Here is a 559628-nt window from a genome sequence, read left to right on the forward strand (position 1 = left end):
TCCACCAGGAACTTCACATAAGTGTCTCCTACTTTTACTACTGCCAGAGGGTTTTCTTCTATGTCCGCTGATAGGCGAAGGGCTGGCGCCTGTACCACTAAGCCTCCGGGGCATCCCTATGCTGATCTGCCTGCGAAGTCTATCATTGATTCTTCCGCCTTCTGCAAGCAGCGGGTGACTTCCCCTATATCCCCATGCTTTTTAGCCCCTTGCATAATTGCGTTCTTTCCTCGGTGTTTCAGCCAATGGGTTAATGACTCATTGCCGGCATCCACCAAGTCATCATTAACTCTCCAGTCTCCGTTTTCCCCTGTTGGGATGGGGAACATATCTTTTACCCCCTGCCAGGAAGATCCATAGGCTGCTTGCAGACTACGCCAGAATCTGTCGAGGAAATTTAGCTTAAATTAACTCAGGCGGAGACTTTCAGAATTTGCTTCGAGAGAAGTTTATTACTAAAGCTAACAAGATATCTTGGAGAGCCCGCTTAGTCCGTACCAAGGCAGAACTCTCCCGTACAAGCAAATTGCACTTATCTTTATACAGAAATTAAATACAGAAATAGAAAAGGAATCTTATTCATTAGTCCCGCGAGTACAAAGGTCGTCTCGGGAGGTACACACTCTATCTGTCCTTGCATAGTTTCTCTCTGTTCACAGTCTGATAAGCAGAATAAAAAGAAGACTCCCTTTTAATACCAGATGGTCATTTAATTGCATCTCTAAGTTTCAAGGCTAAAAAAGCGTGGCTATTTTTCTAGTCCTATTATTTCTTTAAGCATAGCAAAAACAGAATTTAACCCTTCCCTCTTCCATAAGCCATAGATTCATAGATTCTTTCTTCCAAAATTCCCTCCTTGTTGATCTTTTTATTTTTTAGATCAACACAATTTCCTATATTCTCTTCTTGAGAAAAAGGGGGTGTATACCCTTCAGGATAGGGTCGCATTTGGAGATAATCGTCTTCATCAACCTTTTCCTCTAAGCGACTTAACCTCCCTTTCATGCATACACCTTTTCTTTCTATTTCGGAGAGCAGGCCTATTACTTGACTAATTACATTTTTTAATTTTATCCACATTCCGCAAAGGATTATTAATAATACAAGCATAACCACACCTACGATTACTATGGGGTGTATAGCAAGCTTCAGTACTGCTGTAGCTTTTGGGGACCATCCGGTAAACACATCCCACCAGTGGTGTACTGTCAAAGAGGTGACTTCATCTGCGATTCTCACTAGCTGCCCCTTCTTGTAACTCATTTCGACTCTAAATTGGTGAATGTCTCTGCCTTGCTTTGACAGAGCTTCCTCAATAGTAACAGTGACCCAAATAATAAAGGCCCAAACTGGCACACAAATGAGCTCTGACATCCATCCGTGAATTTTGGGCAATATTTTCAAGTCCAAATATTTAATACAAGAGCAGGTATAGTTCTTCAGCTAGAAGATGGCTGTTTTCATAGTCGGGCGACCGTAGTACATCCTGGTTCAATGCCTTTTCCTTCGGCTGTAATTCGTCGGGGAAATAATATTTACAGCGGGTTGCATGCACCCAGTTCGGGTGCTTTTCCAACTTCAAAGCGGTTCGTGTTGTGAGAATTATATGATACGGTCCTTTCCACCTAGGAGAAAAGGATTCTTTATTTAGTGTTTTTACTAATACTTGATCTCCAGGTCTGAAAGGGTGCATATTTCCTTCCGACGGGGGCACCTGTGTCTGCTTTATTTGTTCATGCAGACTTCTTGCTATTTCACACATGGCCTGAGCATACTTTAATGATTTTTCATCATTCCAAATTAATGCTATTTTTTCATCTGCCAGTGGTGGTTTTACGCCAGTAGGCATTGGTCTTCCCAATAAGGCTTCATGTGGTGTCAAATCAGTGTTTCGGTTTTTCTGGTTTCTCATTATAATACAATACTAATGGTAAGGCTTCTGGCCACTTCAGTCCAGTCTCCTGACATACCTTGGTAAGGGTAGATTTTATTATCCCATTTACTCTTTCTACCATTCCCGAGGACTGTGGCTGATATGGTATATGTAACTTCCACTGGAACCCTAACACTTCTGCAAGGTTTTGCACTATTTTTCCGGTGAAGTGGGTTCCCCTGTCACTGTTGATTCCCATAGGTATCCCATATCTTGGTACTATTTCTTTAAATAGAATATTTACTACTGTTCGGGCATCGTCTTTCCTAGTGGCGTACGCTTCTACTCACCTTGTGAACATATCTACTATGACTAATTGATACTTAAGACCTGATACTGGAGGCATGTGGACAAAGTCAATTTGCAAATTTTCAAAGGGCATACTTGGTTGGGGTAGATGATCATATCCAGCAGGTGTTTTACCTCTGTTATTTTGTTGACAAATTTGGCATGTCCTAGCAACTTTCTCAATGACTACTGTTATTCCTGGTGCATACCACTGTGCATTAATAGCATGTATCATCCCTCCTTTGCCCATGTGAGCCTGACCGTGTGCTAGGCGAGACAGGGGCAAAAATAGAGATCTAGGGCAAACAGTTCGCCCATCAGGGTGATACCAAATGTCGTTTTTTAGAAAACAACCCTGGTTTTCCCAAGTTCTTCCTTCCTGCATGGTAACTTGTTGTTGGGCTGTTTTAAGTTGTTGGATGTCAAGTACCTGTGGAGGGGAAACTGAGACTGCTTGAAGGCAGTCTGCCTGTGCCGAAGCGGCCTGTTTGGCTGCTTCGTCAGCCCTCCTATTTCCTACTGATACTTCATCCTCACCGGTTGTGTGAGCTGCACATTTGATAACGGCTACCTTACTTGGCAACTGAATGGCGTCTAATAGATTAAGCACCAGTTGTGAGTGCTTAATATGCTTTCCACCAGAGGTGATAAAGCCTCTGTTTTTCCACAGTTGTCCAAAATCATGGACCACACCGAATGCATATCTAGAATCAGTATAGATATTAGCAGTATGATCTTTAGCTATTATACAAGCTCTAGTGAGGGCAAACAATTCAGCAGCCTGAGCCGAGGTTCCGGGAGGCAGGGCGAATGCTTCAACAGTTTCGTGGGGATTTACAATAGCATAGCCTGCCAAAAACAAATCATCCGACGGCCTATGTGATGATCCATCCGTATAGAGAATAAGATCAGGATTGTCCATGGGCTCTGTGAGCAAATCTGGTCTTGGTAAGGTGGCTACTTCCACCGTTAACAGACAATCATGCTGGTCTGGATCCTCTACTTCTTTAGTAGGAAGAAAGGTGGCTGGGTTCACTACTGGTGCACGTCGAAAGGTATAGTTAGGGTGTGACAGCAGTAATACTTCATAACCTGTTCTTCGAGACGCTGTAAAGTGTTGTGTGGCAGCTGAATTCAAAAGTAATAACACAGCATGGGCTGTAATGACAGTACATGGATGATCCAAAACAATAGGTACCGATTTCTCCACCATGACCGCAGTAGCAGCTACAGCACGTAGACATGCTGGCATTCCCCTTACTACTGGAGGCAGCAAAAACGAATAATAAGCAACTGGTCTATTTCCCCCACCATGTTCTTGGGTTAGTACTGCTGTTGCAAATCCTTCTTTCTCATTCACATACATCTGAAAAGGTTTACCATAATTCGGAAGTCCCAACGCCGGAGCATTAGTAATGGCTTTCTTTAACTGTTTAAATGCCTCCTCTCTCTCTGGGGTCCACTCCACCTTGGGTGGGGCATCATTTAGGGCAGCTGATCGTAGGACCGCATCCCATTCTCGATAATCGGGGATCCATTGTCTACAGTACCCAACCATCCCCAAAAATGACAAGATATCCTTCTTTGTCTTTGGTATGGTGGCCCTTTGATTTGTCTGAATTCTTTCTGGTCCTAGCTGCCTTTGCCCTTGAGATATGTGAAAACCCAGGTACTGGACTTGAGTCTGACAAAATTGTAACTTTTGTAATGACACTCGGTGCCCTCTTTCACATAGGTGCTGTAACAGTTTCAGGGAATCTTGCATGCACCTGTATCCGTGGCTAGAAGCCACAAGCAAATCGTCTGCATACTGCAGCAGTATAGACTGGTCTGATAATGAACAGTCTTCGAGGTCTCTTTTTGCCGCTGCTGCATATACTGCGGGGCTTTCGGTGTATCCTTGGGGCGACCTGGTCCATGTGTACTGCTGCTTCTTGTGGGTGAAAGCAAACAGATACTGACTTTCTTGATTTAACGGGATGGAGAAAAAAGCTGAACACAGGTCTATCACAGTAAAGACAGTTGCTGTTGGTGGTATAGCAGATAGTATAATGTTGGTGTCCGGTACCACAGGGGTGATAGGGACTACTATCTTATTAATAGCTCTCAGATCTTGTACAAATCTCCATTCATTCGGCCTTTGGTATGGGCAGTATCGGAGTGTTACACGGGCTCTGTGTCTTTTCCAAAACTCCTTGTTCCAACAATGCAGAAATGACTGGCTCTATCCCATTTTCTGCCTCTGGAGGCAGTCTGTACTGCTTAATGCTTGGTAACACGGCGTTCTTTATCAATTGTATCCGATGGGGTACTGCAGAATGTACTTGCCCAACATGATTCTTATGCTTTGCCCAAAGTTCAGAAGATACTTGATTCAATGCCATTGGCAGCTTAGGGCTTGGTTGTTCCGGGGGTTGCTGTTTTTCAAAAGTGGAGGCATGATTTTTACCTTTCCACTGGAGAATCCCCCTGTTGTGGGTGATAAAGTCTATCTGAACATTTTGCAAATTTATTACTGCCCAAGGTTGATAGCCGTGCTGCTGTTTTTCTCTTTCTATTCCTACAATCATCGGACCCATATCTTTAGGTTTCGCTGGCGGTTTTACAGCCAAGGTCAGATGGGGTGTCGAGTTCGCTTCTCTAAACCGCTGTTGCTGTAAGGGTGTCAAATCGATGGCTACCCCCAATCCTTCTGGTCCAAAATAAATGCGGGGCATAGCTTCTACTATTTCTTCTCTATTTAAAAAGGATTGTACCAAACACTGGTAAGTTTCAGCTTTTTGGCGAGTGTACCAGGCTGTACAGTGAAGCTGAACTGCCTCAAAGCTTGTCAAAATTATATACATCAATTCTTCAGTATTAGAGTCAAATTTAGCTTTTAAGTTTTGTATAACTTCATGTATCAAGGGGGAATAGAAGTTGCCAGTCAATTGCCAACAATAGAGGGCAGCCTTTTCTTTGTTATCCTCCCTTTTCTCTTCTTTAATCCCATTAAAGAACTGATGAATATTATTTGGAGGGAGCTCCATGTACATTCCTTCCTTTGTGCAATAAATTGTGGTTCCTAGTTTGCACAAAGTCTGCTTACAGGTAATCCCACAGAGGATGGTACAGAAGACATAGTAGCACCGGTATCCACCAGGAACTTCACATAAGTGTCTCCTACTTTTACTACTGCCAGAGGGTTTTCTTCTATGTCCGCTGATAGGCGAAGGGCTGGCGCCTGTACCACTAAGCCTCCGGGGCATCCCTATGCTGATCTGCCTGCGAAGTCTATCATTGATTCTTCCGCCTTCTGCAAGCAGCGGGTGACTTCCCCTATATCCCCATGCTTTTTAGCCCCTTGCATAATTGCGTTCTTTCCTCGGTGTTTCAGCCAATGGGTTAATGACTCATTGCCGGCATCCACCAAGTCATCATTAACTCTCCAGTCTCCGTTTTCCCCTGTTGGGATGGGGAACATATCTTTTACCCCCTGCCAGGAAGATCCATAGGCTGCTTGCAGACTACGCCAGAATCTGTCGAGGAAATTTAGCTTAAATTAACTCAGGCGGAGACTTTCAGAATTTGCTTCGAGAGAAGTTTATTACTAAAGCTAACAAGATATCTTGGAGAGCCCGCTTAGTCCGTACCAAGGCAGAACTCTCCCGTACAAGCAAATTGCACTTATCTTTATACAGAAATTAAATACAGAAATAGAAAAGGAATCTTATTCATTAGTCCCGCGAGTACAAAGGTCGTCTCGGGAGGTACACACTCTATCTGTCCTTGCATAGTTTCTCTCTGTTCACAGTCTGATAAGCAGAATAAAAAGAAGACTCCCTTTTAATACCAGATGGTCATTTAATTGCATCTCTAAGTTTCAAGGCTAAAAAAGCGTGGCTATTTTTCTAGTCCTATTATTTCTTTAAGCATAGCAAAAACAGAATTTAACCCTTCCCTCTTCCATAAGCCATAGATTCATAGATTCTTTCTTCCACAATTCCCTCCTTGTTGATCTTTTTATTTTTTAGATCAACACAATTTCCTATATTCTCTTCTTGAGAAAAAGGGGGTGTATACCCTTCAGGATAGGGTCGCATTTGGAGATAATCGTCTTCATCAACCTTTTCCTCTAAGCGACTTAACCTCCCTTTCATGCATACACCTTTTCTTTCTATTTCGGAGAGCAGGCCTATTACTTGACTAATTACATTTTTTAATTTTATCCACATTCCGCAAAGGATTATTAATAATACAAGCATAACCACACCTACGATTACTATGGGGTGTATAGCAAGCTTCAGTACTGCTGTAGCTTTTGGGGACCATCCGGTAAACACATCCCACCAGTGGTGTACTGTCAAAGAGGTGACTTCATCTGCGATTCTCACTAGCTGCCCCTTCTTGTAACTCATTTCGACTCTAAATTGGTGAATGTCTCTGCCTTGCTTTGACAGAGCTTCCTCAATAGTAACAGTGACCCAAATAATAAAGGCCCAAACTGGCACACAAATGAGCTCTGACATCCATCCGTGAATTTTGGGCAATATTTTCAAGTCCAAATATTTAATACAAGAGCAGGTATAGTTCTTCAGCTAGAAGATGGCTGTTTTCATAGTCGGGCGACCGTAGTACATCCTGGTTCAATGCCTTTTCCTTCGGCTGTAATTCGTCGGGGAAATAATATTTACAGCGGGTTGCATGCACCCAGTTCGGGTGCTTTTCCAACTTCAAAGCGGTTCGTGTTGTGAGAATTATATGATACGGTCCTTTCCACCTAGGAGAAAAGGATTCTTTATTTAGTGTTTTTACTAATACTTGATCTCCAGGTCTGAAAGGGTGCATATTTCCTTCCGACGGGGGCACCTGTGTCTGCTTTATTTGTTCATGCAGACTTCTTGCTATTTCACACATGGCCTGAGCATACTTTAATGATTTTTCATCATTCCAAATTAATGCTATTTTTTCATCTGCCAGTGGTGGTTTTACGCCAGTAGGCATTGGTCTTCCCAATAAGGCTTCATGTGGTGTCAAATCAGTGTTTCGGTTTTTCTGGTTTCTCATTATAATACAATACTAATGGTAAGGCTTCTGGCCACTTCAGTCCAGTCTCCTGACATACCTTGGTAAGGGTAGATTTTATTATCCCATTTACTCTTTCTACCATTCCCGAGGACTGTGGCTGATATGGTATATGTAACTTCCACTGGAACCCTAACACTTCTGCAAGGTTTTGCACTATTTTTCCGGTGAAGTGGGTTCCCCTGTCACTGTTGATTCCCATAGGTATCCCATATCTTGGTACTATTTCTTTAAATAGAATATTTACTACTGTTCGGGCATCGTCTTTCCTAGTGGCGTACGCTTCTACTCACCTTGTGAACATATCTACTATGACTAATTGATACTTAAGACCTGATACTGGAGGCATGTGGACAAAGTCAATTTGCAAATTTTCAAAGGGCATACTTGGTTGGGGTAGATGATCATATCCAGCAGGTGTTTTACCTCTGTTATTTTGTTGACAAATTTGGCATGTCCTAGCAACTTTCTCAATGACTACTGTTATTCCTGGTGCATACCACTGTGCATTAATAGCATGTATCATCCCTCCTTTGCCCATGTGAGCCTGACCGTGTGCTAGGCGAGACAGGGGCAAAAATAGAGATCTAGGGCAAACAGTTCGCCCATCAGGGTGATACCAAATGTCGTTTTTTAGAAAACAACCCTGGTTTTCCCAAGTTCTTCCTTCCTGCATGGTAACTTGTTGTTGGGCTGTTTTAAGTTGTTGGATGTCAAGTACCTGTGGAGGGGAAACTGAGACTGCTTGAAGGCAGTCTGCCTGTGCCGAAGCGGCCTGTTTGGCTGCTTCGTCAGCCCTCCTATTTCCTACTGATACTTCATCCTCACCGGTTGTGTGAGCTGCACATTTGATAACGGCTACCTTACTTGGCAACTGAATGGCGTCTAATAGATTAAGCACCAGTTGTGAGTGCTTAATATGCTTTCCACCAGAGGTGATAAAGCCTCTGTTTTTCCACAGTTGTCCAAAATCATGGACCACACCGAATGCATATCTAGAATCAATATAGATATTAGCAGTATGATCTTTAGCTATTATACAAGCTCTAGTGAGGGCAAACAATTCAGCAGCCTGAGCCGAGGTTCCGGGAGGCAGGGCGAATGCTTCAACAGTTTCGTGGGGATTTACAATAGCATAGCCTGCCAAAAACAAATCATCCGACGGCCTATGTGATGATCCATCCGTATAGAGAATAAGATCAGGATTGTCCATGGGCTCTGTGAGCAAATCTGGTCTTGGTAAGGTGGCTACTTCCACCGTTAACAGACAATCATGCTGGTCTGGATCCTCTACTTCTTTAGTAGGAAGAAAGGTGGCTGGGTTCACTACTGGTGCACGTCGAAAGGTATAGTTAGGGTGTGACAGCAGTAATACTTCATAACCTGTTCTTCGAGACGCTGTAAAGTGTTGTGTGGCAGCTGAATTCAAAAGTAATAACACAGCATGGGCTGTAATGACAGTACATGGATGATCCAAAACAATAGGTACCGATTTCTCCACCATGACCGCAGTAGCAGCTACAGCACGTAGACATGCTGGCATTCCCCTTACTACTGGAGGCAGCAAAAACGAATAATAAGCAACTGGTCTATTTCCCCCACCATGTTCTTGGGTTAGTACTGCTGTTGCAAATCCTTCTTTCTCATTCACATACATCTGAAAAGGTTTACCATAATTCGGAAGTCCCAACGCCGGAGCATTAGTAATGGCTTTCTTTAACTGTTTAAATGCCTCCTCTCTCTCTGGGGTCCACTCCACCTTGGGTGGGGCATCATTTAGGGCAGCTGATCGTAGGACCGCATCCCATTCTCGATAATCGGGGATCCATTGTCTACAGTACCCAACCATCCCCAAAAATGACAAGATATCCTTCTTTGTCTTTGGTATGGTGGCCCTTTGATTTGTCTGAATTCTTTCTGGTCCTAGCTGCCTTTGCCCTTGAGATATGTGAAAACCCAGGTACTGGACTTGAGTCTGACAAAATTGTAACTTTTGTAATGACACTCGGTGCCCTCTTTCACATAGGTGCTGTAACAGTTTCAGGGAATCTTGCATGCACCTGTATCCGTGGCTAGAAGCCACAAGCAAATCGTCTGCATACTGCAGCAGTATAGACTGGTCTGATAATGAACAGTCTTCGAGGTCTCTTTTTACCGCTGCTGCATATACTGCGGGGCTTTCGGTGTATTCTTGGGGCAACCTGGTCCATGTGTACTGCTGCTTCTTGTGGGTGAAAGCAAACAGATACTGACTTTCTTGATTTAACGGGATAGAGAAAAAAGCTGAACACAGGTCTATCACAGTAAAGACAGTTGCTGTTGGTGGTATAGCAGATAGTATAATGTTGGTGTCCGGTACCACAGGGGTGATAGGGACTACTATCTTATTAATAGCTCTCAGATCTTGTACAAATCTCCATTCATTCGGCCTTTGGTATGGGCAGTATCGGAGTGTTACACGGGCTCTGTGTCTTTTCCAAAACTCCTTGTTCCAACAATGCAGAAATGACTGGCTCTATCCCATTTTCTGCCTCTGGAGGCAGTCTGTACTGCTTAATGCTTGGTAACACGGCGTTCTTTATCAATTGTATCCGATGGGGTACTGCAGAATGTACTTGCCCAACATGATTCTTATGCTTTGCCCAAAGTTCAGAAGATACTTGATTCAATGCCATTGGCAGCTTAGGGCTTGGTTGTTCCGGGGGTTGCTGTTTTTCAAAAGTGGAGGCATGATTTTTACCTTTCCACTGGAGAATCCCCCTGTTGTGGGTGATAAAGTCTATCTGAACATTTTGCAAATTTATTACTGCCCAAGGTTGATAGCCGTGCTGCTGTTTTTCTCTTTCTATTCCTACAATCATCGGACCCATATCTTTAGGTTTCGCTGGCGGTTTTACAGCCAAGGTCAGATGGGGTGTCGAGTTCGCTTCTCTAAACCGCTGTTGCTGTAAGGGTGTCAAATCGATGGCTACCCCCAATCCTTCTGGTCCAAAATAAATGCGGGGCATAGCTTCTACTATTTCTTCTCTATTTAAAAAGGATTGTACCAAACACTGGTAAGTTTCAGCTTTTTGGCGAGTGTACCAGGCTGTACAGTGAAGCTGAACTGCCTCAAAGCTTGTCAAAATTATATACATCAATTCTTCAGTATTAGAGTCAAATTTAGCTTTTAAGTTTTGTATAACTTCATGTATCAAGGGGGAATAGAAGTTGCCAGTCAATTGCCAACAATAGAGGGCAGCCTTTTCTTTGTTATCCTCCCTTTTCTCTTCTTTAATCCCATTAAAGAACTGATGAATATTATTTGGAGGGAGCTCCATGTACATTCCTTCCTTTGTGCAATAAATTGTGGTTCCTAGTTTGCACAAAGTCTGCTTACAGGTAATCCCACAGAGGATGGTACAGAAGACATAGTAGCACCGGTATCCACCAGGAACTTCACATAAGTGTCTCCTACTTTTACTACTGCCAGAGGGTTTTCTTCTATGTCCGCTGATAGGCGAAGGGCTGGCGCCTGTACCACTAAGCCTCCGGGGCATCCCTATGCTGATCTGCCTGCGAAGTCTATCATTGATTCTTCCGCCTTCTGCAAGCAGCGGGTGACTTCCCCTATATCCCCATGCTTTTTAGCCCCTTGCATAATTGCGTTCTTTCCTCGGTGTTTCAGCCAATGGGTTAATGACTCATTGCCGGCATCCACCAAGTCATCATTAACTCTCCAGTCTCCGTTTTCCCCTGTTGGGATGGGGAACATATCTTTTACCCCCTGCCAGGAAGATCCATAGGCTGCTTGCAGACTACGCCAGAATCTGTCGAGGAAATTTAGCTTAAATTAACTCAGGCGGAGACTTTCAGAATTTGCTTCGAGAGAAGTTTATTACTAAAGCTAACAAGATATCTTGGAGAGCCCGCTTAGTCCGTACCAAGGCAGAACTCTCCCGTACAAGCAAATTGCACTTATCTTTATACAGAAATTAAATACAGAAATAGAAAAGGAATCTTATTCATTAGTCCCGCGAGTACAAAGGTCGTCTCGGGAGGTACACACTCTATCTGTCCTTGCATAGTTTCTCTCTGTTCACAGTCTGATAAGCAGAATAAAAAGAAGACTCCCTTTTAATACCAGATGGTCATTTAATTGCATCTCTAAGTTTCAAGGCTAAAAAAGCGTGGCTATTTTTCTAGTCCTATTATTTCTTTAAGCATAGCAAAAACAGAATTTAACCCTTCCCTCTTCCATAAGCCATAGATTCATAGATTCTTTCTTCCACAATTCCCTCCTTGTTGATCTTTTTATTTTTTAGATCAACACAATTTCCTATATTCTCTTCTTGAGAAAAAGGGGGTGTATACCCTTCAGGATAGGGTCGCATTTGGAGATAATCGTCTTCATCAACCTTTTCCTCTAAGCGACTTAACCTCCCTTTCATGCATACACCTTTTCTTTCTATTTCGGAGAGCAGGCCTATTACTTGACTAATTACATTTTTTAATTTTATCCACATTCCGCAAAGGATTATTAATAATACAAGCATAACCACACCTACGATTACTATGGGGTGTATAGCAAGCTTCAGTACTGCTGTAGCTTTTGGGGACCATCCGGTAAACACATCCCACCAGTGGTGTACTGTCAAAGAGGTGACTTCATCTGCGATTCTCACTAGCTGCCCCTTCTTGTAACTCATTTCGACTCTAAATTGGTGAATGTCTCTGCCTTGCTTTGACAGAGCTTCCTCAATAGTAACAGTGACCCAAATAATAAAGGCCCAAACTGGCACACAAATGAGCTCTGACATCCATCCGTGAATTTTGGGCAATATTTTCAAGTCCAAATATTTAATACAAGAGCAGGTATAGTTCTTCAGCTAGAAGATGGCTGTTTTCATAGTCGGGCGACCGTAGTACATCCTGGTTCAATGCCTTTTCCTTCGGCTGTAATTCATCGGGGAAATAATATTTACAGCGGGTTGCATGCACCCAGTTCGGGTGCTTTTCCAACTTCAAAGCGGTTCGTGTTGTGAGAATTATATGATACGGTCCTTTCCACCTAGGAGAAAAGGATTCTTTATTTAGTGTTTTTACTAATACTTGATCTCCAGGTCTGAAAGGGTGCATATTTCCTTCCGACGGGGGCACCTGTGTCTGCTTTATTTGTTCATGCAGACTTCTTGCTATTTCACACATGGCCTGAGCATACTTTAATGATTTTTCATCATTCCAAATTAATGCTATTTTTTCATCTGCCAGTGGTGGTTTTACGCCAGTAGGCATTGGTCTTCCCAATAAGGCTTCATGTGGTGTCAAATCAGTGTTTCAGTTTTTCTGGTTTCTCATTATAATACAATACTAATGGTAAGGCTTCTGGCCACTTCAGTCCAGTCTCCTGACATACCTTGGTAAGGGTAGATTTTATTATCCCATTTACTCTTTCTACCATTCCCGAGGACTGTGGCTGATATGGTATATGTAACTTCCACTGGAACCCTAACACTTCTGCAAGGTTTTGCACTATTTTTCCGGTGAAGTGGGTTCCCCTGTCACTGTTGATTCCCATAGGTATCCCATATCTTGGTACTATTTCTTTAAATAGAATATTTACTACTGTTCGGGCATCGTCTTTCCTAGTGGCGTACGCTTCTACTCACCTTGTGAACATATCTACTATGACTAATTGATACTTAAGACCTGATACTGGAGGCATGTGGACAAAGTCAATTTGCAAATTTTCAAAGGGCATACTTGGTTGGGGTAGATGATCATATCCAGCAGGTGTTTTACCTCTGTTATTTTGTTGACAAATTTGGCATGTCCTAGCAACTTTCTCAATGACTACTGTTATTCCTGGTGCATACCACTGTGCATTAATAGCATGTATCATCCCTCCTTTGCCCATGTGAGCCTGACCGTGTGCTAGGCGAGACAGGGGCAAAAATAGAGATCTAGGGCAAACAGTTCGCCCATCAGGGTGATACCAAATGTCGTTTTTTAGAAAACAACCCTGGTTTTCCCAAGTTCTTCCTTCCTGCATGGTAACTTGTTGTTGGGCTGTTTTAAGTTGTTGGATGTCAAGTACCTGTGGAGGGGAAACTGAGACTGCTTGAAGGCAGTCTGCCTGTGCCGAAGCGGCCTGTTTGGCTGCTTCGTCAGCCCTCCTATTTCCTACTGATACTTCATCCTCACCGGTTGTGTGAGCTGCACATTTGATAACGGCTACCTTACTTGGCAACTGAATGGCGTCTAATAGATTAAGCACCAGTTGTGAGTGCTTAATATGCTTTCCACTAGAGGTGATAAAGCCTCTGTTTTTCCACAGTTGTCCAAAATCATGGACCACACCGAATGCATATCTAGAATCAGTATAGATATTAGCAGTATGATCTTTAGCTATTATACAAGCTCTAGTGAGGGCAAACAATTCAGCAGCCTGAGCCGAGGTTCCGGGAGGCAGGGCGAATGCTTCAACAGTTTCGTGGGGATTTACAATAGCATAGCCTGCCAAAAACAAATCATCCGACGGCCTATGTGATGATCCATCCGTATAGAGAATAAGATCAGGATTGTCCATGGGCTCTGTGAGCAAATCTGGTCTTGGTAAGGTGGCTACTTCCACCGTTAACAGACAATCATGCTGGTCTGGATCCTCTACTTCTTTAGTAGGAAGAAAGGTGGCTGGGTTCACTACTGGTGCACGTCGAAAGGTATAGTTAGGGTGTGACAGCGGTAATACTTCATAACCTGTTCTTCGAGACGCTGTAAAGTGTTGTGTGGCAGCTGAATTCAAAAGTAATAACACAGCATGGGCTGTAATGACAGTACATGGATGATCCAAAACAATAGGTACCGATTTCTCCACCATGACCGCAGTAGCAGCTACAGCACGTAGACATGCTGGCATTCCCCTTACTACTGGAGGCAGCAAAAACGAATAATAAGCAACTGGTCTATTTCCCCCACCATGTTCTTGGGTTAGTACTGCTGTTGCAAATCCTTCTTTCTCATTCACATACATCTGAAAAGGTTTACCATAATTCGGAAGTCCCAACGCCGGAGCATTAGTAATGGCTTTCTTTAACTGTTTAAATGCCTCCTCTCTCTCTGGGGTCCACTCCACCTTGGGTGGGGCATCATTTAGGGCAGCTGATCGTAGGACCGCATCCCATTCTCGATAATCGGGGATCCATTGTCTACAGTACCCAACCATCCCCAAAAATGACAAGATATCCTTCTTTGTCTTTGGTATGGTGGCCCTTTGATTTGTCTGAATTCTTTCTGGTCCTAGCTGCCTTTGCCCTTGAGATATGTGAAAACCCAGGTACTGGACTTGAGTCTGACAAAATTGTAACTTTTGTAATGACACTCGGTGCCCTCTTTCACATAGGTGCTGTAACAGTTTCAGGGAATCTTGCATGCACCTGTATCCGTGGCTAGAAGCCACAAGCAAATCGTCTGCATACTGCAGCAGTATAGACTGGTCTGATAATGAACAGTCTTCGAGGTCTCTTTTTACCGCTGCTGCATATACTGCGGGGCTTTCGGTGTATCCTTGGGGCGACCTGGTCCATGTGTACTGCTGCTTCTTGTGGGTGAAAGCAAACAGATACTGACTTTCTTGATTTAACGGGATAGAGAAAAAAGCTGAACACAGGTCTATCACAGTAAAGACAGTTGCTGTTGGTGGTATAGCAGATAGTATAATGTTGGTGTCCGGTACCACAGGGGTGATAGGGACTACTATCTTATTAATAGCTCTCAGATCTTGTACAAATCTCCATTCATTCGGCCTTTGGTATGGGCAGTATCGGAGTGTTACACGGGCTCTGTGTCTTTTCCAAAACTCCTTGTTCCAACAATGCAGAAATGACTGGCTCTATCCCATTTTCTGCCTCTGGAGGCAGTCTGTACTGCTTAATGCTTGGTAACACGGCGTTCTTTATCAATTGTATCCGATGGGGTACTGCAGAATGTACTTGCCCAACATGATTCTTATGCTTTGCCCAAAGTTCAGAAGATACTTGATTCAATGCCATTGGCAGCTTAGGGCTTGGTTGTTCCGGGGGTTGCTGTTTTTCAAAAGTGGAGGCATGATTTTTACCTTTCCACTGGAGAATCCCCCTGTTGTGGGTGATAAAGTCTATCTGAACATTTTGCAAATTTATTACTGCCCAAGGTTGATAGCCGTGCTGCTGTTTTTCTCTTTCTATTCCTACAATCATCGGACCCATATCTTTAGGTTTCGCTGGCGGTTTTACAGCCAAGGTCAGATGGGGTGTCGAGTTCGCTTCTCTAAACCGCTGTTGCTGTAAGGGTGTCAAATCGATGGCTGCCCCCAATCCTTCTGGTCCAAAATAAATGCGGGGCATAGCTTCTACTATTTCTTCTCTATTTAAAAAGGATTGTACCAAACACTGGTAAGTTTCAGCTTTTTGGCGAGTGTACCAGGCTGTACAGTGAAGCTGAACTGCCTCAAAGCTTGTCAAAATTATATACATCAATTCTTCAGTATTAGAGTCAAATTTAGCTTTTAAGTTTTGTATAACTTCATGTATCAAGGGGGAATAGAAGTTGCCAGTCAATTGCCAACAATAGAGGGCAGCCTTTTCTTTGTTATCCTCCCTTTTCTCTTCTTTAATCCCATTAAAGAACTGATGAATATTATTTGGAGGGAGCTCCATGTACATTCCTTCCTTTGTGCAATAAATTGTGGTTCCTAGTTTGCACAAAGTCTGCTTACAGGTAATCCCACAGAGGATGGTACAGAAGACATAGTAGCACCGGTATCCACCAGGAACTTCACATAAGTGTCTCCTACTTTTACTACTGCCAGAGGGTTTTCTTCTATGTCCGCTGATAGGCGAAGGGCTGGCGCCTGTACCACTAAGCCTCCGGGGCATCCCTATGCTGATCTGCCTGCGAAGTCTATCATTGATTCTTCCGCCTTCTGCAAGCAGCGGGTGACTTCCCCTATATCCCCATGCTTTTTAGCCCCTTGCATAATTGCGTTCTTTCCTCGGTGTTTCAGCCAATGGGTTAATGACTCATTGCCGGCATCCACCAAGTCATCATTAACTCTCCAGTCTCCGTTTTCCCCTGTTGGGATGGGGAACATATCTTTTACCCCCTGCCAGGAAGATCCATAGGCTGCTTGCAGACTACGCCAGAATCTGTCGAGGAAATTTAGCTTAAATTAACTCAGGCGGAGACTTTCAGAATTTGCTTCGAGAGAAGTTTATTACTAAAGCTAACAAGATATCTTGGAGAGCCCGCTTAGTCCGTACCAAGGCAGAACTCTCCCGTACAAGCAAATTGCACTTATCTTTATACAGAAATTAAATACAGAAATAGAAAAGGAATCTTATTCATTAGTCCCGCGAGTACAAAGGTCGTCTCGGGAGGTACACACTCTATCTGTCCTTGCATAGTTTCTCTCTGTTCACAGTCTGATAAGCAGAATAAAAAGAAGACTCCCTTTTAATACCAGATGGTCATTTAATTGCATCTCTAAGTTTCAAGGCTAAAAAAGCGTGGCTATTTTTCTAGTCCTATTATTTCTTTAAGCATAGCAAAAACAGAATTTAACCCTTCCCTCTTCCATAAGCCATAGATTCATAGATTCTTTCTTCCAAAATTCCCTCCTTGTTGATCTTTTTATTTTTTAGATCAACACAATTTCCTATATTCTCTTCTTGAGAAAAAGGGGGTGTATACCCTTCAGGATAGGGTCGCATTTGGAGATAATCGTCTTCATCAACCTTTTCCTCTAAGCGACTTAACCTCCCTTTCATGCATACACCTTTTCTTTCTATTTCGGAGAGCAGGCCTATTACTTGACTAATTACATTTTTTAATTTTATCCACATTCCGCAAAGGATTATTAATAATACAAGCATAACCACACCTACGATTACTATGGGGTGTATAGCAAGCTTCAGTACTGCTGTAGCTTTTGGGGACCATCCGGTAAACACATCCCACCAGTGGTGTACTGTCAAAGAGGTGACTTCATCTGCGATTCTCACTAGCTGCCCCTTCTTGTAACTCATTTCGACTCTAAATTGGTGAATGTCTCTGCCTTGCTTTGACAGAGCTTCCTCAATAGTAACAGTGACCCAAATAATAAAGGCCCAAACTGGCACACAAATGAGCTCTGACATCCATCCGTGAATTTTGGGCAATATTTTCAAGTCCAAATATTTAATACAAGAGCAGGTATAGTTCTTCAGCTAGAAGATGGCTGTTTTCATAGTCGGGCGACCGTAGTACATCCTGGTTCAATGCCTTTTCCTTCGGCTGTAATTCGTCGGGGAAATAATATTTACAGCGGGTTGCATGCACCCAGTTCGGGTGCTTTTCCAACTTCAAAGCGGTTCGTGTTGTGAGAATTATATGATACGGTCCTTTCCACCTAGGAGAAAAGGATTCTTTATTTAGTGTTTTTACTAATACTTGATCTCCAGGTCTGAAAGGGTGCATATTTCCTTCCGACGGGGGCACCTGTGTCTGCTTTATTTGTTCATGCAGACTTCTTGCTATTTCACACATGGCCTGAGCATACTTTAATGATTTTTCATCATTCCAAATTAATGCTATTTTTTCATCTGCCAGTGGTGGTTTTACGCCAGTAGGCATTGGTCTTCCCAATAAGGCTTCATGTGGTGTCAAATCAGTGTTTCGGTTTTTCTGGTTTCTCATTATAATACAATACTAATGGTAAGGCTTCTGGCCACTTCAGTCCAGTCTCCTGACATACCTTGGTAAGGGTAGATTTTATTATCCCATTTACTCTTTCTACCATTCCCGAGGACTGTGGCTGATATGGTATATGTAACTTCCACTGGAACCCTAACACTTCTGCAAGGTTTTGCACTATTTTTCCGGTGAAGTGGGTTCCCCTGTCACTGTTGATTCCCATAGGTATCCCATATCTTGGTACTATTTCTTTAAATAGAATATTTACTACTGTTCGGGCATCGTCTTTCCTAGTGGCGTACGCTTCTACTCACCTTGTGAACATATCTACTATGACTAATTGATACTTAAGACCTGATACTGGAGGCATGTGGACAAAGTCAATTTGCAAATTTTCAAAGGGCATACTTGGTTGGGGTAGATGATCATATCCAGCAGGTGTTTTACCTCTGTTATTTTGTTGACAAATTTGGCATGTCCTAGCAACTTTCTCAATGACTACTGTTATTCCTGGTGCATACCACTGTGCATTAATAGCATGTATCATCCCTCCTTTGCCCATGTGAGCCTGACCGTGTGCTAGGCGAGACAGGGGCAAAAATAGAGATCTAGGGCAAACAGTTCGCCCATCAGGGTGATACCAAATGTCGTTTTTTAGAAAACAACCCTGGTTTTCCCAAGTTCTTCCTTCCTGCATGGTAACTTGTTGTTGGGCTGTTTTAAGTTGTTGGATGTCAAGTACCTGTGGAGGGGAAACTGAGACTGCTTGAAGGCAGTCTGCCTGTGCCGAAGCGGCCTGTTTGGCTGCTTCGTCAGCCCTCCTATTTCCTACTGATACTTCATCCTCACCGGTTGTGTGAGCTGCACATTTGATAACGGCTACCTTACTTGGCAACTGAATGGCGTCTAATAGATTAAGCACCAGTTGTGAGTGCTTAATATGCTTTCCACCAGAGGTGATAAAGCCTCTGTTTTTCCACAGTTGTCCAAAATCATGGACCACACCGAATGCATATCTAGAATCAGTATAGATATTAGCAGTATGATCTTTAGCTATTATACAAGCTCTAGTGAGGGCAAACAATTCAGCAGCCTGAGCCGAGGTTCCGGGAGGCAGGGCGAATGCTTCAACAGTTTCGTGGGGATTTACAATAGCATAGCCTGCCAAAAACAAATCATCCGACGGCCTATGTGATGATCCATCCGTATAGAGAATAAGATCAGGATTGTCCATGGGCTCTGTGAGCAAATCTGGTCTTGGTAAGGTGGCTACTTCCACCGTTAACAGACAATCATGCTGGTCTGGATCCTCTACTTCTTTAGTAGGAAGAAAGGTGGCTGGGTTCACTACTGGTGCACGTCGAAAGGTATAGTTAGGGTGTGACAGCAGTAATACTTCATAACCTGTTCTTCGAGACGCTGTAAAGTGTTGTGTGGCAGCTGAATTCAAAAGTAATAACACAGCATGGGCTGTAATGACAGTACATGGATGATCCAAAACAATAGGTACCGATTTCTCCACCATGACCGCAGTAGCAGCTACAGCACGTAGACATGCTGGCATTCCCCTTACTACTGGAGGCAGCAAAAACGAATAATAAGCAACTGGTCTATTTCCCCCACCATGTTCTTGGGTTAGTACTGCTGTTGCAAATCCTTCTTTCTCATTCACATACATCTGAAAAGGTTTACCATAATTCGGAAGTCCCAACGCCGGAGCATTAGTAATGGCTTTCTTTAACTGTTTAAATGCCTCCTCTCTCTCTGGGGTCCACTCCACCTTGGGTGGGGCATCATTTAGGGCAGCTGATCGTAGGACCGCATCCCATTCTCGATAATCGGGGATCCATTGTCTACAGTACCCAACCATCCCCAAAAATGACAAGATATCCTTCTTTGTCTTTGGTATGGTGGCCCTTTGATTTGTCTGAATTCTTTCTGGTCCTAGCTGCCTTTGCCCTTGAGATATGTGAAAACCCAGGTACTGGACTTGAGTCTGACAAAATTGTAACTTTTGTAATGACACTCGGTGCCCTCTTTCACATAGGTGCTGTAACAGTTTCAGGGAATCTTGCATGCACCTGTATCCGTGGCTAGAAGCCACAAGCAAATCGTCTGCATACTGCAGCAGTATAGACTGGTCTGATAATGAACAGTCTTCGAGGTCTCTTTTTGCCGCTGCTGCATATACTGCGGGGCTTTCGGTGTATCCTTGGGGCGACCTGGTCCATGTGTACTGCTGCTTCTTGTGGGTGAAAGCAAACAGATACTGACTTTCTTGATTTAACGGGATGGAGAAAAAAGCTGAACACAGGTCTATCACAGTAAAGACAGTTGCTGTTGGTGGTATAGCAGATAGTATAATGTTGGTGTCCGGTACCACAGGGGTGATAGGGACTACTATCTTATTAATAGCTCTCAGATCTTGTACAAATCTCCATTCATTCGGCCTTTGGTATGGGCAGTATCGGAGTGTTACACGGGCTCTGTGTCTTTTCCAAAACTCCTTGTTCCAACAATGCAGAAATGACTGGCTCTATCCCATTTTCTGCCTCTGGAGGCAGTCTGTACTGCTTAATGCTTGGTAACACGGCGTTCTTTATCAATTGTATCCGATGGGGTACTGCAGAATGTACTTGCCCAACATGATTCTTATGCTTTGCCCAAAGTTCAGAAGATACTTGATTCAATGCCATTGGCAGCTTAGGGCTTGGTTGTTCCAGGGGTTGCTGTTTTTCAAAAGTGGAGGCATGATTTTTACCTTTCCACTGGAGAATCCCCCTGTTGTGGGTGATAAAGTCTATCTGAACATTTTGCAAATTTATTACTGCCCAAGGTTGATAGCCGTGCTGCTGTTTTTCTCTTTCTATTCCTACAATCATCGGACCCATATCTTTAGGTTTCGCTGGCGGTTTTACAGCCAAGATCAGATGGGGTGTCGAGTTCGCTTCTCTAAACCGCTGTTGCTGTAAGGGTGTCAAATCGATGGCTACCCCCAATCCTTCTGGTCCAAAATAAATGCGGGGCATAGCTTCTACTATTTCTTCTCTATTTAAAAAGGATTGTACCAAACACTGGTAAGTTTCAGCTTTTTGGCGAGTGTACCAGGCTGTACAGTGAAGCTGAACTGCCTCAAAGCTTGTCAAAATTATATACATCAATTCTTCAGTATTAGAGTCAAATTTAGCTTTTAAGTTTTGTATAACTTCATGTATCAAGGGGGAATAGAAGTTGCCAGTCAATTGCCAACAATAGAGGGCAGCCTTTTCTTTGTTATCCTCCCTTTTCTCTTCTTTAATCCCATTAAAGAACTGATGAATATTATTTGGAGGGAGCTCCATGTACATTCCTTCCTTTGTGCAATAAATTGTGGTTCCTAGTTTGCACAAAGTCTGCTTACAGGTAATCCCACAGAGGATGGTACAGAAGACATAGTAGCACCGGTATCCACCAGGAACTTCACATAAGTGTCTCCTACTTTTACTACTGCCAGAGGGTTTTCTTCTATGTCCGCTGATAGGCGAAGGGCTGGCGCCTGTACCACTAAGCCTCCGGGGCATCCCTATGCTGATCTGCCTGCGAAGTCTATCATTGATTCTTCCGCCTTCTGCAAGCAGCGGGTGACTTCCCCTATATCCCCATGCTTTTTAGCCCCTTGCATAATTGCGTTCTTTCCTCGGTGTTTCAGCCAATGGGTTAATGACTCATTGCCACCAAGTCATCATTAACTCTCCAGTCTCCGTTTTCCCCTGTTGGGATGGGGAACATATCTTTTACCCCCTGCCAGGAAGATCCATAGGCTGCTTGCAGACTACGCCAGAATCTGTCGAGGAAATTTAGCTTAAATTAACTCAGGCGGAGACTTTCAGAATTTGCTTCGAGAGAAGTTTATTACTAAAGCTAACAAGATATCTTGGAGAGCCCGCTTAGTCCGTACCAAGGCAGAACTCTCCCGTACAAGCAAATTGCACTTATCTTTATACAGAAATTAAATACAGAAATAGAAAAGGAATCTTATTCATTAGTCCCGCGAGTACAAAGGTCATCTCGGGAGGTACACACTCTATCTGTCCTTGCATAGTTTCTCTCTGTTCACAGTCTGATAAGCAGAATAAAAAGAAGACTCCCTTTTAATACCAGATGGTCATTTAATTGCATCTCTAAGTTTCAAGGCTAAAAAAGCGTGGCTATTTTTCTAGTCCTATTATTTCTTTAAGCATAGCAAAAACAGAATTTAACCCTTCCCTCTTCCATAAGCCATAGATTCATAGATTCTTTCTTCCACAGATTACTTGGAGGGTGCGAGTCTAGGTGGGGTAGAGGAACAAAGGGATCTTGGAGTACAAGTACACAAATCACTAAAAGTTTCGATACAGGTTAGCAAGGCCGTAAAAAAAGCAAACCAAGCATAGGGGTTATTTCTAGAGGTATAGAATTGAAAAGGAGAGAAGTTTTGCTAAATCTGTATCGAACCTTGGTTAGACCACACTTAGAGTACTGCGTACAGTTCTGGTCGCCATATTATAAAAAGGATACAGAGGCACTGGAGAGGGTGCAGAGAAGATTTACAAGGATGATACCAGAAATGCGAGGGTATACATATCAGTGAAGGATGAACAGGCTGGGTCTCGGCCTTTTGGCTAAGATCAAGTGTAGTATTTGTTCTTATCAGTTTAATATCCCCTATGGGGACCAAATATTAAATTGTTTTTTGGAACAGGGAGATGGAACAGGGGCTTGCTCCGTCCACTCCACACACCGACCTGGTATTGCAGTGTTTCCAGGAACAGTGCAGCTTCCCCTCTCGGCCTTTTGGCTAAGATCATGTGTAAATAGCGCAAAGTGATCTTTGGCGCTGGAGTTGATCTGACAAGAATGAACAAAAAAATAAAAAAATGAACAGGCTGGGTCTCTTTTCTCTTGAAAAAAGAAGGCTGAGGGTGAACTAATAGAGGTCTTTAAATTTTGTGGATACAGAGAGAGTGGATACAGAGAGAATGTTTCCACTTTTGGGGAAGAGCATCGCCAAGAAATCCAATAGGAATTCAGAAGAAACGTTCTTACCCAAAGAGTGGTGAGAATGTGGAACTCGCTACCACAGGGAGTGGTTGAAGCGAATAGTATCGATGTATTTAAGGGGAGGCTAGACAAGCATATGAGGGAGAAGGGAATAGAGGGTTATGCTGATAGATTTAGATGAGGAAAGACGGGAGGAGGCTCAAGTGGAGCATAAATGCCAGCATAAATGCCAGCTGAATGGCCTGTTTCTGTGCCGTATATCCTATGTGCTCCCTGTGCAACACCATTTCCCTCTTTTTGTCAGTCTGAGTAACTGTAATCCTTACTCTCTGTTTTACAACCCATTTTGCAACCTGTACCCTGACTCCACATTCTCTGACCATAGTCCTTAGTGTACTATGCAGTAGCTTAACTAAGGTCTTTTGAAAATCTAAATACATTACCCTTGCCTACTCTTTCTGTTACTTCTTCAAATAATTCAATAATGAAATTGGGCTGACGACTCTTTATTATATGTTTGGTTTCCAGATATTTTCCTCTTACATGTGCACCAACATTATCCACATGCTAATCCCCATATTGACTGAGATGTTCTTGATTTTGACGTTAGGTTGAGGTTGCTGAGGGAAGGAAGGGTACAAATTGCGGAGGTGCTGGCCATAATCTTCCAATCCTGTTTAGATACAGGGGTAGTACCAGAGGACTGGATGATTCCAAATGTTAAACCCTTGTTCAAAAAAAGGGAAGAAGGATAAACCTGGCAATTACAGGCCAGTCAGTTTATGTCGGTAGTCGAGAAGCTTTTAGAGACAATAATCCGGTAGAACATTAACAGTATTTGGACAACCATGCCAATATATTACCCACAATCCCATGAGCCCTAATCTTGTGTAACAACCTGTTTGAGGCACTGTTTCCCTCTCATCTACCCTTCTAGTAATACCCTCAAAAGTCTCTTGATAGATTTGTCAAACACAGTTTCCCTTTCATAAAACCGTGTTGTCTGCCTAATCATATTATGATTTTTTAAGTGTCCTGCTACAACATTCCTAATGATAGATTCCAGCATTTTCCTTACAGCTATTGCAAAGCTAACTGGCCTGTAGTTCCCTCTTTTCTCTCTGCCTTCTTTCTTGACTAGCGGGCTGTAGGCCATCAGCTCCAGGGGATTTGGCAACTTTTCATCCCATAATTTTCTCCAGTACATTTTCCTTTACTAATATTAATTACTTTAGGTTCCTCACTATCATTAGACCCTTGGTTCCCCATTATTTCTGGTATGTCTTTGTGTCTTCTATGTATGAAGACAAATACAAAATAATTGTTTAACTTCTCTGCCATTTCCTTATTCCCCATTATAATTTCTCCTGTTTCTCCCTCTAAGGGACCTACATTAACATTTCGCTAATCTTTTCCAATTTACATACTTCTGGAAGCTCTTACAATCTGTTTTTATATTAATCTCTCCTCATCTTTTATCTCAATCCATACAGGTTCTGTTTCTAAATGCTAGTCATGTCCCTTTTATCTACTGCCATTATGTTATACATACTCCTTTCTACCCCTCTTGCCCCAAGTTCTTACTTTATTTGGTTAATGGCCAATTACTAATGTCTTATTTACTACCACAGCACACATTAAAAATTGCTGTAAGAATAATTCATTAATTAGGCCTTTATATTTCTTCCATCCCAGTGCTTCCAACATGACATCCTTTTTCCTCAACCGAGGATTGCTCTCCACCGTGGTTGTCCAGGCCCTCGCCGTGTCATTCCATCTCCCACACTTCTGCTTTCACCCCTTCCCTCACTCCCTGAACCACAATAGGGTTCCCCTTGTCCTCACCTTCCACCCCACCCACCTCCACATTCAACGGATCATCTTCCGCCATAAGCGAAGGTTCATTAATGATTTGGATGAAGGAATTGAATGTAATATCTCCAAGTTTGCGGATGACACTAAACTGGGTGGCGATGTGAGCTGTGAGAAGGATGCTAAGAGACTGCAGGGTGATTTGGACAGGTTAGGTGAGTGGGCAAATGCGTGGCAGATGCAGTATAATGTGGATAAATGTGAGGTTATCCACTTTGGAGGCAATAACACGAAGGCAGAATATTATCTGAATGGCGGCAGATTAGGAAAAGGGGAGGTGCAATGAGACCTGGGTGTCATGGTTCATCAGTCATTGAAAGTTGACATGCAGGTATAGCAGGCGGTAAAGAAGGCAAATGGCATGTGGGCCTTCAAAGCTAGGGGCTGTGAGTATAGGAGCAGGGATGTCTTACTGCAATTGTACAGAACCTTGGTGAGGCCTCACCTGGAATATTGTGTTCAGTTTTGGTCTCCTAATCTGAGGAAGGACATTCTTGCTATTGAAGGAGTGCAACGAAGGTTCACCAGACTAATTCCAGGGATGGCTGGACTGTCATATGAGGAGAGACTGGATCAACTGGGCCTTTATTAACTGGAGTTCAGAAGGATGAGAGGGGATCTCATAGAAACGTATAAGATTCTGACGGAACTGGATAGGTTAGATGCAGGGAGAATTTTCCCGATGTTGGGGAGGTCCAGAACCAGGGGACATAGTCTTAGGATAAGGGCTAGGCCATTTAGGATTGAGATGAGGAGAAACTTCTTCACTCAGAGAGTTGTTAACCTGTGGAATTCCCTGCCGCAGAGAGTTGTTGATGCCAGTTCATTGGATATATTCAAGAGGGAGTTAGATATGGCCCTTATGGCTAAGGGGATCAAGGGGCATGGAGAGAAAGAAGGAAAGGGGTACTGAGGGAATGATCAGCCATGATCTTATTGAATGGCGGTGCAGGCTCGAAGGGCCGAATGGTCTACTCCTGCACCTATTTTCTATGTTTCTATGTTTCTATTTCTGCCACCCCCCGTGTGATCCCACCACCAAACACATCTTCCCCTCCCCTATCAGCATTCCGAAGGGACCATTCCCTACGCATTACCCTGGTCCACTCCTCAATCACCCTCTCCATTCCCACGGCGCCTTCCCGTGCAATCACAGTAGATGCAACACCTGCCCTTTTCCCTCCACCTTTCCACCATCCAAGGCCCCAAAACACTCTTTGCAGGTGAAAAAGCGATTTACTTGTACTTCAATTTACTATACTGTATTCACTGCTCATGATGCGACCCCCTCTACATTGGGGGAGACCAAATGGAGATTGGGTGACTGCTTTCTGGAGCACTTCCGTTGAGTCTGCAAGTTGACCCCGAACTTCCGGTCGCCTGTCACTTTAATTCTCCGCTCCACTCCCACTCTGACCTCTGTGCTTGGCCTCCTACATGGTTCCAATGAATCTCAATGTAAGCTCGAGGAATGTAAGCACCTCATCTTTCGTTTAGGCACTTTGCAGCCTTCTGTACTCAACATTGAGTTCAATGATTTCAAATCCTAACCTCTGCCCCCATTTTTTCCGGACAACAGCTGTTAATAATTCTGGTATTCCCATTTACACCTCTTCTAGACCCATATTTTTGTTTCTTTACTTGTTCCATTACCATATCCTTTTGCATTGTACCATCATCCTTTTGAAATTGAATCACTCCTGTCTTCCATCCGATCATAGACCTTCCCTTATATTCTCCCCTCCCCTCCCCCTTTCCCTGCCTCTAAAATTGCTTAAAATCTGTTACATCTCTAACTTCTGTCAGTTCTGATGAACGGTCATCGACCAGAAACATTAACTTTGTTTCTCGCTCCACAGATGCTGCCTGACCTGTTGTGTATTTCCAGCGTGTTCTGTTTTTTTATTTTATTTTACTTTATATTTCTTAATTGCTAGCTTGCATTCAGTTGGTAGTACTACTGATAGAGGTCCCAGGATAGGGGAGCATAGAGCATAAAATGTGGGAGGGTTGGAGTCTGGGATCATGAGGTGAAGGGCTTGGTTGAAGATAATGCAGCTTGGCTCATCCGTAAATAGCTCTTGGCCATAAGCTCAGCTATTAACCTGAAGCTGGTTTCTAGTTTTTCTTGTGTTTCAGTCCGTGGGACACACAGACCGAATACAGTGAACCATCTGTGAAGGAGTGAACAGTGAACAGCCCCTTGGGGAAGAGTGACCATAATATGGTGGAATTCTGCATTAGGATGGAGAATAAAACAGTTAATTCAGAGACCATGGTCCAGAACTTAAAGAAGGGTAACTTTGAAGGTATGAGGCGTGAATTGGCTAGGATAGATTGGCGAATGATACTTAAGGGGTTGACTGTGGATGGGCAATGGCAGACATTTAGAGACCGCATGGATGAAATACAACAATTGTACATTCCTGTCTGGCGTAAAAATAAAAAAGGGAAGGTGGCTCAACCGTGGCTATCAAGGGAAATCAGGGATAGTATTAAAGCCAAGGAAGTGGCATACAAATTGGCCAGAAATAGCAGCGAACCCGGGGACTGGGAGAAATTTAGAACTCAGCAGAGGAGGACAAAGGGTTTGATTAGGGCAGGGAAAATGGAGTACGAGAAGAAGCTTGCAGGGAACATTAAGACGGATTGCAAAAGTTTCTATAGATATGTAAAGAGAAAAAGGTTAGTAAAGACAAACATAGGTCTCCTGCAGTCAGAATCAGGGAAAGTCATAACGGGGAACAAAGAAATGGCAGACCAATTGAACAAGTACTTTGGTTCGGTATTCACTAAGGAGGACACAAACAACCTTCCGGATATAAAAGGGGTCAGAGGGTCTAGTAAGGAGGAGGAACTGAGGGAAATCCTTATTAGTCGGGAAATTGTGTTGGGGAAATTGTTGGGATTGAAGTCCGATAAATCCCCAGGGCCTGATGGACTGCATCCCAGAGTACTTAAGGAGGTGGCCTTGGAAATAGCGGATGCATTGACAGTCATTTTCCAACATTCCATTGACTCTGGATCAGTTCCTATCGAGTGGATGGTAGCCAATGTAACCCCACTTTTTAAAAAAGGAGGGAGAGAGAAAGCAGGGAATTATAGACCGGTCAGCCTGACCTCAGTAGTGGGTAAAATGATGGAATCAATTATTAAGGATGTCATAGCAGCGCATTTGGAAAGAGGTGACATGATAGGTCCAAGTCAGCATGGATTTGTGAAAGGGAAATCATGCTTGACAAATCTTCTGGAATTTTTTGAGGATGTTTCCAGTCGAGTGGACAAGGGAGAACCAGTTGATGTGGTATATTTGGACTTTCAGAAGGCTTTCGACAAGGTCCCACACAAGAGATTAATGTGCAAAGTTAAAGCACATGGGATTGGGGGTAGTGTGCTGACATGGATTGAGAACTGGTTGTCAGACAGGAAGCAAAGAGTAGGAGTAAACAGGTACTTTTCAGAATGGCAGGCAGTGACTAGTGGGGTGCCGCAGGGTTCTGTGCTGGGGCCTCAGCTGTTTACACTGTACATTAATGATTTAGACGAGGGGATTAAATGTAGTATCTCCAAATTTGCGGATGATACTAAGTTGGGTGGCAGTGTGAGCTGCGAGGAGGATGCTATGAGGCTGCAGAGTGACTTGGATAGGTTAGGTGAGTGGGCAAATGCATGGCAGATGAAGTATAATGTGGATAAATGTGAGGTTATCCACTTTGGTGGTAAAAACAGAGAGACAGACTATTATCTGAATGGTGACAGATTAGGAAAAGGAGAGGTGCAAAGAGACCTGGGTGTCATGGTACATCAGTCATTGAAGGTTGGCATGCAGGTACAGCAGGCGGTTAAGAAAGCAAATGGCATGTTGGCCTTCATAGCGAGGGGATTTGAGTACAGGGGCAGGGAGGTGTTGCTACAGTTGTACAGGGCCTTGGTAAGGCCACACCTGGAGTATTGTGTACAGTTTTGGTCTCCTAACTTGAGGAAGGACATTCTTGCTATTGAGGGAGTGCAGCGAAGGTTCACCAGACTGATTCCCGGGATGGTGGGACTGACCTATCAAGAAAGACTGGATCAACTGGGCTTGTATTCACTGGAGTTCAGAAGAATGAGAGGGGACCTCATAGAAACGTTTAAAATTCTGACGGGTTTAGACAGGTTAGATGCAGGAAGAATGTTCCCAATGTTGGGGAAGTCCAGAACCAGGGGTCACAGTCTAAGGATAAGGGGTAAGCCATTTAGGACCGAGATGAGGAGAAACTTCTTCACCCAGAGAGTGGTGAACCTGTGGAATTCTCTACCACAGAAAGTTGTTGAGGCCAATTCACTAAATATATTCAAAAGGGAGTTAGATGAAGTCCTTACTACTAGGTGGATCAAGAGGTATGACGAGAAAGCAGGAATGGGGTACTGAAGTTGCATGTTCAGCCATGAACTCATTGAATGGCGGTGCAGGCTAGAAGGGCCGAATGGCCTACTGCTGCACCTATTTTTCTATGTTTCTATGAGTACAGGAAGTCCGAGCATTTGGTGATGACAATGAAAGACACAATATCTGAAGTAATGTTTAGTGAGTATTAAGTTTATTTATTGATTGACAATAATAGCATAAAATAGGTCATGCATTTGATTTATGTGACAAGAATGAGTGCAAATTTCCCTCAACCATCTGATCAACCAACTCCCTTATGAGAAGGTAAATGTTCGTGTCCTCCTGATTGTTTCCTGAAAAATTTGAAGCTTGGCTCAAGTCCTTTTAAATGTCTCCATCTAGTGATTTTGACGAGTTCCAAATTCCACCTCCTTTTCCCATTGAGAGCACAGGAATAGGAGGCCATTCAGCCCCTCGAGCCTGTTCCGCCATTCAATTAGATGATGGCTTATCTGTAGCTTAACTCCATCTACCCACCTTAGTTCCATAACCCTTAATACCCTTCATTTATACAATAATATCCAGAATAGATTAAATTCATATAATATCCCCAGGAAATATTGTAGTATCCAATGCACCTGTCGAGGAAATATTTCGCTGAAATTAACTCAGGCGGAGACTTTCAGAAGTGCACTTCGAGAGAATTTATTTTAAAAAGCGAGATACATCTCGGAGAGCCGTACAGGCAAATTGTCCCTATCTTTATACAGAAATTGAATACAGAAATATAAAAGGAATCTTATTCATTAGTCCCGCGAGTACAAAGGTCATCTCGGGAGGTACACACTCTATCTATCCTTGCATAGTTTCTCTCTGTTCACAGTCTGATAAGCAGAATAAAAAGAAGACTCCCTTTTAATACCAGATGGTCATTTAATTGCATCTCTAAGTTTCAAGGCTAAAAAAGCGTGGCTATTTTTCTAGTCCTATTATTTCTTTAAGCATAGCAAAAACAGAATTTAACCCTTCCCTCCTCCATAAGCCATAGATTCTTTCTTCCACAGCACCATTAACCATTAATATCTAATACCAACTACACCAGTTTCACACTGTAAAGCAGCAACAGCTTCACAATCAGTTACAGCTCATAAAAAGCTCAGCAGGTGAATCATTTTAAATGTCAGTGCTCTGAGCAGAAGTTACAAAGCTTGTTAAAGTTTCAGAACTGAATATTGGATAATGGAAAAATACTCCTGTGCCCAGTAACACTCATATTCTCTGGAATTTAAAATATATTTGGGGAGGAATTGTTCTGGTGATTGTCTGTAGCATGTTGTAAATATTCACAGACACCCTCCGGAGAATGCTGAAAATGTTCTTCCTGATCTGTTCACTGTTTCACTGACATTCCGAACACGGAGTCCACATCAGGACTGGAATAGTTCTTCCCCCTTTGTTGGTTACAGTCAAAACATCACAACGAAATATGGCTGAACAGCAGGATAAAGGAGAAGGATTGGAATCTGGAAAACAGTTTTTGGAAGAAGCGCTGGGGATTGGTGCTGAGAGGATTAGTGACTGGGGAGCTGTGTCTCAGACCTGATTTGGTGATTACTTGGCTTTTCTCTCTCCAGATCCTTACAGCGCCAGTTTGCCGAAGCTCTTAACAAATTTCGTTTGATCAGATTCTCTCGTGAGTCGATAGAATTCCTCCTCACTCACAGGATCGGAACCAGAGAGATCTGGTTTCCCTATCTTACAATATGTAAGAGGTAGCTCGCCATCAGGCAGTTTGAATTGCTGCTTCTCGGGAGGGAGGTAAAAAGCAAAGCTCACATGATCCCACCGGCGGTATGTCAATTGATTACCGGTTGATTCGGGTCTCCACTTCCACCCCTGGTCTGAAACAGAAACGACCGCATCGGATTCAGGACCATTCGGAACTGCAGGATAATCCTGGAATAAAGAGACATCTGGAGGATGGACAACCACTGCGTGCATGATCTCCTGTTTGTATCGGAAAGTGCCCAACACCCGGAATTCTGGTTGCTGTCCATCGCAAACCGAGCTTTTATATGTCTCAATCAGGGTCTGAATATCATAGGTGAGCTTGAAATTTCCGTATCGGGATTCATCCTGGAAAGCGGGAGAGTTGAAAAACTCGCTTAGTAGGGTTTCCTTCATATTAAGATTCTTGTATATTATCTCTCGGTACCTGTTTCTCTCTCTCTCTTTCTCACCCTGGTCTATTTCAAAGCTCCACCAGGAGAAACATGCATCCACTGTTCCGATTGTCTTTGCAGTTTCACTTTTGAAAGCTCTGTCAGCGCGGATGCCTTGGAATCCAACATAATTAGTGACATGGAAGAGTTTTGTGGGCTGGAATGAAGCACCGTCCATTTGCTGGACTTCAAGTGTCATGTAGTCAGCAATGGAGGGGTATGCACCAGCTTCCCATTTATCCGAGCGCAGATGCCTCTTGGGATGAAATGATTCACATCCAACTTTTGCTGAGCCTGTATCCTGCCATTTCTCATCGTTGGACATGGTTCCGAATTGCTTGCCTCTCGTTCCGGACACGTCTGCTTTCTGCAGCTGCTGAAAATGAGAGTTTATATCAGCAGGAACTGTGGGTGTCTCCCGGAAGAAAACCTCGAGTATTTCGTCTCCCAGCCTGAGGTGAATTTTTTTTTATTTTTATTCGTGTCCAATCGTTCCAATCGTTACAATTCTTTGTCAAACGCCAGAGGTCACCCTGCACCAGTCAAGGATCACTCTGCGCCAATGCTCTTAGCCAAAAGGCCTAGAGCCACTGCACCGTTCCTGGAAGTACTGCAATACCAGGTTCGTGCCATGGAGGTGGATGGGTCAGGTCCCCCACACACCTCCGTGGAGGTGGATGGGTCAAGCCATCCCACCCACCCAGCCTGAGGTGAATTATGGAGATATACAGCACATCAGCAGCATGTTTGGGGTGTGATCCTTCATTAGACCTGCAGACTAGAATTAACCAAGCCTTTTCGTAAGATTGGAAAATAAAAACATAGAAATTTACAACGCAGAAGGAGTCCATTTAGGCCATCGTGTCCGCGCTGGCCGACAAAAAGCCACACGGCTCTTGATGAGCAGCCCTAAAGGTTACATGTAAACCTATGAACAATAACAGAAAGGCAAAGAGCACCCAGCCCAACCAATCCGCCTCACACAACTGTGACACCCCTTATACTGAAACATTCTACAGTCAAAAGCTTGCGAAGTATGGTTTCGTGGCCAATGCCAAGTATGAAAGAGGCTCTGAGCATGTGCTCCAAATGTCCTACAAATTCGCAATGCCCTGCAAGACGTCTCAGCTCAGAGACATAACTCGCCACTTCCTGGCCTTCAGGCCTTTTGTAGGTGCAGAACCGGTACCTCGCCATCATTACGCTTTCCTTCGGGTTCAAATGCTCTCGGACCAGTGTGCACAAATCGTCGCACGATTTCTCTGTGGCTTTCGCTGGAGTGAGCAGACTCTTCATGACGCCATACGTTGGTGCCCCACAGACTGTGAGGAGGATCGCTCTACATTTGGCAGCGCTCTGTTCCCCATCTAGCTCGTTGGCCACTAAGTATTGGTAGAGTCACTCCACAAAGGTTTCCCAATCATCTCCCTCCAAAAATTGCTCCAGGATGCCCACTGTTCTCTGCATCTTTGGGTTCGCTATCTGTATCTCGTCGCCAGTTGTTGTGTATAGAGAAAGAGTCAGACTGAACACTGTGAGCTCAAAGTAACATGTGACCTTAGTCTTTTATTGCAGGTCTCCAGAGCGCCTCTCCAACCTGTGAAGCCTTCTTAAATACCTGTGCTCCCAAGGGATTATGGGGAATGAGCCCTCTGGTGGCTGTACAGAGTAAATACAAGTCCAGATATATAACAACACCAGATTAGGACAGAGACACCATTCTCTAGTTTTTGTATCCTGCTCTTCAGCCAGTCTTCACCGTGATATTTTGAACTTAACCAATAAAGGGGAAAGAACAGTTCTGGTCCCGATATGGTTGCCATAATGGGAATATCGATGAATGTTCAGAACCAGAACAGCATTCCCCCTGCCCTCACCATCCTTCACATTCAATGGATCATCCTCCACCAGCTCCAGCATGATCCCACAACCATACACATCTTCTCCCCTTTCGGCATTCCGAAGGGACCGTTCCTTCTGTGGCACCCTGGTCTAATTCTCCATCTCCCCCAACATAATCTCTCCTTCTCACAGCACCTCCCCGTGCAAGCGCAGGAGATGCAAAACCTGCCGTTTCACCTCTTCCCATCCCACCATCCCGTATCCAAACACTCCTTCCTGTGCAACAGCAATTCATCATAGAATTATAGAATGGTTACAGCACGGAAGAAGACCTTCAGCCCATCGAGTCAGCGCCAGCTCTTTGCAAGAACACTTCAGCTAGTTCCACTCCCCCACGCTTTCCCCGTAACCCTGACATTTTTTTTCTCTCAGGTACTTATCCAACTCCCTTTTGAAAACCGTGATTGAGTCTGCCTCCATCCACCACCCTCTCAGGCAGTGCATTCCAGATCCTAACTACTCGCTGTGTAAAATGTTTTATCTTATGTTGCCTTTGGTTCTTTTGCCAATCACCTCAAATCTGTGTCCTCTGGTTTTCGACCCTTCTGCCAATCTACTCTGTCCAGACACCTCATGATTTTGAACACCTCTATCAAATCTCCTCTTACTCTTCTCTGCTCAAAAGAAAACAACCCCAGCTTCTCCAGTCTATCCACATAAATGAAGTCTCTCATCTCTTGAATCAATTTTTTCTGCACCCTCGCTAAGGCCTTCACAACCTTCCCAAAATAGAGTGCCCAGAATTGGACACAATACTCTAGTTGAGGCTGAACCACTATTTTATACAGGTTCATCCTAATTTCCACGCTTTTGTACTCTATATCTCTATTCATAAAGCTCAGGATCCTGTAAGATTTTTAACTACTTTCTTAACCTGTCATGCCACCTTCAACGATGTGTGCACATATATCCCTAGGTCTCTCTGTTCATATACCCCCTTTAGGATTGTACCTTTTAGTATATATTTACCTGCACTTCTCTCAATTTACTATACTGTATTTGTTGCTCTCTTCTACACTGGGGAGACCAAACACCGATTGGAGACCACTTTGCAGAACAGCTCCATTCAGTCCGGAAGTGTAACCCTGAGCTTCTGGTCACCTGTCACTTTAATTCTCTGCTCCACTCCCACTCTGACCTCTCTGTCCTCAGTCTCCTACACTGTTCCAATGAAGCTCAAAGTAAGCTCGACAAACAGCATCACATTTTTTGATTAGGCCTTCCGGACTCAACATCGTGTTCCACTATTTCAGGTGGGACCAGTACAAACCAGACGGTCTGCACCTGGGCAGGACCGGAACCAATGTCCTAGGGGGAGTGTTTGCTAGTGCTGTTGGGGAGGGGTTAAACTAATATGGCAGGGGGATGGGAACCTATGCAATGAGACAGAGGGAAGTAGAATTGGGGCAGAAGCAAAAGTAAAAGTGGAGGGCAGAGAAACCCAAGGCAAAAAGCAAAAAATGGCCACATTGCAGCAAAATTCTAAAGGGGCAAAGGGTCTTAATAAGACAAGCCTGAAGGCTCTGTGCCTCAATGCGAGGATTATTCGGAATAAGGTGGATGAATTAACTGCACAGATAGCAGTTAATGGATATGATGTAATTGGCATCACGGAGACATGGCTCCAGGGTACCAAGGCTGGGAACTCAACATCCAGGGGTATTTAGGAAGGAGAGACAGAAAGGAAAAGGAGGTGGGGTGGCATTGCTGGTTAAAGAGGAAATTAATGCAATAGTAAGGAAGGACATTAGCTTGGATGATATGGAATCACTATGGGTGGAGCTACGAAATACCAAAGGGCAGAAAACGTTAGTGGGAGACCACCAAACCATAGTAGTGAGGTTGGGGACAGCATCAAACAAGAAATTAGGGATGCGTGCAATAAAGATACAGCAGTTATCATGGGCGACTTTAATCTACATATTGATTGGGCTAACCGAATTGGTAGCAATGCGGTGGAGGAGGATTTCCTGGAGTGTATTAGGGTTGGTTTTCCAGACCAATATGTCGAGGAACCAACTGGAAGGCTGGCCATCCTAGACTGGGTGATGTGTAATGAGAAAGGACTAATTAACAATCTTGTTGTGCGAGGCCCCTTGGGGAAGAGTGACCATAATATGGTAGAATTCTTTATTAAAATGGAGACTGACACAGTTAATTCAGAGACTAGGGTCCTGAACTTAAGGAAAGGTAACTTCGATGGTATGAGACGTGAATTGGCTAGAATAGACTGGCGAGTGATACTGAAAGGGTTGATGGTGGATAGGCAATGGCAACCATTTAAAAATCACTTGGATGAACTTCAACAATTGTACATCCCTGTCTGGAGTAAAAATAAAACGGGGAAGGTGGCTCAACCGTGGCTAACAAGGGAAATTAAGGATAGTGTTAAAGCCAAGGAAGAGGCATATAAATTGGCCAGAAAAAGCAGCAAACCTGAGGACTGGGAGAATTTTGTAATGCAGCAGAGGAGGACAAAGGGTTTAATTCGGAAGGGGAAAATAGAGTATGAGAGGAAGCTTGCTGGCAACATAAAAACTGACTGCAAAAGCTTCTATAGATATGTGAAAAAAAAAGATTAGTGAAAACAAACGTAGGTCCCTTGCAGTCAGATTCAGGTGAATTTATAATGGGGAACAAAGAACCAGTTAAACAAATACTTTGGTTCTGTCTTCACGAAGGAAGACACGAAATACTAGGGGACCGAGGGTCTAGTGGGAAGGAGGAACTGAAGGAAATCCTTATTAGGTGGGACATTGTGTTAGGGACATTGATGGGATTGAAGGCCGATACATCCCCGGGGCCTGATAGTCTGCATCCCAGAGTACTTAAGGAAGTAGCCCTAGAAATAGTGGATGCATTGTTGATCATTTTCCAACAGTCTATTGACTCTGGATCGGTTCCTATGGACTGGAGGGTAGCTAATGTAACACCACTTTTTAAGAAAGGAGGGTGAGAGAAAACGGGTAATTATAGATCGGTTAGTGCGGAAAATGTTGGAATCAAGTATTAAAGATGAAATTGCAGCACATTTGGAAAGCAGTGACGGGATCGGTCCAAATCAGCATGGATTTGTGAAAGGGAAATCCTGCTGGACAAATCTTCTAGAATTTTTTGAGGATGTAGAGTGATAGAGTGGACAAGGGAGAAACAGTGAGTGTGGTGTATTTGGACTGTCAAAAGGCTTTTGACAAGGTCCCACACAAGAGATTGGTGTGCAAAATTAAAGCACATGGTATTGGGGGTACTGTACTGACGTGGATAGAGAACTGGTTGGCAGACAGGAAGCACAGAGTCGGGATAAACGGGAGCTTTTCAGAATGGCAGGCAGTGACTAGTGGGGTGCCGCAGGGCTCAGTGCTGGGACCCCAGCTATTTACAATATACATTAATGATTTGGATGAGGGAATTAAGTGTAATATCTCCAAGTTTGCAGATGACACTAAGCTGGGTGGCGGTGTGAGCTGTGAGCTGTGAGGAGGACGCTAAAAGGCTGCAGGCTGACTTGGACAGGTTAGGTGAGTGGGCAAACACATGGCAGATGCAGTATAATGTGGATAAATGTGAGGTTATCCACTTTGGTGGCAAAAACACGAAGGCAAAATATTATCTGAATGGCGGCAGATTAGGAAAAGGGGAGGTGCAACGAGACCTGGGTGTCATGGTACATCAGTCATTGAAAGTTGGCATGCAGTTACAGCAGGTGATGAAGAAGGCAAATGGTATATTGGCCTTCATAGCCAGGGGATTTGAGTATAGGAGCAGGGAGGTCTTACTGCAGTTGTACAGAGCCTTGGTGAGGCCTCACCTGGAATATTGTGTTGAGTTTTGGGCTCCTAATCTGAGGAAGGACGTTCTTGCTATTGAGGGAGTGCAGCGAAGGTTCACCAGACTGATTCCCGAGATGGCAGGACTGACATATGAGGAGAGACTGGATCGACTGGGCCTTTATTCACTGGAGTTTAGAAGGATGAGAGGGGATCTCATAGAAACATATAAAATTCTGACGGGACTGGACAGGTTAGATGCAGGAAGAATGTTCCCGATGTTGGGGAAGTCCAGGACCAAGGGACATAGTCTAAAGATAAAGGGAAAGCCATTTAGGACTGAGATGAGGAGAAACTTCTTCACTCAGAGAGTTGTTAACCTGTGGAATTCCCTATCGCAGAGAGTTGTTGATGCCAGTTTATTGGATATATTCAAGAGGGAGTTGGATTTGGCCCTTACGCCTAAAGGGATCAAGGAATATGGAGAGAAAGCAGGAAAGGGGTACTGAGGTGAATGATCAGCCATGATCTTATTGAATGGTGGTGCAGGCTCGAAGGGCCGAATGGCCTACTCCTGCACCTATTTTCTATGTTTCCATGTAACCTCGGCCTCCATTTTTTTGGTGGCAGCTATTGATGATTCTGCTGTTTGCATTTACATTTCTTGTAGACCCATCTTTTGTTTCTTTACATGTCTCATTAGCATCTACTTTTTCCTTGCATCATCCCTTTTGTTATTTAATCTCTCCTGCCTTCCACTCTATCATAGACCTTCCCTTTTGTTCTTTCATCGTGTTCTCTTTTTAGTTCTCATTTCCAGTATCCGCAGTATTTTGCTTTTGTAACCTGACTGGGAATGTCAGTGAACAGTGAACAGATCAGAAAGAATGTTTCAGCATTCTCCGGGGCATGTCTGAATATTTACAACATGCTACAGGCACCTGATCAGTTCCTCCCCAACTGGTGTAGTTGGTATTAGATATTAATGGTTACTGTTACATTGGGTACTACAATATTTTAACATCCAGTGACTATGTTACTAAGGAAAAAGAATACTTCTCTACTATCGCAACATTCTGTTCTGAAATTTAACAAGCTTTGTAACCTCTGCTCAGGGCACTGATATGAACTTTTTCTGATTGTGAAGCTCTTATTGCTTTACAGTGAGAAACTGGTGTAGTTGGTATTAGATATTAATGGTTACTGTTACATTGGGTACTACAATATTTTAACATCCAGTGACTATGTTACTAAGGAAAAAGAATACTTCTCTACTATCGCAACATTCTGTTCTGAAATTTAACAAGCTTTGTAACCTCTGCTCAGGGCACTGGTATGAACTTTTTCTGATTGTGAAGCTCTTATTGCTTTACAGTGAGAAACTGGTGTAGTTGGTATTAGATATTAATGGTTACTGTTACATTGGGTACTACAATATCTCCTGAAGTTATTTTATGAATTTAGTTTATTCTGGGTATTAATGTATAAATGAAAGGTATTAAGGGTTGCAGAACCAAGGTGGGTAGATGGGGTTAAGATGCAGATAAGCCATCATTTAGTTAAATGGTGGAACAGGCTCGAGTGGCTGAATGGCCTCCTGTTCCTATGCTGTCAATGGGAAAAGGAGTTGGAATTTGGAATTCTTGTCAAAGCCACTAGATGGAGACAGAGTTTACAGGTATTCGAGCCAAGCTGTGTAAGAGTGTTGAGGGCTGAAATTCTCCTTCACCCGAAACAGGGTGCACTACCGCTTTCTGCTGCTCATTACTGCCGCAATGAATGCGGCAGCGATTAAAGCGAAATTCAGCGTTTTTGGTGGTAAGAAGGAGTGGAGCAGTATTGCAGATGGGAATGAGCTATTTGCAGCGGTGTGGGTGCGGAGTGGCCTTTGGACCGCTAAATTCAGCTGCTGACCAATTGCTCACAACGAGGCTATTGCTCCCTGGCCTTCTGAAAGGGCAGGTTTTGTAGCTGGGCCCTGAGCACTTAGTTTGGTCTCTGTGGCTTGAGAGGAGATGGCTGATGCAAGACCTTTGAGGAGGGCCAGCCGCTTTAATGATGTGGAGCTCAAAACCCTGCTGGAAGCTGTGGAGGGAAGGAGGCCCATTCTGTGCCCTGATACAAGCCGACAAACTCAGAGCATATTTCTAAATGCCTGGAGAGAAATTGCTGAGAAGTTATCAGGGACCTCCATTCATCAGCGTACCGTCACCCAATGCGGGAAAAGGCTCAACGACCTAATTCGAGTGATGAAAGTAAGTATATGTCCCCCAAACTCCTCACCTTCCATCTGAGAGACTCTCCTTCACCTTCTCTTTTTTCTCACCAACACTATATAGTCACTGAGCACCATTTGATTGCTGAGGTCTGTATATATGTGTGCACACTCACAATGGAGGCTTCCCCTTCATGTGAAATTGACAGCTGCGTATAATGGACCCACGCACTAATTGTCAAGACCTCATGACAATGCTTCTCAGCAACCTTTCTTTGTTTTTCTGGCCAAGGTCACACACAATATCTCCTGGGGTTATTATATGAATTTAGTCTATTCTGGGCATTAATGTATAAATGATCAACCGAGGACTGGTGGAGGTGAGGCCGAAACACAACAGCTGACTGATCGAGAGGAGTGGTGCAGCGGCTAGTGGGCATGCATATTGGCTTCCCTGTGGCTGCCGGTCATGCCGATCCTGCTGGGGGCAGCATGGGTAAGTGAAGACTTTCGTCCAATGCCATCTCTCACTGAAAGTGCAATCGCCTACCTGCAAATTCCCTATGCTTGTGTGAAAGTTGTTTGCTGCATGGTGCAATGCACCAGCTTACGCTGACAGCACCCATGGTCCCATTTGTGATTGCAGATGAGACCCCGAGTGTAAGCCACAGCGAGACGGACACCCTTGAGGCGACTGGCAGCCAGAGTCAGGAGGACACCCTTCAGACCATGTCAGATATTGCTGGCACGTCTGATGAGGGGGACAGCGCTGGCAGCACTGCATCACTGCTTCCTACACACGTGCCAGCTCAGATACTGGGAATATGCAGTCGGGTCAGGTAGATTCAGGAGCGGGGTCTACACTGGGTGATGCACTGGGGCCTTGTGGGCTGCAGCATGGTCAAAGGCCAAATGAACCTCGGGTGCCATCTCTCCGGGATACGATTTTGCACGCGGGTTCTGCTGCAGAGGACTCTGACAAGTCCATCGATGTTGGGGCTTATGAAAAAAGGGTGGATGCCATGCAATCCCAGCTCTTGGTGGCAATGGAAAGGATGCACGAGAGGCTGTCGCAAGTGGTCAGGAGCGTGGAGGACTCTGCCTTCCAAATTGTGGACAGATCTGCACAAACCATGGAGCCCATCATTACCAGAGTACAGATAATGGTGGACTCCCAGAGTGACCGAGCGGATTCAGCTGTGATGAAGGGTGTAGTGGGCGCAGTGGCACCTGCCATTGCAGCACAGGCACAAGGGAGCCAACATCTCAGTGCTGTATTGGATAGGATGGTCGCGGCCCTGGACGCTCAGAATGCGCTCATGCACTCTGGGCAACAGGCCACGGAGCGTCTTAGTGATGTCGACTCTGATGGCATCGAGACTCTGTCTGCTCTCACGCAGTCTCAGCTGGATGCCACGCAAGCTCTGACCGGTGCCATCGCGGCTGGGACCACATGGTCCACCGGGGGCCTTCCGGTGCCAACCCACCCCACCCCACCGACTTGTGCTCCAGCAGATTGGTGGGAATGGTGAGGTGCTGGCCCAGGGAAGTGGTGCTGGCTCCTCGGACCAGGATCCTGTTGTGGTCTCTCAGGATCACAGCAGTCCTGAGCCGAGACCTGCCACTCCGCCATTGCTGCCAAGCATGGAGTCACCCCAGCCAAATCCGACTGAAGGTGTAGAGGAGGATGGGGCACAGTTTGCAGCCGGCTCTTCCAGGGCCAGAGCTGGTCGAGGACATCCTAGAAGGACATCTGTAGCTTCCTCTCTTGACACAGAGCAGCCTTCCTAGAGCCATGATGCAGCCACAGGTGAGACACTGTGGCGTAGAGCAAGAATAGGTATGCGTAAGCGGGGTTATAAGGGTGCTAATTGATAATGTGTATGTTTTGTGGATCCATTGTTTGGGGTCTAATACATTTTTATTTTGGTTTGCAATCTCTGTATAGGTCTCTCATTTAACTGTGTGGAATGTTGTGTGAGAAGGCTCATAGGAGATGCACAGATGAAGGCTCAAGTGCGCATTAACTTTTATGAAACGTGCTTTATGCTTCCCTTGTAGGGTCAACATGGCGACGCTGCCTCCTGCATGGCTGGCTACCCGCATCCTGGTCCTCCTCCTGTGCTTCCTCCTGCTGCTCCTCATGCGCTGCGGGCTCCTGCTCCTCCTCCTCTTACTCAGGTGGCATTGCTGCCTCGTCCTCCAATGGTTATGCCCTCATGATTTCCAGGATGTAAAGCATACAGCACATGACCAGGAATATGGAGACCCGCTCAGGCAAGTGCTGCAGCACACCTCCTGAGCGGTCCAGGCAACGGAACCTTTGTTTCAGGATTCCGATGGTGTGTTCGATGATGGACCTGGTGGCCGAATGACTGTCATTGTAGGCATGCTGCCCATCAGTCCTGGGGTTGTGTTCATGGGATGTGGCAAGGTCAGCATTTATTGCCCATCCTTAATTGCCCTTGAGAAGATGATGGTGAGCCGCCTTCTTGAACCGCTGCAGTGGGAAGGGAGTTCCTGGATTTTGACCTAGCGACAATGAAGGAACAGTGATATACTTCCAAGTCAGGATGGTGTGTGGAGGTGGTGGTGTTCCCATGCGCCTGCTACCCTTGTCCTTCTAGGTGGTAGAGGTCGTGGGTTTGGGAAGTGTGATGTATTCAACTATCATTCTAACCCATGTATAAGCTGACCTAAGTTGTACACCTTGAAAACATTGACCATAAGGGGGTGAACTTGTGGGAGACACTCCTAACCTGGACTTTCATCACTTGAGGTCTTGGTAATAAAGGTAACTGGTCACAGAGTGACCTTCTCTCAAGTATGGGCCTCGTGTGCATTTATACTGTATAGTAAGGACATATCATTGGCGATGAGAAACTGGGATTTAAACCACGCGAGCATGGCCACTAGCAGCACAGAAGAGAGGTACTATGTTGGTGATGATTGGGACGACTTTATTGAGAGACTACAGCAAAGTTTTATCACTAAGGAATGGTTGGGACTTTCAGGTATAAAAATGGAAGCTCCACCCACCTTCACCACTTGAGGTCTTGATAATAAAGGTAACTGGTCACAGAGTGACTTTCTATGGGCCTCGTGTGCATTTATACTGTCTAGTAAGGACATATCAGGAAGTGTTGCTGAAGAAGCCTTGGCGAGTTGCTGCAGTGCATCTTGTAGATGGTACACACTGCAGCCACGGTGTGTCGGTGGTGGAGGGAGTGAATGTTTAAGGTGGTGGATGGGGTGCCAATCAAGCGGACTGATTTATCCTGGATGGTGTCGAACTTCTTGAGTGCTGTTGGAGCTGCACTCATCCGGGCAAGTGGAGAATATTCATCACACTCCTGAGTTGTGCCTTGTAGATGATGGAAAGACTTTGTGGGGTCAGGAGATGAGACACTTTGCGCAGAATACCCAGCCTCTGACCTGCTCTTGTTGTCACAGTATTTATGTGGCTGGTACAGTTAAGTTTCTGCTCAATGGTGACCCCCCCACAGGATGTTGATGGTGGGGGATTCGGCGATGGTAATGCCGTTGAATGTCAAGGGGTGGTGGTTAGACTCTCGCTTATTGGAGATTGTCATTGCCTGGCACTTGTGTGGTGCAAATGTAACTTGCCACTTATCAACAAAGCCTGAATGTCGTCCAGGTCTTGCTGCATGTGGATTTGGACTGCTCCATTATCCGAAGAGTTGCGAATGGCACTGAACACTGTGCAGTCATCAGCGAACATCTCCACTTATGACCTTATGATGGAGGGAAGGTCATTGATGAAGCAGTTGAAGATGGTTGGGCCGAGGTCACTGCCCTGAGGAACTCCTGCAGCGATATCCTGGGGCTGTAATGATTGACCTTCAACCACCACAACCGTCTTCCTTTGTCCTAGGTTGACTCCAGACAGTCAGAGTTTTCCCCCTGATTCCTATTGACTTCAGTTTTACTAGGGCTCCTTGATGCCACAGTCAGTTAAATGCTGCTTTGGTGTCCAGGGCAGCCACTCTCACCTCACCTCTGGAATTCAGCTCTTTTGTCCATGTTTGGACCAAGGCTGTAATGAGTTCTGGAGTGAAGTGGTCCTTGTGGAACCCACACAGAACATCGGTGAGCAGGTTATTTGTTAGTAAGTGCTGCTTGATAGCACTGTTGATGACACCTTCCATCACTTTGCTGATGATTCAGTGTAGATTGATGGGATGGTAATTGGCTGGATTGGATTTGTCCTGCTTTTTGTGGACAGGAGATACCTGGGCAGTTTTTCACATTGTTGAGTAGATGCCAGTGTTGTAGCTGTACTGGAACAGCTAGTTCTGGAGCACAAGTCTTTAGCACAGTAGCTGGGATGTTGTCGGGGCCTGTGGCCTTTGCTGTATCCAGTGCCCTCAGACTTTTCTTGATATCACGTGGAGTGAAACGAATTGACTGAAGACTGGCTTCTGTGATAGTGGGAACATCAGGAGGAGGTCGATATGGATCATCCACTCGGAACTTCTGGCTGAAGATGGTTGTCTTTTGCACTCATGTGCTGGGCTCCACCATCATTGAGGATGCGAATATTCATGGTGCCTGCTCCTCCCATTAGTTGTTTAATGGTCCATCACCATTCATGACTGGACCTGGCAGGACTACAGAGCTTTAATCTGATCCGTTGGTTGTGGGATCGCTTAGCCTTGTATATAGCATGCTGCTTTTGCTTTTGATGGTAATGGTAGAGTGAGGGCTATGCTGGGCCATGAGATTACAGATTGTGTTGGAATACAACTCTGCTGCTGCTAATGGCCCACAGCGCCTCATGGATACCCAGTTTTGAGCTGCTAGATCTGTTCTCAATCTATCCCATTTAGCACAGTGGTAGTGCCACACAACACGATGGATGGTGTCCTCAGTGTGAAGACGGGACTTCGTCTCTGCCATGCGGCAGTCGGGAGCAGCGTCGAGGAGGTGCGTTGAGCGGCCTATAAAAGGCACAGCAGGGAGTCCGGGGCCCAGCGTCGGCGGCAGTCGGGAGCAGCGTCGAGGAGGTGCGTGGAGCGGCCTATAAAAGGCACAGCAGGGAGTCCGGGGGCCAGCGTCGGCGGCAGTCGGGAGCAGCGTCGAGGAGGTGCGTGGAGCGGCCTATAAAAGGCGTGACTTGTGCAGCTACAGGGAGAAGGCAAAAAAGAAGTAGAAAGAAATCAAAAGGTGACGTCACAGCCAAGAGGGTAAGTGATTGGCTGGTGATTGGTGAGTAGTTTTTCTTTTTTCTCTTCTCTATCAGTGAGTAACTTTTAACATTGTTGTTGCCAATTTAAGTGTATATAAGGGTTAAATCATGGCAGGAGAGCTCGGTCGGGTGTTATGCTCCTCCTGTACCATGTGGGAACTCAGGGACACTTCCGGTGTCCCTGACGATTACGTGTGTGGGAAGTGTATCCGCCTCCAGCTCCTGACAGACCGCGTTGCGGAGTTGGAGCTGAGGGTGGATTCACTCTGGAGCATCCACGATGCTGAGAATGACGTATCACGTGTAGCGAGTTGGTCGTACCACAGGGAAAGGGTCCACAGCCAGATAGGGAATGGAAGACCAACAGGAAGAGCAGTGCAAGGAAGGTAGTGCAGGAGTCCCCTGTGGTCATCCCCCTGCAAAACAGATACACAGCTTTGGGTACTGTTGAGGGGGATGACTCATCAGGGGAGGGCAGCAGCAGCCAAGTTCATGGCACCGTGGCTGGCTCTGCTGCACAGGAGGGCAGGAAAAAGAGTGGGAGAGCAATAGTGATTGGGGATTCAATGGTGAGGGGAATAGATAGGCGTTTCTGCGGCCGCAACCGAGACTCCAGGATGGTATGTTGCCTCCCTGGTGCAAGGGTCAAGGATGTCTCGGAGCGGGTGCAGGACATTCTAAAAAGGGAGGGAGAACAGCCAGTTGTCGTGGTGTACATTGGTACCAACGACATAGGTAAAAAGAGGGATGAGGTCCTACGAAACGAATTTAAGGAGCTAGGAGCTAAATTAAAAAGTAGGACCTCAAAAGTAGTAATCTCGGGATTGCTACCAGTGCCACGTGATAGTCAGAGTAGGAATCGCAGGATAGCGCAGATGAATACATGGCTTGAGCAGTGGTGCAGCAGGGAGGGATTCAAATTCCTGGGGCATTGGAACCGATTCTGGGGGAGGTGGGACCAGTACAAACCGGACGGTCTGCACCTGGGCAGGACCGGAACCAATGTCCTAGGGGGAGTGTTTGCTAGTGCTGTTGGGGAGGATTTAAACTGATATGGCAGGGGGATGGGAACCAATGCAGGGAGACAGAGGGAAACAAAAAGGAGGCAAAAGCAAAAGACAGAAAGGAGATGAGGAAAAGTGGAGGGCAGAGAAACCCAAGGCAAAGAACAAAAAGGGCCACTGTACAGCAAAATTCTAAAAGGACAAAGGGTGTTAAAAGAACAAGCCTGAAGGCTTTGTGTCTTAATGCAAGGAGTATCCGCAATAAAGTGGATGAATTAACTGTGCAAATAGATGTTAACAAATATGATTTGATTGGGATTACGGAGACGTGGCTCCAGGATGATCAGGGCTGGGAACTCAACATCCAGGGGTATTCAACATTCAGGAAAGATAGAATAAAAGGAAAAGGAGGTGGGGTAGCATTGCTGGTTAAGGAGCAAATTAAGGCAATAATTCGGAAGGACATTAGCTTGGATGATGTGGAATCTATATGGGTAGAGCTGCAGAATACCAAAGGACAAAAAACGTTAGTGGGAGTTGAGTACAGACCTCCAAACAGTAGTAGTGATGTTGGGGAGGGCATCAAACATGAAATTAGGGGTGCGTGCAATAAAGGTGCAGCAGTTATAATGGGTGACTTTAATATGCACATAGATTGGGTTAACCAAACTGGAAGCAATACGGTAGAGGAGGATTTCCTGGAGTGCATAAGGGATGGTTTTTTAGACCAATATGTCGAGGAACCAACTAGGGGGGAGGCCATCTTAGACTGGGTGTTGTGTAATGAGAGAGGATCAATTAGCAATCTCGTTGTGCGAGGCCCCTTGGGGAAGAGTGACCATAATATGGTGGAATTCTGCATTAGGATGGAGAATGAAACAGTTAATTCAGAGACCATGGTCCAGAACTTAAAGAAGGGTAACTTTGAAGGTATGAGGCGTGAATTGGCTAGGATAGATTGGCGAATGATACTGAAGGGGTTGACTGTGGATGGGCAATGGCAGACATTTAGAGACCGCATGGATGAACTACAACAATTGTACATTCCTGTCTGTCGTAAAAATAAAAAAGGGAAGGTGGCTCAACCGTGGCTATCAAGGGAAATCAGGGATAGCATTAAAGCCAAGGAAGTGGCATACAAATTGGCCAGAAATAGCAGCGAACCCGGGGACTGGGAGAAATTTAGAACTCAGCAGAGGAGGACAAAGGGTTTGATTAGGGCAGGGAAAATGGAGTACGAGAAGAAGCTTGCAGGGAACATTAAGACGGATTGCAAAAGTTTCTATAGATATGTAAAGAGAAAAAGGTTAGTAAAGACAAACGTAGGTCCCCTGCAGTCAGAATCAGGGGAAGTCATAACGGGGAACAAAGAAATGGCGGACCAATTGAACAAGTACTTTGGTTCGGTATTCACTGAGGAGGACACAAACAACCTTCCGGATATAAAAGGGGTCGGAGGGTCTAGTAAGGAGGAGGAACTGAGGGAAATCCTTATTAGTCGGGAAATTGTGTTGGGGAAATTGATGGGATTGAAGGCCGATAAATCCCCAGGGCCTGATGGACTGCATCCCAGAGTACTTAAGGAGGTGGCCTTGGAAATAGTGGATGCATTGACAGTCATTTTCCAACATTCCATTGACTCTGGATCAGTTCCTATGGAGTGGAGGGTAGCCAATGTAACCCCACTTTTTAAAAAAGGAGGGAGAGAGAAAACAGGGAATTACAGACCGGTCAGCCTGACATCGGTAGTGGGTAAAATGATGGAATCAATTATTAAGGATGTCATCGCAGTGCATTTGGAAAGAGGTAATATGATAGGTCCAAGTCAGCATGGATTTGTGAAAGGGAAATCATGCTTGACAAATCTTCTGGAATTTTTTGAGGATGTTTCCAGTAGAGTGGACAAGGGAGAACCAGTTGATGTGGTATATTTGGACTTTCAGAAGGCTTTCGACAAGGTCCCACACAAGAGATTAATGTGCAAAGTTAAAGCACATGGGATTGGGGGTAGTGTGCTGACATGGATTGAGAACTGGTTGTCAGACAGGAAGCAAAGAGTAGGAGTAAATGGGGACTTTTCAGAATGGCAGGCAGTGACTAGTGGGGTACCGCAGGGTTCTGTGCTGGGGCCCCAGCTGTTTACACTGTACATTAATGATTTAGACGAGGGGATTAAATGTAGTATCTCCAAATTTGCGGATGACACTAAGTTGGGTGGCAGTGTGAGCTGCAAGGAGGATTCTATGAGGCTGCAGAGCGACTTGGATAGGTTAGGTGAGTGGGCAAATGCATGGCAGATGAAGTATAATGTGGATAAATGTGAGGTTATCCACTTTGGTGGTAAAAACAGAGAGACAGACTATTATCTGAATGGTGACAGATTAGGAAAAGGGCAGGTGCAAAGAGACCTGGGTGTCATGGTACATCAGTCATTGAAGGTTGGCATGCAGGTACAGCAGGCGGTTAAGAAAGCAAATGGCATGTTGGCCTTCATAGCGAGGGGATTTGAGTACAAGGGCGGGGAGGTGTTGCTACAATTGTACAGGGCCTTGGTGAGGCCACACCTGGAGTATTGTGTACAGTTTTGGTCTCCTAACCTGAGGAAGGACATTCTTGCTATTGAGGGAGTGCAGCGAAGGTTCACCAGACTGATTCCCGGGATGGCGGGACTGACCTATCAAGAAAGACTGGATCAACTGGGCTTGTATTCACTGGAGTTCAGAAGAATGAGAGGGGACCTCATAGAAACGTTTAAAATTCTGACGGGGTTAGACAGGTTAGATGCAGGAAGAATGTTCCCAATGTTGGGGAAGTCCAGAACCAGGGGACACAGTCTAAGGATAAGGGGGAAGCCATTTGGGACTGAGATGAGGAGGAATTTCTTCACCCAGAGAGTGGTGAACCTGTGGAATTCTCTACCACAGAAAGTTGTTGAGGCCAATTCACTAAATATATTCAAAAAGGAGTTAGATGAAGTCCTTACTACTAGGGGAATCAAGGGGTATGGTGAGAAAGCAGGAATGGGGTACTGAAGTTGCATGTTCAGCCATGAACTCATTGAATGGCGGTGCAGGCTGGAGGGGCCGAATGGCCTACTCCTGCACCTATTTTCTATGTTTCTATGTTTCTATGACTGTGTGGTGGTCGCTGCTACCAATGCTGTCATGGACAAATGCATCTGCGACAGGTAGATTGGTGAGGATGAGGTCAAGTAAGTTTTTCCCTCATGTTGATTCTCTCACCACCTGCTGCAGGCCCAGTCTGGCAGCTATATCCTTCAGGACTCGGCCAGCTCGGTCAGTAGGGGTGCTACCGAGCCACTCTTGATGATGGACATTAAAGTCCCCCACCCAGAGTATATTCTGTGTCCTTGCTACTCTCAGTGCTTCTTCCAAGTGGTGTTCAACATAGAGGAGTACTGATCATCAGCTGAGGGAGGGCGGTATGTGGTAATCAGCATGAGGTTTCCCTGCCCATGCTTGACTTGAAACCATGAGACTTCATGGGGTCTGGAGTCAATGTTGAAGACTCCTAAGGCCCCTCCCTCCTGACTGTATACCTCTGTGCCGCCACCCCTGGTGTGTCTATCCTGCCGGTGGGACAGGACATACCCAGGGATGGTGTTGGAGGAGTCTGGGACATTGGCTGAAAGGTATGCTTCTGTGAGTATGACTATGTCAGGCTGTTGTTTGACTCGTCAATGGGACAGCAATCACAATTTTGGCAGAAGTCCCCAGATGTTGGTGAGAAGGACTTTATAAGGTCGACTGAGCTGGGTATGCCGTTGTTGTGTCCATAGCCAGTGCCGAGGTCGATGCCGGGTGGTCATTCCTAGCTTTATTCTTATTATTGTTTTTTGTAGCGGTTGTGTACAACTGAGGGGCTTGCTAGGCCATTTCAGAGGGCTCATCATCATCATAGGCAGTCCCTCGAAATCGAGGAAGACTTGCTTCCACTCTAAAAGTGAGTTCTCAGGTGACTGAACAGTCCAATACAGGAATTATAGTCTCTGTCGCAGGTGGGACAGACAATCGTTGGAGGTGCTCAGTGCTCTTCCAGATGCTTTTCCTCCACTTAGGGCTGTCTTTGGCCAGGGTCTCCCAGGTGTTGGTGTGCCTGTTGCACTTTATCAAGGAGGCTATGAGGTGATTTTAATGGTGCCTCCTGTACCATGTTCAAGTGAAACCAACAGTAAATGAGATACTTAAGTATAGCTGCAGAATTCTGTGGCACAATATTTCAGCACACCCTTACGTTCATATTATTTCACATGCTCTGGTAGTTCTCCAAATTATAATGATAGTGTATTTGATATATATACCACAGGTAGCAAGATTTTGATGCATAAGCCATAATCATACCAGAATTCAGAAAGGGCAAAGTTAGTGTCATGAAGCATATGGATATCGGAGGTCGTGAATTGATCTGGGTTTATTGCTAATCCAGATTAAGAGGGTTAGCCAATATCATAATGAGGAGTCGAAAAGAATTCCTCCGCCTCAAGTAAGCAACGTAGAGGAGACCCCAGGTTGGGTAGAGTCAGGAAAGAACTCAAGAAACAGAGGATACTCCAGGCGGGGCAGAACAGTGAATTTAATTTGAGTAAGGGATCAGAAGTTGCTCCTCTCCTTCAAAGGAATGGACTATAAGAAAGGGGGAAATCTTCATTTCTGAGTTTCCCTGCTTACAATCGAGAAAGCAACTCACGCAAAGGCAGTCAAAAATAACAAGCCACCACAAGATGCGAGTCAAGGTCGAATTATAATAACAAGGTAGAAATTGGAGTCGGTCTAATCAAACTAACAGTTAGAATACAGTAGCATAAAATGGTGAATTCCGAGAAGATGAAGAAATCTGTAAACAAGATAACATGGAAAAAGTAGAATTGATGGAAAATTACTGAAGGCAGGAGTGGCCAAGATACTAGCTCTGGTCTGAGAGACAATGGTATTTTGACCACTAGAACCATTTAAAAAATGTAATTGTGTTAAAGACCATGGGCTCAATTTTCCCCAATGCCGTTTTTTGGCATTGCCAGAGTTACGCTCATTTTTTTTGACTCCCAACGGCTCCAAAAAAATAAATAGCAAGTTTCCCCGTTCTAGTTTTTGAAATTGGCGCTGCGCAGCCTGTCCTTTAGCTTCAGGGGTGGAGCCTAATGTGTGCGCCGAAAAAAACGATGCCCCCCTCCCCCCGGTTCTGCGCATGCGTGAAAAAAAAGGACCAATTTTGACGTGCTGGCTATGGGCGCGCGTGCCCTGTACAGTTCCTGGTCTGCATTCGTCCATTTTTAAAGAGCCAGTTGTGTGTGAGAACTTTAATTCTCATTGTAAAAATCAGAGCTGCAGTACAAGATGCAACACGGCTCAAGGACCAAGAATTTTTTATAGGATGAAGTGGAGGCACTAGTTACTGTAATTGAGGCCAGATGGCACAAGCCGGATACCAGTAGAAGTCACATAAAAGTTGCACCAAAAGAAATGAAGAAACGCTGGAACCAACTTGCAGAAGATTACTATGCAATGGTGACCACCACAAGGTCTGGAGGCCAGTTAAAAAAAAGAAGTGGCAGGACCTTTCCTAAGTAGTCAGTGTAAGTAATATTTTTATTTTTTCAATGGAATTGCAATTGTCAATGTGACCACCTGTGCATGTCCCACCCAGCAGATAGATACCTTCTCTAAAAAGTTAGATTTTCATCTTTGCATAGGAAGGTAGCAGACAACAAAAGGGAAAGAACTCGAACAAGAGGAGGCCTGGCAAATCTGCACCCACTGACACCCTTGGATGGGTCCTGCCTGGAGAAAAGCAATCACCATTGCACAAGCTGGGCCCACACTCAAGGGAGAGGGTAAGTCCTGCAAATTTTACAGTCTAGCTTTCCTAAATGATAAGTAATGCACGGGCTAGCCATGCTTCAGTTCATGGGGATGTCTTCTTCAGCTATGCTTTGGTTGATGCAATGTGCTATAATTCATTGTGAGCCTGCTGCCTGCACAATGTGAGCCTACTCATGCCACCCACCCTGACACCCCCTCCGCTGCTAACCATTTGTCTGTTCTGTTATATTTTGCAGTACTTAAGGCCAACCCTGATGAGGCTGAAACCGATGCAGAAGAAGATTCAGATGCGGATGAGCCTGAAGAGGCGAACATCTTCCAATCCCACCTTCCAGACTAAGAGCATGTGGGTGAGGGGGAGGGGAAGGTGATGGATGAAGCCCCCATTGTTGTACTCACTTTGGAGGAGGTGCAGGTGCCGCCCATTGAGGTGCAAGCCCCTTTTCTGAGTGGTATAAGTGTTGCTGGAACATTCCATGATTTCCCACAGTCCGAGGCTGGGGATTCCAGTGGGGTGCAGTGAGACACATCCAGGGCCCCACCATCTGAGGCTATGGGTCCCAGTGGGATGCAGCGAGCCACACCCAGGGTTAGGCGGGGAAGGAGAGCTCAAGTGCACTCTCCTGAGGTGCAGGATCTAACAGATGATGGCAATGAGTACGGAGAACATTGACCTTACGCGATCACTCCTGGACACCATCAGTGGGGTGGGTGATGAGGTTTTGGGATTGTCTCAGGCAGCGGATACAATGTCGGTGAATATGAGGGAGGGAATGTTGAAGGTAGTTGAGACACTGTCAGGATACATGAGGGAGGGAATGTCGGAGTTAGCTGCTGCAATAAGGGAACACGCCTAGACCGCACGCCCATTGACAGAATCAACTGCCACTCCCACTCCAATCCCCAGACCAGCCTCTGAAGAGGCCCAAGCTAGGCCTTCTACCTTACTGGCTGCCCCCACCCCCCCCATCAATAAGTGCACATTACCTGAGATGTTCGAAAGAATAAGATTCGTACCAACCCCAGAAATGCTGCGCCATTGCCTGCGGGCAGGGGTGGAGTCAACAAGACCAAGCGAAGCGGGTGGTCTTAGAATAAAGTGGAGGAGAGATGGGTGCAGCCTTTCTTTGCTGCTGTTGTTGTTATTATTATTGTTGTTACTGTTGTAACTATTCTCAGATTAAAAGTTTTTTGTAAGTTATGTAAATTTACAAGCTTAAAAGTTTGTAAGTGATCTTAAAGTTTTTAAACGATCTTAGATTTTGTATGTGATCTTAAAGTATGTAAGTGATCTTAACTGAAAATGTTAATAAAAATATTCTTGTGTCAAACTTTAAAGTTAAGTTAAGTACAAACAAGTTGTTAAACTTTTGAATAAAATATATTTTAAATTATAACTGAATCATTTCCATTATTTGTTCCATTGTTAACACATCTTTTTGAAGTAAAGATGAATCATTTCCATTATTTGTTCCAATAACACAACACAATTTTACGGAACAGGTCCAAACAGTAAACATGGTCCATTTGGAAAAGTTGCCGCTGAGCCTTCAGGCAGCAAAGCGTTCACGGATGAACTGCTGGTGCAAGGTTCGAGCAATCGTTAAAATGGCACAATGGCCCGCCCTCCTCCGCCGTCGTGCTCCGGGTTCAGGTAGTTGCATGGCTTCTTCGTCCTCCTCCTCCTCGTCACCTGCATCTTCCTCCTCATCATCAACCACTCTCACCTCAGGTGGGTCTTTTACTACCAGCTGCTGCTGCCTCATGAAGGCTAAGTTATGCAGCATGCAGCACACAACAGTGAACTGACCGACAATCTCAGAGGAGTATTGCAAGTAGCCTCTGTAATGGTTGAGGCATCGGAAATGCTGTTTCAAGATGCCAATGGTTCTCTCTATTATGCTGTGTGTCGCAATGTGCGACATATTGTATTCCCAGTCAGCTTCCACCCGGGTTACGCATAGGGGTGTCATGAGCCAGGTGGCAATGCCGTACCCTTTGTTTCCCAGCAGCCAACTGCTGCTGAAACATGGCAGATATAGTGTTCTCGCGTAGGATGAACGCATCATGGGTGCTCTTAGGGTACCCTGCAAGAACTGACATGGTGTGATGCATGTCATCACACATGAGCTGCACATTCACGGAGTGGAAGCCTTTTCTGTTCCTGTACATCTCGGAATCCTCCAAAGGTGCTCGCAAGGTGATGTGGGTACAATCAATGCAGCCATGAACCTTTGGGAAGCCAGCAATCCTGGAGAAGCCCACAGCCCTTTCACGCATTGCCTGGACAGTCATGGGAAACTTTATGTAGTCATTTCTCCGGGCATATAGTACAACAATCACCTGCCGAATACAGATATGTGTTGCATCTAAAGAAATGGTGCACACATCCCCAGTTGTGGCCTGGAACGATCCAGATGCATAGATTGAAAGTGCAGCTGTAACCTTTGTAAGATAACGCCTATTGACAGATGTTAGAAGTTAGAATTAAGAAGCTTATTTTATACGTCTTTAATTAATGAATAACCTTTATGTTTGTAACTTCCTTTATATGCATTGATTGTATGTAAAACTCGCTTATAAATGATAGAAATAGGCGTATAGCATAAAATGGGTTTTAAAATGGCCAATGGCTGAGAAGCAAGCATCATGGTAAGTTGAGCCATTATTATGCTAACCATTTTTGTAACTGCTGATACAGCTTCATTTCGAACTAAAATGATCAAGGCCAAAATTATTAATCAGTAAGATATGCAGCATGTACCATTTCTTACCATAATTTTGTAAAGCTAAGCTCAGTATAATTCTGTGTGACATGGTCTGTATAATTGTTCTCAGAGAAGTGATTCCTTCCACAGAGAGGGAGGGGAGATAGAGATAACATAGAAGGTCAAAGGCCATAGACTCAATATGATCTATTGTAAGTCTGAAACAGCTGCAGATTTTCACAGCATTTGAATGGGAGAAAAAGAGTGTAAAGTAACAGCTATTCTACTCAGAAGGCAGTGCGAATCAAGACAACGGGAGATAAGGAGTTGGCACCACAGTCAGCTCGAGAGGACGCTATCGAGATTCAGGCTGTGACTATAATTTTAAGTAGTACTTTTTGTAACAGAACGTAATTTAGTTGATAAATCTCTCTTGTTTTTGCTCAATATACCTGTATTAAAAGCATTTGTTATAATCTGAACAAGAGTCTCCTAGTTCGAATTAAATATAAACCCTGAGAATAGTTGAATTGCTATAATTAGCAAAGCGGCAAAAAGCTGCTAAAAAGTTAAAAACTACACTTTCACTTCAACTGACAAAACAGACATCCTGATGCTTCTAGGATGCAGCTGCTTTTACTAACTCACAGATCTCAGTTACAACTTTTTTGCGGAAACGCAGCCTTCTCACACAGTCTGCATCACTCAGGTGCAGGTACGAACGCCTGTCTCGATACACACGACATTGGTAAGGCCACCTGCCTATGTGCTCTGAGGTTCGTCATGCGATGACATTGAACCAATTGTCTCCTCCGCAGCACCATCATGCAGAAGGCTTGCATGAGGTATGGCATTGTCAGTATTGCCCCCATGATTAAATTGTACCGTTGCAAGAAGCTCCAAAACAGCAGGCAGGACAAGCTTCGTTGTTGTCTCTCTCCCCAAGGTCGACATCCCAGTATGGACCACACCCAGGTCTGAGCATGCGCAATAGGCTTGCTTAGATCTGGAAACAGCCCCCTCCTCCCCCCCCCCCCACCCACCCCCTGCCCCCCGAGCTTTATTTGATGCTGCTTGTTGCATAGTGTGAGGGTTCTCATCCATTCAGTTCAGCTTCCACACATCCTGGGCTTCATTTGGTGCAACTTGCTGCATAGTGTAAAGTTTCTCATGCCTTCAGTTCGGCTTCCACACCCTCACTCCCAACCCTCCCCGCCCTCCCCCAAGCTTCTTTTGAACCCGAGCCCCTGTGTCCGGGCGAGGGAGCGATTCTGCCGGCTGACGTTCCAACCCTCGAGCCCAGTTTGGAGATGTTTGGTGGTGGCATGGCTCTTTAAAAAAATTCTATATTAAACAATTGCATGAAACTTCCATTTTCTGCATTTTCAGTTGGAAAAAATTAAGTTTCATGATGCATATACAGGTGCAGCGTCTAGAATACGAAGTTCCGGAATGTTCTGGAATCCAGACTCCAGGAGCAGGGTCGTTTGGAATCTGGAAAATGTTCCGGAATCCAGACCCGCTGTCCTCCGGGCCCTGCCGCTGCCCGGCCTCTGGCCTTGCCTCACTGCTGCTCGCCTCGCCCCGCTCGCCCAACGACATCCTCGGCGGGGCCGGATGGCCAGAACAGCTCTTCAGCAGAAATCCGCCACCCACCGCCCCCCTCCCCCCTCTCCCACTTTCTGACGTTCCGAAATCCGGAAATACCAAACCTGGGCTCGGGTGTTTCCGGATTCGTGACGTCAGAAACAAATCGAAAGTCTGAAAAAGCCCGGAATCCGGAACGGCCTTGGTCCTGAAGGTTCCGGATTTTAGGCGCTGCACCTGTATATGAGTTCTTGCATTCTTTCTGTGCCAATTTTTTGATGTGCGTGGTTTTTCTTAAGTGCCCAGAAGGTATTTTGGGAGTGGTCACATACGTCATCCTAGGAGAAATGTAAGTTGGCCAAACTTGCATAAATGTGAAAAACTGGCGCAGACATCAGGTTTCGCCCCCACGATGTTAAAAAAAACTAACCTAAAAGAATCGTAACTAACTGAGTTACACTGGCGCACAATCTTTGAGGAAACTTGGATTTTTAAATTTAGGCCAAAAAAACAGCGCAAATCACTGGGGAAACTTGAGCCCCATATGGACACTGGCCAAACGAACCTGCAATAAGAAATTGGTTACTGCTGGAATAGCAATGAACAGATTAAAGATGACATCGACTGGGTCTGGAAGTTTCTGAAGACCTAGGCCTGAGAGCTTTCATTTAATTATTGCCTTTTGTTAATTATTCTACTGTTATAAGCTTAATAAATTTTGATCCATTGCAACATACTGACAGCTGCCTATTGGTGTTGTCTTGTCCAAAAACACTTAGAAAGTTCTACACCGGGTAAGGATGGCAGACTTCCTTCTCTAAAGGGCATTAGTGAACCAGATGGGTTTTTATCGACAATCCGGTAGTTTCATGTTCACCATCACTGATACTAGCTTTTTAATCGCAGATTTATTGAATTAGTCAATACTGAGGAGAACTGCAACAAATTACAGCAGGACATTAATAAATTTTCAGAATGGGCATGTAATTGGCAAATGAAGTTCAACAAAGTTAAATGTGAGGTATTACATTTTGGTGTAAGAATAGAGAGGTCACCAATTTGTCGAGGAAATTTAGCTTAAATTAACTCAGGCGGAGACTTTCAGAATTTGCTTCGAGAGAAGTTTATTACTAAAGCTAACAAGATATCTTGGAGAGCCCGCTTAGTCCGTACCAAGGCAGAACTCTCCCGTACAAGCAAATTGCACTTATCTTTATACAGAAATTAAATACAGAAATAGAAAAGGAATCTTATTCATTAGTCCCGCGAGTACAAAGGTCGTCTCGGGAGGTACACACTCTATCTGTCCTTGCATAGTTTCTCTCTGTTCACAGTCTGATAAGCAGAATAAAAAGAAGACTCCCTTTTAATACCAGATGGTCATTTAATTGCATCTCTAAGTTTCAAGGCTAAAAAAGCGTGGCTATTTTTCTAGTCCTATTATTTCTTTAAGCATAGCAAAAACAGAATTTAACCCTTCCCTCTTCCATAAGCCATAGATTCATAGATTCTTTCTTCCACAATTCCCTCCTTGTTGATCTTTTTATTTTTTAGATCAACACAATTTCCTATATTCTCTTCTTGAGAAAAAGGGGGTGTATACCCTTCAGGATAGGGTCGCATTTGGAGATAATCGTCTTCATCAACCTTTTCCTCTAAGCGACTTAACCTCCCTTTCATGCATACACCTTTTCTTTCTATTTCGGAGAGCAGGCCTATTACTTGACTAATTACATTTTTTAATTTTATCCACATTCCGCAAAGGATTATTAATAATACAAGCATAACCACACCTACGATTAATATGGGGTGTATAGCAAGCTTCAGTACTGCTGTAGCTTTTGGGGACCATCCGGTAAACACATCCCACCAGTGGTGTACTGTCAAAGAGGTGACTTCATCTGCGATTCTCACTAGCTGCCCCTTCTTGTAACTCATTTCGACTCTAAATTGGTGAATGTCTCTGCCTTGCTTTGACAGAGCTTCCTCAATAGTAACAGTGACCCAAATAATAAAGGCCCAAACTGGCACACAAATGAGCTCTGACATCCATCCGTGAATTTTGGGCAATATTTTCAAGTCCAAATATTTAATACAAGAGCAGGTATAGTTCTTCAGCTAGAAGATGGCTGTTTTCATAGTCGGGCGACCGTAGTACATCCTGGTTCAATGCCTTTTCCTTCGGCTGTAATTCGTCGGGGAAATAATATTTACAGCGGGTTGCATGCACCCAGTTCGGGTGCTTTTCCAACTTCAAAGCGGTTCGTGTTGTGAGAATTATATGATACGGTCCTTTCCACCTAGGAGAAAAGGATTCTTTATTTAGTGTTTTTACTAATACTTGATCTCCAGGTCTGAAAGGGTGCATATTTCCTTCCGACGGGGGCACCTGTGTCTGCTTTATTTGTTCATGCAGACTTCTTGCTATTTCACACATGGCCTGAGCATACTTTAATGATTTTTCATCATTCCAAATTAATGCTATTTTTTCATCTGCCAGTGGTGGTTTTACGCCAGTAGGCATTGGTCTTCCCAATAAGGCTTCATGTGGTGTCAAATCAGTGTTTCGGTTTTTCTGGTTTCTCATTATAATACAATACTAATGGTAAGGCTTCTGGCCACTTCAGTCCAGTCTCCTGACATACCTTGGTAAGGGTAGATTTTATTATCCCATTTACTCTTTCTACCATTCCCGAGGACTGTGGCTGATATGGTATATGTAACTTCCACTGGAACCCTAACACTTCTGCAAGGTTTTGCACTATTTTTCCGGTGAAGTGGGTTCCCCTGCCACTGTTGATTCCCATAGGTATCCCATATCTTGGTACTATTTCTTTAAATAGAATATTTACTACTGTTCGGGCATCGTCTTTCCTAGTGGCGTACGCTTCTACTCACCTTGTGAACATATCTACTATGACTAATTGATACTTAAGACCTGATACTGGAGGCATGTGGACAAAGTCAATTTGCAAATTTTCAAAGGGCATACTTGGTTGGGGTAGATGATCATATCCAGCAGGTGTTTTACCTCTGTTATTTTGTTGACAAATTTGGCATGTCCTAGCAACTTTCTCAATGACTACTGTTATTCCTGGTGCATACCACTGTGCATTAATAGCATGTATCATCCCTCCTTTGCCCATGTGAGCCTGACCGTGTGCTAGGCGAGACAGGGGCAAAAATAGAGATCTAGGGCAAACAGTTCGCCCATCAGGGTGATACCAAATGTCGTTTTTTAGAAAACAACCCTGGTTTTCCCAAGTTCTTCCTTCCTGCATGGTAACTTGTTGTTGGGCTGTTTTAAGTTGTTGGATGTCAAGTACCTGTGGAGGGGAAACTGAGACTGCTTGAAGGCAGACTGCCTGTGCCGAAGCGGCCTGTTTGGCTGCTTCGTCAGCCCTCCTATTTCCTACTGATACTTCATCCTCACCGGTTGTGTGAGCTGCACATTTGATAACGGCTACCTTACTTGGCAACTGAATGGCGTCTAATAGATTAAGCACCAGTTGTGAGTGCTTAATATGCTTTCCACCAGAGGTGATAAAGCCTCTGTTTTTCCACAGTTGTCCAAAATCATGGACCACACCGAATGCATATCTAGAATCAGTATAGATATTAGCAGTATGATCTTTAGCTATTATACAAGCTCTAGTGAGGGCAAACAATTCAGCAGCCTGAACCGAGGTTCCGGGAGGCAGGGCGAATGCTTCAACAGTTTCGTGGGGATTTACAATAGCATAGCCTGCCAAAAACAAATCATCCGACGGCCTATGTGATGATCCATCCGTATAGAGAATAAGATCAGGATTGTCCATGGGCTCTGTGAGCAAATCTGGTCTTGGTAAGGTGGCTACTTCCACCGTTAACAGACAATCATGCTGGTCTGGATCCTCTACTTCTTTAGTAGGAAGAAAGGTGGCTGGGTTCACTACTGGTGCACGTCGAAAGGTATAGTTAGGGTGTGACAGCAGTAATACTTCATAACCTGTTCTTCGAGACGCTGTAAAGTGTTGTGTGGCAGCTGAATTCAAAAGTAATAACACAGCATGGGCTGTAATGACAGTACATGGATGATCCAAAACAATAGGTACCGATTTCTCCACCATGACCGCAGTAGCAGCTACAGCACGTAGACATGCTGGCATTCCCCTTACTACTGGAGGCAGCAAAAACGAATAATAAGCAACTGGTCTATTTCCCCCACCATGTTCTTGGGTTAGTACTGCTGTTGCAAATCCTTCTTTCTCATTCACATACATCTGAAAAGGTTTACCATAATTCGGAAGTCCCAACGCCGGAGCATTAGTAATGGCTTTCTTTAACTGTTTAAATGCCTCCTCTCTCTCTGGGGTCCACTCCACCTTGGGTGGGGCATCATTTAGGGCAGCTGATCGTAGGACCGCATCCCATTCTCGATAATCGGGGATCCATTGTCTACAGTACCCAACCATCCCCAAAAATGACAAGATATCCTTCTTTGTCTTTGGTATGGTGGCCCTTTGATTTGTCTGAATTCTTTCTGGTCCTAGCTGCCTTTGCCCTTGAGATATGTGAAAACCCAGGTACTGGACTTGAGTCTGACAAAATTGTAACTTTTGTAATGACACTCGGTGCCCTCTTTCACATAGGTGCTGTAACAGTTTCAGGGAATCTTGCATGCACCTGTATCCGTGGCTAGAAGCCACAAGCAAATCGTCTGCATACTGCAGCAGTATAGACTGGTCTGATAATGAACAGTCTTCGAGGTCTCTTTTTGCCGCTGCTGCATATACTGCGGGGCTTTCGGTGTATCCTTGGGGCAACCTGGTCCATGTGTACTGCTGCTTCTTGTGGGTGAAAGCAAACAGATACTGACTTTCTTGATTTAACGGGATAGAGAAAAAAGCTGAACACAGGTCTATCACAGTAAAGACAGTTGCTGTTGGTGGTATAGCAGATAGTATAATGTTGGTGTCCGGTACCACAGGGGTGATAGGGACTACTATCTTATTAATAGCTCTCAGATCTTGTACAAATCTCCATTCATTCGGCCTTTGGTATGGGCAGTATCGGAGTGTTACACGGGCTCTGTGTCTTTTCCAAAACTCCTTGTTCCAACAATGCAGAAATGACTGGCTCTATCCCATTTTCTGCCTCTGGAGGCAGTCTGTACTGCTTAATGCTTGGTAACACGGCGTTCTTTATCAATTGTATCCGATGGGGTACTGCAGAATGTACTTGCCCAACATGATTCTTATGCTTTGCCCAAAGTTCAGAAGATACTTGATTCAATGCCATTGGCAGCTTAGGGCTTGGTTGTTCCGGGGGTTGCTGTTTTTCAAAAGTGGAGGCATGATTTTTACCTTTCCACTGGAGAATCCCCCTGTTGTGGGTGATAAAGTCTATCTGAACATTTTGCAAATTTATTACTGCCCAAGGTTGATAGCCGTGCTGCTGTTTTTCTCTTTCTATTCCTACAATCATCGGACCCATATCTTTAGGTTTCGCTGGCGGTTTTACAGCCAAGGTCAGATGGGGTGTCGAGTTCGCTTCTCTAAACCGCTGTTGCTGTAAGGGTGTCAAATCGATGGCTACCCCCAATCCTTCTGGTCCAAAATAAATGCGGGGCATAGCTTCTACTATTTCTTCTCTATTTAAAAAGGATTGTACCAAACACTGGTAAGTTTCAGCTTTTTGGCGAGTGTACCAGGCTGTACAGTGAAGCTGAACTGCCTCAAAGCTTGTCAAAATTATATACATCAATTCTTCAGTATTAGAGTCAAATTTAGCTTTTAAGTTTTGTATAACTTCATGTATCAAGGGGGAATAGAAGTTGCCAGTCAATTGCCAACAATAGAGGGCAGCCTTTTCTTTGTTATCCTCCCTTTTCTCTTCTTTAATCCCATTAAAGAACTGATGAATATTATTTGGAGGGAGCTCCATGTACATTCCTTCCTTTGTGCAATAAATTGTGGTTCCTAGTTTGCACAAAGTCTGCTTACAGGTAATCCCACAGAGGATGGTACAGAAGACATAGTAGCACCGGTATCCACCAGGAACTTCACATAAGTGTCTCCTACTTTTACTACTGCCAGAGGGTTTTCTTCTATGTCCGCTGATAGGCGAAGGGCTGGCGCCTGTACCACTAAGCCTCCGGGGCATCCCTATGCTGATCTGCCTGCGAAGTCTATCATTGATTCTTCCGCCTTCTGCAAGCAGCGGGTGACTTCCCCTATATCCCCATGCTTTTTAGCCCCTTGCATAATTGCGTTCTTTCCTCGGTGTTTCAGCCAATGGGTTAATGACTCATTGCCGGCATCCACCAAGTCATCATTAACTCTCCAGTCTCCGTTTTCCCCTGTTGGGATGGGGAACATATCTTTTACCCCCTGCCAGGAAGATCCATAGGCTGCTTGCAGACTACGCCAGAATCTGTCGAGGAAATTTAGCTTAAATTAACTCAGGCGGAGACTTTCAGAATTTGCTTCGAGAGAAGTTTATTACTAAAGCTAACAAGATATCTTGGAGAGCCCGCTTAGTCCGTACCAAGGCAGAACTCTCCCGTACAAGCAAATTGCACTTATCTTTATACAGAAATTAAATACAGAAATAGAAAAGGAATCTTATTCATTAGTCCCGCGAGTACAAAGGTCGTCTCGGGAGGTACACACTCTATCTGTCCTTGCATAGTTTCTCTCTGTTCACAGTCTGATAAGCAGAATAAAAAGAAGACTCCCTTTTAATACCAGATGGTCATTTAATTGCATCTCTAAGTTTCAAGGCTAAAAAAGCGTGGCTATTTTTCTAGTCCTATTATTTCTTTAAGCATAGCAAAAACAGAATTTAACCCTTCCCTCTTCCATAAGCCATAGATTCATAGATTCTTTCTTCCACAATTCCCTCCTTGTTGATCTTTTTATTTTTTAGATCAACACAATTTCCTATATTCTCTTCTTGAGAAAAAGGGGGTGTATACCCTTCAGGATAGGGTCGCATTTGGAGATAATCGTCTTCATCAACCTTTTCCTCTAAGCGACTTAACCTCCCTTTCATGCATACACCTTTTCTTTCTATTTCGGAGAGCAGGCCTATTACTTGACTAATTACATTTTTTTATTTTATCCACATTCCGCAAAGGATTATTAATAATACAAGCATAACCACACCTACGATTACTATGGGGTGTATAGCAAGCTTCAGTACTGCTGTAGCTTTTGGGGACCATCCGGTAAACACATCCCACCAGTGGTGTACTGTCAAAGAGGTGACTTCATCTGCGATTCTCACTAGCTGCCCCTTCTTGTAACTCATTTCGACTCTAAATTGGTGAATGTCTCTGCCTTGCTTTGACAGAGCTTCCTCAATAGTAACAGTGACCCAAATAATAAAGGCCCAAACTGGCACACAAATGAGCTCTGACATCCATCCGTGAATTTTGGGCAATATTTTCAAGTCCAAATATTTAATTCAAGAGCAGGTATAGTTCTTCAGCTAGAAGATGGCTGTTTTCATAGTCGGGCGATCGTAGTACATCCTGGTTCAATGCCTTTTCCTTCGGCTGTAATTCGTCGGGGAAATAATATTTACAGCGGGTTGCATGCACCCAGTTCGGGTGCTTTTCCAACTTCAAAGCGGTTCGTGTTGTGAGAATTATATGATACGGTCCTTTCCACCTAGGAGAAAAGGATTCTTTATTTAGTGTTTTTACTAATACTTGATCTCCAGGTCTGAAAGGGTGCATATTTCCTTCCGACGGGGGCACCTGTGTCTGCTTTATTTGTTCATGCAGACTTCTTGCTATTTCACACATGGCCTGAGCATACTTTAATGATTTTTCATCATTCCAAATTAATGCTATTTTTTCATCTGCCAGTGGTGGTTTTACGCCAGTAGGCATTGGTCTTCCCAATAAGGCTTCATGTGGTGTCAAATCAGTGTTTCGGTTTTTCTGGTTTCTCATTATAATACAATACTAATGGTAAGGCTTCTGGCCACTTCAGTCCAGTCTCCTGACATACCTTGGTAAGGGTAGATTTTATTATCCCATTTACTCTTTCTACCATTCCCGAGGACTGTGGCTGATATGGTATATGTAACTTCCACTGGAACCCTAACACTTCTGCAAGGATTTGCACTATTTTTCCGGTGAAGTGGGTTCCCCTGTCACTGTTGATTCCCATAGGTATCCCATATCTTGGTACTATTTCTTTAAATAGAATATTTACTACTGTTCGGGCATCGTCTTTCCTAGTGGCGTACGCTTCTACTCACCTTGTGAACATATCTACTATGACTAATTGATACTTAAGACCTGATACTGGAGGCATGTGGACAAAGTCAATTTGCAAATTTTCAAAGGGCATACTTGGTTGGGGTAGATGATCATATCCAGCAGGTGTTTTACCTCTGTTATTTTGTTGACAAATTTGGCATGTCCTAGCAACTTTCTCAATGACTACTGTTATTCCTGGTGCATACCACTGTGCATTAATAGCATGTATCATCCCTCCTTTGCCCATGTGAGCCTGACCGTGTGCTAGGCGAGACAGGGGCAAAAATAGAGATCTAGGGCAAACAGTTCGCCCATCAGGGTGATACCAAATGTCGTTTTTTAGAAAACAACCCTGGTTTTCCCAAGTTCTTCCTTCCTGCATGGTAACTTGTTGTTGGGCTGTTTTAAGTTGTTGGATGTCAAGTACCTGTGGAGGGGAAACTGAGACTGCTTGAAGGCAGTCTGCCTGTGCCGAAGCGGCCTGTTTGGCTGCTTCGTCAGCCCTCCTATTTCCTACTGATACTTCATCCTCACCGGTTGTGTGAGCTGCACATTTGATAACGGCTACCTTACTTGGCAACTGAATGGCGTCTAATAGATTAAGCACCAGTTGTGAGTGCTTAATATGCTTTCCACCAGAGGTGATAAAGCCTCTGTTTTTCCACAGTTGTCCAAAATCATGGACCACACCGAATGCATATCTAGAATCAGTATAGATATTAGCAGTATGATCTTTAGCTATTATACAAGCTCTAGTGAGGGCAAACAATTCAGCAGCCTGAGCCGAGGTTCCGGGAGGCAGGGCGAATGCTTCAACAGTTTCGTGGGGATTTACAATAGCATAGCCTGCCAAAAACAAATCATCCGACGGCCTATGTGATGATCCATCCGTATAGAGAATAAGATCAGGATTGTCCATGGGCTCTGTGAGCAAATCTGGTCTTGGTAAGGTGGCTACTTCCACCGTTAACAGACAATCATGCTGGTCTGGATCCTCTACTTCTTTAGTAGGAAGAAAGGTGGCTGGGTTCACTACTGGTGCACGTCGAAAGGTATAGTTAGGGTGTGACAGCAGTAATACTTCATAACCTGTTCTTCGAGACGCTGTAAAGTGTTGTGTGGCAGCTGAATTCAAAAGTAATAACACAGCATGGGCTGTAATGACAGTACATGGATGATCCAAAACAATAGGTACCGATTTCTCCACCATGACCGCAGTAGCAGCTACAGCACGTAGACATGCTGGCATTCCCCTTACTACTGGAGGCAGCAAAAACGAATAATAAGCAACTGGTCTATTTCCCCCACCATGTTCTTGGGTTAGTACTGCTGTTGCAAATCCTTCTTTCTCATTCACATACATCTGAAAAGGTTTACCATAATTCGGAAGTCCCAACGCCGGAGCATTAGTAATGGCTTTCTTTAACTGTTTAAATGCCTCCTCTCTCTCTGGGGTCCACTCCACCTTGGGTGGGGCATCATTTAGGGCAGCTGATCGTAGGACCGCATCCCATTCTCGATAATCGGGGATCCATTGTCTACAGTACCCAACCATCCCCAAAAATGACAAGATATCCTTCTTTGTCTTTGGTATGGTGGCCCTTTGATTTGTCTGAATTCTTTCTGGTCCTAGCTGCCTTTGCCCTTGAGATATGTGAAAACCCAGGTACTGGACTTGAGTCTGACAAAATTGTAACTTTTGTAATGACACTCGGTGCCCTCTTTCACATAGGTGCTGTAACAGTTTCAGGGAATCTTGCATGCACCTGTATCCGTGGCTAGAAGCCACAAGCAAATCGTCTGCATACTGCAGCAGTATAGACTGGTCTGATAATGAACAGTCTTCGAGGTCTCTTTTTGCCGCTGCTGCATATACTGCGGGGCTTTCGGTGTATCCTTGGGGCAACCTGGTCCATGTGTACTGCTGCTTCTTGTGGGTGAAAGCAAACAGATACTGACTTTCTTGATTTAACGGGATAGAGAAAAAAGCTGAACACAGGTCTATCACAGTAAAGACAGTTGCTGTTGGTGGTATAGCAGATAGTATAATGTTGGTGTCCGGTACCACAGGGGTGATAGGGACTACTATCTTATTAATAGCTCTCAGATCTTGTACAAATCTCCATTCATTCGGCCTTTGGTATGGGCAGTATCGGAGTGTTACACGGGCTCTGTGTCTTTTCCAAAACTCCTTGTTCCAACAATGCAGAAATGACTGGCTCTATCCCATTTTCTGCCTCTGGAGGCAGTCTGTACTGCTTAATGCTTGGTAACACGGCGTTCTTTATCAATTGTATCCGATGGGGTACTGCAGAATGTACTTGCCCAACATGATTCTTATGCTTTGCCCAAAGTTCAGAAGATACTTGATTCAATGCCATTGGCAGCTTAGGGCTTGGTTGTTCCGGGGGTTGCTGTTTTTCAAAAGTGGAGGCATGATTTTTACCTTTCCACTGGAGAATCCCCCTGTTGTGGGTGATAAAGTCTATCTGAACATTTTGCAAATTTATTACTGCCCAAGGTTGATAGCCGTGCTGCTGTTTTTCTCTTTCTATTCCTACAATCATCGGACCCATATCTTTAGGTTTCGCTGGCGGTTTTACAGCCAAGGTCAGATGGGGTGTCGAGTTCGCTTCTCTAAACCGCTGTTGCTGTAAGGGTGTCAAATCGATGGCTACCCCCAATCCTTCTGGTCCAAAATAAATGCGGGGCATAGCTTCTACTATTTCTTCTCTATTTAAAAAGGATTGTACCAAACACTGGTAAGTTTCAGCTTTTTGGCGAGTGTACCAGGCTGTACAGTGAAGCTGAACTGCCTCAAAGCTTGTCAAAATTATATACATCAATTCTTCAGTATTAGAGTCAAATTTAGCTTTTAAGTTTTGTATAACTTCATGTATCAAGGGGGAATAGAAGTTGCCAGTCAATTGCCAACAATAGAGGGCAGCCTTTTCTTTGTTATCCTCCCTTTTCTCTTCTTTAATCCCATTAAAGAACTGATGAATATTATTTGGAGGGAGCTCCATGTACATTCCTTCCTTTGTGCAATAAATTGTGGTTCCTAGTTTGCACAAAGTCTGCTTACAGGTAATCCCACAGAGGATGGTACAGAAGACATAGTAGCACCGGTATCCACCAGGAACTTCACATAAGTGTCTCCTACTTTTACTACTGCCAGAGGGTTTTCTTCTATGTCCGCTGATAGGCGAAGGGCTGGCGCCTGTACCACTAAGCCTCCGGGGCATCCCTATGCTGATCTGCCTGCGAAGTCTATCATTGATTCTTCCGCCTTCTGCAAGCAGCGGGTGACTTCCCCTATATCCCCATGCTTTTTAGCCCCTTGCATAATTGCGTTCTTTCCTCGGTGTTTCAGCCAATGGGTTAATGACTCATTGCCGGCATCCACCAAGTCATCATTAACTCTCCAGTCTCCGTTTTCCCCTGTTGGGATGGGGAACATATCTTTTACCCCCTGCCAGGAAGATCCATAGGCTGCTTGCAGACTACGCCAGAATCTGTCGAGGAAATTTAGCTTAAATTAACTCAGGCGGAGACTTTCAGAATTTGCTTCGAGAGAAGTTTATTACTAAAGCTAACAAGATATCTTGGAGAGCCCGCTTAGTCCGTACCAAGGCAGAACTCTCCCGTACAAGCAAATTGCACTTATCTTTATACAGAAATTAAATACAGAAATAGAAAAGGAATCTTATTCATTAGTCCCGCGAGTACAAAGGTCGTCTCGGGAGGTACACACTCTATCTGTCCTTGCATAGTTTCTCTCTGTTCACAGTCTGATAAGCAGAATAAAAAGAAGACTCCCTTTTAATACCAGATGGTCATTTAATTGCATCTCTAAGTTTCAAGGCTAAAAAAGCGTGGCTATTTTTCTAGTCCTATTATTTCTTTAAGCATAGCAAAAACAGAATTTAACCCTTCCCTCTTCCATAAGCCATAGATTCATAGATTCTTTCTTCCACAATTCCCTCCTTGTTGATCTTTTTATTTTTTAGATCAACACAATTTCCTATATTCTCTTCTTGAGAAAAAGGGGGTGTATACCCTTCAGGATAGGGTCGCATTTGGAGATAATCGTCTTCATCAACCTTTTCCTCTAAGCGACTTAACCTCCCTTTCATGCATACACCTTTTCTTTCTATTTCGGAGAGCAGGCCTATTACTTGACTAATTACATTTTTTAATTTTATCCACATTCCGCAAAGGATTATTAATAATACAAGCATAACCACACCTACGATTACTATGGGGTGTATAGCAAGCTTCAGTACTGCTGTAGCTTTTGGGGACCATCCGGTAAACACATCCCACCAGTGGTGTACTGTCAAAGAGGTGACTTCATCTGCGATTCTCACTAGCTGCCCCTTCTTGTAACTCATTTCGACTCTAAATTGGTGAATGTCTCTGCCTTGCTTTGACAGAGCTTCCTCAATAGTAACAGTGACCCAAATAATAAAGGCCCAAACTGGCACACAAATGAGCTCTGACATCCATCCGTGAATTTTGGGCAATATTTTCAAGTCCAAATATTTAATACAAGAGCAGGTATAGTTCTTCAGCTAGAAGATGGCTGTTTTCATAGTCGGGCGACCGTAGTACATCCTGGTTCAATGCCTTTTCCTTCGGCTGTAATTCGTCGGGGAAATAATATTTACAGCGGGTTGCATGCACCCAGTTCGGGTGCTTTTCCAACTTCAAAGCGGTTCGTGTTGTGAGAATTATATGATACGGTCCTTTCCACCTAGGAGAAAAGGATTCTTTATTTAGTGTTTTTACTAATACTTGATCTCCAGGTCTGAAAGGGTGCATATTTCCTTCCGACGGGGGCACCTGTGTCTGCTTTATTTGTTCATGCAGACTTCTTGCTATTTCACACATGGCCTGAGCATACTTTAATGATTTTTCATCATTCCAAATTAATGCTATTTTTTCATCTGCCAGTGGTGGTTTTACGCCAGTAGGCATTGGTCTTCCCAATAAGGCTTCATGTGGTGTCAAATCAGTGTTTCAGTTTTTCTGGTTTCTCATTATAATACAATACTAATGGTAAGGCTTCTGGCCACTTCAGTCCAGTCTCCTGACATACCTTGGTAAGGGTAGATTTTATTATCCCATTTACTCTTTCTACCATTCCCGAGGACTGTGGCTGATATGGTATATGTAACTTCCACTGGAACCCTAACACTTCTGCAAGGTTTTGCACTATTTTTCCGGTGAAGTGGGTTCCCCTGTCACTGTTGATTCCCATAGGTATCCCATATCTTGGTACTATTTCTTTAAATAGAATATTTACTACTGTTCGGGCATCGTCTTTCCTAGTGGCGTACGCTTCTACTCACCTTGTGAACATATCTACTATGACTAATTGATACTTAAGACCTGATACTGGAGGCATGTGGACAAAGTCAATTTGCAAATTTTCAAAGGGCATACTTGGTTGGGGTAGATGATCATATCCAGCAGGTGTTTTACCTCTGTTATTTTGTTGACAAATTTGGCATGTCCTAGCAACTTTCTCAATGACTACTGTTATTCCTGGTGCATACCACTGTGCATTAATAGCATGTATCATCCCTCCTTTGCCCATGTGAGCCTGACCGTGTGCTAGGCGAGACAGGGGCAAAAATAGAGATCTAGGGCAAACAGTTCGCCCATCAGGGTGATACCAAATGTCGTTTTTTAGAAAACAACCCTGGTTTTCCCAAGTTCTTCCTTCCTACATGGTAACTTGTTGTTGGGCTGTTTTAAGTTGTTGGATGTCAAGTACCTGTGGAGGGGAAACTGAGACTGCTTGAAGGCAGTCTGCCTGTGCCGAAGCGGCCTGTTTGGCTGCTTCGTCAGCCCTCCTATTTCCTACTGATACTTCATCCTCACCGGTTGTGTGAGCTGCACATTTGATAACGGCTACCTTACTTGGCAACTGAATGGCGTCTAATAGATTAAGCACCAGTTGTGAGTGCTTAATATGCTTTCCACCAGAGGTGATAAAGCCTCTGTTTTTCCACAGTTGTCCAAAATCATGGACCACACCGAATGCATATCTAGAATCAGTATAGATATTAGCAGTATGATCTTTAGCTATTATACAAGCTCTAGTGAGGGCAAACAATTCATCAGCCTGAGCCGAGGTTCCGGGAGGCAGGGCGAATGCTTCAACAGTTTCGTGGGGATTTACAATAGCATAGCCTGCCAAAAACAAATCATCCGACGGCCTATGTGATGATCCATCCGTATAGAGAATAAGATCAGGATTGTCCATGGGCTCTGTGAGCAAATCTGGTCTTGGTAAGGTGGCTACTTCCACCGTTAACAGACAATCATGCTGGTCTGGATCCTCTACTTCTTTAGTAGGAAGAAAGGTGGCTGGGTTCACTACTGGTGCACGTCGAAAGGTATAGTTAGGGTGTGACAGCAGTAATACTTCATAACCTGTTCTTCGAGACGCTGTAAAGTGTTGTGTGGCAGCTGAATTCAAAAGTAATAACACAGCATGGGCTGTAATGACAGTACATGGATGATCCAAAACAATAGGTACCGATTTCTCCACATGACCGCAGTAGCAGCTACAGCACGTAGACATGCTGGCATTCCCCTTACTACTGGAGGCAGCAAAAACGAATAATAAGCAACTGGTCTATTTCCCCCACCATGTTCTTGGGTTAGTACTGCTGTTGCAAATCCTTCTTTCTCATTCACATACATCTGAAAAGGTTTACCATAATTCGGAAGTCCCAACGCCGGAGCATTAGTAATGGCTTTCTTTAACTGTTTAAATGCCTCCTCTCTCTCTGGGGTCCACTCCACCTTGGGTGGGGCATCATTTAGGGCAGCTGATCGTAGGACCGCATCCCATTCTCGATAATCGGGGATCCATTGTCTACAGTACCCAACCATCCCCAAAAATGACAAGATATCCTTCTTTGTCTTTGGTATGGTGGCCCTTTGATTTGTCTGGATTCTTTCTGGTCCTAGCTGCCTTTGCCCTTGAGATATGTGAAAACCCAGGTACTGGACTTGAGTCTGACAAAATTGTAACTTTTGTAATGACACTCGGTGCCCTCTTTCACATAGGTGCTGTAACAGTTTCAGGGAATCTTGCATGCACCTGTATCCGTGGCTAGAAGCCACAAGCAAATCGTCTGCATACTGCAGCAGTATAGACTGGTCTGATAATGAACAGTCTTCGAGGTCTCTTTTTACCGCTGCTGCATATACTGCGGGGCTTTCGGTGTATCCTTGGGGCAACCTGGTCCATGTGTACTGCTGCTTCTTGTGGGTGAAAGCAAACAGATACTGACTTTCTTGATTTAACGGGATAGAGAAAAAAGCTGAACACAGGTCTATCACAGTAAAGACAGTTGCTGTTGGTGGTATAGCAGATAGTATAATGTTGGTGTCCGGTACCACAGGGGTGATAGGGACTACTATCTTATTAATAGCTCTCAGATCTTGTACAAATCTCCATTCATTCGGCCTTTGGTATGGGCAGTATCGGAGTGTTACACGGGCTCTGTGTCTTTTCCAAAACTCCTTGTTCCAACAATGCAGAAATGACTGGCTCTATCCCATTTTCTGCCTCTGGAGGCAGTCTGTACTGCTTAATGCTTGGTAACACGGCGTTCTTTATCAATTGTATCCGATGGGGTACTGCAGAATGTACTTGCCCAACATGATTCTTATGCTTTGCCCAAAGTTCAGAAGATACTTGATTCAATGCCATTGGCAGCTTAGGGCTTGGTTGTTCCGGGGGTTGCTGTTTTTCAAAAGTGGAGGCATGATTTTTACCTTTCCACTGGAGAATCCCCCTGTTGTGGGTGATAAAGTCTATCTGAACATTTTGCAAATTTATTACTGCCCAAGGTTGATAGCCGTGCTGCTGTTTTTCTCTTTCTATTCCTACAATCATCGGACCCATATCTTTAGGTTTCGCTGGCGGTTTTACAGCCAAGGTCAGATGGGGTGTTGAGTTCGCTTCTCTAAACCGCTGTTGCTGTAAGGGTGTCAAATCGATGGCTACCCCCAATCCTTCTGGTCCAAAATAAATGCGGGGCATAGCTTCTACTATTTCTTCTCTATTTAAAAAGGATTGTACCAAACACTGGTAAGTTTCAGCTTTTTGGCGAGTGTACCAGGCTGTACAGTGAAGCTGAACTGCCTCAAAGCTTGTCAAAATTATATACATTAATTCTTCAGTATTAGAGTCAAATTTAGCTTTTAAGTTTTGTATAACTTCATGTATCAAGGGGGAATAGAAGTTGCCAGTCAATTGCCAACAATAGAGGGCAGCCTTTTCTTTGTTATCCTCCCTTTTCTCTTCTTTAATCCCATTAAAGAACTGATGAATATTATTTGGAGGGAGCTCCATGTACATTCCTTCCTTTGTGCAATAAATTGTGGTTCCTAGTTTGCACAAAGTCTGCTTACAGGTAATCCCACAGAGGATGGTACAGAAGACATAGTAGCACCGGTATCCACCAGGAACTTCACATAAGTGTCTCCTACTTTTACTACTGCCAGAGGGTTTTCTTCTATGTCCGCTGATAGGCGAAGGGCTGGCGCCTGTACCACTAAGCCTCCGGGGCATCCCTATGCTGATCTGCCTGCGAAGTCTATCATTGATTCTTCCGCCTTCTGCAAGCAGCGGGTGACTTCCCCTATATCCCCATGCTTTTTAGCCCCTTGCATAATTGCGTTCTTTCCTCGGTGTTTCAGCCAATGGGTTAATGACTCATTGCCGGCATCCACCAAGTCATCATTAACTCTCCAGTCTCCGTTTTCCCCTGTTGGGATGGGGAACATATCTTTTACCCCCTGCCAGGAAGATCCATAGGCTGCTTGCAGACTACGCCAGAATCTGTCGAGGAAATTTAGCTTAAATTAACTCAGGCGGAGACTTTCAGAATTTGCTTCGAGAGAAGTTTATTACTAAAGCTAACAAGATATCTTGGAGAGCCCGCTTAGTCCGTACCAAGGCAGAACTCTCCCGTACAAGCAAATTGCACTTATCTTTATACAGAAATTAAATACAGAAATAGAAAAGGAATCTTATTCATTAGTCCCGCGAGTACAAAGGTCGTCTCGGGAGGTACACACTCTATCTGTCCTTGCATAGTTTCTCTCTGTTCACAGTCTGATAAGCAGAATAAAAAGAAGACTCCCTTTTAATACCAGATGGTCATTTAATTGCATCTCTAAGTTTCAAGGCTAAAAAAGCGTGGCTATTTTTCTAGTCCTATTATTTCTTTAAGCATAGCAAAAACAGAATTTAACCCTTCCCTCTTCCATAAGCCATAGATTCATAGATTCTTTCTTCCACAATTCCCTCCTTGTTGATCTTTTTATTTTTTAGATCAACACAATTTCCTATATTCTCTTCTTGAGAAAAAGGGGGTGTATACCCTTCAGGATAGGGTCGCATTTGGAGATAATCGTCTTCATCAACCTTTTCCTCTAAGCGACTTAACCTCCCTTTCATGCATACACCTTTTCTTTCTATTTCGGAGAGCAGGCCTATTACTTGACTAATTACATTTTTTAATTTTATCCACATTTCGCAAAGGATTATTAATAATACAAGCATAACCACACCTACGATTACTATGGGGTGTATAGCAAGCTTCAGTACTGCTGTAGCTTTTGGGGACCATCCGGTAAACACATCCCACCAGTGGTGTACTGTCAAAGAGGTGACTTCATCTGCGATTCTCACTAGCTGCCCCTTCTTGTAACTCATTTCGACTCTAAATTGGTGAATGTCTCTGCCTTGCTTTGACAGAGCTTCCTCAATAGTAACAGTGACCCAAATAATAAAGGCCCAAACTGGCACACAAATGAGCTCTGACATCCATCCGTGAATTTTGGGCAATATTTTCAAGTCCAAATATTTAATACAAGAGCAGGTATAGTTCTTCAGCTAGAAGATGGCTGTTTTCATAGTCGGGCGACCGTAGTACATCCTGGTTCAATGCCTTTTCCTTCGGCTGTAATTCGTCGGGGAAATAATATTTACAGCGGGTTGCATGCACCCAGTTCGGGTGCTTTTCCAACTTCAAAGCGGTTCGTGTTGTGAGAATTATATGATACGGTCCTTTCCACCTAGGAGAAAAGGATTCTTTATTTAGTGTTTTTACTAATACTTGATCTCCAGGTCTGAAAGGGTGCATATTTCCTTCCGACGGGGGCACCTGTGTCTGCTTTATTTGTTCATGCAGACTTCTTGCTATTTCACACATGGCCTGAGCATACTTTAATGATTTTTCATCATTCCAAATTAATGCTATTTTTTCATCTGCCAGTGGTGGTTTTACGCCAGTAGGCATTGGTCTTCCCAATAAGGCTTCATGTGGTGTCAAATCAGTGTTTCGGTTTTTCTGGTTTCTCATTATAATACAATACTAATGGTAAGGCTTCTGGCCACTTCAGTCCAGTCTCCTGACATACCTTGGTAAGGGTAGATTTTATTATCCCATTTACTCTTTCTACCATTCCCGAGGACTGTGGCTGATATGGTATATGTAACTTCCACTGGAACCCTAACACTTCTGCAAGGTTTTGCACTATTTTTCCGGTGAAGTGGGTTCCCCTGTCACTGTTGATTCCCATAGGTATCCCATATCTTGGTACTATTTCTTTAAATAGAATATTTACTACTGTTCGGGCATCGTCTTTCCTAGTGGCGTACGCTTCTACTCACCTTGTGAACATATCTACTATGACTAATTGATACTTAAGACCTGATACTGGAGGCATGTGGACAAAGTCAATTTGCAAATTTTCAAAGGGCATACTTGGTTGGGGTAGATGATCATATCCAGCAGGTGTTTTACCTCTGTTATTTTGTTGACAAATTTGGCATGTCCTAGCAACTTTCTCAATGACTACTGTTATTCCTGGTGCATACCACTGTGCATTAATAGCATGTATCATCCCTCCTTTGCCCATGTGAGCCTGACCGTGTGCTAGGCGAGACAGGGGCAAAAATAGAGATCTAGGGCAAACAGTTCGCCCATCAGGGTGATACCAAATGTCGTTTTTTAGAAAACAACCCTGGTTTTCCCAAGTTCTTCCTTCCTGCATGGTAACTTGTTGTTGGGCTGTTTTAAGTTGTTGGATGTCAAGTACCTGTGGAGGGGAAACTGAGACTGCTTGAAGGCAGTCTGCCTGTGCCGAAGCGGCCTGTTTGGCTGCTTCGTCAGCCCTCCTATTTCCTACTGATACTTCATCCTCACCGGTTGTGTGAGCTGCACATTTGATAACGGCTACCTTACTTGGCAACTGAATGGCGTCTAATAGATTAAGCACCAGTTGTGAGTGCTTAATATGCTTTCCACCAGAGGTGATAAAGCCTCTGTTTTTCCACAGTTGTCCAAAATCATGGACCACACCGAATGCATATCTAGAATCAGTATAGATATTAGCAGTATGATCTTTAGCTATTATACAAGCTCTAGTGAGGGCAAACAATTCAGCAGCCTGAGCCGAGGTTCCGGGAGGCAGGGCGAATGCTTCAACAGTTTCGTGGGGATTTACAATAGCATAGCCTGCCAAAAACAAATCATCCGACGGCCTATGTGATGATCCATCCGTATAGAGAATAAGATCAGGATTGTCCATGGGCTCTGTGAGCAAATCTGGTCTTGGTAAGGTGGCTACTTCCACCGTTAACAGACAATCATGCTGGTCTGGATCCTCTACTTCTTTAGTAGGAAGAAAGGTGGCTGGGTTCACTACTGGTGCACGTCGAAAGGTATAGTTAGGGTGTGACAGCAGTAATACTTCATAACCTGTTCTTCGAGACGCTGTAAAGTGTTGTGTGGCAGCTGAATTCAAAAGTAATAACACAGCATGGGCTGTAATGACAGTACATGGATGATCCAAAACAATAGGTACCGATTTCTCCACCATGACCGCAGTAGCAGCTACAGCACGTAGACATGCTGGCATTCCCCTTACTACTGGAGGCAGCAAAAACGAATAATAAGCAACTGGTCTATTTCCCCCACCATGTTCTTGGGTTAGTACTGCTGTTGCAAATCCTTCTTTCTCATTCACATACATCTGAAAAGGTTTACCATAATTCGGAAGTCCCAACGCCGGAGCATTAGTAATGGCTTTCTTTAACTGTTTAAATGCCTCCTCTCTCTCTGGGGTCCACTCCACCTTGGGTGGGGCATCATTTAGGGCAGCTGATCGTAGGACCGCATCCCATTCTCGATAATCGGGGATCCATTGTCTACAGTACCCAACCATCCCCAAAAATGACAAGATATCCTTCTTTGTCTTTGGTATGGTGGCCCTTTGATTTGTCTGGATTCTTTCTGGTCCTAGCTGCCTTTGCCCTTGAGATATGTGAAAACCCAGGTACTGGACTTGAGTCTGACAAAATTGTAACTTTTGTAATGACACTCGGTGCCCTCTTTCACATAGGTGCTGTAACAGTTTCAGGGAATCTTGCATGCACCTGTATCCGTGGCTAGAAGCCACAAGCAAATCGTCTGCATACTGCAGCAGTATAGACTGGTCTGATAATGAACAGTCTTCGAGGTCTCTTTTTACCGCTGCTGCATATACTGCGGGGCTTTCGGTGTATCCTTGGGGCAACCTGGTCCATGTGTACTGCTGCTTCTTGTGGGTGAAAGCAAACAGATACTGACTTTCTTGATTTAACGGGATAGAGAAAAAAGCTGAACACAGGTCTATCACAGTAAAGACAGTTGCTGTTGGTGGTATAGCAGATAGTATAATGTTGGTGTCCGGTACCACAGGGGTGATAGGGACTACTATCTTATTAATAGCTCTCAGATCTTGTACAAATCTCCATTCATTCGGCCTTTGGTATGGGCAGTATCGGAGTGTTACACGGGCTCTGTGTCTTTTCCAAAACTCCTTGTTCCAACAATGCAGAAATGACTGGCTCTATCCCATTTTCTGCCTCTGGAGGCAGTCTGTACTGCTTAATGCTTGGTAACACGGCGTTCTTTATCAATTGTATCCGATGGGGTACTGCAGAATGTACTTGCCCAACATGATTCTTATGCTTTGCCCAAAGTTCAGAAGATACTTGATTCAATGCCATTGGCAGCTTAGGGCTTGGTTGTTCCGGGGGTTGCTGTTTTTCAAAAGTGGAGGCATGATTTTTACCTTTCCACTGGAGAATCCCCCTGTTGTGGGTGATAAAGTCTATCTGAACATTTTGCAAATTTATTACTGCCCAAGGTTGATAGCCGTGCTGCTGTTTTTCTCTTTCTATTCCTACAATCATCGGACCCATATCTTTAGGTTTCGCTGGCGGTTTTACAGCCAAGGTCAGATGGGGTGTCGAGTTCGCTTCTCTAAACCGCTGTTGCTGTAAGGGTGTCAAATCGATGGCTACCCCCAATCCTTCTGGTCCAAAATAAATGCGGGGCATAGCTTCTACTATTTCTTCTCTATTTAAAAAGGATTGTACCAAACACTGGTAAGTTTCAGCTTTTTGGCGAGTGTACCAGGCTGTACAGTGAAGCTGAACTGCCTCAAAGCTTGTCAAAATTATATACATCAATTCTTCAGTATTAGAGTCAAATTTAGCTTTTAAGTTTTGTATAACTTCATGTATCAAGGGGGAATAGAAGTTGCCAGTCAATTGCCAACAATAGAGGGCAGCCTTTTCTTTGTTATCCTCCCTTTTCTCTTCTTTAATCCCATTAAAGAACTGATGAATATTATTTGGAGGGAGCTCCATGTACATTCCTTCCTTTGTGCAATAAATTGTGGTTCCTAGTTTGCACAAAGTCTGCTTACAGGTAATCCCACAGAGGATGGTACAGAAGACATAGTAGCACCGGTATCCACCAGGAACTTCACATAAGTGTCTCCTACTTTTACTACTGCCAGAGGGTTTTCTTCTATGTCCGCTGATAGGCGAAGGGCTGGCGCCTGTACCACTAAGCCTCCGGGGCATCCCTATGCTGATCTGCCTGCGAAGTCTATCATTGATTCTTCCGCCTTCTGCAAGCAGCGGGTGACTTCCCCTATATCCCCATGCTTTTTAGCCCCTTGCATAATTGCGTTCTTTCCTCGGTGTTTCAGCCAATGGGTTAATGACTCATTGCCGGCATCCACCAAGTCATCATTAACTCTCCAGTCTCCGTTTTCCCCTGTTGGGATGGGGAACATATCTTTTACCCCCTGCCAGGAAGATCCATAGGCTGCTTGCAGACTACGCCAGAATCTGTCGAGGAAATTTAGCTTAAATTAACTCAGGCGGAGACTTTCAGAATTTGCTTCGAGAGAAGTTTATTACTAAAGCTAACAAGATATCTTGGAGAGCCCGCTTAGTCCGTACCAAGGCAGAACTCTCCCGTACAAGCAAATTGCACTTATCTTTATACAGAAATTAAATACAGAAATAGAAAAGGAATCTTATTCATTAGTCCCGCGAGTACAAAGGTCGTCTCGGGAGGTACACACTCTATCTGTCCTTGCATAGTTTCTCTCTGTTCACAGTCTGATAAGCAGAATAAAAAGAAGACTCCCTTTTAATACCAGATGGTCATTTAATTGCATCTCTAAGTTTCAAGGCTAAAAAAGCGTGGCTATTTTTCTAGTCCTATTATTTCTTTAAGCATAGCAAAAACAGAATTTAACCCTTCCCTCTTCCATAAGCCATAGATTCATAGATTCTTTCTTCCACAATTCCCTCCTTGTTGATCTTTTTATTTTTTAGATCAACACAATTTCCTATATTCTCTTCTTGAGAAAAAGGGGGTGTATACCCTTCAGGATAGGGTCGCATTTGGAGATAATCGTCTTCATCAACCTTTTCCTCTAAGCGACTTAACCTCCCTTTCATGCATACACCTTTTCTTTCTATTTCGGAGAGCAGGCCTATTACTTGACTAATTAAATTTTTTAATTTTATCCACATTCCGCAAAGGATTATTAATAATACAAGCATAACCACACCTACGATTACTATGGGGTGTATAGCAAGCTTCAGTACTGCTGTAGCTTTTGGGGACCATCCGGTAAACACATCCCACCAGTGGTGTACTGTCAAAGAGGTGACTTCATCTGCGATTCTCACTAGCTGCCCCTTCTTGTAACTCATTTCGACTCTAAATTGCTTTGACAGAGCTTCCTCAATAGTAACAGTGACCCAAATAATAAAGGCCCAAACTGGCACACAAATGAGCTCTGACATCCATCCGTGAATTTTGGGCAATATTTTCAAGTCCAAATATTTAATACAAGAGCAGGTATAGTTCTTCAGCTAGAAGATGGCTGTTTTCATAGTCGGGCGACCGTAGTACATCCTGGTTCAATGCCTTTTCCTTCGGCTGTAATTCGTCGGGGAAATAATATTTACAGCGGGTTGCATGCACCCAGTTCGGGTGCTTTTCCAACTTCAAAGCGGTTCGTGTTGTGAGAATTATATGATACGGTCCTTTCCACCTAGGAGAAAAGGATTCTTTATTTAGTGTTTTTACTAATACTTGATCTCCAGGTCTGAAAGGGTGCATATTTCCTTCCGACGGGGGCACCTGTGTCTGCTTTATTTGTTCATGCAGACTTCTTGCTATTTCACACATGGCCTGAGCATACTTTAATGATTTTTCATCATTCCAAATTAATGCTATTTTTTCATCTGCCAGTGGTGGTTTTACGCCAGTAGGCATTGGTCTTCCCAATAAGGCTTCATGTGGTGTCAAATCAGTGTTTCAGTTTTTCTGGTTTCTCATTATAATACAATACTAATGGTAAGGCTTCTGGCCACTTCAGTCCAGTCTCCTGACATACCTTGGTAAGGGTAGATTTTATTATCCCATTTACTCTTTCTACCATTCCCGAGGACTGTGGCTGATATGGTATATGTAACTTCCACTGGAACCCTAACACTTCTGCAAGGTTTTGCACTATTTTTCCGGTGAAGTGGGTTCCCCTGTCACTGTTGATTCCCATAGGTATCCCATATCTTGGTACTATTTCTTTAAATAGAATATTTACTACTGTTCGGGCATCGTCTTTCCTAGTGGCGTACTCTTCTACTCACCTTGTGAACATATCTACTATGACTAATTGATACTTAAGACCTGATACTGGAGGCATGTGGACAAAGTCAATTTGCAAATTTTCAAAGGGCATACTTGGTTGGGGTAGATGATCATATCCAGCAGGTGTTTTACCTCTGTTATTTTGTTGACAAATTTGGCATGTCCTAGCAACTTTCTCAATGACTACTGTTATTCCTGGTGCATACCACTGTGCATTAATAGCATGTATCATCCCTCCTTTGCCCATGTGAGCCTGACCGTGTGCTAGGTGAGACAGGGGCAAAAATAGAGATCTAGGGCAAACAGTTCGCCCATCAGGGTGATACCAAATGTCGTTTTTTAGAAAACAACCCTGGTTTTCCCAAGTTCTTCCTTCCTGCATGGTAACTTGTTGTTGGGCTGTTTTAAGTTGTTGGATGTCAAGTACCTGTGGAGGGGAAACTGAGACTGCTTGAAGGCAGTCTGCCTGTGCCGAAGCGGCCTGTTTGGCTGCTTCGTCAGCCCTCCTATTTCCTACTGATACTTCATCCTCACCGGTTGTGTGAGCTGCACATTTGATAACGGCTACCTTACTTGGCAACTGAATGGCGTCTAATAGATTAAGCACCAGTTGTGAGTGCTTAATATGCTTTCCACCAGAGGTGATAAAGCCTCTGTTTTTCCACAGTTGTCCAAAATCATGGACCACACCGAATGCATATCTAGAATCAGTATAGATATTAGCAGTATGATCTTTAGCTATTATACAAGCTCTAGTGAGGGCAAACAATTCATCAGCCTGAGCCGAGGTTCCGGGAGGCAGGGCGAATGCTTCAACAGTTTCGTGGGGATTTACAATAGCATAGCCTGCCAAAAACAAATCATCCGACGGCCTATGTGATGATCCATCCGTATAGAGAATAAGATCAGGATTGTCCATGGGCTCTGTGAGCAAATCTGGTCTTGGTAAGGTGGCTACTTCCACCGTTAACAGACAATCATGCTGGTCTGGATCCTCTACTTCTTTAGTAGGAAGAAAGGTGGCTGGGTTCACTACTGGTGCACGTCGAAAGGTATAGTTAGGGTGTGACAGCAGTAATACTTCATAACCTGTTCTTCGAGACGCTGTAAAGTGTTGTGTGGCAGCTGAATTCAAAAGTAATAACACAGCATGGGCTGTAATGACAGTACATGGATGATCCAAAACAATAGGTACCGATTTCTCCACCATGACCGCAGTAGCAGCTACAGCACGTAGACATGCTGGCATTCCCCTTACTACTGGAGGCAGCAAAAACGAATAATAAGCAACTGGTCTATTTCCCCCACTATGTTCTTGGGTTAGTACTGCTGTTGCAAATCCTTCTTTCTCATTCACATACATCTGAAAAGGTTTACCATAATTCGGAAGTCCCAACGCCGGAGCATTAGTAATGGCTTTCTTTAACTGTTTAAATGCCTCCTCTCTCTCTGGGGTCCACTCCACCTTGGGTGGGGCATCATTTAGGGCAGCTGATCGTAGGACCGCATCCCATTCTCGATAATCGGGGATCCATTGTCTACAGTACCCAACCATCCCCAAAAATGACAAGATATCCTTCTTTGTCTTTGGTATGGTGGCCCTTTGATTTGTCTGAATTCTTTCTGGTCCTAGCTGCCTTTGCCCTTGAGATATGTGAAAACCCAGGTACTGGACTTGAGTCTGACAAAATTGTAACTTTTGTAATGACACTCGGTGCCCTCTTTCACATAGGTGCTGTAACAGTTTCAGGGAATCTTGCATGCACCTGTATCCGTGGCTAGAAGCCACAAGCAAATCGTCTGCATACTGCAGCAGTATAGACTGGTCTGATAATGAACAGTCTTCGAGGTCTCTTTTTACCGCTGCTGCATATACTGCGGGGCTTTCGGTGTATCCTTGGGGCGACCTGGTCCATGTGTACTGCTGCTTCTTGTGGGTGAAAGCAAACAGATACTGACTTTCTTGATTTAACGGGATAGAGAAAAAAGCTGAACACAGGTCTATCACAGTAAAGACAGTTGCTGTTGGTGGTATAGCAGATAGTATAATGTTGGTGTCCGGTACCACAGGGGTGATAGGGACTACTATCTTATTAATAGCTCTCAGATCTTGTACAAATCTCCATTCATTCGGCCTTTGGTATCGGAGTGTTACACGGGCTCTGTGTCTTTTCCAAAACTCCTTGTTCCAACAATGCAGAAATGACTGGCTCTATCCCATTTTCTGCCTCTGGAGGCAGTCTGTACTGCTTAATGCTTGGTAACACGGCGTTCTTTATCAATTGTATCCGATGGGGTACTGCAGAATGTACTTGCCCAACATGATTCTTATGCTTTGCCCAAAGTTCAGAAGATACTTGATTCAATGCCATTGGCAGCTTAGGGCTTGGTTGTTCCGGGGGTTGCTGTTTTTCAAAAGTGGAGGCATGATTTTTACCTTTCCACTGGAGAATCCCCCTGTTGTGGGTGATAAAGTCTATCTGAACATTTTGCAAATTTATTACTGCCCAAGGTTGATAGCCGTGCTGCTGTTTTTCTCTTTCTATTCCTACAATCATCGGACCCATATCTTTAGGTTTCGCTGGCGGTTTTACAGCCAAGGTCAGATGGGGTGTCGAGTTCACTTCTCTAAACCGCTGTTGCTGTAAGGGTGTCAAATCGATGGCTACCCCCAATCCTTCTGGTCCAAAATAAATGCGGGGCATAGCTTCTACTATTTCTTCTCTATTTAAAAAGGATTGTACCAAACACTGGTAAGTTTCAGCTTTTTGGCGAGTGTACCAGGCTGTACAGTGAAGCTGAACTGCCTCAAAGCTTGTCAAAATTATATACATCAATTCTTCAGTATTAGAGTCAAATTTAGCTTTTAAGTTTTGTATAACTTCATGTATCAAGGGGGAATAGAAGTTGCCAGTCAATTGCCAACAATAGAGGGCAGCCTTTTCTTTGTTATCCTCCCTTTTCTCTTCTTTAATCCCATTAAAGAACTGATGAATATTATTTGGAGGGAGCTCCATGTACATTCCTTCCTTTGTGCAATAAATTGTGGTTCCTAGTTTGCACAAAGTCTGCTTACAGGTAATCCCACAGAGGATGGTACAGAAGACATAGTAGCACCGGTATCCACCAGGAACTTCACATAAGTGTCTCCTACTTTTACTACTGCCAGAGGGTTTTCTTCTATGTCCGCTGATAGGCGAAGGGCTGGCGCCTGTACCACTAAGCCTCCGGGGCATCCCTATGCTGATCTGCCTGCGAAGTCTATCATTGATTCTTCCGCCTTCTGCAAGCAGCGGGTGACTTCCCCTATATCCCCATGCTTTTTAGCCCCTTGCATAATTGCGTTCTTTCCTCGGTGTTTCAGCCAATGGGTTAATGACTCATTGCCGGCATCCACCAAGTCATCATTAACTCTCCAGTCTCCGTTTTCCCCTGTTGGGATGGGGAACATATCTTTTACCCCCTGCCAGGAAGATCCATAGGCTGCTTGCAGACTACGCCAGAATCTGTCGAGGAAATTTAGCTTAAATTAACTCAGGCGGAGACTTTCAGAATTTGCTTCGAGAGAAGTTTATTACTAAAGCTAACAAGATATCTTGGAGAGCCCGCTTAGTCCGTACCAAGGCAGAACTCTCCCGTACAAGCAAATTGCACTTATCTTTATACAGAAATTAAATACAGAAATAGAAAAGGAATCTTATTCATTAGTCCCGCGAGTACAAAGGTCGTCTCGGGAGGTACACACTCTATCTGTCCTTGCATAGTTTCTCTCTGTTCACAGTCTGATAAGCAGAATAAAAAGAAGACTCCCTTTTAATACCAGATGGTCATTTAATTGCATCTCTAAGTTTCAAGGCTAAAAAAGCGTGGCTATTTTTCTAGTCCTATTATTTCTTTAAGCATAGCAAAAACAGAATTTAACCCTTCCCTCTTCCATAAGCCATAGATTCATAGATTCTTTCTTCCACAATTCCCTCCTTGTTGATCTTTTTATTTTTTAGATCAACACAATTTCCTATATTCTCTTCTTGAGAAAAAGGGGGTGTATACCCTTCAGGATAGGGTCGCATTTGGAGATAATCGTCTTCATCAACCTTTTCCTCTAAGCGACTTAACCTCCCTTTCATGCATACACCTTTTCTTTCTATTTCGGAGAGCAGGCCTATTACTTGACTAATTACATTTTTTAATTTTATCCACATTTCGCAAAGGATTATTAATAATACAAGCATAACCACACCTACGATTACTATGGGGTGTATAGCAAGCTTCAGTACTGCTGTAGCTTTTGGGGACCATCCGGTAAACACATCCCACCAGTGGTGTACTGTCAAAGAGGTGACTTCATCTGCGATTCTCACTAGCTGCCCCTTCTTGTAACTCATTTCGACTCTAAATTGGTGAATGTCTCTGCCTTGCTTTGACAGAGCTTCCTCAATAGTAACAGTGACCCAAATAATAAAGGCCCAAACTGGCACACAAATGAGCTCTGACATCCATCCGTGAATTTTGGGCAATATTTTCAAGTCCAAATATTTAATACAAGAGCAGGTATAGTTCTTCAGCTAGAAGATGGCTGTTTTCATAGTCGGGCGACCGTAGTACATCCTGGTTCAATGCCTTTTCCTTCGGCTGTAATTCGTCGGGGAAATAATATTTACAGCGGGTTGCATGCACCCAGTTCGGGTGCTTTTCCAACTTCAAAGCGGTTCGTGTTGTGAGAATTATATGATACGGTCCTTTCCACCTAGGAGAAAAGGATTCTTTATTTAGTGTTTTTACTAATACTTGATCTCCAGGTCTGAAAGGGTGCATATTTCCTTCCGACGGGGGCACCTGTGTCTGCTTTATTTGTTCATGCAGACTTCTTGCTATTTCACACATGGCCTGAGCATACTTTAATGATTTTTCATCATTCCAAATTAATGCTATTTTTTCATCTGCCAGTGGTGGTTTTACGCCAGTAGGCATTGGTCTTCCCAATAAGGCTTCATGTGGTGTCAAATCAGTGTTTCGGTTTTTCTGGTTTCTCATTATAATACAATACTAATGGTAAGGCTTCTGGCCACTTCAGTCCAGTCTCCTGACATACCTTGGTAAGGGTAGATTTTATTATCCCATTTACTCTTTCTACCATTCCCGAGGACTGTGGCTGATATGGTATATGTAACTTCCACTGGAACCCTAACACTTCTGCAAGGTTTTGCACTATTTTTCCGGTGAAGTGGGTTCCCCTGTCACTGTTGATTCCCATAGGTATCCCATATCTTGGTACTATTTCTTTAAATAGAATATTTACTACTGTTCGGGCATCGTCTTTCCTAGTGGCGTACGCTTCTACTCACCTTGTGAACATATCTACTATGACTAATTGATACTTAAGACCTGATACTGGAGGCATGTGGACAAAGTCAATTTGCAAATTTTCAAAGGGCATACTTGGTTGGGGTAGATGATCATATCCAGCAGGTGTTTTACCTCTGTTATTTTGTTGACAAATTTGGCATGTCCTAGCAACTTTCTCAATGACTACTGTTATTCCTGGTGCATACCACTGTGCATTAATAGCATGTATCATCCCTCCTTTGCCCATGTGAGCCTGACCGTGTGCTAGGTGAGACAGGGGCAAAAATAGAGATCTAGGGCAAACAGTTCGCCCATCAGGGTGATACCAAATGTCGTTTTTTAGAAAACAACCCTGGTTTTCCCAAGTTCTTCCTTCCTGCATGGTAACTTGTTGTTGGGCTGTTTTAAGTTGTTGGATGTCAAGTACCTGTGGAGGGGAAACTGAGACTGCTTGAAGGCAGTCTGCCTGTGCCGAAGCGGCCTGTTTGGCTGCTTCGTCAGCCCTCCTATTTCCTACTGATACTTCATCCTCACCGGTTGTGTGAGCTGCACATTTGATAACGGCTACCTTACTTGGCAACTGAATGGCGTCTAATAGATTAAGCACTAGTTGTGAGTGCTTAATATGCTTTCCACCAGAGGTGATAAAGCCTCTGTTTTTCCACAGTTGTCCAAAATCATGGACCACACCGAATGCATATCTAGAATCAGTATAGATATTAGCAGTATGATCTTTAGCTATTATACAAGCTCTAGTGAGGGCAAACAATTCATCAGCCTGAGCCGAGGTTCCGGGAGGCAGGGCGAATGCTTCAACAGTTTCGTGGGGATTTACAATAGCATAGCCTGCCAAAAACAAATCATCCGACGGCCTATGTGATGATCCATCCGTATAGAGAATAAGATCAGGATTGTCCATGGGCTCTGTGAGCAAATCTGGTCTTGGTAAGGTGGCTACTTCCACCGTTAACAGACAATCATGCTGGTCTGGATCCTCTACTTCTTTAGTAGGAAGAAAGGTGGCTGGGTTCACTACTGGTGCACGTCGAAAGGTATAGTTAGGGTGTGACAGCAGTAATACTTCATAACCTGTTCTTCGAGACGCTGTAAAGTGTTGTGTGGCAGCTGAATTCAAAAGTAATAACACAGCATGGGCTGTAATGACAGTACATGGATGATCCAAAACAATAGGTACCGATTTCTCCACCATGACCGCAGTAGCAGCTACAGCACGTAGACATGCTGGCATTCCCCTTACTACTGGAGGCAGCAAAAACGAATAATAAGCAACTGGTCTATTTCCCCCACCATGTTCTTGGGTTAGTACTGCTGTTGCAAATCCTTCTTTCTCATTCACATACATCTGAAAAGGTTTACCATAATTCGGAAGTCCCAACGCCGGAGCATTAGTAATGGCTTTCTTTAACTGTTTAAATGCCTCCTCTCTCTCTGGGGTCCACTCCACCTTGGGTGGGGCATCATTTAGGGCAGCTGATCGTAGGACCGCATCCCATTCTCGATAATCGGGGATCCATTGTCTACAGTACCCAACCATCCCCAAAAATGACAAGATATCCTTCTTTGTCTTTGGTATGGTGGCCCTTTGATTTGTCTGAATTCTTTCTGGTCCTAGCTGCCTTTGCCCTTGAGATATGTGAAAACCCAGGTACTGGACTTGAGTCTGACAAAATTGTAACTTTTGTAATGACACTCGGTGCCCTCTTTCACATAGGTGCTGTAACAGTTTCAGGGAATCTTGCATGCACCTGTATCCGTGGCTAGAAGCCACAAGCAAATCGTCTGCATACTGCAGCAGTATAGACTGGTCTGATAATGAACAGTCTTCGAGGTCTCTTTTTACCGCTGCTGCATATACTGCGGGACTTTCGGTGTATCCTTGGGGCAACCTGGTCCATGTGTACTGCTGCTTCTTGTGGGTGAAAGCAAACAGATACTGACTTTCTTGATTTAACGGGATAGAGAAAAAAGCTGAACACAGGTCTATCACAGTAAAGACAGTTGCTGTTGGTGGTATAGCAGATAGTATAATGTTGGTGTCCGGTACCGCAGGGGTGATAGGGACTACTATCTTATTAATAGCTCTCAGATCTTGTACAAATCTCCATTCATTCGGCCTTTGGTATGGGCAGTATCGGAGTGTTACACGGGCTCTGTGTCTTTTCCAAAACTCCTTGTTCCAACAATGCAGAAATGACTGGCTCTATCCCATTTTCTGCCTCTGGAGGCAGTCTGTACTGCTTAATGCTTGGTAACACGGCGTTCTTTATCAATTGTATCCGATGGGGTACTGCAGAATGTACTTGCCCAACATGATTCTTATGCTTTGCCCAAAGTTCAGAAGATACTTGATTCAATGCCATTGGCAGCTTAGGGCTTGGTTGTTCCGGGGGTTGCTGTTTTTCAAAAGTGGAGGCATGATTTTTACCTTTCCACTGGAGAATCCCCCTGTTGTGGGTGATAAAGTCTATCTGAACATTTTGCAAATTTATTACTGCCCAAGGTTGATAGCCGTGCTGCTGTTTTTCTCTTTCTATTCCTACAATCATCGGACCCATATCTTTAGGTTTCGCTGGCGGTTTTACAGCCAAGGTCAGATGGGGTGTCGAGTTCACTTCTCTAAACCGCTGTTGCTGTAAGGGTGTCAAATCGATGGCTACCCCCAATCCTTCTGGTCCAAAATAAATGCGGGGCATAGCTTCTACTATTTCTTCTCTATTTAAAAAGGATTGTACCAAACACTGGTAAGTTTCAGCTTTTTGGCGAGTGTACCAGGCTGTACAGTGAAGCTGAACTGCCTCAAAGCTTGTCAAAATTATATACATCAATTCTTCAGTATTAGAGTCAAATTTAGCTTTTAAGTTTTGTATAACTTCATGTATCAAGGGGGAATAGAAGTTGCCAGTCAATTGCCAACAATAGAGGGCAGCCTTTTCTTTGTTATCCTCCCTTTTCTCTTCTTTAATCCCATTAAAGAACTGATGAATATTATTTGGAGGGAGCTCCATGTACATTCCTTCCTTTGTGCAATAAATTGTGGTTCCTAGTTTGCACAAAGTCTGCTTACAGGTAATCCCACAGAGGATGGTACAGAAGACATAGTAGCACCGGTATCCACCAGGAACTTCACATAAGTGTCTCCTACTTTTACTACTGCCAGAGGGTTTTCTTCTATGTCCGCTGATAGGCGAAGGGCTGGCGCCTGTACCACTAAGCCTCCGGGGCATCCCTATGCTGATCTGCCTGCGAAGTCTATCATTGATTCTTCCGCCTTCTGCAAGCAGCGGGTGACTTCCCCTATATCCCCATGCTTTTTAGCCCCTTGCATAATTGCGTTCTTTCCTCGGTGTTTCAGCCAATGGGTTAATGACTCATTGCCGGCATCCACCAAGTCATCATTAACTCTCCAGTCTCCGTTTTCCCCTGTTGGGATGGGGAACATATCTTTTACCCCCTGCCAGGAAGATCCATAGGCTGCTTGCAGACTACGCCAGAATCTGTCGAGGAAATTTAGCTTAAATTAACTCAGGCGGAGACTTTCAGAATTTGCTTCGAGAGAAGTTTATTACTAAAGCTAACAAGATATCTTGGAGAGCCCGCTTAGTCCGTACCAAGGCAGAACTCTCCCGTACAAGCAAATTGCACTTATCTTTATACAGAAATTAAATACAGAAATAGAAAAGGAATCTTATTCATTAGTCCCGCGAGTACAAAGGTCGTCTCGGGAGGTACACACTCTATCTGTCCTTGCATAGTTTCTCTCTGTTCACAGTCTGATAAGCAGAATAAAAAGAAGACTCCCTTTTAATACCAGATGGTCATTTAATTGCATCTCTAAGTTTCAAGGCTAAAAAAGCGTGGCTATTTTTCTAGTCCTATTATTTCTTTAAGCATAGCAAAAACAGAATTTAACCCTTCCCTCTTCCATAAGCCATAGATTCATAGATTCTTTCTTCCACAATTCCCTCCTTGTTGATCTTTTTATTTTTTAGATCAACACAATTTCCTATATTCTCTTCTTGAGAAAAAGGGGGTGTATACCCTTCAGGATAGGGTCGCATTTGGAGATAATCGTCTTCATCAACCTTTTCCTCTAAGCGACTTAACCTCCCTTTCATGCATACACCTTTTCTTTCTATTTCGGAGAGCAGGCCTATTACTTGACTAATTACATTTTTTAATTTTATCCACATTTCGCAAAGGATTATTAATAATACAAGCATAACCACACCTACGATTACTATGGGGTGTATAGCAAGCTTCAGTACTGCTGTAGCTTTTGGGGACCATCCGGTAAACACATCCCACCAGTGGTGTACTGTCAAAGAGGTGACTTCATCTGCGATTCTCACTAGCTGCCCCTTCTTGTAACTCATTTCGACTCTAAATTGGTGAATGTCTCTGCCTTGCTTTGACAGAGCTTCCTCAATAGTAACAGTGACCCAAATAATAAAGGCCCAAACTGGCACACAAATGAGCTCTGACATCCATCCGTGAATTTTGGGCAATATTTTCAAGTCCAAATATTTAATACAAGAGCAGGTATAGTTCTTCAGCTAGAAGATGGCTGTTTTCATAGTCGGGCGACCGTAGTACATCCTGGTTCAATGCCTTTTCCTTCGGCTGTAATTCGTCGGGGAAATAATATTTACAGCGGGTTGCATGCACCCAGTTCGGGTGCTTTTCCAACTTCAAAGCGGTTCGTGTTGTGAGAATTATATGATACGGTCCTTTCCACCTAGGAGAAAAGGATTCTTTATTTAGTGTTTTTACTAATACTTGATCTCCAGGTCTGAAAGGGTGCATATTTCCTTCCGACGGGGGCACCTGTGTCTGCTTTATTTGTTCATGCAGACTTCTTGCTATTTCACACATGGCCTGAGCATACTTTAATGATTTTTCATCATTCCAAATTAATGCTATTTTTTCATCTGCCAGTGGTGGTTTTACGCCAGTAGGCATTGGTCTTCCCAATAAGGCTTCATGTGGTGTCAAATCAGTGTTTCGGTTTTTCTGGTTTCTCATTATAATACAATACTAATGGTAAGGCTTCTGGCCACTTCAGTCCAGTCTCCTGACATACCTTGGTAAGGGTAGATTTTATTATCCCATTTACTCTTTCTACCATTCCCGAGGACTGTGGCTGATATGGTATATGTAACTTCCACTGGAACCCTAACACTTCTGCAAGGTTTTGCACTATTTTTCCGGTGAAGTGGGTTCCCCTGTCACTGTTGATTCCCATAGGTATCCCATATCTTGGTACTATTTCTTTAAATAGAATATTTACTACTGTTCGGGCATCGTCTTTCCTAGTGGCGTACGCTTCTACTCACCTTGTGAACATATCTACTATGACTAATTGATACTTAAGACCTGATACTGGAGGCATGTGGACAAAGTCAATTTGCAAATTTTCAAAGGGCATACTTGGTTGGGGTAGATGATCATATCCAGCAGGTGTTTTACCTCTGTTATTTTGTTGACAAATTTGGCATGTCCTAGCAACTTTCTCAATGACTACTGTTATTCCTGGTGCATACCACTGTGCATTAATAGCATGTATCATCCCTCCTTTGCCCATGTGAGCCTGACCGTGTGCTAGGTGAGACAGGGGCAAAAATAGAGATCTAGGGCAAACAGTTCGCCCATCAGGGTGATACCAAATGTCGTTTTTTAGAAAACAACCCTGGTTTTCCCAAGTTCTTCCTTCCTGCATGGTAACTTGTTGTTGGGCTGTTTTAAGTTGTTGGATGTCAAGTACCTGTGGAGGGGAAACTGAGACTGCTTGAAGGCAGTCTGCCTGTGCCGAAGCGGCCTGTTTGGCTGCTTCGTCAGCCCTCCTATTTCCTACTGATACTTCATCCTCACCGGTTGTGTGAGCTGCACATTTGATAACGGCTACCTTACTTGGCAACTGAATGGCGTCTAATAGATTAAGCACTAGTTGTGAGTGCTTAATATGCTTTCCACCAGAGGTGATAAAGCCTCTGTTTTTCCACAGTTGTCCAAAATCATGGACCACACCGAATGCATATCTAGAATCAGTATAGATATTAGCAGTATGATCTTTAGCTATTATACAAGCTCTAGTGAGGGCAAACAATTCATCAGCCTGAGCCGAGGTTCCGGGAGGCAGGGCGAATGCTTCAACAGTTTCGTGGGGATTTACAATAGCATAGCCTGCCAAAAACAAATCATCCGACGGCCTATGTGATGATCCATCCGTATAGAGAATAAGATCAGGATTGTCCATGGGCTCTGTGAGCAAATCTGGTCTTGGTAAGGTGGCTACTTCCACCGTTAACAGACAATCATGCTGGTCTGGATCCTCTACTTCTTTAGTAGGAAGAAAGGTGGCTGGGTTCACTACTGGTGCACGTCGAAAGGTATAGTTAGGGTGTGACAGCAGTAATACTTCATAACCTGTTCTTCGAGACGCTGTAAAGTGTTGTGTGGCAGCTGAATTCAAAAGTAATAACACAGCATGGGCTGTAATGACAGTACATGGATGATCCAAAACAATAGGTACCGATTTCTCCACCATGACCGCAGTAGCAGCTACAGCACGTAGACATGCTGGCATTCCCCTTACTACTGGAGGCAGCAAAAACGAATAATAAGCAACTGGTCTATTTCCCCCACCATGTTCTTGGGTTAGTACTGCTGTTGCAAATCCTTCTTTCTCATTCACATACATCTGAAAAGGTTTACCATAATTCGGAAGTCCCAACGCCGGAGCATTAGTAATGGCTTTCTTTAACTGTTTAAATGCCTCCTCTCTCTCTGGGGTCCACTCCACCTTGGGTGGGGCATCATTTAGGGCAGCTGATCGTAGGACCGCATCCCATTCTCGATAATCGGGGATCCATTGTCTACAGTACCCAACCATCCCCAAAAATGACAAGATATCCTTCTTTGTCTTTGGTATGGTGGCCCTTTGATTTGTCTGAATTCTTTCTGGTCCTAGCTGCCTTTGCCCTTGAGATATGTGAAAACCCAGGTACTGGACTTGAGTCTGACAAAATTGTAACTTTTGTAATGACACTCGGTGCCCTCTTTCACATAGGTGCTGTAACAGTTTCAGGGAATCTTGCATGCACCTGTATCCGTGGCTAGAAGCCACAAGCAAATCGTCTGCATACTGCAGCAGTATAGACTGGTCTGATAATGAACAGTCTTCGAGGTCTCTTTTTACCGCTGCTGCATATACTGCGGGACTTTCGGTGTATCCTTGGGGCAACCTGGTCCATGTGTACTGCTGCTTCTTGTGGGTGAAAGCAAACAGATACTGACTTTCTTGATTTAACGGGATAGAGAAAAAAGCTGAACACAGGTCTATCACAGTAAAGACAGTTGCTGTTGGTGGTATAGCAGATAGTATAATGTTGGTGTCCGGTACCGCAGGGGTGATAGGGACTACTATCTTATTAATAGCTCTCAGATCTTGTACAAATCTCCATTCATTCGGCCTTTGGTATGGGCAGTATCGGAGTGTTACACGGGCTCTGTGTCTTTTCCAAAACTCCTTGTTCCAACAATGCAGAAATGACTGGCTCTATCCCATTTTCTGCCTCTGGAGGCAGTCTGTACTGCTTAATGCTTGGTAACACGGCGTTCTTTATCAATTGTATCCGATGGGGTACTGCAGAATGTACTTGCCCAACATGATTCTTATGCTTTGCCCAAAGTTCAGAAGATACTTGATTCAATGCCATTGGCAGCTTAGGGCTTGGTTGTTCCGGGGGTTGCTGTTTTTCAAAAGTGGAGGCATGATTTTTACCTTTCCACTGGAGAATCCCCCTGTTGTGGGTGATAAAGTCTATCTGAACATTTTGCAAATTTATTACTGCCCAAGGTTGATAGCCGTGCTGCTGTTTTTCTCTTTCTATTCCTACAATCATCGGACCCATATCTTTAGGTTTCGCTGGCGGTTTTACAGCCAAGGTCAGATGGGGTGTCGAGTTCGCTTCTCTAAACCGCTGTTGCTGTAAGGGTGTCAAATCGATGGCTACCCCCAATCCTTCTGGTCCAAAATAAATGCGGGGCATAGCTTCTACTATTTCTTCTCTATTTAAAAAGGATTGTACCAAACACTGGTAAGTTTCAGCTTTTTGGCGAGTGTACCAGGCTGTACAGTGAAGCTGAACTGCCTCAAAGCTTGTCAAAATTATATACATCAATTCTTCAGTATTAGAGTCAAATTTAGCTTTTAAGTTTTGTATAACTTCATGTATCAAGGGGGAATAGAAGTTGCCAGTCAATTGCCAACAATAGAGGGCAGCCTTTTCTTTGTTATCCTCCCTTTTCTCTTCTTTAATCCCATTAAAGAACTGATGAATATTATTTGGAGGGAGCTCCATGTACATTCCTTCCTTTGTGCAATAAATTGTGGTTCCTAGTTTGCACAAAGTCTGCTTACAGGTAATCCCACAGAGGATGGTACAGAAGACATAGTAGCACCGGTATCCACCAGGAACTTCACATAAGTGTCTCCTACTTTTACTACTGCCAGAGGGTTTTCTTCTATGTCCGCTGATAGGCGAAGGGCTGGCGCCTGTACCACTAAGCCTCCGGGGCATCCCTATGCTGATCTGCCTGCGAAGTCTATCATTGATTCTTCCGCCTTCTGCAAGCAGCGGGTGACTTCCCCTATATCCCCATGCTTTTTAGCCCCTTGCATAATTGCGTTCTTTCCTCGGTGTTTCAGCCAATGGGTTAATGACTCATTGCCGGCATCCACCAAGTCATCATTAACTCTCCAGTCTCCGTTTTCCCCTGTTGGGATGGGGAACATATCTTTTACCCCCTGCCAGGAAGATCCATAGGCTGCTTGCAGACTACGCCAGAATCTGTCGAGGAAATTTAGCTTAAATTAACTCAGGCGGAGACTTTCAGAATTTGCTTCGAGAGAAGTTTATTACTAAAGCTAACAAGATATCTTGGAGAGCCCGCTTAGTCCGTACCAAGGCAGAACTCTCCCGTACAAGCAAATTGCACTTATCTTTATACAGAAATTAAATACAGAAATAGAAAAGGAATCTTATTCATTAGTCCCGCGAGTACAAAGGTCGTCTCGGGAGGTACACACTCTATCTGTCCTTGCATAGTTTCTCTCTGTTCACAGTCTGATAAGCAGAATAAAAAGAAGACTCCCTTTTAATACCAGATGGTCATTTAATTGCATCTCTAAGTTTCAAGGCTAAAAAAGCGTGGCTATTTTTCTAGTCCTATTATTTCTTTAAGCATAGCAAAAACAGAATTTAACCCTTCCCTCTTCCATAAGCCATAGATTCATAGATTCTTTCTTCCACAATTCCCTCCTTGTTGATCTTTTTATTTTTTAGATCAACACAATTTCCTATATTCTCTTCTTGAGAAAAAGGGGGTGTATACCCTTCAGGATAGGGTCGCATTTGGAGATAATCGTCTTCATCAACCTTTTCCTCTAAGCGACTTAACCTCCCTTTCATGCATACACCTTTTCTTTCTATTTCGGAGAGCAGGCCTATTACTTGACTAATTACATTTTTTAATTTTATCCACATTTCGCAAAGGATTATTAATAATACAAGCATAACCACACCTACGATTACTATGGGGTGTATAGCAAGCTTCAGTACTGCTGTAGCTTTTGGGGACCATCCGGTAAACACATCCCACCAGTGGTGTACTGTCAAAGAGGTGACTTCATCTGCGATTCTCACTAGCTGCCCCTTCTTGTAACTCATTTCGACTCTAAATTGGTGAATGTCTCTGCCTTGCTTTGACAGAGCTTCCTCAATAGTAACAGTGACCCAAATAATAAAGGCCCAAACTGGCACACAAATGAGCTCTGACATCCATCCGTGAATTTTGGGCAATATTTTCAAGTCCAAATATTTAATACAAGAGCAGGTATAGTTCTTCAGCTAGAAGATGGCTGTTTTCATAGTCGGGCGACCGTAGTACATCCTGGTTCAATGCCTTTTCCTTCGGCTGTAATTCGTCGGGGAAATAATATTTACAGCGGGTTGCATGCACCCAGTTCGGGTGCTTTTCCAACTTCAAAGCGGTTCGTGTTGTGAGAATTATATGATACGGTCCTTTCCACCTAGGAGAAAAGGATTCTTTATTTAGTGTTTTTACTAATACTTGATCTCCAGGTCTGAAAGGGTGCATATTTCCTTCCGACGGGGGCACCTGTGTCTGCTTTATTTGTTCATGCAGACTTCTTGCTATTTCACACATGGCCTGAGCATACTTTAATGATTTTTCATCATTCCAAATTAATGCTATTTTTTCATCTGCCAGTGGTGGTTTTACGCCAGTAGGCATTGGTCTTCCCAATAAGGCTTCATGTGGTGTCAAATCAGTGTTTCGGTTTTTCTGGTTTCTCATTATAATACAATACTAATGGTAAGGCTTCTGGCCACTTCAGTCCAGTCTCCTGACATACCTTGGTAAGGGTAGATTTTATTATCCCATTTACTCTTTCTACCATTCCCGAGGACTGTGGCTGATATGGTATATGTAACTTCCACTGGAACCCTAACACTTCTGCAAGGTTTTGCACTATTTTTCCGGTGAAGTGGGTTCCCCTGTCACTGTTGATTCCCATAGGTATCCCATATCTTGGTACTATTTCTTTAAATAGAATATTTACTACTGTTCGGGCATCGTCTTTCCTAGTGGCGTACGCTTCTACTCACCTTGTGAACATATCTACTATGACTAATTGATACTTAAGACCTGATACTGGAGGCATGTGGACAAAGTCAATTTGCAAATTTTCAAAGGGCATACTTGGTTGGGGTAGATGATCATATCCAGCAGGTGTTTTACCTCTGTTATTTTGTTGACAAATTTGGCATGTCCTAGCAACTTTCTCAATGACTACTGTTATTCCTGGTGCATACCACTGTGCATTAATAGCATGTATCATCCCTCCTTTGCCCATGTGAGCCTGACCGTGTGCTAGGCGAGACAGGGGCAAAAATAGAGATCTAGGGCAAACAGTTCGCCCATCAGGGTGATACCAAATGTCGTTTTTTAGAAAACAACCCTGGTTTTCCCAAGTTCTTCCTTCCTGCATGGTAACTTGTTGTTGGGCTGTTTTAAGTTGTTGGATGTCAAGTACCTGTGGAGGGGAAACTGAGACTGCTTGAAGGCAGTCTGCCTGTGCCGAAGCGGCCTGTTTGGCTGCTTCGTCAGCCCTCCTATTTCCTACTGATACTTCATCCTCACCGGTTGTGTGAGCTGCACATTTGATAACGGCTACCTTACTTGGCAACTGAATGGCGTCTAATAGATTAAGCACCAGTTGTGAGTGCTTAATATGCTTTCCACCAGAGGTGATAAAGCCTCTGTTTTTCCACAGTTGTCCAAAATCATGGACCACACCGAATGCATATCTAGAATCAGTATAGATATTAGCAGTATGATCTTTAGCTATTATACAAGCTCTAGTGAGGGCAAACAATTCAGCAGCCTGAGCCGAGGTTCCGGGAGGCAGGGCGAATGCTTCAACAGTTTCGTGGGGATTTACAATAGCATAGCCTGCCAAAAACAAATCATCCGACGGCCTATGTGATGATCCATCCGTATAGAGAATAAGATCAGGATTGTCCATGGGCTCTGTGAGCAAATCTGGTCTTGGTAAGGTGGCTACTTCCACCGTTAACAGACAATCATGCTGGTCTGGATCCTCTACTTCTTTAGTAGGAAGAAAGGTGGCTGGGTTCACTACTGGTGCACGTCGAAAGGTATAGTTAGGGTGTGACAGCAGTAATACTTCATAACCTGTTCTTCGAGACGCTGTAAAGTGTTGTGTGGCAGCTGAATTCAAAAGTAATAACACAGCATGGGCTGTAATGACAGTACATGGATGATCCAAAACAATAGGTACCGATTTCTCCACCATGACCGCAGTAGCAGCTACAGCACGTAGACATGCTGGCATTCCCCTTACTACTGGAGGCAGCAAAAACGAATAATAAGCAACTGGTCTATTTCCCCCACCATGTTCTTGGGTTAGTACTGCTGTTGCAAATCCTTCTTTCTCATTCACATACATCTGAAAAGGTTTACCATAATTCGGACGTCCCAACGCCGGAGCATTAGTAATGGCTTTCTTTAACTTTTTAAATGCCTCCTCTCTCTCTGGGGTCCACTCCACCTTGGGTGGGGCATCATTTAGGGCAGCTGATCGTAGGACCGCATCCCATTCTCGATAATCGGGGATCCATTGTCTACAGTACCCAACCATCCCCAAAAATGACAAGATATCCTTCTTTGTCTTTGGTATGGTGGCCCTTTGATTTGTCTGAATTCTTTCTGGTCCTAGCTGCCTTTGCCCTTGAGATATGTGAAAACCCAGGTACTGGACTTGAGTCTGACAAAATTGTAACTTTTGTAATGACACTCGGTGCCCTCTTTCACATAGGTGCTGTAACAGTTTCAAGGAATCTTGCATGCACCTGTATCCGTGGCTAGAAGCCACAAGCAAATCGTCTGCATACTGCAGCAGTATAGACTGGTCTGATAATGAACAGTCTTCGAGGTCTCTTTTTGCCGCTGCTGCATATACTGCGGGGCTTTCGGTGTATCCTTGGGGCAACCTGGTCCATGTGTACTGCTGCTTCTTGTGGGTGAAAGCAAACAGATACTGACTTTCTTGATTTAACGGGATAGAGAAAAAAGCTGAACACAGGTCTATCACAGTAAAGACAGTTGCTGTTGGTGGTATAGCAGATAGTATAATGTTGGTGTCCGGTACCACAGGGGTGATAGGGACTACTATCTTATTAATAGCTCTCAGATCTTGTACAAATCTCCATTCATTCGGCCTTTGGTATGGGCAGTATCGGAGTGTTACACGGGCTCTGTGTCTTTTCCAAAACTCCTTGTTCCAACAATGCAGAAATGACTGGCTCTATCCCATTTTCTGCCTCTGGAGGCAGTCTGTACTGCTTAATGCTTGGTAACACGGCGTTCTTTATCAATTGTATCCGATGGGGTACTGCAGAATGTACTTGCCCAACATGATTCTTATGCTTTGCCCAAAGTTCAGAAGATACTTGATTCAATGCCATTGGCAGCTTAGGGCTTGGTTGTTCCGGGGGTTGCTGTTTTTCAAAAGTGGAGGCATGATTTTTACCTTTCCACTGGAGAATCCCCCTGTTGTGGGTGATAAAGTCTATCTGAACATTTTGCAAATTTATTACTGCCCAAGGTTGATAGCCGTGCTGCTGTTTTTCTCTTTCTATTCCTACAATCATCGGACCCATATCTTTAGGTTTCGCTGGCGGTTTTACAGCCAAGGTCAGATGGGGTGTCGAGTTCGCTTCTCTAAACCGCTGTTGCTGTAAGGGTGTCAAATCGATGGCTACCCCCAATCCTTCTGGTCCAAAATAAATGCGGGGCATAGCTTCTACTATTTCTTCTCTATTTAAAAAGGATTGTACCAAACACTGGTAAGTTTCAGCTTTTTGGCGAGTGTACCAGGCTGTACAGTGAAGCTGAACTGCCTCAAAGCTTGTCAAAATTATATACATCAATTCTTCAGTATTAGAGTCAAATTTAGCTTTTAAGTTTTGTATAACTTCATGTATCAAGGGGGAATAGAAGTTGCCAGTCAATTGCCAACAATAGAGGGCAGCCTTTTCTTTGTTATCCTCCCTTTTCTCTTCTTTAATCCCATTAAAGAACTGATGAATATTATTTGGAGGGAGCTCCATGTACATTCCTTCCTTTGTGCAATAAATTGTGGTTCCTAGTTTGCACAAAGTCTGCTTACAGGTAATCCCACAGAGGATGGTACAGAAGACATAGTAGCACCGGTATCCACCAGGAACTTCACATAAGTGTCTCCTACTTTTACTACTGCCAGAGGGTTTTCTTCTATGTCCGCTGATAGGCGAAGGGCTGGCGCCTGTACCACTAAGCCTCCGGGGCATCCCTATGCTGATCTGCCTGCGAAGTCTATCATTGATTCTTCCGCCTTCTGCAAGCAGCGGGTGACTTCCCCTATATCCCCATGCTTTTTAGCCCCTTGCATAATTGCGTTCTTTCCTCGGTGTTTCAGCCAATGGGTTAATGACTCATTGCCGGCATCCACCAAGTCATCATTAACTCTCCAGTCTCCGTTTTCCCCTGTTGGGATGGGGAACATATCTTTTACCCCCTGCCAGGAAGATCCATAGGCTGCTTGCAGACTACGCCAGAATCTGTCGAGGAAATTTAGCTTAAATTAACTCAGGCGGAGACTTTCAGAATTTGCTTCGAGAGAAGTTTATTACTAAAGCTAACAAGATATCTTGGAGAGCCCGCTTAGTCCGTACCAAGGCAGAACTCTCCCGTACAAGCAAATTGCACTTATCTTTATACAGAAATTAAATACAGAAATAGAAAAGGAATCTTATTCATTAGTCCCGCGAGTACAAAGGTCGTCTCGGGAGGTACACACTCTATCTGTCCTTGCATAGTTTCTCTCTGTTCACAGTCTGATAAGCAGAATAAAAAGAAGACTCCCTTTTAATACCAGATGGTCATTTAATTGCATCTCTAAGTTTCAAGGCTAAAAAAGCGTGGCTATTTTTCTAGTCCTATTATTTCTTTAAGCATAGCAAAAACAGAATTTAACCCTTCCCTCTTCCATAAGCCATAGATTCATAGATTCTTTCTTCCACAATTCCCTCCTTGTTGATCTTTTTATTTTTTAGATCAACACAATTTCCTATATTCTCTTCTTGAGAAAAAGGGGGTGTATACCCTTCAGGATAGGGTCGCATTTGGAGATAATCGTCTTCATCAACCTTTTCCTCTAAGCGACTTAACCTCCCTTTCATGCATACACCTTTTCTTTCTATTTCGGAGAGCAGGCCTATTACTTGACTAATTACATTTTTTAATTTTATCCACATTCCGCAAAGGATTATTAATAATACAAGCATAACCACACCTACGATTACTATGGGGTGTATAGCAAGCTTCAGTACTGCTGTAGCTTTTGGGGACCATCCGGTAAACACATCCCACCAGTGGTGTACTGTCAAAGAGGTGACTTCATCTGCGATTCTCACTAGCTGCCCCTTCTTGTAACTCATTTCGACTCTAAATTGGTGAATGTCTCTGCCTTGCTTTGACAGAGCTTCCTCAATAGTAACAGTGACCCAAATAATAAAGGCCCAAACTGGCACACAAATGAGCTCTGACATCCATCCGTGAATTTTGGGCAATATTTTCAAGTCCAAATATTTAATACAAGAGCAGGTATAGTTCTTCAGCTAGAAGATGACTGTTTTCATAGTCGGGCGACCGTAGTACATCCTGGTTCAATGCCTTTTCCTTCGGCTGTAATTCGTCGGGGAAATAATATTTACAGCGGGTTGCATGCACCCAGTTCGGGTGCTTTTCCAACTTCAAAGCGGTTCGTGTTGTGAGAATTATATGATACGGTCCTTTCCACCTAGGAGAAAAGGATTCTTTATTTAGTGTTTTTACTAATACTTGATCTCCAGGTCTGAAAGGGTGCATATTTCCTTCCGACGGGGGCACCTGTGTCTGCTTTATTTGTTCATGCAGACTTCTTGCTATTTCACACATGGCCTGAGCATACTTTAATGATTTTTCATCATTCCAAATTAATGCTATTTTTTCATCTGCCAGTGGTGGTTTTACGCCAGTAGGCATTGGTCTTCCCAATAAGGCTTCATGTGGTGTCAAATCAGTGTTTCGGTTTTTCTGGTTTCTCATTATAATACAATACTAATGGTAAGGCTTCTGGCCACTTCAGTCCAGTCTCCTGACATACCTTGGTAAGGGTAGATTTTATTATCCCATTTACTCTTTCTACCATTCCCGAGGACTGTGGCTGATATGGTATATGTAACTTCCACTGGAACCCTAACACTTCTGCAAGGTTTTGCACTATTTTTCCGGTGAAGTGGGTTCCCCTGTCACTGTTGATTCCCATAGGTATCCCATATCTTGGTACTATTTCTTTAAATAGAATATTTACTACTGTTCGGGCATCGTCTTTCCTAGTGGCGTACGCTTCTACTCACCTTGTGAACATATCTACTATGACTAATTGATACTTAAGACCTGATACTGGAGGCATGTGGACAAAGTCAATTTGCAAATTTTCAAAGGGCATACTTGGTTGGGGTAGATGATCATATCCAGCAGGTGTTTTACCTCTGTTATTTTGTTGACAAATTTGGCATGTCCTAGCAACTTTCTCAATGACTACTGTTATTCCTGGTGCATACCACTGTGCATTAATAGCATGTATCATCCCTCCTTTGCCCATGTGAGCCTGACCGTGTGCTAGGCGAGACAGGGGCAAAAATAGAGATCTAGGGCAAACAGTTCGCCCATCAGGGTGATACCAAATGTCGTTTTTTAGAAAACAACCCTGGTTTTCCCAAGTTCTTCCTTCCTGCATGGTAACTTGTTGTTGGGCTGTTTTAAGTTGTTGGATGTCAAGTACCTGTGGAGGGGAAACTGAGACTGCTTGAAGGCAGTCTGCCTGTGCCGAAGCGGCCTGTTTGGCTGCTTCGTCAGCCCTCCTATTTCCTACTGATACTTCATCCTCACCGGTTGTGTGAGCTGCACATTTGATAACGGCTACCTTACTTGGCAACTGAATGGCGTCTAATAGATTAAGCACCAGTTGTGAGTGCTTAATATGCTTTCCACCAGAGGTGATAAAGCCTCTGTTTTTCCACAGTTGTCCAAAATCATGGACCACACCGAATGCATATCTAGAATCAGTATAGATATTAGCAGTATGATCTTTAGCTATTATACAAGCTCTAGTGAGGGCAAACAATTCAGCAGCCTGAGCCGAGGTTCCGGGAGGCAGGGCGAATGCTTCAACAGTTTCGTGGGGATTTACAATAGCATAGCCTGCCAAAAACAAATCATCCGACGGCCTATGTGATGATCCATCCGTATAGAGAATAAGATCAGGATTGTCCATGGGCTCTGTGAGCAAATCTGGTCTTGGTAAGGTGGCTACTTCCACCGTTAACAGACAATCATGCTGGTCTGGATCCTCTACTTCTTTAGTAGGAAGAAAGGTGGCTGGGTTCACTACTGGTGCACGTCGAAAGGTATAGTTAGGGTGTGACAGCAGTAATACTTCATAACCTGTTCTTCGAGACGCTGTAAAGTGTTGTGTGGCAGCTGAATTCAAAAGTAATAACACAGCATGGGCTGTAATGACAGTACATGGATGATCCAAAACAATAGGTACCGATTTCTCCACCATGACCGCAGTAGCAGCTACAGCACGTAGACATGCTGGCATTCCCCTTACTACTGGAGGCAGCAAAAACGAATAATAAGCAACTGGTCTATTTCCCCCACCATGTTCTTGGGTTAGTACTGCTGTTGCAAATCCTTCTTTCTCATTCACATACATCTGAAAAGGTTTACCATAATTCGGAAGTCCCAACGCCGGAGCATTAGTAATGGCTTTCTTTAACTGTTTAAATGCCTCCTCTCTCTCTGGGGTCCACTCCACCTTGGGTGGGGCATCATTTAGGGCAGCTGATCGTAGGACCGCATCCCATTCTCGATAATCGGGGATCCATTGTCTACAGTACCCAACCATCCCCAAAAATGACAAGATATCCTTCTTTGTCTTTGGTATGGTGGCCCTTTGATTTGTCTGAATTCTTTCTGGTCCTAGCTGCCTTTGCCCTTGAGATATATGAAAACCCAAGTACTGGACTTGAGTCTGACAAAATTGTAACTTTTGTAATGACACTCGGTGCCCTCTTTCACATAGGTGCTGTAACAGTTTCAGGGAATCTTGCATGCACCTGTATCCGTGGCTAGAAGCCACAAGCAAATCGTCTGCATACTGCAGCAGTATAGACTGGTCTGATAATGAACAGTCTTCGAGGTCTCTTTTTACCGCTGCTGCATATACTGCGGGGCTTTCGGTGTATCCTTGGGGCAACCTGGTCCATGTGTACTGCTGCTTCTTGTGGGTGAAAGCAAACAGATACTGACTTTCTTGATTTAACGGGATAGAGAAAAAAGCTGAACACAGGTCTATCACAGTAAAGACAGTTGCTGTTGGTGGTATAGCAGATAGTATAATGTTGGTGTCCGGTACCACAGGGGTGATAGGGACTACTATCTTATTAATAGCTCTCAGATCTTGTACAAATCTCCATTCATTCGGCCTTTGGTATGGGCAGTATCGGAGTGTTACACGGGCTCTGTGTCTTTTCCAAAACTCCTTGTTCCAACAATGCAGAAATGACTGGCTCTATCCCATTTTCTGCCTCTGGAGGCAGTCTGTACTGCTTAATGCTTGGTAACACGGCGTTCTTTATCAATTGTATCCGATGGGGTACTGCAGAATGTACTTGCCCAACATGATTCTTATGCTTTGCCCAAAGTTCAGAAGATACTTGATTCAATGCCATTGGCAGCTTAGGGCTTGGTTGTTCCGGGGGTTGCTGTTTTTCAAAAGTGGAGGCATGATTTTTACCTTTCCACTGGAGAATCCCCCTGTTGTGGGTGATAAAGTCTATCTGAACATTTTGCAAATTTATTACTGCCCAAGGTTGATAGCCGTGCTGCTGTTTTTCTCTTTCTATTCCTACAATCATCGGACCCATATCTTTAGGTTTCGCTGGCGGTTTTACAGCCAAGGTCAGATGGGGTGTCGAGTTCGCTTCTCTAAACCGCTGTTGCTGTAAGGGTGTCAAATCGATGGCTACCCCCAATCCTTCTGGTCCAAAATAAATGCGGGGCATAGCTTCTACTATTTCTTCTCTATTTAAAAAGGATTGTACCAAACACTGGTAAGTTTCAGCTTTTTGGCGAGTGTACCAGGCTGTACAGTGAAGCTGAACTGCCTCAAAGCTTGTCAAAATTATATACATCAATTCTTCAGTATTAGAGTCAAATTTAGCTTTTAAGTTTTGTATAACTTCATGTATCAAGGGGGAATAGAAGTTGCCAGTCAATTGCCAACAATAGAGGGCAGCCTTTTCTTTGTTATCCTCCCTTTTCTCTTCTTTAATCCCATTAAAGAACTGATGAATATTATTTGGAGGGAGCTCCATGTACATTCCTTCCTTTGTGCAATAAATTGTGGTTCCTAGTTTGCACAAAGTCTGCTTACAGGTAATCCCACAGAGGATGGTACAGAAGACATAGTAGCACCGGTATCCACCAGGAACTTCACATAAGTGTCTCCTACTTTTACTACTGCCAGAGGGTTTTCTTCTATGTCCGCTGATAGGCGAAGGGCTGGCGCCTGTACCACTAAGCCTCCGGGGCATCCCTATGCTGATCTGCCTGCGAAGTCTATCATTGATTCTTCCGCCTTCTGCAAGCAGCGGGTGACTTCCCCTATATCCCCATGCTTTTTAGCCCCTTGCATAATTGCGTTCTTTCCTCGGTGTTTCAGCCAATGGGTTAATGACTCATTGCCGGCATCCACCAAGTCATCATTAACTCTCCAGTCTCCGTTTTCCCCTGTTGGGATGGGGAACATATCTTTTACCCCCTGCCAGGAAGATCCATAGGCTGCTTGCAGACTACGCCAGAATCTGTCGAGGAAATTTAGCTTAAATTAACTCAGGCGGAGACTTTCAGAATTTGCTTCGAGAGAAGTTTATTACTAAAGCTAACAAGATATCTTGGAGAGCCCGCTTAGTCCGTACCAAGGCAGAACTCTCCCGTACAAGCAAATTGCACTTATCTTTATACAGAAATTAAATACAGAAATAGAATAGGAATCTTATTCATTAGTCCCGCGAGTACAAAGGTCGTCTCGGGAGGTACACACTCTATCTGTCCTTGCATAGTTTCTCTCTGTTCACAGTCTGATAAGCAGAATAAAAAGAAGACTCCCTTTTAATACCAGATGGTCATTTAATTGCATCTCTAAGTTTCAAGGCTAAAAAAGCGTGGCTATTTTTCTAGTCCTATTATTTCTTTAAGCATAGCAAAAACAGAATTTAACCCTTCCCTCTTCCATAAGCCATAGATTCATAGATTCTTTCTTCCACAATTCCCTCCTTGTTGATCTTTTTATTTTTTAGATCAACACAATTTCCTATATTCTCTTCTTGAGAAAAAGGGGGTGTATACCCTTCAGGATAGGGTCGCATTTGGAGATAATCGTCTTCATCAACCTTTTCCTCTAAGCGACTTAACCTCCCTTTCATGCATACACCTTTTCTTTCTATTTCGGAGAGCAGGCCTATTACTTGACTAATTACATTTTTTAATTTTATCCACATTTCGCAAAGGATTATTAATAATACAAGCATAACCACACCTACGATTACTATGGGGTGTATAGCAAGCTTCAGTACTGCTGTAGCTTTTGGGGACCATCCGGTAAACACATCCCACCAGTGGTGTACTGTCAAAGAGGTGACTTCATCTGCGATTCTCACTAGCTGCCCCTTCTTGTAACTCATTTCGACTCTAAATTGGTGAATGTCTCTGCCTTGCTTTGACAGAGCTTCCTCAATAGTAACAGTGACCCAAATAATAAAGGCCCAAACTGGCACACAAATGAGCTCTGACATCCATCCGTGAATTTTGGGCAATATTTTCAAGTCCAAATATTTAATACAAGAGCAGGTATAGTTCTTCAGCTAGAAGATGGCTGTTTTCATAGTCGGGCGACCGTAGTACATCCTGGTTCAATGCCTTTTCCTTCGGCTGTAATTCGTCGGGGAAATAATATTTACAGCGGGTTGCATGCACCCAGTTCGGGTGCTTTTCCAACTTCAAAGCGGTTCGTGTTGTGAGAATTATATGATACGGTCCTTTCCACCTAGGAGAAAAGGATTCTTTATTTAGTGTTTTTACTAATACTTGATCTCCAGGTCTGAAAGGGTGCATATTTCCTTCCGACGGGGGCACCTGTGTCTGCTTTATTTGTTCATGCAGACTTCTTGCTATTTCACACATGGCCTGAGCATACTTTAATGATTTTTCATCATTCCAAATTAATGCTATTTTTTCATCTGCCAGTGGTGGTTTTACGCCAGTAGGCATTGGTCTTCCCAATAAGGCTTCATGTGGTGTCAAATCAGTGTTTCGGTTTTTCTGGTTTCTCATTATAATACAATACTAATGGTAAGGCTTCTGGCCACTTCAGTCCAGTCTCCTGACATACCTTGGTAAGGGTAGATTTTATTATCCCATTTACTCTTTCTACCATTCCCGAGGACTGTGGCTGATATGGTATATGTAACTTCCACTGGAACCCTAACACTTCTGCAAGGTTTTGCACTATTTTTCCGGTGAAGTGGGTTCCCCTGTCACTGTTGATTCCCATAGGTATCCCATATCTTGGTACTATTTCTTTAAATAGAATATTTATTACTGTTCGGGCATCGTCTTTCCTAGTGGCGTACGCTTCTACTCACCTTGTGAACATATCTACTATGACTAATTGATACTTAAGACCTGATACTGGAGGCATGTGGACAAAGTCAATTTGCAAATTTTCAAAGGGCATACTTGGTTGGGGTAGATGATCATATCCAGCAGGTGTTTTACCTCTGTTATTTTGTTGACAAATTTGGCATGTCCTAGCAACTTTCTCAATGACTACTGTTATTCCTGGTGCATACCACTGTGCATTAATAGCATGTATCATCCCTCCTTTGCCCATGTGAGCCTGACCGTGTGCTAGGCGAGACAGGGGCAAAAATAGAGATCTAGGGCAAACAGTTCGCCCATCAGGGTGATACCAAATGTCGTTTTTTAGAAAACAACCCTGGTTTTCCCAAGTTCTTCCTTCCTGCATGGTAACTTGTTGTTGGGCTGTTTTAAGTTGTTGGATGTCAAGTACCTGTGGAGGGGAAACTGAGACTGCTTGAAGGCAGTCTGCCTGTGCCGAAGCGGCCTGTTTGGCTGCTTCGTCAGCCCTCCTATTTCCTACTGATACTTCATCCTCACCGGTTGTGTGAGCTGCACATTTGATAACGGCTACCTTACTTGGCAACTGAATGGCGTCTAATAGATTAAGCACTAGTTGTGAGTGCTTAATATGCTTTCCACCAGAGGTGATAAAGCCTCTGTTTTTCCACAGTTGTCCAAAATCATGGACCACACCGAATGCATATCTAGAATCAGTATAGATATTAGCAGTATGATCTTTAGCTATTATACAAGCTCTAGTGAGGGCAAACAATTCAGCAGCCTGAGCCGAGGTTCCGGGAGGCAGGGCGAATGCTTCAACAGTTTCGTGGGGATTTACAATAGCATAGCCTGCCAAAAACAAATCATCCGACGGCCTATGTGATGATCCATCCGTATAGAGAATAAGATCAGGATTGTCCATGGGCTCTGTGAGCAAATCTGGTCTTGGTAAGGTGGCTACTTCCACCGTTAACAGACAATCATGCTGGTCTGGATCCTCTACTTCTTTAGTAGGAAGAAAGGTGGCTGGGTTCACTACTGGTGCACGTCGAAAGGTATAGTTAGGGTGTGACAGCAGTAATACTTCATAACCTGTTCTTCGAGACGCTGTAAAGTGTTGTGTGGCAGCTGAATTCAAAAGTAATAACACAGCATGGGCTGTAATGACAGTACATGGATGATCCAAAACAATAGGTACCGATTTCTCCACCATGACCGCAGTAGCAGCTACAGCACGTAGACATGCTGGCATTCCCCTTACTACTGGAGGCAGCAAAAACGAATAATAAGCAACTGGTCTATTTCCCCCACCATGTTCTTGGGTTAGTACTGCTGTTGCAAATCCTTCTTTCTCATTCACATACATCTGAAAAGGTTTACCATAATTCGGAAGTCCCAACGCCGGAGCATTAGTAATGGCTTTCTTTAACTGTTTAAATGCCTCCTCTCTCTCTGGGGTCCACTCCACCTTGGGTGGGGCATCATTTAGGGCAGCTGATCGTAGGACCGCATCCCATTCTCGATAATCGGGGATCCATTGTCTACAGTACCCAACCATCCCCAAAAATGACAAGATATCCTTCTTTGTCTTTGGTATGGTGGCCCTTTGATTTGTCTGAATTCTTTCTGGTCCTAGCTGCCTTTGCCCTTGAGATATGTGAAAACCCAGGTACTGGACTTGAGTCTGACAAAATTGTAACTTTTGTAATGACACTCGGTGCCCTCTTTCACATAGGTGCTGTAACAGTTTCAGGGAATCTTGCATGCACCTGTATCCGTGGCTAGAAGCCACAAGCAAATCGTCTGCATACTGCAGCAGTATAGACTGGTCTGATAATGAACAGTCTTCGAGGTCTCTTTTTGCCGCTGCTGCATATACTGCGGGGCTTTCGGTGTATCCTTGGGGCGACCTGGTCCATGTGTACTGCTGCTTCTTGTGGGTGAAAGCAAACAGATACTGACTTTCTTGATTTAACGGGATAGAGAAAAAAGCTGAACACAGGTCTATCACAGTAAAGACAGTTGCTGTTGGTGGTATAGCAGATAGTATAATGTTGGTGTCCGGTACCACAGGGGTGATAGGGACTACTATCTTATTAATAGCTCTCAGATCTTGTACAAATCTCCATTCATTCGGCCTTTGGTATGGGCAGTATCGGAGTGTTACACGGGCTCTGTGTCTTTTCCAAAACTCCTTGTTCCAACAATGCAGAAATGACTGGCTCTATCCCATTTTCTGCCTCTGGAGGCAGTCTGTACTGCTTAATGCTTGGTAACACGGCGTTCTTTATCAATTGTATCCGATGGGGTACTGCAGAATGTACTTGCCCAACATGATTCTTATGCTTTGCCCAAAGTTCAGAAGATACTTGATTCAATGCCATTGGCAGCTTAGGGCTTGGTTGTTCCGGGGGTTGCTGTTTTTCAAAAGTGGAGGCATGATTTTTACCTTTCCACTGGAGAATCCCCCTGTTGTGGGTGATAAAGTCTATCTGAACATTTTGCAAATTTATTACTGCCCAAGGTTGATAGCCGTGCTGCTGTTTTTCTCTTTCTATTCCTACAATCATCGGACCCATATCTTTAGGTTTCGCTGGCGGTTTTACAGCCAAGGTCAGATGGGGTGTCGAGTTCGCTTCTCTAAACCGCTGTTGCTGTAAGGGTGTCAAATCGATGGCTACCCCCAATCCTTCTGGTCCAAAATAAATGCGGGGCATAGCTTCTACTATTTCTTCTCTATTTAAAAAGGATTGTACCAAACACTGGTAAGTTTCAGCTTTTTGGCGAGTGTACCAGGCTGTACAGTGAAGCTGAACTGTCTCAAAGCTTGTCAAAATTATATACATCAATTCTTCAGTATTAGAGTCAAATTTAGCTTTTAAGTTTTGTATAACTTCATGTATCAAGGGGGAATAGAAGTTGCCAGTCAATTGCCAACAATAGAGGGCAGCCTTTTCTTTGTTATCCTCCCTTTTCTCTTCTTTAATCCCATTAAAGAACTGATGAATATTATTTGGAGGGAGCTCCATGTACATTCCTTCCTTTGTGCAATAAATTGTGGTTCCTAGTTTGCACAAAGTCTGCTTACAGGTAATCCCACAGAGGATGGTACAGAAGACATAGTAGCACCGGTATCCACCAGGAACTTCACATAAGTGTCTCCTACTTTTACTACTGCCAGAGGGTTTTCTTCTATGTCCGCTGATAGGCGAAGGGCTGGCGCCTGTACCACTAAGCCTCCGGGGCATCCCTATGCTGATCTGCCTGCGAAGTCTATCATTGATTCTTCCGCCTTCTGCAAGCAGCGGGTGACTTCCCCTATATCCCCATGCTTTTTAGCCCCTTGCATAATTGCGTTCTTTCCTCGGTGTTTCAGCCAATGGGTTAATGACTCATTGCCGGCATCCACCAAGTCATCATTAACTCTCCAGTCTCCGTTTTCCCCTGTTGGGATGGGGAACATATCTTTTACCCCCTGCCAGGAAGATCCATAGGCTGCTTGCAGACTACGCCAGAATCTGTCGAGGAAATTTAGCTTAAATTAACTCAGGCGGAGACTTTCAGAATTTGCTTCGAGAGAAGTTTATTACTAAAGCTAACAAGATATCTTGGAGAGCCCGCTTAGTCCGTACCAAGGCAGAACTCTCCCGTACAAGCAAATTGCACTTATCTTTATACAGAAATTAAATACAGAAATAGAAAAGGAATCTTATTCATTAGTCCCGCGAGTACAAAGGTCGTCTCGGGAGGTACACACTCTATCTGTCCTTGCATAGTTTCTCTCTGTTCACAGTCTGATAAGCAGAATAAAAAGAAGACTCCCTTTTAATACCAGATGGTCATTTAATTGCATCTCTAAGTTTCAAGGCTAAAAAAGCGTGGCTATTTTTCTAGTCCTATTATTTCTTTAAGCATAGCAAAAACAGAATTTAACCCTTCCCTCTTCCATAAGCCATAGATTCATAGATTCTTTCTTCCACAATTCCCTCCTTGTTGATCTTTTTATTTTTTAGATCAACACAATTTCCTATATTCTCTTCTTGAGAAAAAGGGGGTGTATACCCTTCAGGATAGGGTCGCATTTGGAGATAATCGTCTTCATCAACCTTTTCCTCTAAGCGACTTAACCTCCCTTTCATGCATACACCTTTTCTTTCTATTTCGGAGAGCAGGCCTATTACTTGACTAATTACATTTTTTAATTTTATCCACATTTCGCAAAGGATTATTAATAATACAAGCATAACCACACCTACGATTACTATGGGGTGTATAGCAAGCTTCAGTACTGCTGTAGCTTTTGGGGACCATCCGGTAAACACATCCCACCAGTGGTGTACTGTCAAAGAGGTGACTTCATCTGCGATTCTCACTAGCTGCCCCTTCTTGTAACTCATTTCGACTCTAAATTGGTGAATGTCTCTGCCTTGCTTTGACAGAGCTTCCTCAATAGTAACAGTGACCCAAATAATAAAGGCCCAAACTGGCACACAAATGAGCTCTGACATCCATCCGTGAATTTTGGGCAATATTTTCAAGTCCAAATATTTAATACAAGAGCAGGTATAGTTCTTCAGCTAGAAGATGGCTGTTTTCATAGTCGGGCGACCGTAGTACATCCTGGTTCAATGCCTTTTCCTTCGGCTGTAATTCGTCGGGGAAATAATATTTACAGCGGGTTGCATGCACCCAGTTCGGGTGCTTTTCCAACTTCAAAGCGGTTCGTGTTGTGAGAATTATATGATACGGTCCTTTCCACCTAGGAGAAAAGGATTCTTTATTTAGTGTTTTTACTAATACTTGATCTCCAGGTCTGAAAGGGTGCATATTTCCTTCCGACGGGGGCACCTGTGTCTGCTTTATTTGTTCATGCAGACTTCTTGCTATTTCACACATGGCCTGAGCATACTTTAATGATTTTTCATCATTCCAAATTAATGCTATTTTTTCATCTGCCAGTGGTGGTTTTACGCCAGTAGGCATTGGTCTTCCCAATAAGGCTTCATGTGGTGTCAAATCAGTGTTTCGGTTTTTCTGGTTTCTCATTATAATACAATACTAATGGTAAGGCTTCTGGCCACTTCAGTCCAGTCTCCTGACATACCTTGGTAAGGGTAGATTTTATTATCCCATTTACTCTTTCTACCATTCCCGAGGACTGTGGCTGATATGGTATATGTAACTTCCACTGGAACCCTAACACTTCTGCAAGGTTTTGCACTATTTTTCCGGTGAAGTGGGTTCCCCTGTCACTGTTGATTCCCATAGGTATCCCATATCTTGGTACTATTTCTTTAAATAGAATATTTACTACTGTTCGGGCATCGTCTTTCCTAGTGGCGTACGCTTCTACTCACCTTGTGAACATATCTACTATGACTAATTGATACTTAAGACCTGATACTGGAGGCATGTGGACAAAGTCAATTTGCAAATTTTCAAAGGGCATACTTGGTTGGGGTAGATGATCATATCCAGCAGGTGTTTTACCTCTGTTATTTTGTTGACAAATTTGGCATGTCCTAGCAACTTTCTCAATGACTACTGTTATTCCTGGTGCATACCACTGTGCATTAATAGCATGTATCATCCCTCCTTTGCCCATGTGAGCCTGACCGTGTGCTAGGCGAGACAGGGGCAAAAATAGAGATCTAGGGCAAACAGTTCGCCCATCAGGGTGATACCAAATGTCGTTTTTTAGAAAACAACCCTGGTTTTCCCAAGTTCTTCCTTCCTGCATGGTAACTTGTTGTTGGGCTGTTTTAAGTTGTTGGATGTCAAGTACCTGTGGAGGGGAAACTGAGACTGCTTGAAGGCAGTCTGCCTGTGCCGAAGCGGCCTGTTTGGCTGCTTCGTCAGCCCTCCTATTTCCTACTGATACTTCATCCTCACCGGTTGTGTGAGCTGCACATTTGATAACGGCTACCTTACTTGGCAACTGAATGGCGTCTAATAGATTAAGCACCAGTTGTGAGTGCTTAATATGCTTTCCACCAGAGGTGATAAAGCCTCTGTTTTTCCACAGTTGTCCAAAATCATGGACCACACCGAATGCATATCTAGAATCAGTATAGATATTAGCAGTATGATCTTTAGCTATTATACAAGCTCTAGTGAGGGCAAACAATTCAGCAGCCTGAGCCGAGGTTCCGGGAGGCAGGGCGAATGCTTCAACAGTTTCGTGGGGATTTACAATAGCATAGCCTGCCAAAAACAAATCATCCGACGGCCTATGTGATGATCCATCCGTATAGAGAATAAGATCAGGATTGTCCATGGGCTCTGTGAGCAAATCTGGTCTTGGTAAGGTGGCTACTTCCACCGTTAACAGACAATCATGCTGGTCTGGATCCTCTACTTCTTTAGTAGGAAGAAAGGTGGCTGGGTTCACTACTGGTGCACGTCGAAAGGTATAGTTAGGGTGTGACAGCAGTAATACTTCATAACCTGTTCTTCGAGACGCTGTAAAGTGTTGTGTGGCAGCTGAATTCAAAAGTAATAACACAGCATGGGCTGTAATGACAGTACATGGATGATCCAAAACAATAGGTACCGATTTCTCCACCATGACCGCAGTAGCAGCTACAGCACGTAGACATGCTGGCATTCCCCTTACTACTGGAGGCAGCAAAAACGAATAATAAGCAACTGGTCTATTTCCCCCACCATGTTCTTGGGTTAGTACTGCTGTTGCAAATCCTTCTTTCTCATTCACATACATCTGAAAAGGTTTACCATAATTCGGAAGTCCCAACGCCGGAGCATTAGTAATGGCTTTCTTTAACTGTTTAAATGCCTCCTCTCTCTCTGGGGTCCACTCCACCTTGGGTGGGGCATCATTTAGGGCAGCTGATCGTAGGACCGCATCCCATTCTCGATAATCGGGGATCCATTGTCTACAGTACCCAACCATCCCCAAAAATGACAAGATATCCTTCTTTGTCTTTGGTATGGTGGCCCTTTGATTTGTCTGAATTCTTTCTGGTCCTAGCTGCCTTTGCCCTTGAGATATGTGAAAACCCAGGTACTGGACTTGAGTCTGACAAAATTGTAACTTTTGTAATGACACTCGGTGCCCTCTTTCACATAGGTGCTGTAACAGTTTCAGGGAATCTTGCATGCACCTGTATCCGTGGCTAGAAGCCACAAGCAAATCGTCTGCATACTGCAGCAGTATAGACTGGTCTGATAATGAACAGTCTTCGAGGTCTCTTTTTACCGCTGCTGCATATACTGCGGGGCTTTCGGTGTATCCTTGGGGCAACCTGGTCCATGTGTACTGCTGCTTCTTGTGGGTGAAAGCAAACAGATACTGACTTTCTTGATTTAACGGGATAGAGAAAAAAGCTGAACACAGGTCTATCACAGTAAAGACAGTTGCTGTTGGTGGTATAGCAGATAGTATAATGTTGGTGTCCGGTACCACAGGGGTGATAGGGACTACTATCTTATTAATAGCTCTCAGATCTTGTACAAATCTCCATTCATTCGGCCTTTGGTATGGGCAGTATCGGAGTGTTACACGGGCTCTGTGTCTTTTCCAAAACTCCTTGTTCCAACAATGCAGAAATGACTGGCTCTATCCCATTTTCTGCCTCTGGAGGCAGTCTGTACTGCTTAATGCTTGGTAACACGGCGTTCTTTATCAATTGTATCCGATGGGGTACTGCAGAATGTACTTGCCCAACATGATTCTTATGCTTTGCCCAAAGTTCAGAAGATACTTGATTCAATGCCATTGGCAGCTTAGGGCTTGGTTGTTCCGGGGGTTGCTGTTTTTCAAAAGTGGAGGCATGATTTTTACCTTTCCACTGGAGAATCCCCCTGTTGTGGGTGATAAAGTCTATCTGAACATTTTGCAAATTTATTACTGCCCAAGGTTGATAGCCGTGCTGCTGTTTTTCTCTTTCTATTCCTACAATCATCGGACCCATATCTTTAGGTTTCGCTGGCGGTTTTACAGCCAAGGTCAGATGGGGTGTCGAGTTCGCTTCTCTAAACCGCTGTTGCTGTAAGGGTGTCAAATCGATGGCTACCCCCAATCCTTCTGGTCCAAAATAAATGCGGGGCATAGCTTCTACTATTTCTTCTCTATTTAAAAAGGATTGTACCAAACACTGGTAAGTTTCAGCTTTTTGGCGAGTGTACCAGGCTGTACAGTGAAGCTGAACTGCCTCAAAGCTTGTCAAAATTATATACATCAATTCTTCAGTATTAGAGTCAAATTTAGCTTTTAAGTTTTGTATAACTTCATGTATCAAGGGGGAATAGAAGTTGCCAGTCAATTGCCAACAATAGAGGGCAGCCTTTTCTTTGTTATCCTCCCTTTTCTCTTCTTTAATCCCATTAAAGAACTGATGAATATTATTTGGAGGGAGCTCCATGTACATTCCTTCCTTTGTGCAATAAATTGTGGTTCCTAGTTTGCACAAAGTCTGCTTACAGGTAATCCCACAGAGGATGGTACAGAAGACATAGTAGCACCGGTATCCACCAGGAACTTCACATAAGTGTCTCCTACTTTTACTACTGCCAGAGGGTTTTCTTCTATGTCCGCTGATAGGCGAAGGGCTGGCGCCTGTACCACTAAGCCTCCGGGGCATCCCTATGCTGATCTGCCTGCGAAGTCTATCATTGATTCTTCCGCCTTCTGCAAGCAGCGGGTGACTTCTCCTATATCCCCATGCTTTTTAGCCCCTTGCATAATTGCGTTCTTTCCTCGGTGTTTCAGCCAATGGGTTAATGACTCATTGCCGGCATCCACCAAGTCATCATTAACTCTCCAGTCTCCGTTTTCCCCTGTTGGGATGGGGAACATATCTTTTACCCCCTGCCAGGAAGATCCATAGGCTGCTTGCAGACTACGCCAGAATCTGTCGAGGAAATTTAGCTTAAATTAACTCAGGCGGAGACTTTCAGAATTTGCTTCGAGAGAAGTTTATTACTAAAGCTAACAAGATATCTTGGAGAGCCCGCTTAGTCCGTACCAAGGCAGAACTCTCCCGTACAAGCAAATTGCACTTATCTTTATACAGAAATTAAATACAGAAATAGAAAAGGAATCTTATTCATTAGTCCCGCGAGTACAAAGGTCGTCTCGGGAGGTACACACTCTATCTGTCCTTGCATAGTTTCTCTCTGTTCACAGTCTGATAAGCAGAATAAAAAGAAGACTCCCTTTTAATACCAGATGGTCATTTAATTGCATCTCTAAGTTTCAAGGCTAAAAAAGCGTGGCTATTTTTCTAGTCCTATTATTTCTTTAAGCATAGCAAAAACAGAATTTAACCCTTCCCTCTTCCATAAGCCATAGATTCATAGATTCTTTCTTCCACAATTCCCTCCTTGTTGATCTTTTTATTTTTTAGATCAACACAATTTCCTATATTCTCTTCTTGAGAAAAAGGGGGTGTATACCCTTCAGGATAGGGTCGCATTTGGAGATAATCGTCTTCATCAACCTTTTCCTCTAAGCGACTTAACCTCCCTTTCATGCATACACCTTTTCTTTCTATTTCGGAGAGCAGGCCTATTACTTGACTAATTACATTTTTTAATTTTATCCACATTTCGCAAAGGATTATTAATAATACAAGCATAACCACACCTACGATTACTATGGGGTGTATAGCAAGCTTCAGTACTGCTGTAGCTTTTGGGGACCATCCGGTAAACACATCCCACCAGTGGTGTAGTGTCAAAGAGGTGACTTCATCTGCGATTCTCACTAGCTGCCCCTTCTTGTAACTCATTTCGACTCTAAATTGGTGAATGTCTCTGCCTTGCTTTGACAGAGCTTCCTCAATAGTAACAGTGACCCAAATAATAAAGGCCCAAACTGGCACACAAATGAGCTCTGACATCCATCCGTGAATTTTGGGCAATATTTTCAAGTCCAAATATTTAATACAAGAGCAGGTATAGTTCTTCAGCTAGAAGATGGCTGTTTTCATAGTCGGGCGACCGTAGTACATCCTGGTTCAATGCCTTTTCCTTCGGCTGTAATTCGTCGGGGAAATAATATTTACAGCGGGTTGCATGCACCCAGTTCGGGTGCTTTTCCAACTTCAAAGCGGTTCGTGTTGTGAGAATTATATGATACGGTCCTTTCCACCTAGGAGAAAAGGATTCTTTATTTAGTGTTTTTACTAATACTTGATCTCCAGGTCTGAAAGGGTGCATATTTCCTTCCGACGGGGGCACCTGTGTCTGCTTTATTTGTTCATGCAGACTTCTTGCTATTTCACACATGGCCTGAGCATACTTTAATGATTTTTCATCATTCCAAATTAATGCTATTTTTTCATCTGCCAGTGGTGGTTTTACGCCAGTAGGCATTGGTCTTCCCAATAAGGCTTCATGTGGTGTCAAATCAGTGTTTCGGTTTTTCTGGTTTCTCATTATAATACAATACTAATGGTAAGGCTTCTGGCCACTTCAGTCCAGTCTCCTGACATACCTTGGTAAGGGTAGATTTTATTATCCCATTTACTCTTTCTACCATTCCCGAGGACTGTGGCTGATATGGTATATGTAACTTCCACTGGAACCCTAACACTTCTGCAAGGTTTTGCACTATTTTTCCGGTGAAGTGGGTTCCCCTGTCACTGTTGATTCCCATAGGTATCCCATATCTTGGTACTATTTCTTTAAATAGAATATTTATTACTGTTCGGGCATCGTCTTTCCTAGTGGCGTACGCTTCTACTCACCTTGTGAACATATCTACTATGACTAATTGATACTTAAGACCTGATACTGGAGGCATGTGGACAAAGTCAATTTGCAAATTTTCAAAGGGCATACTTGGTTGGGGTAGATGATCATATCCAGCAGGTGTTTTACCTCTGTTATTTTGTTGACAAATTTGGCATGTCCTAGCAACTTTCTCAATGACTACTGTTATTCCTGGTGCATACCACTGTGCATTAATAGCATGTATCATCCCTCCTTTGCCCATGTGAGCCTGACCGTGTGCTAGGCGAGACAGGGGCAAAAATAGAGATCTAGGGCAAACAGTTCGCCCATCAGGGTGATACCAAATGTCGTTTTTTAGAAAACAACCCTGGTTTTCCCAAGTTCTTCCTTCCTGCATGGTAACTTGTTGTTGGGCTGTTTTAAGTTGTTGGATGTCAAGTACCTGTGGAGGGGAAACTGAGACTGCTTGAAGGCAGTCTGCCTGTGCCGAAGCGGCCTGTTTGGCTGCTTCGTCAGCCCTCCTATTTCCTACTGATACTTCATCCTCACCGGTTGTGTGAGCTGCACATTTGATAACGGCTACCTTACTTGGCAACTGAATGGCGTCTAATAGATTAAGCACTAGTTGTGAGTGCTTAATATGCTTTCCACCAGAGGTGATAAAGCCTCTGTTTTTCCACAGTTGTCCAAAATCATGGACCACACCGAATGCATATCTAGAATCAGTATAGATATTAGCAGTATGATCTTTAGCTATTATACAAGCTCTAGTGAGGGCAAACAATTCAGCAGCCTGAGCCGAGGTTCCGGGAGGCAGGGCGAATGCTTCAACAGTTTCGTGGGGATTTACAATAGCATAGCCTGCCAAAAACAAATCATCCGACGGCCTATGTGATGATCCATCCGTATAGAGAATAAGATCAGGATTGTCCATGGGCTCTGTGAGCAAATCTGGTCTTGGTAAGGTGGCTACTTCCACCGTTAACAGACAATCATGCTGGTCTGGATCCTCTACTTCTTTAGTAGGAAGAAAGGTGGCTGGGTTCACTACTGGTGCACGTCGAAAGGTATAGTTAGGGTGTGACAGCAGTAATACTTCATAACCTGTTCTTCGAGACGCTGTAAAGTGTTGTGTGGCAGCTGAATTCAAAAGTAATAACACAGCATGGGCTGTAATGACAGTACATGGATGATCCAAAACAATAGGTACCGATTTCTCCACCATGACCGCAGTAGCAGCTACAGCACGTAGACATGCTGGCATTCCCCTTACTACTGGAGGCAGCAAAAACGAATAATAAGCAACTGGTCTATTTCCCCCACCATGTTCTTGGGTTAGTACTGCTGTTGCAAATCCTTCTTTCTCATTCACATACATCTGAAAAGGTTTACCATAATTCGGAAGTCCCAACGCCGGAGCATTAGTAATGGCTTTCTTTAACTGTTTAAATGCCTCCTCTCTCTCTGGGGTCCACTCCACCTTGGGTGGGGCATCATTTAGGGCAGCTGATCGTAGGACCGCATCCCATTCTCGATAATCGGGGATCCATTGTCTACAGTACCCAACCATCCCCAAAAATGACAAGATATCCTTCTTTGTCTTTGGTATGGTGGCCCTTTGATTTGTCTGAATTCTTTCTGGTCCTAGCTGCCTTTGCCCTTGAGATATGTGAAAACCCAGGTACTGGACTTGAGTCTGACAAAATTGTAACTTTTGTAATGACACTCGGTGCCCTCTTTCACATAGGTGCTGTAACAGTTTCAGGGAATCTTGCATGCACCTGTATCCGTGGCTAGAAGCCACAAGCAAATCGTCTGCATACTGCAGCAGTATAGACTGGTCTGATAATGAACAGTCTTCGAGGTCTCTTTTTGCCGCTGCTGCATATACTGCGGGGCTTTCGGTGTATCCTTGGGGCGACCTGGTCCATGTGTACTGCTGCTTCTTGTGGGTGAAAGCAAACAGATACTGACTTTCTTGATTTAACGGGATAGAGAAAAAAGCTGAACACAGGTCTATCACAGTAAAGACAGTTGCTGTTGGTGGTATAGCAGATAGTATAATGTTGGTGTCCGGTACCACAGGGGTGATAGGGACTACTATCTTATTAATAGCTCTCAGATCTTGTACAAATCTCCATTCATTCGGCCTTTGGTATGGGCAGTATCGGAGTGTTACACGGGCTCTGTGTCTTTTCCAAAACTCCTTGTTCCAACAATGCAGAAATGACTGGCTCTATCCCATTTTCTGCCTCTGGAGGCAGTCTGTACTGCTTAATGCTTGGTAACACGGCGTTCTTTATCAATTGTATCCGATGGGGTACTGCAGAATGTACTTGCCCAACATGATTCTTATGCTTTGCCCAAAGTTCAGAAGATACTTGATTCAATGCCATTGGCAGCTTAGGGCTTGGTTGTTCCGGGGGTTGCTGTTTTTCAAAAGTGGAGGCATGATTTTTACCTTTCCACTGGAGAATCCCCCTGTTGTGGGTGATAAAGTCTATCTGAACATTTTGCAAATTTATTACTGCCCAAGGTTGATAGCCGTGCTGCTGTTTTTCTCTTTCTATTCCTACAATCATCGGACCCATATCTTTAGGTTTCACTGGCGGTTTTACAGCCAAGGTCAGATGGGGTGTCGAGTTCGCTTCTCTAAACCGCTGTTGCTGTAAGGGTGTCAAATCGATGGCTACCCCCAATCCTTCTGGTCCAAAATAAATGCGGGGCATAGCTTCTACTATTTCTTCTCTATTTAAAAAGGATTGTACCAAACACTGGTAAGTTTCAGCTTTTTGGCGAGTGTACCAGGCTGTACAGTGAAGCTGAACTGCCTCAAAGCTTGTCAAAATTATATACATCAATTCTTCAGTATTAGAGTCAAATTTAGCTTTTAAGTTTTGTATAACTTCATGTATCAAGGGGGAATAGAAGTTGCCAGTCAATTGCCAACAATAGAGGGCAGCCTTTTCTTTGTTATCCTCCCTTTTCTCTTCTTTAATCCCATTAAAGAACTGATGAATATTATTTGGAGGGAGCTCCATGTACATTCCTTCCTTTGTGCAATAAATTGTGGTTCCTAGTTTGCACAAAGTCTGCTTACAGGTAATCCCACAGAGGATGGTACAGAAGACATAGTAGCACCGGTATCCACCAGGAACTTCACATAAGTGTCTCCTACTTTTACTACTGCCAGAGGGTTTTCTTCTATGTCCGCTGATAGGCGAAGGGCTGGCGCCTGTACCACTAAGCCTCCGGGGCATCCCTATGCTGATCTGCCTGCGAAGTCTATCATTGATTCTTCCGCCTTCTGCAAGCAGCGGGTGACTTCCCCTATATCCCCATGCTTTTTAGCCCCTTGCATAATTGCGTTCTTTCCTCGGTGTTTCAGCCAATGGGTTAATGACTCATTGCCGGCATCCACCAAGTCATCATTAACTCTCCAGTCTCCGTTTTCCCCTGTTGGGATGGGGAACATATCTTTTACCCCCTGCCAGGAAGATCCATAGGCTGCTTGCAGACTACGCCAGAATCTGTCGAGGAAATTTAGCTTAAATTAACTCAGGCGGAGACTTTCAGAATTTGCTTCGAGAGAAGTTTATTACTAAAGCTAACAAGATATCTTGGAGAGCCCGCTTAGTCCGTACCAAGGCAGAACTCTCCCGTACAAGCAAATTGCACTTATCTTTATACAGAAATTAAATACAGAAATAGAAAAGGAATCTTATTCATTAGTCCCGCGAGTACAAAGGTCGTCTCGGGAGGTACACACTCTATCTGTCCTTGCATAGTTTCTCTCTGTTCACAGTCTGATAAGCAGAATAAAAAGAAGACTCCCTTTTAATACCAGATGGTCATTTAATTGCATCTCTAAGTTTCAAGGCTAAAAAAGCGTGGCTATTTTTCTAGTCCTATTATTTCTTTAAGCATAGCAAAAACAGAATGTAACCCTTCCCTCTTCCATAAGCCATAGATTCATAGATTCTTTCTTCCACAATTCCCTCCTTGTTGATCTTTTTATTTTTTAGATCAACACAATTTCCTATATTCTCTTCTTGAGAAAAAGGGGGTGTATACCCTTCAGGATAGGGTCGCATTTGGAGATAATCGTCTTCATCAACCTTTTCCTCTAAGCGACTTAACCTCCCTTTCATGCATACACCTTTTCTTTCTATTTCGGAGAGCAGGCCTATTACTTGACTAATTACATTTTTTAATTTTATCCACATTTCGCAAAGGATTATTAATAATACAAGCATAACCACACCTACGATTACTATGGGGTGTATAGCAAGCTTCAGTACTGCTGTAGCTTTTGGGGACCATCCGGTAAACACATCCCACCAGTGGTGTACTGTCAAAGAGGTGACTTCATCTGCGATTCTCACTAGCTGCCCCTTCTTGTAACTCATTTCGACTCTAAATTGCTTTGACAGAGCTTCCTCAATAGTAACAGTGACCCAAATAATAAAGGCCCAAACTGGCACACAAATGAGCTCTGACATCCATCCGTGAATTTTGGGCAATATTTTCAAGTCCAAATATTTAATACAAGAGCAGGTATAGTTCTTCAGCTAGAAGATGGCTGTTTTCATAGTCGGGCGACCGTAGTACATCCTGGTTCAATGCCTTTTCCTTCGGCTGTAATTCGTCGGGGAAATAATATTTACAGCGGGTTGCATGCACCCAGTTCGGGTGCTTTTCCAACTTCAAAGCGGTTCGTGTTGTGAGAATTATATGATACGGTCCTTTCCACCTAGGAGAAAAGGATTCTTTATTTAGTGTTTTTACTAATACTTGATCTCCAGGTCTGAAAGGGTGCATATTTCCTTCCGACGGGGGCACCTGTGTCTGCTTTATTTGTTCATGCAGACTTCTTGCTATTTCACACATGGCCTGAGCATACTTTAATGATTTTTCATCATTCCAAATTAATGCTATTTTTTCATCTGCCAGTGGTGGTTTTACGCCAGTAGGCATTGGTCTTCCCAATAAGGCTTCATGTGGTGTCAAATCAGTGTTTCGGTTTTTCTGGTTTCTCATTATAATACAATACTAATGGTAAGGCTTCTGGCCACTTCAGTCCAGTCTCCTGACATACCTTGGTAAGGGTAGATTTTATTATCCCATTTACTCTTTCTACCATTCCCGAGGACTGTGGCTGATATGGTATATGTAACTTCCACTGGAACCCTAACACTTCTGCAAGGTTTTGCACTATTTTTCCGGTGAAGTGGGTTCCCCTGTCACTGTTGATTCCCATAGGTATCCCATATCTTGGTACTATTTCTTTAAATAGAATATTTACTACTGTTCGGGCATCGTCTTTCCTAGTGGCGTACGCTTCTACTCACCTTGTGAACATATCTACTATGACTAATTGATACTTAAGACCTGATACTGGAGGCATGTGGACAAAGTCAATTTGCAAATTTTCAAAGGGCATACTTGGTTGGGGTAGATGATCATATCCAGCAGGTGTTTTACCTCTGTTATTTTGTTGACAAATTTGGCATGTCCTAGCAACTTTCTCAATGACTACTGTTATTCCTGGTGCATACCACTGTGCATTAATAGCATGTATCATCCCTCCTTTGCCCATGTGAGCCTGACCGTGTGCTAGGCGAGACAGGGGCAAAAATAGAGATCTAGGGCAAACAGTTCGCCCATCAGGGTGATACCAAATGTCGTTTTTTAGAAAACAACCCTGGTTTTCCCAAGTTCTTCCTTCCTGCATGGTAACTTGTTGTTGGGCTGTTTTAAGTTGTTGGATGTCAAGTACCTGTGGAGGGGAAACTGAGACTGCTTGAAGGCAGTCTGCCTGTGCCGAAGCGGCCTGTTTGGCTGCTTCGTCAGCCCTCCTATTTCCTACTGATACTTCATCCTCACCGGTTGTGTGAGCTGCACATTTGATAACGGCTACCTTACTTGGCAACTGAATGGCGTCTAATAGATTAAGCACCAGTTGTGAGTGCTTAATATGCTTTCCACCAGAGGTGATAAAGCCTCTGTTTTTCCACAGTTGTCCAAAATCATGGACCACACCGAATGCATATCTAGAATCAGTATAGATATTAGCAGTATGATCTTTAGCTATTATACAAGCTCTAGTGAGGGCAAACAATTCAGCAGCCTGAGCCGAGGTTCCGGGAGGCAGGGCGAATGCTTCAACAGTTTCGTGGGGATTTACAATAGCATAGCCTGCCAAAAACAAATCATCCGACGGCCTATGTGATGATCCATCCGTATAGAGAATAAGATCAGGATTGTCCATGGGCTCTGTGAGCAAATCTGGTCTTGGTAAGGTGGCTACTTCCACCGTTAACAGACAATCATGCTGGTCTGGATCCTCTACTTCTTTAGTAGGAAGAAAGGTGGCTGGGTTCACTACTGGTGCACGTCGAAAGGTATAGTTAGGGTGTGACAGCAGTAATACTTCATAACCTGTTCTTCGAGACGCTGTAAAGTGTTGTGTGGCAGCTGAATTCAAAAGTAATAACACAGCATGGGCTGTAATGACAGTACATGGATGATCCAAAACAATAGGTACCGATTTCTCCACCATGACCGCAGTAGCAGCTACAGCACGTAGACATGCTGGCATTCCCCTTACTACTGGAGGCAGCAAAAACGAATAATAAGCAACTGGTCTATTTCCCCCACCATGTTCTTGGGTTAGTACTGCTGTTGCAAATCCTTCTTTCTCATTCACATACATCTGAAAAGGTTTACCATAATTCGGAAGTCCCAACGCCGGAGCATTAGTAATGGCTTTCTTTAACTGTTTAAATGCCTCCTCTCTCTCTGGGGTCCACTCCACCTTGGGTGGGGCATCATTTAGGGCAGCTGATCGTAGGACCGCATCCCATTCTCGATAATCGGGGATCCATTGTCTACAGTACCCAACCATCCCCAAAAATGACAAGATATCCTTCTTTGTCTTTGGTATGGTGGCCCTTTGATTTGTCTGAATTCTTTCTGGTCCTAGCTGCCTTTGCCCTTGAGATATGTGAAAACCCAGGTACTGGACTTGAGTCTGACAAAATTGTAACTTTTGTAATGACACTCGGTGCCCTCTTTCACATAGGTGCTGTAACAGTTTCAGGGAATCTTGCATGCACCTGTATCCGTGGCTAGAAGCCACAAGCAAATCGTCTGCATACTGCAGCAGTATAGACTGGTCTGATAATGAACAGTCTTCGAGGTCTCTTTTTGCCGCTGCTGCATATACTGCGGGGCTTTCGGTGTATCCTTGGGGCGACCTGGTCCATGTGTACTGCTGCTTCTTGTGGGTGAAAGCAAACAGATACTGACTTTCTTGATTTAACGGGATAGAGAAAAAAGCTGAACACAGGTCTATCACAGTAAAGACAGTTGCTGTTGGTGGTATAGCAGATAGTATAATGTTGGTGTCCGGTACCACAGGGGTGATAGGGACTACTATCTTATTAATAGCTCTCAGATCTTGTACAAATCTCCATTCATTCGGCCTTTGGTATGGGCAGTATCGGAGTGTTACACGGGCTCTGTGTCTTTTCCAAAACTCCTTGTTCCAACAATGCAGAAATGACTGGCTCTATCCCATTTTCTGCCTCTGGAGGCAGTCTGTACTGCTTAATGCTTGGTAACACGGCGTTCTTTATCAATTGTATCCGATGGGGTACTGCAGAATGTACTTGCCCAACATGATTCTTATGCTTTGCCCAAAGTTCAGAAGATACTTGATTCAATGCCATTGGCAGCTTAGGGCTTGGTTGTTCCGGGGGTTGCTGTTTTTCAAAAGTGGAGGCATGATTTTTACCTTTCCACTGGAGAATCCCCCTGTTGTGGGTGATAAAGTCTATCTGAACATTTTGCAAATTTATTACTGCCCAAGGTTGATAGCCGTGCTGCTGTTTTTCTCTTTCTATTCCTACAATCATCGGACCCATATCTTTAGGTTTCGCTGGCGGTTTTACAGCCAAGGTCAGATGGGGTGTCGAGTTCGCTTCTCTAAACCGCTGTTGCTGTAAGGGTGTCAAATCGATGGCTACCCCCAATCCTTCTGGTCCAAAATAAATGCGGGGCATAGCTTCTACTATTTCTTCTCTATTTAAAAAGGATTGTACCAAACACTGGTAAGTTTCAGCTTTTTGGCGAGTGTACCAGGCTGTACAGTGAAGCTGAACTGCCTCAAAGCTTGTCAAAATTATATACATCAATTCTTCAGTATTAGAGTCAAATTTAGCTTTTAAGTTTTGTATAACTTCATGTATCAAGGGGGAATAGAAGTTGCCAGTCAATTGCCAACAATAGAGGGCAGCCTTTTCTTTGTTATCCTCCCTTTTCTCTTCTTTAATCCCATTAAAGAACTGATGAATATTATTTGGAGGGAGCTCCATGTACATTCCTTCCTTTGTGCAATAAATTGTGGTTCCTAGTTTGCACAAAGTCTGCTTACAGGTAATCCCACAGAGGATGGTACAGAAGACATAGTAGCACCGGTATCCACCAGGAACTTCACATAAGTGTCTCCTACTTTTACTACTGCCAGAGGGTTTTCTTCTATGTCCGCTGATAGGCGAAGGGCTGGCACCTGTACCACTAAGCCTCCGGGGCATCCCTATGCTGATCTGCCTGCGAAGTCTATCATTGATTCTTCCGCCTTCTGCAAGCAGCGGGTGACTTCCCCTATATCCCCATGCTTTTTAGCCCCTTGCATAATTGCGTTCTTTCCTCGGTGTTTCAGCCAATGGGTTAATGACTCATTGCCGGCATCCACCAAGTCATCATTAACTCTCCAGTCTCCGTTTTCCCCTGTTGGGATGGGGAACATATCTTTTACCCCCTGCCAGGAAGATCCATAGGCTGCTTGCAGACTACGCCAGAATCTGTCGAGGAAATTTAGCTTAAATTAACTCAGGCGGAGACTTTCAGAATTTGCTTCGAGAGAAGTTTATTACTAAAGCTAACAAGATATCTTGGAGAGCCCGCTTAGTCCGTACCAAGGCAGAACTCTCCCGTACAAGCAAATTGCACTTATCTTTATACAGAAATTAAATACAGAAATAGAAAAGGAATCTTATTCATTAGTCCCGCGAGTACAAAGGTCGTCTCGGGAGGTACACACTCTATCTGTCCTTGCATAGTTTCTCTTTGTTCACAGTCTGATAAGCAGAATAAAAAGAAGACTCCCTTTTAATACCAGATGGTCATTTAATTGCATCTCTAAGTTTCAAGGCTAAAAAAGCGTGGCTATTTTTCTAGTCCTATTATTTCTTTAAGCATAGCAAAAACAGAATTTAACCCTTCCCTCTTCCATAAGCCATAGATTCATAGATTCTTTCTTCCACAATTCCCTCCTTGTTGATCTTTTTATTTTTTAGATCAACACAATTTCCTATATTCTCTTCTTGAGAAAAAGGGGGTGTATACCCTTCAGGATAGGGTCGCATTTGGAGATAATCGTCTTCATCAACCTTTTCCTCTAAGCGACTTAACCTCCCTTTCATGCATACACCTTTTCTTTCTATTTCGGAGAGCAGGCCTATTACTTGACTAATTACATTTTTTAATTTTATCCACATTTCGCAAAGGATTATTAATAATACAAGCATAACCACACCTACGATTACTATGGGGTGTATAGCAAGCTTCAGTACTGCTGTAGCTTTTGGGGACCATCCGGTAAACACATCCCACCAGTGGTGTACTGTCAAAGAGGTGACTTCATCTGCGATTCTCACTAGCTGCCCCTTCTTGTAACTCATTTCGACTCTAAATTGCTTTGACAGAGCTTCCTCAATAGTAACAGTGACCCAAATAATAAAGGCCCAAACTGGCACACAAATGAGCTCTGACATCCATCCGTGAATTTTGGGCAATATTTTCAAGTCCAAATATTTAATACAAGAGCAGGTATAGTTCTTCAGCTAGAAGATGGCTGTTTTCATAGTCGGGCGACCGTAGTACATCCTGGTTCAATGCCTTTTCCTTCGGCTGTAATTCGTCGGGGAAATAATATTTACAGCGGGTTGCATGCACCCAGTTCGGGTGCTTTTCCAACTTCAAAGCGGTTCGTGTTGTGAGAATTATATGATACGGTCCTTTCCACCTAGGAGAAAAGGATTCTTTATTTAGTGTTTTTACTAATACTTGATCTCCAGGTCTGAAAGGGTGCATATTTCCTTCCGACGGGGGCACCTGTGTCTGCTTTATTTGTTCATGCAGACTTCTTGCTATTTCACACATGGCCTGAGCATACTTTAATGATTTTTCATCATTCCAAATTAATGCTATTTTTTCATCTGCCAGTGGTGGTTTTACGCCAGTAGGCATTGGTCTTCCCAATAAGGCTTCATGTGGTGTCAAATCAGTGTTTCGGTTTTTCTGGTTTCTCATTATAATACAATACTAATGGTAAGGCTTCTGGCCACTTCAGTCCAGTCTCCTGACATACCTTGGTAAGGGTAGATTTTATTATCCCATTTACTCTTTCTACCATTCCCGAGGACTGTGGCTGATATGGTATATGTAACTTCCACTGGAACCCTAACACTTCTGCAAGGTTTTGCACTATTTTTCCGGTGAAGTGGGTTCCCCTGTCACTGTTGATTCCCATAGGTATCCCATATCTTGGTACTATTTCTTTAAATAGAATATTTACTACTGTTCGGGCATCGTCTTTCCTAGTGGCGTACGCTTCTACTCACCTTGTGAACATATCTACTATGACTAATTGATACTTAAGACCTGATACTGGAGGCATGTGGACAAAGTCAATTTGCAAATTTTCAAAGGGCATACTTGGTTGGGGTAGATGATCATATCCAGCAGGTGTTTTACCTCTGTTATTTTGTTGACAAATTTGGCATGTCCTAGCAACTTTCTCAATGACTACTGTTATTCCTGGTGCATACCACTGTGCATTAATAGCATGTATCATCCCTCCTTTGCCCATGTGAGCCTGACCGTGTGCTAGGCGAGACAGGGGCAAAAATAGAGATCTAGGGCAAACAGTTCGCCCATCAGGGTGATACCAAATGTCATTTTTTAGAAAACAACCCTGGTTTTCCCAAGTTCTTCCTTCCTGCATGGTAACTTGTTGTTGGGCTGTTTTAAGTTGTTGGATGTCAAGTACCTGTGGAGGGGAAACTGAGACTGCTTGAAGGCAGTCTGCCTGTGCCGAAGCGGCCTGTTTGGCTGCTTCGTCAGCCCTCCTATTTCCTACTGATACTTCATCCTCACCGGTTGTGTGAGCTGCACATTTGATAACGGCTACCTTACTTGGCAACTGAATGGCGTCTAATAGATTAAGCACCAGTTGTGAGTGCTTAATATGCTTTCCACCAGAGGTGATAAAGCCTCTGTTTTTCCACAGTTGTCCAAAATCATGGACCACACCGAATGCATATCTAGAATCAGTATAGATATTAGCAGTATGATCTTTAGCTATTATACAAGCTCTAGTGAGGGCAAACAATTCAGCAGCCTGAGCCGAGGTTCCGGGAGGCAGGGCGAATGCTTCAACAGTTTCGTGGGGATTTACAATAGCATAGCCTGCCAAAAACAAATCATCCGACGGCCTATGTGATGATCCATCCGTATAGAGAATAAGATCAGGATTGTCCATGGGCTCTGTGAGCAAATCTGGTCTTGGTAAGGTGGCTACTTCCACCGTTAACAGACAATCATGCTGGTCTGGATCCTCTACTTCTTTAGTAGGAAGAAAGGTGGCTGGGTTCACTACTGGTGCACGTCGAAAGGTATAGTTAGGGTGTGACAGCAGTAATACTTCATAACCTGTTCTTCGAGACGCTGTAAAGTGTTGTGTGGCAGCTGAATTCAAAAGTAATAACACAGCATGGGCTGTAATGACAGTACATGGATGATCCAAAACAATAGGTACCGATTTCTCCACCATGACCGCAGTAGCAGCTACAGCACGTAGACATGCTGGCATTCCCCTTACTACTGGAGGCAGCAAAAACGAATAATAAGCAACTGGTCTATTTCCCCCACCATGTTCTTGGGTTAGTACTGCTGTTGCAAATCCTTCTTTCTCATTCACATACATCTGAAAAGGTTTACCATAATTCGGAAGTCCCAACGCCGGAGCATTAGTAATGGCTTTCTTTAACTGTTTAAATGCCTCCTCTCTCTCTGGGGTCCACTCCACCTTGGGTGGGGCATCATTTAGGGCAGCTGATCGTAGGACCGCATCCCATTCTCGATAATCGGGGATCCATTGTCTACAGTACCCAACCATCCCCAAAAATGACAAGATATCCTTCTTTGTCTTTGGTATGGTGGCCCTTTGATTTGTCTGAATTCTTTCTGGTCCTAGCTGCCTTTGCCCTTGAGATATGTGAAAACCCAGGTACTGGACTTGAGTCTGACAAAATTGTAACTTTTGTAATGACACTCGGTGCCCTCTTTCACATAGGTGCTGTAACAGTTTCAGGGAATCTTGCATGCACCTGTATCCGTGGCTAGAAGCCACAAGCAAATCGTCTGCATACTGCAGCAGTATAGACTGGTCTGATAATGAACAGTCTTCGAGGTCTCTTTTTACCGCTGCTGCATATACTGCGGGGCTTTCGGTGTATCCTTGGGGCAACCTGGTCCATGTGTACTGCTGCTTCTTGTGGGTGAAAGCAAACAGATACTGACTTTCTTGATTTAACGGGATAGAGAAAAAAGCTGAACACAGGTCTATCACAGTAAAGACAGTTGCTGTTGGTGGTATAGCAGATAGTATAATGTTGGTGTCCGGTACCACAGGGGTGATAGGGACTACTATCTTATTAATAGCTCTCAGATCTTGTACAAATCTCCATTCATTCGGCCTTTGGTATGGGCAGTATCGGAGTGTTACACGGGCTCTGTGTCTTTTCCAAAACTCCTTGTTCCAACAATGCAGAAATGACTGGCTCTATCCCATTTTCTGCCTCTGGAGGCAGTCTGTACTGCTTAATGCTTGGTAACACGGCGTTCTTTATCAATTGTATCCGATGGGGTACTGCAGAATGTACTTGCCCAACATGATTCTTATGCTTTGCCCAAAGTTCAGAAGATACTTGATTCAATGCCATTGGCAGCTTAGGGCTTGGTTGTTCCGGGGGTTGCTGTTTTTCAAAAGTGGAGGCATGATTTTTACCTTTCCACTGGAGAATCCCCCTGTTGTGGGTGATAAAGTCTATCTGAACATTTTGCAAATTTATTACTGCCCAAGGTTGATAGCCGTGCTGCTGTTTTTCTCTTTCTATTCCTACAATCATCGGACCCATATCTTTAGGTTTCGCTGGCGGTTTTACAGCCAAGGTCAGATGGGGTGTCGAGTTCGCTTCTCTAAACCGCTGTTGCTGTAAGGGTGTCAAATCGATGGCTACCCCCAATCCTTCTGGTCCAAAATAAATGCGGGGCATAGCTTCTACTATTTCTTCTCTATTTAAAAAGGATTGTACCAAACACTGGTAAGTTTCAGCTTTTTGGCGAGTGTACCAGGCTGTACAGTGAAGCTGAACTGCCTCAAAGCTTGTCAAAATTATATACATTAATTCTTCAGTATTAGAGTCAAATTTAGCTTTTAAGTTTTGTATAACTTCATGTATCAAGGGGGAATAGAAGTTGCCAGTCAATTGCCAACAATAGAGGGCAGCCTTTTCTTTGTTATCCTCCCTTTTCTCTTCTTTAATCCCATTAAAGAACTGATGAATATTATTTGGAGGGAGCTCCATGTACATTCCTTCCTTTGTGCAATAAATTGTGGTTCCTAGTTTGCACAAAGTCTGCTTACAGGTAATCCCACAGAGGATGGTACAGAAGACATAGTAGCACCGGTATCCACCAGGAACTTCACATAAGTGTCTCCTACTTTTACTACTGCCAGAGGGTTTTCTTCTATGTCCGCTGATAGGCGAAGGGCTGGCGCCTGTACCACTAAGCCTCCGGGGCATCCCTATGCTGATCTGCCTGCGAAGTCTATCATTGATTCTTCCGCCTTCTGCAAGCAGCGGGTGACTTCCCCTATATCCCCATGCTTTTTAGCCCCTTGCATAATTGCGTTCTTTCCTCGGTGTTTCAGCCAATGGGTTAATGACTCATTGCCGGCATCCACCAAGTCATCATTAACTCTCCAGTCTCCGTTTTCCCCTGTTGGGATGGGGAACATATCTTTTACCCCCTGCCAGGAAGATCCATAGGCTGCTTGCAGACTACGCCAGAATCTGTCGAGGAAATTTAGCTTAAATTAACTCAGGCGGAGACTTTCAGAATTTGCTTCGAGAGAAGTTTATTACTAAAGCTAACAAGATATCTTGGAGAGCCCGCTTAGTCCGTACCAAGGCAGAACTCTCCCGTACAAGCAAATTGCACTTATCTTTATACAGAAATTAAATACAGAAATAGAAAAGGAATCTTATTCATTAGTCCCGCGAGTACAAAGGTCGTCTCGGGAGGTACACACTCTATCTGTCCTTGCATAGTTTCTCTCTGTTCACAGTCTGATAAGCAGAATAAAAAGAAGACTCCCTTTTAATACCAGATGGTCATTTAATTGCATCTCTAAGTTTCAAGGCTAAAAAAGCGTGGCTATTTTTCTAGTCCTATTATTTCTTTAAGCATAGCAAAAACAGAATTTAACCCTTCCCTCTTCCATAAGCCATAGATTCATAGATTCTTTCTTCCACAATTCCCTCCTTGTTGATCTTTTTATTTTTTAGATCAACACAATTTCCTATATTCTCTTCTTGAGAAAAAGGGGGTGTATACCCTTCAGGATAGGGTCGCATTTGGAGATAATCGTCTTCATCAACCTTTTCCTCTAAGCGACTTAACCTCCCTTTCATGCATACACCTTTTCTTTCTATTTCGGAGAGCAGGCCTATTACTTGACTAATTACATTTTTTAATTTTATCCACATTTCGCAAAGGATTATTAATAATACAAGCATAACCACACCTACGATTACTATGGGGTGTATAGCAAGCTTCAGTACTGCTGTAGCTTTTGGGGACCATCCGGTAAACACATCCCACCAGTGGTGTACTGTCAAAGAGGTGACTTCATCTGCGATTCTCACTAGCTGCCCCTTCTTGTAACTCATTTCGACTCTAAATTGGTGAATGTCTCTGCCTTGCTTTGACAGAGCTTCCTCAATAGTAACAGTGACCCAAATAATAAAGGCCCAAACTGGCACACAAATGAGCTCTGACATCCATCCGTGAATTTTGGGCAATATTTTCAAGTCCAAATATTTAATACAAGAGCAGGTATAGTTCTTCAGCTAGAAGATGGCTGTTTTCATAGTCGGGCGACCGTAGTACATCCTGGTTCAATGCCTTTTCCTTCGGCTGTAATTCGTCGGGGAAATAATATTTACAGCGGGTTGCATGCACCCAGTTCGGGTGCTTTTCCAACTTCAAAGCGGTTCGTGTTGTGAGAATTATATGATACGGTCCTTTCCACCTAGGAGAAAAGGATTCTTTATTTAGTGTTTTTACTAATACTTGATCTCCAGGTCTGAAAGGGTGCATATTTCCTTCCGACGGGGGCACCTGTGTCTGCTTTATTTGTTCATGCAGACTTCTTGCTATTTCACACATGGCCTGAGCATACTTTAATGATTTTTCATCATTCCAAATTAATGCTATTTTTTCATCTGCCAGTGGTGGTTTTACGCCAGTAGGCATTGGTCTTCCCAATAAGGCTTCATGTGGTGTCAAATCAGTGTTTCGGTTTTTCTGGTTTCTCATTATAATACAATACTAATGGTAAGGCTTCTGGCCACTTCAGTCCAGTCTCCTGACATACCTTGGTAAGGGTAGATTTTATTATCCCATTTACTCTTTCTACCATTCCCGAGGACTGTGGCTGATATGGTATATGTAACTTCCACTGGAACCCTAACACTTCTGCAAGGTTTTGCACTATTTTTCCGGTGAAGTGGGTTCCCCTGTCACTGTTGATTCCCATAGGTATCCCATATCTTGGTACTATTTCTTTAAATAGAATATTTACTACTGTTCGGGCATCGTCTTTCCTAGTGGCGTACGCTTCTACTCACCTTGTGAACATATCTACTATGACTAATTGATACTTAAGACCTGATACTGGAGGCATGTGGACAAAGTCAATTTGCAAATTTTCAAAGGGCATACTTGGTTGGGGTAGATGATCATATCCAGCAGGTGTTTTACCTCTGTTATTTTGTTGACAAATTTGGCATGTCCTAGCAACTTTCTCAATGACTACTGTTATTCCTGGTGCATACCACTGTGCATTAATAGCATGTATCATCCCTCCTTTGCCCATGTGAGCCTGACCGTGTGCTAGGCGAGACAGGGGCAAAAATAGAGATCTAGGGCAAACAGTTCGCCCATCAGGGTGATACCAAATGTCGTTTTTTAGAAAACAACCCTGGTTTTCCCAAGTTCTTCCTTCCTGCATGGTAACTTGTTGTTGGGCTGTTTTAAGTTGTTGGATGTCAAGTACCTGTGGAGGGGAAACTGAGACTGCTTGAAGGCAGTCTGCCTGTGCCGAAGCGGCCTGTTTGGCTGCTTCATCAGCCCTCCTACTTCCTACTGATACTTCATCCTCACCGATTGTGTGAGCTGCACATTTGATAACGGCTACCTTACTTGGCAACTGAATGGCGTCTAATAGATTAAGCACCAGTTGTGAGTGCTTAATATGCTTTCCACCAGAGGTGATAAAGCCTCTGTTTTTCCACAGTTGTCCAAAATCATGGACCACACCGAATGCATATTTAGAATCAGTATAGATATTAGCAGTATGATCTTTAGCTATTATACAAGCTCTAGTGAGGGCAAACAATTCAGCAGCCTGAGCCGAGGTTCCGGGAGGCAGGGCGAATGCTTCAACAGTTTCGTGGGGATTTACAATAGCATAGCCTGCCAAAAACAAATCATCCGACGGCCTATGTGATGATCCATCCGTATAGAGAATAAGATCAGGATTGTCCATGGGCTCTGTGAGCAAATCTGGTCTTGGTAAGGTGGCTACTTCCACCGTTAACAGACAATCATGCTGGTCTGGATCCTCTACTTCTTTAGTAGGAAGAAAGGTGGCTGGGTTCACTACTGGTGCACGTCGAAAGGTATAGTTAGGGTGTGACAGCAGTAATACTTCATAACCTGTTCTTCGAGACGCTGTAAAGTGTTGTGTGGCAGCTGAATTCAAAAGTAATAACACAGCATGGGCTGTAATGACAGTACATGGATGATCCAAAACAATAGGTACCGATTTCTCCACCATGACCGCAGTAGCAGCTACAGCACGTAGACATGCTGGCATTCCCCTTACTACTGGAGGCAGCAAAAACGAATAATAAGCAACTGGTCTATTTCCCCCACCATGTTCTTGGGTTAGTACTGCTGTTGCAAATCCTTCTTTCTCATTCACATACATCTGAAAAGGTTTACCATAATTCGGAAGTCCCAACGCCGGAGCATTAGTAATGGCTTTCTTTAACTGTTTAAATGCCTCCTCTCTCTCTGGGGTCCACTCCACCTTGGGTGGGGCATCATTTAGGGCAGCTGATCGTAGGACCGCATCCCATTCTCGATAATCGGGGATCCATTGTCTACAGTACCCAACCATCCCCAAAAATGACAAGATATCCTTCTTTGTCTTTGGTATGGTGGCCCTTTGATTTGTCTGAATTCTTTCTGGTCCTAGCTGCCTTTGCCCTTGAGATATGTGAAAACCCAGGTACTGGACTTGAGTCTGACAAAATTGTAACTTTTGTAATGACACTCGGTGCCCTCTTTCACATAGGTGCTGTAACAGTTTCAGGGAATCTTGCATGCACCTGTATCCGTGGCTAGAAGCCACAAGCAAATCGTCTGCATACTGCAGCAGTATAGACTGGTCTGATAATGAACAGTCTTCGAGGTCTCTTTTTGCCGCTGCTGCATATACTGCGGGGCTTTCGGTGTATCCTTGGGGCAACCTGGTCCATGTGTACTGCTGCTTCTTGTGGGTGAAAGCAAACAGATACTGACTTTCTTGATTTAACGGGATAGAGAAAAAAGCTGAACACAGGTCTATCACAGTAAAGACAGTTGCTGTTGGTGGTATAGCAGATAGTATAATGTTGGTGTCCGGTACCACAGGGGTGATAGGGACTACTATCTTATTAATAGCTCTCAGGTCTTGTACAAATCTCCATTCATTCGGCCTTTGGTATGGGCAGTATCGGAGTGTTACACGGGCTCTGTGTCTTTTCCAAAACTCCTTGTTCCAACAATGCAGAAATGACTGGCTCTATCCCATTTTCTGCCTCTGGAGGCAGTCTGTACTGCTTAATGCTTGGTAACACGGCGTTCTTTATCAATTGTATCCGATGGGGTACTGCAGAATGTACTTGCCCAACATGATTCTTATGCTTTGCCCAAAGTTCAGAAGATACTTGATTCAATGCCATTGGCAGCTTAGGGCTTGGTTGTTCCGGGGGTTGCTGTTTTTCAAAAGTGGAGGCATGATTTTTACCTTTCCACTGGAGAATCCCCCTGTTGTGGGTGATAAAGTCTATCTGAACATTTTGCAAATTTATTACTGCCCAAGGTTGATAGCCGTGCTGCTGTTTTTCTCTTTCTATTCCTACAATCATCGGACCCATATCTTTAGGTTTCGCTGGCGGTTTTACAGCCAAGGTCAGATGGGGTGTCGAGTTCGCTTCTCTAAACCGCTGTTGCTGTAAGGGTGTCAAATCGATGGCTACCCCCAATCCTTCTGGTCCAAAATAAATGCGGGGCATAGCTTCTACTATTTCTTCTCTATTTAAAAAGGATTGTACCAAACACTGGTAAGTTTCAGCTTTTTGGCGAGTGTACCAGGCTGTACAGTGAAGCTGAACTGCCTCAAAGCTTGTCAAAATTATATACATTAATTCTTCAGTATTAGAGTCAAATTTAGCTTTTAAGTTTTGTATAACTTCATGTATCAAGGGGGAATAGAAGTTGCCAGTCAATTGCCAACAATAGAGGGCAGCCTTTTCTTTGTTATCCTCCCTTTTCTCTTCTTTAATCCCATTAAAGAACTGATGAATATTATTTGGAGGGAGCTCCATGTACATTCCTTCCTTTGTGCAATAAATTGTGGTTCCTAGTTTGCACAAAGTCTGCTTACAGGTAATCCCACAGAGGATGGTACAGAAGACATAGTAGCACCGGTATCCACCAGGAACTTCACATAAGTGTCTCCTACTTTTACTACTGCCAGAGGGTTTTCTTCTATGTCCGCTGATAGGCGAAGGGCTGGCGCCTGTACCACTAAGCCTCCGGGGCATCCCTATGCTGATCTGCCTGCGAAGTCTATCATTGATTCTTCCGCCTTCTGCAAGCAGCGGGTGACTTCCCCTATATCCCCATGCTTTTTAGCCCCTTGCATAATTGCGTTCTTTCCTCGGTGTTTCAGCCAATGGGTTAATGACTCATTGCCAGCATCCACCAAGTCATCATTAACTCTCCAGTCTCCGTTTTCCCCTGTTGGGATGGGGAACATATCTTTTACCCCCTGCCAGGAAGATCCATAGGCTGCTTGCAGACTACGCCAGAATCTGTCGAGGAAATTTAGCTTAAATTAACTCAGGCGGAGACTTTCAGAATTTGCTTCGAGAGAAGTTTATTACTAAAGCTAACAAGATATCTTGGAGAGCCCGCTTAGTCCGTACCAAGGCAGAACTCTCCCGTACAAGCAAATTGCACTTATCTTTATACAGAAATTAAATACAGAAATAGAAAAGGAATCTTATTCATTAGTCCCGCGAGTACAAAGGTCGTCTCGGGAGGTACACACTCTATCTGTCCTTGCATAGTTTCTCTCTGTTCACAGTCTGATAAGCAGAATAAAAAGAAGACTCCCTTTTAATACCAGATGGTCATTTAATTGCATCTCTAAGTTTCAAGGCTAAAAAAGCGTGGCTATTTTTCTAGTCCTATTATTTCTTTAAGCATAGCAAAAACAGAATTTAACCCTTCCCTCTTCCATAAGCCATAGATTCATAGATTCTTTCTTCCACAATTCCCTCCTTGTTGATCTTTTTATTTTTTAGATCAACACAATTTCCTATATTCTCTTCTTGAGAAAAAGGGGGTGTATACCCTTCAGGATAGGGTCGCATTTGGAGATAATCGTCTTCATCAACCTTTTCCTCTAAGCGACTTAACCTCCCTTTCATGCATACACCTTTTCTTTCTATTTCGGAGAGCAGGCCTATTACTTGACTAATTACATTTTTTAATTGTATCCACATTCCGCAAAGGATTATTAATAATACAAGCATAACCACACCTACGATTACTATGGGGTGTATAGCAAGCTTCAGTACTGCTGTAGCTTTTGGGGACCATCCGGTAAACACATCCCACCAGTGGTGTACTGTCAAAGAGGTGACTTCATCTGCGATTCTCACTAGCTGCCCCTTCTTGTAACTCATTTCGACTCTAAATTGCTTTGACAGAGCTTCCTCAATAGTAACAGTGACCCAAATAATAAAGGCCCAAACTGGCACACAAATGAGCTCTGACATCCATCCGTGAATTTTGGGCAATATTTTCAAGTCCAAATATTTAATACAAGAGCAGGTATAGTTCTTCAGCTAGAAGATGGCTGTTTTCATAGTCGGGCGACCGTAGTACATCCTGGTTCAATGCCTTTTCCTTCGGCTGTAATTCGTCGGGGAAATAATATTTACAGCGGGTTGCATGCACCCAGTTCGGGTGCTTTTCCAACTTCAAAGCGGTTCGTGTTGTGAGAATTATATGATACGGTCCTTTCCACCTAGGAGAAAAGGATTCTTTATTTAGTGTTTTTACTAATACTTGATCTCCAGGTCTGAAAGGGTGCATATTTCCTTCCGACGGGGGCACCTGTGTCTGCTTTATTTGTTCATGCAGACTTCTTGCTATTTCACACATGGCCTGAGCATACTTTAATGATTTTTCATCATTCCAAATTAATGCTATTTTTTCATCTGCCAGTGGTGGTTTTACGCCAGTAGGCATTGGTCTTCCCAATAAGGCTTCATGTGGTGTCAAATCAGTGTTTCGGTTTTTCTGGTTTCTCATTATAATACAATACTAATGGTAAGGCTTCTGGCCACTTCAGTCCAGTCTCCTGACATACCTTGGTAAGGGTAGATTTTATTATCCCATTTACTCTTTCTACCATTCCCGAGGACTGTGGCTGATATGGTATATGTAACTTCCACTGGAACCCTAACACTTCTGCAAGGTTTTGCACTATTTTTCCGGTGAAGTGGGTTCCCCTGTCACTGTTGATTCCCATAGGTATCCCATATCTTGGTACTATTTCTTTAAATAGAATATTTACTACTGTTCGGGCATCGTCTTTCCTAGTGGCGTACGCTTCTACTCACCTTGTGAACATATCTACTATGACTAATTGATACTTAAGACCTGATACTGGAGGCATGTGGACAAAGTCAATTTGCAAATTTTCAAAGGGCATACTTGGTTGGGGTAGATGATCATATCCAGCAGGTGTTTTACCTCTGTTATTTTGTTGACAAATTTGGCATGTCCTAGCAACTTTCTCAATGACTACTGTTATTCCTGGTGCATACCACTGTGCATTAATAGCATGTATCATCCCTCCTTTGCCCATGTGAGCCTGACCGTGTGCTAGGCGAGACAGGGGCAAAAATAGAGATCTAGGGCAAACAGTTCGCCCATCAGGGTGATACCAAATGTCATTTTTTAGAAAACAACCCTGGTTTTCCCAAGTTCTTCCTTCCTGCATGGTAACTTGTTGTTGGGCTGTTTTAAGTTGTTGGATGTCAAGTACCTGTGGAGGGGAAACTGAGACTGCTTGAAGGCAGTCTGCCTGTGCCGAAGCGGCCTGTTTGGCTGCTTCGTCAGCCCTCCTATTTCCTACTGATACTTCATCCTCACCGGTTGTGTGAGCTGCACATTTGATAACGGCTACCTTACTTGGCAACTGAATGGCGTCTAATAGATTAAGCACCAGTTGTGAGTGCTTAATATGCTTTCCACCAGAGGTGATAAAGCCTCTGTTTTTCCACAGTTGTCCAAAATCATGGACCACACCGAATGCATATCTAGAATCAGTATAGATATTAGCAGTATGATCTTTAGCTATTATACAAGCTCTAGTGAGGGCAAACAATTCAGCAGCCTGAGCCGAGGTTCCGGGAGGCAGGGCGAATGCTTCAACAGTTTCGTGGGGATTTACAATAGCATAGCCTGCCAAAAACAAATCATCCGACGGCCTATGTGATGATCCATCCGTATAGAGAATAAGATCAGGATTGTCCATGGGCTCTGTGAGCAAATCTGGTCTTGGTAAGGTGGCTACTTCCACCGTTAACAGACAATCATGCTGGTCTGGATCCTCTACTTCTTTAGTAGGAAGAAAGGTGGCTGGGTTCACTACTGGTGCACGTCGAAAGGTATAGTTAGGGTGTGACAGCAGTAATACTTCATAACCTGTTCTTCGAGACGCTGTAAAGTGTTGTGTGGCAGCTGAATTCAAAAGTAATAACACAGCATGGGCTGTAATGACAGTACATGGATGATCCAAAACAATAGGTACCGATTTCTCCACCATGACCGCAGTAGCAGCTACAGCACGTAGACATGCTGGCATTCCCCTTACTACTGGAGGCAGCAAAAACGAATAATAAGCAACTGGTCTATTTCCCCCACCATGTTCTTGGGTTAGTACTGCTGTTGCAAATCCTTCTTTCTCATTCACATACATCTGAAAAGGTTTACCATAATTCGGAAGTCCCAACGCCGGAGCATTAGTAATGGCTTTCTTTAACTGTTTAAATGCCTCCTCTCTCTCTGGGGTCCACTCCACCTTGGGTGGGGCATCATTTAGGGCAGCTGATCGTAGGACCGCATCCCATTCTCGATAATCGGGGATCCATTGTCTACAGTACCCAACCATCCCCAAAAATGACAAGATATCCTTCTTTGTCTTTGGTATGGTGGCCCTTTGATTTGTCTGAATTCTTTCTGGTCCTAGCTGCCTTTGCCCTTGAGATATGTGAAAACCCAGGTACTGGACTTGAGTCTGACAAAATTGTAACTTTTGTAATGACACTCGGTGCCCTCTTTCACATAGGTGCTGTAACAGTTTCAGGGAATCTTGCATGCACCTGTATCCGTGGCTAGAAGCCACAAGCAAATCGTCTGCATACTGCAGCAGTATAGACTGGTCTGATAATGAACAGTCTTCGAGGTCTCTTTTTACTGCTGCTGCATATACTGCGGGGCTTTCGGTGTATCCTTGGGGCAACCTGGTCCATGTGTACTGTTGCTTCTTGTGGGTGAAAGCAAACAGATACTGACTTTCTTGATTTAACAGGATAGAGAAAAAAGCTGAACACAGGTCTATCACAGTAAAGACAGTTGCTGTTGGTGGTATAGCAGATAGTATAATGTTGGTGTCCGGTACCACAGGGGTGATAGGGACTACTATCTTATTAATAGCTCTCAGATCTTGTACAAATCTCCATTCATTCGGCCTTTGGTATGGGCAGTATCGGAGTGTTACACGGGCTCTGTGTCTTTTCCAAAACTCCTTGTTCCAACAATGCAGAAATGACTGGCTCTATCCCATTTTCTGCCTCTGGAGGCAGTCTGTACTGCTTAATGCTTGGTAACACGGCGTTCTTTATCAATTGTATCCGATGGGGTACTGCAGAATGTACTTGCCCAACATGATTCTTATGCTTTGCCCAAAGTTCAGAAGATACTTGATTCAATGCCATTGGCAGCTTAGGGCTTGGTTGTTCCGGGGGTTGCTGTTTTTCAAAAGTGGAGGCATGATTTTTACCTTTCCACTGGAGAATCCCCCTGTTGTGGGTGATAAAGTCTATCTGAACATTTTGCAAATTTATTACTGCCCAAGGTTGATAGCCGTGCTGCTGTTTTTCTCTTTCTATTCCTACAATCATCGGACCCATATCTTTAGGTTTCGCTGGCGGTTTTACAGCCAAGGTCAGATGGGGTGTCGAGTTCGCTTCTCTAAACCGCTGTTGCTGTAAGGGTGTCAAATCGATGGCTACCCCCAATCCTTCTGGTCCAAAATAAATGCGGGGCATAGCTTCTACTATTTCTTCTCTATTTAAAAAGGATTGTACCAAACACTGGTAAGTTTCAGCTTTTTGGCGAGTGTACCAGGCTGTACAGTGAAGCTGAACTGCCTCAAAGCTTGTCAAAATTATATACATCAATTCTTCAGTATTAGAGTCAAATTTAGCTTTTAAGTTTTGTATAACTTCATGTATCAAGGGGGAATAGAAGTTGCCAGTCAATTGCCAACAATAGAGGGCAGCCTTTTCTTTGTTATCCTCCCTTTTCTCTTCTTTAATCCCATTAAAGAACTGATGAATATTATTTGGAGGGAGCTCCATGTACATTCCTTCCTTTGTGCAATAAATTGTGGTTCCTAGTTTGCACAAAGTCTGCTTACAGGTAATCCCACAGAGGATGGTACAGAAGACATAGTAGCACCGGTATCCACCAGGAACTTCACATAAGTGTCTCCTACTTTTACTACTGCCAGAGGGTTTTCTTCTATGTCCGCTGATAGGCGAAGGGCTGGCGCCTGTACCACTAAGCCTCCGGGGCATCCCTATGCTGATCTGCCTGCGAAGTCTATCATTGATTCTTCCGCCTTCTGCAAGCAGCGGGTGACTTCCCCTATATCCCCATGCTTTTTAGCCCCTTGCATAATTGCGTTCTTTCCTCGGTGTTTCAGCCAATGGGTTAATGACTCATTGCCGGCATCCACCAAGTCATCATTAACTCTCCAGTCTCCGTTTTCCCCTGTTGGGATGGGGAACATATCTTTTACCCCCTGCCAGGAAGATCCATAGGCTGCTTGCAGACTACGCCAGAATCTGTCGAGGAAATTTAGCTTAAATTAACTCAGGCGGAGACTTTCAGAATTTGCTTCGAGAGAAGTTTATTACTAAAGCTAACAAGATATCTTGGAGAGCCCGCTTAGTCCGTACCAAGGCAGAACTCTCCCGTACAAGCAAATTGCACTTATCTTTATACAGAAATTAAATACAGAAATAGAAAAGGAATCTTATTCATTAGTCCCGCGAGTACAAAGGTCGTCTCGGGAGGTACACACTCTATCTGTCCTTGCATAGTTTCTCTCTGTTCACAGTCTGATAAGCAGAATAAAAAGAAGACTCCCTTTTAATACCAGATGGTCATTTAATTGCATCTCTAAGTTTCAAGGCTAAAAAAGCGTGGCTATTTTTCTAGTCCTATTATTTCTTTAAGCATAGCAAAAACAGAATTTAACCCTTCCCTCTTCCATAAGCCATAGATTCATAGATTCTTTCTTCCACAATTCCCTCCTTGTTGATCTTTTTATTTTTTAGATCAACACAATTTCCTATATTCTCTTCTTGAGAAAAAGGGGGTGTATACCCTTCAGGATAGGGTCGCATTTGGAGATAATCGTCTTCATCAACCTTTTCCTCTAAGCGACTTAACCTCCCTTTCATGCATACACCTTTTCTTTCTATTTCGGAGAGCAGGCCTATTACTTGACTAATTACATTTTTTAATTTTATCCACATTCCGCAAAGGATTATTAATAATACAAGCATAACCACACCTACGATTACTATGGGGTGTATAGCAAGCTTCAGTACTGCTGTAGCTTTTGGGGACCATCCGGTAAACACATCCCACCAGTGGTGTACTGTCAAAGAGGTGACTTCATCTGCGATTCTCACTAGCTGCCCCTTCTTGTAACTCATTTCGACTCTAAATTGGTGAATGTCTCTGCCTTGCTTTGACAGAGCTTCCTCAATAGTAACAGTGACCCAAATAATAAAGGCCCAAACTGGCACACAAATGAGCTCTGACATCCATCCGTGAATTTTGGGCAATATTTTCAAGTCCAAATATTTAATACAAGAGCAGGTATAGTTCTTCAGCTAGAAGATGGCTGTTTTCATAGTCGGGCGACCGTAGTACATCCTGGTTCAATGCCTTTTCCTTCGGCTGTAATTCGTCGGGGAAATAATATTTACAGCGGGTTGCATGCACCCAGTTCGGGTGCTTTTCCAACTTCAAAGCGGTTCGTGTTGTGAGAATTATATGATACGGTCCTTTCCACCTAGGAGAAAAGGATTCTTTATTTAGTGTTTTTACTAATACTTGATCTCCAGGTCTGAAAGGGTGCATATTTCCTTCCGACGGGGGCACCTGTGTCTGCTTTATTTGTTCATGCAGACTTCTTGCTATTTCACACATGGCCTGAGCATACTTTAATGATTTTTCATCATTCCAAATTAATGCTATTTTTTCATCTGCCAGTGGTGGTTTTACGCCAGTAGGCATTGGTCTTCCCAATAAGGCTTCATGTGGTGTCAAATCAGTGTTTCGGTTTTTCTGGTTTCTCATTATAATACAATACTAATGGTAAGGCTTCTGGCCACTTCAGTCCAGTCTCCTGACATACCTTGGTAAGGGTAGATTTTATTATCCCATTTACTCTTTCTACCATTCCCGAGGACTGTGGCTGATATGGTATATGTAACTTCCACTGGAACCCTAACACTTCTGCAAGGTTTTGCACTATTTTTCCGGTGAAGTGGGTTCCCCTGTCACTGTTGATTCCCATAGGTATCCCATATCTTGGTACTATTTCTTTAAATAGAATATTTACTACTGTTCGGGCATCGTCTTTCCTAGTGGCGTACGCTTCTACTCACCTTGTGAACATATCTACTATGACTAATTGATACTTAAGACCTGATACTGGAGGCATGTGGACAAAGTCAATTTGCAAATTTTCAAAGGGCATACTTGGTTGGGGTAGATGATCATATCCAGCAGGTGTTTTACCTCTGTTATTTTGTTGACAAATTTGGCATGTCCTAGCAACTTTCTCAATGACTACTGTTATTCCTGGTGCATACCACTGTGCATTAATAGCATGTATCATCCCTCCTTTGCCCATGTGAGCCTGACCGTGTGCTAGGCGAGACAGGGGCAAAAATAGAGATCTAGGGCAAACAGTTCGCCCATCAGGGTGATACCAAATGTCGTTTTTTAGAAAACAACCCTGGTTTTCCCAAGTTCTTCCTTCCTGCATGGTAACTTGTTGTTGGGCTGTTTTAAGTTGTTGGATGTCAAGTACCTGTGGAGGGGAAACTGAGACTGCTTGAAGGCAGTCTGCCTGTGCCGAAGCGGCCTGTTTGGCTGCTTCGTCAGCCCTCCTATTTCCTACTGATACTTCATCCTCACCGGTTGTGTGAGCTGCACATTTGATAACGGCTACCTTACTTGGCAACTGAATGGCGTCTAATAGATTAAGCACCAGTTGTGAGTGCTTAATATGCTTTCCACCAGAGGTGATAAAGCCTCTGTTTTTCCACAGTTGTCCAAAATCATGGACCACACCGAATGCATATCTAGAATCAGTATAGATATTAGCAGTATGATCTTTAGCTATTATACAAGCTCTAGTGAGGGCAAACAATTCAGCAGCCTGAGCCGAGGTTCCGGGAGGCAGGGCGAATGCTTCAACAGTTTCGTGGGGATTTACAATAGCATAGCCTGCCAAAAACAAATCATCCGACGGCCTATGTGATGATCCATCCGTATAGAGAATAAGATCAGGATTGTCCATGGGCTCTGTGAGCAAATCTGGTCTTGGTAAGGTGGCTACTTCCACCGTTAACAGACAATCATGCTGGTCTGGATCCTCTACTTCTTTAGTAGGAAGAAAGGTGGCTGGGTTCACTACTGGTGCACGTCGAAAGGTATAGTTAGGGTGTGACAGCAGTAATACTTCATAACCTGTTCTTCGAGACGCTGTAAAGTGTTGTGTGGCAGCTGAATTCAAAAGTAATAACACAGCATGGGCTGTAATGACAGTACATGGATGATCCAAAACAATAGGTACCGATTTCTCCACCATGACCGCAGTAGCAGCTACAGCACGTAGACATGCTGGCATTCCCCTTACTACTGGAGGCAGCAAAAACGAATAATAAGCAACTGGTCTATTTCCCCCACCATGTTCTTGGGTTAGTACTGCTGTTGCAAATCCTTCTTTCTCATTCACATACATCTGAAAAGGTTTACCATAATTCGGAAGTCCCAACGCCGGAGCATTAGTAATGGCTTTCTTTAACTGTTTAAATGCCTCCTCTCTCTCTGGGGTCCACTCCACCTTGGGTGGGGCATCATTTAGGGCAGCTGATCGTAGGACCGCATCCCATTCTCGATAATCGGGGATCCATTGTCTACAGTACCCAACCATCCCCAAAAATGACAAGATATCCTTCTTTGTCTTTGGTATGGTGGCCCTTTGATTTGTCTGAATTCTTTCTGGTCCTAGCTGCCTTTGCCCTTGAGATATGTGAAAACCCAGGTACTGGACTTGAGTCTGACAAAATTGTAACTTTTGTAATGACACTCGGTGCCCTCTTTCACATAGGTGCTGTAACAGTTTCAGAGAATCTTGCATGCACCTGTATCCGTGGCTAGAAGCCACAAGCAAATCGTCTGCATACTGCAGCAGTATAGACTGGTCTGATAATGAACAGTCTTCGAGGTCTCTTTTTACCGCTGCTGCATATACTGCGGGGCTTTCGGTGTATCCTTGGGGCGACCTGGTCCATGTGTACTGCTGCTTCTTGTGGGTGAAAGCAAACAGATACTGACTTTCTTGATTTAACGGGATAGAGAAAAAAGCTGAACACAGGTCTATCACAGTAAAGACAGTTGCTGTTGGTGGTATAGCAGATAGTATAATGTTGGTGTCCGGTACCACAGGGGTGATAGGGACTACTATCTTATTAATAGCTCTCAGATCTTGTACAAATCTCCATTCATTCGGCCTTTGGTATGGGCAGTATCGGAGTGTTACACGGGCTCTGTGTCTTTTCCAAAACTCCTTGTTCCAACAATGCAGAAATGACTGGCTCTATCCCATTTTCTGCCTCTGGAGGCAGTCTGTACTGCTTAATGCTTGGTAACACGACGTTCTTTATCAATTGTATCCGATGGGGTACTGCAGAATGTACTTGCCCAACATGATTCTTATGCTTTGCCCAAAGTTCAGAAGATACTTGATTCAATGCCATTGGCAGCTTAGGGCTTGGTTGTTCCGGGGGTTGCTGTTTTTCAAAAGTGGAGGCATGATTTTTACCTTTCCACTGGAGAATCCCCCTGTTGTGGGTGATAAAGTCTATCTGAACATTTTGCAAATTTATTACTGCCCAAGGTTGATAGCCGTGCTGCTGTTTTTCTCTTTCTATTCCTACAATCATCGGACCCATATCTTTAGGTTTCGCTGGCGGTTTTACAGCCAAGGTCAGATGGGGTGTCGAGTTCGCTTCTCTAAACCGCTGTTGCTGTAAGGGTGTCAAATCGATGGCTACCCCCAATCCTTCTGGTCCAAAATAAATGCGGGGCATAGCTTCTACTATTTCTTCTCTATTTAAAAAGGATTGTACCAAACACTGGTAAGTTTCAGCTTTTTGGCGAGTGTACCAGGCTGTACAGTGAAGCTGAACTGCCTCAAAGCTTGTCAAAATTATATACATCAATTCTTCAGTATTAGAGTCAAATTTAGCTTTTAAGTTTTGTATAACTTCATGTATCAAGGGGGAATAGAAGTTGCCAGTCAATTGCCAACAATAGAGGGCAGCCTTTTCTTTGTTATCCTCCCTTTTCTCTTCTTTAATCCCATTAAAGAACTGATGAATATTATTTGGAGGGAGCTCCATGTACATTCCTTCCTTTGTGCAATAAATTGTGGTTCCTAGTTTGCACAAAGTCTGCTTACAGGTAATCCCACAGAGGATGGTACAGAAGACATAGTAGCACCGGTATCCACCAGGAACTTCACATAAGTGTCTCCTACTTTTACTACTGCCAGAGGGTTTTCTTCTATGTCCGCTGATAGGCGAAGGGCTGGCGCCTGTACCACTAAGCCTCCGGGGCATCCCTATGCTGATCTGCCTGCGAAGTCTATCATTGATTCTTCCGCCTTCTGCAAGCAGCGGGTGACTTCCCCTATATCCCCATGCTTTTTAGCCCCTTGCATAATTGCGTTCTTTCCTCGGTGTTTCAGCCAATGGGTTAATGACTCATTGCCACCAAGTCATCATTAACTCTCCAGTCTCCGTTTTCCCCTGTTGGGATGGGGAACATATCTTTTACCCCCTGCCAGGAAGATCCATAGGCTGCTTGCAGACTACGCCAGAATCTGTCGAGGAAATTTAGCTTAAATTAACTCAGGCGGAGACTTTCAGAATTTGCTTCGAGAGAAGTTTATTACTAAAGCTAACAAGATATCTTGGAGAGCCCGCTTAGTCCGTACCAAGGCAGAACTCTCCCGTACAAGCAAATTGCACTTATCTTTATACAGAAATTAAATACAGAAATAGAAAAGGAATCTTATTCATTAGTCCCGCGAGTACAAAGGTCGTCTCGGGAGGTACACACTCTATCTGTCCTTGCATAGTTTCTCTCTGTTCACAGTCTGATAAGCAGAATAAAAAGAAGACTCCCTTTTAATACCAGATGGTCATTTAATTGCATCTCTAAGTTTCAAGGCTAAAAAAGCGTGGCTATTTTTCTAGTCCTATTATTTCTTTAAGCATAGCAAAAACAGAATTTAACCCTTCCCTCTTCCATAAGCCATAGATTCATAGGTTCTTTCTTCCACAATTCCCTCCTTGTTGATCTTTTTATTTTTTAGATCAACACAATTTCCTATATTCTCTTCTTGAGAAAAAGGGGGTGTATACCCTTCAGGATAGGGTCGCATTTGGAGATAATCGTCTTCATCAACCTTTTCCTCTAAGCGACTTAACCTCCCTTTCATGCATACACCTTTTCTTTCTATTTCGGAGAGCAGGCCTATTACTTGACTAATTACATTTTTTAATTTTATCCACATTTCGCAAAGGATTATTAATAATACAAGCATAACCACACCTACGATTACTATGGGGTGTATAGCAAGCTTCAGTACTGCTGTAGCTTTTGGGGACCATCCGGTAAACACATCCCACCAGTGGTGTACTGTCAAAGAGGTGACTTCATCTGCGATTCTCACTAGCTGCCCCTTCTTGTAACTCATTTCGACTCTAAATTGGTGAATGTCTCTGCCTTGCTTTGACAGAGCTTCCTCAATAGTAACAGTGACCCAAATAATAAAGGCCCAAACTGGCACACAAATGAGCTCTGACATCCATCCGTGAATTTTGGGCAATATTTTCAAGTCCAAATATTTAATACAAGAGCAGGTATAGTTCTTCAGCTAGAAGATGGCTGTTTTCATAGTCGGGCGACCGTAGTACATCCTGGTTCAATGCCTTTTCCTTCGGCTGTAATTCGTCGGGGAAATAATATTTACAGCGGGTTGCATGCACCCAGTTCGGGTGCTTTTCCAACTTCAAAGCGGTTCGTGTTGTGAGAATTATATGATACGGTCCTTTCCACCTAGGAGAAAAGGATTCTTTATTTAGTGTTTTTACTAATACTTGATCTCCAGGTCTGAAAGGGTGCATATTTCCTTCCGACGGGGGCACCTGTGTCTGCTTTATTTGTTCATGCAGACTTCTTGCTATTTCACACATGGCCTGAGCATACTTTAATGATTTTTCATCATTCCAAATTAATGCTATTTTTTCATCTGCCAGTGGTGGTTTTACGCCAGTAGGCATTGGTCTTCCCAATAAGGCTTCATGTGGTGTCAAATCAGTGTTTCGGTTTTTCTGGTTTCTCATTATAATACAATACTAATGGTAAGGCTTCTGGCCACTTCAGTCCAGTCTCCTGACATACCTTGGTAAGGGTAGATTTTATTATCCCATTTACTCTTTCTACCATTCCCGAGGACTGTGGCTGATATGGTATATGTAACTTCCACTGGAACCCTAACACTTCTGCAAGGTTTTGCACTATTTTTCCGGTGAAGTGGGTTCCCCTGTCACTGTTGATTCCCATAGGTATCCCATATCTTGGTACTATTTCTTTAAATAGAATATTTACTACTGTTCGGGCATCGTCTTTCCTAGTGGCGTACGCTTCTACTCACCTTGTGAACATATCTACTATGACTAATTGATACTTAAGACCTGATACTGGAGGCATGTGGACAAAGTCAATTTGCAAATTTTCAAAGGGCATACTTGGTTGGGGTAGATGATCATATCCAGCAGGTGTTTTACCTCTGTTATTTTGTTGACAAATTTGGCATGTCCTAGCAACTTTCTCAATGACTACTGTTATTCCTGGTGCATACCACTGTGCATTAATAGCATGTATCATCCCTCCTTTGCCCATGTGAGCCTGACCGTGTGCTAGGCGAGACAGGGGCAAAAATAGAGATCTAGGGCAAACAGTTCGCCCATCAGGGTGATACCAAATGTCGTTTTTTAGAAAACAACCCTGGTTTTCCCAAGTTCTTCCTTCCTGCATGGTAACTTGTTGTTGGGCTGTTTTAAGTTGTTGGATGTCAAGTACCTGTGGAGGGGAAACTGAGACTGCTTGAAGGCAGTCTGCCTGTGCCGAAGCGGCCTGTTTGGCTGCTTCGTCAGCCCTCCTATTTCCTACTGATACTTCATCCTCACCGGTTGTGTGAGCTGCACATTTGATAACGGCTACCTTACTTGGCAACTGAATGGCGTCTAATAGATTAAGCACCAGTTGTGAGTGCTTAATATGCTTTCCACCAGAGGTGATAAAGCCTCTGTTTTTCCACAGTTGTCCAAAATCATGGACCACACCGAATGCATATCTAGAATCAGTATAGATATTAGCAGTATGATCTTTAGCTATTATACAAGCTCTAGTGAGGGCAAACAATTCAGCAGCCTGAGCCGAGGTTCCGGGAGGCAGGGCGAATGCTTCAACAGTTTCGTGGGGATTTACAATAGCATAGCCTGCCAAAAACAAATCATCCGACGGCCTATGTGATGATCCATCCGTATAGAGAATAAGATCAGGATTGTCCATGGGCTCTGTGAGCAAATCTGGTCTTGGTAAGGTGGCTACTTCCACCGTTAACAGACAATCATGCTGGTCTGGATCCTCTACTTCTTTAGTAGGAAGAAAGGTGGCTGGGTTCACTACTGGTGCACGTCGAAAGGTATAGTTAGGGTGTGACAGCAGTAATACTTCATAACCTGTTCTTCGAGACGCTGTAAAGTGTTGTGTGGCAGCTGAATTCAAAAGTAATAACACAGCATGGGCTGTAATGACAGTACATGGATGATCCAAAACAATAGGTACCGATTTCTCCACCATGACCGCAGTAGCAGCTACAGCACGTAGACATGCTGGCATTCCCCTTACTACTGGAGGCAGCAAAAACGAATAATAAGCAACTGGTCTATTTCCCCCACCATGTTCTTGGGTTAGTACTGCTGTTGCAAATCCTTCTTTCCCATTCACATACATCTGAAAAGGTTTACCATAATTCGGAAGTCCCAACGCCGGAGCATTAGTAATGGCTTTCTTTAACTGTTTAAATGCCTCCTCTCTCTCTGGGGTCCACTCCACCTTGGGTGGGGCATCATTTAGGGCAGCTGATCGTAGGACCGCATCCCATTCTCGATAATCGGGGATCCATTGTCTACAGTACCCAACCATCCCCAAAAATGACAAGATATCCTTCTTTGTCTTTGGTATGGTGGCCCTTTGATTTGTCTGAATTCTTTCTGGTCCTAGCTGCCTTTGCCCTTGAGATATGTGAAAACCCAGGTACTGGACTTGAGTCTGACAAAATTGTAACTTTTGTAATGACACTCGGTGCCCTCTTTCACATAGGTGCTGTAACAGTTTCAGGGAATCTTGCATGCACCTGTATCCGTGGCTAGAAGCCACAAGCAAATCGTCTGCATACTGCAGCAGTATAGACTGGTCTGATAATGAACAGTCTTCGAGGTCTCTTTTTACCGCTGCTGCATATACTGCGGGGCTTTCGGTGTATCCTTGGGGCGACCTGGTCCATGTGTACTGCTGCTTCTTGTGGGTGAAAGCAAACAGATACTGACTTTCTTGATTTAACGGGATAGAGAAAAAAGCTGAACACAGGTCTATCACAGTAAAGACAGTTGCTGTTGGTGGTATAGCAGATAGTATAATGTTGGTGTCCGGTACCACAGGGGTGATAGGGACTACTATCTTATTAATAGCTCTCAGATCTTGTACAAATCTCCATTCATTCGGCCTTTGGTATGGGCAGTATCGGAGTGTTACACGGGCTCTGTGTCTTTTCCAAAACTCCTTGTTCCAACAATGCAGAAATGACTGGCTCTATCCCATTTTCTGCCTCTGGAGGCAGTCTGTACTGCTTAATGCTTGGTAACACGGCGTTCTTTATCAATTGTATCCGATGGGGTACTGCAGAATGTACTTGCCCAACATGATTCTTATGCTTTGCCCAAAGTTCAGAAGATACTTGATTCAATGCCATTGGCAGCTTAGGGCTTGGTTGTTCCGGGGGTTGCTGTTTTTCAAAAGTGGAGGCATGATTTTTACCTTTCCACTGGAGAATCCCCCTGTTGTGGGTGATAAAGTCTATCTGAACATTTTGCAAATTTATTACTGCCCAAGGTTGATAGCCGTGCTGCTGTTTTTCTCTTTCTATTCCTACAATCATCGGACCCATATCTTTAGGTTTCGCTGGCGGTTTTACAGCCAAGGTCAGATGGGGTGTCGAGTTCGCTTCTCTAAACCGCTGTTGCTGTAAGGGTGTCAAATCGATGGCTACCCCCAATCCTTCTGGTCCAAAATAAATGCGGGGCATAGCTTCTACTATTTCTTCTCTATTTAAAAAGGATTGTACCAAACACTGGTAAGTTTCAGCTTTTTGGCGAGTGTACCAGGCTGTACAGTGAAGCTGAACTGCCTCAAAGCTTGTCAAAATTATATACATCAATTCTTCAGTATTAGAGTCAAATTTAGCTTTTAAGTTTTGTATAACTTCATGTATCAAGGGGGAATAGAAGTTGCCAGTCAATTGCCAACAATAGAGGGCAGCCTTTTCTTTGTTATCCTCCCTTTTCTCTTCTTTAATCCCATTAAAGAACTGATGAATATTATTTGGAGGGAGCTCCATGTACATTCCTTCCTTTGTGCAATAAATTGTGGTTCCTAGTTTGCACAAAGTCTGCTTACAGGTAATCCCACAGAGGATGGTACAGAAGACATAGTAGCACCGGTATCCACCAGGAACTTCACATAAGTGTCTCCTACTTTTACTACTGCCAGAGGGTTTTCTTCTATGTCCGCTGATAGGCGAAGGGCTGGCGCCTGTACCACTAAGCCTCCGGGGCATCCCTATGCTGATCTGCCTGCGAAGTCTATCATTGATTCTTCCGCCTTCTGCAAGCAGCGGGTGACTTCCCCTATATCCCCATGCTTTTTAGCCCCTTGCATAATTGCGTTCTTTCCTCGGTGTTTCAGCCAATGGGTTAATGACTCATTGCCGGCATCCACCAAGTCATCATTAACTCTCCAGTCTCCGTTTTCCCCTGTTGGGATGGGGAACATATCTTTTACCCCCTGCCAGGAAGATCCATAGGCTGCTTGCAGACTACGCCAGAATCTGTCGAGGAAATTTAGCTTAAATTAACTCAGGCGGAGACTTTCAGAATTTGCTTCGAGAGAAGTTTATTACTAAAGCTAACAAGATATCTTGGAGAGCCCGCTTAGTCCGTACCAAGGCAGAACTCTCCCGTACAAGCAAATTGCACTTATCTTTATACAGAAATTAAATACAGAAATAGAAAAGGAATCTTATTCATTAGTCCCGCGAGTACAAAGGTCGTCTCGGGAGGTACACACTCTATCTGTCCTTGCATAGTTTCTCTCTGTTCACAGTCTGATAAGCAGAATAAAAAGAAGACTCCCTTTTAATACCAGATGGTCATTTAATTGCATCTCTAAGTTTCAAGGCTAAAAAAGCGTGGCTATTTTTCTAGTCCTATTATTTCTTTAAGCATAGCAAAAACAGAATTTAACCCTTCCCTCTTCCATAAGCCATAGATTCATAGGTTCTTTCTTCCACAATTCCCTCCTTGTTGATCTTTTTATTTTTTAGATCAACACAATTTCCTATATTCTCTTCTTGAGAAAAAGGGGGTGTATACCCTTCAGGATAGGGTCGCATTTGGAGATAATCGTCTTCATCAACCTTTTCCTCTAAGCGACTTAACCTCCCTTTCATGCATACACCTTTTCTTTCTATTTCGGAGAGCAGGCCTATTACTTGACTAATTACATTTTTTAATTTTATCCACATTTCGCAAAGGATTATTAATAATACAAGCATAACCACACCTACGATTACTATGGGGTGTATAGCAAGCTTCAGTACTGCTGTAGCTTTTGGGGACCATCCGGTAAACACATCCCACCAGTGGTGTACTGTCAAAGAGGTGACTTCATCTGCGATTCTCACTAGCTGCCCCTTCTTGTAACTCATTTCGACTCTAAATTGGTGAATGTCTCTGCCTTGCTTTGACAGAGCTTCCTCAATAGTAACAGTGACCCAAATAATAAAGGCCCAAACTGGCACACAAATGAGCTCTGACATCCATCCGTGAATTTTGGGCAATATTTTCAAGTCCAAATATTTAATACAAGAGCAGGTATAGTTCTTCAGCTAGAAGATGGCTGTTTTCATAGTCGGGCGACCGTAGTACATCCTGGTTCAATGCCTTTTCCTTCGGCTGTAATTCGTCGGGGAAATAATATTTACAGCGGGTTGCATGCACCCAGTTCGGGTGCTTTTCCAACTTCAAAGCGGTTCGTGTTGTGAGAATTATATGATACGGTCCTTTCCACCTAGGAGAAAAGGATTCTTTATTTAGTGTTTTTACTAATACTTGATCTCCAGGTCTGAAAGGGTGCATATTTCCTTCCGACGGGGGCACCTGTGTCTGCTTTATTTGTTCATGCAGACTTCTTGCTATTTCACACATGGCCTGAGCATACTTTAATGATTTTTCATCATTCCAAATTAATGCTATTTTTTCATCTGCCAGTGGTGGTTTTACGCCAGTAGGCATTGGTCTTCCCAATAAGGCTTCATGTGGTGTCAAATCAGTGTTTCGGTTTTTCTGGTTTCTCATTATAATACAATACTAATGGTAAGGCTTCTGGCCACTTCAGTCCAGTCTCCTGACATACCTTGGTAAGGGTAGATTTTATTATCCCATTTACTCTTTCTACCATTCCCGAGGACTGTGGCTGATATGGTATATGTAACTTCCACTGGAACCCTAACACTTCTGCAAGGTTTTGCACTATTTTTCCGGTGAAGTGGGTTCCCCTGTCACTGTTGATTCCCATAGGTATCCCATATCTTGGTACTATTTCTTTAAATAGAATATTTACTACTGTTCGGGCATCGTCTTTCCTAGTGGCGTACGCTTCTACTCACCTTGTGAACATATCTACTATGACTAATTGATACTTAAGACCTGATACTGGAGGCATGTGGACAAAGTCAATTTGCAAATTTTCAAAGGGCATACTTGGTTGGGGTAGATGATCATATCCAGCAGGTGTTTTACCTCTGTTATTTTGTTGACAAATTTGGCATGTCCTAGCAACTTTCTCAATGACTACTGTTATTCCTGGTGCATACCACTGTGCATTAATAGCATGTATCATCCCTCCTTTGCCCATGTGAGCCTGACCGTGTGCTAGGCGAGACAGGGGCAAAAATAGAGATCTAGGGCAAACAGTTCGCCCATCAGGGTGATACCAAATGTCGTTTTTTAGAAAACAACCCTGGTTTTCCCAAGTTCTTCCTTCCTGCATGGTAACTTGTTGTTGGGCTGTTTTAAGTTGTTGGATGTCAAGTACCTGTGGAGGGGAAACTGAGACTGCTTGAAGGCAGTCTGCCTGTGCCGAAGCGGCCTGTTTGGCTGCTTCGTCAGCCCTCCTATTTCCTACTGATACTTCATCCTCACCGGTTGTGTGAGCTGCACATTTGATAACGGCTACCTTACTTGGCAACTGAATGGCGTCTAATAGATTAAGCACCAGTTGTGAGTGCTTAATATGCTTTCCACCAGAGGTGATAAAGCCTCTGTTTTTCCACAGTTGTCCAAAATCATGGACCACACCGAATGCATATCTAGAATCAGTATAGATATTAGCAGTATGATCTTTAGCTATTATACAAGCTCTAGTGAGGGCAAACAATTCAGCAGCCTGAGCCGAGGTTCCGGGAGGCAGGGCGAATGCTTCAACAGTTTCGTGGGGATTTACAATAGCATAGCCTGCCAAAAACAAATCATCCGACGGCCTATGTGATGATCCATCCGTATAGAGAATAAGATCAGGATTGTCCATGGGCTCTGTGAGCAAATCTGGTCTTGGTAAGGTGGCTACTTCCACCGTTAACAGACAATCATGCTGGTCTGGATCCTCTACTTCTTTAGTAGGAAGAAAGGTGGCTGGGTTCACTACTGGTGCACGTCGAAAGGTATAGTTAGGGTGTGACAGCAGTAATACTTCATAACCTGTTCTTCGAGACGCTGTAAAGTGTTGTGTGGCAGCTGAATTCAAAAGTAATAACACAGCATGGGCTGTAATGACAGTACATGGATGATCCAAAACAATAGGTACCGATTTCTCCACCATGACCGCAGTAGCAGCTACAGCACGTAGACATGCTGGCATTCCCCTTACTACTGGAGGCAGCAAAAACGAATAATAAGCAACTGGTCTATTTCCCCCACCATGTTCTTGGGTTAGTACTGCTGTTGCAAATCCTTCTTTCCCATTCACATACATCTGAAAAGGTTTACCATAATTCGGAAGTCCCAACGCCGGAGCATTAGTAATGGCTTTCTTTAACTGTTTAAATGCCTCCTCTCTCTCTGGGGTCCACTCCACCTTGGGTGGGGCATCATTTAGGGCAGCTGATCGTAGGACCGCATCCCATTCTCGATAATCGGGGATCCATTGTCTACAGTACCCAACCATCCCCAAAAATGACAAGATATCCTTCTTTGTCTTTGGTATGGTGGCCCTTTGATTTGTCTGAATTCTTTCTGGTCCTAGCTGCCTTTGCCCTTGAGATATGTGAAAACCCAGGTACTGGACTTGAGTCTGACAAAATTGTAACTTTTGTAATGACACTCGGTGCCCTCTTTCACATAGGTGCTGTAACAGTTTCAGGGAATCTTGCATGCACCTGTATCCGTGGCTAGAAGCCACAAGCAAATCGTCTGCATACTGCAGCAGTATAGACTGGTCTGATAATGAACAGTCTTCGAGGTCTCTTTTTACCGCTGCTGCATATACTGCGGGGCTTTCGGTGTATTCTTGGGGCAACCTGGTCCATGTGTACTGCTGCTTCTTGTGGGTGAAAGCAAACAGATACTGACTTTCTTGATTTAACGGGATAGAGAAAAAAGCTGAACACAGGTCTATCACAGTAAAGACAGTTGCTGTTGGTGGTATAGCAGATAGTATAATGTTGGTGTCCGGTACCACAGGGGTGATAGGGACTACTATCTTATTAATAGCTCTCAGATCTTGTACAAATCTCCATTCATTCGGCCTTTGGTATGGGCAGTATCGGAGTGTTACACGGGCTCTGTGTCTTTTCCAAAACTCCTTGTTCCAACAATGCAGAAATGACTGGCTCTATCCCATTTTCTGCCTCTGGAGGCAGTCTGTACTGCTTAATGCTTGGTAACACGGCGTTCTTTATCAATTGTATCCGATGGGGTACTGCAGAATGTACTTGCCCAACATGATTCTTATGCTTTGCCCAAAGTTCAGAAGATACTTGATTCAATGCCATTGGCAGCTTAGGGCTTGGTTGTTCCGGGGGTTGCTGTTTTTCAAAAGTGGAGGCATGATTTTTACCTTTCCACTGGAGAATCCCCCTGTTGTGGGTGATAAAGTCTATCTGAACATTTTGCAAATTTATTACTGCCCAAGGTTGATAGCCGTGCTGCTGTTTTTCTCTTTCTATTCCTACAATCATCGGACCCATATCTTTAGGTTTCGCTGGCGGTTTTACAGCCAAGGTCAGATGGGGTGTCGAGTTCGCTTCTCTAAACCGCTGTTGCTGTAAGGGTGTCAAATCGATGGCTACCCCCAATCCTTCTGGTCCAAAATAAATGCGGGGCATAGCTTCTACTATTTCTTCTCTATTTAAAAAGGATTGTACCAAACACTGGTAAGTTTCAGCTTTTTGGCGAGTGTACCAGGCTGTACAGTGAAGCTGAACTGCCTCAAAGCTTGTCAAAATTATATACATCAATTCTTCAGTATTAGAGTCAAATTTAGCTTTTAAGTTTTGTATAACTTCATGTATCAAGGGGGAATAGAAGTTGCCAGTCAATTGCCAACAATAGAGGGCAGCCTTTTCTTTGTTATCCTCCCTTTTCTCTTCTTTAATCCCATTAAAGAACTGATGAATATTATTTGGAGGGAGCTCCATGTACATTCCTTCCTTTGTGCAATAAATTGTGGTTCCTAGTTTGCACAAAGTCTGCTTACAGGTAATCCCACAGAGGATGGTACAGAAGACATAGTAGCACCGGTATCCACCAGGAACTTCACATAAGTGTCTCCTACTTTTACTACTGCCAGAGGGTTTTCTTCTATGTCCGCTGATAGGCGAAGGGCTGGCGCCTGTACCACTAAGCCTCCGGGGCATCCCTATGCTGATCTGCCTGCGAAGTCTATCATTGATTCTTCCGCCTTCTGCAAGCAGCGGGTGACTTCCCCTATATCCCCATGCTTTTTAGCCCCTTGCATAATTGCGTTCTTTCCTCGGTGTTTCAGCCAATGGGTTAATGACTCATTGCCGGCATCCACCAAGTCATCATTAACTCTCCAGTCTCCGTTTTCCCCTGTTGGGATGGGGAACATATCTTTTACCCCCTGCCAGGAAGATCCATAGGCTGCTTGCAGACTACGCCAGAATCTGTCGAGGAAATTTAGCTTAAATTAACTCAGGCGGAGACTTTCAGAATTTGCTTCGAGAGAAGTTTATTACTAAAGCTAACAAGATATCTTGGAGAGCCCGCTTAGTCCGTACCAAGGCAGAACTCTCCCGTACAAGCAAATTGCACTTATCTTTATACAGAAATTAAATACAGAAATAGAAAAGGAATCTTATTCATTAGTCCCGCGAGTACAAAGGTCGTCTCGGGAGGTACACACTCTATCTGTCCTTGCATAGTTTCTCTCTGTTCACAGTCTGATAAGCAGAATAAAAAGAAGACTCCCTTTTAATACCAGATGGTCATTTAATTGCATCTCTAAGTTTCAAGGCTAAAAAAGCGTGGCTATTTTTCTAGTCCTATTATTTCTTTAAGCATAGCAAAAACAGAATTTAACCCTTCCCTCTTCCATAAGCCATAGATTCATAGATTCTTTCTTCCACAGATTACTTGGAGGGTGCGAGTCTAGGTGGGGTAGAGGAACAAAGGGATCTTGGAGTACAAGTACACAAATCACTAAAAGTTTCGATACAGGTTAGCAAGGCCGTAAAAAAAGCAAACCAAGCATCGGGGTTATTTCTAGAGGTATAGAATTGAAAAGGAGAGAAGTTTTGCTAAATCTGTATCGAACCTTGGTTAGACCACACTTAGAGTACTGCGTACAGTTCTGGTCGCCATATTATAAAAAGGATACAGAGGCACTGGAGAGGGTGCAGAGAAGATTTACAAGGATGATACCAGAAATGCGAGGGTATACATATCAGTGAAGGATGAACAGGCTGGGTCTCGGCCTTTTGGCTAAGATCAAGTGTAGTATTTGTTCTTATCAGTTTAATATCCCCTATGGGGACCAAATATTAAATTGTTTTTTGGAACAGGGAGATGGAACAGGGGCTTGCTCCGTCCACTCCACACACCGACCTGGTATTGCAGTGTTTCCAGGAACAGTGCAGCTTCCCCTCTCGGCCTTTTGGCTAAGATCATGTGTAAATAGCGCAAAGTGATCTTTGGCGCTGGAGTTGATCTGACAAGAATGAACAAAAAAATAAAAAAATGAACAGGCTGGGTCTCTTTTCTCTTGAAAAAAGAAGGCTGAGGGTGAACTAATAGAGGTCTTTAAATTTTGTGGATACAGAGAGAGTGGATACAGAGAGAATGTTTCCACTTTTGGGGAAGAGCATCGCCAAGAAATCCAATAGGAATTCAGAAGAAACGTTCTTACCCAAAGAGTGGTGAGAATGTGGAACTCGCTACCACAGGGAGTGGTTGAAGCGAATAGTATCGATGTATTTAAGGGGAGGCTAGACAAGCATATGAGGGAGAAGGGAATAGAGGGTTATGCTGATAGATTTAGATGAGGAAAGACGGGAGGAGGCTCAAGTGGAGCATAAATGCCAGCATAAATGCCAGCTGAATGGCCTGTTTCTGTGCCGTATATCCTATGTGCTCCCTGTGCAACACCATTTCCCTCTTTTTGTCAGTCTGAGTAACTGTAATCCTTACTCTCTGTTTTACAACCCATTTTGCAACCTGTACCCTGACTCCACATTCTCTGACCATAGTCCTTAGTGTACTATGCAGTAGCTTAACTAAGGTCTTTTGAAAATCTAAATACATTACCCTTGCCTACTCTTTCTGTTACTTCTTCAAATAATTCAATAATGAAATTGGGCTGACGACTCTTTATTATATGTTTGGTTTCCAGATATTTTCCTCTTACATGTGCACCAACATTATCCACATGCTAATCCCCATATTGACTGAGATGTTCTTGATTTTGACGTTAGGTTGAGGTTGCTGAGGGAAGGAAGGGTACAAATTGCGGAGGTGCTGGCCATAATCTTCCAATCCTGTTTAGATACAGGGGTAGTACCAGAGGACTGGATGATTCCAAATGTTAAACCCTTGTTCAAAAAAAGGGAAGAAGGATAAACCTGGCAATTACAGGCCAGTCAGTTTATGTCGGTAGTCGAGAAGCTTTTAGAGACAATAATCCGGTAGAACATTAACAGTATTTGGACAACCATGCCAATATATTACCCACAATCCCATGAGCCCTAATCTTGTGTAACAACCTGTTTGAGGCACTGTTTCCCTCTCATCTACCCTTCTAGTAATACCCTCAAAAGTCTCTTGATAGATTTGTCAAACACAGTTTCCCTTTCATAAAACCGTGTTGTCTGCCTAATCATATTATGATTTTTTAAGTGTCCTGCTACAACATTCCTAATGATAGATTCCAGCATTTTCCTTACAGCTATTGCAAAGCTAACTGGCCTGTAGTTCCCTCTTTTCTCTCTGCCTCCTTTCTTGACTAGCGGGCTGTAGGCCATCAGCTCCAGGGGATTTGGCAACTTTTCATCCCATAATTTTCTCCAGTACATTTTCCTTTACTAATATTAATTACTTTAGGTTCCTCACTATCATTAGACCCTTGGTTCCCCATTATTTCTGGTATGTCTTTGTGTCTTCTATGTATGAAGACAAATACAAAATAATTGTTTAACTTCTCTGCCATTTCCTTATTCCCCATTATAATTTCTCCTGTTTCTCCCTCTAAGGGACCTACATTAACATTTCGCTAATCTTTTCCAATTTACATACTTCTGGAAGCTCTTACAATCTGTTTTTATATTAATCTCTCCTCATCTTTTATCTCAATCCATACAGGTTCTGTTTCTAAATGCTAGTCATGTCCCTTTTATCTACTGCCATTATGTTATACATACTCCTTTCTACCCCTCTTGCCCCAAGTTCTTACTTTATTTGGTTAATGGCCAATTACTAATGTCTTATTTACTACCACAGCACACATTAAAAATTGCTGTAAGAATAATTCATTAATTAGGCCTTTATATTTCTTCCATCCCAGTGCTTCCAACATGACATCCTTTTTCCTCAACCGAGGATTGCTCTCCACCGTGGTTGTCCAGGCCCTCGCCGTGTCATTCCATCTCCCACACTTCTGCTTTCACCCCTTCCCTCACTCCCTGAACCACAATAGGGTTCCCCTTGTCCTCACCTTCCACCCCACCCACCTCCACATTCAACGGATCATCTTCCGCCATAAGCGAAGGTTCATTAATGATTTGGATGAAGGAATTGAATGTAATATCTCCAAGTTTGACACTAAACTGGGTGGTGATGTGAGCTGTGAGAAGGATGCTAAGAGACTGCAGGGTGATTTGGACAGGTTAGGTGAGTGGGCAAATGCGTGGCAGATGCAGTATAATGTGGATAAATGTGAGGTTATCCACTTTGGAGGCAATAACACGAAGGCAGAATATTATCTGAATGGCGGCAGATTAGGAAAAGGGGAGGTGCAATGAGACCTGGGTGTCATGGTTCATCAATCATTGAAAGTTGACATGCAGGTATAGCAGGCGGTAAAGAAGGCAAATGGCATGTGGGCCTTCAAAGCTAGGGGCTGTGAGTATAGGAGCAGGGATGTCTTACTGCAATTGTACAGAACCTTGGTGAGGCCTCACCTGGAATATTGTGTTCAGTTTTGGTCTCCTAATCTGAGGAAGGACATTCTTGCTATTGAAGGAGTGCAACGAAGGTTCACCAGACTAATTCCAGGGATGGCTGGACTGTCATATGAGGAGAGACTGGATCAACTGGGCCTTTATTAACTGGAGTTCAGAAGGATGAGAGGGGATCTCATAGAAACGTATAAGATTCTGACGGAACTGGATAGGTTAGATGCAGGGAGAATTTTCCCGATGTTGGGGAGGTCCAGAACCAGGGGACATAGTCTTAGGATAAGGGCTAGGCCATTTAGGATTGAGATGAGGAGAAACTTCTTCACTCAGAGAGTTGTTAACCTGTGGAATTCCCTGCCGCAGAGAGTTGTTGATGCCAGTTCATTGGATATATTCAAGAGGGAGTTAGATATGGCCCTTATGGCTAAGGGGATCAAGGGGCATGGAGAGAAAGAAGGAAAGGGGTACTGAGGGAATGATCAGCCATGATCTTATTGAATGGCGGTGCAGGCTCGAAGGGCCGAATGGTCTACTCCTGCACCTATTTTCTATGTTTCTATGTTTCTATTTCTGCCACCCCCCGTGTGATCCCACCACCAAACACATCTTCCCCTCCCCTATCAGCATTCCGAAGGGACCATTCCCTACGCATTACCCTGGTCCACTCCTCAATCACCCTCTCCATTCCCACGGCGCCTTCCCGTGCAATCACAGTAGATGCAACACCTGCCCTTTTCCCTCCACCTTTCCACCATCCAAGGCCCCAAAACACTCTTTGCAGGTGAAAAAGCGATTTACTTGTACTTCAATTTACTATACTGTATTCACTGCTCATGATGCGACCCCCTCTACATTGGGGGAGACCAAATGGAGATTGGGTGACTGCTTTCTGGAGCACTTCCGTTGAGTCTGCAAGTTGACCCCGAACTTCCGGTCGCCTGTCACTTTAATTCTCCGCTCCACTCCCACTCTGACCTCTGTGCTTGGCCTCCTACATGGTTCCAATGAATCTCAATGTAAGCTCGAGGAATGTAAGCACCTCATCTTTCGTTTAGGCACTTTGCAGCCTTCTGTACTCAACATTGAGTTCAATGATTTCAAATCCTAACCTCTGCCCCCATTTTTTCCGGACAACAGCTGTTAATAATTCTGGTATTCCCATTTACACCTCTTCTAGACCCATATTTTTGTTTCTTTACTTGTTCCATTACCATATCCTTTTGCATTGTACCATCATCCTTTTGAAATTGAATCACTCCTGTCTTCCATCCGATCATAGACCTTCCCTTATATTCTCCCCTCCCCTCCCCCTTTCCCTGCCTCTAAAATTGCTTAAAATCTGTTACATCTCTAACTTCTGTCAGTTCTGATGAACGGTCATCGACTAGAAACATTAACTTTGTTTCTCGCTCCACAGATGCTGCCTGACCTGTTGTGTATTTCCAGCGTGTTCTGTTTTTTTATTTTATTTTACTTTATATTTCTTAATTGCTAGCTTGCATTCAGTTGGTAGTACTACTGATAGAGGTCCCAGGATAGGGGAGCATAGAGCATCAAATGTGGGAGGGTTGGAGTCTGGGATCATGAGGTGAAGGGCTTGGTTGAAGATAATGCAGCTTGGCTCATCCGTAAATAGCTCTTGGCCATAAGCTCAGCTATTAACCTGAAGCTGGTTTCTAGTTTTTCTTGTGTTTCAGTCCGTGGGACACACAGACCGAATACAGTGAACCATCTGTGAAGGAGTGAACAGTGAACAGCCCCTTGGGGAAGAGTGACCATAATATGGTGGAATTCTGCATTAGGATGGAGAATAAAACAGTTAATTCAGAGACCATGGTCCAGAACTTAAAGAAGGGTAACTTTGAAGGTATGAGGCGTGAATTGGCTAGGATAGATTGGCGAATGATACTTAAGGGGTTGACTGTGGATGGGCAATGGCAGACATTTAGAGACCGCATGGATGAAATACAACAATTGTGCATTCCTGTCTGGCGTAAAAATAAAAAAGGGAAGGTGGCTCAACCGTGGCTATCAAGGGAAATCAGGGATAGTATTAAAGCCAAGGAAGTGGCATACAAATTGGCCAGAAATAGCAGCGAACCCGGGGACTGGGAGAAATTTAGAACTCAGCAGAGGAGGACAAAGGGTTTGATTAGGGCAGGGAAAATGGAGTACGAGAAGAAGCTTGCAGGGAACATTAAGACGGATTGCAAAAGTTTCTATAGATATGTAAAGAGAAAAAGGTTAGTAAAGACAAACATAGGTCTCCTGCAGTCAGAATCAGGGAAAGTCATAACGGGGAACAAAGAAATGGCAGACCAATTGAACAAGTACTTTGGTTCGGTATTCACTAAGGAGGACACAAACAACCTTCCGGATATAAAAGGGGTCAGAGGGTCTAGTAAGGAGGAGGAACTGAGGGAAATCCTTATTAGTCGGGAAATTGTGTTGGGGAAATTGTTGGGATTGAAGGCCGATAAATCCCCAGGGCCTGATGGACTGCATCCCAGAGTACTTAAGGAGGTGGCCTTGGAAATAGCGGATGCATTGACAGTCATTTTCCAACATTCCATTGACTCTGGATCAGTTCCTATCGAGTGGATGGTAGCCAATGTAACCCCACTTTTTAAAAAAGGAGGGAGAGAGAAAGCAGGGAATTATAGACCGGTCAGCCTGACCTCAGTAGTGGGTAAAATGATGGAATCAATTATTAAGGATGTCATAGCAGCGCATTTGGAAAGAGGTGACATGATAGGTCCAAGTCAGCATGGATTTGTGAAAGGGAAATCATGCTTGACAAATCTTCTGGAATTTTTTGAGGATGTTTCCAGTCGAGTGGACAAGGGAGAACCAGTTGATGTGGTATATTTGGACTTTCAGAAGGCTTTCGACAAGGTCCCACACAAGAGATTAATGTGCAAAGTTAAAGCACATGGGATTGGGGGTAGTGTGCTGACATGGATTGAGAACTGGTTGTCAGACAGGAAGCAAAGAGTAGGAGTAAACAGGTACTTTTCAGAATGGCAGGCAGTGACTAGTGGGGTGCCGCAGGGTTCTGTGCTGGGGCCTCAGCTGTTTACACTGTACATTAATGATTTAGACGAGGGGATTAAATGTAGTATCTCCAAATTTGCGGATGATACTAAGTTGGGTGGCAGTGTGAGCTGCGAGGAGGATGCTATGAGGCTGCAGAGTGACTTGGATAGGTTAGGTGAGTGGGCAAATGCATGGCAGATGAAGTATAATGTGGATAAATGTGAGGTTATCCACTTTGGTGGTAAAAACAGAGAGACAGACTATTATCTGAATGGTGACAGATTAGGAAAAGGAGAGGTGCAATGAGACCTGGGTGTCATGGTACATCAGTCATTGAAGGTTGGCATGCAGGTACAGCAGGCGGTTAAGAAAGCAAATGGCATGTTGGCCTTCATAGCGAGGGGATTTGAGTACAGGGGCAGGGAGGTGTTGCTACAGTTGTACAGGGCCTTGGTAAGGCCACACCTGGAGTATTGTGTACAGTTTTGGTCTCCTAACTTGAGGAAGGACATTCTTGCTATTGAGGGAGTGCAGCGAAGGTTCACCAGACTGATTCCCGGGATGGTGGGACTGACCTATCAAGAAAGACTGGATCAACTGGGCTTGTATTCACTGGAGTTCAGAAGAATGAGAGGGGACCTCATAGAAACGTTTAAAATTCTGACGGGTTTAGACAGGTTAGATGCAGGAAGAATGTTCCCAATGTTGGGGAAGTCCAGAACCAGGGGTCACAGTCTAAGGATAAGGGGTAAGCCATTTAGGACCGAGATGAGGAGAAACTTCTTCACCCAGAGAGTGGTGAACCTGTGGAATTCTCTACCACAGAAAGTTGTTGAGGCCAATTCACTAAATATATTCAAAAGGGAGTTAGATGAAGTCCTTACTACTAGGTAGATCAAGAGGTATGACGAGAAAGCAGGAATGGGGTACTGAAGTTGCATGTTCAGCCATGAACTCATTGAATGGCGGTGCAGGCTAGAATGGCCGAATGGCCTACTGCTGCACCTATTTTTCTATGTTTCTATGAGTACAGGAAGTCCGAGCATTTGGTGATGACAATGAAAGACACAATATCTGAAGTAATGTTTAGTGAGTATTAAGTTTATTTATTGATTGACAATAATAGCATAAAATAGGTCATGCATTTGATTTATGTGACAAGAATGAGTGCAAATTTCCCTCAACCATCTGATCAACCAACTCCCTTATGAGAAGGTAAATGTTCGTGTCCTCCTGATTGTTTCCTGAAAAATTTGAAGCTTGGCTCAAGTCCTTTTAAATGTCTCCATCTAGTGATTTTGACGAGTTCCAAATTCCACCTCCTTTTCCCATTGAGAGCACAGGAATAGGAGGCCATTCAGCCCCTCGAGCCTGTTCCGCCATTCAATTAGATGATGGCTTATCTGTAGCTTAACTCCATCTACCCACCTTAGTTCCATAACCCTTAATACCCTTCATTTATACAATAATATCCAGAATAGATTAAATTCATATAATATCCCCAGGAAATATTGTAGTATCCAATGCACCTGTCGAGGAAATATTTCGCTGAAATTAACTCAGGCGGAGACTTTCAGAAGTGCACTTCGAGAGAATTTATTTTAAAAAGCGAGATACATCTCGGAGAGCCGTACAGGCAAATTGTCCCTATCTTTATACAGAAATTGAATACAGAAATATAAAAGGAATCTTATTCATTAGTCCCGCGAGTACAAAGGTCGTCTCGGGAGGTACACACTCTATCTATCCTTGCATAGTTTCTCTCTGTTCACAGTCTAATAAGCAGAATAAAAAGAAGACTCCCTTTTAATACCAGATGGTCATTTAATTGCATCTCTAAGTTTCAAGGCTAAAAAAGCGTGGCTATTTTTCTAGTCCTATTATTTCTTTAAGCATAGCAAAAACAGAATTTAACCCTTCCCTCCTCCATAAGCCATAGATTCTTTCTTCCACAGCACCATTAACCATTAATATCTAATACCAACTACACCAGTTTCACACTGTAAAGCAGCAACAGCTTCACAATCAGTTACAGCTCATAAAAAGCTCAGCAGGTGAATCATTTTAAATGTCAGTGCTCTGAGCAGAAGTTACAAAGCTTGTTAAAGTTTCAGAACTGAATATTGGATAATGGAAAAATACTCCTGTGCCCAGTAACACTCATATTCTCTGGAATTTAAAATATATTTGGGGAGGAATTGTTCTGGTGATTGTCTGTAGCATGTTGTAAATATTCACAGACACCCTCCGGAGAATGCTGAAAATGTTCTTCCTGATCTGTTCACTGTTTCACTGACATTCCGAACACGGAGTCCACATCAGGACTGGAATAGTTCTTCCCCCTTTGTTGGTTACAGTCAAAACATTACAACGAAATATGGCTGAACAGCAGGATAAAGGAGAAGGATTGGAATCTGGAAAACAGTTTTTGGAAGAAGCGCTGGGGATTGGTGCTGAGAGGATTAGTGACTGGGGAGCTGTGTCTCAGACCTGATTTGGTGATTACTTGGCTTTTCTCTCTCCAGATCCTTACAGCGCCAGTTTGCCGAAGCTCTTAACAAATTTCGTTTGATCAGATTCTCTCGTGAGTCGATAGAATTCCTCCTCACTCACAGGATCGGAACCAGAGAGATCTGGTTTCCCTATCTTACAATATGTAAGAGGTAGCTCGCCATCAGGCAGTTTGAATTGCTGCTTCTCGGGAGGGAGGTAAAAAGCAAAGCTCACATGATCCCACCGGCGGTATGTCAATTGATTACCGGTTGATTCGGGTCTCCACTTCCACCCCTGGTCTGAAACAGAAACGACCGCATCGGATTCAGGACCATTCGGAACTGCAGGATAATCCTGGAATAAAGAGACATCTGGAGGATGGACAACCACTGCGTGCATGATCTCCTGTTTGTATCGGAAAGTGCCCAACACCCGGAATTCTGGTTGCTGTCCATCGCAAACCGAGCTTTTATATGTCTCAATCAGGGTCTGAATATCATAGGTGAGCTTGAAATTTCCGTATCGGGATTCATCCTGGAAAGCGGGAGAGTTGAAAAACTCGCTTAGTAGGGTTTCCTTCATATTAAGATTCTTGTATATTATCTCTCGGTACCTGTTTCTCTCTCTCTCTTTCTCACCCTGGTCTATTTCAAAGCTCCACCAGGAGAAACATGCATCCACTGTTCCGATTGTCTTTGCAGTTTCACTTTTGAAAGCTCTGTCAGCGCGGATGCCTTGGAATCCAACATAATTAGTGACATGGAAGAGTTTTGTGGGCTGGAATGAAGCACCGTCCATTTGCTGGACTTCAAGTGTCATGTAGTCAGCAATGGAGGGGTATGCACCAGCTTCCCATTTATCCGAGCGCAGATGCCTCTTGGGATGAAATGATTCACATCCAACTTTTGCTGAGCCTGTATCCTGCCATTTCTCATCGTTGGACATGGTTCCGAATTGCTTGCCTCTCGTTCCGGACACGTCTGCTTTCTGCAGCTGCTGAAAATGAGAGTTTATATCAGCAGGAACTGTGGGTGTCTCCCGGAAGAAAACCTCGAGTATTTCGTCTCCCAGCCTGAGGTGAATTTTTTTTTATTTTTATTCGTGTCCAATCGTTCCAATCGTTACAATTCTTTGTCAAACGCCAGAGGTCACCCTGCACCAGTCAAGGATCACTCTGCGCCAATGCTCTTAGCCAAAAGGCCTAGAGCCACTGCACCGTTCCTGGAAGTACTGCAATACCAGGTTCGTGCCATGGAGGTGGATGGGTCAGGTCCCCCACACACCTCCGTGGAGGTGGATGGGTCAAGCCATCCCACCCACCCAGCCTGAGGTGAATTATGGAGATATACAGCACGTCAGCAGCATGTTTGGGGTGTGATCCTTCATTAGACCTGCAGACTAGAATTTACCCAAGCCTTTTCGTAAGATTGGAAAATAAAAACATAGAAATTTACAACGCAGAAGGAGTCCATTTAGGCCATCGTGTCCGCGCTGGCCGACAAAAAGCCACACGGCTCTTGATGAGCAGCCCTAAAGGTTACATGTAAACCTATGAACAATAACAGAAAGGCAAAGAGCACCCAGCCCAACCAATCCGCCTCACACAACTGTGACACCCCTTATACTGAAACATTCTACACTCCACCCCAACCAGAGCCATGTGATCTCCTGGGAGAGGCAAAAACCAGATAAAAACCCAGGCCAATTTAGGGAGAAAAAATCTGGGAAAATTCCTCTCCGACCCATCCAGGTGATCGAAACTAGTCCAGGAGATCACCCTGGCCGTATTTTATTCCCTGCTGTTATCTTCAGAATAACTCCACAAGACTGTATGCTGTAAGCTCAAACTGTTGTGACCTTGGTCTCTTTAATGTAACTCCAGAGTGAGGAGGCAGCATGGTAGACTGCCCAGGGTGTGCAAGTGACCTTTGGGTCTCCCACAGGTGCGCGCCCTGCTGGCAAGTCTTACACATTGGTAATGTTTACATACATAACATCACCCCCCCACCCCCCCGAAGTCTTAGATACAAGTTATTTACAAGTTGAGGCGATCCAGGGCTCTGCATCCCCAGGTTGATCGCCTGAGTTGAAGTCCTGGCATGGGTGAGTCAGTCGGATCATTGCTGCATTGTGGCGCAGCTGGTCTGATCGAACTGTTGGGCATGGTGGGTTCATCTTCGTGGTTGATGGCGAGGTCGATTGCTGGTTGGGTGTGTGTAGGTGGATCAATGATGGTAATGTCCTCTTCAAACTGTTCTTGGTTGTTAGTGAATTGTAGTTTCGTCTGATCCAAGTGCTTTCTGCACGTTTGTCCATTCAAAAGTTTGACAACAAACACTCTATTCCCCTCCTTGGCTAAAACAGTGCCAGCAACCCATTTGGGACCATGACCATAATTAAGGACAAACACAGGGTCATTAACCTCAATGTCACGTGATACAGTCGTGCGATCATGGTACACATTATGCCGGTGATGCCGGGTTTCTACATGATCATTGAGATCCGGGTGGACTAAGGAGAGCCTGGTTTTGAGTGCTCTCCTCATTAGCAATTCTGCAGGGGGAAACCCAGTAAGCGATTGGAGTCGCGTATGGTAATTGAGCAGAATCCGAGATAACAGGTCTACAGGGAACCGTCCGTCACGTGTTTCACACTCTGCTTGATGGTTTGGACTGCCCGTTCCGCTTGACCATTGGATGCGGGCTTGAACGAGGCAGACCTGACATGCTTGATGCCATTGCGGGTCATGAGTGCGATGTATTCCGAGCTGGTGAAACATGGTCATTTGTCATTAACAAGGACGTCGGATAATCCATGGATGGCGAACATGGCCCGGACGCTTTCAATGGTGGTAGTGGGCGTACATGACGACATTATTATACATTCAATCTGTTATGTATTTAACCCTTAGTGGAGAGACTTGATCAATACTTGCTGGAAGGGGACGAGAATGCTACCAAACGAAGGGCGATCCTCCTAACTGTCTGTGGGCTATCAACCAATGGCCTCATGAAGAATCTCCTGGCCCCGGAAAAACCAACAGAGAAATCCTACGTAAGCACCTAAATCCTAAGGAAAGCATTTTGATGGCGAGATATCGGTTCTACACGTGTCAACGATCAGAGGGCCAGGAAGTGGTGAGCTATGTCGCCAAACTAAGGCACCTCGCAGGATATTGTGAGTTTGAGGGATTCCTAGAACAAATGCTCAGAGACATTTTTGTGTTGGACATGAGACAATCCTTCTCAAACTGTTGAATTTAGAAACTCCGAATCTGAGTAAAGCCATAACGATAGCCAGACATTTATGTCTACCAGTGACAACACCAAGCAGATTTCGCAGAACAAAGACGTTTTGGCTAGTACTGTGCATAAAGTAACATTGCTTTTGAGCAGAAATGTACATGGCAGAACGTACATGCCGGCTGCTGTGGCCCAACCTCAATTGACCCAGAGTCCGCCATCAACTGTTAATGCTGGGCAGGACCGGAACCAATGTCCTAGGGGGAGTGTTTGCTAGTGCTGTTGGGGAGGAGTTAAACTAATATGGCAGGGGGATGGGAACCAATGCAGGGAGACAGAGGGAAACAAAAAGGAGACAAAAGCAAAAGACAGAAAGGAGATGAGTAAAAGTGGAGGGCAGAGAAACCCAAGGCAAAAAACAAAAAGGGCTACTGAATATAAAAGGGTTGCAGGAGGGGTCAAAACTAAAAATCATGGTTTAAAACTAGGATGAAAACACTTTACCTAAATGCACGCAGCATTTGAAATAAAATAAATGAGTTGACGGCACAAATCATTACAAATGGGTATGATTTGGTGGCCATTACAGAAACATGGTTGCAGGGGGGCCAAGACTGGGAATTAAACATACAGGGGTAACTGACGATTCAGAAAGATAGACAAGAAGGGAAAGGAGGTGGGGTAGCTCTGTTAACAAAGGATGATATCAGGGCAGTTGTGAGAGACGATATTGGCTCTAATGAACAAAATGTTGAATCATTGTGGGTGGAGATTAGAGATAGTAAGGGGAAAAAGTCACTGGTGGGCGTAGTTTATAGGCCCCCAAATAATAACTTCATGGTGGGGCGGGCAATAATCAAGGGAATAATGGAGGCATGTGAAAAAGGAACGGCAGTAGTCATGGGAGATTTTAACCTACATATCGATTGGTCAACTCAAATCGCACGGGGTAGTCTGGAGGAGGAATTCATAGAATGCATACGGGATTGTTTCTTAGAACAGTATGTAACATAACCTACAAGGGAGCAAGCTATCTTAGATCTGGTCCTGTGTAATGAGACAGGAAAAATAAACGATCTCTGAGTAAAAGATCCTCTCGGAATGAGTGATCACAGTATGGTTGAATTTGTAATACAGATTGAGGGTGAGGAAGTTGTGTCAGAAATGAGCGCATTATGCTTAAACAATGGGAACTACAGTGGGATGAGAGCAGAGTTGGCTAAAGTAGACTGGAAACACAGACTAAACGGTGGCACAATTGAGGAACAGTGGAGGACTTTTAAGGAGCTCTTTCACAGTGCGCAACAAAAATATATTCCAGTGAAAAAGAAGGGCGGTAAGGAAAGGGATAACCAGCCGTGGATAACCAAGGAAATAAAGGATAGTATCAAATCAAAGACCAATGCATATAAGGTGGCCAAGGTTAGTGGGAAACTAGAGGATTGGGAAAATTTTAAACAACAGCAAAGAATGACTAAAAAAGCAATAAAGAAAGGAAAGATAGATTTCGAAGGTAAACTTGCGCAAAACATAAAAACAGATAGTAAAAGATTTTACAGATATATAAAACGGAAAAGAGTGACTAAAGTAACTGTTGGTCCCTTAGAAGATGAGAAGGGGGATTTAATAATGGGAAATGTGGAAATGGCTGAGACCTTAAACAATTATTTTGCTTCGGTCTTCACAGTGGAAGACACAAAAACCATGCCAAAAATTGCTGGTCACGGGAATGTGGGAAGGGAGGACCTTGAGACAATCACTATCACTAGGGGGGTAGTGCTGGACAGGCTAATGGGACTCAAGGTAGACAAGTCCCCTGGTCCTGATGAAATGCATCCCAGGGTATTAAAAGAGATGGTGGAAGTTATAGCAGATGCATTCGTTATAATCTGCCAAAATTCTCTGGACTCTGGGGAGGTACCAGTGGATTGGAAAGCAGCTAATGTAACGCCTCTGTTTAAAAAAGGGGGCAGACAAAAGGCAGGTAACTATAGGCCGGTTAGTTTAACATCTGTAGTGGGGAAAATGCTTGAAACTATCATTAAGGAAGAAATAGCGGGACATCTAGATAGGAATAGTGCAATCAAGCAGACGCAGCATGGATTCATGAATGGGAAATCATGTTTAACTAATTTACTGGAATTCTTTGGGGATATAACAATCATGGTGGATAGAGGTGTACAGATGGATGTGGTGTATTTAGATTTCCAAAAGACATTCGATAAGGTGCCACACAAAAGGTTACTGCAGAAGATAGAGATACGCAGAGTCAGAGGAAATGTATTAGCATGGATAGAGAATTGGCTGCTGAACAGAAAGCAGAGAGTCGGGATAAATGGGTCCTTTTCGGGTTGGAAATCGGTGGTTAGTGGTGTGCCACAGGGATCGGTGCTGGGACCACAACTGTTTACAATATACATAGATGACCTGGAAGAGGGGACAGAGTGTAGTGTAACAAAATTTGCAGATGACACTAAGATTAGTGGGAAAGCGGGTTGTGTAGAGGACACAGAGAGACTGCAAAGAGATTTGGATAGGTTAAGCGAATAGGCGAAGGTTTGGCAGATGGAATACAATGTCGGAAAGTGTGAGGTCATCCACCTTGGGAAAAAAAACAGTAAAAGGGAATATTATTTGAATGGGGAGAAATTACAACATGCTGTGGCGCAGAGGAACCTGGGGATCCTTGTGCATGAATCCCAAAAAGTGCAGCAGGTAATCAGAAAGGCGAATGGAATGTTGGCCTTCATTGCGAGAGGGATGGAGTACAAAAGCAGGGAGGTCCTGCTGCAACTGTATAGGGTATTGGTAAGGCCGCACCTGGAGTACTGCGTGCAGTTTTGGTCACCTTACTTAAGGAAGGATATACTGGCTTTGGAGGGGGTGCAGAGACGATTCACTAGGCTGATTCAGGAGATGAGGGGGTTACCTTATGATGATAGATTGAGTAGACTGGGTCTTTACTCGTTGGAGTTCAGAAGGATGAGGGGTGATCTTATAGAAACATTTAAAATCATGAAAGGGAGAGACAAGATAGAGGCAGAGAGGTTGTTTCCACTGGTAGGGGAGGCTAGAACTAGGGGGCACAGCCTCAAAATGCGGGGTAGCCAATTTAAAACCGAGTTGAGAAGGAATTTCTTCTCCCAGAGGGTTGTGAATCTGTGGAATTCTCTGCCCAAGGAAGCAGTTGAGGCTAGCTCATTGAATGTATTCAAGTCACAGATAGATAGATTTTTATCCAATAAGGGAATTAAGGGTTACGGGGAGAGGGGGGGTAAGTGGAGCTGAGTCCACGGCCAGATCAGCCATGATCTTATTGAATGGCGGAGCAGGCTCGAGGGGCTAGATGGCCTACTCCTGTTCCTAATTCTTATGTTCTTATGTTCTTATGTAACACCCTATTGGTACTGCGGAGGTGATCATCGGCCCCATCAATGCCGCTTTAAGCACTATGCGTGCAATGGTTGCAAAACAATGGAACACCTCCAACGAATGTGCAGGTGAGCTGCAAACCCTCGTTGCAGAGGAAGATCGATCTACAGTGGATCAGAATGAATTGGAAACTCGTACTGACGAGGCAGAAGTGTACGGGGTACACACGTTCACGACGAAATGCCCACCAATAATGTTGAAAGTTGAATTGAACGGCATTCCAGTATCTATGGAGCTGGACACGAGGGCAAGTCAGTCCATAAGGAGTAAAAAGGCCTTCGACAGGCTGTGGGGAAAGAAGGCACACAGGCCCAAGCTCAGCCCCATTCACAACAAACTAAGGACTTGCACCAAGGAACTAATCCCTGTAATTGGCAGTGCAGAAGTCTAAGTCTCCTACGACTGAGCAGTACATGATCTCCCGCTGTGGATTGTACCAGGAGATGGCCCCACGTTGTTTGGCAGAAGCTGGCTGGGAAAAATCCGCTGGAACTGGGGTGACATCCGAGCATTTTCATCCGTCAACGACACCTCATGCACCCAGGTTCTAAGCAACTTCCCATCGTTATTCGAGCCAGGCTTTGGAAGCTTCTCGGGGGCAAAAGTGCAGATCCATTTAGTTCCCGGTACACGACCCATCCACTACAAGGTTTGGGCTGTACCGTACATGATGTGTGAAAAAGTGGAAATTGAGCTGGACAAGCTGCAACGTAAAGGCATCATCGTGCTGGTGGAATTCAACGACTGGGTCAGTCCGATTGTCCTGGTACTTGAAGAGAATGGTACGGTTAGAATTTGCGGGGACTATAAAGTAATGATTAACTGCAGTCAATATAAAGTATCGCTGCAGGACTAGTACCCACTACCCAAGGCAGACGACCTATTTGTGACCCTGGCTGGAGGGAAGACGTTCAACAAGCTGGACCTGACCTCGGCCGACATGACTCAGGAGCTGGAGGAGTCTTTAAAAGGCCTCACCTGCATCAACACGCACAAAGGTCTGTTTATCTATAACCGGTGCCCGTTCGGGATTCGGTCAGCCGCGGCGATCTTCCAGCAGAACATGGAGAGACTGCTAAAGTCGGTTCCTTGCACAGTGATCTTCCAGGACAACATATTGGTTATAAGTCGGGACACCATGGAGCACTTGAAGAATCTGGAGGAGGTTCTTCGACGGTTCGATCGCATGGTGCTCAGGTTGAAACGCTCGAAGTGTGTTTTCCTGGCACAGGATGTCAAATTCTTAGGAAGGAGAATCGCAGCAGACGGCATCAGACCCACCGACGCCAAGACGGAGTCCATCAAGAACGCGCCGCGACCATAGAACGTCACAGAGCTACGGTCGTTCCTGGGATTCCTTAACTATTTTGGTAATTTCCTACCTGGGTTAAGCCCCCTGCTCGAACCCCTACATGCGTTACTGCGCAAGGGAGACGACTGGGTATGGGGGAATTAAGAAAGCCAGAAATTTATTGTGTTCTAACAAACTGCTTGTCTTATATAACCTTTGTAAATGATTAGTGCCAGCTTGCGATGCGTCGTCATACGGGGTTGGGTATGTGTTACAACAGGCTAACGAATCGGGGATTTTGCAACCGGTTGCGTATGCATCCAGGAGTTTGACCAAGGCCGAAAGGGCCTACAGCATGATTGAAAAAGAGGCTCTGGCGTGCTTTACGGGGTAAAAAAAATGCATCAATACTTATTTGGCCTCAAGTTTGAGCTTGAAACTGACCACAAGCCACTCATATCGCTATTCTTGGAGAGCAAAGGGATTAATACCAATGACTCTGCCTGCATCCAAAGATGGGCGCTCACGCTGTCGGCATACAACTATATAATCTGCCACAGACCGGGCACAAAGAACTGTGCAGATGCTCTCAGTCGGCTACCATTGCTCACCACCGGGGTGGAAATGGCACAGCCAGTATACTTGCTCATGGTCATGGAGGCATTTGAGAATGAGAAGTCCCCCGTCATGGCCCACCAGATCAGGACCTGGACCAGCCAGGATCCTTTACTGTCCTTGGTAAAAAAACTGTGTCCTCCATGGGAGCTGGTCCAGTGTCCCAGTGGAGGTGCAGGAGGCGATTAAACCGTTCCACAGACGCAAAGACGAGTTGTCCCTGCAGGCGGACTGTCTTTTGTGGGGCAATCGCGTGGTCTTGCCCAAGAAAGGCAGAGAGACGTTTATTTGCGAACTGCACAACACCCATCCAGGCATCGTAATGATGAAAGCCATAGCCAGATCTCACGTGTGGTGGCCCGGCATCGACTCAGATTTAGAGTCATGCGTGCGCCAGTGCAACATTTGCTCTCAGTTTAGCAATGCACCCAGAGAGGCACCGTTAAGTCTGTGGTCATGGCCATCCAAACCGTGGTCGAGGATCCATGTAGACTATGCAAGCCCATTCCTAGGCAAAATGTTTTTGGTTGTCGTGGATGCTTACTCAAAATGAATTGAATGTGCAATAATGTGTGTAAGCACATCCACGGCCACCATTGAAAGCCTACGAGCCATATTTGCCATGCACGGCTTGCCCGATGTCCTAGTCAGCGACAATGGGCCGTGCTTTACCAGTACTGAATTCAAGGAATTCATGACCCGCAACGGGATCAAACATGTCACATCTGCCCCGTTCAAGCCCGCATCCAACAGCCAGGCAGAATGGGCAGTCCAAACCTTCAAGCAAATTAAGTTAATCTAGGGGTTAAGTCATGGCAGGAGAGCTCGGACATGTGTTATGCTCCTCCTGTACTATGTGGGAAGTCAGGGACGCTTCCAGTGTCCCTGATGACTACATATGCGAGAAGTGTATCCGGCTGCAGCTCCTGACAGACCACATTGCGGCACTGGAGCTGCGGGTGGATTCACTCTGGAACATGCATGATGCTGAGGATGTCATGAATAGCACATTTAATGCGTTGGTCTTACCGCAGGTAAAGGTTACACTGCCAGGTAGGGGATGGGTGACCAAAAGGAAGAGCAGTGGAAGGAAGGTAGTGCAGGGGTCTCCTGCGGTCATCCCCCTGCAAAACAGATAAACCGCTTTGGGTACTGTTGAGGGGGATCACTCATCAGGGGAGGGCAGCAGCAGCCAAGTCCATGGCACCGTGGGTGGCTCTGCTGCACAGGAGGGCAGGAAAAAGAGTGGGAGAGCACAAGTGATAGGGGATTCTATTGTAAATAGGTCTGCGGCCACAACCGAGACTCCAAGATGGTATGTTGCCTCCCTGGTGCAAGGGTCAAGGATGTGCAGGACATTTTAAAGGGGGAGGGTAAACAGCCAGTTGTTGTGGTGCATATAGGTACCAACGATTCAGGTTACAAAAAACGGGATGAGGTCCTACAAGGCGAATTTAGGGAGCTAGGAGCTAAATTAAAAAGTAGGACTTCAAAAGTAGTAATCTCAGGATTGCTACCAGTGCCACATGCTAGTCAGAGTAGGAATCGCAGGATAGCTCAGATGAATATGTGGCTTGAGGAGTGGTGCAGAAGGGAGGGATTCAAATTCCTGGGACATTGGAACCGGTTCTGGGGGAGGTGGGACCAGAACAAACCGGACGGTCTGCACCTGGGCAGGACCAGAACCAATGTCCTAGGGGGAGTGTTTGCTAGTGCTGTTGGGGAGGGGTTAAACTAATATGGCAGGGGGATGTGAACCTATGCAGGGAAACAGAGGGAAGAAGAATGGGGCAGAAGCAAAAGATAGAAAGAAGAAAAGTAAAAGTGGAGGGCAGAGAAATCCAAGGCAAAAAGCAAAAAGGGCCACATTACAGCAAAATCTTAAAGGGGCAAAGGGTGTTAAAAAGACAAGCCTGAAGGCTCTGTGCCTCAATGCGAGGAGTATTCAGAATAAGGTGGACGAATTAACTGTGCAGATAGCAGTTAACGGTTATGATGTAATTGGCATCATGGAGACATGGCTCCAGGGTGACCAAGGCTGGGAACTCAACATCCAGGGGTATTCAACATTTAGGAAGGATAGACAGAAAGGAAAAGGAGATGGGGTGGCGTTGCTGGTTAAAGAGGAAATTAATGCAATAGTAAGGAAGGATATTAGCTTGGATGATGTGGAATCTGTATGGTGGAGCTGCGGAATACCAAAGGACAGAAAACACTAGTGGAAGTTGTGTACAGACCACCAAACATCAACAAGAAATTAGGGATGCGTGCAATAAAGGTACAGCAGTTATCATGGGCGACTTCAATCTACATATTGACTGGGCTAACCAAACTGGTAGCAATGCGGTGGAGGAGGATTTCCTGGAATGTATTAGGGATGGTTTTCCAGACCAATATGTTAAGGAACCAACTAGAGGGCTGACCATCCTAGACTGGGTGATGTGTAATGCAAAAGGACTAATTAACAATCTTATTGTGCAAGGCCCCTTGGGGAAGAGTGACCATAATATAGTAGAATTCTTTGTTAAGATGGAGAGTGACACAGTTAATTCAGAGACTAGGGTCCTGAACTCGGGGAAAGGTAACTTCGATGGAATGTGACGTGAATTGGCTAGAATAGACTGGCAAGTGATACTTAAAGTGTTGATGGTGGATAGGCAATGGCTAACATTTAAAGATCACATGGATGAACTTCAACAATTGTACATCCCTGTCTGGAGTAAAAATAAAATGGGGAAGGTGGCTCAACCATGGCTAACAAGGGAAATTAAGGATAGTGTTAAATCCAAGGAAGAGGCATATAAATTAGCCAGAAAAAGCAGCAAGCCTGAAGACTGGTTGAATTTTGTAATACAGCAGAGGAGGACAAAGGGTTTAATTAGGAGGGGTAAATAGAGTATGAGAGGAAGCTTGCGGGGAACATAAAAAATGACTGCAAAAGCTTCTATCGATATGTGAAGAGAAAAAGATTAGTGAAAACAAACATAGGTCCCTTGCAGTCAGATTCAGGTGAATTTATAATGGGGAACAAAGAAATGGCGGACCAGTTAAACAAATACTTTGGTTCTGTTTTCACGAAGGAAGACACAAATAACCTTCCAGAAGTACGAGGGGACCAAGGGTCTAGTGAGAAGGAGGAACTGAAGGATATCCTTATAAAGTGGGAAATTGTGTTCGGGAAATTGATGGGATTGAAGGCCGATAAATCCCCGGGGCCTGATAGTCTGCATCCCAGAGTACTTAAGGAAGTGGCCATAGAAATAGTGGATGCATTGGTGATCATTTTCTAACGGTCTATCGACTCTGGATCAGTTCCTATGGACTGGAGGGTAGCTAATGTAACACCACTTTTTAAAAAAGGAGGGAGAGAGAAAACGGGGAATTATAGACCGGTCAGCCTGACATCGGTGGTGGGGAAAATGTTGGAATCAATTATTAAAGATGAAATAGCAGCGCATTTGGAAAGCAGTGACAGGATCGGTCCAAGTCAGCATGGATTTATGAAAGGGAAATCATGCTTGACAAATCTTCTGGAATTTTTTGAGGCTATAACTAGTAGAGTGGACAAGGGAGAACCAGTGGATGTGGTGTATTTGGACTTTCAAAAGGCTTTTGACAAGGTCCAGCACAAGAGATTGGTGTGCAAAATTAAAGCACATGGTATTGGGGGTAATGTACTGACGTGGATAGAGAACTGGTTGGCAGACAGGAAGCAGAGAGTCGGGATAAACGGGTCCTTTTCAGAATGGCAGGCAGTGACTAGTGGGGTGCCGCAGGGCTCAGTGCTGGGACCCCAGCTCTTTACAATATACATTCATGATTTAGATGAAGGAATTGAGTGTAATATCCCCACGTTTGCAAATGACACTAAACTGGGTGGCGGTGTGAGCTGTGAGGAGGACGCTAAAAGGCTGCAAGGTGACTTGGACAGGTTAGGTGAATGGGCAAATGCATGGCAGATGCAGTATAATATGGATAAATGTGAAGATATCTACTTTGGGGCCAAAAACATGAAGGCAGAATATTATCTGAATGGCGGCAGATTAGGAAAGGGGAGGTGCAACGAGACCTGAGTGTCATGGTACATCAGTCATTAAAAGTTGGCATGCAGGTACAGCAGGTGATGAAGAAGGCAAATGGTATGTTGGCCTTCATCGATAGGGGATTTGAGTATAGGAGCAGGGAGGTCTTACTGCAGTTGTACAGGGCCTTGATGAGGCCTCACCAGGAATATTGTGTTCAGTTTTGGTCTCCTAATCTGAGGAAGAATGTTCTTGCTATTGAGGGAGTGCAGCGAAGGTTCAGCAGACTGATTCCCGGGATGGCAGGACTGACATATGAGGAGGAACTGGATCAACTGGGCATTTATACACTGGAGTTTAGAAGGATGATAGGGGATCTCATAGAAACTTATAAGATTCTGACAGGACTGAAGAATGTTCCCGATGATGGGGAAGTCCAGAACCAGGGGACACAGTCTTAGGATAAGGGGTAGGCGATTCAGGACTGAGATGAGGAGAAACTTTTTTACTCAGAGAGTTGTTAACCTGTGGAATTCCCTACCGCAGAGAGTTGTTGATGCCAGTTCATTGGATATATTCAAGAGGGAGTTAGATATGGCCATTACGGCTAAAGGGATCAAGGGGTATGGAGAGAAAGCAGGAAAGGGGTATTGAGGGAATGATCAGCCATGATCTTATTGAATGGTGGTGCAAACCCGAGGGGCCGAATGGCCTACTCCTGCACCTATTTTCTATGTTTCTATGAAACGTGTGTCGGAAGGCTCCCTGTAGACCCGGTTGTCCCGATTGCTGCTCAGCTACCGCACCGGATCCCACTCACTCACCGGGGTTCCCGCAGCCGAGCTACTCATGAAAAGGACGCTAAAAACAAGGCTCTCTCTTGTCCACCCTGATCTCCATGATCATGTGGAAGGCAAGTGGCATCAACAAAGTGTGTACCGTGACTATGCAAATTTGTCACGCGATATTGAGATCAATGATCCTGTGTTTGTGCTCAATTATGGACATGGTCCCAAATGGCTCGCTGGCACGGTGTTAGGGTGTTTCAGGTCAAACTGACCAATGGACACACGCACAGAAAACATTTGGACCAAATCAAATTGTGGTTCACCAACAGCTATGAACAACCCGAAGAGGACACCACCAACTTTGACCTTCCAACACACACACAAGTGGCAACTGACATCATAGTTGACCACGAAACCAAACTCATCATCTCCAGCAGCCCGGCAAGGCCGGCTGCCCAACAGCCCAGTGAAGAACTCACCGACCCACCCACCCCAGCATTTGTACTGAGACAATCGACAAGCCCCAGATCGTCTCACCTTGTAAATAAGTGTACTGTTGACTTCACGGGGGAGTGATGTTATGTATTTAACCCTTTGTAACCTGCATTGCACCTGACCACTATCATTCCTTGGGAGCACAGTATATAAGCAGGCCACCCACGAGGTACCTGCACTCTGGAATCTTATTAAAGGAGCTAAGGTCACACTTGCTCATTACACACAGTACTCAATCTCACCATTTATTATGTGTGTAACACAATCCATTTAGAGTAAGCGTCCACTGCTACTAGGAACATCTTTCGTAGAAAGGGGCCAGCGAAATCTATGTGGACCCTGGATCATGGTTTGGAAAGACATGACCACAGACTCAGTGGGGCCTCTCTTGGTGCATTGTTCAACTGTGAGCAAGTTACATTGGTGTACACATGACTCCAATTCCGAGTCAATGCCGGGCCATCAAACGTGCAACCTGGCGATAGCCTTCATCATGACTATGCCTGGGTGAGTACTGTGAAGGTCGCGTATAAACGTTTCCCTGCCTTTTTTTGGAAAAACTACATGATTCCCCCTTAGGAGACAATCCGAATGGATGGACATTTCATCCCTGCGTCAGTGAAATCTTGCATTTCCCCGGGAGGCGCCGATCAGCTCTCATTGAGGACTCTGCTTTTTACTCATGATAGTACAGGGTCCTGGCTGGTCCAGGTCCTGATCTGGCGAGCCGTGACGGGTGACCCCTTGTTCTCAAAAGCATCCATTACAAGAAGCAAGTCTGCGGGTTGCGCCATTTCTATCCCGGTGGTGGGTAATGGTAGCCGACTGAGGACATCGGCACAGTTCTCAGTGCCTGATCTGTGGCAGATTACATAGTCACACGCAGATAACGTTAGTGCCCATCTTTGGATGCGAGACGAAGCATTGGTGTTAAAACCTTTGCTTTTTGAGAATAACGAAATGAGCGGCTTGTGGTCGGTTTTGAACTCGAACCGGAGCCCAAATAGGTATTGGTGGATTTTCTTAACCCCGTATACGCATGCAAATGCTTCTTTCTCAACCATACAGTAGGCTCTTTCAGCCTTAGATAAACTTCTGGAAGCATATGCAACCAGTTGCAGTTTGCCTGACACATTTGCTTGCTGTAACACACAAGCTACCCCGTACGAAGATGCATCACAAGCTAGTACTAAACGTTTACACAAGACATACAATACAAGTAACCTGTTAGAACATAGCAGGTTTCTGGCCTTATTAAAGGCTGTCTCTTGAGATTTACCCCAAACCCAGTCATCACCCTTATGTAGCAATCAATGCAAATGTTCCAGCAAAGTGCTCAACCCCGGTAGAAAGTTACCAAAATACTTGAGGAGTGCCAGGAACGAACGCAGCTCCGTCACATTCTGTGGTCTGGGTGCATTCTTGATGGCCTCCATCTTGGAGTCCGTGGGTCTGATGCCGTCCGCCACATCAGTCATTGAAGGTTGGCATGCAGGTACAACAGGCGGTTAAGAAAGCAAATGGCATGTTGGCTTCATAACGAGGGGATTTGAGTACAGGGGCAGGGAGGTGTTACTACAGTTGTACAGGGCCTTGGTGAGGCCACACCTGGAGTATTGTGTACAGTTTTGGTCTCCTAACTTGAGGAAGGACATTCTTGCTATTCAGGGAGTGCAGCGAAGGTTCACCTGACTGATTCCCGGGATGGCGGGACTGACATATCAAGAAAGACTGGATCAACTGGACTTGTATTCACTGGAGTTCAGAAGAATGAGAGGGGACCTTATAGAAACGTTTAAAATTCTGACGGGTTTAGATACAGGTTAGATACAGGAAGAATGTTCCCAATGTTGGGGAAGTCCAGAACCAGGGGTCACAGTCTAAGGATAAGGGGTAAGCCATTTAGGACCGAGATGAGGAGAAACTTCTTCACCCAGAGAGTGGTGAACCTGTGGAATTCTCTACCACAGAAAGTTGTTGAGGCCAATTCACTAAATATATTCAAAAAGGAGTTAGATGTAGTCCTTACTACTAGGGGGACCAAGGAGTATGGCGAGAAAGCAGGAATGGGGTACTGAAGTTGCATGTTCAGCCATGAACTCATTGAATGGCGGTGCAGGCTCGAAGGGCCGAATGGCCTACTCCTGCACCTATTTTCTATGTTTCTATGTTTCTAATCTTTTTCCCAGAAATTCTACCTCTGGCGCCAGGAAAACATACTTGGAGCGTTTCAACCTGAGTCCCACTCTGTCCAGTCGCTTTAAAACCTCATCCAGGTTGTGCAAATGCTCGGTGGTGTTGCGGCCAGTGATCAGGGTGTCGTCTTGAAACACCACGATACGCAGAACCAATTTCAGCAGACTCTCCATGTTCCTCTGGAAGATGGCCGCAGCCAAGCGAATCACAAAGGGGCATCTGTGGTATATGAACAGTCCTCTGTGCGTGTTGATGCACGTCAATTTTTTTGACGGTTTAGCCAGCTCCTGTGTCATGTAAGCAGAGGTTAGATCCAGCTCGGTGAACGACTTCCCCCCCCTGCTAGCATTGCAAACAGGTCATCCGCTTTGGGTCGTGGGTACTCGTCCTGTAACGACTCGGTTGATAATAACTGATGTCCCATGACACCCAGGTCTCATTGCACCTCCCCTTTTCCTAATCTGTCACCATTCAGATAATATTCTGCCTTTCTATTTTTGCTACCAAAGTGGATAATCTCACATTTATCTACATTATACTGCATCTGCCGTGCATTTGCCCACTCACTTAACCTGTCCAAGTCACTCTGCTGCCTCTTAGCATCCTGCTCACAGCTCACACTGCCACCCAGCTTAGTGTCATCTGCAAACTTGGAGATATTACATTCAATTCCTTGGTCTAAATCATTAATGTATATTGTAAATAACTGGGGTCCCAGCACTGAACCTTGCAGTACCCCATTAGTCACTGCCTGCCATTCTGAAAAGGACCCGTTTATTCCTACTCTTTGCTTCCTATCTGCCAACCAGTTTTCTATCCACGTCAATACATTACCCCCAATTTTGCACACTAATCTTTTACGTGGGACCTTGTCAAAAGCCTTTTGAAAGTCCAAATTTACCACATCCATTGGTTCTCCCTTGTCCACTCTACTAGTTACATCCTCAAAAAGTTCTGGAAGATTTGTCAAGCATGATTTCCCTTTCATAAATCCAAGCTGACTTGGACCGATCCTGTCACTGCTTTCCAAATGCGCTGCTATTACAGCTTTAATAATTGATTCCAATATTTTTCCCACAAACGATGTCAGGCTAACCGGTCTATAATTCCCTGTTTTCTCTCCCTCCTTTTTTAAAAAGTGGGGTTACATTCGCTACCCCCCAATCCATAGGAACTTGGGCGCACGAGGCGTCATCGACTGAAGACAGTGCTTTGATGTCGTCCCAATTCCGTCGGATCTTTCCTAGTCAGCTTCTGCCGAACAGCGTTGGGCCATCGCCTGGTTCAATCCATAGTTGTAAATCATGCACAGCTCCATCGTACGATGCCTCCACTGCCGCACTGCCAATGACTGGTATGAGCTCTTTGGTGTAAGTGTGCAGCTTGGTGTGAATTGGGCTTAGTTTTGGCCTTTGTGCCTTGTTGCCCCACAGTTTCTCAAAAGCCTTCTGGCTCATAATTGACTGATTCGCCCCCGTGTCCAATTCCATGGAAATTGGAATGCCGTTTAATTTGACTTTTAACATTATCGGAGGGCTTTTGGTGGTGACGGTGTGTACCCCATACACTTCCTCTTCAGCCTCGGGTTGAGTTGCCTCTCGTTCAGTCTGATCCGCGCCGGATCGGTCATCTTCTGCCGACTCTGCCACGTAGTGAGTCGCAGCACGTCTACACATTCGCTGGAGGTGCCCCATTGTTCCGGAGCCTTTGCACAAGTAGTGCTTGAATTGACATTGATGAGCTCGATGATTACCCACGCAGCACCAACATGGTGTTAATGGATTCGCATTCACACCCCACGGTGGACTCACTGAGTCATCCTAGGTCTGCCCTGTGTAGGCGTGTAAGCCTTGCCATGTACAGTTTGCTTGCTGAAGGCGTTATTTTATGCACAGTACTTGCCGGTGAACTTCGATGCTGCAAAGATATCTGTTTAGTGTTATCATTCGTGGACATGAAAGCCTGGGCTATCGTGATAGTGTTGCTCAGATCTAGGGATTCGGCAGACAGCAGTTTGCGAAGAATGACCTCGTGGCCGATTCTAAGCACGAAAAACTCCCGCAACGTTTCCCCCAAAAATCCAGGAAATACGCATGGTCCCGCAAGGCGTCTTAGGTCGGCGACATAGCTTGCCACGTCCTGACCCTCGGAGCGATCGTGCGTATAAAAATGATACCTGGCCATTAAGATGCTCGCCTTCAGCTTGAGGTGTTCTTGAACCAGCGTGTACAACTCTTCATATGTCTTCTTCATTGGTTTTGTCGGTGCTAGCAGATTTTTGATGAGGCTATATATCGTGGATCTGCAAACGGTGAGGAGAATCGCCCTGCGCTTGACCACGGTCTCTTCTGTATCCAGCTCATTGGCCACGAAGTACTGGTCAAGACGCTCAACGAAGACTTCCCAATCATCATCCTCAATAAATCTCTCAAGAATACCAACGGCAGCGATAACCGCATAAAAGTCCATGATCTATTACTCATCACCAATTCTTATGTTCAGAATAACTCCACAAGACTATACTGTAAGCTCAAACTATTGTGACCTTGGTCTCTTTAATGTAACTCCAGAGTGAGGAGGCAGCATGGTAGACTGCCTTTTATACCTGCTTGCCCAGAGTGTGCAGATGACCTTTGGGTCTCCCACAGGTGCGCCCACTGGTGGTAAATCTTACACATTGGTGAAGTTTACATATATAACATCTGCAGTACTTACCATTATTTCTACTGCATCCAATGAAAGGTCATCCAGTCTAATCCCACTTACCTGCTCTAGGTCCGTAACTTTGCAGGTTACTGCACTTTAAGTGCCCATCCAACCAGCTCTTAAAAGTGGTGAGGGTTTCTGCAACCCCCACCCTTCTAAGCAGCGAGTTCCAGATCTCCACAACCATCTGCGTAAAGAAGCCCCTCCCTCAAATTCCCTCTAAACCTTCCACCAACCACCTTAACACTATGCCCCCTCATAATAGACCCCTCCACCAATGGAAATAGACCCTTACTATCCACTATGTCCAGGCCCCTCAATATTTTGTAGACCTCAATGAGGTCTCCTCTCAACCTCCTCTGTTCCAATGAGAACAATCCCAACCTATCCAATCTGTCCTCATAACTAAGATTCTCCATTCCAGGCAGCATCCTAGTAAATCTCCTCGGCACTCTCTCTAGTGCAATCATGTCCTTCCTATAATATGGCGACCAGAACTGCCGCAATACTCCAGCTGTGGCCTAACCAAAGTATTATACAATTTAAGCCTGCTCTTAAATTCTATGCCTCGGCCAATAAAGGCAAGCATTCTGTATGCCTTCTTAAGATATAAAGAGAAAGGAGGAGAGAAACAACAGATATGCTGATAGGGACACACAGTTAAATGGGTTGAATGACCCTCAAACAATTTAATAGAAAACTAGTCAATGATAAAATCAAGGATGTCCATCCTCCCTCTCCTCATGTAAGATCATTTTAGTCAACTCTTGTAATCTTTGTTTTTTTTGGCTCAGAGTGGGTTTTTACTGATGCCTTTGGGAGAAATTCGAGATGTTTTTACAGAGGATTACAAAGAATATACGGCCAGAAACCGTCCATTCAGCCTAAGAAGTTCATGCCGGCATTTATGCTCCACTCGAGCCTCCTCCCGTCTTTCCTCATCTAAATCTATCAGCATAACCTGTTAATCCCTTCTCCCTCATATGCTTAGCTATCCTCTCCTGAAATGCATCTATCATCATCATCATAGCCAGTCCCTCAAGGAAGACTTGCTTTCACTCTAAAGGTGAGTCCAATGCGGGAATTACAGTCTCTGTCACAAGTGGAACAGACCGTGGTTGAAGGAAAGGCTGGGTGGGGAGCCTAGTTTGCCGCACGCTCCTTCTGCTGCCTGCGCTTGATTTCTGCCTGCTCTCAGCGACGAGACTCGAGGTGCTCAGCGCCCTTCCAGATGCTCTTCCTCCACTTTGGATGGTCTTGGGCCAGGGATTCCCAGGTGCCGGTGAGGATGTTGCACTTTATCAAGGAGGCTTTGAGGGTGTCCTTGAAATGTTTCCTCTGCCCACCTGGGGCTCGTTTGCCATGTAGAAGTTCTGAGTAGAGTGCTTGCTTTGGGAGTCTCGTGTCGGGCATGTGGACGATGTGGCCCACCCAACGAAGCTGGTCAAGCGTGGTCAGTGCGTTGATGCTGGGGATGTTGGCCTGAGCAAGAACACTGACGTTGGTGCATCTATCCTCCCAGTGTATTTGCAACATCTTGCGGAGGCAGTGCTTGTGGTACTTCTCCAGTGCTTTGAGATGTCTGCTGTATATAGTCCACGTCTCTGAGCCATATAGGAGGGCAGGTATCACTACTGCCCTGTAGACAAAAAGTTTGGTGCCAGATTTGAGGTCCTGGTCTTCAAACACTCTCTTCCTCAGGCATCCGAAGGCTGCGCTGGCATACTGGAGGTAGTGTTGGACCTTGTCATCGATGTCTGCCCTTGTTGATAGTAGGCTTCCGAGGTATGGAAATGGTCCATGTTGTCCAAGGCCGCACCATGGAGTTTGATGGACCAGGGGGCACTGCTGAGTGGTGGGGTCAGGTTGATGGAGGACCTTTGTCTTACAGATGTTTAGTGTAAGGCCCATGCTTTCTTATGCTTCGATGAATATGTTGACGATGGCTTCGAGTTTGGCATCTGCGTGTGCGCAGACACAAGCATCATCCACGTACTGTCGTTCGATGACAGAGGATGGGATGACCTTGGATCTAGCCTGGAGGTGGCGAAGGTTGAACAGATTCCCATTGCTTCTGTAGTTTAGTTCCACTCCAGAGGGGAGCTTGTTGAGAGTGAGATGGAGCATTGCAGCGAGGAAGATCGAGAAGAGAGTTGGTGCGATGACGAAGCTCTACATGACCCTGGTCCGGTTGTGAATTGGGTCTGTGGTGGACCCATTGGATCACGGCTTTAATGTCATCATGGAACAGGCAGAGGATGGTGACAAACTTTTGGGGGCAGCCGAAAGGGAAGAGGAAGCTCCATAATCCCTCACGGTTGACAGTGTCAAAGGTCTTTGTGAGGTCAAAGAAGGCCATGTACAAGGAGGGTCAGTACTATTCCCTGCATTTCTCTTGTAGTTGTCGCGCGAAGATCTTGTCCGTTGTATCCCTTAGTGGACGGAATCCGCATTGCGACTCTGGGAGTAGCTTTTAAGCCACAGGGAGAAGACGATTGAGGAGGATTCTTGCGATGACTTTCCCAGTAGCCTACAGCATTACTTGTTCGCCAGCATCATATTTTACATGCTCGCGCAAGACGTTGTGAAGAGAAAAGGGTGTTGGCCATGTCGGCGGCCAAAGGAGGGGAGCCTCTAGACGTTGGGGCAGGAGGACTTACCCCCCCCCGCCCCCACTGCTTTACCGGCGGCAACGCTCATACCTGGACCTGTCCGAGGAGAAGTTGTCAGAAGATTGCGCTTCCGAAATTAGGTCATTACAGTGATATGCCATCTCCTGCAGGAAGACTCGCAGACTAACATAGGCACCAGGACTGCGCTGCTTGTCGCAGTGAAGGTCACGGTGGCACTCACGTTGTATGCCTCCGGCTCCTTCCAGGCTGCATTAGGGGACATATGCAGCATTTGACAATTCGTAGCACGTCGCTCCATCTGCGATGTCACACAGGCTCTTTACTCACGCAGAATGGACTTCGTTACCTTTCCAATGACCAGGGATTAACAGGATGAGCGCAAAAGAGGGTGCAAGAAGCAATTGACTGCACGCACGTGGCCTTGCGAGCACCATTCCAGAATGCAGAGATCTTCAGAAACAGAAGCGGATACCACTCCCTAAATGTGTAATTGGTGTGCGACCACATGCAATACATCCTCGCAGTCAATGCTCGCTATCCTGGAAGCGCACATGGTGCCTTTATCCTGCGGGGGAGCATTGTGCCTTGAATGTTTCAGCCCGCACGGCAAGGCCAAGGCTGGCTGCTCAGGGACAAGGGATATGGGCTGGCTACCTGGATAGTGACCCCCATCTGCAACCCTGCTACAGAGACAGAGGAACACTACAATGAGAGCCATGCCACCACCCACAAGGAGGAGCAGGAGTCCTCCCCCCAGGCCCCACAAGGGAACCTTCAGACTCTTCCCAGCTTTCCTGATCACTGGACTCCTCCCCACTCCCAGTTGCTGATTTTCCCCACCCCTCCCGATTGCCAGAGACATCCCTGAGGGTACAGGGGAGGCTCCTGGGATTGAGTTGTCTCCATCTTTGTCTATGTTACGTTTAGAATAACTTCACAAGACTGTATATCTTAAGCTCAAACTATTGTGACCTTGGTCTCTTTAATGTAACTCCAGAGTGAGGAGACAGCATGGTAGACTGCCTTTTATACCTGCTTGCCCAGGGTGTGCAGATGATCCTTGAGTCTCCCACAGGTACGCCCCCTGGTGGCAAGTCTTACACATTAGTAATGTTTACATACATAACATCATTCCCCCGCAAAGCCTTAGGTACAAGTTATTTACAAGTTGAGGCAATCCGGGGCTCTGCGTTCCCGGGTTGATTGCCTGAGTTAAAGTCCTGGCATGGGTGAGTCGGTCGGATCATTGCTGCACTGCTGTGTGGCTGGTCTGATCGGTCTGTCGGGCATGGTGGGTTCATCCTCGTGGTTGACCGCGAGGTCAATTGCTGGTTTGGTGTGTGTTGGTGGATCAATGATGGTAATATCCTCTTCAAACTGTTCTTGGTTGTCAGTGAATTGCAGTTTGGTCTGATCCAAGTGCTTTCTGCACATTTGTCGGTTCAAAAGTTTGATAACAAACACTCTATTCCCCTCCATGGCTAACACAGTGCCAGCACTCCATTTGGGACCGTGACCATAATGAAGAACAAACACAAGGTCATTAACTTCAGTGTTGCGTGATACAGCCGCGCGATCGTGGTACACATTATGCCGGTGACGCTGGATTTCTACATGATCATTGAGATCCGGGTGGACTAAGGAGAGTCTGGTTTTGCGTGCTCTCTTCATTAGCAATTCTGCCGGGGGAACCCTGATAAGTGAGTGGGGTTGCATGCGGTAGCTGAGCAGAATCTGAGATAGCTGGGTCTGCAGGGAACCTGCATTTCAAGCTCTGCTTGATGATTTGGACTGCCCGTTCTGCTTGACCATTGGATGCGGGCTTAAACGGCGCAGACCTGACATGCTTGATGCCATTGCGGGTCATGAACTCGTTGAATTCCAAGCTGGTGAAGCATGGCCCATTGTCACTAACAAGGACGTCGGGCAAACCATAGGTGGCGAACATGGCCTAGAGGCTTTCAATGGTGGCAGTGGACGTACATAACGACATTATTGTACATTCAATCCATTTAGAGTAAGCATCCACTGCTACTAGGAAAATCTTTCCTAGAAAGGGGCCAGCAAAATCTACGTGGACTCTTGACCACGGTTGGAGGGCCATGACACAGAGTCAGTGGGGCCTTCCTTGGTGCATTGCTCAACTGTGAGCAAGTGTTGCATTGATGACTCCAATTCTGAGTCAATGCCGGGTCACCAAATGTGTGACCTGGCGATAGTCTTCATCATGACTATGCCTGGGTGGATACTGATAAGGTCGTTTCCCTGCCTTTTTTTGACAAAATTACATGATTCCCCCATAGGAGGCAGTCTGAATGGATGGACATTTCGTCCTTGCGTCAGTGGAACGGCTTAATTTCGTCTTGCATTTCCCTTGGGACCGCCGATCAGCTCCCATTGAGGACACAGCTTTTTACTAGTGATAGCTGGTCCAGGTTCTGATCTGGCAAGCCGTGATGGGTGACCCCTCGCTCTCAAAAGCATCCGTTACAAGGAGCAAGTCTACGGGTTCTGCCATTTCCACCCTGGTGCTGGGCAATGGTAGCCGACTGAGGGCATCCACACAGTTCTCAGTGCCTGGTCTGTGGCGGCTTACATAATCATACGCAGATAACGTTAGTGTCCATCTTTGGATGCGGGACGAAGCATTGGTGATAATACCTTTGCTTTCTGAGAACAACTTTGTGGTCAGTTTCAAGCTCGAACCGGAGCCCAAATAGGTATTGGTGGATTTTCTTAACCCCGTATACGCATGCTAATGCTTCTTTTTCAACCATACTGCAGGCTCTTTCAGCCTTAGATAGACTTCTGGACACGTATACAACCTGTTATGTCTCAAGTAAAGCAACGTGATTGAGTACTGTAGACTTGAGTAAGTGTGACCTTAGTCTCTTTATTCTGACTCCAGATTGCCAGCACAGCATGGGAGGCATGCTTATATTCAGTGCTCCCAAAGCATGCTGGGATCCCTTGGGATTCCAACAGATGTGCCCTCAGGAGGCGGCAGAATGCTGGTTACAAGGTGTTGCATACATAACACAACCGGTTGCAGTTTGCCTGACACATTGGCTTGCTGTAACACACAACCGACCCCATACAATGATGCATCACAAGCTAGTATTAAACGTTTACACGGGTCATACAATACAAGTAACTTATTGGAACATAGCAAGTTTCTGGCCTTGTTAAAGGCTGTCTCTTGAACTTTAGCCCAAACCCAGTTGTCACCCTTGCGTAGCAATAAATGCAATGGTTCCAGCAAAGTGCTCAACCCCAGTAGAAAGTTACAAAATAGTTGAGGAGTCCCAGGAACGAATGCAGCTCCATCACATTCTGTGGTCTGGATGCATTCTTGATGGCCTCCATCTTGGAGTCCGTGGGTCTGATGCCATCCGCCGCAATCTTTCTCCCCAGAAATTCGACCTCTGGCGCCAGGAAAACACACTTGGAGCATTTCAACCTGAGTCCCACTCTGTCCAGTCGCTTGAGAACGTCTTCCAGGTTGTACAGTGTTCGGTGGTGTTGCGACCAGTGATCAAGATGTCGTCTTGGAACACCACGGTGCGTGGAACCGATGTCAGCAGACTCTCCATGTTCCTCTGGAAGATGGCCGCTGCCGAACGACTCCCAAAGGGGCATCTGTGGTATATGAACCATCCTCTGTGTGTGTTGATGCACGTCAATTTTTTTGAAGGTTCAGCCAGCTCCTGTGTCATGTAAGCAGAGGTTAGATCCAGCTCGGTGAACGACTTCCCTCCTGCTAGCGTTGCAAACAGGTCATCCGCTTTGGGTGGTGGGTACTGGTTCTGAAAACTGAAAACAAACTGAAAACTGAAAACAAAGGCAAACAATGTGGCCAAGACTAGTGGGAGGTCAAAGGATTGGGAAATTTTTAAATGCCAGCAGAGAACGACTAAAAAACTGATTAAGAGAGGGAAGATAGATTATCAAAGTAAACTAGCACAAAATATAAAAACAGATAGTAAGTGTTTCTACAGGTACATAAAAAGGGAAAGGGTGGCGAAAGTAAATGTTGGTCTCCTGGGGGATGAGACTGGGGCATTAATAATGGAGAACAGGGAAATGGCAGAGACGTTGAACAAATATTTTGTATCGGTCTTCATGGCAGAAGACACTAAGAACATCCCAATAGTGGGCCTATAGGTAGGGAGGAACTTAATACAATCACTATCACTAATGAAGTAGTACTAGGTAAAATAATGGGACTAAAGGCGGACAAGTCCCCTGGAACTGATGACTTACATCCTAGGGTCTTAAGAGAAGTGGCTGCAGAGACAGTGGATGCATTGGTTGTATTCTACCAAAATTCCCTAGATTCTGGGGCAATCCCAGCAGATTGAAAAACCGCAAATGTAGCGCCCCTATTTAAAAAAGGAGGCAGACAAAAAGCATGAAACTATAGACCAGTTAGCCTAACATCTGTCATTGGAAAAATGTTGTTGTCCATTATTAAGGAAGCAGTAGCGGGACATTTGGAAAAGCATAATTCAATCAAGCAGAGTCAGCATGGTTTTATGAAAGGGAAATCATGTTTGACAAATTTGCTGGAGTTCTTTGAGGCTGCAACAAGCAGGATGGATAAGGGGAAACCAGTGGATGTGGTGTACTTGGATTTCCAGAAGGCATTATATAAGTTGCCGCCTAAGAGGTTACTGCACATGATAAAAGTTCACGGGGTTGGGGGCAATATATTAGCATGGATAGAGGATTAGTTAACTAACAGAAAACAGAGAGTTGGGAAAAATGGGTCATTTTCCGGTTAGCAAACAGTGACTAGTGGGGTGCCACAGGGATCAGTGCTGGATCCTCAACTATTTACAATCTATATTAATGACTTGGATGAAGGGACCGATGTAACGTAGCCAAGTTTGCTGATGATACAAAGATGGGTGGGAAAGCAAATTGTGAGGAGGACACAAAACATCTGCAAAGGGATATAGACAGGCTATGTGAATGGGCAAAAATTTGACAGATGGAGCATAATGTGGGAAAATGTGAGTGATAGGTCCTTACTATACAGTATAAATGCACACGAGGCCCATGCTTGAGAGAAGGTCAGTCTGTGACCTGTCCTTTATTCCTTAGCACTCAAAGTGATGAAGGTGGGTGGAGCTTCCCCTTTTGTACCTGAAGGCCCATATTAGGAGTGTCTCCCACCTAGTGGTCATTGTTCTCACAGTGTACAACTTAGATCAGATTATACATGGGTTACATTACTGGTTGAATACATGACATCACCTCCCCCCCAAAGTCTTATTGGGATCACAGGTTGAGTCTCTATGGTGGTTTATGCTCTCTTGTAGAGCGCGTGAGTTGGGGCTCCTGTTGTTGGGCGCTGGCCTGAGTGTCTGATGTTTGCGGTGCCTCAGGCCTGTCCGGACTGTCCACAGTGACTGGGCTCTCCTCCCTTTGGTTCCGGTGTTCGGTCACCTGTGGTGGAGTGAACTCTACATCGTGTTCTTCCTCTGCTTCTTCTATGGGGTTGCTGAACCTCCTTTTTGTTTGATCCACGTGTTTGTGGCAGATTTGTCCATTGGTAAGTTTAACTACCAGAATCCTATTTCCCTCTTTGGCAATCACAGTGTCTGCGAGCCATTTGGCCCTGCAGCGTAGTTGAGGACAAAAACAGGATCATTTACATCAATACGTCGCGCCCTCGCATTTCTGTCATGGTAGTCATATTGTGGCTGGCGCCTGCTCTCGACAATTTCTTTCATGGTGGGGTGTATAAGGGATAACCTGGTTTTGAGCGTCCTTTTCATTAGCAACTCTGCGGGTGGAACCCCTGTGAGCGAGTGTGGTCGGGATATATAGGCCAACAGGAGACATGATAAGCTTCTTTGTAGGGAACCCCATTGGATTCTGAGCATCCCCTGTTTGATTATCTGCACTGCTCGTTCTGCCTGGCCATTTGAGGTCGGCTTGAACGGTGCCGTTCTGACATGGTTAATTCCATTGCCTGCCATGAAGTCCTGGAATTCAGTGCTTGTGAAGCACGGGCCATTGTCGCTGACCAAGACGTCCGGTAGACCGTGGGCCGCGAACACTGCCCGAAGACTTTCTACCATGGCAGAGGATGTGCTTGAATTTAAAATGTCACACTCGATCCATTTGGAGTAGGTGTCCACTACAACCAAAAACATTTTTCCCATGAAAGGACCTGCGCAGTCCACATGGATGCGTGGCCAAGGCTTGGCGGGCCATGGCCAGGGGCTAAGGGGGGCTTCCCTGGGCGCATTGCCCAGCTGGGCACACGTGTTGCACCTGCGAACACAAAGTTCCAGATCTGCGTCTATCCCTGGCCACCAAACGTGTGACCTGGCAATTGCCTTCATAATGACAATGCCCGGGTGCTCATTGTGGAGTTCTCTGATGAACACCTCTCTGCCCACCTGGGGCATGACTACGCGGTTTCCCCACAGCAGGCAATCGGCCTGAATCGAGAGTTCATCCCTGCGCCTGTGAAATGGTTTAAATTCCTCAGGGCATGCCCTGTACGTGGCTGCCCAGTCCCCATTCAGGACACATTTCTTGACTAGCGACAATAGCGGGTCTCTATTTGTCCAGACTTTAATCTGATGGGCTGTCACAGGTGAGCCTTCGCTTCCAAAAGCTTCAACAGCCATGACCATCTCAGCAGCATGCTCGGTAGCCCCTTCAGTGGTGGCTAGTGGGAGCCTGCTGAGTGCATCGGCGCAGTTTTCGGTGCCCGGTCTGTGCCGAATTATAGTCATAGGCGGCTAACGTGAGTGCCCAACTCTGTATGCGGGTCGATGCGTTTGCATTTATGGACTTGTTGTCGGCCAAAAAGGACGTTAGGGGTTTGTGATCTGTCTCCAGCTCAAATTTCCTGCCAAACAGGTACTGCTGCATTTTCTTTACAGCATATACACATGCGAGCGCCTCCTTTTATACCATCCCGTAGCCCCCTTCTGCCTGGGACAGACTTCTGGAGGCATAAGCTACCGGCTGTAACTGACCCTTGACATTGACATGCTGCAACACACACCCGACACCATAGGATGACGCATCGCACGTTAACACAAGTTTCTTACATGGATCGTATATTGTTAACAGAGTGTTGGAACATAACAAATTGCGTGCTCTATTAAGAGCCCTTTCCTAGCTGTCCCCCCAGACCCACTTTGCATAGGAGCACGTGTAGCGGCTCTAACAGTGTGCTCAATTTGGGAAGAAAGTTACCAAAATAGTTCAGAAGCCCCAGGAACGAACGCAGCTCCGTCATGTTACGGGATCTGGGTGCTCTCTGGATCACTTCCGTCTTAGACGCAGTAAGGCTGATCCCATCTGCTGCTACCCTCATCCCCAGGAATTCTACCTCTGGAGCAAGGAAGACACACTTCTCCTTTTTCAGTCGCAGCCCTACCCAGTCCAGTCTGCGTAGCACCTCCTCCAGGTTGTGGAGGTGTTCTTCAGTATCGTAACCCGTAATGAGGATGTCGTCCTGAAAAACCACTGTCCCTGGAATCGACTTGAGGAGGCTTTCCATATTTCATTGGAAGATCGCGGCGGCCGAGCGAATCCCGAACGGACATCTGTTGTACTCAAATAACCCCTTGTGTGTCGTGATGGTGGACAGCTTCTTCGACTCACTCGCCAGCTCCTGGGTCATGTAAGCTGAGGTCAGGTCCAATTTTGAAAAAAGTTTGCCACCGGATAGCGTCGCAAAGAGGTCCTCCGCTCTCAGTAGTGGGTACTGGTCGTGGAGTGACACCCGATTGATGGTGGCCTTGTAATCACCACATATCCTGACCGACCCATCCGCCTTGAGCACCGGCACAATCGGGCTCGCCCAGTCACTGAATTCGACTGGCGAGTTGATGCTTTCCCTCAGCAGGCGGTCCAATTCGCCTTCTATCTTTTTCCGCATCATGTACAGCACCGCTCTGGCCTTGTGGTGTACTGGTCTGGCGTCCGGGTTTATGTGAATCACTACCTTGGCCCCCATGAAAGTGCCAATGCCGGGTTGAAATAATGAGTTAAATTTGTCCAGGACCTGTGAGCATGATACTCGCTCCACAGAGGAAATTGCATTGACATCGCCCCATTTCCAGTTCATGACAGCAAGCCAACTCCTCCCCAGTAGTGCGGGACCATCCCCTGGGATAATCCAGAGTGACAACCTGTTCTCCGAATCTTTGTGGGTCACGACCACCATGACGCTGCCCAGCACTGGAATGATCTGCTTTGTGTAAGTCCGTAGCTGTGCATCAATCGGCGATAATTTTGGACTCCTGGCCTTGGATGCCCACAACTTTTCGAACTGTTTGATACCCATCAGGGACTGGCTGGCCCCCGTGTCTAGCTCCATTGATACTGGGATGCCATTGAGGAGCACTTTCATCATTATCGGTGGCGTCCTAGTGTATGAACTGTATACATGCTCCACATGAACTCTCTGAACTTCAGCTTCCAGAGATTTCCACCAGCATTCATTTCTGCAATTTCTGCAGGTATTTTGCTCATCTCTGCAAACTCCGGCTGAGTGTGTGCCTCCACGCCTCCAACATGAGCTGTTGTTGGAAACAAAAGGTCTCTTGCCAGTCGATCGTCCCTGACTGCATCTGTTATTGTCCTTGAGTCTGCTATTAACAGGTGTTGATGGCCCCATTACTGGCCGCATTGTCCCTTGCAATGGCGTGAATCGCCGTTCAGCTTGCCATTGTCTCTGTCAAACTCTCCCTCTGGGTTCGACTACATGTTGGGGCATGCCCGATTGCCCCTGTCTGCCTGGAGAACTGTGTGCTGCTTTAACAAAGTTGAATCTCTGTCCCAACCATTCCTTAACACAGTACCTCTCGTCTGTTCTGCTAGTGGCCATGCTCGCGTGGTTTAAATCCCAGTTTCTCGTCGCCATTGATAGGTCCTTACTATACAGTATAAATGCACACGAGGCCCATGCTTCAGAGAAGGTCAGTCTGTGACCTGTCCTTTATTCCTTTGCACTCAAAATGATGAAGGTGGGTGGAGCTTCCCCTTTTGTACCTGAAGGCCCAGGTTAGGAGTGTCTCCCACCTAGTGGCCATTGTTCTCACAGTGTACAACTTAGATCAGATTATACATGGGTTACATTGCTGGTTAAATACATGACAGTGAGGTTATCCACTTTGGCAGAAATAAAAGAAAAGCAAATTATAATTTAAATGGAGAAAAATTGCAAAGTGCTGCAGTACAGAGAGACCTGGGGGTCCTTGTGCATGAAACACAAAAAGTTAGTATGCAGGTCCTGTTATATATGTAAACTTGTATTTACTCAGTACAGCCACCAGAGAGCTCATCACCTGGAGTCCCAAGGGATCTCATAATCCCTTGGGCGCACAGGTATTTAAGGAGGACTCACAGGTTGGAGAGGTACTCTGGAGACCTGCAATAAAAGACTAAGGTCACACTTTACTTTGAGCTCACAGTGTTCAGTCTGACTCTTTCTCCATACATAACAATTGGCATTGAGATACAGATAGTGAACCCAAAGATGCAGAGAACAGTGGGCATCCTGGAGAAATTCTCAGAGGGAGATGATTGGGAAACATTTGTGGAGCGACTCGACCAATACTTCGTGGCCAACGAGCTAGATGGGGAAGAGAGCACTGCCAAACGTAGAGCGATCCTCCTCACCGTCTGTGGGGCACCAACATATGGCCTCATGAAGAATCTGCTCACTCCAGCGAAACCCACGGAGAAATCGTACGATGATTTGTGCACACTGGTCCGAGAGCATTTGAACCCGAAGGAAAGCGTTCTGATGGCGAGGTACCGGTTCTACTCCTACCAAAGGTCTGAAGGCCAGGAAGTGGCGAGTTATGTCGCCGAGTTAAGACGCCTTGCAGGACATTGCGAATTTGAAGGACATTTGGAGCACATGCTCAGAGCCTTTTTCGTACTTGGCATTGGCCACAAAACCATACTTCGCAAACTTTTGACTGTAGAGACCCCAACCTTGAGTAAGGCGATAGCCCAGGTGTTCATAGCCACCAGGGGCAATACTAAGCAAATCTCTCAGCACACAAGTGCTGCTACAAGTACTGTGCACAAAGTGATGTTGTTTTCAAATCTCAATGTACAGGGCAGGTCACACATTCCTGCAGCTGCATGTCCGCAGATGTCTCAGAGACCACCATCAAGGGTGATGAATGCAAGGCCATTAACACCTTGTTGGCGTTGCGAGGGTGATCATCGTTTCCATTCATGCCCCTTCAGAGGGTACGTTTGGAAGGGCTGTGGAACAATGGGACACCTCCAACGTATGTGCAGGTGAGCTTCTAATCCTGTTAACCCTGCAAACCACCATGTTGCAGAGGAGGACAGATCCATGGAGGATCACGACGAACCAGAGTCTCAGACCGAGGAGGCAGACATACATGGGGTGCACACATTCACCACGAATTGTCCCCCGATAATGCTGAATGTTGAACTAAATGGACTCCCGATGTCAATGGAATTGGACACGGGCATGAGCCAGTCCATCATGGGCAAAAAGACTTTCGAAAGATTGTGGTGCATCAAGGCCTCAAGGCCAGTCTTCACTCCAATTCGTTCGAAACTAAGAACTTACACAAAAGAACTGATTCCCGTAATCGGCAGTGCTACTGTAAAGGTCACCTATGATGGAGCGGAGCACAAGCTACCACTCTGGGTGGCACCGGGCGATGGTTCCATGCTGCTTGGCAGGAGCTGGCTGGGAAAGATACGCTGGAACTGGAACGAGGTCCGAGTGCTATCGCCCGCTGACGACACCTCGTGTGCCCAGGTCTTAAACAAGTTCCCTTCACTGTTCGAAACAAGCATCAGAAAATTCCAAGGAACAAAAGTGAAGATCCACCTAATTCCGGAGGCGCGACCCATCCATCACAAGGTGAGAGCAGTACCGTACGTGATGAGAGAAAGAATAGAGATTGAGCTAGACCGACTGCAACGGAGGGCATCGTTTCACCATCGAGTTCAACGAGTGGGCCAGCCCGATCATTCCTGTCCTCAAGGGAGATGGCACCGTCAGAATCTGTGGCGATTACAAAGTAACTATCAATCATTTCTCCCTGCAGGATCAATACCCACTATCAAAGGCCGACGACCTCTTTGCAATGCTGGCGGGAGGAAAGACATTCACGAAGCTGGATCCATCTTCAGCCTGCATGACGCAGGAACTGGAGGAATCATCGAAGGGCCTCACCTGCATCATTATACACAAAGGTCTTTTTATTTATCACAGATGCCCATTTGTAATTCGATCAGCGGCGGCACTATTCCAGAGAAACATGGAAAGCTTACTGAAGTCGGTCCCGCACACTGTGGTATTCCAGGACGACATCTTGGTCAGAAGTAGGAACACAGTCGAGCATCTGCAGAACCTGCAGGAGGTTCTTAGTCGACTCAACCATGTAGGGCTCAGGTTAAAATGCTCGAAGTGCCTGAAGTGGAGTTCTTGGGAAGGAGGATTGTGGTGGACGGCATCAGTCCCACCAACGCGAAGACGGAGGCAATCGAGAATGCACCGAGGCCACAGAACATGACAGAGCTGAGGTCATTTCTGGGACTCCTGAACTACATTGGTAACTTCTTACCAGGTCTCAGCACACTGATAGAACCACTGCATGTCTTACTACGAAAAGGGGACGAATGGGTTTGGGGCAAAAGCCAAAAAAATGCCTTTGTAAAAACTAGAAAATTGTTATGCTCAAACAAATTGCTTGTGTTGTATGATCCATGTAAGCTTTTGGTACTAGCATGTGATGCGTCGTCATATGGTGTCGGGTGTATATTGCAACAAGCTAATGATTTCGGGAAACTGCAACCAGTTTCTGACTCTGTCTAAGGCCGAGAGAGCCTACAGCATGATTGAGAAAGAAGCGTTAGCATCAATACCTGTTTGGGCTAAAATTCGGATTGGAAACTGACCATAAGCCACTCATATCCCTGTTTTCCGAGAGTAAAGGGATAAATACCAACTCATTGGCCCGCATCCAGAGATGGGCGCTCACGTTGTCCGCATACAACTACGCCATCCGCCACAGGCCAGGCACAGAAAACTGAGGCGATGCTGTCAGTAGGCTGTCACAGCCCAGCAGATCAAAACCTGGACAAGCCAGGACCCCTTATTATTCCTAGTCAAAAGCTATGTGCTTCACGGGAGCTGGTCCAGTGTCCCAGTGGAAATGCAGGAAGAGATAAAGCCGTTCCAGCGGCACAAAGCTGAACTGTCTATAGAGGCAGACTGCCTTCTGTGGGGCAATCGTGTAGTGGTTCCCAAGAAGGTCAGAGACATCGTCATCAATGACCTCCACAGTAACCACCCAGGCATTGTAATGATGAAAGTGATAGCCAGATCCCACGTGTGGTGGCCCGGTATCGATGCAGACTTAGAATCCTGCGGTCACAGATGTAATACATGCTCGCAGTTAAGCAATGCACCTAGGGAGGCGCTGCTAAGTTTATGGTCTTGGCCCTACAAACCGTGGTCTAAGATACATGTAGACTATGCAGGATTCACAGCTGTAGTCTGACGATAACCGAGAGGCAGATAGAAGAAACCAACGCAACATCGAAGAGGAAAACCAAACAATAACATAAAACCCACCCCAGAGGGACCCTGAGCTGAAATAAGTGCTACAGAACCCCGGAGTTTATAGGATTGTGAGTTTAGCCCAAACCCCCTCACAGACTCAATTTAGGATAGGAATTGGTAGGAAGGGTGGGAGTGGGAGGTGTGGTTGTGTGTGAGTGGGATGTTTTAACCTCTGGTTTTCCCCTTCCCTGTTGCGAGATTTTTTGGGTTGTTGAATGAGATTTTGCCATTACTGCTATTTTATGACCTTTTCCTATGCCCTCTATCTTTGTGTTTGCTATTCTAAATAAACAACATTAGCCATTTTGTACTCTTACCCACTGTGTCTGGTGCCTCATTACTCACCCACCCTCATAAATCGTACGTACAGAACCCCAGGGGAGTGTGGTTTCTAACCCACACCCCAAGCTCCCCTTACACACCTCACTTTCCTTTCCCCCCGCCCCTCAAGCATCTTCTCCCCATCTCTACCTCTTCCCCTCCCGACTCCATGCCGCCTTGCCGCAGTGCTCCTCAGGCACTGCTTCATTGTGGGGGATGACGGCAGATCTGCTGGTTGGCCGAATGCTGGAGAGGACGTTTCCGAGCAGGCTCGCATGTGTCGTTGGCAATGGGAGTGTGGCACCCTGGGGTTCAGTGCTGCATTCCGGGAACACTGGTAGCCCTCTGGCACCAGCGTTCCTGGCTATCAGCTCCAGGGCCACCACCATCTGCGGCATGTTCTCCGTCATGGTCGCGGATATTGTGGCCAGCTGTTGTGATATACCCCCCATTGTCTGGAGGATCTGCTGACCTATGTCAATATTCCTCCTGGACAAATGAACCATGTCCTTGCTGAGATCTGACGATCATGGAGCAGTTCTGCTGCTTCGAACCAACCTCCGCGGGGTCGGCGCTGACGTGGAGACACTTGGGATACCCTGCAGCAAATGCTTAGCCCCGCTACCTTCACGGTGGAGGAGGACATGGCCGCAGGAGCACTAAATGTCATCGGTGTACTGACATGGAGCTTGTTGCTGCAGGCTCCTCCAACCCCCCACTGTCATCAGTGGAGATGGCACCCTGCAGCTCAACGGGCAAGATTCGAGGCTCCTCACCACCAGAAGCACGATCCATCGCCGACACCGACGCCGGATCCGCACCTTGCCTCAGTGTTGTTGCCAGTGACTGTGCTCTTGGCTGAGCCACAAAACATAAATGAGGTTATCAGAGGAGAAGGGGGTGATAGGGTCACAGGGTGATTCAAACACTACACACAGCATATGCACGAGAACAGCACTACCGCTATCAAAATAATTACAGACATCACATTTGATGAGCATAACCAAATTCTGTATTACAATGATTTTCATGAGCCCATCATTAATTACATAACACTTTCATCAATCATCCATCATATATTGTTCGGATATGAGTGGGTGTGGCATCTATTGATTTTACATCATGCAATGGTGTATACTTTACTCACATGGCATAACATCTGGTTCTTCTGCCGAACGCGTGGCCGACCGGGGGTGGTTCCCCACTAGTGCCAGTGCCCGCTCCTCAATGTCGGTCAGCTCACACATCACTGGTGGGCCGCCACCCGTGTGCCGCTGCTCGGCCCTATTCTTCAAAAGCTTCTTCTGCAAAAGGTAACAACAGCACGACATGGCATAAGATCATTGCTAGTTATTGTCACAGATACTGATACAACACATAACCAACAGATGTTATTATTATCATTATTAACCTAAAGACGTACACCGTAAATGTAAGATTTGAGTAAAACATTATCGGTCAAACTGCAATACATCAGATCTGAATATATTTACTCATTACACTTACAATTCCAATTATATAAATATATAAGTAAATGTAAATTAATGTAATACTTACTCTGCCAGAGCCGACAAGGTCGTTCCAGTGCTTGCGGTACTGGTTGCCTTCACGCACCTCGTGCGTCACCGACAAGACCACCTCAGCGGTCTCGGACCAAATCTTCTAGTAAACCTTCGGGGTGGACTTCCCTCGCCCACCCTGGGTCAATTGACCCCAACGTGACTCAACCTCCTGCAGGAGGGCAGCATTTGCCTCGTCGGAGAATCTCCTTGCTTTTTTTCGTCCTCCCAACTCCAATTCCTCTCCAACCTCACTGCCCTCACTGGCCTCCTCCCCCTCCACATCGTGCTTTCTCGCCTCCTCCATGCCTTCCATGTTATTATTTTTTTTTCAGATATTTCTGTCTCAACAAACTAAATACTGTTATTTTTTATGATTACTCCTCACAAAAACCGTTCCACACTCCCACAACAGCTAAACAAACCACAAAGAACCAGACAACAAACCCACACATGCCTTTTCTTCCTCTCTGCTCTCTTTCTCTCTCCCCTTCTGCGCATGCATTGATGACCCGTGACCTTTTGAAAATGGGCGATAATCCGGCGATCTCAAAACCCATAATTAACGCCAACGCTGGAAATAACGCCCATTTTTAGGCGATCTGCACAATAATGGAAAGTCTAGGCCACAGTCTTAGAATAAGGGACCACCCATTTAAAACTGAGATGAGGAGAAATTTCTTCTCTCACAGGGTTGTATAATCTATGCAATTCTCTCCCTTAGAGAGCTGTGGAGGCTGGGTCATTGAATATATTTAAGGTGGAGATAGTCAGATTTTTGAACGATAAGGGAGTCAAGGTTTACGGGGAGCGGGCAGGGAAATGGAGCTGAGTCTATGATCAGATCAACCATGATCTTATTGAATGGCAGAGCAGGCTTGAGGGGCCAAATGACCTACTCCTGCTCCTATTTCTTATGTTTTTATGTTCTTATAAGTGCCATGGGTGTAAAGATAACCAATGACCAGGCCAATGCTAAGAATATACACAAATACCAAATACAAATATGGGAACTGTAGCATAGTGGTTATGCTACTGGACTCATAATCCAGAGGCCTGGACTAATAATCTAGGGATATGGCGGCCGGAATTCAGTGTCCAAACAAGGCCCATTATCGCCGTTTTGCGGCAACCATGCGGTGGAATCGAGTTGCCGCCGCGTCGCAGTCGATGGGCTGCCCCGACCCAAATTTAGCTCGGGGATTTTTCGGCCTGTCCCCACTTCCGCCCCGCTGCTGCCGACCACCGGAAGCACATCATCAAAACGCACATCGCCGCTGCACTGCATCTCCAGAATACCCCGACCCAAATTCAAGTCAAAATATCATTGCCCCGCCATACGGTGCCCCCAACAGCTTTCTCTGTTGGTGCACCTTCTTCTGAATGTGTGTGGTCTGGCAGCACGGTGGTCCACCAATGGGAGGGCGCACTGCTGCGGCTGCCATGTTTTTATTTTTGCTGGCCGACTTCCCGATCAGCTGGCAAAATATTGCCGACGGATTCGGCTGGGCTGCCAATAGGCAGCCTGGCACCCCCTCTTTGATGCCAGGCTGCTGGCCCGGCTGAAACCCTCCCTGGTGGCCCAGTGGCCGAAGCTAAAAAATCCCTGATTCTCTCCCCTTTAACAGAGGGGAGAGAGCGTGGTGACACACACGGGCACTGAAGGTCACCGCCAGCGGCGGAAACTTGGTTCCGCCCCAACTTCCCCCCTTCAGCAGGACTTAACACCACACTTCTGCCTCCACTATGACCGACTTCTGATATCAAAAAAAGTTCAAAGTGCCTAAAATCGATCGAGAGTCCACCTCATCGCTCCCTGCGGTAAAACCAGTTAAGAAATCATTGGTGCGCCAGCTTTCTGGCATGCCTTAATTTCAGCTCCATGAATTTAAATCTCACCACGGCAGCTGGGGAATTTAAATTCAATTAAATAAATCTGGAATAAAATGTTAACATCAATGCATGATGACCATGAAACTACTGGATTTTCAGAAAAACCCAACTGGTTCATTAATGTACTTTAGGGAAGGAAATCTGCCATCCTTACCCAGTCTGGCCTGTATGTGATGTCAACAGAAAGAGGAAGAGCTTATGTTTATGTAGCACTACATCATGTCTTCATGATGTAGTACGGTGGTATGGGGGTGTTCTAATAATCCAGAGAGCACGAGGTCAAATCCTACCCAGGGCAGTTTGAGAATTTGAATTCAGGTTAAAAAAACCTGGAAATAAAAATTCTGGGTCTCATTAAAAACCCATCTGGTTCACTAATGTCCTTTAGGGAAGTAAACCTGTCATCCTTACCCAGTCTGGCCTATATGTGACTCCAGACCCACAGCAATGTGGTAGGCTTAACTGCCTCCAACACCGCCTCCAGTGCACCAGCGCAGCCTTTGGCTGAAGAAGAGAGATCTTCCAAGAACAGGCCCTCAAATCTGCCACCAAGCTCATGGTCTAAAGGGCTGTAGTGATACCCTCCCTCCTGTATGGCTCAGAGACGTGGACCATATACAGCAGACACCTCAGATCGCTCAAGAAATACCACCAACAATTTCTCCGCAAGATCCTGCAAATCCCCTGGGAGGATAGACGCACCAACGTCAGTGTTCTCGATCAGGCCAACATCCCCAGCATCGAAGCACTGACCACACTCGACCAGCTCCGTTGGGCGGGCCACATTGTTCGCATGCCTGACACAAGACTCCCAAAGCAAGCGCTCTATTCGGAACTCCTTCACGGCAAACGAGCCAAAGGTGAGGAAACATTTCAAGAACGCCCTCAAAGCCACCGACACCTGGGAGTCCCTGGCCAAAGACCACCCTTAGTGGAGGAAGAGCGTCCAGGAGGGCGCTGAGCACTTCGAGTGGTGTAACATTTGCAATACACCAGTCCTCTGGCCCCAGCACCGTTTCCAAGGAGGATTGGAGGATTATGGCTAGTACCTCTGCAATTTCCACCTTTACTTCCCTCAGCATCCTCGGATGCATCCCATCTGGTCCTGGTGACTTATTTACTTTAAATACAGCCAGTCTTTCTAGTATCTCCTCCTTAACAATTTTTATCCCATCCAATATCTCAACAACCTCGGAGAGGAAATTGCCCCCTTCTTTAAGGCGGTAACGCTTTTCCACCCGGGGGCAGGAGGTAGGGCTGACCCATCTGCAATTGCCCCCGGGTGGGGGGGGGGGGCGGGGGTGAAGGAAACATGTTTCTGCCTCGCCCGGCGGCAACCCCTTTTCTGCCCCACGGGGGAAATTGCCCCGCGAGGAAGCTGATAGTGGCTGGGCGATGCGGTCGCCCTGAACGGGGAGGACGCACCGCTGCGGCCCCCATTTTCTTTTAATTGTCTGCCAACTCCTGAGTCAGCCTGACATTGGCGGCCGCTTGTTTGGCTGGACCGCCAACAGGCAGCCTGGCATCCCCTCTTGGGTGCCGGGCCACTAACCCAGCCGAACCTCTCTCTGGTGGCTCAATGGATTCCATGTCGGCCTCGCAGCATCCCTACACCGTCCTGATCCCGCCCCGACACTGCCCCGCTCCTTACCCAATCCCGCCCCTACACTGCCTCAAACAGTGCCCCAAATCTCTTCCCTCTGCCTCCCACCGGGCGGTAAATATCCGGATACATCGAAGTGCCCTCCCCAATTTTCCACTGAGGGCAATTTCGGCCCCCCTCTTCTTTCACTATGACTTTGGCAGCATCTTCTTCCTTGGTAAAGACAGATGGAAAGTACTCATTTAGTACCTCAGTCTTCCCAATATTTAATTGGAGAACATTTTGGCTCAACTCTGTCTCACTATCTCATTGTCTTCCTCTCCTAATAGTTATATACACCCTTCACACAGAGACAGGAAATAGTGGTTAAGTACTATTTAGCAAAACGTAGATTGTCAGATGCAGGAAAGTTGCATTTAAAGAAGGCACTGTCACGACCAATGAATTATAGTTGAAAATACCGTCACTGTTGTTAAGCAGACAAAGGAAGGAGTTTCACAGTTCTGAAGCCTTGAATGAATTAGAATAGGAAACAGTGAATTTGTATATCAACACAAGGCAATTGCAATGAGGAGGAAGAGCATAAGCGGCAACATTTTGAAAGAGCAATACAGAAACCAACAAAAATTATACCAGAACAGAGAGGTTATAATACTGCTTGCCCTAATTCTTTTTGTGCATGTAGTCCCTTTAATGGATCGCGCAGCCCATTCAAAATTTCACGCATGCGCAAAATCATCCACTTGAGAAGATGGTCCCAGGTTGGATGGGACCTCCAGACAGCTGCACAGTTGGTTATAACCATCAGGAAAGGTGAGCAAGCTGGGGCTTTTTTCTCTAGAAAAGAGATGGAATGCAGTGAACTGATATTAGGGCTTTAAAATTCTGAAGGGATTTGATAGGGTAGATGTAGGGAAGATGTTTCCACCTGTGAGGGAGACAAACACGAGGGTTAGAAACATAGAAACATAGAAACATAGAAAATAGGTGCAGGAGTAGGCCATTCGGCCCTTCTAGCCTGCACCGCCATTCAATGAGTTCATGGCTGAACATTCAACTTCAGTACCCCATTCCTGCTTTCTCGCCATACCCCTTGATCCCCCTAGTAGTAAGGACCTCATCTAACACCTTTTTGAATATATTTAGTGAATTGGCCTCAACAACTTTCTGTGGTAGAGAATTCCACAGGTTCACCACTCTCTGGGTGAAGAAGTTCCTCCGCATCTCGGTCCTAAATGGCTTACCCCTTATCCTTAGACTGTGACCTCTGGTTCTGGACTTTCCCAACATTGGGAACATTCTTCCTGCATCTAACCTGTCTTACCCCGTCAGAATTTTAAATGTTTCTATGAGGTCCCCTCTCATTCTTCTGAACTCCAGTGAATACAAGCCCAGTTGATCCAGTCTGTCTTGATAGGTCAGTCCCGCCATCCCGGGAATCAGTCTGGTGAACCTTTGCTGCACTCCCTCAATAGCAAGAATGTCCTTCCTCAGGTTAGGAGACCAAAACTGTACACAATACTCCAGGTGTGGCCTCACCAAGGCCCTGTACAACTGTAGCAACACCTCCCTGCCCCTGTACTCAAATCCCCTTGCTATGAAGGCCAACATGCCATTTGCTTTCTTAACCACCTGCTGCACCTGCATGCCAACCTTCAATGACTGATGTACCATGACACCCAGGTCTCTTTGCACCTCCCCTTTTCCTAATCTGTCACCATTCAGATAATAGTCTGTCTCTCTGTTTTTACCACCAAAGTGGATAACCTCACATTTATCCACATTATACTTCATCTGCCATGCATTTGCCCACTCACCTAACCTATCCAAGTCACTCTGCAGCCTCACAGCATCCTCCTCGCAGCTCACACTGCCACCCAACTTAGTGTCATCCGCAAATTTGGAGATACTACATTTAATCCCCTCATCTAAATCATTAATGTACAGTGTAAACAGCTGGGGCCCCAGCACAGAACCTTGCGGTACCCCACTAGTCACTGCCTGCCATTCTGAAAAGTACCCATTTACTCCTACTCTTTGCTTCCTGTCTGACAACCAGTTCTCAATCCATGTCAGTACACTACCCCCAATCCCATGTGCTCTAACTTTGCACATCAATCTCTTGTGTGGGACCTTGTCGAACGCCTTCTGAAAGTCCAAATTTACCACATCAACTGGTTCTATCTTATCCACTCTACTGGAAACATCCTCAAAAAATTCCAGAAGATTTGTCAAGCATGATTTCCCTTTCACAAATCCATGCTGACTTGGACCTATCATGTCACCTCTTTCCAAATGCACTGCTATGACATCCTTAATAATTGATTCCATCATTTTACCCACTACCGATGTCAGGCTGACCGGTCTATAATTCCCTGTTTTCTCTCTCCCTCCTTTTTTAAAAAGTGGGGTTACATTGGCTACCCTCCACTCCATAGGAACTGATCCAGAGTCAATGAAATGTTGGAAAATGACTGTCAACGCATCCACTATTTCCAAGGCCACCTCCTTAAGTACTCTGGGATGCAGTCCATCAGGCCCTGGGGATTTATCGGCCTTCAATCCCATCAATTTCCCCAACACAATTTCCAGGCTAATAAGGATTTCCCTCAGTTCCTCCTCCTTACTAGACCCCCCGACCCCTTTTATAACCGGAAGGTTGTTCGTGTCCTCCTTCGTGAATACCGAACCAAAGTACTTGTTCAATTGGTCCGCCATTTCTTTGTTCCCCGTTATGACTTCCCCTGATTCTGACTGCAGGGGACCTACGTTTGTCTTTACTAACCTTTTTCTCTTTACATATCTATAGAAACTTTTGCAATCCGTCTTAATGTTCCCTGCAAGCTTCTTCTCATACTCCATTTTCCCTGCCCTAATCAAACCCTTTGTCCTCCTCTGCTGAGTTCTAAATTTCTCCCATTCCCAGGTTCGCTGCTATTTCTGGCCAATTTGTATGCCACTTCCTTGGCTTTAATACTATCCCTGATTTTCCTTGATAGCCACGGTTGAGCCACCTTCCCTTTTTTATGTTTATGCCAGACAGGAATGTACAATTGTTGTAGTTCATCCATGCGGTCTCTAAATGTCTGCCATTGCCCATCCACAGTCAACCCCTTAAGTATCATTTGCCAATCCATCCCAGCCAATTCACGCCTCATACCTTCAAAGTTAGCCTTCTTTAAGTTCTGGACCATGGTCTCTGAATTAACTGTTTCATTCTCCATTCCAATGCAGAATTCCACCATATTATGGTCACTCTTCCCCAAGGGGCCTCGCACAATGAGATTGTTAATTAATCCTCTCTCATTACATAACACCCAGTCTAAGATGGCCTCCCCCCTAGTTGGTTCCTCGACATATTGGTCTAAAAAACCATCCCTTATGCACTCCAGAAAATCCTCCTCCACCGTATTGCTTCCAGTTTGGTTAGCCCAATCTATGTGCATATTAAAGTCACCCATTATAACTGCTGCACCTTTATTGCACGCACCCCTAATTTCCTGTTTGATGCCCTCCCCAACATCACTACTACTGTTTGGAGGTCTGTACAGAACTCCCACTAATGTTTTTTGCCCTTTGGTGTTCTGCAGCTCTACCCATATAGATTCCACATCATCCAAGCTAATGTCCTTCCTAACTATTGCCTTAATCTCCTCCTTAACCAGCAATGCTACCTCACCTCCTTTTCCTTTTATTCTATCCTTCCTGAATGTTGAATACCCCTGGATGTTGAGTTCCCAGCCCTACTCATCCTGGAGCCACGTCTCCGTAATCCCAATCACATCATATTTGTTAACATCTATTTGCACAGTTAATTCATCCACCTTATTGCGGATACTCCTTGCATTAAGACACAAAGCCTTTAGGCTTGTTTTTTTAACACCCTCTGTCCTTTTAGAATTTTGCTGTACAATGGCCCTTTTTGTTCTTTGCCTTGGGTTTCTCTGCCCTCCACTTTTCCTCATCTCCTTTCTGTCTTTTGTTTTTGCCTCCTTTTTGTTTCCCTCTATCTCCCTGCATTGGTTCCCATCCCCCTGCCATATTAGTTTAACTCCTCCCCAACAGCACTAGCAAACATTCCCCCGAGGACATTGGTTCCGATTCTGCCCAGGTGCAGACCGTCCGGATTGTACTGGTCCCACCTCCCCCAGAACCGGTTCCAATGCCCCAGGAATTTGAATCCCTCCCTGCTGCACCATTGCTCAAGCCACGTATTCATCTGAGCTATCCTGCGATTCCTACTCTGACTATCACGTGGCACTGGTAGCAATCCCGAGATTACTACTTTTGAGGTCCTACTTTTTAATTTAGCTCCTAGCTCCTTAAATTCATTTCGTAGGAACTCATCCCTTTTTTTACCTATGTCATTGGTACCAACGTGCACCACAACAACTGGCTGTTCTCCCTCCCTTTTTAGAATGTCCTGCACCCGCTCCGAGACATCCTTGACCCTTGCACCAGGGAGGCAACATACCATCCTGGAGTCTCGGTTGCGGCCGCAGAAACGCCTATCTATTCCCCTTACAATTGAATCCCCTATCACTATCGCTCACCCACTCTTTTTCCTGCCCTCCTGTGCAACAGAGCCAGCCACGGTGCCATGAACTTGGCTGCTGCTGCCCACTCCTGATGAGTCATCCCCCTCAACAGCACTCAAAGCAGTGTATCTGTTTTGCAGTGGGATGACCACAGGGGACCCCTGCACTACCTTCCTTGCACTACTCTTCCTGCTGGTCTTCCATTCCCTCGCTGGCTGTGGACCCTTCTCCTGCGGTAAGACCAACTCGCTACACGTGATACTCACGTCATTCTCAGCATCGTGGATGCTCCAGAGTGAATCCACCTTCAGCTCCAACTCCGCAACGCGGACCGTCAGTAGCCGGAGGTGGACACACTTCCCGCACATGTAGTCGTCAGGGACACTGGTGTTGTCCCCGTGTTCCCACATGGTACAGGAGGAGCATATCACATGACCGAGCTGTCCTGCCATGACTTAACCCTTAGATACACTTAAATTGCCGACAACAATGTTAAAAGTTACTGACTAATAAAGAAAAAGAAAAACTACTCACCAATCAGCAGCCAATCACTTACCACGTTGGCTGTGACGTCACCTTTTGATTTCTTTCTACTTCTTTTTTGACTTCTCTCAGCTGGAGCTGCACCGGTACGCCTCTCTCGACTCCCACCTCTCTCGACGCTCCCCAGACTTCTGAGCCTTTTATAGGCCGCTGCCTCTCTCGACTCCCGCCTCTCTCGACGCTCCCCGGACTGCTGAGTCTTTTATAGGCCGCTGCCTCTCTCGACTCCCGCCTCTCTCGACGCTCCCCAGACTGCTGAGCCTTTTATAGGCCGCTGCCTCTCTCGACTCCCGCCTCTCTCGACGCTCCCCGGACTGCTGAGCCTTTTATAGGCCGCTGCCTCTCTCGACTCCCGCCTCTCTCGACGCTCCCCGGACTGCTGAGCCTTTTATAGGCCGCTGCCTCTCTCGACTCCCGCCTCTCTCGACGCTCCCCAGACTGGTGAGCCTTTTATAGGCCGCTGCCTCTCTCGACTCCCGCCTCTCTCGACGCTCCCCAGACTGGTGAGCCTTTTATAGGCCGCTGCCTCTCTCGACTCCCGCCTCTCTCGACGCTCCCCAGACTGCTGAGCCTTTTATAGGCCGCTGCCTCTCTCGACTCCCGCCTCTCTCGACGCTCCCCAGACTGCTGAGCCTTTTATAGGCCGCTGCCTCTCTCGACTCCCGCCTCTCTCGACGCTCCCCAGACTGCTGAGCCTTTTATAGGCCGCTGCCTCTCTCGACTCCCGCCTCTCTCGACGCTCCCCGGACTGCTGAGCCTTTTATAGGCCGCTGCCTCTCTCGACTCCCGCCTCCCGTTCATCAACATAAGGTAGTAACTAATAAATCCAACAGGGAATTCAGGAGACCAAAGCAAAATACTGTGGATGTTGGAATCTGAAATAAAAACAGAAACTGCTGGATATGCTCAGCAGGTCAGGCAGCATCTGTGGAGAGAGAAACAGAGTTAACGTTTCAGGTCAATGACCCTTCATCAGAGCTGGAAAAAGTTCGAGATATGACAAGTTTTTAAGCAAGTGTATGGGCAGGGAAAGGGGGGGAGAGGAGGAAGGCACAAAAGGAAGGCCTGTGATAGGATGGCAGGCAGAAGAGATTAAGAGACAAAGAGGATGATGGTGCAAGGCAAAAGCAGATGGTAATGGGGCAATTCAAGAAACAAAAGATGAGTCTAGATAGAGTGTAAATGGCTCCAGGGATGAATCATCAATAGCTGCCATGGGAAAGAGAAAAAAAAACAGAGAGTGGTGAGAATGTCGAACTCGCTACCACAAGAAGAGGTTGATAGCATAGATGCATTTAAACGGAAGGTAGATAAGTACGTGAGGGAGAAAGGAATAGAAGGTTATACTGATAGATTTGATGAAGTAAGGTGGGAGGAGGCTCGTGTGGGGCAAAAACGCTTGCATGGACCAGTTGGGCTGAATGGCCTCTTTCTGTGCTGTAAATTTGATGTAATTCTATGTGAGTGAATGTTCACCAATCAGATGATAAGCCTTTTCTTGTATCTTGTCCAGTTTATATTACTTAATGATGCAAAGAATCTAATCTATAGTGTGGGATTCATATAAAGTTTAAACACTTTACAGCCTTCTGGACTCATAGAATAGTACAGCACAGAAGGAGGCCATTCGGCCCATTGAGTCTGTACTGGCTTTCGAAGAGCAATCCAGTTAGTCCCACTCCCCCGCTCTTTCCCCAATTTTTTCTCCTTCAAGTATTTATTCAATTCCCTCTTGAAGGCTGCGATTTAATTTTTATCCACCACCCTATCAGGCGGTGCATTCTAAATCCTAACCACCCATCACCTCTGCTTCCTTTGCCAGTCACCTTAAATCTGTGCCCTCTCATTATCGACCCTTCTGCCATTGGAAACAGTTTCTCTTTATTTACTCTGTCTAAACCCTTCGTGATTTTAAGCACCTCTATCAATTCTCCTCTTATCCTTCTATGCTCCAAGAAGAACAACCCCAGCTTCTCCAGTCTATCCACGGAACTGTAATGCCTCATCCATGGAACCATTCTAACAAATCTCTTCTGTACCCTCTCCAAAGCCTTCATGTCCTTCCTAAAGTGTGATGCCCAGAATTAGACACAATACTCCAGCTGGCGACAAACTAGTGTTTTGTATAGGTTTAGCATAACCTCCTGACTTTTGTGCTTTATACCTCTACTCAACGTCCAGTTCAACAATTTCAGATCACAATCACCGCTCCCTTTTTTCGGACAGCAGGGGCTGGTAATGATTCTGCTCTTGCCATTTACAGCTCAACTAGACCCTTCTTTAGTTTCTTTACTTGTCCCTTTACTATCTCCTTTTGCCCCGCACCATCATGCCTTTTGTCATTTAATCTCTCCTGCCTTCCACCCTATCACAGACTTTCCCTTTTGTTCTTTCCTCCCCTCCCTCCCTCCGTCCCCTGCCTCGCTATTCGCTTTAAAACCTGTTACATCTGTATCATTCTCCAGGTCTGATGGAAGGTCACCGACCTGAAACATTAACTCTGTTTCTCACTCCACAGACATTGCCTGATCTGCTGAGCGTTTCCAGAATTCTCTGTTTATATTTCAGGCTTCCAGTGTCCGCAGTATTTTGCCTTTCACATAATGATCGGTTCTTTGACTGTTTACTGGTAACATTGGGGTAGAAATTGGAACTCACTTTGCCCATTTTACAGGCATAAAACAAGACCCAATTTAAAAAATATATATATTATTGATCCTCAGGATGTGGCCATCTCGAGTGTCATGTATGTATGCTTGGGGTTACTAGCCACCAGGTGGCACCACTGTCGGAGGTCATTGGGCTGTATGCACATGTGGGCAGCCCAGGTATAAAAGGCAAGCCATCATGTGATGTAATCACTTTGGGCCCGAATAAAGCACAGCCAGGTTTGTATCTGTGTTAGTTTATAGTATTCAGTCTATCGAGTTATTACATACATAACATTTGGCGACGAAGTAACTTAAGAACCTTTCCATGCAAAAATGAGCACAATTGGAATTCTGGAGAGATTCGTGGAGGGAGAGGACTGGGCAGATTTTGTAGCTCGCCTGGACCAGTACTTCGTGGCCAACAAAATGAAGGAACCCACTGAAGCAGTTAGGCGCAGGGCAGTCTTCCTCACGTTTTGCGGTCCGAAAATCTATGGACTCATAAAGAATCTTCTCTCACCTGCAAGTCCAACGGACAAGGACTATGAGGAATTGTGTGCTCTGGTACGTGACCATCTCAAACCAGAAGAGGGCATCATCATCTCGCGATATCGATTCTACAAGCACGTTCGTTCTGAGGCCAGGAAGTGTCGGAATTCGTTGCCAACCTAAGACGTCTAGTTGGACTGTGTAAGTTCAAAACGCATTGGGAGACATGCTGCGCGACGTCTTTGTAATCAGCATCAACCACGAGGTGCTCCTGCGTAAGCTGGATTTGAGCAGGGCCATCATGATTGCCCAGGCATGCATGACGATGGATAAAAACTTAAAGCAAATATCATTGAAAAATTGGAACTCGGCAAGTACTGTAAACAAGATTGTTTGGCAGAGCTACATATGGCAGGGCCTACTCAACAGCGTATGTGAAACCTGTGGCTGCCCAAAGTCCGCCAATGGGAATGAATCTGATTTCACTGTGTTGGCGTTGTGGGGGCAATCATCGGCCTCATCAGTGTTGGTTTAAACAGTGCATTTATAAAGGCTGTTCAAGATTTGGGCATCTCCAGCGCATGTATCCGCAACTGAGCAAGCGTGCTATGACACACCACATGGAGGATGATGACAGTTTTGCGTGGATCCGGATATGCAATCCGAGATACCAGAGGAGGAAGTGTATGGACTGTATTCGTTCTTAACAAAGAGCCAACTAATAATGATTAACGTGAAACTTAACGGTGTGCCGGTACCGATGGAATTGGACACGGGTGCGAGTCAATCAATAATGAGCCAGAGGACATGCGACAAGCTGGGGATACTAAGGCTGTGAGGCCTAAGCTGAGTCCAGTCAATGCCATGTTGTGTATGTACACTAAAGAACTCATAAGGGTGATTGGCAGTGCAAGGTGTCGTATGATGGTGCGGTTCATGATTTACCATTTTGGATTGTTCCAGGCAATTGTCCAATGCTGTTCGGCAGGAATTGGCTCGAAAAAAATCAAATGGAATTGGAACAATATCAAAGCGTTGTTGTCGGAGGATGATACTCCATGTGCTCAAGTGCTGAGCAAGTTCCCCTAGCTGTTTGAACCAGGCATCGGCAATTTCACGGGAGCCAAGGTGCAGATCCACGTGGACTCGGATGCAAGATCCATCCATCATAAAGCTCGGGCAGTTCCATACATGATGAGGGAGAAGGTCGAAATCGAACTGGACAGACTCCAGCGTGAAGGGGTCATATCACCGGTCGAATTTAACGAATGGGCCAGCCCCATTGTTCCTTTGTTGAAGAGTGATGGCACTGTCAGGATTTGTGGAGACTACAAGGTTACAATCAACCGAGTTTTGAAACAGGATTAATACCCATAACTGAAGGCTGAGGACCTGTTTGTAATGCTAGCCCGGGTAAGTCGTTCACTGAACTGGACCTGACGTTGACCTACATTACACAGGAGCTGGTCGAGACGTCGAAAAAACTTATAAAGGACTGTTTATCTACAACAGGTGTCCTTTCCGAATTCGCTCGGTTGCAGCCATATTTCAGAGGAATATGGAGAGTCTACTGAAGTCCGTCCCTAGAACCATCGTATTCCAAGATGACATTCTGGTCATAGGTCGTGACACCGCCAAACATCTGAACACCTGGAAGAGGTTCTATATCGTCTGGACAAAGTGGGACTCAAACTGAAACGTTCGAAGTGCGTCTTCATGGCACCGGAAGTCGAATTCCTGCTGCTGATGGCATTAGGCCTACGGACTCGAAAACCAAGGCCATCAAAAATGCACCCAAGCCTCAGAATGTGACGGAGCTGCGTTCGTTACTTGCTCTACTCAACTATTTCGGTAATTTCCTACCTAGATTGAGCACTTCATTAGAGCCACTTTACATGCTGCTAAGAAAAGGCAACAACTGGGTTTGGGGTGCGTCTCAAGATACAGCTTTTGAGAAAGCTACTAATCTGCTTTGCTCTAGCAAGCTGCTGGTACATTATGATCGTGTAAGCATCTAGTATTGGCCTGTGATGCTTCATCATATGGAGTTGGTTGCGTGCTCCAACAAGCTAATGAGTCAAGTAAACTACAACCTGTTGCATATGCTTCTAAAAGTTTGTCAAAGTTGGAAAGAGCCTGCAGTATGGTAGAAAAAGAAGCATTAGCCTGTGTGTATAGGGTTGAAAAGATGCACCTGTTTGGTCTTCGGTTTGAACTGGAAACAGATCACAAGCCACTCATTTCATTGTTTTTGGAAAACAAAAGTATCAATACCAATGCATTGTCCCACATCCAGAGGTGGCACCGAGAATTGTGCCGATGCACTGAGCCGTCTGCCGTTGCCCACACTGGAGGTGGAGATGCCACGACCTGCAGACCTACTGTTAGTTATGGATGCTTTTGAAAGTGAAGGAACCCCTGTCACGGCTCAACAAGTTAAGACCTGGACCAGCCAGGATCCGATATTATCGGTTGTTAAACGTTGTGTCCTTCATGATGATTAGTCTGTCATACCCAAGAAAATGGGTGATGAGACCAAACCTTACAACCGTCGCAAAGATGAACTATCCATTCAGTCAGATTGTTTACTCTGGGGTAATTGTGTTGTTATGCCTAAGAAAGGCAGAGAGAAATTTGTGCATGATCTACATAGCATTCATCCCAGTATTGTCATGATGAAAGCCATTGCCAGGTTTCCTGTATGGTGGCCTGGAATTGACTGTGATCTTGAATCATGTGTGCATCAGTGCAACACTTGCATGCAGCTAAGTAAAGCAGCAGCGGAATCGCCGCTGAGTCTGTGGTCGTGGCCATCTAAACCATGGTCCAGGATCCACATTGACTTTGCAGGTCCCTTCCTGGGAAAGATGTTTTTAGTTGTGGTGGATGCATATTCCAAGTGGATAGAGTGTATAATCATGTCATCCAGTACATCCACAGCTACCATTGAAAGCCTTCGCGTCATGTTTGCCACTCATGGTATGCCCAACATCGTTGTAAGCGACAACAGACCTTGCTTCATTAGTCTGAAGTTTCAAGAGTTCATGAAACTCAATGGTATCAAACATGTGAGGTCAGCACCATTCAAACCCGCATCTAATGGTCAAGCAGAGCGTGCTGTCCAAACCATCAAGCGGAGTATGAAACGTGTAACTCAAAGTTCACTGCAGACTCGCTTGTCATACATATTGCTTAGTTACAGGACAAGACCCCACACGCTTACCGGGGTTCCCCCTGCTAAACTATTGATGAAGAGAGGTCTCAAGACTAAGATCTCTCTTGTCCACCCTAGCTTGAATGATCATGTTGAATACAGACGTCAAAGTCAACAGTGGTATCATGATTGTGCTGCTGTGTCACACGACATTTCTATTAACGATCCTGTGTATGTTTTAAATTATGGTCAAGGTCCCAAGTGGATCACCGGTACTGTTACAGCCAAGGAGGATAACAGAGTGTTTATCGTCAAGCTCAAGATTGGGCAAACATGCAGGAATCATGTTGATCAGATAAAGCTGTGGCACACGGATGAACCAGAACAGTCTGAGGAAGACGCAATCAGTGACCAACCAACCTACCCTCAGTCATCAGAGGACTCCGCTGTCATCAATGAATCTGGACTTTCAATCCCTGACATGGTCATTGCCACTCCCATCAGATCGGCTACCCAGCCCCCAGTCATAACAGACTCAAAACGCTCGCCCAAGGCTGGAGTTGAACTGAGACGATCAATTCGGGAGCAGAAAGCCCCAGACCGTCTCAATTTGTAAAAAGACTGTTACTAATATCTTAAAGGGGGATATTGTCATGTATGTATGCTTGGGATTACTAGCCACCAAATGGCACCACAGTCGGAGGTCATTGGGCTGTACACACATGTGTACGGCCCATGTATAAAAGGCAAGTCATCATGTAATGTAATCACTTTGGGCCCTAATAAAGCAGAGCCAGGTTTGTACCTGTGTTAGGTTACAGTATTCAGTATATAGAGTTATTACATACATAACATCTAGTTACCCTGAAAAGACAGTGAGCAGTTTTGATACAACTGAGCAGCTTTCTAGGCCACTTCAGAGGGCAGCTGGGAGTCAACCCTGTTGGTGTGGGACTGGAGTCACATATAGGCCTAGACTTGTAAGGACAGAAGGTTTCCTTCCCTGAAGGACATCAGTGAACCAGTTGGGTTTCGACGTCACTCCGTCAGCTTCATGGTCATTTTTACTGATACCAACTTTTTATTTTAAACTGAATTCAAATTTTCAGACAGTCCTTGGTGGGATTTGAACTCACGTTCTCTGGATTATTGTTCCAATGTCCCTGGAATTTACTACTCCAGTAACAAAACTCCACGCTATCGTACCTAGCACAGCACTTGCAGGCCCTCTGTTGCCTCTTTACAGGCAGGGCCTATGTACCCTAAATATTAACATGACTCCGTCCCCAGGATTTTGGACAGGGTCAATAGTCTGAACAGTCAATGGCCACAGGCTCTGTTACCCCTGTACTTTCAGCGGTGGAGTGGGTACTCTCTTATTTCAAGACCTGGATTTTTCTCTGCCATTTTCTCCCTTCCCTCCCCCTCCACGCACCCCCTCCCGCCTCCCCCCACCACCCGCCCCACTCCTCCTCCTCTGTTCCTGAAGCTGTTGACTGCCTGCTGGCAACACTAGGGCAAGACATTTGCTCGCAACTTTGACCTCCCCCTATAACCCCAAGCCATTTCTCCTGGTCAGCGCGCTCCCCACAGTACCCAGACAGAGGTCAGTGTTGTATGGACGAAGAATTCTGGTGGTGCTGAAGAGCCCCCAGAGAAGAGAAGAGGACATTTGTTTTTTGGGGCCTTCGCTGAGTCCCAGGTCGAAAAGAAATCTCATGGTTGGGAAGGGAAATCCGGTGGCTGGTCAGGGCCCACTTCCCCACCAGCATCTACTTTTAGCAGCAGACAAGGATGGGGCAGCCAACAGGGGCAGGGAGAGGAACATTGAGGTAGTGGTTGTAGTGCAGCAGTCGGCCTTTTCCACTTTTCTTGCCGTTATTCTGACTGATTTTGGGGAGTGGGGAGTGGGGAATTGAGAATGAAAATCCAACTTCCCCCACCACTACCCCAAACATCCGCTCGGAAATATGTTAAGAAGGACTGAGCTTTTGACTATTTCCAATTGATATCTCTGCATCACAAGATTCTGAGGGGGATTGACAGGGTAGATGCTGAGAGGTTGTTTCCCCTTGTGGGGGAAATCTAGAACCAGGGGTCACAGTCTCAGGATAAGGGGTTGGGTATTTAAGACTGAGATGAGGCAGAATTTCTTCACAGAGAATTGTGAATCTTTGAAATTCTCTGCCCCAAAGGACTGTGGATGCTGAATCATTGAGTATATTAAAGGCTGAGATCGATAGATTTTTGGATTCTAGGGGATCAAGGAATTTGGAGATAGGGCGGGAAGGTGGAGTTGAGGTCAAAGATCAGCCATGATCTCATTGAATGGTGGAGCAGGCTCGAGGGGCTGTATGATTCACTCCTGCTCCTAATTCTTATGTTCTTATTTGCCCAGTGTTAGTACTGAACTGAAACAAGAGAAGGTTTAATTACACGTTAGTAGTTAAAGGTGGATAGCTGCCAAGAGGATGAAGGCAAGCGCTAACTGTAAAGTTCCGTGAAGAAAATACATTTTCAAACATCATTGCTTTGCTTGACAGCAGCTTATAATCTTCAGTTACACTATAACCAACTACTTCCGTTTCAAAACAAAAGGCTTATGAGTGTGCAGATATAATAACTTCTCGCTCCTCCCCACACTCCAGGCGTCAATTGGAACAAGCCCAGGTAAGTTAGTTTACAGCACATTAAACACTTTTTTTTCTCACTTATTGTAAATTATGTTTGTTGAATATTAAATTGTATATGAGTATGTATATGTTTGTGTGGAATTCAGTGCAAACACGATAGCCGCTCTCTTATATTCACTGATTTCTTTTTTTCCTTTCTGCAATTTTCTGAAAGCACCAAAACTTGCCGAGTGTGTCCACAACCCTCACTGTGTCAGCTAGGTAACCACTTTTAATGTGTGGGCCCTGAGAGCTTTCCCCTTTCCTTGGGCGGAGGTCAATTGTAGGCCCCCTGCCCTCTCTCATGGGCAACCCTTACCCCTCTCACGGGCTCTAGTGAGATCACTTAACTCAGTAAAGTCCAAGGATAAAATCTGGGTCTTCTGCTTTGTATGACTTATGGGTTAAATTTACCCACAGAGGCATCAAGGTGGTCGGAGGGAGGGGCGGGGGGGGGGGGGTGGGGGGGGTGGGGGGGGCAGTGGGGGGCGGTGGAGCGGGGTGGGGGGGGGGGGAACGAAGCTCATTAATTTAAAATAAGACAGACACACACCATGTCTTTAATTACTTGTTGAGTTAACCAGGTTAATAAGGCCATAAAAATGCAAAGGAAACACTGGGATTCATTTCTAGAGGGATAGAATTGAAAAGCAGAGATGTTATGTTAAACTTGTATCGAACCTTGGTTGAGACCACACTTGGAATACTCTGCACAATTCTGGTCTCCACATTATAAAAAAGGATGTAGAGGCACTTGTGAAATTGAGAAAAAGATTTACTAGAATAATACCTGTCATATATCCGACACGTTTACTGCTGGTACTATTACAAATGATGGGCACTGCAGTGGGAGGCTTGTAAGTTACCTGTACGGGTGTGCCTGGCCTCGTATAAAAGGCAGGCCACCATGTGTGATCCTCACTCTGGAGTTACAAATAAAGGACTGAGGTCACTACAGTTCAAGTCCAACACGTTGCCTTGTGGAGTCATTATCAGAGCATCTAATGACATAACAATACCAGAACTGAGAGGAAAAAGAAGACTGAACAGGCTGGGTCTCATTTCTCTAGAAAAAATAAAACTGAGGGATGACCTGATAGAGGTCTTCAAGATTATGAAAGGGTTTGTCATAGACTCCAGAATGTCCTGAAAATATTGGGGCCATAAATATAAGATCGTCACGAATAAATGCAATAGTGAATTCAGGAGAAACTTACTTACCAGAGAGTGGTGAGAATGTGGAACTCGCTACCACAGGGAGTGGTTGAGGTCAATAGCAGAGATGTATTTAAGGGGAAGCTAGATAAATACATGAGAACATAAGAACATAAGAACATAAGAATTAGGAACAGGAGTAGGCCATCTAGCCCCTCGAGCCTGAAATAAGATCATGGCTGATCTGGCCGTGGACTCAGCTCCACTTACCCGCCCTCTCCCCGTAACCCTTAATTCCTTCATTGGTTAAAAATCTATCTATCTGTGATTTGAATACATTCAATGGGCTAGCCTCAACTGCTTCCTTGGGCAGAGAATTCCACAGATTCACAACCCTCTGGGAGAAGAAATTCCTTCTCAACTCGGTTTTAAATTGGCTCCTCCGTATTTTGAGGCTATACCTCCTAGTTCTAGTCTCCCCTACCAGTGGAAACAACCTCTCTGCCTCTATCTTGTCTATCCCTTTCATGATTTTTAAATGTTTCTATAAGATCACCCCTCATCCTTCTGAACTCCAACGAGTAAAGACCCAGTCTACTCAATCTATCATCATAAGGTAACCCCCTCATCTCCGGAATCAGCCTAGTGAATCGTCTCTGTACCCCTTCCAAAGCTAGTATATCCTTCCTTAAGTAAGGTGACCAAAACTGCACGCAGTACTCCAGGTGCGGCCTTACCAATACCCTATACAGTTGCAGCAAGACCGCCCTGCTTTTTTGTACTCCATCCCTCTCGCAATGAAGGCCAACATTCCATTCGCCTTCCTGATTACCTGCTGCACCTGCAAACTAACCTTTTTGGGATTCATGCACAAGGACGATGTCTGCTCGCCTTGGGGCCGTGCTGGACCACATGATCCACCCCGACCAGTCCTACACGGTCCCGGGCCGGACAATATCATCCATTGTTCCCAGGAGGCTGGTCTGTCGGTCGCCTTCCTATCCCTCGACCAAGAGAAGGCGTTCGACAGGGTGGATCACGACTATCTGCTCGGAACTCTGCGCGCTTTCGGGTTCGGGACGCATTTCGTCGCCCGGATCCGACTTTTGTACGCCGCCGCGGAGTGTCTGATTAAGGTTAACGGGTCCTTGACGGCGCCCCTTCGCTTTAGGAGAGGGGTGCGCCAGGGATGCCCCATGTCCGGCCAGTTATACGCCGTTTGCGTGGAGCCTTTCCTGCGCCTCTTGCGGACGAGGTTGACGGGACTGGCTCTGCAAGGGCCGGGCGTGGAGGTCGTCCTCTCGGCTTACGCCGATGACGTGCTCCTCGCGGTAGAGAATCCCGCTGACCTGCGGAGGATGCGTGAGTGCCAGGAGATTTACTCGGCCGCGTCCTCCACCAGGATCAACTGGGAGAAATGTTCCGGACTCCTGGTGGGTCAGTGGCGGGTGGACTCCCTGCCGGGGGAGCTCAGGCCTTTTGCCTGGAGCACGACCCATCTCCTCTATTTGGGAGTCTACCTTAGCCCCGACGAGGGAGCCTGGCCGGCGAACTGGCAGGAGCTGGAGGCCAAGGTCGCCGCTCGCCTAGGGCGCTGGACAGGACTGCTCCGAGTGCTGTCCTACAGGGGTCGAGCGCTAGTCATAAACCAGCTGGTGGCCGCAATGCTGTGGTACCAGCTGGTCACTTTGACCCCTCCCCCTGCGTTTGTCGCCAAGATACAGAAGAAGCTGGTGGACTTCTTCTGGAACAACAGGAAGCACTGGGTCTCTGCTGTGGTCTTGAGTCTCCCGCTTGAGGAGGGCGGTCAGTCGTTGGTGTGCGTCAGCGCCCAGCTCGCGACTTTCCGTCTTCAGACCCTGCAGAGATACCTTTACGTCGAGCCCCCTTCTAGGTGGTGTGCTCTGGCGAGGTATTTCTTCCGCCAGCAGCGCGACCTCAATTATGACACGCAGCTCCTGTTTGTGAACTTGGGGGGTGTCAGGACCGCCCTCCGGGAGCTGCCTGTCTTTTACAGGGAACTCATCAGGGTCTGGAACAAAGTCTCCACCAAGCGCAGCTCTCCGCCGGCTGGAGTGGCGGCCGTCCTGCAGGAGCCGCTGCTCGGGAATCCGTACCTCCACGACCGAGGTTTTATGTGGCGGTCGGAAGAGAGGGCTGTGGCTGGTGAGGTGACCAGGGTCAGGGACCTGCTCGATGGCGGAGGAGCGGGCTGGATGGCGCCAGACACGCTGGCGCGGCGCCTAAATTCTGCCAACGTCCGCCACGCGGCCGATGCCATCGAGTCGCTAAAAACAGCTCTGGGCCCTGACTCCGTTAGGTGCATCGAGGAGGCTCAAGCACGTGGGGAGATCCCGTCCGAACTGACCCCCGTCCGGACGGAATTCCTCATCGGCGCCAAACCCCGGAACCTCCCTCGGGGGCCGGCGCCTCACAACTTGAGCCGCCTCGGGGAAATCTCCTCCGTGCCTTTCAGTTCCGCGCGGAGGGGTTTCCTGTACGGGCTGTTCCTGCACACTCTCAACTTTGCCATCCTCGCCGGCCGTCCGGACACGCCATGGCGTACCATCTTGCCGTCCGGAGGAGGCGGGGGTCCCCGATAGAGGGCACTCTACGCAGGGGTCCTCCCACTATTCATCGGGGACTTGGCCTGGAGGGTGGTGCACGGAGCAGTGCCGTGCAATAAATTTTTAAGCCGGTTCACGGACTCCCAGGCCGCCTGCAATTTCTGCGGTCTGGAGGAGTCCGTATTCCATGTTTTTATTGAGTGCACAAGGTTGCAGCCCCTGTTCCATTATTTGAAGGGGCTGCTCCTGAAATTCTGGCTGCACTTCAGTCCCACTCTCCTGATCTTTGGGCACCCTGTGCGGAGGGGAGCGGGTAGGTCCGAAGGCCTCCTCGTAGGACTGCTCCTGGGCACGGCCAAGGGTGCCATCAGCCGGTCGAGGGGGTCGTTCAACCTGACTGCCTGCCTCTCTTCCGCTCTTACATCCGGTCCAGGGTGTCCTTGGAGATGGAGCACGCGGTGTCCACCGGTACGCTCGCGGCCTTCCGCGAGAGGTGGACACCGGAGGGACTGGAGTGCATCATCACGCCCGGCAACCAAATTTTAATTTGATTTTACGTTTTAAAGTTTAATTTGTTTTCATTGCCGATGCTTTTAGTGTCCCCCTCCCCTTTTATAGGGGGCACTGGAAAAATTTGATTTTAGCGCCCCAAAAAAAACCAAAAAAAAAGAAAAAAAAAAAAGGGGCCTTGAAAATGTCTGCTGTGTCACCCAGGCGGGTGGCATGGTTTTAATGTCTATGTTTATTTTCAGGTAAACTCAAAAGAGTTTCATGCACAAGGACCCCCAGGTCCCTCTGCACCTCAGCATGTTGTAATTTCTCCCCATTCAAATAATATTCCCTTTTCCTGTTTTTTTTCCCAAGGTGGATGACCTCACACTTTCCGACATTGTATTCCATCTGCCAAACCTTAGCCCATTCGCTTAACCTATCCAAATCTCCTTGCAGCCTCTCTGAGTCCTCTACACAACCCGCTTTCCCACTAACCTTAGTGTCATCTGCAAATTTTGTTGTACTACACTCTGTCCCCTCTTCCAGGTCATCTATGTATATTGTAAACAGTTGTGGTCCCAGCACCGATCCCTGTGGCACACCACTAACCACCGATTTCCAATCCGAAAAGGACCCATTTATCCCGACTCTCTGCTTTCTGTTCGCCAGACAATTCTCTATCCATGATAATACATTTCCTCTGACGCCGCATACCTCTATCTTCTGCAGTAACCTTTTGTGTGGCACTTTATCGAATGCCTTTTGGAAATCTAAATACACCACATCCATCGGTACACCTCTATCCACCATGCTCGTTATATCCTCAAAGAATTTCAGTAAATTAGTTAAACATGATTTCCCCTTCATGAATCCATGCTGTGCCTGCTTGATTGCACTATTCCTATCTAGATGTCCCGCTATTTCTTCCTTAATGATAGTTTCAAGCATTTTCCCCATTACAGATGTTAAACTAACCGGCCTAAAATTACCTGCCTTTTGCCTGCCCCCTTTTTTAAACAGAGGTGTTACGTTAGCTGCTTTCCAATCTGCTGGTACCTCCCCAGAGTCCAGAGAATTTTGGTAGATTATAACAAATGCATCTGCTATAACTTCCGTCATCTCTTTTAATACCCTGGGATGCATTTCATCAGAACCAGGGGACTTGTCTACCTTGAGTCCCATTAGCCTGTCCAGCACTACCCCCCTAGTGATAGTGATTGTCTCAAGGTCCTCCCTTCCCACATTCCCGTGACCAGCAATTTTTGGCATGGTTTTTGTGTCTTCCACTGTGAAGACCGAAGCAAAATAATTGTTTAAGGTCTCAGCCATTTCCACATTTCCCATTATTAAATCCCCCTTCTCATCTTCTAAGGGACCAACATTTACTTTAGTCACTCTTTTCCGTTTTATATATCTGTAAAAGCTTTTGCTATCTGTTTTTATGTTTTGTGCAAGTTTACCTTCGTAATCTATCTTCCCTTTTTTTTTGCTTTTTTAGTCATTCTTTGCTGTTGCTTAAAATTTTCCCAATCCTCTAGTTTCCCACTAACCTTGGCCACCTTATACGCATTGGTCTTTGATTTGATACTCTCCTTTATTTCCTTGGTTATCCACGGCTGGTTATCCCTTCTCTTGCCGCCCTTCTTTTTCACTGGAATATATTTTTGTTGCGCACTATGAAAGAGCTCCTTAAAAGTCCTCCATTGTTCCTCAATTGTGCCACCGTTTAGTCTTTGTTTCTAGTCTACTTTAGCCAACTCTGCCCTCATCCCACTGTAGTCCCCATTGTTTAAGCATAGTACGCTCATTTCTGACACAACTTCCTCACCCTCAATCTGTATTACAAATTCAACCATACTGTGATCACTCATTCCGAGAGGATCTTTTGCTCAGAGATCATTTATTTTTCCTGTCTCATTACACAGGACCAGATCTAAGATGGCTTGCTCCCTTGTAGGTTCTGTTACATACTGTTCTAAGAAACAATCCCGTATGCATTCTATGAATTCCTCCTCCAGGCTACCCCGTGCGATTTGATTTGACCAATCATTATGGAGGTTAAAATCCCCCATGACTACTGCCGTTCCTTTTTCACATGCCTCCATTATTCCCTTGATTATTGCCCGCCCCACCGTGAAGTTATTATTTGGGGGCCTATAAACTACGCCCACCAGTGACTTTTTCCCTTTACTATCTCTAATCTCCACCCACAATGATTCAACATTTTGTTCATTGGAGTCAATATCATCCCTCACAACTGCTCTGATATCATCCGTTATTAACAGAGCTAACCCACCTCCTTTCCCTTCTTGTCTATCTTTCTGAATTGTCAGATACCCCTGTATGTTTAATTCCCAGTCTTGGCCGCCCTGCAACCATGTTTCTGTAATGGCCACCAAATCATACCCATTTGTAATGATTTGTGCCGTCAACTCATTTACTTTATTTCAGATGCTGCGTGCATTTAGGTAGAGTGTTTTCATCCTAATTTTTAAACCATGATTTTTAGTTTTGACCCCTCCTGCAGCCCCTTTATATTCAGTGGCCCTTTTTGTTTCTTGCCTTGGGTTTCTCTGCCCTCCACTTTTACTCATCTCCTTTCTGTCTTTTGTTTTTGTCTCCTTTTTGTTTCCCTCTGTCTCCCTGCATTGATTCCCATCCCCCTGCCATATTAGTTTAACTCCTCCCCAACAGCACTAGCAAACACTCTCCCTAGGACATTGGTTCCGGTCCTGCCCAGGTGCAGACCGTCCGGTTTGTATTGGTCCCACCTCCCCCAGAACCTGTTCCAATGCCCCAGGAATTTGAATCCCTCCCTGCGGGAGAAAGGAATAGAAGGATATGCTGTTAGAGTGAGATAAAGTAGGGTGGGAGGAGACTCGTGTGGAACACAAACACTCACATGGGTATGTTGGGCTGAATGACCTGTTTCTGAAAAAGAAAAAAGAAATACTTGCATTTATATAGCGCCTTTCACGACTACTGGATGTCTCAAAGCGTTTTTCCAGCCAATGAAGTACATTTGGAGTGTCGTGACTGCTGTAATATCTGTGTTGTTAATACTATGTAATACTTTGAAGTATTGAATCCCTATGAGCAGAAATGCAAGGAATGCTTTCAAATTTATGGAAGCTCTTGCTTAAAAATATGCTATAGTCTGAATGAGCTCACTGTACCGTGCAGAGAATTCCTTGATGCAATTTCTGCGGCCCAGTCACGCTCTCCTTCCCGAGGATTCCGGTTCATTCCCACAATGTGCAGTGGGTAGTGGGAGCTCTGCACTTCGCCCACTCCTTCACATGTCGTCAGATCTAAGTAATTGTCCTTGGACCTTCCTGAGAAATGTTACGCTCGACTGGATAGTGTACTACGGTTGCCAACTCTCGCTGAACCTATTCCTGGAGGTTTCAACACAGGACCTCCCGTTTCCAACCGCCCCAGTCGGTCAAACAGCCTTTCTTCATTACAGGAAAGATGTGATTGCACTAAAGCGGGTACGGAGGAGATTAACAAGGATGTTGCCTGGACTGTAGAATTTTAACTATGAGGAAAGATTGGATAGGTTGGGGTTGTTTTCTTTGGAACAGAGGAGGCTGAAGGGAGACCATATTGAGGTCTATAAAATTAAGAAGATAGAGTGTCTAGGAGGTCTGGAACTCACTGCCTGAAAGAGTGGTAGAGGCAGAAACCTTCACCACATTTGAAAAGTACTTGGATGTGCACTTGAAGTGCCATAACCTACAGGGCTACGGACCAAGAGCTGGAAAGTGGGATGAGGCCGGATAGCACTTTGTCGGCTGGTGCGGACATGATGGGCCGAATGGCCTCCTTCCATGCTGTAAATTTCTATGATTCTATGATTTCTCATCTGTAATATTTCTACATCTAACAGATGTGTTCAAAGAAAATGTAAAGTGCACACAATTCTTGTTAATGCCTCTATGATTTTTCTCTCCCTGGATTGCCCGCAGCAGTGTCCTGTATATTAATGCTTATTTGCCGGAGACTCCAGGGTAATCTTGCAGGGTTAGCAACCCCTATGTTGTACTGCAGCATACTGGGTGTTGGTTTGCGCTTAGCACAGTTACTGAAATCAGCCAGCCCTTTCTGGCGTGTTGCCAGAAGTTGAATGGCTTCCCGTCAACACGGCAAGAAAGACTAAAAAGCAAGAAACAACCTCTAGGAAGAAGCCCTTCCTCGCCTGGATTAAAGTGTGCAATTTTGTTCAGCAAATAAAAACATTTACAGTGCTATAATCCTATAATCTTGGAGTCATTCGGTCTGAGAGAGAAGACTTTGAAACCAAATTGCTTCAATCTCTAAACTGCTATTGACTCTGAGCTGAGGTATGGCCAGGAAGAATTAGAGAGTATTTAAATTAAGAAGATTATCAAACATTTTATGCCTGATCTAAAATTGTGCACAGAAGTGCTATATTTAACTTGAACATTTTATACAATCGGAAAAGGTTTTAACCATTGGCAATATATGCATTGGGATTGAATGGGAATGGATTGATCCTTTGGGAATCTATACATTGGGATTGAACGAGATTGGGTTGATCCACTGGAATCTGTACAATAAGAGTGAATAGGAATGGGATTGATACACAAATCTATATTGTGGGGGTAAATGGGCTTGCTTTACTTGATCTGAATTTTTGTATTCAAGATGAATTGGTGGAGGCAGACAAAAAGCAGGAAACTATAGATCACTTAGCGTAACAGCTGTGGTTGGGAAAATGTTGGAGTCCATTATTAAAGAAGCAGTAGCAGGATATTTGGAAAAGCATAATTGGGTCAGGCAGAGTCAGCATGGATTTATGAAGAGGAAGTCATGTTTGACAAATTTGCTGGAATTCTTTGAGGATGTAACGAACAGAGTGGATAAAGGGGAACCAATGGATGTGGTGTATTTGGACTTCCAGAAAGCATTTGACAAGGTGCCACATAAAAGGTTACTGCACAAAATAAAAGTTCACGGGGTTGTGAGTAATATATTAGCATGGATAGAGGATTGGTTAACTAACAGAAAACAGAAAGTCGGGATAAATGGTTCATTCTCGGGTTGGCAACCAGTAACTAGTGGAGTGCCGCAGGGATCAGTGCTGGGACCCCAACTATTTACAATCTATATTAACGACTTGGAAGAAAGGACTGAGTGTAACGTAGCCAAGTTTGCTGATGATACAAAGATGGGAGGAAAAGCAATGTGTGAGGAGGACACAAAAAATCTGCAAAAGGACATAGACAGACTAAGTGAGTGGGCAAAAATTTGGCAGATGGAGTATAATGTTGGAAAGTGTGAGGTCATGCACTTTGGCAGAAAAAAATCAAAGAGCAAGTCATTATTTAAATGGAGAAAAATTGCAAAGTGCTGCAGTACAGTGGGGCCTGGAGGTACTTGTGCATGAAACACAAACGGATAGTATGCAGGTGCAGCAAGTGATCAGGAAGGCCAATGGTATCTTGGCCTTTATTGCAAAGGGGATGGAGTATAAAAGCAGGGAAGTCTTGCAACAGTTAAACAAGGTATTGGTGAGGCCACACCTGGAATACTGCATGCAGTTTTGGTTTCCATATTTACGAAAGGATATACTTGCTTTGGAGGCAGTTCAGAGAAGATTCACTAGGTTGATTCCGGAGATGAGGGGGTTGATTTATGAAGAAAGGTTGAGTAGGTTGGGCCTCTACTCATTGGAATTCAGAAGAATGAGAGGTGATCTTATCAAAACGTATAAGATTATGAGGGGGCTTGACAAGGTGGATGCAGAGACTAGAACTAGACGGCATAATCTAAGAATAAGGGGCCGCCCATTTAAAACTGAGATGAGGAGGAATTTATTCTCTCAGAGGGTTGTAAATCTGTGGAATTCCCTGTCTCAGAGAGCTGTGGAAGCCGGGACATTAAATAAATTTAAGACAGAGGTCGACAGTTTCTTAACCGATAAGGGAATAAGGGGTTATGGGGAGCAGGCAGGGAAGTGGACCTGAGTCCATGACTGGATCAGCCATGATCGTATTAAAAGGCAGAGCATGCTTGAGGGGCCGTATGGCCTACTCATGCTCCTATTTCTTATATTCTTATGAGTAGTGTCGAGAAAGAAAATAACTTGCTTTTACATGGAACAAATACATAATGCACTGGAAGCACTCAGCAGATCAGGCAGTGTCTGTCAGGAGAACACAAACTGATGTTTCAGCTGTGAAATACCTCCTTGGAACTGGAATATATTACAAATGAACATCATTTAATGTCTTTTAATTCTTTGATTTCTCTCACTGTACCTCTTTTTGTAATCTCCTCCAGCCCTACAACCCACCGAGATGTCTGCGCTCCTCTAATTCTGCCCTCTTCAGCACCCCTGATTATAATCGCTCCACCATCGGTGGCCGTGCTTTTTGTTGCCTGGGCCCGAAGCTCTGGAACTCCCTGCCTAGACCTCTCTGCCTCTCTACCTCTCTTTCATCCTTTAAGAGGCTCCTTAAAATCTACCTCTTTGACCAAGCTTTTGGTCACCTACGCTAATTTCTCCTTCTGTGGATCTGTGTCAATTTTTTAATCTCATAATACTCCTTTGAAGCGCCTTGGGACGTTTCACTATGTTAAAGGTGCTATATAAATACAAGTTGTTGTTGTTTTTGTCCCGTGTGCAAATCCCTTCGGCCATTTGGATTGGTGGCTAACATAAAAGGAAATCTAAAGGTCTTTTATAGGCACATTGACAGTAAAAGGGTTGTCAGAGGAGTGAGGGGCCAATTATGGACCAAAATGGAGATCAATTGTTGGAGGCAAAATCTATTGAATCTGCCTCCACCACCTTTTCAGGCAGTTCATTCCAGATCCTAACCACTCACTCTGTAAAAAAATTTTTCCTCATGTCGCCTTTGGTTCTTTTGCCAATCACCTTAAATCTGTGTCCTCTGGTTCTCGACTCTTCTGCTAATTGGAACAGTTTCTCTCTCTCTACTCTGTGCAGACCCCTCATGATTTTGAACATCTCTATCAAATCTCTTCTCAACCTTCTCTGCTCTAAGGAGAACAATCTCAGCTTGCCTAGTCTGTCTGTGTAACTGACTCATCCATGGAATCATTCTCGTAAATCTTTTCTGCATTCTCTCTAAGACCTTCACATTCTTCCTAAAGTGCGGTGACCAGAATTGGACACAAATCTCCAGTTTGAGGTCGAACCAGTGTTTTATACAGATTCATCATAACTTCCTTGCTTTTGTACTCTATACCTCTATTTATGAAGCCCAGGATCCCGTATGCTTTTTTAACCGCTTTCTCCACCTGCCCTGCCACCTTCAATTCATTTGTGCACATAAACCCCACGGTCTCTCCGTTCATGCACCCCTTTAGGATTGTACCCTTTAGTTTATATTGCCTCTCCTCATTCGTCCTACCAAAATGTATCACTTCACATTTTTCTGCGTTAAATTTCATCTGCCACGTGTCCGCCCATTTTACCAGCCTGTCTATGTCCTTTTGAAGTCTTATCAGTATCCTCCTCACTGTTCGCTATACTTGCAAGTTTTGTGTCAGCTACAAATTTTGAAATTGTGCCCTGTGCACTCAAGTCCAAGTCATTAATATATAACAAGAAAAGCAGTGGTCCTAGAACCGGCCCCTGGGCAGCACCACTGTATAACTTCCTCCAGCCCAAAAAACAACCGTTCACCGCTACTGTCTGCTTCCTGGCACTTAGCCAATTTCGTATCCATGCTGCCATTGTCCATTTTACTCCATGGGCTTCAACTTTGCTGGCAAGCCTAAATTGTGGCACTTTATTAAAAGCCTTTTCGAAGTCCATGTACACCATGTCAACCGCATTGCCCTCGTCAACCCTCTCCGTTACCTCATCAAAAAAAACTCAATCAAATTGGTTTAACACGATTTGCCTTTAACAAATCCGTGCTGGCTTTCCTTAATTAATCCACACTTGTCCAAGTAACTGTTAATTTTGTCCCTGATTATCATTTTTAAAAGCTTTCTCATTACTGAAGTTAAACTGACTTGCAGTTGTGGGTTTATCCTTACACCATTTTTTTGAACAAGGGTGTAACATTTGCAATTCTCCAGACCTCTGGCACAGCCTCGTATCTAAAGAGAATTGGGAAATTATGGCCAGTACCTCCGCAATTTCCTCCTTTACTTCCCTCAGCAGCCTAGGCTGCTTCCCATCCAGTCCTGGTGACTTATCAACTTTAAGCCTTTCTACCACCTCCTCTTTATCAATTTTTATCTCATCCGGTATCTCCACAACCTCCTCTTTCACTGTCACCAGGTCAGTCTCTTTCCCCTGTGCGTTATTTTGTTTTTTACTCCCTCTTCCATTCCCCTTTCCTTTTATTCTGCTCCTTTTAAAAATCTGTTCCTCTGGTTAACTTATTTTTCCCTGCCTTACATCAGGGAACTGAAACTGATATAACACCACTACCTAGCCTGGACTGCTAATCGAACCTGTAACCTTGCTGCCAAATGAATCTGGCCTCTTTCACGTCCTCGATTATAATCGCTCCACCATTGGCGGCCGTGCCTTCAGCTGCCAAGGCCCTAAGCTCTGGAATTCATTCCCTAAACCTCTCCACCTCTTTTTCCTCCTTTAAGACCCTCTTTAAAACCTTCCTCTTTGACCAAGCTTTTAGTTACCTGACCTAATATCTCCTATTGTGGCTCAGTGTCAAATTGTGTATGATAATTGCTCTATGAAAGTACCTTGGGGTGTTCAAAGCTCTGTATAAATGCATGCTTTGATGGTTAAGGAGGTATGTGGAATACTTTCCTTTATTAGCTGATGCATAGAATACAAAAGTAGGGAGGTTATGCTTGAACTGTATAAAACACTGGTTAGCCCACAGTTAGCATGCAGTTCTGGTCACCACATTACAGGAAAGATCTGATTACACTAGAGAGGGTACAGAGGAGATTTATGAGGATGTTGCCTGGACTGGAGAATTTTAAGTATGAGGAAAGATTGGATAGGCTGGATTTGTTTTCTTTGCACAGAGGAGGCTGAAGGCAGACTTTATTGAGGTGTATAAAATTATGAGGGCCTAGGTAGAATGGATAGGAATGGGCCTATTTCCCTTAGCAGGAGGGTCAACAACCAGGGGGCATAGATTTAAAGTAAATGGTAGGAGGTTTAGAGGGGATTTGAGGGGGAATTTTTCTGCCAGAGGGTGGTGGGGGTATGGAACTCGCTGCCTGAAAGGGTGGTAGAGGCAGAAAAGTACTTGGATGTGCACCTGAAGTGCCCTAACCTACAGGGCTACAGACCAAGAGCTGGAAAGTGGGATTAGGCTGGGTAGCTCTTTGTTGGCTGGCGCGGACATGATGGGCCGGAATGATCTCCTTCCTTGCTGTAAATTTCTATGATTTCTATGTATCATGCTGGGTGATGCCTTTAACCCACCAAGTCTGTGAAGGGGACCTTGCCTCCTCTTTCTTTTCTCCTTTGTGGTTTTGCCACGTCAAGCAGGAACTGAAACCTAGCTCAGATTCATAAGCCAGGGTCAAAGGCTGGGTTGTTAGCTTGTAAAAGGTTGAGTGTCTTTTATGATTTCCCCCTGCCTGCCTCAGCATGACTCACATCTCTAATTGCTGCACAAGTTGGCAAGTAACCAAATTGTGGAGAAATACGGCCACAAACAAATGTTGTCACATTTTTTAACTGTTGTCCAAAACTTGTTGCTAGCTTTTTCCTTTCCATTCTAGTAACACATATTTTTCATACTTTTATACTCCCTTTAGTTTAGAACGTTGAGGGGCAATCTAATCAAGTGCTTAAAATGATTCAGGGATCCAATAGGGCGGATACAGGGAAAGTATTTCCTCTGGTAGGGGAATCCAGAACAAGGGGGCCTAATTTTAAAGATAGAGTGAGGTCATTTCGGGATGAAATCAGGAAGAATTTTTTCATACGAAGGTTTAATGAATATCTGGAACTCCCTCCTCTCCCCAAAGGCGGTGGATACTGAGGGTCAATTGAAATATTCATGGCTGAGATTCATCGATTTTTGTTGGGTAGGAGTATCAAGGGATATGGAACAAAGGTGGGTAAGTGAGGTTGAAGTACAAATCAGCCCTGATCTAACTGAATGGCGGAGCAGGCTTGAAAGGCTGACTGGCCTCCTCCTGTACATCTACACTCATTACTCCCTGATCACTAGTTCCCATCACAGTCCCTGCACACTGAGACAAGGAGGAGCATGTCTGACCCCACAGAGTCCGGAGGGCTCTGAAACAGGGCGCCAGAACAGGCAACACTGCTTCTCCCTCCACCCACCTCCCCCACCTTGCCTCAAATAAGGGAATTGGTCCTGAACAGGCAGACAGGATCTTGGTTTAACATGTCATCTGAAAAATACCTTCAACAATGCAGCACGCCACCAGCATTTCAGTGAAGTGTCAGCCCAGATTATGTGCTCAAGTCAGAAAGTTGGATTGAGCCCACGACCTTCTGACTCAGAGACTAATTGAGCTACACTGACACTTATAAAGAAATCAAATAAGGAAATATTTGGTAACTAGAACAGTTACCAGTTAGGAATGCAATCTTTCTTTTAAATTCATTCTTGGGATGTGAATGTCACTAACAAGGCCATCCCTATCTGCCGTTGAGAATGTGGCAACATGCTTTCTTCTTGTTTAAAGGCAGCTCGGTGTCAACATCATTGGTGCGGGACTAGAGTCACATATGAGCCAGACCAGGTAACAACGGCAAGTTTCTATCTGAAACTGTTATGTATAGAAGAACTCCACGAGGCTGAGTACTGTGAGCTAAACTTAGTGTGACCTTAGTCTTCTTTATTACAACTCCAGACTGCCTAAACAACATGGCAGCCAACCTTTTATACTGGCCCTGCACGTGTGTGCAGGTGACCATTAGGACTCCAACAGTCGCGCCCTCTGGTGGCAAGTATTACATAGTTAGATACATAACATCACTCCCCCCCCCGCCCCCCCGCCAAAGTCTTTGGTACAAGTTATTTACAAGCTGAGGCGATCCGGAGCCCTTCGCTCCCTGGTTGATCACCCAAGTTCAAACCCTGGCGTGTGAGAGTTGGCCGGACCATTGCTGCACTGCACCGCGGCTGATCTGATCGGACTGTCAGGAACGGTGGGTTCATCCTCGTGATTGACAGTGAGGTCGATTGCTGGTTGTGTGTGTGTTGGTGGATCGTCGATGGTGATGTCCTCTTCAAGTTGTTCCTGGTTGTCAGTAAATCGCAATTTGGTCTGATCTAAATGCTTTCTGCACGTTTGACCATTTAACAGTTTGATTATAAACATCCTATTCCCTTCCTTGGCCAAAACAGTGCCAGCAAACCACTTGGGACCATGACCATAATTCAGGACAAACACAAGGTCGTTAACATCAATGTCACATGAAACAGCCGTGCAATCGTGGTACATGTTCTGCCGGTGTCGCCGGGTTTCCACGTGAACATTAAGATCCGGGTGGACTAGGGAGAGTCTGGGGGTTTTGAAGGCTTTCTTCATTAACAATTCTGCCGGGGGAATCCCGGTGAGCGAGTGGGGTCATGTCCGGTAACTGAGCAGAATACGAGACAAGCGGGTCTGCAGGGAGCCGTCCTTCATGCGTTTCATGCTCTGCTTGATTGTTTGGACTGCCTGCTCTGCTTGCCCGTTAGACGCGAGCTTAAACGGCGCAGACCTGACATGCTTGATGCCATTGCGGGTCATAAACTCGTTGAATTCCAAGCTGGTGAAACACGGTCCATTGTCGCTGACAAGGACGTCGGGCAAGCCATGGGTGGCGACCATGGCCCGGAGGCTTTCAATGATGGCTGTGGATGTGCTGGATGATATGATTATGCAGTCAATCCATTTGGAGTAAGCGTCCACTACTACTAAAAACATATTTTCTAGAAAGGGACTGGCAAAATCTACGTGGATCCTGGACCACGGTTTGGAGGGCCATGACCACAGACTCAGTGGAGCCTCCCTTGGTGCATTGCTCAGTTGCGAGCAAGTGTTGCACTGATGCACGCACGACTCCAAGTCCGAGTCAATGCCGGGCCACCAAACGTGCGACCTGGCAATTGCCTTCATCATGATAATGTCTGGGTGGGTACTGTGTAGTTCACGTATAAACGTTTCCCTGCCTTTTTTTGGCAAAACCACGTGATTTCCCCATAAGAGACAATCTGACTGGATGGACATTTCATCTTTGTGTCAGTGAAACGGCTTAATTTCATCTTGCATTTCCCTGGGAACGGTCGACCAGTTCCCATTTAGGAAGCAAGTCTTTATTAATGATAGCACAGGATCCTGGCTGATCCAGGTCCTGGCTGAGGGTGACAGGTGACCCCTCGCTCTCAAAAGCATCCATGACCAGTAGCAAGTCTGCGGGCTGCGCCATTTCAACCCCGGTGGTGGGTAATGGTAGCTGGCTGAGAGCATCGGCACAGTTTTCAGTGCCTGGTCTGTGGCGGATAACATAGTCATAAGCGGATGTTAGTGCCCATCTTTGAATGCGGGACGAAGCATTGGTGTTTATACCTTTGCTCTCTGAAAACTGCAAAATGAGCGGCTTGTGGTCAGTTTTAAGCTCAAACTGAAGTCCAAATAGGTCTTGGTGCATTTTCTTAATCCCATATACACATGCTAACGCCTCTTTCTCGACCATACTATAGGCTCTCTCAGCCTTAAACAGATTTCTAGATGCGTATGCAACCGGTTGGAGGTTGCCCGATACATTGGCTTGCTGTAACACACAGCCGACCCCGTACGATGAGGCATCACAAGCTAGCACTAAACGTTTACATGGGTCATAGTGTACGAGTAACTTATTTGAACATAGCAGGTTCCTGCCCTTTTCAAAGGCTGTGTCTTGATAAATGCTCCAAACCAAGTCATCACTCTTACGTAGCAACATGTGCAAAAGCTCTAACAACGTGCTCAACCCGGGTAGAAAGTTATCAAAATAGTTGAGGAGTCCCAGGAACGAACATAGCTCCGTCACATTCTGTGGACTGGGTGCATTCTTGATGGCCTCTGTCTTTGAGTCTGTGGGCCTGATGCCGTCTGCTGCAATCTTTCTCCCCAAAAATTCGACTTCTGGCACCAGGAAAACACACTTGGAGCATTTCAGCCTGAGTCCCACTCTGTCTAGGCGACTTAGAACCTCTTCCAGGTTGTGTAGGTGTTCGATGGTGTCACGACCGGTGATCAGGATGTCATCTTAAAACACATCGATGCGCGGAACAGATTTCAGCAAACTCTCCATGTTTCTCTGGAAAATGGCTGAGCGAATCCCGAAAGGGCACCTGTGGTATATAACCAGTTCTTTGTGTGTGTTGATGTACGTCAGTCTTTTCGAAGATTCAGCCAGCTCCTGTGTCATGTCGGCGGAGGTTAGGTCCAACTTGGTGAATGACTTTCCACCCCCCCACCCCCGCTAACATTGCGAACAGGTCATCTGCCTTGGGTAGCGGGTACTGGTCCTGTAGTGAGACTCGGTTAATCGTTACCTTGTAGTCTCCACAGATTCTGACCGTGCCATCGCTTTTCAACACCGGAACAATTGGACTGGCCCATTCATTGAACTTGACTGGCGTTATGATCCCTTTGCGTTGGAGTCAGTCCAGTTCGATCTCGACTTTCTTCCTCATCGTGTAGGAACTGCCCGAGCCTTGTGATGGACAGGCCGTGCATCGGGGCCTAGATGGATATGTACCTTGGCGCCTGTGAAGTTGCCGATGCCTGATTCGAATAGCGAGGGAAACTTGCTTAGCACTTGAGCACACGAGGCGTCATCAACTGAAGATAGTGCTTTGATGTCGTTCCAATTCCATCTAATCTTTTCTAGCCAGCTTCTGCCGAGCTGCGTTGACCCATTGCCTGGAACAATCCACAATGATAGGTCATGCGCAGCTCCATCATATGATACCTTCACTGCCGCACTTCCAATGACTGATATGAGCTCTTTGGTGTAGGTTCGCAGCTTTGCATTAATCGGGCTCAGTTTGGGCCTTTGTGCCTTATTGCCCCACAGTTTCTCGAAAACCTTCTGGCTCATTATTGACGACTCGCTCCCATGTCCAACTCCATGGATACTGGAACTCCATTTAATTTGACTTTCAGCATTATAGGAGGGCTCTTGGTGGTGAAGATATGTACCCCATTTACTTCTTCCTCGGGTTGAGTTGCCTGTGCTGCATGATCCATGCCGGATCAATCATCCTCTGCCACGTGGTGTGTCGCAGCACGTTTGCACATTCGCTGGAGGTGCCCCATTGTTGTGCAGCCTTTGCACAAGTAGTGCTTGAATCAACATTGACGGGCCCGATGATTACCTCCGTAGCGCCAACACGGTGCTAATGGATTCACGTTCACCCCCGATGGCGGACTCTGAGTCATCACAGGTCTTGCAGCCGCAGATGTACAGACCTTGCCATATGCAGTTCGGCCTGCTAGCAACGTCATTTTATGCACAGTACTTGCCGGTGAGCTTTGATGTTGAGAAGATATCTGTTTGGTGTTATTATCCATGGCCATGCATACCTGGGCGATCGCGATGGACCTGCTCAGGTCTAAGGTTTTGGCAGCCAGCAGCTTTCGAAGAATAACCTTGTGACTGATGCCAAGCACGAAAAAGTCCAGCAGCATTTCCCCCAATGCAGCTCCAAAATCGCATGGTCCTGCGAGGCGTCTCAGGTCGGCGACATAATCCGCCATGTCCTGACCCCTGGAGTGATGGTGCGTGTAAAAACGATACCTGGCCATGAGGATACTCTCCTTTAGCTTGAGGTGGTCCAGAACCAGCGTGCACAACTCTGTATATTCCTTCTCCGTTGGTTTTGTCGGTGCGAGTAGATTCGTGATGAGGCCGTATATTTTAGGCCCACAGACGGTGAGGAGAACCGCCCTGTGCAGGTGACCATTAGGACGCCAACAGTCGTGCCCTCTGGTGGCAAGTATTACATAGTTACATACATAACAGAAACCATTTGGGTTTCTAATGACATTCCCTTTTGCTAATCCTGACTTTTTATTTCCATTTTAAAACATTTTAAAATTCAGATTCTCAAACTGCCATGGTGGGATTTGAACTCACGGGGGGAGAAATTCGGTCGCGCCTCATTTGGGGCGGTAACCCAGGTAATTTTAGCCCCTTGAAAAAGTTTGGGCCCTCCTCCCAGAAATTCGACAGAATCGGGCGAGGAGCTGACAGGGGCGATAAATCAACCATTGCATACCAAAGTTGGGGAGGGGCAGTGGGGGCGGCCATAACAAAAGTTTGGTCGGTAAATTTGGCGGACCCATTGCACAAGCACAGAACTCTGCGTCAGACCCCGGCAACAGCCGAGTATTAAAGGCATGGCATAGTAATGCACCCATTAAAGTTTTCAAAATCCTTATTTTCAACCTGTACTGTTATGTCTGTCTGCCGCTGCAAACTCAGAGGCTCATGCACCGTGCTCTGTATAAATGTTGCACCGACTGTGACCTCTGAGATCTTCCACATCCCTTTAAATAGCCACCAGTTAACAACTCTGCAAGCCTGCAGCGACTGTTTTTCCAGATGTTGTTCTTGGCGGGCGCTAAATGGGCCGGCTGCACTCAATTTTCCAACAGGGACGCAAGCGTGGGCGTTGCACCAGGAATATGTTATGATCAGGGTGATCGTCAGCAGCCAGGCACTACAGGTGTGCGCCCCCGGTGAGCCTCGAATGAATTTTTGGTCAGGGCGCTAAACACTGCACGCCCGGTCACTAAGCTCCAATGGGCCATTAACGCCCTCTCTGGCCGCTAACTGAGGTGTTAGACAACCGACGGTCTCTAGCTTACTCGTCCAGGAACATAACTACTTGCCTTGGGGGTTATATTGGATAAATTGATAGCCTTAAGCTCAGTTATAGATGGTGCGTTGCAGTTGTAGGAGTGAGCCTTTGGCGTAGGGTAACATTGTTGCCTCTGGGCCGGAAGGTTCGAACCGCGCTCCAGACCGTCCCGGCGAGTGGAGTCAGAGCTCCGGCTTTGAATTCCAGGTTGACATCCAGTGGGAAACCTGTGTCCAGTGAGTGTGGATGGTACCCGCCCCCACCCCCCAGCCCCCACCCTTCATCGTACGGGTTGCGGGAACCCATGAAACCCACCTGCCGTGTAGGACTAACCCCCCTATCGGATGGTATAAAGATGGTTATGACCTTGGAAGGAGCTTTAACACAGCCAGTCAGACTGTTAATCAGCCTGCAAATCCTTCCGTTATTCACACTATTCCACAAAGGGAACAGCGAAAGGACACAAGAACAAGAACTTGCAGTTGTAGAATGGTAGAACACAAGTCAAAGGAAGTTGTATTTGTGCTGTACAAGGGCATCGGGCAGTGTTGCAAGAGGTTCTGGTCACCTGATCACAGGAAGGATATCATTGTCGTTGATAGGATATGGAATTGAGCAACCACGATGACGCAGAGTATTCGAAACTCAAAGTATGAAGGAAGGTAAATAAACATGAGCTGCTTATTGTTGGAAAAGAGGAAACTTTATTGAAGTTTTCCAGATTTAGAAGAGTGAGAGAAATGCCTTTCCTGATTGTGTGAGGGGGATGAGCCAACTTGTGGAAAGTACCGGGAAACTATTTGGAAAGAAAGAATTACATTTTAAACTCTGAACTGGCAGGAGGATCCTTTATTTTTTTCACCACAAGGTAAATAATTTACAAGGGGGCGAATAGTACGAGAGACTACTGAGAGTAAAAATTAATCTGTTTGCTGTTTTTAAGATTGCTTAATGCATACTGATCAAACTCCTCTGTCTACTATTTAAACAAAGCTCTTTCGTTTTAGCGGGTTTAATAATCCCAGGAAGACAGCAGAGTAGAGACTGATTTTTTAAAAAAGATCAGAGGGAAATATCAAAGATTGGGGCTGAGTGCAAGGAAAGAAATGAGTTAACAAGGATCGGGTAATGAAATGAAGCTGAAAGCCTAACGAACAGGTAATCCCCCAGCCCCCCGAGACAGGGGATTATTTAATCCTAATATGTATTCTTATATTATCCATGTTGTTTATGCGTGTATATATTGAGCTGGGGGGCTGCGGGGGCTAAGATGACGGAAGGGAGATTGAGATGACGGGAGGGGGTTTTAAGATGACGGGGGGAGGGGGGTTTATCATGTGCACAGAAGTAAGCCATTCAGTATCTCGAACCTGTTCCACCATTTAATGAGATCATGGCTGATCTGGTTCCCATCTTCTCTGTAGGCGAATGTACGGTTTTTACATTGAAATATCGGCAAGTTGGCTGTGCGGGTTCCTTGGAGCTGTGAGCGGCCATGCATCCGCACATCTTACAAGCAACACTGTCTGAGTCCTAACTCCATCCACCCGCCTTGGCTCCAGATCCCTTAATACCTTTGGCTAGGAAAAATCTATCGCTCTCCAATTTAAAATGATTAATTGCCATCCCACCCTCAGCATCTGCTGCTTTTTGTGGGAGTGAGTTCCACAGTTGCACCACCCTTTGCGTGAACAAGTGCTTCCTAACTTCTCTCCTGGAAGGCCTGGCTCTGAATTTACGGTTATGTCCCCCTTATCCTACACTCCTCCCACCAGCGGAAAAAGTTCCTCTCTGGCACTGCACTTCCAATACGTTCCCTTTTGTCAACATTTTAACCAGCCTGAAACCAGGCAGGAGCAGGCCGCCCACCCCTGAGGACCCAATTTAAATGACAAAATCATCCCCCGATGATGTAACTGGGATGTGCACGCAATTTTAACCCTGGGCTTGACTGAGGCCAGTGCGGCCTCAAACCGGCCAGGGAAAGCTAGGGGCAGCCTGGATCCTGGGCACAGGATGCCCAGGTAGTCTCATTTATTTTTTACATTTTAAAGGTTCCCTTGAGGAGCGGGAAGGCACCTCCTGGCCCCATAAGGATACCTCGCGCCTTCCCTGAACCCCCACCCCGTTCCCCGATTGCCGTTCCCACACCAATTCTTTACCAACCGTACTGCTTCCACAGGTCCTCGGCAATGTGGTTGTGCTGGTTATTTGCTGAGCTGGAGCTGTAATTAACCCCCCCTCCCCCCCCGCTTCCCCACCCCCTCACTTTAAGGCCACTGCTCAGGTACTCCATGTGGACCATGGCCTGAATAGGCAATACCGCGAGGTCAGTTTGATACTAATTGCAAGGGGTTTTTCTGAAGACTTTCTGTTGGTTGCAAATCCTCAGCTCTGGCCCTTGGGAGAGAGATCACGTTAACAAGGTCAAAACCAACCTAACTCTCGGGATGCGGGCTTCGCTGGCAAGGTTGGCAACGCCGAGGGCATGCAGAAATCAAGCGCAGACAATGGAAGGAGCGTGTGGCAACCAGTCCCACCCACCCCTTCCCTCAACGACTATCTATCCCACCTGTGACAGAGTCTGTGGCTCTCGTATTGGACTGTTCAGCCACCAAAGAATTCACTTCAGGAGTGGAAGCAAGTCTTCCTCGATTTCGAGTGACTGCCTATGATGATGATGATGATGATGATTGATGATGATGACATTTATTGGCCAATTCTAGTGTCCCTGAGGAGGTGGTGATGGGCCGCCTTCTTGGTTTGATACATCTGAGGAACTTGCTCGGTCATTTCGGAGGCCAGTAAAAGTCAACCTGTGAGAGACTGGGATATAGGTCAGACCAGGAAAGGACATTAGTGAACCAGTTGGGTGTTTACAGGTGCATGAAACCACTTTTACCGGTACCTGTATTTTGAACTAAATTCAGCTTCTCAAACTCACGTGTCCAAGTCTCATGCACTATTAGTCCAGTAACATAACCACTATACCACTATAACCAGTAGCAGGAAATAACTGACTTTGTTCCTTTTTTTTAATATATACTTTTGACACTTTTTACATGTGATATCTGCAGTATAACAGACACTTGCTAGATGCAAGACTTATATATTTTGTGAATAGATGTTTAGTAATAAAAAAAGAAAGAAATCTTTCAGAAATGAAGATTGTATACAAATAAAAAAACAGGAAGCAAAACAGGAAGTAACATTTATTTATTTATTTTCTTAGCACAATTGTACTTCAACAAAAACCCTCTCTGCATTGTGACCAGAGAACCAAGGCCTCGCACGTTGAAAAGAAACGCTTCAGTGTCTGGAACGAAGAGTTTTATTGCAAACTAGACTTTGAGAAAAGGAGAAAAGGAAGATTTGCTTCGGATCGTCACCAGGGTCCTTCCCTGTGTCTGTCATGGCTTTCCATTGGCACATCGCCCATTGCAGGCTGGCATTGTTGGTGTTTGCGACACTCACCTGTTTCCAGCTCTCTGCAGCCGTACAAAGCTGCGGCAGGAACCACCACAATTTCAGCAGCATCCCTGAGGCCCAGTACAACAGCAATTCCAGCCCCGTTTCTGGAGGGTTAGCAGTCCTTTACCGCATAGTGCACATCTTCCTTGATATGGTCCAACCAAATCCCTTCCCAACAGGTGAGGAGCCTCCTATTGTACTGACAAGCGTACCGGGCATCAGGTAAATGTAGCATAGGAAGGGAAGTGTGTCATGTTTGTAACCTCACATAACTGTAACCTTTATGTAACAACACTGTACACTGTATACACCTGAGAAATGTACACCTTGACCACAGGGGGTGAACTTGTGGGAGACACTCCTCACCTCGTCACCCAGGTATATAAAGGGAGGTCCCATGCAGGGTCATCACTTCTTGGTCCTGTGACCTTATCTCCAGTATGTGCCTCATGTTGATTTGCGGTAGTGTGTAAGGACACAACAAAGTGTAATGTATTTTCTTATGGGTTCTTTGCTTAAGAATTCATAGCAGCACATTGCTATTAAGAACTAGTTAGTTTATTAGCAAATGATTAATAATCACACTACACATTACCAGTTCATCCACCAGGCTCACAACAACCTGCCTCATCGTGGATCCCCTGAACCCAACTGGCTGGGGTTTTATTGAGTCTTGTGAACATCACGTGACTGGCTAAGCCACTCACAACTCAACAGCTCTACAACTCTTTTGTTGCAAAACAATAAATCAATTAAATCAAGGTGGGGGGGGTGGGGGGGCGGTGGGGGAACACACACACTCCAACCAGTCTTCAATTGCCCTTTTTTTTTGTTTCTTTTGTGGGTTTTTTTGTGAGTTTTTTTGGGCACTAAAACCACAAATTATACAAGTGCCCCCTGGCTAAAAGGGAGGGACACTAAAACCTGGCATAATAAAACAAATTAAACTTTAAAACATATAAAATCAAATAAAAATTTGGTTGCCGGGGGTGACAATGCACTCCAGTCCCTCCGGCGCCCACCTCTCGCGGAAGGCCGCGAGCGTACTGGTGGACACCGTGTGCTCCATCTCTAGGGACACTCTAGCTCGGATGTAAGCGCGGAAGAGAGGCAGGCAGTCAGGCTGAACGACCCCCTCGACCGCCCGCTGTCTGGACCGGCTGATGGCACCCTTGGCCGTGCCCAGGAGCAGTCCTACGAGGAGGCCCTCGGACCTACCTGCTCCCCTCCGCACAGGGTGCCCAAAGATCAGGAGTGTGGGACTGACGTGCAACCAGAATTTGAGGAGCAGCCCCTTCAAATAGTGGAATAGGGGCTGCAACCTCGCACATTCCATAAAAAGGTGGAACACGGACTCCTCCAGACCGCAGAAATTGCAGGCGGCCTGGGAGCCCGTGAACCGACTTAAAAATTTATTGCACGGGACTGCTCCGTGCACCACCCTCCAGGCCAAGTCCCCAATAAATAGTGGGAGGGCTCCCGCGAAGACTGCACTCCATCGGGGACCCTCGTATCCTCCGGACGGCAAGATGGTGCGCCATGGCGTGTCCGGGCGGCAGACAAGGATGGCAAGGTGGAGAGTGTGCAGGAGTAGCCCGTACAGGAAACCCCTCTGCGCAGAACTGAAAGGCACGGAGGGGATTTCCCCGAGGTGGCTCAAGTTGTGAGGCGCTGGCTCCCGAGGGAGGTTTCGGGGCTTGGCGCCGATGAGGAATTCCGTACCCAACGGGGTCAGTTCGGACGGGATCTCCCCACGTGCTTGAGCCTCCTCGACACACCTAATGGAGTCAGGGTCCAGCGCTGTTTTTAGCAACTCGATGGCATTGGCCGCGTGGCGGACGTCGGCCCAGTTTAGGTGCCGTGCCAGCACATCTGGCACCATCCAGCCCGCTCCTTCCTCCGCCATCGAGCAGGTCCCTGACCCTGGTCACCTCGCCAGCCACAGCCCTCTCGTCTGCCTGCCACCTAAAACCGCGATCATGGAGGTACGGATTCCTGAGCAGCGGCTCCTGCAGGACAGCCGCCACTCCAGATGGTGGAGGGCTGTGCTTGGTGGCGACTCTGTTCCAGACCCTGATGAGTTCCTGGTAAAAGACAGGCAGCCCCCGCATGGCATCAACAGCTCTACAACTCTTTTGATTGAAGACAAAATTAACCAGTTAAGTCAAGTGCCCCCCAATCTCGGGGACACTCCAAACATTTTTCGAGGCCCTTTTTTGTGTGTTTTTGTTGTTGTTTTTTTTTTGTATTTTTTTGGGGGGGCATTAAATCATATTTTTTCAAGTGCCCCCTATAAAAGGGGACGGATACACTAAAACCGGCATTTAAATTAAATTAAACTTTAATACATATAAAATCAAATTAAAATTTGGTTGCCGGGGCTGACAATGCACTCCAGTCCCTCCGGCGCCCACCTCTCGTGGAAGGCCGCGAGCGTACCGGTGGACACCGCGTGATCCATCTCCAGGGACACCCTGGCCCGGATGTACGTGCGGAAGAGAGGCAGGCAGTCAGGCTGAACGACCCCCTCGACCGCCCGCTGCCTGGACCGGCTGATGGCCCCCTTGGCTGTGCCCAGGAGCAGTCCTACGAGGAGGCCCTCGGACCTACCCGCTCCCCTCCACACAGGGTGCCCAAAGTGTGGGACTGAAGTGCAACCAGAAATTGAGGAGCAGCCCCTTTAAATAATGGAACAGGGGCTGCAACCTCGCACACTCCATAAAAACGTGGAACACGGACTCTTCCAGACCGCAGAAATTGCAGGCGGCCTAGGAGCCCGTGAACCGACTTAAAAATTTATTGCACGGGACTGCTCCGTGCACCATCCTCCAGGCCAAGTGCCCGAAAAATAGTGGGAGGACTCCCGCATAGAGTACACTCCATCGGGGATCCCCGCCTCCTCCGGACGGCAAGATGGTGCGCCATGGCGTGTCCGGACGGCAGACGAGGATGGCAAGGTTGAGAGTGAGCAGGAGCAGCCCATACAGGAAACCCCTCCGCGCAGAACTGAAAGGCACGGAGGGGATTTCCCCGAGACGGCTCAGGTTGTGAGGCGCCGGCTCCCGAGGGAGGTTCCGGGGTTTGGCGCCGATGAGGAATTCCGTCCGGACGGGGTCAGTTCGGACGGGATCTCCCCACGTGCTTGAGCCTCCTCGACACACCTAACGGAGTCAGGGCCCAGCGCTGTTTTTAGCAACTCGATGGCATTGGCCGCGCGGCGGACGTCGGCCCAGTTTAGGCGCCGTTCCAGCATATCTGGCACCATCCAACCCGCTCCTCCGCCATCGAGCAGGTCCCTGACCCTGGTCACCTCGCCAGCCACAGCCCTCTCGTCCGCCTGTCACCTAAAACCGCGGTCGTGGAGGTACGGATTCCTGAGCAGCGGCTCCTGCAGGACAGCCGTTACTCCAGACGGTGGAGGGCTGTGCTTGGTGGCGACTCTGTTCCAGACCCTGATGAGTTCCTGGTAAAAGACAGGCAGCCCTCGCATGGCGTCAACAGCTCTACAAACCTGCGAGCATACTCACAGGTGCATACATTACAGGAAGTGATGTAGCCAAAGAACCAGGATTGCTAGCACCAAGCAATGCAAATTTCGAAAGAGAGTAACTCCCACTGAGAATTTTAAGAACATAAGAAATAGGAGTAATTGTAGGCCATTTCAGTAGCCTGCCCCACCATTCAATAAGATCATTGCTGATCTTCTGCCACAACTCTTCTTTCCCGCCTGATTCCCATAATCCCTTGATTCCCTGAACATCCAAAAATCTATCGATCACAGCCTTGAATATACTCAACAATTGAGCCTCCCCAGCCCTCTGGGGCAGAGAATTCCAAAGATTCACAACCCTCTGAGTGAAGAAATTTCTCCTCATCTCAGTCTTAAATGGCCGACCCCTTATCCTGACACAATGTTCCCCAGTTCTAGACTCTCCAGCCAAGAGAAAGAACCTCTCAGCGTCTGGAGAGGGAATTAGAGGAGAGGTAGCTCGAGCATGTTTATGGATGCTAGCACTCTCTATATCAAGGGACGATGTGTCATGAAGAATTCTCCACCTAGTTTTACAAGCATTCGGTCACCTATACTGGAAATCGCATTAGCAGAAAAGAGCGACCCAACAGGTATAATTTAGATGGATTATAACAACTCATTTGTTAAGTTTTTGGCACAACTTTCAAGGGCCTCCACCTGATGGAAATGGAACAGGAGGAGGCCATTCAGCCCCTTGAGCCTATTCCGCCATTCAGTTAGATTATGGCTGATCTGTATCCTAACTCCAATTACCCGCCTTAGTTCTTTAACCCTTAATACCCTTGCCTAACAAAAATCTATCAATCTCAGTTTTGAAATTTTCAATTGACCCCCCAGCTACAACTGCTTTTTGGAGGAGAGTGTTCCAGATTCCCACTCCCCTTTGTGTGAAAAAGTGCGTCCTGACATCACCCCTGAATGGCCGAGCTTTCATTTTTTCTGGACTCTCCCCACCAGAAGAAATAGTTTCTCTATCTACCCTATCAACTCCTTTAATCATCATAAACACCTCAATTAGATCATTCCTTAATTTTCTATACTCAGGGACTACAAACCTCGTCTATGCAATCTGCCTTCGCAATTTAACCCTTTTAGCCCCATCATGTCTGATCAAGGAATGGTCCGAACACCCACCTGTTTACCAGAACATCTGCCTGTTTAATTAGAGAGAAAGACTTGCATTTATATAGCACCTTTCATGACCTCAGGATGTTCCAAAGCGCTTTACAGCCAATGAAGTACTTTTTGAAGTGTAGTCACTGTTGTAATGTGGGAAACGCGGCAGCCAATTTGTGCACAGCAAGCTCCCACAAACAGCAATGTGATAATGACCAGATCATCTGTTTTTAGTGATGTTGAGGAATAAATATTGGGCCCAGGACACCGGGGATAACTCCCCTGCTCTTCCGCAAGATAGTGCCACGGGATCTTTTACATCCACCTGGAAAGAGCAGGGGGTCCTCAGTTTAACATATCTGAAAGACGGCACCTCCGACAGTGCAGCTCTCCCTCAGTACAGTACTGCACTGGAGTGGAGTGCCAGCCTAAACTTTTTTTCTTGCTCAAGTCTCGGGAGTGGGACTTGAACCCACAACCTTCTGACTCAGAAGTGAGAGTGCTGCCAACTGAGCCACAGCTGACAGTAAGCTTATCTTTCGCTAGAATTAAAAATTCTAAATTGAAGAGAGGTATAAAATCCTGTTGATCCTGTTTGTCAACTCTTGCTTTTCTCTTGTCTAATTTACATCTTTTAATTTTTCTTTTTCTTATCTAATATATTATTTCTTTTAATTGGTAGTAAAGCTTTTCTTTCCTTCTACCCCCATCAAGATACCATTCATTTTGGACTGATGGCCACACATTTTGAATTTTGTCCCAGGCTGGTTGACATATTTAGATTGGGGCCCAATTATTTCTTAACAATTCTAGGATTTCACCCTCATTCGCCTATCCAAAGCTGCACTCCACACATGCTCACTCTTTGGATGAAGGACTTTCTGATGTCCATTGTAAATTGTCCTTTTACTAGTTTGAACCTGTGTCTCATAGGACTACTTTCACAGTTTAGTTTGAAATAGTTTTCTAAATCTGTCTATTCCATGTTGTTTACCGTCTATTTCAGCAAAGTCATGGCTGTTCCAGGACAGCTACAACACTGGCACCTACCTGACAATGGGGAAAACCGCCCAGATATGACCTGTTCACAAAAAGCAGGACAAATCCAATCCGGCCAAATACTTCTATACTCCTAGCCATTATAGTGAAATAAATGTTACTGAGCACAAAAGAAGCCCACTTCACTGCATTGCACATTTCGCTTCAGTGGCTATATCCGGTGCTTTCAGCTTGTTTCTTTAAATAAAATGCATGTCTTCTTTACACAGCCTACGCTCAATCACCAGTAAAGTGATGGACAGTGTCGTCGACAGTGCTATCAAGTAGCACTTGCTCACCAATAAACTGCTCACTGATGCTCAGTTTGGGTTCTGCCAGGACTACTTGGCTCCAGACCTCATTACAGCCTTGGTCCAAACTTGGACAAAAGAGCTGAGTTCCAAAGGTGAGCTGAGAGTGACTGCCCTTGACATCGAGGCAGCATTTGACCGAATGTGGCACCATAGATCTGTACAGGGATCGGAAGGGAAACTCTCTAGTGGTTGGAGTCGTACCTGGCACTAAGGAAGATGTTTGTGTTGTTTAGCAGCTCTGGGCTACCATCCCTGTTAATGGTCAGAAGCTTGTCACTTTGCTTGTGCCAAAATGACTTCTCACTCCACACCGGTGGCATACAGTACGAACACCAGGCTCCTGATTAACTTGATTGAGAGGGAAGTGAGCAGAAGTGTTGGGCATGTAACTGTTTTGTCCAAAGTGTTCGTGTGTAATTAGTGAAGTACAACCATTCAATACTGCACACAGTAAACATCCTGTCCATCAAATAATGCTACGGGTAGAATTTCCTTTTGGATTTGCAAAATAGAATTCCAGTAACTAGGCTACGTCTTCCTCACACCATCATTAGTCTTGTTCTGTAAATCCGTTTCCTTGGATTTTCTTGTTGGTTCCTCCACATTGTCCTTGAGAGTCCATACAAGAATAAACACTTGTAATCTATAGAAAGAAAAATTATCCTGAACTTTTGCAAAATAATAAGGAAATGTGATCAGCTGATTCAAGTTACAGCTCTTTATGTGAACAATTTCTGGTTAATTACTTGGCTACTTCCAAACTAGAATGCACATACCTTACCAGTTCTTTTTCGCATACTCTGTAATGTTCCAATTTTCAATACAATGCACCCTGTTAATGGTACAGCAGGACACAACTTCTCTCTCTCCCTCGTCATCTTTTTCCTTTCCGAAGAACAAAAGACAAGTCAAGAATGAGAAGAGACCATTCAACCCCTCGGGCCAAGTTTCATACTTATGGACAGTCAATGGACAACCAGTTTCATGAGGTTATACTCGGATTAGTTCGACATTTTTATTTATCTTTATCTGTTAATTCATGGGGGAGAAATTCGGCCGGGCCTCTATTGCAGCATTAATCCAGGCGAGGCAGTCATTTTAGCGCCTTGAAAAAGTTTGCACCTCCCGCCGAGAAATTCGGCAGAATCAGTCGAAGAGTTGACCGGGGTGATAAATCAGCCATTGCACACCAGAGCTGGGTGGGGGGGGCAGTGATAATGAAAGTTTGGTCGGTACATTTTGCGGGCCCATTACGCATGCACGAACTCTGAAACAGATCCTAGGAAAAGCCGAGTCTTAAAGGCGAGGCATAGTAATGCACCCATTAAAGTTTTCAAAATCACTTGTTTTCAACCTGTACTGTGACGTCTGTCTGCCGCTGCAAACTCAGAGGCTCACGCACCGTGCTCCGTGCAAATGTTGCACTTACTGTGACCTCCTGAGGGAAGTGCCTCCTCATCTCTTTAAGTTGCCACCAGTTAACGACTCTGCAAGCCTGGACCCACTGTTTTTCCAGACGATGTTACTGGCGGGTGCTCAATGAGGTGCCGCACTGAATTTAGCAACCGGGGCACAAGCGTGCACATTGCACCAGGAATACATCATGATCTGAGTGATCATCAGCAACCAGGCGTTAGCGGTTTGCACCCCCAGTGAGCATTTAATGAAATTTCCCTCAGGGCGCTAAATGCTGCACGCCCTGTCGCTAAGCTCTAACGCTCGCATTAACGCCCCCTCTACCCATTAACTGTGGCGTTGGACAACCGAAAATCCACCCTATTGAATTTACCCAAGTAGCTAAGACTCACACACAGCCCAATCTCACTCGCACACATGCAAATCCGCACCGAGTCATTCACGCTGTGAAAGACACACATCACACATAAAATGACACACACGGACACACAACGTACAGTGACTGACACGTGTACACACACATATAATGACCTCTCACACAGAGCCAGTTACAGAGAAACTCTCCTTTTCTGACTTACCTGCAAAGGTGAATGATAATTCATTTCATAAAAGGAAAATACTGCAGATGCTGGAAATCTGAAATAAATACAAAAAGTGCTGGAAATACTCAACAGGTCAGGCAGCATCTATGGAGAGCGAAACAGAGTTAACGTTTCAGATCGATGGCCTTTCGTCATTATTGATAATTAATTATACTTGCTTTGTTTCTGTTTTGTAGATATAATTGAGTTACTCATAGAAAACACCGAAGAAATAAAGAACAACTATATAAAGGTAAGAACAGTGGGACAGTCAGTGAGTTTCAGCCAGGTTAAGTGATTGGGAAATAAGGTGGCAGATGGAGTATAATGTGTTCTTTTTGTGAGGTGGGATGTCTTTTTTTGATCCCACTTGCGTTTAGGTGTTATGATGATCACCATCAGCATTTGTACTCAGCAAATTGATAGTTAATATTGGGCCTGAAATCACGTTCCCCACGGGCGCATACGAAGTGCGCACGCACCTGTGAGATCCCTGCAAATTCCAGGTTTAGGCGCATACTAGCGATCTGTCAAAAATTTATTCCAAAATATTTTCTATCAGAGCAGGTTAAGTGCATAATAAATAATGTTCTGAATTCTTTTTACCGATCACATGCATGCGAAGGAAAAGAGCCTTCGTGGGCGGAGAACTCCTGCCCAGCAAATGTCCTTCTAATTCTTATGCTGGTAAAAGCAGGCTCAAGGCCTGGAGGAATTTTACTGGTTAATACAATATTATCATAATATCTTTAAAACATGTTCTCACTTGGTCCAAGTTTTAACAAATTTTGTTTGTTTAATTTATTTAATTGAATCTCTTCTTAGACCTTACATTGTTCTAAAAGAACTCGATATGTTCCTGAGTCTATTCTTTTATTTCAAAGAGACAGAAGTTCTCACAATTACTTTGGAGATAACTTCCATATCTCCCCCTCTTGAGCACTCTGTTTCAGAGGATACAAATGACCCTGATTGAGTTAAGTCCGAGCCCTTGAAGGGCGAAATCTTAAGTCCAAATCTTCACCATGCTGTGAAATTCGATGTCTGCTGTGTCTGCAGATAAATTCTTAACTTCTTAAAACTACGGGATCTCTTGCTATGCCATCAACCTCCATACGGTCCAAGAAACCGTGGGTTCCTGCTTATAAGAACAAAGAAACAGAGAATCCATTGTTGCTCTGTTTAAGAGCCCAAGGGATTAATCTGACATTTCATAATTTCCTACTGTAACCAGGAGGAAATATCCACTTAAATTAAGAAACATAAATTTAACAATGCCCCATATAAGTTTACTTCCAGCAATACAAAAGAGTCTGCTTGGTGAATTAAGAAAACAGCTGTCAGTGGAAAGAGTTAACTCCTTTGTAGGTATATAAGAAGGTGGAGCGAAACGTTGTCAGACACCATTGCATCACTTCACGCAAATGTGAGAAAAATTTCCCAAACAACCAAATGCCATTTTTTAAATAATTTTTTCCTCAGTCTTTGTACTTTTTAAAACTTGCACAGAATTTCCTGATGCAATTAAATTCACAAATTAATTTCAGCTTTTCCTTTAGTTCTAATTTCAAAACGTGAGCCACAAAGGCACAGAAATGTTACCAAATTTTATCTATCCATATGAATTAAAAATCAGTTAAAACCAGCAAAAATTGGTATCAACATCACTATTGACTTTAAACATTCTGTGAACCAATTCTGTTCCAACATTCGGGCATTTTCTCCTTTATCCTCAATGTGAAAGCCTAATATCCGGAACTAGAGACCCCAACACGATTGAAAAGAACCAAAATTTCACTGTGGCCACAATGCAAGTTGAGTTTTCACCATTGAATAAGTTAGTTAAACCTCAATAGTTCCACTTTAATTCAGACCAATATTTTATTGACTAAACAAAATAAAACAAAATCAAAAGTGCTTACAACAACAACAACTTGTATTTATATAGCTCCTTTAATGTAGTAAAATGTCCCAAGGTACTTCACAGGAATGTTATAAGACAAAAATAAAATTGACACCGACTCACGAAGGAATAAATTATGGCAGGTGACCAAAAGCTTGGTCAAAGAGGTAGGTTTTAAGGAGCGTCTTAAAGGAGAAAACAGAGGTAGAGAAGAGGAGAGCTTTAGGGAGGGAGTTCCGGAGCTTAGGGCCCAGGCAGCTGAAGGCATGACTACCGATGGTTGAGCAGTTATAATGAGGGGCAGAATTTGAGGAGTGCGGATATCTCGGGGGGTTGTGAGGCTGAAGGAAATTACAGAGATAGGGTGGGGCCATGGAGGAATTTGTAAACAAGGATGATAATTTTGAAATTGAGGCTTTGCTTAACCGGGAGCCAATGTAGGTCAGCAAGCACAGAGGTGATGGGTGAGCGGGACTTGGTGCCAGTTAGGCCACGGGCAGCAGAGTTTTGGATGACCTCAAGTTTACATAGTGTACAATGTGGGAGGCCAGCCAGGAGTGCATTGAAATAGTCAAGTCTAGAGATAACAAAGGTATGGATATGGGGTTTAGCAACAGACGAACTGAGGCTGGGATAGAAACGGGCAATGTTATGGGGGTGGAAATAGGCGGTTTTACTTATGCCACGGATATGTGGCTGGAAACTCATTTCAGGGTAAAATATGATACCTAGGTTGCGAACATTCTCAGACAGGTGCTAGGGAAAGGGATTGAGTTGGTGACTAGGGAACGCAGTTTGTGGCGGGGCCCAAAAACAATGGCTTCGGTCTTCCCAATATTTAATTGGAGAAAATTTCTGCTCATCCAGTATTAGATGCCGGACAAGCAGTCTTGACAATTTAGAGAACATGGGAGGGTCGAAAGAAGTGGAAATGAGGTAGAGCTGGGTGTCATCGGCATACATGTGAAAACTGATGCCGTGTTTTCAGATGATGTCGCCAAGGGGCAGCATGTAGATGAGAAATAGGAGGGGGGCCAAGAATAGATCCTTGGGAGACACCAGAGGTAATGATGCGGGAGTGGGAAGAGAAGCCATTGCAGGTGATTTTCTGGCTACGATTAGATAGATAAGAATGGAACCAGGCAAGTGTATCCCACCCAGCTAGACGATGGTGGAGAGGTGTTGGAGGACAATGGAGTGGTCAACCGTGTCAAAGACTGCAGACAGGTCTAGAAGGGCGAGGAGGGATAGTTTACCTTTGTCACAGTTACAAAGGATGTCATTTGTGACTTTGATGAGAGCTGTTTCGGTATTGTGGCAGGGGCAGAAACCAGACTGATGGAGTTCCGCGAGAGATTGGCACGGATTTTGGAGGCGACAGCACGTTCAAGGACTTTGGAGAGGAAAGAGAGGTTTGAGATGGGTCAAGGGTTGGTTGTTTTTTTGAGGAGAGGGGTGATGACGGCAGATTTGAAGGAGAGAGGAACAGTACCTGGGAGCCAGAAAAGGAAGTTGGGTGGTTTGCAGTTTAATGGGAATAGGATCAAGGGAGCAGGAAGTGGGTATCATGGACAAGATGAGCGTGGAGAGGTCAAGAGGGGAGATCTGAGAGAAACTGGAGAAAGATGTGAGTTCAGGGCTACGGCAAGGGGGACCTCACAGGAAGTTTGGCCCGGTGGGCTGGGTGAAGTGGCAGAGGCAGCTGATTGGATGGTCTCAATCTTTGAGACAAAGAAGTCCATGAGCTCCTCACACTTGTTAAATACATCTTTTCCTCTTCTTTCCAAATGACTGTAAAAATATTGAATATAACTGAACAAAAACTTAGTTTTTTCAATGAAACAAAACTTTTAACACTCTTACACAAAAGGGAAAGGAAGGCGGAGCCATAGTGGCTCCACACAAGTTTTTTAAAGAGGCAGTACACAATCGTGCAGATTTTAACAGTAGGAAAAGGACAGAATCTTTCCCTTTCTCTTTCTTTATTCCATCGTAGATGTTTCCTCAAACCAATTTTCATTTTCTGATGTTTGCTACTTAACCTCAATTGGAAAAGCAGTCAATTATGATCAAGACATACTGGTTACTCTCCTGATTCTTCTAAAACTGGTCAATGTAATCAATCTGAAATTTTTTCTCTATCTACCCTATCAGTTCCCTGTAATATCTTGAAAACCCCTCTCCCCTTTTTTTCTTACATTCCAGGGAATACAACCGTCGTTTGTGTAATCTCTCCTCATAATTTAAGCCTTGAATTCTGGTAAATCTCTGCACTCCCTCCAAGGCCAATATACCCAGAACTGCTCACAGTGCTCCAGGTGTGGTCTACTTCCCACTTGTATTCACATCCTCTAGATATAAAGGCCGGCATTCCACGAGCCTTTTTGAATATTTTCTGTACCTGTTCATGATATTTTAATGATCTATATACCTGAATCCCCAAGTCTCTTGGGACCTTCACTATTTCTAGCTTTTCACCATTTAGAAAGTACCTTGTTGTATCCTTTTTAGGTCCAAAGTGGATGACCTCACATTTGCCTACATTGAAATCCATCTGTCACAGTTTTACGCATTCATTTAAACTGTTAATATCCCTTTGTAATTTATACTTCCATCTACACTGCTTACATTGCCATCTGTCCTTGAATCATAGGTAGACTTGCTTTGTGATTGTTCAAACTGACTTAAAACAATGTTACACAGTCTATAAATAGGTTTTTATTTAATTCTAGTCCAATGTTTTTAAAATTTCAAATTCAGTTTCTACCATGGTAACCATATCTTCAAGGCTGCAGTGAAACTGACTGAAATTTATCTTTTGTAAAACAAGCTTCTGTTTTTGCTTTTCTCAGCCTTTCCACACCAGCGTCTTTAACTTAAATTGTAGTTCATAGTTTTTTCCCCAATTCTGGATGTGGGCATTAGAGGGGTGACGATCCCAGGCAGCGGAGGCGCTCAGGTCAAGACCTCCCTGTACATGGACGACATCGCCGTCTTTTGCTCGGATCCGCAGTCGGTGGTAACACCCAATTTCAAAAATGGAGACTAGAGGCTTTGAGAATGGGCCCCAAGCCGGCAATCTGAAAACCCATTTTTACCGCTCACGCCGGAAATACTGCCCATTTTTGGGCAATGTGCACAAAAGTGTAAAATCTAGCCCTATATGTTCTTCAACATACATCAACAACCTTGCACGTAGGATGCCATGTCCTTGCTGTGGTAAGCATAACCCTTCTCGTCTCTAGACAGTTTTATTATGAACATATCCAAGGTCTACCTTGATTGTGACCACTGACTGTTGCTAGGCTAAGGACTCTCGAGCCTGCTCTGCCATTCAATATCATGGCTGATCTTCGACCTCAACTCCACCTACCCGCCCAATCCCCATATCCCTTGGTTCCCCGAGTGTCCAAAAATCTATCGATCTCAGCCTTGAATATGCTCATTGACTGAGCCTCCACAGCCCTCTGGGGTAGAGAATTCCAAAGATTCACCACCCTCTGACTGAAGAGATTTCTTCTCCTCTCAGTCCTAAATGACCGACCCCTTATCCTGAGACTGTGACCCCAGGTTCTAGACTCTCCAGCTCCTTAAGAATTTTATACGTTTCATTGATATCACCTCTCATTCTTCTAAACTCTAGAGAACATAGGCCTTGCCTCCACAATATGTCCTCATAGGACAATCCCCCATCCCAGGAATCATTCTAGTGAACCTTTGATGCACTCTCTCTAAGGCAAGTATATCCTTCCTTAGGTAACATAGAAACATAGAAACATAGAAAATAGGTGCAGGAGTAGGCCATTCGGCCCTTCGAGCCTGCACCATCATTCAATAAGATCATGGCTGATCATTCACCTCAGAACCCTTTTCCTGCTTTCTCTCCATACCCTTTGATCCCTTTCGCCCTAAGGGCCATATCTAACTCCCTCTTGAAAATATCCAATGAACTGGCATCAACAACTCTGTGCAGTAGGGAATTCCACAAGTTAACAACTCTCTGAGTGAAAAAGTTTCTCCTCATCTCAATCCTAAATGGCTTACCCCTTATCCTTAGACTATGTCCCCTGGTCCTGGACTTCCCCAACATCGGGAACATTCTTCCTGCATCTAACCTATCCAGTCCCGTCAGAATTTTATATGTTTCTATGAGATCCCCTCTCATCCTTCTAAACTCCAGTGAATACAAACCCCCAGTCGATCCAGTCTCTCCTCATATGTCAGTCCTGTCATCCCGGGAATGAGTCTGGTGAACCTTCGCTGCACTCCCTCAATAGCAAGAACGTCCTTCCTCAGATTAGGAGACCAAAACTGAACACAATATTCCAGGTGAGGCCTCACTAAGGCCCTGTACAACTACAGTAAGACCTCCCTGGTCCTATACTCAAATTCCCTTGCTATGAAGGCCAACATGCCATTTGCCTTCTTCACCGCCTGCTGTACCTGCATGCCAACTTTCAATGACTGATGTACCATAACACCCAGGTCTCATTGCACCTCCCCTTTTCCTAATCTGCCGCCATTCAGATAATATTCTACCTTCATGTTTTTGCCACCAAAGTGGATAACCTCACATTTATCCACATTATACTGCATCTGCCACGTGTTTGCCCACTCACCTAACCTGTCCAAGTCACTCTGCAGCCTTTTAGCATCCTCCTCACAGCTCACACCGCCACCCAGCTTAGTGTCATCTGCAAACTTGGAAATATTGCACTCAATTCCCTCATCCAAATCATTAATGTATATTGTAAATAGCTGGGGTCCCAGCACTGAGCCCTGCGGCACCCCACTAATCACTGCCTGCCATTCTGAAAAGGTCCGTTTATCCCGACACTCTGCTTCCTGTCTGCCAACCAGTTCTCTATCCATGTCAGTATATTACCCCCAATACCATGTGCTTTAATTTTGCACACCAATCTATTGTGTGGGACCTTGTCAGAAGCCTTTTGAAAGTCCAAATACACCACTGGTTCTTCCTTGTCCACTCTACCAGTTACATCCTCAAAAATTCTAGAAGATTTGTCAAGCAGGATTTCCCTTTCATAAATCCATGCTGACTTGGACCGATCCCGTCACTGCTTTCCAAATGTGCTGCAAAGGACATTTAAGGAGACCAAAACTGTACACAGTGCTCCAGGTGTGGTCTCACCAAGGCCCTATATAATTGTAGTAAGACTTCTTTGCTCTTATACTCAAATCCTCTTGAAATAAAGACTAACATACCATTGGCTTTCTTAATTGCTTGCTGTATCTGCATGTTAACTTACAGTGATTCATGTACAAGGACACCCAGGTCCCTCTGAACACCAACATTTCCCAATCTCTCACCAATTAAAACATATTTTGCTTTTCTATTCTTCCTACCAAAGTAGACAACTTCCCATTTTTCCACATTATATTGCATCTGCCACCTTCTTGCCCAACCACTTAGCCTGTCTATATCCCTTTGCAGCCTCTTTGTGTCCTCCTCACAACTTACTTTCCCATCTAGCTTTGTGTCATCAGCTAACTTGAATACATTACACTCGGTCCTCTCATCTAAGTCATTAATATAGATTGTTAGTAGCTGAGGCTCAAGCACCGAGCTTTGCTGCACCCCACTAGTTACAACCTGCCAACCCAAAAATGGCCAATTTATTCCTGCTCTCTGTTTTCTGTCATTAACCAATCCTCAATCCATGCCAATATATTACCCCCAAACCCATGAGCCCTAATAACCTCTTGTGTGGCATCTTATCGAATACTTTTTGAAAATTCAATTAGGCTATATAGACATTGAAACATAGAAAATAGGTGCAGGAGTAGGCCATTCGGCCCTTCGAGCCTGCACCACCATTCAATAAGATCATGGCTGATCTACTGGTTCCCCCTTATCTACCCTGCTATTTACATCCTCAGAAAATGCTAACAGATTTGTCAAACGCTATTTCCCTTTCATAAATCTGTGTTGTTGCTGCCCAATCATCTTATGATTTTCTAAGTGCCCTGTTACCACATCTCTAATAATAGATTCCAGCATTTTCTACCTCAATGCCTCTGTTTCTGTGTAAGGTGATGCCATTTTTAGAATCCTTAACGCCCTTTCACCACTCCTTTACATTGTCTTTCTCTAAGCCCAGCAAACAGAAATTGAACATGATACTATCCTGGAGGTCTCATTGATACTCCATAGAGAAACAGTAATATTTCCATGGATTCATAGCCGGTGCATTTGTTTACACACCAACACTATTTGCACAAGCAACCATTGCCTTACCCAAACAAATATAACAATATCAAATAATGAGCTGCCAGTCTCTCTGAATCTGCTTACCCTATTTAACTGTCTGTGCATCAATTGCACTAACATATCTGTGCTGTTGCTCACTGTCACTCAGAGGTTTTACAAGAAGACATGTGATGCCTTGTAGTACAACCAGGATTAGTGATTTGCCAGCATTAAGGACTGTGGGTTGATTGCGTAGTCATGGTATTGCAGTAGTGCTCAGAAGTTATCAGTTCAAATCCATGGGGAATTGGAAACGGTCACTTTTTGATGAACACCAGATAAACCCAATTGACTCACCAATAACCTTCAGGGAAGGGCACCCCGCAACCACTACGCAGCCCAACTCAACCATGTTGCCCGTAAAGAAGGAATTCATTAAAAAAACTATTCAATAGGTAAATTTAATTATGTAGATTAAAAAAATAATAATTTTAGTCATTTTAAGTCATTTTTAGTATCATTACACTCTTCCCTTGGAGAACTGAGGAAGGATTTGCGGGCCGATTAACAGTCTGACAGGCGTGACGTGAACGCTCCTTCCATGGCCGTAACCATCTTTTTCCCAGCCAATGGGGCGGGTTAGTCCGATACGAGGGGAGTATTTTATGGGCTCCCACAAACCATACACTGGAGGGGGGGAGGGGTCATCCACACCTACCAAACGCGAGTATCCCACTGGATGCCAACCCAGAATTTCGAACAGGAGCAGTGCCTCCTGACTCAGAGATAGGAATGCTACCCCGATATAAAGGCTCCTTCCTTCTTCCATGGTGAATAGTGCATTTGCCATAAAAACAGAAAATGATGGAAGTCTCAGCAGGTCAGACAGTACCTGTGGAGAAAGAAACAAAGTTAACGTTTCAAGTCTGTGACCCTTCGTCAGAACTGGAAAAGTTCGAGATGTAACACATTCTTAAGGAAGTGCAGGGGCAGAACAAAAGGGAAGGTCTGTGATAGGGTGGAAGGCAGAAGAGATTTAAGAGACAAAAGGAATGATTGGCAAAAATGAGATGGTAACAGAACAAGTTAAGAAACAAAAGATGAGTCTAGATGGGGTGTGAATGGTGGAATCATCACCAGCTGCCATGGGAAAGAGAAAAAAAGTGCATTTGCCTTCTGAGCCATCACTTTAATGAATGTTAGTAATTGTGGGCCTCACAACTGATCAATGCCCAATGGATGCGGGTATCAATTGGTGAGAGCAGCCCCATTATGATTGGTACTTTTTTTACATGGAGAAATCCAAGTGAATGGTCAAGGCCCATAGAGCAGGACACCCATAGTAAGCTTGTGTAAGATTTCTAAATCTCTGGCATCAAATTGACAATTTTGAATAGTTTATTAAACACACACACACATGCACATCTATCAGAGAAACAGCAGTCCTCAGCTCTCCTACGGATCTACTTAGTTACAACAGATACAATGATGTTATAATAAAAAGGTATACTTTACTTCCCTCTGGCAAAGCACGAGCACATGGCATTTGTCCTTACTTCTGCTGTGGAGGGAGCTTCCTGCTTTTGCCGTGCGCTAAGGAGAAGAGAAACCCAGCAATCCTTGCTTGGATTATTATACCCCTTATGGCCATTGTTTCTCAGAAAGCCTCAGGATTGGGTATTATTTCCAGGGCTATCAGAGTGTAGCGTAACTCAAGCGTAGCTCTGATTCTCCAGCTAGCTTCAACACTACACCAAGAAATATGGCCAAAGGTCAGAGCTTCATACTCCAAATCCTTTAATAATGTAGCATGAAAACTGTTGATAAAGAATAAAAGACAGATCTAACATTCTTGTAACTCAACATTAACAATCGAATAAAAGCAGTAATAAAGAGAAGTTACTTATCTCTTACTGTACATCACATATAAATACAACAATTCCGGAACAATTGGATGAGGAGAAGTTACTTACATAACAACACTTCAATGCAACTGAAATATTACTTCTGACAGATGTGATAAAGTGTTATATAAAGGCAAGTCTTATTGTTAGTAATAAGATTAATGTGGAGGAGACCCCACATTTAGCAACCTGCAGACTGTGGGAGGAACTAAGGGAGATAAGGAGTTTCACAGCTTGGAGGTTCTGGGAAAGAATGAGGTAGAGTCGGAAAAGGTACAATGGGGGGGGGGGGGGCGGGGGGATCAGTCTTGGAATGCAGATGGTAATCACAATTGGGCAGTTTTGCACTCGGAACAATTTTCTTTTCTATTGACTTCAATGCTAAAGAATATCAGGTGGGGTGTTAAGCAGGCTGTCGATTCTCTATTGCTTACTTTGCTCTACTGCCCAACACCAATTTGGCTGCCAATGAGTCCTCCGCTCCCAACCCTACAGCTAACAACGAATCTGTCCTCATCCCATCCAGGTGGTGCAGTATGAGGTTGGCTTCATCGTGTGTGCTATCATCGGAATTCTCTTCTTCCTCCTCATGCCCCTGATTGGCCTTTTCTTCTGCTGCTGCCGGTGCTGTGGGAACTGCGGAGGAAAGATGTACCAGGAGCAGACCGAGTCGATAAACTGCAGGAGGAGGACCTTGGCGGTCATCTTGTTGCTGGTCACAACAGTGATTTTGTGAGTGTGCCGTTCACCTTTCTCTGAGGTTACCGCCGGTTTCATCAGAAACACGGACTTTTTCCAGCGATTCTGGGCGTAAGGGCATGGAACATTAGCACTGGGAACAGTACAGATTTTCATTTTAGGCGACTAATGTCCCATCAAACACTCCCAGGGCAGGTACAGGGCGGGTTAGATACAGAGTAAAGCTCCCTCTACACTGTCCCATCAAACACTCCCAGGACAGATACAGCATGGGTTAGATACAGAGGAAAGCTCTCTCTACACTGTCCCATCAAACACTCCCAGGGCAAGTACAGCACGGGTTAATACAGAGTAAAGCTCCCTCTGCTCTACGCTGGATAATATATCTTCGACCTCAGACTCAGAAGACTACTCCCTACCACAGCACTATGATATTTGAAAGGAAAACTGAGGGGCCAAAAATCCATAGCTATTCTGACGCATTCGCGCTTTGGGGAGCTTGTTGAAGATCTGCTTGGGAAACCGCAGTTGCGAATAGTCCACAGGCATCAGAGGCAGAGAACCAGCGAGAGATCAATGGAGGGAGGGAATAGAGTGTCTTGGCGATCGACCATGTTAATCCAATGGGATTTGGTGGGGATTGGAGGGCTATTAGCAGCGATAGGTGCAACACTGACAGACATAGCGAGCTTCTGGCCAGGGGTTTCCGCTACTCATTTAAAAGAGGGGAGAGCGTCCCGCGAAGATAAACCTCAAAACGTACTTCTGATAGATACATTTTTTTTAAGTTAAAGTTTTGATCAATTATTAAAGAATGACCAGAACAGTGACGCGGCAACTCAGCACAAAGGAAGAAATCAGAGTTTGCTCCACATGGACACCCAGTGGCCAGACCCTGCAGCTACACACAGATTGAAGCCCCTTCTTTTCACCAGAGATAGTCTGACCATTAAATATTATAGCCCAGAAATGGGCGGCAACTTTAGAAAAGTTTGAGATTTAGCGGCAGCTGCTAATGAATCACGCTGCACACAAAATTAAATCTCATTGCTCAAAGAAAGGATTGGAGTGCTAAATTAAGCACTAATGGCCCAGCTCAGTGGTGTTACACACAAAGCGCTGGGCAATATCAGGTGAAGTCTAATCGCAAGTCATCATTGCCACAGGCTCTTTCCAGTTCTTAAAGGGGAAATCCATTGATGCTGCAGAACCTCATTGCAATGTTGTGAGAATAAAAATGTCACTAGTTTTTAGTAGGCCATAACAGTCCAAAGTCTAAAGAACCTTTAAATGGCTGAATTCAACTGTTGCACATTGTCAAACTGATGAGGAAGCAGTGAAACAGCACTAACCCAACAGCTGTGACTCATTACACATGATCCCTTTAAGTAGCGCCCCTGGAGCCGGCATTCCACCTGCTTGACGCCTCCTCTCCTTGTCGCTGTCAGGGCAAGGCACCAAGGCAGGGGGCGACAATGAATTTTGCAGATTGGGCACCCCAGTGAGCGTTGCATGCTCACTGACGTCACGATCTGCTTGCTGTTGAAGTCCCTGGCACTTACTCGTTAGCAGCGGCGCTACGGGGGAGGCCAAATTTGGTGTGTGTCACTGGATTTGCCTCACCGTGGAGCTACTGCCTCAGTGCTCCATTAGCGTTCCCGTCAGGCACTAACTGGAGACGCTAAGGCACCGAATTTTTCCCTGAAAGAGTTAGTTCATCACCTAATGTCAGCTCAGACTCAAAACATTGGAAAGCCCAAACACAATGCCATCTACAGGTGCCTGAGGTACTGCAGGTAAATGTTGACATTTACAATTGATTTTGCCATAGGCAGAGCCCGACATGGGAGTTTACAATGTATTTTGAAATAGAAAGTTGTGACCCACTTTGTTAGCCCCTAATTGTGCCACAGCAAGGCGTCTGCTGTTTGTTAGACTTGTCCTTGCACGGTTGGGGTTTTTAATACTTTGCATGGCAAGTTGCTGAAAGTGCAAGCTGATAACAGCACAATGAGAGGAAACGGGGCATCTGGGACCTGAGTAACAGGGCCAAAATCTGCGTATCTCCTTAACCAATCAGATTGAAGGATTGATAAATTATCAGCACAAGACTGAGAAGGAAGTGTAAATTAGAGTGGCAAATCAGGTACAGAAAGAGAAATAAACAGAAAGAAAGAAAGATTTGATTAAGAGAGAGAGAGAAAGATGAGACTGAAAGGAAAAGTTTAAAAAAATGTTAAACTACATTTTTAAAATCTCCAACAACAATTAAAAGCTGAAGGAATGAGACTCTCCACTTGTAATTGTTGATTTTCAGTGTTAGAGAGACTGACTGGCAGTAATTAACACAGAGGGGCTGAAGAGACACGTTTATGGCGGCCATTCCCAAAAATCGAATGGCGGCTGCTCTGGGGTCAACAGGCTGACCCGATCTAAATTCAGATCAGGGATTTTTCAGTCTGGACCCCATCATGCCCAAGTGGATGCATCGCCAAATTAAAATAAAATAAATACTTACTTATCAATTTTCAGCTCCATCTGTCGATCCCCCGCCGCGTGGTGCTCCCGGCATGTTTCTCTGTCGGTGCACCATCTCCGCACTGAGTGCGGCCCGGCAGCGCGGCCACCCTTAAAGGGGAGGGCCTATTGCCGCGGCCACAATGCAAACACTTTGCCGGCCAACTTGCCGATCGGCTGGCAAAATACTGGCCCTGGATTCGGCCAGGCCGCCAACGGGCAGACTGGCTCCCCCTCTTGGGTGCCAGGCCACTGGCCTGGCCGAAACCCTCCCTGGGGGCCCAGTAGCCAAAGTTAAAAAATGATAGAATCTCCCCCCTTTAATGGAGGAGAGGGAGCGGGGTGATGCACACGCGCAGTGGCATCACCACGCTGATTGACAAAGAAGAACGGCCCCACTGACCCATTTTCAGCCAGTCAGCCTGGCTTTGAGTCCAAGGGCAGCCCCCATTATGATCTATTTCTTGTAGGACTTTGAAAAAAATGTAAAGTCCTGAAAATGGATCTACTCACAGCACCAAGAATTCCAGCGGTGAGTACCAGTTAAAAACTCAGGTGCGCCAGCTTTCTGGTGCAGCTGAATTTTGGCCTCCAAGGTTACTTAGAATGTTAAAAGAGTACTGAGAATGGAATGGACAGGACTTAAAATTCTGCAGTGAGTTTAGTTCGTATTTACTGTGCAAATACAGCAACTTCATGCCATTCAATGTATTTCAATGGTGAGGCAAACAGCGAGATGCCATTTTCATGAAGCTAAGTACTGTGTATGTCATGTTTGTAACTACAATGTAACACCACTGTATTACTGTATACACTCAACTTAGATGCACACCTTGACCACAGCGGGTGAACTTCATAGCTCGTGAAACACGGGCCATTGACTAACCAGGATGTCCGGCAAGCCATGGGTTGCAAAGATCCATGTAGGCGTTCCACGGTGGTGGATGACGTGCATGAATTCAGGATGATGCACTCGATCCATTTCGAGTACGCATCTACTACAATGAGGAACATCTTCCCCATGAACGGGCCCACGTAGTCAACGTGAATGCGTGACCATGGCTTGGTGGGCAAGGGCCACGGGCTGAGCAGGGCCTCCCTGGGGGCATTACCCAGCTGGGCACAGGTCGTGCACCTGCGAACACAGTGTTCCAGGTCTGAATCAATTCCAGGTCACCAAACGTGTGACCGGGCAATGGCCTTCATCATCACAATGCCTGCGTGCTCGCTGTGGAGTTCCCTGATGGATGCCTCCCTGCCCTTCTGGGGCATGACTACCCAGCTGCCCCATAGTAGGCAGTCGGCTTGGATGGAGAGTTCATCCATCCGCTTGTGGAACAGTCTGACCTCCTCAGGGCATGCTCCGCGTGCGGGCGTCCAATCCCCAGTCAGGACACATTTCTTAATCAAGGATAGGAGGGGATCTCTGTTTGTCCAGATTTTGATCTGGCGGGCTGTGATGGGGGAGCCTGCACTGTCAAAAGCATCGGCATCCATGACCATCTCAGCGCTTTGCTCAGCTGCCCCCTCGGTGGTGGCCAGTGGGAGCCTGCTGAGTGCGACAGCGCAGTTTTCAGTGCCGGGCCGGTGCCGGATGGAGTAGTCATAAGCAGCTAGCATGAGGGCCCACCGCTGTATGCGAGCTGATGCGTTGGCATTGACAGCCTTGCTGTCTGACAACAGGGATGTGAGTGGCTTGTGGTCCGTCTCTAATTCAAACTTCCTATCGAAGAGGTACTGATGCATTTTTTTTACACCATAGACACATGAAGGCGCTTCCTTCTCGACCATCCCATATCCCCGTTCTGCTTGAGAGAGCGACCTGGAGGCATAAGCCACAGGTTGTAGCTGACCCTCAGCATTACCCTGCTGCAACACGCACCCAACCCCATAGGACAATGCATCACAAGTCAGAACTAAACGTTTACAGGGGTCGTACAGGGTCAACAATTTGTTTGAACAAAGTAGGTTTCGCACCTGATCAAAAGCCCGTTCCTGACAGTCCCGCCAAAACCAATCGCAACCCTTATGCAGGAGCACATGTAGCAGCTCCAACAACGTGCTCAAGTTCGGCAGAAAGTTCCCGAAATAGTTCAACAGGCCCAGGAATGAACGCAGCTCCGATGTGTTGCAGGGCCTGGGTGCTCGTCGAATTGTCTCTGTTTTGAATTCGGTGGGCTAAATCCCATCTGCAGCAAGCCTCCTGCCCAGAAACTCAACCTCAGGAGCTAAAAACACACATTTAGACTTCTTGAGTCGCAGGCCTACCCGGTCCAGTCGGCGTAGCACCTCCTCCAGGTTGTGCAGGTGTTCCTCGGTATCTCGACCCGTGATGAGGATGTGTTCCTGGAATACAATCGTTAAGTAGGCTTTCCATGTTACGTTGAAAAATCGCGGCCGCTGATCGAATGCCAAACGAGCACCTATAATACGCAAACAGTTCCTTCTGTGTGGTGATGGTGGTATGTAGTTTGGATTCGTCGGCCAGCTCCTGGGTCATATAGGCTGAAGTGAGGTCCAACTTGGTGAACAGCTTGCCGCCTGCCAGCGTGGCGAAAAGATCCTCCGCTCTTGGGAGCGGGTATTGGTCTTGTAGGGACACCCGATTGATGGTGGCCTTGTAGTCACCACAGATCCTGACAGAGCCATCCACTTTTAGAATGGGAACGATGGGGCTCACCCAGTCGCTGAATTCAACAGGCGAGATGATGTCCTCTCGCAACAGCCGGTCCAATTCGCTCTCGATTTTTTCCTGCATCACATACAGCACCGCTCTGGCTTTGTGGTGCACTGGCCTAGTGTCAGGGGTGATGTGTATCCTTACTTTAGTGCCTTTGAAAGTCCCGATGCCCGGTTGAAATAGTGACTCGAATTGTTGTAGGACTTGTGAGCACGAACTTGTGTCCACTGAGGACATTGCGTGAACATCCCCCCATTTCCAGTTCATCTCGGCTAACCAGCTCCTCCCCAACAGAGCGGGACCATTGCCTGGGACAATCCAGAGTGGCAGCCGGTTCACTAGCCCATTGTGTGTGACAGCCATCATTGCACTGCCTAGCACCGGAATGATTTCCTTGGTGTAAGTCCGTAATTGTGTCTCAATACGTTCTAATTTGGGTCTACTAGCTTTGCGTGGCGATAGCTTCTCGAATTGCTGAACGCCCATGAGTGACTGGCTGGACCCAGTGTCCAGCTCCATGCGTACTGGGATGCCGTTCAACAAAACCCTCATCATCATTGGTGGCGTTTTGGTGTATGAACTGTGAATATTCGCCGCATGGACCCGCTGAACCTCGGCGTCCATCGATTTGCCCCAAAAGTCATCCTGCCTCACAGAACCCTTTTCTGGTCCCTCTGTCTCATATATCAGTCTGGTTGCAGGTTTTCCACACATTCGAGCTAAATGGCCACTGAGATTGAAGTTTCTGCAGACAAAATGTTGGAATCTGCAAGATCTGGCTGAGTGTTTTCCCCCACACCTCCAGCATGAGTTTAAGTTTCGATTGTTGGGGACAAAGGGACTATGGCCAGGAATTCCGCGCTGACTGTCCCTTTGACTGCTCTTAAGTATCCTATTAGTGGGTGTCAATGGCCCCATCCCGGGCCGCATTGTCCACTGTGATGGCGTGAACGTCCGTTCAGCCTGCCATTGTCTTTGTTGAGATCCTGCTCTGGGATTTATTGCTGCCTGGTAAATGTCGGACTGCCCCTGCCTGCCTGCGGGGCTCTGAGTCGCATTGATGATGTTCACTCCCTGATCCATCTCGTGTTAGAGGCAAAATTGCGTGCGTAAATCATTTTCGTCTCTCCCTCCCCCGCCATGAAAGTTCGAGCTAACAATGCCGCCGCTTCCAAGGTCAAGTTCTTGGTCTCAATTAACTTGCGAAAAATTCCCGCATGACCGATACCCTCGATGAAGAAGTCCCTTAGCATCTCCCCCCTGCAGGCGTCTGTGAACTTACAGAGGCTGGTCAAACGCCGGAGGTCCGCTGCAAAGACCGGTATGCTCTGTCCTTCACGACGTCGGTGGGTGTAGAATCTGTGTTGAACCATGTATATGCTGCTCACCGGTTTGAGGTGCTCCCCGATTAGTTTGCTGAGCTCTTCAAAGGTTTTGTCTGACGGCTTTTCGGGTACCAGTAAATCCTCATGAGCGCATAAGTCTTTGGCCCGCAGCTGGTCAGGAGATGAGCTCGTCGCTTGTCGGCCGCTGCATCCCCCAGCCAGTCTTTAGTTACGAAGCTTTGCTGAAGCCTCTCAACAAAATCGTCCCAGTCTTCCCCAACACAATACCATTCCTCTGTGCTACCGGTGGCCATTCTCGTGGGTCGTGAATTCCCGTTTCTCGTCGCCAATATAAAGTTCTTACTGTACAGCATGAAACCACAGGAGGCACATTCCAGAGACAAGGCCACTCTGTGACCTTAACTCTTTATTACAGGACTCCAGAAGTGATGACCCTGCGTGGACCCTCCCTTTATATACCTGTGTGATCAGGTAAGGAGTGTCTCCCACAAGTTCACCCACTGTGGTCAAGGTGTGTATCTAAGTTGAGTGTATACAGTAATACAGTGGTGTTACATTGTAGTTACAAACATGACATCACCTTCCCCCCTCCCCAAAGTCTTACTGGGATCATAGGTTCAGTCTTTCAGGTGGTCTACGCTCCCTGGCGGAGCGCCGCAGTTGGGGCTCTGGTTGTTGGACGCTGATGTGAGTGTCTGTCACCTGTGGTGATTCTGGCCTGTCCGGGCTGACCTCAGGGACTGTGCATTCTTCCGATTGCTCTTGTTACACGTTCGCTGGCGGTAGTGTGAGCTCCATCTCATGGTCTTCTTCAGGTTTTTCCATGTCCATGCTGAACCTTTTTTTTACTTGACCTTAAAGTCTGCTTGGTCTGTAAAGCATCTTTACAGATGCTTACGGCATATCTGGCCATTGTTGAGTTTTACCACGATGATCCTATTCCCCTCTTTGCCAATTACAGTACCCTCAAGCCATTTGGGCCCCATGGCGTGATTGAGGACGAATACAGGATCATTTATTTCCATACATCTCCCCCTTGAATTTCGGTCATGGTACTCGTTTTGTGACTTGCGCTTGCCCTCAACTACGTTGGTCAGGACTGGGTGGATAAGGGATAACCGAGTTTTGAGTGTCCGTTTCATGAGTAGCTTTGCGGGCGGGACCCCCGTGAGCAAGTGCGGGCGGGATCTATAGGCCAGCAGGAGACGCGGTAGGCGGCATTGTAGAAAGGGTCCTTGAATCCTGAGCATACCTTGCTTAATAATTTGGACTGCCCATTCCGTCTGGCCATTGGAGGCCGGCTTGAACGGCGCAGTCCTGACGTGGTTGATGCCATTGCCTGACATAGCTCACCCCCTGTGAATGTGCCTCGTGTGGTTTCATGCTGTCGAGTAAAGACTTTACAGTGTACAGTTTTGGTCTCCTTACCTAAGGAAGGATATACTTGCCGTAGAGGGAGTGCAACGAAGGTTCACCAGACTGGTTCCTAGGTTGGGGGGATTGTGCTATGAGGAGAGATTGAGTAGACTAGGCTTATAGTTTAGAAGAATGATAGTTGATCTCATTGAAACATACAACATTCTTACAGGGCTTGACAGGGTAGATGCAGGGAGGATATTTCCTCTTGGCTGGGGAATCTAGAACCAGGGGTCACACTCTCAGAATAAGGGGTTGGCCATTTAGGACTGAGATGAGGAGAAACTTCTTCACTCAGAGGGTGGTGAATCTTCGGAATTATCTACCCGAGAGGGCTGTGGAGGCTCAGTCTTTGAGTATATTCAAGACAGAGATCGATAGATTTTTGAACATTGAGGGAATCAAGGGATTATGGGGACATTGCAGGAACGTGGAATTGAGGTAGTAAGAACTCACTTTTAGAGTGGAAGCAAGTCTTCCTCGATGCCTATGATGATGATGATGATGATATTGAATGGCGGAGCAGGCTTGAGGGTCCAAATGGCCTACTCCTACTCCCTAATCTTATGTTCTTATATTCTAATGGCGCAGCAGCACAATACGGACAGCAACGTTTGGACATTTGAGTTTAACCACGTATCTGCCCCTCACCTGAATTTGCTGTACCATTTGTGCATCAATAACACCGAGCGCCAGTTGCCTCACTGGTATTTTGACGGCAAAATCTGGGTCAGTTAAAATATTATTAATAAAACAAATTAAGAATTAAAATTGTACCTAAAGCACGTTAGGATGTTCTGAGGTCATGAAAGACGCTATATAAAGGCAAGGTCTTTCTATCTCTTTTTAAAATTAAGAAACAATGACCCTTGTCTTTGCTCCTCCAACACGGCTCAAACAGAGCGGGAAGTGTCTGCATGTTTATCAGCAATGAAAAGGTGACAGATATCATACAGAACAGTGACATGCTGCTGGGCAACACCCTGGGAAACCTGAAGGCCTACTTTAATGCCATCCCAAAAGTAAGTTTTTATTCTGTTGCGATGTTTCATAACGAGTTAAGATTTAATTTGGAATTAATTAACCGTGGCAGCCACTCCAGTGAGATGCTCTGCTTTGTCGACAGTTGTTTCCTCAAGACGCACCATCGATACAAAGGTGTTTTCTTTACTTCACTTTCTCGCTTCCATGCGTATCACCAACGACCACAGAATCAGAGAAGGCCATTCAGCCCATCATGCCTGTGCCAACTCTTTGAACAAGCTATTCAATTAATCCCACTGCCCTGCTCTTTCCCCACAGCCCTGAAAATGTTTCCTTTCCAAGTATATATTCATTTGCATTTTGAAAGTTACAATTGACTCTGCTCCCACCGCCCTTTCAGGCAGCGCGTTCCAGATCACAACAACTCGCTGCATTAAAAAAAATCTCCTTGTCTCCTCTCTGGTTCTTTTACCAATTACCTTAAATCTGTCTCCTCTGGTTACCGATCCTCCTGTCACTGGAAACAGTTTCTCTCTATCTACTCTATCAGAACCCTTCATGATATTGAACACCTCTATCAAATCTTCCCTTAACCTTCTCTGCTCTGAGGAGAACAACCCTAGCTTCTCCAGTCTCTCCCCATAACTGCAGTCCCTCATTCCTGGGATGTACCGGTTGCAGTTGCATTTCTAAGGAATAGGCTGGTGAGCTGGTTAAGGCAGGAAGCAGCTCAGCTGTTGTAGAAGCTCCCAGATGTCACGTCCAGTCTGTGCAGAGTTAGTTGATCTCACCCAGAGCACGAATAGTGGGGGCTATGGTTATCCTCATCTCCCTGAGGTTATGAAGGAGAAAGTTGGATAGGGTTTCACTCCTGCTCACTGTCCAGCAGCACTTGCTGGAAGTGTAAGAATAAGTGGTTTGGATTGGCTACGCTGCCCACCACAATTGGATAGCCAGCCATAACTCACTATCCAGGATCACACATGTGGATTAGCCAATTGGGCATGGCACTGGAGGGCAGAAATAGTCACAACTATTGACTATTTTTTCCATGAAAGGAATTGGAAAAAAGAGTTACATTTAAAGTTTATGTTTGAGAGTAAAGTTTATTCACCCAAGTTTATGAAAAAAGACTCTGAGATGGAATGTGATGAAAATGCTGGTGAGTTCAGCTTTGAATTTGTGATTGAGAACATGTCAATATTTAAGAATAGGTTAAATTGATGTTTGAAGGAAAGGGGGATAAAGGGACATGGGAACAGGGTGAGCACATGGGATTAGGATATGGCTCATATGGAGGGTAAACACCAATGTGGACTGGTGGGGCCAAACGGCCTTCTGTATAATTCTACAATACAATATGTTGCATAATCTATGTATTCCAGGGCTGGGTTTGTATTATTTTATATATATATATGTTCAAGATCTGGGTGTGTTATTTAATGTATATAACTCTGGACACTGGGTTAGTTAGAGAAGACATATATTCAGGAACTGGAGTTCTCGTATGATGTAATTTTCATGAGCTGTATGCGTGTTAAGATTCTAATTTTTCTTTAAACCTTTTTTTCCCAGCAAATCACAGCCATCACCGATGCCAGCTCAGTCCCGATAAACAGTGTCACAGCTAACCTGGACAGTAAGTAATGGTTTGCTACTGATTGATCGATTCAGCATATGCAGGCTCGCTGTATACTTCCAGCCCTCTTAGACTGTTGTCATCACCAGCACCCAAAGCGCGTCGGCCTCCAGATAGTTTAGTTAGTGGGCATGATTCAACGAGTTGGGACATAGTTTGTATTTGTCCACAAGAACCGTCATCACCCATAGATGTCCCTGTCCCGTTCGAAAGCTCTAACCTACCAACTTGACTGGTAACTACAGTGTTAACAAGTTACGAAGTAGGATTTTCTCAGGGGCGAAGAAGGACACGTTGAGGCAGATTTTCCTCGGTGCTCGGGTGCAAAGCATCGCACGGGTGGAGTACGTAATATCGTGTTGGAGAAAGGCTAGCTGCTGCTGGAAGCTGAAGGGGATGGGATGAGGGCGGGATGGTGAAAATGCGAGGGATCTAGCATGAGGAGAGGCTACACAGGAAGGAGAGGACAAGGAATCAGGCAGCAAGCAGACAGAAAGGAGGAGACAATTTATAGCCCAATGCTGTCAATGATTAAAGCTAACACACCGCAGTCACGTCACGCTTCTTCTATTATACTTCTTGTAGTGCCATAGACCTTATTATAACTGTCCTCCTCCTCTGTCTGCAGAAGCCTTACTGGAGTCATAGCTTTGACTACAGGGGATATCCCTGATCACCAAAGTTTTTAGCAAAGATCAAGCCCATGGGTTTAAAGGGACAGTGACAGCATGGATACAAAACTGGCTAAGGGACAGAAAGCAGAGAATCGTGGTGAACAGGTGTGTTTCAGACTGGAGGGAAGTATACAGTGGTGTTCCCCAGGAGTCGGTGTTAGTGGCACTTAATAAGAGCATTATCAGACAACATTTCACACTAAGCCACATAAGGAGGTATTAGGACAGGTGACCAAACGCTCGGTGAAAGAGGTAGCGTCTTAAAGGAGGATGGAGAGGTAAAGAGGCGGAGAGGTTTAGGGAAGGAATCCAGAGCTTAGGGTCTCGGCAGTTGAAGGCACGACCACCGATGGTGGGATGATGAAAATCGGGAACGCGCAAGAGACCAGAATTGGAGGAGTGCAGAGATCTTGAAGGGCTGGAGGAAGTTACAGAGCTAGGGAAGGGGTGAGAATTTTAAAATCGAAGTGTTGCCAGACCAGGAGCCAATGTAGGTCAGTGAGCACAGGGGATGATGGCAACCAGCACATAGCTGAGAGAAAATGAGGATGCTAGACATTCCAGAGAAAATGAAACAGATTACTTGGACTGCAGACTGATATTACGACACGAACTGTGAAAAGATTCAGTTCTATAACACACTCGACCTTTGGCTGTTTAATGGTGATTGGTTGGAATGGGACTCTAATGGGGAAGAGGAAAACGACACGTGAGATTGCACTGGCAGCCAGAAACCTCATCAGAGCGAATCGGTGACATCATAACAGTGAATAACCCGTATCCATCTCAATAGTGGGATTGGGAAAGGCTGGGAGCAGATTTGCCATCTTGTTATAGGGGTGAAAGATATTCCCTAGTTATTTGTGTTTGTTCCTCACTCCCCCGCTAGCATGCTTACATCTGTCCTCCTGAAGTACCTCACAGTGGTAATGGGATCAATGTCATAGCAGGCTGCACCAATGGCCTCTGGCTGTACAAACTGGTTATCACTGCTGTGTAATCCTATTTTACATTATTGTTATGATTTTCAGATATTGGTTCAACTCTTGGTGAAACAGTACAGAAGAACTTGGGCACAACAGTGTACCCAGCACTGAACTTAGCATCTCAGATGGCACAAGGTAATGACCACAAGTGTGAACACACTGAAGGCAGATATTACATTTCCTGATGCTTTACTCTGTATCTGACCCGTGCTGTACCTGCCCTGGGAGTGTTTGATGGGAGTGAAAATCAGTTTGATGCGATCAAATTCTCTGCTGGAGTGGAACTAAACTACAGTGTACATAAAAACAGAAGAACATAAGAAATAGGAGCAGGAGTCGGCCATTTGGCCCCTCGAGCTTGCTCCTCCGTTCAATAAGATCATGGCTGATCTGATCCTGGCCTCAACTCCACTTCCCCGCCCATTCCCCGTAACCCTTGACTCCCTTATCTTTCAAAAATCTGATTATCTCCATCTTAAATATATTCAATGACCCAGCCTCCACAGCTCTCTGGGGTAGAGAATTCCAAAAGATTCACGACCCTCTGAGAAAAGAAATTCCTCCTCATTTCTGTTTTAAATGGGTGGCCCCCTTATTCTGAAACTATGCCCTCTAGTTCTAGATTCCCCCATGAGGATTCCTCTCTGCATCTACCCTGTCAAGCCCCCTCAGAATCTTATATGTTTCAATAAGATCACCTCTCATTCTTCTAAACTCCAAGGAGTATCGGCCCAACCTGCTCAATGTTTCTTCATATGACAACCCCCTCATCTCAGGAATCAACCTCATGAACCTTCTCTGAACTGCCTCCAATGAGACCAAAACTGTACGCAGTACTCCAGGTGTGGTCTTACCAATGCCCTGTACAGTTGGAGCAGGACTTTCCTACTTTTATACTCCATCCCCTTTGCAATAAAAGCCAGCATTCCATTAGCCTTCCTGATTACTTGCTGTACCTGCATGCTAACTTTTTATGTTTCATGCACAAGAACCCTCAGATCCCTCTGTACTGCAGCATTTTGTAATCGCTCCCCATTTAAATAATAATTTGCTTTTTTATTCTTCCTGCCAAAGTGGATAACCTCACATTTTCCCTCATTATAGTCCACCTGCCAAATTTTTGCCTACTCACTGAGCCTATCTATATCCCTTTGTAGATTATTTGCGTCATCCTCACAACTTGCTTTCCCACCTATCTTTGTATCATCAGCAAATTTGGCTACATTACACTGGGTCCCTTCATTCAAGTCATTAATATAAATTGTAAATAGTTGAGGCCCCAGCACTGTTACAGTTTGCCAACCTGAAAATGACCCATTTATCCCGACTTTCTGTTTTCTGTTAGTTAGCCAATCCTCTACCCATGCTAATATATTACCTCCAACCCCGTGAGCTCTTATCTTGTGCAGTAACATTTTGTATGGCACCTTATCGAATGCTTTCTGGAAATCCAACTATATGACATCAACTGGTTCTCCTTTATCCACTCTGCTCATTATATCCTCAAAGAACTCCAGCAGATTTGTCAAACATGATTTTCCTTTCATAAAACCATGTTGATTCTGCTTGACTGCATTATGATTTTCTAAATGTCCTGCTACTACTTCCTTAATGATGGATTCCAGCATTTTCCCAATTACAGATGTTAGGTTAACTGGTCTATAGTTTCCTGCTTTCTGTCACCATCCTTTCTTAAATCGAGGTGTTACATTTGCAGTTTTCCAGTCCGCTGGGACCTCTCCAGAATTCAGGGAATGTTGGTAGATTATAACCAATGCATCCACTATCTCTGCAGCCACTTCTTTTAAGGCCCGAGGATGCATGCCATCAGGTTCAGAGGGACTTGTCCAACTTTAGTCCCATTAGTTTGTTTAGTACTTTATTTCTAGTGATAGTGATTGTTATAAGTTCCCCCACAGACCCCCCAGCACCACCCCCCCCCCCCCGCCCCTGCAATACCTCCATGATTAACAATTATTGGGATGTTTTTAGTGTCCTCTACTGTGAAGACCGATACAAAATATTTGTTTAAAGTCTCTGCCATTTCCCTGTTTCCCATTATTAATTCTCCAGTCCCATCCTCCAAGAGACCAACGTTTACTTTAGCCACGCGTTTCCTTTTTATATACCAGTAGAAGCTCTTACTATCTGTTTTTATATTTCTTGCTTGTTTTTATAATTTTTTTAGTCATCCTTTGCTGGTTTCTAAAAATCTCCCAATCCTCTGGCCTTCCACTGTCCTTTGCAACAAGGTATGCCGTTGTTTTCAATTTGATACCATCCTTTACTTCCTTAGTTAGCCAGGGGTGGTTCATCTTTCTCTTAGCATCTTTATTTCTCACTGGAATAAATCTTTATTAAGAATTATGAAATATCTCCTTAAATGTTTGCACTGCGTTTCTACTGTCGTGCCCTGTAATATATTTTCAGTCCACCTTAGCAAACTCTGCCTTCATACCTTTGTAATTAAGTTCAGGACACTAGTTTGAGACCTAGCTTTGTCACCCTCAAACTGAATTTGAAATTCTATCATGTTATGATGATCACTCTTCCCAAGTAGGTCCTTCACCACAAGATCATTAATGAATCCAGACTCGTTACACAATACGAGATCTAACATAATTTGCTCCCTGGTTGGTTCCACAATGTATTGTTCCAAGAAATCATCCCGTATACACTTTATGAACTCTTCCTCAAGATTACCATTGCCAATTTGATTTGTCCAATCAATATGAAGATTAAAATTGCCCATAATTATTGCTGTACCTTTCTTGCAAGCCCCCATTATTTCTTGATTTATACTCTGTGCCACAGAGTGGCTGCTGTTTGGGGGCCTGTAGACCCCCAAATGTGGAGAGGGAGCTTTACTCTATATCTAACCCGTGCTGTACCTGCCCTGGGAGTATTTGGCGGGATAGTGTTGAGGGAGCTTTACTCTGAATCTAACCCATGATGTACCTGCCCTGGGAGTGTTTGATGGGACAGTGTAGAGGGAGCTTTACTCTGTCTCTAACCCCGTGTTGTACCTGCCCTGGGAGTGTGTGATGGGACAGTGTAGAGGGAGCTTTACTCTGTCTCTAACCCGTGCTGTTCCTGCCCTGAGGGTGTCTGGCAGGACAGTGTTGAGGAAGCTTTAGTCTACATTTAACTGGTGTGTTTTGCTAGATGGATGAAGGCACCACATAGTGTGAAGTACAGAGCGTTACATTCCAGGAAGGCCCCAGGTTTAGAGTATTGCCTTTGTCGAGGCCTTTGATAGCAGACAGAGCCTTAGCATCTCTGAGCTAGGAAAGGGAAACACTGCAAGGGTTCCTGCTGCCAATTGCTCTCCAGTGACCACTGGTGGAAAGTGTGTGAACATTGGATGAGCCTGCGCAGTTCAAAAGGCTGCCTCCCATCCTCATGACGAATAGCCACGTATCGGGGTAACCAGAGAGCTGCCAACGCCCATGGGTCTGCTCCTGGCACAACATGAGAAACTTCTTCATTCAGAGAGCGGTTAGAATGTGGAATCCACTACCTTGTATCAGTAGTGGCTCAGTGATACCACTCTCGCCTCTGAGTCAGAAGGTTGTGGGTTCAAGTCCTACTACAGGGACTTGAGCCCTTAATCCAGGCTGAGACTCCAATGCAGTACTAAGGGAATGCTGCACTGTAGGAGATGCCGTATTTTGGATGAAGCTTTAAACTTGAGGCCCTGTCTGCTCTCTCAGGTTGATGTGAAAGATCCGTGACACTATTTCAAAGATGAGTAGGGGAGTTCTCCCCAGTGTCCTGGCCAATAATTATCCCTCAAACAACATCACAAAAAAAAATGATTTTCTGGTCATTATTGTTGTATATCTGTAAAGCATGCACTCCCATGTTCCGCCACCAGGGAGCTCATCCCCTGAAGTCCCAAGGGATCCCAGCAACCCTTGGGAGCACTGTATATAAGGCCTGTTCCTCACTCTGGAGTGTCTTATTAAAGACTGAGGTCACTGTTACTTTAACCTCCCTGTGTGCAGCCTCATCTGTGTCAGGAACATAATAACTGGTGACGAGAATACGAATCCAACGCAAAGATGCAGCAAACTGTGGGCATCCTGGAGAAGTTCTCCGAGGGTGAGGACTGGGAAGTCTATGTCGAACGGCTAGACCAGTACTGTGTAGCTAACGAGGTGGACGGAGAAGGAAGCGCTTCAAAAAGGAGAGCGGTCCTCCTCACAGTCTGCGGGGCACCGACCTACAGCATCATGAAGAATCTTCTGGCTCCAGTGAAGCCCACAGATAAGTCATATGAGAAGCTGTGTACACTGGTTCGGGAGCATCTTAACCCGAGGGAGAGCGTGCTAATGGCGAGGTATCAGTTCTACACATGCCAGCGATCTGAAGGTCAGGAAATGGTGAGCTACGTCGCCGAGCTAAGGTGACTTGCAGGACAATGTGAGTTTGATGGCTACCTGGAGCAAATGCTCAGAGACTTTTTTGTACTGGGCATTGGCCACGAGACCATCCTACGAAAACTTTTGACTGTAGAGACACCGACCCTCAGTAAGGCCATTGCAATAGCACAGGCATTTATGTCCACCAGTGATAACACCAAACAAATCTCTCAGCACACAAGTGCTAGCAATGTTCATAAATTAACTGGAACTGTGTTTGCGAGCAGAAATGTACAGGGCAGAACCCACGAGTCTGCAACTGCCAGCAGGCCTCAGGTAACCCAGATTACTCAGAGTCCCCAACAAAGGATGAATGCAAGGCAATTCACACCTTGTTGGCGTTGTGGAGGCTTCCATTCAGCCTATTCATGCCGCTTCAAAGGGTATGTTTGCAAGAGCTGTGGAACAATGGGGCACCTCCAACGAGCTTGCAAACGAGCTGCAAGCTCTGCAAAACCTGCTAACCACCACGTGGCAGGGGAAGATCGGTCCATGGTGGATCAAAGCAATTTTGAGCCTCAGAGAGAGGAGGCAGATGCTGAAATACACAGGTACACACATTTTCAATGAAATGTTGACCTACAATGCTAAACGTGAAATTGAATATCTTACCCGTAGCCAGTTCATCATGAGTAAAAAGAAGTTTGAGAGACTGTGGTGCAACAAGGCATTCAGACCAGCCCTGAGCCCCATCCACACGAAACTGAGAACGTACACCAAAGAGCTTATCACTGTCCTGGGCAGCACCATGGTCAAGGTCACCTACGAGGGCACGGTGCACGAACTGCCACTCTGGATTGTCCCGGGCGATGGCCCCACACTGCTTGGAAGGAGCTGGCTGGGCAAAATCCGTTGGAACTGGGATGACATCCGAGCGCTATCACATGTCGTTGAGGCCTCATGTACCCAGGTTCTTAACAAATTTCCTTCCCTTTTTGGGCCAGGCATTGGAAACTTTTCCGGGGCGAAGGTGTGGATCCATTTGGTCCCAGAGGCACGACCCATTCACCACAAGGCGCGAGCGGTACCTCACATGATGAGGGACAGAGTGGAAATCGAGCTGGACAGGCTGCAACGCGAGGGCATCATCTCCCCAGTGGAATTTAGCGAGTGGGCCAGCCCGATTGTTCCAGTGCTCAAAAGTGATGACAAGGTCAGGATTTGCGGCGATTATAAAGTAACTATTAATTGTTTCTTGCTACAGGACCAATACCTGCTACCTAAGGCAGATGACCTATTTGTGTCGCTGGCAGGAGACAAGACGTTCACCAAGCTGGACCTGATTTCGGCCTACATGATGCAGGAGCTAGAGGAGTCTTCGAAGGGCCTCACCTGCATCAACACGCACAAGGGACTGTTCATCAACAACAGATGCACATTTGGAATTCGGTCGGCTGCAGCAATCTTCCAGAGAAACATGGAGAGCCTACTCAAGTCAGGACCACACACGGTGGTCTTTCAGGACAACATATTGGTCATGGGTCGGGACACCGCCAAGCACCTACAAAACCTGGAGGAGGTCCTTGTTAGATCTCTTAATTGCCAATGAAATACGAACTCATATTGTAGTTTTAATGTAACTTTATTCTGGCAGCAGCAACAAGCTCTTGGCTTTAAGCCAGGTCTTTGTCCTTCTGAGACCACATGGCCAAAATGGCTGTTTTTATATCTGGTTCAATTTACAGAAACAAACTCGCCTTCTTTGACCTCAATTGATAGTCTGTTCACCTTTAATTGGCTCGCTACCCAAGGTCCTAAAATGTCAAGTTGATTGATGACTTGTGGTCTGTGTTTTCTCAAAACTGCAGCCAGGCTGCAGAGCTTGAATTCTCTATCAATCCCCCCTTTGATTCTTTCACAAACTGAATCATAAAACATCAGGTATCACTGGTTAAACATTCTACAAAATAATTTCATACATGTTAATAGAGTTTCCTTCCAAATTTTGTTGATGTATTTCGCCACATGTCCGGACTAGTAGCTTCCACACAAATTTACACCAACCCGAATTCCATCGTGGCCACAATGGAAGTCTGGTTTTAGTAGGCTAATTAACCTTATTCCAATTTAATCCAAATCAATATCTGAATTCAATCAGTAAACAACCTTCCCTTAAGCACAACATACCCCTGTGCCACGTACAGACGGTCTGCTGGGGCCTGCAAGGTGTCTCACATGCGGGACAGCAGCTACAGCCGCCTGGTTGCAACAACATTTAATCAACATAAACGAACAATATAAAAGTAAAATAACTACAACGAATAGAATTAAACCTTCCACCAATGAAGTTCCTATTGAACCTAGCCATTCAGTGGCTCTGCTCCACAAAGTGAATGATGGGGGTTGCTTAAGTTTTTCTACCTCCTTTTGGATATGCTCCGCTAAGTGGGTAATTTCTTCGGAGCTATCTGGGATATATGTGCAACACTCAGTTCCGAGTAGGGCGCAAGTACCTCCCTTTTCAGCCAGGATGTAATCAAGGGCCAGTCTATTCTGAAGGACTACTGTGCGGATTGCTACCATTTCTGCATTGATTTTAACTCGGGCCTCTGAGGTATCATTGGCTACCCGTTCCACAACGGATGCCATGTTAATGGATTCCCTTGCCAGTCTGATGGTCCCATACCTCGGGATCAGAATGGCAAAGAACCTCTCTGTTTCTGTGATAGCTGTCTTAGGACGGTGTAAATGTTCCGAAAGTGACTCTATATGATACATATATGGCACAATGTAGGTTAAATAGCAGAATCCCATCCAATTCTGGGGCAGCCAAGGGTAGGCCTTGTGGCCACACACCCAATAGGTGCTATTATAGGCAATGAATGTTAGCTGTTTCTTTGTCAGCAACACTCCGGGGCCTGTCCAGGCTTTTCCATCTGTTTTATTCAGAATCCCCGTTACGTTAAGAATTCCCACATCGGCCCAGTTTGGATGGTTCCGTGGCTTGATTACATTATAATTCCGGGAGCAGTTACTATACCCCATATTTTGACCTCCTTTGATGTTTCTAATCAGACAGACCGATTCCCCCGGTCTTCCTATTCCCGTTGTATTAGTGATAACAAAAAATGGGGGCCGTTTGGAATTATTGTAGCACGGTTGGTATCCCCTTCAAAGGTAGTCAGATTGTAACCTGCTGACTTCCATTTACGTGCTCAGTTTTCCGTATCCTGAAACACATTGCCTGTTTTGTTTCGATTAATTATCCACTCAGCATTTCCGAGATATTCAAGGGAACTGGCCTCAAGGGAATCCCTCCCTTTGAGTGAATAGGAATATGCACACACATCCAACAACTAGAAATGTTACCTTGTTTGGCATATATGTATGACATATATAAAAAGGTATTTACATGTAATTCCCTTGCTACCCTACTATTTCCCTTTGGTGCAGAGGGTCGGCTCGTAAGAAGTAGGCAAATGCCTAGAATACCTACAATCAATAATACAGTAAATTTATACATTTTAGCAAAAAGTAATTGTCCTTATTAGATTTCAGCTTCAGTTACGGGTGCTCGTTTAACGTGTGAAGCGTGGATCCAGGCTTTCTTTCCTTGGACTTTAACAGCTGCCTGGGTGGTCAATAACACTTGGCACCCAAAGGTTCTTTATGCAACTTTTTCACATACACCCAGACTCCCGGGATGATGTCGTGTCCTCCTTCAGGTGGATTACCACAAGCTGCTGATACCTGTCGGGAAACAGAATTAATCGCATTGGTTAGGTTCTGACAGTATGATAACAAAGTGTCACTCATTAAGTGAACATCAGCTTTCCGTAAATCGATAGTTCCTGGCAGCAACATGGGTCTTCCTGTTATAATTTCAAATGGGCTTAGACCTGTAGTTCTGTTCGGGGTTGCCCTAATGCTATATAGTACTATTGGTAGTGTCTGGGGCCATGGTGTTCCTTCTTGGTGATATTTGGCAAGCTGTTGTTTCAGAGTTCGATTCATTTGCTCTACTTGTCCTGATGATTGTGGATGATAAGGACAGTGTAAATCCCACGTAATGTTCAGTAACCTACAGACTTCTTGGCAGACAGCACCTGTGAAGTGTGTTCCCTGATCTGAGTCAATGCTACTCTGGACTCCCCATCGGGGAATGTAATCCTTACACAAGACCTTTGCAGTGTGATTGGCTGTGGCTCTTTCAGTTGGGACAGCTTCTACCCATCAAGAGAATCTGTCGACCATGACAAGAATGTTAGTGTATCCTTGGCATGAAGGAAGAGATATATAATCAACCTGCAGATGCTGGAATGGTCCGACAGGGGCAGGGGGCCTCAGTTGGGGCATTACCGTGATGGGTCCAGAATTATTTTTCTGGCATACCACACAGCGGCCTGCTACCAGCTGGGCGTGTTTTTTAAGTCCTCGACCCCACCAGCTTTTCTGTAACCATGCCGTCATCTGTTGTGAGGCCAAGTGTTCCCACGAGTGGATCTGTTGGGCTAAAAAAGGCATAAGTGCTTGTGGCGCGACTGGCTTGTCGGTAACTCTTTGTCTCCAGACACCATCTTCGCATAGCTTAATTCCTGCCTCAAACCATGTCCATTTTTCCTCTCGGGAGCACTCGCCTTGCATTGTTTGAAGGTCTCGTGTCAGAGTCCTGAGTGCTTTCAATCTGCACATCTGTGTTGGTTCTTCTGAGGGAACGCCCTGTGAGGCGGCATCTTTAGCTGCCTGGTCGGCTAGGGCATTTCCCTGTGCTTCCGTGGTATTTTCCTTGGTATGGGCCTTACACTTCAGGATGGACACTTCCTGAGGTAATTGTATGGCCTCGAGTAAGTCTCGGACTTCTTTTCCATTTCGGATAGGTGTACCAGCAGCAGTGAGGAATCCCATTTTCCGCCATAACAGATCAAAGTCGTGAGCGACTCCAAAAGCAAAACTCGAATCTGTGTAGACATTAGCTGTCTGTCCTTCTGCTATTCGACATGCTTCTGACGGGGCCCGTAACTCGGCCTGTTGTGCTGACGTTCCTGAGGGTAAACATCCTTTTGCCACTACCTCATATAATGTTGTAACTGCCCATCCTGCTTTTCTGGTACCATTGTCAACAAAGGAGGAACCATCTGTAAACAGGATGAGGTCTGGGTTGTGCAGAGGCTCCTCTGTTGCTAAGGCTGCTTCTTCTGTTTCTTTTAAAATCTCCACGCAGTCATGCTCTTCACATTCTCCTCCCTCTTGCTCCCTTGATTCTGACATCGGGAGCATAGTTGCGGGATTAACCGGGCTGGCCCGGACGATATGGCGATTAGGAGCTTCCAAAACTGCTGTCCAGCGGGTCCATCTAACTGCTGTCACCTGTGATATTCTATTCATAGACAGAAAAATGTATACGGTGTGGGGACACTTGACAATCAGCTTTTGGTCGAGGACTAGACCCACAGTGATCATTACCGCTCGACATGTAGCTTCCGTGGCCCTTGGGCAACTTCCCCATCCGAGGGCTACCGCATCCAGTTTTGCCGAATAATAGCCAATAGTTCTTTGCCGATCCCCATGTTCTTGTGTCAGTATAGCTGTCATATATCCTTCTTTCTCATGGACAAACAGGGTAAATGGCTTCCCACTGTCGGAGATTCCCAGAGCCGGTGCCGAACACAAAGCCTTTTTCAAACTCAGGAAGGCCTCTTGCTGTTCCTTAGTGAGGGTGATGGCTTCTTTAGAGGCACGTTTCCCCTCTAAAATATCATTCAATGGCTGAGCAAGCTGTGTGAAGGAGTCAATCCAATTTCTGTTAAAGTTACACAATCCCAAAAAGGACCTTAGTTCCTGAATAGTGGTGGGTTTTTTAGCAGCCCGAATGGCTGCAGTTCTATCCTGGGTAAGTTCTCTCTTTCCTTGTGAAATCTTTTGTCCCAGGTAGACAACCTCTTCTTGGGATATTTGTGCTTTGTCGATGCTGGCTTTATGTCCTTTCAGCCGAAGGTGATCCAGCAAAGCTCGTAAATCTTGTTCATGCTGTTCTTCCGTGTTTGAAGCTAGCAGGATATCGTCTACATATTGGATGACTGTGGATGATGGGAAGTAATTCTCACAAATGGCTTTGTAAAGCCATGTGGAATACCGTAGGGCTGTTGTGAAAGCCCTGCGGTAACCGGGTCCAAGTATACTGTTGTCCTTGGACCATGAAAGCAAACCATTGGCAAACCTCCGGTGCCAGATGCACAGACCAAAATCCGTTGGCCATATCTATAACCGAGAAATATTTATGTTCCGGTTTGAGGGCATTAAAAATGGTGGAGGGATCTGCGACCAAAGGAGCTTTTTGATCAATACACTGGTTAGCTTTCCTATAATCGACAGTCAAACGCCAAGTCTCATTAGATTTCTGTACCGGCCACACGGGGCTATTGAAGGAGCTATGCATTTTAATAAGCACCCCTTGTTTCTCCAATTACTGAATAACCGGTAAGATTCTCGCGATGGCAGTTGGACTGATGGGATACTGTTTAGTGCATGGAGGCTTGGTCCCTGTAAATGGTGCAGGCTCCATCTGAAGTAGGCCACAATCATTCTTATCTTTAGCCCATATCGGGTGTTCCTTCAATTCTTCTTTCTTCAAAGTTCTAATTGACCATGTCACCCGACCATCCTCGAAATGCAACGATGAATCTACTTGGATTAGAACGTCCATTCCCAAAAGGGGTTGATCTACTGGGCCTGTCCAGACCGGCGTGGTTAGTTCATGTGGACCCAGCCCTATAAGTACCGGTGTTGTCCTTTTAATTTCCATTTTATGGCCCCCAACTCCATAGGCTGTACGTGCCCTACCATCCAACGGCAAAAAGTCTCCATATTGTAGGGGTAAGCATATTAATTCCGCCCCTGTGTCTAAAAGACAGTCCACATCCTTATCACCCACCCTCACAGTTATATATAGCCCATCTCCCCTCTGTTGTATTAGTGCGAGGAGGGGGGCCAGGGTGGGCTCTAATCGTCTTTTGCTATCCCAAGTAACTCCTTCTGTTGTTGTATTGACAGTCACTTAAATGCTTCTATGAGGTCGTTATCTTGTGACAAGCCTGGTTTGTTGGCTGAATTGTATGCCTGGCTGCATCCTCTTCCCCGGCCATGACCTTGCTGTTTTGCCCTGCACGTCTTGGCCCAGTGACCTTCTTTCCCACAATAATGACATTTTCCAGGTAATTTTCCTAATGACGGTTTATCGGAATCCTGGGATTTCCATCCCATAGCCTGTACAGCTCGGACTTTAGCTCCCATATCCCTGTCTAATTGGTTACATCGATCCACCAATGCTGCAAAGGTAGTTCCTCTACCTTCCCAGTCCGGTAACACTACCTTTAGCATTTTGGACAGTTCTGGCTTTAGACCTGCCACAAAAGCTGCTTTCAGGGGTCCAAACACTTGTTCATCTATTTCCTCATCCATATTATTCATACCCAAATGTTCTAGCCACGTGCATCTAAACCGCTCGTCATACTCCAGGACCTCCTCTGTTCCTTTCTGTTGGCAGGCTGCAATTTTTCCCCAGTCTGTCTTAGCTGGACTGAAGGCTTGCAGCCAGTGTTTAATCGCCTCCAATCCTGCGTTTAATTCTTGCTCATCCTGCCCCAAAGCTTGTTCTACCTTGTCGTGCAATTTTCTTCCCTGTGTTTTTGGCACCATTATGGTCAAAATTTGCACTCCGTCCCAGGGATGAAGTTGATATATATTTCTTAAGCGATCCAATTGGTCCCACGTTTTTACTCCCCCTTTCTTGGGATTGGGCAATTCCTTGAACCATTTATCAATTTTCTCTGGATCTGCCGGATCATGAACTAAATATTCTGCATACACCCTTTTCCTCGTTTTTTTGGTTCCGCCCTCATCCGCAGTCTCTTCTGATTTGACTACAACTCGTCTTTTTTTAAACGGGGCAAAGCGCACCCCTAATTCTTCATCCTCCGACCCTGTATTGTCAGAGGATTCAGAATCCGTATCTATTCCTCGGCCGTGTCCTCGGGTTTGCGCTTTTAATTTATCCAAACATGGGTACCCTGGGAATTGACCGATACATTTTCCTTTTCCTATTACTGTCTCTTGACCTAATGATTTTTTTCATTCTTTAATTTCACCTTTAAGATCTTTCACTTCCGCTTCCGACTTTTCAAGTTCAAGTCTTTTCTGTCGCAGCTGTGCACAAACAGCTTGCAATTGGTCCTTTGTACTGGTCAGTTCTCGATCATGTTGGGAACGCATTGTAATTTCATTCCGTTTTCGGATCTGTCCAATAACGGCTCGGGACCATCTAGTTCACTCTTTATTTTTCATACGGGTCATTTTTCCCCAGACCCTTTTAATCTCATCCAAGGACCATTGTCTTTTGGAGGTTCTGTACTTTTGTTCGATCTTAATACAGGTTTTAGATAAGTTGAATTGTTGCTCTATGTCCTGTTGGAGGATTTCATCTCTCAAAACTTCAGGTGGTGCTTGCCCACTTTTAACAGTTGTAGGCAATTCTTTGCTCTTATCTCCATAATACTGATTTCTTTACTGGGGTCTCGAGTCGTAGGCTTTCCAGCCGATCAATAGGTCGGTGATTAATTAACTAACACACCGCCGAAGTTAGACGTCTATGGGACCTCGAGCCGACTACCAACCGGAGGGTTCGCAAACCGGAGGCTTTCGGAATCGCGTAGAAGGAGAGGCGAATTTAGACTTTTGACCGAGGACTTTTATAAAGAGGAGTCCTTACCTCAGTATGTAGGTCCGATGTCCAATATTCAGTTTCTTTCCTCAACGATCGTGTTCGTGACGCCAAAATTGTTAGATCTCTTAATTTCCAATGAAATACAAACTCTGATTGTAGTTTTAATGTAACTTTATTCTGGCAGCAGCAACAAGCTCTTGGCTTTAAGCCAGGCCTTTGTTCTTCTGAGACCACATGGCCAAACTGGCTGTTTTTATACCTGGTTCAATTTACAGAAACAAACTCGCCTTCTTTGACCTTATTGGCTCAATTGATAGTCTGTTAACCTTTAATTGGCTTGCTACCGAAGGTCCTAAAATGTCAAGTTGATTGATGACTTAATGCAATGTGGTCTGTGTTTTCTCAAAACTGCAGCCAGGCTGCAGAGCTTGAATTCTCTATCAGTCCTCCAGCCACTGGATCGCGTAGGGCTGCGGCTAAAGAGGTCGAAATGCATCATCATGGCAACAGAAGTGGGGTTTTTGGCGAGAAAGATCGCGGCAAAAGGCATTTGACCCAAAGACGCCAAGACAGAGGCTATCAGGAACGTGCCCAGGCCACAGAATGTCACGGAGCTGCGGTCGTTCCTAGGACTCCTCAACTATTTTGGTAACTTCCTACCGGGGTTAAGCACCCTTTTAGAGCCCCTACATGTGTTATTGCGCAAAGGTGCGAACTGGGTATGGGGAAAAAAACAAGTAATTGCTTTTGAGAAAGCCAGAAACATTTTATGCTCCAACAAGCTGCTTGTATTGTATAACCCGTGTAAAAGACTTGTGCCTGCATGTGACACGTCGTCGTACGGAGTCGGGTGTGTATTACAACAAGCTAACGTTGCAGGGAAGTTGCAACCTGTCGCCTATGCTTCCAGGAGCTTGTCAAAGGCCGAGAGGGCCTACAGCATGATTGAGAAAGAGGCATTAGCGTGTGTGTTCGGGGTAAAGAAAATGCATCAGTACCTGTTTGGCCTCAAATTTGAGCTGGAAACCGATCACAAACCCCTCACATCCCTGTTCGCTGAAAACAAGGGGATAAATACTAATGCCTCAGCTCACATACAAAGGTGGGCATTCGCGCTATCAGCGTATAACTATACCATCCGCCACAGGCTAGGCACCGAGAACTGTGCGGATGCTCTCAGTTGGCTACCATTGCCCACCACGGGGGTGGAAATGGCACAGCCTGCAAACTTGTTGATGGTGGCGTAGCCCGCAGACTTGTTGATGGTCATGGAAGCGTTTTAAAATGATAAATCACCTGTCACGGCCCACCAGATTAGGACTTGGACCAGCCAAGATTCTCTGCTGTCCCTAGTAAAAAACTGTGTACTGCATAGGAGCTGGGCCAGCATCCCCGTTGAAATGCAAGAGCCAATCAAGCCGTTCCAGCGGCGAAAGGACGAGCTGTCCATTCAGGCAGACTGCCTGTTGTGGGGTAACTGCGTAGTGCTACCAAAAAAGGGCAGGGAGACGTTCATCTCGGATCTCCACAGCATACACCCGGGTATAGTAATGATGAAAGCGATAGCCAGATCTCACGTGTGGTGGCCCGGTATCGATTCTGACTTAGAGACCTGTGTACGGCAATGCAGCGTATGTGCTCAGTTGAACAACGCGCCCAGAGAGGCACCACTAAGTTTGTGGTCCTGGCCCTTCAGACCATGGTCGAGGATCCATGTCGACTATGCGGGCCCGTTTCTCGGTAAAATGTTCCTGGTGGTGGTGGATGCTTTTTCAAAATGGATTGAATGCAAAATAATGTCAGGATGCACCGCCACTGCCACCATTGAAAGCCTGAGGGCTATGTTTGCCACCCACGGCCTGCCTGACATACTGGTCAGTGACAACGGGCCATGTTTCACCAGTGCCGAATTTAAAGAATTCATGACCCGCAATGGGATCAAATATGTCACCTCGGTCCCATTTAAACCAGCCTCCAATGGGCAGGCAGAGCGGGCAGTACAAACCATCAAACGGAGCCTTAAACAAGTCACAGAAAGCTCACTCAAACCCGCCTGTCCCGAGTACTGCGAGACCCCACTCGCTCACAGGGGTGCCCCCGGCTGAGCTACTCATGAAAAGGACACTTAAAACCGGACTCTCGCTGGTTCACCCCAACCTGCATGATCAGGTAGAGAGCAGGCGGCAGCAACAAAACGTAAACGATGGTCGCGCCACTGTGTCACGGGAAATTGATCTGAATGACCCTGTGTATGTGCTAAACTATGGACATGGTCCCAAGTGGATCGCGGGGACGGTGATAGCTAAGGAAGGGAATAGGGTGTTTGTAGTCAAACTAGACAATGGACAAATTTGCTGAAAGCACCTGAACCAAACGAGGCTGCGGTTCACTGACTGCCCTGAACAACCCACAGCAGACACCACCTTTTTCGAGCCCACAACACACACCCAAAGGATCAATGACACCACGCCGGACCAGGAAATCGAACCCATCACGCCCAAAAGCCCAGCAAGGCCAGGCTCACCTAGCAGTCCTGCAGGGCCAACAACACGCCAGCCCAGCGAGGGCACAGCCAACACACCAGAACAGATATTTGTACCGAGGTGGTCCACCAGGGAAAGAAAGGCTCCCGACCGCCTCACCTTGTAAATAGTTTTCACTTTGACTTTGGGGGGGGAGTGATCTTGTGTATCTATAAAGCATGCACTCCCATGTTCCACCACCAGGGAGCTCATCCCCTGAAGTCCCAAGGGATCCCAGCATCCCTTGGGAGCACTGTATATAAGCCAGGCCCTAAGGCCTGTTCCTTACTCTGGAGTGTCTCATTAAAGACTGAGGTCACTGTTACTTTAACCTCCCTGTCTACAGCCTCATCTGTGTTAGGAACACAATAATTATCGCATTGCTGTTTATGGGAGCTTGCTGTGTGTAAATTGGCTGCTGCGTGTCCTACATTAAAGAGTGACTACACTCCAAAAGTATTTCAATGGCCGTAAAGTACATTGGGACGTCCAGTGGTCGTGAAATGCGTTATATAAATGCAAGTCTGTGGAGGATAGCTATTGTAACCCCACTTTTTAAAAAAGGAGGGAGAGAGAAAACAGGGAATTATAGACTGGTCAGCCTGACATCGGTAGTGGGGAAAATGTTGGTATCAATTGTTAAAGATGTAATAGCAGCGCATTTGGAAAGCAGTGACAGGATCGGTCCAAGTCAGCATGGATTTATGAAAGGGAAATCATGCTTGACAAATCTTCTGGAGTTTTTTGAGGATGTAACTAGTCGAGTGGACAACGGAGAACCAGTGGATGTGGTGTATTTGGACTTTCAAAAGTCTTTTGACAAGGTCCCACACAAGAGATTAGTGTGCAAAATTAAGGCACATGGTATTGGGGGTAATGTATTGACGTGGATAGAGAGCTGGTTGGCAGACAGGAAGCAAAGAGTAGGAATAAACGGGTTCTTTTCAGAATGGCAGGCAGTGAATAGTGGGGTACCGCAAGTTTCAGTGCTGGGACCCCAGCTATTTACAATATACATGAATGATTCAGATGAAGGAATTGAATGTAATAGCTCCAAGTTTGCAGATGACACTAAGTTGGGTGGCAGTGTGAGCTGTGAGGAGGATGCTAAGAGGCTGCACAATGACTTGGACAGGTTAGGTGAGTGGGCAAATGCATGGCAGATGCAATATAATATAGATAAATGTGAGGATGGTCGAGAAGGAAGCACTTGCGTGTGTCTATGGTGTAAAAAAAATGCATCAGTACCTCTTCGGAAGGAAGTTTGAATTAGAGACGGACCACAAGCCACTCATATCCCTGTTGTCAGACAGCAAGGCTGTCAATGCCAACGCATCAGCTCGCATACAGCGGTGGGCCCTCACCCTAGCTGCTTATGACTACTCCATCCGGTACCGGCCCAGCACTGAAAACTGCGCTGACGCACTCAGCAGGCTCCCACTGGCCACCACCGAGGGGGCAGCTGAGCAAAGCGCTGAGATGGTCATGGCTGTCGATGCCGTTGACAATGCAGGCTCCCCCATCACAGCCCGCCAGATCAAAATCTGGACAAACAGCGATCCCCTCCTATCCTTGATTAAGAAATGTGTCCTGACTGGGGATTAGGCGCCCGCACGCGGAGCATGCCCTGAGGAGGTCAGACCGTTCCACAGGCGGATGGATGAGCTCTCCATCCAAGCCGGCTGCCTACTATGGGGCAGCTGGGTAGTCATGCCCCAGAAGGGAAGGAAGGTATTCATCAGGGAACTCCACAGCAAGCACCCAGGCATTGTGATGATGAAGGCCATTGCCCGGTCACACGTTTGGTGGCCTGGAATTGATTCAGACCTGGAACACTGTGTTCGTAGGTGCACGTCCTGTGCCCAGCTGGGTAATGCCCCCAGGGAGGCCCCGCTCAGCCCGTGGCCCTGGCTCACCAAGCCATGGTCAGGCATTCACTACGCGGGCCCGTTCATGGGGAAGATGTTCCTCATTGTAGTAGATGCGTACTCGAAATGGATCGAGTGCATCATCCTGAATTCATGCACGTCATCCACCACCATGGAAAGCCTACATGCGATCTTTGCAACCCATGGCTTGCCAGACATCCTGGTTAGTGACAATGGCCCGTGTTTCACGAGTTATGAATTCTGGGAGTTTATGTCAGGCAATGGCATCAACCACGTCAGGACTGCGCCGTTCAAGCTGGCCTCCAATGGCCAGGCGGAACGGGCAGTCCAAATCATTAAGCAAGGTATACTCAGGATTCAAGGACCCTCCCTACAATGCCGCCTATCGCGCCTCCTGCTGGCCTATAGATCCCGCCCGCACTCGCTCAGGAGGTCCCGCCCACAGAGCTACTCATGAAACGGACACTCAAAACTCGGTTGTCCCTCATACACCCAGTCCTGACTGACATGGTTGAGGACAAGCGCAAGTCACAAACGAGTACCACGACCGAAATTCAAGGGGGAGATGTATTGAAATAAATGATCCTGTATTCATCCTCAATCACGCCATGGGGCCCAAATGGCTTCAGGGTACTGTAATTGGCAAAGAGGGGAATAGAATCATCGTGGTAAAACTCAACAATGGCCAGATATGCCGTAAGCATCTGGACCAAGTAAAAAAAGGGTTCAGCATTGACATGGAAAAACCTGAAGAAGACCATGAGATGGAGCTCACACTTCCGCCAGCGAACGTGTAACAAGAGCAATCGGAAGAATGCACAGTCCCTGAGGTCAGCCCAGACAGGCCAGAATCACCACAGGTGACAGACACTCACATTAGCGTCCAACAACCAGAGCCCCAACAGCGGCGCTCCGCGAGGGAGCGTAGACCACCTGAAGGACTGAACCTATGATCCCAGTAAGACTTTGGGGGGGGGGAAGATGATGTCATCATTGTAACTACAATGTAACACCACTGTATTACTGTATACACTCAACTTGGATGCACACCTTGACCACAGTGGGTGAACTTGTGGGAGACACTCCTTACCTGATTACACAGGTATATAAAGGGAGGTCCCACGCAGGGTCATCACTTCTGGAGTCCTGTAATAAAGAGTTAAGATTACAGAGTGGCCTTGTCCTTGGAATGTGCCTCGTGTGGTTTCATGCTGTAGAGTAAGGACTTTACAGTTTGGACGTTTGCTGAGCTGGCGGAGGTGTTAGGCCGAAGTTAGCATGGATCCACCTCAGAGTTGGCATGGGCTCGACGGGCCAAATGGCCTTCTTCCGTACTGTAATTATTCTACGATTATATGAGATTGAGCTTGACCAATGTGTTAAGCCGAAGCAAGCATGAATCTACCCTGGGGAAGCTCTTCCCCTCTCTGCCTGTTTCGCTCTCTCGGTTGCCCATTTATATACCTTATTTCGGTGGATCGGTGGATAGCTCACGTCAGTCATTTTTACCCATTTCATTTTCCAATTACTGGGGAGAGAGTACCTCTGACAGCCTCCTCCCAGCCTCATGAGGTGATTTTCCACCTTATCTCTGTTGTAAATGTCTTGTTGCCCTCTCATAGACAGTTTGTTTATCCCGCAGCTCCTTGCTACATTCCTTATCAGCTTAGCTGTACCTGCTTGAAGGCCTGTTTTTGTGTCCTGACCTTAGCTCTCTCTGCACTTCTTTATCTGATGTGGCCAAAATACTTCTGTGTCATTAGCTTGCCCTATCTGCTGAGCTGACATACTTACTTCTTGGATAGGTAAGGTGAGTGGGCAAATGCATGGCAGATGAAGTATAATGTGGATAAATGTGAGGTTATCCACTTTGGTGGTAAAAACAGAGAGACAGATTATTATCTGAATGGTGACAGATTAGGAAAAGGGGAGGTGCAACGAGACCTGGGTGTCATGGTACATCAGTCATTAAAGGTTGGCATGCAGGTACAGCAGGCGGTTAAGAAAGCAAATGGCATGTTGACCTTCATAGCGAGGGGATTTGAGTACAAGGGCAGGGAGGTGTTGCTACAGTTGTACAGGGCCTTGGTGAGGCCACACCTGGAGTATTGTGTACAGTTTTGGTCTCCTAACCTGAGGAAGGACATTCTTGCTATTGAGGGAGTGCAGCGAAGGTTCACCAGACTGATTCCTGGGATGGCGGGACTGACCTATCAAGAAAGACTGGATCAACTGGGCTTGTATTCACTGGAGTTCAGAAGAATGAGAGGGGACCTCATAGAAACGTTTAAAATTCTGATGGGTTTAGACAGGTTAGATGCAGGAAGAATGTTCCCAATGTTGGGGAAGTCCAGAACCAGGGGTCACAGTCTAAGGATAAGGGGTAAGCCATTTAGGACCGAGATGAGGAGAAACTTCTTCACCCAGAGAGTGGTGAACCTGTGGAATTCTCTACCACAGAAAGTTGTTGAGGCCAATTCACTAAATATATTCAAAAAGGAGTTAGATGATGTCCTTACTACTCGGGGGATCAAGGGGTATGGCGAGAAAGCAGGAATGAGGTACTGAATTTGCATGTTCAGCCATGAACTCATTGAATGGCGGTGCAGGCTAGAAGGGCCGAATGGCCTACTCCTGCACCTATGTTTCTATGTTTCTTTTATAAAATCATTATTTCTTGTATAATTCGCAATTTCTTTTGATTGATGATTTCTTACAGTATGGAAGGGGTGGTTTGAAATTTGGGGGTTTGTTTTGGATTCTGACTGACTCCATCTCACCTTCACATTCTAATTGTTTTTATTCACAGATATCAATGGGATGAATGACAGACTGTTGCTCGTAAACACGACAGTGGCAAGCCTGTTGAATCAACAGGAGATCCTCAAGCAGAACCTGACTGTCATCCAACAAGCCATCAACAGCACTCTCACTAATTGTGGTCCGCTATGTGCCGGGAGCCAGGGCCTCGTGAATGATCTTGGCCTTGTTGCCAACTTTAGCATGGTACAGAATCTACCTCTCACTGGTCCCTATCTCTGTAACCTCCTCCAGCCCCACAAGCCTCCGAGATCTCTGCGCTCCTCCAATTCTTGACTCTTGTGCATCCTCGATTTCCATCGCTCCACTGGCAGTGGTGCCTTCAGCTGCCTGGGCCCTAAGTTCTGGAATTCCCTCCCTAAACCTCTCCGGCTCTCTTTCCTTCTTTTAAGACGCTCCTTAAAACTTACCTCTTTGAGCAAGTTCCTACTATCTCCTAGTGTTGCTCGGTGTCGTTTAATGACGCTTCTGTGAAATGCCTTGGGACGTTTTAACTATGTTAAAGGCGCTATATAAATGCAAGATGTTGTTACTGTATAATTCCATAGAGTACCATTTGGCAATGATTAAAATTTGCTCTGGAATGTGTAAAGTTCTGGAGCTGGTGCTCACTGCCGTGTCGCAGGATGGGTACTGGTTCGAGTCCTTCTCTGCTCAGTCCTCCATTTCAGATGTGTCAAGTGTTTGAGATAACACTACCCTGGGCATGGTGAAGCTCGACAGACAATCTGCGCCCAGGGGAGGGTACCATTCCTGAGAGTCTATGTACAAACTGAGATTAACATGTGGATAATATACACGATAAACCAGAGTCCTGTTACCCTTGTCACCAGGATTGCACCTGTTTTTGCAACATCTATCTTTCTGCTAAGTTGGGAGCACAGGTTTACAGCACACAGATAACTGAAGCTAAGACCCACGAGGCAGGCATCAGTGAGTCATTCCCTTTTACCCACTGTGTGCCGTACAGTTGCAGGAGCTGCCACTGAAACACACATGGCTGTACAGTCCCAGACGGAATTGAATCGTTCCCTTTTACTGTCATCATTATCACAGGCACTCCCTCGAAATCGAGGAAGACTTGCTTCCGCTCTAAAAGTGAGTTCTCAGGTAACTGTACAGTCCAATGCGGGAATTGCAGTCTCTCTCACAGGTGGGACAGACAGTCATTGAAGGAAAGGGTGGGTGGGGAGTCTGGTTTGCCGCACACTCCTTCCGCTGCCTGCGCTTGTTTTCTACATGCTCTCGTCGATGAGACCCGAGGTGCTCAGCGCCCTCCCGAATGCTCTTCCTCCACATAGGACACTCTTAGGCCAGGGACTCCCAGGTGTTGGTGGGGACATTGCAATTTATCAAGGAGGCTTTGAGGGTGTCCTTGAAACGTTTCCTCTGTTCACCTGGGGCTCGCTTGCCGTGTAGGAGTTCTGAATAGAGCGAGACGTGGACCATATACAGTAGACACCTCAAAGCGCTGAAGAAATACCATCAACGCTGCCTCCGTAAGATCCTGTAAATCCATTGGGAGGATAAACACACCAACGTCAGTGTTCTCGATCAGGCCAACATCCCCAGCATCAAAGCACTGAGACTGTGTGCTGTACATGTACAGGAGCTGATACTGAGGCACACACGGGCCGTACAGTACCAGATGGGAGTGAATCGTTCTCTTTTACCCGCTGTGTACTGTCCATGTGCGCGAGCTGACACTGAGACATACAGAAGTTTTCCTCAGCTACAATGAAGAAGAAAATCTTCTTCCTGGTTTCTATTATCTGTTCCTGAGAGTGCAGGTCAGAAACATTAAGATTGGCAAGAGAAAGTCGCAATAAGGCAGCTCAGTCTGAGGGTGTCTGCAGCCCTCTGACTCCTCCAAGGTGCTTCAAAGGATGGAGGAGTAGTCGGAGAGTGGACAGGGGCTGTGTCAGGTATGGCTCCTGCTGTTCCATCAACATTGCTTGATGCTGCATCCAAGATTAAAGGTCTCACTCTCCCAATAGGGCCATGTCACCCAACAGCAAGGGAATCAAGGGAGATGGGGATCGGGCAGGAAAATGGAGTTGAGGTCGAAGATCAGCCTTGATCTTATTGAATGGCGGAGCAGGCTCGAGGGGCTGAATGGCCGACTCCTGCTCCTACTTCTTAAGTTCTCATGTTCCATCATAGTTGCTTTTCCCTCTCAAGGAATACAGAGGGTTCAATATTATTGTGGGGCAGGGTCTGCTGCGTGGGAGGCTGGGTGAGCAACAAGCGGGCAATGCTCAGGCCCATAGAGATTGTAACATGAGCAAGATCAGACTCCCGCCCGAACCTGGCAGGATTCATCGCCTGGCTGGCGTGTGGGAACGGGAATTCATGCAGCAAGCTGAGAATGGTGGGATCTCATCTTCACCCTGCTGTTGAAGTATCCAAATTAATATGTGATGTGAAATCATGTCCATTTTTCCCACAGGCTCCCAATATGGACAAGGAGATAGATGCCATGAAGATAGTTGTGGACGCTAACCTCCAGGCCATTGTCCAAAAGGTACAGTAGCTGTGACCATGACCTCCACTCTCACCAGCTTTCTGTCCTCATAATATTTCCCAGATATTCAAGGTTGTGAAGCAAGTTGACAAAATTGGCTCCAGGCAGCCTGTTCACAATTGGGAAGCATTGAAATCCCAGGGTGACAAGCTACAGATGTGAATGTTAGGATTAGGATGAAAGTTTGGGGATGTTTTTCACCCAAAAGGTTCGAGGGAAGCACATTGACAGTATTAATGGAGGCCAATTGATAATTTGGGATGAAAAATATCGTGTAAAAAGAAATAGTAGAAGCTGTTCTTTGCTGAAATTAAGCGCAGAGTAAATAACAAACACATTCTCAGAGACAGAGGTTTCAAATCCACCAGTTCCTGTATTTCCATTAATGGATTGTTGCTTTTCGGAAATTAGGGTCACTTTCTTGTATTCTCATTTCAAAATGAGTGGTGAGATGGTGGGTAGGTGAGGCTGAAATATATCAAAGGGAAGCAAGCTTGTTGGGCCTGTTGGCCATTCGCTGTTCCTAAATATTCTAATTTTTCTCCTATATTCCATCTCAATAAAACACCATAGGAGTAAGTTTCCACAGAGGTTTGCCCACTTGTTGTAACTTTCGTGGAAGAGCTGGGGAAACCCTGGAAAAAACTCCCAAATATCCATTACTCTCTATAACTCATTCCCAGGTATCCATCACTCTCTATAACTCATTCCCAGGTATCCATCACTCTCTATAACTCATTCCCAGGTATCCATTACTCTCTATAACTCATTCTCAGGTATCCATCACTCTCTATAACTCATTCCCAGGTATCCATTACTCTCTATAACTCATTCTCAGGTATCCATTACTCTCTATAACACATTCCCAGGAATCCATTACTCTCTATAACTCATTCTCAGGTATCCATCACTCTCTATAACTCATTCCCAGGTATCCATTACTCTCTATAACTCATTCTCAGGTATCCATTACTCTCTATAACACATTCCCAGGTATCCATTACTCTCTATAACTCATTCCCAAGTATCCATTAAGATAGAATCATAGAATGATACAGCACAGAAGGAAGCCATTACTCCATTACTCACCATAACTCATTCCCAGGTATCAATTGCTCTCAATAACACTGCCTAGTATCTGTTACTCTCTATAACTTTCAGTTGATCAGTACTCTTTAAGATATTCATTAACTCTCTATGACTGTCTCCCAGTTATCAGTTGCTCATAATAAAGCAGTAGTCAATCATTAACTACAATTACTCAGTCTCTGTAAGCTGCCATGTAAACTCAACATCTTTTTCTCAATCCTAACTTGTGTTTGTTTCTTTCTGCAAAGGGATACAAAGCTTTTAATGACACACCAGCTATGCTTGTCAACCAGTCAGCCAGCACTGTGTCAGGTGAGTGCCGTCCTGGATTAAACCTGTTGCGCACTACAAACCTAACTGGCATTGGCGCTGCATAGTGGCGCTGCTGTGCACAGAATGGGATAAATCTGTGCCAGTAACATTTGATTTTTACTTTCCTCTTCTTTGATGCTCCATGTTACCATGTTCCAAGGGACATTGGCAGTGTGTGGCTCCACTGTACCTTGTGTACAGGGGCAATACATAGCATATACCAATGAGAGCTGTAATGCATCTATGTTTGCTTAAAACCATTGTGCAATGACATTGTGCCTTCCAACGTGTAACGCCAATATATGCAATGGATTAAGAATTGGTTGCATTCCCGTAGCCGTAACTTGTTATTAAAAGCGGTGGATTTGTTTGGAGGCTGGTTACCCCAACTACCAGTGGTGACCCTCCACCAACTCACTCAGGGATCGTTGTTACTATTTTAAGAATTAGGAGCAGGAGTCGGCCATTCGGCCCCTCAAGCTTGCTCGGCCATTCAATAAATCATGGCTGATCTTCGACCTCAACTCCACTTATCCACCTTTGCTCCATATTCCTTGATACCCTTGATTTATAAATGACCTGGATGTAGCTGTTGGGGGAATGGTCAACAGGCTTGTGGATGATATGAAAATTTGTGTGAGTGTTCGGCCTGTAGAGGGTAGCGAACCTCTGCAAGCGGATTTAGTTACGCTGGGGGAAGATTAACTCAGGCGAATTTAACCCAGAAAGGTGCACTGTTGTGCAGGACCAGTGCCAGTTACACTTACAGTTTACACAGAACAGAACTGAAATCGGTTGAGAGAGAAAAGCATCAGCTGATGACTACGGCTTCTCGGATTTGGTCAAGAACTTTAGAGAATGATGTACTATGCCACCATTACCAGCTGTGCTCTCAGCTTTAAGACGCTCCTTAAAACCTACCTTTTTGACCAAGCTTTTAGTCACCTTATGTCTCCTGATGTGGCTCGGCATCAAATTTTGTTTGATAATTGCTCCTGTGAACTGTCTTGGGACATTTTACTATTTTAAAGACACTATAAAATTCAAATTGTTGTTGTTCTAAACATAGAAAATAGGTGCAGGAGTAGACCATTGGGCTGTTCGGGCCTGCAGCACCATTCAATAAGATCATGGCTAATCATTCACCTCAGTACCCCTTTCCCGCTTTCTCTCCATACCCCTTGATCCCTTTAGCTGTAATGGCCACATCTAACTCCTTCTTGATTATATCTAATGAACTGGCATCAATAACTCTCTGCGGTAGAGAATTCCACAGGTTCACAATTCTCTGAGTGAAGAAGTTTCTCCTCATCTCGGTCCTAAATGGCTTACCCCTTATCCTTAGACTGTGACCCCTGCTTCTGGACTTCCCCAACATCAGGAACATTCTTCCTGCATCTAACCTGTCCAGTCCCGTCAGAATTTTATATGTTTCTATGAGATCCCCTCTCATTCTTCTAAACTCCAGTGAATACAGGCCCAGACGATCCAGTCTCTCCTCATATGTCAGTCCTGCCATCCCGGGAATCAGTCTGGTGAACCTTCACTGCACTCCCTCACTAGCAAGAACGTCCTTCCTCACATTAGGAGACCAAAAACTGAACACAATATTCCAGGTGAGGCCTCACCAAGGCTCTGTACAACTGCACAAAGACCTCCCTGTAGTGTCCTTACACCTTACTATAGAATCACACGAGGCATGTACTGCAGACAAGGTCACTACGTGACCTGAACCTTTATTCCCAAGAACAAGAAGTGCTGACCCTGCATGGGACCTCCCTTTATATACCTGGATGACCAGGTGAGGAGTGTCTCCCACAAGTTCACCCCGTGTGGTCAAGGTGTGCATTACTCAGGTGTATACAGTGTACAGTGTTGTTACAGAAAGGTTGCAGTTATGTGAAGGTTACAAACGTGACATCACCTCCCCCCAACGTCTTTGGGTCAAAGATTGAGTCTTTCAGGCGGTCGACGCTCTCTCGCAGAGCGCCGCAGTTGGGGCTCTGGTGGTTGGGCCTTGGCATTCGTCTCTGTCACCTGAGGTGATTCCGGCCTGTCCGGGCTGGCCGCAGGGACTGTGCATGCTGGTGAATGTCCTTGTTGCTCATTCACTGGCAGTGGTGTGGGTGACATCTCATGATCTTCCTCAGGTTCCTCAGTGTCCATGCTGAAACTTTTCTTTACTTGGTCCAGATGTTTGCGGCATATCTGCCCATTGTTAAGTCTGACCACTATGACCCTATTCCCTTCTTTGCCAATTACAGTACCCTCAAGCCACTTGGGTCCCAAAGCATGATTGAGAACAAATACAGGGTCATCAATTTCTATGCATCTCCCCACTGAGTTGCTATCACTCAATTTAGGACTGGCGCTTGCCCTCAACAACGTCTGACAGGCCTGGGTGAATGAGGGACAGCCGCATTTTAAGCGTGCATTTCATGAGTAGTTCCGCGGGCGGGACTCCCGTGAGCAAAGGCGGGCGGGACCTATAGGCCAGCAGGAGGCGCGATAGGCGGTACTGAAGGGAGGGTCCTTGAATCCGGGGCATACCCTGTTTTATGATTTGAACCGCACGTTCCGTCTGGCCATTGGGAGCCGGCTTGTACGGTGCTGTCCTGGCGTGTTTGATACCATTACCCGACATAAACTCCTGGAATTCATAGCTAGTGAAACACGGGCCATTATCGCTAACCAGGATGTCCGGCAAGCCATGGGTCGCAAAGACCGTACGCAGACTTTCCGCAGTGGTGGATGCCGTGCACGAATTCAATATGATGCACTCGATCCATTTCGAGTATGTATCGACAACAATCAGGAACATTTTTCCCATGAACGGGCCCGCGTAGTCTACATGAATACGTGACCATGGCCTGGTGGGCCAGGGCCACGGGCTGAGTGGGACCTCCCTGGGGGCATTTCCCAGCTGAGAACACGTCGTGCACCTGTGAACCCAGTGTTCCAGGTCTGAGTCAATTCCCGGCCACCATACATGTGACCGTCCATCCGTCTGTGAAATGGCCTGATCTCCTCAGGGCATGCTCCGAGTGCGGGCTCCCAATCCCCAGTCAGAACACATTTCTTTATCAGGGATAGGAGGGGATACCTGTTGGTCCAGATTTTGATCTGGCGAGCTGTGATGGGGTAGAAACAGACCACAAACGATGTTAACCATTTGTGGTCTGTTTCTAACTCGAACCTTCTGCCGAAAAGGTACTGGTGCATCTTTTTCATCCCATAGACACAAGTGAGTTCTTCCTTTTCAACCATCCCATATCCCCGTTCTGCCTGGGAGAGCAACCTGGAGGCATAAGCCACAGGTTGGAGTTAGCCCTCATTATTACTCTGCTGCAACATGCACCCAACCCCATAGGATGATGCATCACACGTTAAAACCAGTTTTAGGATTAGGATGGAGAATGAAACAGTAAATTCAGAGACCATGGTCCAGAACTTAAAGAAGGGTAACTTTGAAGGTATGAGGCGTGAATTGGCTAGGATAGATTGGTGAATGATACTTAGGGGGTTGACTGTGGATGGGCAATGGCAGACATTTAGAGACCGCATGGATGAATTACAACAATTGTACATTCCTGTCTGGCATAAAAATAAAAAAGGGAAGGTGGCTCAACCGTGGCTATCTAGGGAAATCAGGGATAGTATTAAAGCCAAGGAAGTGGCATACAAATTGGCCAGAAATAGCAGCGAACCTGGGGACTGGGAGAAATTTAGAACTCAGCAGAGGAGGACAAAGAGTTTGATTAGGGCAGGGAAAATGGAGTACGAGAAGAAGCTTGCAGGGTGGATTGCAAAAGTTTCTATAGGTATGTAAAGAGAAAAAGGTTAGTAAAGACAAACGTAGGTCCCCTGCAGTCAGAATCAGGGAAAGTCATAACGGGGAACAAAGAAATGGCAGACCAATTAAACAAGTACTTTGGTTCGGTATTCACTAAGGAGGATACAAACAACCTTCCGGATGTAAAAGGGGTCAGAGGGTCTAGTAAGGAGGGGGAACTGAGGGAAATCTTTATTAGTCGGGAAATTGTGTTGGGGAAATTGATGGGATTGAAGGCCGATAAATCCCCAGGGCCTGATGGACTGCATCCCAGAGTACTTAAGGAGGTGGCCTTGGAAATAGCGGATGCATTGACAGTCATTTTCCAACATTCTATTGACTCTGGATCAGTTCCTATGGAGTGGAGGGTAGCCAGTGTAACCGCACTTTTTAAAAAAGGAGGGAGAGAGAAAACAGGGAATTATAGACCGGTCAGTCTGACCTCAGTAGTGGGTAAAATGATGGAATCAATTATTAAGGATGTCATAGCAGTGCATCTGGAAAATGGTGACATGATAGGTCCAAGTCAGCATGGATTTGTGAAAGGGAAATCATGCTTGACAAATCTTCTGGAATTTTTTGAGGATGTTTCCAGTAAAGTGGACAAAGGAGAACCAGTTGATGTGGTATATTTGGACTTTCAGAAGGCTTTCGACAAGGTCCCACACAAGAGATTAATGTGCAAAGTTAAAGCACATGGGATTGGGGGTAGTGTGCTGACGTGGATTGAGAACTGGTTGTCAGACAGGAAGCAAAGAGTAGGAGTAAATGGGTACTTTTCAGAATGGCAGGCAGTGACTAGTGGGTTGCCGCAAGGTTTTGTGCTGGGGCCCCAGCTGTTTACATTGTACATTAATGATTTAGACGAGGGGATTAAATGCAGTATCTCCAAATTTGCGGATGACACTAAGTTGGGTGGCAGTGTGAGCTGCGAGGAGGATGCTATTAGGCTGCAGAGTGACTTGGATAGGTTAGGTGAGTGGGCAAATGCATGGCAGATGAAGTATAATGTGGATAAATGTGAGGTTATCCACTTTGGTGGTAAAAACAGAGAGACAGACTATTATCTGAATGGTGACAGATTAGGAAAAGGGGAGGTGCAAAACGAGACCTGGGTGTCATGGTACATCAGTCATTGAAGGTTAGCATGCAGGTACAGCAGGCGGTTAAGAAAGCAAATGGCATGTTGGCCTTCATAGCGAGGGGATTTGAATACAGGGGCAGGGAGGTGTTGCTACAGTTGTACAGGGCCTTGGTGAGGCCACACCTGGAGTATTGTGTACAGTTTTGGTCTCCTACCTTGAGGAAGGACATTCTTGCTATTGAGGGAGTGCAGCGAAGATTCACCAGACTGATTCCCGGGATGGCGGGACTGACCTATCAAGAAAGACTGGATCAACTGGGCTTGTATTCACTGGAGTTCAGAAGAATGAGAGGGGACCTCATAGAAACGTTTAAAATTCTGACGGGTTTAGACAGATTAGATGCAGGAAGAATGTTCCCAATGTTGGGGAAGTCCAGAACCAGGGGTCACAGTCTGAGGATAAGGCGTAAGCCATTTAGGACCGAGATGAGGAGAAACTTCTTCACCCAGAGAGTGGTGAACCTGTGGAATTCTCTACCACAGAAAGTAGTTGAGGCCAATTCACTAAATATATTCAAAAGGGAATTAGATGAAGTCCTTACTACTCGGGGGATCAAGGGTTATGGCGAGAAAGCAGGAAGGGGGTACTGAAGTTTCATGTTCAGCCATGAACTCATTGAATGGCGGTGCAGGCTAGAAGGGCTGAATGGCCTGCTCCTGCACCTATTTTCTATGTTTCTATGTTTCTTACAGAGGTTGTACAAGGTCAACAGCTTGTTCGAACAAAGCAGATTCCGCGCCCGATTGGAAGCCCGTTCTTGACAGTCCCCCAAAACCATTCACAACCCTTACGCAGGAGCACGTGCAGCGGCTCCAACAATGTGCTTAAGTTCGGCAGAAAGTTCCCGAAGTAGTTCAATATTCCCAGAAATGACCGCAACTCTGATGTGTTGCCAGGCCTGGGCGCATGACGGATCACCTCCGTTTTGGATGCGGTAGGCCGGATCCCGTCTGCGGCAACCCTCCTGCCCAAAAACTCGACCTCTGGGACCAAAAACACACACTTGGACTTCTTTAGTCGCAAGCCTACCCGGTCCAGTCGGCGTAGCACCTCCTCCAGGTTGTGGAGGTGTTCCTCGGTGTCTCGATCCATGATAAGGATGTCATCTTGGAATACAATTGTTCCAGGGATGGATTTAAGCAAGCTTTCCATGTTCCTCTACAAGATAGTGGCCGCTGAACGAATGCCAAACGGACACCTGTTGTAAAAGAATAGCCCCTTGTGCGTAGTGATGGTGGTCAGAAGCTTGGATTCTTCAGCCAGTTCCTGAGTCATGTAGGCCGAAGTGAGGTCCAACTTGGTGAACAGCTTGCCACCTGCCAGCGTGACAAAAAGATCCTCCGCTCTCGAAAGCGGGTATTGGTCCTGTAGTGACACTCGGTTTATGGTAGCCTTGTCGTCGCCATAAATCCTGACCGAGCCATCCGCTGTAAGGACAGGAACGATGGGGCTTGCCCAGTCACTGAATTCAACAGGCAAAATTATGCCCTCTCTTAGCAACCTGTCCAACTCACTCTCAATTCTCTCACGCAAAACATACAGCACGGCTCTGGCTTAGTGGTGCACTGGTCTGGCATCCGGGGTGATGCGTATCACTACTTTGGTGCCCTTAAAGGTCCCGACACCTGGTTGAAAAAGTGGCTTGAATTTCTGTCGGACCTGTGAGCATGAACGTTGCTCCACAGATGAAATGGCGTGCACATCCCCCCATTTCCAGTTCATCTCGGCTAGCCAGCTCCTCCCCAAGAGCGCGGGACTATTCCCCGGGACAATCCAGAGTGGCAGCCAGTTCTCCGATCCATTGTGTGTGACCACCAAGTTTCCACTGCCTAGTAGTGGGATGATCTCTCTCTGGTGTACGTCCGTAGCTGTGTGTCAATGCGTTCCAGTTTGCTTTGAGTGGCCATAGTTTTTCAAATTGTTGGGCACTCATAAGTGACAAGCTGGCTCCTGTGTCCAGCTCCATGCGTACCGGGATATCATTTAATAGAACTTTTATCATCATAGGTGGTGTTTTGGTGTACAAGCTGTGGACATCTGCCACATGAACCCGCTGGACTTCAGCGTTCATAGCTTTGCCCCAAGCATCACCCTGCCTTGCAGACCCCTCATCTGGTTCCTCTGCCTTGTAAACTAGCCTCGCTACAGGCTTTCTGCACATTCTGGTCAGATGTCCACTGAAGTTACAGTTTCTACAGATAAATTGTTGAAACCTACAGGTTTTCGCAGCATGTCTGCCACCGCACCTCCAGCATGAGCTGAGATTGTTGTGAACAAAGGAACTGTTAACAGGCATTCCTCTCTGATTGTCTCTTTGATTACTCCTGAGCACTCTGTTGCTGAGTGTCAATGGTCCCATTCTGGGACGCATTGTCCCTTGTGATGGCGTGAATTGCCGATTCCCCTGCCATTGTCTCTGTTGCCGGCCCATCCTAGAGCCTGTTGCTGCCTGGGCGGTGTCGAATTGCCCTTGCCTGCCTGCGGTGTTCTGTGTCTCGTTTACAATGTTAACTCCTTGGTCCATCGCCATGTTGGAACCAGGGCTGCGCACGTAAATTATCTTGGTCTCCTCTTCCCCTGCCATGAAGGTCTGAGCTATCAGCGATGCCCTTTCCAAAGTCAAGTCCTTGGTCTCAATAAGCTTCCTGAAAATCCCGGCATGACCAATGCCCTCAATGAAGAAATTCCTTAACATCTCCCCCCTGCGGGCGTCTGTGAACTGACAGAGGCTGGCCAAACGCCGAAGGTCCACAACGAAGTCCGATATGCTTTGTCCCTCCCGACGCCAGTGTATATAGAACCGGTGCCGGGCCATGTGTATACTGCTCGCCGGTTTTAGGTGCTCACCAATCAGAGTGCTGAGCTCTTCAAAGGACTTGTCCGCCGGCTTCTCGGGTGCGAGCAGGTCTTTCATCAGCGCGTACGTCTTAGGTCCACAGCTGGTCAGTAGATGCGCCCTTCGCTTGTCAGCCACTGCCTCTCCCAGCCAGTCCTTTGTGACAAAGCTCTGCTTGAGCCTCTCAATGAAATAGTCCCAGTCCTCACCAACACAGTACCGTTCCTCTGTGCTACCAGTGGCCATCCTCGTGAGTCGTTGATTCCCATTTCTTGTCGCCAAATGTAGTGTCCTGACACCTTACTATAGAATCACACGAGGCATGTACTGCAGACAAGGTCACTACGTGACCTGAACCTTTATTCCCAGGACCAAGAAGTGCTGACCCTGTGTGGGATCTCCCTTTATATACCTGGATGACCAGGTGAGGAGTGTCTCCCACAAGTTCACCCCCTGTGGTCAAGGTGTGCATTATTCAGGTGTATACAGACACTCCCTGCTCCTATACTCAAATCCCCTCGCTATGAAGGCCAACATGCCATTTGCTTTCTTCACCGCCTGCTGAACCTGCATGCCAACCTTCAATGACTGATGTACCATGACACCCAGGTCTCGTTGCACCTCCCCTTTTCCTAATCTGCCGCAATTCAGATAATATTCTGCCTTCATGTTTTTTCCACCAAAGTGGAGAACCTCACATTTATCCACATTATACTACATCTGCCATGCATTTGCCCACTCACCTAACCTGTTCAAGTCACCCTGCAGCCTCTTAGCATTCTCTTCACAGCTCACACTGCCACCCAGCTTAGTGTCATCTGCAAACTTGGAGATATTACACTCTATTCCTTCATCGAAATCATTGATGTATATTGTAATTAGCTGAGGTCCCAGCACTGATCCCTGCGGCATCCCACTAGTCACTGCCTGCCATTCTGAAAAGGACCCGTTTATCCCGACTTTCTGCTTCCTGTCTGCCAACCAGTTCTCTATCCACATCAATACATTACCCCCAATACCATGTGCTTTAATTTTGCACACCAATCTCTTGTGGGGGACCTTGTCAAAAGCCTTTTGAAAGTCCAAATACACCACATCCACTGGTTATCCCTTGTCCACTCTACGAGTTACATCCTCAAAAAATTCCAGAAGATTTGTCAGGCATGATTTCCCTTTCATAAATTCATGCTGACTTGGACCGATCCTGTCACTGCTTTCCAAATGCGCTGCTATTTCATCTTTAATAATTGATTCCAACATTTTGCCCACTATCGATGTCAGGCTAACCGGTCTATAATTCCCCGTTTTCTCTCTCCCTCCTTTTTAAAAAAGTGGTGTTACATTAGCTACCCTCCAGTCCATAGGAACTGATCCAGAGTCGATCGACTGTTGGTAAATGATCACCAATGCATCCACTATTTCTAGGGCCACTTACACAGAGTACAATTGCACAGAGTAAAGGAATGATTTTTAGGTCTCCGTCACTCATCCGTGCTAGAATGCACTTACTGATGGGGCAGTATAGTCGAGTCTGGATCTAACAAAACCTGAATGAGGGTTTTCAATAGCAGATGGACTGAGGCAGAGGTGGAGACAGAAATCTGTTAAACTCAGTCTTGAAAACTCCAATTGACTTAGAATTCACCACTTTTTGGGGAGGGAGTTCCAGATTCCCACTAACCTTTGTATGACGAAATGCTTCCTGATTTCACTCCTGAGTGGCCGAGTTCTCAATTTAAGAATGTGCCCCCTTGTTCCGGTTTCTCTTTATCAAAATACTTTATCATTTCAAACACTGCAATCAGATCACCCCTCAACCTTTGAAATTCAAGGAAATACAAACTAAGTTTATGCAACCTGTCCTCATAATTGAACTTTTTTAACCCAAGTATCATTCTGGTGAATCTGCACTGCAGCCGCTCCAAGGCCAATATATCTTCCTGAGGTATGGTGCCCAGAACTGAATACAGTTACTTCAGGGGGAGTCTGACCAGAGCTCTAAACAATGGAAACATCACTTCATCTCCTTTATATTCTAGCCCACTTGAGACAAAGGCCAAGATTCCATGAGTCGCTTTGATTACTTTCTGTACCCAGGCACTGGCTTTAACTGATTGAAAAAAAATTGTTTCATACAAATAAATGTTATCTTGTTTTTATGTACACGCAGAAATGAAGAAGAGTATAAAGAGCATTGAAAACCAGATACAAAATTTCACGCAGGACTTTCCAATATTAAACTCACTAACATCAGTCAGTACTGAACTAGACAAGGCCAATAGCTCAATAAAGGAGCATCTCCCACTGTTCCATCAAGTAGATAAGTACAGGTAAGATAGAAAAGGGGTGGCATTACTGTACGACCTGATATAACCCCACCTCCACCCACATTATCACGCTGATATAGATCACACCCCTCACTGTAACACTGATATACCCCACACCCCTCACTGTCACATTCTGAAATACCCCTCACTGTACCACTGATATACCCCACAGCCTTCACTGAAACGCTCTGATATAGATAACACCCTTCACTGTAACACTGATATACCCCACACCCTTCACTGTAAGACTGATATACCCCACACCCCTCGCTGTAACACTGACATACCCCACACACCTCACTGTAATACTGATATGGCCCAAACCCCTCACTGTAACACTGGTATATCACTTCCCCCACAGTAACACTCTGATGTATCCCACACCCCTCACTGTAACACTCTGATATAGATCACACCCCTCATTGTAACACTGATGTACCCCACACCCCTCACTGTAACACTGATATATCCCACACCACTCATTGTAACAATCTGATATACCCCTCACTGTAATACTGATATACCCCATACCCTTCACTGTAACTCTCTGATATAGATTTCACCCTTCACTGTAACACTGATATAAACCACACTCCTTGCTGTAACACTGATATAGCCCGCACACATCATTGTAACACTCATATATCCCACACACCTCACTGCAACACTGATATACCGCACACCCCTCACTGTAACACTGAAATATCCTCCCCCACCCCCGACAGTAACACTGATAGACCCCACACCCTTCACTGTAACTCTCTGATATAGATCGCATCCCTCACTGTAACATTGATATACCCCACACCCCTCACTGTAACACCGATATACCCCGCACCACTCACTGTAACACTGATATACCCTACACCCTTCACTGTAACACTCTGATATAGATCACACACCTCACTGTAACATTGATATACCCCACACCCCTCACTGTAACACTGATATACCCCACACCCCTCACTGTAACACTGATATACCCCACATCACTCACTGTAATACTGATATACCCCACAATCCTCATTGTAACACCCTGAGATCCCGCACGCCCCTCACTGTAACACTGATAAACCCCACACCCCTCACTGTAACACTGATATACCCCACACCCCTCACTGTAATACTCTGATACACCCCTCACGGTGACATTGATATATCCCCTCCCCTCCACAGTAACACTCTGATATAGATTACATCCTTCACTGTAACATTGATATACACCACACCCTTCACTATAACACACTGATATACACTACACCCATCACTGTAACACTCTGATAAACTTCATATCCCTCACTGTAACACTGATATACCCCACACCCTTCACTGTAACACAGATATATATTCCACACTCCTCACTGTAACACTGATATATCCCACACCCCTCACTATAACATTCTGATATACCCCACACCCCTCACAGTAACACTCTGATATACCTCACAACCCTCACAGTAACATGCTCTGATATACCCTACACCCCTTACTCTAACACTGGTATAAACCAGACTGCTAACTGTAAAAGTGAAATACCCACACCCTTCACTGTAACACTCTGATATACCGTTCACTGTTACACTGATATACCTCACACCCATCACTGAAAATCTCTGATATATATCTCACCCTTCACTGTAACACTGATATACCCCACACTCCTCAGTGTAACACTGATATACCCCACACCCATCACTTTAACACTAATATAACCCACACCCCTCCCTGTAATACTGATATACCCCACACGCCTCACTGTAACACCGATATACCCCGCACCACTCACTGTAACACTGATATACCCTACACCCTTCACTGTAACACTCTGATATAGATCACACACCTCACTGTAACATTGATATACCCCACACCCCTCACTGTAACACTGATATACCCCACACCCCTCACTGTAACACTGATATACCCCACATCACTCACTGTAACACTGATATACCCCACAATCCTCATTGTAACACCCTGAGATCCCCCACGCCCCTCACTGTAACACTGATAAACCCCACACCCCTCACTGTAACACTGATATACCCCACACCCCTCACTGTAACACTCTGATACACCCCTCACGGTGACATTAATATATCCCCTCCCCTCCACAGTAACACTCTGATATAGATTACATCCTTCACTGTAACATTGATAGACACCATACCGTCACTATAACACACTGATATACACTACACCCCTCACTGTAACACTCTGATAAACTTCATATCCCTCACTGTAACACTGATATAGCCCACACCCTTCACTGTAACACTGATATATATTCCATACTCCTCACTGTAACACTGATATATCCCACACCCCTCACTATAACATTCTGATATACCCCGTACCCCTCACAGTAACACTCTGATATACCTCACAACCCTCACAGTAACATGCTCTGATATACCCTACACCCCTTACTCTAACACTGGTATAACCCAGACTGCTAACTGTAAAAGTGATATACCCACACCCTTCACTGTAACACTCTGATATACCGTTCACTGTTACACTGATATACCTCACACCCATCACTGAAAATCTCTGATATATATCTCACCCTTCACTGTAACACTGATATACCCCACACTCCTCAGTGTAACACTGATATACCCCACACCCATCACTTTAACACTAATATAACCCACACCCCTCCCTGTAATACTGATATACCCCACACGCCTCACTGTAACACCGATATACCCCGCACCACTCACTGTAACACTGATATACCCTACACCCTTCACTGTAACACTCTGATATAGATCACACACCTCACTGTAACATTGATATACCCCACACCCCTCACTGTAACACTGATATACCCCAAACCCCTCACTGTAACACTGATATACCCCACATCACTCACTGTAACACTGATATACCCCACAATCCTCATTGTAACACCCTGAGATCCCCCACGCCCCTCACTGTAACACTGATAAACCCCACACCCCTCACTGTAACACTCTGATACACCCCTCACGGTGACATTAATATATCCCCTCCCATCCACAGTAACACTCTGATATAGATTACATCCTTCACTGTAACATTGATATACACCATACCGTCACTATAACACACTGATATACACTACACCCCTCACTGTAACACTCTGATAAACTTCATATCCCTCACTGTAACACTGATATAGCCCACACCCTTCACTGTAACACTGATATATATTCCATACTCCTCACTGTAACACTGATATATCCCACACCCCTCACTATAACATTCTGATATACCCCACACCCCTCACAGTAACACTCTGATATACCTCACAACCCTCACAGTAACATGCTCTGATATACCCTACACCCCTTACTCTAACACTGGTATAACCCAGACTGCTAACTGTAAAAGTGATATACCCACACCCTTCACTGTAACAGTCTGATATACCGTTCACTGTTACATTGATATACCTCACACCCATCACTGAAAATCTCTGATATATATCTCACCCTTCACTGTAACACTGATATACCCCACACTCCTCAGTGTAACACTGATATACCCCACACCCATCACTTTAACACTAATATAACCCACACACCTCCCTGTAATACTGATATACCCCACACGCCTCACTGTAACACTAATATACCCCCCTCCCCCATACCCACACAGTAACACTCTGATATATTCCACACCCCTCACTGTAACACTCTGATATACCCCACACCCCCTCACTGTAACACTGATTTACCACACACCACACACTGTAACACTGATATACCCTACACCCCTCACTGTAACACTGATATATCCCACACTCCTCACTGTAACATTGATATACCCCACACCCTCACTGTAACACTGATAACCCCCCTCCCCCATACCAACACAGTAACACTCTGATATATTCCACACCCCTCACTGTAACACTCTGATATACCCCACACCCCTCACTGTAACACTGACATACCCCACACTCCTCAGTGTAACACTGATATATCCCTCCCCCCCCGCCAGTAACACTCTGAAATATCCCACGCCCTTCACTGTAACACTGATATACCCTACACTCCTCACTGTAACATTGATATACCTCACACCCTCACTGTAACACTGATATATTACCCACCCCCACAACAACACTGATACACTCCACACCCCTCACTGTAACACTGATATACCCTACACGCCTCACTGTAACACTGATATACCCCACACTCATCACTATAACACTGATATATCCCACACCCTTGACCATAACATTCTGATATACCCCACACCCCTCACAGTCACACTCTGATATACCTCACAACCCTCACAGTAACATGTTCTGATATACCCAACACCCCTTACTCTAATACTGGCATACCCCACACCCCTCACTATAAAAATGATATCCCCCATATTTCACTGTAACACTCTGATATACCGCTCACTGTAACACTGATATACCTCACACCCATCACTGTAATACTGATATGCCCCACACCCCTCACTGTAACACTGATATAGCCCTACCCCTCACAGTAACACTCTGATATAGCCCATACCAATCACTGGAACACAATGATATACCCCACATACCTCACTGTAACACTCTGATATAGATCACACACCTCACTGTAACATTAATATACCCCACACCCCTCACTGTAACACTGATATACCCCACATCACTCACTGTAACACTTTGATATACCCCTCAGTGTAACACTGATATACGCTGTACCCTTCACTGTAACTCTCTGATATAGATCACACACCTCACTGTAACATTGCTATACCCCACACCCCTCACTGTGACACTCTGATATACCCTACACCCCTCACTGTAAGACTGATATACCCCACACCCCTCACTGTAACACTGATATACCCCACAATCCTCATTGTAACACCCTGAGATCCCCCACGCCCCTCACTGTAACACTGATAAACTCCACATCCCTCACTGTAACACTGATATACCCCACACCCCTCACTGTAACACTCTGATACACCACTCACGGTATCATTGATATATCCCCTCCCCCCTTCAGTAACACTCTGATATAGATTACATCCTTCACTGTAACATTGATATACACCACACCCGTCATTATAACACACTGATATACACTACACCCCTCACTGTAACACTCTGATATACTTCATACCCCTCACTGTAACACTCATATACCCCACACCCTTCACTGTAACACAGATATATATTCCACACTCCTCACTGTAACACTGATATATCCCACACCCCTCACTATAACATTCTGATATACCCCACACCCCTCACAGTAACACTCTGATATACCTCACAACCCTCACAGTAACATGCTCTGATATACCCCACACCACTTACTCTAACACTGGTATAACCCAGACTGCCAACTGTAAAAGTGATATACCCACACCCTTCACTGTAACACTCTGATATACCGTTCACTGTTACACTGATATACCTCACACCCATCACTGAAAATCTCTGATATATATCACACCCTTCACTGTAACACTGATGTACCCCACACTCCTCAGTGTAACACTGATATACCCCACACCCATCACTTTAACACTAATATAACCCACACCCCTCACTGTTACACTGATATATATTCCACACCCCTCACTATAACATTCTGATATACCCCACACCCCTCACAGTAACACTCTGATATACCTCACAACCCTCACAGTAACATGCTCTAATATACCCCACACCCCTTACTCTAACACTGGTATAACCCAGACTGCTAACTGTAAAAGTGATATACCCCACACCCTTCACTGTAACACTCTGATATACCGTTCACTGTTACACTGATATACCTCACACCCATCTCTGAAAATCTCTGATATATATCACACCCTTCACTGTAACACTGATATACACCACACTCCTCGTTGTAACACTGATATGCCCTGCGCCCATCATTGTAACACTGATATATCCCACAACCCTCACTGTAACACTGATATATTCCACACCCCTCACTGTGACACTCTGATATACCCCAGACCACTCACTGTAACACTGATACAGCACTCACTGTAACACTGATAGATCCCCACCACCCCACAGTAACACCGATATACCCCACACCACTCACTCTAACACTGATATACCCTACACCCTTCACTGTAACACTGATACACCACACACCCCTCTCTGTAACACAGATATATCCCTCCCCCCACAGTAACTCTCTGATATATGCCATGCGCCTTACTGTAACACTCTGATATAGCCCCCCTCTCCCACAGTAACACTCTGATATAGATCACGCCTCTCACTGTAACACTCTGATATACCCCACACCCCTCAATGTACCACTGATATACCCCACACCCCTCACTGTAACACTGATATATCCCCCTCACCGCCACAACAACAATGATATACCCCACATCCCTCACTGTAACACAGACATACCCGATACCCCTCATTGTAACACTGATATAACCCACACACCTCACTGTAACACTCTGATATAGATCACACACCTCACTGTAACATTGATATACCCCACATCCCTCACTGTGACACTCTGATATACCCTACACCCCTCACTGTAAGACTGATATACCCCACACCCCTCACTGTAACACTGATATACCGCACAATCCTCATTGTAACACCCTGAGATCCCCCACGCCCCTCACTGTAACAGTGATAAACCCCACATCCCTCACTGTAACACTGATATACCCCACACCCCTCACTGTAACACTCTGATACACCCCTCACGGTGACATTGATATATCCCCTCCCCCATTCAGTAACACTCTGATATAGATTACATCCTTCACTGTAACATTGATATACACCACACCCGTCACTATAACATTCTGATATACCCCACACCCCTCACAGTAACACTCTGATATACCTCACAACCCTCACAGTAACATGCTCTGATATACCCCAAACCCCTTACTCTAACACTGGTATAACCCAGACTGCTAACTGTAAAAGTGATATACCCCACACCCTTCACTGTAACACTCTGATATACCGTTCACTGTTACACTGATATACCTCACACCCATCTCTGAAAATCTCTGATATATATCACACCCTTCACTGTAACACTGATATACCCCACACTCCTCAGTGTAACACTGATATACCCCACACCCATCACTTTAACACTAATGTAACCCACACCCTTCACTGTAACACTCTGATATACCGTTCACTGTTACACTGATATACCTCACACCCATCACTGAAAATCTCTGATATATATCACACCCTTCACTGTAACACTGATGTACCCCACACTCCTCAGTGTAACACTGATATACCCCACACCCATCACTTTAACACTAATATAACCCACACCCCTCACTGTAACACTGATATATATTCCACACCCCTCACTATAACATTCTGATATACCCCACACCCCTCACAGTAACACTCTGATATACCTCACAACCCTCACAGTAACATGCTCTAATATACCCCACACCCCTTACTCTAACACTGGTATAACCCAGACTGCTAACTGTAAAAGTGATATACCCCACACCCTTCACTGTAAAACTCTGATATACCGTTCACTGTTACACTGATATACCTCACACCCATCTCTGAAAATCTCTGATATATATCACACCCTTCACTGTAACACTGATATACACCACACTCCTCGTTGTAACACTGATATGCCCTGTGCCCATCATTGTAACACTGATATATCCCACAACCCTCACTGTAACACTGATATATTCCACACCCCTCACTGTGACACTCTGATATACCCCAGACCACTCACTGTAACACTGATACAGCACTCACTGTAACACTGATAGATCCCCACCACCCCACAGTAACACCGATATACCCCACACCACTCACTCTAACACTGATATACCCTACACCCTTCACTGTAACACTGATATGCCCCACATCCCTCACTGTAACACAGATATATCCCTCCCCCCACAGTAACTCTCTGATATATGCCATGCGCCTTACTGTAACACTCTGATATAGCCCCCCTCTCCCACAGTAACACTCTGATATAGATCACACCTCTCACTGTAACACTCTGATATACCCCACACTCCTCAATGTATCACTGATATACCCCACACCCGTCACTGTAACATTGATATATCCCCCTCATCGCCACAACAGCAATGATATACCCCACATCCCTCACTGTAACACAGACATACCCGATACCCCTCATTGTAACACTGATATAACCCACACACCTCACTGTAACACTCTGATATAGATCACACACCTCAATGTAACATTGATATACCCCACACCCCTCACTGTAACACTGATAAACACCACATCCCTCACTGTAACACTGATATACCCCACACCCCTCACTGTAACACTCTGATACACCCCTCACGGTGACATTGATATATCCCCTCCCCCCTTCAGTAACACTCTGATATAGATTACATCCTTCACTGTAACATTGATATACACCACACCCGTCACTATAACACACTGATATACACTACACCCCTCACTTTAACACTCTGATATACTTCATACCCCTCACTGTAACACTGATATACCCCACACCCTTCACTGTAACACAGATATATATTCCACACTCCTCACTGTAACACTGATATATCCCACACCCCTCACTATAACATTCTGATATACCCCAGACCACTCACTGTAACACTGATACAGCACTCACTGTAACACTGATAGATCCCCACCACCCCACAGTAACACCGATATACCCCACACCACTCACTCTAACACTGATATACCCTACATCCTTCACTGTAACACTGATATACCCCACACCCCTCACTGTAACACAGATGTATCCCTCCCCCCACAGTAACTCTCTGATATATGCCATGCGCCTTACTGTAACACTCTGATATAGCCCCCCTCTCCCACAGTAACACTCTGATATAGATCACACCTCTCACTGTAACACTCTGATATACCCCACACCCCTCAATGTACCACTGATATACCCCACACCCCTCACTGTAATACTGATATATCCCCCTCACCGCCACAACAGCAATGATATACCCCACATCCCTCACTGTAACACAGACATACCCGATACCCCTCATTGTAACACTGATATAACCCACACACCTTACTGTAACACTCTGATATAGATCACACACCTCACTGTAACATTGATATACCCCACACCCCTCACTGTGACACTCTGATATACCCTACACCCCTCACTGTAACACCGATATACCCCACACCACTCACTCTAACACTGATATACCCTACACCCTTCACTGTAACACTGATATGCCCCACATCCCTCACTGTAACACAGATATATCCCTCCCCCCACAGTAACTCTCTGATATATGCCATGCGCCTTACTGTAACACTCTGATATAGCCCCCCTCTCCCACAGTAACACTCTGATATAGATCACACCTCTCACTGTAACACTCTGATATACCCCACACTCCTCAATGTATCACTGATATACCCCACACCCGTCACTGTAACATTGATATATCCCCCTCATCGCCACAACAGCAATGATATACCCCACATCCCTCACTGTAACACAGACATACCCGATACCCCTCATTGTAACACTGATATAACCCACACACCTCACTGTAACACTCTGATATAGATCACACACCTCAATGTAACATTGATATACCCCACACCCCTCACTGTAACACTGATAAACACCACATCCCTCACTGTAACACTGATATACCCCACACCCCTCACTGTAACACTCTGATACACCCCTCACGGTGACATTGATATATCCCCTCCCCCCTTCAGTAACACTCTGATATAGATTACATCCTTCACTGTAACATTGATATACACCACACCCGTCACTATAACACACTGATATACACTACACCCCTCACTTTAACACTCTGATATACTTCATACCCCTCACTGTAACACTGATATACCCCACACCCTTCACTGTAACACAGATATATATTCCACACTCCTCACTGTAACACTGATATATCCCACACCCCTCACTATAACATTCTGATATACCCCAGACCACTCACTGTAACACTGATACAGCACTCACTGTAACACTGATAGATCCCCACCACCCCACAGTAACACCGATATACCCCACACCACTCACTCTAACACTGATATACCCTACATCCTTCACTGTAACACTGATATACCCCACACCCCTCACTGTAACACAGATGTATCCCTCCCCCCACAGTAACTCTCTGATATATGCCATGCGCCTTACTGTAACACTCTGATATAGCCCCCCTCTCCCACAGTAACACTCTGATATAGATCACACCTCTCACTGTAACACTCTGATATACCCCACACCCCTCAATGTACCACTGATATACCCCACACCCCTCACTGTAATACTGATATATCCCCCTCACCGCCACAACAGCAATGATATACCCCACATCCCTCACTGTAACACAGACATACCCGATACCCCTCATTGTAACACTGATATAACCCACACACCTTACTGTAACACTCTGATATAGATCACACACCTCACTGTAACATTGATATACCCCACACCCCTCACTGTGACACTCTGATATACCCTACACCCCTCACTGTAAGACTGATATACCCCACACCCCTCACTGTAACACTGATATACCCCACAATCCTCAGTGTAACACCCTGAGATCCCCCGCCCCTCACTGTAACACTGATAAACCCCACATCCCTCACTGTAACACTGATATACCCCACACCCCTCACTGTAACACGCTGATACACCCCTCACGGTGACATTGATATATCCCCTCCCCCATTCAGTAACACTCTGATATAGATTACATCCTTCACTGTAACATTGATATACACCACACCCGTCACTATAACACACTGATATACATTACACCCCTCACTGTAACACTCTGATATACTTCATACCCCTCACTGTAACACTCATATACCCCACACTCTTCACTGTAACACTGATATATATTCCACACTCCTCACTGTAACACTGATATATCCCACACCCCTCACTATAACATTCTGATATACCCCACACCCCTCACAGTAACACTCTGATATACCTTACAACCCTCACAGTAACATGCTCTGATATACCCCACACCCTTTACTCTAACACTGGTATAACCCAGACTGCTAACTGTAAAAGTGATATACCCCACACCCTTCACTGTAACACTCTGATATACCGTTCACTGTTACACTGCTATACCTTACACCCATCACTGAAAATCTCTGATATATATCACACCCTTCACTGTAACACTGATATACCCCACACTCCTCAGTGTAACACTGATATACCCCACACCCATCACTGTAACATTGATATATACCCGCCCCCACCCCCCTTCCACAGTAACACTCTGACAGAGATCACACCACTCACTGTAACACTGATAAATCCCACCTCCCCGTCACAGTAACACTCTGATATATCCCACACCCGTTACTGGAATACACTGATATACCTGACACCCCTCATTGTAACACTCTGATATAGATCACACTCCTCACTGTAACATTGATATACCCCACACCCTGCACTGTAACACTGATATATCCCACGCCCCTCACTGTAACACTGATATACCCCACACCCCTCACTTTAACACTGAAATACCCCACACCACTCACTGTAACACTCTGATATACACCTCACTGTAACACTGATATACCCCACACCCTTCACTGTAACTCTATGATATAGATTACGCCCTTCACTGTAACACTGATATACACCACACTCCTCGTTGTAACACTGATATGCCCCGCACCCATCATTGTAACACTGATATTTCCCACAACCCTCACTGTTACACTGATATATTCCACACCCCTCACTGTGACACTCTGATATACCCCAGAACACTCACTGTAACACTGATAGATCCCCACCACCCCACAGTAACACCGATATACCCCACACCACTCACTCTAACACTGATATACCCTACACTCTTCACTGTAACACTGATATACCCCACACCCCTCACTGTAACACAGATATATCCCTCCCCCCACAGAAACTCTCTGATATATGCCATGCGCCTTACTGTAACACTCTGATATACCCCCCCTCTCCCACAGTAACACTCTGATATAGATCACACCTCTCACTCTAACACTCTGATATACCCCACACCCCTCAATGTACCACTGATATACCCCACACCCCTCACTGTAACACTGATATATCCTCCCCACCACCACAACAGCAATGATATACCCCACATCCCTCACTGTAACACAGACATACCCGATACCCCTCATTGTAACACTCTGATATAGATCACACTCCTCACTGCAACATTGATATGCCCCACACCCCACACTGTAACAGTGATATACCCCACACTCACACTGTAACACTGATATACCCTCCTCCACAGTAACACTCTGATATAGATCACACCCCTCACTGTAACACAAATATACCCCACACCCCTCACTGTTACACTCTGATACACACCTCATGGTGACACTGATATATTCCCCCCCCCCCCCCCCGCTCCACAGTAACACTCTGATATAGATCACACCCCTCACTGTAACACTGATATGCACCATACCCGTCACTATAACACACTGATATACACTACACCTCTCACTATAACATTCTGATATACCCCACACCACTTACTCTAACACTGGTATACCCCACGCCGCTCACTGTAAAAGTGATATACCCCACACCCTTCACTGTAACACTCTGATATACCGTTCACTGTAACACTGATATACCTCACACCCATTACTGTAAATCTCTGATAAATATTACATCCTTCACTGTAACACTGATATACCTCACACTGCTCACTGTAACACTGATATACCCCACACCCCTCACTGTAACACTGATATACCACACACCACTCACTGTAACACTCTGATATAGATCATACCCCTCACTGTGACACTGATATATCCCACACCCCTCACTGTAATACTGATATACCCCACACCACACACTGTAACACTGATTTACCCCACAGCCCTCACGGTAAAACTGATATATCCCACCCCACCGACAGTAACACTTTGATATAGATCACACCCTTCACTGAAACATTGATATAGCCCACACTCCTCACTGTAATACATATATACCCCACACCCCTCACTGTAACACTGATATATCCCTCGCCCCCACAGTAACACTCTGATATATCCCACACCCCTCACTGTTACACACTGGTGTAACCCACACCCCTCACTGCAACACTATGATATAGATCACACCCCTCACTGGAACACTGATATACCCCACACCCATCACAATAACACACTGATATACCCCACACCCCTCACAGTAACATGCTCTGATATACACCACACCTCTTACTGTAACACTGATATACCGCACACCCTTCACTGTAAAAGTGATATATTCCACACCCCTCACTGTAACACTCTGATATACCGCTCACTGTAACACTGAAATACCTCACACCGATCACTGTAAATCTCTGATATATATCACACCCTTCACTGTAACACTGATATACCCCACATTCCTCACTGTAACAATGATATACCACACACCCTCACTGTAACACTGATATACCCAACCTCCCCCACAGTAACACGCTGATATAACTCACACCACTCACTCTAACACTGATATACCCGACACTCTTCACTGTAATACTGATATACCCCACACTCCTCACTGAACACTGATATACCGCATTACTGTAAATCTCTGATAAATATTACATCCTTCACTGTAACACTGATATACGGAGTTAGATGAAGTCCTTACTACTCGGGGGATCAAGGGTTATGGCGAGAAAGCAGGAAGGGGGTACTGAAGTTTCATGTTCAGCCATGAACTCATTGAATGGCGGTGCAGGCTAGAAGGGCTGAATGGCCTGCTCCTGCACCTATTTTCTATGTTTCTATGTTTCTATACCCCACACCATCTCTGTAAAACTCTGATATAATCCACACCCCTCACTCTAATACTGATATACCCCACACCCCTCACTGTAAAACTGATATACTCCACATTCCTCACTGTAACACTGATATACCCCACACCCTCACTGTAACACTGATATACCCTCCTCCACAGTAACACTCTGATATAGATCACACCCCTCACTGTAACACAAATATACCCCAAACCCCTCACTGTAACACTCTGATATACCCCACATCTCTCACTGTAACACTGATATACCCCACAGTCCTCATGGTAACACTAATATATCCCACACTCCTCACTGTAACACTGATATATCGTTCTCCCCCACAGTAACACTCTGATATATCCCACACTCCTCACTGTAACACTGATATACCCCTCTCCCCCACAGTAACACTCTGATATAGCCCACACCACTCACTGTAACACTGATGTACCCCACACCTGTCACTATAACACTCTGATATATCGCTCACTATAACACTGATATGCCTCACACCGATCATTGTAAATCAGTGATATATGTCACATCCTGCACTGTAACACTGATATACCCACCCTCCCCCACAGTAACACTGTGATATACCCCACACCCCTCACTGTAAAAGTGATATACCCCTTACCCCTCATTGTAACACTCTGACATATCGCTCACTATAACACTGATATACCTCACACCGATCACTGTAAATCTCTGATATATATCACACGCTTCACTGTAACACTGATATACCCCACACTGCTCACTGTAACACTGATATACCCACCCTCCCCCACAGTAACACTCTGATATAACTCACACCCCTCACTTCAACACTGATATATCCCCAACCCACCACAGTAACACCGATATAACCCACACCACTCACTCTAACACTGATATACACGACACCCTTCACTGTAACACTAAAATACCCCACACTCCTCACTGAACACTGATATACCCAACAGCCCTCACTGTAACACTGATATATCCTCACCCCCCCATAGTTACACCGATATACCCCACACCACTCACTCTAACACTGATATACCCTGCACACTTCACTGTAACACTGATATATCTCACACCCCTCATTGTAACAGTGATATACCCCACACCACTCACTTTAATACTGATATATCCCACACCCCTCACTGTAACACTAATATATCCCCCCCACTGACCCACAGTAACACTCTGATATATTCCACACCTCTCACTGTAACACTCTGATATACCCCACACCCCTCACTGTCACACTGATATACCCCACACCCCTCACTGTAACACTGATATACCCCACACCCCTCACTGTAACATTGATATACCCCACACTCCTCGCTGCAACACTGATATACCTCAGAATCCTCACTGTAACACTGATATATCCACCTCCCCACAGCAACACTGATTTACCCACACCCCTCACTGTAACACTGACATACCCTACACCTCTCACTGTAACACTGATATACTCCACGCTCTTCACTGTAACACTGATAAATCCCACACCCCTCACCGTAACATTGATATATCCCACACTCCTCACTGTAACGCTGATATACCCCACACTCCTCACTGTAACACTGATATACTGAACACCCCTCACTGTAATACTGATATACACCACACCCCTCACTGTAACACTCTGATACACCCCTCAGTGTAACACTGATATATCCCACACCCTTCACTGTAACTCTCTGATTTCGATCACACCCTTCACTGTAACACTGATATACCCCACACTCCTCACTGTAACACTGATATACCCCACACCCATCACTTTAACACTCATATACCCCACACCACTCACTGTAACACTGATATACCCCAAACCCCTCACTGTAACACTCTGATATATCCCACACCTCTCACTGTAATACTGATATACCCCACAGTCCTCACGGTAACACTGATATAGCCCACACTCCTCACTGTTACACTGATGTACCCCACACCTGTCACTATAACACACTGATATACACAACACCCCTCACAGTAACATGCTCTGATATACCCCACACCTCTTACTGTAACACTGATATACCCCACACCCCTCACTGTAAAAGTGATATACCCCTTACCCCTCACTGTAACACTCTGACATATCGCTCACTATAACACTGATATACCTCACACCGATCACTGTAAATCTCTGATATATATCACACCCTTCACTGTAACACTGATATACCCACCCTCCCCCACAGTAACACTCTGATATACCCCACACCCCTCACTGTAAAAGTGATATACCCCTTACCCCTCACTGTAACACTCTGACATATCGCTCACTATAATACTGATATACCTCACACCGATCACTGTAAATCTCTGATATATATCACACCCTTCACTGTAACACTGATATACCCATCCTCCCCCACAGTAACACTCAGATATAACTCACACCCCTCACTGTAACACTGATATATCCCCACCCCCCACATAACACCGATATACCCCACACCACTCACTCTAACACTGATATACACGACACCCTTCACTGTAACACTAAAATACCCCACACTCCCACAGTAACACCGATATACCCCACACCATTCACTCTAACACTGATATACCCTGCACCCTTCACTGTAACACTGATATATCTCACACCCCTCATTGAAACATTGATATACCCGACACCACTCACTGTAATACTGATATATCCCACACCCCTCACTGTAACACTGATATACCCCACACCCCTCACTGTAACACTGATATATCCCCCCCACTGACCCACAGTAACACTCTGATATATTCCACACCTCTCACTGTAACACTCTGATATACCCCACACCCCTCACTGTCACACTGATATACCCCACACCCCTCACTGTAACACTGATATAGCCCACATCACTCACTGTAACACTGATATACCCCACATCCATCACTGTAACACTGATATATCCCCCACCCCCACAGCAACACTGATATACCCCACACCCCACACTGTAACACTAACATACCCTACACCCGTCACTGTAACACTGATATATCCCCCCCCCCACCGCCCCATAGCAACACTGATAAATATACACCACACTACTGACTGTAACACTGATATACCCAACAATCCTCACTGTAACATCCTGATATACCCCACGCCCCTCACTGTAACATTGATAAAACCCACACCCCTCACTGTAACATTGATATACCCCACACCCCTCGCTGTAACACTGATATACCTCAGAATCATCACTGTAACACTCATATATCCACCTCCCCACAGCAACACTGATTTACCCACACCCCTCACTGTAACACTGTCATACCCTACACCTCTCACTGTAACACTGATATACTCCACGCTCTTCACTGCAACACTGATAAACCCCACACCCCTCACCGTAACATTGATATACCCCACATTCCTCACTGTAACACTGATATACACCACACCCCTCACTGTAACACTCTGATACACCCTCAGTGTAACACTGATATACCCCACACCCTTCACTGTAACTCTCTGATTTCGATCACACCCTTCACTGTAACACTGATATACCCCACACTCCTCACTGTAACACTGATATACTCCACACCAATCACTTTAACACTCATATACCCCACACCGCTCACTGTAACACTCTGATATATCCCACACCTCTCACTGTAATACTGATATACCCCACAGTCCTCACGGTAACACTGATATAGCCCACACTCCTCACTGTTACACTGATGTACCCCACACCTGTCACTATAACACACTGATATACACAACACCCCTCACAGTAACATGCTCTGATATACCCCACACCTCTTACTGTAACACTGATATACCCCACACCCCTCACTGTAAAAGTGATATACCCCTTACCCCTCACTGTAACACTCTGACATATCGCTCACTATAACACTGATATACCTCACACCGATCACTGTAAATCTCTGATATATATCACACCCTTCACTGTAACACTGATATACCCACCCTCCCCCACAGTAACACTCTGATATACCCCACACCCCTCACTGTAAAAGTGATATACCCCTTACCCCTCACTGTAACACTCTTACATATCGCTCACTATAATACTGATATACCTCACACCGATCACTGTAAATCTCTGATATATATCACACCCTTCACTGTAACACTGATATACCCATCCTCCCCCACAGTAACACTCAGATATAACTCACACCCCTCACTGTAACACTGATATATCCCCACCCCCCACATAACACCGATATACCCCACACCACTCACTCTAACACTGATATACACGACACCCTTCACTGTAACACTAAAATACCCCACACTCCCACAGTAACACCGATATACCCCACACCATTCACTCTAACACTGATATACCCTGCACCCTTCACTGTAACACTGATATATCTCACACCCCTCATTGAAACATTGATATACCCGACACCACTCACTGTAATACTGATATATTCCACACCTCTCACTGTAACACTCTGATATACCCCACACCCCTCACTGTCACACTGATATACCCCACACCCCTCACTGTAACACTGATATACCCCACATCACTCACTGTAACACTGATATACCCCACATCCATCACTGTAACACTGATATATCCCCCACCCCCACAGCAACACTGATATACCCCACACCCCACACTGTAACACTAACATACCCTACACCCGTCACTGTAACACTGATATATCCCCCCCCCCACCGCCCCATAGCAACACTGATAAATATACACCACACTACTGACTGTAACACTGATATACCCAACAATCCTCACTGTAACATCCTGATATACCCCACGCCCCTCACTGTAACATTGATAAAACCCACACCCCTCACTGTAACATTGATATACCCCACACCCCTCGCTGTAACACTGATATACCTCAGAATCATCACTGTAACACTCATATATCCACCTCCCCACAGCAACACTGATTTACCCACACCCCTCACTGTAACACTGTCATACCCTACACCTCTCACTGTAACACTGATATACTCCACGCTCTTCACTGCAACACTGATAAACCCCACACCCCTCACCGTAACATTGATATACCCCACATTCCTCACTGTAACACTGATATACACCACACCCCTCACTGTAACACTCTGATACACCCTCAGTGTAACACTGATATACCCCACACCCTTCACTGTAACTCTCTGATTTCGATCACACCCTTCACTGTAACACTGATATACCCCACACTCCTCACTGTAACACTGATATACTCCACACCAATCACTTTAACACTCATATACCCCACACCGCTCACTGTAACACTCTGATATATCCCACACCTCTCACTGTAATACTGATATACCCCACAGTCCTCACGGTAACACTGATATAGCCCACACTCCTCACTGTAACACTGATGTACCCCACACCTGTCACTATATCACACTGATATACCCAACACCTCTCAGAGTAACATGCTCTGATATACCCCACACCTCTTACTGTAACACTGATATACCCCTTACCCCTCACTGTAACACTCTGACATATCGCTCACTATAACACTGATATACCTCACACCAATCACTGTAAATCTCTGATATATATCACACCCTTCACTGTAACACTGATATACCCACCCTCCCCCACAGTAACACTCAGATATAACTCACACCCCTCAGTGTAACACTGATATATCCCCAGCCCCCCACATAACACCGATATACCCCACACCACTCACTCTAACACTGATATACACGACACCCTTCACTGTAACACTAAAATACCCCACACTCCACACTGAACACTGATATACCCAACAGCCCTCACTGTAACACTGATATATCCTCACCCCCCCCACAGTAACACCGATATACCCCACACCACTCACTCTAACACTGATATACCCTGCACCCTTCACTGTAACACTGATATATCTCACACCCCTCATTGTAACATTGATATACCCCACACCACTCACTGTAATACTGATATATCCCACACCCCTCACTGTAACACTGATATTTCCCACACCCCTCTCTGTAACACTGATATACCCCACACTCCTCACTGAACACTGATATACCCCACATCATCACTGTAAGACTGATATATCACACAGCTCTCACTGTAACACTCATATTCACAACATCCCTCACCGTAAAACTCTGATATAACCCACACCCCTCACTCTAACACTGACATATCCCACACCCCTCAATGCAACACTGATAAACCATCCCCGGCAACCCCACAGTGACACTGATATAGCCCATACCCATCAATGTAACACTGATATAACGCAAACTCCTCACATTAACACTGATATACCACACAATCCTCACTGTAACACCCTGATATACACCACACCCCTCACTGCAACACTCTGATATACCGCTCACTGTAACACTGTTATACCCCACAGCCTTCACTGTAACTCTCTGATATCGATCACACCCTTCACTATAACACTCTGATATATCCCACACCCCTCACTGTCACACTGATATACCCCACACCCCTCACTGTAACACTGATATACCCCACAACCCTCACTGTAACACTGATGTACCCCTCACTGTAACATTGATATACCCCACACCCTTCACTGTAACTCTCTGATAAAGATCACACCCTTCACTGTAACACTGATATATCCCACACCCGTGACTGTAACACTGATATACTCCACACTCCTCACTGTAACACTGATATATCCCTCCCCCCCACAGAAACACTCTGAAATATCCCACAGCCCTTAATGTAACACACTGATATACCCCACACCCCTCACTGTAACACTCTGATGTACCCCATACACCTCACTGTAACACTGATATACCCCACACCCTTCACTGTAACACTGATATAACCCACACTCCTCACTGTAACACTGATATACCCCACACTCCTCGCTTTAATACTGATATACCCCACATCACTCACTGTAACACTGATATATCCCTCCGCCCCACAGTAACACTCTGATATATCCCACACCCTCACTGTAACACTGATATACCCCACAATCATAAGAACATAAGAACATGAGAATTAGGAACAGGAGTAGGCCATCTAGCCCCTCGAGCCTGCTCCGCCATTCAACAAGATCATGGCTGATCTGGCCGTGGACTCAGCTCCACTTACCTGCCCGCTCCCCATAACCCTTAATTCCCTTATTGGTTAAAAATCTATCTATCAGTGATTTGAATACATTCAATGAGCTAGCCTCAACTGCTTCCTTGGGCAGAGAATTCCACAGATTCACAACCCTCTGGGAGAAGAAATTCCTTCTCAACTCGGTTTTAAATTGGCTCCCCCGTAGTTTGAGGCTGTGTCCCCTAGTTCTCGTCTCCCCGACCAGTGGAAACAACCTCTCTGCCTCTATCTTGTCTATCCCTTTCATTATTTTAAATGTTTCTATAAGATCACCCCTCATCCTTCTGAACTCCAATGAGTAAAGACCCAGTCTACTCAATCTATCATCATAAGGTAACCCCCTTATCTACGGAATCAGCCGAGTGAATCGTCTCTGTATCCCCTCCAAAACTAGTATATCCTTCCTTAAATAAGGTGACCAAAACTGCGCGCAGTACTCCAGGTGCGGCCTCTCCAATACCCTGTACAGTTGCAGCAGGACCTCCCTGCTTTTGTACTCCATCCCTCTCGCAATGAAGGCCAACATTCCATTTGCCTTCCTGATTACCTGCTGCACCTGCAAACTAACTTTTTGAGATTCATGCGCAAGGATCCCCAGGTCCCTCTGCACCGCAGCATGCTGTAATTTCTTCCCATTCAAATAATATTCCCTTTTACTGTTTTTTTTTCCAAGGTGGATGACCTCACATTTTCCGACATTGTATTCCATCTGCCAAACCTTAGCCCATTCGCTTAACCTATCTAAATCTCTTTGCAGCCTCTCTGTGTCCTCTACACAACCCGCTTTCCCACTAATCTTTGTGTCATCTGCAAATTTTGTTACACTACACTCTGTCCCCTCTTCCAGATCATCTATGTATATTGTAAACAGTTGTGGTCCCAGCACCGATCCCTGTGGCACACCACTAACCACTGATTGCCAACCTGAAAAGGACCCATTTATCCCGACTCTCTGCTTTCTGTTAGTTAGTCAATTCTCTATCCATGCTATACATTTCCTCTGATTCCGCGTACGTTTATCTTCTGCAGTAACCTTTTGTATGTCACTCCCCACTGTAAAACTGATATACCCCGCACGCCTCACTATAACATTCTGATATATCCCACACCCCTCACTGTAACACTCTGATATACCCATTACCCCTAACTGTAACACTGATATACTCCACACCCTTCAGTGTAACACTGATATACCCCACACTCCTCACTGTAACACTGATATATCCCACACCCCTCACTATAACATTCTAATATACCCAATACCCCTCATAATAACACTCTGATATACCCCACACCCCTCACAGTAACATTGATATACACCGCACCCCTCACTGTAACACTGATATACCCCACACCCCTCACTGTAACACACTGATATACCCCACACCCCTCACGGTAACATTCTGATATACCCCATACATCTCACTGTAACACTGATATACCCCATACCCTTCACGGTAACACTGATTTTCTCCCACACACCTCACTGTAACACTGATATATCCCACACCCCTCACTGTTACACTGATATATCCCGCCCCCCACCTATAGTAACACTGTGATATAGATCACACCCCTCACTGTAAAACTTGTACACCGCACACCCCTCACTGTAACGCTGATATACCCACCTCCCCAAAAGTAACACTCTGATATAGATCACACCCCTCACTGTAATACTGATATACCCCACACCTCTCACTGTAACACAATGATATATCCCACACCCTTCACTGTAACACTCTGTTATACCTCACACCCTCAATGTAACACTCTGATATACCCCAAACACCTCACTATAACATTCTGATATACACCACACCCCTCACATTAACTCACTGATATACCCCACACCCCTCATAGTAACATGCTCTGATATAGCCCACGCCCCTCACTGTAACACTGATATACCCCACACCCCTCACTGTAACACTGATATACCCCACACCCCTCACTGTAACACTCTGACATACCTCTCACTGTAACACTGATATACCTCACACCCTTCACTGTAACTCTCTGATATAGATCTCACCCTTCACTGTAACACTGAAATATCCCACACCCCTCACTGTAACACTGATATACCCCACACTCCTCACTGTAATACTGATATACCACACACCCCTCACTGTAACACTGATATACCCCGCACGCCTCCCTGTAACATTGATATATCCCACGCCCCTCACTGTAACACTGATATATCCCACACCCCTCACTATAACATTCTAATATACCCAATACCCCTCACAATAACACTCTGATATATCCCACACCCCTCACTGTAACACTGATATACCCCACACCCCTCACTGTAACACACTGATATACCCCACACCCCTCACGGTAACATTCTGATATACCCCACACCCTTCAGTGTAACATTGATATGCCCCATACCCCTCACTGTAACACACTGATATATCCCACACCCCTCACTGAAACACTCTGATATCCCCCATACACATCAGTGTAACACTGATATACCCCACACCTCCACAGTAACATGCTCTGATATACTCCACATCCCTCACTGTAACACTGATATAACCCACACCACTTACTGTAACACTCTGATACATCCCTCACGGTGACATTGATATATCCCCTCCCCCCACAGTAACACTCTGATACAGATCACACCACTCACTGTAATACTGATATACCCTGCATCCTTCACTGTAACACTGATATATCCCACACACTCACTGTAACACTAAAATACCCCACAACCCTCCCTGTAACACTCTGATATACGCCACATCCCTCACTGTAACACAGATATACCCCACACCACTCAATGTAACACTGCTATACCACACCCATCACTGTAACTCTCTGATATACCCCACAGCCCTCACTGTAACACTGATTTTCCCCACACCCCTCACTGTAACATTGATATACCCCACACTCCTCACTGTAATACTGATATACCCCACACTCTTCACTGTAACACACTGATATACCACACACCCTTCACTGTAACACTGAAATACCACACAACCCTCCCTGTAACATTCTGATATATGCCACACCCCTCACTGTAACACAGATATACCCCACACCACTCAATGTAACACTGCTATACCACACCCATCACTGTAACTCTCTGATATACCCCACAGCCCTCACTGTAACACTGATTTTCCCCACACCCCTCACTGTAACATTGCTATACCCCACATTCCTCACTGTAATACTGATATACCCCACACCTCTCACTGTAACACACTGATATACCTCACACCCCTCACTGTAACACTCTAATATAGATCACACACCTCACTGTAACACTGATATACCCCACACTCCCCACTGTAACACTGATATACCCCACACCCCTTACTGTCACACTTATATACCCCACACCCCTCACTATAACACACTGATATACCCCACACCCCTCGCTGTAACACTCTGATATACCCATTACCCCTAACTGTAACACTGATATACCCCACACCCCTTACTGTCACACTTATATACCCCACACCCCTCACTATAACACACTGATATACCCCACACCCCTCGCTGTAACACTCTGATATTCCCATTACCCCTAACTGTAACACTGATATACCCCACACCTCTCACTATAACATTCTGATATACCCCACACCCCTCACAATAACACTCTGATATACCCCACACCCCTCACTGTAACACTCTAATATAGATCACACACCTCACTGTAACACTGATATACCCCACACTCCCCACTGTAACACTGATATATCCCACACCCCTTACTGTCACACTTATATACCCCACTCCCCTCACTATAACACACTGATATACCCCACACCCCTCACTGTAACACTCTGATATACCCATTACCCCTAACTGTAACACTGATATACCCCACATCCTTCAGTATAACATTGATATACCACACACTCCTCGCTGTAACACTCTGATATACCCCACACCCCTCATTATAACATTCTGATATACCCCACACTCCTCACAATAACACTCTGATATACCCCACACCCCTTACTGTAACATTGATATATCCTGCACCCCTCACTGTAACACTGATATATCCCTTCCCCCACAGTAACATTCTGATAAATCCCACACCCCTCACTGTAACACACTTATATACCCCACACTCCCCACTGTAACACTGATATACCCCATACTCCTCACTGTGACAATGATATACCCCACACCCCTCACTGTAACACACTGATATACCTCACACCCTCAATGTAACACTCTGATATACCCCAAACGCCTCACTATAGCATTCTGATATACACCACATCCTTCACAGTAACATGCTCTGATATACCCCACGCCCCTCAAATGTAATACTGATATACCCCACACCCCTCACTGAAACAATGATATATCCCTCCCCCCCTCCCACAGTAACACTCTGATATATCCCACACCCCTCACTGTAACACACTGATATACCCCACGCCCCTCACTGTAACACTCTGATATTGATCACACCCCTCACTTTAACACTGAAAAACACCATACCCCTGGCTTTAACACAGATATATCCCACACCCCTCAGTGAAACACTCTGATATCCCCCATACACATCACTGTAACACTGATAGACCCCACACCCTTCACTGTAACACTGATATATCCCACACTCCTCACTGTAACACTGATATACCCCACACCCCTTACCATAACACTCTGATATACCCCGCACCCTCCACAGTAACATGCTCTGCTATACCCCACACACCTCACTGTAACACTGATATACCTCACACTCCTCACTGTAACACTGATATACTCCACAACCCTCATTGTAACACTGATATATCCCCCCCGCCACACGGTAACACTCTGATATAGATCACACCCCTCACTTTAACACTGATCTACCCCACACGCCTCACTGAAACACTCTGATATCCCTCATACACATCACTGTATCACTGATATATCCCACACCCCTTACTGTAACACTCTGATATACCTCACACCCTCACTGTAACACTCTGATATACCCCACACCCCTCACTGTCACATTCTTAAACACCCCGCACCCCTCTGTAACACACTGATATACCTCACACCCCTCACTGTAACACATTGAGATACCCTACATCCCTCACTGTAACACTAATATTCCCCACATCCCTCATGGTAACACTCTCTGATATACTCAACATCCCTCTCTCTAATACACTGATATACCCCATACCCCTCATTCTAACACTCTCTGATATTTGTCACAACCTTCACTGTAACACTCTGTGATATACCCCACACTCCTCGCTATACTACCTGATATATCCCACACCCCTCACTGTAACATAGAATAGAATCATAGAATCATAGAAATTTATAGCACAGATGGAGGCTATTTGGTCCATTGTGTCTGTGCTGGCCGAAAAAGAGCTATCCAGCCTAATCCCACTTTCCAGCTCTCGGTCCGTAGCCCTGTAACTCATGACACTTCAAGTGCACATCCAAAAATACATTTTAGATGCAATGAGGGGTTCTGCCCCTACCACCCTTTCAGATAGTGAATTCCAGACCCCCACTATCCTCTATGTGAAAAAAGTTCTTCTCAACTCCCATGTAATCCTTCTACCAATTACTTTAAATCTATGTTCCATGGTTATTGGCATCTCTGCTAAGGGAAATAGTTTATTTCTATCCACTCTATCTAGGCTCCTCATAATTTTATATACCTCAATTGTATTTCCCCTCAGCCTCCTCTGTTCCAAAAAAACCAACCCTAGCCTATCCAATCTTTCCCTGTAGCTAAAATTCTCAATTCCTGGCAACATCCTCATGAAGGATCCTGGTCTTGTTGCCAACTTTAGCATGGTACAGAATCTGCCCACCACTGGTCCCTATTTCTGTAACCACTTCCAGCCCCACAATCCTCTGAGATCTCTGCGCTTCTCCAATTCTGGCCTCTTGCGCATCCTTGATTTTCATCGCTCCACCATTGGCGGCTGTGCCTTCAGCTGGCTGGGCTCCAAGCTCTGGAATTCCCCCCCCCCCCCCCAAGCCTCTCTGTCTCTCTCTCCTCCTTTAAGACACTCCTTAAAACCTACCTCTTTGTCCAAGTTTTTGGTCATCTGTCCTAATATTCTCTTCTGTTGAGTGTCAAATTTTGGTTGATAACGCTCTTGTGAAGTGCCTTGGGAAGTTTTACTACATTAAAGTCCGTAACACTCTGTGATATACCCCACACCTTACTGTAATATAGGGATTTATCCCACACCCCTCACTGTATATCTCTGATATTCCACATCCTTCCTAGATTTTAGATGGCTGTTTGGATTGCAGTTTATGAATTTCCTGATTGTGTTGGATGACTCTGTCCTGTTATTCCCGTATTTTAGGTGGATAGTTGGAACCGTGCTGGCCTGTATAATTCTCCTGGTTGTGGCGTGCAATTACCTGGGGCTTCTCCTGGGAGCAGCCTGTCTCAAACCCAACGTGAATCCCACCAAACGATCCTTGCTGTCCCACTGCGGCGGGAATCTCTTCATGGCGTAAGAAGCAATGGAACCTTTTCTATTTATATTGTATATTGTATTTTGTGATTGTACCTGCAGTAGTAGTTTGTGAACTGGAACTTGCTTTTATAAAGCACCTTTTACAACTTCAAGACCTCCCACAGTGCTTCATAGCCAATGAAGCTCTATTGACGTGTAGGCAACTGCAGAATCTAATTTGTGCACAGCAAGATCCAATAGACAGCAATGAGATAAATGGTCAGATAATTTTTTTTTTAATTGATGGTTGGCTGAGGGATAAATATTGGCCCAGGACACCAGAGAGAACTCCCCTGCTCTTCTTCGAAATAGTGCCCACAGGATCTTTTATGTCCACCTGAGAGGGCAGACAGGACAGACTTGGTTTAACGTCTCACCTGATTTGCCAGCAAGGGCCACATCCCGAGATTGAATGAGGTGCAGTCCGATTGGCAGGAGATGTAACAGAATAGTCCCAGGGTTACTCATCCTTTCTCCCTTCCTGTTGCTATCATGGGGTCTTCAATCCCATACAGATTCTGAGCCCACCTTTGACAATTTCCTTTCAGGCTGTATGTAGTCACTGTTTAAATGCAGAAGAAGTAGTTGTTTTAATTGTGTTTACCTCAGATACACCAATAAAGTTGTTTTGCTATAAATGGGTGATATAGTCCTTCATAACAATGACCTTTCACCTCCAGGGCCCAGATTCCAATCCACCCTCAACTGCTGGAGTGCATATTGTGTCTCTGCTGGTTGTGACGGCCAGAAGTGACATGAGTTTTGGCCAGTCTCATCACAGTCACGAGACCCACACCACAGAACAGGCCAACATTGAGCACAATCAGCGGCCTTGATCAAGGAGGCCACGAAGATTGTTGCTGTGAGAAATTAAATGGACATGCTGGGACAGTAGAGACACTCTTCATTGGTTACAGTTAAGGCATGCAGTTGGGAAAATGTAGAGGGAGCGTTACCCAAACCCATGACAGGCCTGCCCTGGGAGTGTTTGATCAAACTCTGTGGATTTTACTCACCAACACCTTACTGTGTTCCAACAGGGGAATCGGCTTCAGTTTCATCTTCTCTTGGCTTTTGATGCTCCTTGTCTTTATCATGTTTTTCGTGGGTGGCAATCTATACTCGCTGGTTTGTAAACCCTGGTATAATGATGAATTCTTTAAGGTAAAACCCTTGTGCATTTCTGTCTGTTGATAGTATTCTTATTAGAAATCAGCAAACTAGCTGGCGAGGGCCACCTGAAGTAATAGGTCTTGTCTCTGTGTACTAGTGGTGGCTATTATCCTGCAGGCATTTTGCTTTAATCTTTCACTGTCTCAATCCCGCATCATCTGTTTGCTACTTGTAGTCCATTTCCAATCTTTTACTGTGTCTATCTCTCCATTTCCAATCCTTCACTACCTCTATCCCTCCATCTCCAATCCTTCACTACCTCTATCCCTCCATCTCCAATCCTTCACTACCTCTATCCCTCCATCTCCAATCCCTCACTACTTCCATCCCTCCATTTCCAATCCTTCATTTTCTCTATCCCTCCATCTCTAAACCTTCACAACCTCTACCCTCCATCACCAATCCTTCATTTTCTCTATCCCTCCATCTCCAGTCCTCCACTACCTCTATCCCTCCATCTCCAATCCTTCACTACCTCTATCCCTTCATCCCTAATCCTTCAGTACCTCTATCCCTCCATCTCCATCCAATCCTTCACTGGCTCAATCTCTTCAACAAATACAATTTGTAGATAAATACCACCTTTAACATAGTAAAATGTCCCAAGGCACTTCACAGGTAAGTTCTCAGACAAAAATTGACACCGAGCCAAAGAAGGAGACATGAGAAGAGGTGGGTCAAAAGCTTGGTCAAAGAGGTCAGTTTTAAGGAGCATTTTAAAGGTGGAAGGCTTAGGGAGAGAATTCCAGAGCTTGGGGCCTAGGCTGCCGAAGGCACGGCCGCCAAAGGCTTCTACCCATCCTGGGGCAGAGTAGAGGGAGCTTTACTCTGTATCTAGCTGTATATTCAACCTTGGAGTGCTTGATGCTGACACTGGGTGCTTGAAATGGAACCTTCACAAGCACTAATCTCGCTCACCCTGATAAGCACAATAACAAATTGAAATCAAAAAAGGGTCAAAGAAAATTAGAAGTTCCCAAGAATTGTGCCAAAGTCTTATTTTTGGACTTGGGAGAAAGTGATAATGTTACTCATTATACCAGATGTAGGGTCGTACTGATAGAAGTTTAAAAAATCTAAATAAAAGCAGGATATTCCGGAAGTAAACAGCTACACACCACGGGTTTGATGAAATGGCAACACCTGAACTGTTAACCTGTCTTCGCTTTTCAATAGTGGCAGACCCGCTATTTATTTCTAGCATTTCTTGCTTATATTTCATAGTGCTGTACCAATGTGCATCAACCGTTGAATTTAGTGGGAAGGTAAAATAATGCACTCATAGAATGATACAACACAAAAGGAGGCCATTCGGCCCATCGTGTCTGTGCTGGTTCTTTTGAAAGAGCTGTTCAATTAGTCTCCCACCCCGCCCCCCCCCCCCCCCCCACCCCACCACACCCCTGCTAATTTTTCCTTTTCAAATATTTATCCAATTCCCTTTTGAGAGTTATTATTGAATCTGCTTCCACCGTCCTTTCAGGCAGCGCGTTCCAGATTACAACTCGCTGCGTAAAAAAATGTTTCCTCATGTCATAGAAACATAGAAACATAGAAAATAGGTGCATTTGGCCCTTCGAGCCTGCACCACCATTTAATAAGATCATGGCTGATCATTCACCTCAGTACCCCTTTCCTGCTTTCTCTCCATACCCCTTGATCCCTTTAGCCATAAGGGCCATATCCAACTCCCTCTTGAATGGCATCAACAACTCTCTGCGGAAGAGAATTCCACAGGTTAACAACTCTCTGAGTGAAGAAGTTCCTCCTCATCTCGGTCCTAAATGGCTTACCCCTTATCCTTAGACTGTGACCCTGGTTCTGGACTCCCCCAACATCGGGAACATTCTTCCCATATCTAACCTGTCCAGTCCCGTCAGAATTTTATATGTTTCTACGAGATCCCCTCTCATTCTTCTAAACTCCAGTGAATACAGGCCCAGTCGATCCAGTCTCTCCTCATATGTCAGTCCTGCCATCCCGGGAATCAGTCTGGTGAACCTTCGCTGCACTTCCTCAATAGCAAGAACGACCTTCCTCAGATTAGGAGACCAAAACTGAACACAATATTCCAGGTGAGGACTCACCAAGGCCCTGTGCAGCTGCAGTAAGAACTCCCTGCTCCTATACACACATCCCCTAGCTATGAAGGCCAACATGCCATTTGCTTTCTTCGCCGCCTGCTGTACCTGCATGCCAAACTTCAATGACTGATGTACCATGACACCCAGGTCTCGTTGCACCTCCCTTTTCCTAATATGCCGCCATTCAGATAATATTCTGCCTTCATGTTTTTGCCACCAAAGTGGATAACCTCACATTTAACCACATTATACTGCATCTGCCATGCATTTGCCCACTCACCTAACCTGTCCAAGTCACCCTGCAACCTCTTAGCATCCTCCTCACAGCTCACCCCGCCACCCAGCTTAGTGTCATCTGCAAACTTGGAGATATTACCCTCAATTCCTTCATCTAAATCATTGATGTATATTGTAAATAGCTGGGGTCCCAGCACTGAGCCCTGCGGCACCCCACTAGTCACTGCCTGCCAATCTGAAAAGGACCCATTTATCCCGACTCTCTGCTTCCTGTCTGCCAACCAGTTCTCTATCCACGTCAATACATTACCCCCAATAGCATGTGCTTTAATTTTGCTAAACCAATCTCTTGTGGGGGACCTTGTCAAAAGCCTTTTGAAAATCCAAATACACCACATCCACTGGTTCTCCCTTGTCCACTCTACTAGTTACATCCTCAAAAAATTCCAGAAGATTTGTCAAGCATGATTTCCCTTTCATAAATCCATGCTGACTTGGACCGATCCTGTCACTGCTTTCCAAATGCGCTGCTATTTCATCTTTAATAATTGATTTCAACATTTTCTCCACTATTGATGTCAGGCTAACTGGCCTATAATTCCCCGTTTTCTCTCTCCCTTCTTTCTTAAAAAGTGGTGTTACATTAGCTACCCTCCAGTCCATAGGAACTGATCCAGAATTGATAGACTGTAGGAAAATGATCACCAATGGATCCACTATTTCTATGGCCACTTCCTTAAGTACTCTGGGATGCAGACTATCAGGCCCTGGGGATTTATCGGCTAATGTAAAATCGGCGATGTCAGATTGGCCACTTGTTGTACACCTCGCCTGATTTGCATTGATTTCAATATAACGGGCTTAGGCTATCACCAAAATGTACTACTCCCCTCCTCCCTACGTCTCACCTCATATAAGATTCTGAGGGGGCTTGACAGGGTAGATGCAGAGAGGATATTTCCCCTCATGGGGGAATCTAGAACTAGGGGGCATAGATTCAGAATAAGGGGTTACCCATTTAAAATGGAAATGAGGAGGAATTTCTTCTCTCAGAGGGTTGTGAATCTGTAGAATTCTCTGCCCCAGACAGCTGTGGAGGCTGGGTCATTGAATATATTTAAGGTGGAGATAGACAGATTTTTGAATGATATGGGAGTCAAGGGTTATGGGGAGAGGGCAAGGAAGTGGAGTTGAAGCCAAGATCAGATCAGCCATGATCTTATTGAATGGCGGAGCAGGCTTGAGGGGCCAAATGGCTGACTCTTGCTCCTATTTCTTATGTTCTCATGTAGTACCTCGCTCTTGCCACAAGGTGACAGCGTGCACAAACCCAAAACACAGAGAGCAGCCCATCAATCTCAAGGAGCTGACTCACAGGGGTGGGGGGACGGAGAGGCATCCTACCATCAGAAAGGGACAGGACAGTCAGAAACAAATCAGTCTTTATATCTTGCTGCGTTCTGCACAGTGTGTAGGAGATGGTTTTGAGATGGGCACAAGCGCATGATGCTGGGGAGTGAGATGTACCCCTTTCGCCTTGTACTGAAACTATCTGATACATCTATGCTCTTGCTTTGTGCTGTAGATAATCGAAACCTCGGGGCTGATCACTGATTTCAACTTGGCACAGTCCCTCGGATTGAAGAATACCAACCTAAGCATTGACAGCGTTTACAAGTGAGTGAAAACTTCAACACTCCTCCAAAATTAACAATGGGATCAAATACCGCTCATCTGAACCATTTCCCCACCTACCATAAACAGTGGTGCTTCTGGGGTTAATAAGGAGTATAGGGCACCGATCAGATTACAGCATTCTCCGCTCAGCACTCCCTGCGATGTTGCTCCCTTGCTGGGAGCAGGGGATCATGGAATATCCACTTTTGTGTGAAGTTCACAATCGTTCTCCCTGTGCCGAGCTGAATTGACTTAATGCCCCATCTCCGACTCGAATTCATTCTTCCCAGGAACTCAAAACTGTGGCCCTCCTCGCCTCCCTCAGTCTCCCCTCAAACTGAGGCCCTCCTCGCCTCCCTCAGTCTCCCATCGAACTGTGGCCCTCCTCGCCTCCCTCAGTCTCCCCTCAAACTGTGGCCCTCCTCGCCTCCCTCAGTCTCCCCTCAAACTGTGGCCCTCCTCGCCTCCCTCAATCTCCCCTCAAACTGTGACCCTCCTCACCTCCCTCAATCTCCCCTCAAACTGTGGCCCTCCTCGCCTCCCTCAATCTCCCCTCAAACTGTGGCCCTCCTCGCCTCCCTCAGTCTCCCCTCAAACTGTGACCCTCCTCACCTCCCTCAATCTCCCCTCAAACTGTGGCCCTCCTCACCTCCCTCAATCTCCCCTCAAACTGTGGCCCTCCTCGCCTTCCTCAATCTCCCCTCAAACTGTGGCCCTCCTCGCCTCCCTCAATCTCCCCTCAAACTGTGACCCTCCTCACCTCCCTCAGTCTCCCCTCAAACTGTGGCCCTCCTCACCTCCCTCAGTCTCCCCTCAAACTGTGGCCCTCCTCACCTCCCTCAATCTCCTCTCAAACTGTGGCCCTCCTCGCCTCCCTCAGTCTCCCCTCAAACTGTGACCCTCCTCACCTCCCTCAGTCTCCCCTCAAACTGTGGCCCTCTTCACCGCCCTCAATCTCCCCTCAAACTGTGGCCCTCCTCACCTCCCTCAGTCTCCCCTCAAACTGTGGCCCTCCTCACCTCCCTCAGTCTCCCTCAAACTGTGGCCCTCCTCACCTCCCTCAGTCTCCCCTCAAAGTGTGGCCCTCCTTACCTCCCTCAGTCTCCCCTCAAACTGTGGCCCTCCTCACCTCCCTCAATCTCCCCTCAAACTCTGGCCCTCCTCACCTCCCTCAATCTCCCCTCAAACTGTGGCCCTCCTCACCTCCCTCAGTCTCCCCTCAAACTGTGGCCCTCCTCACCTCCCTCAATCTCCCCTCAATCTGTGGCCCTCCTCACCGCCCTCAGTCTCCCCTCAAAGTGTGGCCCTCCTCACCTCCCTCAGTCTCCCCTCAATCTGTGACCCTCCTCACCTCCCTCAGTCTCCCCTCAAAGTGTGGCCCTCCTCACCTCCCTCAGTCTCCCCTCAAACTGTGGCCCTCCTCGCCTCCCTCAGTCTCCCCTCAAACTGTGGCCCTCCTCGCCTCCCTCAGTCTCCCCTCAAACTGTGGCCCTCCTCGCCTCCCTCAATCTCCCCTCAAAGTGTGGCCCTCCTCACCTCCCTCAATCTCCCCTCAAACTGTGGCCCTCCTCGCCTCCCTCAATCTCCCCTCAAACTGTGGCCCTCCTCGCCTCCCTCAGTCTCCCCTCAAACTGTGACCCTCCTCACCTCCCTCAATCTCCCCTCAAACTGTGGCCCTCCTCACCTCCCTCAATCTCCCCTCAAACTGTGGCCCTCCTCGCCTTCCTCAATCTCCCCTCAAACTGTGGCCCTCCTCGCCTCCCTCAATCTCCCCTCAAACTGTGGCCCTCCTCACCTCCCTCAGTCTCCCCTCAAACTGTGGCCCTCCTCACCTCCCTCAGTCTCCCCTCAAACTGTGGCCCTCCTCACCTCCCTCAATCTCCTCTCAAACTGTGGCCCTCTTCGCCTCCCTCAGTCTCCCCTCAAACTGTGACCCTCCTCACCTCCCTCAGTCTCCCCTCAAACTGTGGCCCTCTTCACCGCCCTCAATCTCCCCTCAAACTGTGGCCCTCCTCACCTCCCTCAGTCTCCCCTCAAACTGTGGCCCTCCTCACCTCCCTCAGTCTCCCTCAAACTGTGGCCCTCCTCACCTCCCTCAGTCTCCCCTCAAAGTGTGGCCCTCCTCACCTCCCTCAGTCTCCCCTCAAACTGTGGCCCTCCTCACCTCCCTCAATCTCCCCTCAAACTTTGGCCCTCCTCACCTCCCTCAATCTCCCCTCAAACTGTGGCCCTCCTCACCTCCCTCAGTCTCCCCTCAAACTGTGGCCCTCCTCACCTCCCTCAATCTCCCCTCAATCTGTGGCCCTCCTCACCGCCCTCAGTCTCCCCTCAAAGTGTGGCCCTCCTCACCTCCCTCAGTCTCCCCTCAATCTGTGACCCTCCTCACCTCCCTCAGTCTCCCCTCAAAGTGTGGCCATCCTCACCTCCCTCAATCTCCTCTCAAACTGTGGCCCTCCTCACCTCCCTCAGTCTCCCCTCAATCTGTGGCCCTCCTCACCTCTCTCAATCTCCTCTCAAACTGTGTCCCTCCTCACCTCCCTCAATCTCCTCTCAAACTGTGGCCCTCCTCACCTCCCTCAATCTCCCCTCAAAGTGTGGCCCTCCTCACCTCCCTCAATCTCCCCTCAAAGTGTGGCCCTCCTCGCCTCCCTCAATCTCCCCTCAAACTGTGACCCTCCTCACCTCCCTCAGTCTCCCCTCAAACTGTGGCCCTCCTCACCTCCCTCAGTCTCCCCTCAAACTGTGGCCCTCCTCACCTCCCTCAATCTCCTCTCAAACTGTGGCCCTCCTCGCCTCCCTCAGTCTCCCCTCAAACTGTGACCCTCCTCACCTCCCTCAGTCTCCCCTCAAACTGTGGCCCTCTTCACCGCCCTCAATCTCCCCTCAAACTGTGGCCCTCCTCACCTCCCTCAGTCTCCCCTCAAACTGTGGCCCTCCTCACCTCCCTCAGTCTCCCTCAAACTGTGGCCCTCCTCACCTCCCTCAGTCTCCCCTCAAAGTGTGGCCCTCCTCACCTCCCTCAGTCTCCCCTCAAACTGTGGCCCTCCTCACCTCCCTCAATCTCCCCTCAAAGTGTGGCCCTCCTCACCTCCCTCAATCTCCCCTCAAACTGTGGCCCTCCTCACCTCCCTCAGTCTCCCCTCAAACTGTGGCCCTCCTCACCTCCCTCAATCTCCCCTCAATCTGTGGCCCTCCTCACCGCCCTCAGTCTCCCCTCAAAGTGTGGCCCTCCTCACCTCCCTCAGTCTCCCCTCAATCTGTGACCCTCCTCACCTCCCTCAGTCTCCCCTCAAAGTGTGGCCATCCTCACCTCCCTCAATCTCCTCTCAAACTGTGGCCCTCCTCACCTCCCTCAGTCTCCCCTCAATCTGTGGCCCTCCTCACCTCTCTCAATCTCCTCTCAAACTGTGTCCCTCCTCACCTCCCTCAATCTCCTCTCAAACTGTGGCCCTCCTCACCTCCCTCAATCTCCCCTCAAAGTGTGGCCCTCCTCACCTCCCTCAATCTCCCCTCAAAGTGTGGCCCTCCGCACCTCCCTCAATCTCATCTCAAACTGTGGCCCTCCTCGCCTCCCTCAGTCTCCCCTCAATCTGTGGCCCTCCTCGCTTCCCTCAGTCTTCCTTCACTCCTACACTTTTGTCAGTTTTAAATCTCAATCTGCTTCTTGGTCCACCAGCTCTGCTCTCCCATTATTTTCTCTGTATTATTGCTATCCTGCACTGTAGGCCTGGCTTCCTCAACAACAGAAATATACAGCAACTCACCGGTGTTGCTCATAGCATTAAAGAATATTACAGCACAGAAGGAGGTCATTCAGCCCATCACGTCTGCGCCGGCTCTTTTTAAGAGCAATCCAGTCAGCCCCACCCCCGCTCTTTCTCCATATCCCTGCAATATTTTTGCTTTCAAATATTTATCCAATTCCCTATTGAATCTGTATCCACCACCCTATCAGGCAGCGCATTCCAAATCCTAACCACTCGTTGTGTAAAAATGTTTTTCCTCATGTCACCTCTGGTCCTTTTGCCAATCATCTTAAATCTGTGCCCTCTGGTTATCGACTCTTCAGTCATTGGAAAAAGTTTATCCTTATTCATTCTATCTAAACCCTTCATCTCTATCACCTCTATCAAATCTCCTCTATCAAATCTCCTCTAGCCTTCTCTGCTCCAAGGAGTACATTTCCAGCTTCTCCAGTCTTTCCACATAACTGTAATCTCTCATCCCCGGAACCATGCCAGTAAATCTCTTCTGCACCCTCTCCAAAGCCTTCACATCCTTCCAAAAATGTGGTGTCCAGAATTGGACACAATACTCCAGCTGGGGCCGAACCAATGTTTTATGTAGAGCTCACACACTAAGCTCCTTTTCTCTACACAGTGACTGCCAGGACAACCTATCTGTGTGGAGGACCCTGAACCTGGCCCAGAATTTCAACCTGGATGAATACTTGAACCTGAGTAAGGTACGTCAGCAATCAGTGCAACCCCGGTTGGATGTTCTCAATCACCCCTGATTCCAGATCCGGTTGTTTCAATTACATTTGGCTAAAAAAAAACTCTGTTTGTCGGAGCTTGCTTGTGCGCAAACTGGCTTCTTGTTGCCTACATTAAAACAATGACTACATTCCAAAAATAGTTCATTACAACATTGACTACTCTCCAAAGGTACTTAATTGGCTGTAAAGCGCTTTGAGACGTCTGGTGGTCGTGATATATAAATCCAAGTCTTTCTTTCTTTTAATGTATACCTATCAGGAAAAGATTAACAGGCAATGGCCCTTTTCACTTGAAAAAAGATGGGGCGACTCAAAATTATGAAAGGTTTTAATCTGGTAGATACAGAGACAGTGTTTCCACATGTAGGGAAGAACTGGAGGCCATCAATATAAGATAGTCACCAACAAATCAAATGTGAAACTCGCTTCCACAGGTCGAATAGTATAGATACATTTAAGTGGAGGCTAGCCAAGTCTATGAGGGAGAAGAGAATAGAGCAGTTTTGGCAAAATACGGCCCGCGGACCATATCCAGCCCACCAAGTCATTCTATCCGGCCCACTGGATGGGACAGCAATAGAACGCGAGCCGGAGCTCGAGCTGTACATTCGTCTCTCTACTTTCACTTCCCATGGGTTAGAGACAGACTTGAACTGCAGCCAGGGAAAAATCATAGTAATACTTCATTCAAATTAATATTTTGCAAAAGCGATTCTCCCTGGCCCTGTCTTAAAAGGGTCCGTTCCTTGATTCTGGGCCCCAATGACAGATGCCCGTACCCAGAATGCACTGCATTCTCGAATATGCCCTATCCATTTAGAGTGGAGTCATGGCTGCTCATCTCCACAATTTTTTTACCGAAGAAAGTGACCGGCGCTGCAACTTTCCCCTCCCGGTATCCAGAGTATAACGGCAGGTGAGTTCTCAACTGGCACCAATTGGGATGCCGTATCCAGAGTACAACGGCAGGTGAGTTCTCAACTGGCACCAATTGGGACGACGTATCCAGAGTACAACGGCAGGTGAGTTCTCAACTGGCACCAATTGGGACGACATTAGTAATCTTTGCAGCAGGACATAAGGAAGACTGAGGTGAGGAATTGATGCTGACACAGACTCTAAAGAGAGTACAGTTCTATTTCACAGCACTGATTTATAGAAACCAGAAGATACCACCACATTTTCAACTTTTATCTTTGATTTCTAAGCAGTACCAAATACATGTTGTGTATGTAAGATAGCATCTGACTACTATCTGAATTTATGTTGATACAATGTTTATGTTTATGCAATGTTCCCTCTCATTTTTTTCACGAGCGGTCCCTTTAAATTTGCTGCGCGGCCGGCCATCTATGCAGCCGCGCATGCGCAGTATCTCTTCCAGCGGCAGGAGCTGGGGAGCCGCCTGCCCGGGACCGCGCGATTGGTGGAACATTGGTCGGCAGCCCTCAACAGTTCATCACCACTTGTTAAGTGGCCCTCTAATCCAAATAATTACCCAACCATGGAATAGAGGGTTATGGTGATAGATTTAGATGAGGCTCAAGTGGAGCATAAATATCGGCAGGGACCGGTTGGGCCGAATGGCCTGTTTCTATGCCGTATATCCTATGTAATGCTGAATTTCATCCGATATGCATTTGGAGAAATTTTTGCAACCTGCGCAAAACTGGCTGAGTTTGGGCTTTGTCACTGGAGGAGCAGCTACTTGATGGTCTGCAGAAAACCAAAGCCCTCTCTGCCACTCTCTGTGGCAAATTTAAAGTACCGCAATTGCATTGTTGGCTTGCCATCAGTGGATAGATGTTGCTGCTTGTTACCGTGAGTGAGCCAGGAGGCGTTAGGTGTGGATTTCATTAAGCACAGCCAAGACACCCAAGTATACCATGGGGAAATCAGCCAGGACTCCCATTCCTGATAGCTGTCTAGTTTAGGGTCAGAGTGGCCTCCTGGAGTAATTTCGATCATCTAAAGAGGTCGGAGAGGAATTTTCCAGATTTTTCCACCCATAATTGGCCTGAGTATTTAATTGGTTTTGCATCTTAGGCGAGATTACAGACTAGGAATTTCTTGGAATTTCGCAGGTTAAGGGATGATCTGATCAAAGTTTTCAGGATATTAAGTGGAACAGATAGGGTGGATAGAGAGAAACTATTTTCACTGGTTGGACGAGGGGCCACAGTCTAAAAATTAGAGCCAAGCCTTTCAGGAGTCAAGTTAGGAAACACTTCTACACACAAGTTTGGAACTCTCTACCGCAAACGACAATTGATGCTGGGTTAATTGTTCATTTTAAATCTGAGATTGATAGATTTTTGTTAACCAAAGGTATTAAGGAAAATTGGAGTTAGGTCGCAGATCCGCCATGATCTCACTAAATGGCGGAAAAGGTTCGAGGGGCTGAATGGCCTCCTCCTGTTCCTATGGGGGATAGATTGGGGTCATTAGCGCCTTCTGTTAACGGGGCTAACGGGGCGTAAATGACTTTGCGACCGGGCGCGGCACCATTAACTACTCCCGCTAAATTTGATGGAAGTTTAACGGCAGCACAATGGTGTTGCGTCGGAGATCGCCATGCGCACCAACCCGTTAGCGCCCCGGCACCTAAATTGGGTTTCGCCCCCTGAAGCTGCGCCGCGATAACAGCGACAGCATCAAGGCAGCCGGTCGCTACTGGGGCGGAAATTAACGGAGAGGTGGCCGGCTTTTATAAAATTTGTTCCGGGATGTGGGCGTCGCCGGCCTTTATTGCCCATCCCTAATTGCCCTTGAGAAGGTGATGGTGAGCCACCTTCTTGAACCGCTGCAGTCCGTGTGGTGAAGGTGCTCCCACAGTGCTGTTAGGGAGGTAGTTCCAGGATTTTGACCCAGCGATGATGAAGGAACGGCCGATATATTTCCAAGTCAGGATGGTGTGTGACTTGGAGGGGAATTTGCAGGTGATGGTGCTCCCATGCACCTGCTGCTCTTATCCTTCTAGGTGGTAGAGGTCGCGGGTTTGGGAGGTGCTACCGAAGAAGCCTTGGCGAGTTGCTGCAGTGCATCTTGTAGATGGTACACACTCCAGCCACGGTGCGCCGGTGGTAGAGGGAGTTAATGTTTAAGGTGGTGGATGGGTGCCAATCAAGCGGGCTGCTCTGTCCTGAATGGTGTCGAGCTTCTTTAGAGTTGCTGGAGCTGCACTCATCTAGGCAAGTGGAGCGTATACCATCGCACTCCTGACTTGTGCCTTGTAAATGGTGGAAAGGCTTTGGGGAGTCAGGAGGTGAGACACTCGCCACAGAATACCCAACCTCTGACCTGCTCTTGTTGTCACAGTATTTATGTGGCTGGTTCAGTTAAGTTTCTGGTCAATAGTGACCCCCAGGATGTTGATGGTGGGGGATTCAGCGATGGTAATGCAGTTGAATATCAAGGGGCGGTGGTTAGACTCTAGCTTGTTGGAGATAGTCATTGACTGGCACTTGTGTGGTGCAAATGTAACTTGCCACTTATCAGCCCAAGCCTGAACGTCATCCAGGTCTTGCTGCATGCAGGCATGGACTGCTTCATTATCTGGGGAGTGGTGAATGGCACTGAACACTGTGCAGTCATCAGCGAACATCCCCACTTCTGACCTTATGATGGAGGCACGGTTTTCTTTTCCGTTCTGGTATTGCTTTGGACAGAGGGCTGGTGTTGCAATCGCTCAGCCTGGTGCTAAGCTTGAGTGCTGGGCTGATCGCGTAGCACCCCTGCTCCCTGGTGGTCCAGGTAGATGAGTTCCCATTCTGCAGAGAATGCAGCATAAGAACATAAGTGTTATGTATGTATACTTGTATTTACTCTATACAGCTACCAGAGGGCTCATCCCCTGGAGTCCCAAGAGATCCCATAATCCTTTGGGAGCACAGATATTTAAGGAGGCTTCACAGATTAGAGAGGCACTCTGGAAACCTGCAATAAAAGACTACGGTCACACTTTACTTTGAGCTCACAGCGTTCAGTCTGACTCTTTCTCCATACACAACAATAAGAACATAAGAAATAGGAGCAGGAGTCAGCCACCTGGCCCCTCTACTATTTAATAAGATCATGGCTAATCTGGTCCCAACTCCACTTCCCTGCCCGCTCCCCAGAACCTTTTACTCCCTTATCACTCAAAAATCTGTCTATCTCCACCTTAAATATATTCAATGACCCAGCCTCCACAGCTCTCTGGGGCAGAGAATTCCATAGATTTACAACCCTCTGAGAGAAGAAATTCCTCCTCATCTCAGTTTTAAATGGGCGGCCCCTTAGTCTGAGACTATGTCCCCTCGTTTTACTTTCCCCTATGAGTGGAAATATCCTCTCTGCATCCACCTTGTCGAGCCCCCTCATTATCTTAAATGTTTCGATAAGATCACCTCTCATTCTTTTGAATTCAAATGAGTATAGGCGCAACCTACTCAGCCTATCTTCATAAGTCAACACCCTCATCTCTGGAATCAACTTAGTGAACCTTCTCTGTACAGCATCCAATGCAACTATATTCTTCCTTAAATACGGAGACCAAAACTGTACGCAGTACTCCAGATGTGGCCTCACCAATACCCTGTACAGTTGTAGCAGGACTTCTCTACTTTTATACTTCATCCCCCTTGCAATAAAGGCTGAGATACCATTGGCCTTCCCGATCACTTGCTGTACCTGCATACTAACTTTTTATGTTTCATGCACAAGGACTCTTTAATTCAGGGAAAAGCCGCTCGTACGCGGCAGCGTTACGCGGTACAGTGCGTAGCACTGCTGAGCCGTGCACCCCGCTCCTGCCCCAGGAAGAAAGTGGTGCCCTTGATTCAGCGCTCCACTTCCTTTCGGGGGTGGCAACCTCAATTTATAGCGAGAGGCGAGACTTCTTGCGCTTCACGAGTGTTTCCTCCCCCCGAATTTCTAGGCCTATGTCTCGCCCAGGAGATCACATGGTCTCAGGTGGGGTGGGGATGGTGATGTGCAAGGCACCTGGCTGAGGAAATGCAAGTCGTTCTTTTAATACTTCGGTTTCAGTGGCAGTTTGCTGAGGGGCCAAGGATTGAGTCATCTTCTTTTAGTTTGCAGCAGTTAGGCCCTATGGGTCTGCATCCTTATTTAGGGAGAGTGTACATGGGCTGTGGGAGGAGATTAAATGGGTGGGGAGAGTCCGTGATTGAGGAGAATGTACATGAGCTGTGGGAGGAGATTAAATGGGTGGGGAGAGACTGTGATAGGGGAGAGTGTACATGGGCTGTGGGAGGGGATTAAATGGGTGGGGAGAAACTGTGATAGGGGAGAGTGTACGTGGGCTGTGGGAGGGGATTAAATGAGTGGGAAGAGTCCGTGATAGGGGAGAGTGTCCAGGGGTTGTGGTTTAATGGACCTGATAGACCGGTTGATTTTGTTCCATGATTGTTGCAATTTTATTGAAGTCCAGTAACTCACTCTAGTCCTTGTTGCCTTTATCTCAGATTGAATATTATTTATTTTTCAGTATACAGGGGACCTTGAAGGCAAGTTTGATCAACTAAATGTCAATTTATCAGGAATTACATTGCTGAATGAGAAGGGCAAGAAGATCATGAAGGACGTGTTGAACACTGGGATTGATGATCTAAACTTTACCAGCATCGCTGAGCAGGTGAAGCTCTTTCTTTACGGATTGACTAAGTGTAGCGTAGTGGTTATGTTACTGGATTAGTAATCCAGAGGCCTGGACTAATAATCCACAGACCATAAATTCAAGTCCCACCATTGGCAGCTTGAGAATTTGAATTCAATTAAAAAGACAATGGAAATTAAAAGCTGGTAGAAGTGACCATGAAGCTGTGGGATTGTCGTAAAACCCAACTGGTTCATTAATGTCCTTTGGGGAAGGAAACCTGCTATCCTTACCCGGTCTGGGCCTATATGTGACTCCAGTCCCACACCAGCGTGGTTGACTCTTAACTGTCCTCTCAAATGGACTGGGGTGTCACTGAGTTCATATCATAGAATCATAGAAATTTACAGCACAGAAGGTGGCCATTCAACCCATCGTGTTTGTGCCGGGAGTTGTATCAAACTGCAACAAAGGACTGTGGTGGTTCAATAAAAAGACCCACCACCAACTCATTATCTGGGCAACAAGGGATGGGCAATAATTGCTGGCCTTTCCAGCGAAGCCCACATCCCTGGACATGTATCTCATTTCTGTTTGTGGGAGCTTGCTGTGTGCAAATTGGCTGTCCCATGTCTGACATTACAACAGTGACTACTCTTCAAAAAGTATTTCATTGGCTGTAAAGTGCTTTGGGATAACCTGAGGTGGTGAAAGGTGCTATAGAAATCCAAGTTCTACTTTTTGCCCTATATTTATCCACAAAATATTCTGTGGCCGACATTGCCCCTTTTTTTAAGAGCCGTTACCGCCACAAAGAGATGGTAATGGTCGGTAAGCAGCTACCGCTCAGTCGGGATGGAGATTTGTGAAATTGCCCTCCTACATCTTTGGAGCAGTGTATGCTACCGCCCCGCCCGTGTTCCCACCCCGTCAGGCACACATGACCCCTTACCGACCGGTGGCGATACCTTTCCGCCCTACATGGGAAATTGCCCCGTGAGCGCGGATTGGCCGCCGCTTGGTGCCCCCGACAGCTTTCCCCGGGCGGGAAGCTGCTTGAGACCAGGCACCACGTCTGCCCTTAAAGGGCAGGCGCACCGCTGCAGCCGACATTTTATTTCAATTGTCGGCCGACTCCGAAGTCGGGTTCGGCCAGGTCGCCATCAGGCAGCCTGGCACCTCCTCTTGGGTACCGGGCCACTGGCCTGGCCGAAACCTTCCCTGGTGGCCCAGTGGGCACCACTGAAGTTAATGCAGACTTCGCAGCGGCCCTCCCCTTTAACTGAAGGGGAGGGATGTTGTCAGACTTCGGCGCAATGCAGCACGTCCGTGTCGCACTGACGTTATAAGCAGCATGGTGATTTGGTCAGTGTGGCACTCATGAATCCGCCCGCCTTCCGCCCTGCTCCCCACCGACTTCTGTCCCGCTGCAGCCCGACTTCACCACCCCGCCAGAGAAAAAACACAAAATAGGGCAAAATCCAACGAGACACCGCCCCAACGATTGGGGTGGTAAATGACACAAGAAAACGGTGAGTGCGTCCCGTTTGGAGCAGAAGTCAATTTCGGCCCCTCCCCAAACTGCCCGTTCAGGATGCCCGCCTAAAATTTACCAGATCTGCATCCGCCGCCCCTTCCCCGATGTCATCAAACTCAGGTAGAACTATTGCAGCGGGACATTAACGGCGGGAACTCACTCGGGACTGTCTCCCACTTTCGCCGCTGTGATTTGGCTGTACGCTTAGTGCAAACCCCGTTCACGCGGGGAAATGGGACTTGTGCTGGAGTCACATCGGGACAGTGGGAGAAGCACTGGGTAAACTCCCGTCTTAAAAAGATTTTTCTAGCCGGAGATAAACACGAATGCTGAGCTTACCAGGTGAAATATGAGGTTAGATTCTAGACGGTGCCTGCCCTCTCCTAACTCTCCACTTGCTGTTTTCCAGCTGGAAATGCCGTTAATTCAGACTGCCCTGAACATCACCGAGGAGAAGCTTCGCATTCTCTCAAAGAAAGTGGTGAGTTCTTCAACCATCGAGCCGTTCTCTTTTCAATCACTTTTTTTTGGGCGAGTTTTACTTTCATTGAGGTGAAGCATGTTAGTGCTGGAGAATGGAACAATTGCTAGCATTCCAATGTCAAATTAAAGCACTCCCAGATCAGGTATAACAAGGGTTAGATACAGAATCAAACTATCACTACACCGGTTCAAGTCCAAAGATTTGAGAACAAAATCCAGAACAACACTCCTTGTACTGTGCTGAGGGAGCGCTGCACTATCGCAGGTGCCATTTTTCAACTGACATGTTAAACCGAGGCCCCAACTGCTCTCTCAGGTGGACATAAAAGATCCCATGGCTCCATTTTGAAGAAGAGCAAGGGAGTTCTCCCCCGTGACCTGGGGCCAATATTTATCCCTCAACCAACATCACTAAAACAGATTATCTGGTCATTTACCCATTGCAGTATGTGGGAGCTTGTGTGCAAATTGGCTGCTACATTTCCCACATTACAACAGTGACTACACTTCCAAAAGTACTTCATTGACTATAAAGCGCTTTGGGACGTCCTGAGGTCATGAAAGGCACTATAGAAATGCAAGTCTTTCTTCTTTTTGCCTTATAGTTATCCACAAAATATTCGGTTGTCCTCCCAAAAGTGGGCCATTCAGTTTGAAAACAGGGTTGTGCAATTGATCTATCAAATGGCCCCGCTTCTCGAACAGTATTGAGTAACACAAGCCAGCAATGCAAAGAATGCTATCGCACACTTGTCATCATTGTCATATATGCAAACTCTTTGTATTCACCATGTAACTATGTACGATGTACCACCTGAGGGCGCTGCTGTTGGAGGCCCAGGGATTTCCTGCCCTGAGTGTGCAGGAGCATATAAAAGGCAGCCAACCATGCTGCCTCTCACTTTGCAGTCATATTAAATGGACTGATGTCACACAGCTCTTACTCACAGTACAAGGTCTTTTGGAGTTATTCGATGGTAATTGCAGACATGATACTGGCAACAAGAATACGGACTTTCACGCGATTATGGCTACCTTTGGCACACTAAAAGACCGCAGAGGGTGATGATTGGGATGCCTTCACGGAAAGGCTCGAGCAGTATTTCGTGGCAAATGACCTGGCAGGGGAGACGGACACATTGGAGAAGAGCAAGGCTATACTGCTGACCAGTTTTGGGTCCAAGGTCTGCTGACTCATCAGGGACTTGCTGGCACCCACGAAGGCCAAGGATAAGACATACGATGAGCTGACTGAACTAATTCGCGATACCATACAGATGACTTCCTACCAGAATCGGAGCTCACTGGCAAGTACTGTACGTAAAATAATGTCGATTGCAGGCAGAACTGTTGAACTAATAAGAACTGTACAGAACAGAGCCTACATGCCTGCTGCTGCTAGGCCGCCAAGGGGTATAAATGCAAAATCGTTAACACAATGCTGGTGTTGCGGGAGTAATCATTAGGCCCATCAATGTCGATTTAAAGACTGTGCGTTCAAAAGCTGCAGAACAAGGAGCCACCTCCAGCGAATGTGCAAATGTACTGCGACTCACCACGTGGCAGTGGAGTTGGCAGAAGAGTCCCGATCCAGCGTGGATCACAAAGGACAAGCTAGAGAGGCAACTCAACCCGAGGGAGCAGTGTGTGGGGTGCACACCCTCTCCACAAAAAGTCCTGCCATGATGATAAAAGTCAAATTAAATGGCGTTCCTGTATCCATGGAGCTGGACACGGGGACGAGTGAGTCAAGTATGAGCCAGAAGGCATTTGAAAGGCTGTGGGGCAACAACAAAACACAAAGTCCCAAGCTGAGCCCGATTCAGATAAAGCTGCGCATTTACACCAAGGAACTGATACCAGTTATTGGCAGTGCGAACATAAAAGTATCCTATGATGGAGAGGCACACGAGCTGCCACTGTGGATTGTACCAGGCGATGGGTCAACGCTGCTTGGCAGAAGCTGGAGGGGAATATTCGGTGGAACTGGGAAGATGTCAAAGTATTATCGTCAGTGGACAATGCTTCCTGTGCTCAAGTGCTGAGCAAGTTCCTATCTTTATTTGAACCAGGCATCGGCAACTTCACAGGCGCCAAAGTACAGATCCACTTGGTCCCCGAGGCACGGCCCGTTCATCACAAGGCTCGAGCGGTCCCCTACATGATGAGGGAGAAAGTGGAGATCAAATTGGACATACTTCAACGCGAGAGAATCATATTGCCAGTCGAGTTCAATGAGTGGGCCAGCCCAATTGCTCCGGTACTAAGGAGCGATGGCACGGTCAGAATCTGCGGCGACTACAAAGTAATGATCAACCGAGTCTCGGTACAGGACCAGTAACCACTACCCAAAGCCGATGCCCTTTTCGCGACATTAACAGGGGGAAAGGCATTCATCAAGCTGGATCTAACCTCCGCTTACATGACCCAGGAGCTGGTGAGTCGTCGAAAAAATTAACATGCATTAACACACACAAAGAACGGTGCCCATTCGGGATTCGCTCGGCTGCAGGCATATTCCAAAGAAACATGGAGAGCATGTTAAAATCGGTTCCACGCACTGTCGTATTTCAGGACGACATCCTCATCACTGGCCGCGACACCTCCGAACACCTGCACAACCTGGAAGAAGTTTTAAGTCGACTAAACAGAATTGAACTCCGGTTGAAATGATCCAAATGTGTCTTCCTGGCACCAGAGGTAGAATTCCTGGGGAGGAAGATTGCGGCAGACGGCATCAGACCCACAGACTCGAAGACAGAGGCCATCAAGAATGCACCCACTCTACGAAATGTAACGGAGTGCGCTCGTTCCTGGGACTCCTCAACTATTTCGGTAACTTTATTTCAGGGTTGAGCACCTTGCTGGAACCATTGCACAAGCTGTTACGCAAGGGAGATGACTGGGCTTGGGGTAAAAATCAAGAGGCCGCCTTTGAGAAGGCCAGAAACCTGCTGTGTTCGAATAAGTTGCTGGTAAACGTTTAGCATGTGATGCGTCGTTGTACGGTGTCGGGTGTGTTTTGCAGCAAGCCAAAGCAGTAGGTAAGCTCCAACCGGTTGCATATACGTCCAGAAGCCTCAAAGGCCAAAAGAGGCTACAGCATGGTCGAAAAGGAAGCTTTAGCCTGTGTTTATGGTGTAAAAAAGATGCACCAATATTTGTTTGGACTCAGGTTCGAGTTTGAGACGGACCACAAGCCTCTAATCTCACTGTTTTCGGAAAGCAAAGACCAATGCTTCGTCTCATATCCAAAGATGGGCACTAACAGTGTCTGCCTACGACTATGTGATCCGCCAGCCAGACACTGAAAACTGCGCCGATGCTCTCAGTCGACTACCATTGCCCATTACCGGGGTGGAAACGGCGCTGCCCGCAAACCTGCTACTGGCCATGGATACCTTTGATAGCGAAGGGTCACCCGTAACGGCCCGCCAAATTAAGACCTGGACCAGCCAGGATCCTCTGCTACCCCTTGTAAAAAGTTGCGTCCTCAATGGGAGCTGGTCAGCGGTCCCTAGAGACATGCAAGACGAGATCAAGTCGTTTCACCATCGTAAAGACGAAATGTCGATCCATTCAGATTGCCTCGTGGGGCAACTGCAGTAGCTTGCCAAAGAAAGGCAGGGAAACCTTCACATGTGACCCACACAGCACCCACCCAGGCATAGTCATGATGAAGGCTATCACCAGGTCCCACGTCTGGTGGCCCGGCATTGACTCGGACCTGGAGTCGTGCATGCACCAGTGTAACACATGCTCACAACTGAGCAATGCTCCCAGGGAGGCTCCACTTAGTCTCTGGTCCTGGCCCTGAAAACCATGGTTCAGGATCCATGTGGATTATGCGGACCCCTTTCTGGGAAAGATGTTCCTAGTTGTTGTGGACACCTACTCCAAATGGATTGAATGTGCAATAATGGCATCCAGCACATCTGCAGCCACCACTAAAAGCCTCAGGGCCATGTTTGCCACCCATGACTTACCCGACATTCTTGTCAGTGACAATGGTCCGTGCTTCACCAGCTCGGAATTCAATGAATTCATGACCCATAATGGCATCAAGCATGTCAGATTTGCCCCGTTCAAGCCCACATCCAACAGCCAAACGGAGCGGGCAGTCCAAACCATAAAGCAGAGCTTGAAACGTGTCACGGAAGGCTCCTTACAAACCCTCCTGTCCCGGGTACTGCTCAGCCACAGGACACGACCCCACTCACTTACCGGGGTTCCCCCCTGCAGAATTACTAATGAAGTGAGCACTCAAAACCAGGCTCTCCTTAGTACACCCTGACCTCATTGATCAGGTGGAAACCAGGTGTTATCAGCAAAACACGTACCATGATCGCGCGGCTGTATCACGCGACTTCACTGTAAATGACCCTGTGTTTGTACTGAATTATGGTCAGGGCCCCAAATGGGTTGCCGACACTGTATTAGCCAGGAGTGGAATAGAGAGTTTGTTGTCAAACTGCCTAATGGTCAAATGTGCAGAAAACATTTGGACCAAACCAAATTACGATTCACAGATAACCAGGAACCACTGGAAGAGGATCTCAACTTCAGCGACCCACCGACACACGCCCAATCGACAACAGACCTCGAGGATGATCCCACCATCCCCAACAGTCCAGCCCAACCAGTCTCACTGTAAGACAGCAGTAACCCAACCAACTCACCCAAGCCAGAAGCGACACTCAGACGGCCAACCAGGGAGTGCAGGGCTACGGTTTGCCTTAACCTGTAATCAACTCGCATCAAAGACTTTGGGGGGGGAATGATGTCATGTATGCAAATTCTTTGTATTCACCATGTAACTATGTACGATGTACCATCTGAGGGCGCTGCTGTTGGAGGCTCAGGGGTTTCCTGCCCTGGTGTGCAGGGGCTTATAAAAGGCAGCCAGCCATGCTGCCACTCACTTTGCAGTCGTATTAACTGGACTGAAGGCACACAGCTCTTACTCATAGTACAGGCCTCGTGGAGTTATTCGATGGTAATTGCAGACATGATAATCATAACTCGACGACTTGCAATGAGCAATGCCACAGGGGAGCTGCCGGTAAACTGTATAGAAAAATTTGAAGTTGAGTTACCATCCCATCGTTGTAACTCAGAAAAATTAAAGAGCATTATGAGGGGAGAGTGGGATTGCATTCCTGATGTCGCAATCTCTGACGGTTCACGAGTGAGAACCAGCAGCAGCCAGTCAGTTCATTTATCCTCCTCCCTACCCCCATCCTCCGCGAGGGTGGACATGTTGGATGACCAGTGGCGGGAGTGTGGGGACGGGGCAGTTGGAGGCCGGGTGGTCATGTGAAGAAACTTCCTGGAAAATTTTCAGGGCAAGGGAGAAAGGGCGGGGGAGTGGGATTCGCAGAAGTGATCTTGCAGAGAGCCGGTACGGGCTCGATGGGCCGAATGGCCTCCTTCTTGGCTGTAACTGTTCTATGATTCTACAGCCAACCAGAGCATATTTGGATACAGTGGTGGAGTGGTTATGTTACTGGACTCGTAACCTAGGAGTGGGACTCATAATCTAGAAAACATGAGTTCAAATCCCACCACGGTAGTTTGAGAATTTGAATTAAATTTAAATTTAAAAAGCTAGTACAGGGTATCAGTAAAAGTGAAGTTTTCGGATTGTCATAAAAACCCAACTGGCTCACTAATGTCCTTTAGGGGAGGAAACCTGGCATCCTTTCTCGATATGTGATGCCAATGTGGTTGACTCTTAATTGCCCTCTGCAGTGCCGCTCGGTTGTATCAAACCATTACCAGCTGTTCAAGAAGAAAGCACACCACCTTCTCAGAGCAACAAATGTGCAATAAATGCCAACCTTGTCAGTGATGCCCACATCCTGAGTATGTATAAAATAAGTTGCCAACCTTAGACTGGGCAGTGTTGAGGGAGCTTTAGTCTGCATCGAGCCTGTGCTGTGCCTGACCTGGGCGTGTTTGACTGGGAAGATGGGGTTTACTCTGCTAAAGCTTGGTGTCTGAAATAGGAAAACTTCTCATTTCTCAGTGGTTACCTTAATGAGCTCAAACGTCAGCCCATAATAATAGGACTTCTTCTTCTTCTGTTCGGCAGTAGCAAAGCAAATCAAATGTCAATATCTATCATTAAGGAAGAAATAGCAGGACATCTAGATAGAAATAGTGCAATTAAGCAGACGCAGCATGGATTCATGAAGGGGAAATCATGTTTAACTAATTTACTGTAATTCTTTGAGGATATAACGAGCATGGTGGACAGAGGTGTACCGATGGATGTGGTGTATTTAGATTTCCAAAAGGCATTCGATAAGGTGCCACACAAAAGGTTACTGCAGAAGATAGAGGTACGTGGAGTCAGAGGAAAAGTATCAGCATGGATAGAGAATTGGCTGGCGAACAGAAAGCAGAGAGTCGGGATAAATGGGTCCTTTTCAGGTTGGAAATCGGTGGTTAGTGGTGTGCCACAGGGATCGGTGCTGGGACCAGAACTGTTTACAATATACATAGATGATCTGGAAGAGGGGACAGAATGTAGTGTAACAAAATTTGCAGATGACACAAAGATTAGTGGGAAAGCGGGTTGTGTAGAGGACACAGAGAGGCTGCAAAGAGATTTAGATAGGTTAAGCGAATGGGCTAAGGTATGGCAGATGGAATACAATGTTGGAAAGTGTGAGGTCATCCACCTTGGGGAAAAAAACAGTAAAAGGGAATATTATTTGAATGGGGAGAAATTACAACATGCTGAGGTGCAGAGGGACCTGGGGGTCCTTGTGCATGAAACTCTTTTGAGTTTATCTGCGAAAACATAAAACATTAAAGAGTGCCACCCGACCTGGGTGACACTCCAGACATTTACAAGGCCCTTTTTTTTTTCCCCCCTTTTTTTGTTTTTTTTTGTGTTTTTCTTTTTTTGGTTTTTTTTTTTGGGCACTAAAATCACAATTTTTCCCCAGTGCCCCCTATAAAAGGGAAGGGGACACTAAAAGCACCGGCAATTAAAACAAATTAACTTTAAAACGTAAAATCAAATTAAAATTTGGTTGCCGGGCGTGATGATGCACTCCAGTCCCTCCGGTGCCCACCTCTCGCGGAAGGCCGCGAGCGTACCGGTGGACACCGCGTGCTCCATCTCCAAGGACACCCTGGACCGGATGTAAGAGCGGAAGAGAGGCAGGCAGTCAGGTTGAACGACCCCCTCGACCGCCCGCTGCCTGGACCGGCTGATGGCACCCTTGGCCGTGCCCAGGAGCAGTCCTACGAGGAGGCCTTCGGACCTACCCGCTCCCCTCCGCACAGGGTGCCCAAAGATCAGGAGAGTGGGACTGAAGTGCAGCCAGAATTTCAGGAGCAGCCCCTTCAAATAATGGAACAGGGGCTGCAACCTTGTGCACTCCATAAAAACATGGAACACGGACTCCTCCAGACCGCAGAAATTGCAGGCGGCCTGGGAGTCCGTGAACCGGCTTAAAAATTTGTTGCACGGCACTGCTCCGTGCACCACCCTCCAGGCCAAGTCCCCGATGAATAGTGGGAGGACCCCTGCGTAGAGTGCCCTCCATCGGGGACCCCCGCCTCCTCCGGACGGCAAGATGGTACGCCATGGCGTGTCCGGACGGCCGGCGAGGATGGCAAAGTTGAGGGTGTGCAGGAGCAGCCCGTACAGGAAACCCCTCCGCGCGGAACTGAAAGGCACGGAGGGGATTTCCCCGAGGCGGCTCAAGTTGTGAGGCGCCGGCCCCCGAGGGAGGTTCCGGGGTTTGGCGCCGATGAGGAATTCCGTCCGGACGGGGGTCAGTTCGGACGGGATCTCCCCACGTGCTTGAGCCTCCTCGATACACCTAACGGAGTCAGGGCCCAGAGCTGTTTTTAGCGACTCGATGGCATCGGCCGCGCGGCGGACGTTGGCAGAATTTAGGCGCCGCGCCAGCGTGACTGGCGCCATCCAGCCCGCTCCTCCGCCATCGAGCAGGTCCCTGACCCTGGTCACCTCACCAGCCACAGCCCTCTCTTCCGACCGCCACATGAAGCCTCGGCCGTGGAGGTACGGATTCCCGAGCAGCGGTTCCTGCAGGACGGCCGCCACTCCAGCCGGCGGAGAGCTGCGCTTGGTGGAGACTTTGTTCCAGACCCTGATGAGTTCCCTGTAAAAGACAGGCAGCTCCCGGAGGGCGGTCCTGGCACCCCCCAAGTTCACAAACAGGAGCTGCGTGTCATAATTGAGGTCGAGCTGCTGGCGGAAGAAATACCTCGCCAGAGCACACCACCTAGGAGGGGGCTCGACGTAAAGGTATCTCTGCAGGGTCTGAAGACGGAAAGTCGCGAGCTGGGCGCTGACGCACACCAACGACTGACCGCCCTCCTCAAGCGGGAGACTCAAGACCGCGACAGAGACCCAGTGCTTCCTGTTGTTCCAGAAGAAGTCCACCAGCTTCTTCTGTATCTTGGCGACAAACGCAGGGGGAGGGGTCAAAGTGACCAGCCGGTACCACAGCATTGCGGCCACCAGCTGGTTTATGACTAGCGCTCGACCCCTGTAGGACAGCACTCGGAGCAGTCCTGTCCAGCGCCCTAGGCGAGCGGCGACCTTGGCCTCCAGCTCCTGCCAGTTCGCCGGCCAGGCTTCCTCGTCGGGGCTAAGGTAGACTCCCAGATAGAGGAGATGGGTCGTGCTCCAGGCAAAAGGCCTGAGCTCCTCCGGCAGGGAGTCCACCCGCCACTGACCCACCAGGAGTCCGGAACATTTCTCCCAGTTGATCCTGGCGGAGGACGCGGCCGAGTAAATCTCCTGGCACTCACGCATCCTCCGCAGGTCAGCGGGATCCTCTACCGCGAGGAGCACGTCATCGGCGTAAGCCGAGAGGACGACCTCCACGCCCGGCCCTTGCAGAGCCAGTCCCGTCAACCTCGTCCGCAAGAGGCGCAGGAAAGGCTCCACGCAAACGGCATATAACTGGCCGGACATGGGGCATCCCTGGCGCACCCCTCTCCTAAAGCGAAGGGGCGCCGTCAAGGACCCGTTAACCTTAATCAGACACTCCGCGGCGGCGTACAAAAGTCGGATCCGGGCGACGAAATGCGTCCCGAACCCGAAAGCGCGCAGAGTTCCGAGCAGATAGTCGTGATCCACCCTGTCGAACGCCTTCTCTTGGTCGAGGGATAGGAAGGCGACCGACAGACCAGCCTCCTGGGAGCAATGGATGAGGTCCCGGACCAGATGGATGTTGTCGTGGATTGTCCGGCCCGGGACCGTGTATGACTGGTCGGGGTGGATCATGTGGTCCAGCACGGCACCAAGGCGAGCAGACATCGCCCTGGCGAAGATTTTGTAGTCCGTGCTGAGGAGGGAGACCGGGCGCCAGTTCTTAAGGAGGCGGAGATCGCCCTTCTTAGGCAGCAGGACGATGACTGCCCTGCGCCAAGAGAGGGGCATCTCCCCGGTCGCCAGACTTTCCCCCAGGACCCGCGCGTAGTCGCCCCCCAGGACGTCCCAGAACGCCCTGTGGAACTCCACGGTCAGCCCGTCCAGCCCCGGGGATTTTCCCCTCGAGAGCCGGGCGAGGGCACCGGTCAGCTCCGCCAGGCTTAGCGGAGCTTCCAGATTTTCGGCGCCCTCCGGGCTGACCTTCGGCAGGTCCTCCCACAAAACTCTACGCGCTTCCTCGCTGGACGGATCCGGAGAGAACAGAGCCCCGTAATATTCACGGACCCTGTTGTTGACGCCCTCCGGATCCGAGACGAGAGAGCCGTCGTCGGCCAGCAGCGTCAAGAGCTGCTTACGGACACTCTGCCTTTTTTCCAGCGAGTAGAAGAAGGGGGAGCCGCGGTCCAGATCCCGCAGGAACCGGATCCGCGACCTCACGAACGCGCCTCGGGACCCGACGAGCTGCAGGTCCTTCAGCGCGGCCTTCTTCGCTTCGTACACCGTCCGCAGGGCCGGGTCCTGGACGACTTGACCGAGACGGGCTTCCAGGTCGAGCACCTCTTTTTCTAGGCGCCCGACTCTGGCCGCCCGCCTCTTGGTCGACCCCCTCGCGTACTCTTGACAGAAGACGCGGACGTGAGCCTTGCCCACGTCCCACCATAGCCTCAAGGAGGGGAAGCCCCCCTGCTTCCTTCTCCAGTCGGACCAGAATCGACGGAACGAGTCCTGGAAACGCACGTCCTCCAGCAGCCGGTTGTTAAAGTGCCAGTACGCGGACCCCGCCCTCGCGCGGAGCGAAGCGAGCTCCGCCCACACCAGGTGGTGGTCCGTACACGGCACCGGCCGCATGGAGGCCGCCGGGACGCAGGAAACGTACGCCCGAGACACGTAAAGGCGGTCGACTCTAGACCATCCAACTCCAGGCCTCACCCAAGTAAAGGCGCTGGAGTCGGGGTGGAGATTTCGCCAGACGTCCACCAAGTCGAAGGACCCGACCAGGTCCCTCAACTTCTCCATTGCCGTCATGCACTGCGGGGCACCGGAGCGGTCCCTCGCCTCGAGGGTGCAGTTAAAATCCCCCCCGAGGACAATGCAGTCGCCGACGTCGACGGAGCCAAGAAGAGCGGACACCTCTTCAAAGAAGCGCGTTTGCTGCGGGCCGGGATGAGGGGCGTACACGTTCACGAGATGGAGCGGCACGTCCCCCAGGCGAACCGTTACGTGCAGCAAGCGGCCTGGCACGGGCTCCTCGACCCCCAAGATCTCCGGCTGAAAATGCGGGCCCAGCAAGATGGCCACCCCACTAGAAATGGCGGTGAGGTGGCTCATGCGGACCTCTCCTTGCCATTCCAGGAGCCACGTGGCTTCGTCTCCCGGAACGGTGTGGGTTTCTTGCAGGAAGCACACCGCATATTTCCCCTCCCGCAGGAGCGAAAAATTGTCAAATCTACGGCGTGCCCCTCTGCCGCCGTTGATGTTGAGGCTGGCTATGGTTATCTTCATGGCAAAAGCATAGTGCAACCTCTACCTTAACCTATTGTGGGGGAGGGAGCGGAGTCTTTTGTTGAACTCCGCTCCCTCCGCAGCCCAGCGAGGAGTCCCTCGAGCTCGCGCAGCTCAAGGTGCTGCTCCTTTGTCAAGGGCCCGCCCGCGGCCAAGGTTTTAGCGGCGGCGCGGACGGACCCCTTGATCAGTTCCGGCTCGGACCATTTTTCCAGGGCCAGTCGGGCTTGGTCGCGGCGACCCCGGCTCTGGGCCAAAAAGTCCCGGAGTTCCTTTGCAGGAATGAGGAGGGCCTCAGCGGCGGCCGCGAGCAGATCCACCGCCTCCCTGGCGGTGGTCTCTAGTTCTTCTCCCGCGTCCCCCACCGAGTCCCCGTCCTCCTCCGGGAGGTGGCCGCCAGCAGCCGGCCCATCGACCGCACAAGGTACGGCAAATGAACCGGCCGCTCCAACCGGCCCTGGCACTGCCCCGATCCCACCCCCAGGATCGTCGGCAGAGGAGTCCCCACTGGGCTCTTTTAAAAATGGTGCTGGGTCGGGAAATGACAGCGGAAGGGGTTCCCCCTCCGCCCCAGGAACCGGAGAACAAGGAGAGACCCGGCCATAGGAAATCCCCAGGCTCTCCAAGTGCTCCAGCTCCACAGCAAGAGGCGAGGGTGGGTGTTCCTCCCCCTCCCCGCTGCCACCCCCCGGCCCAGCATCTACAGTGTCATTAAAACCACTAAATTGTTTTTCTGCCGGGGCGAGCGACTCCCGGGGGAAGTTGGATAATAGCTGGGCGGGCTCAGGTTCGGCCTTTTCGGCCCCGCCCGCCTCGGTCCCCGGGACGCTCGACCCGGCGGCTACGCATTCTTCCACTGGCCCCACGCCCCCCACGACAGGCAGATCTTCCACGCCCTCCCCAGGAGGCAGCGGCTGGGCAGCCTCGACTGCCTCACCCTCCCCGGGGAAAGACTCCTCGCGCCTGCAGCGCAATTTGGGGGCGCTGGTGGGGGACGCGGGACACGCGGCGGGCACCGACTCCTCCGCGGAGGGATGTTGTTCCCCCTCCGCCTCATTGGGGCGGTGCCTCTTTTTGTTCCTGGGGGCGCGCGGAGTCAGGGAGACCTCCATGTCTGCCGAGGCCTCCCGCTCCGCCTCCCCCTTTTCCTTTTCTTGCCCGCGCCCGGGCCCCTCTGTGGTGTTGTTCAAGGGCTCGGGCACGGGCTCGGGGCACCCCGCGCTCGCCGGTGACGGGGTTGGGCTGAGCGCGGTGGTCAAATTATCCGGCGCACTGAGGGGACCCGCCTCTTGATGTTTTGTCTTCTTCCGCGCCTTCTTTCCGGTCGGACGCTCTCCCTCCCCCCCGCCGGAGGCCCTGAAAACAAAGGCCTCCGACGATGCCCGCGCACCCATGGCTCCCGGCACGCGGACGCAACTAGGGGGAGGGGTGGCGGCGGCGCCAGCTATGGCCGCCTTCGGTGGTTTGGCGGCCTTGGAGGCGGGGCAGTTCTTACGAACGTGCCCCACCTCCCTGCAGGCATGGCACCGCACGCCGTCCGACGTCCAGAAGACGCGGTAGGCAGTCCCCTCGTGCACCACATTAAAGTGCCCTTCTGTCATGTCCTCCCGCGCCAGCCGGACAAAGAGCTGGCGGCGGAAGGAGAACACGTGGCGCAGGCTGTTCTCCCTGAGGCCGAGCGGTATGGGGTTGATCCCTGACCTTACCTCCCCCAGTTGTTGTAGGTGAGGGAGGAGGAGCCCAGCGGGAACAAAGGGCGGGACGTTCGACACGATGACCCTCTGCGCGGTGGCTTCGAGAGGATCCACCGGCAGGAACGTCCCGCCCACCGTGAGCCCCTTTTCGAGGGCCAGGGACACCGCCCGCTCCGACCCCAGGAAGAAAACAGCCTTCCCAGACATCTTGGAGGCTGCGACAATGGCCGAGGGGCCGACTACCCCAGCCATCGCCCGCACGCACTCCTCGATGCTCATTGTGGGGTGAGTGTAGCTCTTGACCCCGTGTTTTTTTGTTATAAGTGTAAATGGTGGCAGGGCAGCGGGTGGCGCAGGAGGTGCTGTGGAAGCGGTTGCCACCTGCGCATACGTCCTTGCTGGCCCTGCCACCGGCGTGGATGGGGTCGCCATCACGGGGTCCCTTTAAGGGCTACACCCACCCCAAAGTCACAGGCCTTAATGGTCTTTAATGGCCTCGTGTATTTAACTGAGCAGAGGAGCCCTTAACGAGGCACCTCTCCCCTCGTTGACAATTGGGGAGAGGCCTTGCTCCCTCTGCTCAGTTGTCTTAATTGTTTTTTTTTTAAATTTGGAAGGAAAGGGTTCTCAGAGAGAGAGGGGAGAAACAGAGTAGCAGAGAAAAGAGAGAGGGGGGTGGGAAGGGGGGGGGGCTGCGAGGGCAGGTCTCTCCTCGCAGCTGTGGGTGGGTGCACTCCCCAGATGGCAAAACACAAAAGTCTTTGGGGTGGTCTTCAGGTGGGGGGAGAAGATGTCTTCACCTGGGGTAGCTGGAGCCACCAGGCACTCCTAACGATCCCTAATTGGGTGATTAATGAAAATCTTCAGCCTGGTAGCTCCAGCTATCCCAGGCTAGGCAAATGTGGGGGGGGTGGGGGGGGTTCCAATTGTGGGGGGGGGGCCTAGTTGTAAGCACGGCCCCCACGCACACTACCACACACACACACACACACCCCCCGCGATGTTCCGGCCCTCAGTGGTCTTCTTTCCTCCCCCCACCGATACAACAAAGTCTGTTTGGGGAAATGCACCCACACCCACCTGTAGAATGTAGAGTCTCCCTCCTTCCACACTGGTTTGTTGTTGGTCTTTCCCCCTCTCTCCAACTCCTTGCAGAAATGATGAAGTTGTTGCAAAGTTTTCTTTTCTCCTCCTCTCCCTCTGGGTAAAGTTGAAGGTGAAGCCCCTTCCTTCCTTCTGTTCCTGGGCTGGTCTCAGGGCTCTCCAGGCAGGAGCTCAAGTTGCTAGCTGCTTCCCTCACTGCTCACAGCTCCAACTGTGCAGGACACGCCTCCACAGCTCTCCAATTGGTCCTTGCGCATGAAACTCTTTTGAGTTAAACTGCAAAAACATAAAACATGTATCCGTGCCACCCGACCTGGATGACACACACAAGACATTTACAAGGCCCCTTTTTTATTTATTTTTTTTGTGTTTTTTTTTTTTGGGCACTAAAATCAAATTTTTCCTTTTTCCAGTGCCCCCTATAAAAGGAGAGGGGGACACTAAAAGCACCGGCAATTAAAACAAATTAAACTTTAAAACGTAAAATCAAATTAAAATTTGGTTGCCGGGCGTGATGATGCACTCCAGTCCCTCCGGTGCCCACCTCTCGCGGAAGGCCGCGAGCGTACCGGTGGACACCGCGTGCTCCATCTCCAAGGACACCCTGGACCGGATGTAAGAGCGGAAGAGAGGCAGGCAGTCAGGTTGAACGACCCCCTCGACCGCCCGCTGCCTGGACCGGCTGATGGCACCCTTGGCCGTGCCCAGGAGCAGTCCTACGAGGAGGCCTTCGGACCTACCCGCTCCCCTCCGCACAGGGTGCCCAAAGATCAGGAGAGTGGGACTGAAGTGCAGCCAGAATTTCAGGAGCAGCCCCTTCAAATAGTGGAACAGGGGCTGCAACCTCGTGCATTCAATAAAAACATGGAACACGGACTCCTCCAGACCGCAGAAATTGCAGGCGGCCTGGGAGTCCGTGAACCGGCTTAAAAATTTGTTGCACGGCACTGCTCCGTGCACCACCCTCCAGGCCAAGTCCCCGATGAATAGTGGGAGGACCCCTGCGTAGAGTGCCCTCCATCGGGGACCCCCGCCTCCTCCGGACGGCAAGATGGTACGCCATGGCGTGTCCGGACGGCCGGCGAGGATGGCAAAGTTGAGGGTGTGCAGGAGCAGCCCGTACAGGAAACCCCTCCGCGCGGAACTGAAAGGCACGGAGGGGATTTCCCCGAGGCGGCTCAAGTTGTGAGGCGCCGGCCCCCGAGGGAGGTTCCGGGGTTTGGCGCCGATGAGGAATTCCGTCCGGACGGGGGTCAGTTCGGACGGGATCTCCCCACGTGCTTGAGCCTCCTCGATGCACCTAACGGAGTCAGGGCCCAGAGCTGTTTTTAGCGACTCGATGGCATCGGCCGCGTGGCGGACGTTGGCAGAATTTAGGCGCCGCGCCAGCGTGTCTGGCGCCATCCAGCCCGCTCCTCCGCCATCGAGCAGGTCCCTGACCCTGGTCACCTCACCAGCCACAGCCCTCTCTTCCGACCGCCACATAAAGCCTCGGCCGTGGAGGTACGGATTCCCGAGCAGCGGTTCCTGCAGGACGGCCGCCACTCCAGCCGGCGGAGAGCTGCGCTTGGTGGAGACTTTGTTCCAGACCCTGATGAGTTCCCTGTAAAAGACAGGCAGCTCCCGGAGGGCGGTCCTGGCACCCCCCAAGTTCACAAACAGGAGCTGCGTGTCATAATTGAGGTCGAGCTGCTGGCGGAAGAAATACCTCGCCAGAGCACACCACCTAGGAGGGGGCTCGACGTAAAGGTATCTCTGCAGGGTCTGAAGACGGAAAGTCGCGAGCTGGGCGCTGACGCACACCAACGACTGACCGCCCTCCTCAAGCGGGAGACTCAAGACCGCGGCAGAGACCCAGTGCTTCCTGTTGTTCCAGAAGAAGTCCACCAGCTTCTTCTGTATCTTGGCGACAAACGCAGGGGGAGGGGTCAAAGTGACCAGCCGGTACCACAGCATTGCGGCCACCAGCTGGTTTATGACTAGCGCTCGACCCCTGTAGGACAGCACTCGGAGCAGTCCTGTCCAGCGCCCTAGGCGAGCGGCGACCTTGGCCTCCAGCTCCTGCCAGTTCGCCGGCCAGGCTCCCTCGTCGGGGCTAAGGTAGACTCCCAGATAGAGGAGATGGGTCGTGCTCCAGGCAAAAGGCCTGAGCTCCTCCGGCAGGGAGTCCACCCGCCACTGACCCACCAGGAGTCCGGAACATTTCTCCCAGTTGATCCTGGCGGAGGACGCGGCCGAGTAAATCTCCTGGCACTCACGCATCCTCCGCAGGTCAGCGGGATCCTCTACCGCGAGGAGCACGTCATCGGCGTAAGCCGAGAGGACGACCTCCACGCCCGGCCCTTGCAGAGCCAGTCCCGTCAACCTCGTCCGCAAGAGGCGCAGGAAAGGCTCCACGCAAACAGCATATAACTGGCCGGACATGGGGCATCCCTGGCGCACCCCTCTCCTAAAGCGAAGGGGCGCCGTCAAGGACCCGTTAACCTTAATCAGACACTCCGCGGCGGCGTACAAAAGTCGGATCCGGGCGACGAAATGCGTCCCGAACCCGAAAGCGCGCAGAGTTCCGAGCAGATAGTCGTGATCCACCCTGTCGAACGCCTTCTCTTGGTCGAGGGATAGGAAGGCGACCGACAGACCAGCCTCCTGGGAGCAATGGATGAGGTCCCGGACCAGATGGATGTTGTCGTGGATTGTCCGGCCCGGGACCGTGTATGACTGGTCGGGGTGGATCATGTGGTCCAGCACGGCACCAAGGCGAGCAGACATCGCCCTGGCGAAGATTTTGTAGTCCGTGCTGAGGAGGGAGACCGGGCGCCAGTTCTTAAGGAGGCGGAGATCGCCCTTCTTAGGCAGCAGGACGATGACTGCCCTGCGCCAAGAGAGGGGCATCTCCCCGGTCGCCAGACTTTCCCCCAGGACCCGCGCGTAGTCGCTCCCCAGGACGTCCCAGAACGCCCTGTGGAACTCCACGGTCAGCCCGTCCAGCCCCGGGGATTTTCCCCTCGAGAACCGGGCGAGGGCACCGGTCAGCTCCGCCAGGCTTAGCGGAGCTTCCAGATTTTCGGCGCCCTCCGGGCCGACCTTCGGCAGGTCCTCCCACAAAACTCTACGCGCTTCCTCGCTGGACGGATCCGGAGAGAACAGAGCCCCGTAATATTCACGGACCCTGTTGTTGACGCCCTCCGGATCCGAGACGAGAGAGCCGTCGTCGGCCAGCAGCGTCAAGAGCTGCTTACGGACACTCTGCCTTTTTTCCAGCGAGTAGAAGAAGGGGGAGCCGCGGTCCAGATCCCGCAGGAACCGGATCCGCGACCTCACGAACGCGCCTCGGGACCCGACGAGCTGCAGGTCCTTCAGCGCGGCCTTCTTCGCTTCGTACACCGTCCGCAGGGCCGGGTCCTGGACGACTTGACCGAGACGGGCTTCCAGGTCGAGCACCTCTTTTTCTAGGCGCCCGACTCTGGCCGCCCGCCTCTTGGTCGACCCCCTCGCGTACTCTTGACAGAAGACGCGGACGTGAGCCTTGCCCACGTCCCACCATAGCCTCAAGGAGGGGAAGCCCCCCTGCTTCCTTCTCCAGTCGGACCAGAATCGACGGAACGAGTCCTGGAACCGCACGTCCTCCAGCAGCCGGTTGTTAAAGTGCCAGTACGCGGACCCCGTCCTCGCGCGGAGCGAAGCGAGCTCCGCCCACACCAGGTGGTGGTCCGAACACGGCACCGGCCGCATGGAGGCCGCCGGGACGCAGGAAACGTACGCCCGAGACACGTAAAGGCGGTCGACTCTAGACCATCCAACTCCAGGCCTCACCCAAGTAAAGGCGCTGGAGTCGGGGTGGAGATTTCGCCAGACGTCCACCAAGTCGAAGGACCCGACCAGGTCCCTCAACTTCTCCATCGCCGTCATGCACTGCGGGGCACCGGAGCGGTCCCTCGCCTCGAGGGTGCAGTTAAAATCCCCCCCGAGGACAATGCAGTCGCCGACGTCGACGGAGCCAAGAAGAGCGGACACCTCTTCAAAGAAGCGCGTTTGCTGCGGGCCGGGATGAGGGGCGTACACGTTCACGAGATGGAGCGGCACGTCCCCCAGGCGAACCGTTACGTGCAGCAAGCGGCCTGGCACGGGCTCCTCGACCCCCAAGATCTCCGGCTGAAAATGCGGGCCCAGCAAGATGGCCACCCCACTAGAAATGGCGGTGAGGTGGCTCATGCGGACCTCTCCTTGCCATTCCAGGAGCCACGTGGCTTCGTCTCCCGGAACGGTGTGGGTTTCTTGCAGGAAGCACACCGCATATTTCCCCTCCCGCAGGAGCGAAAAATTGTCAAATCTACGGCGTGCCCCTCTGCCGCCGTTGATGTTGAGGCTGGCTATGGTTATCTTCATGGCAAAAGCATAGTGCAACCTCTACCTTAACCTATTGTGGGGGAGGGAGCGGAGTCTTTTGTTGAACTCCGCTCCCCCCGCAGCCCAGCGAGGAGTCCCTCGAGCTCGCGCAGCTCAAGGTGCTGCTCCTTTGTCAAGGGCCCGCCCGCGGCCAAGGTTTTAACGGCGGCGCGGACGGACCCCTTGATCAGCTCCGGCTCGGACCATTTTTCCAGGGCCAGTCGGGCTTGGTCGCGGCGACCCCGGCTCTGGGCCAAAAAGTCCCGGAGTTCCTTTGCAGGAACGAGGAGGGCCTCAGCGGCGGCCGCGAGCAGATCCACCGCCTCCCTGGCGGTGGTCTCTAGGTCTTCACCCGCGTCCCCCACCGAGTCCCCGTCCTCCTCCGGGAGGTGGCCGCCAGCAGCCGGCCCATCGACCGCACAAGGTACGGCAAATGAACCGGCCGCTCCAACCGGCCCTGGCACTGCCCCGATCCCACCCCCAGGATCGTCGGCAGAGGAGTCCCCACTGGGCTCTTTTAAAAATGGTGCTGGGTCGGGAAATGACAGCGGAAGGGGTTCCCCCTCCGCCCCAGGAACCGGAGAACAAGGAGAGACCCGGCCATAGGAAATCCCCAGGCCCTCCAAGTGCTCCAGCTCCAAAGTAAGGGGCGAGGGTGGGTGTTCCTCCCCCTCCCCGCTGCCACCCCCCGGCCCAGCATCTACAGTATCATTAAAATCAATTGTTTCATTCTCTGCCGGGTCGAGCAACTCCCGGGGGAAGTTGGGTAATAGCTGGGCGGGCTCAGGTTCGGCCTTTTCGGCCTCGCCCGCCTCAGTCCCCGGGACGCCCGGCCCGGCGGCTACGCATTCCTCCGCGGTCCCCACGCCCCCCACGACAGGCAGATCTTCCACTCCATCCCCGGGAGGCAGAGGCTGGGCAGCCTCAACTGTCTCACCCTCCCCGGGGAAAGACTCCTCGCGCCTGCAGCGCAATTTGGGGGCGCTGGTGGGGGACGCGGGACACGCGGCGGGCACCGACTCCTCCGCGGAGGGATGTTGTTCCCCCTCCGCCTCATTGGGGCGGTGCCTCTTTTTGTTCCTGGGGGCGCGCGGAGTCAGGGAGACCTCCATGTCTGCCGAGGCCTCCCGCTCCGCCCCCCCCTTTTCCTTTTCTTGCCCGCGCCTGGGCCCCTCTGTGGTGGTATTCAAGGGCCCGGGCACGGGCTCGGGGCACCCCGCGCTCGCCGGTGACTGGGTTGGGCTGAGCGCGGTGGTCAGACTTTCCGGCGCACCGAGGGGACCCGCCTCTAGATGTTTCTCCTTCTTCCGCGCCTTCTTTCCGCTCGGACGCTCTCCCTCCCCCCCGCCGGAGGCCCTGAAAACAAAGGCCTCCGACGATGCCCGCGCACCCATGGCTCCCGGCACGCGGACGCAACTAGGGGGAGGGGTGGCGGCAGCGCCAGCCTTGGCCGCCTTCGGTGGTTTGGCGGCCTTGGAGGCGGGGCAGTTCTTACGAACATGCCCCACCTCCCTGCAGGCATGGCACCGCACGCCGTCCGACGTCCAGAAGACGCGGTAGGCAGTCCCCTCGTGCACCACATTAAAGTGCCCTTCTGTCATGTCCTCCCGCGCCAGCCGGACAAAGAGCTGGCGGCGGAAGGAGAACACGTGGCGCAGGCTGTTCTCCCTGAGGCCGAGCGGTATGGGGTTGATCCCTGACCTTACCTCCCCCAGTTGTTGTAGGTGAGGGAGGAGGAGCCCAGCGGGAACAAAGGGCGGGACGTTCGACACGATGACCCTCTGCGCGGTGGCCTCGAGAGGATCCACCGGCAGGAACGTCCCGCCCACCGTGAGCCCCTTTTCGAGGGCCAGGGACACCGCCCGCTCCGACCCCAGGAAGAAAACAGCCTTCCCAGACATCTTGGAGGCTGCGACAATGGCCGAGGGGCCGACTACCCCAGCCATCGCCCGCACGCACTCCTCGATGGTCATTGTGGGGTGAGTGTAGCTCTTGACCCCGTGTTTTTTTGTTATAAGTGTAAATGGTGGCAGGGCAGCGGGTGGCGCAGGAGGTGCTGTGGAAGCGCTTGCCACCTGCGCATACGTCCTTGCTGGCCCTGCCACCGGCGTGGATGGGGTCGCCATCACGGGGTCCCTTTAAGGGCTACACCCACCCCAAAGTCACAGGCCTTAATGGTCTTTAATGGCCTCGTGTATTTAACTGAGCAGAGGAGCCCTTAACGAGGCACCTCTCCCCTCGTTGACAATTGGGGAGAGGCCTTGCTCCCTCTGCTCAGTTGTCTTAATTGTTTTTTTTTAAAATTGGAAGGAAAGGGTTCTCAGAGAGAGAGGGGAGAAACAGAGTAGCAGAGAAAAGAGAGAGGGGGGTGGGAAGGGGGGGGTGGGGCTGCGAGGGCAGGTCTCTCCTCGCAGCTGTGGGTGGGTGCACTCCCCAGATGGCAAAACACAAAAGTCTTTGAGGTGGTCTTCAGGTGGGGGGAGAAGATGTCTTCACCTGGGGTAGCTGGAGCCACCAGGCACTCCTAACGATCTTTAATTGGGTGATTTATAACAATCTTCAGCCTGGTAGCTCCAGCTATCCCAGGCTAGGCAAATGTGGGGGGTGGGGGGGGTTCCAATTGTGGGGGGGGGCCTAGTTGTAAGCACGGCCCCCACGCACACTACCACACACACACACACCCCCCGCGATGTTCCGGCCCTCAGTGGTCTTCTTTCCTCCCCCCACCGATACAACAAAGTCTGTTTGGGGAAATGCACCCACACCCACCTGTAGAGTAGTTGAGTCTCCCTCCTTCCACACTGGATGGTTGTTGTGGTTTTTCCCCCTCTCTCCAACTCCTTGCAGGATGGTAAAGATGTAAAAAGTTTTCTGCTTCCTCCTCTCCCTCTGGATTAAAGCTGGTGGTGAAGCCCCTTCCTTCCTTCTCTTCCTGGGCTGGTCTCAGGGCTCTCCAGGCAGGAGCACAGGTTGCTTGCTGCTCTCCTCACTGCTCACAGCTCCAACTGAGCAGGACACGCCTCCACTGCTCTCCAATTGGTCCTTGCGCATGAAACTCTTTTAGGAGTCTACCTGCAAAACATAAACAACATTAAACTGTGCCACCCGACCTGGGTGACACAGCAGACATTTTCAAGGCCCCTTTTTTTTTTTTTTTTTTGGTTTTTTTTTGGGGCGCTAAAATCAAATTTTTCCAGTGCCCCCTATAAAAGGAGAGGGGGACACTAAAAACACCGGCAATTAAAACAAATTAAACTTTAAAACGTAAAATCAAATTAAAATTTGGTTGCCGGGCGTGATGATGCACTCCAGTCCCTCCGGTGCCCACCTCTCGCGGAAGGCCGCGAGCGTACCGGTGGACACCGCGTGCTCCATCTCCAAGGACACCCTGGACCGGATGTAAGAGCGGAAGAGAGGCAGGCAGTCAGGTTGAACGACCCCCTCGACCGCCCGCTGCCTGGACCGGCTGATGGCACCCTTGGCCGTGCCCAGGAGCAGTCCTACGAGGAGGCCTTCGGACCTACCCGCTCCCCTCCGCACAGGGTGCCCAAAGATCAGGAGAGTGGGACTGAAGTGCAGCCAGAATTTCAGGAGCAGCCCCTTCAAATAGTGGAACAGGGGCTGCAACCTTGTGCACTCCATAAAAACATGGAACACGGACTCCTCCAGACCGCAGAAATTGCAGGCGGCCTGGGAGTCCGTGAACCGGCTTAAAAATTTATTGCACGGCACTGCTCCGTGCACCACCCTCCAGGCCAAGTCCCCGATGAATAGTGGGAGGGCCCCTGCGTAGAGTGCCCTCCATCGGGGACCCCCGCCTCCTCCGGACGGCAAGATGGTGCGCCATGGCGTGTCCGGACGGCCGGCGAGGATGGCAAAGTTGAGGGTGTGCAGGAGCAGCCCGTACAGGAAACCCCTCCGCGCGGAACTGAAAGGCACGGAGGGGATTTCCCCGAGGCGGCTCAAGTTGTGAGGCGCCGGCCCCCGAGGGAGGTTCCGGGGTTTGGCGCCGATGAGGAATTCCGTCCGGACGGGGGTCAGTTCGGACGGGATCTCCCCACGTGCTTGAGCCTCCTCGATACACCTAACGGAGTCAGGGCCCAGAGCTGTTTTTAGCGACTCGATGGCATCGGCCGCGCGGCGGACGTTGGCAGAATTTAGGCGCCGCGCCAGCGTGACTGGCGCCATCCAGCCCGCTCCTCCGCCATCGAGCAGGTCCCTGACCCTGGTCACCTCACCAGCCACAGCCCTCTCTTCCGACCGCCACATAAAACCTCGGCCGTGGAGGTACGGATTCCCGAGCAGCGGCTCCTGCAGGACGGCCGCCACTCCAGCCGGTGGAGAGCTGCGCTTGGTGGAGACTTTGTTCCAGACCCTGATGAGTTCCCTGTAAAAGACAGGCAGCTCCCGGAGGGCGGTCCTGGCACCCCCCAAGTTCACAAACAGGAGCTGCGTGTCATAATTGAGGTCGAGCTGCTGGCGGAAGAAATACCTCGCCAGAGCACACCACCTAGGAGGGGGCTCGACGTAAAGGTATCTCTGCAGGGTCTGAAGACGGAAAGTCGCGAGCTGGGCGCTGACGCACACCAACGACTGACCGCCCTCCTCAAGCGGGAGACTCAAGACCGCGGCAGAGACCCAGTGCTTCCTGTTGTTCCAGAAGAAGTCCACCAGCTTCTTCTGTATCTTGGCGACAAACGCAGGGGGAGGGGTCAAAGTGACCAGCCGGTACCACAGCATTGCGGCCACCAGCTGGTTTATGACTAGCGCTCGACCCCTGTAGGACAGCACTCGGAGCAGTCCTGTCCAGCGCCCTAGGCGAGCGGCGACCTTGGCCTCCAGCTCCTGCCAGTTCGCCGGCCAGGCTCCCTCGTCGGGGCTAAGGTAGACTCCCAGATAGAGGAGATGGGTCGTGCTCCAGGCAAAAGGCCTGAGCTCCTCCGGCAGGGAGTCCACCCGCCACTGACCCACCAGGAGTCCGGAACATTTCTCCCAGTTGATCCTGGCGGAGGACGCGGCCGAGTAAATCTCCTGGCACTCACGCATCCTCCGCAGGTCAGCGGGATCCTCTACCGCGAGGAGCACGTCATCGGCGTAAGCCGAGAGGACGACCTCCACGCCCGGCCCTTGTAGAGCCAGTCCCGTCAACCTCGTCCGCAAGAGGCGCAGGAAAGGCTCCACGCAAACGGCGTATAACTGGCCGGACATGGGGCATCCCTGGCGCACCCCTCTCCTAAAGCGAAGGGGCGCCGTCAAGGACCCGTTAACCTTAATCAGACACTCCGCGGCGGCGTACAAAAGTCGGATCCGGGCGACGAAATGCGTCCCGAACCCGAAAGCGCGCAGAGTTCCGAGCAGATAGTCGTGATCCACCCTGTCGAACGCCTTCTCTTGGTCGAGGGATAGGAAGGCGACCGACAGACCAGCCTCCTGGGAACAATGGATGAGGTCCCGGACCAGATGGATGTTATCGTGGATTGTCCGGCCCGGGACCGTGTATGACTGGTCGGGGTGGATCATGTGGTCCAGCACGGCACCAAGGCGAGCAGACATCGCCCTGGCGAAGATTTTGTAGTCCGTGCTGAGGAGGGAGACCGGGCGCCAGTTCTTAAGGAGGCGGAGATCGCCCTTCTTAGGCAGCAGGACGATGACTGCCCTGCGCCAAGAGAGGGGCATCTCCCCGGTCGCCAGACTTTCCCCCAGGACCCGCGCGTAGTCGCTCCCCAGGACGTCCCAGAACGCCCTGTGGAACTCCACGGTCAGCCCGTCCAGCCCCGGGGATTTTCCCCTCGAGAGCCGGGCGAGGGCACCGGTCAGCTCCGCCAAGCTTAGCGGAGCTTCCAGATTTTCGGCGCCCTCCGGGCCGACCTTCGGCAGGTCCTCCCACAAAACTCTACGCGCTTCCTCGCTGGACGGATCCGGAGAGAACAGAGCCCGGTAATATTCACGGACCCTGTTGTTGACGCCCTCCGGATCCGAGACGAGAGAGCCGTCGTCGGCCAGCAGCGTCAAGAGCTGCTTACGGACACTCTGCCTTTTTTCCAGCGAGTAGAAGAAGGGGGAGCCGCGGTCCAGATCCCGCAGGAACCGGATCCGCGACCTCACGTACGCGCCTCGGGACCCGACGAGCTGCAGGTCCTTCAGCGCTGCCTTCTTCGCTTCGTACACCGTCCGCAGGGCCGGGTCCTGGACGACTTGACCGAGACGGGCTTCCAGGTCGAGCACCTCTTTTTCTAGGCGCCCGACTCTGGCCGCCCGCCTCTTGGTCGACCCCCTCGCGTACTCTTGACAGAAGACGCGGACGTGAGCCTTGCCCACGTCCCACCATAGCCTCAAGGAGGGGAAGCCCCCCTGCTTCCTTCTCCAGTCGGACCAGAATCGACGGAACGAGTCCTGGAACCGCACGTCCTCCAGCAGCCGGTTGTTAAAGTGCCAGTACGCGGACCCCGTCCTCGCGCGGAGCGAAGCGAGCTCCGCCCACACCAGGTGGTGGTCCGAACACGGCACCGGCCGCATGGAGGCCGCCGGGACGCAGGAAACGTACGCCCGAGACACGTAAAGGCGGTCGACTCTAGACCATCCAACTCCAGGCCTCACCCAAGTAAAGGCGCTGGAGTCGGGGTGGAGATTTCGCCAGACGTCCACCAAGTCGAAGGACCCGACCAGGTCCCTCAACTTCTCCATCGCCGTCATGCACTGCGGGGCACCGGAGCGGTCCCTCGCCTCGAGGGTGCAGTTAAAATCCCCCCCGAGGACAATGCAGTCGCCGACGTCGACGGAGCCAAGAAGAGCGGACACCTCTTCAAAGAAGCGCGTTTGCTGCGGGCCGGGATGAGGGGCGTACACGTTCACGAGATGGAGCGGCACGTCCCCCAGGCGAACCGTTACGTGCAGCAAGCGGCCTGGCACGGGCTCCTCGACCCCCAAGATCTCCGGCTGAAAATGCGGGCCCAGCAAGATGGCCACCCCACTAGAAATGGCGGTGAGGTGGCTCATGCGGACCTCTCCTTGCCATTCCAGGAGCCACGTGGCTTCGTCTCCCGGAACGGTGTGGGTTTCTTGCAGGAAGCACACCGCATATTTCCCCTCCCGCAGGAGCGAAAAATTGTCAAATCTACGGCGTGCCCCTCTGCCGCCGTTGATGTTGAGGCTGGCTATGGTTATCTTCATGGCAAAAGCATAGTGCAACCTCTACCTTAACCTATTGTGGGGGAGGGAGCGGAGTCTTTTGTTGAACTCCGCTCCCTCCGCAGCCCAGCGAGGAGTCCCTCGAGCTCGCGCAGCTCAAGGTGCTGCTCCTTTGTCAAGGGCCCGCCCGCGGCCAAGGTTTTAACGGCGGCGCGGACGGACCCCTTGATCAGCTCCGGCTCGGACCATTTTTCCAGGGCCAGTCGGGCTTGGTCGCGGCGACCCCGGCTCTGGGCCAAAAAGTCCCGGAGTTCCTTTGCAGGAATGAGGAGGGCCTCAGCGGCGGCCGCGAGCAGATCCACCGCCTCCCTGGCGGTGGTCTCTAGTTCTTCTCCCGCGTCCCCCACCGAGTCCCCGTCCTCCTCCGGGAGGTGGCCGCCAGCAGCCGGCCCATCGACCGCACAAGGTACGGCAAATGAACCGGCCGCTCCAACCGGCCCTGGCACTGCCCCGATCCCACCCCCAGGATCGTCGGCAGAGGAGTCCCCACTGGGCTCTTTTAAAAATGGTGCTGGGTCGGGAAATGACAGCGGAAGGGGTTCCCCCTCCGCCCCAGGAACCGGAGAACAAGGAGAGACCCGGCCATAGGAAATCCCCAGGCCCTCCAAGTGCTCCAGCTCCAAAGTAAGGGGCGAGGGTGGGTGTTCCTCCCCCTCCCCGCTGCCACCCCCCGGCCCAGCATCTACAGTGTCATTAAAACCAATGAATTGTTTCTCTGCCGGGTCGAGCGACTCCCGGGGGAAGTTGGGTATTGGCTGGGCGGGCTCAGGTTCGGCCTTTTCGGCCTCGCCCGCCTCAGTCCCCGGGACGCCCGGCCCGGCGGCTACGCATTCCTCCACGGTCCCCACGCCCCCCACGACAGGCAGATCTTCCACTCCATCCCCGGGAGGCAGAGGCTGGGCAGCCTCAACTGTCTCACCCTCCCCGGGGAAAGACTCCTCGCGCCTGCAGCGCAATTTGGGGGCGCTGGTGGGGGACGCGGGACACGCGGCGGGCACCGACTCCTCCGCGGAGGGATGTTGTTCCCCCTCCGCGTCATTGGGGCGGTGCCTCTTTTTGTTCCTGGGGGCGCGCGGAGTCAGGGAGACCTCCATGTCTGCCGAGGCCTCCCGCTCCGCCCCCCCCTTTTCCTTTTCTTGCCCGCGCCCGGGCCCCTCTGTGGTGTTGTTCAAGGGCTCGGGCACGGGCTCGGGGCACCCCGCGCTCGCCGGTGACGGGGTTGGGCTGAGCGCGGTGGTCAAATTATCCGGCGCACTGAGGGGACCCGCCTCTTGATGTTTTGTCTTCTTCCGCGCCTTCTTTCCGGTCGGACGCTCTCCCTCCCCCCCGCCGGAGGCCCTGAAAACAAAGGCCTCCGACGATGCCCGCGCACCCATGGCTCCCGGCACGCGGACGCAACTAGGGGGAGGGGTGGCGGCGGCGCCAGCTATGGCCGCCTTCGGTGGTTTGGCGGCCTTGGAGGCGGGGCAGTTCTTACGAACGTGCCCCACCTCCCTGCAGGCATGGCACCGCACGCCGTCCGACGTCCAGAAGACGCGGTAGGCAGTCCCCTCGTGCACCACATTAAAGTGCCCTTCTGTCATGTCCTCCCGCGCCAGCCGGACAAAGAGCTGGCGGCGGAAGGAGAACACGTGGCGCAGGCTGTTCTCCCTGAGGCCGAGCGGTATGGGGTTGATGCCTGACCTTACCTCCCCCAGTTGTTGTAGGTGAGGGAGGAGGAGCTCAGCGGAAACAAAGGGCGGGACGTTTGAAATGATGACCCTCTGCGCGGTGGCCTCGAGAGGGTCCACCGGCAGGAACGTCCCGCCCACCGTGAGCCCCTTTTCAAGGGCCAGGGACACCGCCCGCTCCGACCCCAGGAAGAACACAGCCTTCCCAGACATCTTGGAGGCTGCGACAATGGCCGAGGGGCCGACTACCCCAGCCATCGCCCGCACGCACTCCTCAATGCTCATTGTGGGGTGAGTGTAGCTCTTGACCCCGTGTTTCCTGGTTATAAGTCTGAACGGTGGCAGGGCAGCGGGTGGCGCAGGAGGTGCTGTGGAAGCGGTTGCCACCTGCGCATACGTCCTTGCTGGCCCTGCCACCGGCGTGGATGGGGTCGCCATCACGGGGTCCCTTTAAGGGCTACACCCACCCCAAAGTCACAGGCCTTAATGGTCTTTAATGGCCTCGTATGTTAACTGAGCAGAGGAGCCCTTAACGAGGCACCTCTCCCCTCGTTGACAATTGGGGAGAGGCCTTGCTCCCTCTGCTCAGTTGTCTTAATTGGTTTTTTTTTTTGCAAATTTGGAAGGAAGAGGCCTCAGAGAGAGAGGGGAGAAACAGAGTAGCAGAGAAAGAGAGAGGGGGGTGGGAAGGGGGGGGGGGACTGCGAGGGCAGGTCTCCCCTCGCAGCTGTGGGTGGGTGCACTCCCCAGATGGCAAAAACACAAAAGTCCTTGGGGTGGTCTTCAGGTGGGGGGAGAAGATGTCTTCACCTGGGGTAGCTGGAGCCACCAGGCACTCCTAACGATCTTTAATTGGGTGATTAATAACAATCTTCAGCCTGGTAGCTCCAGCTATCCCAGGCTAGGCAAATGTGGGGGGTGGGGGGGGTTCCAATTGTGGGGGGGGCCTAGTTGTAAGCAAGGCCCCCACACACACTACCACACACACACACACCCCCCGCGATGTTCCGGCCCTCAGTGGTCTTCTTTCCTCCCCCCACCGAAACAACAAAGTCTGTTTGGGGAAATGCACCCACACCCACCTGCAGAATGTAGAGTCTCCCTCCTTCCACACTGGATGTTGTTGGTGGTTTGTCCCCCTCTCTCCAACTCTTTGCAGAAATGATAAAGATGTTTAAAGTTTTCTGCTTTTTCCTCCTCTCCCTCTGGATGAAAGTTGTGGTGAAGCCCCTTCCTTCCTTCTGTTCCTGGGCTGGTCTCAGGGCTCTCCAAGCAGGAGCTCAAGTTGATAGCAGCTCTCCTCACTGCTCACAGCTCCAACTGAGCAGGACACGCCTCCACTGCTCTCCAATTGGTCCTTGCGCATGAAACTCTTTTTGGAGTTCACCTGCAAAAACATAAAACATGTATCCGTGCCACCCGACCTGGATGACACACACAAGACATTTACAAGGCCCCTTTTTTATTTATTTTTTTGTGTTTTTTTTTTTGGGGCACTAAAATCAAATTTTTCCTTTTTCCAGTGCCCCCTATAAAAGGAGAGGGGGACACTAAAAGCACCGGCAATTAAAACAAATTAAACTTTAAAACGTAAAATCAAATTAAAATTTGGTTGCCGGGCGTGATGATGCACTCCAGTCCCTCCGGTGCCCACCTCTCGCGGAAGGCCGCGAGCGTACCGGTGGACACCGCGTGCTCCATCTCCAAGGACACCCTGGATCGGATGTAAGAGCGGAAGAGAGGCAGGCAGTCAGGTTGAACGACCCCCTCGACCGCCCGCTGCCTGGACCGGCTGATGGCACCCTTGGCCGTGCCCAGGAGCAGTCCTACGAGGAGGCCTTCGGACCTACCCGCTCCCCTCCGCACAGGGTGCCCAAAGATCAGGAGAGTGGGACTGAAGTGCAGCCAGAATTTCAGGAGCAGCCCCTTCAAATAGTGGAACAGGGGCTGCAACCTCGTGCATTCAATAAAAACATGGAACACGGACTCCTCCAGACCGCAGAAATTGCAGGCGGCCTGGGAGTCCGTGAACCGGCTTAAAAATTTGTTGCACGGCACTGCTCCGTGCACCACCCTCCAGGCCAAGTCCCCGATGAATAGTGGGAGGACCCCTGCGTAGAGTGCCCTCCATCGGGGACCCCCGCCTCCTCCGGACGGCAAGATGGTGCGCCATGGCGTGTCCGGACGGCCGGCGAGGATGGCAAAGTTGAGGGTGTGCAGGAGCAGCCCGTACAGGAAACCCCTCCGCGCGGAACTGAAAGGCACGGAGGGGATTTCCCCGAGGCGGCTCAAGTTGTGAGGCGCCGGCCCCCGAGGGAGGTTCCGGGGTTTGGCGCCGATGAGGAATTCCGTCCGGACGGGGGTCAGTTCGGACGGGATCTCCCCACGTGCTTGAGCCTCCTCGATACACCTAACGGAGTCAGGGCCCAGAGCTGTTTTTAGCGACTCGATGGCATCGGCCGCGCGGCGGACGTTGGCAGAATTTAGGCGCCGCGCCAGCGTGACTGGCGCCATCCAGCCCGCTCCTCCGCCATCGAGCAGGTCCCTGACCCTGGTCACCTCACCAGCCACAGCCCTCTCTTCCGACCGCCACATGAAGCCTCGGCCGTGGAGGTACGGATTCCCGAGCAGCGGTTCCTGCAGGACGGCCGCCACTCCAGCCGGCGGAGAGCTGCGCTTGGTGGAGACTTTGTTCCAGACCCTGATGAGTTCCCTGTAAAAGACAGGCAGCTCCCGGAGGGCGGTCCTGGCACCCCCCAAGTTCACAAACAGGAGCTGCGTGTCATAATTGAGGTCGAGCTGCTGGCGGAAGAAATACCTCGCCAGAGCACACCACCTAGGAGGGGGCTCGACGTAAAGGTATCTCTGCAGGGTCTGAAGACGGAAAGTCGCGAGCTGGGCGCTGACGCACACCAACGACTGACCGCCCTCCTCAAGCGGGAGACTCAAGACCGCGACAGAGACCCAGTGCTTCCTGTTGTTCCAGAAGAAGTCCACCAGCTTCTTCTGTATCTTGGCGACAAACGCAGGGGGAGGGGTCAAAGTGACCAGCCGGTACCACAGCATTGCGGCCACCAGCTGGTTTATGACTAGCGCTCGACCCCTGTAGGACAGCACTCGGAGCAGTCCTGTCCAGCGCCCTAGGCGAGCGGCGACCTTGGCCTCCAGCTCCTGCCAGTTCGCCGGCCAGGCTTCCTCGTCGGGGCTAAGGTAGACTCCCAGATAGAGGAGATGGGTCGTGCTCCAGGCAAAAGGCCTGAGCTCCTCCGGCAGGGAGTCCACCCGCCACTGACCCACCAGGAGTCCGGAACATTTCTCCCAGTTGATCCTGGCGGAGGACGCGGCCGTGTAAATCTCCTGGCACTCACGCATCCTCCGCAGGTCAGCGGGATCCTCTACCGCGAGGAGCACGTCATCGGCGTAAGCCGAGAGGACGACCTCCACGCCCGGCCCTTGCAGAGCCAGTCCCGTCAACCTCGTCCGCAAGAGGCGCAGGAAAGGCTCCACGCAAACGGCGTATAACTGGCCGGACATGGGGCATCCCTGGCGCACCCCTCTCCTAAAGCGAAGGGGCGCCGTCAAGGACCCGTTAACCTTAATCAGACACTCCGCGGCGGCGTACAAAAGTCGGATCCGGGCGACGAAATGCGTCCCGAACCCGAAAGCGCGCAGAGTTCCGAGCAGATAGTCGTGATCCACCCTGTCGAACGCCTTCTCTTGGTCGAGGGATAGGAAGGCGACCGACAGACCAGCCTCCTGGGAACAATGGATGAGGTCCCGGACCAGATGGATGTTATCGTGGATTGTCCGGCCCGGGACCGTGTATGACTGGTCGGGGTGGATCATGTGGTCCAGCACGGCACCAAGGCGAGCAGACATCGCCCTGGCGAAGATTTTGTAGTCCGTGCTGAGGAGGGAGACCGGGCGCCAGTTCTTAAGGAGGCGGAGATCGCCCTTCTTAGGCAGCAGGACGATGACTGCCCTGCGCCAAGAGAGGGGCATCTCCCCGGTCGCCAGACTTTCCCCCAGGACCCGCGCGTAGTCGCCCCCCAGGACGTCCCAGAACGCCCTGTGGAACTCCACGGTCAGCCCGTCCAGCCCCGGGGATTTTCCCCTCGAGAGCCGGGCGAGGGCACCGGTCAGCTCCGCCAGGCTTAGCGGAGCTTCCAGATTTTCGGCGCCCTCCGGGCTGACCTTCGGCAGGTCCTCCCACAAAACTCTACGCGCTTCCTCGCTGGACGGATCCGGAGAGAACAGAGCCCCGTAATATTCACGGACCCTGTTGTTGACGCCCTCCGGATCCGAGACGAGAGAGCCGTCGTCGGCCAGCAGCGTCAAGAGCTGCTTACGGACACTCTGCCTTTTTTCCAGCGAGTAGAAGAAGGGGGAGCCGCGGTCCAGATCCCGCAGGAACCGGATCCGCGACCTCACGAACGCGCCTCGGGACCCGACGAGCTGCAGGTCCTTCAGCGCGGCCTTCTTCGCTTCGTACACCGTCCGCAGGGCCGGGTCCTGGACGACTTGACCGAGACGGGCTTCCAGGTCGAGCACCTCTTTTTCTAGGCGCCCGACTCTGGCCGCCCGCCTCTTGGTCGACCCCCTCGCGTACTCTTGACAGAAGACGCGGACGTGAGCCTTGCCCACGTCCCACCATAGCCTCAAGGAGGGGAAGCCCCCCTGCTTCCTTCTCCAGTCGGACCAGAATCGACGGAACGAGTCCTGGAACCGCACGTCCTCCAGCAGCCGGTTGTTAAAGTGCCAGTACGCGGACCCCGTCCTCGCGCGGAGCGAAGCGAGCTCCGCCCACACCAGGTGGTGGTCCGAACACGGCACCGGCCGCATGGAGGCCGCCGGGACGCAGGAAACGTACGCCCGAGACACGTAAAGGCGGTCGACTCTAGACCATCCAACTCCAGGCCTCACCCAAGTAAAGGCGCTGGAGTCGGGGTGGAGATTTCGCCAGACGTCCACCAAGTCGAAGGACCCGACCAGGTCCCTCAACTTCTCCATCGCCGTCATGCACTGCGGGGCACCGGAGCGGTCCCTCGCCTCGAGGGTGCAGTTAAAATCCCCCCCGAGGACAATGCAGTCGCCGACGTCGACGGAGCCAAGAAGAGCGGACACCTCTTCAAAGAAGCGCGTTTGCTGCGGGCCGGGATGAGGGGCGTACACGTTCACGAGATGGAGCGGCACGTCCCCCAGGCGAACCGTTACGTGCAGCAAGCGGCCTGGCACGGGCTCCTCGACCCCCAAGATCTCCGGCTGAAAATGCGGGCCCAGCAAGATGGCCACCCCACTAGAAATGGCGGTGAGGTGGCTCATGCGGACCTCTCCTTGCCATTCCAGGAGCCACGTGGCTTCGTCTCCCGGAACGGTGTGGGTTTCTTGCAGGAAGCACACCGCATATTTCCCCTCCCGCAGGAGCGAAAAATTGTCAAATCTACGGCGTGCCCCTCTGCCGCCGTTGATGTTGAGGCTGGCTATGGTTATCTTCATGACAAAAGCATAGTGCAACCTCTACCTTAACCTATTGTGGGGGAGGGAGCGGAGTCTTTTGTTGAACTCCGCTCCCTCCGCAGCCCAGCGAGGAGTCCCTCGAGCTCGCGCAGCTCAAGGTGCTGCTCCTTTGTCAAGGGCCCGCCCGCGGCCAAGGTTTTAACGGCGGCGCGGACGGACCCCTTGATCAGCTCCGGCTCGGACCATTTTTCCAGGGCCAGTCGGGCTTGGTCGCGGCGACCCCGGCTCTGGGCCAAAAAGTCCCGGAGTTCCTTTGCAGGAACGAGGAGGGCCTCAGCGGCGGCCGCGAGCAGATCCACCGCCTCCCTGGCGGTGGTCTCTAGGTCTTCACCCGCGTCCCCCACCGAGTCCCCGTCCTCCTCCGGGAGGTGGCCGCCAGCAGCCGGCCCATCGACCGCACAAGGTACGGCAAATGAACCGGCCGCTCCAACCGGCCCTGGCACTGCCCCGATCCCACCCCCAGGATCGTCGGCAGAGGAGTCCCCACTGGGCTCTTTTAAAAATGGTGCTGGGTCGGGAAATGACAGCGGAAGGGGTTCCCCCTCCGCCCCAGGAACCGGAGAACAAGGAGAGACCCGGCCATAGGAAATCCCCAGGCCCTCCAAGTGCTCCAGCTCCAAAGTAAGGGGCGAGGGTGGGTGTTCCTCCCCCTCCCCGCTGCCACCCCCCGGCCCAGCATCTACAGTATCATTAAAATCAATTGTTTCATTCTCTGCCGGGTCGAGCAAATCCCGGGGTAAGTTGTGTATTGGCTGGGCGGGCTCAGGTTCGGCCTTTTCGGCCCCGCCCGCCTCGGTCCCCGGGACGCTCGACCCGGCGGCTACGCATTCTTCCACTGGCCCCACGCCCCCCACGACAGGCAGATCTTCCACGCCCTCCCCAGGAGGCAGAGGCTGGGCAGCCTCAACTGTCTCACCCTCCCCGGGGAAAGACTCCTCGCGCCTGCAGCGCAATTTGGGGGCGCTGGTGGGGGACGCGGGACACGCGGCGGGCACCGACTCCTCCGCGGAGGGATGTTGTTCCCCCTCCGCGTCATTGGGGCGGTGCCTCTTTTTGTTCCTGGGGGCGCGCGGAGTCAGGGAGACCTCCATGTCTGCCGAGGCCTCCCGCTCCGCCCCCCCCTTTTCCTTTTCTTGCCCGCGCCCGGGCCCCTCTGTGGTGTTGTTCAAGGGCTCGGGCACGGGCTCGGGGCACCCCGCGCTCGCCGGTGACGGGGTTGGGCTGAGCGCGGTGGTCAAATTATCCGGCGCACTGAGGGGACCCGCCTCTTGATGTTTTGTCTTCTTCCGCGCCTTCTTTCCGGTCGGACGCTCTCCCTCCCCCCCGCCGGAGGCCCTGAAAACAAAGGCCTCCGACGATGCCCGCGCACCCATGGCTCCCGGCACGCGGACGCAACTAGGGGGAGGGGTGGCGGCGGCGCCAGCTATGGCCGCCTTCGGTGGTTTGGCGGCCTTGGAGGCGGGGCAGTTCTTACGAACGTGCCCCACCTCCCTGCAGGCATGGCACCGCACGCCGTCCGACGTCCAGAAGACGCGGTAGGCAGTCCCCTCGTGCACCACATTAAAGTGCCCTTCTGTCATGTCCTCCCGCGCCAGCCGGACAAAGAGCTGGCGGCGGAAGGAGAACACGTGGCGCAGGCTGTTCTCCCTGAGGCCGAGCGGTATGGGGTTGATCCCTGACCTTACCTCCCCCAGTTGTTGTAGGTGAGGGAGGAGGAGCTCAGCGGAAACAAAGGGCGGGACGTTTGAAATGATGACCCTCTGCGCGGTGGCCTCGAGAGGGTCCACCGGCAGGAACGTCCCGCCCACCGTGAGCCCCTTTTCAAGGGCCAGGGACACCGCCCGCTCCGACCCCAGGAAGAACACAGCCTTCCCAGACATCTTGGAGGCTGCGACAATGGCCGAGGGGCCGACTACCCCAGCCATCGCCCGCACGCACTCCTCAATGCTCATTGTGGGGTGAGTGTAGCTCTTGACCCCGTGTTTCCTGGTTATAAGTCTGAACGGTGGCAGGGCAGCGGGTGGCGCAGGAGGTGCTGTGGAAGCGGTTGCCACCTGCGCATACGTCCTTGCTGGCCCTGCCACCGGCGTGGATGGGGTCGCCATCACGGGGTCCCTTTAAGGGCTACACCCACCCCAAAGTCACAGGCCTTAATGGTCTTTAATGGCCTCGTATGTTAACTGAGCAGAGGAGCCCTTAACGAGGCACCTCTCCCCTCGTTGACAATTGGGGAGAGGCCTTGCTCCCTCTGCTCAGTTGTCTTAATTGGTTTTTTTTTTTGCAAATTTGGAAGGAAGAGGCCTCAGAGAGAGAGGGGAGAAACAGAGTAGCAGAGAAAGAGAGAGGGGGGTGGGAAGGGGGGGGGGGACTGCGAGGGCAGGTCTCCCCTCGCAGCTGTGGGTGGGTGCACTCCCCAGATGGCAAAAACACAAAAGTCCTTGGGGTGGTCTTCAGGTGGGGGGAGAAGATGTCTTCACCTGGGGTAGCTGGAGCCACCAGGCACTCCTAACGATCTTTAATTGGGTGATTAATAACAATCTTCAGCCTGGTAGCTCCAGCTATCCCAGGCTAGGCAAATGTGGGGGGTGGGGGGGGTTCCAATTGTGGGGGGGGCCTAGTTGTAAGCAAGGCCCCCACACACACTACCACACACACACACACCCCCCGCGATGTTCCGGCCCTCAGTGGTCTTCTTTCCTCCCCCCACCGAAACAACAAAGTCTGTTTGGGGAAATGCACCCACACCCACCTGCAGAATGTAGAGTCTCCCTCCTTCCACACTGGATGTTGTTGGTGGTTTGTCCCCCTCTCTCCAACTCTTTGCAGAAATGATAAAGATGTTTAAAGTTTTCTGCTTTTTCCTCCTCTCCCTCTGGATGAAAGTTGTGGTGAAGCCCCTTCCTTCCTTCTGTTCCTGGGCTGGTCTCAGGGCTCTCCAAGCAGGAGCTCAAGTTGATAGCAGCTCTCCTCACTGCTCACAGCTCCAACTGAGCAGGACACGCCTCCACTGCTCTCCAATTGGTCCTTGCGCATGAAACTCTTTTTGGAGTTCACCTGCAAAAACATAAAACATGTATCCGTGCCACCCGACCTGGATGACACACACAAGACATTTACAAGGCCCCTTTTTTATTTATTTTTTTTTGTTTTTTTTTTTGGGGCACTAAAATCAAATTTTTCCTTTTTCCAGTGCCCCCTATAAAAGGAGAGGGGGACACTAAAAGTACCGGCAATTAAAACAAATTAAACTTTAAAACGTAAAATCAAATTAAAATTTGGTTGCCGGGCGTGATGATGCACTCCAGTCCCTCCGGTGCCCACCTCTCGCGGAAGGCCGCGAGCGTACCGGTGGACACCGCGTGCTCCATCTCCAAGGACACCCTGGATCGGATGTAAGAGCGGAAGAGAGGCAGGCAGTCAGGTTGAACGACCCCCTCGACCGCCCGCTGCCTGGACCGGCTGATGGCACCCTTGGCCGTGCCCAGGAGCAGTCCTACGAGGAGGCCCTCGGACCTACCCGCTCCCCTCCGCACAGGGTGCCCAAAGATCAGGAGAGTGGGACTGAAGTGCAGCCAGAATTTCAGGAGCAGCCCCTTCAAATAATAAAACAGGGGCTGCAACCTCGTGCATTCCATAAAAACATGGAACACGGACTCCTCCAGACCGCAGAAATTGCAGGCGGCCTGGGAGTCCGTGAACCGGCTTAAAAATTTGTTGCACGGCACTGCTCCGTGCACCACCCTCCAGGCCAAGTCCCCGATGAATAGTGGGAGGACCCCTGCGTAGAGGGCCCTCCATCGGGGACCCCCGCCTCCTCCGGACGGCAAGATGGTACGCCATGGCGTGTCCGGACGGCCGGCGAGGATGGCAAAGTTGAGGGTGTGCAGGAGCAGCCCGTACAGGAAACCCCTCCGCGCGGAACTGAAAGGCACGGAGGGGATTTCCCCGAGGCGGCTCAAGTTGTGAGGCGCCGGCCCCCGAGGGAGGTTCCGGGGTTTGGCGCCGATGAGGAATTCCGTCCGGACGGGGGTCAGTTCGGACGGGATCTCCCCACGTGCTTGAGCCTCCTCGATACACCTAACGGAGTCAGGGCCCAGAGCTGTTTTTAGCGACTCGATGGCATCGGCCGCGCGGCGGACGTTGGCAGAATTTAGGCGCCGCGCCAGCGTGACTGGCGCCATCCAGCCCGCTCCTCCGCCATCGAGCAGGTCCCTGACCCTGGTCACCTCACCAGCCACAGCCCTCTCTTCCGACCGCCACATGAAGCCTCGGCCGTGGAGGTACGGATTCCCGAGCAGCGGTTCCTGCAGGACGGCCGCCACTCCAGCCGGCGGAGAGCTGCGCTTGGTGGAGACTTTGTTCCAGACCCTGATGAGTTCCCTGTAAAAGACAGGCAGCTCCCGGAGGGCGGTCCTGGCACCCCCCAAGTTCACAAACAGGAGCTGCGTGTCATAATTGAGGTCGAGCTGCTGGCGGAAGAAATACCTCGCCAGAGCACACCACCTAGGAGGGGGCTCGACGTAAAGGTATCTCTGCAGGGTCTGAAGACGGAAAGTCGCGAGCTGGGCGCTGACGCACACCAACGACTGACCGCCCTCCTCAAGCGGGAGACTCAAGACCGCGACAGAGACCCAGTGCTTCCTGTTGTTCCAGAAGAAGTCCACCAGCTTCTTCTGTATCTTGGCGACAAACGCAGGGGGAGGGGTCAAAGTGACCAGCCGGTACCACAGCATTGCGGCCACCAGCTGGTTTATGACTAGCGCTCGACCCCTGTAGGACAGCACTCGGAGCAGTCCTGTCCAGCGCCCTAGGCGAGCGGCGACCTTGGCCTCCAGCTCCTGCCAGTTCGCCGGCCAGGCTTCCTCGTCGGGGCTAAGGTAGACTCCCAGATAGAGGAGATGGGTCGTGCTCCAGGCAAAAGGCCTGAGCTCCTCCGGCAGGGAGTCCACCCGCCACTGACCCACCAGGAGTCCGGAACATTTCTCCCAGTTGATCCTGGCGGAGGACGCGGCCGAGTAAATCTCCTGGCACTCACGCATCCTCCGCAGGTCAGCGGGATCCTCTACCGCGAGGAGCACGTCATCGGCGTAAGCCGAGAGGACGACCTCCACGCCCGGCCCTTGCAGAGCCAGTCCCGTCAACCTCGTCCGCAAGAGGCGCAGGAAAGGCTCCACGCAAACGGCGTATAACTGGCCGGACATGGGGCATCCCTGGCGCACCCCTCTCCTAAAGCGAAGGGGCGCCGTCAAGGACCCGTTAACCTTAATCAGACACTCCGCGGCGGCGTACAAAAGTCGGATCCGGGCGACGAAATGCGTCCCGAACCCGAAAGCGCGCAGAGTTCCGAGCAGATAGGCGTGATCCACCCTGTCGAACGCCTTCTCTTGGTCGAGGGATAGGAAGGCGACCGACAGACCAGCCTCCTGGGAGCAATGGATGAGGTCCCGGACCAGATGGATGTTGTCGTGGATTGTCCGGCCCGGGACCGTGTATGACTGGTCGGGGTGGATCATGTGGTCCAGCACGGCACCAAGGCGAGCAGACATCGCCCTGGCGAAGATTTTGTAGTCCGTGCTGAGGAGGGAGACCGGGCGCCAGTTCTTAAGGAGGCGGAGATCGCCCTTCTTAGGCAGCAGGACGATGACTGCCCTGCGCCAAGAGAGGGGCATCTCCCCGGTCGCCAGACTTTCCCCCAGGACCCGCGCGTAGTCGCCCCCCAGGACGTCCCAGAACGCCCTGTGGAACTCCACGGTCAGCCCGTCCAGCCCCGGGGATTTTCCCCTCGAGAGCCGGGCGAGGGCACCGGTCAGCTCCGCCAGGCTTAGCGGAGCTTCCAGATTTTCGGCGCCCTCCGGGCCGACCTTCGGCAGGTCCTCCCACAAAACTCTACGCGCTTCCTCGCTGGACGGATCCGGAGAGAACAGAGCCCCGTAATATTCACGGACCCTGTTGTTGACGCCCTCCGGATCCGAGACGAGAGAGCCGTCGTCGGCCAGCAGCGTCAAGAGCTGCTTACGGACACTCTGCCTTTTTTCCAGCGAGTAGAAGAAGGGGGAGCCGCGGTCCAGATCCCGCAGGAACCGGATCCGCGACCTCACGAACGCGCCTCGGGACCCGACGAGCTGCAGGTCCTTCAGCGCGGCCTTCTTCGCTTCGTACACCGTCCGCAGGGCCGGGTCCTGGACGACTTGACCGAGACGGGCTTCCAGGTCGAGCACCTCTTTTTCTAGGCGCCCGACTCTGGCCGCCCGCCTCTTGGTCGACCCCCTCGCGTACTCTTGACAGAAGACGCGGACGTGAGCCTTGCCCACGTCCCACCATAGCCTCAAGGAGGGGAAGCCCCCCTGCTTCCTTCTCCAGTCGGACCAGAATCGACGGAACGAGTCCTGGAACCGCACGTCCTCCAGCAGCCGGTTGTTAAAGTGCCAGTACGCGGACCCCGTCCTCGCGCGGAGCGAAGCGAGCTCCGCCCACACCAGGTGGTGGTCCGAGCACGGCACCGGCCGCATGGAGGCCGCCGGGACGCAGGAAAAGTACGCCCGAGACACGTAAAGGCGGTCGACTCTAGACCATCCAACTCCAGGCCTCACCCAAGTAAAGGCGCTGGAGTCGGGGTGGAGATTTCGCCAGACGTCCACCAAGTCGAAGGACCCGACCAGGTCCCTCAACTTCTCCATCGCCGTCATGCACTGCGGGGCACCGGAGCGGTCCCTCGCCTCGAGGGTGCAGTTAAAATCCCCCCCGAGGACAATGCAGTCGCCGACGTCGACGGAGCCAAGAAGAGCGGACACCTCTTCAAAGAAGCGCGTCTGCTGCGGGCCGGGATGAGGGGCGTACACGTTCACGAGATGGAGCGGCACGTCCCCCAGGCGAACCGTTACGTGCAGCAAGCGGCCTGGCACGGGCTCCTCGACCCCCAAGATCTCCGGCTGAAAATGCGGGCCCAGCAAGATGGCCACCCCACTTGAAATGGCGGTGAGGTGGCTCATGCGGACCTCTCCTTGCCATTCCAGGAGCCACGTGGCTTCGTCTCCCGGAACGGTGTGGGTTTCTTGCAGGAAGCACACCGCATATTTCCCCTCCCGCAGGAGCGAAAAATTGTCAAATCTACGGCGTGCCCCTCTGCCGCCGTTGATGTTGAGGCTGGCTATGGTTATCTTCATGGCAAAAGCATAGTGCAACCTCTACCTTAACCTATTGTGGGGGAGGGAGCGAAGTCTTTTGTTGAACTCCGCTCCCTCCGCAGCCCAGCGAGGAGTCCCTCGAGCTCGCGCAGCTCAAGGTGCTGCTCCTTTGTCAAGGGCCCGCCCGCGGCCAAGGTTTTAACGGCGGCGCGGACGGACCCCTTGATCAGCTCCGGCTCGGACCATTTTTCCAGGGCCAGTCGGGCTTGGTCGCGGCGACCCCGGCTCTGGGCCAAAAAGTCCCGGAGTTCCTTTGCAGGAACGAGGAGGGCCTCAGCGGCGGCCGCGAGCAGATCCACCGCCTCCCTGGCGGTGGTCTCTAGGTCTTCACCCGCGTCCCCCACCGAGTCCCCGTCCTCCTCCGGGAGGTGGCCGCCAGCAGCCGGCCCATCGACCGCACAAGGTACGGCAAATGAACCGGCCGCTCCAACCGGCCCTGGCACTGCCCCGATCCCACCCCCAGGATCGTCGGCAGAGGAGTCCCCACTGGGCTCTTTTAAAAATGGTGCCGGGTCGGGAAATGACAGCGGAAGGGGTTCCCCCTCCGCCCCAGGAACCGGAGAACAAGGAGAGACCCGGCCATAGGAAATCCCCAGGCCCTCCAAGTGCTCCAGCTCCAAAGTAAGGGGCGAGGGTGGGTGTTCCTCCCCCTCCCCGCTGCCACCCCCCGGCCCAGCATCTACAGTTTCATTAAAAACAGTAAATTGTGTTTCTGCCGGGTCGAGCGTCTCCCGGGGGAAGTTGGGTATTGGCTGGGCGGGCTCAGGTTCGGCCTTTTCGGCCTCGCCCGCCTCAGTCCCCGGGACGCCCGGCCCGGCGGCTACGCATTGCTCCGCGGTCCCCACGCCCCCCACGACAGGCAGATCTTCCACTCCATCCCCGGGAGGCAGAGGCTGGGCAGCCTCAACTGTCTCACCCTCCCCGGGGAAAGACTCCTCGCGCCTGCAGCGCAATTTGGGGGCGCTGGTGGGGGACGCGGGACACGCGGCGGGCACCGACTCCTCCGCGGAGGGATGTTGTTCCCCCTCCGCGTCATTGGGGCGGTGCCTCTTTTTGTTCCTGGGGGCGCGCGGAGTCAGGGAGACCTCCATGTCTGCCGAGGCCTCCCGCTCCGCGCCCCCCTTTTCCTTTTCTTGCCCGCGCCCGGGCCCCTCTGCGGTATTGGTCAAGGGCTCGGGCACGGGCTCGGGGCACCCCGCGCTCGCCGGTGACTGGGTTGGGCTGAGCGCGGTGGTCAGACTTTCCGGCGCACTGAGGGGACCCGCCTCTAGATGTTTCTCCTTCTTCCGCGCCTTCTTTCCGCTCGGACGCTCTCCCTCCCCCCCGCCGGAGGCCCTGAAAACAAAGGCCTCCGACGATGCCCGCGCACCCATGGCTCCCGGCACGCGGACGCAACTAGGGGGAGGGGTGGCGGCAGCGCCAGCCTTGGCCGCCTTCGGTGGTTTGGCGGCCTTGGAGGCGGGGCAGTTCTTACGAACATGCCCCACCTCCCTGCAGGCATGGCACCGCACGCCGTCCGACGTCCAGAAGACGCGGTAGGCAGTCCCCTCGTGCACCACATTAAAGTGCCCTTCTGTCACGTCCTCCCGCGCCAGCCGGACAAAGAGCTGGCGGCGGAAGGAGAACACGTGGCGCAGGCTGTTCTCCCTGAGGCCGAGCGGTATGGGGTTGATCCCTGACCTTACCTCCCCCAGTTGTTGTAGGTGAGGGAGGAGGAGCTCAGCGGGAACAAAGGGCGGGACGTTCGACACGATGACCCTCTGCGCGGTGGCCTCGAGAGGATCCACCGGCAGGAACGTCCCGCCCACCGTGAGCCCCTTTTCGAGGGCCAGGGACACCGCCCGCTCCGACCCCAGGAAGAAAACAGCCTTCCCAGACATCTTGGAGGCTGCGACAATGGCCGAGGGGCCGACTACCCCAGCCATCGCCCGCACGCACTCCTCAATGCTCATTGTGGGGTGAGTGTAGCTCTTGACCCCGTGTTTTCTAGTAATTAATCTAAATGGTGGCAGGGCAGCGGGTGGCGCAGGAGGTGCTGTGGAAGCGGTTGCCACCTGCGCATACGTCCTTGCTGGCCCTGCCACCGGCGTGGATGGGGTCGCCATCACGGGGTCCCTTTAAGGGCTACACCCACCCCAAAGTCACAGGCCTTAATGGTCTTTAATGGCCTCTTATGTTCACTGAGCAGAGGAGCCCTTAACGAGGCACCTCTCCCCTCGTTGACAATTGGGGAGAGGCCTTGCTCCCTCTGCTCAGTTGTCTTAATTGGTTTTTTTTTTATTAATTTGGAAGGAAAGGGTTCTCAGAGAGAGAGGGGAGAAACAGAGGGTAACGGAGAAAGAGAGAGGGGGGTGGGAAGGGGGGGGGGCTGCGAGGGCAGGTCTCCCCTCGCAGCTGTGGGTGGGTGCACTCCCCAGATGGCAAAACACAAAAGTCTTTGGGGTGGTCTTCAGGTGGGGGGAGAAGATGTCTTCACCTGGGGTAGCTGGAGCCACCAGGCACTCCTAACGATCTTTAATTGGGTGATTAATAAACAATCTTCAGCCTGGTAGCTCCAGCTATCCCAGGCTAGGCAAATGTGGGGGGTGGGGGGGGTTCCAATTGTGGGGGGGGGCCTAGTTGTAAGCACGGCCCCCACGCACACTACCACACACACACACACCCCCCGCGATGTTCCGGCCCTCAGTGGTCTTCTTTCCTCCCCCCACCGATATAACAAAGTCTTTTTTGGGAAATGCACCCACACCCACCTGTAGAAATGTTGAGTCTCCCTCCTTCCACACTGGATGTTGTTGGTGGTTTGTCCCCCTCTCTCCAACTCTTTGCAGAAATGATAAAGATGTTTAAAGTTTTCTGCTTTTTCCTCCTCTCCCTCTGGATGAAAGTTGTGGTGAAGCCCCTTCCTTCCTTCTGTTCCTGGGCTGGTCTCAGGGCTCTCCAAGCAGGAGCTCAAGTTGATAGCAGCTCTCCTCACTGCTCACAGCTCCAACTGAGCAGGACACGCCTCCACTGCTCTCCAATTGGTCCTTGCGCATGAAACTCTTTTGAGTTTATCTGTGAAAACATAAAACATTAAACGGTGCCACCCGACCTGGGTGACACTCCAGACATTTACAAGGCCCATTTTTTTTTCCCCCTTTTTTGTGTTTTTTTTTGTGTTTTTTCTTTTTTTTTGTTTTTTTTTTGGGCACTAAAATCACAATTTTTCCCCAGTGCCCCCTATAAAAGGGAAGGGGACACTAAAAGCACCGGCAATTAAAACAAATTAACTTTAAAACGTAAAATCAAATTAAAATTTGGTTGCCGGGCGTGATGATGCACTCCAGTCCCTCCGGTGCCCACCTCTCGCGGAAGGCCGCGAGCGTACCGGTGGACACCGCGTGCTCCATCTCCAAGGACACCCTGGACCGGATGTAAGAGCGGAAGAGAGGCAGGCAGTCAGGTTGAACGACCCCCTCGACCGCCCGCTGCCTGGACCGGCTGATGGCACCCTTGGCCGTGCCCAGGAGCAGTCCTACGAGGAGGCCTTCGGACCTACCCGCTCCCCTCCGCACAGGGTGCCCAAAGATCAGGAGAGTGGGACTGAAGTGCAGCCAGAATTTCAGGAGCAGCCCCTTCAAATAATGGAACAGGGGCTGCAACCTTGTGCACTCAATAAAAACATGGAACACGGACTCCTCCAGACCGCAGAAATTGCAGGCGGCCTGGGAGTCCGTGAACCGGCTTAAAAATTTGTTGCACGGCACTGCTCCGTGCACCACCCTCCAGGCCAAGTCCCCGATGAATAGTGGGAGGACCCCTGCGTAGAGTGCCCTCCATCGGGGACCCCCGCCTCCTCCGGACGGCAAGATGGTGCGCCATGGCGTGTCCGGACGGCCGGCGAGGATGGCAAAGTTGAGGGTGTGCAGGAGCAGCCCGTACAGGAAACCCCTCCGCGCGGAACTGAAAGGCACGGAGGGGATTTCCCCGAGGCGGCTCAAGTTGTGAGGCGCCGGCCCCCGAGGGAGGTTCCGGGGTTTGGCGCCGATGAGGAATTCCGTCCGGACGGGGGTCAGTTCGGACGGGATCTCCCCACGTGCTTGAGCCTCCTCGATACACCTAACGGAGTCAGGGCCCAGAGCTGTTTTTAGCGACTCGATGGCATCGGCCGCGCGGCGGACGTTGGCAGAATTTAGGCGCCGCGCCAGCGTGACTGGCGCCATCCAGCCCGCTCCTCCGCCATCGAGCAGGTCCCTGACCCTGGTCACCTCACCAGCCACAGCCCTCTCTTCCGACCGCCACATGAAGCCTCGGCCGTGGAGGTACGGATTCCCGAGCAGCGGCTCCTGCAGGACGGCCGCCACTCCAGCCGGCGGAGAGCTGCGCTTGGTGGAGACTTTGTTCCAGACCCTGATGAGTTCCCTGTAAAAGACAGGCAGCTCCCGGAGGGCGGTCCTGGCACCCCCCAAGTTCACAAACAGGAGCTGCGTGTCATAATTGAGGTCGAGCTGCTGGCGGAAGAAATACCTCGCCAGAGCACACCACCTAGGAGGGGGCTCGACGTAAAGGTATCTCTGCAGGGTCTGAAGACGGAAAGTCGCGAGCTGGGCGCTGACGCACACCAACGACTGACCGCCCTCCTCAAGCGGGAGACTCAAGACCGCGACAGAGACCCAGTGCTTCCTGTTGTTCCAGAAGAAGTCCACCAGCTTCTTCTGTATCTTGGCGACAAACGCAGGGGGAGGGGTCAAAGTGACCAGCCGGTACCACAGCATTGCGGCCACCAGCTGGTTTATGACTAGCGCTCGACCCCTGTAGGACAGCACTCGGAGCAGTCCTGTCCAGCGCCCTAGGCGAGCGGCGACCTTGGCCTCCAGCTCCTGCCAGTTCGCCGGCCAGGCTTCCTCGTCGGGGCTAAGGTAGACTCCCAGATAGAGGAGATGGGTCGTGCTCCAGGCAAAAGGCCTGAGCTCCTCCGGCAGGGAGTCCACCCGCCACTGACCCACCAGGAGTCCGGAACATTTCTCCCAGTTGATCCTGGCGGAGGACGCGGCCGAGTAAATCTCCTGGCACTCACGCATCCTCCGCAGGTCAGCGGGATCCTCTACCGCGAGGAGCACGTCATCGGCGTAAGCCGAGAGGACGACCTCCACGCCCGGCCCTTGCAGAGCCAGTCCCGTCAACCTCGTCCGCAAGAGGCGCAGGAAAGGCTCCACGCAAACGGCGTATAACTGGCCGGACATGGGGCATCCCTGGCGCACCCCTCTCCTAAAGCGAAGGGGCGCCGTCAAGGACCCGTTAACCTTAATCAGGCACTCCGCGGCGGCGTACAAAAGTCGGATCCGGGCGACGAAATGCGTCCCGAACCCGAAAGCGCGCAGAGTTCCGAGCAGATAGTCGTGATCCACCCTGTCGAACGCCTTCTCTTGGTCGAGGGATAGGAAGGCGACCGACAGACCAGCCTCCTGGGAACAATGGATGAGGTCCCGGACCAGATGGATGTTATCGTGGATCGTCCGGCCCGGGACCGTGTATGACTGGTCGGGGTGGATCATGTGGTCCAGCACGGCACCAAGGCGAGCAGACATCGCCCTGGCGAAGATTTTGTAGTCCGTGCTGAGGAGGGAGACCGGGCGCCAGTTCTTAAGGAGGCGGAGATCGCCCTTCTTAGGCAGCAGGACGATGACTGCCCTGCGCCAAGAGAGGGGCATCTCCCCGGTCGCCAGACTTTCCCCCAGGACCCGCGCGTAGTCGCTCCCCAGGACGTCCCAGAACGTCCTGTGGAACTCCACGGTCAGCCCGTCCAGCCCCGGGGATTTTCCCCTCGAGAGCCGGGCGAGGGCACCGGTCAGCTCCGCCAGGCTTAGCGGAGCTTCCAGATTTTCGGCGCCCTCCGGGCTGACCTTCGGCAGATCCTCCCACAAAACTCTACGCGCTTCCTCGCTGGACGGATCCGGAGAGAACAGAGCCCCGTAATATTCACGGACCCTGTTGTTGACGCCCTCCGGATCCGAGACGAGAGAGCCGTCGTCGGCCAGCAGCGTCAAGAGCTGCTTACGGACACTCTGCCTTTTTTCCAGCGAGTAGAAGAAGGGGGAGCCGCGGTCCAGATCCCGCAGGAACCGGATCCGCGACCTCACGAACGCGCCTCGGGACCCGACGAGCTGCAGGTCCTTCAGCGCGGCCTTCTTCGCTTCGTACACCGTCCGCAGGGCCGGGTCCTGGACGACTTGACCGAGACGGGCTTCCAGGTCGAGCACCTCTTTTTCTAGGCGCCCGACTCTGGCCGCCCGCCTCTTGGTCGACCCCCTCGCGTACTCTTGACAGAAGACGCGGACGTGAGCCTTGCCCACGTCCCACCATAGCCTCAAGGAGGGGAAGCCCCCCTGCTTCCTTCTCCAGTCGGACCAGAATCGACGGAACGAGTCCTGGAACCGCACATCCTCCAGCAGCCGGTTGTTAAAGTGCCAGTACGCGGACCCCGTCCTCGCGCGGAGCGAAGCGAGCTCCGCCCACACCAGGTGGTGGTCCGAACACGGCACCGGCCGCATGGAGGCCGCCGGGACGCAGGAAACGTACGCCCGAGACACGTAAAGGCGGTCGACTCTAGACCATCCAACTCCAGGCCTCACCCAAGTAAAGGCGCTGGAGTCGGGGTGGAGATTTCGCCAGACGTCCACCAAGTCGAAGGACCCGACCAGGTCCCTCAACTTCTCCATCGCCGTCATGCACTGCGGGGCACCGGAGCGGTCCCTCGCCTCGAGGGTGCAGTTAAAATCCCCCCCGAGGACAATGCAGTCGCCGACGTCGACGGAGCCAAGAAGAGCGGACACCTCTTCAAAGAAGCGCGTTTGCTGCGGGCCGGGATGAGGGGCGTACACGTTCACGAGATGGAGCGGCACGTCCCCCAGGCGAACCGTTACGTGCAGCAAGCGGCCTGGCACGGGCTCCTCGACCCCCAAGATCTCCGGCTGAAAATGCGGGCCCAGCAAGATGGCCACCCCACTAGAAATGGCGGTGAGGTGGCTCATGCGGACCTCTCCTTGCCATTCCAGGAGCCACGTGGCTTCGTCTCCCGGAACGGTGTGGGTTTCTTGCAGGAAGCACACCGCATATTTCCCCTCCCGCAGGAGCGAAAAATTGTCAAATCTACGGCGTGCCCCTCTGCCGCCGTTGATGTTGAGGCTGGCTATGGTTATCTTCATGGCAAAAGCATAGTGCAACCTCTACCTTAACCTATTGTGGGGGAGGGAGCGGAGTCTTTTGTTGAACTCCGCTCCCTCCGCAGCCCAGCGAGGAGTCCCTCGAGCTCGCGCAGCTCAAGGTGCTGCTCCTTTGTCAAGGGCCCGCCCGCGGCCAAGGTTTTAACGGCGGCGCGGACGGACCCCTTGATCAGCTCCGGCTCGGACCATTTTTCCAGGGCCAGTCGGGCTTGGTCGCGGCGACCCCGGCTCTGGGCCAAAAAGTCCCGGAGTTCCTTTGCAGGAACGAGGAGGGCCTCAGCGGCGGCCGCGAGCAGATCCACCGCCTCACTGGCGGTGGTCTCTAGGTCTTCACCCGCGTCCCCCACCGAGTCCCCGTCCTCCTCCGGGAGGTGGCCGCCAGCAGCCGGCCCATCGACCGCACAAGGTACGGCAAATGAACCGGCCGCTCCAACCGGCCCTGGCACTGCCCCGATCCCACCCCCAGGATCGTCGGCAGAGGAGTCCCCACTGGGCTTTTTTAAAAATGGTGCTGGGTCGGGAAATGACAGCGGAAGGGGTTCCCCCTCCGCCCCAGGAACCGGAGAACAAGGAGAGACCCGGCCATAGGAAATCCCCAGGCCCTCCAAGTGCTCCAGCTCCAAAGTAAGGGGCGAGGGTGGGTGTTCCTCCCCCTCCCCGCTGCCACCCCCCGGCCCAGCATCTACAGTATCATTAAAATCAATTGTTTCATTCTCTGCCGGGTCGAGCAAATCCCGGGGGAAGTTGGGTAATAGCTGGGCGGGCTCAGGTTCGGCCTTTTCGGCCCCGCCCGCCTCAGTCCCCGGGACGCCCGGCCCGGCGGCTACGCATTCCTCCGCGGTCCCCACGCCCCCCACGACAGGCAGATCTTCCACTCCATCCCCGGGAGGCAGAGGCTGGGCAGCCTCAACTGTCTCACCCTCCCCGGGGAAAGACTCCTCGCGCCTGCAGCGCAATTTGGGGGCGCTGGTGGGGGACGCGGGACACGCGGCGGGCACCGCCTCCTCCGCGGAGGGATGTTGTTCCCCCTCCGCCTCATTGGGGCGGTGCCTCTTTTTGTTCCTGGGGGCGCGCGGAGTCAGGGAGACCTCCATGTCTGCCGAGGCCTCCCGCTCCGCCCCCCCCTTTTCCTTTTCTTGCCCGCGCCTGGGCCCCTCTGTGGTGGTATTCAAGGGCCCGGGCACGGGCTCGGGGCACCCCGCGCTCGCCGGTGACTGGGTTGGGCTGAGCGCGGTGGTCAGACTTTCCGGCGCACCGAGGGGACCCGCCTCTAGATGTTTCTCCTTCTTCCGCGCCTTCTTTCCGCTCGGACGCTCTCCCTCCCCCCCGCCGGAGGCCCTGAAAACAAAGGCCTCCGACGATGCCCGCGCACCCATGGCTCCCGGCACGCGGACGCAACTAGGGGGAGGGGTGGCGGCAGCGCCAGCCTTGGCCGCCTTCGGTGGTTTGGCGGCCTTGGAGGCGGGGCAGTTCTTACGAACATGCCCCACCTCCCTGCAGGCATGGCACCGCACGCCGTCCGACGTCCAGAAGACGCGGTAGGCAGTCCCCTCGTGCACCACATTAAAGTGCCCTTCTGTCACGTCCTCCCGCGCCAGCCGGACAAAGAGCTGGCGGCGGAAGGAGAACACGTGGCGCAGGCTGTTCTCCCTGAGGCCGAGCGGTATGGGGTTGATCCCTGACCTTACCTCCCCCAGTTGTTGTAGGTGAGGGAGGAGGAGCTCAGCGGGAACAAAGGGCGGGACGTTCGACACGATGACCCTCTGCGCGGTGGCCTCGAGAGGATCCACCGGCAGGAACGTCCCGCCCACCGTGAGCCCCTTTTCGAGGGCCAGGGACACCGCCCGCTCCGACCCCAGGAAGAAAACAGCCTTCCCAGACATCTTGGAGGCTGCGACAATGGCCGAGGGGCCGACTACCCCAGCCATCGCCCGCACGCACTCCTCAATGCTCATTGTGGGGTGAGTGTAGCTCTTGACCCCGTGTTTTCTAGTAATTAATCTAAATGGTGGCAGGGCAGCGGGTGGCGCAGGAGGTGTTGTGGAAGCGGTTGCCACCTGCGCATACGTCCTTGCTGGCCCTGCCACCGGCGTGGATGGGGTCGCCATCACGGGGTCCCTTTAAGGGCTACACCCACCCCAAAGTCACAGGCCTTAATGGTCTTTAATGGCCTCTTATGTTCACTGAGCAGAGGAGCCCTTAACGAGGCACCTCTCCCCTCGTTGACAATTGGGGAGAGGCCTTGCTCCCTCTGCTCAGTTGTCTTAATTGGTTTTTTTTTTTTTAAATTTGGAAGGAAAGGGTTCTCAGAGAGAGAGGGGAGAAACAGAGTAGCAGAGAAAAGAGAGAGGGGGGTGGGAAGGGGGGGGGGCTGCGAGGGCAGGTCTCTCCTCGCAGCTGTGGGTGGGTGCACTCCCCAGATGGCAAAACACAAAAGTCTTTGAGGTGGTCTTCAGGTGGGGGGAGAAGATGTCTTCACCTGGGGTAGCTGGAGCCACCAGGCACTCCTAACGATCTTTAATTGGGTGATTAATAACAATCTTCAGCCTGGTAGCTCCAGCTATCCCAGGCTAGGCAAATGTGGGGGGTGGGGGGGGTTCCAATTGTGAGGGGGGGCCCTAGTTGTAAGCACGGCCCCCACGCACACTACCACACACACACACACCCCCCGCGATGTTCCGGCCCTCAGTGGTCTTCTTTCCTCCCCCCACCGATACAACAAAGTCTGTTTGGGGAAATGCACCCACACCCACCTGTAGAAATGTTGGGTCTCCCTCCTTCCACACTGGATGTTGTTGTGGTTTTTCCCCCTCTCTCCAACTCCTTGCAGAATGATGAAGTTGTTGCAAAGTTTTCTTTTCTCCTCCTCTCCCTCTGGATAAAGTTGGTGTTGAAGCCCCTTCCTTCCTTCTGTTCCTGGGCTGGTCTCAGGGCTCTCCAAGCAGGAGCTCAAGTTGATAGCAGCTCTCCTCACTGCTCACAGCTCCAACTGAGCAGGACACGCCTCCACTGCTCTCCAATTGGTCCTTGCGCATGAAACTCTTTTGAGTTTATCTGTGAAAACATAAAACATTAAACGGTGCCACCCGACCTGGGTGACACTCCAGACATTTACAAGGCCCATTTTTTTTTTCCCCCTTTTTTGTGTTTTTTTTTTGTGTTTTTTCTTTTTTTTTTTGTTTTTTTTTTGGGCACTAAAATCACAATTTTTCCCCAGTGCCCCCTATAAAAGGGAAGGGGACACTAAAAGCACCGGCAATTAAAACAAATTAACTTTAAAACGTAAAATCAAATTAAAATTTGGTTGCCGGGCGTGATGATGCACTCCAGTCCCTCCGGTGCCCACCTCTCGCGGAAGGCCGCGAGCGTACCGGTGGACACCGCGTGCTCCATCTCCAAGGACACCCTGGACCGGATGTAAGAGCGGAAGAGAGGCAGGCAGTCAGGTTGAACGACCCCCTCGACCGCCCGCTGCCTGGACCGGCTGATGGCACCCTTGGCCGTGCCCAGGAGCAGTCCTACGAGGAGGCCTTCGGACCTACCCGCTCCCCTCCGCACAGGGTGCCCAAAGATCAGGAGAGTGGGACTGAAGTGCAGCCAGAATTTCAGGAGCAGCCCCTTCAAATAATGGAACAGGGGCTGCAACCTTGTGCACTCAATAAAAACATGGAACACGGACTCCTCCAGACCGCAGAAATTGCAGGCGGCCTGGGAGTCCGTGAACCGGCTTAAAAATTTGTTGCACGGCACTGCTCCGTGCACCACCCTCCAGGCCAAGTCCCCGATGAATAGTGGGAGGACCCCTGCGTAGAGTGCCCTCCATCGGGGACCCCCGCCTCCTCCGGACGGCAAGATGGTGCGCCATGGCGTGTCCGGACGGCCGGCGAGGATGGCAAAGTTGAGGGTGTGCAGGAGCAGCCCATACAGGAAACCCCTCCGCGCGGAACTGAAAGGCACGGAGGGGATTTCCCCGAGGCGGCTCAAGTTGTGAGGCGCCGGCCCCCGAGGGAGGTTCCGGGGTTTGGCGCCGATGAGGAATTCCGTCCGGACGGGGGTCAGTTCGGACGGGATCTCCCCACGTGCTTGAGCCTCCTCGATACACCTAACGGAGTCAGGGCCCAGAGCTGTTTTTAGCGACTCGATGGCATCGGCCGCGTGGCGGACGTTGGCAGAATTTAGGCGCCGCGCCAGCGTGACTGGCGCCATCCAGCCCGCTCCTCCGCCATCGAGCAGGTCCCTGACCCTGGTCACCTCACCAGCCACAGCCCTCTCTTCCGACCGCCACATGAAGCCTCGGCCGTGGAGGTACGGATTCCCGAGCAGCGGCTCCTGCAGGACGGCCGCCACTCCAGCCGGCGGAGAGCTGCGCTTGGTGGAGACTTTGTTCCAGACCCTGATGAGTTCCCTGTAAAAGACAGGCAGCTCCCGGAGGGCGGTCCTGGCACCCCCCAAGTTCACAAACAGGAGCTGCGTGTCATAATTGAGGTCGAGCTGCTGGCGGAAGAAATACCTCGCCAGAGCGCACCACCTAGGAGGGGGCTCGACGTAAAGGTATCTCTGCAGGGTCTGAAGACGGAAAGTCGCGAGCTGGGCGCTGACGCACACCAACGACTGACCGCCCTCCTCAAGCGGGAGACTCAAGACCGCGGCAGAGACCCAGTGCTTCCTGTTGTTCCAGAAGAAGTCCACCAGCTTCTTCTGTATCTTGGCGACAAACGCAGGGGGAGGGGTCAAAGTGACCAGCCGGTACCACAGCATTGCGGCCACCAGCTGGTTTATGACTAGCGCTCGACCCCTGTAGGACAGCACTCGGAGCAGTCCTGTCCAGCGCCCTAGGCGAGCGGCGACCTTGGCCTCCAGCTCCTGCCAGTTCGCCGGCCAGGCTCCCTCGTCGGGGCTAAGGTAGACTCCCAGATAGAGGAGATGGGTCGTGCTCCAGGCAAAAGGCCTGAGCTCCTCCGGCAGGGAGTCCACCCGCCACTGACCCACCAGGAGTCCGGAACATTTCTCCCAGTTGATCCTGGCGGAGGACGCGGCCGAGTAAATCTCCTGGCACTCACGCATCCTCCGCAGGTCAGCGGGATCCTCTACCGCGAGGAGCACGTCATCGGCGTAAGCCGAGAGGACGACCTCCACGCCCGGCCCTTGCAGAGCCAGTCCCGTCAACCTCGTCCGCAAGAGGCGCAGGAAAGGCTCCACGCAAACGGCGTATAACTGGCCGGACATGGGGCATCCCTGGCGCACCCCTCTCCTAAAGCGAAGGGGCGCCGTCAAGGACCCGTTAACCTTAATCAGACACTCCGCGGCGGCGTACAAAAGTCGGATCCGGGCGACGAAATGCGTCCCGAACCCGAAAGCGCGCAGAGTTCCGAGCAGATAGTCGTGATCCACCCTGTCGAACGCCTTCTCTTGGTCGAGGGATAGGAAGGCGACCGACAGACCAGCCTCCTGGGAGCAATGGATGAGGTCCCGGACCAGATGGATGTTGTCGTGGATTGTCCGGCCCGGGACCGTGTATGACTGGTCGGGGTGGATCATGTGGTCCAGCACGGCACCAAGGCGAGCAGACATCGCCCTGGCGAAGATTTTGTAGTCCGTGCTGAGGAGGGAGACCGGGCGCCAGTTCTTAAGGAGGCGGAGATCGCCCTTCTTAGGCAGCAGGACGATGACTGCCCTGCGCCAAGAGAGGGGCATCTCCCCGGTCGCCAGACTTTCCCCCAGGACCCGCGCGTAGTCGCCCCCCAGGACGTCCCAGAACGCCCTGTGGAACTCCACGGTCAGCCCGTCCAGCCCCGGGGATTTTCCCCTCGAGAGCCGGGCGAGGGCACCGGTCAGCTCCGCCAGGCTTAGCGGAGCTTCCAGATTTTCGGCGCCCTCCGGGCTGACCTTCGGCAGGTCCTCCCACAAAACTCTACGCGCTTCCTCGCTGGACGGATCCGGAGAGAACAGAGCCCCGTAATATTCACGGACCCTGTTGTTGACGCCCTCCGGATCCGAGACGAGAGAGCCGTCGTCGGCCAGCAGCGTCAAGAGCTGCTTACGGACACTCTGCCTTTTTTCCAGCGAGTAGAAGAAGGGGGAGCCGCGGTCCAGATCCCGCAGGAACCGGATCCGCGACCTCACGAACGCGCCTCGGGACCCGACGAGCTGCAGGTCCTTCAGCGCGGCCTTCTTCGCTTCGTACACCGTCCGCAGGGCCGGGTCCTGGACGACTTGACCGAGACGGGCTTCCAGGTCGAGCACCTCTTTTTCTAGGCGCCCGACTCTGGCCGCCCGCCTCTTGGTCGACCCCCTCGCGTACTCTTGACAGAAGACGCGGACGTGAGCCTTGCCCACGTCCCACCATAGCCTCAAGGAGGGGAAGCCCCCCTGCTTCCTTCTCCAGTCGGACCAGAATCGACGGAACGAGTCCTGGAACCGCACGTCCTCCAGCAGCCGGTTGTTAAAGTGCCAGTACGCGGACCCCGTCCTCGCGCGGAGCGAAGCGAGCTCCGCCCACACCAGGTGGTGGTCCGAACACGGCACCGGCCGCATGGAGGCCGCCGGGACGCAGGAAACGTACGCCCGAGACACGTAAAGGCGGTCGACTCTAGACCATCCAACTCCAGGCCTCACCCAAGTAAAGGCGCTGGAGTCGGGATGGAGATTTCGCCAGACGTCCACCAAGTCGAAGGACCCGACCAGGTCCCTCAACTTCTCCATCGCCGTCATGCACTGCGGGGCACCGGAGCGGTCCCTCGCCTCGAGGGTGCAGTTAAAATCCCCCCCGAGGACAATGCAGTCGCCGACGTCGACGGAGCCAAGAAGAGCGGACACCTCTTCAAAGAAGCGCGTTTGCTGCGGGCCGGGATGAGGGGCGTACACGTTCACGAGATGGAGCGGCACGTCCCCCAGGCGAACCGTTACGTGCAGCAAGCGGCCTGGCACGGGCTCCTCGACCCCCAAGATCTCCGGCTGAAAATGCGGGCCCAGCAAGATGGCCACCCCACTAGAAATGGCGGTGAGGTGGCTCATGCGGACCTCTCCTTGCCATTCCAGGAGCCACGTGGCTTCGTCTCCCGGAACGGTGTGGGTTTCTTGCAGGAAGCACACCGCATATTTCCCCTCCCGCAGGAGCGAAAAATTGTCAAATCTACGGCGTGCCCCTCTGCCGCCGTTGATGTTGAGGCTGGCTATGGTTATCTTCATGGCAAAAGCATAGTGCAACCTCTACCTTAACCTATTGTGGGGGAGGGAGCGGAGTCTTTTGTTGAACTCCGCTCCCTCCGCAGCCCAGCGAGGAGTCCCTCGAGCTCGCGCAGCTCAAGGTGCTGCTCCTTTGTCAAGGGCCCGCCCGCGGCCAAGGTTTTAACGGCGGCGCGGACGGACCCCTTGATCAGCTCCGGCTCGGACCATTTTTCCAGGGCCAGTCGGGCTTGGTCGCGGCGACCCCGGCTCTGGGCCAAAAAGTCCCGGAGTTCCTTTGCAGGAACGAGGAGGGCCTCAGCGGCGGCCGCGAGCAGATCCACCGCCTCCCTGGCGGTGGTCTCTAGGTCTTCACCCGCGTCCCCCACCGAGTCCCCGTCCTCCTCCGGGAGGTGGCCGCCAGCAGCCGGCCCATCGACCGCACAAGGTACGGCAAATGAACCGGCCGCTCCAACCGGCCCTGGCACTGCCCCGATCCCACCCCCAGGATCGTCGGCAGAGGAGTCCCCACTGGGCTCTTTTAAAAATGGTGCCGGGTCGGGAAATGACAGCGGAAGGGGTTCCCCCTCCGCCCCAGGAACCGGAGAACAAGGAGAGACCCGGCCATAGGAAATCCCCAGGCCCTCCAAGTGCTCCAGCTCCAAAGTAAGGGGCGAGGGTGGGTGTTCCTCCCCCTCCCCGCTGCCACCCCCCGGCCCAGCATCTACAGTTTCATTAAAATCAATATATTTTGTTTCTGCCGGGTTGAGCAACTCCCGGGGGAAGTTGGGTAATAGCTGGGCGGGCTCAGGTTCGGCCTTTTCGGCCTCGCCCGCCTCAGTCCCCGGGACGCCCGGCCCGGCGGCTACGCATTCCTCCGCGGTCCCCACGCCCCCCACGACAGGCAGATCTTCCACTCCATCCCCGGGAGGCAGAGGCTGGGCAGCCTCAACTGTCTCACCCTCCCCGGGGACAGACTCCTCGCGCCTGCAGCGCAATTTGGGGGCGCTGGTGGGGGACGCGGGACACGCGGCGGGCACCGACTCCTCCGCGGAGGGATATTGTTCCCCCTCCGCGTCATTGGGGCGGTGCCTCTTTTTGTTCCTGGGGGCGCGCGGAGTCAGGGAGACCTCCATGTCTGCCGAGGCCTCCCGCTCCGCCCCCCCCTTTTCCTTTTCTTGCCCGCGCCCGGGCCCCTCTGTGGTGTTGTTCAAGGGCTCGGGCACGGGCTCGGGGCACCCCGCGCTCGCCGGTGACGGGGTTGGGCTGAGCGCGGTGGTCAAATTATCCGGCGCACCGAGGGGACCCGCCTCTTGATGTTTTGTCTTCTTCCGCGCCTTCTTTCCGGTCGGACGCTCTCCCTCCCCCCCGCCGGAGGCCCTGAAAACAAAGGCCTCCGACGATGCCCGCGCACCCATGGCTCCCGGCACGCGGACGCAACTAGGGGGAGGGGTGGCGGCGGCGCCAGCCTTGGCCGCCTTCGGTGGTTTGGCGGCCTTGGAGGCGGGGCAGTTTTTGCGAACGTGCCCCACCTCCCTGCAGGCATGGCACCGCACGCCGTCCGACGTCCAGAAGACGCGGTAGGCAGTCCCCTCGTGCACCACATTAAAGTGCCCTTCTGTCACGTCCTCCCGCGCCAGCCGGACAAAGAGCTGGCGGCGGAAGGAGAACACGTGGCGCAGGCTGTTCTCCCTGAGGCCGAGCGGTATGGGGTTGATCCCCGACCTTACCTCCCCCAGTTGGTGTAGGTGAGGGAGGAGGAGCTCAGCGGAAACAAAGGGCGGGACGTTTGACACGATGACCCTCTGCGCGGTGGCCTCGAGAGGGTCCACCGGCAGGAACGTCCCGCCCACCGTGAGCCCCTTTTCGAGGGCCAGGGACACCGCCCGCTCCGACCCCAGGAAGAACACGGCCTTCCCAGACATCTTGGAGGCTGCGACAATGGCCGAGGGGCCGACTACCCCAGCCATCGCCCGCACGCACTCCTCGATGGTCATTGTGGGGTGAGTGTAGCTCTTGACCCCGTGTTTTCTAGTAATTAATCTAAATGGTGGCAGGGCAGCGGGTGGCGCAGGAGGGGCCGTGGAAGCGGTTGCCACCTGCGCATACGTCCTTGCTGGCCCTGCCACCGGCGTGGATGGGGTCGCCATCACGGGGTCCCTTTAAGGGCTACACCCACCCCAGAGTCACAGGCCTTAATGGTCTTTAATGGCCTCGTCTGTTAACTGAGCAGAGGAGCCCTTAACGAGGCACCTCTCCCCTCGTTGACAATTGGGGAGAGGCCTTGCTCCCTCTGCTCAGTTGTCTTAATTGTTTTTTTTTTTAATTTGGAAGGAAAGGGTTCTCAGAGAGAGAGGGGAGAAACAGAGTAGCAGAGAAAAGAGAGAGGGGGGTGGGAAGCGGGGGGGGCTGCGAGGGCAGGTCTCTCCTCGCAGCTGTGGGTGGGTGCACTCCCCAGATGGCAAAACACAAAAGTCTTTGAGGTGGTCTTCAGGTGGGGGGAGAAGATGTCTTCACCTGGGGTAGCTGGAGCCACCAGGCACTCCTAACGATCTTTAATTGGGTGATTAATAACAATCTTCAGCCTGGTAGCTCCAGCTATCCCAGGCTAGGCAAATGTGGGGGGTGGGGGGGGTTCCAATTGTGGGGGGGGGCCTAGTTGTAAGCACGGCCCCCACGCACACTACCACACACACACACACCCCCCGCGATGTTCCGGCCCTCAGTGGTCTTCTTTCCTCCCCCCACCGATACAACAAAGTCTGTTTGGGGAAATGCACCCACACCCACCTGTAGAAATGTTGAGTCACCCTCCTTCCACACTGGATGTTGTTGTGGTTTTTCCCCCTCTCTCCAACTCCTTGCAGAATGATGAAGTTGTTGCAAAGTTTTCTTTTCTCCTCCTCTCCCTCTGGATAAAGTTGGTGTTGAAGCCCCTTCCTTCCTTCTGTTCCTGGGCTGGTCTCAGGGCTCTCCAAGCAGGAGCTCAAGTTGATAGCAGCTCTCCTCACTGCTCACAGCTCCAACTGAGCAGGACACGCCTCCACTGCTCTCCAATTGGTCCTTGCGCATGAAACTCTTTTGAGTTTATCTGTGAAAACATAAAACATTAAACGGTGCCACCCGACCTGGGTGACACTCCAGACATTTACAAGGCCCATTTTTTTTCCCCCTTTTTTGTGTTTTTTTTTTTGTGTTTTTTCTTTTTTTTTTTTGTTTTTTTTTTGGGCACTAAAATCACAATTTTTCCCCAGTGCCCCCTATAAAAGGGAAGGGGACACTAAAAGCACCGGCAATTAAAACAAATTAACTTTAAAACGTAAAATCAAATTAAAATTTGGTTGCCGGGCGTGATGATGCACTCCAGTCCCTCCGGTGCCCACCTCTCGCGGAAGGCCGCGAGCGTACCGGTGGACACCGCGTGCTCCATCTCCAAGGACACCCTGGCCCGGATGTAAGAGCGGAAGAGAGGCAGGCAGTCAGGTTGAACGACCCCCTCGACCGCCCGCTGCCTGGACCGGCTGATGGCACCCTTGGCCGTGCCCAGGAGCAGTCCTACGAGGAGGCCTTCGGACCTACCCGCTCCCCTCCGCACAGGGTGCCCAAAGATCAGGAGAGTGGGACTGAAGTGCAGCCAGAATTTCAGGAGCAGCCCCTTCAAATAATGGAACAGGGGCTGCAACCTTGTGCACTCAATAAAAACATGGAACACGGACTCCTCCAGACCGCAGAAATTGCAGGCGGCCTGGGAGTCCGTGAACCGGCTTAAAAATTTGTTGCACGGCACTGCTCCGTGCACCACCCTCCAGGCCAAGTCCCCGATGAATAGTGGGAGGACCCCCGCGTAGAGTGCCCTCCATCGGGGACCCCCGCCTCCTCCGGACGGCAAGATGGTACGCCATGGCGTGTCCGGACGGCCGGCGAGGATGGCAAAGTTGAGGGTGTGCATGAGCAGCCCGTACAGGAAACCCCTCCGCGCGGAACTGAAAGGCACGGAGGGGATTTCCCCGAGGCGGCTCAAGTTGTGAGGCGCCGGCCCCCGAGGGAGGTTCCGGGGTTTGGCGCCGATGAGGAATTCCGTCCGGACGGGGGTCAGTTCGGACGGGATCTCCCCACGTGCTTGAGCCTCCTCGATGCACCTAACGGAGTCAGGGCCCAGAGCTGTTTTTAGCGACTCGATGGCATCGGCCGCGCGGCGGACGTTGGCAGAATTTAGGCGCCGCGCCAGCGTGACTGGCGCCATCCAGCCCGCTCCTCCGCCATCGAGCAGGTCCCTGACCCTGGTCACCTCACCAGCCACAGCCCTCTCTTCCGACCGCCACATGAAGCCTCGGCCGTGGAGGTACGGATTCCCGAGCAGCGGCTCCTGCAGGACGGCCGCCACTCCAGCCGGCGGAGAGCTGCGCTTGGTGGAGACTTTGTTCCAGACCCTGATGAGTTCCCTGTAAAAGACAGGCAGCTCCCGGAGGGCGGTCCTGGCACCCCCCAAGTTCACAAACAGGAGCTGCGTGTCATAATTGAGGTCGAGCTGCTGGCGGAAGAAATACCTCGCCAGAGCACACCACCTAGGAGGGGGCTCGACGTAAAGGTATCTCTGCAGGGTCTGAAGACGGAAAGTCGCGAGCTGGGCGCTGACGCACACCAACGACTGACCGCCCTCCTCAAGCGGGAGACTCAAGACCGCGACAGAGACCCAGTGCTTCCTGTTGTTCCAGAAGAAGTCCACCAGCTTCTTCTGTATCTTGGCGACAAACGCAGGGGGAGGGGTCAAAGTGACCAGCCGGTACCACAGCATTGCGGCCACCAGCTGGTTTATGACTAGCGCTCGACCCCTGTAGGACAGCACTCGGAGCAGTCCTGTCCAGCGCCCTAGGCGAGCGGCGACCTTGGCCTCCAGCTCCTGCCAGTTCGCCGGCCAGGCTTCCTCGTCGGGGCTAAGGTAGACTCCCAGATAGAGGAGATGGGTCGTGCTCCAGGCAAAAGGCCTGAGCTCCTCCGGCAGGGAGTCCACCCGCCACTGACCCACCAGGAGTCCGGAACATTTCTCCCAGTTGATCCTGGCGGAGGACGCGGCCGAGTAAATCTCCTGGCACTCACGCATCCTCCGCAGGTCAGCGGGATCCTCTACCGCGAGGAGCACGTCATCGGCGTAAGCCGAGAGGACGACCTCCACGCCCGGCCCTTGCAGAGCCAGTCCCGTCAACCTCGTCCGCAAGAGGCGCAGGAAAGGCTCCACGCAAACGGCGTATAACTGGCCGGACATGGGGCATCCCTGGCGCACCCCTCTCCTAAAGCGAAGGGGCGCCGTCAAGGACCCGTTAACCTTAATCAGACACTCCGCGGCGGCGTACAAAAGTCGGATCCGGGCGACGAAATGCGTCCCGAACCCGAAAGCGCGCAGAGTTCCGAGCAGATAGTCGTGATCCACCCTGTCGAACGCCTTCTCTTGGTCGAGGGATAGGAAGGCGACCGACAGACCAGCCTCCTGGGAACAATGGATGAGGTCCCGGACCAGATGGATGTTGTCGTGGATTGTCCGGCCCGGGACCGTGTATGACTGGTCGGGGTGGATCATGTGGTCCAGCACGGCACCAAGGCGAGCAGACATCGCCCTGGCGAAGATTTTGTAGTCCGTGCTGAGGAGGGAGACCGGGCGCCAGTTCTTAAGGAGGCGGAGATCGCCCTTCTTAGGCAGCAGGACGATGACTGCCCTGCGCCAAGAGAGGGGCATCTCCCCGGTCGCCAGACTTTCCCCCAGGACCCGCGCGTAGTCGCTCCCCAGGACGTCCCAGAACGCCCTGTGGAACTCCACGGTCAGCCCATCCAGCCCCGGGGATTTTCCCCTCGAGAGCCGGGCGAGGGCACCGGTCAGCTCCGCCAGGCTTAGCGGAGCTTCCAGATTTTCGGCGCCCTCCGGGCCGACCTTCGGCAGGTCCTCCCACAAAACTCTACGCGCTTCCTCGCTGGACGGATCCGGAGAGAACAGAGCCCCGTAATATTCACGGACCCTGTTGTTGACGCCCTCCGGATCCGAGACGAGAGAGCCGTCGTCGGCCAGCAGCGTCAAGAGCTGCTTACGGACACTCTGCCTTTTTTCCAGCGAGTAGAAGAAGGGGGAGCCGCGGTCCAGATCCCGCAGGAACCGGATCCGCGACCTCACGAACGCGCCTCGGGACCCGACGAGCTGCAGGTCCTTCAGCGCGGCCTTCTTCGCTTCGTACACCGTCCGCAGGGCCGGGTCCTGGACGACTTGACCGAGACGGGCTTCCAGGTCGAGCACCTCTTTTTCTAGGCGCCCGACTCTGGCCGCCCGCCTCTTGGTCGACCCCCTCGCGTACTCTTGACAGAAGACGCGGACGTGAGCCTTGCCCACGTCCCACCATAGCCTCAAGGAGGGGAAGCCCCCCTGCTTCCTTCTCCAGTCGGACCAGAATCGACGGAACGAGTCCTGGAACCGCACGTCCTCCAGCAGCCGGTTGTTAAAGTGCCAGTACGCGGACCCCGTCCTCGCGCGGAGCGAAGCGAGCTCCGCCCACACCAGGTGGTGGTCCGAACACGGCACCGGCCGCATGGAGGCCGCCGGGACGCAGGAAACGTACGCCCGAGACACGTAAAGGCGGTCGACTCTAGACCATCCAACTCCAGGCCTCACCCAAGTAAAGGCGCTGGAGTCGGGGTGGAGATTTCGCCAGACGTCCACCAAGTCGAAGGACCCGACCAGGTCCCTCAACTTCTCCATCGCCGTCATGCACTGCGGGGCACCGGAGCGGTCCCTCGCCTCGAGGGTGCAGTTAAAATCCCCCCCGAGGACAATGCAGTCGCCGACGTCGACGGAGCCAAGAAGAGCGGACACCTCTTCAAAGAAGCGCGTTTGCTGCGGGCCGGGATGAGGGGCGTACACGTTCACGAGATGGAGCGGCACGTCCCCCAGGCGAACCGTTACGTGCAGCAAGCGGCCTGGCACGGGCTCCTCGACCCCCAAGATCTCCGGCTGAAAATGCGGGCCCAGCAAGATGGCCACCCCACTAGAAATGGCGGTGAGGTGGCTCATGCGGACCTCTCCTTGCCATTCCAGGAGCCACGTGGCTTCGTCTCCCGGAACGGTGTGGGTTTCTTGCAGGAAGCACACCGCATATTTCCCCTCCCGCAGGAGCGAAAAATTGTCAAATCTACGGCGTGCCCCTCTGCCGCCGTTGATGTTGAGGCTGGCTATGGTTATCTTCATGGCAAAAGCATAGTGCAACCTCTACCTTAACCTATTGTGGGGGAGGGAGCGGAGTCTTTTGTTGAACTCCGCTCCCTCCGCAGCCCAGCGAGGAGTCCCTCGAGCTCGCGCAGCTCAAGGTGCTGCTCCTTTGTCAAGGGCCCGCCCGCGGCCAAGGTTTTAACGGCGGCGCGGACGGACCCCTTGATCAGCTCCGGCTCGGACCATTTTTCCAGGGCCAGTCGGGCTTGGTCGCGGCGACCCCGGCTCTGGGCCAAAAAGTCCCGGAGTTCCTTTGCAGGAACGAGGAGGGCCTCAGCGGCGGCCGCGAGCAGATCCACCGCCTCCCTGGCGGTGGTCTCTAGGTCTTCACCCGCGTCCCCCACCGAGTCCCCGTCCTCCTCCGGGAGGTGGCCGCCAGCAGCCGGCCCATCGACCGCACAAGGTACGGCAAATGAACCGGCCGCTCCAACCGGCCCTGGCACTGCCCCGATCCCACCCCCAGGATCGTCGGCAGAGGAGTCCCCACTGGGCTCTTTTAAAAATGGTGCTGGGTCGGGAAATGACAGCGGAAGGGGTTCCCCCTCCGCCCCAGGAACCGGAGAACAAGGAGAGACCCGGCCATAGGAAATCCCCAGGCCCTCCAAGTGCTCCAGCTCCAACGTAAGGGGCGAGGGTGGGTGTTCCTCCCCCTCCCCGCTGCCACCCCCCGGCCCAGCATCTGCAGTATCATTAAAATCAATTGTTTCATTCTCTGCCGGGTCGAGCAAATCCCGGGGTAAGTTGTGTATTGGCTGGGCGGGCTCAGGTTCGGCCTTTTCGGCCCCGCCCGCCTCGGTCCCCGGGACGCTCGACCCGGCGGCTACGCATTCTTCCACTGGCCCCACGCCCCCCACGACAGGCAGATCTTCCACGCCCTCCCCAGGAGGCAGCGGCTGGGCAGCCTCGACTGCCTCACCCTCCCCGGGGAAAGACTCCTCGCGCCTGCAACGCAATTTGGGGGCGCTGGTGGGGGACGCGGGACACGCGGCGGGCACCGCCTCCTCCGCGGAGGGATGTTGTTCCCCCTCCGCCTCATTGGGGCGGTGCCTCTTTTTGTTCCTGGGGGCGCGCGGAGTCAGGGAGACCTCCATGTCTGCCGAGGCCTCCCGCTCCGCCCCCCCCTTTTCCTTTTCTTGCCCGCGCCTGGGCCCCTCTGTGGTGGTATTCAAGGGCCCGGGCACGGGCTCGGGGCACCCCGCGCTCGCCGGTGACTGGGTTGGGCTGAGCGCGGTGGTCAGACTTTCCGGCGCACCGAGGGGACCCGCCTCTAGATGTTTCTCCTTCTTCCGCGCCTTCTTTCCGCTCGGACGCTCTCCCTCCCCCCCGCCGGAGGCCCTGAAAACAAAGGCCTCCGACGATGCCCGCGCACCCATGGCTCCCGGCACGCGGACGCAACTAGGGGGAGGGGTGGCGGCAGCGCCAGCCTTGGCCGCCTTCGGTGGTTTGGCGGCCTTGGAGGCGGGGCAGTTCTTACGAACATGCCCCACCTCCCTGCAGGCATGGCACCGCACGCCGTCCGACGTCCAGAAGACGCGGTAGGCAGTCCCCTCGTGCACCACATTAAAGTGCCCTTCTGTCACGTCCTCCCGCGCCAGCCGGACAAAGAGCTGGCGGCGGAAGGAGAACACGTGGCGCAGGCTGTTCTCCCTGAGGCCGAGCGGTATGGGGTTGATCCCTGACCTTACCTCCCCCAGTTGTTGTAGGTGAGGGAGGAGGAGCTCAGCGGGAACAAAGGGCGGGACGTTCGACACGATGACCCTCTGCGCGGTGGCCTCGAGAGGATCCACCGGCAGGAACGTCCCGCCCACCGTGAGCCCCTTTTCGAGGGCCAGGGACACCGCCCGCTCCGACCCCAGGAAGAAAACAGCCTTCCCAGACATCTTGGAGGCTGCGACAATGGCCGAGGGGCCGACTACCCCAGCCATCGCCCGCACGCACTCCTCAATGCTCATTGTGGGGTGAGTGTAGCTCTTGACCCCGTGTTTTCTAGTAATTAATCTAAATGGTGGCAGGGCAGCGGGTGGCGCAGGAGGTGCTGTGGAAGCGGTTGCCACCTGCGCATACGTCCTTGCTGGCCCTGCCACCGGCGTGGATGGGGTCGCCATCACGGGGTCCCTTTAAGGGCTACACCCACCCCAGAGTCACAGGCCTTAATGGTCTTTAATGGCCTCGTCTGTTAACTGAGCAGAGGAGCCCTTAACGAGGCACCTCTCCCCTCGTTGACAATTGGGGAGAGGCCTTGCTCCCTCTGCTCAGTTGTCTTAATTGTTTTTTTTTTTAATTTGGAAGGAAAGGGTTCTCAGAGAGAGAGGGGAGAAACAGAGTAGCAGAGAAAAGAGAGAGGGGGGTGGGAAGCGGGGGGGGCTGCGAGGGCAGGTCTCTCCTCGCAGCTGTGGGTGGGTGCACTCCCCAGATGGCAAAACACAAAAGTCTTTGAGGTGGTCTTCAGGTGGGGGGAGAAGATGTCTTCACCTGGGGTAGCTGGAGCCACCAGGCACTCCTAACGATCTTTAATTGGGTGATTAATAACAATCTTCAGCCTGGTAGCTCCAGCTATCCCAGGCTAGGCAAATGTGGGGGGTGGGGGGGGTTCCAATTGTGGGGGGGGGCCTAGTTGTAAGCACGGCCCCCACGCACACTACCACACACACACACACCCCCCGCGATGTTCCGGCCCTCAGTGGTCTTCTTTCCTCCCCCCACCGATACAACAAAGTCTGTTTGGGGAAATGCACCCACACCCACCTGTAGAAATGTTGAGTCACCCTCCTTCCACACTGGATGTTGTTGTGGTTTTTCCCCCTCTCTCCAACTCCTTGCAGAATGATGAAGTTGTTGCAAAGTTTTCTTTTCTCCTCCTCTCCCTCTGGATAAAGTTGGTGTTGAAGCCCCTTCCTTCCTTCTGTTCCTGGGCTGGTCTCAGGGCTCTCCAAGCAGGAGCTCAAGTTGATAGCAGCTCTCCTCACTGCTCACAGCTCCAACTGAGCAGGACACGCCTCCACTGCTCTCCAATTGGTCCTTGCGCATGAAACTCTTTTGAGTTCACCTGTGAAAACATAAAAAACAATAAACGGTGCCACCCGACCTGGGTGACACTCCAGACATTTTCAAGGCCCTTTTTTCCCCCCCTTTTTTTTGGTTTTTTTTTGTGTTTTTCTTTTTTTTGTTGTTTTTTTTTTTTGGGCACTAAAATCACAATTTTCCCCAGTGCCCCCTATAAAAGGGAAGGGGGACACTAAAAGCACCGGCAATTAAAACAAATTAAACTTTAAAACGTAAAATCAAATTAAAATTTGGTTGCCGGGCGTGATGATGCACTCCAGTCCCTCCGGTGCCCACCTCTCGCGGAAGGCCGCGAGCGTACCGGTGGACACCGCGTGCTCCATCTCCAAGGACACCCTGGACCGGATGTAAGAGCGGAAGAGAGGCAGGCAGTCAGGTTGAACGACCCCCTCGACCGCCCGCTGCCTGGACCGGCTGATGGCACCCTTGGCCGTGCCCAGGAGCAGTCCTACGAGGAGGCCTTCGGACCTACCCGCTCCCCTCCGCACAGGGTGCCCAAAGATCAGGAGAGTGGGACTGAAGTGCAGCCAGAATTTCAGGAGCAGCCCCTTCAAATAGTGGAACAGGGGCTGCAACCTCGTGCATTCAATAAAAACATGGAACACGGACTCCTCCAGACCGCAGAAATTGCAGGCGGCCTGGGAGTCCGTGAACCGGCTTAAAAATTTATTGCACGGCACTGCTCCGTGCACCACCCTCCAGGCCAAGTCCCCGATGAATAGTGGGAGGACCCCTGCGTAGAGTGCCCTCCATCGGGGACCCCCGCCTCCTCCGGACGGCAAGATGGTGCGCCATGGCGTGTCCGGACGGCCGGCGAGGATGGCAAAGTTGAGGGTGTGCAGGAGCAGCCCGTACAGGAAACCCCTCCGCGCGGAACTGAAAGGCACGGAGGGGATTTCCCCGAGGCGGCTCAAGTTGTGAGGCGCCGGCCCCCGAGGGAGGTTCCGGGGTTTGGCGCCGATGAGGAATTCCGTCCGGACGGGGGTCAGTTCGGACGGGATCTCCCCACGTGCTTGAGCCTCCTCGATACACCTAACGGAGTCAGGGCCCAGAGCTGTTTTTAGCGACTCGATGGCATCGGCCGCGTGGCGGACGTTGGCAGAATTTAGGCGCCGCGCCAGCGTGACTGGCGCCATCCAGCCCGCTCCTCCGCCATCGAGCAGGTCCCTGACCCTGGTCACCTCACCAGCCACAGCCCTCTCTTCCGACCGCCACATGAAGCCTCGGCCGTGGAGGTACGGATTCCCGAGCAGCGGCTCCTGCAGGACGGCCGCCACTCCAGCCGGCGGAGAGCTGCGCTTGGTGGAGACTTTGTTCCAGACCCTGATGAGTTCCCTGTAAAAGACAGGCAGCTCCCGGAGGGCGGTCCTGGCACCCCCCAAGTTCACAAACAGGAGCTGCGTGTCATAATTGAGGTCGAGCTGCTGGCGGAAGAAATACCTCGCCAGAGCGCACCACCTAGGAGGGGGCTCGACGTAAAGGTATCTCTGCAGGGTCTGAAGACGGAAAGTCGCGAGCTGGGCGCTGACGCACACCAACGACTGACCGCCCTCCTCAAGCGGGAGACTCAAGACCGCGGCAGAGACCCAGTGCTTCCTGTTGTTCCAGAAGAAGTCCACCAGCTTCTTCTGTATCTTGGCGACAAACGCAGGGGGAGGGGTCAAAGTGACCAGCCGGTACCACAGCATTGCGGCCACCAGCTGGTTTATGACTAGCGCTCGACCCCTGTAGGACAGCACTCGGAGCAGTCCTGTCCAGCGCCCTAGGCGAGCGGCGACCTTGGCCTCCAGCTCCTGCCAGTTCGCCGGCCAGGCTCCCTCGTCGGGGCTAAGGTAGACTCCCAGATAGAGGAGATGGGTCGTGCTCCAGGCAAAAGGCCTGAGCTCCTCCGGCAGGGAGTCCACCCGCCACTGACCCACCAGGAGTCCGGAACATTTCTCCCAGTTGATCCTGGCGGAGGACGCGGCCGAGTAAATCTCCTGGCACTCACGCATCCTCCGCAGGTCAGCGGGATCCTCTACCGCGAGGAGCACGTCATCGGCGTAAGCCGAGAGGACGACCTCCACGCCCGGCCCTTGCAGAGCCAGTCCCGTCAACCTCGTCCGCAAGAGGCGCAGGAAAGGCTCCACGCAAACGGCGTATAACTGGCCGGACATGGGGCATCCCTGGCGCACCCCTCTCCTAAAGCGAAGGGGCGCCGTCAAGGACCCGTTAACCTTAATCAGACACTCCGCGGCGGCGTACAAAAGTCGGATCCGGGCGACGAAATGCGTCCCGAACCCGAAAGCGCGCAGAGTTCCGAGCAGATAGTCGTGATCCACCCTGTCGAACGCCTTCTCTTGGTCGAGGGATAGGAAGGCGACCGACAGACCAGCCTCCTGGGAGCAATGGATGAGGTCCCGGACCAGATGGATGTTGTCGTGGATCGTCCGGCCCGGGACCGTGTATGACTGGTCGGGGTGGATCATGTGGTCCAGCACGGCACCAAGGCGAGCAGACATCGCCCTGGCGAAGATTTTGTAGTCCGTGCTGAGGAGGGAGACCGGGCGCCAGTTCTTAAGGAGGCGGAGATCGCCCTTCTTAGGCAGCAGGACGATGACTGCCCTGCGCCAAGAGAGGGGCATCTCCCCGGTCGCCAGACTTTCCCCCAGGACCCGCGCGTAGTCGCTCCCCAGGACGTCCCAGAACGCCCTGTGGAACTCCACGGTCAGCCCGTCCAGCCCCGGGGATTTTCCCCTCGAGAGCCGGGCGAGGGCACCGGTCAGCTCCGCCAGGCTTAGCGGAGCTTCCAGATTTTCGGCGCCCTCCGGGCCGACCTTCGGCAGGTCCTCCCACAAAACTCTACGCGCTTCCTCGCTGGACGGATCCGGAGAGAACAGAGCCCCGTAATATTCACGGACCCTGTTGTTGACGCCCTCCGGATCCGAGACGAGAGAGCCGTCGTCGGCCAGCAGCGTCAAGAGCTGCTTACGGACACTCTGCCTTTTTTCCAGCGAGTAGAAGAAGGGGGAGCCGCGGTCCAGATCCCGCAGGAACCGGATCCGCGACCTCACGAACGCGCCTCGGGACCCGACGAGCTGCAGGTCCTTCAGCGCGGCCTTCTTCGCTTCGTACACCGTCCGCAGGGCCGGGTCCTGGACGACTTGACCGAGACGGGCTTCCAGGTCGAGCACCTCTTTTTCTAGGCGCCCGACTCTGGCCGCCCGCCTCTTGGTCGACCCCCTCGCGTACTCTTGACAGAAGACGCGGACGTGAGCCTTGCCCACGTCCCACCATAGCCTCAAGGAGGGGAAGCCCCCCTGCTTCCTTCTCCAGTCGGACCAGAATCGACGGAACGAGTCCTGGAACCGCACGTCCTCCAGCAGCCGGTTGTTAAAGTGCCAGTACGCGGACCCCGTCCTCGCGCGGAGCGAAGCGAGCTCCGCCCACACCAGGTGGTGGTCCGAACACGGCACCGGCCGCATGGAGGCCGCCGGGACGCAGGAAACGTACGCCCGAGACACGTAAAGGCGGTCGACTCTAGACCATCCAACTCCAGGCCTCACCCAAGTAAAGGCGCTGGAGTCGGGGTGGAGATTTCGCCAGACGTCCACCAAGTCGAAGGACCCGACCAGGTCCCTCAACTTCTCCATCGCCGTCATGCACTGCGGGGCACCGGAGCGGTCCCTCGCCTCGAGGGTGCAGTTAAAATCCCCCCCGAGGACAATGCAGTCGCCGACGTCGACGGAGCCAAGAAGAGCGGACACCTCTTCAAAGAAGCGCGTTTGCTGCGGGCCGGGATGAGGGGCGTACACGTTCACGAGATGGAGCGGCACGTCCCCCAGGCGAACCGTTACGTGCAGCAAGCGGCCTGGCACGGGCTCCTCGACCCCCAAGATCTCCGGCTGAAAATGCGGGCCCAGCAAGATGGCCACCCCACTAGAAATGGCGGTGAGGTGGCTCATGCGGACCTCTCCTTGCCATTCCAGGAGCCACGTGGCTTCGTCTCCCGGAACGGTGTGGGTTTCTTGCAGGAAGCACACCGCATATTTCCCCTCCCGCAGGAGCGAAAAATTGTCAAATCTACGGCGTGCCCCTCTGCCGCCGTTGATGTTGAGGCTGGCTATGGTTATCTTCATGGCAAAAGCATAGTGCAACCTCTACCTTAACCTATTGTGGGGGGGGGAGCGGAGTCTTTTGTTGAACTCCGCTCCCTCCGCAGCCCAGCGAGGAGTCCCTCGAGCTCGCGCAGCTCAAGGTGCTGCTCCTTTGTCAAGGGCCCGCCCGCGGCCAAGGTTTTAACGGCGGCGCGGACGGACCCCTTGATCAGCTCCGGCTCGGACCATTTTTCCAGGGCCAGTCGGGCTTGGTCGCGGCGACCCCGGCTCTGGGCCAAAAAGTCCCGGAGTTCCTTTGCAGGAACGAGGAGGGCCTCAGCGGCGGCCGCGAGCAGATCCACCGCCTCACTGGCGGTGGTCTCTAGGTCTTCACCCGCGTCCCCCACCGAGTCCCCGTCCTCCTCCGGGAGGTGGCCGCCAGCAGCCGGCCCATCGACCGCACAAGGTACGGCAAATGAACCGGCCGCTCCAACCGGCCCTGGCACTGCCCCGATCCCACCCCCAGGATCGTCGGCAGAGGAGTCCCCACTGGGCTCTTTTAAAAATGGTGCTGGGTCGGGAAATGACAGCGGAAGGGGTTCCCCCTCCGCCCCAGGAACCGGAGAACAAGGAGAGACCCGGCCATAGGAAATCCCCAGGCCCTCCAAGTGCTCCAGCTCCAAAGTAAGGGGCGAGGGTGGGTGTTCCTCCCCCTCCCCGCTGCCACCCCCCGGCCCAGCATCTACAGTTTCATTAAAATCAATATCTTTTGTTTCTGCCGGGTCGAGCAACTCCCGGGGGAAGTTGGGTAATAGCTGGGCGGGCTCAGGTTCGGCCTTTTCGGCCTCGCCCGCCTCAGTCCCCGGGACGCCCGGCCCGGCGGCTACGCATTCCTCCGCGGTCCCCACGCCCCCCACGACAGGCAGATCTTCCACTCCATCCCCGGGAGGCAGAGGCTGGGCAGCCTCAACTGTCTCACCCTCCCCGGGGAAAGACTCCTCGCGCCTGCAGCGCAATTTGGGGGCGCTGGTGGGGGACGCGGGACACGCGGCGGGCACCGACTCCTCCGCGGAGTGATGTTGTTCCCCCTCCGCCTCATTGGGGCGGTGCCTCTTTTTGTTCCTGGGGGCGCGCGGAGTCAGGGAGACCTCCATGTCTGCCGAGGCCTCCCGCTCCGCCCCCCCCTTTTCCTTTTCTTGCCCGCGCCTGGGCCCCTCTGTGGTGGTATTCAAGGGCCCGGGCACGGGCTCGGGGCACCCCGCGCTCGCCGGTGACTGGGTTGGGCTGAGCGCGGTGGTCAGACTTTCCGGCGCACCGAGGGGACCCGCCTCTAGATGTTTCTCCTTCTTCCGCGCCTTCTTTCCGCTCGGACGCTCTCCCTCCCCCCCGCCGGAGGCCCTGAAAACAAAGGCCTCCGACGATGCCCGCGCACCCATGGCTCCCGGCACGCGGACGCAACTAGGGGGAGGGGTGGCGGCAGCGCCAGCCTTGGCCGCCTTCGGTGGTTTGGCGGCCTTGGAGGCGGGGCAGTTCTTACGAACATGCCCCACCTCCCTGCAGGCATGGCACCGCACGCCGTCCGACGTCCAGAAGACGCGGTAGGCAGTCCCCTCGTGCACCACATTAAAGTGCCCTTCTGTCACGTCCTCCCGCGCCAGCCGGACAAAGAGCTGGCGGCGGAAGGAGAACACGTGGCGCAGGCTGTTCTCCCTGAGGCCGAGCGGTATGGGGTTGATCCCTGACCTTACCTCCCCCAGTTGTTGTAGGTGAGGGAGGAGGAGCTCAGCGGGAACAAAGGGCGGGACGTTTGAAATGATGACCCTCTGCGCGGTGGCCTCGAGAGGGTCCACCGGCAGGAACGTCCCGCCCACCGTGAGCCCCTTTTCAAGGGCCAGGGACACCGCCCGCTCCGACCCCAGGAAGAACACGGCCTTCCCAGACATCTTGGAGGCTGCGACAATGGCCGAGGGGCCGACTACCCCAGCCATCGCCCGCACGCACTCCTCAATGCTCATTGTGGGGTGAGTGTAGCTCTTGACCCCGTGTTTCCTGGTTATAAGTCTGAACGGTGGCAGGGCAGCGGGTGGCGCAGGAGGTGCCGTGGATGTGGACACCGCCTGCGCATACGTCCTTGCTGGCCCTGCCACCGGCGTGGATGGGGTCGCCATCACGGGGTCCCTTTAAGGGCTACACCCACCCCAAAGTCACAGGCCCTAATGGTCTTTAATGGCCTCTTATGTTAACTGAGCAGAGGAGCCCTTAACGAGGCACCTCTCCCCTCGTTGACAATTGGGGAGAGGCCTTGCTCCCTCTGCTCAGTTGTCTTAATTGGGTTTTTTTTTTATTAATTTGGAAGGAAAGGGTTCTCAGAGAGAGAGGGGAGAAACAGAGGGTAACGGAGAAAGAGAGAGGGGGGGTGGGAAAGGGGGGGACTGCGAGGGCAGGTCTCCCCTCGCAGCTGTGGGTGGGTGCACTCCCCAGATGGCAAAACACAAAAGTCTTTGAGGTGGTCTTCAGGTGGGGGGAGAAGATGTCTTCACCTGGGGTAGCTGGAGCCACCAGGCACTCCTAACGATCTTTAATAGGGTGATTAAGAAAAACAAACAATCTTCAGCCTGGTAGCTCCAGCTATCCCAGGCTAGGCAAATGTGGGGGGGGTGGGGGGGGTTCCAATTGTGGGGGGGGCCCAGTTGTAAGCACAGCCCCCACGCACACTACCACACACACACACACACCCCCCGCGATGTTCCGGCCCTCAGTGGTCTTCTTTCCTCCCCCCACCGATACAACAAAGTCTGTTTGGGGAAATGCACCCACACCCACCTGTAGAGTAGTTGAGTCTCCCTCCTTCCACACTGGATGGTTGTTGTGGTTTTTCCCCCTCTCTCCAACTCTTTGCAGAAATGATAAAGATGTTGTAAAGTTTTCTGTTCTCCTCCTCTCCCTCTGGATAAAGTTGAAGGTGAAGCCCCTTCCTTCCTTCTGTTCATGGGCTGGTCTCAGGGCTCTCCAGGCAGGAGCTCAAGTTGCTAGCTGCTTCCCTCACTGCTCACAGCTCCAACTGAGCAGGACACGCCTCCACTGCTCTCCAATTGGTCCTTGCGCATGAAACTCTTTTGAGTTTATCTGTGAAAACATAAAACATTAAACGGTGCCACCCGACCTGGGTGACACTCCAGACATTTACAAGGCCCATTTTTTTTTCCCCCTTTTTTGTGTTTTTTTTTGTGTTTTTTCTTTTTTTTTGTTTTTTTTTTGGGCACTAAAATCACAATTTTTCCCCAGTGCCCCCTATAAAAGGGAAGGGGACACTAAAAGCACCGGCAATTAAAACAAATTAACTTTAAAACGTAAAATCAAATTAAAATTTGGTTGCCGGGCGTGATGATGCACTCCAGTCCCTCCGGTGCCCACCTCTCGCGGAAGGCCGCGAGCGTACCGGTGGACACCGCGTGCTCCATCTCCAAGGACACCCTGGACCGGATGTAAGAGCGGAAGAGAGGCAGGCAGTCAGGTTGAACGACCCCCTCGACCGCCCGCTGCCTGGACCGGCTGATGGCACCCTTGGCCGTGCCCAGGAGCAGTCCTACGAGGAGGCCTTCGGACCTACCCGCTCCCCTCCGCACAGGGTGCCCAAAGATCAGGAGAGTGGGACTGAAGTGCAGCCAGAATTTCAGGAGCAGCCCCTTCAAATAATGGAACAGGGGCTGCAACCTTGTGCACTCAATAAAAACATGGAACACGGACTCCTCCAGACCGCAGAAATTGCAGGCGGCCTGGGAGTCCGTGAACCGGCTTAAAAATTTGTTGCACGGCACTGCTCCGTGCACCACCCTCCAGGCCAAGTCCCCGATGAATAGTGGGAGGACCCCTGCGTAGAGTGCCCTCCATCGGGGACCCCCGCCTCCTCCGGACGGCAAGATGGTGCGCCATGGCGTGTCCGGACGGCCGGCGAGGATGGCAAAGTTGAGGGTGTGCAGGAGCAGCCCGTACAGGAAACCCCTCCGCGCGGAACTGAAAGGCACGGAGGGGATTTCCCCGAGGCGGCTCAAGTTGTGAGGCGCCGGCCCCCGAGGGAGGTTCCGGGGTTTGGCGCCGATGAGGAATTCCGTCCGGACGGGGGTCAGTTCGGACGGGATCTCCCCACGTGCTTGAGCCTCCTCGATACACCTAACGGAGTCAGGGCCCAGAGCTGTTTTTAGCGACTCGATGGCATCGGCCGCGCGGCGGACGTTGGCAGAATTTAGGCGCCGCGCCAGCGTGACTGGCGCCATCCAGCCCGCTCCTCCGCCATCGAGCAGGTCCCTGACCCTGGTCACCTCACCAGCCACAGCCCTCTCTTCCGACCGCCACATGAAGCCTCGGCCGTGGAGGTACGGATTCCCGAGCAGCGGCTCCTGCAGGACGGCCGCCACTCCAGCCGGCGGAGAGCTGCGCTTGGTGGAGACTTTGTTCCAGACCCTGATGAGTTCCCTGTAAAAGACAGGCAGCTCCTGGAGGGCGGTCCTGGCACCCCCCAAGTTCACAAACAGGAGCTGCGTGTCATAATTGAGGTCGAGCTGCTGGCGGAAGAAATACCTCGCCAGAGCACACCACCTAGGAGGGGGCTCGACGTAAAGGTATCTCTGCAGGGTCTGAAGACGGAAAGTCGCGAGCTGGGCGCTGACGCACACCAACGACTGACCGCCCTCCTCAAGCGGGAGACTCAAGACCGCGACAGAGACCCAGTGCTTCCTGTTGTTCCAGAAGAAGTCCACCAGCTTCTTCTGTATCTTGGCGACAAACGCAGGGGGAGGGGTCAAAGTGACCAGCCGGTACCACAGCATTGCGGCCACCAGCTGGTTTATGACTAGCGCTCGACCCCTGTAGGACAGCACTCGGAGCAGTCCTGTCCAGCGCCCTAGGCGAGCGGCGACCTTGGCCTCCAGCTCCTGCCAGTTCGCCGGCCAGGCTTCCTCGTCGGGGCTAAGGTAGACTCCCAGATAGAGGAGATGGGTCGTGCTCCAGGCAAAAGGCCTGAGCTCCTCCGGCAGGGAGTCCACCCGCCACTGACCCACCAGGAGTCCGGAACATTTCTCCCAGTTGATCCTGGCGGAGGACGCGGCCGAGTAAATCTCCTGGCACTCACGCATCCTCCGCAGGTCAGCGGGATCCTCTACCGCGAGGAGCACGTCATCGGCGTAAGCCGAGAGGACGACCTCCACGCCCGGCCCTTGCAGAGCCAGTCCCGTCAACCTCGTCCGCAAGAGGCGCAGGAAAGGCTCCACGCAAACGGCGTATAACTGGCCGGACATGGGGCATCCCTGGCGCACCCCTCTCCTAAAGCGAAGGGGCGCCGTCAAGGACCCGTTAACCTTAATCAGGCACTCCGCGGCGGCGTACAAAAGTCGGATCCGGGCGACGAAATGCGTCCCGAACCCGAAAGCGCGCAGAGTTCCGAGCAGATAGTCGTGATCCACCCTGTCGAACGCCTTCTCTTGGTCGAGGGATAGGAAGGCGACCGACAGACCAGCCTCCTGGGAACAATGGATGAGGTCCCGGACCAGATGGATGTTATCGTGGATCGTCCGGCCCGGGACCGTGTATGACTGGTCGGGGTGGATCATGTGGTCCAGCACGGCACCAAGGCGAGCAGACATCGCCCTGGCGAAGATTTTGTAGTCCGTGCTGAGGAGGGAGACCGGGCGCCAGTTCTTAAGGAGGCGGAGATCGCCCTTCTTAGGCAGCAGGACGATGACTGCCCTGCGCCAAGAGAGGGGCATCTCCCCGGTCGCCAGACTTTCCCCCAGGACCCGCGCGTAGTCGCTCCCCAGGACGTCCCAGAACGTCCTGTGGAACTCCACGGTCAGCCCGTCCAGCCCCGGGGATTTTCCCCTCGAGAGCCGGGCGAGGGCACCGGTCAGCTCCGCCAGGCTTAGCGGAGCTTCCAGATTTTCGGCGCCCTCCGGGCTGACCTTCGGCAGGTCCTCCCACAAAACTCTACGCGCTTCCTCGCTGGACGGATCCGGAGAGAACAGAGCCCCGTAATATTCACGGACCCTGTTGTTGACGCCCTCCGGATCCGAGACGAGAGAGCCGTCGTCGGCCAGCAGCGTCAAGAGCTGCTTACGGACACTCTGCCTTTTTTCCAGCGAGTAGAAGAAGGGGGAGCCGCGGTCCAGATCCCGCAGGAACCGGATCCGCGACCTCACGAACGCGCCTCGGGACCCGACGAGCTGCAGGTCCTTCAGCGCGGCCTTCTTCGCTTCGTACACCGTCCGCAGGGCCGGGTCCTGGACGACTTGACCGAGACGGGCTTCCAGGTCGAGCACCTCTTTTTCTAGGCGCCCGACTCTGGCCGCCCGCCTCTTGGTCGACCCCCTCGCGTACTCTTGACAGAAGACGCGGACGTGAGCCTTGCCCACGTCCCACCATAGCCTCAAGGAGGGGAAGCCCCCCTGCTTCCTTCTCCAGTCGGACCAGAATCGACGGAACGAGTCCTGGAACCGCACGTCCTCCAGCAGCCGGTTGTTAAAGTGCCAGTACGCGGACCCCGTCCTCGCGCGGAGCGAAGCGAGCTCCGCCCACACCAGGTGGTGGTCCGAACACGGCACCGGCCGCATGGAGGCCGCCGGGACGCAGGAAACGTACGCCCGAGACACGTAAAGGCGGTCGACTCTAGACCATCCAACTCCAGGCCTCACCCAAGTAAAGGCGCTGGAGTCGGGGTGGAGATTTCGCCAGACGTCCACCAAGTCGAAGGACCCGACCAGGTCCCTCAACTTCTCCATCGCCGTCATGCACTGCGGGGCACCGGAGCGGTCCCTCGCCTCGAGGGTGCAGTTAAAATCCCCCCCGAGGACAATGCAGTCGCCGACGTCGACGGAGCCAAGAAGAGCGGACACCTCTTCAAAGAAGCGCGTTTGCTGCGGGCCGGGATGAGGGGCGTACACGTTCACGAGATGGAGCGGCACGTCCCCCAGGCGAACCGTTACGTGCAGCAAGCGGCCTGGCACGGGCTCCTCGACCCCCAAGATCTCCGGCTGAAAATGCGGGCCCAGCAAGATGGCCACCCCACTAGAAATGGCGGTGAGGTGGCTCATGCGGACCTCTCCTTGCCATTCCAGGAGCCACGTGGCTTCGTCTCCCGGAACGGTGTGGGTTTCTTGCAGGAAGCACACCGCATATTTCCCCTCCCGCAGGAGCGAAAAATTGTCAAATCTACGGCGTGCCCCTCTGCCGCCGTTGATGTTGAGGCTGGCTATGGTTATCTTCATGGCAAAAGCATAGTGCAACCTCTACCTTAACCTATTGTGGGGGAGGGAGCGGAGTCTTTTGTTGAACTCCGCTCCCTCCGCAGCCCAGCGAGGAGTCCCTCGAGCTCGCGCAGCTCAAGGTGCTGCTCCTTTGTCAAGGGCCCGCCCGCGGCCAAGGTTTTAACGGCGGCGCGGACGGACCCCTTGATCAGCTCCGGCTCGGACCATTTTTCCAGGGCCAGTCGGGCTTGGTCGCGGCGACCCCGGCTCTGGGCCAAAAAGTCCCGGAGTTCCTTTGCAGGAACGAGGAGGGCCTCAGCGGCGGCCGCGAGCAGATCCACCGCCTCACTGGCGGTGGTCTCTAGGTCTTCACCCGCGTCCCCCACCGAGTCCCCGTCCTCCTCCGGGAGGTGGCCGCCAGCAGCCGGCCCATCGACCGCACAAGGTACGGCAAATGAACCGGCCGCTCCAACCGGCCCTGGCACTGCCCCGATCCCACCCCCAGGATCGTCGGCAGAGGAGTCCCCACTGGGCTTTTTTAAAAATGGTGCTGGGTCGGGAAATGACAGCGGAAGGGGTTCCCCCTCCGCCCCAGGAACCGGAGAACAAGGAGAGACCCGGCCATAGGAAATCCCCAGGCCCTCCAAGTGCTCCAGCTCCAAAGTAAGGGGCGAGGGTGGGTGTTCCTCCCCCTCCCCGCTGCCACCCCCCGGCCCAGCATCTACAGTATCATTAAAATCAATTGTTTCATTCTCTGCCGGGTCGAGCAAATCCCGGGGGAAGTTGGGTAATAGCTGGGCGGGCTCAGGTTCGGCCTTTTCGGCCCCGCCCGCCTCAGTCCCCGGGACGCCCGGCCCGGCGGCTACGCATTCCTCCGCGGTCCCCACGCCCCCCACGACAGGCAGATCTTCCACTCCATCCCCGGGAGGCAGAGGCTGGGCAGCCTCAACTGTCTCACCCTCCCCGGGGAAAGACTCCTCGCGCCTGCAGCGCAATTTGGGGGCGCTGGTGGGGGACGCGGGACACGCGGCGGGCACCGCCTCCTCCGCGGAGGGATGTTGTTCCCCCTCCGCCTCATTGGGGCGGTGCCTCTTTTTGTTCCTGGGGGCGCGCGGAGTCAGGGAGACCTCCATGTCTGCCGAGGCCTCCCGCTCCGCCCCCCCCTTTTCCTTTTCTTGCCCGCGCCTGGGCCCCTCTGTGGTGGTATTCAAGGGCCCGGGCACGGGCTCGGGGCACCCCGCGCTCGCCGGTGACTGGGTTGGGCTGAGCGCGGTGGTCAGACTTTCCGGCGCACCGAGGGGACCCGCCTCTAGATGTTTCTCCTTCTTCCGCGCCTTCTTTCCACTCGGACGCTCTCCCTCCCCCCCGCCGGAGGCCCTGAAAACAAAGGCCTCCGACGATGCCCGCGCACCCATGGCTCCCGGCACGCGGACGCAACTAGGGGGAGGGGTGGCGGCAGCGCCAGCCTTGGCCGCCTTCGGTGGTTTGGCGGCCTTGGAGGCGGGGCAGTTCTTACGAACATGCCCCACCTCCCTGCAGGCATGGCACCGCACGCCGTCCGACGTCCAGAAGACGCGGTAGGCAGTCCCCTCGTGCACCACATTAAAGTGCCCTTCTGTCACGTCCTCCCGCGCCAGCCGGACAAAGAGCTGGCGGCGGAAGGAGAACACGTGGCGCAGGCTGTTCTCCCTGAGGCCGAGCGGTATGGGGTTGATCCCTGACCTTACCTCCCCCAGTTGTTGTAGGTGAGGGAGGAGGAGCTCAGCGGGAACAAAGGGCGGGACGTTCGACACGATGACCCTCTGCGCGGTGGCCTCGAGAGGATCCACCGGCAGGAACGTCCCGCCCACCGTGAGCCCCTTTTCGAGGGCCAGGGACACCGCCCGCTCCGACCCCAGGAAGAAAACAGCCTTCCCAGACATCTTGGAGGCTGCGACAATGGCCGAGGGGCCGACTACCCCAGCCATCGCCCGCACGCACTCCTCAATGCTCATTGTGGGGTGAGTGTAGCTCTTGACCCCGTGTTTTCTAGTAATTAATCTAAATGGTGGCAGGGCAGCGGGTGGCGCAGGAGGTGTTGTGGAAGCGGTTGCCACCTGCGCATACGTCCTTGCTGGCCCTGCCACCGGCGTGGATGGGGTCGCCATCACGGGGTCCCTTTAAGGGCTACACCCACCCCAAAGTCACAGGCCTTAATGGTCTTTAATGGCCTCTTATGTTCACTGAGCAGAGGAGCCCTTAACGAGGCACCTCTCCCCTCGTTGACAATTGGGGAGAGGCCTTGCTCCCTCTGCTCAGTTGTCTTAATTGGTTTTTTTTTTTTTAAATTTGGAAGGAAAGGGTTCTCAGAGAGAGAGGGGAGAAACAGAGTAGCAGAGAAAAGAGAGAGGGGGGTGGGAAGGGGGGGGGGCTGCGAGGGCAGGTCTCTCCTCGCAGCTGTGGGTGGGTGCACTCCCCAGATGGCAAAACACAAAAGTCTTTGAGGTGGTCTTCAGGTGGGGGGAGAAGATGTCTTCACCTGGGGTAGCTGGAGCCACCAGGCACTCCTAACGATCTTTAATTGGGTGATTAATAACAATCTTCAGCCTGGTAGCTCCAGCTATCCCAGGCTAGGCAAATGTGGGGGGTGGGGGGGGTTCCAATTGTGAGGGGGGGCCCTAGTTGTAAGCACGGCCCCCACGCACACTACCACACACACACACACCCCCCGCGATGTTCCGGCCCTCAGTGGTCTTCTTTCCTCCCCCCACCGATACAACAAAGTCTGTTTGGGGAAATGCACCCACACCCACCTGTAGAAATGTTGGGTCTCCCTCCTTCCACACTGGATGTTGTTGTGGTTTTTCCCCCTCTCTCCAACTCCTTGCAGAATGATGAAGTTGTTGCAAAGTTTTCTTTTCTCCTCCTCTCCCTCTGGATAAAGTTGGTGTTGAAGCCCCTTCCTTCCTTCTGTTCCTGGGCTGGTCTCAGGGCTCTCCAAGCAGGAGCTCAAGTTGATAGCAGCTCTCCTCACTGCTCACAGCTCCAACTGAGCAGGACACGCCTCCACTGCTCTCCAATTGGTCCTTGCGCATGAAACTCTTTTGAGTTTATCTGTGAAAACATAAAACATTAAACGGTGCCACCCGACCTGGGTGACACTCCAGACATTTACAAGGCCCATTTTTTTTTTCCCCCTTTTTTGTGTTTTTTTTTTGTGTTTTTTCTTTTTTTTTTTGTTTTTTTTTTGGGCACTAAAATCACAATTTTTCCCCAGTGCCCCCTATAAAAGGGAAGGGGACACTAAAAGCACCGGCAATTAAAACAAATTAACTTTAAAACGTAAAATCAAATTAAAATTTGGTTGCCGGGCGTGATGATGCACTCCAGTCCCTCCGGTGCCCACCTCTCGCGGAAGGCCGCGAGCGTACCGGTGGACACCGCGTGCTCCATCTCCAAGGACACCCTGGACCGGATGTAAGAGCGGAAGAGAGGCAGGCAGTCAGGTTGAACGACCCCCTCGACCGCCCGCTGCCTGGACCGGCTGATGGCACCCTTGGCCGTGCCCAGGAGCAGTCCTACGAGGAGGCCTTCGGACCTACCCGCTCCCCTCCGCACAGGGTGCCCAAAGATCAGGAGAGTGGGACTGAAGTGCAGCCAGAATTTCAGGAGCAGCCCCTTCAAATAATGGAACAGGGGCTGCAACCTTGTGCACTCAATAAAAACATGGAACACGGACTCCTCCAGACCGCAGAAATTGCAGGCGGCCTGGGAGTCCGTGAACCGGCTTAAAAATTTGTTGCACGGCACTGCTCCGTGCACCACCCTCCAGGCCAAGTCCCCGATGAATAGTGGGAGGACCCCTGCGTAGAGTGCCCTCCATCGGGGACCCCCGCCTCCTCCGGACGGCAAGATGGTGCGCCATGGCGTGTCCGGACGGCCGGCGAGGATGGCAAAGTTGAGGGTGTGCAGGAGCAGCCCATACAGGAAACCCCTCCGCGCGGAACTGAAAGGCACGGAGGGGATTTCCCCGAGGCGGCTCAAGTTGTGAGGCGCCGGCCCCCGAGGGAGGTTCCGGGGTTTGGCGCCGATGAGGAATTCCGTCCGGACGGGGGTCAGTTCGGACGGGATCTCCCCACGTGCTTGAGCCTCCTCGATACACCTAACGGAGTCAGGGCCCAGAGCTGTTTTTAGCGACTCGATGGCATCGGCCGCGTGGCGGACGTTGGCAGAATTTAGGCGCCGCGCCAGCGTGACTGGCGCCATCCAGCCCGCTCCTCCGCCATCGAGCAGGTCCCTGACCCTGGTCACCTCACCAGCCACAGCCCTCTCTTCCGACCGCCACATGAAGCCTCGGCCGTGGAGGTACGGATTCCCGAGCAGCGGCTCCTGCAGGACGGCCGCCACTCCAGCCGGCGGAGAGCTGCGCTTGGTGGAGACTTTGTTCCAGACCCTGATGAGTTCCCTGTAAAAGACAGGCAGCTCCCGGAGGGCGGTCCTGGCACCCCCCAAGTTCACAAACAGGAGCTGCGTGTCATAATTGAGGTCGAGCTGCTGGCGGAAGAAATACCTCGCCAGAGCGCACCACCTAGGAGGGGGCTCGACGTAAAGGTATCTCTGCAGGGTCTGAAGACGGAAAGTCGCGAGCTGGGCGCTGACGCACACCAACGACTGACCGCCCTCCTCAAGCGGGAGACTCAAGACCGCGGCAGAGACCCAGTGCTTCCTGTTGTTCCAGAAGAAGTCCACCAGCTTCTTCTGTATCTTGGCGACAAACGCAGGGGGAGGGGTCAAAGTGACCAGCCGGTACCACAGCATTGCGGCCACCAGCTGGTTTATGACTAGCGCTCGACCCCTGTAGGACAGCACTCGGAGCAGTCCTGTCCAGCGCCCTAGGCGAGCGGCGACCTTGGCCTCCAGCTCCTGCCAGTTCGCCGGCCAGGCTCCCTCGTCGGGGCTAAGGTAGACTCCCAGATAGAGGAGATGGGTCGTGCTCCAGGCAAAAGGCCTGAGCTCCTCCGGCAGGGAGTCCACCCGCCACTGACCCACCAGGAGTCCGGAACATTTCTCCCAGTTGATCCTGGCGGAGGACGCGGCCGAGTAAATCTCCTGGCACTCACGCATCCTCCGCAGGTCAGCGGGATCCTCTACCGCGAGGAGCACGTCATCGGCGTAAGCCGAGAGGACGACCTCCACGCCCGGCCCTTGCAGAGCCAGTCCCGTCAACCTCGTCCGCAAGAGGCGCAGGAAAGGCTCCACGCAAACGGCGTATAACTGGCCGGACATGGGGCATCCCTGGCGCACCCCTCTCCTAAAGCGAAGGGGCGCCGTCAAGGACCCGTTAACCTTAATCAGACACTCCGCGGCGGCGTACAAAAGTCGGATCCGGGCGACGAAATGCGTCCCGAACCCGAAAGCGCGCAGAGTTCCGAGCAGATAGTCGTGATCCACCCTGTCGAACGCCTTCTCTTGGTCGAGGGATAGGAAGGCGACCGACAGACCAGCCTCCTGGGAGCAATGGATGAGGTCCCGGACCAGATGGATGTTGTCGTGGATTGTCCGGCCCGGGACCGTGTATGACTGGTCGGGGTGGATCATGTGGTCCAGCACGGCACCAAGGCGAGCAGACATCGCCCTGGCGAAGATTTTGTAGTCCGTGCTGAGGAGGGAGACCGGGCGCCAGTTCTTAAGGAGGCGGAGATCGCCCTTCTTAGGCAGCAGGACGATGACTGCCCTGCGCCAAGAGAGGGGCATCTCCCCGGTCGCCAGACTTTCCCCCAGGACCCGCGCGTAGTCGCCCCCCAGGACGTCCCAGAACGCCCTGTGGAACTCCACGGTCAGCCCGTCCAGCCCCGGGGATTTTCCCCTCGAGAGCCGGGCGAGGGCACCGGTCAGCTCCGCCAGGCTTAGCGGAGCTTCCAGATTTTCGGCGCCCTCCGGGCTGACCTTCGGCAGGTCCTCCCACAAAACTCTACGCGCTTCCTCGCTGGACGGATCCGGAGAGAACAGAGCCCCGTAATATTCACGGACCCTGTTGTTGACGCCCTCCGGATCCGAGACGAGAGAGCCGTCGTCGGCCAGCAGCGTCAAGAGCTGCTTACGGACACTCTGCCTTTTTTCCAGCGAGTAGAAGAAGGGGGAGCCGCGGTCCAGATCCCGCAGGAACCGGATCCGCGACCTCACGAACGCGCCTCGGGACCCGACGAGCTGCAGGTCCTTCAGCGCGGCCTTCTTCGCTTCGTACACCGTCCGCAGGGCCGGGTCCTGGACGACTTGACCGAGACGGGCTTCCAGGTCGAGCACCTCTTTTTCTAGGCGCCCGACTCTGGCCGCCCGCCTCTTGGTCGACCCCCTCGCGTACTCTTGACAGAAGACGCGGACGTGAGCCTTGCCCACGTCCCACCATAGCCTCAAGGAGGGGAAGCCCCCCTGCTTCCTTCTCCAGTCGGACCAGAATCGACGGAACGAGTCCTGGAACCGCACGTCCTCCAGCAGCCGGTTGTTAAAGTGCCAGTACGCGGACCCCGTCCTCGCGCGGAGCGAAGCGAGCTCCGCCCACACCAGGTGGTGGTCCGAACACGGCACCGGCCGCATGGAGGCCGCCGGGACGCAGGAAACGTACGCCCGAGACACGTAAAGGCGGTCGACTCTAGACCATCCAACTCCAGGCCTCACCCAAGTAAAGGCGCTGGAGTCGGGATGGAGATTTCGCCAGACGTCCACCAAGTCGAAGGACCCGACCAGGTCCCTCAACTTCTCCATCGCCGTCATGCACTGCGGGGCACCGGAGCGGTCCCTCGCCTCGAGGGTGCAGTTAAAATCCCCCCCGAGGACAATGCAGTCGCCGACGTCGACGGAGCCAAGAAGAGCGGACACCTCTTCAAAGAAGCGCGTTTGCTGCGGGCCGGGATGAGGGGCGTACACGTTCACGAGATGGAGCGGCACGTCCCCCAGGCGAACCGTTACGTGCAGCAAGCGGCCTGGCACGGGCTCCTCGACCCCCAAGATCTCCGGCTGAAAATGCGGGCCCAGCAAGATGGCCACCCCACTAGAAATGGCGGTGAGGTGGCTCATGCGGACCTCTCCTTGCCATTCCAGGAGCCACGTGGCTTCGTCTCCCGGAACGGTGTGGGTTTCTTGCAGGAAGCACACCGCATATTTCCCCTCCCGCAGGAGCGAAAAATTGTCAAATCTACGGCGTGCCCCTCTGCCGCCGTTGATGTTGAGGCTGGCTATGGTTATCTTCATGGCAAAAGCATAGTGCAACCTCTACCTTAACCTATTGTGGGGGAGGGAGCGGAGTCTTTTGTTGAACTCCGCTCCCTCCGCAGCCCAGCGAGGAGTCCCTCGAGCTCGCGCAGCTCAAGGTGCTGCTCCTTTGTCAAGGGCCCGCCCGCGGCCAAGGTTTTAACGGCGGCGCGGACGGACCCCTTGATCAGCTCCGGCTCGGACCATTTTTCCAGGGCCAGTCGGGCTTGGTCGCGGCGACCCCGGCTCTGGGCCAAAAAGTCCCGGAGTTCCTTTGCAGGAACGAGGAGGGCCTCAGCGGCGGCCGCGAGCAGATCCACCGCCTCCCTGGCGGTGGTCTCTAGGTCTTCACCCGCGTCCCCCACCGAGTCCCCGTCCTCCTCCGGGAGGTGGCCGCCAGCAGCCGGCCCATCGACCGCACAAGGTACGGCAAATGAACCGGCCGCTCCAACCGGCCCTGGCACTGCCCCGATCCCACCCCCAGGATCGTCGGCAGAGGAGTCCCCACTGGGCTCTTTTAAAAATGGTGCCGGGTCGGGAAATGACAGCGGAAGGGGTTCCCCCTCCGCCCCAGGAACCGGAGAACAAGGAGAGACCCGGCCATAGGAAATCCCCAGGCCCTCCAAGTGCTCCAGCTCCAAAGTAAGGGGCGAGGGTGGGTGTTCCTCCCCCTCCCCGCTGCCACCCCCCGGCCCAGCATCTACAGTTTCATTAAAATCAATATATTTTGTTTCTGCCGGGTCGAGCAACTCCCGGGGGAAGTTGGGTAATAGCTGGGCGGGCTCAGGTTCGGCCTTTTCGGCCTCGCCCGCCTCAGTCCCCGGGACGCCCGGCCCGGCGGCTACGCATTCCTCCGCGGTCCCCACGCCCCCCACGACAGGCAGATCTTCCACTCCATCCCCGGGAGGCAGAGGCTGGGCAGCCTCAACTGTCTCACCCTCCCCGGGGACAGACTCCTCGCGCCTGCAGCGCAATTTGGGGGCGCTGGTGGGGGACGCGGGACACGCGGCGGGCACCGACTCCTCCGCGGAGGGATATTGTTCCCCCTCCGCGTCATTGGGGCGGTGCCTCTTTTTGTTCCTGGGGGCGCGCGGAGTCAGGGAGACCTCCATGTCTGCCGAGGCCTCCCGCTCCGCCCCCCCCTTTTCCTTTTCTTGCCCGCGCCCGGGCCCCTCTGTGGTGTTGTTCAAGGGCTCGGGCACGGGCTCGGGGCACCCCGCGCTCGCCGGTGACGGGGTTGGGCTGAGCGCGGTGGTCAAATTATCCGGCGCACCGAGGGGACCCGCCTCTTGATGTTTTGTCTTCTTCCGCGCCTTCTTTCCGGTCGGACGCTCTCCCTCCCCCCCGCCGGAGGCCCTGAAAACAAAGGCCTCCGACGATGCCCGCGCACCCATGGCTCCCGGCACGCGGACGCAACTAGGGGGAGGGGTGGCGGCGGCGCCAGCCTTGGCCGCCTTCGGTGGTTTGGCGGCCTTGGAGGCGGGGCAGTTTTTGCGAACGTGCCCCACCTCCCTGCAGGCATGGCACCGCACGCCGTCCGACGTCCAGAAGACGCGGTAGGCAGTCCCCTCGTGCACCACATTAAAGTGCCCTTCTGTCACGTCCTCCCGCGCCAGCCGGACAAAGAGCTGGCGGCGGAAGGAGAACACGTGGCGCAGGCTGTTCTCCCTGAGGCCGAGCGGTATGGGGTTGATCCCCGACCTTACCTCCCCCAGTTGGTGTAGGTGAGGGAGGAGGAGCTCAGCGGAAACAAAGGGCGGGACGTTTGACACGATGACCCTCTGCGCGGTGGCCTCGAGAGGGTCCACCGGCAGGAACGTCCCGCCCACCGTGAGCCCCTTTTCGAGGGCCAGGGACACCGCCCGCTCCGACCCCAGGAAGAACACGGCCTTCCCAGACATCTTGGAGGCTGCGACAATGGCCGAGGGGCCGACTACCCCAGCCATCGCCCGCACGCACTCCTCGATGGTCATTGTGGGGTGAGTGTAGCTCTTGACCCCGTGTTTTCTAGTAATTAATCTAAATGGTGGCAGGGCAGCGGGTGGCGCAGGAGGGGCCGTGGAAGCGGTTGCCACCTGCGCATACGTCCTTGCTGGCCCTGCCACCGGCGTGGATGGGGTCGCCATCACGGGGTCCCTTTAAGGGCTACACCCACCCCAGAGTCACAGGCCTTAATGGTCTTTAATGGCCTCGTCTGTTAACTGAGCAGAGGAGCCCTTAACGAGGCACCTCTCCCCTCGTTGACAATTGGGGAGAGGCCTTGCTCCCTCTGCTCAGTTGTCTTAATTGTTTTTTTTTTTAATTTGGAAGGAAAGGGTTCTCAGAGAGAGAGGGGAGAAACAGAGTAGCAGAGAAAAGAGAGAGGGGGGTGGGAAGCGGGGGGGGCTGCGAGGGCAGGTCTCTCCTCGCAGCTGTGGGTGGGTGCACTCCCCAGATGGCAAAACACAAAAGTCTTTGAGGTGGTCTTCAGGTGGGGGGAGAAGATGTCTTCACCTGGGGTAGCTGGAGCCACCAGGCACTCCTAACGATCTTTAATTGGGTGATTAATAACAATCTTCAGCCTGGTAGCTCCAGCTATCCCAGGCTAGGCAAATGTGGGGGGTGGGGGGGGTTCCAATTGTGGGGGGGGGCCTAGTTGTAAGCACGGCCCCCACGCACACTACCACACACACACACACCCCCCGCGATGTTCCGGCCCTCAGTGGTCTTCTTTCCTCCCCCCACCGATACAACAAAGTCTGTTTGGGGAAATGCACCCACACCCACCTGTAGAAATGTTGAGTCACCCTCCTTCCACACTGGATGTTGTTGTGGTTTTTCCCCCTCTCTCCAACTCCTTGCAGAATGATGAAGTTGTTGCAAAGTTTTCTTTTCTCCTCCTCTCCCTCTGGATAAAGTTGGTGTTGAAGCCCCTTCCTTCCTTCTGTTCCTGGGCTGGTCTCAGGGCTCTCCAAGCAGGAGCTCAAGTTGATAGCAGCTCTCCTCACTGCTCACAGCTCCAACTGAGCAGGACACGCCTCCACTGCTCTCCAATTGGTCCTTGCGCATGAAACTCTTTTAGAGTCTACCTGCGAAAACATAAACATTAAACTGTGCCACCCGACCTGGGTGACACTCCAGACATTTACAAGGCCCATTTTTTTCCCCCCTTTTTTGTGTTTTTTTTTTTGTTTTTTCTTTTTCTTTTTTTGTTTTTTTTTTGGGCACTAAAATCACAATTTTTCCCCAGTGCCCCCTATAAAAGGGAAGGGGACACTAAAAGCACCGGCAATTAAAACAAATTAACTTTAAAACGTAAAATCAAATTAAAATTTGGTTGCCGGGCGTGATGATGCACTCCAGTCCCTCCGGTGCCCACCTCTCGCGGAAGGCCGCGAGCGTACCGGTGGACACCGCGTGCTCCATCTCCAAGGACACCCTGGACCGGATGTAAGAGCGGAAGAGAGGCAGGCAGTCAGGTTGAACGACCCCCTCGACCGCCCGCTGCCTGGACCGGCTGATGGCACCCTTGGCCGTGCCCAGGAGCAGTCCTACGAGGAGGCCTTCGGACCTACCCGCTCCCCTCCGCACAGGGTGCCCAAAGATCAGGAGAGTGGGACTGAAGTGCAGCCAGAATTTCAGGAGCAGCCCCTTCAAATAATGGAACAGGGGCTGCAACCTTGTGCACTCAATAAAAACATGGAACACGGACTCCTCCAGACCGCAGAAATTGCAGGCGGCCTGGGAGTCCGTGAACCGGCTTAAAAATTTGTTGCACGGCACTGCTCCGTGCACCACCCTCCAGGCCAAGTCCCCGATGAATAGTGGGAGGACCCCTGCGTAGAGTGCCCTCCATCGGGGACCCCCGCCTCCTCCGGACGGCAAGATGGTGCGCCATGGCGTGTCCGGACGGCCGGCGAGGATGGCAAAGTTGAGGGTGTGCAGGAGCAGCCCGTACAGGAAACCCCTCCGCGCGGAACTGAAAGGCACGGAGGGGATTTCCCCGAGGCGGCTCAAGTTGTGAGGCGCCGGCCCCCGAGGGAGGTTCCGGGGTTTGGCGCCGATGAGGAATTCCGTCCGGACGGGGGTCAGTTCGGACGGGATCTCCCCACGTGCTTGAGCCTCCTCGATACACCTAACGGAGTCAGGGCCCAGAGCTGTTTTTAGCGACTCGATGGCATCGGCCGCGCGGCGGACGTTGGCAGAATTTAGGCGCCGCGCCAGCGTGACTGGCGCCATCCAGCCCGCTCCTCCGCCATCGAGCAGGTCCCTGACCCTGGTCACCTCACCAGCCACAGCCCTCTCTTCCGACCGCCACATGAAGCCTCGGCCGTGGAGGTACGGATTCCCGAGCAGCGGCTCCTGCAGGACGGCCGCCACTCCAGCCGGCGGAGAGCTGCGCTTGGTGGAGACTTTGTTCCAGACCCTGATGAGTTCCCTGTAAAAGACAGGCAGCTCCCGGAGGGCGGTCCTGGCACCCCCCAAGTTCACAAACAGGAGCTGCGTGTCATAATTGAGGTCGAGCTGCTGGCGGAAGAAATACCTCGCCAGAGCACACCACCTAGGAGGGGGCTCGACGTAAAGGTATCTCTGCAGGGTCTGAAGACGGAAAGTCGCGAGCTGGGCGCTGACGCACACCAACGACTGACCGCCCTCCTCAAGCGGGAGACTCAAGACCGCGACAGAGACCCAGTGCTTCCTGTTGTTCCAGAAGAAGTCCACCAGCTTCTTCTGTATCTTGGCGACAAACGCAGGGGGAGGGGTCAAAGTGACCAGCCGGTACCACAGCATTGCGGCCACCAGCTGGTTTATGACTAGCGCTCGACCCCTGTAGGACAGCACTCGGAGCAGTCCTGTCCAGCGCCCTAGGCGAGCGGCGACCTTGGCCTCCAGCTCCTGCCAGTTCGCCGGCCAGGCTTCCTCGTCGGGGCTAAGGTAGACTCCCAGATAGAGGAGATGGGTCGTGCTCCAGGCAAAAGGCCTGAGCTCCTCCGGCAGGGAGTCCACCCGCCACTGACCCACCAGGAGTCCGGAACATTTCTCCCAGTTGATCCTGGCGGAGGACGCGGCCGAGTAAATCTCCTGGCACTCACGCATCCTCCGCAGGTCAGCGGGATCCTCTACCGCGAGGAGCACGTCATCGGCGTAAGCCGAGAGGACGACCTCCACGCCCGGCCCTTGCAGAGCCAGTCCCGTCAACCTCGTCCGCAAGAGGCGCAGGAAAGGCTCCACGCAAACGGCGTATAACTGGCCGGACATGGGGCATCCCTGGCGCACCCCTCTCCTAAAGCGAAGGGGCGCCGTCAAGGACCCGTTAACCTTAATCAGACACTCCGCGGCGGCGTACAAAAGTCGGATCCGGGCGACGAAATGCGTCCCGAACCCGAAAGCGCGCAGAGTTCCGAGCAGATAGTCGTGATCCACCCTGTCGAACGCCTTCTCTTGGTCGAGGGATAGGAAGGCGACCGACAGACCAGCCTCCTGGGAGCAATGGATGAGGTCCCGGACCAGATGGATGTTGTCGTGGATTGTCCGGCCCGGGACCGTGTATGACTGGTCGGGGTGGATCATGTGGTCCAGCACGGCACCAAGGCGAGCAGACATCGCCCTGGCGAAGATTTTGTAGTCCGTGCTGAGGAGGGAGACCGGGCGCCAGTTCTTAAGGAGGCGGAGATCGCCCTTCTTAGGCAGCAGGACGATGACTGCCCTGCGCCAAGAGAGGGGCATCTCCCCGGTCGCCAGACTTTCCCCCAGGACCCGCGCGTAGTCGCTCCCCAGGACGTCCCAGAACGCCCTGTGGAACTCCACGGTCAGCCCGTCCAGCCCCGGGGATTTTCCCCTCGAGAGCCGGGCGAGGGCACCGGTCAGCTCCGCCAGGCTTAGCGGAGCTTCCAGATTTTCGGCGCCCTCCGGGCTGACCTTCGGCAGGTCCTCCCACAAAACTCTACGCGCTTCCTCGCTGGACGGATCCGGAGAGAACAGAGCCCCGTAATATTCACGGACCCTGTTGTTGACGCCCTCCGGATCCGAGACGAGAGAGCCGTCGTCGGCCAGCAGCGTCAAGAGCTGCTTACGGACACTCTGCCTTTTTTCCAGCGAGTAGAAGAAGGGGGAGCCGCGGTCCAGATCCCGCAGGAACCGGATCCGCGACCTCACGAACGCGCCTCGGGACCCGACGAGCTGCAGGTCCTTCAGCGCGGCCTTCTTCGCTTCGTACACCGTCCGCAGGGCCGGGTCCTGGACGACTTGACCGAGACGGGCTTCCAGGTCGAGCACCTCTTTTTCTAGGCGCCCGACTCTGGCCGCCCGCCTCTTGGTCGACCCCCTCGCGTACTCTTGACAGAAGACGCGGACGTGAGCCTTGCCCACGTCCCACCATAGCCTCAAGGAGGGGAAGCCCCCCTGCTTCCTTCTCCAGTCGGACCAGAATCGACGGAACGAGTCCTGGAACCGCACGTCCTCCAGCAGCCGGTTGTTAAAGTGCCAGTACGCGGACCCCGTCCTCGCGCGGAGCGAAGCGAGCTCCGCCCACACCAGGTGGTGGTCCGAACACGGCACCGGCCGCATGGAGGCCGCCGGGACGCAGGAAACGTACGCCCGAGACACGTAAAGGCGGTCGACTCTAGACCATCCAACTCCAGGCCTCACCCAAGTAAAGGCGCTGGAGTCGGGGTGGAGATTTCGCCAGACGTCCACCAAGTCGAAGGACCCGACCAGGTCCCTCAACTTCTCCATCGCCGTCATGCACTGCGGGGCACCGGAGCGGTCCCTCGCCTCGAGGGTGCAGTTAAAATCCCCCCCGAGGACAATGCAGTCGCCGACGTCGACGGAGCCAAGAAGAGCGGACACCTCTTCAAAGAAGCGCGTTTGCTGCGGGCCGGGATGAGGGGCGTACACGTTCACGAGATGGAGCGGCACGTCCCCCAGGCGAACCGTTACGTGCAGCAAGCGGCCTGGCACGGGCTCCTCGACCCCCAAGATCTCCGGCTGAAAATGCGGGCCCAGCAAGATGGCCACCCCACTAGAAATGGCGGTGAGGTGGCTCATGCGGACCTCTCCTTGCCATTCCAGGAGCCACGTGGCTTCGTCTCCCGGAACGGTGTGGGTTTCTTGCAGGAAGCACACCGCATATTTCCCCTCCCGCAGGAGCGAAAAATTGTCAAATCTACGGCGTGCCCCTCTGCCGCCGTTGATGTTGAGGCTGGCTATGGTTATCTTCATGGCAAAAGCATAGTGCAACCTCTACCTTAACCTATTGTGGGGGAGGGAGCGGAGTCTTTTGTTGAACTCCGCTCCCTCCGCAGCCCAGCGAGGAGTCCCTCGAGCTCGCGCAGCTCAAGGTGCTGCTCCTTTGTCAAGGGCCCGCCCGCGGCCAAGGTTTTAACGGCGGCGCGGACGGACCCCTTGATCAGCTCCGGCTCGGACCATTTTTCCAGGGCCAGTCGGGCTTGGTCGCGGCGACCCCGGCTCTGGGCCAAAAAGTCCCGGAGTTCCTTTGCAGGAACGAGGAGGGCCTCAGCGGCGGCCGCGAGCAGATCCACCGCCTCCCTGGCGGTGGTCTCTAGGTCTTCACCCGCGTCCCCCACCGAGTCCCCGTCCTCCTCCGGGAGGTGGCCGCCAGCAGCCGGCCCATCGACCGCACAAGGTACGGCAAATGAACCGGCCGCTCCAACCGGCCCTGGCACTGCCCCGATCCCACCCCCAGGATCGTCGGCAGAGGAGTCCCCACTGGGCTCTTTTAAAAATGGTGCTGGGTCGGGAAATGACAGCGGAAGGGGTTCCCCCTCCGCCCCAGGAACCGGAGAACAAGGAGAGACCCGGCCATAGGAAATCCCCAGGCCCTCCAAGTGCTCCAGCTCCAACGTAAGGGGCGAGGGTGGGTGTTCCTCCCCCTCCCCGCTGCCACCCCCCGGCCCAGCATCTGCAGTATCATTAAAATCAATTGTTTCATTCTCTGCCGGGTCGAGCAAATCCCGGGGTAAGTTGTGTATTGGCTGGGCGGGCTCAGGTTCGGCCTTTTCGGCCCCGCCCGCCTCGGTCCCCGGGACGCTCGACCCGGCGGCTACGCATTCTTCCACTGGCCCCACGCCCCCCACGACAGGCAGATCTTCCACGCCCTCCCCAGGAGGCAGCGGCTGGGCAGCCTCGACTGCCTCACCCTCCCCGGGGAAAGACTCCTCGCGCCTGCAACGCAATTTGGGGGCGCTGGTGGGGGACGCGGGACACGCGGCGGGCACCGCCTCCTCCGCGGAGGGATGTTGTTCCCCCTCCGCCTCATTGGGGCGGTGCCTCTTTTTGTTCCTGGGGGCGCGCGGAGTCAGGGAGACCTCCATGTCTGCCGAGGCCTCCCGCTCCGCCCCCCCCTTTTCCTTTTCTTGCCCGCGCCTGGGCCCCTCTGTGGTGGTATTCAAGGGCCCGGGCACGGGCTCGGGGCACCCCGCGCTCGCCGGTGACTGGGTTGGGCTGAGCGCGGTGGTCAGACTTTCCGGCGCACCGAGGGGACCCGCCTCTAGATGTTTCTCCTTCTTCCGCGCCTTCTTTCCGCTCGGACGCTCTCCCTCCCCCCCGCCGGAGGCCCTGAAAACAAAGGCCTCCGACGATGCCCGCGCACCCATGGCTCCCGGCACGCGGACGCAACTAGGGGGAGGGGTGGCGGCAGCGCCAGCCTTGGCCGCCTTCGGTGGTTTGGCGGCCTTGGAGGCGGGGCAGTTCTTACGAACATGCCCCACCTCCCTGCAGGCATGGCACCGCACGCCGTCCGACGTCCAGAAGACGCGGTAGGCAGTCCCCTCGTGCACCACATTAAAGTGCCCTTCTGTCACGTCCTCCCGCGCCAGCCGGACAAAGAGCTGGCGGCGGAAGGAGAACACGTGGCGCAGGCTGTTCTCCCTGAGGCCGAGCGGTATGGGGTTGATCCCTGACCTTACCTCCCCCAGTTGTTGTAGGTGAGGGAGGAGGAGCTCAGCGGGAACAAAGGGCGGGACGTTCGACACGATGACCCTCTGCGCGGTGGCCTCGAGAGGATCCACCGGCAGGAACGTCCCGCCCACCGTGAGCCCCTTTTCGAGGGCCAGGGACACCGCCCGCTCCGACCCCAGGAAGAAAACAGCCTTCCCAGACATCTTGGAGGCTGCGACAATGGCCGAGGGGCCGACTACCCCAGCCATCGCCCGCACGCACTCCTCAATGCTCATTGTGGGGTGAGTGTAGCTCTTGACCCCGTGTTTTCTAGTAATTAATCTAAATGGTGGCAGGGCAGCGGGTGGCGCAGGAGGTGCTGTGGAAGCGGTTGCCACCTGCGCATACGTCCTTGCTGGCCCTGCCACCGGCGTGGATGGGGTCGCCATCACGGGGTCCCTTTAAGGGCTACACCCACCCCAGAGTCACAGGCCTTAATGGTCTTTAATGGCCTCGTCTGTTAACTGAGCAGAGGAGCCCTTAACAAGGCACCTCTCCCCTCGTTGACAATTGGGGAGAGGCCTTGCTCCCTCTGCTCAGTTGTCTTAATTGTTTTTTTTTTTAATTTGGAAGGAAAGGGTTCTCAGAGAGAGAGGGGAGAAACAGAGTAGCAGAGAAAAGAGAGAGGGGGGTGGGAAGCGGGGGGGGCTGCGAGGGCAGGTCTCTCCTCGCAGCTGTGGGTGGGTGCACTCCCCAGATGGCAAAACACAAAAGTCTTTGAGGTGGTCTTCAGGTGGGGGGAGAAGATGTCTTCACCTGGGGTAGCTGGAGCCACCAGGCACTCCTAACGATCTTTAATTGGGTGATTAATAACAATCTTCAGCCTGGTAGCTCCAGCTATCCCAGGCTAGGCAAATGTGGGGGGTGGGGGGGGTTCCAATTGTGGGGGGGGGCCTAGTTGTAAGCACGGCCCCCACGCACACTACCACACACACACACACCCCCCGCGATGTTCCGGCCCTCAGTGGTCTTCTTTCCTCCCCCCACCGATACAACAAAGTCTGTTTGGGGAAATGCACCCACACCCACCTGTAGAAATGTTGAGTCACCCTCCTTCCACACTGGATGTTGTTGTGGTTTTTCCCCCTCTCTCCAACTCCTTGCAGAATGATGAAGTTGTTGCAAAGTTTTCTTTTCTCCTCCTCTCCCTCTGGATAAAGTTGGTGTTGAAGCCCCTTCCTTCCTTCTGTTCCTGGGCTGGTCTCAGGGCTCTCCAAGCAGGAGCTCAAGTTGATAGCAGCTCTCCTCACTGCTCACAGCTCCAACTGAGCAGGACACGCCTCCACTGCTCTCCAATTGGTCCTTGCGCATGAAACTCTTTTAGAGTCTACCTGTGAAAACATAAAACAATAACGGTGCCACCCAACCTGGGTGACACTCCAGACATTTACAAGGCCCTTTTTTCCCCCCCTTTTTTTGTTTTTTTTTTTGTGTTTTTCTTTTTTTGGTTTTTTTTTTTGGGCACTAAAATCACAATTTTTCCCCAGTGCCCCCTATAAAAGGGAAGGGGACACTAAAAGCACCGGCAATTAAAACAAATTAACTTTAAAACGTAAAATCAAATTAAAATTTGGTTGCCGGGCGTGATGATGCACTCCAGTCCCTCCGGTGCCCACCTCTCGCGGAAGGCCGCGAGCGTACCGGTGGACACCGCGTGCTCCATCTCCAAGGACACCCTGGACCGGATGTAAGAGCGGAAGAGAGGCAGGCAGTCAGGTTGAACGACCCCCTCGACCGCCCGCTGCCTGGACCGGCTGATGGCACCCTTGGCCGTGCCCAGGAGCAGTCCTACGAGGAGGCCTTCGGACCTACCCGCTCCCCTCCGCACAGGGTGCCCAAAGATCAGGAGAGTGGGACTGAAGTGCAGCCAGAATTTCAGGAGCAGCCCCTTCAAATAGTGGAACAGGGGCTGCAACCTCGTGCATTCAATAAAAACATGGAACACGGACTCCTCCAGACCGCAGAAATTGCAGGCGGCCTGGGAGTCCGTGAACCGGCTTAAAAAATTATTGCACGGCACTGCTCCGTGCACCACCCTCCAGGCCAAGTCGCCGATGAATAATGGGAGGACCCCTGCGTAGAGTGCCCTCCATCGGGGACCCCCGCCTCCTCCGGACGGCAAGATGGTGCGCCATGGCGTGTCCGGACGGCCGGCGAGGATGGCAAAGTTGAGGGTGTGCAGGAGCAGCCCGTACAGGAAACCCCTCCGCGCGGAACTGAAAGGCACGGAGGGGATTTCCCCGAGGCGGCTCAAGTTGTGAGGCGCCGGCCCCCGAGGGAGGTTCCGGGGTTTGGCGCCGATGAGGAATTCCGTCCGGACGGGGGTCAGTTCGGACGGGATCTCCCCACGTGCTTGAGCCTCCTCGATACACCTAACGGAGTCAGGGCCCAGAGCTGTTTTTAGCGACTCGATGGCATCGGCCGCGCGGCGGACGTTGGCAGAATTTAGGCGCCGCGCCAGCGTGACTGGCGCCATCCAGCCCGCTCCTCCGCCATCGAGCAGGTCCCTGACCCTGGTCACCTCACCAGCCACAGCCCTCTCTTCCGACCGCCACATGAAGCCTCGGCCGTGGAGGTACGGATTCCCGAGCAGCGGCTCCTGCAGGACGGCCGCCACTCCAGCCGGCGGAGAGCTGCGCTTGGTGGAGACTTTGTTCCAGACCCTGATGAGTTCCCTGTAAAAGACAGGCAGCTCCCGGAGGGCGGTCCTGGCACCCCCCAAGTTCACAAACAGGAGCTGCGTGTCATAATTGAGGTCGAGCTGCTGGCGGAAGAAATACCTCGCCAGAGCACACCACCTAGGAGGGGGCTCGACGTAAAGGTATCTCTGCAGGGTCTGAAGACGGAAAGTCGCGAGCTGGGCGCTGACGCACACCAACGACTGACCGCCCTCCTCAAGCGGGAGACTCAAGACCGCGACAGAGACCCAGTGCTTCCTGTTGTTCCAGAAGAAGTCCACCAGCTTCTTCTGTATCTTGGCGACAAACGCAGGGGGAGGGGTCAAAGTGACCAGCCGGTACCACAGCATTGCGGCCACCAGCTGGTTTATGACTAGCGCTCGACCCCTGTAGGACAGCACTCGGAGCAGTCCTGTCCAGCGCCCTAGGCGAGCGGCGACCTTGGCCTCCAGCTCCTGCCAGTTCGCCGGCCAGGCTTCCTCGTCGGGGCTAAGGTAGACTCCCAGATAGAGGAGATGGGTCGTGCTCCAGGCAAAAGGCCTGAGCTCCTCCGGCAGGGAGTCCACCCGCCACTGACCCACCAGGAGTCCGGAACATTTCTCCCAGTTGATCCTGGCGGAGGACGCGGCCGAGTAAATCTCCTGGCACTCACGCATCCTCCGCAGGTCAGCGGGATCCTCTACCGCGAGGAGCACGTCATCGGCGTAAGCCGAGAGGACGACCTCCACGCCCGGCCCTTGCAGAGCCAGTCCCGTCAACCTCGTCCGCAAGAGGCGCAGGAAAGGCTCCACGCAAACGGCGTATAACTGGCCGGACATGGGGCATCCCTGGCGCACCCCTCTCCTAAAGCGAAGGGGCGCCGTCAAGGACCCGTTAACCTTAATCAGACACTCCGCGGCGGCGTACAAAAGTCGGATCCGGGCGACGAAATGCGTCCCGAACCCGAAAGCGCGCAGAGTTCCGAGCAGATAGTCGTGATCCACCCTGTCGAACGCCTTCTCTTGGTCGAGGGATAGGAAGGCGACCGACAGACCAGCCTCCTGGGAGCAATGGATGAGGTCCCGGACCAGATGGATGTTGTCGTGGATTGTCCGGCCCGGGACCGTGTATGACTGGTCGGGGTGGATCATGTGGTCCAGCACGGCACCAAGGCGAGCAGACATCGCCCTGGCGAAGATTTTGTAGTCCGTGCTGAGGAGGGAGACCGGGCGCCAGTTCTTAAGGAGGCGGAGATCGCCCTTCTTAGGCAGCAGGACGATGACTGCCCTGCGCCAAGAGAGGGGCATCTCCCCGGTCGCCAGACTTTCCCCCAGGACCCGCGCGTAGTCGCTCCCCAGGACGTCCCAGAACGCCCTGTGGAACTCCACGGTCAGCCCGTCCAGCCCCGGGGATTTTCCCCTCGAGAGCCGGGCGAGGGCACCGGTCAGCTCCGCCAGGCTTAGCGGAGCTTCCAGATTTTCGGCGCCCTCCGGGCTGACCTTCGGCAGGTCCTCCCACAAAACTCTACGCGCTTCCTCGCTGGACGGATCCGGAGAGAACAGAGCCCCGTAATATTCACGGACCCTGTTGTTGACGCCCTCCGGATCCGAGACGAGAGAGCCGTCGTCGGCCAGCAGCGTCAAGAGCTGCTTACGGACACTCTGCCTTTTTTCCAGCGAGTAGAAGAAGGGGGAGCCGCGGTCCAGATCCCGCAGGAACCGGATCCGCGACCTCACGAACGCGCCTCGGGACCCGACGAGCTGCAGGTCCTTCAGCGCGGCCTTCTTCGCTTCGTACACCGTCCGCAGGGCCGGGTCCTGGACGACTTGACCGAGACGGGCTTCCAGGTCGAGCACCTCTTTTTCTAGGCGCCCGACTCTGGCCGCCCGCCTCTTGGTCGACCCCCTCGCGTACTCTTGACAGAAGACGCGGACGTGAGCCTTGCCCACGTCCCACCATAGCCTCAAGGAGGGGAAGCCCCCCTGCTTCCTTCTCCAGTCGGACCAGAATCGACGGAACGAGTCCTGGAACCGCACGTCCTCCAGCAGCCGGTTGTTAAAGTGCCAGTACGCGGACCCCGTCCTCGCGCGGAGCGAAGCGAGCTCCGCCCACACCAGGTGGTGGTCCGAACACGGCACCGGCCGCATGGAGGCCGCCGGGACGCAGGAAACGTACGCCCGAGACACGTAAAGGCGGTCGACTCTAGACCATCCAACTCCAGGCCTCACCCAAGTAAAGGCGCTGGAGTCGGGGTGGAGATTTCGCCAGACGTCCACCAAGTCGAAGGACCCGACCAGGTCCCTCAACTTCTCCATCGCCGTCATGCACTGCGGGGCACCGGAGCGGTCCCTCGCCTCGAGGGTGCAGTTAAAATCCCCCCCGAGGACAATGCAGTCGCCGACGTCGACGGAGCCAAGAAGAGCGGACACCTCTTCAAAGAAGCGCGTTTGCTGCGGGCCGGGATGAGGGGCGTACACGTTCACGAGATGGAGCGGCACGTCCCCCAGGCGAACCGTTACGTGCAGCAAGCGGCCTGGCACGGGCTCCTCGACCCCCAAGATCTCCGGCTGAAAATGCGGGCCCAGCAAGATGGCCACCCCACTAGAAATGGCGGTGAGGTGGCTCATGCGGACCTCTCCTTGCCATTCCAGGAGCCACGTGGCTTCGTCTCCCGGAACGGTGTGGGTTTCTTGCAGGAAGCACACCGCATATTTCCCCTCCCGCAGGAGCGAAAAATTGTCAAATCTACGGCGTGCCCCTCTGCCGCCGTTGATGTTGAGGCTGGCTATGGTTATCTTCATGGCAAAAGCATAGTGCAACCTCTACCTTAACCTATTGTGGGGGAGGGAGCGGAGTCTTTTGTTGAACTCCGCTCCCTCCGCAGCCCAGCGAGGAGTCCCTCGAGCTCGCGCAGCTCAAGGTGCTGCTCCTTTGTCAAGGGCCCGCCCGCGGCCAAGGTTTTAACGGCGGCGCGGACGGACCCCTTGATCAGCTCCGGCTCGGACCATTTTTCCAGGGCCAGTCGGGCTTGGTCGCGGCGACCCCGGCTCTGGGCCAAAAAGTCCCGGAGTTCCTTTGCAGGAACGAGGAGGGCCTCAGCGGCGGCCGCGAGCAGATCCACCGCCTCCCTGGCGGTGGTCTCTAGGTCTTCACCCGCGTCCCCCACCGAGTCCCCGTCCTCCTCCGGGAGGTGGCCGCCAGCAGCCGGCCCATCGACCGCACAAGGTACGGCAAATGAACCGGCCGCTCCAACCGGCCCTGGCACTGCCCCGATCCCACCCCCAGGATCGTCGGCAGAGGAGTCCCCACTGGGCTCTTTTAAAAATGGTGCTGGGTCGGGAAATGACAGCGGAAGGGGTTCCCCCTCCGCCCCAGGAACCGGAGAACAAGGAGAGACCCGGCCATAGGAAATCCCCAGGCCCTCCAAGTGCTCCAGCTCCAACGTAAGGGGCGAGGGTGGGTGTTCCTCCCCCTCCCCGCTGCCACCCCCCGGCCCAGCATCTGCAGTATCATTAAAATCAATTGTTTCATTCTCTGCCGGGTCGAGCAAATCCCGGGGTAAGTTGTGTATTGGCTGGGCGGGCTCAGGTTCGGCCTTTTCGGCCCCGCCCGCCTCGGTCCCCGGGACGCTCGACCCGGCGGCTACGCATTCTTCCACTGGCCCCACGCCCCCCACGACAGGCAGATCTTCCACGCCCTCCCCAGGAGGCAGCGGCTGGGCAGCCTCGACTGCCTCACCCTCCCCGGGGAAAGACTCCTCGCGCCTGCAACGCAATTTGGGGGCGCTGGTGGGGGACGCGGGACACGCGGCGGGCACCGCCTCCTCCGCGGAGGGATGTTGTTCCCCCTCCGCCTCATTGGGGCGGTGCCTCTTTTTGTTCCTGGGGGCGCGCGGAGTCAGGGAGACCTCCATGTCTGCCGAGGCCTCCCGCTCCGCCCCCCCCTTTTCCTTTTCTTGCCCGCGCCTGGGCCCCTCTGTGGTGGTATTCAAGGGCCCGGGCACGGGCTCGGGGCACCCCGCGCTCGCCGGTGACTGGGTTGGGCTGAGCGCGGTGGTCAGACTTTCCGGCGCACCGAGGGGACCCGCCTCTAGATGTTTCTCCTTCTTCCGCGCCTTCTTTCCGCTCGGACGCTCTCCCTCCCCCCCGCCGGAGGCCCTGAAAACAAAGGCCTCCGACGATGCCCGCGCACCCATGGCTCCCGGCACGCGGACGCAACTAGGGGGAGGGGTGGCGGCAGCGCCAGCCTTGGCCGCCTTCGGTGGTTTGGCGGCCTTGGAGGCGGGGCAGTTCTTACGAACATGCCCCACCTCCCTGCAGGCATGGCACCGCACGCCGTCCGACGTCCAGAAGACGCGGTAGGCAGTCCCCTCGTGCACCACATTAAAGTGCCCTTCTGTCACGTCCTCCCGCGCCAGCCGGACAAAGAGCTGGCGGCGGAAGGAGAACACGTGGCGCAGGCTGTTCTCCCTGAGGCCGAGCGGTATGGGGTTGATCCCTGACCTTACCTCCCCCAGTTGTTGTAGGTGAGGGAGGAGGAGCTCAGCGGGAACAAAGGGCGGGACGTTCGACACGATGACCCTCTGCGCGGTGGCCTCGAGAGGATCCACCGGCAGGAACGTCCCGCCCACCGTGAGCCCCTTTTCGAGGGCCAGGGACACCGCCCGCTCCGACCCCAGGAAGAAAACAGCCTTCCCAGACATCTTGGAGGCTGCGACAATGGCCGAGGGGCCGACTACCCCAGCCATCGCCCGCACGCACTCCTCAATGCTCATTGTGGGGTGAGTGTAGCTCTTGACCCCGTGTTTTCTAGTAATTAATCTAAATGGTGGCAGGGCAGCGGGTGGCGCAGGAGGTGCTGTGGAAGCGGTTGCCACCTGCGCATACGTCCTTGCTGGCCCTGCCACCGGCGTGGATGGGGTCGCCATCACGGGGTCCCTTTAAGGGCTACACCCACCCCAGAGTCACAGGCCTTAATGGTCTTTAATGGCCTCGTCTGTTAACTGAGCAGAGGAGCCCTTAACAAGGCACCTCTCCCCTCGTTGACAATTGGGGAGAGGCCTTGCTCCCTCTGCTCAGTTGTCTTAATTGTTTTTTTTTTTAATTTGGAAGGAAAGGGTTCTCAGAGAGAGAGGGGAGAAACAGAGTAGCAGAGAAAAGAGAGAGGGGGGTGGGAAGCGGGGGGGGCTGCGAGGGCAGGTCTCTCCTCGCAGCTGTGGGTGGGTGCACTCCCCAGATGGCAAAACACAAAAGTCTTTGAGGTGGTCTTCAGGTGGGGGGAGAAGATGTCTTCACCTGGGGTAGCTGGAGCCACCAGGCACTCCTAACGATCTTTAATTGGGTGATTAATAACAATCTTCAGCCTGGTAGCTCCAGCTATCCCAGGCTAGGCAAATGTGGGGGGTGGGGGGGGTTCCAATTGTGGGGGGGGGCCTAGTTGTAAGCACGGCCCCCACGCACACTACCACACACACACACACCCCCCGCGATGTTCCGGCCCTCAGTGGTCTTCTTTCCTCCCCCCACCGATACAACAAAGTCTGTTTGGGGAAATGCACCCACACCCACCTGTAGAAATGTTGAGTCACCCTCCTTCCACACTGGATGTTGTTGTGGTTTTTCCCCCTCTCTCCAACTCCTTGCAGAATGATGAAGTTGTTGCAAAGTTTTCTTTTCTCCTCCTCTCCCTCTGGATAAAGTTGGTGTTGAAGCCCCTTCCTTCCTTCTGTTCCTGGGCTGGTCTCAGGGCTCTCCAAGCAGGAGCTCAAGTTGATAGCAGCTCTCCTCACTGCTCACAGCTCCAACTGAGCAGGACACGCCTCCACTGCTCTCCAATTGGTCCTTGCGCATGAAACTCTTTTAGAGTCTACCTGCGAAAACATAAACATTAAACTGTGCCACCCGACCTGGGTGACACTCCAGACATTTACAAGGCCCATTTTTTTTTCCCCCCCTTTTTTGTGTTTTTTTTTTTGTTTTTTTTTTTTTTTGTTTTTTTTTTGGGCACTAAAATCACAATTTTTCCCCAGTGCCCCCTATAAAAGGGAAGGGGACACTAAAAGCACCGGCAATTAAAACAAATTAACTTTAAAACGTAAAATCAAATTAAAATTTGGTTGCCGGGCGTGATGATGCACTCCAGTCCCTCCGGTGCCCACCTCTCGCGGAAGGCCGCGAGCGTACCGGTGGACACCGCGTGCTCCATCTCCAAGGACACCCTGGACCGGATGTAAGAGCGGAAGAGAGGTAGGCAGTCAGGTTGAACGACCCCCTCGACCGCCCGCTGCCTGGACCGGCTGATGGCACCCTTGGCCGTGCCCAGGAGCAGTCCTACGAGGAGGCCTTCGGACCTACCCGCTCCCCTCCGCACAGGGTGCCCAAAGATCAGGAGAGTGGGACTGAAGTGCAGCCAGAATTTCAGGAGCAGCCCCTTCAAATAGTGGAACAGGGGCTGCAACCTCGTGCATTCAATAAAAACATGGAACACGGACTCCTCCAGACCGCAGAAATTGCAGGCGGCCTGGGAGTCCGTGAACCGGCTTAAAAATTTATTGCACGGCACTGCTCCGTGCACCACCCTCCAGGCCAAGTCCCCGATGAATAGTGGGAGGACCCCTGCGTAGAGTGCCCTCCATCGGGGACCCCCGCCTCCTCCGGACGGCAAGATGGTACGCCATGGCGTGTCCGGACGGCCGGCGAGGATGGCAAAGTTGAGGGTGTGCAGGAGCAGCCCGTACAGGAAACCCCTCCGCGCGGAACTGAAAGGCACGGAGGGGATTTCCCCGAGGCGGCTCAAGTTGTGAGGCGCCGGCCCCCGAGGGAGGTTCCGGGGTTTGGCGCCGATGAGGAATTCCGTCCGGACGGGGGTCAGTTCGGACGGGATCTCCCCACGTGCTTGAGCCTCCTCGATACACCTAACGGAGTCAGGGCCCAGAGCTGTTTTTAGCGACTCGATGGCATCGGCCGCGCGGCGGACGTTGGCAGAATTTAGGCGCCGCGCCAGCGTGACTGGCGCCATCCAGCCCGCTCCTCCGCCATCGAGCAGGTCCCTGACCCTGGTCACCTCACCAGCCACAGCCCTCTCTTCCGACCGCCACATGAAGCCTCGGCCGTGGAGGTACGGATTCCCGAGCAGCGGTTCCTGCAGGACGGCCGCCACTCCAGCCGGCGGAGAGCTGCGCTTGGTGGAGACTTTGTTCCAGACCCTGATGAGTTCCCTGTAAAAGACAGGCAGCTCCCGGAGGGCGGTCCTGGCACCCCCCAAGTTCACAAACAGGAGCTGCGTGTCATAATTGAGGTCGAGCTGCTGGCGGAAGAAATACCTCGCCAGAGCACACCACCTAGGAGGGGGCTCGACGTAAAGGTATCTCTGCAGGGTCTGAAGACGGAAAGTCGCGAGCTGGGCGCTGACGCACACCAACGACTGACCGCCCTCCTCAAGCGGGAGACTCAAGACCGCGACAGAGACCCAGTGCTTCCTGTTGTTCCAGAAGAAGTCCACCAGCTTCTTCTGTATCTTGGCGACAAACGCAGGGGGAGGGGTCAAAGTGACCAGCCGGTACCACAGCATTGCGGCCACCAGCTGGTTTATGACTAGCGCTCGACCCCTGTAGGACAGCACTCGGAGCAGTCCTGTCCAGCGCCCTAGGCGAGCGGCGACCTTGGCCTCCAGCTCCTGCCAGTTCGCCGGCCAGGCTTCCTCGTCGGGGCTAAGGTAGACTCCCAGATAGAGGAGATGGGTCGTGCTCCAGGCAAAAGGCCTGAGCTCCTCCGGCAGGGAGTCCACCCGCCACTGACCCACCAGGAGTCCGGAACATTTCTCCCAGTTGATCCTGGCGGAGGACGCGGCCGAGTAAATCTCCTGGCACTCACGCATCCTCCGCAGGTCAGCGGGATCCTCTACCGCGAGGAGCACGTCATCGGCGTAAGCCGAGAGGACGACCTCCACGCCCGGCCCTTGCAGAGCCAGTCCCGTCAACCTCGTCCGCAAGAGGCGCAGGAAAGGCTCCACGCAAACGGCGTATAACTGGCCGGACATGGGGCATCCCTGGCGCACCCCTCTCCTAAAGCGAAGGGGCGCCGTCAAGGACCCGTTAACCTTAATCAGACACTCCGCGGCGGCGTACAAAAGTCGGATCCGGGCGACGAAATGCGTCCCGAACCCGAAAGCGCGCAGAGTTCCGAGCAGATAGTCGTGATCCACCCTGTCGAACGCCTTCTCTTGGTCGAGGGATAGGAAGGCGACCGACAGACCAGCCTCCTGGGAGCAATGGATGAGGTCCCGGACCAGATGGATGTTGTCGTGGATCGTCCGGCCCGGGACCGTGTATGACTGGTCGGGGTGGATCATGTGGTCCAGCACGGCCCCAAGGCGAGCAGACATCGCCCTGGCGAAGATTTTGTAGTCCGTGCTGAGGAGGGAGACCGGGCGCCAGTTCTTAAGGAGGCGGAGATCGCCCTTCTTAGGCAGCAGGACGATGACTGCCCTGCGCCAAGAGAGGGGCATCTCCCCGGTCGCCAGACTTTCCCCCAGGACCCGCGCGTAGTCGCCCCCCAGGACGTCCCAGAACGCCCTGTGGAACTCCACGGTCAGCCCGTCCAGCCCCGGGGATTTTCCCCTCGAGAGCCGGGCGAGGGCACCGGTCAGCTCCGCCAGGCTTAGCGGAGCTTCTAGATTTTCAGCGCCCTCCGGGCTGACCTTCGGCAGGTCCTCCCACAAAACTCTACGCGCTTCCTCGCTGGACGGATCCGGAGAGAACAGAGCCCCGTAATATTCACGGACCCTGTTGTTGACGCCCTCCGGATCCGAGACGAGAGAGCCGTCGTCGGCCAGCAGCGTCAAGAGCTGCTTACGGACACTCTGCCTTTTTTCCAGCGAGTAGAAGAAGGGGGAGCCGCGGTCCAGATCCCGCAGGAACCGGATCCGCGACCTCACGAACGCGCCTCGGGACCCGACGAGCTGCAGGTCCTTCAGCGCGGCCTTCTTCGCTTCGTACACCGTCCGCAGGGCCGGGTCCTGGACGACTTGACCGAGACGGGCTTCCAGGTCGAGCACCTCTTTTTCTAGGCGCCCGACTCTGGCCGCCCGCCTCTTGGTCGACCCCCTCGCGTACTCTTGACAGAAGACGCGGACGTGAGCCTTGCCCACGTCCCACCATAGCCTCAAGGAGGGGAAGCCCCCCTGCTTCCTTCTCCAGTCGGACCAGAATCGACGGAACGAGTCCTGGAACCGCACGTCCTCCAGCAGCCGGTTGTTAAAGTGCCAGTACGCGGACCCCGTCCTCGCGCGGAGCGAAGCGAGCTCCGCCCACACCAGGTGGTGGTCCGAACACGGCACCGGCCGCATGGAGGCCGCCGGGACGCAGGAAACGTACGCCCGAGACACGTAAAGGCGGTCGACTCTAGACCATCCAACTCCAGGCCTCACCCAAGTAAAGGCGCTGGAGTCGGGGTGGAGATTTCGCCAGACGTCCACCAAGTCGAAGGACCCGACCAGGTCCCTCAACTTCTCCATCGCCGTCATGCACTGCGGGGCACCGGAGCGGTCCCTCGCCTCGAGGGTGCAGTTAAAATCCCCCCCGAGGACAATGCAGTCGCCGACGTCGACGGAGCCAAGAAGAGCGGACACCTCTTCAAAGAAGCGCGTTTGCTGCGGGCCGGGATGAGGGGCGTACACGTTCACGAGATGGAGCGGCACGTCCCCCAGGCGAACCGTTACGTGCAGCAAGCGGCCTGGCACGGGCTCCTCGACCCCCAAGATCTCCGGCTGAAAATGCGGGCCCAGCAAGATGGCCACCCCACTAGAAATGGCGGTGAGGTGGCTCATGCGGACCTCTCCTTGCCATTCCAGGAGCCACGTGGCTTCGTCTCCCGGAACGGTGTGGGTTTCTTGCAGGAAGCACACCGCATATTTCCCCTCCCGCAGGAGCGAAAAATTGTCAAATCTACGGCGTGCCCCTCTGCCGCCGTTGATGTTGAGGCTGGCTATGGTTATCTTCATGGCAAAAGCATAGTGCAACCTCTACCTTAACCTATTGTGGGGGAGGGAGCGGAGTCTTTTGTTGAACTCCGCTCCCTCCGCAGCCCAGCGAGGAGTCCCTCGAGCTCGCGCAGCTCAAGGTGCTGCTCCTTTGTCAAGGGCCCGCCCGCGGCCAAGGTTTTAACGGCGGCGCGGACGGACCCCTTGATCAGCTCCGGCTCGGACCATTTTTCCAGGGCCAGTCGGGCTTGGTCGCGGCGACCCCGGCTCTGGGCCAAAAAGTCCCGGAGTTCCTTTGCAGGAACGAGGAGGGCCTCAGCGGCGGCCGCGAGCAGATCCACCGCCTCACTGGCGGTGGTCTCTAGGTCTTCACCCGCGTCCCCCACCGAGTCCCCGTCCTCCTCCGGGAGGTGGCCGCCAGCAGCCGGCCCATCGACCGCACAAGGTACGGCAAATGAACCGGCCGCTCCAACCGGCCCTGGCACTGCCCCGATCCCACCCCCAGGATCGTCGGCAGAGGAGTCCCCACTGGGCTCTTTTAAAAATGGTGCTGGGTCGGGAAATGACAGCGGAAGGGGTTCCCCCTCCGCCCCAGGAACCGGAGAACAAGGAGAGACCCGGCCATAGGAAATCCCCAGGCCCTCCAAGTGCTCCAGCTCCAACGTAAGGGGCGAGGGTGGGTGTTCCTCCCCCTCCCCGCTGCCACCCCCCGGCCCAGCATCTGCAGTATCATTAAAATCAATTGTTTCATTCTCTGCCGGGTCGAGCAAATCCCGGGGTAAGTTGTGTATTGGCTGGGCGGGCTCAGGTTCGGCCTTTTCGGCCCCGCCCGCCTCGGTCCCCGGGACGCTCGACCCGGCGGCTACGCATTCTTCCACTGGCCCCACGCCCCCCACGACAGGCAGATCTTCCACGCCCTCCCCAGGAGGCAGCGGCTGGGCAGCCTCGACTGCCTCACCCTCCCCGGGGAAAGACTCCTCGCGCCTGCAACGCAATTTGGGGGCGCTGGTGGGGGACGCGGGACACGCGGCGGGCACCGCCTCCTCCGCGGAGGGATGTTGTTCCCCCTCCGCCTCATTGGGGCGGTGCCTCTTTTTGTTCCTGGGGGCGCGCGGAGTCAGGGAGACCTCCATGTCTGCCGAGGCCTCCCGCTCCGCCCCCCCCTTTTCCTTTTCTTGCCCGCGCCTGGGCCCCTCTGTGGTGGTATTCAAGGGCCCGGGCACGGGCTCGGGGCACCCCGCGCTCGCCGGTGACTGGGTTGGGCTGAGCGCGGTGGTCAGACTTTCCGGCGCACCGAGGGGACCCGCCTCTAGATGTTTCTCCTTCTTCCGCGCCTTCTTTCCGCTCGGACGCTCTCCCTCCCCCCCGCCGGAGGCCCTGAAAACAAAGGCCTCCGACGATGCCCGCGCACCCATGGCTCCCGGCACGCGGACGCAACTAGGGGGAGGGGTGGCGGCAGCGCCAGCCTTGGCCGCCTTCGGTGGTTTGGCGGCCTTGGAGGCGGGGCAGTTCTTACGAACATGCCCCACCTCCCTGCAGGCATGGCACCGCACGCCGTCCGACGTCCAGAAGACGCGGTAGGCAGTCCCCTCGTGCACCACATTAAAGTGCCCTTCTGTCACGTCCTCCCGCGCCAGCCGGACAAAGAGCTGGCGGCGGAAGGAGAACACGTGGCGCAGGCTGTTCTCCCTGAGGCCGAGCGGTATGGGGTTGATCCCTGACCTTACCTCCCCCAGTTGTTGTAGGTGAGGGAGGAGGAGCTCAGCGGGAACAAAGGGCGGGACGTTCGACACGATGACCCTCTGCGCGGTGGCCTCGAGAGGATCCACCGGCAGGAACGTCCCGCCCACCGTGAGCCCCTTTTCGAGGGCCAGGGACACCGCCCGCTCCGACCCCAGGAAGAAAACAGCCTTCCCAGACATCTTGGAGGCTGCGACAATGGCCGAGGGGCCGACTACCCCAGCCATCGCCCGCACGCACTCCTCAATGCTCATTGTGGGGTGAGTGTAGCTCTTGACCCCGTGTTTTCTAGTAATTAATCTAAATGGTGGCAGGGCAGCGGGTGGCGCAGGAGGTGCTGTGGAAGCGGTTGCCACCTGCGCATACGTCCTTGCTGGCCCTGCCACCGGCGTGGATGGGGTCGCCATCACGGGGTCCCTTTAAGGGCTACACCCACCCCAGAGTCACAGGCCTTAATGGTCTTTAATGGCCTCGTCTGTTAACTGAGCAGAGGAGCCCTTAACAAGGCACCTCTCCCCTCGTTGACAATTGGGGAGAGGCCTTGCTCCCTCTGCTCAGTTGTCTTAATTGTTTTTTTTTTTAATTTGGAAGGAAAGGGTTCTCAGAGAGAGAGGGGAGAAACAGAGTAGCAGAGAAAAGAGAGAGGGGGGTGGGAAGCGGGGGGGGCTGCGAGGGCAGGTCTCTCCTCGCAGCTGTGGGTGGGTGCACTCCCCAGATGGCAAAACACAAAAGTCTTTGAGGTGGTCTTCAGGTGGGGGGAGAAGATGTCTTCACCTGGGGTAGCTGGAGCCACCAGGCACTCCTAACGATCTTTAATTGGGTGATTAATAACAATCTTCAGCCTGGTAGCTCCAGCTATCCCAGGCTAGGCAAATGTGGGGGGTGGGGGGGGTTCCAATTGTGGGGGGGGGCCTAGTTGTAAGCACGGCCCCCACGCACACTACCACACACACACACACCCCCCGCGATGTTCCGGCCCTCAGTGGTCTTCTTTCCTCCCCCCACCGATACAACAAAGTCTGTTTGGGGAAATGCACCCACACCCACCTGTAGAAATGTTGAGTCACCCTCCTTCCACACTGGATGTTGTTGTGGTTTTTCCCCCTCTCTCCAACTCCTTGCAGAATGATGAAGTTGTTGCAAAGTTTTCTTTTCTCCTCCTCTCCCTCTGGATAAAGTTGGTGTTGAAGCCCCTTCCTTCCTTCTGTTCCTGGGCTGGTCTCAGGGCTCTCCAAGCAGGAGCTCAAGTTGATAGCAGCTCTCCTCACTGCTCACAGCTCCAACTGAGCAGGACACGCCTCCACTGCTCTCCAATTGGTCCTTGCGCATGAAACTCTTTTAGAGTCTACCTGTGAAAACATAAAACAATAACGGTGCCACCCAACCTGGGTGACACTCCAGACATTTACAAGGCCCTTTTTTCCCCCCCTTTTTTTGTTTTTTTTTTTGTGTTTTTCTTTTTTTGGTTTTTTTTTTTGGGCACTAAAATCACAATTTTTCCCCAGTGCCCCCTATAAAAGGGAAGGGGACACTAAAAGCACCGGCAATTAAAACAAATTAACTTTAAAACGTAAAATCAAATTAAAATTTGGTTGCCGGGCGTGATGATGCACTCCAGTCCCTCCGGTGCCCACCTCTCGCGGAAGGCCGCGAGCGTACCGGTGGACACCGCGTGCTCCATCTCCAAGGACACCCTGGACCGGATGTAAGAGCGGAAGAGAGGCAGGCAGTCAGGTTGAACGACCCCCTCGACCGCCCGCTGCCTGGACCGGCTGATGGCACCCTTGGCCGTGCCCAGGAGCAGTCCTACGAGGAGGCCTTCGGACCTACCCGCTCCCCTCCGCACAGGGTGCCCAAAGATCAGGAGAGTGGGACTGAAGTGCAGCCAGAATTTCAGGAGCAGCCCCTTCAAATAGTGGAACAGGGGCTGCAACCTCGTGCATTCAATAAAAACATGGAACACGGACTCCTCCAGACCGCAGAAATTGCAGGCGGCCTGGGAGTCCGTGAACCGGCTTAAAAAATTATTGCACGGCACTGCTCCGTGCACCACCCTCCAGGCCAAGTCGCCGATGAATAATGGGAGGACCCCTGCGTAGAGTGCCCTCCATCGGGGACCCCCGCCTCCTCCGGACGGCAAGATGGTGCGCCATGGCGTGTCCGGACGGCCGGCGAGGATGGCAAAGTTGAGGGTGTGCAGGAGCAGCCCGTACAGGAAACCCCTCCGCGCGGAACTGAAAGGCACGGAGGGGATTTCCCCGAGGCGGCTCAAGTTGTGAGGCGCCGGCCCCCGAGGGAGGTTCCGGGGTTTGGCGCCGATGAGGAATTCCGTCCGGACGGGGGTCAGTTCGGACGGGATCTCCCCACGTGCTTGAGCCTCCTCGATACACCTAACGGAGTCAGGGCCCAGAGCTGTTTTTAGCGACTCGATGGCATCGGCCGCGCGGCGGACGTTGGCAGAATTTAGGCGCCGCGCCAGCGTGACTGGCGCCATCCAGCCCGCTCCTCCGCCATCGAGCAGGTCCCTGACCCTGGTCACCTCACCAGCCACAGCCCTCTCTTCCGACCGCCACATGAAGCCTCGGCCGTGGAGGTACGGATTCCCGAGCAGCGGCTCCTGCAGGACGGCCGCCACTCCAGCCGGCGGAGAGCTGCGCTTGGTGGAGACTTTGTTCCAGACCCTGATGAGTTCCCTGTAAAAGACAGGCAGCTCCCGGAGGGCGGTCCTGGCACCCCCCAAGTTCACAAACAGGAGCTGCGTGTCATAATTGAGGTCGAGCTGCTGGCGGAAGAAATACCTCGCCAGAGCACACCACCTAGGAGGGGGCTCGACGTAAAGGTATCTCTGCAGGGTCTGAAGACGGAAAGTCGCGAGCTGGGCGCTGACGCACACCAACGACTGACCGCCCTCCTCAAGCGGGAGACTCAAGACCGCGACAGAGACCCAGTGCTTCCTGTTGTTCCAGAAGAAGTCCACCAGCTTCTTCTGTATCTTGGCGACAAACGCAGGGGGAGGGGTCAAAGTGACCAGCCGGTACCACAGCATTGCGGCCACCAGCTGGTTTATGACTAGCGCTCGACCCCTGTAGGACAGCACTCGGAGCAGTCCTGTCCAGCGCCCTAGGCGAGCGGCGACCTTGGCCTCCAGCTCCTGCCAGTTCGCCGGCCAGGCTTCCTCGTCGGGGCTAAGGTAGACTCCCAGATAGAGGAGATGGGTCGTGCTCCAGGCAAAAGGCCTGAGCTCCTCCGGCAGGGAGTCCACCCGCCACTGACCCACCAGGAGTCCGGAACATTTCTCCCAGTTGATCCTGGCGGAGGACGCGGCCGAGTAAATCTCCTGGCACTCACGCATCCTCCGCAGGTCAGCGGGATCCTCTACCGCGAGGAGCACGTCATCGGCGTAAGCCGAGAGGACGACCTCCACGCCCGGCCCTTGCAGAGCCAGTCCCGTCAACCTCGTCCGCAAGAGGCGCAGGAAAGGCTCCACGCAAACGGCGTATAACTGGCCGGACATGGGGCATCCCTGGCGCACCCCTCTCCTAAAGCGAAGGGGCGCCGTCAAGGACCCGTTAACCTTAATCAGACACTCCGCGGCGGCGTACAAAAGTCGGATCCGGGCGACGAAATGCGTCCCGAACCCGAAAGCGCGCAGAGTTCCGAGCAGATAGTCGTGATCCACCCTGTCGAACGCCTTCTCTTGGTCGAGGGATAGGAAGGCGACCGACAGACCAGCCTCCTGGGAGCAATGGATGAGGTCCCGGACCAGATGGATGTTGTCGTGGATTGTCCGGCCCGGGACCGTGTATGACTGGTCGGGGTGGATCATGTGGTCCAGCACGGCACCAAGGCGAGCAGACATCGCCCTGGCGAAGATTTTGTAGTCCGTGCTGAGGAGGGAGACCGGGCGCCAGTTCTTAAGGAGGCGGAGATCGCCCTTCTTAGGCAGCAGGACGATGACTGCCCTGCGCCAAGAGAGGGGCATCTCCCCGGTCGCCAGACTTTCCCCCAGGACCCGCGCGTAGTCGCTCCCCAGGACGTCCCAGAACGCCCTGTGGAACTCCACGGTCAGCCCGTCCAGCCCCGGGGATTTTCCCCTCGAGAGCCGGGCGAGGGCACCGGTCAGCTCCGCCAGGCTTAGCGGAGCTTCCAGATTTTCGGCGCCCTCCGGGCTGACCTTCGGCAGGTCCTCCCACAAAACTCTACGCGCTTCCTCGCTGGACGGATCCGGAGAGAACAGAGCCCCGTAATATTCACGGACCCTGTTGTTGACGCCCTCCGGATCCGAGACGAGAGAGCCGTCGTCGGCCAGCAGCGTCAAGAGCTGCTTACGGACACTCTGCCTTTTTTCCAGCGAGTAGAAGAAGGGGGAGCCGCGGTCCAGATCCCGCAGGAACCGGATCCGCGACCTCACGAACGCGCCTCGGGACCCGACGAGCTGCAGGTCCTTCAGCGCGGCCTTCTTCGCTTCGTACACCGTCCGCAGGGCCGGGTCCTGGACGACTTGACCGAGACGGGCTTCCAGGTCGAGCACCTCTTTTTCTAGGCGCCCGACTCTGGCCGCCCGCCTCTTGGTCGACCCCCTCGCGTACTCTTGACAGAAGACGCGGACGTGAGCCTTGCCCACGTCCCACCATAGCCTCAAGGAGGGGAAGCCCCCCTGCTTCCTTCTCCAGTCGGACCAGAATCGACGGAACGAGTCCTGGAACCGCACGTCCTCCAGCAGCCGGTTGTTAAAGTGCCAGTACGCGGACCCCGTCCTCGCGCGGAGCGAAGCGAGCTCCGCCCACACCAGGTGGTGGTCCGAACACGGCACCGGCCGCATGGAGGCCGCCGGGACGCAGGAAACGTACGCCCGAGACACGTAAAGGCGGTCGACTCTAGACCATCCAACTCCAGGCCTCACCCAAGTAAAGGCGCTGGAGTCGGGGTGGAGATTTCGCCAGACGTCCACCAAGTCGAAGGACCCGACCAGGTCCCTCAACTTCTCCATCGCCGTCATGCACTGCGGGGCACCGGAGCGGTCCCTCGCCTCGAGGGTGCAGTTAAAATCCCCCCCGAGGACAATGCAGTCGCCGACGTCGACGGAGCCAAGAAGAGCGGACACCTCTTCAAAGAAGCGCGTTTGCTGCGGGCCGGGATGAGGGGCGTACACGTTCACGAGATGGAGCGGCACGTCCCCCAGGCGAACCGTTACGTGCAGCAAGCGGCCTGGCACGGGCTCCTCGACCCCCAAGATCTCCGGCTGAAAATGCGGGCCCAGCAAGATGGCCACCCCACTAGAAATGGCGGTGAGGTGGCTCATGCGGACCTCTCCTTGCCATTCCAGGAGCCACGTGGCTTCGTCTCCCGGAACGGTGTGGGTTTCTTGCAGGAAGCACACCGCATATTTCCCCTCCCGCAGGAGCGAAAAATTGTCAAATCTACGGCGTGCCCCTCTGCCGCCGTTGATGTTGAGGCTGGCTATGGTTATCTTCATGGCAAAAGCATAGTGCAACCTCTACCTTAACCTATTGTGGGGGAGGGAGCGGAGTCTTTTGTTGAACTCCGCTCCCTCCGCAGCCCAGCGAGGAGTCCCTCGAGCTCGCGCAGCTCAAGGTGCTGCTCCTTTGTCAAGGGCCCGCCCGCGGCCAAGGTTTTAACGGCGGCGCGGACGGACCCCTTGATCAGCTCCGGCTCGGACCATTTTTCCAGGGCCAGTCGGGCTTGGTCGCGGCGACCCCGGCTCTGGGCCAAAAAGTCCCGGAGTTCCTTTGCAGGAACGAGGAGGGCCTCAGCGGCGGCCGCGAGCAGATCCACCGCCTCCCTGGCGGTGGTCTCTAGGTCTTCACCCGCGTCCCCCACCGAGTCCCCGTCCTCCTCCGGGAGGTGGCCGCCAGCAGCCGGCCCATCGACCGCACAAGGTACGGCAAATGAACCGGCCGCTCCAACCGGCCCTGGCACTGCCCCGATCCCACCCCCAGGATCGTCGGCAGAGGAGTCCCCACTGGGCTCTTTTAAAAATGGTGCTGGGTCGGGAAATGACAGCGGAAGGGGTTCCCCCTCCGCCCCAGGAACCGGAGAACAAGGAGAGACCCGGCCATAGGAAATCCCCAGGCCCTCCAAGTGCTCCAGCTCCAACGTAAGGGGCGAGGGTGGGTGTTCCTCCCCCTCCCCGCTGCCACCCCCCGGCCCAGCATCTGCAGTATCATTAAAATCAATTGTTTCATTCTCTGCCGGGTCGAGCAAATCCCGGGGTAAGTTGTGTATTGGCTGGGCGGGCTCAGGTTCGGCCTTTTCGGCCCCGCCCGCCTCGGTCCCCGGGACGCTCGACCCGGCGGCTACGCATTCTTCCACTGGCCCCACGCCCCCCACGACAGGCAGATCTTCCACGCCCTCCCCAGGAGGCAGCGGCTGGGCAGCCTCGACTGCCTCACCCTCCCCGGGGAAAGACTCCTCGCGCCTGCAACGCAATTTGGGGGCGCTGGTGGGGGACGCGGGACACGCGGCGGGCACCGCCTCCTCCGCGGAGGGATGTTGTTCCCCCTCCGCCTCATTGGGGCGGTGCCTCTTTTTGTTCCTGGGGGCGCGCGGAGTCAGGGAGACCTCCATGTCTGCCGAGGCCTCCCGCTCCGCCCCCCCCTTTTCCTTTTCTTGCCCGCGCCTGGGCCCCTCTGTGGTGGTATTCAAGGGCCCGGGCACGGGCTCGGGGCACCCCGCGCTCGCCGGTGACTGGGTTGGGCTGAGCGCGGTGGTCAGACTTTCCGGCGCACCGAGGGGACCCGCCTCTAGATGTTTCTCCTTCTTCCGCGCCTTCTTTCCGCTCGGACGCTCTCCCTCCCCCCCGCCGGAGGCCCTGAAAACAAAGGCCTCCGACGATGCCCGCGCACCCATGGCTCCCGGCACGCGGACGCAACTAGGGGGAGGGGTGGCGGCAGCGCCAGCCTTGGCCGCCTTCGGTGGTTTGGCGGCCTTGGAGGCGGGGCAGTTCTTACGAACATGCCCCACCTCCCTGCAGGCATGGCACCGCACGCCGTCCGACGTCCAGAAGACGCGGTAGGCAGTCCCCTCGTGCACCACATTAAAGTGCCCTTCTGTCACGTCCTCCCGCGCCAGCCGGACAAAGAGCTGGCGGCGGAAGGAGAACACGTGGCGCAGGCTGTTCTCCCTGAGGCCGAGCGGTATGGGGTTGATCCCTGACCTTACCTCCCCCAGTTGTTGTAGGTGAGGGAGGAGGAGCTCAGCGGGAACAAAGGGCGGGACGTTCGACACGATGACCCTCTGCGCGGTGGCCTCGAGAGGATCCACCGGCAGGAACGTCCCGCCCACCGTGAGCCCCTTTTCGAGGGCCAGGGACACCGCCCGCTCCGACCCCAGGAAGAAAACAGCCTTCCCAGACATCTTGGAGGCTGCGACAATGGCCGAGGGGCCGACTACCCCAGCCATCGCCCGCACGCACTCCTCAATGCTCATTGTGGGGTGAGTGTAGCTCTTGACCCCGTGTTTTCTAGTAATTAATCTAAATGGTGGCAGGGCAGCGGGTGGCGCAGGAGGTGCTGTGGAAGCGGTTGCCACCTGCGCATACGTCCTTGCTGGCCCTGCCACCGGCGTGGATGGGGTCGCCATCACGGGGTCCCTTTAAGGGCTACACCCACCCCAGAGTCACAGGCCTTAATGGTCTTTAATGGCCTCGTCTGTTAACTGAGCAGAGGAGCCCTTAACAAGGCACCTCTCCCCTCGTTGACAATTGGGGAGAGGCCTTGCTCCCTCTGCTCAGTTGTCTTAATTGTTTTTTTTTTTAATTTGGAAGGAAAGGGTTCTCAGAGAGAGAGGGGAGAAACAGAGTAGCAGAGAAAAGAGAGAGGGGGGTGGGAAGCGGGGGGGGCTGCGAGGGCAGGTCTCTCCTCGCAGCTGTGGGTGGGTGCACTCCCCAGATGGCAAAACACAAAAGTCTTTGAGGTGGTCTTCAGGTGGGGGGAGAAGATGTCTTCACCTGGGGTAGCTGGAGCCACCAGGCACTCCTAACGATCTTTAATTGGGTGATTAATAACAATCTTCAGCCTGGTAGCTCCAGCTATCCCAGGCTAGGCAAATGTGGGGGGTGGGGGGGGTTCCAATTGTGGGGGGGGGCCTAGTTGTAAGCACGGCCCCCACGCACACTACCACACACACACACACCCCCCGCGATGTTCCGGCCCTCAGTGGTCTTCTTTCCTCCCCCCACCGATACAACAAAGTCTGTTTGGGGAAATGCACCCACACCCACCTGTAGAAATGTTGAGTCACCCTCCTTCCACACTGGATGTTGTTGTGGTTTTTCCCCCTCTCTCCAACTCCTTGCAGAATGATGAAGTTGTTGCAAAGTTTTCTTTTCTCCTCCTCTCCCTCTGGATAAAGTTGGTGTTGAAGCCCCTTCCTTCCTTCTGTTCCTGGGCTGGTCTCAGGGCTCTCCAAGCAGGAGCTCAAGTTGATAGCAGCTCTCCTCACTGCTCACAGCTCCAACTGAGCAGGACACGCCTCCACTGCTCTCCAATTGGTCCTTGCGCATGAATGACAGAAGGATAGTTTGCAGGTGAAGCAGGTGATCAGGAAGGCGAATGCAATGTTGGCTTTCATTGCGAGAGGGATGGAGTACAAAAGCAGGGAGGTCCTGCTGCAACTGTACAGGGTATTGGTGAGGCCGCACCTGGAGTACTGCGTGCAGTTTTGGTCACCTTACTTAAGGAAGGATATACTGGCTTTGGAGGGGGTACAGAGACGATTCACTAGGCTGATTCCGGAGATGAGGGGGTTACCTTATGATGATAGATTGAGTAGACTGGGTCTTTACTCGTTGGAGTTCAGCAGAATGAGGGGTGATCCTGTAGCAACATTTAAAATAATGAAAGGGATAGACAAGATAGAGGCAGAGAGGTTGTTTCCACTGGTCGGGGAGACTAGAACTAGGGAGCACAGCTTCAAAATACAGGAGAGCCAATTTAAAACCGAGTTGAGAAGGAATTTCTTCTCCCAGAGGGTTGTGAATCTGTGGAATTCTCTGCCCATGGAAGCAGTTGAGGCTAGCTCATTGAATGTATTCAAGTCACAGATAGATAGATTTTTAACCAATAAGGGAATTAAGGGTTACGGGGAGCGGGCAGGTAAGTGGAGCTGAGTCCACGGCTAGATCAGCCATGATCTTATTGAATGGCGGAGCAGGCTCGAGGGGCTAGATGGCCTACTCCTGTTCCTAATTCTTATGTTCTTATCTAAGTTGGATATCCAGGCCAAAGCTTCCAGTGTAACAGCGTGAATATCTTGTAGGCTGACTGCAAATTCCCTCTGAGGGCAGTGCTCAATGATGTGCTCCAGGGTCTGATTAGGATCTCCACAGTTGCATGATGGGGATGCTTTAATCTTCCACCGATGGAGAAGGTGGCAGCATCGACCATGACCGGTTCTGAGGCGGTTGATGGTTGTTCACTGTTTGCAGGGAAGGAAGGCGCTGAGAGTGCATATTAACACACGCCCAATTACTGTGTTACAGACAGACACCTTAAAAACTGAACTGAACAAAGAGGCAGATAGCCTGAAGGAATTGAACAGCTGGATCCAGAGTGACATGTTGCCAAACAAAGTAAGTTTTACGCTGTACGTGTTCACACATTTACATTGCAGGCGCTGCACTGGGATACAGTTTAACACTTGAGCAATCAACATGGGAAACACGTCAAGGATCAGGATGTTTAGGAACAGGAAAAGGCCATTCAATCCAAGAAACTTATCCTTTTATGCTACACTAACCCTATCCTACACACTTTTTCACTATATTCTCAGTCCCTTTTTCTTTCCAGAATCATGTCTGAAGCTGCCGTCACTGTGTCATCTTGACTATTCCAACGCTCTGCCGACTGGCCTCCCATCTTTCACCCTACATGAACTTGAGCTCATCCAAAACTCTGATGTCCCGTGTCCTAACTCATGCCACGTCCCGTTCAACCACCACCCCTGTGCTCGCTGACCTAGATTAGCCCCCCCCCCACCCCGTCTGACAACACCTCGAGTTTAAAATTCTCAACCTATCTCTGTAATCTCCTTCAGCCCTACAACCCTCCGAGATATCTTCGCTCCTCCAATTCTCCCTAAACTTCTCCACCTTTAAGGCACTCCTTAAAACCTTCCCCTTTGACCAAGCTTTTGGTCATCTGTCCTAATTTCTCCTTATGTGGCTCGGTGTCAAATTTTGTTCGGTAATCCTCCTGTGAAGGACCCTGGGACATTTTACTACACTAACGGAGCTGTATAAATACATGTTGTTGTTGTAGGAGTGCTAAGATTGCTGGTTGCACAATAGTCCCACTTTAATTTAAATTGGGCCCCTCTTTAGCACCATGAGCAGCTGTCGGGACTCCAGGAATAATGATCCGGTTTCCTATATTTGGCCTTCCACCAGCAGGAACAGCAGTAGCCCACATGAACAGAGCCCCTCTTTTGAGCAAATAATCAGGCCTTGAACAGAAGCAGAATGCGATAGGAATGCTCAGCAAGTCAAGAAGCATCTGAGGAGAGAACGGACAAGTTAATATTTCAGGTGTAACTCTTTAGTATACCCAAAATGTCAAGTTCTCTGCACAGATGTTGAATGATCTGCTGAGTATTCCTAGCATTTTCTATTTTTGTTTCTGGTTTCCAGTGTTTGGAATTCCCTGGTTTTAGTATATAAAAGTGCCACACTAGCCTTTTCAACCTAGTTATGTAGAATTACAGAAAACTTCCAGCACAGAAACAGGCCATTCGGCCCAACTGGTCCATGCCGGTGTTTATGCTCCACTCCAGCCTCCTCCCACCCTACTTCATCTTACCTTATCAGCAAATCCTTCTATTCCCTTCTCCCTCATGTGTTTATCCAGCTTTCCCTTAAATGTATGCAATTCCCCTCAACTACTCCCTGCGGTAGCGAGTTCCACATCCCTCGGGAGACGGCGGAAGTATTCATTCAAATACAAATTAGATAGATTTCTGTCAGATAATAACATTTTGGGACACAATATCTGACTAATGTGAGACATGATGTGTGGTGAGTGCAGCGAGCTTGGGAGGAACAGGGGACTTCCCAAAACTCTCCACCACTGGGGGTTTTCCTCATCTCATTGAGCTGTGGCTCAGTGGGCAGCACACTCTGAGTCAGAAGGTCGTGGGTTCAAGTCCCACACAGGGACTAGAGCACAAAAAATCTAAGCTGACACTCCCAGCGCAGTACTAAGGAAGCACTGCACTGTCACAGGTGCCATCTTTAGGGTGAGATGTTAAACCGAGGCCCCGCCTGCTCTCTCAGGTGGACGTAAAATATCCCACGGCACTATTTCGAAGAAGAGCAGGGGAGTTCTCCCTGGTGTCCTGGGGCCAATAGTTATCCCTCAATCAGCATAACAAAAACAGATTATCCCATTGCAGTTTGTGGGAACTTGCTGTGTGCAAATTGGCTGCCGCGTTTCCTACATTACAACAGTGACTACACTTCAAAAGTACTTAATTGGCTGTAAAGCGCTTGGAGACATCCCGTGGTCGTGAAAGGCACTATAGAATTTCAAATCTTTCTTTTTTTTAAATATTTGATTCTGTGGGAGACTCATTGCTAGAGATTGATTGCTGTGATTGGTCAACAACTCCATTATCATTAGATCATATGACTGCCGGGATGGTAGAAGGCGAACAAGATGGACCCTGGACTTTCTATCATCCAGCATTTCGTGTGTTGCTATGGTTTGGGGAGGGGGAGATCAGCGACCCTTGCTGAAAAGCATACGTGTGTGTACACTGGGTTAGGACAGGATTGGAGTGCCCACAATCTATTATCTAGTCAACAGTTCGGACTCACACTTGAAGAGTGGAAGCATGGAGGAGCTGCTGGAGGGTCTGTGAACCAAACCTTACATTGAGTCAATGCCTTGAAGAGGGGAAAAAACATGCCAAAAATGGGGAGAGGAATTCTCTCTCGTAGGCCGGACTGTAAGATTCCTGTGATGGGTTTTGTTGACTGTGTTTGTTTTTTTGGTTTTACAGAACATGTTGAAGAAAAATATTCAGGCTCTTCAGAGATTTACTTCATACATAGAGGTACACCATTTGTTTGAAGCTGTTTCTTTCTTGTTTTACAGCTGTTGCTTATTGGTACATCTTCTGCTCTCCCCGACTCTTTACCTGTCTGGCCCAGAGCTGCCAGAAACTGGGCAAATGCAACATTTGAAATGCTGAACTCTGAGCCAGATGCCGAGCTGAGTTACCAAGGCTGCATCCATCACAAGGGTGGTCAGAGTCTCATTCTTAAATGCCTTGTGATCGCGATATCGTTAACTAACATGATCACAAGATGTTTAAGGATGGGCAGGATATCATTCAGCCCATTTTAAATCATCAATCCCGACAGACTCTATTGCCTGGACTTGTAACATCCATTTGTGTTTTTCAATGATTCCAGAGTTTTCGTCCTCCAAACCCTTCCACAGATTGATCAATATGTAAAGAGAAGCATGCTGATAAAAGGCCCAAACTTGCCTGTTTCCCCTCATCCATTTCTGGCAATTCACTTTGCAATAATTTTCCAAACTTACCTTTTACACGTTTATGTATATATATCTCTCTATAAGGTCACCTCTTTTCAAGATTATTAAGCTGAGGTTTCCCCAATATTTCCTCATCACTCAGATCTCGACACTGGGGATCAGACTGCTTCCTGGACTAGAATTTCCCTCCTCGCCTCGCCTCGCCTCGCCTCGCCTTGGTCACCACAAATAGACAGAGTACTCAAGGTGTGATCTAACCAGAGCACCACACAATTGGAATTCACTTCTTATTTCCATTAATGAGGCCACTCTGAGTCACTCTCATAGGGTCATGAATCATTGGAATTATCTATCTCAGAGAACTGTGGAGGCTGGGTCATTGAATATATTCAAGGTGGAGATAGACAGATTTGTGAACTGTAGGGAAGTCAAGGGTTATGGGGAACAGGCAGGAAAGTGGAGTTGAGGCCAAGGTCAGCCATGACCTTATTGAATGGCAGAGTAGGCTCAAGGAGCCAAATGGCCTACTCCTGCTCCTATTATGTTCTTATTGGGGGTAATTTCAACCACTAAAAAAATGGGTGGAGTGGAGTCTGGTGGGACGTTAAAATTTAAAAAATCTCAAACCCAACCCCAACCCGCATCCAACACGCCTGCTTCCCATTTTAACAGTGGCAGACTGGGGATGATCAACCAACTCGCTCCCAGGAGGCGCGTAGGCTATTTAAATATTATAATGAGGCAGCGTGCCTCATATTTAACCTGTCTTCCCATTTTAACCCTGGCGGGCTGGGTTTCCCTGGAAAAGGTAAGTGCCTTTACAGCACTGCTCATGGGCCAGGAGGAGCAGGAGGGCTTCCCCTCGGTCCACCAAGCTAACCTTCTTCCCTGCCCACCATCGAACCACCCTCACCCGTGCCCCCTGGCAATCCAAAGATCTCCTGCCGATCGGTGATTGGTGACCCACCCACCCCCTACCATGTCTCCACCCCCTTTCCCACTAACCTAGCTGCAGTGCTCCCTATCTGCCCCGGGCTCCGGCCTCCCCCGGAACATTCTCCACCTGATAGGGACCCAAGTCAAAGCTCCACAGCATGTGGGGGAACCCGGACTTACTTCCCCCGCTCACAAAACCCGCCCCTGTCAAGATCAGGAGCATTGACAATTTTTGGCTAATGTTAGAACAAATGAGTCCTGCCTCCAGGTAACTGCAGAGAAAACTGTAGGGCCTATATCTTTAACAGAGGGTTTTCAGTAGGGGAGGTCAGGAATCACATGTCACACTCGAAGTTCAATTTCACAGTGTCTGTCACACCTCTGTGAGGTGCCTTGGGATGTTTTTCCATTTTATAGATGCTATATAAATGCAAGTTGTTATTGTATATCCGCTGAATGTTTTATAAACATTGGCCATGTTATATATATATGTACTTAATGACTGTTGCTTATGTTAGATTGTATATAGACTGACTGTGTTATGCACACTATGTTATATACATTAATGAAAACAGAAAATACTGGAAATACTCAGTGAGACAGGCAGCATCTGTGGAGAGCAAAATAGAGTTAAAGTTTCAGGTCCATGACCATTTGTCAGAACTGGAAAAGTTAGAGATGCAACAGGTTTTTAAGCAAGTGTAGGGGCAGGGAAGGGGGGGAGGGGAGGGGAGGGGGGGAACAAAAGGGAAGGTCTGTGATAGGGTGGAAGGCAGGAGAGATTAAATGGCAAAAGGGTTGATGGTGCGAGGCAAAAGGAGATGGTTAAGAAACAAAAGATGAGTCTAGATAGGGTGTAAATGGCAGAATCAACAGCTGCCATGGGGGTTAAAGAATATAGGGGCAGTGGTTATGATCTGAAATTGTTGAACTCGATGTTGAGTCCAGAAGGCTGTAAAGTGCCTTAACAAAAGATGAGGTGCTGTTTCTTGAGCTTACATTGAGCTTCATTGAAACAGTGTAGGAGGCCGAGGACAGAAATATTAGAATGGGAGTGGAGTGGAGAATTAAAGTGCCAGGCGACTGGAAGCTTGGGGTCACGCTTACGGACTAAATGGAGGTGTTCCGCAAGCCGGTCACCCAATCTACCCTTGGTCTCCCCAATGTAGAGGAGACCGCATCATGAGCAGTGAATAAAATTGAAAGAAGTACAAGTAAATCACTGTTTCACCTGAAAGGAGTGTTTGGGGTCCTGGGCAGTGGGAAGGGAGGAGGTAAAAGGGCAGACACCTGCCCTTTTGATTGTGTTATATATAGTGACCGTATATACAGTGACTGCGTTATATACAGTGACTGTGTTGTATACACTGACTGCGTTATATACAATGACTGCATTATATACACTGACTGTGTTATATACAGTGACTGTGTTATATAGACTGACTGCGTTATATACAGTGACTGCGTTATATACACTGAATACGTTACTTACACTGATTGCAGTTTAACATGCTCTTCTAGGTAAACATAAACACTGCTTTATCGAATATAGAATCCGCACAGACTTTACTCCACACGAAAGCTTCGGACATTATTAAAAGTGTGAGTATCACTCAAGGATTTGTCTGGGATTCCAGAAATAGTCTTTGATTATATGCGTCTATTGAGAGCAAATTAATTTTGTGTTTGAAATGTTTGTAAATGTGCGGTACAGACCAAAGCACAATCCATGGATTGGTCTCACACAGGATCACAGTGCATCATCCCACACCAGCCCTGATCTGGGCATGGAGGTGTGGGAAATCGTAAACAGGAAACCTTCAGCTTGTCTGCGTGTGCTGGATTGACCAACAGATGAAAGGGCATTGTCTGACCCACTGCACCATCCAGCACTCCTCCAACACACAGAGAGGAGTCCTTCATTCCCTCTGTCTGGGTGGGATTTGAACCCGAACCCCACAGGTGAAAGGACAGTGCCTAACCCAACAGAGACAGTGAACCTCCAACCTCTGTGCGTGATGTGGATTCTCAGATCCCAGAGGTGACTGAACAGTGAGAAACACATTGCTCCATATCGAACTGTCCCCAGAACGAGAGGCGACCTTCAATCCATCTGTACATTTTCATGAAACTTTATGGACCTTTAAAAACTGTTATAGCACCTGAACTGATAGTGTTTGCAGAGTTCAGATTTTACTCAGCCCATCTGCACAAAGCAGTCAGTGAATGACAGACCATGTGAATGAAAATTGGGGCGGTTATTTATGTGGCTGGTCCAGTTGAGTTTCTGGTTACCCCCAGAATGTTGATGGTGGGGAATTCGGCGATAGTAATGCCATTGAATGTCAAGGGGAGATGGCTGGACTCTCTAACACTGTCACAACTTGTAGGTGGTGGAGAGGCATTAGGGAGTCCGGTGGTCAGCCCAGATACTGGGGTCGATGCAGAGCATCACTCCCTCGAAGCACGTATCACACACAAATCCCTACATGGTGCTCTTGGCATGCAAAACTGGGAGTGACGAAGATGAAACTCTACCCCATTTAGTACTGGCAGGAACCCGAATTGGTCATTTTCTGTCTCCCTGGGCCAGGGGTACTGAGGCCAGTTGTTGGCATGGCTCAGATGTGCTAACTCCGCGCGGAATGCAGGTGGAATCAATGACTAGCCTGCTCAGGATCATGACGTCACAGAACCTGGGAACTTGTGGCTCTACCTGACGTGCTCAGTACTTCATCGTGCTGCACACCAATTTATCTTTCTTGTGTATAAATCCTGCACCACTGCAGATATTGAACCTCGGACTGTGACCTCCTTTGTACCACAGAAAGTTTGCAGATAAATCCAGTTTCTGTCCCCTAAGAACTAACGCATCCTGGACTACTATCTTTTCAATACAAGCTAAAATAGTCTTTTTATTTTATAAAAATAAATATGAAGACTACCATACTTTTCATCATGACAGGATTGCAAGATATTTCTGGATTGTCAGCTCGATTATTTCAATGGATATGTGAACTGGAGCAAGGCAATGGTAAGGTTAACACTGCCAGCAATTCCAATCTGCATGGTCAGGAATACATAGCGCACCTGCACTGTGTCACTGAGCACAATATCTAACCGAAACGTGAAACAGTGACACCTAGGAGTGAGAAACAAAGAGTATAGCTTCCTGTGAGTGAGTTAAACTGAGTGATGAGTCACAGAGAGGTTGGGTGCCTGGGAGTGAGTTTCAGAGTGATGAGTTACAGAGTGATGGGTGTCTGGGAGTAAGTTAGAGTGATGGGTGTCTGGGAGTGAGACACACAGTGATGGGTGTCTGAGAGTGAGTTACACACAGTGATGGGTGTCTGGGAGTGAGACACACAGTGATGGGTGTCTGGGAGTGAGACACACAGTGATGGGTGTCTGGGAATGAGACACACAGTGATGGGTGTCTGGGAGTGAGTTACACCAGGTGATCGATAGCTGGGAGTGAGTTACACAGAAATTGTGTGAAATTATTTAGACTGCTGGTTTTAATTGTGGCCGATTGTCTATTGAGAAAGATACAGACTCTGTCAGATTCTTGTTTCTTCAGTGAAAGATGTTTTTTTTTCAGATTACGGAGAATGTGGCTCGGTGCAAACCAGCAGCGGATGCTGTGGATTCTATTGCAACCATCGGTTGCTCTTACCTTCTGGACTCAGTGGTAAGAAAGGCAATAATGGCAGGATAAGGGGGATGGGCCAGATAAAGGAGGGGGGAGGAGGGACAGGATTGATTGGGCTCAGGTTCCTCTAAACTGTCTTTAGCAGGAACTTAGATTGATCTCCAGCAACGGGGAGAAAATACACTTTATCTGCTACAAGTCTGAACATTTTGATGGGACAGTGTAGAGGGAGTTTTACTCTGTATCTAACCCATGCTGCACCTGCGCTGGGAGTGTTTGATGGGACAGTGTAGAGGGAGCTTTACTCTGTATCTAACCCCGTGCTGTACCTGCCCTGGGAGTTTTTGATAGAAAATTGTAGAGGGAGCTTTACTCTATGTCTAATCCCATGCTGTATATACACAGCCATTTATACACACTCCATCACTCCATGCCCCCGCTCACCGCTGCACCCTCTGGTCCCCACACTCTAGCCCTGTGTGAACTGCCCCCCCCCCCCCCCCCCCGCTCCCCGCCCTCCGCCACCTCCTGTCATCTCACCATTGGTGGCAGAGCCGCCAGCCGCTCATCTTTCACCCTAAACTCTCTCCCTAAAACCCTCCTCCTCTCCGTTTCTCCCTGGAACCCTCTTGAATCTTAATTCCAACACAGTGAGTCTTCAGGGAGGTGGCAGCGTGTGTTGAACCATGTAGTTGAAGCGCAGGAGGAACACCAAAAGGAAAGTTCGCAGGAGCCCTGTCCACAGTAATATTGATAAATAGAGTTGAGGAGTAATGATATGTATCTGTTTCCCACAGAACGCATTCTGGTTTAGTCTGGGCTGGAGCACCATATTCCTGATTCCAAGCATCATATTTGCGGTGAAGCTTGCCAAATTCTATCGACGCATGGCAGCTTCCGATGTGTACGAGTAAGTTAAGATGGACCAGGGGTTAGAAAATGAAAGAACGTAGAAAGAAAGAACTTGCATTTATACTGAGCCTTTCCCTATGTCCCAAAGCCCTTAACAGCCAATGAAGTACTTTTGAAGTGTAGTCACTGTTGTAATAAGAACATAAGAAAAGGAGCGGGAGTAGGCCATTCCACCCCTCGAGCCTGCTCCGCCATTCAGTAAGATCACGGCTGATCTTCGACCTCAGCTCCACTTTCCCACCCAATCCCCATATCCCTTGATTCTCCTGGAGTCCAAAAACTATCAATCTCAGTCTTGCATATACTCAATGATTGAGCATCCACAGCCTTTGGGGAGAGAATTCTGAAGACTCACAACCCTCTGAGTGAAGAAATTTATTCTCATCACAGTCCTAAATGGCCGACCCCTTGTCCCGAGACTGTGATTCCCTAGTTCTAGACTCTCCAGCCAGGGAATCAGCCTCTCAGTATTTACCTGTAATGTAGGAAACATGGCAGTCAATTTGAACACTGCCAGCTCCCACAAACAGCAATGAGGTAAATGACCAGATCACCTATTTTTAGTGATGTTGGTAGTGGGACAAATATTGGTCCCAGGACTACGGGGATAACTCCCCTGCTCGTCATCTAATAGTGGCCGTGGGCTCTCTTACATCCGCCTGAGAGACAGCGCCTCGGTTTAACGCCTCATCTGAAAGACGGCACCTTTGACAGTGTAGCGCTCCCTCAGCATTGCCCCGGGCGTGTTAGCCTGGATTATGTGCTTAAGTCTCTGGAGTGGTCCTTGAACCCATGGCCTTCTGACTCGGAGGCGAGGGTGCTACCTTGTCATGTATTCAACTATCATTGTAACCCATGTATAAGCTGACCTAAGTTGTACACCTTGAGAACATTGACCACAAGGGGGTGAACTTGTGGAGGCACTCCTAACCTGGACTTTCAGGTATAAAAGGGGAAGCTCCACCCACCTTCATCACTTGTGGTCTTGGTAATAAAGGTAACTGGTCACAGAGTGACCTTCTCTCAAGTATGGGCCTCGTGTGCATTTATACTGTATAGTAAGGACATATCACGACCCACTGAGCCCCGGCTGACATGCGACAAGACAAAAAGATGCTGATGAAACCAAATTTATTTGTAACCATTACTGTTTAAAGGAGTTCTCATCCGTGATGCCTCAGGTTTCAGTAGCGAATGCGCTGTGCAGTGTGATACTGAGCCATTCACATCAGGGCAACCTGGCTTCAAGCCCCTTGTCTGCGCTGCGGTGGGAGTGCTACAGTGTTGCTACGATAACCAGCGTTGCCCATCCGGATCACTATCCAGTGTCCCCTGCTGGAAAGTGTGGATGTCGGAGTTGCCGAGGTCCAGGCTCAGTCTCAATATTCAACAGCCTCCAGGCTCACGTCTGAAGATTGGGCAACCTGAGTGAGATACCCTCAAACAGCCACCATCCAACGATTCATCATGGCAGGAAGTCAAAACATTGAGGGGAGGAGTGGGCAAAAGGGAAGAAAATTTGCAACAAAAAAAAAACATGTTTCACAAGTTATTTTTCAATAGCACCTTATAGCCAGATTTGACCTTTAACCTACGTGATGGACAAGTTAATGTCAAACTATTGGGTGAAGAAGCAAATCATTCCAACTGACAGTTCAGAAAAGGGAGCTGGCATCTTCCAGAGCCACGATAGCAACATGTATAATGGCGCTAGGTTAGATAACCTTTGAGAAAAACAGCGGGAAGTACCAATAAAATCTTCCTGGCCTCACTGCGCTCTTGAAGTGATGATTTTTTTTGCCTGCTGCCATTCTTGGGCTGGAGTATTTTCTCCTCGATGAGTACAAACTTGATAACCATGTGGCGTGTGCAACATTCACTTATTACACTTTTCCTTATTGTTTCAGGAACGGCAGCTCTCACTTTGAGATGTAAGTAGAACAGATCATTGACTGAGATTACATTACATAGGATATACGGCACAGAAATAGGCCATTTAGCCCAACCAGTCCATACTGGCGTTTATGCTCCACTCGAACCTCCTACTGTCTTTCCTCATCTAAATCTATCAGCATAACCCTCTATTCCCTTCTCCCTCATATGCTTGTCCAGCCTCCCCTTAAATGCATCAGATTACTGGCACCCGGTTTCCCTCGGACTTTTAAGAGCACTGGGAGTATTCTTGTAATGGGTAAGGTGAAAATTGGGGCAGAACATAGGAACAAGAGGTCATTCAGTCCCTCAAGCCTGCTCCGCCATTCAATCAGATCATGGCTGATCTGTATCTCAACTCCATTTTCCTGCCTTTGCTCCGTATCCCTTAACCAACAGACACTTGTCGATCTCAGTCTTGAAAGCTCCAATTGACCACCAGCCTTTTTGGGGGAAAGAATTCCTGATTCCCACCACCCTTTGAGTGAAGAAGTGCTTTGTGTGACTTGCTCCATTGGCACATCCACCTCATCCCGTAAACCCACCATCCCATTCTGTCACCGTAACCATGGTGGTCTGCCCGTCGGCCCCCGACACACCCCTCTCCCCCCCACCCGCGCCCTTTTCTGCGCCTGTGGTGAATTCTCAGGGTGGGGATAGTTGAATATTACAGGCGGGCACCATTGCCAGTATTGGTGCAGCTGGGGTGTGGGCTGGGAGGGGGAAGGGAAGGACCAGCCCCATTGGCCGCTGGCTGATCGAGTCCTGAACGGCCTGACTCTAATTTTAAAGCTATTCACCCTTTTTCTGGATCAGTCGCCAATCCCTTTTGGATGTAACTGAGGTGGGGGTGATTGGGTGGGGGGAGGGTTAGCCACTGAGACGGGACTGGTGGGATGACGGTATCGGGTGGAATTCCACCAGTCCCACCTCTCCTCTTCTGCGGGCCCTGCATGACCGGCCAGTGCTAGTAGTGGGGCCCAATCAAAATTTTCCTTACAGCCGGTTCTTTTAAGCAGACAGGTTTTGCTTCAGCTGGACCCGGCCCGCACTCGACCAGCGGGCGGCCAATGGGGCTGGTCCTTCCCCTCCCCCTCCCAGCCCGCACCTCAGCTGCACGAATACTGGCAATGGTGCCCGCCTGTAATATTCAACTATCCCCACCCTGAGAATTCACCACAGGCGCAGCGGGGTGGGGGGAGGGGGGGATGGGTGTCGGAGGGTCGACGAGCGGAACTCCATAGTTACGGAGACAGAATGGGATGGTGGCTTTATGAGATGAGGTGGGTGCGCTAACGGAGCAAGTCACAGTCATCCTGTAGTCCCACAAAAGCCAGGAACAACTGAACGGCATGCTAGGCCATGTTGGTGTGGGACTGGTGTCACGTATAGGCCAGACTGGGTGAGGCCAGCAAGTTCCTTTCCTAAAGGATGTTGGTGAACCAGGAATTATTTTTTTAATGATAATCCCACAGTTTCATGGTCACTTTTACTGACACCAGCTTTTTGAAACTTCAAATTCTCCAACTACCCTGAGGGGATTTGAACTCACGTTCTCCATGTTATTAGAGCAGTTGGGTAACATAACCCTTGCACTAACGGTACCCCAGTACTCAGCCAGGGTTCCTCCTCCTAATGACCATCAAGTAGCCATGTTGGAAAGTGGCCACATGGTCATCGGGCAAAGAAGGAATTGGGCTTGCGTGTGATACACCATCATTATCATCATCATAGGCAGTCCCTCGGAATCGAGGAAGACTTGCTTCCACTCTTAAAATGAGTCCTTAGGTGGCTGAACAGTCCAATATGAGAGCCACAGTCCCTGTCACAGTTGGGACAGATAGTCGTTGAGGGTAAGGGAGGGTGGGACAGATTTGCCACATGCTCTTTCCACTGCCTGCGCTTGGTTTCTGCGTGCTCTTGGCGATGAGACTTGAGGTGCTCAGCACCCTCCCGGATGCACTTCCTCCACTTAGGGCGGTCTTTGGCCAGGGACTTCCAGGAGTCAGTGGGGATGTTGCACTTTATCAGGGAGGCTTTGAGGGTGTCCTTGTAACATTTCTTCTGCCCACCTTTGGCTCGTTTGCCATGAAGGAGTTCCGAGTAGAGCACTTGCTTTGGGAGTCTCGTGTCTGGCATGTGGACAATGTGGCCTGCCCAAAGGAGCTGATCAAGTGTGGTCAGTGCTTCAATGCTGGGATTGCTGGCCTGGTAGAGGACGCTAATGTTGATGCGTCTATCCTCCCAGGGGATTTGTAGGATTTTGCGGAGACATCGTTGGTGGTATTTCTTCAATGACTTGAGGTGTCTACTGTACATGGTCCATGTCTCTGAACCATATAGGAGGGCGGGTATTACTACAGTCCTGTGATGCACCAATGGTGGAAGAGCCTACCAACATTCATAGGAACGGGGCAGACCATTCAGCCTCTAGAGCCTGTTCCACCACTGTTTAAACTCACACATGGGTATCCATTTGGGGGTGATGTACTCGGGTGGGAGGGGTGGTTTACTGATGCTTATGAAACTGTTTACCATATGAACTCAACACCCTCAGAGCAGGAAAGGAGGAGGGAAGGGAGACAATTGGGGAGCAGAGAATAAGATAAATAAATAACATTATCTCTGCTTTGATTTAGGAGGAGCATGCGTAAATAATTCAGCCTTTTGGAAGCCAGACATTGGGATTATATCGAGATTCCGACAGTTCCGGCTCTCACTGACCGCTATTGTAGACAATAATCAATCAGCCAATGACATAACTACAGCCTGCTTTTAATTTTAATAGTGAAGAGGTTTTGCTAAAGTGCAGTTAGTGTGTAATTTGATTGATATTTTGTATAAATATACAACAGTCCTTGAATGTGTTGTCGTCTCCCAAATCCATGCCCATCTCTCCTGCAATTCCGTGTTTAAATCCCCTCCAATCAGGTTTGATATGGTTGTCCACACCATCCTCCTCCAACACCTCTCTCTTCCATTGTCCAGCTGGGTGGGACTGCACTCGCCTGGCTCCATTCTTATCTATCTAATCGCAGCCAGAGAATCACCTGTAACGGCTTCTCTCACACTCTCATACCGTTACCTCTGGTGTCCTCCAAGGATCTATCCTCGGCTCCCTCCTATTGATTTCTCATCTACACGGCATCCCTCGGTGACATCATCTGAAAGCACAACGTCTGGTTCTACGTGTACGCTGATGATGCCCAACTCTACCTCGCCACCACCTCTCTCGACCCCTGCACGGTCTCTATTTTCAGATTGCTCATTTGACATCCAGTCCAGGTTGAGCAGAAAATCTCTCCAATTAAACACCGAGAAGGCCAAAGCCATTGTCTTCGGTCCCCAGACTGTTCACAACCTGGGCATCCTATGAGACTGAGGTGAGCTTCCAACATCTATATCCTCTTCCATCACCATGTGCCCCTCCATAATCTCACGCACCTTTCCCAGCACCAGACTCCACTATTCCAATGTCCACACTCCCATCTTACACCCTACATGAACTTGAGCTCATCCAAAACCTGGCTGCCTGCATCCCAACTCGCTCCAAGTGCCGCTCACCCATCACCTTGTGCTCGCTGCCCCGTGTCCTAACTCGCATCAAGTCCCGCTCACCCATCACCTTGTGCTCGCTGCCCCGTGTCCTAACTCGCATCAAGTCCCGCTCACCCATCACCTTGTGCTCGCTGCCCCGTGTCCTAACTCACATCAAGTCCCGCTCACCCATCACCTTGTGCTCGCTGCCCCGTGTCCTAACTCGCATCAAGTCCCGCTCACCCATCACCCCTGTGCTCGCTGACCTACATTGGCTCCCGGTTAAGCGACGTCTCGATTTTAAAATTCTCATCCTTATTTTCAAATCCCTCCATGGTCTCGCCCCTTCCTATCTCTGTAATCTTCTCCAGCTCCACAACCCCCCGAGATCTCTGTGCTCCTCCCGTTCTGGCCTCCAGCACATCCCCAATTTTAATAGACCCACAATTGACGGCCGTGCCTTCAGCTGCCTGGGTCCTAAGCCCTGGAATTCCCTCCCTAATCCTGCCTGTCTAGCTACCTCTCGTTCCTCCTTTAAGACTCTCCTTAAAATCTTTTGATCACCTGTCCTAATATCCCTTATGTGGCTCAGTGCCAATTTTAAGTTTGATAATCGTTCCTATAAAATGCCTTGGGAAGTTTTTCCACGTTAAAGGCACTCATGTTGTTTTAACTCTTTTAATCAATGGGCCGAGGGTCAAAACTGATCTGATGGCAATGACACAAAATAAAACTGTAAATAAATAAAATTGCACATTTTTTTGTTACTATATCTGACGAATTTCTGTTTGTTTCTGTATCTGTGCCGAAGGGATGCTGTCACCATGGTTACATGCCTTGCAAGTTAATTCCCAGTATTTGTACATTGAGTACAGTGAGATGATTGGAGAACAGAAGCAATTCAAATTTACTGCTTATCATAGAATCAGAGACATTTAAAGCCCATCGTGTCCGCGCCGGCCGACAAAGAGCTATCCAGCCTAATCCCACTTTCCAGCTCTTGGTCCGTAGCCCTGGAGGTTACGGCACTTCAAGTGCACATCCAAGTACTTTTCAAATGTGTTGAGGGTTTCTGCCTCTACCACCCTTTCAGGTGTTATCTGTGAGATTTTTTTTAAGTGTATAACGCAGAGCTGCTCTGATGGTTTCAGTGGAGGAGTGAGTTCCCTGCTACAGTCCTGAGCCACACGCGTCGGGAAATCCCCCCAACTCCCTCCCCGCCCCCACTTAAATCCCCTTGGGATGTGACTGAATTAGTCATTCTCACCTGAGAGGGTGAGACTTACTTGGAATTGGCCTCAGAAAGGTGAGGAAAGAAAAAATACAACCAAGATTGGTCACGGAGGTGAGGTGCTAGAGCCCATCTATCCATACCGTCACCACCACCACCCCCCCACCACCCCCCCCGCCCCACCCCCAGCAACAGTCAGTGCCAGTAGAGGAGAGAAAACGAAGATAGCAGGCAGAAGTATTGCAGCGTGAAGTTGCTATGACAACTAATTCAGGTTGAGTTTTTGGAGCAAGCTATTTGAGGAACTGAGCTCAGCACAAGATTCCGCCCCTCCCCCCCTCCACCCACCAGGTTAACTGTATCCCTTTAACACTCCCCTGCCCCCATAACAGAAACTTTGAACTCAAACCAAAAATCAATCCAAATGTGTTGTAGATGAAACAAAAAAATCTACAATTAAACCAAACCTAGAAATAGTGGATGCATTGGTGATCATTTTCCAACATTCAGCGACTCTGGATCAGTTCCTATGGATTGGAGGGTAGCTAATGTAACCCCACTTTTTAAAAAGGAGGGAGAGAGAAAACGGAATTATAGACCGGTTAGCCTGAATTCGGTAGTGGGGAAAATGTTGAAATTAATTATTAAAGATGAAATAGCAGCGCATTTGGAAAGCAGTGACAGGATCGGTCCAAGTCAGCATGGATTTATGAAAGGGAAATCATATTTGATAAATCTTCTAGAATTTTTTGAGGATGTAACTAGTAGAGTGGACAAGGGAGAACCAGTGGATGTGGTGTATTTGGACTTTCAAAAGGCTTTTGACAAGGTCCCGCACAAGAGATTGTTGTGCAAAATGAAAGCACATGGTATTGGGGGTAATGTATTGATGCGGATAGAGAACTGGTTGGCAGACAGGAAGCAGAGAGTCGGGATAAATGGGTCCTTTTCAGAATGGCAGGCAGTGACTAGTGGGGTGCCGCAGGGCTCAGTGCTGGGACCCCAGCTATTTACAATATATATCAATGATTTAGATGAAGGAATTGAGGGTAATATCTCCAAGTTTGCAGATGACACTAGGTTGGATGGTGGTGTAAGCTGTGAGGAGGATGCAAAGAGGCTGCAGGGTGACTTAGACAGGTTAGGTGAGTGGGCAACTGCAAGGCAGATGCAGTAATGTAGATAAATGTGAGGTTATCCACTTTGATGGCAAAAACAGGAAGGCAGAATATTATCTGAATGGCGACAGATTAGATAAAGAGGAGGTGCAACGAGATCTGGGTGTCATGGTACATCAGTCATTAAAAGTTGGCATGCAGGTACAGCAGGTGGTGAAGAAGGCAAATGGCATGTTGGCCTTCATAGCTAGGGGATTTGAGTATAGGAGCAGGGAGGTCTTACTGCAGTTGTACAGGGTCTTGGTGAGGCCTCACCTGGAATATTGTGTTCAGTTTTGGTCTCCTAATCTGAGGAAGGACGTTCTTGCTATTGAGGGAGTGCAGCGAAGGTTCACCAGACTGATTCCCGGGATGGCAGGACTGACATATGATGAGAGACTGGATCGACTGGGCCTGTATTCACTGCAGTTTAGAAGAATGAGAGGGGATCTCATAGAAACATAAAATTCTGATGGGATTGGACAAGTTAGAGGCAGGAAGAATGTTCCCGATACTGGGGAAGTCCAGAACCAGGGGGCACAGTCTAAGGATAAGGGGTAAGCCATTTAGGACCGAGATGAGGAGAAACTTCTTCACTCAGAGAGTTGTTAACCTGTGGAATTCTCTACCACAGAAAGTTGTTGAGGCCAGTTCGTTAGATATATTCAAGAGGGAGTTAGATGTGGCCCTCACAGCTAAAGGGATCAAAGGGTATGGAGAGAAAGCAGGAAAGGAGTACAGAGATGAAGGATCAGCCATGATCTTATTGAATGGTGGTGCAGACTCGAAGGGCCGAATGGCCTACTCCTGCACCTATTTTCTATGTTTCTATGTTTCAAATGGCTTCCTTAAATAAATAACCTATAAAGATTTTTTTTTCTGTGCGAGGGTCCCACAAGTACAGAACTGGGTCCTTCTACCTGGGATCACCAGTATCTCTCCAAGCAGTTAGATTCATACAGCACAGAAGGAGGCCATTCCGTCCATCGTGTCTGTGCCGGCTCTTTGAGTGATCCAATTAGTCCCACTCTGCCTCGCTCTTTCCCCACAGCCCTGCAAATTTCTCCTTTTCAACTTTATATCCAATTCCCTTATGAAAGTTACTATTGAATCAGTTTCCAGATCACAACAACTTGCTGCATTAATAAAAATTCTCCTCATCTCCCCCTCTGGCTTCTTTGCCAACAACCTTAAATCTGGGTCCACTTGCTACTGACCTTCCTGTCAGTGGAAACAGTTTCTCCCTGAGCTACTCCATCAATATTCCTCAACATGTTCGTATGGTTGCGTCAGATTCCTCTGTGTTATTTCAACGCAATTGTGTTAAAATTTAACTCAACCATTTTAACTGGTGTGCTAAACATAGCCCAAATTATACCCTTCCCAAGGGTTCCCGTGGGGTTAGAAGGGGTCAGAGAAAAAAAATAAAGCATGCTTCCGGGACTCTGAGAATTGAACTTGCTTCCTTTGGAGCAAGGGAAATTCCAGGTTTTAAAACAGAGACAGCAAGGATTTTTAAAAAAACTATGGGGGCGGAATTGCCCCGCGCCCCGATTGGAGGCGGGTAACCTTCCGGGGCCGGGACCTTTAGCACCCAGCGCAATCTCCCGTGCTCCGCTTCCCTCAGCACCCCAATGGCACCCCAGGGGGGTCCTGGAGCGCCATTGGGGTGCTGAGGGAAGCGGCCCTGCATAACGCTGACTCGCTTCAATGCCCCACCCCTTCGCTTAAAAGGGAGTGCTGCTGCACACTCTACACGGCCTCTGATGGCAACCAGGGCAGCGTGTGGCTGGACCAGCAGCCCGACATCCAAGACAGTGTGCCGGACTGCACGAGGTTGGCGTGGGGCGGTAAGGGGGTCACCGCGCACGGCCATGAGGTCATCACCAGTTGCGCGACGGCCCGGGGTGCGAACTGTGGGGCACAGCGCTGCCACCATCTCCGCAATTTCCCCGGAGACAGTAGCGCCCCCTCCCCCGGGCAAAAAACTGTCTTGCAGCCCCCACGCGGGGGCACTGACCAAGCTATAAAAAGGGGCAATTCCCTCCACCTATGTATTAAGTGTGAACGGATGAGTGCTGAGTGATTGTGGGATCGAGATCATCTGTGATGGTGCCCACAGTCAAATCATCATCCATCATAGGCAGTTCCTCGGAATCGAGGAAGACTTGCTTCCACTCCTGAAGTGAGTTCTTTGGTGGCTGAACAGTCCAATACGAGAACCACAATCCCTGTCACAGGTGGGACAGATAGTCGTTGAGGGAAGGGGTGGGTGGGACTGGTTTGCCGCACACTCTTTCCACTATCTGCGCTTGATTTCTGTATGCTCTTGGCGTTGAGACTCGAAGTGCTCAACGCCCTCCTGGATCCGCTTTCTCCACTTAGGGCAGTCTTTGGCCAGGGACTCCCAGATGTCAGTGGTGATGTCACACTTTATCAGGGAGGCTTTGAAGGTGTCCTTGTAGCGTTTCCGCTGCCCACCTTTGGCTCGTTTGCCGTGAAGGAGCTCCGCGTAGAGCACTTGCTTTGGGAGTCTCGCGACTGGCATGCGAACTATGTGGCTTGCCCACTGGAGCTAATCGAGTGTGGTCAGTGCTTCAATGCTGGGGATATTAGCCTGGACAAAGACACTGATGTTGGTGCACCTTTCCTCCCAGGGGATTTGTAGGATCTTGCGGAGACATCGTAGGTGATATATCTCCAGCGACTTGAGGTGTCTTCTGTATATCATCCATGTCTCTGAACCATACAGGAGGACGGATATTACTACAGCCCTGTAGACCATGAGCTTGGTGGTAGATTTGAGGACCTGGTTTTTGAACACTCTTTTCCTCAGGCCGCCGAAGGCTGCACTGGTGCACTGGAGGTGGTGTTGAATCTCCGCATCAATGTCTGCCTTTGTTGATACGAGGCTCCCGAGGTATGGGAAATGGTCCACGTTGTCGAGGGCCACGCCGTGGATCTTGATGACTGGGGGGCAGTGCTGTGCGGTGAGGACAGGCTGATGGAGGACCTTTGTCTTGCGGATGTTTAGCGTAAGGCCCATACTTTCGTATGCCTCAATAATTACGTCGACTATATTCAGGATTTCAGCCTCAGAATGTGTGCAGACGCAGGTGTCATCCGGGTACTGTAGCTCAACGACAGAGGTTGGGGTGATCTTGGACCTGGTCTGGAGGCGGCGTAGGTTAAACAGCTTCCCACTGGTTCTGTAGTTTACTTCCACTCCAGCAGGGAATTTGTGACTGTGAGGTGGAGCATGACAGCGAGGAAGATTGAGAAGAGGGTTGGAGCGATGATGCAGCCCTGTTTGACCCCGGTCCGGACGTGGATTGGGTCTGTAATGGATCCGTTGTTAAGGATCACGGCCTGCAGGTCGTCATGGAGCAGGCGAAGGATGTTGACAAACTTTTGGGGGCAGTCGAAATGGAGGAGGATGCTCCATAGACCCTCACGGTTGACTGTGACAAAGGCCTTTGTAAGGTTGAAAAAGGCCATGTATAAGGGCTGGCACTGCTCCCTGCATTTTTTCTGCAGCTTTCGCGCTGCAAAGATCATGCCCATTGTGCCCCGTAGGGGACGAAATCCACACTGTGACTCCGGGAGGAGCTCCTTGGCCACAGGGGGAAGACAGCTGAGGAGAACTCTAGTGACAACTTTCCCAGTGGCTGATAGCAGGGAGATTACCCTGTAATTGCCGCAGTCGGACTTGTCCCCTTTTTTAAAGATGGCCACGATCACTGCATCTCTGAGATCTCCCGGCATACTCTCCGCCCTCCAGATGAGAGAGATGAGGTCATGTATCTGTTATGTATATGTATGTAAACCTGTAATTACCATGTCTAACCACCAGAGGGCTTATCCTCTGGAGTCCCAAGGGATCCCACAATCCCTTTGGAGCACATATATATAAGGAGACCTCACAGGCTGGAGAGGCACTCTGAGATCTGCAATAAAGGACTACGGTCACACTTACTTTGAGCTTGCAGTATCTAGTCTGACTCTTTATCCAAGACTTAACAACTGGTGACGAGATACAGATAACGAACCCTAATGCAACAATGCAGAGAACTGTGGGCATCCTGGAGAAATTTCCAGAGGGAGATGATTGGGAAACCTTCGTGGAGTGACTTGACCAATACTTCGTGGTCAACGAGCTGGAAGGAGAAGCGAACGCTGCCAAACAAAGGGCGATCCTCTTCACCGTTTGCGGGGCATCAACGTCTGGCCTCATGAAAAACCTGCTTACTCCAGCAAAACCCACAGACATGTCGTACGATGAGTTGTGCACACTGGTCCGGGAGCATCTAAACCCGAAGGAAAGCGATCTGATGGCGAGGTATCGGTTCTACACGTGCAAGAGGTCTGAAGGCCAGGAAGTGGCGAGCTATGTCGCCAAGCTAAGGCGCCTTGCAGGATATTGTGAATTTGAAGGACACATGGAGCACATGCTCAGGGACTTCTTTGTACTTGGCATTGACCATGAAGTAATACTTCGCAAACTTTTGGCTGTAGAGACCCCAATCTTGAGTAAAGCAATAGCGCTAGCCCAGGCGTTTATCTCCACCAGTGACAATACCAAACAAATTTCCCAGCACACTAATGCTGCTATAAGTACTGTGAACAAAGTGATGTTGTTTTCAAATCGAAATGTACATGGCAGGACTTACATGCCTGTAGCTGCACGTCCGCAGATGACTCAGAATCCGCCATCAAGGGTGGTGAATACAAGGCAATTAACACCTTGTTGGTGCTGCGGGGGTGATCATCAATTCCATTCATGCCGCTTCAAAGGATACGTTTGCAAGGGCTGTGGAACAATGGGACACCTCCAATGTATGTGCAGGTGAGCTGCAAACCCTGCTAATCCTGCAAACCACCATGTTGCAGAGGAGGACAGATCCACGGTGGATCATGACGAACCAGAGCCTCAGACCGAGGAGGCAGAGGTATATGGGGTGCACACATTTACCACAAAGTGTCCCCCGATAATGCTGAAGGTTGAATTAAATGGACTCCCGGTGTCCATGGAGCTGGACACGGGCGCAAGCCAATCCATAATGAGTAAAAAGACTTTTGATAAGTTGTAGTGCAACAAGGCTTCAAGGCCAGTCCTGACTCTCATTCGGACCAAACTTACAATGTACACAAAGGAACTGATTCCCGTAATTGGCAGTGCTACCGTAAAGGTCTCCTATGATGGAACGTGGACGATTTACTACTCTGGGTGGTATCGGGCAATGGCCCCACGCTGTTCGGCAGGAGCTGGCTGGGAAAGATATGCTGGAACTGGGACGTCGTCCGAGCGCTTTTGTCCGTCGATGACACCTCATGTGCCCAGGTCCTAAGCAAGTTCCCCTCGCTGTTCGAACCAGGCATCGGGAAGTTCCAGGGAGCAAAAGTGCAGATCCATTTGATTCCGGGGGCGCGACCCATCCATCACAAGGCGAGAGCGGTACCTTACACGATGAGAGAGAGGGTGGAGATCGAGCTGGACAGGCTGCAATGAGAGCGCATCATTTCGCCGATCTAATTCAATGAGTGGGCCAGTCCGATTGTTCCAGTCATCAAGGGAGATGGCACCATCAGAATCTGTGGTGATTACAAAGTAACTATCAATCGTTTCTTCCTGCAGGATCGATACCCACTACCAAAGGCAGATGACCTATTTGTGAGGCTGGCGGGAGGGAAAACGTTCACGAAGCTGGACTTGACCTCGGCCTACATGACGCAGGAGCTGGAGGAATCTTCGAAAGGCCTCACCTGTGATGCTATGAGGCTGCAGAGTGACTTGGATAGGTTAGGTGAGTGGGCAAATGCATGGCAGATGAAGTATAATGTGGATAAATGTGAGGTTATCCACTTTGGTGGTAAAAACAAAGAGACAGACTATTATCTGAATGGTGACAGATTAGGAAAAGGGAAGGTGTAACGAGCCCTGGGTGTCATGGTACATCAGTCATTGAAGGTTGGTATGCAGGTACAGCAGGCGGTTAAGAAAGCAATGGCATGTTGGCCTTCATAGCGAGGGGATTTGAGTACAGGGACAGGGAGGTGTTACTACAGTTGTACCGGGCCTTGGTGAGGCCACACCTGGAGTATTGTGTACAGTTTTGGTATCCTAACTTGAGGAAGGACATTCTTGCTATTGAGGGAGTGCAGCGAAGGTTCACCAGACTGATTCCCGGGTTGGCGGGACTGACATATCAAGAAAGACTGGATCAATTGGGCTTGTATTCACTGGAGTTCAGAAGAATGCGAGGGGATCTCATAGAAACGTTTACAATTCTGACGGGTTTAGACAGGTTAGATGCAGGAAGAATGTTCCCAATGTTGGGGAAGTCCAGAACCAGGGGTCACAGTCTGAGGATAAGGGGTAAGCCATTTAGGACCGAGATGAGGAGAAACTTCTTCACCCAGAGAGTGGTGAACCTGTGGAATTCTCTACCACAGAAAGTTGTTGAGGCCAATTCACTAAATATATTCAAAAAGGAGTTAGATGTAGTTCTTACTACAAGGGGGATCAAGGGGTATGGCGAGAAAGCAGGAATGGGGTACTGAAGTTGCATGTTCAGCCATGAACTCATTGAATGGCGGTGCAGGCTCGAAGGGCCGAATGGCCTACTCCTGCACCTATTTTCTATGTTTCTATGTTTCTATGCATCAACATGCACAAAGGTCTTTTCGGTTGCAACAGATGCCCGTTTGGGATTCAATCGGCCACAGCGATATTCCAGAGGAACATGGAAAGCTTGCTGAAGTCGGTCTTCCAGGACGACATCTTGGTTACAGGTCGGGACACCGTCGAGCACCTGCAGAACCTGGAGGAGGCTCTTAGTCGGCTTAATCATGTGGGGCCCAGGTTAAAATGCTCGAAGTGCGTTTTCCTGGCGCCTGAAGTGGAGTTCCTGGGGAGAAGACTCACGGCGGACAGGATCAGACCCACCGATTCGAAGACAGAGGCAATCAAGAACGTACCGAGATCACAGAACGTGACGGAGCTGCGGCCGTTTCTAGGACTCCTGAACTTTTTTGGTAACTTCTTACCGGGTCTTAGCACATTGTTAGAACCCCTGCACTCTTTACTGTGTAAGGGAGATGAATGGGTACGGGGTAAAAGCCAAGAAAATGCCTTTGAGAAAGCTAGGAAGCTGTTAGGTTCAAACAAATTGCTTGTGTTGTACGATCCATGTAAACGTTTGGTACTAGCATGTGATGCGTGGTCGTACGGGGTCGGGTGTGTATTGTAACAAGCTAATGAATTTGGGAAATTGCAACCGGTTGCTTATGCATCCGGAAGTCTGTCTGAAGCCAAGCGGGCCTATAGTATGATCGAAAAAGAAGCGTTAGTGTGTGTTACGGGGTAAAGAAAATGCATCAATATCTGTTCGGGCTCAAATTTGAATTGGAAGCTGACCATAAGCTGCTTATATCCCTCTTTTCTGAAAATAATGGGGTTAAATACGATGCATCCAGAGATGGGCGCTCACGTTGTCCGCATACAACTACACCATTTGCCACAGGCCAGGCACAGAAAACTGAGCCGATGCCCTCAGTAGGCTACCATTGACCACCACCGGGGTGGAGATGGCACAGCCTACAGATCTAGTTATGGAAATGGAAGCATTCGCGAATGAGCAATCACCTGTTACCGCCCGACAGATTAGAACCTGGACGAGCCAGGACCCCTTACTGTCCTTAGTAAAAAAAACTGTGTGCTCCACGGGAGTTGGTCTAGTGTCCCGTTAGAGATGCAGGAAGAAATAAAGCCGTACCAGCAGCGCAAAGATGAATACAGGCAGACTATGGGGTAATCGGGTAATTGTGCCAAAAAAGGGCAGGGACACTTTCATTAGTGATCTCCACAGTACCCACCCAGGCATTGTAATGATGAAAGCGATAGCAAGATCCCTTGTGTCATTAACTCTGATGATTCTGTTGCTGCTTCTGTTGCAGACTTAGAGTCCTGTGTGCACAAATGTCATACATGTTCCCAGTTAAGCAATGCACCCAGGGAGGCGCCACTAAGTTTATGGTCCTGGCCCTCCAAACCGTGGTCTAGGGTTCATGTCGACTATGCAGGCCCATTCTTGGGAAAAATGTTTTTAGTGGTTGTAGATGCGTACTCCAAATGGATTGAATGTGTGATAATGTCGGCAAGCACGTCCGCTGCCAACATTGAAAGCCTACGGGCCATGTTTGCTATGCACAGCCTGCCTGATGTCCTTGTAAGTGACAATGGGCCGTGCTTTACCAGTGCTGAATTCAAGGAATTCGTGACCTGCAATGGGGTCAAACATATCACGTCTGCCCCATTTAAATCAGCATCCAACGGTCAGGCAAAACGAGCAGTTCAAACAATCAAGCAGAGCTTGAAAAGGGTAACTGAAGGCTCACTGCAGACTCGCTTATCCCGAGTCCTGTTTAGTTACTGCACAAGACCCCACTCGCTCACTGAGGTTCCTCCCGCTGAACTGCTCATGAAAAGGGCACTTAAGACAAGGCTCTCGTTAGTCCACCCTGATCTACACGAACAGGTAGAGAGCAGGCGGCTTACGACAGAATACATATCATGATCGCTCAAATGTGTCACGTGAAATTGAAGTAAATTATCCTGTATTTGTGTTGAACTATGGACAAGGTCCCAAGTGGATTGCTGGCACTGTTTTGGCCAAATAGGGGAGTCGGGTGTTTGTGGTCAAACTCGCAAATGGACTCACCTGCAGAAAACACTTGGACCAAACCAAACTCAGATTTACTGATTATCCAGAACAACCCCCATTGGCCCCAACTTTTTCGACCCTCCAACACACACAAGTGGCAACTGACCCAGCGGTTGGGTTGGAAGCAGAACCCATCACCCCCAGCAGCCCAGCAAGACTCACCACCCCCAGCAGTCCAGCAAGGCCAGCTGTGCAGCAGCCCAGCGAAGGCCCAACAAACGACTCACCAACACCAGCATTTGCATCGAGACGATCAACCAGGGAAAGGAAGGCCCCAGATTGACTCACATTGTAAATAGTTACACTATTGACTTGGGGTGGGGGGGTGGGGGGGAGTGTTCTTATGTATGTAAACCGGTAATTACCATGTCTAACCACCTAAGGGCTTATCCCCTGGAGTCCCAAGGGATCCCATAATCCCTTGGGAGCACCTGTATATAAGGAGGCCTCGCAGGCTGGAGAGGCACTCTGAGATCTGCAATAAAGGACTACAGTCACACTTACTTTGGGCTTGCAGTATCTAGTCTGACTCTTTAGCCAAGACTTAACAGTATCCGCGCCAACTGCGCCTCTCCGCCATACTTCAGTGCCTCAGCAGGGATTCCATCCGCTCCCATAGCCTTGCTGTTCTTGAGCTGTTTTATGGCTTTTCCTACCTCGTGCAACGTTGGGGTTTCACTAAGGTGCTGGCGGGTCGCATGCTGTGGGATGGAGGCGAGAACACTCGAGTCAAAGGCAGAGTCTCGATTGAGGAGATCTTTGAACTGCTCCTTCCAGCGGGCCCTGACAGCCTTGGTGTCCTTGATGAGTGTTTCCCCGTTCTTGGCCAGCAGTGGGGTGGGTCCTTGGGAGTTTGGACCGTAGGTGGCCTTGACTGCGATGAAGAATCCTCGCATATCGTGGCTGTTGGCCAGTTGTTGTATCTCCTGTACTTTCTCCATCCACCACCTGTTCTTTAGGTCCTGGGTTTTTTGTTGGACCTCAGCCTTGAGCCGCCTGTAATGTTGCTTTGTTGCTCCCGAATTGGGTTGTTGCTTGAGGCTCAGAAATGCTCTGCACTTGCGATCTATTAGTTCTTGGATCTCCTGATCATTCTCATCAAACCAGTCCTGGTGTTTTCTGGTTGAGTGACCAAGTGTCTCTTCACAGGCACTGGTTATAGAGGCCTGGAGGGCTGACCAAGCGCTGTGGGCATTCTGTGTCTCAGAGTCATCAAGGCCGCCAGGTTAGCTGTGAGGCGCTGGCTGTATAGGGCTCTCTTAGCTGGGTCTTTAAGTGCCCCAGCATTGACTTTTTTGCGGCACTGCTTCTGCTGTCCCCTTGGCTTTGGGGCTATGTTAATGTTGATGAAGGATCTGATTAGGCGGTGGTCCTTCCAGCAGTCATCAGCTCCTGTCATGGTGCAGGTGATGCGCACATCCTTGCGATCCCTGGCTCGGATGATGACATAGTCGAGTAGGTGCCAGTGTTTGGAGCGAGGGTGTTGCCACGATGCCTTGTATTTGTCCCTCTGGCGGAACAGGGTGTTGGTGATAAGAAGTTAATGTTCTAGACATTTTGTCAGGATTAGGGTACCGCTGGAGTTGGCATTCCCCTACCCCCTCTCTGCCAATCACGCCTCCCCAGAGGGTTGTGTCTTTGCCGACCCTAGTACTGAAGTCACCTAGGAGGATCAATTTGTCACCTGTGGGGACGTGGGACAGGGCTTTTTCGAGGTTGGAATAAAAACCCTCTTTGGTCTCATCCGTTGCATCGAGTGTTGGGGCGTACGCACTAATGACTGTGGCACATTGGTTCCGGGATAGGGTGAGTCGAAGAGTCATGATGCGTTTGTTAACCCCGCAGGGGGAGTCTTTGAGGTGGTCAACCAGCTCATTTTTGATGGTGAAGCCGACTCCATGAAGGCGGTGTTCTTCCTCTGGTTTTCCTTTCCAGAAAAAGGTGTAACCTCCACCTTGTTCCTTGAGCTGGCCTTCCCCTGCCCGCCGGGTCTCGCTTAGGGCGGCGATGTTGATGTGAAAGCGTCTAAGTTCCTGGGCAACTATGGCGGTGCGGTGTTCCGGCCTGTCGCTGTTGGTGTTGTCCATGAGGGTCCTGACGTTCCAGGTCCCGAACTTCATGTTAACGAAGTGGAAGATGCCTGTGCGTGAGTTCTTTTAACGTGGGGTAATCGTTGCACACCGGCAACCACACGGGCTTAGCTGAGCAAGGTCTTGGTCCAGTGGCCAGGGGGTCCAAGACGACTGGAGACCAGGCACTGCTGTATGAACCTAATTGTCTACGGCGAGATGTAGGCCGCACGCTCGGCCCCGAGTAGCGCCCTCTATGGTAGGTGGCCCGAGGCTTGGTTGGGGGCAGGCATTAGGAAGGTCAGTTGCCCGCTGGAGTTCCGAGGGATGTATTAAAAGTTTCTTCCAAAGTTTTAATTAAAAAAAGGTTTACCAAAATTATTTAAAGGTTTTTCCAGAGGTTCCAAAAACATTTCTCCAAGTTGTTTAAAAATGTAAAAGTTTTCCCAAATTTTTAAAAAAGTTTCTCAAGTTGTTTAAAAGTTTAAAAGTTGATTAAGAGTTTAAAATGCAAGTCAATAGTAGGTTACTCCCTTGGCACTGCTCCATGGGCGCTGCCAACCTGCACTCCCTATCCAGGCTCACTTGTGTAGATGATCTACCCCTGCCTGAGGATCCGTATCTCAGGGGGCAGTCAACGTCGTTCAGAAAAGGGGAGAAAATATGTGGAGAGAAACCCTTCCTTATGAGTGGAGATATTGTCCTGACACAGCCTCAGCAGACCAGTGGGATTTTCAGATGTTGACTGTGAACTGAGAACCCAGATGCTTCAAACAGCACTGAGGGATATTAATTAAATCAGGCACAGGATATAACTGGACACTCTGCGTGAGGCTGTGCATCATCCAGAGTCTCCTTATTGTGCTCAGTTTTCAAGGAAATGTCCACATGATCTCTCTGGTAGACTGAATGGCAAAACCTTCTGTCTCACAACAGATTCCCAGCAAAAACATTTGGTGCTGGATCGGTTAATGCATTGATGAAAAGCTGCTCTAAATATCCAGGTACACAATCTCCTGTCTTCATGGTAAATATCCAAAAGAAAACATTTATATATTCCCTTTCATGACCTCAGGACATCCCAAAGCACTTTACAGCCAATGAAGTACTTTTTGAAGTATGGTCATTGTTGCAATGCAACAAACACGGCAGACAATTGCGCACAGCAGGCTCCCACAAACAGCAATGTGATAATGATCAGATAATCTGTTTTTTTAGCGATGTTGGTTGAGGGATAAATATTGGCCCCAGGACACTGGGGAGAACACCCCTGCTCTTCTTCGAAATAGTGCCATGGGATCTTTTACGTCCACCTGAGAGGGCAGACGGGGCCTCAATTTAACATCTCATCCAAAAGACAGCACCTCCGACAATGCAGCACTCCCTCAGCATCACACAAGGAGTGTCAGCTTAGATTTTGTGCTCAAGTCTCTGGAGCGGGGCTTGAACCCACAACCTTCCGATTCAGAGGCGAGTGTGCTGTGAAAGGTGCTGTACAACACAGAATCAGAAATTTGCAATGAATATTCCTATCTTGATGTTTTTATTTTCACACGCGCTGTGAAATAAAGTCTTTGGGGGAAAAATTCAGTTGGTTAGTGCCTCCCGTTAGCACCTGCAGAGGACGGTTACGAGGCGCTGGTGCAGTACTGCCAGGACGAGGCGAATGCTGCAGCGTGGCGAATCCAGCGATGCACGGGGAATCCAGCGACGCACGGCGAATCCAGCGATGCACGGGGAATCCAGCGACGCACGGCGAATCCAGCGATGCACGGGGAATCCAGCGACACACGGGGAGTCCAGCGACGCACGGGGAATCCAGCGACGCACGGGGAGTCCAGCGACGCACGGCGAATCCAGCGATGCACGGGGAATCCAGCGACGCACGGCGAATCCAGCGATGCACGGGGAATCCAGCGACACACGGGGAGTCCAGCGACGCACGGGGAATCCAGCGACGCACGGGGAGTCCAGCGACGCACGGCGAATCCAGCGATGCACGGGGAATCCAGCGACGCACGGCGAATCCAGCGATGCACGGGGAATCCAGCGACACACGGGGAATCCAGCGATGCACGGGGAATCCAGCGACGCACGGGGAATCCAGCGACACACGGGGAATCCAGCGATGCACGGGGAATCCAGCGACGCACGGGGAGTCCAGCGACGCACGGGGAATCCAGCGACGCACGGGGAGTCCAGCGACGCACGGCGAATCTAGTGACACACGGGGAGTCCAGCGACGCACGAGGAATCCAGCGACGCACGTGGAGTCCAGCGACGCACGGCGAATCTAGTGACACACGGCGAATCCCGTGACGCACAGCGAATCCCGCGACGCACAGGGAGTCCAGCGACGCACAGGGAGTCCAGCGACGCACGGCGAATCCAATGACACACGGGAAGTCCAGCGACGCACAGGGAGTCCAGCGAAGCACGGCGAATCCCGTGACACACGGGGAGTCCAGCGACGCACAGGGAGTCCAGCGAAGCACGGCGAATCCCGTGACACACGGGGAGTCCAGCGACGCACAGGGAGTCCAGCGACGCACGGCGAATCCCGTGACACACGGGGAGTCCAGCGACGCACGGCGAATCCCGTGACGCACAGGGAGTCCAGCGGCGCACAGGGAGTCCAGCGACGCACGGGGAATCCGCGATGCAAGGCGAATCCAGCGACGCACGGGGAATCCAGCGACGCACAGGGAGTCCAGCGACGCACGGCGAATCCCGTGACACACGGGGAGTCCAGCGACGCACGGCGAATCCCGTGACGCACAGGGAGTCCAGCGACGCACAGGGAGTCCAGCGACGCACGGCGAATCCAATGACACACGGGGAGTCCAGCGACGCACGGGGAATCCAGCGACGCACGGGGAATCCGCGATGCAAGGCGAATCCAGCGACGCACGGGGAATCCAGCGACGCACGAGGAGTCCCGCGATGCAAGGCGAATCCCGTGACGCATGGCGAATCTAGCGACGCACGGCGAATCCAGAGACGCACGGGGAATCCCGCAATACACGGGGAATCCAGCGACGCACGGCGAATCTAGCGACGCACGGGGAATCCAGTGACACACGGCGAATCCAGCGACGCACGCCGAATCCCGTGACGCACAGGGAGTCCAGCGACGCGCGGCGAATCCAGCGACACACAGGGAGTCCAGCGACGCACGGCGAATCCCGTGACGCACAGGGAGTCCAGCGACGCAAGGCGAATCCCGTGACGCACAGGGAGTCCAGCGACGCACGGCGAATCCCGTGATGCACGGCGAATCCCGTGACGCACAGGGAGTCCAGCGACGCGCGGCGAATCCAGCGACGCACGGCGAATCCAATGACACACGGGGAGTCCAGCGACGCACGGGGAATCCAGCGACGCGCGGCGAATCCAGTGACACACGGGGAGTCCAGCGACGCACGGGGAATCCAGCGATGCACGGGGAGTCCAGCGACGCACGGCGAATCCAGTGACACACGGGGAGTCCAGCGACGCACGGGGAATCCAGCGATGCTCGGGGAATCCAGCGTCGCACGGCGAATCCAGCAACGCACGGGGAGTCCAGTGACGCACGGGGAATCCCGTGACACACGGGGAGTCCAGCGACACACGGGGAATCCCGTGACACACGGGGAGTCCAGCGGCGCACAGGGAATCCAGTGACAGACGGGGAATCCAATGACACACGGGGAGTCCAGCGACACACGGGGAATCCCGTGACACACGGGGAGTCCAGCGACACACGGGGAATCCCGTGACACACGGGGAGTCCAGCGACGCACGGGGAATCCCGTGACACACAGGGAGTCCAGCGACGCACGGGGAATCCCGTGACACACAGGGAGTCCAGCGACACACGGGGAATCCCGTGACACACGGGGAGTCCAGCGACACACGGGGAATCCCGTGACACACGGGGAGTCCAGCGGCGCACAGGGAATCCAGTGACAGACGGGGAATCCCGTGACACACGGGGAGTCCAGCGGCGCACAGGGAATCCAGTGACAGACGGGGAATCCAGTGACACACGGGGAATCCAGCGACGCACGGGGAATCCAGAGACGCACGGGGAATCCAGCGACACACGGGGAATCCAACGACGCACGGGTAATCCAGAGACGCACGGGGAATCCAGCGACACACGGGGAATCCAGCGACGCACGGGGAATCCAGCGACACACGGGGAATCCAGCGACACACGGGGAATCCAACGACGCACGGGTAATCCAGCGACGCACGGGGAATCCAGCGACACACGGGGAATCCAGCGACGCACGGGGAATCCAGAGACGCATGGGGAATCCAGCGACACACGGGGAATCCAGCGACGCACGGGGAATCCAGCGATGCACGGGGAATCCAGAGACGCACGGGGAATCCCGTGATGCACGGTGAATCCAGCGACACATGGGGAATCCAGCGACACACGGGGAATCCAGCGACGCACACGGAATCCAGCGACGCACGGGAATCCCACGACGCACGGGGAATCCAGCGACGCACGGGGAATCCAGCGATGCACGGGGAATCCAGAGACGCACGGCGAATCCAGTGACACACGGGGAATCCAGCGATGCACGGGGAATCCCGTGATGCACGGTGAATCCAGCGACACATGGGGAATCCAGCGACACACGGGGAATCCAGCGACGCACGGGGAATCCAGCGACGCACGGGGAATCCCACGACGCACGGGGAATCCAGCGACGCACGGGGAGTCCCGCGATGCAAGGCGAATCCCGCGACGCACGGGGAATCCAGCGACGCACAGGGAATCCAGCGATGCACGGGGAATCTCGCGATGCCCACGGGGAATCCAGCGACCACACGGTGTATCCAGCGCGTGTGGCGAATCCAGCGACGGACGGCGAATCTAGCCCCCCGCCTTGTGCCGCCGGTACAAGGTACTGCCGGGGACCTCAACGCCGGGCAGATCAGTGATCTGCAAAATTGATTTTTGCATCCTACCTTATCGCCCCGAGCAGACAATGGCAGGGAGAGGAGGCGTGAAGCAGCTGGAAGCCAGCTCCAGGAGTGCTTTTTAAAGGGTTGGTGAGTAATGAGTCACAGCTGTTGGGGTTTGTTATGTATGGAGAAAGAGTCAGACTGAACGATGTGAGCTCAAAGTAAAGTGTGACCTTAGTCTTTTATTGCAGGACCCAAGAGTGCCTCTCCAACCTGTGAGGCCTCCTTAAATACCTATGCTCCTAAGGGATTATGGGATCCCTTGGGACTCCAGGGGATGAGCCCTCTGGTGGCTGTACAGAGTCAATACAAGTTTACATATAGAACAACACTCCCCGCTAAATTCAATAGTGTAACTATTTACAATGTGAGTCGATCTGGGGCCCTTCTTGCCCTGGTTGATCGTCTCGGTGTGAAAGCTGGTGTTGTTGGATCATTTGTTGGGCCCTCACTGGGTTGCTGTGCAGCTGGCCTTGCTGGGCTGCCTGGTGTGTTGGGCCCTGCAGGGCTGCTGTGGATGATGGGTTCTGCTTCATGGTCAACCGTGGTGCCGGTTGCCACTGGTGTGTATGTTGGGGGATCAAAAAAGGTAGGATCCAAGGTGGGTTGCTCAGGGTAGTCCGTGAATCTGAGTTTGATTTGGTCCAAGTGTTTCCGGTGAATGAGTCCATTTGAAAGTTTGACCCGAAACACCCTGCTCCCCGCTTTGTCCTCGACAGTGCCGGGAAGCCACTTGGGATCTTGTCCATAATTCAATACAAATACCGGATCATTGATTTCAATTTCACGTGACACATTTGCGCTATCATGGTATGCACTTTGTTGAAGCCGCCTTCTCTCTATCTGTTCATGTAGATCAGGGTGAACTAACGAGAGCCTTGTCTTAAGTGCTCTTTTCATGAACAGTTCAGCAGGTGGGATCCCAGTGAGCAAGTGGGGTCTCGTGCGGTAGCTAAGCAGGACTCGGGATAGGCGAGTCTGCAGTGAGCCTTCAATTACCCTCTTCAAGCCTTGCTTGATGGTTTGCACTGTTCTTCTGCCTGACCATTGGAAGCTGGTTTAAATGGGGCAGATGTGACATGTTTGATCCCATTACGGGTCATGAATTCTTTGAACTCAGCACTGGTAAAAAATGGCCCGTTGTCGCTCACCAGGGCATCGGGTAAGCCGTGAGTGGCAAACATGGCCCGCAGGCTTTCAGTAGTGGACGTGCTAGCCGACATTATCTCACATTCAATCCACTTGGAACACTTTACCCAAGAACGAGCCTGCATAGTCGACCGTGTACCACGGTTTGGAGGGCCAAGACCATAAACTTAGCGGCGCCTCCCTGGGTACATTGTTTAACTGCGAGCATGTATTACATCTGTGAACACAGGACTCTAAGTCCGCATCGATACCGGGCCACCACATGTGAGATCTGGCTATCACTTTCATCATTATGATGCCTGGGTGGGTACTGTGGAGGCCATTGATGAAGGTGTCTCTGCCCTTCTTTGGGACCACTACTCGATTGCCCCACAGAAGGCAGTCTGCTTGTATAGACATTTCATCTTTGTGCCGCTAGAACGGCTTTATCTCTTCCTGCATTTCCACTGGGACACTGAACCAGCTCCTGTGAAGCACACAGCTTTTGACTAGAGATAATAAGGGGTCCTGGCTTGTCCAGGTTTTGATCTGCCTGGCAGTGATGGGTGATTGCTCACTCTCAAATGCTTCCATAACCATGGCTAGATCTGCGGGCTTCGCCATTTCCACCCCCGTGGTGGCCAATGGCAGCCTACTGAGAGCATCGGCGCAGTTTTCTGTGCCTGGCCTGTGGCAGATGGCGTAGTTGTATGTGGACAACGTGAGCGCCCATCTCTGGATGCGGGCCGATGCGTTGGTATTTATCCCTTTACTCTCGGAGAACAGGGATATAAGTGGCTTATGTTCAGTTTTCAATCGAATTTTAGCCCAAACAGGTATTGATGCATTTTCTTTACCTCAGACACACGCTAACACTACTTTTTCAATCATGCTGTAAGCTCTCTCGGCCTTAGACAGATTCCTGGATGCATAAGCAACCGGTTGCAGTTTCCCGAAATCATTAGCTTGTTGCAATACACACCCGACGCCATATGATGACACATCACATGCTAGTACCAAACGCTTACATGGATCATACAACACAAGCAATTTGTTTGAGAATAACAATTTTCTCGCTTTTACAAAGGCATTTTCTTGGCTTTTGCCCCAAACCCATTCGCCCCCTTTTCGTAGTAAGACATGCAGTGGTTCTAACAGTGTGCTGAGACCCGGTAAGAAGTAACCAAAGTAGTTCAGGAGTCCCAGAAATGATCGCAGCTCCGTCACGTTCTGTGGCCTTGGTGCGTTCTCGATTGCCTCCGTCTTCACGTTGGTGGGCCTGATGCCGTCCGCCGCAATCCTCCTTCCCAAGAACTCCACTTCAGGCGCCAGGAAACCGCATTTCGAGCGTTTTAACCTGAGCCCCACGCGGTTGAGTCGACTAAGAACTTCCTCCAGGTTCTGCAGATGCTCGACTGTGTTCCGACCTGTGACCAAGATGTCGTCCTGGAAGACCACGGTGTGGGGGACCGACTTCAGTAAACTTTCCATGTTTCTCTGGAATATCGCCGCCGCCGATCGGGTTCCAAACGGGCATCTGTTATAAACAAAAAGACCTTTGCGTGTGTTGATGCAGGTGAGGGTCTTCGATGATTCATCCAGTTCCTGCGCCATGTAGACTGAAGTCAGATCCAGCTTCGTGAACGTCTTTCCTCCCGCCAGTGTTGTAAAGAGGTCGTCGGCCTTTGGTAGTAGGTATTGGTCCTCCAGGGAGAAACAATTGATAGTTATTTTGTAATCGCCACAGATTCTGATGGCGCCATCTCCCTTGAGGACTGGGACAAGAGGACTGGCCCACTCGTTGAACTCGATCAGTGAAATGATGCCCTTTCTTTGCAGCCGGTCTAGCTCGATCTCTACCCTTTCTCTCCATGTACGGTACTGCTCTCGCCTTGTGATGGATGGGTCGTGCCCCTGGAATTAGGTGGATCTGCACTTTTGCTCCTTGGAATTTCCCGATGCCTGGTTCGAACAGCGAAGGAAATTTGTTTAAGATCTGGGTACGCAAAGTGTCGTCAGCGGGTGATAGCGCTCGGACGTCACCCCAGTTCCAGCGTATCTTTCCCAGCCAGCTCCTGCCGAGCAGCATGGGACCATCGCCCAGTACCACCCGGAGTGGTAGCTCCAGCGTAGGAGACCTTTGCGATAGCACTGCTGATTACAGGAATCAGTTCTTTTGTGTAGGTTCTTAGTTTCGTGCGAACTGGAGTTAAGACTGGCCTTGAGGCCTTGTTGCACCACAATCTTTCGAAAGTCTTTTTTGGCCATGATGGACTGGCTCGCGCCCGTGTCGAGCTCCATTGATACCAGGAGTCCATTTAGTTCAAAATTCAGCTTTATCGGGGGACAATTCGTGGTGAATGTGTGCACCCCATGTACCTCTGTCTCCTCGGTCTGAGGCTCTGGTTCATCGTGATCCTCCGTGGATCTGTCCTCCTCTGCACCATGGTGGTTTGCAGGTTTAACAGGCCTAGTAGCTCGCCTGCACACTCGATGGAGGTGTCCCATTGTTCCTCAGCCCTTGCAAACGTACCCTTTGAATCGGCATGAATGGAAACGATGATCACCCCCACAGCGCCAACAAGGTGTTAATGGCCTTGCATTCATCACCCTTGATGGTGGACTCTGAGACATAGAAACATAGAAAATAGAGACATCTGTGGATGTGCAGCTGCAGGTATGTGTGACCTGCCCTGTACGTTACGATTCGAAAACAACATCACTTTATTCACAGTACTTGTAGTTGCACTAGTGTGCTGAGAGATTTTCTTCATATTGTCACTGGTGGCAATGAACGCCTGGGTTGTCATTATGGCCTTACTCAAGGTTGGGGTCTCTACAGTCAAAAGTTTGCGAAGTATGGTTTCGTGGTCAATGCCAAGTATGAAAATGTCTCTGAGCATGTGCTCCAAAAGTCCTTCAAATTCGCAATGTCCTGCAAGGCGTCTTAGCTCGACGACATAACTCGCCACTTCCTGGCCTTCAGACCTTTTGTAGGTGTAGAACTGGTACCTCGCCATCAGAACGCTTTCCTTCGGGTTCAAATGCTCTCGGACCAGTGTGCACAAATCGTCGTACGATTTCACCGTGGGTTTCACTGGAGTGAGCAGATTCTTCATGCGGCCATACGTTGGTGCCCCACAGGTGGTGAGGAGGATCGCCCTTCATTTGGCAGAGTTCTCTTCCCCATCTAGCTCGTTGGCCACAAAGTATTGGTCGAGTCACTCCACAAATGTTTCCCAATCATCTCCCTCCGAGAATTTCTCCAGAATGCCCACTGTTCTCTGCATCTTTGGGTTCGCTACCTATATCTCGTCGCCACTTGTTATGTATGGAGAAAGAGTCAGGCTGAACACTGTGAGCTCAAAGTAAAGTGTGACCTCAGTCTTTTATTGCAGGTCTCCAGAGCGCCTCTCCAACCTGTGAGGCCTCCTTAAATACCTGTGCTCCTAAGGGATTATGGGATCCCTTGGGACTCCAGGGGATGAGCCCACTGGTGGCTGTACAGGGTAAATACAAGTTTACATATATAACAGGGTTAGTGGAGTTTCAGTGCTTTCTTGTCACATGTGAAGCTTGTGGCATAGATGTGGTTATGCAACATTTGTTGAAGCATTCAATCACCCTGACCACCCGACCAAAGTGGACCTGCCATGGGCACACTTGCTTCAGTTCTCCGGCTCCTTCTCCTTGTTGTGCTTATCCATATTGGGGCAGCTGCACAGTCAGCAATGCTGAGAATGAGGTGCTGCAGTATCACTGAACCTCCCCTTTAAGTACTGGGAAAGGTCTGTGGCAATAATGAGTAGAGGTTAGACTGCACTCGATATTGGTCCACCCTTTAGGTCTAATGTCACTGAGCTAGGTCTTTAAGACTTGATTTAGTGCCCCAATCATTTCTTTGAGCAGTGAGAATGAATTTTGCATGCAGTCTAAAGCATTAGCGCCTGCCGCTAATTCTCAAACTTTTCTAAAGATACCACCCATACCTGGGCTGTAACGAAATTCGTCATAGCCCAGTTTGAGGCGAGGCTAATTTTAGCGCCTGCCGAAGTTTACCGCCTCCAACCGGGATATTCCATATTAGCACCGCCAGAGGGGAGCGGAGCACTAAGGGAAGCGTTGCACGCTACCCTTTGGGGGCTAACGGGGCGGCAGCACGGGAGGCTGACTGAAGTTGTGGTGCTCAGATGCCAGCATCCTAACGCCCAAGGAGGAAGTGAGGTCAACCAGCTCAAACCCTGCAGAGAAAGCAAGACAGGGAAGTCAAATAGTACAAACAGGTAAGTAATGTCATTTACAATTAATAAAGTTGATTGCAGCCACTTACCTTCTCCTCTGCAGCCATTTCGCCCCCGATGCTTGGTGGGACCGCCTGCGTTACCCGTTGGAAACAGCGCCTGCCGGTAAAGCAGGCGATCCCATTCCATTTCACCGCCGCCGCGCCAAGGGGGCGTTGCGCGCTCGATGATGTCACCACGTGGGTGGCTCTAGAGTGCGCAGCGCTACCTCTTAGCGCCACCCCCATCCCCCCATCGAAGTTTTCGGGAGGCGAGGAAGGCGGGCCGCTGTGTCGGTAGGTGCTCAGCAGCCCATTAGCGGCCCTCTCCGGCACTAATGGGTGACGCAAACCACCGAATTTCGGCCCCTTAATGTTTTATGAACTGAAAACAGGAAATACCACAAATACACAGGTGTGTCAGCATCAGGTGCAGACCCCCCTGATGAACCGTCTTCACCTGAAAGACTAACACCTGTTTTTCGTTTAACAGTTGCTGACAGACCCATTGCCAGTATTTTCTGCTTGCCTACTCTCTTTTAGATTTTAAGTTTGAGGATTATTTGCTTTGGTTAAACAAACCAATGTCCATTATTGCATCATTGAGCAACCCAGCTTGCTGACACACCGTTTATCAAACTCTTGAGAATTGAAAGTAAGGGAAATAATTTTTCAAACTAAACCTGAATATATTTTTAAACTAATCACTAAATGGTGACAGTCAGTGATAGGTGGAGCAGGACAATTGTCTCACTCCTTCACATTCCTGTGTTATCATTTTTCACAGCTCGCTGTGTTCTGTCCAAGTGCTACAGCTGTGCTGGGAGAGATTTACAGAGATTGGAAATTGCGGGAATACTCCCACATCATCCACAGTTTGGATGCACTTGTGGGAATTCTGGTCATAGTTTTCTGGTTGAGTTGGTGTGGTGGGAATTCGTGCCTGTGTTAGTAAATGTCAGGACTATGGCTAACCTTTTTCTGATCAGATGTTAAATTACCTGTTCTGGTGGTTGAGTGGGGCGGGGTGGGGGGAGGTGAGGGTGTAAAGGCCACACAGCTCTGTTCAAAGAGCAGGAAGTTTGCGTGACATCGTGACCGATATTAACCCCTCAGACAAAACCAGCAAAAACACGTTAACTGACTGTGCAACTAAAACAGATAAGACTGCAAACAGTCAGCAGGTCTAGGCAGTGTCTGTGGAGAGAGAAACAGAAGAGTTAGGGTGGACCCTTCGTCAATACTGCAGGATATGACAGAGCCACAGCAGTCAAAAAATAACAGGACAAAGGGGGAGGGAACACAGCCACGAGATTAAATAATGACCTGTAAAATACTTAATTTCGAAGAAGTGCAGAGGAGTTCTCCCCGGTGTCCTGGGGCCAATATTTATCCCTCAACCAACATCACTAAAAGCAGATTATCTGGTCATTTATCACATTACTGTTTGTGGGAGTTTGCTGTGAGCAAATTGGCTGCCATGTTTTCTACATTACAACAGTGACTACAATTTAAAAAGTACTTAATTGGCTGTGAAGCACTTTTGGACGTCCTGACATTGTGAAAGGCGTTATATAAATGCAATTTATTTTATTGTGTCTCCCTAGTAACAGGCTTGAGACAGTCTAACATAAATTTCAAACATATGCAGACTTCAGGATTGGTTTGGACTTGACTGACAGATCGATTTTCAATCTGAGAGGTCAGACATTCAAAATCCAGGATGTCCCAGAGTGTAAAAGAGACATTTTTGTTTGAATCTGGGCAGTTGAGGCTTGGACAACTTCATCCAAATATTATTAAAATGGGTTTGTCTGCCACTTCCTCTGCTCCATGAACAGTCCCTATGGAGTTTTCAATCTCACCGTCTCCGAACCGAACCGAACTGCTTTGTATGTAATTTGGTGCAGTGCCTGTAGGAGGCACTGTGATAGAACTTTCCCAGTTTCCTCCATTTAAAAATTCTCAGCCTTGTGTTCCAATCCCTCCCTCTCTCTGTAACCTCCTCCAGCCCTACAACCCTCCGAGATCTCTGCCCTCCTCCAATTCTGGCCTCTTGCGTTATCCCCCGATTTTAATCCCTCACACCATTGGCAGCCGTGTCTTCAGCTGCCTGAGCCCCAAGCTCTGGAATTTCCTCCCTAAACAACCTCTCCGCCTCTAAGATGCTCCTTAAAACCTACCTCTTTGATCGAACTTAGTGGCTTGCTCGGCCATTTCAGAGTCAACCACATTGCTGTGGAGGTCTGGAGTCACATATAGACCAGACCGGGTAAGGATGGCAGATTTCCTTCCCTAAAGGACATTAATGAACCAGTTTTGTTTTTCTGACAATTGGTAGTTTCATGGTCACCATTAGAGATACTAGCTTTTTATTCCAGATGTATTAAATTAACTAAATTAACCGTAGTGGGATTTGAACTCCTGATCCCAGATCATTAATCGGGGCATCTGGATTATTAGTTCAGTAACATTACCACTATGCTACCATACCTGCCCTAACCTGTTTGCTGCAAAGTTCACTGTTTGTCTACAAGTATAAAATGTATTTTTTGGCTGAAAGTCCTGTAATAAGGCCCGCCCTCTGTTCAGTTCACTGGTTGACACAGTGGTGTCAATAGTCTCTCTTCCCATTTATATTGAGCCAGAAATTGCGCTTGGAGGGTTCCCGCGGGCAGATGCCTTTGACCGAAATTTTTTTTACGAAAGTCCCTGGTGGTCCCGGAGGAACGAACACTTGCGCTCCGAGGCCTTGATGCGCAGCCCAACGCAGAGGCCCACATATTCCGGGAACGTACCAGTAGGCATTTGACAAGGTGCCACATAAAAGATTACTGCACAAGATAAAAGTTCACAGGGTTGGGGGTAATATGTTAGCATGGATAGAGGATTGGCTAACTAACAGAGAACAGAGAGTCGGGATAAATGGTTCATTCTCTGGTTGGCAACCAGTAACTAGTGGGGTGCTGCAGGGATCAGTGCTGGGACCACAACTATTTACAATCTATATGAATGACTTGGAAGAAGGGACTGAGTGTAACATAGCCAAGTTTGCTGACGATACAAAGATGGGAGGAAAAGCAATGTGTGAGAAGGACACAGAAAATCTAGACAAGCTAAGTGAGTGGGCAAAAATTTGGCAGATGGAGTATAATGTTGGAAAGTGTGAGGTCATGCACTTTGGCAGAAAAAATCCAAGAGCAAGTTATTATTTAAATGGAGAAAGATTGCAAAGTGCCGCAGTACAGCGGGACCTGGGGATACTTGTACATGAAACACAAAAGGATAGTTTGCAGGTACAGCAAATGATCAGGAAGGCCAATGGAATCTTGGCCTTTATTGCAAAGGGAATGGACTATAAAAGCAGGGAAGTCTTGCGACAGCTATATAAGGTATTGGCGAGGGCACACCTGGAATACTGCGTGCAGTTTTGGTTTCCATATTTACGAAAGGATATACGGTGGAGGAGGATTTCCTGGAGTGTATTAGGGATGGTTTTCTAGACCAATATGTCGAGGTACCAACTAGAGAGCTGGCCATCCTAGACTGGGTGATGTATAATAAGGGACTAATTAGCAACCTTGTTGTGCGAGGCCCCTTGGGGAAAAGTGACCACAATATGGTAGAATTCTTTATTAAGATGGAGAATGACACAGTTAATTCAGAAACTAGGGTCCTGAACTTAAGGAAAGGTAACTTCGACGGTATGAGGCGTGAATTGGTTAGAATGGATTGGCAAATGATACTTAAAGGGTTGACAGTGGATAAGCAACGGCAAACATTTAAAGATCACATGGATGAACTTCAGTAATTGTACATCCCTGAATGGAGTAAAAATAAAACGGGGAAGGTGGCTCAACCATGGCTAACAAGGGAAATTAAGGATAGTGTTAAAGCCAAGGAAGAGGCATATAATTTGGCTAGAAAAAGCAACAAACCTGAGGACTGGGAGAAATTTAGAATTCAACAGAAAAAGACTAAGGGTTTAATTAAGAGGGGGGAAATAGAGTATGAGAGGAAGCTTGCAGGGAACATAAAAACTGACTCCAAAAGCTTCTATAAATATGTGAAAAGAAAAAGATTAGTGAAGACAAACGTAGGTCCCAGATTCAGGTGAATTTATAATGGGGAACAAAGAAATGGCAGACCAATTGAACAAATACTTCGGTTCTGTCTTCACGAAGGAAGACACAAATAACCTTCCGAATGTAATAGGGGACAGTGGGTCTAGTGAGAAGGAGGAACTGAAGGATATTCTTATTAGGCGGGAAATTGTGTTAGGGAAATTGATGGGATTGAAGGCCGATAAATCCCCAGGGCCTGATAGTCTGCATCCCAGAGTACTTAAGAAAGTGGCCTTAGAAATAGTGGATGCATTGGTGATCATTTTCCAACAGTCTATTGACTCTGATCAGTTCCTATGGACTGGAGGGTAGCTAATGTAACACCACTTTTTAAAAAAGGAGGGAGAGAGAAAACGGGTAATTATAGACCGGTTAGCCTGACATCAGTAGTGGGGAAAATATTGGAATCAATCAGTAAGGATGAAATAGCAGCGCATTTGGAAAGCAGTGACAGGATTGGACCAAGTCAGCATGGATTTATGAAAGGGAAATCATGCTTGACAAATCTTCTGGAATTTTTTGAGGATGTAACTAGCAGAGTGGACAAGGGAGAACCAGTGGATGTGGTGTATTTGGACTTTCAAAAGGCTTTTGACAAGGTCCCGCACAAGAGATTGGTGTGCAAAATCAAAGCACATGGTGTTGGGGGTAATGTACTGACGTGGATAGAGAACTGGTTGGCAGACAGGAAGCAGAGAGTCGGGATAAACGGGTCCTTTTCAGAATGGCAGGCAGTGACTAGTGGAGTGCCACAGATTTAGATGAAGGAATTGAGTGTAATATCTCCAAGTTTGCGGGTGACACTAAACTGGGTGGCGGTGTGAGCTGTGAGGAGGAAGCTAAGAGGCTGCAGGGTTACTTGGACAGGTTAAGTGAGTGGGCAAATGCATGGCAGATGCGGTATAATGTGGATAAATGTGAGGTTATCCATTTTCGGGGCAAAAACACGAAGGCAGAATATTATCTGAATGGTAGCAGATTAGGAAAAGGGGAGATGCAACGAGACCTGGGTATCATTGAAAGTTGGCATGCAGGTACAGCAGGCGGTGAAGAAGGCAAATGGTATGTTGACCTTCATAGCTAGGGGATTTGAGTATAGGAGCAGGGAGATCTTACTGCAGTTGTACAGGGCTTTAGTGAGGCCTCACCTGGAATATTGTGTTCAGTTTTTGTCTCCTAATCTGAGGAAGGACGTTCTTGCTATTGAGGGAGTGCAGCGAAGGTTGGCTGGACTGTCATATGAGTTGAGACTGGATCAACTGGGCCTTTATTCACTGGAGTTTAGAAGAATGAGAGGGGATTTCATAGAAACGTATAAGATTGTGACGGGACTGGACAGGTTAGATGCGGGAAGAATGTTCCCAATGTTGGGGAAGTCCAGAACCAGGGGACATAGTCTTAGTAAAAGGGGTAGGCCATTTAGGACTGAGATGAGGAGAAACTTCTTCACTCAGAGAGTTGTTAACCTGTGGAATTCCCTGCCGCAGAGAGTTGTTGATGCCAGTTCGTTGGATATATTCAAGAGGGCGTTAGATATGGCCCTTATGGCTAAGGGGATCAAGGGATATGGAGAGAAAGCAGGAAAGGGGTACTGAGGGAATGATCAGCCATGATCTTATTGAATGGTGGTGCAGGCTCGAAGGGCCGAATGGCCTACTCCTGCACCTATTTTCTATGTTTCTATGTTTCTTGCTTTGGAAGCAGTTCAGAGAAGGTTCACTAGGTTGATTTCCGGGGATGAGAGGGTTAACTTATGAGGAAAGGTTGAGTAGGTTGGGCCTCTACTCATTGGAATTCAGAAGAATGAGAGGTGATCTTATCGAAACGTATAAGATTATGAGGGGGCTTGACAAGGTGGATGCAGAGAGGATGTTTCCACTGATGGGGGAGACTAGAACTCGAAGGCATGATCATAGAATAAGGGGCCATCCATTTAAAACAGAGATGAGGAGTAATTTCTTCTCTCAGAGGGTTGTAAATCTGTGGAATTCGCTGCCTCAGAGAGCTGTGAAAGCTGGGACATTGAATAAATTTAAGACAGAAATAGACAGTTTCTTAAACGATAAGGGGTTATGGGGAGCGGGCGAGGAAGTGGAGCTGAGTCCATGATCAGATCAGCCATGATCTATTGAATGGTGGAGCAGGCTCGAGGGGCCGTATGGCCTACTCCTGTTCCTATTTCTTATGTTCTTCTGTACGGGCATCCTGGGATCGTGTGGGCCTAGTTTCCCCCATCAGTGGACACATCCTCTCTGTATCCAATGAACATGGAGTATTCCCATTGACAATAATGGTGAGTTCTGTTTATACGGAGCTCCCATTACTATCAATGCGAATACCTCCCAAAACACAGAAACACAACACAATAAATAAAAAAAACACCTCACATATTTAAAATTAATTGAAATTGAATTAAATTAAGGGGCCGAAATTCATCAGCCCACTACCCACAGCTGCCGACAATCCTCCTGAAGATCCACCCAGTGCCACTTTCGAGGTGGCCTGGAGCGGGCGGGAGGGGAGAACCGGCGGGAACTGCCCGCTGACGTCAGCCAATGGCCGAGTGGTGCAACTGACCTCCCTCCCGCCCGCCGAGCTCCCAGATTTCTGCGGGTGGGAGTCGGCGGCAGGATCGGGGTGGACCGCTGCGAGGAGGCTGGTCTGTCCCCGACGGTATGTCTGAAGAACCTGAAAAAAAGGTTAGTGAACATTTTAAATTTTTTTTCAACAGCGACTTACCTGGATGGGGTCCCCTGCAGGTCTTCGGATAGTTTTTGTATTTTTTATTGGTGATTTTTTTTTTCAGGTCTTTGACCCTCCGTGCGCCCGACTCCATCCTCGGCAGCACTTGGGCGGCAAGCGCCTCTGCGCCGAGAATGAGACCTCCTGCCCGCTGCTGCGCGACCTTCGAGGGACCTCGGCCATGAATATCCTGCCCAAAGTACCGTCAAGTACCTCGGCGGCCACCGGCAGCACTTTTGGCGGCACTTGGGCGGGCGGCAGCCTTGATGAAAATCGGCCCCTAAATGTTTTAGGAAAAAAAATATTATTTTGAAAATGTTTTAAAAATGTTTTAATAGGGTTAAAAATAAACTTAATCTTAATGGACAGGGTTTTTAATATAAAAATTAGTGATAACATTTAATTTTTCTATCTTTTAAAACTCTTATGCTGGTAAAAGCAGGCCTTACGCTTGCTTTTACCAGGCGTTTGAGTTTGAAGGACATTCACTGGGCAGGAGTTGGACAAATAGCCCAAATCTCCGCCCGCAAAGGCCCTTCTCCCGGGGAGGCGCGCGATCTGTCAAAAGATATTTTGACTGATCGCAAGTGCGGAGTTTATGCGCATGCGCTTTGTGCGCCTAAACCCGGAACTTGCGAAGCCTCTTCGGGCGCGAGCGCACATCGTACACACCTGGAGAGGCCGCAATTTCTGGCCCAATGTCACAAATCCTGTGACGCTGTGCAATTCCCCAATTAAATACCCACGGTTTGCGCTTGTGTGCAGTTGCAGACTCAAGCCACCAGGTGGTGACGTGGAGAAGCTCCAGTAGAAAACTGGGAGACTTCAAAGGCAGAAGTTTGTGAAGCAATCGGAGGGATAGTGGGAGAGATTAAAGACATATACGAGACAAAGTGATCTGATACCGAGTGCATCCCAGTACATACATTCCCCACCTGCGCGAAGCCATGTAATCTGCTGCGAGAGTCAATAAAACAGATTAAAGAAATCCAGGCCAATTCGGGAAATAAATCTGTAAAATTAATCTGCGACCCCTTTGGACGACCGAAATTGGTCCTGGAGATCACATTGACTCTGATTAATGTTACGAGGTGCTGACCCTCTGTAAGAGGTGATCTCCTCCCCAGCCAGAAACAGGTCCAGCTCTGACTTGAAGGAATTCAGCGAATCAGCACCCACCGCACGAGACAACAATCTGTTCCAGAGGTCCACTATTTTCTAAGAAAAGAACCACCTCCTGACATCTAACCTCGATCTGCCCATACGTTACTTGTAAAGTGTGATCCCTGGTCCTCCCTAACCTGTTCAGTTGAAAAAATTGATTGATATAAACATAATCTGATCCCTTCATTAAAATCATAGAATGGTTACAGCATGGAAGGTCATTCGGCCCGTCAAGTCCGTGCCGACTCTCAGTAAGTCCCACCCCCACCGCCCTTTCCCCCTACCCCTGCAAATGTTTTCCCTTCAGGTACTTATCCAATTCCCTTTTGAAAGCCTTGATTGAGTCTGCCTCCACCACTCTTTCAGGCAGTGCATTCCAGATCCTAACCACTCGCGTAAAAACGTTTTTCCTTACGTTGCATTTGGTTCTTTTGCCAATCACCTTAAATCTGTGTTCTCTGGTTCTTGACCCTTCCACCCATGGGAACAGTCTCTATCTACCCTGTCCAGACCCCTCATGATTTTCAACACCTCGATCAAATCTCCTCTCAGTCTTCTCTGCTCCAAGGAGAACAACCCCAGCTTCTCCAGTCTATCCACGTAACTGAAGTTCCTCATCCCTGGAACCATTCTCGTAAATCTTTTTGCGCCTTCTCTAAGGTCTTCACATCATTCCTAAAGTGTGGTGCCCAGAATTGGACATAATACTTCAGTTGGGGCCGAACTGGTGTTTTATACAGGTTCATCATAATTTCCACACTTTTGTACTCTATACGTCTATTCCTGAAGCCCAGGATCCTGTAAGCCTTTTTAACTGCTTTCTCAACCTTCCCTGCCACTTTCAACGATGTATGCACACATACCGCTCCAGATCTCTGTTCGTGCACCCCCTTTAGGAATGTACCATTTAGTTTATATTGCCTCTCCTCGTTCTTTCTACCAGTTTTCTGCGTTAAACTTCATCTGCCATGTGTTAGCCCATTTCACCAGCCTGTCTATCACTCTCCTTTTCACTGTTCACTATACTTCAAACTTTTTTGTCAACTGCAAATTTTGCAATTGCGCCCTGTACACCCACGATCAAGTCATTAATATATGTCATGAAAAGCAGTGGTCCTGGAAACGACCCACTGTGTACCTTCCTACAGTTCGAAAAACAACCGTTCACCACTACTCTCTGTTTCCTGTCACTTAGCCAATTTCATATCCATGCTGCCACTGTCCATTTTATTTCATGAGCTTCAACTTTGCTGACAAGCCTATTATGCGGCATTTTGTCGAACACCTTTTGGAAATCCATGTATACCACGTCAACCACATTACCCTCATCAACCCTCTCTGTTACCTCATCAAAAAACTCGATCAAGTTGGTTAAACACGATTTGCCTTTAACAAATCCGTGCTGACTTTCTTTAATTAATCCACATTTATCCAAATGACTGTAAATTTGGTCCCTGATCCCGGTTTCTAAAAGCTTCCCCACTACCGAGGTTAAACTGACTGGCCTGTAGTTGCTGGGTTTGTCTTTACACCCTTTTTTGAACAATGGTGTAACACTTGCAATTCTCTAGTCCTCTGGCACCATCCCTGTATCTATGGAGAATTGGAACATTATAGCCAGTACCTCCGCAATATCCGCCATCAATTCTCTCAGCATCCTAGGATGCATCCCATCCGCTCCTGGTGATTTATCTACTTTAAGTACAGCCAGCCTTTCGAATACCTCTTCTTTATCAATTGGCGGTGTGAGTTGTGAGGGGGACGCTAAGAGGCTGCAGGGTGACTTGGACAGGTTAGGTGAGTGGGCAAATGAATGGCAGATGCAGTATAATGTGGATAAATGTGAAGTTATCCATTTTGGGGACAAACACATGAAGGCAGAATATTATCTGAATGGCGACAGATTAGGAAAAGGGAAGGTGCAACGAGACCTGGGTGTCATGGTTCATCAGTCATTGAAGGCTGGCATGCAGGTACAACAGGTGGTGAAGAAGGCAAATGGTATGTTGGCCTTCATAGCTAGGGGATTTGAGTATAGGAGCAGGGAGGTCTTACTGCAGTTGTACAGGGCCTTGGTGAGGCCTCACCTGGAATATTGTGTTCAGTTTTGGTCTCCTAATCGGAGGAAGGACGTTCTTGCCACTGAGGGAGTGCAGCGAAGGTTCACCAGACTAATTCCAGGGATGGCTGGACTGTCATATGAGGAGAGACTGCATCAACTGGGTCTTTATTCACTGGAGTTTAGAAGGATGAGAGGGGATCTCATAGAAACGTATAAGATTCTGACAGGACTGGACAGGTTAGATGCGGGAAGAATGTTCTCGATGTTGGGGAAGTCCAGAACCAGGGGACATAGTGTTAGGATAAGGGTATAGGCCATTTAGGACTGAGATGAGGAGAAACTTCTTCACTCAGAGAGTTGTTAACCTGTGAAATTCCCTGCCGCAGAGAGTTGTTGATGCAAGTTCATTGGATATATTCAAGAGGGAGTTAGATATGGCCCTTATGGCTAAGGGGATCAAGTGGTTTGGAGAGAAAGCAGGAAAGGGGTACTGAGGTGAATGATCAGCCATGATCTTATTGAATTGCAGTGCAGGCTCGAAGGGCCGAATGGCCGAATAGAAAATGCACCTATTTTCTATTTCTATGTTTCCTACATTACTACAGTGACTACACTTCAAAAAGTACGTAATTGGCTGTAAAGGGCTTTGGGACGTTCCGGTGGTCGTGAAAGGGTGCTATCGAAATGCAAATATTTTTATAAACCTCGATCTAATCCCCCAAGTCCACGCTTTTCTAAAGTACACAGTTCCCCACCCCACCCCCAGCTCTTTGAGTCTATCTGGGTAACTAAGGTGTTTGAAAACTGGGAATTAATCTTGTGGCGCTCCTCCGCACCCTTTCCAAAGCCTCAATATTCCCCAGTGTGTGATGCACGGCACTGAAAATATGAGCCATAACCACACGGCAACGTTCCCTCAAAGCTGCGTGGCCGCACCCCTGTCTGCCAGTCCCGTGCAGCCCGGTACCGGCTTATCCATTGTGAAATTCTGCACATGCGCGAAGCTTTCAATGGGCCGCGCAGCCAGTTAAAGGGACCGAGCACCCAAATTTAAAGTTAGGGGATCATTGCCCCACGGGTACCAAGGCCAATTATTATGCTTCAACTGCATCGTGGACTGAGGAAGAACATAAGAACATAAGAAATAGGAACAGGAGTAGACCATACGGCCCCTCGAGCCTGCTCCGCCATTCAGTAAGATCATGGCTGATCTGATCATGGACTCAGCTCCACTTCCCTGCCCACTCCCCAAAACCCCTTATCCCCTTATTTCTGTCTTAAATTTATTCAATGTCCCAGCTTCCATAGCTCTCTGAGGCAGCGAATTCCACAGATTTACAACCCTCTGAGAGAAGAAATTTCTCCTCATCTCTGTTTTAAATGGGCGGCCCCTTATTCTAAGATCATGCCCTCTAGTTCTAGTCTCCCCTATCAGTGGAAATATCCTCTCTGTATCCACCTTGTTAAGGCCCCACATAATCTTATACGTTTCAATAAGATCACCTCTCACTCTTCTGAATTCCAATGAGTCGAGGCCCAACCTCCTCAACCTTTACTCACAAGTCAACCCCCTCATCCCCGGAATCAACTGAGTGAACCTTCTCTGAACTGCCTCCAAAGCAAGTATAAATATGGAAACCAAAAGTACACGCAGTATTCCAGGTGTGGCCTCACCAATACCTTGTACAGCTGTAGCAAGACTTCCCTGCTTTTATACTCCATCCCTTTTGCAATAAAGGCCAAGCTACCATTGGCCTTCCTGATCACTTGCTGTACCTGCATACTATCCTTTTGTGTTTCATGCACAAGTATCCCCAGGTCCCGCTGTACTGCGGCACTTTGCAATCTTTCTCTATTTAAATAATAACTTGCTCTTTGATTTTTTTCTGCCAAGGTGCATGATCTCATACTTTCTGACATTATACTCCATCTGCCAATTGGAGAGGCCACGCTGGAGTCGTTTGTGTTTGCGCAGCGAGTTGTAATGATCTGGAACGCGCTGCTTGAAAGGACGATGGAAGCAGATTCAATAGTAACTTTCAAAGGGAATTGGATAATTATTTGAAAAGGAAAAATTTGCGGGGCTAGAGGGAAAGAGCAGGATGAAAGTGGGACTAATTGGATTGCTCTTTCAAATAGCCGGCACAGGCACGATGGGCCGAATGGCCTCCTGCAGTGCTGTAGGGTTCTACTTCAGATTCCAGAGCCTCTCTTCATAGGCACCGCAAGACCTTATCCCACATTCTGTGGTGATTCACTGTCTGCAATAGTTTGCGATCCCACATAACGTTTCCCAAATTAAATTTACTAACGCGTGACTCCAGGACTGCATCAAATAATGTGCCTTGAGATGAATATAACAGTGTTTAAAAACAGTCTTGCTCACCCTCCAAAAGGCTGAGCCATGTTAATGGGTAATGGTTTAGCCACTAATGTGTTTAGCCGCTAATGTGTTTACTGTAGAGTTTGGTATCCCTCAATCATGTGGGCCTGGCTTTGATCTCAACCAGTTGCTGTTGAAGGGAAGTGAAACAACCACATTTTGTCTGAAGCCTTGGTTGAGGAAGGCTGGAAAGTACCTGAGAATGTAATTTAACTACACCTCAGGGCACCAGGGAGACTGGTTCAGTGGGTAAAGTGCAACAGAACCAACCAGATCAGCAAATTCAAACACCTGTCGGTGCTGAGGTAGCTCAACTCAGCCAAAGGTGTTGGTAGGGGCTCTTTAACTGACCTCAGGAGCCTTTGATTAGTGGGGGGGGCAATATGGGACAGGGGTCCCACTCCTATCCAATGAGCCCCGCTAAAGAGTGTGTGCATTTCGGGGCGGACGGGGGGGGAGGTTTACAGCATCAGGCTTGGCTACAATGCCACCACAGTTGAATAGCTTGCGGCATTGACAGCCTAGGATGACACATATAAATGCAAATTGTTGTTGTTATGCATCCCGTGATGTGACACCGGACTATTTCTGTCCCATGAAAATGACTTTTGCAATGTTCCTGATATTCCCAGGAATCTGTGACCTTTTTGATCACTAAGTTACTGGGCCACAGAGGATTTGCTGGAGTGATTCTATTCCCTGCTCGATGGCTCTGACCGCAGCACTAACTGCAATGTTTTCAAGAGATTGCACACTTGGCAAATACTAGTCATCCAGCCTGTAACAAACTGACTGCTTCAGAAGTTCAAGGAATGGAGTTAGAGAGAAAAAACTTAGACTTTTCTTATAAAGACAGAACCCTTGCAGTGTAGTCACTGTTGTACTGTAGTGAAAAGTGGCGGGCAATTTGCACACAGCAAGCTCCCACCAACAGCAATATGATAATGACCAGATAATCTGTTTAAGGTCCTGGTTGAGGGATAAATATTGGCCCCAGGACAAGGGAGACAACTCCCCTGTTCTTCTTTGAAATAGGGTCGTGGGATCTTTTACATCCCCGAGGGGGCAGACGGGGCCTCGGTTTAACGTCTCATCGAAGGATGGCACCTTCGACAGTGCGGCGCTCCCTCAGTACTGTCCCTCCGACAGTGCGGGGCTCCCTCAGTACTGTCCCTCCGACAGTGCGGGGCTCCCTCAGTACTGTCCCTCCGACAGTGCGGGGCTCCCTCAGTACTGCCCCTCTGACAGTGCGGGGCTCCCTCAGTACTGCCCCTCCGACAGTGCAGCACTCCCTCAGCGCTGCACTGGGAGTGTCAGCCTAGGTTTTGTGCTTAAGTCTCTGGAGTGGGACTTGAACCCACAACCTTCTGTCTCAGGAGCGATGAGTGTAACTTTCTCTTTATTTCCTGTCAAGAAGGTGCTGACTTGCTTTTGGTGCTGCTGCACAGCTACCTGGACCGAGGTCCTTCCCCATGTGGCCATTCTTCATGTGTGATCTTAGACAGTCAATGCCGCAAGCTATTCAACTGTGGTGGCATCGAAGCCGAGCCTGATGCTGTAACCCCCACAGGTATCCACACACTTGCACACTCTCTAGTGGGGTTCATTGGATAGACCCCCACATCGATCAAAAGCTTCTCAGGTGAGGCACTTTTAACATTGTAAAACCTCACAGGAACGTTATCAACAAAAACTTTGACACCGAGTCACATAAGGAGATATTAGGACAGGTGATCAAAAGTGTGGTCAAAGGGTGGGGGGGGGGGGGAGGAAAGGAAAGACTTACTTTACTTGCATTTCTACAGCGCCTTTCACGACCACCGGTCGTCCCAAAACCAATTAAGTATTTTTTAAAGTGCAGTCACTTGTTGTAATGTAGGAAACGCAGCAGCCAATTTAGGAGGAGGAGGACGAGTGAGAGGCGGAGAGATTTAGGGAGAGAATTCCTGAGGGCCCAGGCAGCTGAAGGCATGGCCGTGGGGTGAAGAAAATCGGGGATGCGCAAGAGGCCAAAGTTAGAGGAGCGCAGAGATCTCAGAGGGTTGTGGGGTTGGAGGAGATTACAGAGATAGGGAGAGGCGAGGCAGTGGAGAGATTTGAAAATATAGGATGAGAATTTTAAAATCGAGGTGGTGTTGGAACAGGAGCCAATGTAGATCAGCGAGCACCAGGGGGTGATGGTTGAGCGGGACTTATGATACAGGCAGCAGAGTTTTGAATGAACACAAGTTTATGTATATATATATATATATACACACTCAAAACCGTGCATACAGCATGCCCCAAGGCATTGTTACAACAAGACTCGCTTTACACTGAACAGTGGGGGAGGGACTGCAAGGCAGCACTCACCCTGTCACAAGCCAAACAGACCATTAACCAGCAGAGCTTTCGTTGGGAGAAATGAGCAGCCCGTATAACATGAGGCACACACTCATTGTACACCCACACTGGGATTACTATTTGGAGCAGGAATGGGCGGGGAGTATGGTTTTGTAAAGATCTGTGTTGACTCTCTGACACCTTCCAGAGAGCTGGCAGTTTCACCTCCTCTCCTGAATGCAGCGATAAAGGTGAAAGAAACTAGGTGGGGATCCACTCACGGTTCCAGCAACCAGTGTAAGGCAGCAAGACCACGAGCGGACCAGGCCAGGGCGGGCATCCATCCTCTGAGCTGAGCGGGACCGCCGGGTTTTGGGAATGACCACCCAATCTCCATCATATTTGAATACGGGACAGAAATATTCACGCTTCCAGCATTTAATCTGGGCGCGGGGTTTCAGTCATTGAAGTTATTTTTGAAGTGTAGTCACTGTTGTAATGTGGGAAACGCGGCAGCTAATTTGTGCACAGCAAGCTCCCACAAACCGCAATGTGATAACGACCCAGATAATCTGTTTTTTAGCGATGTTGTATGCGGGACATATATTCACCCCATGACACTGGGGAGAACTCCTGCTCTTCTTTGAAGTAGTGCCATGGGATCTTTTACGCCCACCTGAGGGGGCAGAAGGAGCCTCGGTTCAGTGTTTCATCTGAAAGATGGCACCTCCGACAGCGCAGCACTCCCTCAGTACTGCACTGGAGTGTCAGCCTAGATTTATGTGCTCAAGTCCCTGGAGTGGGGCTTGAACCCATGACCTTCTGACTCAGAGGCGAGAGTGCTGCCCACTGAGCCACAGCTGACACCTTGGTCTAGCCAATTACCAAGGGTGCCCTGGCGTGTAGCAGCTCTGCCTGGTTTGGACATTATTTGACCGAGTCTGGTACACGGGAGCGACATCCAATTTCCCGTCGCCAGGTGTGCCATCTTGGGAGTCAATTTAAATCAGGAAGTCATTTACCTTCCCGTCTGAGGGGAATCGTCAATCTGGTTGGTGTTAAACTATCTAAACTCCTGAGCTATGTGTCCAACACCCCCCCCCGTCCGACAGGCGCTAACCTTCAACCTCCTTCAAGTCCAGAAGTACGAGGTGTCAAGACAGTTAAAATAGTCTTTCGAATCTCTGCCTCCCGGTTTGAATCCAGTCCAGGCTCATGGGGGTGGAATTCACCACTCTGTCTGCGCACTGTAATCAACTCCATGTGAAATTAATTTAAGGAAATTCCAACCCAGTTCAGGAGATCACGAGTCCTCAGAACAGAATGTCCACAATTTGGCATTAATTGTTATTAGTCACACTCAGCTGATCGCTGGCAAGTTGGTACAACAGAGGGGGATTAACATACACTGATGGAGGTCCGTGTAGAGGGAGCTTTACTCTGTATCTAACCCGTGCTGTACCTGCCCTGGGAGTAGTTGATCAGTACATCAGTTATCCCAACAGCCACAAGGAAGCTATGCTTTGATTGAAGTAGAAAGAAATAATTTCTACAATGAAGGCGGTGTCAACAAAACAGCAATTAAACTTTATTTGGAGATCGAGGAAAGCTTCTCCTGATCTGTACATTGGGTCAGGATAATAACATTTCAAACACTTACTTTAAATTATGTGCAAAAGCAGCAACAGGGATTGTACAGGCTGGAATGACCAGAACATATGAGCAGGTTAACAGTGGGACAGCGATAACCGAACATTCCTCAGACTATCTTCTCTTAGCCACCAAGTAACCATCTGCACAACCGAGAGGGAAGAGAGATGCAGGAATTAGTGTTGGGAAACGTGACTAGAGACTATTGCTCCTTTCAGATATGCTATAAAACAATGGCAAAAAAATCAGTCCAGGGGCTCCCCCTTCAACAAAGCCTCGGACTCTTGCCATGCTGTGTATCCACAGGACACAGCACCATCCGGTGACCCAGGCAGTTCTTCAGACAGCGAGTGTCGACAGCTATTCCACTGCATGCTGCATCACAGCTGTCTCCGATCCCATCTTACCCCGACTGTTGCACACTTTCAGGTGAGGGAACGGGATGGGGAAAGAGAAGCTCATTGGGCATCAACCAGGAGCAGGAACCCTGTCTGATCTGTGCCCCCACCCACCCCGACCCAGAGGCACTGAGGTCAACTAACGCTCCACCTGCTGTGCTCAGTCGAGTCCGCCTGGGCCCAAGATCAAGCTCAGTGACACAAACATTGTCATTATCACCCGCATAATGGCGGGATCCTCATTACCCTCACCCGCTGATCGCATGGGCTCTTTATGTTCTGATTATCCCAGCCTAACCCTCCTTCATTTTAAAAATAAAAGATAAAAACAGATTATAGAACCGGACGAGGACAAGCGGTGTTTCAGAGATTTGAGTCTGAAGATTGATATAAAAGAGCTGGAACTGGCCAGAGATTAGGAGAGACCAAGAGCAACGATTGTCCTTGAACATGGTGAAAAACCCTTTGTGGAGCTGGAAAGAGTAAGAATTTCTGGTCACATTTCTGTGTGAATCAGTTTGATCAGGAAAGTGAGAGTGTTTTTTTTAAAAAATAAATCCAATGGATTTTGTCCCCGTTTCCTCTCCCGTGAGACCTGGGAATTACAGGCAAGACCTGGCAGACAGGGTCCCAGTGACGCTGCAATGGTGGGTGTCGGAACCGTGTCTAGCTGGACTGTGAAAGACACTCAGCGGACAACTTGATTTGGTCCTTTCCCAACCAGTCGTGTCTGCAAAGAGCAGTAAGACAAGAGCAAAGTACTCCGGTTACAGGTGTGTCGCTGGTGGTGGGGGGAGGGGGGGGGGGGGGGGGTGGAGGCACCGACGTTGATTAACGAAAAGTTTCACATGAGAAGCGAGTGAGATTCTTGCTGCAGTCAATATATAAGCTCTCGTGACAACACTAACAGATTTGGGCAAGAGGTTTCCCCTCCGACTGAACTATCTGAGGATCCCACCTTGTTGCCTGTAGGTGTCTGACTATATCCCACCAGCCAGCTCAGATCGAGGGCAGGTAAGGAGGGATGAAACCGGGTGGGGAGGGGTCTCCAAACCTCGCTCTCCCGACCCAGCCTGGCTCGCAACCTTTCAGGCCGATTACAGGCTCATCAAGGGGTGGAACATTCCAGCCACTCGGCGGGACAGAGAAATCTCGCCCGCTGCCAGCGCACACCGTGACGACCGCAGGTAACGCGCTCAGTCAGACATGCCGTGGCGGTGCGCGGGTGAACGGATTTAGGCCGGGGTTGCCACATTAACCAAATCGAAGACATCACACTGCAGTCTTGGTCTCTCGCAATACAAAGACAATCTTAGTGAGATGAAACATAATTAACACGGAGAACAAAAATATCAGCAGTAAATACAATTGAGATAAATACGAGATACATTTACAGATTTCCGAACATTATTCAGATAGTTTGCTTTTCAAGAGCTCACTGAGACGACTCGATGCCGCCCTTTTCCAATCATCTTCCAAACCCCAGTGCCCGTTCGTCGTACTGCCAGCTAGGCCAATGACAACGACAAGCATGGCACTTCATTAAAACACAATCTGTCGCTGTCTGTATGCAAGTGTCGTCGGTACAATGGCTCGATGACCCGCTCCGAAGGAAAGGTGCACGGCCATTGCCCAGCCAGCACTGCTTGTGATGGGATACTTGCCCAACTCCGATCTGCTTGTTGTATTGGTCATGAGACAGAAATGTTTCAGCAGAGAGGGCACAGAGCTTGTAAATGTGATGACTCTCACATGTCCCAGCCAGACATCACCGTTGACCCTTCCCCAGTGGAAGCACATGCAGCAATTTTGTAAAATTTCCGGGATATTTTTCCAACAGAATATATAAAACGGGGAAGTTTCCGACTCGACCAACAGTGCAAAAAGTGCAAAACTTTTGTATTTCACAGTGTTTACGCAGTAGTGTTCACAACGGCTCGTTTGCCTCAGTGCTGGGTTCAGAGTTCAGAGTTCAGAAGGTCAGAAGTCTGCATCTCCAATTGAACAGCCGCCTTCTTTTGCCTGGGCGGCGTGGGCGGAGGGAAGACCAGCGTCTTCAGATCCTCGGCGCTTTCCCCACCCCGCCGAGCTTCGCTCCGCGCCAGCACTTTGGCCAGCAGAGGGCGCAGGAGCCCGACGGTCAGCTGGCCCCCCTCGCTCGGGTACGGCCCGGATTGGTGGCCCGTGGTGGGTCTCAGGACAATGTCCAGTATGTCGGCGGCCGTGGTCTCCTCGGGGCACAGCTCCCAGATCTCCTCCAGGTAAGGGTCCAGGGCACGGTGCCGGGAGACCTGGACCAGCATGGCGGCAAAGAGCTCCTTCTTCAGCAGAGGGCCCTGCCCAGAGAACCGCTGGGTGACCTTCACCGCCCTCTGCCACAGCCTCCGCTCGATCAGGATCCGCACCGCTTGGATAATTGCGTTGGGCCTCTCGCTGCACAGCAGGAGCTCGATGGCGGTTTCCGTGGAGTCGTCGGCCCCTCCATCACGCACCGACGGGATGACCGACAGCGCCCTCTTGTACAGCGGGGTGTTCTCGGGACCCTCGCCGCCCCTGTAGTTCCGGCAGGCGGCCAGGTGCTGCTGGGTCAGCTCGACGAACCTCGGCAGCCACTTGGGATGGAAGCAGTAGAGCAGGCGACAAATCAGCTCGAAGACAGCCACTGCCCCATTGGTGGTGCCCTGCTGGTCGGGCGGGAGGCCCGGGCTCAGAACCACCCTCCACATCTCAGCCGTGGCTCTGGCCGAGAGGAGCCCCTCCCTGCTCTGGTGCAGGTGCAGGGCCCTTTTGACGGCCATCCACGCTTCCTTTGGGAAGGTGTTGAAAATGGAATTCAAGTAGATCAAAGCTTCCCGGTCCAGCTGGCAGTGGAAGAGCCTCTGAATCTCCTGCTCGGTTATATCCTCGACGTAAGTGGCGACCTTGCTCTCCGACGCGTTTACGATGCAGGATTTGGCTTCCTCCAAGCTCGCGTAGCCCTGAATCTCCCCTGACATGATGCTGTGCAGTTTGGCATGGATCTCCTGGTTACAGTGGCCGGACTTGCTGAGATTGAGATGGTTCTGCAAGATGGAGCACAGGGCGAGAGGTGCCTGGAACATTGCATCGCTTTTCAGCTTCTCCACCGTCAACCTGCTGCGGCTCAAGCTCCTCTTCTGGTAATACTTGCAGGCTTCCTCCAAAACCAGCTGCTCGAGCATCTCGCGGGGTTTGCTCTTGTCCCGGCGGATCCCCGGGGTGGTCTCGGAGTGACCGGGGTCAGGCCCCAGGGCGTAGACACCGTCCTCTGCCAGCAGTTGGATTTCGCCCGTTTCCCGGCAGGGCAGCAGGGCCAGGGGCCGGACCTCCAGGGCCGTCTCCTCCATCAGCCTGCCTGTCTCGGTGTCGTAAAGATGCAGCGTCCTACCCAGCGCGCAGGCCAAGGTGGTCCCGCAGAGCTCCATCATCAACGAGGCCTCAGCCGGGGGGCCCTGGCTCAGCCGGCAGAGGAGCCGCACGGTCCCGTCGTTGCGGACCAGGCTGACCTCTCCGTTGGCCGTAGCCAACAGGAGCCCGGCCGGAGAGGGGTGGACCGCCCGGACGTCCAGCGGCGGGAGGGCGGGCAAGAGGCCCACGGCGTCCGCCACAAGCTTCCTGAAGTCGGAGTCCCCGGCAAGCAGTCTCCTGGTGCACAGGGGTCCTCGGGCCAGGCTGGTGATGGTCAAGGTGTCCTCCTGCGGGCACCAGACCAGGATGAACTTGGCCAAATTACTTCGGGGGCTGTTGCTAGGGCTGTTACCAGGGCTGGGACTGTTGCTGGACCCGGGGCAGTTGCTAGGGCCGTTACTAGGGCAGTTGCTAGACCCGGGGCAGTTGCTAGGGCCGTTACTAGGGCAGTTGCTAGATCCGGGGCGGTTGCTAGGGCCGTTGCTGTAGGTATTACTATGGCTGTTGCTCGACCTATTGCCAGGCACGGGACAGTCGCTAGGCCCGTTGCCAGGCCCCGGCAGCAGGTACACGGCCTCCCCCGCCGCCAGCACCCGGCAGGCCGGGCTGTTGTGCAGGAGGATGCGGACGGGCCCGGGGGCCGAGGCCGGGCCATCCCCCGGGGCCAGGCTCCGACTACACACGCAGTGCCGGGGGGCGGCGGCTCTTGCCGGGCCGGGGGCCTCGGACCGCGGCCTCTCCTCGCACCAGCTGACCGAGCGGCCGTCCCAGGCGGCCGACAGCAGGCGGGCCCGAGCCCGGGGGCCGGCGCACAACTCGGCGGCCTGCAGCAGCTGCCAGTCCCCGGCCCCCCGCCTGCCCCACAGCTCGGCCCGGCCCCGCTCAGTGAGCCGGGCGGCCAGGGTCCCCCCGGGCCCCGGCCTCTCCCCCAGCCCCGGACCCAACACTGTCCCCCCGGGGCCCGGCCGCGGCCGCGCCGACAGACGGCGGAGCGGGGAGCGGCTCATCGCGGCCCGGGCTCCCCCTCCGTCTTCTCCCTCCCTCACTCACACACACTCTATCGCTCTCTCTCCTTTCCCCTCACACACACACTCTCTCTCTCTCTCTCTCTCTCCCTCGATCTCTCGCTCCTTCCCCCTCTCTCTCTCTCTCTCTCTCACACACACTTTGGCTCACCCCGGGCTCCGCCTGTCAATCACCGTCCGGAACTCCAGCTACTTCCGCATCAGACTTTACACGAATAATTCACAGAACAAGACCAACCCATCGTGCTTGTGTCAGTTCTTTGAAAGAGCTGGCCAGTTAAAATGAAATACTGGCATTTCTACAGCGCCTTTTCACAAACTCAGGTCGTCCCAAAGCGCTTCACAGCCAATGAAGTACTTTTGAAGTGCAATCACTGTTGTAATGTAGGAAACGCGGCAGTCAATTTGCGCACAGCAAGCTCCCATAAACAGCAATGTGATAATGAGCAGATAATCTATTTCTGTGATGTTGATTGAGATATAAATATTGGCCAGGACACCAGCGATCTTTTCATCAACCTAAGAGGGCAGACGGGGCCTCAGTTTTGAAAGACAACAACTAGCGCTTCCTCAGCACTGGAGTGTCAGCCTAGATTTTTGTGCTCAAGTCTCTGGAGAGGGAGCCTTCTGACTCAGAGACGAGAGTGCTACCCACTGACACCAGTCCCACTACCTCCACTCCCATCCCCTGCTCTTTCCCTATAGCCCCGAATATTTGTCCTTTTGAAGTATTTATCCAATTTCCTTTTGAAAGTTACTGTTGAATCTGCTCCCACCGCCCTTTCAGGCAACGCATTCCAGATCACAACTTGTGTAAAAAAAAAAAAATCTCCTTTCGCCTCTGGTTCTTTTGTCAATTATCTTAAATCTGTGTCCTCCGGTTACCAACCCTTACATGCATATCTTTACTGTATGCTACACTTCAAGGCGATTCATTTTTATGTGAAGCACTTTGAGACGTTTCCGAAAGGCGCTATCGAAAGACAAAACTATTTCTCAAAAGGGATGGCAGGTGCTCCAAGGATTGTTCACACATTCCTCTATTGGATTTCACAAATTAATATCTGCGGCTAGGAGCTGGTACTTTGTAAATATAATGTGGATCTACAGCAGGTAATTCGCTGACCTCAGTCCGTTTCTACAACCCATTCAAGAGGGCGGAATTGCAACTGGATCCAAGCGACCACTTCCTAACCATAACTCCTGCAACTTCTGCTGCAACCATCCATTAACAGGAAATGAGAAAACCTTGGCCCAGATTTTCTTACCTCTGGTTCAGCCAGATGTCGATTTCTTCTTGTCATTTTCCCATTAAGATATACCCGACTTTGCAGCTTTTGAATAGTAACTAATTCCCAGGGTGAAGTCACTTCTCCTTTTACACAAATTATATTTGCAGTTTATTAAATGAGCAGGTTTCTTTCATGGTGCATTGACAACAATTTTATGTTGCATTTGTATAGCACCTTTAACATAGTAAAACTCCCCAAAGCGCATTGCAGAAGTGTTATCAGACACCAATCCCATCCCTCTCCCGGACCATAGTCTCAGGATGAACCAGACTATGCGCAGTAGTGGAACCTCTACTTATTCTACTTGACAATAAATAGAGGTACCAACCCCATATCATCTCCATCACAAAGACCGCCTGTGTAGCATTGCTCATCTCCGCCCCTGCTCAGCTGAACTGCTGCTGAAACTCTCCTCTGTGCTATTGTTACCTACAGACTCGACTATTCCAACTCTCTTCTGGATGGCCTCTCATTTTCCATCCTCGGTAAACTTGAGCTCATCCAAAACTCTGCTGCCCCTATCCTGACTCACACTAAGTCCCCTTCACTCATCACTCCCTGTGACCGCTGCCCTACATTGGCTCCCGGCCTGGCAATGCTTCGATATTAAAATTCTAATCCTGGAGTTAATTCCCTTTGTGGCCTCACCCTTCCCTATCTCTGTAATCCCTCCAGCCCTACAATCCTCCGAAAACTCTGTGCTCCTCCAATGCTGGCATCTTGCGCATCCCGATTTCCATTGCTCCACTGTTGGTGGCAGTGCCTTCAGTTGCCTGGGCCCCAAACTCTGGAATTTCCCCCCTAAACCTCTCCGCCTCTCTCTCCTCCTTTAAGATGCTTCTATAAACCTACCTCTTTGGTTTCTTTCATGGTGCATTAACTCCTGTGAAGTGTCTTGGGATGTTTTACTGCGTCAAAAGTGCAGATTAACTACAAGATTTTTTTTATTGATTATACTCTAGGCTGTTTTCATGGAGCCAGGTTTTAGAAATTATTGTTCAGTTTTGGTTTAGGTTGGTATTAGTTTGGGCTCAATCCCACACCAGCCAATGTGATACTTCCCCATTGAGCTGTGGGGACTCCATGTCTCTCTGGTTGCTAAGGGGGCTTCCATCTTTCACTGGTTGCTATGGGGTTTCCATGTCTCTTCCTCGTTGCTATGGGGACTTGTGTCTCCCTGGTTGCTATGGGGACTCCATATCTCCTTCGTTGCTATGGAATTTCCATGTCTCTCTGGTTGCTATGGGGTTTCCATGTCTCTCTGGTTGCTATGTGGACTCCATGTCTCTCGGGTTGCTATGGAGTTTCCATGTCTCTCTGGTTGCTATGGGGATTCCATGTCTCTCTGGTTGCTATGGGGACTCCATGTCTCCTTCGTTGCTATGGGGTTTCCATGTCTCTCTGGTTGCTATGGGGACTCCATGTCTCTCTGGTTGGTATGGGGACTCCATGGCACTGGTTGCTTTGCTCCGCGTGCGGTCTCTCTGCAAACAACAGATCAAAAACTAAAATTCACAAAACTAACCGAAAGTTTCATTTGACCACAAAACAAAAGGGAAGTAACCGCGGGGAACAAAAACTCGATTCAAGGAACCTGCCGGAATCGGACCTCCCGACCAGTCCTCCAGTATCCCACAATTCCCTTGCACGCCTCCAGCCGCGGTCCTCCAGATTCTCAGAATTACCGCCTTCTCGGCAGCCTGCCAACATCCCATAATTTCCCCAATGTCTGGCTGGAGGACCGCGGGAGATTGTAGGATAGTGGAGGACCGGCCTGGAGGAGTGCGGGGCATTGTGGGATGGTGGAGGATCGGGCCGGAATGCGGGGGATTGTGGGATATTGGAGGACCGGCCCGGAGGAGTGCGGGGGATTGTGGGATACTGGAGGACTGGCCTGGAAGTGTACGTGGGATTGTGGGATACTGGTGGACCGGGCCGGAGTGCGGGGGATTGTGGGATACTGGAGGACCTGCCCGGAGGAGTGCGGGCTGAGGATGGGAGTTTGTGAGCCGAGGCCGGTTTGTGGACTGGAATGGGTGTGACAGGTAAGGAGCGGCCGGGGGAGAATCTCCCCCCGGGAGCGCGGCCGGATGTGAGCGAGTGGGATCGGCTTCGCGGCCCGGGTGTGATGAGCGGCTGGGGTGAGCAGGAAAGGCCGAGGATTGGGGGCCGCACGAGGCCGCGGCTACAGTTTGCAGCGATAGCACCGAATGTGATTCCTTCTTCAGCTCACCCGCTTGTAAAACTATTTCAGTGAAGTGTTTACAACCCACGTAAAGGTTTTAATGACAATATCCTCGTACTTTAACGATCTGAAACATTCAAATATTAAAGAAAGCGTTGTCGATCATCAAAAAAGGGCTCTAACCCTGCCCCTAACAACTGACCCCAGCCCCTGTCCCCAGCCACTGACCGCTAACCCCAGCCCCTAGTCACTGACCGCTAACCCCAGCCCCTAGTCACTGACCACTAACCCCTGACCCAGCCCTTAGTCACTGACCGCTAACCCCAGCCCCTAGTCACTGACCACTAACCTCTGACCCAGCCCCTAGTCACTGACCACTAACCCCTGACCCAGCCCCTAGTCACTGACTGCTAACCCCAGCCCCTAGTCACTGACCACTAACCTCTGACCCAGCCCCTAGTCACTGACCACTAACCCCTGACCCAGCCCCTAGTCACTGACTGCTAACCCCAGCCCCTAGTCACTGACCACTAACCCCTGACCCCAGCCCCTAGTCACTGACCGCTAACCCCAGCCCCTAGTCACTGACCGCTAACCCCAGCCCCTAGTCACTGACCACTAACCCCTGACCCCAGCCCCTAGTCACTGACCGCTAACCCCAGCCCCTAGTCACTGACCACTAACCCCTGACCCCAGCCCCTAGTCACTGACCGCTAACCCCAGCCCCTAGTCACTGACCACTAACCCCTGACCCCAGCCCCTAGTCACTGACCGCTAACCTCAGCCCCATGTCACTGACCACTAACCCCTGACCCCAGCCCCTAGTCACTGACTGCTAACCCCAGCCCCTAGTCACTGACCACTAACCCCTGACCCCAGCCCCTAGTCACTGACCACTAACCCCTGACCCCAGCCCCTAGTCACTGACCACTAATCCCTGACCCCAGCCCCTAGACACTGACCGCTAACCCCAGTCACTGACCGCTAACCCCAGCCACTGACGGCTGACCCCAGCCCCCAGCCACTGACGGCTGAAACATAGAAACATAGAAAATAGGTGCAGGAGCAGGCCATTCAGCCCTTCTAGCCTGCACCGCCATTCAATGAGTTCATGGCTGAACATGAAACTTCAGTACCCCCTTCCTGCTTTCTCGCCATACCCCTTGATCCCCCGAGTAGTAAGGACTTCATCTAACTCCCTTTTGAATATATTTAGTGAATTAGCCTCAACTACTTTCTGTGGTAGAGAATTCCACAGGTTCACCACTCTCTGGGTGAAGAAGTTTCTCCTCATCTCGGTCCTAAATGGCTTGCCCCTTATCCTTAGACTGTGACCCCTGGTTCTGGACTTCTCCAACATCGGGAACATTCTTCCTGCATCTAACCTGTCTAAACCCATCAGAATTTTAAACGTTTCTATGAGGTCCCCTCATTCTTCTGAACTCCAGTGAATACAAGCCCAGTTGATCCAGTCTTTCTTGATAGGTCAGTCCCACCATCCCGGGAATCAGTCTGGTGAATCTTCGCTGCACTCCCTCAATAGCAAGAATGTCCTTCCTCAAGTTAGGAGACCAAAACTGTACACAATACTCCAGGTGTGGCCTCACCAAGGCCCTGTACAACTGTAGCAACACCTCCCTGCCCCTGTACTCAAATCCCCTCGCTATGAAGGCCAACATGCCATTTGCTTTCTTAACCGCCTGCTGTACCTGCATGCCAACCTTCAATGACTGATGTACCATGACACCCAGGTCTCGTTGCACCTCCCCTTTTCCTAATCTGTCACCATTCAGATAATAGTCTGTCTCTCTGTTTTTACCACCAAAGTGGATAACCTCAAATTTATCCACATTATACTTCATCTGCCATGCATTTGCCCACTCACCTAACCTATCCAAGTCACTCTGCAGCCTCATAGCATCCTCCTCGCAGCTCACACTGCCACCCAACTTAGTGTTATCCGCAAATTTGGAGATACTACATTTAATCCCCTCGTCTAAATCATTAATGTACAATGTAAACAGCTGGGGCCCCAGCACAGAACCTTGCGGTACCCCACTAGTCACTGCCTGCCATTCTGAAAAGTACCCATTTACTCCTACTCTTTCCTTCCTGTCTGACAACCAGTTCTCAATCCACGTCAGCACACTACCCCCAATCCCTTTGGGGATGTGCTTTAACTTTGCACATTAATCTCTTGTGTGGGACCTTGTCGAAAGCCTTCTGAAAGTCCAAATATACAACATCAACTGATTCTCCTTTGTCCACTTTACTGGAAACATCCTCAAAAAAATTCCAGAAGATTTGTCAAGTATGATTTCCCTTTGACAAATCCATGCTGACTTGGACCTATCATGTCACCATTTTCCAAATGCGCTGCTATGACATCCTTAATAATTAATTCCATCATTTTACCCACTACTGAGGTCAGGCTGACAGGTCTATAATTCCCTGTTTTCTCTCTCCCTCCTTTTTTAAAAAGTGGGGTTACATTGGCCATACTCCACTCGATAGGAACTGATCCAGAGTCAATGGAATGTTGGAAAATGACTGTCAATGCATCCGCTATTTCCAAGGCCACCTCTTTAAGTACTCTGGGATGCAGTCCATCAGGCCCTGGGGATTTATCGGCCTTCAATCCCATCAATTTCCCCAACACAATTTCCCGACTAATAAAGATTTCCCTCAGTTCCTCCTCTTTACTAGACCCTCTGACCCCTTTTATATCCGGAAGGTTGTTTGTGTCCTCCTTAGTGAATACTGAACCAAAGTACTTGTTCAATTGGTCTGCCATTTCTTTGTTCCCCGTTATGACTTCCCCTGATTCTGACTGCAGGGGACCTACGTTTGTCTTTACTAACCTTTTTCTCTTTACATGCCTATAGAAACTTTTGCAATCCGCCTTAATGTTCCCTGCAAGCTTCTTCTCGTACTCCATTTTCCCTGCCCTAATCAAACCCTTTGTCCTCCTCTGCTGAGTTCTAAATTTCTCCCAGTCCCCAGGATCGCTGCTATTTCTGGCCAATTTGAATGCCACTTCCTTGGCTTTAATATTATCCCTGAATTCCCGAGATAGCCACGGTTGAGCCACCTTCCCTTTTTTATTTTTACGCCAGACAGGAATGTACAATTGTTGTAATTCATCCATGCGGTCTCTAAATGTCTGCCATTGCCCATCCACAGTCAACCCCTTAAGTATCATTCGCCAATCTATCCTAGCCAATTCACGCCTCATACCTTCAAAGTTACCCTTCTTTAAGTTCTGGACCATGGTCTCTGAATTAACTGTATCATTCTCCATCCTAATGCAGAATTCCACTATATTATGGTCACTCTTCCCCAAGGGGCCTCGCACAATGAGATTGCTAATTAGTCCTCTCTCATTACACAACACCCAGTCTAAGATGGCCTCCCCCCTAGTTGGTTCCTCGACATATTGGTCTAGAAAACCATCCCTTATGCACTCCAGGAAATCCTCCTCCACCGTATTGCTTCCAGTTTGGCTAGCCCAATCTATGTGCATATTAAAGTCACCCATTATAACTGCTGCACCTTTATTGCATGCACCCCTAATTTCCTGTTTGCCCTCCCCAACATCACTACTACTGTTTGGAGGTCTGTACACAACTCCCACTAACGTTTTTTGCCCTTTGGTGTTCTGCAGCTCTACCCATATAGATTCCACATCATCCAAGCTAATGTCTTTCCTAACTATTGCATTAATCTCCTCTTTAACCAGCAATGCTACCCCACCTCCTTTTCCTTTTATTCTATCCTTCCTGAATGTTGAATACCCCTGGCTGTTGAGTTCCCAGCCCTGATCATCTTGGAGCCACATCTCCGTAATCCCAATCACATCATATTTGTTAACATCTATTTGCACAGTTAATTCATCCACTTTATTGCGGATACTCCTTGCATTAAGACACAAAGCCTTCAGGCTTGTTTTTTTAACACCCTTTGTCCTTTTAGAATTTTGCTGTACAGTGGCCCTTGTTCTTTGCCTTTGGTTTCTCTGCCCTCCACTTTTCCTCATCTCCTTTCTGTCTTTTGCTTTTGCCTCCTTTTTGTCTCCCTCTGTCTCCCTGCATTGGTTCCCATCCCCCTGCCATATTAGTTTAACTCCTCCCCAACAGCACTAGCAAACACTCCCCCTAGGACATTGGTTCCGGTCCTGCCCAGGTTCAGACCGTCCGGTTTGTACTGGTCCCACCTCCCCCAGAACTGGTTCCAATGCCCCAGGAATTTGAATCCCTCCCTGCTGCACCACTGCTCAAGCCACGTATTCATCTGCGCTATCCTGCGATTCCTACTCTGACTAGCACGTGGCACTGGTAGCAATCCCGAGATTACTACTTTTGAGGTCCTACTTTTTAATTTAGCTCCTAGCTTCTTAAATTCGTTTCGTGGGACCTCATCCCTTTTTTTACCTATGTCGTTGGTACCAATGTGCACCACGACAACTGGCTGTTCTCCCTCCCATTTCAGAATGTCCTGCACCCGCTCCGAGACATCCTTGACCCTTGCACCAGGGAGGCAACATACCATCCTGGAGTCTCGGTTGCGGCCGCAGAAACGCCTATCTATTCCCTTCACCATTGAATCCCCTATCACTATCGCGCTCCCACTCTTTTTCTTGCCCTCCTGTGCAGCAGAGCCAGCCACGGTGCCATGAACAAGGCTGCTGCTGCCCTCCCCAGATGAGTCATCCCCCCCCCAACAGTACTCAAAGCGGTGTATCTGTTTTGCAGGGCGATGACCACAGGGGACCCCTGCACTACCTTCCTTGCACTGCTCTTCCTGCTGGTCTTCCATTCCCTATCTGGCTGTGGACCCTTCCCCTGCGGTAAGACCAACTCACTACACGTGATACGTCATTCTCAGCATCGTGGATGCTCCAGAGTGAATCCACCCCAGCCCCCAGCCACTGACGGCTGACCCCGGCCACTGACGGCTGACCCCGGCCACTGACGGCTGACCCCAGCCCCCGGCCACTGACGGCTGACCCCAGCCCCCGGCCACTGACGGCTGACCCCAGCCCCCGGCCACTGACGGCTGACCCCAGCCCCTGGCCACTGACGGCTGACCCCAGCCCCCGGCCACTGACGGCTGACCCCAGCCCCCGGCCACTGACGGCTGACCCCAGCCCCCGGCCACTGACGGCTGACCCCGGCCCCCGGCCACTGACGGCTGACCCCGGCCCCCGGCCACTGACGGCTGACCCCGGCCCCCGGCCACTGACGGCTGACCCCGGCCCCCGGCCACTGACGGCTGACCCCGGCCCCCGGCCACTGACGGCTGACCCCGGCCCCCGGCCACTGACGGCTGACCCCGGCCCCCGGCCACTGACGGCTGACCCCGGCCCCCGGCCACTGACGGCTGACCCCGGCCCCCGGCCACTGACGGCTGACCCCGGCCCCCGGCCACTGACGGCTGACCCCGGCCCCCGGCCACTGACGGCTGACCCCGGCCCCCGGCCACTGACGGCTGACCCCGGCCCCCGGCCACTGACGGCTGACCCCGGCCCCCGGCCACTGACGGCTGACCCCGGCCCCCGGCCACTGACGGCTGACCCCGGCCACTGACGGCTGACCCCGGCCCCCGGCCACTGACGGCTGACCCCGGCCACTGACGGCTGACCCCGGCCCCCGGCCACTGACGGCTGACCCCGGCCCCCGGCCACTGACGGCTGACCCCGGCCACTGACGGCTGACCCCGGCCCCCGGCCACTGACGGCTGACCCCGGCCCCCGGCCGCTGACGGCTGACCCCGGCCGCTGACGGCTGACCCCGGCCGCTGACGGCTGACCCCGGCGGCTGACGGCTGACCCCGGCCCCCGGCCACTGACGGCTGCCCCCGGCCGCTGACGGCTGACCCCGGCCACTGACGGCTGACCCCGGCCCCCGGCCACTGACGGCTGACCCCGGCCACTGACGGCTGACCCCGGCCCCCGGCCACTGACGGCTGACCCCGGCCCCCGGCCACTGACGGCTGACCCCGGCCACTGACGGCTGACCCCGGCCCCCGGCCACTGACGGCTGACCCCGGCCCCCGGCCACTGACGGCTGACCCCGGCCCCCGGCCGCTGACGGCTGACCCCGGCCGCTGACGGCTGACCCCGGCCGCTGACGGCTGACCCCGGCGGCTGACGGCTGACCCCGGCCCCCGGCCACTGACGGCTGCCCCCGGCCACTGACGGCTGACCCCGGCCACTGACGGCTGACCCCGGCCCCCGGCCACTGACGGCTGACCCCGGCCCCCGGCCACTGACGGCTGACCCCGGCCCCCGGCCACTGACTGCTGACCCCGGCCCCCGGCCACTGACTGCTGACCCCGACCCCCGGCCACTGACTGCTGACCCCAGCCACTGGCCTGTGACACCAACCCCTGATCACGAGCCCCTGACCACTAGCCCTCATCATCACAGGCAGTCCCTTGGAATTGACTTGCTTCCACTCCTGAAATTAGTTCTTTGGTGGCTGAACAGTCCAATAAAAGAAACACATTCCCTGTCACAAGTGGGGTAGACAATCGCCAAGAGAAGGGGTGGGTGGGACAGATTTGCCGCATGCACTTTCCGCTGCCTACGCTTGACCTCTTCACGCTCTCGACGTTGAGACTCGAGGAGCTCAGCGCCCTCCCAGATGCACTTCCTCCACTTAGGATGGTCTTTAGCTAGGGACTCCAGGTGTCAGTGGTGATGTCGCATTTTATCAGGGAGGCTTTGAGGGTGTCCTTGTAACATTTCTGATGCCCACCTTTGGCTCTAGCCCTTAATACTGAACCTCAAATGATGCGGTTTCAGTAGTCACTCCGAATATTAAATTACCAATCACACTTTTGAACCAGCTTTACCATCGCTGGACATCATCGGGGAGGGGAATACTGCTCCACCTCCATGGAACCTCAAAACCCACCTAAAAGTGGAATAAACCTTCTGGGAAAAATGGTCCCAGCGGAAAATAGAGTGCACAAATCACGGTGGCTACAACTTTCATGGCATAATGTGAATGCATTACACACATCCACTTTGAATATTAAGGGAATCAAGGGATATGGGGACATGGCAGGAAAATGGAGTTGAGGTCGAAGATCAGCCATGATCTTATTGAATGGCGGAGCAGGCACGAGGGGCCGAATGGCCTAATCCTGTTCCTATTTCTTATGTTCTTATGAGTTAGCTGTGCTGAGCCACGACTGTGGTTAGTTTGCTAAACTTAAGAACATAAGAATTAGAAGCCGGAGTCGGTCATATGGCACTTCGAGCCTGCTCCGCCATCCAATAAGATCATGGCTGATCTTCTACCTCAACTCCACTTTCCTGCCCGATTTCCCCCTATCCCTTGATTCCTCAAAAATCTATCGATCTCAGCCTTGAATATACTCAGAGACTCAGCATCCACAGTCCTCGGGGGGGCAGAGAATTCCACAGATTCACAGTCCTCTGAGTGAAGAAATTCCTCCTCATCTCAGTGCTAAATGGCTGACCCCTTACCCTGAGACTCTCCAGCCAAGGGAAAACAGCCTCCCTGCATCTACCTTGTCAAGCCCTCTAAGAATTTTATACGATTCAATGAGTTCACCTCTCATTCTACTAAACTCGAGAGAATATAAGCCCATTCTACTCCAAGTGGCCATTCGTTATTTGTCCTGTCCACACATGAACTTTTCATCCGGGGTCACTGCTTAGCGATCGGAACTAGAAACTGGCAAATTGCTCCCCCGCCCCCAGCTCTGGGAGTCCTTGTGTGCCCTCCCCAATAGAACCATTGGGGGAGCTAAATCAGGCTTACAGTTAGAATCAGTTCAGGTTCTGTCAGAAGCACGAGGCTGCATCCTTGATCCAGATGTGGTCGCAAGAGCTGAATGCCAGAAGAGAGTGCAGAGCAGCTGCATTTGATACCAGCTTGGCATTTGATGGAGAATGGCACCAAAGATCCCTCACCAAACCCAAGTCAATGGTGGTGAAGGGGAGAAGGCCTGCAATCGCTGGAGTCCTGCCTGACACATGCTGTGGTCGTGGGAGGCTGGTCGTCAGTGCAGGAGTTCCTCAGAGAAGCATCTTCAGCCATTTCCTCCATGACCTTTCCCCTGTTGTACAGTCAGGAGTGGGGCTGTTTGCTGACCATTCCGCAGTGTTCAGCGCTCCTGGGTAACGGACAGCCTTGGGCTGATAAGTGGCAGGTGACATTCGCCAAGCCCCAGATAATGACCATCTTGGACAAGAGAAAGTCCGCCCACCTCCCCCGACCTTTGATCTCTGCACCATCAGCTTCCTGGGGAGCCGTCATTGACCAGAAGTTTAACTGGATCAGTCATATCGACACCATGGCTACAAGAGCAGATCGAGGCTGGGTATTCTGAGATGGGTGACTCGCCCCATGACCCCTTAAAACCTCTCCACCAGACGGGTGTGATCGAATGCTCACTGCGTGCCTGGATAGCTGCAGCTACAACAACATATCAGAAGCTCAACACCATCCAGGACAGAGCGATTCACTTGCCCGGCACCCTGTCACTGGACTCAGTATCCACCCCCTTGCATTAGCAACTCACTGACTGCGGTACATACAATTGGAGGCACTGCACTGAGTGCATCACTGTTACTTCATCATGACCTCTGACCCATGCGACCTCTACCACCGAGAAGACCACCAAGAGCATGGTAACACCACCACCTCCAAGTCCCACGCCATCCTGCCTCGGACGTGTATCAGCCGTCTCTTCATCGTTGTGGGTCAGAATCCTGGAACTCCCTCCCTAAAATCTTTGTGGGAGCACCTTCGCCATACCGACTGCAGCGGTTCATGGAGGCGGCTCACCACCATCTTCGTTGGACAACTGGAGATGGGCAATAAATGTTGGCCTTTTCACTCATCCTGACAACAAAGAATTGAGAAATAATTTTGCTTTAAAGCCTGGAGACTTTTTTAATGTGGACAAGTTTTGTGATTTCTTTTATCATGAAGACAACTTTGCGTTTTCCAATAGAACGGCAGTTGGGTGCAATTGTTCCACCAAATAGCCTGCCACACTTGGTGTCTCAGCTGCTCCATGAAGAATGGCCAGTTGAATGAGGTACTGTGGGGCGACTGGTTCCTGGCGAGCCATATCTTCAGTGAAATCAGGAAAAGGCAGAGCAAGGAGGGGGATTGCTTCACCAGGCTGACGCACCCAGTGCAGCACTGAGGGTGAGCCACACTGTCGGAGGGGCAATACTGAGGGAGCGCGCCGCTGTCGGAGGGGCAGTGCTGAGGGAGCGCCACGCTGTCGGAGGGGCAGTGCTGAGGGAGCGCCGCGCTGTCGGAGGGGCAGTGCTGAGGGAGCGCCACGCTGTCGGAGGGGCAGTGCTGAGGGAGCGGCACACTGTCGGAGGGGCAGTGCTGAGGGAGTGGGGCAGTGCTGAGGGAGTGGCACACTGTCGGAGGGGCAGTGCTGAGGGAGTGGCACACTGTCGGGGGGCAGTGCTGAGGGAGTGGCACACTGTCGGAGGGGCAGTGCTGAGGGAGTGGCACATTGTCGAAGGGGCAGTGCTGAGGGAGCGCTACACTCTCGGAAAAAGAAAGACTTGCATTTCTACAGTGCCTTTTATGACCTCGGGATGTCCCAAATCACTTTACAGCCGATTAAATATTTTGAAATGTAGTCTCTATTGTAATGTAGGAGATGCCATCATTCGGATGAGACGTTAAACGGAGGCCCCTCGAGCCTGCTCTGCCATTCAATGAGATCATGGCTGACCATCCACCTCAACCCCACTTTCCCACCCGATCCCCATATCCCTTGATTCTCTCAGTGCCCAAAATTCTATCGATCTCAGCCTTGAATATACTCAAAGACTGAGCATCCACAGCTCTCGGGGGTTACCCCTCTCTCCAAACCTCACTAATTTCTTCCTGATCCCTGTTCCATCTCTCTCTGACCTGCCTCTTCCCCCCCCCCTCCCATTTTTCAGTCTACTGACCCCCAACTGCTCTCTCACCTGCAACTACTTCTCTTCCCACTCCCACACCATTACCTCTGGTGTCCCCCAAGGATCTATCATTGGCCCCTCCTATTCCCCATCTGCATGCTTCCCCTCTGCAACTTCATCCGAAAACACAGCATCAGTTTCCACATGTATGCTGACAGCAACCCAGCTCTACCTCACCACCACTTCTCTTGACCCCTCCATGGTCTCTAAATTGTCAGATTGCTGTCCGACATCTGGATGAGCAGAAATTTTCTCCAGGTGAATATTGGGAAGACCGAAGCCATTGTTTTCGGTCCCCGCCACAAACTCTGTTGCCTAGCCATCCCTCTCCCAACTTCTGTCTGAGACTGAACCACACTGTTTGCAACCTTGGCGTCATATTTGACCCTAAAATGAGCTTTCGACCACATATCTGCAGCACAACTAAGATCGCCTATTTCCACCTCCATAACATCGCCCGTCTCCGCCCTTGCCTCAGCTTATCCGCTGCTGAAGCCCTCATCCATGTCTTTGTTACCTTGAGACTTGACTCCAGTTCTGGATGAGCAGAAGTTTTCTCCATTTGAATATTGGGAAGACCGAAGCCATTGTTTTCGGTCCCCGCCACAAACTTGCACCAAGTCCCGCTCACCCATCACCCCTGTGCTCGTTGACCGACATTGGCTTCTGGTTAAGTAACACCTCGATTTCAAAATTCTCATTCTTATTTTCAAAACCCTTCATAGCCTCTCCCCTCCCTATCTCTGTAATCTCCTCCAGCCCACAACCCCCCCGCCCCGAGATATCTGTGCTCCTCTAATTCTGCCCTCTTGAGCATCCCTGATTATAATCACTCAACCATCGGTGGCCGTGCCTTCTGTTGCCTGGGCCCCAAGCTCTGGAACTCCCTGCCTAAACCTCTCCACCTCACTACCTCTCCTTCCTCCTTCAAGACGCTCCTTAAAACCTACCTCTTTGACCTAGCCTGCGTTAATTTCTACTTACGCGGCTTGGTGTCAAATTTTTATTGCATAATACTCCTGTGAAGCGCCTTGGGTCGTTTCACTACGTTAAAGGCGCTATATAAATACAAGTTGTTGTTGGATGTAAGGTTACTGCACAAGATAAAAGTTCACGAGGTTGGGGGTAATATATTAGCATGGATAGCTGAATGGCTAACTAAGAGAAAACAGAGAGTTGGGATAAATGGTTCATTCTCGGGTTGGCAATCAGTAACTAGAGGGCTGCCACAGGGATCAGTGCTGGGACCCCAACTATTTACAATCTATATTAACGACTTGGAAGAAGGGACTGAATGTAACATAGCCAAGTTTGCTGATGATACAAAGATGGGAGGAAAAGCAATGTGTGAGGAGAACACAAAAAATCTGCAAAAGGACATAGACAGGCTAAGTGAGTGGGCAAACATTTGGCAGATGGAGTATAACGTTGGAAAGTGTGACGTCATGCACTTTGGCAGAAAAAAAAATCAAAGAGCAAGTTATTATTTAAATGGAGAAAGATTGCAAAGTGCTACTGTACAGTGGGACCTGGGGGTACTTGTGCATGAAACACAAAAGGATACTATGCAGGTACAGCAAGTGATCAGAAAGGCCAATGGAATCTTGGCCTTTATTGCAAAGGGGATGGAATATAAAAGCAGGGAAGTCTTGCTACAGTTATACAAGGTGAGGCCACACCTGAAATACTGCGTGCAGTTTTGGTTTCCATATTTACGAAAGGATATACTTGCTTTGGAGGCAGTTCAGAGAAGGTTCACTAGGTTGATTTTGGAGATGAGGAAAGGTTGAGTAGGTTGGGCCTCTACTCATTGGAATTCAGAAGAATGAGAAGTGATTTTATCGAAACATATTAGATTATGAGGGGCTGGACAAGGTGGATGCAGAGAGGATGTTTCCACTGATGGGGGAGACTAGAACTAGAGGGCATGATCTTAGAATAAGGGACCACCCATTTAAAACTGAGATGAGGAGAAATTTCTTCTCTCAGAAGGTTGTAGATCTGTGGAATTCACTGCCTCAGAGAGCTGTGGAAGCTGGGACATTGAATAAATTTAAGACAGAAATAGACAGTTTCTTAAACGATAAGGGAATTATAGGGAGCGGGCGGGTAAGTGGAGTTGAGTCCATGACCGTATTAAATGGTGGAGCAGGCTCGAGAGGCCATATGGCCCACTCTTTGTTCCTATTTCTTATGTTCTTATCCCATTACACTATTGGAAGAGGAGCAGGGGAGTTATCCCCGGTGTTCTAGGGCTAATATTTATCCTTCAACCAACATCCCTAAATCAAATTATCTGGTCATTATCACTTTGCTGTTTGTGGGAGCTTGCTGTGCGTAAATTGGCTGCCACGTTTCCCACATTGCAACAGTGACTACACCTCAAAAGAAAAGTATTTCATTGGCTACAAACCGCTTTGGGACATCCTGAGGGCACGGAAGGTGCTATATAAATGCAGGTCTTTCTTCCCAGTAGGACTGGCTTGTGAGAAATGTGTAGGATGATTCTCTCCCATCCCTTTTCCCTGCGGCAAGTTGGGCTCCTCTCCATGGCTGTCCCACCATGGTGCTGTGACTGAGATCAGTGATTGACTCGGGGAGGGAAAAGCAGACAGATCCCAGGTGTAACACTGTGCCCTTACTCTGCTGCCCACACAGCTCTGCTCTTGTTTAGTTTCCCCCCCCCCCCCCGAGATGCTACCTTTGGCCCACTTTAGGGGTGAAGATTTAAGCTCCTCAGTTGTGCAGCTCATGAAACATAGGAACATAGAAATTTACAGCGCAGAAGGAGGCCATTTAGGCCATCGTGTCCACGTCGGCCGACAAAGAGCCGCACGACCCTCAGTCAGCAGCCCTGAAAGTTACATATAAACCTATGAACAATGAACAATGACGGAAAGGCAAAGCGCACCCAACCCAACCAGTCCGCTTCACACAATTGTGACACCCCTTGCACCGAAACATTCTACACTCCACCCCAAACGGAGCCATGTGATCTCCTGGGAGAGGGAAAAAAACTCAGGCCAATTGGAAAAGAAAATTCCCCTCCGACCCATCCAGGCAATCGAAACTAGTCCAGGAGATCACCCTGGCCGTATTCGATTCCCTGCAGTACTTACCCTGCCGGTGAAGCCAGTGCCTAACCAAGCGACGTGGACCAGCAAAACTCTCCGGTCTGTCGAGTAGCCTGATCCCAGCAGGACCGTGCATGAACCTCTGAGATTGGCCTCACTGCCCCGGAGTTAGCGAGACGAAAATTGGATCGGTGCCCGCCCCCCCCCCCCCCCCTGTGTGTGCAGGTGCGGGCAAGGTCAGGCTCAGCCGTGACGGCTCCGATGGTCAAATAGCCCGCCGATACTCTGCCATGGCGGCTCACAGCTGAAGAATGACCAGCCTGGGGAAGCGCCTACAGTGTGCCTGTGGAATCACAGCCAGCAAAAGGAGGGGTCTGAGCGAGTAGATGGGGAGAAACTGTTTCCAGTGGCAGGAAGGTGGGTAACCAGAGGACACAGATTTAAGGTGATTGGCAAAAGAACCAGAGGGGGAGAGGAGAATTGTATTGGCACAGTGAGTTGCTGTGATCTGGAACTCCTGAAAGGGCGGTGGGAGCAGATTCAACAGTAACTTTCAAAAGGGAATTGGATAAATACTTGATGGGGAAAAAGATTTGGGGAGCGGGCAGGGAAGTGGAGTTGAGGCCAAGATCAGATCAGCCATGATCTTATTGAATGGCGGAGCAGGCTCGAGGGGCCAAATGGCCGACTCCTGCTTCTATTTCTTCTGTTCTTATTTGCAGGGAATGGGACTGATTGGATAGCTCTTTCAAAGAGGGGGCGAACCTTGTGACCTTGAATGGGGGAAATTGGATTACAGGAACCTCGCTGGTCATCTGTCCTCAAAAATAACGATAGGTCAGATAACGTTCTGGAGCCCCATTATTATCTAGGGCGGTTTAAGTCTGGGGGTTGGTGGGCTTGGAATGTTTGGGATAAAAGAATTTGCAACACTACACAGAAATGAATACAGAAGCCTGTATGGTCAAAAATTCCTTGTTATTTGGGTTAGAAACTATCAAACTCCATCGATATATATCGGACGGAAGCAGTAAACCGTCTCAAGGCCCTTCATGGGAGCAATTATCAAACAAAATTTGAAACCGACCCAGATAAGGAGATATTAGGACAGGTGAAAAAGGTAGGTTTTAAGGGGCGCCTTAAAGGAGGAGAGAGGTGGAGAGGTTTAGGGAAGGAGTTCCAGAGCTCGGAGCCCAGGCAACTGAAGGCACGGCCGCCAATGGTGCAGCGATGGAAGTCGAGGTTGCACAAGAGGCCAGAATTGGTGGAAGGCAGAGATGTTGGACAGTTGTAGAGCTGGAGGAGGTTAGGGAGATAGGGAGGACATCAGTACCTTCACACTCACTCGTTATAGTATGTTAGATACAGAGTAAAGCTCCCTCTACACTGTCCCATCAAACACTCCCAGGGCAGGCACAGCACGGGTTAGATACACATTAAAGCTCCCAGTACCCAGCTCTGAACCTAACCCCCCCCCCCCGCCCCCCTGCTGTCCATTTTAGTGACCGGTTTCTATTTCACCAGCTATTCTGTGAAGTCTCTTGGGTTGAAATGTCAATTTGCACTGAATAAGGAACAGATTTGTGCTGTGCATTTAAATTGAATTGTGACTGCCCAACTCCTTTGGCATAGGATACTTAACAAGAAAGACTTGCATTTCTATAGCTCCTTTCACGACCACCGGATGTCTCAAAGCACTTTACAGCTAATGAAATACTTTTTGGAGTGTAGTCACTGTTGTAATGTAGAAAACGCGGCAGCCAATTTGCGCACAGCAAGCTCCCACAAACAGCAATGTGATAATGACCAGATCATTTGTATTTGTGATGTTGATTGAGGGATAAATATTGGCCCTGCTCTTCTTCGAAATAGTGCTGTGGGATCTTTTACATCCACCTGAGAGGGAAGACGGGGCCTCGATTTAACGTCCCATCTGAAAAACCGCCCCTCCGACAGTGCGGCGCTCCCTCAGTACCACCCCTCCGACAGTGTGGCGCTCCCTCAGCACCGCCCCTCCGACAGTGCGGCGCTCCCTCAGCACTGCACTGGGAGTGTCAGCCTAGATTTATGTGCTCAAGTCCCTGGAGTGGGACTTGAACCCACAACCTTCTGACCCAGAGGTGAGTGTGCTGCCCACTGAGGGATGTGCCTGTGATTTGTAGTTGCCCTATTAATCGGGGGGATTGGTGGCAGGGGTTCGTGCACTGCGTGATCTGTAAAAGCCGCCTTGCTTTCCGTGAGTCACCTCGTCGTACATTTTGTCAACAAAGTAATTGGTTTAAGCCTCAGATGACCCTGATGTTTGTAATTACTGTTTCATGCTGACAGACATGCTCAGGAGAGATCACTTTTGTTTATCATGTAATCTAATATTGAGAGCACGCTGCTTCATGCAAGACCAGCAGGACATTAAATTATACGAGCAACTTTCCTAGAGACTGGCCCATAAATTCTTTGTTTCCTTCACTATTCACCTCCCCCTGCCCCCCCCCCCCCCACCCCCGCCGCTCCCCTGACTCTCGCAATGCTGATGGACGGGTGTCAGATGCTCCCGGAGTTCTGCCCCCAAACTTCTCACAAACCTAGCTGGCTGAACCCCAGCCACATAAATACTGTGGCAACAAGAGCAGGTCAGAGGCTGGCTATTCTGCGGTGAGTGTCTCACCTCCTGACCCCCCCCCCCCCCCCCCCCAAGACCTTTCCATCTCCTACAGGGCCGAAGTCCACTTGTCTGGATGAATGCAGAATCATTGAAATTCACGGTGCAGAAGGAGACCATTCGGCCCATCGTGTCCGCGCTGGCCGACAAAGAGCTATCCAGCCTAATCCCACTTTCCAGCTCTCAGTCCATAGCCCTGCAGGTTACGGCACTTCAGATGCACATCCAGATACTTTTTAAATGTGGTGAGAGTTGAGAGTTCCAGACCCCACCACCCTCGAGGTGAAAATTATTCCCCTCAAATCCCCTCTAAATCTCCTACCACTTAGTTTAAATCTATGCCCCCTGGTTGTTGACCCCTCTGCTGAAGGAAATAGGCCCTTTCTATCCACTCTATCTCGGCCCCTCAATAAGGTCTCCCCACAGCCTCCTTTGTTCCAAAGAAAACAACCCCAGCTCCAACAGCGACCAATAATTCATACCAGGGGATAATTGGTGATGGGTTTCCTGAGCACCTGAGCTATATATAGATGACACTAAGCTGGATGGCAGTGGGAGCTGTGAGGAGGATGCTAAGAGGCTGCAGGGTGACTTGGACAAGTTAGGTGAGTGGGCCAATGCATGGCAGATGCAGTATAATGTAGATAAATGTGAGATTATCCACTTAGGTAGCAAAAACAGGAAGGCCCAATATTATCTGAATGGTGACAGATTAGGAAAAGGGGAGGTGCAACGAGACCTGGGTGTCATGGTACATCAGTCATTGAAAGTTGGCATGCAGGTACAGCAGACGATGAAGGCGGCAAATGGCATGTTGGCCTTCATAGCGAGGGGATTTGAGTATAGGAGCAGGGAGGTCTTACTGCAGTTGTACAGGGCCTTGGTGAGGCCACACCTTGAATATTATGTACAGTTTTGATCTCCTAATCTGAGGAAGGACATTCTTGCTATTGAGGGAGTGCAGCGAAGGTTCACCAGACTGATTCCCGGGTTGGCAGGACTGACATATGAAGAAAGACTGGATAGACTAGGCTTATATTCACTGGAACTTAGAAGAATGAGAGGGGATTTCATGGAAGCATATAAAATTCTGACGGGATTGGACAGGTTAGATGCAGGAAGAATGTTCCTGATGTTGGAGAAGTCCAGAACCAGGGTTCACAGTCTAAGGATAAGGGGTAAGCCATTTAGGACAGAGATGAGGAGAAACTTCTTCACTCAGAGAGTGGTTAACCTGTGGAATTCTCTACCACAGAGAGTTGTTGATGCCAGTTCGTTAGATATATTCAAAAGGGAGTTCGATATGGCCCTTACGGCTAAAGGGATCAAGGGGTATGGAGAGAAAGCAGGAATGGGGTACTGAAGTTGCATGATCAGCCATGATCACATTGAATGGTGGTGCAGGTTCGACGGGCCAAATGGCCTACTCCTGTACCTATTTTCTATGTTTCTATATACTGTATTAGATAGAATTTACAGAACAGAAACAGGCCATTTCTGCTCCGTGCCAGTGTTTATGCTCCACATAAGCCTCCTGCTACCCCTCTCCATCTCCCCCCCCACCCCCATCACCATATCCTTCTATTCCTTTCTCCCTCATGTGTTTATCCAACTTCCCCTTAAATGCATCTCTACTAATCACCTCAACCCCTCCCTGTGGCAGCGAGTTCCACATTCTCGAGGCAAAAGAAGTTTCTCCTGAACTCCCTATTGGATTTATTAGTGACTATCTTAGATGTATAATCCCTCGTTCTGAACTTAGTATTACTTGCAGAGACAGAGCACGTTTCGTCCAGTAAAGGTAAGTCGATATTTGGTAACCTTCACACAATCCAGTCAACAGGAGAAGACGTTTGGGGGGGATGTTTGACTGGGGCATGGGCACAAAGTAGGTGGTATCGCATTCACTACCCGATATAGCCCCCCCCCCCCCCCCCCCCCCACAATATTCGGTTCCATGGGCTAGGGGTGTGATGGGCGGGCGGTGCAATATCACTTGTTTTATGTCCTCGCCCAGTCCGACTTTCACCCCTATATGTGCCCATCTGGTAGCTGAAGGCAATGAGAATCTCACAATATAAAATAGAACCAGTTTTGACAGGACATGAGAAATCAGTGCTGTTCACTGTAATGTGACCAGTAACACTTCAAAGACCGTGAATTAGAAAGAAAAAGAGAAAAGACTTGCATTTATATCGTGTCTTTCACAACTTCAGGACGTCTCAAAGCACTTTACAGCCAATGAAGCACTTTTGGAGTGTAGTCACTGTTGTAATATAGGAAATGTGGCAGCTAATTAGCACTCAGCAAGATCCCACAAACAGCAATAGTCTGTTTTAGAGATGTTGGTTGAGGGATAAATATTGGCTAGGACACCAGGCATAAGTCCCCTGCTCTTCTTCAAAATAGTGCCATGGAATCTTTGATGTCCACCTTTTATGTCTCATCTGAAAGACAGTGCAGCACTCCCTCAGTACTGCCCCGCCGACAGTGCAGCACTCCCTCAGTACTGCCCCTCCGACAGTGTGGCGCTCCCCCAGTACTGCGCTGGAGTCCTGGCCTAGATTTTTGTACTGAAGTTTCTGGAGTGGGGCTCGAACCCACGATCTTCTGACTCAATTGAGAGTACTACCCATAAACTTATTCAACTGCAGCCACTGACTAAACCTTCATTTTGAATTGACCAGGGCGAAGATGGCACGTGAAACATGCAGGGGAATAATTGCTGCGGTCACTGGTTACATGGTGAATACATTCAGAAAGAACGTGTTTGCAGCGCTGCTTCACACGGTGCCCACAGCAGATCTGGTGTGTCAAAGTGTCATACCCATCATTCCACTTCACTGAAAACCTAGTGACAGCACACAGGATCTAACACTGTCAATTACACACACAGGGGAAGGAATTGTAGGGAGTCTGAAGCTGTTGGCTTGATCTTTTGATGAATCTGAATTGGACATGATCGAGCCAATTGTCATGGACAATGTGCAAGGTTGGTTTTGGGGAGATCCTACGGAGCATGTGTAAAACCTATTTCCATTGAATCCATGGGTCAGTACCCAGAAGTACAGTGATAGATTGTGTATCCAACTCGGGAGAGAGCCTTTCGCACTGTGTAACACTAAAGAAAGAAAGACTTGCATTTATATAGCACCTTTGACAATCACCAGATGTCTCAAAGCGCTTTACAGTCAATGAAGTAATTTTTAGAATGTAGTCGCTGATGTAATGTGGAAAACGCGGCAGCCAACAACAATGCTCAGCAAGCTCCCACAAACAACAATGTGATAATGACCAGATAATCTGTTTTTATATTATGCTGATTGAGGGATAAATATTGATCCCAGGACACCAGGAATAATTCCCCTGCTCTTCTTCGAAATAGTGCCGCGGGATCTTTTACGTCCGCCTCAGAGAGCAGACAGGGCCTCGGTTTAACGTCTCATCCGAAAGACGGCACCTCCGACAGTGCGGCACTCCCTCAGCACTGCAGTGGGAGTGTCAGCCTAGATTTATGTGCTCAAGTTCCTGGAGTGGGGCTTGAACCCACAACCTTCTGACCCAGAGACGAGTGTGCTACCCACTGGGCTGACACTAAGTACCCTTGGTTACAGATCTCTGTCTGGTTACAGTGAGAGCACTTTGGGTTGGGTTGGTCAAGTAATATCGCTCAGGTACGTCGCGTAGCACCAATGCACGTTGGCTTAAGTGTGGTCTCTGCCAAATATGAACGGTACGGCGGAGCTGTGACAAACCGAGTGACATCACCGTGTGCTAATGCCCGACATCCTTGTTTCAGAATCCACACAATGGCGCAGATAGAGAAAAAGAGAGGGCTTCTCCACAAAGCATCGTCCACCAAGAAACTGCTGAAAGAGAAGGTGGTTTTAATGTACGATGAAATCTTCAAGGTGCGTGATACAGCATGTGAATTGATTGAAGGCAGGGCTGCGTGTTTCCATGAGCAGCAGATGGACTGCGGCATTCACGGGATGTGGCCGGCATTTATTGCCCATCCCTCACTGCCCCTTGAGAAGGTGGTGGTGAGCCATGTTCCCGGGGTCAGCTACGCTTTGATCTGCGTGGCCTGATTCTTTCAATGCGCGCTCCCTTTAATTCTCTGCACACGTGCAGTATTTCCAATGTAAAAGCTTTAGAGCGACCTGCGCGGGATCTGTCCGATTACTGCGTGTCGTGGCACGTGCATAGCTTCGAGGTAATATTGGTGGTGAGCCGCCACCTTGAACCGCTGCAGTCCGTGTGGTGAAGGTACTCCCACAGTGATGTTAGGGAGGGAGTTCCAGGATTCTGACCCTGATGAAGGAACGACCGATATGTTTCCAAGTCAGATGGTGTGAGACTCAGAGGGGAATTGATGCAAAAGAACTATTGGTTCTGTTTGATGGATTGGAATGCGATGCTGTCATGAGAAATATTCACATCTTCTGGGATTATTTGGCATTGTATTTGAGGCATTAGTTTTCTGTTTGAATTTTTATCGATAGCTATATTAAAAATCTTTCCCCGCTGCACACCTCATGTCACCTGTCACCATTATAAATTCCAGTGCCCACATCGCTAATGGAAATGGTGCCTGCACTGAGGGGCAGAGTGAAATCATAATGTGACAGGTTCACATAGATATTTTCCATTATTGATGTGGACGTGGAATTTATAATGTAAAAGGTTAACAGGAACAGCCCACAGATATTTAATATATTTCCAGTAAGTCTCCTGCTGTATTATCACCAGGAGAATCCAGACCAGTCTTCAGGTGAAGCAGGGTTAGAGGCCGGACGATATTTGGACTAGGCCTGCAGATGTAAATACATATTTTTATATTTTCATCTCGAATTCCTACATCCACATTTATAAACGGAACTTACCTGTGTAAGAAACAAAGACAGACCTGCACTTATGTAGCGCCTTTCACATCCTCAGGGTGTCCCAAAGCGCTTTACAGCCAATGAAGCACTTTTAAAGTGCAGTCGCTGTTGTAATGTGGGAAACACGGTAGCCAATTTGCGCACAGCAAGCTCCCACAAACAGCAATGTGATAATGACCAGATAATCTGTGTAATCACTGTTGTAATGTAGGAAACTATGGGCAGTGAATAGCGGTCGGAGGTTTCCTGCAGGCAGACGCCTCCGACCGAAAGTTATTTTACGAACATACCGGGTGGTCCCGGAGGAATGAACACTTGCGCTCCAAGGCCCAGGTGTACAGCCCAGCATAGAGGCCCACGTATCCTGGGAGCGTGGTATTCTCATTCATAGTAATGGGAGTTCTGAGCTGAGAGTACCCCTAAAATCAAATAAACCACGCACATAAATTTAAAAAACAATAAACTTATCTTCATAAACAGGGTATAACATTTATTTTTTCTATCTATTAAAACGCTTATGCTGGTCAAAGTAGGCCTTACACCTGCTTTTACCAGGCTTAAGAGTTTGAAGGACATTCGCTGGACAAAGTTGTGCAAATAGCCCAATCTCGCCCGTGAAGGCCTTTCCCCCGGGGATGCGTGCAACATGTCAAAGTTCGCAAGTGCTGGATTTTGGCGCATGCGCATCACACGCCGAGAGCCGGCACTGGCAGGACCTCTATGGGAGCGTGTGTGTGGGCCCATAGATACTGCGATGTTTGGCCCCGATGTGTAATATAAACGCCATGCGCTGTAATTACATCCTCCTGCCAGTGGTGGCTCCACTGATGGGACGGGAAAGGGGGAACAGGGGAGGTGGACGGAAGAGGGGGAAAGAGAGATTAGAAAGGGGGAGAGGGGGCACCAGGAAAGGACATGGAGGAAGGGAGATTGAGGAAATTGGACTGGGGGGTTAGCGAGGAGAGCGCAGAGGGGGAAGAGGAGGAGACGCTAGAAGAAGCTCTGACGATTAATGGTGGGGGGGGGCACAGATTGGCGGAGGAACTGTGTCCCAGTAACGTCTTTTAGAAGATGATGAGAAGTTAGCGAAAGAGTTTCTGAAAGTCCCGAGTAATCTGATATTTCCGTCACAGAATGAAGACCCGGCCAAGAACTGTCCTCGATTCTGGGACGAACTCTTCCTGATGAAGGTTAGTTGGAATATTCTGTCTATTCTTCCTTGCAGTGTTGGATTGTACTGACTAATTTGCGGGTATTTGGTGTGGGTCAGGACACAGTGGCTGCTGAGTTGGGGGGATATTATTGTCCGTGGAGCGTGGCAGGCCTGGATTTGCATTGTGCAGATGTTCAGCTGATTGAATATTCTGAAATTTAGACTTGGAGATCAGGTAGTATTTATTTAGAACTTTCATTTCTGAGATTAAATGGGTGGGGTAGAGTCCTTGATGGGGGGAGTGTCCAGGGGCTGTGGGAGAGGATTAAATGGATGGGTAGAGTCAGTGATAGGGGAGAGTGTACATGAGTTGTGGGAGGAGATTAAATGGATGGGTAGGGTCAGTGGTAGGGGAGAGTGTACAAGGGTTGTGGGAGGAAATTAAATGGATGGGTAGAATCAGTGATAGGGGAGAGTGTACATGGGTTGTGGGAGGAGATTAAATGGATGGGTAGAGTCAGTGATAGGGGAGAGTGTCCAGGGCTGTGGGAGGAGATTAAATGGATGGGTAGGGTCCTTGATAGGGGACTCCACCTGTTCTCAGGACCTCCCTCCCTCAATCCGACAGCCACCACTTTCCTTTCGAAATTCCTTTCCCTTTGGCCGTTTCAGTGGAGCAGCTGGAGGAGCCCCGTGTGAATGGCAGTCCTCCAGAAGGAACGGCTGGCTGGCTGGTTGACCTTTGCCCTGTGCCCTCTAGGTGAACCTGGAGTACCTGGAGACCAAGCTGGAATCGGTGGATGGCGATGAGCTGATGAAGCTGAAGGACAACATCAACAGTCTGTTCCAGCACTGCATCGTGTCCTTGAACGAGGAGCATCAGATCAAGGTGGTGAACGCATTACAGGTAAGGTGTGGTATTGTGGGGTGGGTTCACACTTTACACAAGTGGGGGCACAGAGTTATCCTGCCCGCATTTTGTCCCACCTCCACCTCCCCCTCTCCCACTCAACTCTTCCAATACTTTCCTAAACCTGCCACCTCTACCACCTAGAAGGACAAGGCCAGCACGCGCATTGGACCACCATCACCTCCACGTTCCCCTCCAAGTCTCACACACTATCCTGACTTGGAAAAATATCGCCCATTTCTTCATCGTCGCTGGGTCAGAATCCCTAACAGGACTGTGGGAGAACCTTCACCACACAGGACTGCAGCAGTTCAAGAAGGCGGCTCACCACCACCTTCTCGAGGGAGTAAAGGGTTATGGAGAGTGGGCGGGGAAGTGGAGCTGAGTCCATAATCGGATCAGCCATGATCGTTTTGAATGGTGGAGCAGGCTCGAGGGGCCGAATGGCCGACTCCTGCTCCTATTTCTTATGTTCTTAATTAGGAATGGCAGTAAACTTTCCAGTGATGCTGACAATTGAGGATAAATGTTTTTAAAAAAAAACTGCCCATTTCCACCTCCGTAACATCTTCCATCTCTGGCTCTGCCTCAATCCATCTGCTGAAACCTTGATCATTTGTCACCTCCAGACCCGACTCTTCCAATGTTCTCCTACCAGCCTCTGGCCAGCCTCCTACCCACCACCCTTCGTAAACTTCCGTTCATCCAAAGCTGTTGCTTTTGGTATCCTATCTCACGCCAAGTCCTGCTCCCCCATCACTTCTGCTCCTGCTGACCGACATTGGCTCCTGGCCCACTCAAGCCTCTGTTTGAAATTCTCGTTCTCTTGTTAAACTCCTTCACTAGCTCTGTAACCTCCTGCAGCCTTACAGTCACCAGAAACCCTAGGTTCCTCTGCCTCTGCATTTCCCTATTTTCCTTCGCCCCATCATCAGTGGCCGTGCCTTCAGCCCTCCGGACTCTGAAATCCCCTCCCTAGCCCCTCCATTCCCATCTTCCACCTCCGTTTATCCTTTCTCTCTGTCTGGTGCTCCAGGTTGGGGGTTTGAAGAGTAGCTGCCGCTTGGGTTACATTTTCTGTTCCTGTTTTCCCCCCCCCCCCCCCCCCCCACCCCAACCCGTCCCCGCCCCACCCCAGACGCTGTGCGCCCTGATTCGAGGAGTCCATCAGAAAAACAAACCGACTTCTGGCTTCGACATTATCAACATGCTGATGGGCTTCGACAAAGCCGAGCTTCGGATGAAGGTGAGTGTCGGGGGCGGGGGGGGGGATATCCAGAACCAATTCTGTCACAGACCCGATAGCGCGCCAGGGCAATGTTGGTGACTGAGCGATCTACAATGGGACTGAGCGAGCTGGAATGCCTCATCGATGGGACTGAGCAATCTATAATGGGACTGAGCGATCTGGAATGCCTCATCGATGGGACTGAGTGATCTACAATGCCTCATCGATGGGACTGAGCGATCTACAATGTCTCATCGATGGGACTGAGCGATCTACAATGCCTCATCGATGGGACTGAGCGATCTACAATGCCTCATCGATGGGACTGAGCGATCTACAATGCCTCATCGATGGGACTGAGCGATCTACAATGCCTCATCGATGGGACTGAGCGATCTACAATGCCTCATCGATGGGACTGAGCGATCTACAATGCCTCATCGATGGGACTGAGCGATCTACAATGCCTCATCGATGGGACTGAGCGATCTACAATGCCTCATCGATGGGACTGAGCGATCTACAATGCCTCATCGATGGGACTGAGCGATCTACAATGCCTCATCGATGGGACAGAGCGATCTACAATGCCTCATCGATGGGACAGAGCGATCTACAATGCCTCATCGATGGGACTGAGCGAGCTGGAATGGTTCATCGATAGAGTGCCACTGGTGGTGCGATGTTTCCCACTCTGGATAGCCCTCCGGTGTAACTCAGCATAACCAAGGCCGCCTATTTCCACCTCCGTAACATCACCCGTCTCCACCCTTGCCGGTTCTTCCGGTTAAGCAACACCTCGATTTCAAAATTCTCATCCTTGTTTTCAAATCCCTCCATGGCCCTCGCCCCCTACCTATCTCTGTAATCTCCTCCAGCCCCACAACGCCCCCCCCCCCCACCTCCCGAGATGTCTGCGCTCCTCGAATTCTGCCCTCCTGACCATCCCTGAATATAATCGCTCAACCATTGGTGGCTGTGCCTTCTGTTGCTTAGGCCCCATGCTCTGGAACTCCCTCCTTAAACCTCTCCGCCTCTCTACCTCTCTTTCTTCCTTCAAACCTGACCAAACCTGCACTAATTTCTACTTATGCGGCTTGGTGTCAAATTTTTATCCCACAATACTCCTGTGAAGCGCCGTGGGACATTTCACTATGTTAAAGGCGCTATATAAATACAAGTTGTTGTTATTGGTCCTGCCTGGACAAGCGGCAGGAAGTTGATAAGCTGTGTCGCTTTAACCGGTTAATAATAATTTGCATTTATATAGCGCCTTCAATATTGTAAAACATCCCAAGACCCTTTGCAGGAGCGTTATTCAAACCAAATTTTGACACTGAGCCACATAAGGAAATATTAGGTCAGGTGACCAAAACCTTGGTCAAAACGGTAGGCTTTAAGGAGCATCTTAAAGGAGGAGAGATAGGCAGAGAGGTTTAGGGAGGGAATTCCAGAGCTTAGGGCCCAGGCAGCTGAAGGCATGGCCGCCAATGGTGGAGCGATTAAAATTGGGGGATGCTCAAAAGGCTAGAATCAGAGGAATGCAGAGATCTCGGGGTGGTGGGGTTGTGGGACTGGAGGAGGTTAGAGAGATGGGGAGGAGCGAGGCTGTGGAGGGATTTGAAAGCAAGAATGAGAACATTTTAAAAAGAGGGCTTTCAGCGACTGAGAGCCAATGTAGGTCGGGGGGTGGTGGGTGAACAGGCCTTAGTGCGAGTTAGGACATGGGCGGCAGAGGGATGGATGAGCTCAAGTTTATGTTGGGAGGCTGGCCTGGAGAGCGTTGGAATAATCAAGTCTGGGGGCAACAAAGGCACAGAGGGAGGGTTCCAGCACCAGATGCGTTGAGGCAGGGGTGGAGACGGACAATATTACGGAGGTGGAAGTAGTCCATCTTGGCGACAGAGAGGTTTCAGGGTCGGAAGCTCAGACATCGAGGTTGCGAACGATCTGATTCAGCCTGAGACGGTGCCCGGGGTAGGGTTAGAATCAATGGCACGGGAACGGAGTTTGTGGCGGGGTCTGGAGACAATGGCTTTGGTCTTCCCAGTGTTCAATTGGAGGAAATTTCAACTCCTCCGCGACTGGCTGTGTTGGATGAGCGGAGTGACGACAGTTTTAGAGACACCTGGGGCTCCCTGAGCACTAGGCGGATTTGAACCCAGGCAATCACCTCTACTGCTCGCTGCATTCAATAGCAACCCATCCACTTCAATTGGGCCACAATTGGGGGATCCTAACCGAGGGAACGAGTCGACCAGGCCTGTGCCCGAGGGAACGAGTCGACCAGGCCTGTGCCCGAGGGAACGAGTCGACCAGGCCTGTGCCCGAGGGAACGAGTCGACCAGGCCTGTGCCCGAGGGAACGAGTCGACCAGGCCTGTGCCCGAGGGAACAATGCGACCACGCCCTGAGCCTGAGGGAACGAGTGCAGCTCCATATCAGGCGAGTGGAGACTCTGTGTACTGGGATTGCTCTGTAGTTCGGTGCGGTGTGGCGATGGGCTCTGTGTGATCATTCTTCTTGCTTTTGTTCACAGAACCTGATGGAGAGTTTGGATGCGTTGCTGTGCGGTGACGGCTCCGACAGTTTGAAGAGTCTCTGCCTGAAGCTGCTGCTCTGTTTAGTCACGGTGAGAAATCCTTCCATGAGAGACCGCGCGTCACCCCGTACCGGCCCACACTGTCCCGAACCCTCGCGCTCTCCGTCTCGCGCTCTCCGTCTCTGTCTGGCTCCCTCTCTCTCTGTCTCTCGCTCTCTCTCGGTCTCCCGTGCCCCGTCTCTCCTCTCCTCTCTCTCTCTCTCCCCCCCCCCCCCGCCTCGCGCGCGCCCCCTCTCCCCCCGCCCCGCGCGCGCCCCCTCTCCCCCCGCCCAGCGCGCGCCCCCTCTCCCCCCGCCCCGCCCGCGCCCCCTCTCCCCCCGCCCGCGCCCCCTCTCCCCCCGCCCCGCCCGCGCCCCCTCTCCCCCCGCCCCGCCCGCGCCCCCTCTCCCCCCGCCCCGCCCGCGCCCCCTCTCCCCCCGCCCCGCCCGCGCCCCCTCTCCCCCCGCCCCGCCCGCGCCCCCTCTCCCCGCCCGCGCCCCCTCTCCCCCCGCCCCGCCCGCGCCCCCTCTCCCCCCGCCCCGCCCGCGCCCCCTCTCCCCCCGCCCCGCCCGCGCCCCCTCTTCCCCCGCCCCGCCCGCGCCCCCTCTCCCCCCGCCCCGCCCGCCCCCCTCTCCCCCCCGCCCCGCCCGCGCCCCCTCTCCCCCGCCCCGCCCGCGCCCCCCTCTCCCCCCCGCCCCGCC

At 49.4% G+C, this 559628-nt stretch overlaps 4 protein-coding genes, 1 long non-coding RNA gene and 2 pseudogenes across 10 annotated transcripts in view; 4 read left to right on the top strand and 3 right to left on the bottom strand.

Moving 5' to 3' along the window:
* The first annotated feature begins 22594 nt into the window (after positions 1-22594).
* Positions 22595-22774, top strand: LOC139260469 (U2 spliceosomal RNA; annotated as a pseudogene).
* Positions 22775-159200: 136426 nt separating this feature from the next.
* On the top strand, positions 159201-159380 carry LOC139260471 (U2 spliceosomal RNA; annotated as a pseudogene).
* A 7134-nt stretch (positions 159381-166514) lies between these two features.
* Positions 166515-168814, bottom strand: LOC139259467 (uncharacterized). The gene is made up of 2 exons (XM_070874940.1): positions 168767-168814; positions 166515-168513 (listed from the first exon to the last, which is right to left on the bottom strand). The coding sequence occupies exon 2, from the start codon at positions 168379-168381 to the stop codon at positions 167473-167475; it is 909 nt and encodes a 302-aa protein (XP_070731041.1). The 5' UTR covers positions 168382-168513; positions 168767-168814; the 3' UTR covers positions 166515-167472.
* A 72707-nt stretch (positions 168815-241521) lies between these two features.
* Positions 241522-484886, top strand: LOC139260166 (prominin-1-A-like). Of its 4 annotated transcripts, XM_070876406.1 has the most exons (26): positions 241531-241774; positions 241914-242064; positions 244139-244556; positions 252572-252627; positions 262919-263124; positions 271952-272072; positions 273610-273673; positions 275379-275468; positions 295637-295833; positions 298097-298171; positions 299509-299572; positions 309556-309715; positions 337014-337166; positions 338210-338333; positions 342249-342340; positions 346721-346805; positions 352327-352473; positions 354381-354452; positions 470152-470241; positions 472668-472721; positions 475625-475705; positions 477069-477137; positions 477705-477794; positions 478553-478665; positions 480575-480598; positions 483239-484886. In XM_070876406.1, the coding sequence occupies exons 3-26, from the start codon at positions 244319-244321 to the stop codon at positions 483255-483257; spliced, it is 2484 nt and encodes an 827-aa protein (XP_070732507.1). In that variant the 5' UTR covers positions 241531-241774; positions 241914-242064; positions 244139-244318; the 3' UTR covers positions 483258-484886. The 4 variants fall into 4 exon arrangements, with proteins under 4 accessions (XP_070732508.1, XP_070732507.1, XP_070732506.1 ...); XM_070876407.1 differs by lacking the exon at positions 241914-242064 and having other exon boundaries at positions 241522-241568; XM_070876405.1 differs by lacking the exon at positions 241914-242064.
* A 39168-nt stretch (positions 484887-524054) lies between these two features.
* LOC139260167 (BLOC-2 complex member HPS6) lies at positions 524055-529691 on the bottom strand. The gene has a single exon (XM_070876409.1). The coding sequence runs from the start codon at positions 528967-528969 to the stop codon at positions 526495-526497; it is 2475 nt and encodes an 824-aa protein (XP_070732510.1). The 5' UTR covers positions 528970-529691; the 3' UTR covers positions 524055-526494.
* Positions 529692-530374: 683 nt separating this feature from the next.
* On the bottom strand, positions 530375-532040 carry LOC139259468 (uncharacterized). Its single transcript, XR_011592575.1, has 2 exons — positions 531874-532040; positions 530375-531763 (listed from the first exon to the last, which is right to left on the bottom strand). It is a non-coding gene; the product is annotated as an uncharacterized lncRNA (long non-coding RNA).
* A 165-nt stretch (positions 532041-532205) lies between these two features.
* armh3 (armadillo like helical domain containing 3) overlaps positions 532206-559628 on the top strand; it is a 222651-nt gene continuing 195228 nt past the window's right edge. The window contains exons 1-7 of one of the 3 annotated variants that reach the window (XM_070876412.1): positions 532206-532324; positions 537216-537310; positions 551970-552081; positions 554190-554246; positions 554970-555116; positions 556258-556365; positions 558886-558978. In XM_070876412.1, coding sequence (XP_070732513.1) covers positions 551980-552081; positions 554190-554246; positions 554970-555116; positions 556258-556365; positions 558886-558978 — 507 coding nt within the window. In that variant the 5' untranslated portion in view covers positions 532206-532324; positions 537216-537310; positions 551970-551979. The remainder of the gene's footprint in view (positions 532325-537215; positions 537311-551969; positions 552082-554189; positions 554247-554969; positions 555117-556257; positions 556366-558885; positions 558979-559628) is intronic. The other 2 variants (XM_070876413.1, XM_070876410.1) reach the window with 2 other exon arrangements.

The sequence above is a fragment of the Pristiophorus japonicus genome, chromosome 3 (assembly GCF_044704955.1).
Source record: "Pristiophorus japonicus isolate sPriJap1 chromosome 3, sPriJap1.hap1, whole genome shotgun sequence".
NCBI lineage: Eukaryota > Metazoa > Chordata > Chondrichthyes > Pristiophoridae > Pristiophorus > Pristiophorus japonicus.

What these genes read in the sequence shown, in the direction of transcription:
- LOC139259467 (XM_070874940.1), bottom strand. Translation starts at nt 168,381, where the DNA reads ATGTCCAACGATGAGAAATGGCAGGATACAGGCTCAGCAAAAGTTGGA.
- LOC139260166 (XM_070876407.1), top strand. Translation starts at nt 244,319, where the DNA reads ATGGCTTTCCATTGGCACATCGCCCATTGCAGGCTGGCATTGTTGGTG. An exon ending in AGCATCTCAGATGGCACAAG is followed by an intron (nt 275,469 to 295,636) that starts GTAATGACCACA and finishes TTTTATTCACAG; the next exon opens with ATATCAATGGGATGAATGAC. An exon ending in AATACTTGAACCTGAGTAAG is followed by an intron (nt 346,806 to 352,326) that starts GTACGTCAGCAA and finishes TTTATTTTTCAG; the next exon opens with TATACAGGGGACCTTGAAGG.
- LOC139260167 (XM_070876409.1), bottom strand. Translation starts at nt 528,969, where the DNA reads ATGAGCCGCTCCCCGCTCCGCCGTCTGTCGGCGCGGCCGCGGCCGGGC.